The sequence below is a fragment of the Ranitomeya imitator genome, chromosome 3 (assembly GCF_032444005.1).
Source record: "Ranitomeya imitator isolate aRanImi1 chromosome 3, aRanImi1.pri, whole genome shotgun sequence".
Taxonomy (NCBI): domain Eukaryota; kingdom Metazoa; phylum Chordata; class Amphibia; order Anura; family Dendrobatidae; genus Ranitomeya; species Ranitomeya imitator.
The window spans coordinates 786240262-786816977 of record NC_091284.1 but is presented as its reverse complement, the minus strand read 5'-3'; the positions used below and the strand labels follow the sequence as shown (position 1 = coordinate 786816977).

Below are 576716 nucleotides of genomic sequence, written 5' to 3'. Positions count from 1 at the left end.
TACACACATTTGATCACCGCTTTATTTAAATACCTCCAGCCCTGATTTTTTTAGGGCCAAGGTTGAACCTGGTGGTTGGTGAGATCCAACAGGACTAAACATCACGGATCTGTCATTTGTCATCTGTCCAGTGGAAAAGTGAAAGATATTTGTGGTTGGACTAAAGGAATTTCCCCTTCCCTCTAGCTAATCTATAGTTTTATTATCACGATTATTATATTTTATAATAATAATATTAATTAGTATTATTAATAAATATTACTATTATTATTATATTTTAATAATAATAATTATTTATTACTATTATTATTGCAATGTCAGAATCCTAAGCAACTAATAAAACTATACTGTATATAAAATGTATAATAATAAAATCTGCCATTAAAGTTGTCGGAATAGCTGTATACCGTGCATGTTTTTATATACGTGATCTTATTCCTGCATTTTTTTTTCCATCTAAAATCCATACCTGCAAAAATAACTCAGATACAGCGGCTGCCAGAAATATTCCTCTACATCGGAGGCTCCTGCCCGGTGATCAGAGGATTAGGTGACTATAGTTACCATAGACACAACTTACAAAACAGGGTGGAGCGGACACCTTGGCACAGCATCGCGCGGTATTCCCCAAAGTGTATTCAATTCTCTTTTCGATTTCACTTTCCAGATGACTTCACTTGCTTCGTGAAGATTTTCTGCAGGGTTTGTCACACTTTAAATGCTATATTTAACCATGTTATTTTTTTTTTTAGCTACACATTTACAAAGTCTCTTAACTCTGTGGGATCCCGACACCGTTTAGCTTCATGCCTGATAATCACAGTTCACGGGATGAGAGTGGTTTATCTTGGTAACTTTTAATTGCAATACCATGCCTGACCTCACGGTGTGCTGTTGCGAAAAGACACATCCACGATCAGCCTAGAGGGACTCCTGATTGGTATTTATCGCGTCACGGGCATTTTTATATTCTACTAAACTAAAAAATGACACCAAGGGGCACATTTATAAATAGTTGTCTGAGGAAGGGGTAAGCTGGCATTAGTTACAAAACCAAGGGACTTGCTTTTTGGGATCAACTGATAAAAGAGTTCAGTCCTGGTATGTCATAATTAAAAAATGCTCTTACGTGTTACAGTATAGTCCAGATGATTTCTTTAAAGAGGTTGTCGGCTACTGGAAAATCTCTTATTAATAGGTCCAGTGAAGTGAAACACTGTTTCTTCTGCTGTGATAACATGTGAACGCTGCAGCCGATCAGCGGCTCCTGATCGGCTGCAGTTACCATGACATGTGACACTCAAGCTGGATGTTTTGGGAGACGCAGCAACGAGTATGACGGATGTGACTATAGTTTTTTTTTTCCTTTTTCAACCTCTCTAGTCCTCTTAAAAAGGGGTTGTCAATCAGGGCACAAGCCCTGAAAATAATAATAGAAAGTAACTATTGTAGTATTCCATTGTTTAATGACTGCCCACACACCTTTTTTAGGGAGGTCATTATGAGACCTTAATCCTCTGTGATGCTTTTTATTAAGAAAATACCATCCGCAACGGGTGAAAGTGCAGCAAGTTTCAGCTGTACATTTTTTACCAATCAAGACCATTTAACCCCCCTAGATGCTGCTGATAATCTTGACAACATCTACATGGTTAACTAAGGGAGAGGTTTCCCTTTTTAACCTCATTGGGACCCAACACACTTGTGCGTTCCCACCAGACAGACCCCTTTCCATTCTGTACCACCTTCACACTGTCTTACCTCCAAACTGTGGCTCTTCTTAATACTGCCCCCTGCACTGCCCCACCCTCTTACCCCCACGCTGCCCTCTCTTCATGCTGCACCATCACAATATCCCTCACTCTGTATATTGCCTCCCCATACTGTGCCCTCTCACTGTCCCTCATTTTGTATATTGCCCCATACTGTACCCTCACACTATCCCTCATTCTGTATATTGCCCCCATACTGTACCCTCACACTATCCCTCATTCTGTATACTGCTCTCCATACTGAGTTTTCACTGTCCCTCTCTCTGTATATTGCCCCATACTGTACCCTCACACTGTCCCTTATTCTGTATACTGCCCCCATACTGTACCCTCACACTATCCCTCATTCTGTATATTGCCCCCATACTGTACCCTCACACTATCCCTCATTCTGTATATTGCCCCATACTGTACTCTCACACTATCCCTCATTCTGTATACTGCCCCCATACTGTACTTTTACACTATCCCTCATTCTGTATACTGCACCCTCACACTATCCCTCATTCTGTATATTCCCCCATACTGTACCCTCACACTATCCCTCATTCTGTATATTACCCCCATACTGTACCCTCACACTATTCCTCATTCGGTATACTTCTCTCCATACTGAGCTCTCACACTTGTCCCTCTCTCTGTATACCGCCCCCTATACTGTGCCCTCAAACGATCCCTCATATGACCTCATTACACTGCAGTGATGTCAGAAGTGTGATCCTGCTGCTAGAGGTTGAAATAGGGATCTGATTGATGCTCATCTAACCCTGAAATTGTTGGGTTGCTTGCATGTTCATTCTTTTGTACGTTTTTTTCTATCTGCTGGTGCAGCCCATAGCAATCTGCTTCCCATACCACTGGACCTCTGATGCTTAGTGGAAAATATGGCCCTGAATACGTGATATCACTGCCTTTAAGACAAATTGTATAGCAAACTTTGAGGTCCATTTTCTCCTATTACCCCTTGTAAAAATTTGATGCTAAAATATCATTTTTACTGAAAAAATATATGTTTTTTCGGGTTTTCATGTCCCAAAGTTATGAAGTGTAAAGCACATCTGAGTTCAAAATGTTCACTACACCCCTAAATGAATTCCTTCCTAGAGAGGGTTTAGATTGAAAAATGGGGTCATTTGTTTGGTGTTTCTGCTGTTCTGGCACCTTGGGGCCTCTGCTATTGGTCTAAGAAGATTCTGTACAGGTATAATGCATAAGGAATGGACCTGATAGTTTGAAGATTATTTTTTTCTTCTGCTTTGTACTGCAATTGTAAAATTATAATGTTATAATGCATGGTCAGCACTGATATATGTCTAAGTCTGCATTTATATGCTTATTTAATCCACATTATACTTGCATGTATTTTCCGTATGTATTTGATCATATGTTGCAACTTATGTATTAGTTGATTTAAGGTAATGTGATCATGTGGTTAGGAATCTCTTCCTATACATATACGAGTATATATAAATTGCACAATAGCATATATCATTTTTGTATATTCTATGACTAAGGGCAGTTATGTCATGGATATTCCTGTTTTTAAAGGATTAAATAAACGGAAGTTTATTCAAGTACCGATTGTTTCTCCTGTTTTTAGAAACTGTGAAGTCCATTTTTTCCTATTAGCCCTTTAAAACTTTGTTTTAGCCCCACATTTCTCCTTTTTTTTTTAGGCAAAAATTAGTGATGAGCGAATATACTCGTTACTCAAGTTTTCTCGAGCACGCTCGGGTGTCCTCCGAGTATTTTTTAGTGCTCGGAGATTGAGTTTTTCTTGCCGCAGCTGAATGATTTACATCTGTTAGCCAGCATAAGTACATGTGGGGGTTCTTCCCTAGCAACCAGGCAACCCCCACATATATTTAGCCTGTCTAGTAGCCGTAAATCATTCAGCTGCGTTGACAAAAATTAAATGAGCGTGCTCGGGAAAACTCGAGTAATGAGCATACTCGCTCATCACTATTCACCACACAATGGTATGAATTTCTGCAAGGCACATGTGGTGTCAACATGCTCACTGCACCCCTAGATGAATTCATTGAGAAGTGTAGTTTGTAAAATGATATCACTTATGGGGGGTTTCTGCTGTTCTGGCTCCTCAGGGGCTCTACCAATGTGACTTGGCACCCTCAAACCATTCCAGCAAAATCTGAACTATAATATGGTGCTTCTTCCCTTCGGAGCTTTGCACTGTGCCTCCAAAGTAATTTTCAACCACATATGGGGCATTGTCGCACTCAGAGGAAATTGCACAACAAAATTTTGGGGTTCATTTTCTCCTGATGCCCTTGTGAAATAAAAAAAAATTGGTGCTAAAAACATTTTTTGGGGAAAAATTTGATTTTTTTATTATCCCGGCTTTACATTATAAACTTCTCTGAAGCACCTGGGGGTTTAAGCTGCTCGCCACACATCTAGATACATTCCCTGAGGGGCTAGTTTCCAAAATGGGGCTACTTGGTTTTTTTTCCACTATTTATGCAAATCAGGGCCTCTCCAAATGCGACATTGTATCCGCTCTCGATTCCAGTCTTTTTTGTGTTCAAAAAGTAATACAGTGCTCCTTACCTTCCAAGCCATGCCATGCACCCAAACAGTAGTTTCCCCCCACATATGGGGTATCGGCATACACAGGAGAAATTGCACAACAAATTGAGGTTCATTTTCTCCTGTTACCGCGTGAAAATAAAGAATTAGGGACTAAAATAACATTTTTGTGAAAAAAAAGTATAATGTTCATTTTTTTTATTCCACATGGCTTTAGTTTCTGTGAAGCACCTGAAGGGTTAATACATTTCTTGAATGTGGGTTTGAGCACCTTGAGGATTCAGTTTTTAGAATGGTGTATTTTTTGTTTTTTTTTCTGTCATATAGGCCCCCCAAAGTCACTTTAAATGCAATGTGGTCCCTAAAAAAATGTTTTATAAATTTTCCTGGAAAAAATAGAAATTGCTGATCAATTTAACCCTTATAACTTTTCTAACAAAAAAATTATATTTAAAAAAATTGTGCTGATGTAAAGTAGACATGTGGTAAATGTTATTTGTTAACTATTTTGTGTCTCTGGTTGAAGGGCATAAGAATTAAAAGTTTGAAAATTGTGACATTTTAAAAATTTTCGCCAAATTTCTGATATTTTCACAAATAAACTCAAGTCATATAGAGGAAATTTTATCATTATCATGAAATACAATATGCCACCAAAAAACATTCTCAGAATCATAGGGATATGTTGAAACGTTCCAGAGCTATAACCTCATAAAGTGACACTAGTAAGATTTTTTTTTAAAATGAGGCTCGGTCCTTAACCCCTTTCTGCCATCTGACGTACTATCCCGTTGAGATGACCTGGGCCCGTCTGACCATTGACGGGATAGTATGTCATACGCGATCAGGGGAGCGCGGCCGATCACGGCCGGGTGTCAGCTGATTATGGCAGCTGACACCCGGCACTATGTGCCAGGAGTAGCCACGGACCTCTCACGGCACCTTAACCCCTGGAACACTGTGATAAAGCAAGATCGCAGCGTTCAAGTGGCATAGGGAATAGTGATGAGCGCGTATTCTCATTGCTCGGGTTTTCCAGAGCACGCTCAGGTGGTCTCTGAGTATTTATGACTGCTCGGAGATTAAGTTTTCATCACGGCAGCTGAATGATTTACAGCTATTAGCCAGCTTGAATACATGTGGGGGTTCCCTAGCAACCAGGCAACCCCCACATGTACTCAGCCTGCCTAATAGCTGTAAATCATTCAACTGCAGCCATGAAAACTAAATCTCCGAACACTAACAAATACTCGGAGACCACCCGAGCATGCTCTGGAAAACCCGAGCAATGAGTATACTCGCTCATCACAAATAGGGAAGCATCGTGCAGGGAGGGGGCTCCCTGCGTGCCTCCCTGAGACCCTCAGTACAACGCGATGTGATTGCGCTGTTCCGAGCGTCTCCTCTCCTCCCTGAAGGCCCCCAGATCAAAGATGGCGGGGTCCTGCAGGGAGGGGGCTTATCAGTGCCTGCTGAGAGCAGGTGCTGAAAACCTTCTACACTGCCAGTTAGATCGCCGATCTGACACAGTCCTCTGCAAAGTGTTAGATCAGCGATCTGACTTTATACAGTGATGTTCCACCCTGGGACAATGTAAAAAAGTTTTTAAAAAAATTAACATGTGTGAAAAATATTTTTTTTTAAATTCCTAAATAAAGAAGAAAATAAATAAATATTTTTCCAAAAAATAAATTTCTTTATGTAAATAAAAAAAACAATAAAAGTTCACATATTTATCGCCGCGTCCGTAACAACCTGACCTATAAAACTGTCTCAATAGTTAACCCCTTCAGTGAATACTGAAAAATAAAAAACGAGGCAAAAAAAAACGCTTTATCATCATACTGCTGAACAAAAAATAGAATAACACGCGATTAAAAAGATGGATATAAATAACCATGGTACCGCTGAAAATGTCATGTTGTCCTGCAAAAAACGAGCTGCCATACAGCGTCATCAATAAAAAATAAAAACGTAATAGTCCTCAGAATAAAGTGATGCAAAAATAATTATTTTTTCTATAAAATAGTTTTTATTGTATAAAAGCGCCAAAACATAAAAAAATGATATAAATGAGGTATTGCTGTAATCGTACTGACCCGAAGAATGAAACTGCTTTATCAATTTTACCAAACGCGGAACGGTATAAATGCCCCACCCAAGAGAAATTCATAAATTGCTGGTTTTTGTTCATTCTGCCTCGCAATAAAAAGAGATAAAGTCATGTGCCCGAAACTGGTACCAATAAAAACGTCAACTCGCCCTGCAAAAAACAAAACCTCACATGATTTTGTGGGCCAAAATATGGTAAAATTATAGCTCTCAAAATGTGGTGATGCAAAAACTATTTTTTGCAATAAAAAGCGTCTTTTAGTGTGTGATGGCTGCCAATCATAAAAATCCGCTGTAACAACCCTCTATAAATAGTAAATCAAATCCCCTTATATCACTCCGTTAGTTAAGGAAAAATAATAAAATATAAAAATTGTAGTTATTTCAATTTTCCCATTAGAGTTAGAGTTGGGACTAAAGTTAGGGTTAGGGTCGGGGCTAGAGATGAGTTTAGATTACGTTTACAGTTGGGATTAGGGATAGGGGTGTGTCAGGGTTAGGGGTGTGGTTAGAGTTATGGTTACGGTTGGGATTAGGGTTAGGTGTGCGTTGGGGGTAGGGGTGCGGTTAGGGTTGGGATTAGGGTTAGGGGCTTGTTTGGGCTAGGGGTGTGGTTAGGGTTAGGGTTGGGATTAGGGTTTGGGTGTGTTCGGGTTAGGGTTGGAGTTAGAATTGGGGGATTTCCCCTGTTTAGGAACATCAGGGGCTCTCCAAATGCGACATGGCGTCCGATCTCAATTCCAGCCAATTCTGCGTGGAAAAAGTAAAACGGTCCTCCTTCCCTTCCGAGCTCTGCCACGTGCCCAAACGGTGGTTCCCCCCACATATGGGGTATCTGTTATGAACAGGTAATTCAGAACCACAATGGACCTTGAAGTACAGAGCACACCAAGTGACCTGACAATTATCAAAAACATAGGATGAGCTCTGAGACGTGGGAACTCTGCTGACCGCAATCCCTAATCCTATCCAACCACACTAGAGGTAGCCGTGGAGCGCTCCTGACCAGTCCTATGCGCCTCGAGCACAGCCTGAGAAACTAGCTAGCCCTAAGAAAGAAAAATAAGCCTAGCTTGCCTCAGAGAAATACCCCAAAGGAAAAGGCAGCCCCCCACATATAATGACTGTGAGCTGAGATGAAAATACAAACGCAGAGATGAAATAGATTTAGCAAAGTGAGGCCCAACTTACTGAACAGACCGAAGATAGGAAAGATAGCTTTGCGGTCAACACAAAACCCTACAAACAACCACGCAGAGGGGGCAAAAAGACCCTCCGCACCGACTAACGGTACGGAGGTGCTCCCTCTGCGTCCCAGAGCTTCCAGCAAGCAAGAAAAACCAATATAGCAAGCTGGACAGAAGAAATGGCAAACAAAAATAACACAAGCAAAACTTAGCTTATGCAGGAAGACAGGCCACAGGAACGATCCAGGAGAAAGCAAGACCAATACTAGAACATTGACTGGAGGCCAGGATCAAAGCACTAGGTGGAGTTAAATAGGTGCTGCTCTAACGACTTAACCTCATCACCTGAGGAAGGAAACTCAGAAGCCGCAGTACCACTCTCATCCACCAAAGGAAGCTCATAGACAGAACCAGCCGAAGTACCACTCACGACCACAGGAGGGAGCTTGGCCACAGAATTCACAACAGGTATCAGCGTACTCAAGACAAATTAGACAACAACTTTTGGGGTCCAATTTATCCTGTTACCCTTGAGAAAATTCAAAACTGGGGGCTAAAAAATCATTTTTGTGACAAAACATAAACTTTAGTGAAACACTTGGGGGTTCAAAGTTCTCACAACACATCTAGATAAGTTCCTTAGGGGGTCTAGTTTCCAAAATGGTGTCACTTGTGGGGGGTTTCCACTGTGTAGACACATCAGTGGCTCTCCAAACGCTACATGGCGTACGATCTCCATTCCAGCCAATTTTGCAGTGAAAAGTCAAACGGCGCTCCTTCTTTTCCGAGCTTTGCCATGCGCCTAAAAAGTGGTTTACCCCCACATATGGGGTATCAGCGTACATTGCACAACAATGCTTGGGGTACAATTTCCCCTGTTACCCTTGGTAAAATAAAACAAATTGGAACTGAAGTAAATTTTTTGTGAAAAGGTTAAATTAAACATTCCAAAAATTTCTGTGAAGCATGTGAAGGGTTAATAAACTTCTTGAATGTGGTTTTGAGTACCTTGAGGGGTGCAGTTTTTCGAATGGTGTCACTTTTGAGTATTTCCTATCATATAGACCCCTCAAAGTGACTTCAAATGTGATGTGGTCCCTAAAAAAAATGGTGTTGTAAAAATAAGAAATCGCTGGTCAACTTTTAACCCTTATAACTCCCTAACAAAAATAAATTTTGGTTCCAAAATTGTGCTGATGTAAAGTGGACATGTGGGAAATGTTACTTATTAAGTATTTTGTGTAACAAGTCTCTGATTTAAGGACATAAAAATTCAAAGTTGGAAAATTGTGAAATTTTCAAAATTTTTGCCAAATTTCCTTTTTTTTTTTTTAGAAATAAACGCAAGTCGGATCAAAGACATTTTACCAGTATCATGAAAACAAGCTCAGAATCACTCCAAAGCATTCCAGAGTTATTACATCATAAAGGGACGGTGGTCAGAATTGTAAAAATTGACCCGGTCATTAACATGCAAACCACCCTTGGGGGTTAAGGGGTTAAAGATGTAAAGATTAAAAATTAGAAAATTGTTAAATTTTTGAAATTTGTCAAGGTTCAGATATTTTCATTTAAAAAAATGCAAAAAGTATGTTGTGCTAAAGTTAGAAATGACATTAAGTACAATGTGTCACAAAAATCATTCTCAGAAACACTAAGAAATGTTGAAGTGTTCCAGAGTTATTACCACACAAAGTGACATGTTAGATTTAAAAAATGGGGCTTCCTCGTTAAGTTCAAAATTGGCTCCAACACTGAGGGTTTAAAATACAAAATACAGTTTTCTGGATTTGCATTTCATCCACATAATAAATTGGCTCATAAGAAATTGTTTCTTCTAATTTCCTCTCTCGGTGCTTAGCGTTAACATTACCTCCGCGTTGACTTTAACATTTCCATCCTGCTGCTGTTCATAAACCTGGATTTACTACAGCAAGTGAGAAAACACAGGAGATAGAAAACGCTGAGTGTCGAGGAGTCAGCATTAAACTTGCATTTCTTTAAATATATGTGGTATAAAAATGTCAAAATCCATGAGCTGATAAGTAGAGGCACAAGATGGAAATAGCTTTAGTTTTATAGTAGAATCTCCCAGAGTCAGGCCTAATTCTTCTTTGTGTGAGGAGGAACAGCAGGTGGTCTGTCCTCTTTACAGCCGGATTATAAATCTCTTCAGTGTTAAACCCCTTATCGTTTAGAAATGAAGAGCCAAAGATATCAAAGAGTTTTAATTATACATGAACCTTGCAAGTATAAAGTTACTTGCAAAGAGCTGACACTCTACAGGAGAGAGGACCCTGCACATAAGAGCTGACACTCTACAGGAGAGAGGATCCTGCACATAAGAGCTGACACTCTACAGGAGAGAGGACCCTACACATAAGAGGTGACACTATACAGGAGAGAGGATCCTGCACATAAGAGCTGACACTCTACAGGAGAGAGGACCCTGCACATAAGAGCTGACACTCTACAGGAGAGAGGATCCTGCACATAAGAGCTGACACTCTACAGGAGAGAGGATCCTGCACATAAGAGCTGACACTCTACAGGAGAGAGGATCTTGCACATAAGAGCTGACACTCTACAGGAGAGAGGATCCTACACATAAGAGGTGTCACGATATGGTATGAAATATCATAAGTAGTTCTCTAGCCTGAGTGGGCTAAGCCCCCCTTCTTGGAGCAACAGTTTGTAGCTGCAAATTCCTGGCTTTCCTTCTCTGAGAGTATGGGGGAAGAGAGGTTTTATTGCTCTGGGGTCGTAAATTCCAGGCTCAGAGGAAAGTCCCTCACCCCTCCCACATTCTCTAGTTCAAACTGGAAAAGTGGCTCCAAGATTCAGGAAAGATTCTTTGTTTAGTTTTTGTTAGATATTAGGCAAACGATTTAAGCTAGAAATACGAAAATATATATTTTTATTCTCACTCGGTGTATCTACACAACCCGCGAAACACGAGCTTCTAACTCCATCTGGTAAAGAAGTAGGGATTTCTCTGGAAATATGTATCCCAGATAGGACATATTTGATCTCATTAGAATGCCCACGTTAATCTGAGATGAATGAGGAGTTTGGTCTGACTCTGACATGTTTTGTAGTGAAGTTATAGAAATCAGAGAGAATAGTTTAAAGTTTAGGCAGAATGTAGAGAGAGGAGGGTCTGGATAAGCCAGCCTTTCTGTGATGTCACAGCCTTGAAAGTATAACTGGCTGCACACATCCCCAGCTGTGTCTCTGCTAGATTTCTTCCTGTCTTCTTGTCCTCTCCTGAAGCCAGCAGCATCCCATGGACTGGGATATATGGAAACTGCCCTAGCCTGGTTGCCTGTCATGCTTTGAACATGTAAGTGTTGCTTTTTCTCATTTATTCCCTTTATGTTATAATTACCCTTGTACATATTGGCAATTGTCTCATTTGTAACTTCTTTATAAAATATTTTTTCATAAAGCACTGCCTAATTAATTTCAATGGAATATACTATTATATATTAGTTCGTTCATCCATGCTCTAAACTTACCCTGTCTTCTGAAGTGAAATACGCTACTGTTACTGTTGTGTTGGGTTAGCTTCGGACCCGTTTAATCGAAGCTGGTGGCAGCGAGAAGTGTGCAGACTTTTGGGTTATGTTGTAGCGGCTGCGACGTTAATAATTATTGTTCCTGCCTGAGTGGGAGTAGTTATCGCGTCGCTGCAGCGTGCCCAATAGCCAGTACATAGCAGGCAGCCTTTCTGGCGACTAATTACCCAGGGTGCAGTACCTAATCTGACCTGAGAGTAAGGGGGCGCCAGAGAGCTGCAAGTGTTAAGTGGAACTGTAAGCGGGATATACATGAATCCCTACAGTTTGTGATATATTGAAAGCAGTGGGATACCTAGAATAAGCCCCTGCTGTAAACTAAGAGGTCTATAGCCCTGTGTGTGTTGTTTCATCACATAGTAGCAGTGGAGGGATAACTAAGATAAGCCCCCCTGCACATGTGACAGCCGTCTGTTGGTCTAAAGTCACCTCAATCCGTGACGTAGGGGTGACGGTCACGGTGTGAATCCTGACCCCTTGGTGACAGCGGTCAGGGGAATCGTGACAATTGGTGGCAAGGCGGTGGGATATCTTAGAGCATTAGTGATTTGGTTTGAGTAATCATTCCTCTCACTAAAAACTTGCAGAAAGTTCTTGCGAGGACTCTGCGCAAATAAGTTTGGAGAACGAACTCAGTGCTTTTTAGTTGTGAGACAATTGCGTACTGGTAATTATCCCCTCCCTTTCTCTTCGTTTTTCTATCCTATCTTTTATTTGGCAACCATGGTTGTGCTGGGAGAAACCTTCTATGAGCAGCAGACCAGAGACACCCTTGTCGCCTTATGCAAGTCACAGCACATTGACTTTGCAAGCAAAAACAAAGCCCAACTGGTCGCAGATCTGGTGCAATGGGAAGCCGCTCGAGACCAATCTCAGAGCTCAGAGGCCGCAGAAGCCAGCACCAGCGAACATGAGACTGCAGCAGAGGTCCAACCACTGAATACGGGCCCTACTGGCAACCAGGGGGGCGCAGACCTCCTCCTGCAGCTGGCTATGCAACAATGCGCCGCAGATGACCTAGAGGGACGTCGGCAGCTGATTCAGCAATACCATGAGCGAGCCGAGCGAGAGGCCCAGCGAGCTGAGCGGCAAGCAGAGCGGGAGTACCAGCTGCAGTTAGCCCAACTGCAAATGCAGGGGTCGTCCCAGTCCAGCCGTGAGCCCAGCAGCGCTCAGATACCTAAGCCCCGGCCTGATCACTTTCCTGTTATGGAGAAGGACGGGGACTTGGACACTTTTCTGCGGGCCTTTGAGAAAGCCTGCAGACAGTACCGGCTGCCTACAGATGAATGGGCCCGATACCTGACACCAGGGCTGAGAGGCAAAGCTCTGGAGGCGTTTGCTGCCCTCCCTCAAGAACAAGATGGTGACTATGAGGCCATCAAGCAGGCCCTGATAGCAAAGTACCAGCTTACTCCCGAGGTGTACCGTAGAAAGTTCCGGACCCTCCAACGTGGCCCACACGACAGTTACAGTGATGTGGTGCATGGACTGGGGACCCACTTTGACCAGTGGACCCAAGGACTGTCAGTGACCACCTTTGCGCAGCTGCGAGACCTGATGATCAAAGACCAGTTCTTTCATCTTTGCCCAGCTGAGGTGCGACAGTTCGTGATGGACAGAGAACCCAAAGACGTGACGAAAGCAGCACAGATTGCCGATGCCTATGAGGCCAACCGTAGATCGGAAGTGCGGAAGCCAGTCACCACCAGCTGGAGAGGGGGTAAGCCTGCAACCAATGCCAGTACCCCTGCCAGCCAGCACACCCGAGGTCCTGGCCCTGTGGCCAACAGCACCAGACCTACCACCGAACCTCGCGCGTGTTACACCTGCAAGCGGCCTGGGCATATCAGTACCTTCTGTCCAGACAGGCCGAAGAACCCCCCAGCCAAGGCCCCAGGGCCTAATGCAGCAGTTCTTTTGGTGGGTGGTGTGGTTGGGAGGGTGTGTGACAACGTACAGCCCGTCACTGTGGGGGGCCATGTTGCTACAGGCCTCAAGGACACCGGGGCTGAACGAACCCTCATCCGACCCGAACTGGCGGCCCCTGAAGAAATCATTCCGGGGAAAACCCTAACTGTCACTGGGATTGGGGGCATCAGCTGTCCCTTACCGATGGCCCGGGTTTTTATTGATTGGGGTGCTGGGAGCGGGGTGAAGGAAGTGGGGCTGTCTGATAATTTGCCCACTGATGTTTTGTTGGGGACTGATTTGGGGAGGATGTTTGCATACTACGTTCCTGACACCCCTCCCCAATCTACTAATGCGGGTAAAGTTAACCCTGACGATGATGATGATGATGGGAAATCGCATGTGTTACCTGACCATGCTTTATCTTGTAATGATGCATCTAATAACCATTTTTTCCCTAGGATTGATGGTGAAAATGTTGTACCTGTGCCAGCTGAACCTGATAATGATTTTTCTGTGAAGGTTAATGTGTCCATAGGTACAGGCGTGCCCAGCCACGTCGCTCTGCGGAGTGAGACGGCTGAGGAACCCCTAACAGGGGCAAGTGTCGGTGCTACAGGAAATGGGGAGATGCATGGGAACCGTGAGGAAGGTGACGCCATGAAAGTGACCAGTGCCACCGAGGAAGGTAACTGGCCCATAAGTAGCACTGCCCCTGGAGTGTTGGGGGTGGATGGGGAGGTAGAGCCCATAGCAGCATCGGCTGATGGGCCTGTAGAAATCCCCGGGGAGACAGCCTACGTAGCTGCTGTCACCCGCAGTCAGAGTGCCCGGAACGCAGATAACTGTCGGCCTTCCGGACCCTCCTCAGTCATTACTGTGACTGAACCAGAGGTGGACCCAGAGCAGGTCCAAGAGGGTTCCCGTGGGGAAGGGACCCTGACGTCGCTTCTGGCTTCCCCTAGCCAGGAGTTTCAGGCCGCTCTGCACACAGATGCGAGCCTAGAGAGTTTGAGACAACTTGCCGGGACGCCCTTCTCCGAGACTGATAAGGAGAAGGTGTTCTGGGAACAAGGAAGGTTGTACCGGGAGACAGTACCCGGAGAATCACAAAAGGAGTGGTTGAGGGAAAGACAGCTGGTCGTCCCACAGCAATTCCGGGGTGAGTTGTTGCGGATTGCCCATGAGATCCCGCTAGCTGGACACTTGGGGATCAGCAAAACTAAGGCCCGGCTGTCTCAACACTTCTATTGGCCTAAGATGGGGACAGATGTGTCAAACTACTGCCGCTCCTGTGTCACCTGTCAAAGGGTGGGGAAAGCGGGGCCTGCTATTAAGGCTCCCCTGATCCCTTTGCCAGTGATAGAGGAGCCTTTCCAGAGGATCGCGGTGGACATTGTGGGCCCGCTGGCCGTCCCCAGCAGCTCTGGAAAGCAATACATCCTTACTGTGGTAGACTATGCTACCCGGTACCCAGAGGCAGTAGCTCTGTCGTCAACTAGGGCAGATAAGGTGGCGGATGCCCTGTTGGCCATCTTTTCACGTGTAGGCTTTCCCAGGGAAATGCTTACTGATCAAGGGACCCAATTTATGTCTCGCCTAATGGAGGCTCTCTGTAAGAGAATGCAGGTGAAGCACCTGGTATCGAGTGCGTATCACCCACAGACCAATGGCTTGTGTGAACGCTTCAATGGTACCCTCAAACAGATGCTACGCATGCTGGTTGAGACTCAAGGGCGCGACTGGGAGCGGTACCTCCCACACCTGCTGTTCGCTTACCGAGAGGTTCCGCAGGCCTCGACGGGGTTCTCCCCCTTCGAGCTCCTGTACGGCAGGCGAGTCCGGGGACCCCTTGGGTTGGTAAGAGAATCTTGGGAAGAGGAGCCGAACCCTTCTAATGTGTCCATAGTGGAGTATGTCATGCGCTTCCGTGACAAGATGCAGACCTTGACGCAGTTGGTGCATGACAACATGACGCAGGCTCAGGCTGATCAGAAGCACTGGTACGACCAGAACGCCCGGGAGCGGACCTACCACGTGGGTCAAAAGGTGTGGGTGCTGGTCCCGGTACCAACGGATAAGCTTCAGGCAGCCTGGGAGGGCCCGTACGTCGTCCACCAACAGCTCAACCCGGTCACTTACGTGGTCACGCTTGACCACGCTCGGGGTAGGCGAAAGGCCTTTCACGTCAACATGATGAAGGCTCATCACGAACGTGAACCTTTCGTCCTACCGGTCTGCAGCTTGCCCGAAGACGGTGAGGAAGACACCCTCCTGGACTTGCTGGCCCAAGCCAAGGCCAATGGGTCCATCGAGGATGTGGAGGTAAGCGCCTCGTTAACTGAACCCCAGCGGGTACAGTTGCAAACCACACTGGAACCTTTCCGGGTCGTGTTCTCCAGCCGACCTGGGAGGACTGAGTTAGCCGTCCACGAGGTGGACACCGGGAATCACGCCCCACTATGGCGAACACCCTATCGAATCTCTGACCAGGTGCAGCAGACTATGCGCCAAGAGATCGATGAGATGTTACAGCTGGGGGTGATTCGGCGGTCAAAGAGCGCGTGGGCATCACCTGTAGTTCTCGTGCCAAAGAAGGACCGGACCACCCGGTTCTGCGTGGACTACAGGGGGCTCAACGCCATCACAGCCTCGGATGCGCACCCAATGCCGCGCATGGAGGAGCTGCTTGAGAAGTTAGCTGGCGCAGATTACCTAACAATAATGGATCTGAGTCGAGGATACTGGCAGATTCCCCTGAGCCCCGAGGCGCAGGAAAAGTCCGCCTTTATCACGCCCTTCGGACTGTACGAGTCCACGGTCATGCCCTTCGGCATGAAGAATGCCCCTGCCACTTTCCAGCGGATGGTCAACCTCCTGCTTCAGGGACTGGAGACGTACGCCGTGGCGTACTTGGATGACATTGCCATCTTCAGTCCCTCCTGGAAGGAACACCTGCAGCATCTCGAGGAGGTGCTCAGGCGAATTCACCAAGCAGGACTGACTATCAAGCCGGGAAAGTGTCAGATGGGCATGAGGGAGGTTCACTACCTGGGAAACCGGGTAGGTGAAGGCACCATGGAGCCAGATCATGGCAATGGTGATGGGTTGGCCCACCAGGGTGAACCTGCTGAGGTGCGCATGGAGGAGAACCATCAGGTCCTGCCTCCCTAGCGCACACCAAAAGGGGGAGGTGTCACGATATGGTATGAAATATCATAAGTAGTTCTCTAGCCTGAGTGGGCTAAGCCCCCCTTCTTGGAGCAACAGTTTGTAGCTGCAAATTCCTGGCTTTCCTTCTCTGAGAGTATGGGGGAAGAGAGGTTTTATTGCTCTGGGGTCGTAAATTCCAGGCTCAGAGGAAAGTCCCTCACCCCTCCCACATTCTCTAGTTCAAACTGGAAAAGTGGCTCCAAGATTCAGGAAAGATTCTTTGTTTAGTTTTTGTTAGATATTAGGCAAACGATTTAAGCTAGAAATACGAAAATATATATTTTTATTCTCACTCGGTGTATCTACACAACCCGCGAAACACGAGCTTCTAACTCCATCTGGTAAAGAAGTAGGGATTTCTCTGGAAATATGTATCCCAGATAGGACATATTTGATCTCATTAGAATGCCCACGTTAATCTGAGATGAATGAGGAGTTTGGTCTGACTCTGACATGTTTTGTAGTGAAGTTATAGAAATCAGAGAGAATAGTTTAAAGTTTAGGCAGAATGTAGAGAGAGGAGGGTCTGGATAAGCCAGCCTTTCTGTGATGTCACAGCCTTGAAAGTATAACTGGCTGCACACATCCCCAGCTGTGTCTCTGCTAGATTTCTTCCTGTCTTCTTGTCCTCTCCTGAAGCCAGCAGCATCCCATGGACTGGGATATATGGAAACTGCCCTAGCCTGGTTGCCTGTCATGCTTTGAACATGTAAGTGTTGCTTTTTCTCATTTATTCCCTTTATGTTATAATTACCCTTGTACATATTGGCAATTGTCTCATTTGTAACTTCTTTATAAAATATTTTTTCATAAAGCACTGCCTAATTAATTTCAATGGAATATACTATTATATATTAGTTCGTTCATCCATGCTCTAAACTTACCCTGTCTTCTGAAGTGAAATACGCTACTGTTACTGTTGTGTTGGGTTAGCTTCGGACCCGTTTAATCGAAGCTGGTGGCAGCGAGAAGTGTGCAGACTTTTGGGTTATGTTGTAGCGGCTGCGACGTTAATAATTATTGTTCCTGCCTGAGTGGGAGTAGTTATCGCGTCGCTGCAGCGTGCCCAATAGCCAGTACATAGCAGGCAGCCTTTCTGGCGACTAATTACCCAGGGTGCAGTACCTAATCTGACCTGAGAGTAAGGGGGCGCCAGAGAGCTGCAAGTGTTAAGTGGAACTGTAAGCGGGATATACATGAATCCCTACAGTTTGTGATATATTGAAAGCAGTGGGATACCTAGAATAAGCCCCTGCTGTAAACTAAGAGGTCTATAGCCCTGTGTGTGTTGTTTCATCACATAGTAGCAGTGGAGGGATAACTAAGATAAGCCCCCCTGCACATGTGACAGCCGTCTGTTGGTCTAAAGTCACCTCAATCCGTGACGTAGGGGTGACGGTCACGGTGTGAATCCTGACCCCTTGGTGACAGCGGTCAGGGGAATCGTGACAATTGGTGGCAAGGCGGTGGGATATCTTAGAGCATTAGTGATTTGGTTTGAGTAATCATTCCTCTCACTAAAAACTTGCAGAAAGTTCTTGCGAGGACTCTGCGCAAATAAGTTTGGAGAACGAACTCAGTGCTTTTTAGTTGTGAGACAATTGCGTACTGGTAATTATCCCCTCCCTTTCTCTTCGTTTTTCTATCCTATCTTTTATTTGGCAACCATGGTTGTGCTGGGAGAAACCTTCTATGAGCAGCAGACCAGAGACACCCTTGTCGCCTTATGCAAGTCACAGCACATTGACTTTGCAAGCAAAAACAAAGCCCAACTGGTCGCAGATCTGGTGCAATGGGAAGCCGCTCGAGACCAATCTCAGAGCTCAGAGGCCGCAGAAGCCAGCACCAGCGAACATGAGACTGCAGCAGAGGTCCAACCACTGAATACGGGCCCTACTGGCAACCAGGGGGGCGCAGACCTCCTCCTGCAGCTGGCTATGCAACAATGCGCCGCAGATGACCTAGAGGGACGTCGGCAGCTGATTCAGCAATACCATGAGCGAGCCGAGCGAGAGGCCCAGCGAGCTGAGCGGCAAGCGGAGCGGGAGTACCAGCTGCAGTTAGCCCAACTGCAAATGCAGGGGTCGTCCCAGTCCAGCCGTGAGCCCAGCAGCGCTCAGATACCTAAGCCCCGGCCTGATCACTTTCCTGTTATGGAGAAGGACGGGGACTTGGACACTTTTCTGCGGGCCTTTGAGAAAGCCTGCAGACAGTACCGGCTGCCTACAGATGAATGGGCCCGATACCTGACACCAGGGCTGAGAGGCAAAGCTCTGGAGGCGTTTGCTGCCCTCCCTCAAGAACAAGATTGTGACTATGAGGCCATCAAGCAGGCCCTGATAGCAAAGTACCAGCTTACTCCCGAGGTGTACCGTAGAAAGTTCCGGACCCTCCAACGTGGCCCACACGACAGTTACAGTGATGTGGTGCATGGACTGGGGACCCACTTTGACCAGTGGACCCAAGGACTGTCAGTGACCACCTTTGCGCAGCTGCGAGACCTGATGATCAAAGACCAGTTCTTTCATCTTTGCCCAGCTGAGGTGCGACAGTTCGTGATGGACAGAGAACCCAAAGACGTGACGAAAGCAGCACAGATTGCCGATGCCTATGAGGCCAACCGTAGATCGGAAGTGCGGAAGCCAGTCACCACCAGCTGGAGAGGGGGTAAGCCTGCAACCAATGCCAGTACCCCTGCCAGCCAGCACACCCGAGGTCCTGGCCCTGTGGCCAACAGCACCAGACCTACCACCGAACCTCGCGCGTGTTACACCTGCAAGCGGCCTGGGCATATCAGTACCTTCTGTCCAGACAGGCCGAAGAACCCCCCAGCCAAGGCCCCAGGGCCTAATGCAGCAGTTCTTTTGGTGGGTGGTGTGGTTGGGAGGGTGTGTGACAACGTACAGCCCGTCACTGTGGGGGGCCATGTTGCTACAGGCCTCAAGGACACCGGGGCTGAACGAACCCTCATCCGACCCGAACTGGCGGCCCCTGAAGAAATCATTCCGGGGAAAACCCTAACTGTCACTGGGATTGGGGGCATCAGCTGTCCCTTACCGATGGCCCGGGTTTTTATTGATTGGGGTGCTGGGAGCGGGGTGAAGGAAGTGGGGCTGTCTGATAATTTGCCCACTGATGTTTTGTTGGGGACTGATTTGGGGAGGATGTTTGCATACTACGTTCCTGACACCCCTCCCCAATCTACTAATGCGGGTAAAGTTAACCCTGACGATGATGATGATGATGGGAAATCGCATGTGTCACCTGACCATGCTTTATCTTGTAATGATGCATCTAATAACCATTTTTTCCCTAGGATTGATGGTGAAAATGTTGTACCTGTGCCAGCTGAACCTGATAATGATTTTTCTGTGAAGGTTAATGTGTCCATAGGTACAGGCGTGCCCAGCCACGTCGCTCTGCGGAGTGAGACGGCTGAGGAACCCCTAACAGGGGCAAGTGTCGGTGCTACAGGAAATGGGGAGATGCATGGGAACCGTGAGGAAGGTGACGCCATGAAAGTGACCAGTGCCACCGAGGAAGGTAACTGGCCCATAAGTAGCACTGCCCCTGGAGTGTTGGGGGTGGATGGGGAGGTAGAGCCCATAGCAGCATCGGCTGATGGGCCTGTAGAAATCCCCGGGGAGACAGCCTACGTAGCTGCTGTCACCCGCAGTCAGAGTGCCCGGAACGCAGATAACTGTCGGCCTTCCGGACCCTCCTCAGTCATTACTGTGACTGAACCAGAGGTGGACCCAGAGCAGGTCCAAGAGGGTTCCCGTGGGGAAGGGACCCTGACGTCGCTTCTGGCTTCCCCTAGCCAGGAGTTTCAGGCCGCTCTGCACACAGATGCGAGCCTAGAGAGTTTGAGACAACTTGCCGGGACGCCCTTCTCCGAGACTGATAAGGAGAAGGTGTTCTGGGAACAAGGAAGGTTGTACCGGGAGACAGTACCCGGAGAATCACAAAAGGAGTGGTTGAGGGAAAGACAGCTGGTCGTCCCACAGCAATTCCGGGGTGAGTTGTTGCGGATTGCCCATGAGATCCCGCTAGCTGGACACTTGGGGATCAGCAAAACTAAGGCCCGGCTGTCTCAACACTTCTATTGGCCTAAGATGGGGACAGATGTGTCAAACTACTGCCGCTCCTGTGTCACCTGTCAAAGGGTGGGGAAAGCGGGGCCTGCTATTAAGGCTCCCCTGATCCCTTTGCCAGTGATAGAGGAGCCTTTCCAGAGGATCGCGGTGGACATTGTGGGCCCGCTGGCCGTCCCCAGCAGCTCTGGAAAGCAATACATCCTTACTGTGGTAGACTATGCTACCCGGTACCCAGAGGCAGTAGCTCTGTCGTCAACTAGGGCAGATAAGGTGGCGGATGCCCTGTTGGCCATCTTTTCACGTGTAGGCTTTCCCAGGGAAATGCTTACTGATCAAGGGACCCAATTTATGTCTCGCCTAATGGAGGCTCTCTGTAAGAGAATGCAGGTGAAGCACCTGGTGTCGAGTGCGTATCACCCACAGACCAATGGCTTGTGTGAACGCTTCAATGGTACCCTCAAACAGATGCTACGCATGCTGGTTGAGACTCAAGGGCGCGACTGGGAGCGGTACCTCCCACACCTGCTGTTCGCTTACCGAGAGGTTCCGCAGGCCTCGACGGGGTTCTCCCCCTTCGAGCTCCTGTACGGCAGGCGAGTCCGGGGACCCCTTGGGTTGGTAAGAGAATCTTGGGAAGAGGAGCCGAACCCTTCTAATGTGTCCATAGTGGAGTATGTCATGCGCTTCCGTGACAAGATGCAGACCTTGACGCAGTTGGTGCATGACAACATGACGCAGGCTCAGGCTGATCAGAAGCACTGGTACGACCAGAACGCCCGGGAGCGGACCTACCACGTGGGTCAAAAGGTGTGGGTGCTGGTCCCGGTACCAACGGATAAGCTTCAGGCAGCCTGGGAGGGCCCGTACGTCGTCCACCAACAGCTCAACCCGGTCACTTACGTGGTCACGCTTGACCACGCTCGGGGTAGGCGAAAGGCCTTTCACGTCAACATGATGAAGGCTCATCACGAACGTGAACCTTTCGTCCTACCGGTCTGCAGCTTGCCCGAAGACGGTGAGGAAGACACCCTCCTGGACTTGCTGGCCCAAGCCAAGGCCAATGGGTCCATCGAGGATGTGGAGGTAAGCGCCTCGTTAACTGAACCCCAGCGGGTACAGTTGCAAACCACACTGGAACCTTTCCGGGTCGTGTTCTCCAGCCGACCTGGGAGGACTGAGTTAGCCGTCCACGAGGTGGACACCGGGAATCACGCCCCACTACGGCGAACACCCTATCGAATCTCTGACCAGGTGCAGCAGACTATGCGCCAAGAGATCGATGAGATGTTACAGCTGGGGGTGATTCGGCGGTCAAAGAGCGCGTGGGCATCACCTGTAGTTCTCGTGCCAAAGAAGGACCGGACCACCCGGTTCTGCGTGGACTACAGGGGGCTCAACGCCATCACAGCCTCGGATGCGCACCCAATGCCGCGCATGGAGGAGCTGCTTGAGAAGTTAGCTGGCGCAGATTACCTAACAATAATGGATCTGAGTCGAGGATACTGGCAGATTCCCCTGAGCCCCGAGGCGCAGGAAAAGTCCGCCTTTATCACGCCCTTCGGACTGTACGAGTCCACGGTCATGCCCTTCGGCATGAAGAATGCCCCTGCCACTTTCCAGCGGATGGTCAACCTCCTGCTTCAGGGACTGGAGACGTACGCCGTGGCGTACTTGGATGACATTGCCATCTTCAGTCCCTCCTGGAAGGAACACCTGCAGCATCTCGAGGAGGTGCTCAGGCGAATTCACCAAGCAGGACTGACTATCAAGCCGGGAAAGTGTCAGATGGGCATGAGGGAGGTTCACTACCTGGGAAACCGGGTAGGCGAAGGCACCATGGAGCCAGATCATGGCAATGGTGATGGGTTGGCCCACCAGGGTGAACCTGCTGAGGTGCGCATGGAGGAGAACCATCAGGTCCTGCCTCCCTAGCGCACACCAAAAGGGGGAGGTGTCACGATATGGTATGAAATATCATAAGTAGTTCTCTAGCCTGAGTGGGCTAAGCCCCCCTTCTTGGAGCAACAGTTTGTAGCTGCAAATTCCTGGCTTTCCTTCTCTGAGAGTATGGGGGAAGAGAGGTTTTATTGCTCTGGGGTCGTAAATTCCAGGCTCAGAGGAAAGTCCCTCACCCCTCCCACATTCTCTAGTTCAAACTGGAAAAGTGGCTCCAAGATTCAGGAAAGATTCTTTGTTTAGTTTTTGTTAGATATTAGGCAAACGATTTAAGCTAGAAATACGAAAATATATATTTTTATTCTCACTCGGTGTATCTACACAACCCGCGAAACACGAGCTTCTAACTCCATCTGGTAAAGAAGTAGGGATTTCTCTGGAAATATGTATCCCAGATAGGACATATTTGATCTCATTAGAATGCCCACGTTAATCTGAGATGAATGAGGAGTTTGGTCTGACTCTGACATGTTTTGTAGTGAAGTTATAGAAATCAGAGAGAATAGTTTAAAGTTTAGGCAGAATGTAGAGAGAGGAGGGTCTGGATAAGCCAGCCTTTCTGTGATGTCACAGCCTTGAAAGTATAACTGGCTGCACACATCCCCAGCTGTGTCTCTGCTAGATTTCTTCCTGTCTTCTTGTCCTCTCCTGAAGCCAGCAGCATCCCATGGACTGGGATATATGGAAACTGCCCTAGCCTGGTTGCCTGTCATGCTTTGAACATGTAAGTGTTGCTTTTTCTCATTTATTCCCTTTATGTTATAATTACCCTTGTACATATTGGCAATTGTCTCATTTGTAACTTCTTTATAAAATATTTTTTCATAAAGCACTGCCTAATTAATTTCAATGGAATATACTATTATATATTAGTTCGTTCATCCATGCTCTAAACTTACCCTGTCTTCTGAAGTGAAATACGCTACTGTTACTGTTGTGTTGGGTTAGCTTCGGACCCGTTTAATCGAAGCTGGTGGCAGCGAGAAGTGTGCAGACTTTTGGGTTATGTTGTAGCGGCTGCGACGTTAATAATTATTGTTCCTGCCTGAGTGGGAGTAGTTATCGCGTCGCTGCAGCGTGCCCAATAGCCAGTACATAGCAGGCAGCCTTTCTGGCGACTAATTACCCAGGGTGCAGTACCTAATCTGACCTGAGAGTAAGGGGGCGCCAGAGAGCTGCAAGTGTTAAGTGGAACTGTAAGCGGGATATACATGAATCCCTACAGTTTGTGATATATTGAAAGCAGTGGGATACCTAGAATAAGCCCCTGCTGTAAACTAAGAGGTCTATAGCCCTGTGTGTGTTGTTTCATCACATAGTAGCAGTGGAGGGATAACTAAGATAAGCCCCCCTGCACATGTGACAGCCGTCTGTTGGTCTAAAGTCACCTCAATCCGTGACGTAGGGGTGACGGTCACGGTGTGAATCCTGACCCCTTGGTGACAGCGGTCAGGGGAATCGTGACAAGAGGTGACACTATACAGGAGAGAGGATCCTGCACATAAGAGCTGACACTCTACAGGAGAGAGGACCCTGCACATAAGAGCTGACACTCTACAGGAGAGAGGATCCTGCACATAAGAGCTGACACTCTACAGGAGAGAGGACCCTGCACATAAGAGCTGACACTCTACAGGAGAGAGGACCCTGCACATAAGAACTGACACTCTACAGGAGAGAGGACCCTGCACATAAGAGCTGACACTCTACAGGAGAGAGGACCCTGCACATAAGAGCTGACACTCTACAGGAGAGAGGACCCTGCACATAAGAGCTGACACTCTACAGGAGAGAGGATCCTGCACATAAGAGCTGACACTCTACAGGAGAGAGGACCCTACACATAAGAGGTGACACTATACAGGAGAGAGGATCCTGCACATAAGAGCTGACACTCTACAGGAGAGAGGACCCTGCACATAAGAGCTGACACTCTACAGGAGAGAGGATCCTGCACATAAGAGCTGACACTCTACAGGAGAGAGGTCCCTGCACATAAGAGCTGACACTCTACAGGAGAGAGGCCCCTGCACATAAGAGCTGACACTGTACAGGAGAGAGGCCCCTGCACATAAGACCTGACACTACAGGAGAGAGGCCCCTGCACATAAGAGCTGACACTCTACAGGAGAGAGCTCCCTGCTCATAAGAGCTGACACTCTACAGGAGAAAAGTGTCTGTTCATAAGACAGGGGTACTCAATATTTTTTGGTCCAAGGGCCACATTGTCATACTAAATGAACCTGTAGGGCCGTCAAAATATTTTAAATGGGTACTTACATGAATACATAACCAGAACCACCGCCAGTACATTAATTCATCATCTCAACCAAGTGTTGAGTATTTGAAATGGATTTGAAGAGTTTTTGCTCAGTTCTTATTCCCAACAATCAATGTAAACACACCCAAATTTACACTTGAGGTTTTGGTGATGAAGAACAATTTGTGGATTATTACATGCTGTTGGAGGAATGATAAAGATCCAGGACACTAGGAGCAGTATTTATGCGGTTTCATTATCAAAACCGCATATGTGGTTGTTTCATGAAGAAGTGTGTTATACTTCAAAACGCGTCAGTAATAAAACCGCAAAATAAAGCTCCTTGTATCCTGGATTTTTATAATTCCTCCAGCAACATGGAACAATCCACAATTTTTATTCAACATTTGAATCTGATCTGGTGACATATGAACCTGCAGCAGCTGATTACACATCTGTATCAGGTTAGCAAATCCTATTTAAAATAATTTTTTACTGCCAGATGAGACCCTATTGCACTTGTTTGCTCCCCATCTCCCGCACAACTGAGTTTTGGAGCAGAATCTCAACCAAATCCTCATAATCTCAAAACTAAGTTTTTAGGATTTTTCAGTTTTAACATGAAGCATGTCATGGATTGCTATATGATCGGAACCACCTTCAGTACATGAATACAGTACCAAAATCACCGTTAGTAAATGAATGCAGGGCCAGAACCACAGTACATAAATACATCATCAGAATCACCATCAGTACAGGAATGCATCAAAAAGCTTAGTACAGTGATCATGTGTAGTTTCAGGTCTGTCCCATAAACACTTGTATGATGTGAACCTGCATCTCCCAATAGGTCATTAACCCCTTAATCCCATATGACGTAATATCCTGTCAAGGTGACATGGGACTTAATTCCCAGTGACGGGATAGTACGTCATATGCGATCGGCCCCTGATGTAACTAAACAGTAGAAACCACCCACAAGTGACCCCATATTGGAAACTAAACCCCCCAAGGAACTTATCTAGATGTGTTGTGAGAACTTTGAACCCCCAAGTGGTTCACTAAAGTTTATAACGCAGAGCCGTGAAAATAAAAAAAACATTTTTTCCCACAAAAATGGTTTTTTAGCCCCCAAAATTTTTATTTTCCCAAGGGTAACAAGAGAAATTGGACCCCAAAAGTTGTCCAATTTGTCCTGAGTATGCTGATACCCCATATGTTGGGGTAAACCCCTGTTTGGGCGCACGGGAGAACTTGGAAGGGAAGGAGCACTGTTTTACTTTTTCAACGCAGAATTGGCTGGAATTGAGATCGGACGCCATGTCGCGTTTGGAGAGCCCCCGATGTGTCTAAACAGTGGAAACCCCCAATTCTAACTGAAACCCTAACCCTAGCACCAACCCTAGACCTAACCCTAGCCCCAACCCTAGCCCCAACCCTAGCCCTAGCCCTAACCCTAGCCCTACCCCTAACCCCACCCCTAACCCTAGCCCTAACACTAACCCTAGCCCTAATCCTAACCCTAGCCCTAACCCTAGCCCTAACCCTAATGGGAAAATGGAAATACATTTTTTAAATTTTTATTATTTTTCCCTAACTAAAGAGGTGATGAAGGGGGGTATCATTTACTATTTATAGCGTTTTTTTAAGCGGATTTTTATGATTGACAGCCGTCACAGACTAAAAGACGCTTTTTATTGCAAAAAAATAGTTTTTGCGTCTCCACATTTTGAGAGCTATAATTTTTCCATATTTTGGTCCACAGAGTCATGTGAGGTCTTGTTTTTTGCGGGACGAGTTGACATTTTTATTGGTAACATTTTCGGGCACGTGACATTTTTTGATCGCTTTTTATTCTGATTTTTGTGAGGCAGAATGACCAAAAACCAGCTATTCATGAATTTCTTTTTTGGGGGGCGTTTATACTGTTCCACATTTGGTAAAATTGATAAAGCAGTTTTATTCTTCGGGTCAGTACGATTACAGCGACACCTCATTTATATCTTTTTTTATGTTTTGGCGCTTTTATACGATAAAAACTTTTATAGAAAAAATAATTATTTTTGCATTGCTTTATTCTGAGGACTATAACTTTTTTATTTTTTCACTGATAATGCTGTATGGCGGCTCGTTTTTTGTGGGACAAGATGACGTTTTCAGCTGTACCATGGTTATTTATATATATCTTTTTGATCGCGTTTTATTCCACTTTTTTTTCGGCGGTATGATAATAAAGCGTTGTTTTTTGCCTCGTTTTTTTTTTTACCGCGTTCACTGAAGGGGTTAACTAGCAGGACAGTTTTATAGGTGAGGTCATTACGGACGTGGCGATACTAAATATGTGTACTTTTATTGTTCTTTTTTATTATTTAGATAAAGAAATGTATTTATAAGAACAATATATATATATTTTTCTTTATATAGGAATTTTTTTTTTTTTTTTACACATGTGAATATTTTTTTTTCGTCTTCGCTTTTCTTTTTCATCCAGCACAAACCACCATCACTTCTTCCAGCCAGGACTCGTCTCTGGAAAAAAAACACAGAGTCATCCATAGCTGATTGCTTCCAGTGCCCATTCCCCACCTTTTCCCCCGACTTCTACACTATGTCAGATGAAGAAAAAAAGTGATGTAGTGACGCACTGCACAGTAACAGGACCCCCCTTTTATTCCCTCCATGGAAAACTGTTTCCTAAAAAGTAAATTATATTACAGTAGTAATAATGTCCCTTTTTGGACCCTAAAGAAATTATGTCACCATAAATTAATACAGCATGTTCTTCATTCTGCCCCCAAACAGTATCCCCTTTTATTTACTGGTCCCCATTATTTTATAATATGCCCTAGCCTGGCCTCCTATGTCCTTTGTCTAGCCTGGCCCCAATATCTGCAGCCTGGGCCCAAGATATCCATCTTGCCCCCCCCAGCTTTCCATACTGGCCCCATATGTCAGTTTTCATGCTCCCCCATATATCTATCCTGGATCCCCCATATATCCAACCTAGTCCCTTGTTTTGGCTTACATATACCCATTCTGGCACCCCATATATCCATCCTGGCTCCCAAATGCTCCTTGTCCTGCCCTCCATAAATCAATCCTGCTCCCTCCATATATTAAATTAAATTATTAAAGGTGTTATGCCACCCTTCCTCTCTCCCAGGAAAAAGAGAGACCTCCTCCCCGACTCCCAAAAGTGCCACCAAATCCTCCAAAAACTTCCCAGAAAGCAGAGTCCAGCTAGCATTGCCCAACATCCAGAGTGGCATCAACGGGAGGTAGATGTGAAGGAAAAAGTGGCTCTTTGGAAACAAAAAATCATCAAGTCATTTTCTCCCAGATGACAGGTCCGGAAACGTGTAAAATATAATGAATCTGGGATTGAATTAATAGGGGGTTGTACAGTCCTGGGAAAATTTTCAACAAGCAATGCAGTCTGCCGATCCCTTGCAATGTTCAATAGATATAATGTTAGGATTCAGCTCTTTTCGCCACTTTGAGTTCAAGTATGTGATCTGCACATTTGCAATCACGCTCCGACTATATTCTCATTTTCTTTCTGCTTTATAGCAGTCAGAGGTTTGTTTTTGCTAATGCAGAAGTCAAATGCTCTTGATATATAGTAAAGTGAACAATAATATTCTGGCTCCCAGCAGTCTCCACTAGGGAGAGCTCACCGCATAGAGATTTATCAATGAACTGAATTTTTAGATTTTTGCATTTTAAAAGTGCAGCGCCCCAGAGATCTGGTCGTTGCAGTAGTGTCGCTCTGCCACTAAGGGGAGTGATGGTACGTCTGATGGCACTAAAGGAGTTCTACTGACCAGGTATCACCAAGCACACACTACACTTCACACTCCGGTCACTAGGGGGAGCAAAAGGCTTATTTATTGGGTCACTTCTCACATTGGTAAAACTAGGGGTCGGACAGGAAGTTAGGCAGAACGAAGCCTGGGAGAGTTCCAGGGAGGATCTGTAAGACCTGGGAAATCTGGCAGGTACCTAGCGAAAGGACAGATGGTTAAGGGACCGCGCCTGCACTACCTTGCGGCGGTACCCTAAGAAAGAGACAAGAAAGGAAGGATATTGTGGAGCAGTGTAAACAAGATCAGCACAAAGGAGATCCAGTAGGAGTCATGCCGAGAGAGAGAGGCAACATCTTACTGAGGCGCATAGTCGGTGGCCGGAGCACCGAGGAAGTAACAGTCTCCACGCATTACTTCAAACAGCGGCAGGACAGTTAATTAGAGGTTGGCTGTCTACCATACAACACCTAAGAAGGACATAGGAGGCAACGTGGGAGAGGGGCGACACTAGGGTTCCAGAATACCTCCATGCCTACCTGTCATAAAGGTGCGTCCTAGCCATATCATACCTGGGGGACGGAGAAGAGAAAGATCTAAAACGGATGAGAACAGCAGTTGTGAGGACTATCCTGAATGCTCAGCAGGGAAGAACTACAACACAAAGGGGCTAGTGGGTAGACACTGATTTTCACCTGCAAAGGGAACCCTGGATGTGCCTTCGGACCGGCCAGTCTCAGACAGCCCTGGTGAAAGTGCCCCGGATTGAGGATCCTGAAACCTTCAGTAAAAGGTAAAGAAACTGAACTCTGTGTCCTCGTTATTCCTCGCACTCCGCACCACCATCTTTATTTGACGCCCCTTAGCAGGGTCACGACCGGGTCCAGCCACCGTGACAACCGCAGAACTGAAGAAGAAGGGACCGGTACCGAGTGACTTGTGGCCCTGTGTCTGGCGGCGCTTTAACTGACCCCTTGATTATTTAGGAGCCTTAGACCACCCATCATCCCCTCCCAGGGTTATTTATTACTATGTACACTTCACACCCACCTCCTGGGTAGATAGGAGTCTTTAAATGCTCCGTCCTACCCAGTCTTTTTTTTTTCTGTCTGACTCATTGTTTGGAAGTCTGAGTTACCTGTTATGATTAGGTAATTCAATACCACAAAGGACATAGAAGTCAGAGCACATACAGTGACCTGACAATAACCCAAAAACATAGAACGAGCTCTGAGACGTGGGAACTCTGCTGACCGCAATCCCTAATCCTCTCCAACCACACTAGAGTCAGCCGTGGATTGCGCCTAACGCTCCCTATGCAACTCGGCACAGCCTGAGAAACTAGCTAGCCTGAAGATAGAAAATAAGCCTACCTTGCCTCAGAGAAATACCCCAAAGGAAAAGGCAGCCCCCACATATAATGACTGTGAGTTAAGATGAAAAGACAAACGTAGAGATGAAATAGATTTAGCAAAGTGAGGCCCGACTTTCTGAACAGAGCGAGGATAGGAAAGGTAACTTTGCGGTCAACACAAAACCCTACAAACAACCACGCAAAGGGGGCAAAAAGACCCTCCGTACCGACTAACGGCACGGAAGTACACCCTCTGCGTCCCAGAGCTTCCAGCAAGCAAGAAAAACCAAATAAGCAAGCTGGACAGAAAAAAACAGCAAACAAAATAACAAAAGCGGAACTTAGCTATGCAGAGCAGCAGGCCACAGGAACGATCCAGGAGGAAGCAAGTCCAATACTAGAACATTGACTGGTGGCCAGGATCAAAGCACTAGGTGGAGTTAAATAGAGCAGCACCTAACGACTTCATCACATTACCTGAGGAAGGAAACTCAGAAGCCGCAGTACCACTCTCCTCCACCAACGGAAGCTCATAGAGAGAATCAGCCGAAGTACCACTTGTGACCACAGGAGGGAGCTCTGCCACAGAATTCACAACAGTACCCCCCCTTGAGGAGGGGTCACCGAACCCTCACCAGAGCCCCCAGGACGACCAGGATGAGCCATATGAAAGGCACGAACAAGATCGGGAGCATGGACATCAGAGGCAAAGACCCAGGAATTATCTTCCTGAGCATAACCCTTCCACTTAACCAGATACTGGAGTTTCCGTCTTGAAACACGAGAATCCAAAATCTTCTCCACAATATACTCCAACTCCCCCTCCACCAAAACCGGGGCAGGAGGATCAACAGATGGAACCATAGGTGCCACGTATCTCCGCAACAATGACCTATGGAATACGTTATGGATGGAAAAAGAATCCGGAAGGGTCAAACGAAAAGACACAGGATTAAGAACCTCAGAAATCCTATACGGACCAATGAAACGAGGTTTAAACTTAGGAGAGGAAACCTTCATAGGAATATGACGAGAAGACAACCAAACCAAATCCCCAACACGAAGTCGGGGACCCACACAGCGTCTGCGATTAGCGAAACGTTGAGCCTTCTCCTGGGACAAGGTCAAATTGTCCACTACATGAGTCCAAATCTGCTGCAACCTGTCCACCACAGTATCCACACCAGGACAGTCCGAAGACTCAACCTGCCCTGAAGAGAAACGAGGATGGAACCCAGAGTTGCAGAAAAACGGCGAAACCAAGGTAGCCGAGCTGGCCCGATTATTAAGGGCGAACTCAGCCAAAGGCAAAAAGGACACCCAGTCATCCTGATCAGCAGAAACAAAGCATCTCAGATATGTTTCCAAGGTCTGATTGGTTCGTTCGGTCTGGCCATTAGTCTGAGGATGGAAAGCCGAGGAAAAAGACAAGTCAATGCCCATCCTAGCACAAAAGGCTCGCCAAAACCTCGAAACAAACTGGGAACCTCTGTCAGAAACGATATTCTCTGGAATGCCATGTAAACGAACCACATGCTGGAAGAACAATGGCACCAAATCAGAGGAGGAAGGTAATTTAGACAAGGGTACCAAATGGACCATCTTAGAGAAGCGATCACAAACCACCCAAATGACTGACATTTTTTGAGAGACGGGAAGATCTGAAATAAAATCCATAGAGATATGTGTCCAAGGCCTCTTCGGGACCGGCAAGGGCAAAAGCAACCCACTGGCACGAGAACAGCAGGGCTTAGCCCGAGCACAAATCCCACAGGACTGCACAAAAGAACGCACATCCCGCGACAGAGATGGCCACCAAAAGGATCTAGCCACTAACTCTCTGGTACCAAAGATTCCAGGATGACCAGCCAACACCGAACAATGAACCTCAGAGATAACTTTATTCGTCCACCTATCAGGGACAAACAATTTCTCCGCTGGGCAACGATCAGGTTTATTAGCCTGAAATTTTTGCAGCACTCGCCGCAAATCAGGGGAGATGGCAGACACAATTACTCCCTCTTTGAGAATACCCGCCGGCTCAGATAAATCCCCCTTCACATTTTTAGAGCCCGCAAGGTACGAAACCACAAAGTCAAAACGGGCAAAAAACAGCGACCAACGAGCCTGTCTAGGATTCTACCGCTTGGCAGACTCGAGATAAGTCAAGTTCTTATGATCAGTCAAGACCACCACGCGATGCTTAGCTCCTTCAAGCCAATGACGCCACTCCTCGAATGCCCACTTCATGGCCAGCAACTCTCAATTGCCCACATCATAATTTCGCTCAGCAGGCGAAAACTTCCTGGTAAAGAAGGCGCATGGTTTCATCACCGAGCAATCAGAACTTCTCTCCGACAAAACAGCCCCCGCTCCAATTTCAGAAGCATCAACCTCGACCTGGAATGGAAGCGAAACATCTGGTTGACACAACACAGGGGCAGAAGAAAAACGACGCTTCAACTCTTGAAAAGCTTCCACAGCAGCAGAAGACCAATTGACCACATCAGCACCCTTCTTGGTCAAATCGGTCAATGGTTTAGCAATACTAGAAAAATTGCAGATGAAGCGACGAAAAAAATTAGCAAAGCCCAGGAACTTTTGCAGACTTTTCAGAGATGTCGGCTGAGTCCAATCATGGATGGCTTGGACCTTAACAGGGTCCATCTCGATAGTAGAAGGGGAAAAAATGAACCCCAAAAATGAAACCTTCTGAACACCAAAGAGACACTTTGATCCCTTCACAAACAAAGAATTAGCACGCAGGACCTGAAACACCGTTCTGACCTGCTTCACATGAGACTCCCAATCATCCGAGAAGATCAAAATATCATCCAAGTATACAATCAGGAATTTATCTAGGTACTCTCGGAAGATGTCATGCATAAAGGACTGAAACACTGATGGAGCATTGGCAAGTCCGAATGGCATTACTAGATACTCAAAATGGCCCTCGGGCGTATTAAATGCAGTTTTCCATTCATCGCCTCGCTTAATACGCACAAGATTATACGCACCACGAAGATCTATCTTGGTGAACCAACTAGCCCCCTTAATCCGAGCAAACAAATCAGATAACAGCGGCAAGGGGTACTGAAATTTAACCGTGATCTTATTTAGAAGGCGGTAATCTATACAAGGTCTCAGCGAACCATCCTTCTTGGCCACAAAAAAGAACCCTGCTCCTAATGGCGACGATGATGGGCGAATATGCCCCTTCTCCAAGGACTCCTTCACGTAACTCCGCATAGCGGCGTGCTCAGGCACAGATAAATTAAACAGTCGACCTTTTGGGAATTTACTACCAGGAATCAAATCGATAGCACAATCACAATCCCTATGCGGAGGCAGGGTATCGGACTTGGGCTCATCAAATACATCCCGGTAATCAGACAAGAACTCTGGAAACTCAGAAGGGGTGGATGACGAAATAGACAGAAATGGGAAATCACCATGTACCCCCTGACAACCCCAGCTGGACACAGACATGGATTTCCAATCTAATACTGGATTATGGACTTGTAGCCATGGCAACCCCAGCACGACCACATCATGCAGATTATGCAACACCAGAAAGCGAATATCCTCCTGATGTGCAGGAGCCATGCACATGGTAAGCTGGGTCCAGTACTGAGGCTTATTCTTGGCCAAAGGCGTAGCATCAATTCCTCTCAATGGAATAGGACACTGCAAGGGCTCCAAAAAAAACCCACAACGCCTAGGATACTCCAAGTCCATCAAATTCAGGGCAGCGCCTGAATCCACAAATGCCATGACAGAATAAGATGACAAAGAGCAGATCAAGGTAACGGACAAAAGAAATTTTGACTGTACCGTACCAATGGTGGCAGACCTAGCGAACCGCTTAGTGCGCTTAGGACAATCAGAGATAGCATGAGTGGAATCACCACAGTAGAAACACAGCCCATTCTGACGTCTGTGTTCTTGCCTTTCAGCTCTGGTCAAAGTCCTATCGCACTGCATAGGCTCAGGTTTATGCTCAGATAATACCGCCAAATGGTGCACAGATTTACGCTCACGCAAGCGTCGACCGATCTGAATGGCCAAAAACATAGACTCATTCAGACCAGCAGGCATAGGAAATCCCACCATGACATCCTTAAGGGTTTCAGAGAGACCCTTTCTGAAAATAGCTGCGAGCGCACCTTCATTCCATTGAGTGAGTACGGACCACTTTCTAAATTTCTGACAATATACCTCTATCTCATCCTGACCCTGACACAGAGCCAGCAAATTTTTTTCTGCCTGATCCACTGAATTAGGTTCATCGTACAGCAATCCGAGCGCCAGGAAAAACGCATCAATATTACTTAATGCAGGATCTCCTGGCGCAAGAGAAAATGCCCAGTCCTGAGGGTCGCCACGTAAAAAAGAAATAATGATCCTAACTTGTTGAACTGGGTCACCAGAGGAGCGAGGTTTCAAAGCCAGAAATAGTTAACAATTATTTTTGAAACTCAGAAATTTAGTTCTATCTCCAAAAAACAAATCAGGAATAGGAATTCTTGGTTCTAACATAGAATTCTGAACCACAAAGTCTTGAATATTTTGTACTCTTGCCGTGAGCTGATCCACACATGAAGACAGACCTTTAATGTCCATCGCTACACCTGTGTCCTGAACCACCCAAATGTCTAGGGGAAAAAAAAGGCAAAACACAGTGCAGAGAAAAAAAAATGGTCTCAGAACTTCTTTTTTCCCTCTATTGAGAATCATTAGTACTTTGGGCCTCCAGTACTGTTATGATTAGGTAATTCAGTACCACAATGGACATAGAAGTCAGAGCACATACAGTGACCTGACAATAACCCAAAAACATAGAACGAGCTCTGAGACGTGGGAACTCTGCTGACCGCAATCCCTAATCCTCTCCAACCACACTAGAGGCAGCCGTGGATTGCGCCTAACGCTCCCTATGCAACTCGGCACAGCCTGAGAAACTAGCTAGCCTGAAGATAGAAAATAAGCCTACCTTGCCTCAGAGAAATACCCCAAAGGAAAAGGCAGCCCCCACATATGACTGTGAGTTAAGATGAAAAGACAAACGTAGAGATGAAATAGATTTAGCAAAGTGAGGCCCGACTTTCTGAACAGAGCGAGGATAGAAAAGGTAACTTTGCGGTCAACACAAAACCCTACAAACAACCACGCAAAGGGGGCAAAAAGACCCTCCGTACTGACTAACGGCACGGAAGTACACCCTCTGCGTCCCAGAGCTTCCAGCAAGCAAGAAAAACCAAATAAGCAAGCTGGACAGAAAAAAACAGCAAACAAAATAACAAAAGCGGAACTTAGCTATGCAGAGCAGCAGGCCACAGGAACGATCCAGGAGGAAGCAAGTCCAATACTAGAACATTGACTGGAGGCCAGGATCAAAGCACTAGGTGGAGTTAAATAGAGCAGCACCTAACGACTTCACCACATTACCTGAGGAAGGAAACTCAGAAGCCGCAGTACCACTCTCCTCCACCAACGGAAGCTCATAGAGAGAATCAGCCGAAGTACCACTTGTGACCACAGGAGGGAGCTCTGCCACAGAATTCACAACAGTTACCATGATGTCTTTAATATGTGTCTCAAATGGGTCATGGATCTCAGCAGCCTTAAAGGGACTACTTTCTCCCAACCCCACATCTGTCCACAGTTTATGGGTGGTATTGCAGTTCATACCTATTCACATCAACAGAGCAGAGTTACAATGCCATACATGACTTGTGAACAGGTGCGGTGCTGCTTTTTGAAGAAAGCCGCCATGTGTTTGTTTTTTTTTATTTCCAGGCAACTCCTTTAGTTTAACTGAATGATTGCGATATATAAAAATATATAGAATTGAGAGTCCTCAGTGGTTGATACCTTTTAATGGCTAACTGAAAAGATGGTAACAAATTGCAAGCTTTCGAGACTACATAGGTCTCTTCATAAGGCAAAGACTAAAACAAATTCTGAAGAATCACATATTTATGCACAGCATAGCATAGAAAAAAAAGGGAAAAAAAGGAGAAAAAAACATGGTAAGACAGGTGACATGAAGCATAATTACCATGGGTGATAAACAGTTATGTCCATAAATATTAGGCCAGTTCTTAGATAAGGATTATTTTATTGTCCTGTGATTAGGGTCTCTGTTGTGATGACCCCACATGGTCTGAGGGGCAAGTTCCTTAGTTGATGTAAAAAGACATAAAATCCATGCGACACATTCATTCCTGCAGTTAGAGTGTCAAAGGTCGTCATCAGTTTATATTCCCAGACTCTTCTGTCTCTCTGAGATTTGAAGCTACCTTTTAACACAGGTAATTTCATGTCCATAATGTTATGATCCGGGAGACAGAAATGTATTGACACAGGTAGATCCATTCTTTTTTCTCTTATTGTATGGCGATGAGAGTTCATCCTTGTTCTCAGCTTCTGCCCTGTCTCCTCCACATACAGACCCCCAGTTGGACATGTAGTACAAATAGTTAGGTACACCACATTAGAAGTGGCGCAGCTGAAAGTACCTGGGATCTTGTAGTTTAAGTCTTGTAGCTAAAGACGTTCCATGAACAGTTTAATCAATTTCATCCTACCATCAACTTGACACTCAACTACTCCTGCACTGAAATTAACTTTTTGGACACCATCATTAAGCTGCAGAACAATAAAAGAGAGACGTCCCTGTATCAGAAGCCAATCGACCGTCCAACATACCTTAAATGGGACAGTTTCCATCCAAAACACATAAAAAACTCCATTGTCTACAGCCAAGCCATCAGATACAATCGTATATGTTCCAACCCAATGGATAGGGATGAACACCTTTGTCGCCTCAGAAAGACCTTTTTGAATCAGGGCTACCATCCAAGAACAATTGAAAATCAGATCACAAGAGCCACCAGAATGTCAAGGAATCACCTGCTACATTACAAAGCTAAAGGAGAAAATAACCGGGGACCTCTAGTGGTCACCTACAATCCAAATCTGGAGGTGCTAAGAGGAGCTGCACGGAAATTACAACCTTTCCTGCAAAAAGATGCCCGCTTACAATCCATTTTTCCAGACCACCCACTGCTGTGTTTTAGGCAGCCCCCAAATCTAAGAAGCATCATTGTCAGAAGCTCCCTGTCCTCTCCAACAGCTGCAGGAACCTTTCCTTGCAACCAGAAAAAATGTAAAGCCTGTCCATTTATAATGACCACGGACAAGATAAAGATCCCCAATTCACATCAGGACTACAAGATACCAGGTACTTTCAGCTGCAGCCCTTCTAATGTGGTGTACCTAATTATTTGTACTAAATGTCCAACTGGGGGTCTGTATGTGGGGGAGACAGGGCAAAAACTGAGAACAAGGATGAACTCTCACCGCCATACAATAAGAGAAAAAAGAATGGATCTACCTGTGACCAAACATTTCTGTCTCCCGGATCATAACATTATGGACATGAAATTACTTGTTTTAAAAGGTAGCTTCAAATCTCAGAGAGACAGAAGAGTCTGGGAATATAAACTGATGACGACCTTTGACACTCACACTGCAGGAATGAATGTGTCACACGGATATATGTCTTTTTACATCAACTAAGGAACTTGCCCCTCAGACCATGAAGGGTCACCACAACAGAGACCCTAATCACAGGACAATAAAATCATCCTTATCTAAGAACTGGCCCAATATATATGGACGTAACTGTTTATCATCCATTGTAATTCTGCTTCATGTCACCTGTCTTATCCATGTTTTTTTTTCTATGCTATGTTTTGCATAAATATGTGATTCTTCAGAATTTGTTTTAGTCTTTGCCTGATGAAGAGACCTGTGTAGTCTCGAAAGCTTGCAATTTGTTACCATCTTTTCAGTTAGCCATTAAAAGGTATCAACCACTGAGGACTCTCAATTCTAAATATTTTTCTATCTACTGGCTAACACGGTACCAAGATATATTTCTTTCCTGTATGCGATATATAAGATTTTCTTTGTAAAATGAATTGCACGTCATTCTGATATTCAGCCACAAGATGGCAGTACAGTCACACTATATCCCATAGTGTATTTAGATGGGGATTTGCTGCCTCCATGTAATTAGGTTCTTGCATCCGGCTGTCTGACTGCAGATACAACTGTTTGTACAATCACAAGAAAACATACGGATTGGTCGGAGGCAAACAAATATCCTAAGAAAGCCTGAGCACAAAGCGTGTTCTGTAATCAGAAAATAATGTTCTTGTGGCTCAGCACAGAATATTAGAAAAATAGAAATCGGGAAGATGTAGGCACAAAGTAAGAAAAGAGAGGAAGTGTAAATTCTGTAGGAAGAACTGAAATATGCCAACTGAATAGGGTGACCCTCTTAGAGTGGTAAATAGAATGTCCCCAAATTATCTCTTCAAATGGGTTGTCCAAACAGAAAAATTTTCAGATTCAGACTCAATTTTCAACATTATCTTCTCCTTTTAAGCAGAAAGCGTTCTTGTTTCCACATCAGGAAAAAGATCTTCACCAGGTGGTACCGATTCCCGACATGATTACATGCGATCTTTCCTTCGGTATCGGAGTCTTTTTTGGCAGTGTGAAACGGCGAGCGGTCCCACGTAATGTCTGGTGAGAGCGCAACTAGATAAGACCTCGTTGAGAAGAGGTGTCCTCCACAAATTATAGGATAGAGTCGACATCTCCCCCCAGGTAGCTCCACTGCCAGGCTCCAGTAGAGCTCAAAAACAGGGCTTCCTACTATTTTGCCTGACTGTTCCACACTCGGTAATATGAAGAACTTGTTGCACTTCTCATACCTCGGCTATGTGTGTGGGGCATCTTCGTGACATATGGAAGACTTTTTGGCAAAAAGTTATGGAGAAAATGAAAAATGTATATGGATTTGGTAGCCTTTGTTCCGTTTTCTGGACTCTTGTCACTTTCAACCTTTGGCCATATAATAGGTTCATCAATGTTCATCTTGTCGGGGCCTCTTGGCAATAAAGTGATGAGTTTTGAACTCCTACGGGAGCCAAACAACCCTACACGTCTGCTCCCTCTTTTTTATTCTTTCTTTTCTCTTTATTTTTCTCTGCTTCTCTTCCTAGCCTTTTCTATATTGCCTAGGTCATAGATGTCATTAGTAGCCTTTCGAAAGGAAGACCGATGTCTTCAGATATTTAGGTCTGTAATAGTGCTGTAATAAGACACCATAATAGCTAATAGCTCTACCCCTCCCCGAGTCTTCCATATACTGTGAATACAGAAGCTGAAATTAGGTCACAGGATTATTATTTTGGAACGTACGCCCAACGATAAATAATTTGGAAGTCAATTACATTTTGAGATTTTGCTTGACCTGCGAAGAGCAATTGAGCCCAAAATGTGTATTTATCTGGGTGGTATTAATATGGTGAAACTTGATGTTACCCCAGGGACACCTGGACTTCTGTCCGAGTGATATTGAAAATCAGTACAAGGACTCAATACCTTTAAAGTGTCCCATATTTGGAGGGACCGCCAAGATCTCCACAGTCCAGACCTAATCCTCCTGTCTCAAGAGTCTTCATCTCTATCTTGGTAAGCTTCAAATGGGGAATCTGGATAGAAATGATGGGGACGTTAGAAAGATACCATATTTTGGGTGTTATGACAGTTACTTTGTATAGTCAGCCATGTGACTGCACTGTAAATGGGGTTGTGTGTCTGGCTTCTGACAGACATTGGAAAGGCAATGTATAATGGGACTTGTGACTTTCCTTTTGCATGGGAGAGCTTGTAGCTGCACAGTAGAATGGGGACCATGGCTGGCTTATGAGGTGCTCTAGAATGGAAATATATTTTGGGGTTGTGGTAGGGAATTCGTATAGTCAGACTTGTTTTTGCAATGTATACGGGGGTATGTGTTTAGCATAGCAAGGCAAGCACAGGACCAGCTAGTGGCTCTTCATTTTCTTTCCTAAATTTGGTAGGTGTAGAAAGTCTAGTGGAAAGCTTTCCCAGGAAAATGCAGGTTATTATGTTAGCAAAAGGTGACGTCACATTTATGCCCAAGAGTTTGTACTTCAAGAGATAAAGTTTCTCCTTGTGAAGAGATCCAAGTTGGCGTAGGGAGACCTATTGGAAGTAGCAATCCTAAAAGTCAATATCGACCCTTTAAAGGGTTCTGGAGTGGCCATCTCAGTCTCCTGACCTCAATATCATTGAGCCACTCTGGGGAGAACTCAAGCGCACAGTTCATGCTAGACAGCCCAGGAAATTACAGGAACTGGAGGCTTTTTGCCAAGAAGAGTGGGCAGCTTTACCATCTGAGAAAATAAAGAACTTCATACATAACTACCACAAAAGACCTCAGTCTGTCATTGATGTTAGAGGGAGAAATACACGGTATTAAGAAATGGGGCATGTGAACCTTTGATCAGGGTCATTTGGAGGTTTTGGGTTGTTATTATGATTTAAAAAGAGAAAAACACAGTAGTCTGACAATAATTGGCTTCACCCAACTGCTAACCATGAGTGGAGAAAAAGTTTTGATGTTATCATTTATATTCTCTGAAAAAGGACAAGAAAGCAAAAATTCTGTCAGGGTATGTAAACTTTTGAGCACAACTGTAAATAGTCTCACCAGTGAATGACCAGCTTGTCGAGCACCTTAGGCATCTTTCACACTTCCGTTTTTACAATCTGCACAGGATCCGTCAAAATGTTGAAATGACGGATCCTATGCAGATTGTAAAAAACGGGTCCACTGGGCCCGTTTTTCAGACAGACCCGTTGAGACTATGTGCACCTGTTGTGTATGCGTCTTCGCAGCGGTTTTCCGCTGCGAAAACGCATACACAACACAACACAGGTTAAAAATAATAATAATAATAATAATAATAATAATAATAAAAAATCGCAATATTCTTACCTTCCGGCATCCCGCGCAGCGTTACTGATGCTCGCGATGCTCCCGGCAGCTGGCGTTCCCAGTAATGACTTGCGTGGAATGACCTCTGATGACGTAGCGGTCTTGCGGTCTTTGGGTCATTTCGAAAAGGAAACCATGCGAACGCTAGTTGCCGGGAGCATCGTGAGCATTGGTAATGCTGCGCAGGATGCCAGAAGGTGATAATATTGAGATTTTTTTATTTTTTTATTTTTAACATTATATCTTGTCACTATTGATGCTGCATAGGCAGCATCAATAGTAAAAAAAGAGAAAGAGAGCGAGAGAGAATTTCCCTGACGGGAAATTCTTCCACGCCTGCTCAGTTTCTAAAGACGGAACCCATCGCTGGATTCCTGCTTTTCACAGTCAGCAACGGATCCTGCGCTCATAGGCTTCCATTATAGCCAACGACGGGCAGCGAAGGACCCGTCACTGAGTGATTTTCCGACGTGTTCCTCTGAACCTTTTCTCCGCCCGACGGACAGCAGTTTTCCGACGGATCCAGTGCCTGACCGATGAAATGGAAGGCCATCCGTCACAATCCATCGCTAATACAAGTTTATGGGAAAAAAAACTGGATCCAGCAGAAAAATTTGCTGGATCCTGTTTTTTCAAAAATTGACGGATTTCAACGGGAGCTAAATTAGGGAAGCGTGAAAGAGGCCTTACATTGAGAATAAACCTTTCCTGATACTTAGGAGAAATGGTCTTGCAGTTACGAAGAGTTCACCATTCACGCACTTTAGGCTACTGAAGACTTGTTATTCTGGATGCTCTACGTGATGAATGTAACTCAAATTACACAGCAAACATGACTAATTGGTGCAGAATGCAGATATTTTGGGAATCTTAAGTTTTGTAAAGATATTTTGCCTATTTTTAGTGACATTAGCAATGCTCCTTGTGTAGCCAATGGTTGGTGCCAGGACTAGGCTATCTTCAGTTTCACCCACTTGTCCCACCAAACACTAGATAATAAAAATTTATCTTGGGACAAACCCATTGATTAGGGCAAAATAATGGGTTTTCTATAGAAGGTAACTGGAAACCTTCTAAGGTTGAGGCAACATACTTCTCCCAATGTTCAGTGTGACTGTGCCATGGCCCCATAGGCCAGTCTCACCACGTAATAATTCTGACACTATTATAATATATTCCTGCTATCAGCAGAATAGAGGGGATGTAATTAGGTGAGAGGACTTTACACGCACTCGTTACTCCGCTTCCTCCACATTATAACTCCCGGAGCAGCAATTATAGCGCTGCAAGCCTCATGTTCCAGGAAACACTTCGCACCAATGTCTTATATGCTGCATTCATAAACTATAATGAGGCGGCTCTCAGCCACAGTTCTTGCTCTTAGCTCTTTATACAATTGCTCCAGAATTCAGGCCAAAGCTCTCAGTTCTGCCATGTCTTCTCATAATGAGTCTTTAACCCTTTAAGACTTTTTTTTTTTTCATTTTTGCTCTTTTTTTGTCTCTAATCGTTGTTCCAAGAGCCATCATTTTTTTTTCCACGTATACATAGCCATATGTAACAATGTCCAAACAACATACGGTGAGTCAATGCCACGTCATATAATCAATAAACCAAAGCTCTGGTTAGAATTATCTTCCAGAGTAATGAAGAGATCCATTATAATAAAATCATATCTTTAATAATTATAATGAAGTCAGAAACAAGAATAATAAAAAAGTAGATCACCTCATGGAGGAGACACTACAAAATCCTGACTTATAGTAGTAATGGTATATATGCTATCAATTTGTGGTTAACAGACGAACAATATTACTACCTTTGAAAATAGAAAGAAAAAAGTGGGCGCCACTTAATCCAATGAAATTAATCAAATTAGCCAGGTACTACTCGATGCGCGACCAAATCGTAAAAAGATGAGAAGAAAGAGCGCAAAGTATAGTGCACACAAGGCGATGATATATCGAAAAGCGGCTTTATTCACAACAATGCCAAGTTAGACAGCAAAATACAATTAAAAACATTTAAAATTGTGATGGAGCGACATGCAAGACAATGCCCTTTGAAAAAAAATGTCCTAATTGTGTGTCCTAAATAATTCTCAATAAATTATTGCTCATCACTGTCCTCACTGCACAATCGTCACACTGTCCACCCTTATATACCATGACCGCCACACTTTCTGGAGCGTCCGCCAGGGCTGTGGGGTACTCGGTACCGGGTCCGGTACTTAAGGGGATGTGTCACGGAGGTGGCGACCCTGTCCATGGCCCTGGGCGCCCATGTAAAAGGGACAGTCTTTAAAGAGGTTATGTGAATAAAGTTTGTTAGTGACGCTACCTGTGGTATTCGGTCAGGGATGACCGACGCTACTTATAGGGGTCCTCTGGGCTGATGTGGCAGCAGGGATGGTATAGCTTCAGACAGGTGAAGCTGGGTCCCGAGGGCTGCCCGATGTAGTAGGGACAGATAGTAGGCGGTGTAGAAAGAAATGGAGGACACAGGTTTGCAGTCTTTTTGCCTGGTTTACTGATGATGTAAGGAGGTGGAACACAAGAAGAGTCCGGGGGCGGTTACCTTCTCTGCTCCGTGCCTGGAACCATTGAACTGTGCTACAGGTTCCCCGGGGGGCAGACTTAGGAACTGGGACAGGAAGGAAGCCGGGCAGAGAGTGGGAAAGGCGTGTGCCCAGGTGGCAGAGCAGCGTGTGCAGCGGTCAGGGCAGGACGCAGCTGCGCTCCGGGGAGGAGAGAGGGCTCCCGGTCAGAGGACAAATGCAGGGAGATTGCTCAGAAAGACTGCATCTTGTGAGTACATGAAAGCGGAACTGCTGTAACTCACACCCGTGCAGAGACTGTGACCCCTGGTACCCACGGTATCAGTGCAGAGCCCCTGATTCCTGTTAAGAGACTTGATAATAGACTGAGCATCGTTTTCCCAGGATAGGCTGTGCTGCAAAAGCTAAAGACTCAGAGCCTGTGCCTATCACATGAACCCCCCCGAAACCCCAGCCAGTGGGCTCCTAGAGACTACTCAGCCCACGGACAACAGAGGGACGACAAATGTTTCTCAGTGCCTACGTTGGAGAAGACGACCCTTCAAGCAAGTCCTCATCAGACTAATAAGTTTTCTTTTTCTCAAGAAATCCCGCTTAATTCTGTTACACTGTTTGACTAACATATTTTTCACCGTTATCTTTTCAGTTCATTCTACTGTTTTCTCTGTTGTGAATTCCGCTCTTGGGCTCCCTCCGGTGGTTTTAAGTGGAATCGCTGCTCCTTGGATTTAGCAGTCTGCAGCTGCTTCCACTGATTGTCTTTCTGCTCGGCTATTTATGCCTGGCTCTTCTCTTCAGTCAGTGCCACTTGTCAATGGTTCCTGGTTGGATTCACATCTCTCTTGGATTTCCCTGATATCCTGACCAGTTCAGCAAAGATAAGTCCTCTCTTTGCTCTTTTCTGTCCACATGTTGTGGACTTATTCGTTCTGTGCATTCTATGTTTTGTCCAGCTTGTCAGTATGGATTAATTCAGTTAAGCTGGAAGCTCTGGGAAGCAGATTTACCCTCCACACCTTTAGTCAGGTGTGGAGATTTTTGTAAACTCTGTGTGGAATTTTGTAGTTTTTAATACTGACCGCACAGTATTCCGTCCTGTCCTATCTATCTAGCTAGACTGGCCTCCTGTGCTACATCCTAGTTTCATTCTACGTATGTCTTTTCCCTCTCCACTCAGTCATTACTTGTGGGGGGCTATCTATCCTTTGGGGATTTTCTCTGAGGCAAGATAGTTTCCCTGTTTCTATCTTTAGGGGTAGTTAGTTCTCAGGCTGTGACGAGGTGCCTAGGGAGTGACAGGAGCATCCCACGGCTACTTCTAGTGTTGTGTTGAGCTTAGGGACTGCGGTCAGTACAGGTACCACCTCCTTCAGAGCTCGTCCCATGTTGCTCCTAAACCACCAGTTCATAACAGTACAAGTGGCCAAAAATGAATTAAATGCATCTCAAAAGAAGGAAAAAAAAATTCTGAGCCATTTTTTTTTCTGTGCTCTGTTTTGTCTTTTTTTTCCTCTTGATCTCTGGGTGGTTCAGGATTTATGCTCTAGCATGGATGTTCAGGGTTTGTTTTCTCGTGTGGATCAACTTGCTGCAAGAGTACAGAGTATCCAAGATTATGTTGTCCAGACTCCGGCTTTGGAGCCTAAAATTCCTACTCCTGATTTGTTTTTTGGGGACAGATCCAAGTTTTTGAACTTTAAAAATAACTGCAAATTGTTTTTTGCTTTGAAACCCCGTTCTTCTGGTGATCCCATTCAGCAAGTTAAAATCATCATATCCTTGCTGCGTGGTGACCCTCAGGACTGGGCATTCTCCCTTGAATCAGGGGATCCGGCATTGCTGAATGTAGATGCATTTTTTCAAGCGCTCGGATTATTGTATGACGAACCTAATTCTGTGGATCATGCAGAAAAAACCCTGTTGGCCCTGTGTCAAGGTCGGGATGCGGCAGAATTATACTGCCAGAAATTTAGGAAATGGTCTGTGCTCACTAAATGGAATGAGGATGCTCTGGCTGCTATTTTCAGAAAGGGTCTTTCTGAAGCCCTTAAAGATGTTATGGTGGGCTTCCCTACGCCTGCTGGTTTGAGCGAATCTATGTCTCTAGCCATTCAGATTGATCGGCGTCTGCGCGAGCGCAAAGCTGTGCACCACATGGCAGTGTCCTCTGAGCAGGGTCCTGAGCCTATGCAATGTGATAGGATTTTGACTAGAACAGAACGGCAGGAATTCAGACGTCAAATAAGGCTGTGTTTTTACTGTGGTGATTCTGCTCATGTTATTGCCGATTGCCCTAAGCGTACTAGGAGGGTCGCTAGGTCTGTTACCATCAGTACTGTACAGCCTAATTTTCTTTTATCTGTGACCCTGATTTGCTCATTGTCGTCCTTTTCTGTCATGGCATTTGTGGATTCAGGCGCTGCCCTGAACTTAATGGACTTAGAATTCGCCAGGCGCTGTGGTTTTTCCTTGCAGCCTTTGCAGAGCCCTATTCCTTTGAGGGGCATTGATGCTACACCATTGGCCAAGGATAAACCTCAGTACTGGACACAGATGACCATGTACATGGCTCCAGCACATCAGGAAGATTGCCGTTTTCTGGTGTTGCATAACCTGCATGATGTTGTTGTACTGGGTTTTCCATGGTTACAGGAACATAATCCGGTGCTGGATTGGAAAACTATGTCTGTGACTAGTTGGGGTTGTCAAGGGGTACATAGTGACGTTCCTTTGATGTCAATTTCCTCTTCCCCCTCTTCTGAGGTCCCTGAGTTTTTGTCGGATTTCCAGGATGTATTTGATGAGCCCAAGTCCAGTTCCCTTCCTCCACATAGGGACTGTGATTGTGCTATTAACTTGATTCCAGGTTGTAAGTTCCCTAAGGGCCGACTTTTCAATCTGTCTGTGCCAGAGCATGCCGCCATGCGGAGTTATGTTAAGGAATCTTTGGAGAAGGGGCATATTCGGCCGTCTTCGTCACCATTGGGAGCGGGTTTCTTTTTTGTTGCTAAGAAGGATGGCTCCTTGAGACCCTGTATAGATTATCGTCTTCTTAATAAGATCACGGTCAAATTCAAATACCCCTTGCCTTTGCTTTCTGATTTGTTTGCTCAGATTAAGGGGGCTAGTTGGTTTACTAAGATTGACCTTCGAGGGGCATATAATCTTGTTCGTATTAAACAGGGTGACGAATGGAAAACTGCATTTAATACGCCCGAAGGCCATTTTGAATACCTCGTGATGCCATTCGGGCTCTCTAATGCTCCATCTGTGTTCCAATCTTTCATGCATGATATTTTCCACAATTATCTTGATAAATTCATGGTCGTATATTTGGATGATATTTTGATTTTTTCCGATGATTGGGAGTCTCATGTGAAGCAGGTCAGGATGGTGTTCCAGATCCTTCGTGATAATGCTTTATTTGTGAAGGGGTCTAAGTGCCTATTCGGAGTTCAGAAGGTCTCTTTTTTGGGTTTTATTTTTTCTCCCTCGTCTATGGAAATGGATCCTGTTAAGGTCCAAGCTATTCATGACTGGATTCAACCCACATCTGTGAAGAGCTTTCAAAAAGTTTTGGGCTTTGCTAATTTCTATTGCCGTTTCATTGCCAACTTTTCCAGTGTGGTTAAGCCCCTTGCTGATTTGACGAAGAAAGGCGCTGATGTGACGAATTGGTCCTCTGCGGCTGTTGAGGCCTTTCGGGAGCTTAAATGCCGATTTACTTCTGCCCCTGTGTTGCGTCAGCCGGATGTTTCTCTTCCTTTTCAGGTTGAGGTTGACGCTTCTGAGATTGGGGCAGGGGCCGTTTTGTCTCAGAGGGATTCTGATGGTTCTTTGATGAAACCGTGTGCTTTTTTTTTCCAGAAAGTTTTCGCCTGCGGAACGCAATTATGATGTCGGCAATCGGGAGTTCTTGGCTATGAAGTGGGCGTTTGAGGAGTGGCGACATTGGCTTGAGGGAGCTAAGCACCGCGTTGTGGTCTTGACTGATCATAAGAATCTGATTTACCTCGAGTCGGCCAAGCGGCTGAATCCTAGACAGGCTCGATGGTCCCTGTTTTTCTCCCGTTTTGATTTTGTGGTCTCGTATCTTCCGGGATCTAAGAATGTTAAGGCTGATGCCCTCTGTAGGAGTTTTTTGCCTGATTCTCCTGGAGTCCTTGAGCCGGTTAGCATTCTTAAGGAAGGGGTGATACTTTCTGCCATCTCCCCTGATTTGCGGCGGGTGCTTCGGGAATTTCAGGCTGATAAGCCTGACCGCTGTCCTGTGGGGAAGCTGTTTGTTCCTGATACATGGACAAGTAAGGTAATTTCTGAGGTTCATTGTTCAGTGTTGGCTGGTCATCCTGGGATTTTTGGTACCAGAGATTTGGTTGCTAGGTCCTTTTGGTGGCCTTCTTTGTCGCGGGATGTGCGTGCTTTTGTGCAGTCCTGTGGGACTTGCGCCCGGGCCAAGCCTGTTCCCGCGCTAGTGGGTTGCTTTTGCCTTTGCCGGTCCCTGAGAGGCCCTGGATGCATATTTCCATGGATTTTATTTCGGATCTTCCTATTTCCCAGAAGATGTCTGTTATCTGGGTTGTTTGTGACCGGTTCTCTAAAATGGTCCATCTGGTACCTTTGCCTAAGTTGCCTTCCTCCTCAGATTTGGTTCCATTGTTTTTTTCAGCATGTGGTTCGTTTGCATGGCATTCCGGAGAATATTGTGTCTGACAGAGGTTCTCAGTTTGTCTCTAGGTTTTGGTGGGCCTTTTGTGCTAGGATGGGCATTGATTTGTCTTTTTCTTCGGCGTTTCATCCTCAGACTAATGGCCAAACTGAGCGAACTAATCAGACCTTGGAAACCTATTTGAGATGCTTTGTGTCTGCTGATCAGGATGATTGTGTGGCTTTCTTGCCGTTGGCCGAGTTTGCCCTTAATAATAGGGCTAGTTCGGCTACTTTGGTTTCACCTTTCTTTTGCAATTTTGGTTTTCATCCTCGTTTTTCTTCAGGGCAGGTTGAGCCTTCTGATTGTCCTGGTGTGGATTCTGTGGTGGACAGGCTGCAGCAGATTTGGACTCATGTGGTGGACAAATTGACGTTGTCTCAGGAAAAGGCTCAACGTTTTGCTAACCGCCGTCGGTGTGTTGGTCCCCAGCTTCGTGTAGGGGATTTGGTTTGGTTGTCTTCTCGTCATGTTCCTATGAAGGTTTCTTCCCCTAAGTTTCGGTTTATTGGTCCTTGGGTTGTTGCTTCCGATGTCCATGCCGCCGATTTGGTTCGTGCTTTTCACTTGGCTCGTCCTGATCGGCCTGGGGGCTCTGGTGAGGGTTCGGTGACCCCTCCTCAAGGGGGGGGGTACTGTTGTGAATTCCGCTCTTGGGTTCCCTCCAGTGGTTTTAAGTGGAATGGCTGCTCCTTGGATTTAGCAGTCTGCAGCTGCTTCCACTGATTGTCTTTCTGCTCGGCTATTTATGCCTGGCTCTTCTCTTCAGTCAGTGCCACTTGTCAATGGTTCCTGGTTGGATTCACATCTCTCTTGGATTTCCCTGATATCCTGACCAGTTCAGCAAAGATAAGTCCTCTCTTTGCTCTTTTCTGTCCACATGTTGTGGACTTATTCGTTCTGTGCATTCTATGTTTTGTCCAGCTTGTCAGTATGGATTAATTCCGTTAAGCTGGAAGCTCTGGGAAGCAGATTTACCCTCCACACCTTTAGTCAGGTGTGGACATTTTTGTAAACTCTGTGTGGAATTTTGTAGTTTTTAATACTGACCGCACAGTATTCCGTCCTGTCCTATCTATCTAGCTAGACTGGCCTCCTGTGCTACATCCTGGTTTCATTCTACGTATGTCTTTTCCCTCTCCACTCACAATCATTACTTGTGGGGAGCTATCTATCATTTGGGGATTTTAGCGAAGTCTCCCTAAGCTAGAAGATCGTTGGGTACAGCCGGGACCAGCTGCTTCGAAAGCATCACCAAACCGGGGATTCAAGCTTCAGGAGGCTAATTTGCATATTCCAGGTGCCTTCTGGGAGAAGCGAAGTCTCCCTAAGCTAGAAGATCGTTGGGTACAGCCGGGACCAGCTGCTTCGAAAGCATCACCAAACCGGGGATTCAAGCTTCAGGAGGCTAATTTGCATATTCCAGGTGCCTTCTGGGAGAAGCGAAGTCTCCCTAAGCTAGAAGATCGTTGGGTACAGCCGGGACCAGCTGCTTCGAAAGCATCACCAAACCGGGGATTCAAGCTTCAGGAGGCTAATTTGCATATTCCAGGTGCCTTCTGGGAGAAGCGAAGTCTCCCTAAGCTAGAAGATCGTTGGGTACAGCCGGGACCAGCTGCTTCGAAAGCATCACCAAACCGGGGATTCAAGCTTCAGGAGGCTAATTTGCATATTCCAGGTGCCTTCTGGGAGAAGCGAAGTCTCCCTAAGCTAGAAGATCGTTGGGTACAGCCGGGACCAGCTGCTTCGAAAGCATCACCAAACCAGGGATTCAAGCTTCAGGAGGCTAATTTGCATATTCCAGGTGCCTTCTGGGAGAAGCGAAGTCTCCCTAAGCTAGAAGATCGTTGGGTACAGCCGGGACCAGCTGCTTCGAAAGCATCACCAAACCAGGGATTCAAGCTTCAGGAGGCTAATTTGCATATTCCAGGTGCCTTCTGGGAGAAGCGAAGTCTCCCTAAGCTAGAAGATCGTTGGGTACAGCCGGGACCAGCTGCTTCGAAAGCATCACCAAACCAGGGATTCAAGCTTCAGGAGGCTAATTTGCATATTCCAGGTGCCTTCTGGGAGAAGCGAAGTCTCCCTAAGCTAGAAGATCGTTGGGTACAGCCGGGACCAGCTGCTTCGAAAGCATCACCAAACCAGGGATTCAAGCTTCAGGAGGCTAATTTGCATATTCCAGGTGCCTTCTGGGAGAAGCGAAGTCTCCCTAAGCTAGAAGATCGTTGGGTACAGCCGGGACCAGCTGCTTCGAAAGCATCACCAAACCGGGGATTCAAGCTTCAGGAGGCTAATTTGCATATTCCAGGTGCCTTCTGGGAGAAGCGAAGTCTCCCTAAGCTAGAAGATCGTTGGGTACAGCCGGGACCAGCTGCTTCGAAAGCATCACCAAACCAGGGATTCAAGCTTCAGGAGGCTAATTTGCATATTCCAGGTGCCTTCTGGGAGAAGCGAAGTCTCCCTAAGCTAGAAGATCGTTGGGTACAGCCGGGACCAGCTGCTTCGAAAGCATCACCAAACCGGGGATTCAAGCTTCAGGAGGCTAATTTGCATATTCCAGGTGCCTTCTGGGAGAAGCGAAGTCTCCCTAAGCTAGAAGATCGTTGGGTACAGCCGGGACCAGCTGCTTCGAAAGCATCACCAAACCGGGGATTCAAGCTTCAGGAGGCTAATTTGCATATTCCAGGTGCCTTCTGGGAGAAGCGAAGTCTCCCTAAGCTAGAAGATCGTTGGGTACAGCCGGGACCAGCTGCTTCGAAAGCATCACCAAACCGGGGATTCAAGCTTCAGGAGGCTAATTTGCATATTCCAGGTGCCTTCTGGGAGAAGCGAAGTCTCCCTAAGCTAGAAGATCGTTGGGTACAGCCGGGACCAGCTGCTTCGAAAGCATCACCAAACCGGGGATTCAAGCTTCAGGAGGCTAATTTGCATATTCCAGGTGCCTTCTGGGAGAAGCGAAGTCTCCCTAAGCTAGAAGATCGTTGGGTACAGCCGGGACCAGCTGCTTCGAAAGCATCACCAAACCGGGGATTCAAGCTTCAGGAGGCTAATTTGCATATTCCAGGTGCCTTCTGGGAGAAGCGAAGTCTCCCTAAGCTAGAAGATCGTTGGGTACAGCCGGGACCAGCTGCTTCGAAAGCATCACCAAACCGGGGATTCAAGCTTCAGGAGGCTAATTTGCATATTCCAGGTGCCTTCTGGGAGAAGCGAAGTCTCCCTAAGCTAGAAGATCGTTGGGTACAGCCGGGACCAGCTGCTTCGAAAGCATCACCAAACCGGGGATTCAAGCTTCAGGAGGCTAATTTGCATATTCCAGGTGCCTTCTGGGAGAAGCGAAGTCTCCCTAAGCTAGAAGATCGTTGGGTACAGCCGGGACCAGCTGCTTCGAAAGCATCACCAAACCGGGGATTCAAGCTTCAGGAGGCTAATTTGCATATTCCAGGTGCCTTCTGGGAGAAGCGAAGTCTCCCTAAGCTAGAAGATCGTTGGGTACAGCCGGGACCAGCTGCTTCGAAAGCATCACCAAACCGGGGATTCAAGCTTCAGGAGGCTAATTTGCATATTCCAGGTGCCTTCTGGGAGAAGCGAAGTCTCCCTAAGCTAGAAGATCGTTGGGTACAGCCGGGACCAGCTGCTTCGAAAGCATCACCAAACCGGGGATTCAAGCTTCAGGAGGCTAATTTGCATATTCCAGGTGCCTTCTGGGAGAAGCGAAGTCTCCCTAAGCTAGAAGATCGTTGGGTACAGCCGGGACCAGCTGCTTCGAAAGCATCACCAAACCGGGGATTCAAGCTTCAGGAGGCTAATTTGCATATTCCAGGTGCCTTCTGGGAGAAGCGAAGTCTCCCTAAGCTAGAAGATCGTTGGGTACAGCCGGGACCAGCTGCTTCGAAAGCATCACCAAACCGGGGATTCAAGCTTCAGGAGGCTAATTTGCATATTCCAGGTGCCTTCTGGGAGAAGCGAAGTCTCCCTAAGCTAGAAGATCGTTGGGTACAGCCGGGACCAGCTGCTTCGAAAGCATCACCAAACCGGGGATTCAAGCTTCAGGAGGCAAATTTGCATATTCCAGGTGCCTTCTGGGAGAAGCGAAGTCTCCCTAAGCTAGAAGATCGTTGGGTACAGCCGGGACCAGCTGCTTCGAAAGCATCACCAAACCGGGGATTCAAGCTTCAGGAGGCAAATTTGCATATTCCAGGTGCCTTCTGGGAGAAGCGAAGTCTCCCTAAGCTAGAAGATCGTTGGGTACAGCCGGGACCAGCTGCTTCGAAAGCATCACCAAACCGCGCGCCTTACGGCGTGCGAATTTTTGCCTGTAGGACATTATTGCAAGAGAGCTTGGCTGAGTAGATTACACAAGAAGGAAAACACACAGCAAGTCAGCAGGATCTAGGAGCAACATGGCAGATGTGACAACCTACATGGTGAGCTGCAGCATGTGCTACATGTTCACAGATCGACCAGAAGAAGAATCAAATTTCACCTGTCAGAAGTGTAGACTAGTGGCCCTTTTAGAAGAAAAGGTGCGGGGTCTGGAAGAAAGAATAGCAACTTTGAAACTCATCAAAGAGAATGAAGACTTTCTAGACAGAACAGAAGCATCTCTACTGGTCACAGAAGGTGCAAAAAGTGTCAGAGAACCTCCAAAAGCAGATGAGTGGAAGCATGTGACCAAAAGAAGCAAGAAGACCATGGAGAAATCACCAACCACACAACTGAAGAACCGATATCAAATCTTTGTAGAGGATGAAGATGGCACACCTAAGAAGGAAGCAATACCAGCAAGCAAAAAAGAAAAGGGTACACAGCAACAAGTGACAGCAAAAAGTACAGCCAAGAAGCAACGAAGAGTGGTGGTGGTGGGAGACTCACTACTGAGAGGCACAGAAGCAGCCATCTGCAGACCGGACATAACTGCAAGAGAAGTATGCTGCCTTCCAGGTGTGATGATCAAGGATGTGACCGATAGGATACCAAAGCTCTTCAGCTCCAAGGACGTCCACCCATTTCTTCTGATACATGTTGGCACCAATGACACGGCAAGGAAGGACCTACCGACAATCTGCAAGGACTTTGAAGAGTTGGGGAAGAAAGTAAAGGAACTGGATGCACAGGTAGTTTTTTCTTCTATCCTTCCAGTAGACGGGCATGGCACCAGGAGATGGAACAGGATCCTTGATGCAAACAACTGGCTAAGACAATGGTGCAGACAACAAGGATTTGGATTCCTGGACCACGGTGTGAATTACTGGTATGATGGACTCCTCGCCAGAGACGGACTACACCTCAACAAACCTGGGAAACACACATTCGCCAGAAGACTCGCTACACTCATCAGGAGGGCGTTAAACTAGAAGAAGAGGGGACGGGAAGAAAAACATTAGACTCGAACAAAGACGACCCAGGAAAACATACTCAGAAGGGAGGTAAGAACATTTCTAAAACAATCCACAGTGAGGAGATTGGAACAAAACAAAATCCTCTAAACTGCATGCTCGCAAACGCCAGAAGCCTGACAAACAAGATGGAAGAACTAGAAGCAGAAATATCTACAGGTAACTTTGACATAGTGGGAATAACCGAGACATGGTTAGATGAAAGCTATGACTGGGCAGTTAACTTACAGGGTTACAGTCTGTTTAGAAAGGATCGTAAAAATCGGAGAGGAGGAGGGGTTTGTCTCTATGTAAAGTCTTGTCTAAAGTCCACTTTAAGGGAGGATATTAGCGAAGGGAATGAGGATGTCGAGTCCATATGGGTTGAAATTCATGGAGGGAAAAATGGTAACAAAATTCTCATTGGGGTCTGTTACAAACCCCCAAATATAACAGAAAGCATGGAAAGTCTACTTCTAAAGCAGATAGATGAAGCTGCAACCCATAATGAGGTCCTGGTTATGGGGGACTTTAACTACCCGGATATTAACTGGGAAACAGAAACCTGTGAAACCCATAAAGGCAACAGGTTTCTGCTAATAACCAAGAAAAATTATCTTTCACAATTGGTGCAGAATCCAACCAGAGGAGCAGCACTTTTAGACCTAATACTATCTAATAGACCTGACAGAATAACAAATCTGCAGGTGGTTGGGCATTTAGGAAATAGCGACCACAATATTGTGCAGTTTCACCTGTCTTTCACTAGGGGAACTTGTCAGGGAGTCACAAAAACATTGAACTTTAGGAAGGAAAAGTTTGAACAGCTTAGAGATGCCCTTAATCTGGTAGACTGGGACAATATCCTCAGAAATGAGAATACAGATAATAAATGGGAAATGTTTAAGAACATCCTAAATAGGCAGTGTAAGCGGTTTATACCTTGTGGGAATAAAAGGACTAGAAATAGGAAAAACCCAATGTGGCTAAACAAAGAAGTAAGACAGGCAATTAACAGTAAAAAGAAAGCATTTGCACTACTAAAGCAGGATGGCACCATTGAAGCTCTAAAAGACTATAGGGAGAAAAATACTTTATCTAAAAAACTAATTAAAGCTGCCAAAAAGGAAACAGAGAAGCACATTGCTAAGGAGAGTAAAACTAATCCTAAACTGTTCTTCAACTATATCAATAGTAAAAGAATAAAAACTGAAAATGTAGGCCCCTTAAAAAATAGTGAGGAAAGAATGGTTGTAGATGATGAGGAAAAAGCTAACATATTAAACACCTTCTTCTCCACGGTATTCACGGTGGAAAATGAAATGCTAGGTGAAATCCCAAGAAACAATGAAAACCCTATATTAAGGGTCACCAATCTAACCCAAGAAGAGGTGCGAAACCGGCTAAATAAGATTAAAATAGATAAATCTCCGGGTCCGGATGGCATACACCCACGAGTACTAAGAGAACTAAGTAATGTAATAGATAAACCATTATTTCTTATTTTTAGGGACTCTATAGCGACAGGGTCTGTTCCGCAGGACTGGCGCATAGCAAATGTGGTGCCAATATTCAAAAAGGGCTCTAAAAGTGAACCTGGAAATTATAGGCCAGTAAGTCTAACCTCTATTGTTGGTAAAATATTTGAAGGGTTTCTGAGGGATGTTATTCTGGATTATCTCAATGAGAATAACTGTTTAACTCCATATCAGCATGGGTTTATGAGAAATCGCTCCTGTCAAACCAATCTAATCAGTTTTTATGAAGAGGTAAGCTATAGACTGGACCACGGTGAGTCATTGGACGTGGTATATCTCGATTTTTCCAAAGCGTTTGATACCGTGCCGCACAAGAGGTTGGTACACAAAATGAGAATGCTTGGTCTGGGGGAAAATGTGTGTAAATGGGTTAGTAACTGGCTTAGTGATAGAAAGCAGAGGGTGGTTATAAATGGTATAGTCTCTAACTGGGTCGCTGTGACCAGTGGGGTACCGCAGGGGTCAGTATTGGGACCTGTTCTCTTCAACATATTCATTAATGATCTGGTAGAAGGTTTACACAGTAAAATATCGATATTTGCAGATGATACAAAACTATGTAAAGCAGTTAATACAAGAGAAGATAGTATTCTGCTACAGATGGATCTGGATAAGTTGGAAACTTGGGCTGAAAGGTGGCAGATGAGGTTTAACAATGATAAATGTAAGGTTATACACATGGGAAGAGGGAATCAATATCACCATTACACACTGAACGGGAAACCACTGGGTAAATCTGACAGGGAGAAGGACTTGGGGATCCTAGTTAATGATAAACTTACCTGGAGCAGCCAGTGCCAGGCAGCAGCTGCCAAGGCAAACAGGATCATGGGGTGCATTAAAAGAGGTCTGGATACACATGATGAGAGCATTATACTGCCTCTGTACAAATCCCTAGTTAGACCGCACATGGAGTACTGTGTCCAGTTTTGGGCACCGGTGCTCAGGAAGGATATAATGGAACTAGAGAGAGTACAAAGGAGGGCAACAAAATTAATAAAGGGGATGGGAGAACTACAATACCCAGATAGATTAGCGAAATTAGGATTATTTAGTCTAGAAAAAAGACGACTGAGGGGCGATCTAATAACCATGTATAAGTATATAAGGGGACAATACAAATATCTCGCTGAGGATCTGTTTATACCAAGGAAGGTGACCGGCACAAGGGGGCATTCTTTGCGTCTGGAGGAGAGAAGGTTTTTCCACCAACATAGAAGAGGATTCTTTACTGTTAGGGCAGTGAGAATCTGGAATTGCTTGCCTGAGGAGGTGGTGATGGCGAACTCAGTCGAGGGGTTCAAGAGAGGCCTGGATGTCTTCCTGGAGCAGAACAATATTGTATCATACAATTATTAGGTTCTGTAGAAGGACGTAGATCTGGGTATTTATTATGATGGAATATAGGCTGAACTGGATGGACAAATGTCTTTTTTCGGCCTTACTAACTATGTTACTATGTTACTAATACAAATATCAATTTGCCCTGCAAAATCAAGATAAAAATTTCAGAAGATAGTGACTCAAATCCAGAAATTTTGTTTACAACCTTCTGAATATATATACTGTACACACTAGCAGGTTTGGTAGTTTCATATTGACCTGGAGAATCATGTTACCACATCGCTTTTTCCACACAATGAAAAAGCTAAAAAAAAACACAATGGAAAAATTGAGGAGGGGCTTTCGCAATTTTACCACACATGGATTGCCTCTCCATTTTTCAGTATTATATACAGTATAGTAAAATTAATAGAATTATTTAAGACTTGTCCTGCAATGAAACAAGCACTCATATGGCCATGTTGAAGGAAACAAAAAAAAGTTAGCGCTCCTGGAAAAAAGGGATGTGGCTGGAGCCACAGTCTGTGCGGGCACAAAAATGTCCTTCTCCATGCCCCCCCAAGACTTTGAAGTGATCGTCACCTAAAAAAACAAAATCAATGCTCCCCTAGAGCTGCATATGCAGAAGGCCACAGATTAGATTAGTGGCTGCTGCACTCTGCATAGGCAGTCACCAAAATGACAAATCTCGGTTTAACAAAGTAAATTTTTATCCATGCAGAGCACAGCAGCCGAAGACAGCGAGATTACAGAAGATTAGCAAGTAATGAAAACATTATGGAACCAGTGCCCATACTTCAGTACTGTCTAAATACATCACTATGGAGCTTCTTTTTTATTTTTACACATTTTATAACCCTAATTTTTTACTCTGGGCAGAAAAAAAAAGCTGTAGCAAAAAATCTGAAAAACCTAGGAGATCAAAGCACAAAATATAATTCAGTATTTTCCTCAAATTATAATACATGTCCTTGAGGGATTAGGGGTTCAATACCGAACTGGTGGAGTAAACCCCAGGGGCGCTAATGGTTCATGGGTTAGGGGGTGAAAAATAGTGGTCTTGTCCAAGGCGTTGGCAACATACTCCTCACCATGGAGGCTTTTCTTCATCTCATTCTTATTCTCCTCCACAGTGTTCCGCTTCCATTTCTGTATTTTCTCGCCTGGTTTATCTTACAAATTAATAATTTGTTGAATACGCATTTCGGTCGCACATTTCCATCAAAAAGTTCTGAAATCATTGTCATAACAGCAGAAATGCGTAATGAAATCTGCCAGTCAGTGCGTGCCCGCGCATTCGAGAAAAGGGTTTGTTTTTTTTTCTCTATATATTATTTATGGTTTATTTATGACGTAACACATTTGGAATGGGAATGAAGCGCTAATTGTTACACACTGGTTTTAAGAAAAAGACTAACGGTATTTAGTAGATGCAGACCCAAATGATAACCTTCTGCCTTGGACATTAATGAAATCAATGGACTCTAAATCACAAAGACATTAATAGTGGCAATTGTACCTGTCCAAAAAGGTTTTTTAAATTATTAAGCGTGCAGTGAAATATATACAGTACTTATGTCTGTCATAATTACACAGAAATTATACACACTGCTCAAAAAATGAAGGGAACACTAAAATCCCACATCCTAGATATCACTGAATGAAATATTCCAGTTGTAAATCTTTATTCATTACATAGTGGAAGAGAACAATAAAACCTAAAAATTATCAACATAAATCACAACTAATATCCTACGGAGGTCTGGAGTTGGAATGATGTTCAAATTCAAAGTGGAAAATGAAGTTACAGGCTGATCCAACTTCAGTGGAAATGCCTCAAGACAAGGAAATGATGCTCAGTGGTGTATGAGGCCTCCACATGCCTGTCTGACCTCCCTACAATGCCTGGGCATTCTCCTGATGAGGCGGCGGATAGTCTCCTGAGGGATCTCCTCCCAGACCTGGACTAAAGCATCCGCCAACTCCTGGACAGTCTGTGGAGCAACGTGATGTTGGAGGATGGTGCGAGACATGATGTCTCAGATGTGTTCAATCGGATTCATGTCTGGGGAACGGGCGGGTCGATCCATAGCTTCAATGCCTTCATCTTGCAGGAACTGCTGACACACTCCAGCCACATGAGGTCTGGCATTGTCCTGGATTAGGAGGAACCCAGGGCCAACCGCACCAGCATATGGTCTCACAAGGGGTCTGAGGATCTCATCTCGGTACCTAACAACAGTCAGGCTACCTCTGGCAAGCACATGGAGGGTGGTGCAGCACTCCAAAGAAATGCCACCCCACACCATTACTGACCCACTGCCAAACCAGTCATGCTGAAGGATGCTGGAGGCAGCAGATTGCTCTCCACTGTGTCTCCAGACTTTGTCACATCTGTCACATGTGCTCAGTATGAACCTGCTTTCATCTGTGAAGAGCACAAGGTGCCAGTGGCGAATTTGCCAATCCTGGTGTCCTGTGGCAAATGCCAAACGACCTGCACGGTGTTGGGCTGTGAGCACAACCCCCATCTGTGGGCATCGGGCCCTCAGACCATCCTCATGGAGTCGGTTTCTAACCGTTTGTGCAGACACATGCACATTTGTGGTCTGCTGGAGGTCATTTTGCAGGGCTCTGGCAGTGCTCCTCCTGTTCCTCTTTGCACAAAGGCTGAGGTAGCGGTCCTGCTGCTGGGTTGTTGCCCTCTTATGACCCCCTCCACATCTCCAGGTGTACTGGTCTATATCCTCGTAGCGCCTCCAACCTCTGGACACTACGCTGACAGACACAGCAAACCTTCTTGCCACAGCTCGCATTGATGTGCCATCCTGGATGAGCTGCACTTGTAATGACCAGAGGTCCGAATAAGATCCAGTGAGTCACAAACCAAGACCAAGGCAGAAATCTCCAACGGTATTTACTCAAAGGCAAATTAATTAAGGTAATATGGAGAATATTAAGGCAGATACACCCCAAAGATACACTAATTCAGCAGCAGCTGAAATCACTGTGCCACTCAAACGTCTCCTGAGAACTGTGTACTACAACAGACTATTAAGAAATTTACCTAACAGACAACTAAAAACAGGAACAAGTGTAAATTGAATGTAGTGTTATTAAGGGAGCCCCTGGAATGGCACATTGAGTATAACTTACACAACTCTAATATAAGATACACCTCTAAAGTAACAACTTAACACTCTGAGCAGAGATACCCGGGTATCTATAACTATGGTACCGTATCCTGAGATAGATTTCCTCTCAGGCAGGAATCCGCAGAGGCTGTAGCCAGTTCATATCTTCAGCGCCAATAAGTTACAGCAAGCTCCTCTTGTCTTGTCGGCCGATGCCGAGCCCAAACGCCGGGGACTTAGTTAGTGGTCTCACGATGTAGTCTCTGCTTCTGTAGCTCCTAGGAATGCTTCCACGACAATCCGTCCGTCTCTGTATCAGCAGTCTGTCCAGACTTGTTTCTCCACTCAATGCACAGGGAATCCACAGACTTCCAAATTCGTACTGGGTTCTTAGCAAAGTCTCCGTCTTTTCTTAGATAAAGGGTTAGCTCCTCTCCAGGAAACGTTAGCAACACAAGTCTCTCACAGAGTTAAACAAAAGGTTAGCTCTTCTCCAGGGGAACGTTAGCAACAAAAAGTCTCTCAAAAGCTTCTTTTCCTCCAAAAACACTTGCAGTAAATCCACACAGTCTCTTTTTAAGATCTCACAGCAGCCTCTCCTTTTCTTCCCGCCTTTTCTCTCTCAGCTCTCACTTCCTACTTTCACTTTACACTCGAGACACTAGACCCCACCCCGCAGCACACATTGTCTCTGGGAGGTCTGTCCTCTGCTGCAACAGGCAAAAACCACAGGGTCCTAGTGCCCTCTCAGTGGGACTACAGTTCACCCTCTTACATGCCACCCCACTAGAGGTTGGCGTCCTCGACATACCTCCCCACTCAAATTCATCTTGAGCATATCGCTGAGGCGGTATTCCTGCCGTAGATCGTGTAGTTCTCCTGAGTCCTACATCAACAGGTGCGACCTTAGAGGGAGCTAGAGTCTCTTCCCTGGTCGTGTTAGTGGGCGTAAGTGGAGTTGTCTCCTCCTGCGGCTCGATGTCCTGTGATACAGAGTCAGGACCAAGCAGTTGACCTGATGCACTCTCCTCAACAACATCCTCCATATCCCCAACATTCTCATCCCCCGAGGCCAGATCGGTCACAGGGGGCAAATAAGCAGGCGCAGGAGTAAGCACACCATCAAACTCAAGATCATTCAGAGCTTCCGCCCCTTGGAACATGGCCTCTGGCTCTAGGGGGGTAGGCGCCGAATCTTCAAACCAGCACCGTTTTAACATGTTACGATGCAAATTACGGGTTGGCCCCCCTGTCCCCACCGGTTCGACCTCGTACACTGGAATCTCAGGGTTCACCTGTTTTTTTATCAGATACGGTATCGCCTCCCATCGGTCACTCAGCTTTCCTGACCGTCGTTTTGTCCTCACCAACACTCTGTCCCCCGGAGAGAACAGCTCTGTTTGTACAGGTCGCGTGTCCTTATGGACCACCTGTCGAAGGCGGTCGCCCACCACCTGATGCACCACCCTCAACCGCCGCCGATGCTCTCGTACCCACTCGGATGCAGTCCGAAGGGGGGCGGAGGAGGGATCTGGCATGTTCAAATCCTCAATGTCTCGGCCAGGTCTACCAAACATCAACATGTGTGGTGAGTAACCAGTAGTACTGTGCACCCTGTTATTGTAAGCCCACATCAATTCGGGGAGATACTCAGGCCAGCATGTCTGTTGCTGACTCTCTAAGGACCTCAACATTTGCAACAGGGTCCGATTAAAACGCTCACACGCCCCGTTACCCTGAGGGTGGTAAGGCGTTGTTCTCGACTGCTCGATACCATAGAGCTGGTGCAACTCTTTCATCAGCGTCCCCTGAAAGCAGGCCCCTTGATCTGAATGTATTCTCTGCGGACACCCGAACACTTGGAAGAAATGTCGGCACACTGCCTCAGCCGCCGACTTGGCCGTCTGATCTCTTGTCGGCACCGCTACAGCATACTTGGTAAAGTGATCTGTCATCACCAGGCAATAGGAGTACCCTGACGTAGAGTACCCTATCAACACGTAGTCAATCATGAGTAGCTCCAGTGGAGCTAGAGTCTTAATAGACTGTGTGGGAGCCCGCTGCTCAGGGCTTTTGTTGAGCCCACAAATTCGGCACTGCCGACACGCGTCGGCCACCATCCCTCCCAACTCAGGGCAGTAGAGGACTCGCTGCAACCACTGAAGTGTCTTTTCACTTCCAAAATGGGCCCCCTTCTCATGCGCTTCACGAGCGACCACTGGCCCCATCCCCACAGGAATTATCAGTTGGTACCGATGCTGCAGCTCCGATGGCAGGTACACCTTACGATACAAAAGACCTTGCTCCACACACAATTTATCCCATTGTCGAAGGAGTTTCATTCCTTCCATGGACAACTGAGCCTTGTCCTCTGCACTGGGCCAGGCCTTGTTTTGTACCCAACGGCGCACAAGTGCAATGTCCGGACACTCATCCTGGACTCTTGTCCAATCTGAGGGTGTTTTACCCAGGACACAGGGTATCCCGGTGGCCACCCCACTTGAGTGTACCACACTTTGGAAGATAGGTATCTGCCCCAAAGCTGGAGTTTCAGTATCCTCAAGTTGTTCGTCAACATCTTCCCCGGATGACCCAAGGGGCACCCTTGACAATGCATCTGCATTGCCGTTCTCTCGACCAGAGCGAAATTTAATGCGGTAATTGAACTTGGCCAGTCTGGCGACCCACCGCTGCTCCAACGCCCCCAGTTTTGCATTCTCTAAGTGAGCTAGCGGGTTGTTATCTGTCATGACTAGCACCTCAGCTCCTGTTAGATACTCGGCGAAGCGTTCTGTCATTGCCCACACCAGGGCCAGCAATTCCAGCCGGAATGAGCTGTAGTTAGCCGGATTTCGCTCGGAGTCTCTTAAAGATCTGCTGCCATAAGAAATCACTCGTTCTCGGCCGTCCTGCACCTGTGCTAGTACTGCCCCCAACCCATGAAGACTACCATCGGTATACAACAAAAAAGGGGTGTCAAACCGGGCGTAGGCCAGCAATGGGGCACTCGTTAGGGCGGTTTTCACTCCATCAAATGCCTTTTTCTGTAGGGGCCCCCATGGAATGGGGCGATTTCGAGGACCCAGCGCTGTCCCTCTCAAAAGTTCATTCAAGGGACTCACCACTTGTGAGAATTTAGGCACAAACCGCCGATAGTATCCTGCTAGGCCCAGGAAGGCCCGCACTTCTCGCAGGTCACAAGGAGGTGGCCACTCTTGTACCGCCTTAATCTTACTGGCTAAAGGTAGTACCCCGTCCGGGGTCACCAGATGCCCCAAATATTCAATCTGGTTTCGTAACAGTTGACATTTTTTTGGCTTTATTTTCAGGCCGTAGCTCTTGAGCCGCCGGAGAACTTGACGCAGCTTCTCCAGATGATCTTCAAATGAGGTTCCGAACACCACAATGTCGTCTAGATATATCAGGACTGATTCAAAATTTAGATCGCCCATGCAATGTTCCATCAGGCGTTGGAAGGTTCCTGGGGCGGTAGCGAGGCCAAAGGGCATCCGGTTGAACTCAAAGAGCCCCATTGGCAAGACAAACGCCGTCTTGGCCCGATCTTTTTCAGCCATTGGGACCTGCCAGTACCCGCTTGCCAAATCCAACGTTGAGAAATACTTGGCCCGACCCAGGGCCGACAGGGAATCTTCAATACGGGGTAAAGGATATGCGTCCCGTACGGTGTGGGCATTCAATTTCCGATAGTCCACACAAAATCGGAGTGTCCCATCCTTCTTGCGGACCAAGACTACAGGGGCCGCCCAGGGACTCCGGCTCTCTCGGATCACTTGGTTGTCCAGCATACTGGCCACCATGCTCTTCACCTCTTGATAGAGCGCCGGAGGAATTTGACGATATCTTTCTCTAATGGGTGGAGTATCCCCCGTTGGAATCTCATGCTCAATCGTCTGGGTACACCCGAAGTCCTCTCCATGTCGGGAAAATGTCTCTTGATGTTCCCACAAAACTCTCTCCAACTGCTCCAACTGCACAGGGGTCAGCTTCTCCCGATCCACTCCCATCTGCTCCATGATCACATGAACATTCTATTCCTCCGTAGGAGGTTCAGTCCGGCCTACCTCGACCGCGAATGTCCAGGATGACTGTTGGTCTGGTCGCAATTCGAACCCTGCATTTTCCGGCACCTTCTCTGCCGGCACGAACAGTTCAGCCAGTATGGTCCCAGCGGGAATTGCAACAGCTTCATCTAAAACATTGATGCATCGGACCGGCACTCGTCCATTCTTCACAATCGCCAAAGACCAGGCCACATGTACCTTGGCAAATGAGGAACCCTCTCGGGCGGGCTCAAGTAACACTTCAAGCCCATTCAATCTCTGTGCAGCTCCCACAGGCAGCATTAAGAGTTCCTCTTGTCTGGGTCCCAGCAGGATCGGGGCCCTCGAAGTCACTCGGACCCGGCCCACCCGGCCACCTGGGACCGCACTTTTCAGCAAGTCGCAACTCAGCACTAGACGGTGTAGAATTCTCTGTGTGGGTCGGTGTCTTGTCGCACGGGCCCAGTATCGGGGTCCTTCACTGGCATACATCTGGTGATTCAAATCTCGCAGCACGTTCATTCCGAGCGTCACTTCCATCCCTCTTCTAGGGGGGTGATCCACCAGTACTACCCCTTTCTGCCCCAGCTCTTGACCAAACATTTTTAGTTGCATCCACACGATCCCTTTGACTGACAATTGACCATTATTTGCGGCGGTCAGTCGTATCACTCGGCCATCCTCTGGAATCACTAGTCGACTGAAGTATCTCTCATATACTTCTAGAGGCATTATAGTACATTCGGATCCCGTGTCAACCAAGCACCTCATCTTCCACCCTTCAAACTCTGCTTCTATCACTGGACTACATGCAAACAAATCTTGTTCATTCCGTCGAGGGCTTTGTGTGGGTGGGGCCGCTGCTGCTTGCCCTCTCATGGCAGCGGCCGGAAGTTTAAAGCCGGCGACAGGGTTTCTGGGGCTGTAAGCGCCCGGCAGTAGCGCGAGATGTGTCCCTGGCGGCCACACTTCCAGCAGGTGATTGTTCCTCGTGGGCGAGGGCTTGACTCATTCTGATAGGACGACCTGGCCATTTGCGGGGTCACCGTTCCAGGGGGTGGGGCAGGAGGTTCCCGTGAGGGGATAGAGGCGGGATCAACTGTCAGTTGAGACAATTTCAGCTTCAACTCCTTCACCTCAGCACGCAAAGCTTGTACGACGCTTACAAGCCCCTCTGCCCCCGACCCTGATGACACACCTTCCTCCAGCTGGGCACTGTTCACTGACCCCTCGGGAACATAGGCTGATTTCTCTTCCCTTTCCACTGCAGCTCGGTAAATCTGCCAGAAAGATACCTCTGGTGCAACCCGGGCCATTTCCAACAGCTTGTCCCGGAGAAGTCTATGGGCTAAACCGGTGATGAATTGGTCCCGGAGCAAGCGGTCTACCTCCCGGAACGCCCCCATGGCCCCCGGGTCTAGTCGCTGCATCTCATTCAACATCTCTTGCAAAATATTAGAGTACTGCATCAGGGACTCACACTCTCTCTGGGGACGATTAAAGAATAGGGACCGAAGCTGGGCCACACGCGCTCGGCCCCCCAAACTCCCCTCTAACAGTTCCAAAATCTTTTCTAATGTATCCCTCTCTGATTCTGGGCGCACCATCACCATACGCCTAATATCTCCCTCCAGTGCATTTAATGCCAGCTCAGCGCGTAACGCGGGGGTCAAATTACACATGCGCAGAATACCCTGGATTCTTTCAGCCCAATCTTGCAACGCCATATTGCGCCCATCGTATTTCGGCATGTGCTGAAGTAAAGCTCCTACAGGCACATACCCACCCGGAGTCGCAGCGGCTGCCAGGGGAACCCCAACCCCCGAGGAGGATGCGGATACAGCGGGGTCATTTCCACCCTCGCCCTCGTCCATGACAAACACTGGATCCTGCCGACTACGCCAAAAATGTAATGACCAGAGGTCTGAATAAGATCCAGTGAGTCACAAACCAAGACCAAGGCAGAAATCTCCAACGGTATTTACTCAAAGGCAAATTAATCAAGGTAATATGGAGAATATTAAGGCAGATACACCCCAAAGATACACTAATTCAGCAGCAGCTGAAATCACTGTGCCACTCAAAGGTCTCCTGAGAACTGTGTACTACAACAGACTAGTAAGAAATTTACCTAACAGACAACTAAAAACAGGAACAAGTGTAAATTGAATGTAGTGTTATTAAGGGAGCCCCTGGAATGGCACATTGAGTATAACTTACACAACTCTAATATAAGATACACCTCTAAAGTAACAACTTAACACTCTGAGCAGAGATACCCGGGTATCTATAACTATGGTACCGTATCCTGAGATAGATTTCCTCTCAGGCAGGAATCCGCAGAGGCTGTAGCCAGTTCATATCTTCAGCGCCAATAAGTTACAGCAAGCTCCTCTTGTCTTGTCGGCCGATGCCGAGCTCAAACGCCGGGGACTTAGTTAGTGGTCTCACGATGTAGTCTCTGCTTCTGTAGCTCCTAGGAATGCTTCCACGACAATCCGTCCGTCTCTGTATCAGCAGTCTGTCCAGACTTGTTTCTCCACTCAATGCACAGGGAATCCACAGACTTCCAAATTCGTACTGGGTTCTTAGCAAAGTCTCCGTCTTTTCTTAGATAAAGGGTTAGCTCCTCTCCAGGAAACGTTAGCAACACAAGTCTCTCACAGAGTTAAACAAAAGGTTAGCTCTTCTCCAGGGGAACGTTAGCAACAAAAAGTCTCTCAAAAGCTTCTTTTCCTCCAAAAACACTTGCAGTAAATCCACACAGTCTCTTTTTATGATCTCACAGCAGCCTCTCCTTTTCTTCCCGCCTTTTCTCTCTCAGCTCTCACTTCCTACTTTCACTTTACACTCGAGACACTAGACCCCACCCCGCAGCACACATTGTCTCTGGGAGGTCTGTCCTCTGCTGCAACAGGCAAAAACCACAGGGTCCTAGTGTCCTCTCAGTGGGACTACAGTTCACCCTCTTACACACTACCTGAGCCACTTGTGTGGGTTGTAGAGTCCGTCTCATGCTACCAAGAGTGTGAAAGCACAACCAACATTCAAAAGTGACCAAAACATCAGCCAGAACGCATTGGTACTGAGATGTGGTCTGTGGTCCCCACCTGCAGAACCACTCCTTTATTGAGTGTGTCTTGACAATTGCCAATAATTTCCATCTGTTGTTTATTCCATTTGCATAGCAGCATGTGAAATTGATTGTCAATCAGTGTTGCTTCCTAAGTGGACAGTTTAATTTCACAGAAGTTTGATTTAGTTGGACTTATATTCTGTTGTTTATGTGTTCCCTTTATTTTTTTGAGCAGTGTATATATATAAAAAAAACTACAACAACTAGATAGGAGTGAATCTGACGAAACGTAAATTTGCTGGATTTACTTGAAATCGGTTGAGAAATTGAATACACATAAAAAAAATTGTATACTATCTTTTTCGCGGTCCTCCCCATACCTCTCCTGCCGCTACCAGTCCTCCGATCAGATCCTTAGTCTTCTCCTGTTTCTGGGCCTCTGGCGCTACTATTATTTAGCCGTCACGTCATCATGTGCAAGGACTAATGTCAATGACGTGTATTGTGACCCAGTGAAGGCCAGGGCCTAGCGAAGAACTGAAGACAGATATATAAGCAGATTGTACAACCGCCGATATGGGGGACGCCAAGGAGAGAGGAGTAAGATTATGTTCATTCTTTGTAATGTGTTAGCGCTTTTTCCAAGGTATGTTCCAAGCGGAATCTGCATGGATAACATGTCGTGTGCATATACCCTAAGGGCTTGTTTTCACTTGCGAGGAACACGTCCGTGTCTCGCATGTGGAAACGAAGCTCTGGCGCCGACACTGTGGAGCGGAGCGTGCGGCCGCATAGCAACACATGCAGCCGCACGCTCCACTCCGGAGTGCCGGCACCAGAGCTTCGTTTCCACATGCGAGACACGGACGTGTTCCTCGCAAGTGAAAACAAGCCCTAAGTGTGAAAATCACGTGTGTGGTCACGATGACGACTGGAACTGGAAAGCAGAGCCGAATCCTGACTGAGTAACTTACACGCTGTTAGGATTTGGCATGCTACAGTGCTCATTAACTTGTCAGATGACAATATTTAACCAACATTGCCATGTATCATATTTTCTAACAATTTATGGCTTGCTACGTGTACAGCGTCAGAACCAAAAACAGTGCATGAAAACAGCACTAGAAGCTGCAGAAAAATAAACCAAAACCCCCAATAATCACCAGAACCATCATTAATACATTACCATGATTAGAACAGCTATCAATTACAGTGTCAGGTCAGCCCCATATTCAATTGTATCGCATGAACTTACTGGAAGTTGTATGTCTTTAACAATGGTAAGGAGATGCCAGTAGTTACTAGTTAGACTACGGACCATACACAGGGACGCTGCTACCATTAGGCGATTTGAGCCCTTTGGCTCAGGTGGCAGAAGAGAGAGGGCGGCAGACTCTATAGTAACTGGATTTGCGCTGCTAGTTTTTTCTTTTTTTTATAAAACTCCGGGGTCAAGTGCCCGCCCCCCCTCCTTCCCGCCCCCCTCCCTGAAGACATAATACTCACCTTCCTCCAGCGGTGGCTGCAACTGCGTCTTAGCGCCGGCAGTGCGTCCTGTCTTCAGCGATCACATGGTACCTCTCATTTAAGGTCATGAATATGCACATATTCATGACCTTAATTAGCGCTATCATGTGACCGCTGAAGACAGGAAGGAAGACGCTGCAGAAGAGATGCCAGGAAGTTCTGTTCTGTGCCACGCGGTGAGAGGTGAGTATGACAGGGAAAAAGGATGGGGAGCCATGCACGCAGGGTGGGAGGATAGGGGAGGCATGCACGCAGGGGAGAAGGATAGGGGAGCCAAGCACGCAGGGGAGAAGGATGGGGGAGCAATGAACGCAGGGGAGAAGGATGGGGGACCCATGCATGCAGGGGAGAAGGATGGGGGAGCCAAGCACGCAGGGAAGATGGATGGGGGAGCCAAGCACGCAGGGGAGAAGGATGGGGGAGCCAAGCACGCAGGGGAGAAGGATGGGGGAGCCGTGAATGCAGAGGAGAAGGATGGGGAGCCGTGAACGCAGGGGAGAAGGATGGGGGAGCCGTGAACGCAGGGGAGAAGGATGGGGGAGCCGTGAACGCAGGGGAGAAGGATGGGGGAGCCGTGAACGCAGGGGAGAAGGATGGGGGAGCCGTGAACGCAGGGGAGAAGGATGGGGGAGCCGTGAACGCAGGGGAGAAGGATGGGGAGCCGTGAACGCAGGGGAGAAGGATGGGGGAGCCGTGAACGCAGGGGAGAAGAACGGGGGAGCCGTGAACGCAGGGGACACATGCACGCAGGGGAGAAGGATGGGGGAGCCGTGAACACAGGGGAGAAGGATAGGGGAGCCATGTACACAGGGGAGAAGGATGGGGGAGCCGTGAACGCAGGGGAGAAGGATGGGGGAGCCGTGAATGCAGGGGAGAAGGATGGGGGAGCCGTGAACGCAGGGTGGGAGGATGGAGTATAAATATGGAGTATAAATACTAGGCCCTCTAGGGGGGACACAGTGTGAGAGGACAGTGTGAAGAGAAGGCCGGTATGGAAAGGAGAGGTCAGTGTGAAGAGCATGTACCATAAGAGGGACAGTGTGGGGGTCATATTTTGTGCAGACAATATAGTGAGGGGCAATTTTTTATTCCGGAGCATTATAATGACACTTGTATCTTTAAGGGCGTCTTGTGGAGAATTTCTGCAAAAGAGCGGAAAAGATGGAAGTCTGCAGAGACGGCTGTGGATGAGAAAACTCATCATGGGGTCTGGACAAGATGAAGAAAAGAAGAACGGCTTCAGAGTCAATGCCATCTATAAGGTACCTGGATGTAAATGTTATTTGTGATACTAACTAATTCTCATGTTTTTATTTATGTTAGGAGCTTTAAAGAGGATGTCCAGGTTTGTAATGAGTCTGCAGTCATTCTTTGTGACTGCAGACTTCTGACTTCTCACAGTGCGAACTGCACGCTGTCAGGATTCTCTCGTGCTGGTGATTTACATACATGCGGTCATGTGCTGACTAGACATATGTGGCCTCCGTCATTGAAAATGAACTAAGCGAGGCCAGGCACGTCTAGGCGGAATGTGGCCAGAATGATACAAATCACATACATGTGCTGATATGACTGTCCACCGGCCAGGGAGAATCCTAAAAGTGTGCAGTGCATGCGTTGTGAGAATTCAGAAGCTGCGATCTCAGGATTCAGCTCTGCAGGTTCCAGTAGTCGTCACATGGACACTTCACTCATATGCGACTTTCATACTTGTGGTCCTGTGACAACGAGCTTCTTTTCTGCTTCTCAGTTTTTCACCAAACATTGAGAGTATTGGGGAGAGGAGCTCGTGGGCACATGACTGAGTGTGCAAATCGCATATGTCCTTGGTGGAGGGGGGGGCACCAAAATGAATTCTTGTCCCTAGTGCCAGAAATCCTAGATACACCTCTGCTGGTATGCTACTGCGAGCGGCGATTACCGGGTTCGGTGGAAGGATGTGTGTGCACAGGCAGTGAGGCAGGGACTGTGGGGGGAGGGCGCCATTTTTCCGTTCGCCTCAGGCAGCAGAGAGGCTAGGTTCACCCCTGACCATACAGGAACTACAGTACTGAATAGACAATCAATAAGAGTCAGTATTATGGTACGTGACCTCCACTGTCCTTTCCTATATGATGTTGCTTCCATACTGTCCATTCTTATTAGCTGTAACCGTCCCACTGTCCCCATCTTAAATGGCCCCGTCACACACTTTACCCCATTTCCATACCCTCTTCACAATGACCCTCACACTGTCCTCCCACCTCACACTACCCCAGTAATACTCATCTGTTAGCTTACTTTACCGAGTTCTCCTTGGAGGCACTGTAGAGACTTCAGCAGCGTGATTAGGTGACTGCATCACGCGGTCATACATCATGCAAATATAATGGTTTAGAAATATGATCCATTCGCCATACCCATCTATATGTTATTCTGAAATGACTCCAGAATGACCAAGTGTAGTGCCCTGCCAGGGCTGTGGGGTACTTGGTATCGGGTCTGGTCTTAAAGGGGATGTCATAGTGGCTGCGATCTGGTCCGTGGCCCTGGGAGTCCAATTAAAGGGGAAGGTCTTTAAAGGGATTTGTAATGTCTATTGTTCATGACGCCACCTGTGGTATTCGGTCAATAGGGACCGACACTGCTTAAATGGGTCCTCTGGGGTGATGTTGTTGCAGCAAGATGGTAATGCTTCCTACAGGTAAAGTGGGGTCCCCAGGGCTTCCCAAGTGTATGGCAAGATGGTGTAAGCCGACGAATAAGTGGAGGATGCAGAGTTTGCAGTCTTTTACCTGGTTTACTGATGGTAGCAGTCCTCAGTCCAGGGTACCAGGTGTAGGGTAGTTGTAGTCTGGCCAGCTTGGAGGCAATAGGAGATCCGTAATCCTTTCCTACTTGCGCCAGATGGCAAGGTCCCTGCATCTTAAAGCTTGCTGACAGGGTCCCCTCTCTCCTGTCCTAAGACAGATGTCTGTACGCTAGGCAGTTTGAACCCGTTTATAGGATCTCTTAGATGACCCGGCTCCTAGGGTTACTGCTTCACCTCAGACTTGTTATATGCAATTGACATAGTCCTATGCCCTCCGTTTTTGTTAAGCGTCCTGGAGAACATGACCTCGGGTTCCCAGTACCCGGCTTCAGTGCTCTGGCTCTGAGGGTTCCCCTCCTGAGCCCCTTTCCTCCACTCTGCTTCTTCCCCCCTCAGATCCTTCACAATTCAACTCTCCTCACTCTTTCCAGGGGTAGCAGCTCCCTCATGACTGCTCGGCCCCTACATCTGCTCCAGACATCCTTCTACTCTCCTCACTCCCCTCAGACTCACTACTAACTAGCTCCTCCAGAACAGGATACATATAGCCAAGGGACACTCCCCTGAATCCAGGTCCTGAGCTCCCCCCTCCTGGCCTAGATTTGGATGTGTTGAGTGTAAGTGCCTTACCTGGTAGAAAGAATCCCCCTTGCCTCCAAGCATGTCATCACCCTCCCCGAAGGCAAGATCACTGCAGCAACCAGTTACCTGGGGTGCTGCACAAGCATGGAGCTATATTTGTGCATTTATCTTTGAACCCCAGCTGCTGAAGGTACTGTATTGGGTTATTGGCTGGCTCCTAATCATACAGTATATTTTGTAGAGCACTATACGAGCCAGAAACTGATTATTCAAAAGGTTTCCTCCCTTATAAAAACTTTCTCCTGCATGCATTCTTGGCCTTGAGACAACCCCCCTTAAGATTCTATATCAGGGGTGCATGAATCCCCAGTCTCCCATGGGCAGTGTCCTCATGATTTAGTCGATGGTGGCTGTGTGGTTGAGCTTTGGGTGGCAGAACTGTGCCCTCTCCAGTGCCACTGTAGAGCAGTTTTGCTTCTGCTGCATCAGAGGATTACCACTTCAAAAACAATGTGTGAAGGCAGAGGGTTTGTAAGTACAGTATATCTCTAGAGCTAGGGCCTGGATATGGAGAGGAAGGGGGGGGGGGGGGGGGGGGAATGAGCACTGGTAAGTCCCCACTGCAAACTATCACTGGCAACTCCCTGAAGTAGGCTGGGAGTTTATAAACACCCAGGTATGTCAGTTAGAGCCACTGTTCAAAAATCAGGATTAAGAAGGCATCTGCAATGCTAAACTTACAGACCTTTGGCAGCCAGATGTAGAACGACTGTTGCATCTGACACCCACCCAATTTTTTGGGAACTTCATGTTAACAACTAGATTAAACTATACACACGAGAAATAGGAAAGCATTGTTTTATTGACACAATCAATACGTCTTCACACAGATTTCTGTCCACCATTATAGCAGTGCAGTTACATTTTTAGTCATTTGACACCATAAAAACCCAGATGTCTGGATGGGTACAAGTGCAGATCTTGATGTAGAGGAGTTTGTTGCGATACTGCTCTGGATGCAGTCAACCTTGCCCCTTATCCAAACAGAAGTCGCCCTAGTGCCCGCAGCCATCTTAGGCTTGTGATTATGGTTAGAGTTCCATCTTAGGAGCATTTAGCCGATATTGTCCCAACCTGGACAGTCTTCTTCATAGGAGAGTTGCTGATTGGTACAGATTTACATTTCCGTTGTCTGCACATAGTCCATGTCGTCAGGGTCAGAAGAACAACTACAAGAAGCCCCATGGCAATGGCTGCTCCATTTATCAAAGTCTCGGATTGGGAGATGCCAGCTTCAAAGTAACCTTGAGGATAAATAAGTTGATGGTAAAGTAGTCAGTGACATCGAAATGCAAACTGCTCTAATTATAACAGTAATGCAAGAGACTTGGTCCTATGAAAATTGTTATAACAGTGATATATATGCTGCTTATATGAAGACTATACAACATGCATATGAAGGGTGCTGGTGTAGGTGCACCCTTGACATGGCCAAGAGCTTGGCGCTCTCAGTTTATATATTGACCAATTTCCTGACTTAACTTGCAATTTGCCAGAGCGAGTGCTGACTGAACCCAGCCTTGGTGCTGAGCGTGCACACAGACTATGCAGCATGTGCACAGTATGGAGGTGGGTCCTTCATTGCCTTCTGTCATGGCACCATCAATTCTATACCCAGAAACCTAGCAAGTGGCTTCAGAGGGGAGGAGAGATCAGCCGTGTGCTCCTCCCGTCTTCAGGACATCACAGATTAGGTCTGCACTGTAGATAGGGCCATGCAACATCTGGGTTTAGAAATGTCACATGAAGACCGCCAGTCAAGATACTGTTCAGTATGCACCCAAGGCAGGTGTCAATGCATCAAGTTTAGCCCTTCCAAAGGGTTCACCGAGTGCCCATGCTTCCATGGTTTTCAGCCGCCATGGTGAGCTGTCAGACCTTAAAAGTACTGCTACATGAGATGAAAGATTCATTATGTATCCTAGGGATTATGCTACTCAAGCTCAAATCTGCTGAGCTTCTTACCCCACATGCCCACAAGCACCGGCCTTATTAACCTTGCACACATGTCAAAAAACAAAAAACAAAACAGAAAATATCAAATGTTGGTCTTGTATATGTCTGAATGGGGTCCCTGATTCTGCAAGCACAGACCTGGACAAAGTGCAGCCTGTGGATCGGGACATCCTGCGACTGCTCCCCAAGTCATCTCACCTTCACTGGAATCTACCTCTTTGGGGCAGAGGTCAGTGACTACAGCATGTGTTATAACCTCACTACATTACATCAGTGTTTATTTTTCTTAAAGGGGTTGTCCACTACTTGGAAGAGATGAGGGTTTTTATTTTTGCAGGGGCAAACTCCGTGAGAAGAGTTGTCCTAGTAGTGGACAACCCCTTTAATTCACAGTACGTTGTGGAACATTGTGGGGACAGAAGGATGTGCACCAAAAAAAACGTGTGCAGGAATATAAGGGTATGTGCACATGTTCAGGTTCTTGAGTTATTCATGCTTTTTGCGATAAAAACTCGTACATTATGCATCCTATCATTTAGAATGCATTCTGCAATTTTGTGCACATGATTCTTTTTTTCCCCCACAAAAAAAAAAAAAAACAGTAAAAAGCAGCATGTTCATTAATTGTGTTTTTTCCGCTATTCTATGCATTGGGGAAAAAAAAAGCGCATAAAAAAAAAAAAAAAGGATGCATGTGGACTTCTGGCAGAAATGTCTGGTTTTTGTCAGGAAACTTTCTGCCAGAAATCCTGATGTGTGCATATCCTAAAACTGTGGGAGGGATGTGATTACATGCAAAGGTGCTGTGGAGGACACTGTTGTGGGCTCTTTGGCAACATACTGTGTTAAGGACATCCAGTGGATGTCTGTGGGGGATATACTGCGAATGGGCATCATACTGTGGTGAGCCATGTGGGGACAATGTTGTGAAAGGGGGCTGTATGGAGACAATACTGTTCAGAGGGCTTCTGGGACACTTGTGAGCTGTTGCTAACAAAAAAAAAAATATATAGATAGTACATTTTTAATTAGCCGCTACAGGTAAGAATACCTGTTAAGTCCTATGGTAACATCTATTAGAACTAACAGCAGTTTAGACTTCATTTTGCTCATTAATTGATAAGATGAGCACAATTGAGTCAATCATGTGGCCCCTTAGGAAGAGTGCCCACCCCCAAGCCAACATCCATATCTGAGACAATGGAGGCGCCTTTACTCGGCTATATTCAGAACATCTCTACTTGTGCTCAGATACACTGTTCTCTGGCAGTTTAGTGGAGAATTAGTGGCACAGAACCTCCATTTCAATTGCCCAGGGTGCTGCAAACCTTATTAGGATCACTGCTTCCTCCAAGACGTTACTTGAGAAGGCGTCAACTCACCTTTCTGGTCATCCTGTGCCACTGGTGGAGCGTACCGAATGTAGATCGGGACATTGGATGATACCAGGACCGGTTCACTCTCAAGCCTTAGCATGTTCGCTGATCTCTTACCTGAAAAAGAAAGGAGTACAGTTTGTTTGATCTTCAGTAGATGTAAAAGTATTTAATAATGAGCTTGCTCTAGCATATGACCATCTCAGGAGGCTTTGGACAAGTCTTATGCGATTCCGACGACAAAAGTGTAAGGTTTTGATATAGGCAATATGAACAGCATTAGTCTTCCTGTGAGAAGAGACCAAGTTAAAAAACAAGTCCCATTTTAAGAGGATCTTTTTTTGGGGGGGCCCTAATGCAAGTTATAGGGAACTGATGGGCACAGACATGATTTTTTTTGTTGAATTTCAGGCATATAGCTAAACACTTGGGGTAGGAAATTCAGTACATAAAAATATTTAAATGTGAGAAATGGTGGATTGTGTTTTATTAAAAAAAAAAAAACTAGGCAGTTGTTGCCCCCATGGTGGCTGGGAGAACCACTGAGCATATTTGGTACAGAGTTGATTATAGACTGGGCTACAATGCAGCACTGTGGAGCTGGAATCACCCTCTTCCTACAGAAATACGTACGCTACTCACCTGGTAGCAGTGTTTTTTCAGGAGCCATGACAGCACAACGAGAGAGGGGATCCGCCCTTCAGGGACAGGAAACCTACAGACATAAAAAGGGCGGCACCTCTCTCCCACGTCAGTTGTTTCCAGAGCATGAGAGGACCACCTTGGTTAGTAACACAGATGCAGTATACACATAAATATTTTTTATTATGCAAGTGAACATAAACTTTAACTCAAGATTAACAGGTTGTTGAATTATTCAAAACATAGGGTAGGGAATCTAAGGGTGCTGTCATGGCTCCTGAAAAAACACTGCTACCAGGTGAGTAGCGTACGTATTTATTCAGTCGCCATGACAGCACAACGAGAGACTTTCAGAGACGAAAGATTTTAGGGGGGGATAATAGCCTCTAGCACTCTTCTCCCAAACGTAAGGTCTGAGGAACTACCCAGATCTAATCTGTAATGTCTAAGAAAGGTAGAAGGGGAAGACCATGTGGCCGCCTTACATATGTCTTCGATTGACACTTCTGACCTCTCCGCCCAGGAAGATGCCATGGCTCGCGTGGAGTGTGCCTTTATACCATCTGGAACTTCGTTGCCACCTGCGGTATAAGCGAGAGAGATTGCCTCCCTAATCCATCTGGCTAGAGTGTTTTTAGATACTCTAAGACCTTTTCTTACCCCTTGATAGGCTACAAATAAAGAGTTATCTTTTTTCCAGGAATTTGAAACTGTAATATATCTAAGGAGGCATCTCCTCACATCTAAGCAATGGAATTTACGTTCTTTATCGTTAGTAGGATTGGAGCAAAAGGAGGGAAGGACTACCTCCTGAACCCTGTGAAATTTAGACGCAACTTTAGGCAGATATAGGGGATCGGGTTTCAATATGACCCTATCCTCCCTAACTTGCATGTATGGTGGATGTCTGGAGAGTGCCTGCAGATCACTAACCCTCCTAGCAGATGTGAGAGCAACTAGCAGGGCTGTTTTGATTGACAGGATCTTCTCAGGAATAGTATCAATGGGCTCGAATGGGGCTTGCGTCAGGGCTGAGAGTACCAAATTCAGGTCCCATGGGACTAACCTTTGCTTAATAATTGGTCTAGACCTGGTGACTGCTTTAAAGAATCTAGCAATCCAGTGATTACTGGCTAAATTAAGATTATATAACGCTCCCAGTGCTGACACCTGAACTCTAAGAGTACTTGTGGCCAAGCCCATTTCCAGGCCTTTTTGTAAAAATTCAAGAACCTGGTTAATACATGGTTCTTGGTCAATTTGAGCCCCTGAAAAAGATAAAAATTTTCTCCATACTCTCACATAAATGCCCGTTGTGGATGGTTTTCTACTTTTAAGGAGAGTATTAACCAGATTCTGAGAGAATCCTTTCCCCCTCAGTAAGGACCTCTCAAGTTCCATGCCGCTAGGTGTAAGTTGGCTACTTGAGGATGGAGGATTGGTCCCTGGGAGAGCAGATCTGGTAGCTCTGGAAGAACCCATGGTTGGCAGACAGACATTTTTCTCAGCCAAGGAAACCAAGCTCTCTTGGGCCAAAATGGAGCTACCAAGATTACCCGGGCCTTGTCCTCCCGAATCTTCCTCAGGACTAGGGGAATCAGATTTAGAGGGGGAAAAGCATACGCGAGCCTGAAGTGCCAAGATATCAGCAGAGCGTCCACAGCGTATGGGTTGTCTTTTGGATTTAGGGAGCAGAATAGATGTAATTTTTTGTTCCCTCTGTTGGCAAAAAGGTCTATCTCCGGACAACCCCATAACTGGATGATCTGACTGAAAATGGCTGGATTTAACGACCACTCCCCCTGTCTGAGCATGTTGCGGCTTAGATAGTCGGCTTTGGTGTTGATACTTCCTTTTATATGAAGTGCCGTCAGGGAGAGAAGATGTACTTCGGCCACCTGAAAGATATGATTTGCGACCTCCATCAATGTACTGGATCGCGTGCCACCTTGATGATTAATGTAGGCCACAGTTACCCGATTGTCTGACAAAAGCCTGACGTGTCGACCCTGTAGGGGTACAAGGAATCTATTTAAGGCATGTTTTACTGCCAATAGTTCTTTCATGTTGGAGGAAGAGTCCTGTTCAGACAGAGACCATAGTCCCTGAACCCAATCCTCCCCTAAGTGAGCCCCCCACCCTTTGGGGCTAGCGTCCGTAGTCAGCACCCTAGATATGTGATTTATCCAAGGGACCCCCCTGTGTAAATTCGAAGTGTGAGTCCACCAATCAAGTGAATGTACAGTCTCCGCAGAAAGTGTGAATTTACTGTCGAGGTGAGCATTTAGGCGACAGGAATTGTGTAACACGTCCCACTGTAAAGCCCTCGTGTGGAACTGTGCCCAGAGAACTGCCGGGATGCAGGACGTAAGAGAGCCCAAGATTGACATCGCACACCTGACTGATATTAAGGGATTATTTATTGCCCTGGTGACCAAATGCTTAATCTTAGCAACTTTTGTGTCCGGCAGGCGACATTCCTGCTGACTAGAGTCAATAATATATCCTAGGAATTCTTGTATTTTAAGGGGTTGAAGCCGTGATTTTTTGATATTGATCATCCAGCCCAATTTGTGTAACGCATCCATAACTTTCTGTAGTTGGTCTGAGCAATGCGACTCAGAATGACCCACAATTAGCAAATCATCCAGGTACGGGACTATTAATATATCCTGTTCATGCAAGTGTGCCATAACCTCCACCATGATTTTTGTGAACACCCTGGGTGCAACTGCGACTCCGAACGGAAGTGCCTGATATTGGAAGTGTTCTACTGTGCCAGCTAGTGAGACCGCCACCCTAAGAAATCTCTGATGATCAATGTGAATTGGTACATGATAATAGGCGTCTTTGAGATCTAAGACAACCATAAAACAGTGGTGAAAGAGTAGCTTTATTGCCGTCTTGACCGACTCCATTTTGAAGGAGGGTATGAACAGAAAATTATTCAGGCCTTTTAAATTAATAATGGTGCGATAAGAACCATCAGGTTTTTTGACCAGGAACAGAGGGGAATAAAACCCCCTACCTTCTTCGCCTGCAGGGACTCTGACCAGAACATTCTTCTGTTGGAGTTCCCGGACCTCAGACTCTAGTGCCAACTGCTCTGTAGAGGAGGAACGAACAGGTGTTAACATAAATTTGTCCCGAGGAGTATGGTGGAAGTCTAAGGTTAGGCCTTTCTCCACAATGCCTAGAATCCATGGGTTGTTTGTAATCTGTACCCAGGCTGGGTAGAAGGCCAAAAGCCTACCCCCCACCTGGTCCGCCAGTCATTGTGGTTTCTTAACTTCTCGTGAAGGGTTAAACATAAAACCTCTACCCCTTCTCCTGCTGTTGTCATATCTAGTAGATTCTCTGTTGGAGTCTCTATACGGCCTTCTGCGGTTGGACCATCCTCTATTATAGTCCCGTCTGTAGAAGGGTCTTCCAAGGAAGGGAAAGCGTTTTTTACTATCCCCTGCTTTTTCCAATAGCTCGTCTAGGACCGGTCCGAACAAGTGAGCCCCTTCACAAGGAATGCTACATAATTTTGTTCTAGCCTGTAAGTCCCCTGGCCAGCATTTTATCCATAGTGCTCTCCTGGCTGCATTGGATAATGCCGAGGACCTGGCGGCTAACCTGACCGAATCTGCTGAAGCATCTGAGAGGAAGGCTGCGGCATCCTGGATTGTGGACATAGAGGACAATATCTCCGACCTAGGGACTTTATCTCTGAGTTGATCTTCGAGGTGACCTAACCAAACCATCAAGGATCGAGCGGTACAAGTGGCTGCAATGGCTGGCCTCAGAGACCCCGCTGAAGTTTCCCAAGCCCCTTTAAGGAAAATGTCGGCTTTCCTATCTAATGGGTCTTTCAAATTTCCCAAGTCGTCGAAGGGGAGAGACGACTTTTTGCATGCCTTAGCGACTGCTGCATCCAACTTCGGGACTTTATCCCATGAGGACGAAGCCGTTTCTTCAAAGGGATACCGTCTTTTAAAGGCTGGCGGAAGCGACCCCTTCCTTTCCGGTTTCTTCCATTCTTTTGAGATTAGCGATTTGATCTTGTCAATCACTGGAAAGGCTCTCCGGGATTTCCGCTCAATACCCCTGAACATAACATCCTGAATGGAACATTCCGATTGGGTATCTTCTATCCCCATTGTGTTGTTTACTGCTTTGACCAGATGGTTAACCCTTTCTAGGGACAAACAGGCTCGAGCAGACTCCTGATCCTCAGAGGAGGAAGTGGACGGAAGAGACCCTGAGCTCAGCTCACCCGAATCCGAATCTACCTTAGATAAAGGGGATGACCTTTTAGCTTCTGTCCCCCGGGATCGGGATCTCTCTGCACCTTTAATTTCCTGTCTCACCATCTCTCTTATTGTAGAGGTTAGATCAGGCGCCTCCTCCTCCAGTAAACGTTGAATACACATTTTACATAACTTCCTCAAATGTCCATCTGGAAGTGGCTCTGCACATTCGGCACACTGCCTATGTTTGGCTTTGGACAAACTTTTCCTCCCCTGATAGAGGAAAAAGACAAGGGGAACACAACCATCACTAAGTGGACTTTCACGAAGCTCACTTACCCAGTCCAGTAATGAGTGGTACCGTAGATGGGGGATCCTTCGAAGCCGGCAAATCTTTACGGGCTGAGGATTTTGGAACAGAGATCCGTGCCTCCTTAGCTCCACCAGCGCGGCTACTGCCACTAGACCGACGCTGGGAGCTTCTACGAGGCTTATCTGGCTGCTGCTGCGGCTCCTGCTGCTGCTGCGGGCTGATAGTTCCTTCTGGCGACTCCATTATGGAATGGGTGAGGAACTCTGATCAACTCAGCTTGCCGCATTAAATACCCCCAAGGTACCGCCCCCGGATGGGGGCCAGCAGGGAATCCCAGGTGGTCAATAATCGTCCGCCGCTGTGCTGCGCTACCCTTCCCTAAAGCCCCGACCGTTCCCGCAGCTGGGCGCCGCCATTAGCCGGAGATGACGCTACCGCGCATGCCCAGCCGCGTCATCCGGCCGCGCCGCTCGCCGCGTCATCCGGACCCGCCCCCTTCAGGACGCGGCGGCGGCGCCAAGCCGACACGCGGACCAGGACGCCAGCAGACCCCTCTCCGGACCAATGCCGCATCCCCGCTCGGACCAGCGTGACTCCCGGGACCCCAAGTAGCCAAGCACCTCTTCATAGGTACCTCTGCGCTGCGGACACCCGAGAAGCTAGCCTTAAGTCAGAGGCTGCTTCCTCCTGCTGACACCTACACCGCGCAGTGCCCCTGCCGTGTGGTGCTTCCTGCCTCCTGGACGGGCCGAGGTAGGGGACCCCCGCTACCTGTACCGGGCCGCCAGGAGTGGGGAATTTTCTTATTTCGACCCTCTTGTCAGGGCCTGTCTGCAAGAGGTTCCGCTGTCAGGGACAGGAAACCAAACTGACGTGGGAGAGAGGTGCCGCCCTTTTTATGTCTGTAGGTTTCCTGTCCCTGAAGGGCGGATCCCCTCTCTCGTTGTGCTGTCATGGCGACTGAATAAACCCCAGCTGATGGGCAGATGTGGCAGCTTTCCACTTACGTCTAGAACACCTGGTGGCACAGTCATCATTTGGCCCGGGGACACAAGCAGAAACGCTGCAGTGGAAATACACCTAGAATAGAAGTTAGAAGCTTCATCAAACACCCACAGGAGCCTGAGACTTGCTCCAACACAAAGCCAAAATATTTGGCTTTAACAAAGACGAAGCCAGTTTTGCCTAATTTGGGCAAGATTTAGGGTAGTAGACCAATCGTTAGTTTATACCTGCCCTGCAAGAGGTTCCTGGGTGGTCACTGCCACAAAGGTAAAAGTCTTCACATCAAACCTGGAGAAATGATTAGGGAAAGCTACAGAAGAGCTTGGGACGACAGGAATCAGCTCAGACTTGTAGTTATCACCACTAAATGGACACCTGCAAAGAAACCAATGGCCGGACATTAGATGGTGCAGCCCAAGAGGGACAGAAACCTAAAATTATATAATATATACACAGTATATCAGATGTGGAGCACAGGAAAGTACATTAAATTGTTAAGTTTATTTTTCGTAAACAAAAAAATTTCCTTTTTAAAGCAAAGATTTATAGAAAGAAAAGTGGGCATGATTGCACATAACACTTTATGACATTACATCTGTCTTTAACAGCACAGCCATGTTGGTCGTGTATGGCAGACTTGACTTACATTTTTTTTTTTTCTAAGAGATCGACCAATAGGGCGCAATTCTGGCATTTGTACTTGGTCTAGAAATTTTTATTTTTTAAATTTGTGCTGATTTTTATTTAGACCAATAGTTTCTCAGTCCCCTGGAGTGATTTTATGAACACTGGAAGTTTAGCAGACTAACTTAATAGAACCTTTGATTAAAAAAAATATAACATCTGTTCAATTATTCATGAGGTGGGTGGCAGAGTTTCTGAAGAACCCTGCCTAGGTTTACTTACCCATTAACAAGTATTGGCCACTGGATGGCATTCATAGGGTCAGGGGATGGTGTGGCCCAGCACTGGTGTAGAACAAGGACGAGATTTGGGTCAGTTTTGTGCAGGATTCTAACATCCACAAAGACTGGATCCCTCAGTACTTTAATCACTGGATAGTCGGCATCTGTATAATACTCTGCATATGTGGAATCTGGAAGAGAAAGAAAGTTTTTGGTCAAATACTAGCGTGCCACAGTGCAAAAAAAAAAAAATATATAAATTTTAACAATGAGGACTAAAACCAGAAATCAAAGTATTAACCCTGTGTTGAAACATCCCTAAAGACCTAGAGATTATTTGCAATATCTGGTTCCAATAGAGATCTGAAGACAGCTTGTAAGAGGGTTGAAGATAGGTTGGTGTTCGCCCCATTACAAAAGGACTGAGAAAACCCAAGCTTGAGGCATCTTTCAAAGTCAGCAACCCAAATAGACTGAACGGTTAAGTGTGCTATATCTGCACCCAGAGACCAGATCCTGGGGATAGAGAATCTGAATAAATGCTACTGACACTAAAGGAAAGGAGGCCACTGAGTGCGAGAACAAGCACAGACAAGGTAGGGAGCCTTCCAGGGGTGATGGAGTCTGAAAGGAACCTGAAGTGGCCACCATACGCCACAACAATCTAGTACAATTTTCAAGTTTGTAACTAAGATAAAAGCAAAAAAGTAACTCCTAACATGACGTCTTCATCTACCCCCTTATACATTCTACAGTATGTGTTACAATATGTTTGATAGAGAGTTTCATTTTATCCATATGGCCCGCTTGTGTCTTGTTCTCCTGGAGGCTCTGCTCCAAGACTGTTCCTAGGGATTGGGTGGGGGAGGTCTGTCCACTAGGGAAACCATTACAAAGACTAGTGATATAGTTTGCACCCCACAGGAAAGTAGACAGTTAACAGCTTGGGATTAACCCACTGTTTGGGAGGGGCTAGATTAGTTAAAGGAAGGACCTTCTGCTTTAGTGAGTGTGGAGTCAGGTTGGGAGTCAAGTGCAAAGTGCTAGATCGTGACAGCGTTAGACAGGTTACAAGATCGTGGATGCAACAGAGGCGAATGTCCTGTCAGTGCAAGTCTCCAGACAGTATGAGGACACATCTTAAGATTTGCAAGGATGGAGCAGTCTTGGGCCCAGAAGAAGCATTGAGTGCCATATCTGTCTCCTCTGTGGGGGAAGATGTTGTCTGGGTCTCAAAAGGGAAGCAGTTATGCCGGACAGTAGGTCCCTGGTACCAACAGGAACTGTTGGGGCAGGTTGGCAGAACAGAGTCAGACTTATTATCCAGTGTGCCAAGGGAATGTCTGGATGGGATTTGGTGTACAGCAAGCTGAACTGAGCTCACTGACACGACGACTTAAAATTCTCCAAAAAAAAAAAAAAAAAGAAAGCTGAACTGGTTAAACCTGACCTAAAGTGTTGTCTTGTGTAACTGGTCCCATGGATGGGGAGGCAACAAGGACTCCCACACTACGAGTAGAGAAAGCATGTCAAATAATCTGATTCCTGTTTAGAAGAGGAGTTTCAGGGCAAATAAAACTCAGTTCTGGCCCACAACAACTGGCTCTTGCCCTCCCCATGCACCCAAACATTTATCCAAGGCAATGAAAGATGCATCCAGGTGGGTGAATCTCCCAGGAGTCTCTACTGTCATAGATATACATCACTACATAGCCCACTTTTAATCTACCATCTATCTGATGACTTGTTACCCTGTACCACAAAGAGTTTCCCCAAAAGCCCAGCCTCACTTCCCCACCAACACACAATGTTCCCAGTATTTCCTTAGCATCGCACAGGTGAGAACTGAGTAGCTGTTCGACGCCTTTGTATTCTGAAGGTGATTAAATTAAGGAAATCTTGAACACATGTTGGGGTAGTGATGACTGGAATTTGGGAAACTCTGTTCTTTATTTTAACTGACCAACCGTACTTTAGATCCTTCCACAGCACAATTGTGGCTCCCTCATACCATCTCTAGTATGGGCTTTCCTGACAGGTCAGAAGACCTTTGCCTGGTCTCTGTTTTGATAACCTATATTCACGTGTTCGGTTTAACCCATGTTCATTATTGCAGTGCATGTTTTTTCTGCTCAAGTTCACTGAGTAAAATTGTAAGCTTATTAGCAATTTATTCGGTTGGTCTAAGTTACAAACTGTGTTTAGTTGATATTTCTTTACATGCTAGAGCTCCAGCCTGTCCCGCCACAAAGCAGTTTAACAAACTTAATATAAACCACAAGAACCTTAGTCACTGGGTTGGTGTATTTTGCTCAAAGATTCAGACAGAGCCACAAAATGTCTTACCTAGGCTGATCCTCAGGTCAAAACTGAGTGGTCCTTCACTGGACACTGGTGGTGGGGGTGGTAGAGTCACTACCTCCACTTTTAATGGTTTGAAGCCACTGACTGCATAGTGACAGCGAACCAATAACCTGAACAAGAGAAAAAGAGGCTTTAGTAGATGTAGAGAAAAACCACAATGTAGACATGACAGGTTCTCGGCCAAATTTGGCTGCTTTGCTGCATTTGTCCCATTACCTGAAGGTTGTCTCTCTAGTGATAGATACTCTGTTCCATGTCAGTGGGGTTCGGGTAGCCACCAGTTCATTCTCATACACTACATGGTCTCCAGTCACCTAGGAGGTAGATGTAGCAATTACTGTTATATCACCATTTCACATTAAATATAGAAAGTCCCACACATGAAAGTCTTCAGCCCAGTAGGAGCTAGATCTTCTGAAACCCTCACATGTGAACGGTATTGCTACAGAAGAATATGCCAACATGGATTGATAAAGGGGGACACAAGCCCTGGTGCAACAGTATTCACTCAGGATTGTGAGGGTCTTCATGGTCAGATCATACCACTATGGGATGGGAAATGCCTTTTGATTTTCATTCAAGATAGATACGCTGTACATCCAAGTGATAGCGACAGATGATCACTGGCTGTAGTGTAACTGCCAACAGCCGTTTGGCTGCAGTGGTCCCATGACGTTTAGACATTATAGTCATTATTCCCCAGAAGAACAGGGTGTCACGGATTAGAGCATGCACCCTGTTAGTCTGGTAATGAAGATTGGAGGACATCTTCATTTAGTAGAAAAGGGACAAATCAGCTACAGCAGTTGTGTTTCAAAGTATGGAAATGCCAGAATCCAGATGTATAGAAATATACCGCACACTCAATTCAGGTATGTTGCAAAAAAAGGGAAGGTTTTGTGCCAAATTTATTCAAATATAGAATACAAAAAATTGCCACATTGAAAACGATAGAGAGAACCCAACGTTTCGACCCTCCCGGGTCTTATTCATGGGGTTGCTAGGAAAGTAGAAAAACAACAGTATAAACAATTTGTCTGAAAAACAGTAACATTATATACATAGGTGACAAAATGAAAATAAATAGCGCAAGTTAACAAAAGCAAAACAACAAAACAACACCAAAAGAAATATAAAAGATATAAAGAAACAGGCAGCCAGAGATCATGTGGGACTGGCAATAGGAAGCGACAGGAATCAGCATCTTTAGAAATGTTGAATAAGGTGAGATATACACATATTAAAGTAATAGTCATTTAATTTACCTCAGATTCTTGTTATAGCTATATAAAACAGTGGCAGTAGTAGAGGCAAACTAAGCGATCCCTGGTAAGACCTATCATAATGACAGGTCTTACCTGGAAGGGATCGCTTAGTTTGCCTCTACTACTGCCACTGTTGTATATAGCTATAACAAGAATCTGAGGTAACTTAAATGACTATTACTTTAATATGTGTATATCTCACCTTATTCAACATTTCTAAAGATGCTGATTCCCGTCGCTTCCTATTGCCAGTCCCACATGATCTCTGGCTGCCTGTTTCTTTATATCTTTTATATTTCTTTTGGTGTTATTTTGTTATTTTGCTTTTGTTAACTTGCGCTATTTTTTATTTTCATTTTCATTTTGTCACCTATGTATATAATGTTACTGTTTTTCAGACAAATTGTTTGTACTGTTGTTTTTCTACTTTCCTAGCAACCCCATGAATAAGACCCGGGAGGGTCGAAACGTTGGGTTCTCTCTATTGTTTTCAATGTGGCAATTTTTTGTATTCTATATTTGAATAAATTTGGCACAAAACCTTCCCTTTTTTTGCAACATACCTGAATTGAGTGTGTGGTATATTTCTATATTTGACTGACCTGGACCACACGGTCCGTTTTACCAGCACCTCCGTGTCCCAGACTCGAGTGCACACCATTACCCCTACATTAGAATCCAGATGTAGTTTGCCTCCTTTACAAGAGATTTGTATGAAGTCATGGTTTTGATTAAAAACATTTATATTTTTAATATCTATCGATATTAAAATCAAATTATAACATAGTAAGGATGGGATATAACACTGCCAATTTTTCATTAAAATCATACCGGCCCATTGCCTTGGTTTTACTTCTGCATAGTACTAGTTTTCGGCATGGCATGCTTTGGTGGAGAAGTTGGGAGAATATATGGAGCCATGTTTCATTGCACAGATGCCATTCAATACTGTACCTTTAATGTGGTTCCACAAGAAGAAACTGGGAACTGGTAGAGCAGGAAGAAGTCATTTCTTTCTATTGGATTACATTCGGCTCGGCTACTTTCCAGCAGATGGGTGGAGGACAGGTCAAGTTCTGGCTTGGTCAAGGTCTTCGGAATGGCAACAGAGAAGAGGCCATCTGGTGTGCATTGGGCAGTCACTGAGGGCAACGATGCATTACAGGAACATATTAGATTAGGTCATCGGCAGAGCTACTAATGATAGTCACTTTAAAGTAATAAATTACGAGAAACAAAGCTCAAGCCACCAGGAAGCTTCATCCATCGCTACCTACGTTAGACGACATTAAGAATTCTGCGCAACTTTAGTCATGCCTTATATCACAGGTTCCACGGGTAAGGAGTGCGATAAATACACTTGTCAGTTCTAGTCAGGGCCGGACTGGGACAAAAATTCAGCCCTGGCATTTGAAGTTACACAGGCCCATTTGTCACATGGTGACTGTATAATATCTTTGTACACTTGTAGGCAGGGCCGGTTTTAGGCAAAGTGGGGCCCTAGGCAAAGTTTAAAATGGGGCCCCAAATGCTAACATTGCACATCACACAAAAGCATTTCGGTTGTATTTACAAGCGCTGATCTCAGGCCGCTAAATGAGTTTGATCGACAATACTGAAGTTGTTTAACACTTGTTTCCCGGCCTCTTTCCACCGTCTGAGAAAGAATTATGGGACAGAACGATCACTAATAGATCACCATACAGTATCATGTTAGCAGCACATCTACAGTTTACAGCGGCAATGTGTTGCTGAGAACAATGATTTTTGTTCTGGCGAAAACAATCTGAATATGCAGCATTTTACTTGTTTAGTAAAATACAGTCCTCCATATATTAAAATACACTGCTCAGTCCTCCACATAGTATAATACACTCCTCATAGTGCTCCATATAGTAGAATACACTGCCATAGTCATCCATGTAGTACAATTCACTTCCCATAGTACTTCCTATAGTATAACGTATTCCCCATAGTCCTTGATACAGTATAATGCAGCCCACATATAGTATAATATAGCCACCACCCTACAGAGTATAAAGTAACCCCATAGAATATAATACAGCCCACCTCCCCATAATAGTATATAACCCAACCTCCTCCATAGAATATAATATACCACCACAACAGTATATACCACAGCCACGTAGTACATAACATGGCCTCCCCATAGAAGATAATATATAGCACAGCCCACACCTCCTCCTCTCCCTACCCCCCCCCCCCCCCCCCCCCAAGAATGTTTTTTTTTTTGCTGGACTGGGGGAAAAAAAAAAAACAAAAAAAAAAAAACAAAAAACACCCACACACCTTTCCTCGTGCCCCGCATTGATTCTTGTCTCAGCAGCTGCAGTCTGCCCGGGAAACAGCAGGTGCGCGATGATATTAAGTCATCGCGCACCCGCAGTGTCAGAGGCAGAGCGAGCATCTGTAGACGCTCTCTCCTCCCATCATTGCATTCAACTGTGCCAGCGTCATAGATGCCGGTATAGTTGAATGTGATGGCGGGGGGGGGGGGGGGGGGGGGTTGGTAGGGGGAGGTAGGGGGTGAGTCGGAGAATTGAGCGGCCCACGACTGGCACCGGCCCTTCTGCCCGATGGCCAGTCTGGCCCTGGTTCTAGTGATGAGTGTACTCGTTGCAGCCCCCCCCACGAGGCCTGTACAGACCCCTGGCAGGCCCGCACAGACCCAGACCCTGCCTGCACACACGGATGCAGTCTCCGCCCACCCACACTCCATTATAATGCATCATTACACTATGGGAACTTCCAATTCTGGTATTGATGTCTTAAGTATCGGAAATCTGATACAGCGAATATCAGCCGATACCTGATATTTGAAGTATCGGAATGCTCAACACTAAACACAAACAAACTTTATCCCTTTAAAGACCTTTCCCTTTTACACGGACGTCCCAGGTCGCTGCCGTGACATCCCCCTTTGAGCCGACCGGACCCGGTACCGAGTACCCCCTTGCCCTGACAGGGCACTCCACCTTCAATGCAGTAAGCCTTAGAATAACAGACAGATTGAGAAGTCTCTATGTTAATATCAAAAACATTTATGCAGCTACAGCTTAGCTTCAGTCATTAAAATAGAAATCTCACCTTTGTTGCCATAATAACATGGAGTATTCCTATCGGAGGGGTCATAGCAGCAACCCATATCGGCACAAGATACCTGGGAACTTTTACAGCTCAGCCGGTTAGGTCTTATGACAGAATCACACTGGTCCGGCATTGGAGAGTCGTCGTCTGCCAAGAAGATTTAGAACAGAACGTGAGTATTTTTTTTTGCTTAAGGGAATTTGTCAGCAGGATTTCATTCATCTTAAACTTTTAATATGCACTTGCTGCCCTTTAAAAAAAAAGCCATGTCCAGCAATACCTTTACATGACCAGTCCTCCATTAATGGGAAATCCGTTTTTAATTTGATATTCATACAAGCCTGCAGAGCTATGGAAGATCTAAAGGCTTAGTCACCTCAGCTCTGCCTCCTATTGCTTGACTGATGCCTCCTTTGCCTGAAGTCACAGTATAGATGTTCAGTCAAGTAGGAGGAGGTAGTGCTGGGTGAGGGAAGAGAGCTGGAGTGACAAAGGCTTTAGAGCCACCAGTCCTTCAGCCTCATTTCATTTGCATAGCAATTCAAAACACTTTATTATAGTAATGAATGGGCCATGTAAGTTTGTTCCTGGACTGGACAAGAGCTACATGCACACTGTATTAGCATGTGGAAGGTCAAGGTGACGTGAAGTTATGCCAAGATGGTTCGTATCACACACACTACAGAATTGAGGGGTTGTAGTTGCTTTCAGTCTTGTTTGTCAACTCACAAGACTTTCATATAACTAGTTGTGTGGCACTGAAACAATACTCCAAGAAATTAGAGGAATCCTATGACCTACAGAAGTCACATGTCTACTTCCACAGGTGTAACTGCCGGACACTATAACAGGTCTGGGCAAAGTGTGGCCCTAGAGCTAAAACAGTCGTCCATGGTCACACCATGCACTTGTCCACCACCTCTGAACACAGAAAGTGGTGAATACATTGGTGGAGGACAGGGCCACCTGCACTTACCAATCAGCGTTTGGGACAGCAGATGTGATGACATCTCATTAGCTGGGCACTGTAGGACAGGAGCAGAGGAATGGGAGCGAGGCGAGTACATGGTATTCTTTCCCCACATGTGTATGGGATGTTTACATGTACATAGGAGGCCATATGGGGGCGTCAGCATACTTATTTCTGCTCAATATTAAAGTGATGAATTCATAAAAATTCTAATTAATATGCTCATATTAACCAGAATCAGTTTCAGCCATTTGGCTCAGCACTCCACAACAGTCGTGGTCTCATGTGCCCCCCCCCCAGAAAATTGCCAACCCCTCCCATAACAGGTTTCAAAATCAAGAGGGCTTCAACCAAGTGAGGATGGCATGGGTCACTGAATGATGTTTTAGGAGATGCATGGTTAACAATTTAAAGCAGTCTAATATTTCCCGATCAGAGAACATAATTTATTCTTGGTCTACGATAGAGAGGACGGCCATCTTGCCCAAACGTCAGTTAATAGCAGAGAATTTCTGTACATCAGTCACTTGAAGGCAATAGACAGGATCTAGGAGCCATCTCACAAGAGTCTCCTAGGAGTGTTCTGTTGAGGTTGTTGTGCAGGGAGAAGGAGGTGGCAGCTACTGCAGATGGGGTATAGTGTAATAACTACACGTTGTGCTTATTCATATCCTGAACACTGATGATCATAAACCACCAAGCAGAAGAAAAAAAAAAAAAAAAAAAAAAAATATATATATAGGAGTGTTCGGCCTATACAAACTCGCCAAGTCTCCAGTACCTCATTCCAGGCAGTAGTGTGCAGGGAAACCAGTGTAAATGCCAAAATTATAGGTTAATATAGCAAAAAGGATATTAAACTCAAAAATATTTCATTTTAGATATTTATCCCCAAATGTGCCCATCATTTAAGAGACCCTTACATGCTAGCTTTTCCAGATGAACAGACATTGGTGCAAATTGTATAACACTCACAGGTTCTCGCCGGGCACGACACCTTCTCCCTCACAGTGACTTTCTTTTCATTACCATTTCTTGAGGTGAATCCAAGGGTTAATACGTAATCCGTGTACTAAAGTGGCAAGGAAAAAAAGATAAAAAATTATTGAAGTCACATCTTATGCAAGTTACTACCAAGTCAAACATTGAGGGAAGCTCAGTGCAAATAGCCTCAAGCAAGTCCATCTAATAACGCTGTAGGTAATGTTCTCCCTATAGCCTGGCTTTGCCAAGTCCCAGTTTTGATTTTCTGGTTCCATATGAGACTGAAGACACTTTGGGTCCCATGATGGCTGCATGAGGCCAGAGAAACTTTATACACTTACTGTTGGAGAGATGTAGCAGCCATCATAAGACGACCCAATGATCACAGAGCCGTCACTTCTCCTGTTCACCCAAATGCCGCAAGATGAATTATTTCTCAGAAGCTCCATTTTTCCATCTTTATCTGAAAAATAAACAGGGCACGAGTGAGTGGAATCAGCACGTCACAGTGCCAGTAACGTGGGTACATTGAGTAATATGTTCGCCGGATACAAACTCAGCCTTCGTAGGAGAGAGCCCATGTTGTCTACTGCCCCACGCACTGCTAGAAAGGATTTGCACACAGGTGACCCAGTAGGCTATGTTGTGCAGCTCCGGGCCATCTGGTCACAAATGCTTACATGTAGTCCAGAAGAAAACCCCACAATTCAGTTTCTGCATAAGATTGATAAATACCATTGAGGATTCACAGGACCAAGGGCCAGCACCCACATAAGTAGTCAAAAAACCTACCAGCACCCCAGAGCCTGGTGCATAGCAGGCACAAATGACTTCTCAGACCTACTAAACCAGAAACATACTTGACACCAGAAAGATGTTCTACAGGGCTCTGGTCCAGAAACCAGACTACCAACATTGCCGCTGGACCTAGGTATTGCAAGTACTCTTGTACACAGGCCAGTAAGTCAACACAGAAGGACAGCATCACTGATGACTGTGCCCAGCAGGGAAAGACCCCAATGCATAAATTATGATATTTTGAGAAGTGTCCTCTCCCCACCACCTCATCCTGAACATGTATATAGACCTGTCCACCTAGTAATGGGTCATTTACAACCAATAAGTCAGTCTGCCAGCTCCCTTCAGTTATCAGTGGTAGCCAGCACCCAAGTGAGCCATTTGCATTCTCTGAGTGGCTCTCCATGAAGGGGAGAGGATAAAATTAACAAACTCCAAGGTCAAGTAAACCAGAATCCCACCTACTCTCCTTAGAAAAGGCTTTGATTCTACCATACATGTGTTCATTAAATAAGAGCTCACGCTTTGGGGAGCAGAGCTAAGAGGTCCAGCTCACCAAAAAGCCAGACTGCCCATGACTACCACAGACTGAGCAGGTTCTTGTGGGAGTCAGCAGAAGTTGATCATAACCCAATAATCACCACATGGGATATTTTTAACTTACTTAAAATCTTCATCTTGTGGTCACCCTTCAGACTCAGTGGTACAACAATCTGCATACCCTCCACCCCACATTGTATCTGTGGCTTCTCCTGCAGACCATGGCTGCTGTCCAAGACCAGCCATATCAGACAGCACACTAGCCCCACCAGCCTTAACCAGACCATCCTGAGCCACTGACCACACCTAGCACCAGGAGCACCTATATAGTGATGTGATTGGCCACCTGGGCAGCTTTAAGTAACCCATTCATAGGCCCTGAGTCATCACATTGGGAAAATCCATTATTCATCCACAAAGCACTCCATGGCTCAGCACCACCCTACATCTCCTCCCTGGTATCAGTCTACCACCCTACCCGTGCCCTCCGCTCCGCTAATGACCTCAGGTTAGCATCCTCAATAATCAGAACCTCCCACTCCCGTCTCCAAGACTTTACACGTGCTGCGCCGATTCTTTGGAATGCACTACCTAGGTAAATACGATTAATCCCCAATCCCCACAGTTTTAAGCGTGCCCTAAAAACTCATTTGTTCAGACTGGCCTACCGCCTCAATGCATTAACCTAACGATCCCTGTGTGGCCTATTTATAATAAAAAAAAAAAAAAAGGTTCCTCGCATCATGTTCTCATACACTTTATGCAGTATTAGCCCTCTGTGTCTGTACTGCTACATACTTAGGCAGGTAACTGGTTCATGCAGCTTTACATGAACACCTGAGCCTTACACTATGGCCGGTCCGAATAACTAAAGCAATTGTTACCATCCACCTCTCGTGTCTCCCCTTTTCCCCATAGTTTGTAAGCTTGCGAGCAGGGCCCTCATTCCTCCTGGTATCTGTTTTGAACTGTATTTCTGTTATGCTGTAATGTTTATTGTCTGTACAAGTCCCCTCTATAATTTGTAAAGCGCTGCGGAATATGTTGGCGCTATATAAATAAAATTATTATTATTATTATTATTGCACGTGCACCTTTTTTGTCGAGTTTTTGGTGTTTTTCATTTGCACCTGCAAATTGTGATTTTTTTTTTTGCGCTGCGTATTTTAAAAAAAAAAATTCATGTAACCTATTTTAATTAACAGGTGAAGAAATGGTGCAGAAAATCATAAACATAAAAACCTCACTAAACGTTCATTGTCGGAATGTAGCCTAAAGCTACTTTCACACATCCGTTTTTTTGCCGTCAAGCAGGATCCGACAAATTTTTGAAAAAACAGATCCGTTGCAAATTGTAAAAAACTGATGCAACGGATAGATTTTTTCAACGGATCCGGCTAGCATATCCAGATAATTGGATTAAAAAAAATTGGAGCATGCTCAGTTTAAAAAAACGGAATCCGGCACCGGAATCCATCATTTTCCGGATCCGGCACCTTCCGGCTCCCATAGGCTTCCATCCCAGAGACAAAAAATGTTGCAGTGTACATTTTTTCCAGACACCGGAAATGACATTTTTGCCTGATCCGGCAAAAACCGGACGAAATGTAAGGTCATCCAGCACAATCCGGCGCTAATACAAGTCTATGGGAAAAAAATGGATCCGGCGGCATCTTTTGCCGGATCCAGTTTTTTTCAAAATTTGCCGGATTGAGCCTGATGGCGAAAGACGGGTGTGTGAAAGTAGTCTTAGGCTATATTCACACTTTGCGGATTTTGCTGCGGATCCGCAGCGGATTTGACCGCTGCGGATCCGCAGCAGTTTCCCATGAGTTTACATTTCAATGTAAACCTATGGGAAACAAAAAACGCTGTGCACATGCTGCAGAAAAATCCGCGCGGAAACGCTGCGGATTACATTCCGCAGCATGTCACTTCTTTTCTGCGGATTTTCAGCTGCTCCAATAGAAAACTGCAGTTGAAAATCCGCAGAAGAAAACGCAGTAAAAACCGCGATAAATCCGCAGTAAAAACCGCGATGGGTTTTCACTGCGGATTTTGCAATTCCGCTGCGGAAAAATCCACAGTGGAATCTGGAAAGTGTGCACATAGCCTTATTCTCCTTTTCATTTTGGATCTTTTTTGCAGTTCGTCATTGTGGGCAGGGTTTGGGGTTTTCTAGTTGTTTTCAGCCGATGCATCAATCGTGTTTTTTTTTTTTTGAGTGACAATTTTTTTTGCACAATTTTATGTACACGTGAACCTTATTGTGCAAAATATTTGCGACATTTTTGTGTAACGTGGGACAAAAAAGTCGCAAAACAGGTTGAATACAAAAATAAAGAGGTTTTTTTTTGCTCAAAATTCATGAATTGCATGCATGCGCCTTTTTGATGAATGTGATGCAAAAAAACGTTAATGAATACTACAAGACTTACAAAAACCTGCAATGATGAATCGGGAACGATTTATTTTTGTGCTTAACATTTTTTGGGGACTTTCTAGACTTCACGTGTTCTGCTAAAACTTCTGCAAAACTTGACATAAAATCGCCTAAGAGACAAGCTGTAATAGATTTACACAAAAGATGAAATGCTGCAGGTGGTTCATTAATTTTGCTCAAAGTCAAAACTTCAAAATTTTGTCTTTTGTCCTTTTTGAGCCTTTTCTAAAGCAAAAAGTCACACGTTCTGCTAAAATATAGGCAGTCTTGCAGAAAATGACTCCAGGAGGGTAAAAAAAATGCTTAGAAGAATGAACATGATTATTTATATGCAAAAATGACTTGTGGGTCATCAGTTCAAGCTTCTGAGCTTCATTTCAATACTCAGGCTATCAAAAGCCACCAAGCGCTTAAAAGAAGTAACGTCCATTCTTCTGTTATTTTCTACTAGGAAAATGCTCAAAGCTTCCAATAAAAGTCAATGGGAAGGCGAAAAAAGATGCTCGGAATATTCTTGGTATTTTTGTTTTTTGCAAGTTTTGTGAAGTGTTTCTGCAGCAAAATAAAACAAAACGCTGGAGCTCATATCTTTATTGGATAATAAAGTAAAAAAAAAATATCTGAAAAATGTCGTACAAAAACAGCTGACAAAAATATTCATAAAACACTTGCAGCAAAAATGCCAGGAAAAACTCTCAGAAACTAACAAAGGGTGTGATCGCACAAAATTTTTTTTGAGCAGAAACTCTCCAAAATCTTCTTCAAAAACTGTGTATTTGGCATAGATTTTAACTGAAGTTGCATATTCTAAGAGTTTTTAAAGCAGCTTTCAAGGAGGATTTTGCAAGGTTTTCACTCCAAAAACTTCAGAATATTGAATGTAGAAAATTTTTGATACAAAAACTCAGCAAAACAAAACTCCCGTTCTTCCTGTTTGATTCACTTCTGGCTTTGACTAAAAAAAATTGCATTCAAATTGGGGTGATTTTTTTAAAAATAATTATTCTGTTCACATCATGTTTTAGGCAGGGCCATGTAGGATGGTTTTAAAAAATCATCTTAAGTTTAATTCAAAATTCAAGGGCCCGATTTATCATTTGCATCTTTTACATATCACTTTTCTTTTCTGACTTTTATGGTTTACACTAACATTTTTTTTGTGCCAATTCCATCAAAATGGAGCGAGTGATTTATGGATTTTGCAAGAAGAAAAAAAATATATATATATTTTTTTAGCTGGAATAATCACTTGCAAAAATAACTGAAGTATATAAAATCACTCCAGTGGGGGAGTGGAGTAGGGATGCACCAAATGTTGCATCTCATGAATCTTTCTAAACCATTTATAAAACTCACATTGACATAAAAATCAGAAAACTAATCAAACCACAAAGATAACGTGGAAAAAAAAAAGCTTTAATCCTTTCAATAATTTGTAGCAAATCAAAAAGCTTCTAACTGAGAGGTATCCACGCAAAAAATAAATGGTGGAAATGAAATGAAGAATTGAGCCCATGGTGTCTTTTTTTTTTCTTAAACATGAAAAAATAATCTATCGGTATGTCAGATAAAGCCACTTGCACACGTTGAGTATTTGGTGAGGTTTCTCACCACAGTATTTGAAAGACAAAACCATGAAAAAAGGACATCTGAATGAGGCCCAATGTAAGGTCGGGGTCACACTACCTTAGAATATGGCAGAGTGCTATGCGAGAAAACATCAGTGTAAGGGCTCATCTCCACTTGTGTGAGAAAAAAAATGGTCCGATTTACGGACCGAAAAAATTGATGTGACGTCTGCGAGTGCCATGCGAGTGTCATGCGATTTTTTTATCGCAACATCCGTATGACATCCGTATTGCTGTCCGATTTTTACGCACGGGTCTCTTTTGAAAAGCCGGTAATTCAGCGCGGAGTACAGTAAAATCACAGTGACAGGTTAGATGAGAGTAGATATATACACATAGAATAGGTATATATACATATATATATGTCAGGGAGACACCTATATATATATATATTTATATTTAATGCAGCGCGAGACAGCTTAAAAGCTGGTAATTCAATTACCGGCTTTTGCTTTCTCCTTCCTAAACCCGACATGATATGAGACCTGGTTTACATACAGTAAACCATCTCATATCACCATTTTTTTTGCATATTCCACACTACTAATGTCAGTAGTGTGTATATGCAAAATTTGGGCGTTCTAGCTATTATATTTAAGGGTTAAATGGCGGAAAAAATTGGCGTGGGCTCCCGCGCAATTTTCTCCGCCAGAGTAGTAAAGCCAGTGACTGGGGGCAGATATTAATAGCCTGGAGAGGGTCCATGGTTATTGGCCCCCCTGGCTAAAAACTCCTGCCCCCAGCCACCCCAGAAAAGGCACATCTGGAAGATGCGCCTATTCTGGCACTTGGCCACTCTCTTCCCATTCCCGTGTAGCGGTGGGATATGGGGTAATGAAGGGTTAATGCCACCTTGCTATTGTAAGGTGACATTAAGCCTAATTAATAATGGAGAGGCGTCAATTATGACACCTATCCATTATTAATCCAATTGAATGAAAGGGTTAAAAAACACACACACACACACACACATTATTAAAAATTATTTTAATGAAATAAAATCAAAGGTTGTTGTAATATTTTATTTAACGCCCAATCCAATCACTGAAGACCCTCGTTCTGTAAAAGAAAAAACATAATAAACCAACAATATACTTACCTTCCGCAGATCTGTAAAGTCCAACGATGTAAATCCTTCTGAAGGGGTTAAAACATTTTGCAGCCAAGAGCTTTGCTAATGCAATGCTACTCCTCGCTGCAAAACCCCGGGAGCTTTCTAGGAAAGTTCCCACGATCTATGAACAGCCAGCAGAGGGCGCCTCACCGCAAATTAAGCTAAATATAGCTCATTGATCTATATTTAGCTTCATTCTCCGGGGTTTTGCAGCGAGGAGTAGCATTGCATTAGCAAAGCTCCTGGCTGCAAAATGTTTTAACCCCTTCAGAAGGATTTACATCGTTGGACTTTACAGATCTGCGGAAGGTAAGTATATTGTTGGTTTATTATGTTTTTTCTTTTACAGAACGAGGGTCTTCAGTGATTGGATTGGGCGTTAAATAAAATATTACAACAACCTTTGATTTTATTTCATTAAAATAATTTTTAATAATGTGTGTGTGTTTTTTTTAACCCTTTCATTCAATTGCATTAATAATGGATAGGTGTCATAATTGACGCCTCTCCATTATTAATTAGGCTTAATGTCACCTTACAATAGCAAGGTGGCATTAACCCTTCATTACCCCATATCCCACCGCTACACGGGAATGGGAAGAGAGTGGCCAAGTGCCAGAATAGGCGCATCTTCCAGATGTGCCTTTTCTGGGGTGGCTGGGGGCAGGAGTTTTTAGCCAGGGGGGGGCCAATAACCATGGACCCTCTCCAGGCTATTAATATCTGCCCCCAGTCACTGGCTTTACTACTCTGGCGGAGAAAATTGCGCGGGAGCCCACGCCAATTTTTTCCGCCATTTAACCCTTAAATATAATAGCTAGAACGCCCAAATTTTGCATATACACACTACTGACATTAGTAGTGTGGAATATGCAAAAAAAAATGGTGATATGAGATGGTTTACTGTATGTAAACCAGGTCTCATACCATGTCAGGTTTAGGAAGGAGAAAGCAAAAGCCGGTAATTGAATTACCAGCTTTTAAGCTGTCTCGCGCTGCATTAAATATAAATATATATATATAGGTGTCTCCCTGACATATATATATGTATATATACCTATTCTATGTGTATATATCTACTCTCATCTAACCTGTCAGTGTGATTTTACTGTACTCTGCACTGAATTGCCGGCTTTTCTAAGGACACGGGTGCGTAAAAATCGGACAGCACTCGCATGGTGCGAGTGCTGTGCGTTTTTTCTCTCGCACCCATTGACTTGCATTGGCGAGTCTCGTCCGAGAATCTCAGCAATACGCAGCATGCTGCGATTTTTTTCTCAGCCGACACAGATTTTTCTCAGTCCGATTTCGGCTGGGAAAAAAATCGCTAATGGATTGTCACCTATTGAAAAACATTGGTCCGAGTGCAATCCGATTTTTTATCGGATTGCACTCGTCCGTTTTTCTCACAAGTGGAGATGAGCCCTAAGGCCGGGATCACACATGCGAGAAACACGTCCGTGTATCGCATGTGAAATCCAAGCTCTGGCACCGGCAGTGGCACTTCAGAGCGGAGCGTGCGGCTCCATGTGTTCCTATGCGGCCGCACGCTCCGCTCCACAGTGCCAGCGCCAGAGCTTGGATTTCACATGCGAGACACGGACGTGTTTCTCGCATGTGTGATCCCGGCCTTACTCTATGGGGCAGCTCACATCACCGTTTATTTTCTCAGGCGTATTCGACGGGTGTGTAAAATCGCAGCATGCTGCCATTGTCACCGAGACTCGGCCTATGGGTGCGAGAAAAAAAATCACACAGCACTTGGACTATGTGAATGCTGTCCGATTTTTACGCACTGATCTCCTTCGACAAGCCGGTAAAATCACACTGACAGGTTAGAACAGAATAGATATATACATATAGAATACATAGATATATAGATGTCAGTGACACACGTACAGCTCTGGCAAAAATTAAGAGACCACGGCAAAATTTTCAGTTTCTCTGATTTTTCTCTTTATAGGCAGGGCCGCCATCAGGGCATTACAGCCATGACTGGCGTATGGGGCCCGGTGGGCAGAGGGGGCCCGCATCGGGCCCCATCTCATCTGCTCACCGGGCCCCCCTACAGGCGCTGCGGCACGCTATTGACGTGCTGGCCCGCGCCCGCATGTCAATAGTTAACAGCCGCCAGCCAGTCGGAGGCTGACTTGAGCCACAGTGCGCACTTCGCCGGCGTCTGACGTCATTGTCAGCCGCCGGCGAGTGCACGCTTCACCTGCGTGGATGGACTGAGCTTCGCCCGCCGCAGGAGCACGGCCAGGTAAGAACTCGTGTTTTTTTTTTCTTGAGAGTGGCAATCCAGGGGGCCCCGGGGCAGAATGCTGGACACGCTGGGGCAGAATACTGGACACAGGGGCAGAATGCTGGACACAGGGGCAGAATGCTGGACACGGGGGCAGAATGCTGGACACGAGGGCAGAATGCTGGACACAGGGGCAGAATGCTGGACACGAGGGGCAGAATGCTGGACACGGGGGCAGAATGCTGGACACGGGCAGAATGCTGGACACAGGGGCAGAATGCTGGACACAAGGGGCAGAATGCTGGACACGAGGGGCAGACTGAGACACAGGGGCAGAATGCCGGACACAGGGGCAGAATGCTGGACATGCTGGGGCAGAGATGCTGGACACAGGAGCAGAATGCTAGACACAGGGGCAGAATGCTCGACATGAGGGGCAGAATGTGAGACACAGGGGCAGAATGCTGGATACAGGGGCAGAATGCTGGACACGAGAGGCAGACTGAGACACGGGGCAGAATGCTGGACACAGGGGCAGAATGCTAGACACAGGGGCAGAATGCTAGACACAGGGGCAGAATGCTGGACATGAGGGGCAGAATGTGAGACACAGGGGCAGAATGCTGGATACAGGGGCAGAATGCTGGACACGAGAGGCAGACTGAGACACGGGGCAGAATGCTGGACACAGGGGCAGAATGCTGGACATGAGGGGCAGAATGCTGGATACGAGGGGCAGAATGCTGGACACGAGGGGCAGACTGACACACGGGGAAGAATGCTGGACACAGGGGCAGAATGCTGGACACGAGGGGCAGACTGAGACACGGGGGCAGAATGCTGGACATGGGGGCAGAATGCTGGACACAGGGGCAGAATGCTGTACACAGGGGCAGAACGCTGGACACGGGGGCAGACTGTGAGACATGGGGCAGAATGCTGGACACGGGGCAGAATGCTGGACACGCTGGGGCAGAGATGCTGGACACAGGGGCAGAATGCTGGACACAGGGGCAGAATGCTGGACACAGGGACAGAATGCTGGACACCAGGGCAGAATGGAGATACAGGGCATGACTGGAGACAGATGGGGCAGAATGGAGACACAGGGGGCATGATTGGAGACATGGGGGCATTATTGGAGCCATAGGGGGCAGAATGGAGATACACGGTATGATTGGAGACACGGTGCAGGATGAAAGACATGGGGGCATGATTGGAGACAGATGGAGCAGGGATGGAGACAGATCGTGCATGATCATGCGGCAGGAAGGGTACGATGGAGACTGATGGGGCAGGATGGGGAGATCATATGGGGCAGGATGGATACTCATGAGGGCAGGATGGGTGAACATATGGCTGAAGCCAGGAATGAGACACACAGGGCCAGGGTGGGGGATATTATTATTACCATAGGGGCTAATTAAGGGATATTATTACTGCTGTGATGTATTTATTTTATTTTTTGAGGATACTGCTTTAAATGGGGGGGGGGGGGGGGTCCTGTTACTGTGTAGAGTGACACTATGTCGCCTTTTTTTCTTCATGTGGTGTAATGTAGAAGTTGGAAAAAATTAAGTAATGTGTTCTGCAAGCGAAGCTCGAGATAACTGTGTTATTTCCTGCAGAGACGATTCCTGGCTGGATGAAGTGATGGCGGCCTGTGCTGGATGAAAGATGAAGGACTTTACCTAGAGACGTCACTGGTGAGTCAGTGTGTTACCTATACACTGACACTATACACTGTATACTATGTACAGAGGTCCTGTGTACAATGTCATGAGTGATCACTGTATAACCTGTACACTGTAACAGACACTGCATACTAGGTACAGATCTCCTGTGTATAATGGCACTGATGGTGATATTAGTATTGTGTTTTTTTTCTATTACTGATCAGTATTCTATTCAGACACTATGTGGTGGTAATATGTGGTCTGGTCATGGTGTTGTGGTATTTGTCCCTTGTATGTGATATTATTCGATCACTGTGGTGGTAATATGTGGTCTGGTCATGTGTTGTATTTGTTCCTTGTATGTTATATTATTCAGTCACTGGTGGTAATATGTGGTGTGGTCATGGTGCGGTGGTATTTGTTCCTTGTATGTGATATTATTCGATCACTGTGGTGGTAATATGTGGTCTGGTCATGGTGTTGTATTTGTTCCTTGTATGTGATATTATTAGTCATTTTAAAAATTGAAAAATAAATAAAAATATACCTAAATTGTATTGCATATCTTAACAAATATTTAATAGGTTACAGCAGAGTAGGGCCCGGCCAAAAGTGTCTACCGTGTTATGGTGGCGGCTTAAAAAATCTTTTGGCCAAAACAAAAGCTGCCGACTATATGTGTGATCTGGTGATGGGAACTGTTAATGTGTGATAGGTGAGAAGTGGAGTTTTTCCAACATAGAGCAGTGGGACTGTGGACAGTTTGAGGGGTGGAGCGTGGAGGTGGGGCTGGGGTGGAGCCTGGGTGGAGTCTCAAGGGGGCCCCGAAATTTTTGCCAGTATGGGGCACCGAAATTTCCATTGGCAGCCCTGTTTATAGGTATATTTTTGAGTAAAATGTAAATTGTTCTTTTATTCCATAAACTACTGACAACATGTCTCTGAATTTCCAAGCAATAAATTTTGTATTTATTTTCTGAAAATAAGAAATGGTCAAAATAACACAAAAATTAATTGCTTGCAGACCTCAAATAATGCAAAAAAAAAAACAAGTTCAGAATCATTTAGAAACAACAATACTAATGTTTTAACTCAAGAAGAGTTCGGAAATCAATATTTTGTGGAATAACCATGATTTTTAATCAATGCTTTCATGCGTCTTGGCATGCTTTCCACCAGTATTTTACACTTGATTACATTCCAGAGGTTTTCAATGGGGTTCAGGTCTGGAGATTGGGCTGCCATGACAGGGATTTTATGTGGTGGTCCTTCATCCACACCTTGATTGACCTAGCTGTATGGCATGGCGCATTGTCCTTCTGGAAAAACCATTCCTCAGAGTTGGGGAACATTGCCTGAGCAGAAGGAATCAACTGTTTTTCCAGGATAACCTTGTATGCGGTTTGATTCATACGTCATTTGCAATGATTAACCTGCCCAATTCCAACCTTGCTGAATCATCCCCAGATCAACAGTGGAGGATCGGTGATGATCTGGAAAGCTTGAGTAAGGCTGGAATTGGGCATTTACATTTTACTCAAAAATATACCTATAAGGCTGGCTTCACACTGGCGTATTGCATCCGATGCGAGATCATCCGATGCGATATGCTAATGACACTCAGCTCCTGCTCGCAGCAGAGCAGGAGCCAAGTGTCATGCATCTGTGCTGTGATTCTCTCGCACAGGGAGGATCGGAGCACAGCTGCGGAGGAGGCGGAGAAATGAATTTCTCCATCTCCTCCATTGCTGGGGTCCCCTTATAATGCACATCACTCGAATGATATCCGAGTGGTGTGCGCTGTCTCACTCGCACCCATATATGGGTGCGAGTGAGACGAGAGTTTTCCTCGGTCCGAGAAAATCGCAGCATGCTGCGATTGTCTCGGACCGAGGAAAACGGCCGACAAAAAGTCGGCTGGTGGGAGCTGCCCCATAGCTTAACATTGGTCCGAGTGCAATGTGATTTTTTATCGCATTGCACTCGGCCGTTTAAAACGCCAGTGTGACGCCGGCCTAACAGTTGTTGTTGAGATGTGTCTGCTGCTAGAACTCTGTTTGGCATTGACCTGGTCTCTAATCTGAGCTGCTGTTAACCTGCGATTTCTGAGGCTGGTGACTCGGATAAACTTATCCTCAGAAGCAGAAGTGACTCTTGGTCTTCCTTTCCTGGGGCGGTCCTCATGTGAGCCAGTTTCTTTGTAGCGCTTGATGGTTTTTGCCACTGCACTTGGGGACACTTTCAAAGTTTTCCCAATTTTTTGGACTGACTGACCTTCATTTCTTAAAGCAATGATGGCCACTCGTTTTCTTTACTTAGCTGCTTTTTTCTTGCCATAATACAAATTCTAACAGTCTATTCAGTAGGACTATCAGCTGTATATCCACCAGACTTCTGCACAACACAACTGATGGTCCCAACCCCATTTATAAGGCAAGAAATCCCATTTATAAAACTTGACAGGGCACACCTGTGAAGCGAAAACCATTTCCGGTGACTACCTCTTGAAGCTCATCAAGAGAATGCCAAGAGTGTGCAAAGCAGTCATCAAAGCAAAAGGTGGCTACTTTGAAGAACCTAGAATATAAGACATATTTTCAGTTGTTTCACACTTTTTTGTTAAGTATATAATTCCACATGTGTTAATTCATAGTTTTGATGCCTTCAGTGTGAGTTTACAATTTTCATAGTCATGAAAATATGGAAAAATCTTTAAATGAGAAGGTGTTTCCAAACTTTTGGTCTGTACTGTATCTACTATATAATAGTCTAAGGATCACTTCCTTCTGTCTATCCTTCTGTCTGTCCTTCTGTCTGTCACGGATATTCATTGGTCGTGGCCTCTGTCTGTCATGGAATCCAAGTCGCTGATTGGTCTCGCCAGCTGCCTGTCATGGCTGCCGCGACCAATCAGTGACGGGCACAGTCCGATTAGTCCCTCCCTACTCCCCGCAGTCAGTGCCCGCTCCACACTCCCCTCCGGTCACCGCTCACACAGGGTTAATGCCAGCGGTGACGGACCGCGTTATGCCGCGGGTTACGCACTCCGTTACCGCTGCTATTAACCCTGTGTGTCCCCTACGTTTTACTATTGATGTTGCCTATGCAGCGTCAATAGTAAAAGAGATCTAATGTTAAAAATAATAATAAAAAAAAAAAACCTGCTATACTCACCCTCCGTAGTCCGAGACCGCTAAGTCTTCTAAGTAATTTTGCAATGCATCCTGGGAACAGAAGATGGCGGCAGCCGCGCGCCCATCGCCACAGCGCCGTTGGATCCCAGGGGGTGAGTATGTAACTATTTTTTATTTTAATTCTTTGTTTTTAACAGGGATATGTGCCCACACTGCTAAATACTGCGTGGGCTGCGTTGGCTACATGGCTGCTATATACTACGTGGGCAGTACTATATACTACATGGCTGCTATATACTACGTGGGCAGTACTATATACTACATGGCTACTATATACTACGTGGGCAGTACTATATACTACATGGCTGCTATATACTACGTGGGCAGTACTATATACTACATGGCTGCTATATACTACGTGGACAGTACTATATACTACATGGCTGCTATATACCACGTGGACAGTACTATATTCCACATGGCTGCTATATATTACGTGGGCAGTACTATATACTACATGGCTGCTATATACTACGTGGACAGTACTATATATTACATGGCTGCAATATACTACTTGGGCAGGACTATATACTACATGGCTGCTATATACTACGTGGGCAGTACTATATACTACATGGCTGCTATATACTACGTGGACAGTACTATATACTACATGGCTGCTATATACTACGTGGACAGTACTATAAACTACATGGCTGCTATATACTACGTGGACAGTACCATATATTACATGGCTGCTATATACTACGTGGGCAGTACTATATACTACATGGCTGCTATATACTGTACTTCGTGGACAGTACTATATACTACATGGCTGCTATATACTACGTGGGCAGTACTATATACTACATGGCTGCTATAGACTACGTGGGCAGTACTATATACTACATGGCTGCTATATACTACGTGGGCAGTGTTATATACTACATGGCTGCTGTATACTACGTGGCCTGTGTTAGATACTGCGTGGGCTGCGTTATATACAACGCATCGGGTATTCTACAATATGTATGTATGTATATAGCAGCCACATACTATATAGCACAGGCCACGTACTATTTGTATGCTATATACTACATGGCTCCTATATACTACGTGGCCTGTGCTATATAGTATGTGGCTGCTATATACATACATATTCTAGACTACCCAATGTGTTAGAATCGGGCCACCATCTAGTATATCTAATATATAATTGCCTAGAATACTACTTCCTGCAATTTGTGCCAACTTCCGTGGCTTTGTCCGGAGCTAATGTCCGGAGCTAATGTCCGGAGCTAATGTCCGGAGATTAATTGCCTAGAATACTACTTCCTGCAATTTGTGCCAACTTCCGTGGCTTTGTCCGGAGCTAATGTCCGGAGCTAATGTCCGGAGCTAATGTGCGGAGATAATGTCCGGAGCTAATGTCCGGAGCTAATGTCCGGAGTTAATGTCCGGAGCTAATGTCCGGAGATAAGTGACGTCAACAGTGTCCAGTGTCTGATTGGTTGCCGCCTGCTGCGAGCGACCAATCAGAAACGTGCCGTACTGTGACACACTCCGCCCGCCATTTTGGTGTGATTTTTGAATTTTTACCTCACAGCAAGTTTCTACTGCGTGGAGGCGGGCCCAGTGACGTTGCTCTTCAAGCTCCTGCCGAATTTCGTCAAAAAAATGATAATACCATTTACCAAAACTATATATATTTAGTTGTGAAGTGGTTCAGTGACATTTTCACACCAATTTTGAACTTTTGTTTGGTGTTTTCTCCATATACTGCCTATTATTTTTGTTCTTTCTTACTATTATTTATTAATTGTATTATTCTTACATTTGAATAAATAAAGTATATATGGATTCTAGACTCCCGATTCTTTAGAATCGGGCTGCCATCTAGTGTATATATATACAGTGGGGCAAAAAAGTATTTAGTCAGTAAGCAATAGTGCAAGTTCCACCACTTAAAAAGATGAGAGGCGTCTGTAATTTACATCATAGGTAGACCTCAACTATGGGAGACAAACTGAGAAAAAAAAATCCAGAAAATCACATTGTCTGTTTTTTTAACATTTTATTTGCATATTATGGTGGAAAATAAGTATTTGGTCAGAAACAAAATTTCATCTCAATACTTTGTAATATATCCTTTGTTGGCAATGACAGAGGTCAAACGTTTTCTGTAAGTTTTCACAAGGTTGCCACACACTGTTGTTGGTATGTTGGCCCATTCCTCCATGCAGATCTCCTCTAGAGCAGTGATGTTTTTGGCTTTTCACTTGGCAACACGGACTTTCAACTCCCTCCAAAGGTTTTCTATAGGGTTGAGATCTGGAGACTGGCTAGGCCACTCCAGGACCTTGAAATGCTTCTTACGAAGCCACTCCTTCGTTGCCCTGGCGGTGTGCTTTGGATCATTGTCATGTTGAAAGACCCAGCCACGTTTCATCTTCAATGCCCTTGCTGATGGAAGGAGGTTTGCACTCAAAATCTCATGATACATGGCCCCATTCATTCTTTCATGTACCCGGATCAGTCGTCCTGGCCCCTTTGCAGAGAAACAGCCCCAAAGCATGATGTTTCCACCACCATGCTTTACAGTAGGTATGGTGTTTGATGGATGCAACTCAGTATTCTTTTTCCTCCAAACACGACAAGTTGTGTTTCTACCAAACAGTTCCAGTTTGGTTTCATCAGACCATAGGACATTCTCCCAAAACTCCTCTGGATCATCCAAATGCTCTCTAGCAAACTTCAGACGGGCCCGGACATGTACTGGCTTAAGCAGTGGGACACGTCTGGCACTGCAGGATCTGAGTCCATGGTGGTATAGTGTGTTACTTATGGTAGGCCTTGTTACATATTCAAAAAGGGCTGTAAAAGTGAACCTGGAAATTATAGGCCAGTAAGTCTAACCTCTATTGTTGGTAAAATATTTGAAGGGTTTCTGAGGGATGTTATTCTGGATTATCTCAATGAGAATAACTGTTTAACTCCATATCAGCATGGGTTTATGAGAAATCGCTCCTGTCAAACCAATCTAATCAGTTTTTATGAAGAGGTAAGCTATAGACTGGACCACGGTGAGTCATTGGACGTGGTATATCTCGATTTTTCCAAAGCGTTTGATACCGTGCCGCACAAGAGGTTGGTACACAAAGTGAGAATGCTTGGTCTGGGGGAAAATGTGTGTAAATGGGTTAGTAACTGGCTTAGTGATAGAAAGCAGAGGGTGGTTATAAATGGTATAGTCTCTAACTGGGTCGCTGTGACCAGTGGGGTACCGCAGGGGTCAGTATTGGGACCTGTTCTCTTCAACATATTCATTAATGATCTGGTAGAAGGTTTACACAGTAAAATATCGATATTTGCGGATGATACAAAACTATGTAAAGCAGTTAATACAAGAGAAGATAGTATTCTGCTACAGATGGATCTGGATAAGTTGGAAACTTGGGCTGAAAGGTGGCAGATGAGGTTTAACAATGATAAATGTAAGGTTATACACATGGGAAGAGGGAATCAATATCACCATTACACACTGAACGGGAAACCACTGGGTAAATCTGACAGGGAGAAGGACTTGGGGATCCTAGTTAATGATAAACTTACCTGGAGCAGCCAGTGCCAGGCAGCAGCTGCCAAGGCAAACAGGATCATGGGGTGCATTAAAAGAGGTCTGGATACACATGATGAGAGCATTATACTGCCTCTGTACAAATCCCTAGTTAGACCGCACATGGAGTACTGTGTCCAGTTTTGGGCACCGGTGCTCAGGAAGGATATAATGGAACTAGAGAGAGTACAAAGGAGGGCAACAAAATTAATAAAGGGGATGGGAGAACTACAATACCCAGATAGATTAGCGAAATTAGGATTATTTAGTCTAGAAAAAAGACGACTGAGGGGCGATCTAATAACCATGTATAAGTATATAAGGGGACAATACAAATATCTCGCTGAGGATCTGTTTATACCAAGGAAGGTGACGGGCACAAGGGGGCATTCTTTGCGTCTGGAGGAGAGAAGGTTTTTCCACCAACATAGAAGAGGATTCTTTACTGTTAGGGCAGTGAGAATCTGGAATTGCTTGCCTGAGGAGGTGGTGATGGCGAACTCAGTCGAGGGGTTCAAGAGAGGCCTGGATGTCTTCCTGGAGCAGAACAATATTGTATCATACAATTATTAGGTTCTGTAGAAGGACGTAGATCTGGGTATTTATTATGATGGAATATAGGCTGAACTGGATGGACAAATGTCTTTTTTCGGCCTTACTAACTATGTTACTATGTTACTATGTTACATTGGTCCCAGCTCTCTGCAGTTCATTCACTAGGTCCCCCCGCGTGGTTCTGGGATTTTTGCTCACCGTTCTTGTGATCATTCTGACCCCACGGGGTAGGATTTTGCGTGGAGCCCCAGATCGAGGGAGATTATCAGTGTTCTTGTATGTCTTCCATTTTCTAATTATTGCTCCCACTGTTGATTTCTTCACTCCAAGCTGGTTGGCTATTGCAGATTCAGTCTTCCCAGCCTGGTGCAGGGCTACAATTTTGTTTCTGGTGTCCTTTGACAGCTCTTTGGTCTTCACCATAGTGGAGTTTGGAGTCAGACTGTTTGAGGGTGTGCACAGTTGTCTTTTTATACTGATAACAAGTTTAAACAGGTGCCATTACTACAGGTAATGAGTGGAGGAAAGAGGAGACTCTTAAAGAAGAAGTTACAGGTCTGTGAGAGCCAGAAATCTTGATTGTTTGTTTCTGACCAAATACTTATTTTCCACCATAATATGCAAATAAATTGTTAAAAAAACAGACAATGTGATTTTCTGGATTTTTTTTTTCTCAGTTTGTCTCTCATAGTTGAGGTCTACCTATGATGTAAATTACAGACGCCTCTCATCTTTTTAAGTGGTGGAACTTGCACTATTGCTGACTGACTAAATACTTTTTTGCCCCACTGTATATATATACTGCTCAAAAAAATAAAGGGAACACTTAAACAACAGAATATAACTCCAAGTAAATCAAACTTCTGTGAAATCAAACTGTCCACTTAGAAAGCAACACTGTTTGACAATCAAGACTGCGGCGACCCCCCATAAACATCGCACCAGCAAAACCACTCTCCCTCCCCCTCCCAAGTAGTATTCCATCTCCCAATAAAGAGACAACACAAGTAAATTGCTGGGTGAGGGTCACAGCTTTAATTTCTTTTTTCATATATAACATATATAACAATGGAAGGAAGCACTTTCATCTTCACAACAGACCAGTAGCCAAATGCCCTGTAACATCTACAGGCAAGTCAGCCTACTTAGCCTCAACTTTCCGGTGCTTCCTATTGTTGAAACAGCCGCTGTGACATTTATGCAGTAACAAATATTAAAACTACCCAAACATAGGGGAGGGAGGGCGGGACGAGCACCTCCGGGACCCAAAGGGGAAGAGGAGGAACCACGCAGCTACTGCTGCTATATACCAGGTACAAGTGGGAGGGGGGGCTGAATCGCCCTAAGAGCTACCATTGGCCAACCAAAACGAGCCAGTCCATTTTTCCCATAACCAAAAAGAAAGGGGGGGGGGAGGGAAAGTACCAAGTAATGGAATGGGTGGGGGAGGGGGGCACCGCAGTCAGTGGCACACTCCTTAAACAGTGCTGTGCCATCCATTTCACATGCTGTTGTGCAAATGGAATAGACAACAGATGGAAATTATTGGCAATTATCAAGACACCCTCAATAAAGGAGTGGTTCTGCAGGTGGGGACCACAGACCACATCTCAGTACCAATGCTTTCTGGCTGAAGTTTTGGTCACTTTTGAATGTTAGTTGGGCTTTCACACTCGTGGTAGCATGAGACAGACTCTACAACCCACAGTGCAGGTAGTGCAGCTCATCTAGGATGGCACATCAATGCGAGCTGTGACTAGGTTTGTTGTGTCTCATAAAGCAAAAGAAGGCTGACAGCACTCACTCATATAGGGCGCTCGTTCCACGTCCAGCCGGGAACCCTTCCCAGATATCGTAACAACTCCAAGATTAAAGGGACAGCGCACCAGCCGGGTGTTTAAGGTCCAAAAATCTTTATTCCAGCTATGATAAAACAGCCAACAGCTGCTGTTGGCTGTTTTATCATGGCTGGAATAAAGATTTTTGGACCTTAAACACCCGGCTGGAGCACTTTACTTTAGGTTTGTTGTGTCTGTCAGCGTAGTGTCCAGAGGCTGGAGGCGCTACCAGGAGACGTGGAAGGGGCTGTAGGAGGGCAACAACCCAGCAGCAGGACCGCTACCTCCGCCTTGTGCAAGGAGGAACAGGAGGAGCACTGCCAGAGTCCTGCAAAATGACCTCCAGCAGGCCACAAATGTGCATGTGTCTGCACAAACGGTTAGAAACCGACTCCATGAGGATGGTCTGAGGGCCCGACGTCCACAGATAGGGGTTGTGCTCACAGCCCAACACCGTGCAGGACACTTGGAATTTTCTACAGAACACCAGGATTGGCAAATTCGCCACTGGCGCCCTGTGTTCTTCACAGAACAAAGCAGGTTCATACTGAGCACATGTGACAGACGTGACAGACGTGACAGAGTCTGGAGATGCCGTGGAGAGCGATCTGCTGCCTGCAACATCCTTCAGCATGACCAGTTTGGCAGTGGGTCAGTAATGGTGTGGGGTGTCATTTCTTTGGAGGGCCGCACAGACCTCCATGTGCTTGCCAGAAGTAACCTGACTGCCATTAGGTACCGAGATTAGATCCTTAGACCCCTTATGAGACCATATGCTGGAGTGGTTGGCCCTGGGTTCCTCCTAAAGCAGGAGAATGCCAGACCTCATGTGGCTGGAGTGTGTCAGCAGTTCCTGCAAGATGAAGGCATTGAGGCGATGGACTGGCCCGCCCGTTCCCCAGTCCTGAATCCGATTGAACACATCTCGGACATCATGTCTCGCTCCATCCACCACCGACACATTGAACCACAGACTATCCAGGAGTTTGCGGATGCTTTAGTCCAGGTCAGGGAGGAGATCCCTCAGGAGACCATCCGCCACCTCATCAGGAGCATGCCCAGGCGTTGTGCAGTAGGGAGGTCATATAGGCATGAGGCCACACACAATACTGAGCATCTTTTCCTTGTCACTAGGCTTTTCCACTGAAGTTGGATCAGCCTGTAATTTGATTTTCCACTTTGATTTTGAGTATCATTCCAAATCCAGACCTCCATGGGATATTCATTTTGATTTACATTGATAATTGTTGTTTTATTGTTCTGAACACATTCCACAATGCATTGAATAAAAATTAGCAACTGGAATATTTCATTCAGAGATATCTAGGATGTGGTATTTTAGTGTTCCCTTTCTTTTTTTAGAGCAGTGTACATATTTTGACCCACTGATTCTGACACCGTTTTTTTGTGATATATTGTACTTCATGATAGTAGTAAAATTATTTGCTATGACTAGTGTTGAGCATTACGATACTATAATATCGGGTATCGGCCGATATTCGTGGTATCGGAGTTCCGATACTGAGTTCCGATATTTTTAGAATATCGAATACCGGAATCGTAAGTTCCCATAATGCAATAAGCTAGTTTGATTTTATTCAGCAAATGAGGAATCCTAAGAAGTCTGGGCACATACTGTTATGCATGTTAGGCATGTTAACTAATGGCATGGCTGTGATTGGCTGCGGAAATGATGTCAGGATGCACTATAAAGGCCGCCGCCGCCATTTTGGGTTCACTCTGCTGTGAATTTACTTAGGGACAGGTCGCTGCTGTTCTGACTCTGAGGGACAGTTTGAGCTAGCGATTTGCTTTATTGTGCTTTACCCAGGCTATTTTAGCAACTGCTGTGTGAGAAGCTTTCTTTTGCCTTGCAGGGCTGTTCATGGCTGTCTGCAAGGTCTCTGTGTGTGAGTGCAGCTCACGCTGTAGTGTGTTCTGCAGCCACCTCCAGTTGTAGTCCGCTCAGCGTGCATCACTGCCTCATACATTGTTCTTTTTTGCATTAGTGCAGCTCATTTTTCCTGATTTCTCCTGTTAGTGTGGTTCCATCCGTATCCAGCTAGATTGCTTGCAAACACTATATAGGAGTAGATAGAGGAGCCTTTCTGCTGGCTTGTGCCCTGCAGCCCCAGCCAGATTAGTATTAGCCTATTTTTTGGAGCCTCATCTATTGCATTGTAGGTTACCTTCTTGCATTGTAATAGCTACAAAAAGTTTGTGATACTATCGGTTTTACATATTTGGGCACATCCAGTGTCTTTTTGTGAAAAACAAAATGTTAATAAAGTTCACCAAACACTCCACTTTACAGCTCATATTAAAGTCTAGTCCACACTTTATAAAATTAGTGTTTCTTATACCTGTTATCATATGTTCAGGAATAAGCACACTAAGCTCTGAGTACTTGTCTGCCTATCTTTATCAGTCTACCAAGATGAAGAAGGCAGGGAGTAAGGCACGTGGTCGTGGAGTTTCTGCAGGGAGAGGACGTGGGGATTCTGTGCCTGCTACGGGCACCAGTGACTCAGCATCCCCCAGTTTTACCAGTTAACAGTCCTTTATGCGTAGCTTTGTAGGAGCTCGCCGTACCCCACTGCTGCGGGACGAACAAATTGAAGCTGTTGTCAGATGGATGGCAGCTAATGCATCGACTTCAATTAGTTCCAGATCCTCTCAGGTCCAGAGCACTCATCTGTCTCTTCACCACCTGCCAAATTGCCCAGGCAGTCAGAGAGCCCTGGACAGGAGCCATCTCTACTTCTGTTCTCTGAATCTGTTGGCTTGGAAAGAGGGGGCCAGCCAAGCAGCATTCGAGAATTTAAAGAAGAGGTAGTATGCAGTGATGCACAACAGCTTTGTCTCTCTGAATCTGAAGAGGCGGGTGGGCCAGTGCCTATGGTCAGCACACCTCAGTACGCATCTGATGATGAGACTCAGGTGCCACTTTCTGGTGCATACTGTGCTCTCGAGACTACCCAGGAGAAGCAGTCATTTGAAGAGGGTAGTGTAGGTGATGAGGTCCTTGACCCATCATGATGTGAGGTACAGGAAGGTGGTGGGAGCAGCTCTGAGGAAAAGATTCCCCGAATGGCCAAAAAAGGAGGGAGAGGGAGGGGGCAGACTCGGTTGCCTGTATCCTCCACTTCGGCACCCATTAGGAGCATGCCTCTTCCAAAACCCAAAACGGGCGCTCCCAAGACTTGCAGTGCCTGGTCCTTTTTTGACACAGTTGCAGATGACATTTGCTTTGTCAAATACAAGCTGCGTAATCAGAAAGTGAAAAGAGGGAAAAGTGTCAGCAACCTCAATACCACAAATATGTGGAAACATGTGCGGACCAAGCACGTGGTGGAGTTACAAAGACACACTGAAGACATAGGCCAACCTACAGCGCCACCTACCACCTCTTCAGCTCATGTTGTAGCCTATTCTTCCAGCTCACACACAGCTGGTTCGGCTTCCTCACAGGATCGCCATGGAAGAACCTCTGACACTGTTGTACAGAGACACAGTGTCATTCCACCCACAGCACCACGTTCCCTGTCATCCTCACACTCCCAGGCCAATCTACAGCCATCGGTAGCACAGGCATGGGAGAAAAGGCGCCCATACTCGGCAAACCACCCCCGAGCACAGGCTCTGAATGCTGGCATTGCAAAACTACTGTCCCTTGAAATGCTCTCATTCAGGCTGGTGGAGACTGACACCTTCCGTAACTTCATGGCATTGGCAGTCCCACAATACAACATACAACATGCCCAGCTGCTTTTATTTCAGCAGGCAAGTCGTCCCTGCCCTGCAAAAGCATGTGGAGGGAAAATTTAAATATGCGCTACTAAACGCCGTCAGTAGCAAGGTCCACCTGACCACCGATGCGTGGACCAGTAACCATGGACAGGGATGATATCTTTCCCTCACTGCCCATTGGGTAAATGTTGTGGACCAGGTACAGATCTTGAGAGTGGCGCTGTACGTGTTCTGCCAACTCCAATGCTTACCTGTTGCGACCGATATGAGCACAGGCCATATTGAAATTAATTTCTTTGAGGAATCGAAGCCACACAGCGCAGGAGCTCTGGAATGCCATCAAGCAGCACAGCAACGTGTGGTTTGTGCCATCGAATCTCCAGCTGGGCATGGTAGTGTGTGACAATGGCAGCTGGTGGCAGCTCTGGGCCTAGGCAACCTCACTCACATCCCATGTCTGGCGCATGTGCTCAACTTGGTCATGCAGAGTTTTTTGAGGGACTATCCGAATCTTGATGCACTGCTGCACAAGGTCCGCATAGAGTGCGCTCACTTGCGGCGTTCCAGCATGGCAAGATCGCGCTTTGCAGTTCTGCAGCACCGATTCCGTCTTCCGGAACATCGCATCATATGTGACCTATCCACCAGGTGGAATTCAACGTTCCATATGTTGGAGAGGTTGTGTGAGCAGCAGGCAGCAGTAATGGAGTTCCAGCTGCATCAGGCGCAAACAAGTCGCACTGCGCGCCGTTCACACTTCACCACCACTGAGTGGACCTCTATGAAGGACATCTGCCATGTTTTGCGTGCCTTCGATGATTCCACGCGGATGGCGAGTGCAGATGATGCACTAGTCAGCATGACTATCCACCTTATCTGCCTGCTTGATAAAACACTGCAAGCGCTAAGGGAGGAGGTTGTGGAAGAGGTGGAGGATGAGGAGTCACAAATGCCATCTGCTTCTGGACAGTCTGCGCAACGTCGTTCCTCAGAAAGGCCTAGGCAGGGGACACTTTGTGAGGAGGATGAGGAGTCGTCAATGGAGGAATAAGACATCTGTCCAGAGGAGGGAGGTACACAATGCTCTAGTAGTCAGAGTAGTAGAGATCACGCCTCAAGCAGGGGACAGCGTTTCTTGGCCAGTTGGCAGTCTGCAGCACATGGTTGATTTCATGCTGCAGTGCCTGAGAAACGACCGCCGCATCACCCACATTCTCAACACGGCTGATTATTGGGTGTACACCCTCCTAGATCCTTGCTATTGGGACAACTTACAAAGCCTCATAACACCGTTGAACCGGGAGCGTAAAATGCGGGAGTACTAAGACACGCTGGTGCATTCCATCATGTTCTCCATTCCACCCGAGAGCAGTGCTGCTAGTGCTTTACAAAGCAGCTCAGTGCATCGAGGCAGTGGAGGAAGCTCTGCACAAAGAGGGAGCAGAAGCAGCGCCTCAGCACAAGGCAAGACCAGTATGGCCCAAATGTGGCAAAGTTTTGTGTCACCGCCACAAATGTCTACACCATCACAGACGGCCCAAGTCAGCAGGAGGCAACGTTTCCGTCAGAGGGTGACAGACTACATGTCTTGCCCTCTCAGTGTTCTCCCACACGGCTCTTCCCCCTTCAAGTTTTAGGTCTCTAAGCTGGATACATGGCCAGTGCTTAGCCAGTATGCATTGGAGGTGCTGGCTTGCCTGCTGCTGGTGTATTATGGGAACGCATCTTTAGTGCCGCAGGTGGTGTACTAACAGACCGTCGCATGCGACTATCCTCCAATAACGTTGACCTGCTTACTTTTCTGAAAATGAACAAGGCCTGGATCTCGCAGGAATTTGCCACTCCTCATCCAGATTAAATAATTGGTTGGCAACAGTATCCAGGTCTCCTGTTGTGTTCATGTTTCTACCACCTGAACTGTAATACCTGGGCTCCAACACCACCAGTTCCTGCACAGAAGTGCCGTCTGCACAGTCAACACATGCTCCAGTGTTATTGGGGTTCAGTAACGTCAGCTGGTCCCCTGCTGTATGTGCGGCAATTTCTCCTGCTCTGTCCACATTCACACTACTACAGATTTTAAACTTGCTCCAATTAGGCCTCTGCCTCCACTCTGTTTCTAGTATTTACCCTGGGCTCCAACACCGCCAGTTGCTGCTCAGAAGTGCCGTCTGCACAGTTAACACTTGCTCCTGTGTTATTGGGGTTCAGTAACGTCAACTGATCCAGTGCTGTGTGTCAGGCAATCTCCCCTGCTCTGTCCACATTCACACTACGACAGATTTTAAACTTGCTCCAATTAGGCCTCTGCTTCCACTCTGTTTCTAGTATTTACGCTGGGCTCCAACACCGCCAGTTGCTGCTCAGAAGTGCCGTCTGCACAGTCAACACATGCTCCAGTGTTATTGGGGTTCAGTAACGTCCGCTGATCCCCTGTTGTGCGTCCAGCAATTTTGCCTGCTCTGTCCACATTCACACTACTACTGATTTTAAACTTGCTCCAATTAGGCCTCTGCCTCCACTCTGTTTCCAGTATTTACCATGGGCTCCAACACTGCCAGTTGCTGCTCAGAAGTGCCATCTTCACAGTCAACACATGCTCCAGTGTTATTGGGGTTCAGTAACGTCAGCTGATCCCCTGCTGTGTGTCTGGCAATTTCTCCTGCTCCGTCCACACTTACACTACTACTGATTTTAAACTTGCTCCAATTAGGCCTCTGGCGACACTCTTTTTCTAGCATTGACCCTGGGCTCCAACACTGCCAGTTGCTGCTCGGAAGTGCCGTCTGCACAGTCAACACTTGCTCCTGTGTTATTGGGGTTCAATAACGTCAGCTGATCCCCTGCTGTGTGTGCAGCAATTTCTCCTACTCTGTCCACACACACACTACTACTGATTTTAAACTTGCTCCAATTAGGCCTCTGGCTACACTCTGTTTCTAGCATTGACCCTGGGCTCCAACAATGTCAGTTGCTGCTCAGAAGTGCCGTCTGCACAGTCACCACTTGCTCCTGTGTTATTGGGGTTCAGTAACGTCAGCTGATCCCCTGCTGTGTGTCCAGCAATTTCTCCTGCTCTGTCCACACTCACACTACTACTGATTTTAAACTTGCTCCAATTAGGCCACTGGCTACACTCTGTTTCTAGCATTGACGCTGGGCTCCAACACTGCCAGTTGCTGCTTGGAAGTGCCGTCTGCACAGTCAACAGTTGCTCCTGTGTTATTGGGGTTCAGTAACGTCAGCTGATCCCCTGCTGTGTGTCCGGAAATTTCTCCTGCTCCGTCCATACTCACACTACTACTGATTTTAAACTTGCTCCAACTAGGCCTCTGGCTACACTCTGTTTCTAGCATTGACCCTGTGCTCTATCACTGCCAGTTGCTGCTCGGAAGTGCCGTCTGCACAGTCAACAGTTGCTCCTGTGTTATTGGGGTTCAGTAACGTCAGCTGATCCCTTGCTGTGTGTCCGGCAAGTTCTCCTGCTCCGTCCACACTCACACTACTACAGATATTAAACTTGCTCCAATTAGACCTCTGGCTACACTCTGTGGGCTCCAACACTGCCAGTTGCTGCTCAGAAGTGCTGTCTGCACAGTCAACACTTGCGGCCGTGTTATTGGGGTTCAGTAACGTCCGCTGATTCCCTGCTGTGTGTGCGGCAATTTCGCCTGCTCTGTCCACATTCACACTGCTATTGATTTTCAACTTGCTCCAATTAGGCCTCTGCCTCAATTCTGTTTCTAGTATTTACCCTGGGCTCCAACATCGCCAGTTGCTGCTCAGAAGTGCCGTCTGCACAGTCAAGAGAAAAAGTAAAACACTGCACTCATCCAGTTCAATTTTGCTAAAGTGAAAAAAGTTTATTGCAGACGTGAAGACAGAAAACAGTGAGGCAACAAGTTTGACGTTTCGGCCTCACAGTGGCCTTGTTCACAAATGGTGCCTTGGGAACTGTTTGTGACACGTCATGTAAGAACAAGGATAAAGTAATATGTAGCCAAGTAAGGGTAGTCCGGCTGTGGCCCAAATGGCAGATAAAACTTGTCTTATTATTCAATGATCAGAAGCTGTAGTGCAGTCCAGCGATAAATTTGAGACATCTGTCAAAAGGTCAGGTTGGCTGGATTGTTACGTTGGCTCATATGTGGCCCTGCAGACTTGAGGGTTCCAGCAAAGAGAATAGGGTGAGGCAGGGAATATTAGAATCCCTTCATGCCGTGTCAGTCACCTTAGTAAGGACCTATGTGCAGTCATTGGTGGTGCAATGGAGGCGCGGTCCGGGGTAGCAATGTCCGCAGCTGGAGGTACCGTGGGAAGCACCGACACAAGCAGTGGCGGTGAGCCTAGACACTGCTTGTGTCGGCGTTTCCCACGGTACCTCCAGCTACGGACATTGCTACCCCGGACCGCGCCTCCATTGCACCACCAATGACTGCACATAGGTCCTTACTAAGGTGACTGACACGGCATGAAGGGATTCTAATATTCCCTGCCTCACCCTATTCTCTTTGCTGGAACCCTCAAGTCCGCAGGGCCACATATGAGCCAACGTAACAATCCAGCCAACCTGACCTTTTGACAGATGTCTCAAATTTATCGCTGGACTGCACTACAGCTTCTGATCATTGAATAATAAGACAAGTTTTATCTGCCATTTGGGCCACAGCCGGACTACCCTTACTTGGCTACATATTACTTTATCCTTGTTCTTACATGACGTGTCACAAACAGTTCCCAAGGCACCATTTGTGAACAAGGCCACTGTGAGGCCGAAACGTCAAACTTGTTGCCTCACTGTTTTCTGTCTTCACGTCTGCAATAAACTTTTTTCACTTTAGCAAAATTGAACTGGATGAGTGCAGTGTTTTACTTTTTCTCTAGTAATTGAGGGTCTTTGGATCCCTTGCACTAGCACCATCAAGAAACTCTACCTATTTGTCGAGTGCTAGCTCTTTACCTTTTCAAGTCTGCACAGTCAAGACTTGCTCCTGTGTTATTGGGGTTCTGAAATGTCAGCTGATCCCCTGCTGTGTGTCCGGCAATTTCTCCTGCTCCGTCCACACTCGTACTACTACTGATTTTAAACTTGCTCCAATTAGGCCTGTGGCTACACTCTGTTTCTACTGTAATCCCTGGGCTCCAACACCGCCAGCTGCTGCTCATAAGTGTCTTTGGCACCGGTACTCCCTCCTGCCTAGCCTGGTTCCAGCACGCCAGTTGTTTCCGGGTAGTGTCAACGTCACTTTGCCTCCAATACGTTGTCCTGTCGTGTTGTGGTCGGGTTAGCCGACTCTATGGTGCCTGCAGTTTAGGTGCTTCCTAAGTGGGCTGCGGGATCTGGCAATGAAGGCTGGTTCCATAGTGCCAATAGAACAAGCTCCCACTGTAGTACTGTGGGTTTCGGTAACTCCAGCCGGCTCATGGCCTTGCAACTTTTTTTTTCCATGTGTACCTTCTGCTGCCTATCTCAGTTCCAGTACCAATAGCTGGTTCTTTGGAAATCAATTTATATTTACTAGATGGTGGCCCGATTCTAACGCATCGGGTATTCTAGAATATGCATGTCCACGTAGTATATTGCACAGCCATGTCGTATATTGCCCAACCACGTAGTATATTGCCCAGCCACGTAGTATATTGCCCAGCCACGTAGTATATTGCCCAGTCACGTAGTATATTGCCCAGCCACGTAGTATATTGCCAAGTCACGTAGTATATTGCCCAGTCACGTAGTATATTGCCCAGCCACGTAGTATATTGCCCAGTCACGTAGTATATTGCCCAACCACGTAGTATATTGGCCAGTCATCTAGTATATTGCCCAGCCACGTAGTATATTGCACAGCCCACATAGTATAATGCCCAGCCACGTAGTATATTGCTCAGCCACGTAGTATATTGCCCAGTCACGTAGTATATTGCCCAGCCACATAGTATATTGCCCAGTTACGTAGTATATTGCCCAGTGACGTAGTATACAGCACAGAGCCATGTAGTATATTGCCCAGTCACGTAGTATATTGCAGAGCCCACGTAGTATATTGCCCAGCCACGTAGTATATTGCCCAGTCACGTAGTATATTGCCCAGCCACGTAGTATATTGCCCAGCCACATAGTATATTGCCCAGCCACACATTATATTGCCCAGCCACGTAGTATATTGCCTAGTTACGTAGTATATTTCCCAGCCACGCAGTATATTGCCCAGCCACCTAGTATATTGCCCAGTTACGTAGTATATTGCCCAGCCACGTAGTATATTGCCCAGCCACGTAGTATATTGCCCAGCCACGTAGTATTTTGGCCAGTCACATAGTATATTGCCCAGCCACGTAGTATATTGCTCAGTCACGTAGTATATTGCCCAACCACGTAGTATATTGCCCAGCCATGTAGTATATTGCACAGCTCACGTAGTATATTGCCCAGCCACGTAGTATATTGCCCAGCCACGTAGTATATTGCCCAGCCACATAGTATATTGCCCAGTTACATAGTATATTGCCCAGTGATGTAATATACAGCAGAGCCACGTAGTATATTGCCCAGCCATGTAGTATATTGCAGAGCCCACGTAGTATATTGCACAGCCACATAGTATATTGCCCAGTCACATAGTATATTGCCCAGTCACGTAGTATATTGCCCAGTTACGTAGTATATTGCCCAGTGACGTAGTATACAGCACAGAGCCATGTAGTACATTGTCCAGCCACGTAGTATATTGCAGAGCCCACGTAGTATATCGCAGAGCCCACGTAGTATATTGCCCAGTGTGGAGATCAGACTGAACTAAAACAATCCATCTTGTCTTCTTCCTGAGAAATCTCGCTTACAACAAGATACATTTCTGCTGACTTGACATTTCCTTTTATGGAAGTAATCATGTGTGCATTCCTTCTTTCAATAGCAGCCTTTCATTCACCTTCCAGATGATGTAACTTTCTACTGATAAAGACTGGTATAGATTGTTTATGTAAGAGATAGTGAAATATGAGCGCTTGTGCGCATGTCTGTAAAAGAATAATTCTTTCTATATAAAGGGAGGGCAAAGCCCAGAGAGGGAGATGTGCTCCTGGGCTTCCCCTGTATATGATCACACAATACCTTGTTTGCGTGTCATTTACTCTGGATCCCTACCTCTAGTAAGCCAGGGACTGAGAAGGACTTAACATTTCTTTGGCGCACCGAACGGGGACCCGAGATGAGAGTATTTGCTCGAGATTCACCTGCGGATACGGACAATGGAGATCTGGGATAATGGACGGCAAATGAACTGAAAAACCTGGCCAGGTAAGAGACATTATTAGTTCTCTTTTATCTGCCTTGTATTATCCGAAAGATCTCTATGAGCCGTGTCACGCTGGGTTAGTCTAGTAGTGAGTAGATACCTATAAAACTCGGGTTACTATATTGTATAGATTTATGAGTCCTGTCCCTGGCAGTGTGTGAACAGAGTGAAGGTTGTGGTATGTTGTGAAAGAAGAGCAAAAGTGCGTAGAAAAATAAGCCGAAATAGTTGGGGTATAAGCCTTATACACGGAAGTCAGCCTAACTGGGTCATGTGGTTGCGTCCTTTCGGGGAGACCTCCGCCCATGCTTGACTCTCATTTAAGTGCTTAACCTCCTTCATTTCTGGATAAGGTTTGATAGAATGAGCCCAGGACGCGGGTCCATGAGCCTGGGACAAGTATGCTAACTGACACAGAAAGTTTTGTGATCTGTATGGTGTTGCTGGGTCTGTTTGCGTGCATAATAGCACTTAAGTACATTCTGCACATTAGAAAGAATGGAGCAGATCAGCCCTTCAATATTTTAGCTCCCTAGGAGAGAAGGCAACGAGACATCACCTAGGATAAGTGATTGTCCAAACGTCACCTGGGGTAGAAATAGCTAATATTGAAAAAAAAAAGAAAAATGGGAAATAAACAGACAAAAACCGTCTTAGGACAAGTGGAAGCAGCAGATATCATACAGGAAAGATGTGGGAAGACAGTCAGAAGTCAGATTAGAAGGGTAAGAGAAAAATTGGGAATTTCAGAAGCACTTATGTTCAGTACAGAATGGGAAAAACTGAGTAAAGAACGAGGTGGAATTATCAAAGACAATGGGTGGGAAGAAATCATACACTGTATGATAGAGGTCTCAAAAACAGCTAAAGAGGAGAATTGGAAGTATGATCCAGACACTTCCAAATGGATTATGGGGAAGGGAAAAAGTTGTGACATAATCCCACCACCTTACCTAGATCCAAAAGCCCAATCATTTGTACCATCTGGAGGAGCAGAAGGAGGAAAACAATTTCCAGCCTTGTATCCCAATCTTGGTGGGGTAGGAGGATGGGTATGTTCACACTGTGGACAACAAAATCCAGATTGGAGAAATGATTGCCTAGTCTGTGGTACACCTAGACATGGCGCTGTACTTGCCCCTGTTAGGGTAGTACCAAGACCCTTTAGGGAACCTGGTGCTGACGGGGTAATGGGAACTAGATATCACCAGACCCGACAGTATTTTCCTTGGTCCCCTGCTGAAGGTATGTCCCTCCTGCATAATGCGCCTGATCCCACTCAATATCCCATCCGATTTGCACAATACATACAACAAATCATGCAGACTCATGCTGGGGTCTGGGCGGACGGGGAAGAATTATGTAGAATGAAAATGTCCCCCGGACTTTTTCAGGAATTATTGACACACCTACAGCCCAATAGACCAGTGGCAGAAGGGGGTGCCTTACAGACAGAAGCATCAGGTACCCAGTTCACAGAGGCATTAATAATTTTCATGAGAGAAAAACAGAGGGAAAGGGGATCTACGGGTGTGATTATGCAGAAATTTGGGCAAAGTATTGAAGAATATAGTCAAGAATTAGAAAATAGCTTTAGGGATGAAGGATTGGATTTGACTGATGCTTCAGTAAGGAGACTTTTTACAAAACAATTAATAGAGGGGCTAGATCCGAAAATCAGAGAAAAATTTAAATCCTCTACTCCAGATTGGAGAACAATTGAACAACCAAATATTGTGAAACAACGATGTTTAGGAATAGTCATGGATATGAGAGAGAATCGTAAGCCTGTTAGAATAGCACAAGCTAATACAGGAGGAAGAGTGAAACACAACTTTCCTTGCCACTACTGTAAAAAGCCAGGTCATTTCCAAAGAGAGTGCAGGAAGAAGTTGGCAGATATAAAGTCAGGCAAATTTGTTCCCAGAAATAACCCTCCCCAAACGGACAACCAGCAGAAATCTACCATCATAGATGGTCCCATACCAGATTCAGATTGACTCGATGTGTTACAAACTTCCCTACCAGCTAGAAGACCTATGATACAGGTGAATGTGGGGGGGAGAGAGATTCCATTTTTGATAGATACAGGTGCAACTTCCTCAATTTTGAATCAAGATTTTCTTCCGAATCCGGAAGATATTTCAGAACAAACAACTTTTGCTGAGGGTTATGATGGGGTAATTCGAACACTGCCATATACTGTGCCCCTAGAGGTCTCATTAGGACCTAAATGTTTTGCATCCAGATTTTTGTATGCCAGAGGTGCCCCAACATGTTTGTTAGGAACTGATGTCCTAAAGAAATTAGAAGCTAACATCAATTTTAGGGAAGATGGCACAGTTATACTGACTATCCCTGATGATGCAGAAACATTAGAACAATATGTTAGAATTCAGGCTTTTGAGGATTATGCTGAAGAAAAAGAGTACACCACAGATCTAGACCTCTCAATGGTCCCAGAAACACTGTGGGCACAGGGTGACACCGATGTGGGACTATTGCATATCTCTCCTGTAAAACTATCTGTGCAACCAGGAACTGTTCTCCCACAGCTCAGACAATACCCTGTGAGTGCCCAGCAGGAACTAGCGATTACAAAACAGATAGAGGGATATAAAGAGAAAGGAGTTTTGGTAGAGATACAATCACCTGCTAACACTCCTCTGTATCCAGTCAAAAAGAGAACTCTTGATAAGAGTTCTATGCCCAAATATCGTATGGTACATGATTTAAGAGAAATAAACAAAGTTCTAGATCCAATCACCCCAGTTGTACCCAATCCTCATACGTTACTATCACAGATACCAGTCAGTTCTCAAGTATTTACTGTAATAGATCTTTCAAATGCATTTTTCTCGGTTCCTTTACACCAAGATAGTTGGCATTTGTTTGCATTTACATTTAAGGGCAAACAGTTGGCGTGGACACGCCTTCCACAGGGAATGATACACTCCCCTACTCTTTATTCAAATGCCCTACAAACAGTCCTTCAGAGGTTTGAACCCGAACCACAGGTAGTAATTTTGCAGTATGTGGATGACCTACTACTTTGCTGCCCAGATCTAGAAACTGCAGAAAGGTCCACTGTGAGTTTACTATGTTTTTTAGAAAAAGAAGGGTGTAAAGTGAATAGACAAAAGCTACAAGTTTGTCAGACCAAAGTGGTCTTTCTAGGTCATTGCATTTCTCAAGGTAAAAAGCATCTTACACCACAAAGAACTGAAGCAATAAGACAGATGAATGAGCCTAGAAATCATAAACAGCTACGAGCATTTTTAGGAATAGTGTCTCATTGTAGACAATGGATTATACATGCAAGTCAACTAATGCAACCACTGTATGACTGTGTAAAAAGTGAACCTTATTTGTTGACAAAAGAAGGTCAGATTTCGTTCCAACAATTAAAAGATGCCCTTGTTTCAGCTCCAGCGTTAGGGCTACCAGACTACACCAAACCGTTTCAGCTTATGGCTGCAGAAGTTGATTCCCATGCTACAGGAGTTCTTACCCAGAAGCATGCAGGGAAACAAAGACCAATTGCATATCTTTCAGCAAGGTTAGATCCCGTAGCTAGAGCAGCGCCAACCTGTGTACGTGTAGTTGTTGCTGTCTCACTATTGTTGGACAAAGCATCAGAAATTGTCCTAGAGCATCCACTCACAGTTCAAACTACACATGATGTTTATGGGATATTAAACCAGGTCCAACCAAAACACATTTCCATGGCCAGACATTTGCGGCTTCAGTGTTCTTTGCTGCTCCCCTCTACTATCACATTTGCTAGGCTTCAGACTCTCAATTTAGCTACACTGCTACCTCTCGAGTCTGAAGGGGGGAATAAGGACACTGATACACACGCAAATTTTTTCCCTACAGACACACATGATTGTACAGAGCTCATTTTACAAGAAACGGTAGGCTTACCCAATGTATCCGAAACACCACTTCAAAATCCAGATTTAGAGCTGTTTATAGATGGTAGTAGGTTTGCAGATGACACAGGTAACTTCCATACAGGGTATGCAGTTGTGTCAGAATCTGAAACTCTCAAAGCAGAACCACTTCCACCGAAACAGTCTGCACAAGAAGCAGAACTAACAGCATTGATTGAAGCTCTTAAAATAGCTGAGAACCAGACAGCTAATATATACACTGATTCTAGGTATGCACATGGTATTGTGTTTGATTTTGGAGTAATCTGGAGAGCTAGAGGTTACATGACAGCGTCAGGACAACCTGTAAAACATGCTTCTCTGATCAAACAGATCTTAGAGGCTGCACAAGAAACAAAAGAAGTAGCAGTAATCAAGGTAGCTGCACATGTGAGACTCGACACTAGGGAATCTAGGGGAAATGATAGGGCTGATAAAGCAGCCAAAGCAGCAGCTGTCAAACCCTTACAACAGGTTCATACTGTAAATCCCACGGAAAATACTGAAGATAGACTGAGACAAGCACAGGAAGATGCAGGAGAAGAGGAGAGGGACAGGTGGAAAAAGGAAGGGGCAGAAGAACAAGCGGGAATTTGGAAGAAAGATGGACTAATATGTCTACCTAGAGCCTGGTACCCGATAGTAGTTGGTGGATTACATCACCCTACGCATGTGTCTGCAAATGCAATGACACTACTGGCAAAGCAAGTCTGGTTGGCTCCAGGTTTTGGCAACTATGCAAGAGACTATTGTGCTGCATGCGCTATATGCCTGACACATAATCCCGGACAGACAGCAAAGACCCCTATGAAGCACCACGTCCGACCTCTCTACCCGTTTCAGCGATTACAAATAGACTTTATCCAGCTGCCAAAAAGTAATGGGTATGAGTATGTGTTGGTATGTGTGGACATGTTCTCGGGGTGGCCAGAGGCCTATCCAGTTCGGAAGGCTTCAGCTAAAAACACTGCTGTAAAGCTAGTTGCCGAACTGATACCCCGTTACGGTCTCCCTGAAGTGATCGAGTCAGATAGGGGTACTCATTTTACTGGAGAAATATTTCAAAATGTACTGAAAATGTTGGGTGTTGAAAGTCAGTTACACACTCCGTATCATCCTCAAAGTTCTGGTAAGGTAGAACGCATGAATGGAACTTTAAAATTAAAAATACAGAAAGCCATGGCTGAAACAGGAAAGCCTTGGACAGAATGCCTTTCACTGGCCCTTTACTCAATACGCAATACCCCAAGGGGTAAGACTAAACTGTCTCCATATGAAATTTTGTTTGGCAGGACTGCCAATTTAGGATGTTATTTTCCACAGCAACTTGTGTTAAATATTGAGTCATTGACTTCTTATGTGCAAAATCTTCAGAAACAATTAACTAAGGTGCATGCACAAGTTTTTGCTTCCCTTCCAGATCCTGACAACACAGAAGGAAGTCACAAGTTGGAACCAGGTGATCAAGTCTATGTAAAAAGACACACCAGAAAGGCTCTAGAACCAAGGTTTGACGGACCCTTCCAAGTCCTGTTGACAACACCTACATCAGTCAAGCTTGAAGGAAAGGCATCATGGATACATGCAAGCCATTGCAAGAAAAGCAGTATAAACTCATGATATTGATGTTAATAATGATAACCTCAACGGAGGCGTGGGATAGACTGAATTCTCTAGCCCCTTTGAACAATAGATTTGTACAACATCATAGAAAATTAGTGCATGACTTGTTAAACAATACACAAACCCTGACAGATTGTTGGATCTGTACCCATTCGCCGGTATCAGCCACAAGTATACCTTTTCTAGCAGTTCCCGTATTAGCAGAAGAAATATTCGCTTGGCCTAATTGTTCAGACAACCTGGCCAACAACCAAATTGGTAATGCTAGGCTGTGGAATACTACAATCGCCATACCAATTGTGGGATGGGTAGAATTTCCTTGGTGGCAGGGTAATCTCTCAGGGAGTAACACACATCTACAATATTTAGCATTTAGGGGAGGAAAATGGGTACCTAGAAATAAGACTGGATTAACTAATTTAGGACAGGTCCCCACAGAAAATCTACAGCTTAGTTTCAGTACAACCGTCCCCCCCTCTGATGCTTTCAAACCTGTAGTATTGGAAAGATACATACATAATAGAAAATGGAAACATTCTAAATTGTTCCCCCAAGGTGATGCAAACAGTTGTACAAGTAAGCCGGGGAACCTGGTTTGTAATGAATCCAATGAGTATATCAAAGGAATGCCTGTATGTGGGAATCCCGCAGCCGGGTACTGTAGCCCCTTGGGACAAAAACCCTCTTGGTGTATGCTTCAGAATGTATCTAGATTTGTGGACTTGGCTCACAGATTGGTATTGCAGCACTCAGCTCTATGGGATCTGCCTGAAGGTACATTTTGGATATGCGGAGAAGGAGCATATAAATGGCTTCCCGTAGGTATAAAGGGTACTTGTACATTAGGACGCCTAACCCCGGCTACATTCATAATTTCAAATAAACAAGTGAATATGCAAGCCGTGCCCAAGCACACACTGTATAAAAGAGCTGCAGATAACTCACCACGTCCCTCGGGGAGGCCACATATAGTACAAATGGGAATTCCTAACAAAATTGCTAGTACCATTTTTATTTATCCTATGTTAACACAAATGTGGGATAAATTAGTTAGAGCCACGGATTATCTAGATGATCAGATCTGGGATATATTGGATATACTAAACACTAGTATAGCTGTACAGAATCAGCTTATAATAGTCACTAACCAACATACCCTGGTATTGGATTACCTAACTGCCTCACAAGGGGGTATGTGTCAAATCATCGGACCCACCTGCTGTCATTATATAGACCCGAATAGTACTATGAGTATGACATTTAAATTAAAGGACGTACAACGACTCAGAGATCAGTATGACAAAGACAATGACCAGAATAAGGATAGCTGGTGGTCAGATACCTTTTCTTTTCTTAACCCAGCCAACTGGTTCAGAGGAATCGGTGGGTGGGTTGCTGGGATTATGCAGAGCATAATACATATAGTTATGATTGTTGTAGTCATATACGTACTATTCCAGATTGTGCTCAAGAGTATCTCAGTATGCACAGATAAACTTTGTGTAATAGATGCAAGAGTATAAAGTTTTTTTTCCTTCTTCTCTTATGTTATCCTTTGCTAATACTGATTATTGCGCTTATTTTGCTATCCCTTTGTAATATCTGTACTTATTGCAAAACAAAGAAAAGGTTGCGAGAGTTAAACGGAAGAATTAATACTAGATTTGATTCTCTTATTGAATACAAGCATGTACATGTGTAATACCAAATAAAGGCTTTGTCTTTGGCCCTGTGGTAATAAAATAAATAAAAGAAAATGTCAAAGGGGGGAATTGTGGAGATCAGACTGAACTAAAGGAATCCATCTTGTCTTCTTCCTGAGAAATCTCGCTTACAACAAGATACATTTCTGCTGACTTGACATTTCCTTTTATGGAAGTAATCATGTGTGCATTCCTTCTTTCAATAGCAGCCTTTCATTCACCTTCCAGATGATGTAACTTTCTACTGATAAAGACTGGTATAGATTGTTTATGTAAGAGATAGTGAAATATGAGCGCTTGTGCGCATGTCTGTAAAAGAATAATTCTTTCTATATAAAGGGAGGGCAAAGCCCAGAGAGGGAGATGTGCTCCTGGGCTTCCCCTGTATATGATCACACAATACCTTGTTTGCGTGTCATTTACTCTGGATCCCTACCTCTAGTAAGCCAGGGACTGAGAAGGACTTAACACCAGTCACATAGTATATTGCCCAGCCACATAGTATATTGACCAGTTACATAGTATATTGCCCAGTCACATAGTATATTGCCCAGTTACATAGTATATTGCAGAGCCCACGTAGTATATTGCCCAGCCACGTAGTATATTGCCCAGCCACGTAGTATATTGCCCAGCCACATAGTATATTGCCCAGCCACACATTATATTGCCCAGCCACGTAGTATATTGCCTAGTTACGTAGTATATTTCCCAGCCACGCAGTATATTGCCCAGCCACCTAGTATATTGCCCAGTTACGTAGTATATTGCCCAGCCACGTAGTATATTGCCCAGCCACGTAGTATATTGCCCAGCCACGTAGTATTTTGGCCAGTCACATAGTATATTGCCCAGCCACATAGTATATTGCTCAGTCACGTAGTATATTGCCCAACCACGTAGTATATTGCCCAGCCATGTAGTATATTGCACAGCTCACGTAGTATATTGCCCAGCCACGTAGTATATTGCCCAGCCACGTAGTATATTGCCCAGCCACATAGTATATTGCCCAGTTACATAGTATATTGCCCAGTGATGTAATATACAGCAGAGCCACGTAGTATATTGCACAGCCACATAGTATATTGCCCAGTCACATAGTATATTGCCCAGTCACGTAGTATATTGCCCAGTTACGTAGTATATTGCCCAGTGACGTAGTATACAGCACAGAGCCATGTAGTACATTGTCCAGCCACGTAGTATATTGCAGAGCCCACGTAGTATATCGCAGAGCCCACGTAGTATATTGCCCAGTCACATAGTATATTGCCCAGCCACATAGTATATTGACCAGTTACATAGTATATTGCCCAGTCACATAGTATATTGCCCAGTTACATAGTATATTGCAGAGCCCACGTAGTATATTGCCCAGCCACGTAGTATATTGCCCAGTCACATAGTATATTGCCCAGTCACGTAGTATATTGCCCAGCCACGTGGTATATTGCCCAGTCACGTAGCATATTGCCCAGCCACGTAGTATATTGCCCAGCCACATAGTATATTTCCCAGCGACACAGTATATTGCCCAGCCACGTAGTATATTGCCCAGCCACGTAGTATATTGCCCAGTCACGTAGTATATTGCCCAGTCACGTAGCATATTGCCCAGCCACGTAGTATATTGCCCAGCCACATAGTATATTTCCCAGCGACACAGTATATTGCCCAGCCACGTAGTATATTGCCCAGCCACGTAGTATATTGCCCAGCCACGTGGTATATTGCCCAGTCACGTAGCATATTGCCCAGCCACGTAGTATATTGCCCAGCCACATAGTATATTTCCCAGCGACACAGTATATTGCCCAGCCACACAGTATATTGCCCAGCCACGTAGTATATTGTCCAGTTACGTAGTATATTGCCCAGCTACATAGTATATTGCCCAGCCATGTAGTATATTGCCCAGCCACGCAGTATATTGCCCAGGCATGTAGTATATTGCCCAGCCACGTAGTATATTGCCCAGTTACGTAGTATATTGCACAGCCACGTAGTATATTGCCCAGTCACGTAGTATATTGCCCAGCCACGTAGTATATTGCCCAGTCACATAGTATATTGCCCAGTCACGTAGTATATTGCCCAACCACGTAGTATATTGCACAGTCACGTAGTATATTGCCCAGCCACGTAGTATATTGCACATCCCACGTAGTATATTGCCCAGCCACATAGTATATCGCCCAGTTACATAGTATATTGCCGTGACGTAGTATACAGCAGAGCCACGTAGTATATTGCCCAGCCACGTAGTATATTGCAGAGCCCACGTAATATATTGCCCAGTCACGTAGTATATTGCAGAGCCCACGTAGTATATTGGCCAGTCACGTAGTATATTGCCCAGCCACGTAGTATATTGCCCAGTCACGTAGTATATTGCCCAGCCACGTAGTTTATTGCCCAACCACGTAGTATATTGCCCAGTCATGTAGTATATTCCCCAACCATATAGTATATTGCACAGCCCACGTAGTATATTGCCCAACCACGTAGTATATTGCCCAGTCACATAGTATATTCCCCAACCATGTAGTATATTGCCCAGCCACGTAGTATATTGCCCAGCCACATAGTATATTGCCCAGTTACATAGTATATTGCCCAGTGACGTAGTAAACAGCAGAGCCACGTAGTATATTGCCCAGTCACGTAGTATATTACCCAGCCACGTATGTCACAGGTTAAAAAATAAACACTATGGAAAGTAATGAAAGCTAGCACTCAATCAATACAGTTCACGGTGCCAGTGAACGGGATATTCAATCCCACATGTCATAAAGTCAGAAAAATCACTGCATTCGTATGGTTGTCAAATGCATAAATCAACAAGTTTATTTAAATTTGAATCAGTGGAAAGAGGTACTTGGCGAATTTTGACGTTTCGGCCAAACCGTGGCCTTGTTCACAAGATCGCTGTAACAAGCAAAGGACAAAACAATATCACTAACAAGTAAGGCCTCTTTCACACTTCAGTTGTTTGGCGTCAGTCACTACCGACATAGTGACGGATCCGTCACAATTGTTGAGAAAACGGTTCTAACGGATCCGTTTTTTTGACGGATCCGTTACTTGGGGGTTGTCTGGGAAAAGTATCTACTTTTTGGAGCATGCGCAATTGAAAAAACGTATTGGGGCGACGGATCCGCCGAAATGATGGTTGCGACGGATCCGTCGCCCATAGGCGGCCATTCTATGGAATGGCGGACGCGACAGATCCGTTGCGATCCGCCATTTCGGCGTTGACAAGAAACGTTTCAATGTCCGTCTATGTCCAGAAAACGTCCGCCAAATTTCGACGGATCCGTCGCATGGCAGATGGAACAGACGACCATCCGTCACAATCGGTCGCTAATGCAAGTCTATGGGAAAATCACGGATCCGTCCAAAAAAATTGACGGATCCGCTATTTGAGGAAAATGGCGGTTTTAGACTGACGCCAAACAACTGAAGTGTGAAAGAGGCCTCAGTATATACATATTTACAATTATACATAAAGAGGAAAAATCCATATCAAGGTGATTTCGCTGCCAATGATCGGACATACTTTGTAAAGATTAAAGACTAAACATTGTATCACAAGGGGAAGGTTCAAAAAAAGGAGGTTACACAACGGAGAGAAGTTCTAAAGGAGAAATTTATATTGGATTTTTGCAAACAATCGTGGAGGAAGATTTTTCTCTGCCCACAGCACTATACCTTTATGTTCCCTTTGGGACAGAATATACAGGTACCTCTTTCCACTGATTCAAATTTAAATAAACTTGTTTATTTATGCATTTGACAACCATATGAGTGCAGTGATTTTTCTGACTTTAAAAAATAAACACTCACCTTCCGATCCGAGGGCCTCTTGTAGTTCTGTGGCATGTGCGCAGTGCACGCGGCAGCTTCCAGTCCCAGGCTGTGATGACGTCGCGGTAACATGACCGTGATGTCATTGCAGGTCCTTGTCGCATACCATCCTTAGCACTGGAACCTGCCGCTTGAATGGAGCGGTCACCGGAGCGTCGCGAAAGGTGAGTATATAATGATTTTTTTATTTTTTTAAATATTTTTAACATTAGATCTTTTTACTATTGACGCTGCATAAGCAGCATCAATAGTAAAAACTTGGTCACACAGGGTTAATAGTGGCGGTAACGGAGTGAGTTACCCGTGGCGTAACGTGGTCCGTTACCGCTGGCATTAACCCTGTGTGAGCGGTGACTGCGGGGAGTATGGAGCGGGCGCCGGGCGCTGACTGCAGGGGAGTAGGGAGGGACTAATCGGACTGTGGCCGTCGTTGGTCGCGGCAGCCATGACAGGCAGCTGGCGAGACCAATCAGCGACTTGGATTCCATGACAGACAGAGGCCGTGACCAATGAATATCTGAGACAGAAGGACAGACAGAAAGACGGAAGTGACCCTTAGACAATTATATAGTAGATATTTAATTCAGCGCTAGATAGCAGAAAAGCTGGTAATTCAATTGCCGGCTTTTCCTATCTCCTTCACAAACCCGACAGGATATTAGACATGGTTTACATACAGTACACCACCTCATATCCCTTCTTTTATTACATATTCCTCTTTAGTAATGTAAGAAGTGTCTGTGTCAAATTTGGGGTCTCTAGCTATTAAATTAAAGGGTTAAATTCCGGAAAAAATTGGCGTGGGTTCCCGCCAATACTGTAAGTAAACCATGTCTCATATCCTGTCGGGTTTGTGAAGGAGATAGGAAAAGCCGTCAATTGAATTACCGGCTTTTCTGCTATCTAGCGCTGAATTAAACATAAATATATATATATATATAGACTGTATATATGTTTTAAGAATATTTGAGCCGATGGATCCATGATATGTCCATTTTGCAAGCCTGTGAGAAAAAAAATCGCCGTACGGAAGCCATACGGATAAATTTGTGCGTGAAAATCGCATCCTCGCATTGAATACGGAACAGTGTTTTGGGACAATTACTGTGTATTACGGCCGTAAAAAACGGGCCGTATTTACTTACTCCTAGTGTGACGCCGGCCTTATAGATACCAACTACAGGAATGCCTGTCACAAATAAGAATATGATGATGAAGAAGAATATGAAGAAGATGAAGAAGTAGAATATGAAGAAGAATAATAGTTGAATAAGAAGAATATGAAGAATGTAAAAAAAAGGGAATAATAGGAAGAAGGTGAAGAAGATGAATAAGGTGAAGAAGTTGATGAAAAAGATGCTGCTGCTGAGGATGATGAAGGAGAAAGTGTTGGAAAAGTAAAAAAGAAGGTGAAGAGCGTGGCAGTAGTGAAACATAAATATCTGACAAAATATATAAAAAGCTTAACATAGTCAATATCTTTGTAACTCCGAATGTCTTAAAGGGCCACTGTCACCCCCCTCCAGCCGTTATAAACTAAAAGAGCCACCTTGTGCAGCAGTAATGCTGCATTCTAACAAGGTGGCTCTTTTAGTTTTGTGTTCAGGTATTACTAAAATAAAGCGCTTTGAAACTTTGCAAAAATACCTGTCTTTGTAACTGGAGGCGGGTCTGAAGCCTCCTCTGTGAAGCACCCAACTGCCGTCACTCACATCTTCAGGGTCTTTCGGCGCCGCCCCCTCCACGCTGTTTTCTCTTCAAATCCGGCGCCTGCGCTGTGTAAATCTTTGCGGGGCAGGCGCAGTAAGCTCTGGCGGTCTGACGTCACAGCCAGGCTTGGAGATTGCACCTGTGCTGGCAGTGCGGCCACCCACCTCGGTAATCCCTGCCCCGCACTGTTAAGCATTATGCACAGTGGGGGGCTGGGATTCCTGGGCATGCGCACTGCGTGTGTCAGACTGTCACCCAGGTCCCCACCTTACAGCCTCTGTCTATTCAGCTGATCGTGCCTCCTCCTCCTCATAGCAATCGCCGGGACGATCAGCTGAATAGAGAGAGGCTGTAAGGCGGGGGACAGTCTGACACACGCAGTGCGCATGCCCAGGAACCCTAGCCCCGCACTGTGCATAATGCATAACACAGTGTTGGGCAGGGATTACCAAGGTGGGTGGCCGCACTGCCAGCACAGGCGCAGTCTCCAAGCCTGGCTGGGACGTCAGACCGCCAGAGCTTACTGCGCCTGCCCTGCAAAGATTTACACAGCGCAGGTGCCGGATTTGAAGAGAAAACAGCGCGGAGGGGGCGGCGCCGAAAGCCCCTGAAGATGTGAGTGACGGCAGCGTACCGTTCAAGCTGGGGATTGAGGACCCGCCTCCGTGGACAAAGACAGGTATTTTTGCAAAGTTTCAAAGCGCTTTATTTTAGTAATACCTGAACACAAAACTAAAAGAGCCACCTTGTTAGAATGCGGCATTACTGCTGCACATGGTGGCTCTTTTAGTTTATAACGGCTGGAGGGGGTGACAGTGGCCCTTTAACAAAAAATAATTCCTGCTATTCCATTTGATTGGGCTAAACCTCTATGCCTTTAATGTCTCCTCCACCTCCCCCAATACATCCTACATTATTCTTAGTTGTTTTCCTTCATGTAGAATTAACCTACAAGGAAAGAAAGGGTTTATTTTCATTCCGATATTTGTGTCCCATTGACTTGCATTGGTTTCCGGTATCGGAATCAGCGATATCCGATATTTTGAAACTTAACTTATTTTTGCTAGGAAGTTAGATGGGTTAAAAATTGACTGTCGATTTCTACTTTTTCCAACAAAATTTACAAAACCATTTTCTTTAGGGGTCAAATCATATTTGAAGTGATTTTGAGGGGTCTGTATGACAGAAAACACCCAAAAGTGACACCATTCTAAAAACTGCACCCATCAAAACCATATTCACGAAGTGTATGAACCTTTCAGGTGCTACACAGGAAATAAGGGAATGTGGAAGGAAAAAATGTATATTTACCTTTTTTTCACAAAAATGTTACTTTAAATCCAATTTTTTTATTTTCACAAGGGAAACAGGAGAAAAAAATGGACCCCAAAATTTGTTGTGCAATTTCTGCTGAGAATGCTGACATCACAAATGTGGGGGAAAAGTACTCTTTGGGCGCATGGCAGAGCTTGGAAGGGAAGGAGCAGCGACTGACTTTTTGAACACAAAATTGGCTCGAACTGAGAGCGGACACCATGTCGCGTTTGGAGTGCCCCTGATGGGCCTAAACAGCACAAAAAACTGAGGAATGAGAGAAATCACTGAGCTCTACATCCGGACTCACTGCTGGCTACATCAGAACTATCTAGCGATTTGTTTCCACCCATTTGTGGATGCTTATTGAAGTTTTTTTGAGGTCATTGTCTTGCTAGAATGCAAACCCTCTGGTAATCTTCAGAATTCATGATGCTTTGCACACAATCAAGACACTCAGTGCCAGAGGCAATAAAATAACATCAAACATCTTTGAACCACCACACTTGACTGTAGACACGGTGTTCCTTTCTTTGTAGGCCTCATGCCGTTTTCGGTGAACAGTAGAATGATGGTTTCATCTGTCCACAGGATGATTTCCCAGAATTTTGGGCTACTTGCGTACATTTTGGCAAACTGCCGTCTAGCTTAAAGGGACTCTGTCACCTGAATTTGGCGGGCTCTTTTAATGGTCAGATGGGCGGTGTTTTCTGTTCTTTCATGCACCCCTTCCTTTCCCGCTGGCCTCAATATTGTCTTGAATTTGATTAGGTTTCCTCCGGAAGTATGTCGCTGTGTTCCGGGACATAGTGCGCAGGCACATGCGCATTAATGCTTTTCGGCTTTGCCCACAGTTGGGCAAAGCATACTGCGCGTGCGCAAGGCGAGATTGCATTGCGCACGCATGTACTATGGAGGAAACCTAATCAAATTCAAGACAATATTGAGGCTAGCGGGAAAGGAATGGGTGCATGAAAGAACAGAAAACACCGCCCATCTGACCATTAACAGAGCCCGCCAAATTCAGGTGACAGAGTCCCTTTAATGTCTCTGTGTCAGCAGTGAGTTCCTCCTTGGTCTCCTGCGATAGCGTTTCACTTCATTCAAATGTGGATGGACAGTTCGCACTGGCACTGATGCCCTCTGAGCCTGCAGGACAGCTTGAATTTCTTTGGAACTTGATTGGGGCTGCTTACCCACCATCCTGCATTGCATCCTTGCAATTTTTCTTTACTGTCCACGTCCAGGGAGATTAGCTACAATGCCACGGGTAGTAAGCTTCTTGATTATGTTGCACACGGCGGACAGAGGAACATGAAGAACTCTGGAGATGAACTCTTAAGATTAGTGATATTAATCAATAATTTTGTTTCTTAAAGGTACCTTCACACTGAACAACATTACAAAGTAATATCGTTGTGTTTGACGCGCAGCAGCGATCAGGATCCTGCTGTGACATCACTGGTCAGAGCTAGAAGGCCAGAAATTTATTTCGTCGCTGGATCACCCGCTGAATCGGCGTGTGTGATGCCGATCCAGCGATGTGTTCACTGGTAACCAGGGTAAATATCGGGTTACTAAGCGCAGGGCCGCGCTTAGTAACCCGATGTTTACCCTGGTTACCATTGTAATTGTAAAAAACAAAACAAAACACATACTCACATTCCGGTGCCTGTCACGTCCCCCGGCGTCCGCTTCCCTGCACTCCTCCTGCATCCTGTGTCAGCGCCGGCCGGCCGTAAAGCAGAGCACAGCGGTGACATCACCGCTCTGCTTTACGGCCGGCGCTTACACAGGATGCAGGAGGAGTGCAGGGAAGCGGACGCCGGGGACGTGACAGGCATCGGAATGTGAGTATGTACTGTTTTTTTTTTTTACATTTACATTGGTAACCAGGGTAAATATCTGGTTACTAAGCGCGGCCCTGCGCTTAGTAACCCGATGTTTACCCTGGTTACCCGGGGACGTCGGCATCGTTGGTCGCTGGAGAGCTGTCTGTGTGACAGCTCTCCAATGACCACACAAGGACTTTCCAACTATCACGGCCAGGTCGTATCGCTGGTCGTGATCGTTGGAAAGTTGCTGAGTGTGACGGTACCTTAAGTCTTCAAGCAGTTCACTTTTCCTGTTTCTATTCTCCATGCTTAGTGTGGCACACACAGACACACAATGCAAAGATTGAGCCAACTTCTCCCCATTTTATCTGGTTTCAGGTGTGATTTTCATATTGCCCACACCTATCACTTGCCACAGGCAAGTACAAACGAGCATCACATGGTTGAATCAACGTTGTTTACGAACAATTTTTCCCGGCCTATTTTGGGGGTTTTGTGAAATTAAGTCCAATTTGCCTTTTTTCTCTCTGCTTTTTTGTGTTGTTCCAGTATACACAAAGGAAATAAAACGTGTAATTGTAAGAAATTTCTGGGAGAAATACTTCATTTTCTGGAACAATTTCAAGGGTGCCGACACTTTTGGCCATGACTACATAATAAATTACACCAGGAAGTGGGTGGGATGGGGCAGAATTGAGTGCATTTGTGGAAGGATTAAGAGACTTGAAACAAGAGTTTATTAAAGAAAACCAAAACACACGTTTCCCACTTTCTGCTAGTGTAACCATGATGTTGATCACCTAATCTACAAGCAGAAAGCTGCTGCTTTGATGGTGGATGGAGACAGAACGTTCGTACTAAAAATCGGTCTTCCCCATACAGGTTTTGGTGGTGGGCTAGTAATCAAGCGACGATCGACTGGTATATAGATAAATAGCCCACACTAACCTCCTTCACGAACAAACTACTATTTTTCATTTTAGTGTTTTTGCTTCTTCCTCCGAGAGCCATACATTTCTGTCAGGATGAGATGAAGCTTTGAATGATACCATTCATTTTACCATACAATGTAGTGGGAAAGAAAAAAAATTATAAAGCGGCGTGGGAAAAAAACAAAACAAAACCTTGCCAGAATGCCATTTTACTACATTTATTGTGTGGTATAAAGGACCCAGGAACAGGACTCTGGGTCAGCACGATTATGGCGATATCAAAGTTTTTTTTTTTTTTAATATAGTAAAAGCAAAAAAAAAAAAAAAAAGGATCTACAACATAACTCATCTCCCAGACCAATGCTGTGTCTCTCAGCGATTACAGCTGCAGCCAATCAATGATTGACTGCAGCTCTCAAACTTTCATCTGCAGGAACTATAAACGTTGCAGCAGCCATATGACAGTGTCTTGAGTATAGAAATGCGCTGGTGCAGAAGGAGAGGACACTTTAGTTGTTTTTATCTAGGCCTCTTTGGCCTTTACGTGGACAACCCCTTCGATTTTTTTTAGCCCCCCCTAGAGGACTTGTACTTTTCTGCAATACTAGGGTAGCGCGGCATATAGTAAAACTGACATGGCCCTAAGAAGCGAAGCCAAGCCAAGGGAGAACCAAGATGGCAGCATTAAGGAGCTCCGGCCACCAGGGCAACCCACCGACACAGCAAGAACGCGTCGAGGCGATGGGCACCGGTACACGCAAAAAGAGAACTATTTAAATGCCACTATCGCCTGTTCTAAATGGTTAAACAGCAGCGATCAGTGCCGGCTCCATACACATCCATCAAGTCAGGGGTCACAGGTCCATAACCGGCCTTCAAGGATATGTAAAATAAAGTTATTACAAATTCGGTGTAAACACAACGTCTGCGAGATCTCCGAAATCCGAGCTTTACCCTGTGGTATAGGGAGACATTACAGTCTATATGTGGGATGTGCACCATAGAACTCTGACATTGCTGCATCCATGTAACTTCAGGCTGTACATGGCCACCTGAGGTTCACGGCGTCATCCTTCCCTCACTATAGGTACACGACATGCAGAGCAGCGGACACGTACACATCTGCATCACATAAGCTAATCTGATGTTTATCGCTGCCGGAAGTTAAGTCCAATAATCTGTAACTTCAAACAGGTAGTGGTAGACGTCGGTGCGCCGGGCGATCTCGTACGCCGTCTCTCCGAGCTTGTTGGTCAGGTGGGGTTTGACGTAGCGGTTCATGAGGAGAAGCTCCAGCAGCTGCCGGCTGTCTCTGTTGGCGGCGGCCAGGTGCAGCGGCGTCAGCAAGCCCTTAGTCTGAGCGTTGATGTCTGCCCCGTGCTGGAGCAGGAAGGAGGCGACGGCTGGGTTGTTCCACTTGCAGGCGCTGTGCAGCGGCGTCCAGCCATCTAAGGTCACCGCGCAGAGGTCTGCCTCCTTGGCGATCAGCTCCCGCACGATCGACAGGTGACCGTTGTACGAAGCCCTGTGCAGGGGGGTGTAGTCATCTTCATCGGTTACATTCACCAGATCCGGGCTGATGGAAAGGATTCGATGAATGGTGTCCAGCTGTAGGAAGACAAAAAAAAAAAAAACAAGAAGTGAAAAAAAAACTGAGAAAAAAAAAAAACGCACTCAGCACGTCAACATTCTCATAATAATGGAGAAAACTACTGATCGGTTGTGGATCCACCGCCGGCACCCGCTCCGATCAGCAGAACATGAAATTTCCAGTGGTCGAATCATCACTGATCAATAAGTGATCACCCACCCTAAGGCATACAGGTCATAGAGGGGAACATCTCAGGACCCACGCTATGTGCCAGAACGTTACTCCGTAACACTCCCGTTCCGCTGTTCCCAAGTATCACCAACAGCCACTCATCGAGTGACCGCCGTGTAATACTACATCTCCCCTACAGTGGGCGCTGCAGGAGAACGGATGCCTACAATTCAGAAGTAACATTTTACTTTTTTTCCTTCCTTTTTTTTTCGCCACCCCATCCCAGAGCCACAACTTTTTATTTTTCCATCGACATAGGGTGTATGAAGGATGGTGGGAGAGGGACAAGGGAATATTTTGTAGTTTTTAATGACTGATGTAAATATTTTATGCCCAAAATGACAAAAGGATCCTAAATGACGTTGTTCATTTTACCAAATAATGCACTGACCCCAAAAAAAATATAAAAATAAATAATAATAATAATAATTCAAATTGGGCGAAAAAAAAAAAAAAAAAAAAAAAAAAAAAAAAAAAAAGGCCATTGTAAAAAAAAAAAAATAAAAAAAAATATAAGTTTAATGTACGGATAAAAAAAACAAAAAACACTTGTTACCACTTAAATAGAACTAATTTTTGGTTTGGGTCATCATTCTCTAAGGCTCGTAATTTTTTTTTTTCTGTCATGGAGCTCTGTGAGGCCTTGGATTTTATTGAATAGTGAGCAATTTTTTTTTATTGGTACCATTTTGAAAAAACATGATATTTTCAGCTCGTTTTATTGCATTTTTTTGGTTGGAAAATGAAAGAAAAACATGCGGCGTTTCCATTTTCACTGCTCTACAAGGGTTAAATCATTTTATGCTTTGATACATTAAACTTTGACAGTTAACAATGCTAAATTTGCTTTAAAAAAAAATAAAATTTCTATTTTTAAAAGTGTGAAATGTATTAATTTATTTTTTTAAGTTCCCTAAGGGGACTATTATTGTATGATCTATACACTGCGATAGAACAGAATCAGTATATAAAAGACAACTACACTCTCTAATGATGCCCAGCCACCGGGGGACCAAGATGGGAGCTATGGGGGCTTTTATCAGGACCCCACCAATCATGATCACATCGTGAGAAGAAAGCGGGTGGGAAATGGAGGGGGGTCCGTCTACAGGAGCCGCGATGTGAGCTCCAAAAACGGTGAAATGTAAGTGGTGGCGTCATCTCCTGAGCCCACCCCAGACATGGGACCTGATGGAGGAGGAACCGTCATGTCGTATGTCGGGAAGGGGGTCCTAGCCCCACCTGATCTTACCGCTCCATTGTGGGAACTCACTCTGTTATTTTCTGCAGCAAAAAGCATTAACTCTTTGGGGTTGTCCTTCAGAGCCTCCTCCTGACTCTGGCACCAGTCCTCGCTCTTCTCCTCCTCGTCATCTTCTGACTCCCCCGGCCATAGACTCTGGGTCCCGGTAGGAATCAGGTGCCGGTGGGTTTCCAGCAGATCCAATTGATTAAAGTCATCTGGAAAGTAGTCGAGTTTTTCTTGCAGATCGATCTCGTCCTCTGCAGCAGCGTCGCCTGCGCCATCGTCCTTCTCCTGTAACGTCGTCATCTGGAGGACACAAGACATCAGGGCGTAAGAGAAAGCAAAGACGCCACACACTGGGCGACACCGGTGGTCACAGGATCCGACTCACTATTGGGTTTTAGGACGGTTTTTCATGGTGTTTTTTTAAGCTTCTAAATGTTTTTAAACGATTGATCAATTGGGACTTTTTTTTTTTTATAGGAAACGTTTACATTTCTGAGCAGATATTCTCCAGTCTCTCCCTCTCCCTGGAGCTATTTTATGGGGGTCTGAAATTCTCACAATATTTTCGTGGAACGCGTTAACATCGCAAAAATATTAAAGCCAAAATAAAGAGAGTAAATACATGAAGCAGGTGTGCCATTTTGAAAAAAAAAAATAAGAAGAATAAACCGCCCACAAAATGACAAACCGGGCTTACAGTATTCCCCCAGTAGTCACAGCAGGTCCCCACCAATACTCATCGTAGAGACCCCCCAGCAGGCTCGCGGTCCACTCCCCGGACGGCAGGTGCGATCGGCACGATGGAAGCAGCGGCGATCAGAGCTACTGGCCCCTCCTATCGCGGAGGAGAGATATTTTTTTTTTGTTTTATAGATATTTTGGATTCATTAAAAAAAAAAAAAAAAAAAAAAAAGCCATAAACCCCATCCCCCCCAAAAAACAACAACAAAAGAAAAAACAGCAGAGTTGCATTTTTTGTGGTTGTTAGTTATTATATTTTGGGGTAGAGGTGATGTTTTTATGGAGTTCCCTATTATGATTTTAATGATTATAATTAATGACCCCCCAAAAACAAACAAATAAACAAAAAAAACCCCCACAAGCCCTTATCGGGGTACGTGAAAGAAAAAGAAAAAAAAAAAGTTGTGGCGCTTGAAAGCAGATGGTCTGTGTCCTTAAGGGGTTAATGTCCCGGATTATTAAAGGGGCGCTCCACTGACAGCTATCACCTGCAGCACTGGCTGTGGGGTCTGCCAGGGACCCTCACTCCCGCCCAGCACCCCCTGCTCTATGGCCGGATACAGCACTCACCTGACAGCCACTCCCTGCAGCATCCCGCCTTCTGCTACCTGTTGCCTCCACGTTACCCCCCAAAATAACACCTGATAATGATTCATGTGCCCGGACAGCGGTCAGGGACCACCAGCCCCCAGACCACGACCCTCCTCACCTTTTACACTGTGCAGTAACCCTTTTCCTTAGGCTATGATGATGATGATAAACTACACTTCCCAGCAGCCTTTGCGCTCCCCACGTCAGCCTCCTGCGCCCTCCAGTAAGAGACGCGCACGCTGTGTTCACTAGAGGCCGCACTGAGCTGTAGTTTCCGCGTCTCCAGTACGGCGCCATACTGCTGTAGTCCTCAATGGTACCGCGCACGGAATGCTGGGACTTGTAGTATTGGCGGGAGCTCCCAGCATGCACACGTGTTCCCGGGATTTTGCAGTGAGTGAGTGAGGTGGGTATTGCGGCAGAGCCGGGTTCAGGCTGTACGTGCTGTGACATGTAGGGACCGGCAGTGTGGCGAAGAGTGTGGTTAGCGCTGCGATGTGTCATGTCTCAGCATGTCCGGGGTAATGCTGGCGGGTCACTGCTGAAAGCACCGGTGTGCTGCACTGTTACACATCCCACAAGTAACTGCTCTTATCTGCAGCAGATCCCCCATAACACAGCGTCATCCGCAGGTCCCCCATAACACAGCGTCATCCGCAGGTCCCCCATAACACAGCGTCATCCCCAGGTCCCCCATAACACAGCGTCATCCACAGGTCCCCCATAAGTGTTCTCTGCAGATCCCCCCATAACAACATCATCCACAGATCCCCATAACACAGCGTCATCCCCAGGTCCCCCATAAGTGTTCTCTGCAGATCCCCCCATAACAACATCATCCACAGATCCCCATAACACAGCGTCATCCCCAGGTCCCCCATAAGTGTTCTCTGCAGATCCCCCATAACAATGTCATCCACAGATCCCCCATAACACAGCGTCATCCCCAGGTCCCCCATAAGTGTTCTCTGCAGATCCCCCCATAACAACATCATCCACAGATCCCCATAACACAGCGTCATCCCCAGGTCCCCCATAAGTGTTCTCTGCAGATCCCCCCATAACAACATCATCCACAGATCCCCATAACACAGCGTCATCCCCAGGTCCCCCATAAGTGTTCTCTGCAGATCCCCCATAACAATGTCATCCACAGATCCCCCATAACACAGCGTCATCCCCAGGTCCCCCATAACACAGCGTCATCCCCAGGTCCCCCATAAGTGTTCTCTGCAGATCCCCCATAACAATGTCATCCACAGATCCCCCATAACACAGCGTCATCCCCAGGTCCCCCATAAGTGTTCTCTGCAGATCCCCCATAACAATGTCATCCACAGATCCCCCATAACACAGCGTCATCCCCAGGTCCCCCATAAGTGTTCTCTGCAGATCCCCCATAACAATGTCATCCACAGATCCCCCATAACACAGCGTCATCCCCAGGTCCCCCATAAGTGTTCTCTGCAGATCCCCCCATAACAACATCATCCACAGATCCCCCATAACACAGCGTCATCCCCAGGTCCCCCATAAGTGTTCTCTGCAGATCCCCCCATAACAATGTCATCCACAGATCCCCCATAACACAGCGTCATCCCCAGGTCCCCCATAAGTGTTCTCTGCAGATCCCCCATAACAATGTCATCCACAGATCCCCCATAACACAGCGTCATCCCCAGGTCCCCCATAAGTGTTCTCTGCAGATCCCCCCATAACAACATCATCCACAGATCCCCCATAACACAGCGTCATCCCCAGGTCCCCCATAAGTGTTCTCTGCAGATCCCCCATAACAATGTCATCCACAGATCCCCCATAACACAGCGTCATCCCCAGGTCCCCCATAAGTGTTCTCTGCAGATCCCCCATAACAATGTCATCCACAGATCCCCCATAACACAGCGTCATCCCCAGGTCCCCCATAAGTGTTCTCTGCAGATCCCCCCATAACAACATCATCCACAGATCCCCCATAACACAGCGTCATCCCCAGGTCCCCCATAAGTGTTCTCTGCAGATCCCCCATAACAACTGGTGTTTTCCCCTCAAGCTTTAAACATGCCTCCATCACACCTATCCTCAAAAAGCCCTCTCTTGACCCATCCTCTGTATCTAGCTATCGCCCTATATCACTTCTCCCCTATGCCTCCAAACTACTGGAACAACACATCCATCTTGAACTGTCCTCCCATCTCTCTTCCTGCTCCCTCTTTGACCGCCTACAATCTAGCTTCCGGTCACACCATTCCACCGAAACTGCCCTAACTAAAGTCACCAATGACCTCTTAACCGCCAAGAGCAAGCGACACTACTCTGTCCTCCTCCTCCTCGACCTGTCGGCTGCCTTTGACACAGTGGACCATTCCCTATTATTACAAACCCTCTCATCCCTTGGCATCGCAGACTTGGCCCTATCCTGGATCTCATCATACCTAACAGACCGGACATTCAGCGTCTCCCACTCACACACCACCTCCTCATCTCGCCCCCTATGTGTCGGAGTCCCGCAAGGTTCAGTTCTAGGACCCCTGCTCTTCTCCATTTACACCTTTGGCCTGGGACAGCTCATAGAATCTCATGGCTTTCAGTATCACCTCTATGCTGACGACACACAGATCTACATCTCTGGACCAGATATCACCTCCCTTCTAACCAGAATCCCTCAATGTCTGTCCACTATTTCATCCTTCTTCTCCGCTAGATTTTTGAAACTTAACATGGACAAAACAGAATTCATCATCTTTCCCCCATCTCACGCGACCCCCCCAACGAACCTATCAATTACAGTAAATGGCTGCCCACTCTCCCCAGTCCCACAAGCTCGCTGCCTCGGTGTAATCCTTGACGCTGATCTCTCCTTCAAACCACATATCCAAGCCCTTTCCACTTCCTGCCGACTGCAACTCAAAAATATTTCACGAATCCGTTCATTCCTCAACCATGAATCTGCAAAAACCCTAGTCCATGCCCTCATCATCTCTCGCCTTGACTACTGTAACCTCCTGCTCTGTGGCCTCCCCTCTAACACTCTTGCACCCCTCCAATCTATTCTAAACTCTGCTGCCCGACTAATCCACCTGTCCCCCCGCTATTCCCCGGCCTCTCCCCTCTGTCAATCCCTTCACTGGCTCCCCATTGCCCAGAGACTCCACTACAAAACCCTAACCATGACATACAAAGCCATCCACAACCTGTCTCCTCCATACATCTGTGACCTCGTCTCCCGGTACTTACCTACCCGCAACCTCCGATCCTCACAAGATCTCCTACTCTACTCCCCTCTTATCTCCTCTTCCCACAATCGTATACAAGATTTCTCTCGCGTATCCCCCCTACTCTGGAACTCTCTACCACAACACATCAGACTCTCGCCTACCATCGAAACCTTCAAAAAGAACCTGAAGACCCACCTCTTCCGACAAGCCTACAACCTGCAGTAACCACCGATCGACCAAACCGCTGCACGGCCAGCTCTACCCTCACCTACTGTATCCTCACCCATCCCTTGTAGATTGTGAGCCCTCGCGGGCAGGGTCCTCATTCCTCCTGTACCAGTTATGACTTGTATTGTTTAAGATTATTGTACTTGTTTTCATTATGTATACCCCTCCTCACATGTAAAGCGCTATGGAATAAATGGCGCTATAACAATAAATAATAATAATAATAATAATAATAACAATGTCATCCACAGATCCCCCATAACACAGCGTCATCCCCAGGTCCCCCATAAGTGTTCTCTGCAGATCCCCCATAACAATGTCATCCACAGATCCCCCATAACACAGCGTCATCCCCAGGTCCCCCATAAGTGTTATCTGCAGATCCTCCATAACAGTGTTTTACATACATCCCACGTAGCAGAGCACTATCCCCAGATCCCCATAACAGCATCATCTGCAGCGCCTCCAAAACAGCGTCATCCACAGACCCACATTGTCATTTACAGATCCCCCATAACAGTGTCATCCACAGATCCCCCATAACCGCTCACAGATAATGAAAGATGGGTGGTATATAGAAATAAATAAAAATGAGTTGTTATTAAGCATGCATTAAAAGAGAAGAAAAGACACTACGGTAATTGTTTAGAAACCTTTGCTAAGGGGCAGTCTGGTCACCTCTTCTATAGATGGCGGTGCTGGGACACATGTTCTGAGAACTCCATCAATGCACACGCTACAATTAACACCAGATACAAAGGGACGGCCCTTTAGGGGTTAAGTCCCTTGAGTATTTTTGGCAGAGCATAAAATACAGATGTCATAAATTATTTAGGATTCATATAGTCTATTTTGTTTTTTTAGAAGTAATTCCCTCATCGGGTGCCTCTCTCAGCATCTCTTCATGTTCTCTCCCAAAGGTCTCAGTCGGGTTATGTCATAAGGCCACGTAGGTAGAGCTGTCCTGCCCGAGGCATGAATTGACGTTGAGGCACTAGTATATAGTACAGGGTGGAGCGCGGTAATTTGCTTTTTTGCACTGCATGCTGTGGCGGCACTGTCGGTCGAAGAGAGGGGAGAGTGGGTGTGGCTTACAGTGGCTGATGGGAGATTTGTATTCCTCTGCCTTTCAGTTGCCATCATGCAGTGGACACGTGAGGAGAGGTCATTTTGTGTTGAAGCGTATTTTTCAAATGCCCACTCGATCATTGCAGTGCAGCGTGCTTTTCGTTTACAATTCGCTGTTCCTCCACGCGGACGTGTTCCTGGACGGCAATCAATTGTAAATTGGGTGAATGCATTCAGAACAGCAGGGAATGTGTCATGTGTACGAAGGGGACCTGAGAGAAGGATTACAACACCACAAAACATCGAGAGAGTTAGAGCAGCAGTACTGCAATCTCCGAAACGCTCTGCTCGGAAGCAATCATTTGCTCTTGGCATTTCAAGACGTTCCCTCCACCGGATTCTTCATGATGAACTGAATTTTCACCCGTATAAAATATGCGTGGTCCAACGTTTGTCAGCATGGGACTATTTGACACGGCGGACCTCTTGTGAAGACATGTTAGCAACGATACCCCGTGACGCAATTGTGTTTTTTTCTGATGAGCGACAACAACACAACCACCATACACACAACCGTGCTTAGCTACAACATGACCCTCACACTGTAAATAACCTAAATTACCCTGCCTATGCAGCGGAGGTTGGCACCCTAAATATGTTCGAGATTGGCGCCCCCGCTCAACGGCGGCTGTCCCTTTTTTTCCTGTCCAGCCCCTAATAATAGTGTGATGCAGTTAGATATCAGTCAAACCTGACAGGGAAAAATATGAAAAGGACAGTGATTGCTTTTCAACGTTAATCATCTATAGCAATCAAAATAGACAGTGTGAGGTAGAGTGAATGACAAACTAATATAAAAGTGCAAAATAGTGTATAACATGCATAGAGTACCTCTCTATAACTGTTCCCTGCTCTGGTAGCCTGCCTAACCGTGGAGGTTGGCACCCTACTGTACAGCGGAAACGGCGCCCCCACTCATCGACGGCTCACCCTGCAAATGGCCCTACAGATACACTGCAGTACAGTGGGCATATAGCTAATATAACCACCACAGCTTTTAGACACAAAACAGATATGAACTATATCAAAAAGAGCACAGTCTAGATAAACGCTTGTGCACTCATATTCTGTTGTTAAAAAAGATAACAGTTAAGTTCAATAAGGTGATGCAGCATCTGAATATCCAAGCCTCCTGATGATCCAATCGGTGAAACGCGTTGAGGCATGAGGAACTTATCCTCTGAAACATCAAATGATGAGTACCTTATTGAACTTAACTGTTATCTTTTTTAACAACAGAATATGAGTGCACAAGCGTTTATCTAGACTGTGCTCTTTTTGATATAGTTCATATCTGTTTTGTGTCTAAAAGCTGTGGTGGTTATATTAGCTATATGCCCACTGTACTGCAGTGTATCTGTAGGGCCATTTGCAGGGTGAGCCGTCGATGAGTGGGGGCGCCGTTTCCGCTGTACAGTAGGGTGCCAACCTCCACGGTTAGGCAGGCTACCAGAGCAGGGAACAGTTATAGAGAGGTACTCTATGCATGTTATGCACTATTTTGCACTTTTATATTAGTTTGTCATTCACTCTACCTCACACTGTCTATTTTGATTGCTATAGATGATTAACGTTGAAAAGCAATCACTGTCCTTTTCATATTTTTCCCTGTCAGGTTTGACTGATATCTAACTGCATCACACTATTATTAGGGGCTGGACAGGAAAAAAAGGGACAGCCGCCGTTGAGCGGGGGCGCCAATCTCGAACATATTTAGGGTGCCAACCTCCGCTGCATAGGCAGGGTAATTTAGGTTATTTACAGTGTGAGGGTCATGTTGTAGCTAAGCACGGTTGTGTGTATGGTGGTTGTGTTGTTGTTGTTTTTAATAATAAAAAACGTAATTCTATCTAGTATCAGTTAGCTACAAGGTTTTTTGGTATATTTTTCTTGATTTTGAACCTTGGATGTCCAATCCAATATTTTTTGTTTAGTTTTTTCTGATGAGGCACATTTTCACCTCAGTGGGTGTGTAAACAAACAAAATATGCGTTACTGGAGTGAAACAAACCCCAGAGAAGTTCACGAGAGACCTCTGCATTCGGACCGCGTCACTGTGTGGTGCGGCATATCACGAGTAGGCATCATTGGTCCTTACTTTTTTCAGGATAATGGTCGTGCCATAACTGTGAACTCCGAACGGTACTTGTCTATGATACAGGATTATTTTCAGCCGGCTCTTGAGGCAATGGAACTAGAGGATACATGGTTCCAACAGGATGGTGCCACTGCACACACAGCGAGGGTTACCATGAATTGTTTGAGGCAAATGTTTCCTGGACGGCTTATCTCTTTGAGGGGAGATGTGAACTGGCCAGCACGCTGACCAGATTTAGCCCCATGCGATTTTTTCCTTTGGGGTTACCTGAAGTCTAAGGTGTATATCAACCGTCCCAACACCTTGGAAGACCTAAGGAACAATATTGAAGCTGAAATTGGCAGAATACCAGTGGACATGCTTGTTAGAGTTCATGAAAACTTCAGAAAACGTATGCAGCAGTGTGTGGATAGCGAAGGTCGACATTTGCCAGATACACTATTTAAAACCATGTAATTTAAAAATTCCATTACTGTTCAGTATAATTAAAATATAAAATAAATTTTTCTAATGATCATAATTTTTTTATTTCATTCCCAAATCAGCAAATTACCGCGCTCCACCCTGTAGTATTCCCATGGATAAGGCATTAAGGCAGCTGAATATTTCCTAAGCTCCCGAGGTGCCATTGTATTTCTCATGATACTTTTATTCAGAAATTTGAGGTCTGTCCTAACACACAATTATTTTGCCTTTGATACGCTACGGTACACTTTATTAATCCCGGGGGGAAATTACGGTATTACAGCAGCAATACAAACAGCAGTACATAAAACATTAGGACACAAATCTTGCACAGATATACCAACATTACATAACAAGTAGATGTGAGTGGTTCAGGTATATAAGTCACTGCATTCTTGATAAGTTTGTTGAGCTTATTAGCGTCAGCTACTCGCACCCTACTGCCCCAGCATATGATAGCAAAAAAAATGGCGCATGCCACAACAAACTGGTAGGACTGGTAGAAAACTACCACCAGTTCAGGGGTACCGCTATGGGCATTCCCTGCGCCCCCACCTATGGAAATTTGTTCCTGGGTTGGTATGAAGATATCATTTTTAGGGAGGGTAACGTACCATGCTGGAGCCCGCAGATATTATTCTGGGGAGGCTACATTGATGACATTTTTGTTCTAAGGTCCGGTAACAAGACATTAGAGATATAAATAATAACACACTGAACCTTAGATTCACATCTGAAATTAATCATAGTAGCATTAATTTTCTGGACACAATCATCATGAGGGATCATACGGGGCAACTCGTGATTAGTATCTTTCATAAAGACACGTCAACAAATGACCTGTTACACTGGAACAGCCACCATCCCCTTATCCTAAAACAAGGAATCCCAAAAAGGCAGTATTACCGCAAGAGAAGGAATGGCTCCATGGACACTACATTTTTTCAACAATCTGGTCGTCAATAAAGGACTAGGTTCTTGGAGAGGGGCTACCCACTTAGTACACTAAACTACCTTCAAGGATGCTGTGTCAGCCGCAGATCCAACATAAGAGTGTAATCCGCAGATCCCCCATTACAGAGCTTTATTTGCAGATCCCCACAAAAGGTCCCCGATAACAGATCGTCATCCACACCCTTCATGCTTTTCGTGGGGGTAGGGGAAGTGGTCAGTGACTGTCCCTGCCAGAGCGGGAGCACAGTCGTCTGCAGAGATGTCTCATACATGATTGTCCAGCAGGTGATTTTACAACATTCCATTTAATATGAAAAAGGCAGAATTCCCCGGTGTCACCCACTGTACTATCCGGTCACCGAGGGAGAGACCTGCGAGCCGCCAGCTACTGCTCCTCAGACAGTCGTGTAATCTGCTTCCCGCCTCTGTATACAGGACTCCATCTTGTTTAGCTTGCTCTTTCTTAGTTTGGGAGGGGGCACTTTACATCACTGTAGAGCTGTAATTCTTCCTTCATCACTGCATATTGTTTATGCTGGAGAAGACAATAATACTGAAAAATTATGATTCTTTCTATTTCTCCTACAGGCTTTGGGCAATTTGCATATTACTTCTGAGAATTGTAATATCCAGACTAAATTAACGTATAGAAATGAGCTCCTCTGGTAACAGTGTGTAAGTAATCTTATTAATTTATATATTATGTTGTAAACTATTAAATTGTCCCCTATGTACAAAAATATAACTACTATAATACTGCCCCTATGTACAGGAATATAATTCCGGTACTATAATACTGCCCCTATGTACAAGAATATAAATACTATAATACTGCTCCTATGTACAAGAATATAACTACTACTAGATGGTAGCCCGATTCTAACGCATCGGGTATTCTAGAATATGTATGTAGTTTATTTATGAAGAGTTTAGAATAATACATTGAATACACAGGATTCGGCCGGCCGTGACCAATTAGCGATGCGTGGTTCAAATTCTGCCCCAATTCGCAGCCGGACTGCGCCTGTCACTGATTGTTCGCGGCCGGCCACGTACTATATAGCACGGCCACGTAGTATATAACAGCCCACGTAGTAAATAGCACATCCCACGTAGTATATAGCACAGCCCACGGAGTATATAGCACAGCCACGTTGTATATAACACAGCCCACGGAGTATATAGCACAGCCACGTAGTATATAGCACAGCCCATGGAGTGTATAACAGCCCACATAGCATATAACACGGCTACATAGTTTATAACAGCCCACATAACATATAACACAGCTCACGTAGTATATAACAGCCCACGCACTCAGTATATAACACAGCCCACGTAGTGTATAACACAGGCCACGTAGTGTATAACACAGCCCACGTAGTATATTGCACAGCCCACGTAGTATATTGCACAGCCAATGTAGTATATTGCACAGCCCACGTAGTATATTGCACAGCCCACGTAGTATATTGCACAGCCCACGTAGTACATTGCACAGCCCACGCAGTACATTGCACAGCCCACATAATATATTGCACAGCCCACGTAGTATATAGCACAGCCCACGTAGTATATAGCACGGCCACGTAGTATATAACAGCCCACGTAGTAAATAGCACAGCTCACGTAGTATATAGCACAGCCCACGGAGTATATAGCACAGCCACGTAGTATATAACACAGCCCACGGAGTATATAGCACAGCGACGTAGTATATAGCACAGCCCATGTAGTAAATAGCACAGCCCACGTAGTATATAGCACAGCCCACGGAGTATATAGCACAGCCACGTAGTATATAACACAGCCCACGGAGTATATAGCACAGCCATGTAGTATATAGCACAGCCCACGGAGTGTATAACACCCCACATAGCATATAACACAGCTACATAGTTTATAACAGCCCACATAGCATATAACACAGCTCACGTAGTATATAACAGCCCACGCACTCAGTATATAACACAGCCCACGTAGTGTATAACACAGCCCACGTAGTGTATAACACAGCCCACGTAGTGTATAACACAGCCCACATAGTGTATAACACAGGCCACGTAGTGTATAACACAGCCCACGTAGTGTATAACACAGCCCACGTAGTATATAGCACAGCCACGTAGTATATTGCACAGCCCACGTAGTATATTGCACAGCCCACGCAGTATATTGCACAGCCCACGTAGTATATAACACAGCCCACGGAGTATATAGCACAGCCACGTAGTATATAACACAGCCCACGGAGTATATAGCACAGCCACGTAGTATATAGCACAGCCCACGGAGTATGCACTGATTTCAATAATTATAAAGGTTTTCCCATTTCCTTCATTTTGCCAGTAGAGGGCGCATAGAGAGCTATCTTTTCCTTTCCCTGACATTTAGCAAAAAAGAAAGGGGAGCTTCAGATATTGAAGTTCTGTGTTTTTATGGTCAAGAAATTTATTTTTGTTTATTGTTATTTTTTTAATTTATTTTTTGCTGTTTGAAGTGGTGAAGGGAGGGGTAAATAAAAATGACTTCTTAATTTTTTTTTTGCACAGATATGGTGTAAAAAGCCCTTTTTTAATTTGGGGATTGTTATTATTTAATTAGGCTGTATCCTTCCTATGAAGCTCAGTAAATTAATGCTTCCTATTATTACTCTTGGGCAGGTGCCTAACAAGTGTAGAATTTTAGTTTTGATATAACATATGCGCACATTTATTTATTTATTTTTAAGTGTATTTTTGTTATCTCCCCCAAAACGTTATATGGGATCGTTGGGGGACTTTGAGTCCCAGTTACAGGGGAAACTGCCCCCCTGTAGTCACTTGCGGAGCTGTTCCGGCTCTGGGCTCTTTTACTCCACAGAGATCCCCGACAATGTAAGTGCACTGGGGGTGTGTCAGTGAAAGCCACACCCCCAGTGCACTTCCAGCTTGATTTACATATGTGATATACATGGCAGGACTCCGTTATGACCGCGCCGGTGACAATTCCGCCGTCTCTCATTGTTCTCGCCTCTGTCTTTCCCTCAGCGATGACGAGGACACGTTTAAGATCCTTGTGGCGACGGACATTCACCTCGGTTACATGGAGAAAGACGCAGTGAGAGGGAACGACAGTTTTGTGACTTTCAATGAGATCCTGCGGTTTGCTCGGGATAATGCAGTAAGTGTTGGGCAATTGGCTTTTCTCATGAATGGAACCCCTGTGGAGAAGCCTCCTCTCCTGTCACCGGCCATTATCGCTTTAGAGAAAGACAAGAGGGTCCGATACTCCAAGAACACAAGTGGCCGCGCGGCTCTCGGGTCGTTGTCTGTATAAAGAGCTGTGATGCCGGCCGCCCAGACTGGCCGATGTGAAACAGGAGATCGTTTGCTTTTAGGTTGAAAATTCTCTTCCAATTAATTTCCTAATGTCTCAACGCACTGCGACGTAACAGCACAACAGATGGAGTGTGAAATACTCATCCGGTCAAGTGTGATCATGGCCCTGCACAAGCAGACGTAGAGGGACATTACCGGCCGGGCTAGCGTCTCTAAGGGCAGGGATCCGGCGACGACATGATCTTTGGGACTTGGCATCACTGGGGAAACATCCGCAACTAAACTATGGTCACCAGCAGGGGCGTCAAACTGCATTCCTCGAGGGCTGCAAACAGGTCATGTTTTCAGGATTTCCTTGTATTGCACAGGTGATAATTTAATCACCTGCAGAGAATGATTCCAGCACCTTGTGCAATGCTAAGGAAATCTGGAAAACACGCATGGTCTGAGGCCCTCGAGGAATGCAGTTTGACACTCCTGGTCTCCAAGGCTGTCTTCTGTAAACGCATGTTAACGTATACGCCATAAGGGTGGGGGTGCTGCAGCTCCGGGGTCAGATGGTCTGGGGGTGCTGCAGTTATGGGGTCAGATGGTTTCGGGGTGCTGCAGCTCTGGGGTCAGATGGTCTGGGGGTGCTGCAGTTATGGGGTCAGATGGTCTGGGGTGGCTGCAGTTATGGGGTCAGATAGTCTGGGGGTGCTGCAGTTATGGGGTCAGATGGTCTGGGGGTGCTGCAGTTATGGGGTCAGATGGACTGGGGGTGCTGCAGTTATGGGGTTAGATAAGATGGGGTGCTGCAGTTATGGGGTCAGATGGTCTGGGGGTGCTGCAGTTATGGGGTAGAGATGGTCTGGGGGTGCTGCAGCTCTGGGGTCAGATGGTCTGGGGGTGCTGCAGCTCTGGGGCCAGATGGTCTGGGGGTGCTGCAGTTATGGGGTCAGATGCGCTGAGGGTGCTTCAGTTATGGGGTCAGATGCGCTGGGGTGCTGCAGTTATGGGGTTAGATGGTTTGGGGGTGCTGCAGGTATGGGGTCAGATGGACTGGGGGTAATGAACAGTAATGAGTTTGTGCAAAATCCATGAGCCGCGTGCACCGCTTTTTGACGTTTTGCACAATAGGATGCAAAAAAAACAAATTACAATAAATAAAACTGTTAATGAATACCACAAGAGAAAAAAAGAAAAGCGACTTAGGGAAAATCTCAATACCACATCATCTTCTGGTCTTGTCCGGAGATCATTAGTTTTTGGAAGAAAGTGGGAGCCTTAATTTGCAGGGTTCTTTTTGTGGAGGTTGAATTAGATCCAGCTATGTTTCGCCTAAATGTCTCTCCTAGAGGGATGGGGATAGATTCAGCTAAATTGCTGTTACACATTTTAAGTAGCTCTTAACTGGAAACAGACCTCTCCCCCATCCCACCAACACTAAAGGTACCGTCACATTAAGCGACGCTGCAGCGATATAGACAACGATGCCGATCGCTGCAGCGTCGCTGTTTAGTCGTTGTGTGGTCGCTGGAGAGCTGTCACACAGACAGCTCTCCAGCGACCAACGATGCCGAATTCCCTGGGTAACCAGGGTAAACATCGGGTTACTAAGCGCAGGGCCGCGTTTAGTAACCCGATGTTTACCCTGGTTACCAGCGTAAACGTTAAAAAAAAAAAAAACACTACATACTTACATTCCGGTGTCTGTCCCCCGGCGTCAGCTTCCCTGCACTGACTGTGAGCTCCGGCCGTAAAGCAGAGCGGTGACGTCACGGCTGTGTTCTGCTGACGGCGAGGGACGCGACAGACACCGGAATGTAAGTATGAAGTGTTTTTTTTTTTTATATTTACAATGGTAACTAGGGTAAATATTAGGTTACTAAGCGCGGCCCTGCGCTTAGTAACCCGATGTTTACCCTGGTTACAAGTGAAGACATCACTGGATCGGCGTCACACACGCCGATTCAGCAATGTCAGCGGGTGATCCAGCGACGAAATAAAGTTCTGGCCTTCTAGCTCCGACCAGCGATCTCACAGCAGGATCCAGATCGCTGCTGCGTGTCAAACACAACGATATCGCTATCCAGGACGCTGCAACGTCACGGATCGCTATCGTTATCGTTCTAAAGTTGCTCAGTGTGAAGATACCTTTACTGAATAGAATTGCTGACATCCATAGAATGGAATACATGATGGCATTTATGAGAGCTGGACAGATTTGGGCTCCTTGGGACTATTATTGGGCTCGGATTGGCGGTTAGGACTTTCTCTTTTTTCCCCCCTTCTCCCTATCTTTCTGTCTACGTCTTGTCCTTTTTATATTTGTGTAGGTATCATCTAGTGGCTTATAGGACGGAGCTAGCATACAGTGGAATGAATCCCTCTTTCTCAATGAGTTATTCCAGAATTGGGTTTTGAGTCTATCACTGAACAGTTCATAGGGGGAGCGATCCCTCAAATTATATTTCATGTAACTGTATTATCTATATCTAATATATAATTGCCTAGAATACTACTTCCTGCAATTTGTGCCAACTTCCTGTCCGGAGCTAATGTCCGGAGCTAATGTCCGGAGCTAATGTCCGGAGCTAATGTGCGGAGATAATGTCCGGAGCTAATGTCCGGAGCTAATGTCCGGAGATAATGTCCGGAGCTAATGTCCGGAGATAAGTGACGTCAACAGTGTCCAGTGTCTGATTGATTGCCGCCTGCTGTGAGCGACCAATCAGAAACGTGCCGTACTGTGACACACTCCGCCCGCCATTTTGGTGTGATTTTTGAATTTTTACCTCACAGCAAGTTTCTACTGCGTGGAGGCGGGCCCAGTGACGTTGCTCTTCAAGCTCCTGCCGAATTTCGTCAAAAAAATGATAATACCATTTACCAAAACTATATATATTTAGTTGTGAAGTGGTTCAGTGACATTTTCACACCAATTTTGAACTTTTGTTTGGTGTTTTCTCCATATACTGCCTATTATTCACTGACTGTTATACTGAGAGACTGCCGTTTATTAACCTCTTCTTTGCCACATTGGGTATATTGCTCTATTATTTGCCACATAAGGACATTGTCCATTATTGCCCAGCAATTTCTCTGCAATATAAACTGCCTATTTATTAATATCTGCATTCCTGCAAAGAACTATTGCCTATTATTAACTGGCTATTTTCCTACTACCTGACACTGCCCACAACACGCAAAGTTGTCGTCTGATGTCTTTCATCCCTCCCCTCATAAGCATGTTCATGGATCCTGTGTAACTGTACCTTAAATAACAAGAATTGTCAAGAGCTGGTGAGTGCAGCCATTTTTTGTTCTTTCTTACTATTATTTATTAATTGTATTATTTTTACATTTGAATAAATAAAGTATATATGGATTCTAGACTCCCGATTCTTTAGAATCGGGCTGCCATCTAGTATATATATAATTGTCTAAAGGGTACTTCCGTCTGTTTGTCTGTAACTTCCGTCTGTCTGTCCGTCGCGGAAATGCAGCATCAACAGTAAAAACATATAATGTTAAAAATAATAATAATTAAAAAAAATCCATTATATTCTCGCCTTCCGGCATCCGCGGCAGCCTTTCCCGCTCCTCGCGACGCTCCGGTCCCAAGAATCCATTGCAGCAATGACTCGAGATCACGTAGCGGTCTCGCAAGATGATGACGAAGCGGCGAGACCGCTACATCATCATGGGTTATTGCCGTAAGGCATTACTTGGAACGGAGCGTCACGAGGAGCATCGCTAAAGGCCTGGCCTGGATCCGGGGGCCGCCGGAAGGTGAGTATATAACTATTTTTTATTTGAATTGTTTTTTTAACAGGGATATGGTGCCCACATTGCTATATACTACGTAGGCTGTGTTATATACTGCGTGGCTGTGCAATATACTACGTGGGCTGTGTTATATACTACATGGGCTGTGTTATATACTATGTGGGCTTTATTATATACTGCGTGACATGTGTTATATACTGCGTGGGCTGTGTTATATACTACGTCGCTGTGCTATATACCATGTGGGCAGTGTTATATACTGCGTGGCTTTGTAATATACTACGTGGGCTGTGTTATATATTACGTAGGCTGTGTTATATACTCCGTGGCTGTGCTATATACTACTACTGTTTAGGGGTTCCTTGTATCATTTGCATTATTTGCATACTGCTATATATTGTCATTTGGATCCTTGTTATTGTTCATTGGGGGGGATGTGGGTAGGTCCAATTTGTTTTTAAATGTTTTTAAATGTTTGTCTTTCCCTTTTTTGCTTTCGTATATGGTGGATTGTTATAATATAATAAAATTTATTAAGGTGATCCCACTGTGTGCATATTTCTTTTCCTTTGTTGTTTTCTTGATATTCTACATATGCATGTGGTTGATCCCTTTTAGTATTGATTGAGTGCGGTGCCCGCCTTTCTGTGTTTTTGCAATAGTTTGTTGTATACCTGGTGTAACTGTTTGACCAGGGTTTCTTGGCGGTGGCACGCCTGCGGACATTTAAATGGATTTAGAGGCTCGTGAGGCTGCTTGGCGTGACCAGGCCTCGGATGTTTTTGGTGCTGGGGATGATGTAGCAGGTGCTGCTGTAGAGCGTGATGAGGGGTTTTCCAAACTATGCAGTGAGATTACTTATTTACATAAGTCTTTAACTAAGGTTTGGTGGAACACAAAGAGCCTGGAAGAGTACAAAAGGCTAGGCCTTGTTCCCAGGGGGTTGCGGGTACAAATCTTCCCAGCTTGGGAGGTGGACCCTCTATTTAAGAGAACCTGGGAAAGTGGTTTATCAAGATGCTCAACTATATTAATTGATATGTTGTTGGAACATGACCGTGCCCTTCTGATCCAACTTAAGGATGATATCAAATTAAAGGAAGGAAAGCTACAGGCCTTTGATTTACAGAGCCAGGTTACTCCCTTCAAGCAGCGACTAAAAACCTCCATTGATGCCTTTGAAAAGGAAGTAATCAAAGGCAAGAGACACAAGTTCCAACGGGATAAGCTGGATTTTGATAATCTGAAAGCTTATAGATGGTCGCATCATGGTAACAACAGGAGGGTAGCTCTGACAACGCAGGGGGATGGAGCACAAGCTGGACAGATTGAACCCGTATCCAGTGATTTTTTGTCATCAGACATAAGCGACCAAGAAGGCGGAGTAGGAGGGGGAGGCGTAAGCGCCCCCAACTTAAGATCGCGGAGGGGGGGACCTCTCCAGGATTGGACAGTGGGTCGCAAGAGAACCACGAGGAAGAACAACAGGAGGTTCTAGCACAGGACGAAGCACGGGGGAATGGGCCGGGTAAGTTACAAATTGTCAACTTGTCTACATACTCTTTGTCACCAGGAGAGATTTCTTTACTCTCCAAGGGATTGTCCTTTTCCCCTACAAATTCACTGAATAAATTTGAACTTACGAAAGATCTGTACCTATTTTGTAGGCAACTTATGTTCAAACTATTATATCACAAACCTTCAGTGATTGATACCATACCGGATGAGGACAGACAGGTGTTCCGTGATTTGTTGGAGCTCCTTGATGAGAGTGAAGGGGATGAAGGTAAGTCTCAGAGGTTTATGGGGCGTATTCCGTCCCAGGCCTCACCTCCCTTTTCCCTTTTCCCAGTGATACAGATTTTCTTTGAAACTGTGAGCAGGGATATTCACAATCTCAAAATAAAGAACTTGGGGACGAAAAATCTTACCCGGGAGGAGGCATACTGTTTAAAACATCTGAAAAAACAAGACTCTTTTGTCATCAAGGAGGCCGACAAGGGGTGCAATATTGTGATCTGGCCCAAGGATATGTACGTGGCTGAGGCTAAGAGGCAATTACTAAATACTTCTCATTATCAGGTTTTACCCTCTGACCCCACGGACGTCTTCAAAAAACAACTTGATGGACTGGTCCTAACCGCCTATGGTCTGGGAATTATCAACAAAAGAGAGAAGGACTTCTTGATCATTGAGACGCCCAAAGTGCCTACGTACTATATGCTCCCCAAGGTGCATAAGAGTCTGGACAACCCCCCAGGTAGGCCCATTATATGGGGGATTGGGGGGTTGTTCGAGAGGCCGTGCATATATTTAGACCACTTCCTACAACCTCTGGTCCTTTCTTTGGGGTCGTATATTCGGGACTCTATGCATTTGATTGAAAGGATTGGAAGGCTGGAAACACCTAGCGATACTTTGATTGTCACGCTTGATGTAGAGTCCTTGTACACCAGCATTGATCATAAGCTTGGATTGGGGGCAGTCACGTACTTCCTGGACAAGAGATCAAGTAGGGACAGGGACCATGACTGTTTTGTCTTGGACTTACTTAAGGTGATCCTGGAAAGGAACTACTTTACATTTGATCGTACGTTTTATAGACAGGCATCTGGCACCGCTATGGGTGCCAGGTGCGCACCATCGTACGCAAACCTCTATATGGGCTGGTGGGAGGAGACCTATGTATATGAGCTTCAGCAATTTCGGGAGCATGTGCTAGAATGGCACAGATTTATTGATGATGTTCTTTTCTTTTGGGTTGGGACCCTGGATGCATGTAACAACTTCATTGATTTACTTAACAGGAACCCATGGAACATCAAACTTACGTCCAAGGTATCTCCTACTAAGGTGGACTTCCTGGATTTGAACATTATCCTGAAGGACAACCGCATCATCACAAATCTGTACAGGAAAGAGACGGCTACCAATAGCCTACTTCACTACGGCAGTGCACATCCGGCTCATCTCCGTAACAGTATACCTAAAGGACAGTTCCTGAGAGTCAAGAGGAACTGTTCGGCTGAGGATGACTTCCGGGCAGAGTCTAAGAAGTTGACTGACAGGTTCCTAGCCAGGGGGTACCCTCGGAAAGTGGTTTCACGAGCGTTCCAACATTCCCAGCAGTGTGAGCGTGAGGACATACTTAAACCAAAACAGAAGAAGAATGCACGTACAATTGATTTAATCACTGTATATCATAACCAATGGGGGGACGTGCATGAGATCCTCAAGAAAAATTGGAACATTTTGCTCACAGAACCTAAACTCCACCCCTGGCTGGCCCCTACCCACAGGTTGGTGGCCAGAAGATCGCGGAATCTTAAGGACGAGTTGGTATCTAGCCATTTTAAACGGACATGTGTCAAGAGCAGTAATTGTGGCCGCATTTTCGGCTCTTATCCGTGTGGGGGCTGTAACGTATGTAGCTTCATGATATCTGACACTGGTCTAGCACTTCCACACATTCCTAAAAGGATTGAACCACCGGCGTATTTTAACTGCCGCACCAGGAATTTGGTGTATGCCCTGGTGTGTGGGTGCCCAAAAATTTATGTGGGGTACACGACACAGGAGTTAAGGCTCCGGGTGCAGCAACACCTGTCCAGCATCAATACGGCTAAGAGGGATTGGGAGAAGGGAAAGAAACTTTCATCGGTGGCAGGACATTTTTTGCAAGAACATGGGGGCTCTACAGGTAGTTTGAGGGTTATGGGGTTGGAGGGGGTGAAGTTGGATATAAGGGGCGGCAACATTATGTTGGACCTACTTAGGAGAGAGTCCAAGTGGATCTACAACTTGAATAGCCGGGCTCCGATTGGAATCAATGAAGAACTTCTTTTTACCGGTTTTTACAAACAAGTTTAGTCTCAGAAATACGAACTTTTCTAGGTTACCCAGTTTCACATCTATGGGTATTACCATTGTGATATAATGGGATATTTGGGCCTTTAAAATCTGGGGTATTTGGTGTATCAGCATTGAATGCACTGATTATATGCTTTGGTATGCAGTCACCGAGCCCATACTGTGTCATCATTTCCTCTCTCGTCCTCTCCCTTCCCATCTGGGGTATTTGTTGTATTGACATTGAGTGTACTGTCTGTGTGCCTGAGCACACAATCATCAAGCCCTCACTGTGCCATTTCTTTCTCTCTCTCCTTCTCCCTCTCCCGTTACTCTTCCCTCCATTGGCCTCTCCTTTTCCTTCTTGGGCCTGCCGCCCCGTTATCTTACATGGCCCTTCTCTCCCCTCTCTCCTTCTTATGGGGTGTTGGTGGTATTATTGGTCAGCCTTCTCTACTTCGGCCACCCCTACCTCAATTTATAGGGGGGAGAAAAATAATGTTTAAATAAGAATAGCCACAAAGGAGGTCTTCTGAGAGATGGATTTGGATTGCCCTCTCACAATCTGTATTAGCTCCTCTGTTACGCCTGGTACCCAGTGTGGATATATCTAGCCTGTTTGGGCTATTTATGCGGGACTCTTTCAAATTCCTGCTGTACCCCCGTCTATAAGGCTTATATATTTTTTATAAATTAATCATTTAAAACCTATGTCTGCACTATGGACTTGTTTTTGGATCTTAGTGTCCCCTTATTAACTTATTACCTTCTTTATGACTGGATGAGGGCGGGCATTGATATGGCCTTTGGCGATGTCATGTGTGCAACATGTCCGGTGTTTAAGACGAAGTATATGCGCAACCTGGCGCATGTGCCAAATCATGTGCAGGGAGTGTGGTGTGGATGTGGTACCAGACTGTTTGTGATTAGGATCAGTAACAGGTTATCTCTGCGGATACTGCATTATGTGTTCTGTATCTGGGCGCCCTCTGCAGGGCATATGTTGCGCGTGCGCATAGGGTTTATAAATATAATTGACAAAGCTAGTTCCTATGCCTATTGCGCATGCCTGGGCGTCCTCATTATGGTAACTCGGGTGTGTGCAGAGACCTTATTGAATGCCGACTGGCGTCTGTATTCCGGATTGTGCGCGTGCGCGCTGGTCACATTGCTCCCCGGGACCAATCGGAGCTGGTCTCTCTTAACTAACTTGGCTTATGGGAGTTACATGGGAGCTGGTAGGTGGACTCACCGACTTCATCCATGATACTCTTGTGCGCATGTCTGGAAGCGTCTCTCCAGCTCCTCACACGCTTGGGTCACACGGACGCTCCTGGCAGCCTCACAGGTGTAAGGTATCTTCACTTATTTAGTTCCACATATATAGGGCAAGTCTGGGAAGTCATCTTCACTACCTTCCCCTGACGTAGACGCCCGTAGCAGCGTCGATACGCGTGGGGCCTCCATTCCCCCTCTTGGATCCCCCCGGTCCTGGCCTCACTCCTTGCTCACCCTAGCTTAATCTAGGTGCATGCACTCTTGGAGGCCTGTTGCCTTCATATTTGCTTTGTGCTCTGAGGGCACATTTATTTACGGACATCAATGGGGTATTGACTCCTTGGTGACTGGAAGCCTGGTGTGTCATCCTGGTAAAGTACTATACTGGGTGTTAGCTTTAGGGTGGGTTGCTGTATAGCTGTCTCAGCTACTTGGTTTTTTTGCCAGCTTGATTTACAACTTTTCTGCTGAATAGCAACCTGTCTTATTATAGGCCTGGTGTGGTACTGGGGGAGTATCGCTTATTTTTGGGATCCAATTTTTGATAATGTGTCTTATTCTATAAGGGCTCTGTCAGATTGGCAATAGAGTATATTGAATTTTCATGCTTATTATTGCATTAACTTGCCCATCTGTTTAGGGGTTCCTTGTATCATTTGCATTATTTGTATACTGCTATATATTGTCATTTGGATCCTTGTTATTGTTCATTGGGGGGATGTGGGTAGGTCCAATTTGTTTTTAAATGTTTGTCTTTCCCTTTTTTGCTTTCGTATATGGTGGATTGTTATAATATAATAAAATTTATTAAGGTGATCCCACTGTGTGCATATTTCTTTTCCTTTGTTGTTTTCTTGATATTCTACATATGCATGTGGTTGATCCCTTTTAGTATTGATTGAGTGCGGTGCCCGCCTTTCTGTGTTTTTGCATATACTACGTGGGCTGTTATATACTACGTGGGCTGTCTTATATACTGCATGGGCTGTGCTATATACTACGTGGGCTGGGTTATATACTACGTGGCTGTGTTATATACTATGTCGCTGTGCTATATACTACGTGGGCTGTGTTATATACTGCATGGCTGTACAATATACTACGTGGGCTGTATTATATGCTGCGTGGCCTGTGTTATTTACTGCGTGGGCTGTGTTATATACAGCGTAGCTGTGCAATATACTACTTGGGCTGTGTTATATACTACGTGGGCTGTGTTATATACTACGTGGCTGTGCTATATACTACGTCGGCTGCGTTATATACTACATGGACTATGTTATATACTACGTGGGCTGTGTTATATGCTAAGTGGGCTGTGTTATATACTGCGTTGGCTGTGTTATATACTGCATGGCTGTGGTATATACTACGTGGCTGTGTTATATGCTACATGGCTGTGCTATATACTACGTAGCTGTGTTATATATTACATGGCTGTGCTATATACTACGTGGCTGTGCTATATACTACGTAGCTGTGCAATATACGTGGCTGTGCTATATACTACGTGGCTGTGCTATATACTACGTGGCTGTGCTATATACTACGTAGCTGTGCAATATACTACGTGGCTGTGCTATATACTACGTGGCTGTGTTATATACTACGTAGGTGTGTCAGACTACGTGGCTGTGCTATATACTGCATGGGCTGTGTTATATGCTATGTGGGCTGTGAGACTCAAAAACCTGGAGCCAGCCCTGGCTTCACTGATTGGTCGCGCCCAGCCGGCAATGAACAATCAGCGACAGACGCAGTCCGGCTGCAAATTGGTGCGGGATTTGAACCACGCTTCGCTGATTGGTCGCACCCGGTCGGCCAAATCCTGTGTATTCATTGCATTATTCTGAAATCTTCATAAATAAACTACATACATATTCTAGAATACCCGATGCGTTAGAATCAGGCCACCATCTTGTGTATTTATATGCATCTCTTTCAAATGTCTTTATTTTATTTTGGTAGAATGTATCGCTTTGTTTTTTGGGGATTTTTGTTTATAATTCTCTTAATATAAAATTAAATAAAAATTTACAGTTTAAAAAAAAACAAAAGCTTCGGCAAGCTGCATGGTTTACCGAAAATATATATTTTAGGGAAGGATAATCTGTTTAACAAACGTGACTGGACGCAGCCCAGTATTGGCATCAATAGTGTAATAAATAATACCGCCAGACCATAACCAAATATTACCAACGTATATAATAGGGATAATAAAGGGGGGACATTATGATAAAGGAGACACAATGGTCGTCTTATTATATTTCTCACCATTTTGCCTCATAAATCTCCAGAAGCAGCCTTAGCCTACCTGTGTAAATGGGGAGCAGGGAGTCGATGGCTTACTGCTCAGCTAGTCGTTCTCCTTATCCTCTTCCTGAGGACGCAGGTACCGTTGGAAGTGTGGTTGACTGTTGCGATCCAATTGACCCTGGCATTTATTATATGGGTTAAAATAAATGGAAAAAACCTAAAAAATGTGTGTGTTTGGACACACCTTCTCATTTAAAGATTTTTCTGTATTTTCATGACTATGAAAATTGTACATTCACACTGAAGGCATCAAAACTATGAATTAACACATGTGGAATTATATACTTAACAAAAAAGTGTGAAACAACTGAAATTATGTCTTATATTCTAGGATCTTCAAAGTAGCCACCTTTTGCTTTGATGACTGCTTTGCTCACTCTTGACATTCTCTTGATGAACTTCAAGAGGTAGTCACCGGGAATGGTCTTCCAACAATCTTGAAGGAGTTCCCAGAGATGCTTAGCACTTGTTGGCCATTTTGCCTTCACTCTGCGATCCAGCTCACCCCAAACCATCCCGATTGGGTTTAGGTCTGGTGACTGTGGAGGCCATGTCATCTGGCGTAGCACCCCATCACTCTCCTTCTTGGTCAAATAGCCCTTACACAGCCTGGAGGTGTGTTTGGGGGTCATTGTCCTGTTGAAAAATAAATGATGGTCCAACTAAACGCAAACCGGATGGAATAGCATGCCGCTGCAAGATGCTGTGGTAGCCATGCTGATTCAGTATGCCTTCAATTTTGAATAAATCCCCAACAGTGTCACCAGCAAAGCCCCCCACACCATCACACCTCCTCCTCCATGCTTCACGGTGGGAACCAGGCATGTAGAGTCCATCCGTTCACCTTTTCTGCATCGCACAAACACACGGTGGTTGGAACCAAAGATCTCAAATTTGGACTCCTCAGACCAAAGCACAGATTTCCACTGGTCTAATGTCCATTTCTTGTGTTCTTTAGCCCAAACAAGTCTCTTCTGCTTGTTGCCTGTCCTTAGCAGTAGTTTCCTAGCAGCTATTTTACCATGAAGGCCTGCTGCACAAAGTCTCCTCTTAACAGTTGTTGTAGAGATGTGTCTGCTGCTAGAACTCTGTGTGGCATTGACCTGGTCTCTAATCTGAGCTGCTGTTAACCTGCGATTTCTGAGGCTGGAGACTCGGATAAACTTATCCTCAGAAACAGAGGTGACTCTTGGTCTTCCTTTCCTGGGGAGGTCCTCATGTGAGCCAGTTTCTTTGTAGCGCTTGATGGTTTTTGCCACTGCAATTGGGGACACTTTCAAAGTTTTTTCCAATTTTTCGGACTGACTTTCTTAAAGTAATGATGGCCACTCATTTTTCTTTACTTAGCTGCTTTTTTCTTGCCATAATACAAATTCTAACAGTCTATTCAGTAGGACTATCAGCTGTGTATCCACCAGACTTCTGCACAACACAACTGATGGTCCCAACCCCATTTATAAGGCAAGAAATCCCACTTATTATACCTGACAGGGCACACCTGTGAAGTGAAAACCATTCCCGGTGACTACCTCTTGAATCTCATCAAGAGAATGCCAAGAGTGTGCAAAGCAGTCATCAAAGCAAAAGGTGGCTACTTTGAAGAATCTAGAATATAAGACATATTTTCAGCTGTTTCACACTTTTTTTGTTAAGTTTAATAATCCATATGTGTTAATTCATAGTTTTGATGCCTTCAGTGTGAATGTACAATTTTCATAGTCATGAAAATACAGAAAAATCTTTAAATGAGACGGTGTGTCCAAACTTTTGCTCTGTACTGTATATAAATATATATATTACAGGGAAGGCAGTATGATTTGAACAATTTATTTATTTTTTACTATTTTACTTTTCACTTCAATTTCAGTATATTACAACATATAAAGAAAATGATTTTCTCCTTTGAATCCCAGCCTATGACAAGCAATGGAAAGGTTGAATTGTTTTTCGGCTTTTTGCAGGCCTCTGGGCCTCCATGTGTGGCCGTAATGCTAATTAATGGCTGCGAGGCTTGTACACGGCACATGTACTTTGGACGCAGGGTTATTTCCTATACGGAGACTGATATGTTCCCGATCTCTGCGCCGTTGCTCGTTACCTTGTACATATATCTTACAAAGCTTTTAGTGTCCTCTTACATATCCTGCATCTTCACAGTGATGAACCTTAATGGACTCTTGCAAAGTCCCGATGAAGATGAAGCCCCCGCATGAGTAAATGTTAGAAGGTCGCGCTTTCTATTCCTCCTCCACTTGTCCGACCCCTTGAACACAGCTTGGTGATGGATCTAAGTGCCCCTATGCAGTGTCGGCATTGGGTTTACAGGGAAACATTTTTCCTTAAGATGTTATGACCCGGCATTTTTTTTTCTGGATCGTCTCTTCCTCCACTTTTATTTATTTTTTTAATGAAAAATTCTCTGTGTGATTTACAAGTTTTTTATTCAGTTTTTACGGGTTTGTTTTCATGTTTTGTTTTTATCAAAACTCCTAGGCCTCGTTTCGTCTATGTTGCCCATAGCAACCAATCACAGCGCAGCTTTCATTTTGTAAACAGCGCTAGAAAAAAGAAAGCTTCCCTGTGATTGGTTGTTATGAGCAACAGACACAAGTTTCTCTTTTAAGCAGATTTAATGGTCTGTGAATAGTGGAGGAAACCCCTTTGTAATGGTAAATTGGGGTCCTGTCGACCCAATCACGGGGGCTGGCGTCTCCATGGAGTTAGCCCTGGAAAGCTTTGAAGCCTGTGGTTGAGCTTCACAGGGATACCAAGATGACAATGATGGGTGCTTTTAACAGGACCCCCGCTGCCATGGTAACCCATCGTTACCCCTCGATCACGTTATGTGGGGGGAGCCGGTCTGTACAAGCACCAGAATGCTTTCCATTTACCGCCGTCTGAAAATGCCACGGCTTGAGATCAGCTATGGCCGCGGCTGCTCGACACAGATGCCGGCTATGTAATATAACTATGTCGCTTGTGGAAGGAGAAGGAGGTCCGTTTCTGAGCCCCCCTTCTTATGCAATTACCCCCTCGCATACATATACAGTTAGGTCCAGAAATATTTGGACAGTGACCAGATCTTTGCGATTTCAGCTCTGCAGGCCATGTAGTAACAACACTTACATCTGAGATGTAATTGAAGTGCAGACTTTCAGGTTTACCGTAATTGTAGAAGGTTAAAAAAAAATCCTGTGAAACGTTTAGGAATTGCAGCCATTTTTCTACAAAGTCTCCTCAATTCAGAGGCTCAAAAGTAATTAGAAAAATTAACTTTACCTTAAATAAAATGTTTATTTTTAATACTTTGTAGAGAATCCTTTGCACGCAATGACTGCCTGAAGCTTGGAAGCCATGGATGTCACCAAACGCTGGGTTTCCCGCGTTGTGATGCTTTGCCAGGTCTTTACCGCCGTGACTTCAGTTGTTGCTTCATTGTGGCTCTTTCTGCCTTAAGTTTTGTCTTAGAGAAGTACTTGGACAACTTCTTGTCATTCCCCTCACTTGGCCCTGATACAATAATAAAGCTTATTCTCTCCTCCTGTGTCGGCGTCGTTCCCGCGGTGTCGGCACTTGCTCTCCCGTGCAGTGTTGTGACACGTGACGGCAGCACCCAATCAGTGGCGGGGTCACTGTCTCCACTTCCTGTCGAATTGAGCATGAAAAGGAAGTCCGAGATCAGCTGCAACCTTCATTTTCGATTTGTCCAAAGGTGGTGCCAGTGACCCCAGCGCTGACTGGGCGCCGACGTGTCACAACAATCACTGGAGCCCCGGGACTGCTAGAGCTGAGACCGCTGGAACGGTGACGGTAGGCGAGTATAGACTTTATTACTTTTCTGGGGCCAAACATTGTGATCAAGAAGCAGTTGTCCTAATAGTGGACAACCCCTTTAAGCTTGTGAAATGTTGCTCGATGGGGCTGAGATCTGGTGATTAACTCAACGATTGCAGAATATTCCACTACTTGGCAATTTTCAGTTTTTTCATTTTTTCACTTCCCTGTTTCAAGAGCTATAACATATTTTTCCGTCACTATAGCTGTATGAGGGCTTGTTTTTGCTGGACGGGTTGTACTTTTGAATGACACATTGATTTTACCACATAATGTACTGTAAAATGCGAAAAAAAATTCTAAGTACGATGGACTTGCAAAAAAAGTGCAATTCCACAATAGTTTTTTTCTTATTTATCATGTATCAGGTCAGTACGATTACACAGAAACCAAATATGTATAGTTTTGTTTTTTAAGTGGTGGAAAAAGATTTGGAAATTTGTTAGAAAATATTTTTTGCTTTTGTCGCCATTTTCGGAGATCCTTAGCGTTTTTATTTTTTGGAATCTAGGGCTGTTTGAGGACTTATTTTTTGTGTCCTCAGCTTACTTTTTCATCAATACCATTTTGGGGTAGATATGATGTTCTGATTGGCTCGTATTACATTTTATTGCAATGTTGCAACTGCCACAAAAACATATTTCTGGCGTGTTTTTTTTTTTTTTTACTTGCTACACCACTTACCTATTGGATTAATTTAGTTTGTATTTTGATAGATCAGACATTTCTCAACTTAGCATTACCAAATATGTGTGTGCTTTATTTTATTTTTTATTGTTTTATTGTCAATGGGGCAAGAGGGGCATGATTTGAAGTTTTGTGTTTTTTTCCCATTTTTTTTAAATATATTTTTGTTATCCTTTGCACTGAATTTAATAGTCCCCTTAGGGGACTTGAAGCTGCAATCAACTGTTATAACAGTTCATCTGCACTTCTATGCAGGGTGGATAAAAATCAATGTTTTTTTTTTTTAAAAAATCAAAAAAATCGGATTTTTTTTATTTAAATCGGATTTTTTTGATTTAAATCGGATTTTTTTCAATAAACTGCTTTTTGAGGAAAATATTTTACCATCCAAAGGTTCTTCCATCATGAGATAAAGCTGAGTTGTTTAACTCAGTAGAATAAAGGCTGTATATGTGTAACATTCACAATGCCATGCTCTTCCAGAGGTTTCTGTAGGATTAGTGGGCAGTTTCTCTCCTATATTATCACAGACGCTCGCTTTACTTACGCAGTTCTCAAAACTGAATTTGACTCCGCAGAGGTCCCAGCCTCTTCTTCACGGCAAAAATGTTACAACATGAACAGAGTTGAGAAAAAGACCTTAATCCTATTGTTCTACAAACCTATGAATACAGAATCAACCCCTTCAGTGCCAAGTCCAAGAAGTTAGACAATATGTTTCTGATTGTTTGGAGTGGAATAGATCTGCACAACACAAGAAGAATGTGAATCTAAGTGTGAGGAGGAGGAAGGGCAAGCAGACAAGAAAATGAAAGTGAAACTTTGAGCACAATACTGCAGCATAGCCACAGACAGACAAGTCTGGATCTGTTTGTGTGTACGATCTGAGCTTTATTACATTCTTTCCTTATAATGGCAGCAGGCCGTAAAAGAGACCCAGTTTGGGAATATTTTAATGAAGCTCCTTCGCCTATCGGTAATTCAGGCATGCGTGCAAAATGCAAACGATGCAACAAAGAGATGCAAGGCCTGGTGGCGCGAATAAGGCAACATCATGAGAAGTGCGGTGATGAAGATGACCAAAGAAACACTTCTGAACAGGCAGGATCTTCAGGTTGGTAAACATTTTTATTGAATCCTATTTCTAAAGACTGAACTATCATGTGTGAGAAAAATTATATTTCTTATTATTACTGCATGTTACTGTCATTTGGTACAGTTATGAAGAAAAACAAATATTCCTTTTGGGGCAGGGGCAGTGATGTGTTGTGTACAATAAGCAGAAATTGTATAAACAATAAAATAACAGCATTGACTTTTTTTGTTTAGGGGAATTCATGGATTCTGGAAACTATCCACCTCCAAGATCACCATCATCCTGTTCTACAGTTTCAGAATTATCCATCCAGGATAGTGCTTCATTAGCAGCAGCATCATCATCAGACACCCACAGCCACATATCACCATCACCCAAAAGGAAGAAAAAACCTTTACCTCCTGGAACCACCATAGATAGGTTTGTGATAAGAACTAGCAGATTAGAAAAAGAGTTGATTGATGAAAAAATTGCCCAGTTTATTTATGCAACGAACTCTTCTTTCCGTCTGACTGAGAAGAACCCACATTTCATTAATATGGTTCAGTCACTGAGACCAGGATACAGTCCACCCAGCAGAGCTGATGTTGCAGGGAAACTGCTGGATCAAGTGTATGACAGAGAAATGGAGCAATGTGCAACAGCTCTGGAGGGTAAAATTGTTAACCTAAGTATTGATGGGTGGAGTAATGTCCACAATGATCCTATTGTATGTGCTTGTATAACAACAGAAGAAGGTAAAGTCTTCCTTGCACAAACAACTGATACGTCAGGAAATGCACACACAGCAGAATACTTACAAGAAGTGGCAGTAAAAGCTATAACAACATGTGAACAAAAATTCAAATGTCTAGTACGCAGTTTGGTCACTGACAATGCTGCAAACGTATCCAAGATGAGAAGAGATTTAGAAGAGCAGGGAGGGAATACAAAGCTGCTAATAACATATGGTTGCAGTGCTCATTTGCTGCACCTCTTAGCCAAAGACTTAAGTGTTCCAGAAATAAAGGCTAATGTTGTTGAAATTGCTAAATACTTCCGTAATAATCATTTTGCTGCAGCAGCTCTGAAAAAGATGGGTGGAACCAAGCTAACGCTCCCACAAGATGTTAGATGGAACTCTGTGGTGGGCTGTTTTGAGCAGTATATCAAAAACTGGCCTATTCTGATGACACTTTGTGAAGAAAATCGAGATAAAATAGATGGCACTGTCACGGCCAAAATCCTCAACATTGGGCTTAAGAGAAATGTTGAACATATGCTGAGCTTCCTGAAACCCATCTCTCAAGCTTTAAACAAAATACAGAAAAATAGCTGTTTTATTGCGGATGCTGTTGAAATTTGGAAGGAACTGAGTGAACACTTAAAAACAGAACTACACATGGACAGAATTAAATTACAAGTAGTAAACAAACGAATGGGACAAGCACTGACTCCAGCTCATTTTTTGGCAAATATTGTCAATATCCAATATCAGGGTCAAAACCTAAGTGCTGAGGAAGAGGAGTTAGCTATGACATGAGTATCCAGCAATCATCCATCTTTAATGCCAACTATAATAAACTTCAGAGCTAAGGGGGAACTGGTGGAAGTCACTTAAGCGCTTGGATTTAGAGACTGTTCAAGTAATGATTTCACTTTTAACAGCAGTAGCTTCTTCTGCAGGCGTTGAAAGAATATTCTCTTCCTTTGGACTCATTCATTCTAAATTGAGAAATCGGTTGGGACCCAATAAAGCAGGAAAGCTTGTTTTTCTTTTCCAGATTATGAATAGGAACAAAGAAGAAGATGATGATGAAGATGACGATAAGTGAGCTACAGAGGACAGCAGGGACAGTAGTATTTAAGTTTTTCATGTGTCGGCTGGGCTGACAGTCTAAGTTTCTTATAATATATATATATATATATATTTTGTTTAGCCAAATTAGTTAACAAACATGGATGTTTGTTTAAGCAAATAACTTATGCTATAATGTTGTTATTGTTTCAGTTGAATAAATCTATTTAAATTGTTATTAAGGTCAGGATTATTTTTCTCCTTCCTAAGTACAACAGAACAGTGGTGTCCAAATATGAATGATTAACCCATTAAACTGGGGAGAAAAAAGTAATATAAAAAGTGATTCTAAAAATCTTCATCTACTTGCATGTTAAAGTAGCAAGAACTAGTTTAGGTAGAAACTTTGATTTAAATCACTGATTTAAATCAAGCCTTACTGACTAGTGATTTAAATCGTGATTTAAATCGTGATTTAAATAAGTTAGATTTAAATCAAATCCACCCTGCTTCTCTGTATAGCAGAAATCACTATCTCCTATGAACACAGGGACACAATGACAGGCATAAAGACATAATGACAGGTACGGAGGTCATCAGCAAACCGCTGATTGTCAGGACAACCCACCGGCACTCCGCACTCACGATACGGATGCACCGATGGCAGCGTGGAACGACCTGCTCCCTGCTGCGCATGTTAACTGGATTTAACAGGTTAATAGTGGCAGGTGGAGCACCGCTCCACCTGTGGCTGTTAAAGGCACATGCCGGATGATTAAATCAGCTGTTATGTGCCAGGAAAGATGCGGGTTTGCATCACAGTGTGATGCGAGAAACTCGTGCGAGTCTCTCTCATCAATACCCGACACTGCCGCCGGCACTCGGACGGGAGCGTCCAGCTGCATGTATTTCTATGCAGCCGCACGCGCCTGTCCCGATTGCCGGGTATTGATTCAAGAGGCTCGCGCGAGTTTCTCGCATCACACTCGCAAGTGTGACCCCGGCCGTAGCTACATAATATATGAAGTAAATGTACATCATATGTTGTGAAGGCATTAAAAACTCCTGATTTGTTTTCTCATGATGTTTTGGGTCATTGTCCATGTGTCCTGTGAAGCATCTTCGAATCAACCTTGCTGCATTTGGTTGGATCTGAGCAGAGTTTCGCCCTGTTCACTTCAGGATTCATCCGGCTGCTTCTGTCTTCAGTCACATCATTAATAAACACTAGTGACCAAGCCCATTGGAAGCCATGCATGCCCGCGCCATCACACCGCCTCCACCATGTTTACAGAGGATGTGGTATGCTTTGGATCATGAGCCATTCCGAACCTTCTCCATACTTTCTTCTTCCCATCATTCTGGTACAGGTTGGCCTTCGTTTTATCTGTCCATAGAATGCTTTTCCAGAACTGGGTGGCTTCTGTAGATGTGTTATTTTGGCAAAGTCTAATCTGGCCTTTCTATTTTTAATGGTGATTATTGGTTTGCACCTTGTGGTGAACACTTTGTATTTGCTCTCATGAAGTCTTCTCTTTAGAGAGTGTTCTTCACTGGTGTGGATGATATGAAGGGTTTTTCTTAACCATGGAAAGGATTCTGCGATCATCCACTGCTGTTGTCCTCTGTGGACGTCCAGATGTTTTTGAGTTCCCTAGCTCACCAGAGCGATCCTTTTTTTTTGGGCAGAATGTACCAAACTTTTTATTTGGCCACTAGTAATACTTCTGCTATGTCTCTGATGGAATTCTTCTGTTTTTTTTTCAGCCTAATGATGATCTGCTACTCTTCCATTGAGAGCTCCTTTGACCGCCTGTTGTGGGTTCACAGCAGCAGCTTCCAAACACAAATGCCACACTTGGAATCAGCTCTAGACCTTTTACCTGCTTAATTGATGGTGGATTAATGAGGGTAAAGCCCATGCTGCCCATCAAAGGCTTTTTAGATATGTCCAATTACCTGTGTTTCCTTTAAAAATGGGCAGTTACATATTAAAGAGCTGTAACTCCTAAACCATTACTCCAATTAGGATGCGAATAGCCGCAAATTAAAGCTGAGAGTCTTCACTTTAGGCCCCTATTGATTATATGACAGTCTTTTGAATATGTTTTTGTAAACGGCTAAAATGCCAAAACTTGTGTCACCGTCGAAATATTTCTGGACCAAACTTCATCATTGTATCTTATCAATGGAGTTACATAGGACTGCATGTAACTACAGAATCTGTTCTCAGAGAGTTTATCTCTGAGTTATCTGTCATGTTACATTTTGGGATGTTGGAGGGAGGTTGGGTGACGTTGTGAGCCCATAATCTTTTCTGTCCCTGCTTTCACCCCACGATTGCTATGCACTGAGCCGACAAGGAGAAGCGTCTTCATTGCTTCTCGCACCTTTCTCCATTTCAGCTGGTCACAATGTCGGACTGGGGTGTCGGGCCCGCCAGTAACCCACTCCAGGGCCCCACTTTTCAGTTACATGCAAATGTGACATTATCCTCAATCACATATTTATACAACAATGGACTGGGTAGTTTGATAAATGAATAAGATGGCACCTTTACCTGTACACAGTGATTAAAGTACTGCTCATATAAGTGGGTGGTGGCGCACTCTTGCACAGTGGCCCACCGGAGGATTCTCCTGTTCTCCTGTGGGCCAGTCCAAGCCTGGTCACATTAATTAGATTTTGCAAAACTTCTCGTTTGGCGACCTGCAAGAAACGTATCTGTAGCTACGTGGTCCTCGCCTTCTTGCTCAGATTGGAGCCATGTACGCAGCTGTTGATAACTCAGAGAAGAACAAGGCAAAACTGATTTTACAGCAGTAAAAAGACATGATACAGTGATACAGGGAATAAACACTAATACTTACAGGTGGCATACAGACGGCACGCACAATGGACGCTTTCTTCTCTTCTTTTCTTTGGATTGTCTATTTCATCCCCAAAGTGAAAAGCAAAAACCCATTTCCTTTTTTCTTATATTCTCGTTTAATTGTGTTTTCAGCTGCGCAGCAATTTCATGGGACTTTTCTGAAGATAAATAAGTATTTTCCATCCTGTAATTATTGCCGTTTTCCTTCCCGCGCACGAGACGAGGCTAGCTAGTATTGCACTGTGAAAATATTACTTATTAGTTTTCTCTTTCTTGTTACTCTCGCATTAGTTACATATTCACAAAGGTTTTTTCTGCAGTCTGAGGACCACTTGTGACTCTCCAAAAAGCTGTGCGCATTAATATTTCATCTGAGAACCTATTGCGGTGTGTGTATATTAACTTGCTGGATTCTGGCAGCAAAACCGTCGGCCTGAGGTTTCCGTCTATCAGGTTTTCACGCTTTTATGTATTAGATGATGAGATTTTGCTGTGTTTTTTCTCATTGCCTTTTGTGGACGCAGCATGAAGTAACTTTTTTCTTACTTTAAAGGAAACGTGCCAGCTTGCCCGGGTCCCCTAAGGAGCTACCATGTCTTATTGTGGAGTACCGTACCTAACGAGCGCTTGTTATTGACCCACAGCACCGCTAACCCCTGGGCACGTGTGCTGCGCCCGGCTTACTGCACGCTGTCGGGGATGCAGAGATGTGCAAAGATCAAGCAGTTGAAGCCGCTCTTGCCCATCATGTTACTCGCACCCACAGAGGCGTGATAACATAATTAATGGGATGACTGCTCTGGGGAAATAATGCCTCCACAATTAGTCATTCACAAATTGACATATCGCCACCAAAGTTATAAAATAGTTTTTGCAATATACAGTAATCCTTTAGACATTAAAAAGAGCTTGTTAGGTATGGTATTCACATAGTAATAAATACATGGTGGCAGTTTGAGGGACCTGGGCAAAATGACAGCAGGTGTCCTTTACAATGGTCCCTGATGAATTTCTCATTTGATAATGTGATAATTATGTTGTCTCACCTCCTCCTCCTGTATAATGACTGATAACACCTCTATATACAGTAGATAACACAGGATCCACCATTCACAATAGGTGATGTCACAGCTCACCTCCTCCTCCTCCTGTACAATGACTGATAACACTTCTATATACAGTAGATAACACCGGATCCACCATTCACAATAGGTGATGTCACAACTCACCTCCTCCTCCTCCTGTACAATGACTGATAACACCTCTATATACAGTAAATAACACAGGATCCACCATTCACAATAGGTGATGTCACAGCTCACCTCCTCCTGTACAATGACTGATAACACTTCTATATACAGTAGATAACACAGGATCCACCATTGACAATAGGTGATGTCACAGCTCACCTCCTCCTCCTGTACAATGAATGATAACACCTCTATATACAGTAGATAACACAGGATCCACCATTCACAATAGCTGATGTCACAGCTCACCTCCTCCTCCTCCCTCACATTGATCTTTACTAAATTAAAAAAGTACATTTACCATAGAACCTTGATTTTAGCAATACTCCATCTTCTGATGACACTTTGAATTTAAAGGAGCTTGTCACAATACTTTCACTAATGTACGGTAACTAAAGAAATGAGCTGCAGTATAAGCTGGTGCGCATGCAGCATATAAGGGCACATTCACATTGGCCACTGAACAGACAAAACTCCACATAGAAACATACCGTAATAATCAAATGCAGTAAATGAATAAACAGCAATAGTGCATGAAAATAATATAGGGTACTTAGTTAATATGTTTTATTATCCAAAAAATGCAAAAGCCATCCCACCACGTCACATCACGGTGACCCTAATCGGGGCGGGCCTAACCGCTAATTTTAAAGCCTTACACTTTTACAAGTGACGTGCATGTGGATAAGGGCCGGACCCAGATATTAGACACACAGCCATAGGTAACTGAATGAGTGATCCAGTTGATTTCTTTAGTTTTTTTTTCGGTTTGTTTGCACCCTGTGCTTACAAAGGTATAGGCCTTCCCCATAGATTGGGGTCACCGTGACGTGGTGGGATGGCTTTTGCATTTTTTTTTAAATCAAGATTAACTTTGTACCTTTTATAGTATTTTTATGCACTATTGCTGTTTATTAATTTCCTGCAGGGTATTTTCTTACTTATATTTCTATCTTGGGTTTTCACTTTTTAAACTAGTGGTAGGTGGTAGAGCAGCATTGGAAATAATCTCTGTGTTGTAGAAATCTGATATCCCCAAACTGAAAAATCAACCTATAAAGCTACATATACACCAACCAATTATCCTATTGTTAGATGGCCATAAAGTAAAACACCTTATAGAGATGCCAAAAGAAAAAACCTTACAGAAGGCCAAGGTGTAAAGGTAAAAAATATAAGTTTATTGAATATATTAAAAACAATATACGGTATATAAAAACAACATATAAAAAAGAGAACACCACAGGTTACAGGAAAGAAGTGGGTACATGGGCACACCCAGATGATGCAAGGGATAAACTAGTACTCAAATGATTATTGATGTAGTTTATTCGCACAAATCCTCATACACATATAGTAATCCCAAACAGTAATCATGAAAAAAATGCAATAGATGTTGCCATAATGTGCAACCACGAATCCTAGATGTGTGCCTAAAGAAAGCTTGTAGTTCACACCGAAGCCAAGATGAAACTGTAAAAGGCAAAGTTTGCTAGTAAATAATATATACAGTTGTGGCCAAAAGTATTGACACCCCTGCAGTTCTGTCAGAGAATACTCAGTTTCTTCCTGAAAATGATTGCAATCACAAATTCTTTGGTATTATTATCTTCATTTAATTTGTCTTAAATGAAAAAACACAAAAGAGAATGAAGCAAAAAGCAAAACATTGATCATTTCACACAAAACTCCAAAAATGGGCCAGACAAAAGTATTGGCACCCTCAGCCTAATACTTGGTTGCACAACCTTTAGCCAAAATAACTGCGACCAACTGCTTCCGGTAACCATCAATGAGTTTCTTACAATGCTCTGTTGGAATTTTAGACCTTTCTTCTTTGGCAAACTGCTCCAGGTCCCTGATATTTGAAGGGTGCCTTCTCCAAACTGCCATTTTTAGATCTCTCCACAAGTGTTCTATGGGATTCAGGTCTGGACTCATTGCTGGCCACCTTAGAAGTCTCCAGTGCTTTCTCTCAAACCATTTTCTAGTGCTTTTTGAAGTGTGTTTTGGGTCATTGTCCTGCTGGAAGACCCATGACCTCTGAGGGAGACCCAGCTTTCTCACACTGGGCCCTACATTATGCTGCAAAATTTGTTGGTAGTCTTCAGACTTCATAATGCCATGCACACGGTCAAGCAGTCCAGTGCCAGAGGCAGCAAAGCAACCCCAAAACATCAGGGTTGACACTGTTGTACCCTCGGACTGCAGGGCAGCTTGAACTTGTTTGGATGTTAGTCGAGGTTCTTTATCCACCATCCGCACAATCTTGCGTTGAAATCTCTTGTCAATTTTTCTTTTCCGTCCACATCTAGGGAGGTTGGCCACAGTGCCATGGGCTTTAAACTTCTTGATGACACTGCGCACGGTAGACACATGAACATTCAGGTCTTTGGAGATGGACTTGTAGCCTTGAGATTGCTCATGCTTCCTCATAATTTGGTTTCTCAAGTCCTCAGACAGTTCTTTAGTCTTCTTTCTTTTGTCCATGCTCAGTGTGGTACACACAAGGACACAGAACAGAGGTTGAGTCAACTTTAATCCATGTCAACTGGCTGCAAGTGTGATTTAGTTATTGCCAACACCTGCTAGGTGCCACATGTAAGTTACAGGTGCTGTTAATTACACAAATTAGAGAAGCATCACATGATTTTCGGACAGTGCCAATACTTTTGTCCACCCCCTTTTTATGTTTGGTGTGGAATTATATCCAATTTAGCTTTAGGACAATTCTTTTTGTGTTTTTTCGTTTAAGACAAATTAAATGAAGATAATAATACCAAATAATTTGTGTTTGCAATCATTTTCAGGAAGAAACTGAGTATTATCTGACAGAAATGCAGGGGTGTCAATACTTTTGGCCCCAACTGTATATGTATATATTAGCATGGTGCAATGCTAACAAAATAGCAGGTAAAAGGGTATGCAGAGAAATGCAAATAGTTTCACACAGTTACACAGTGCATAATGACAGGTACTGTACCTCAGAGATGAATGGTTGCGGACCCACCACACCCGACGCGCGTTTCGCAATGAAATGCTTCGTCCCCTCGTCCATGGATGAAGCGTTTCCATTGCAGAATGCGCGTCGTGTGTGGTGGGTCCGCAACCATTCATCTAATTGGCTTGTGGCGTCAAAACTTAAAGGGGTTGTCCACTACTAGGACAAACCATCCTGATCTAAATATTTGGTCCCAATGAAATAAAAAAGCCTATACTCGCCTCCCATGCCGACACCGTTCCAGCGCTATCAACTTTAGTGATCCCGGGGCTTGCGTGCAGCTGTTGTTACACATGACCCTGACGTCCAGTCGGCGCATGCGCACTGTCCCCGCCTCCTGTCGAATTGACTATGAAGAGGAAGTTCGAGCTGTAGTTGATCCCAGACTTTATCTTCATGTTCAAAAAAACAGGACGCGGGGACAGTGACGCCAGCGCTGATTGGGCGAGTGAGTGCCGACACCGCGGGCACGGCGACGGCACGGAAGGTGTCTAGGTTTTTTTATTTTATCGAGGCCAAGCGTGAGGTATTAACTGATCTGTAGGAGAGGGCTCATCCTCATTTTCGGCTCGTTAGATGTGATTTTTGGGTGGGATCAGCACCATATTGTCTTATATTATTATTTTTTCTCCAGGTGGATTTTGTGCTGCTCGGGGGAGATCTATTCCACGATAACAAACCTTCCCGAAAAACTTTACATACGTGTATGGAGCTGCTCAGGAAGTACTGCATGGGAGACCGGCCAGTCCAGTTTGAGGTCATCAGTGATCAATCTGTGAATTTTAGCTATAGCAAGTAAGTGCTGGACTGATAATCCTCTTTTTTTTTTTTTATTTATTTATTTTTTTTAAATCTAATTAGTTCCAAAATTTGTGCTGCAAATACTGCAGTGTTGTCAGGAAAATGGTGCATAAAATATGCTGTTTTTTGCTTTGTTTCTTTTTCCTGTTCATTTAAATGGTTGAAAAACTATAGAAATGCTGAATGGTTTGAAACTGCTTGAAATCTGCAAAGAAAAAAAAATAATCAGCGTGTGCATGAGATTTCAGAAATACGGTATCGTTGACTTTTCCGGCACATAAAACCCTGCATTTGTTTGCAGAAAAAAAACAAGGTAAAAAAAAAGCAACATGAGAACCTACCCAAAAATGCAATGGAAAATATGCAAGTAACCTCATTGACCTAATGGCTGCAAAAATCCAGTGGAAAATCTGAAACATCCAAAACTCACCGTGGGAACATAGCCTTTCATTCCTGTGCATTATGTTTATTTCTTGTGGTGGTGGTGTGGAGCTTTTTCAGGCAGTTCCCAGACAGAATACACATGAAAAAGACGTTGTGTGCACATATTTTAAGTCTAATATATTAATAAAGCTTAAAGGGGTATTGTATGGGTCTGAGCACTAGGAACCCAATATTGTATGTTGACAAGATGGGGCCCTGTATAATAGAAAAACAGAACAGAGCAATAGAATATTTGGTACAGAAAACCTTTGTCTGCAATTACACAGGTCAGACATTTCCTGTAGATCTTGACAATGTTTGCACACAGTGCAGCAGGGATTTTGGCCCCCTCCTCCATTCAGATCTTCTCCAGATCTTTTAGATTTCGGGGCTGTTGCTGGGCAACATTGAGTTTCAAAGATTCCAAAGATTTTCTATTGGGTTCAGGTCTGGTCAGGGCTAGTCCACTCCAGGACCCTGAATTGCTTCTTACTGAGCCATTCCTTAGTTGACCTGCCTTTGTGCTTTGAGTCATTATCATGGTGGAAGACCCAGCCATAACCCATCTTCAATTCTGTTACTCTGGGAAGGAGGTTGTTAGCCAAAATACATGACCCCATCCATCCTCCTTTAATTATGATGCAGGCGTCCTGTCCCCTTTGCAGAAAAGCACCCCCAAATTGTGATGTTTCCCCCACCATGTTTCACGGTTGGGATAGTGTTCTTGGGATTGTACTCATCCTTCATCTTCCTCCAAACACAGCGAGTGGAGTAGATGCCAAAAAGTTCTATTTTGGTCTCCTATGACCACATGACCTTCTCCCATGCCTCCTCTGGATCATTCAGATGGTCATTGGTGAACTTCAAACAGGCCTGGACATGTGCTGGCGTGAGCAGGGGATCTTGTGTGCCCTGCAGGATTTTTTTTATCCATGACGGCATAATATATTACTAATGGTAATATTTGAGACTGTAGTCCCAGCACTTTTCAGGTCATTAACCAGACCTTCCAGGTAGATCTGTTAGTAGCAAGTTACCTACAGGCCTTGGCCTTTCGGCAACTTGTTAATAATCGTATGATTACCCTATGCTGAATATTTGAACAGCACAAGTTGTAAACCAGTGTAGTTTTAGGCTGATTCCTGTCCTTTCTCAGGATCATCCTTACCCCACGAGGCAAGAACTTGCATGGAGCCCCAGACCGAGGAAGATTAACAGTCATCTTGTGTTTCTTCCATTTTCTAATACCGTATATACTCGAGTATAAGCCGAGATTTTCAGCCCACTTTTTTGGGCTGAAAGTAACCCTCTCGGCTTATACGCGAGTCATACCCAGGGGTCGGCAGGGGAGGGGGAGCAGAGCTGTGTAATAATACTCACCTGCTCCTGGCGTCGTCCCTGCACGTCTGTTCCCCGGCGGCAGCAGCTTCTTCCTGTAGTGAGCGGTTACATGGTACCGCTCATTACAGTAATGAATATCGACCCCACTCCACTCCCATAGGGGTGGAGCCACATATTCATTACTGTAATGAGCGGTACCATGTCATCGCTCACTACAGGAAGAAGCTGCTGGGGCAGGAGAACAGACGTGCAGGGACCGCGCCAGGAGCAGGTGAGTATAACGCAGTGCGCTACATTAACCTGCTCCCCGATCGACCATCGGCGCCGCTGCGTCTTCTCCGTCCTCTGCAGGGACGCTGAGGTCAGAGGGTGCGGTGACGCGATTAGTGCGTGCCGCCCTCTGCCTGAACAGTCAGTGCACAGGATGGAGAAGACACAGCGGCGGCCGTCGGTGGAACGGGGAGCAGGTGAATATAGCAAGTGCCAGGGGCCTGAGAGGTGAGTATGTGATTTTTTATTTTTTTTAATCGCAGCAACAGCATATGGGGCAAATGTCTGTATGGAGCATCTTATGGGGCCATGTGCAGCATTATATGGGGCAATAATCTGTATGGGGCATCTTATAGGGCCATGTGGATTATTATATGGGACAATTATCTGTATGGAGCATCTTATGGGGCCATGTGCAGCATTTTATGGGGCAATTATCTGTATGGAGCATCTTATGGGGCCATGTGCAGCATTATATGGGGCAAATATCTGTATGGAGCATCTTATCGGGCCATGTGCAGCATTATATGGGGCAAATATCTGTATGGGGCCATGTGCAGCATTATATGGGGCAATTATCTGTATGGAGCATCTTATGGGGCTAAGTGCAGCATTATATGCGGCAATTATCTGTATGGAGCATCTTATGGGGCCATGTGCAGCATTATATGGGGCAAATATCCCATATCTTATGGGGCCATAATCCACATTTGTGGAGCATTATATGGGGCAAATGTGCCTATGGAGCATCTTATGGGGCCATAATCAGCATTTGTGCTGGATTATATGGGGCATATTTTAATATAGGGCATCTTATGGGGCCATCATAAACTGTATGGAGCATTATATGGGGCTCCTGATTCAATATGGATATTCAATAACACTTTACCTACTGATGTCTCAATTAATTTTACTTTTATTGTTATTTATTTTTATTTTTGACATTTACCGGTAGCTGCTGCATTTCCCACCCTAGGCTTATACTTGAGTCATTAAGTTTTCCCAGTTTTTGCGGCAAAATTAGGGGGGTCGGCTTATACTCGGGTCGGCTTATACTCAATAATATACGGTAATTGTACCAAGAGTTGTTGCCTTCTCAACAAGCAGCTTGCCTATTGTCCTGTAGAGCATCCCTGCCTTGTGTAGATCTACAATGTCGCACCTGGTGTCCTTAGACAGCTCTTTGGTCTTGGCCATGGTGGAGAGGTTGGAGTGTGATTGATTGTGTGTGGACAGGTGTCTTTTATACAGGTAACGAGTCCAAACAGGTGCAATTAATAGAGGTGATGGGTGCAGAGTAGGAGGATTCTTAAAGCAAAACTAACAGGTCTGTGAGAGCCAGAATTTTTGCTGGTTGGCAGGTGATAAAATACTTATTTCATGCAATAAAATGCAATTTAATTAGGTAAAAATCATACAATTTGATTGTCTGGTTTTTATTTTTAGATTCTGTCTCTCACAGGTGAAGTGTACCTACGATAACAATTACAGACCTCTCTATACTTTGTAGGTGGGAAAACTTGCAAAATCGTCAGTGTCTCAAATCCTTCTTTTCTTTGCCGAGCTTCCTGTACATACGATTACACATATACACTGAGCTTGTTCTTTTGGACATTATATGTACAGTACATAGAAGGCTGGTTGACAGCCCTATTGGCATTGTATTGACTAAAATTAAGGGAGTGTCACTTGTAAGAACGGATATAATTAGGACAGATGGTTGAAAAATAAGGATTTGTTTTTTTATAATGTGCTAGATATTTTTTTTAAATGTGACAAGTAATATTATAAACTATATATGCAGTATTATAAGGTGTATAACATAATAACGTGCAGTTTGTTATAATTTTATCCACGTGTCTAGAAAGAAATCCCTTCAGTATCTGAACACCTTCTCCGATTCCCCTGGATCTCTCTGCAGCATTCAGCACTGTAGATCATCAGCTCCTCCTCACTATGCTCCGCTCCATCGGCCTCAAGGACACCGTTCTCTCCTGGTTCTCCTCCTATCTCTCTGACCGCTCCTTCTCTGTATCTTTTGCTTACTCTTCTTCCCCTCCTCTTCTCCTTACTGTCATGCTCCTCAGGGTTCAGTCCTTTCTAGGCCACTTCCTCTCTGTATGTTGTCCCTACGGGACAAACAATCAGTAGATTTGGTTTACGGTACCATCTCTGTGCTGATGACACCCAATTATATACATTGTCTCCTGACCTCAGTCTTTCATTTCTACAATAATATATGTAAAAAGCAATGCGGCACTCACCCCAACGATGCTGTTGCAGAAAAATCCTTTATTCGCTGAAATCAGCGCTCAGGTACACATGGAGAGGCGGCAGGGAATGAACAGGAGAGGGTGCGGGGAAACAGGTGAGGACAACGGCCGTTTCGCGCTGTGCGCTTCAACGGGTCCCGACGTACCGACGCAAACTGCGAAAATAATGAACAACGGGAGCAGCGGATGCAGTTTTACAACGCATCCGCTGCCCCATTGTAAGGTCCGGGGAGGAGGGGGTTGAGTTCCGGCCGCGCATGCGCGGTCGGAAATGGCGGACTCAACGCCCCCAAAAAACGTTACATGTAACTTTTTTTGTGCCGACGGTGCGCCAAAACACGACGCATCCGTTGCACGACAGATGCGACATGTGGCCATATGTCGCAATGCGTCGCTAATGCAAGGGCACATTTGCAGGATGCGTTTTTTCTCCAAAACGATGCATTGCGACGTACGCCAAACAACACTAGTGTGAAAGTAGCCTAACCAAACCTTCTCCTCTCCAATCCTTCCTGAATGTGGCATCCTGGTTCATATTTCTATCCAGCCCCTACACTGACATCTCCATCTTGTGCCAGTCATTGAGCTGGTGGCCCATCTGCTACAGAGTACAATACAATCTCATCTCTCTTGCCACTATGTGCCACTCGGACAGGCCTTTTTTGTCCATACATGTTCCCGTTGGATTGTAAAGTGCTGCGGAATATGTTGGCGATGTTGAAATAAAATTTGCATTCTCTGCAAGAACAACCTGGCGATCAGCGGATCATCCTGGCGATCAGCGGATCATCCTGGCGATCAGGGGATCATCCTGGCGATCAGCTGGTTTCTCCGAAAGTAGTCTTGCAATTTAACTGCAGCGGCCACTGCTGGTGAGCTATGGTATTACACAACACCCATTCAAATATATGTGACCATGTCATCCACAGCAGTAGATGGAGCCCTCTTTGTCATCCCATTGAAGAACATAATAGTAAGAATCTCCTTAGTTTGCTGATGACAAAGAACAATAGATTTCCCATTGAGTGACACAATAGACTTTAAATGCTGCGAGAATCTGTGTCACTGACTGGTGAGTCTTTATATTTGTGGCTCTCGCTCGGTCAGACATTATACGAGTAGTTTAAGAGCTTAATTATATTCCCGGCGTGATCCTGGCCGATGTAAGTAATGTATCTTAATGTCAAGTCTATTATTTTTTGGCGGCGGCTGACTAATGGAGGTATATATGTGAGTCACATTAACCACGGCCGGGTGTCACTCTGTGCCGGCGCCTGCAGAATGGTGATTTATCCAATTATGGGCTGCGTTTAAGGGTTTGATTACTAATGGACGGAGAAGGATATCCTGCCTGGAAAAACCTTCATGTCAAGTTAGTCTCCATTATAGAGTTTTTTCCTCAAAACTATAGTTACGAAAGAAGGAACAACTAAACCAAAGTAATTTATTACTTGTAATACTGCCAAACTTTCCAAGAAACAGAAACGTCAATTTACTGCTGTTATAAATAACTAGATGGTGGCCCGATTCTGACACATCGGGTATTCTAGAATATCTATGTATATAGCAGCCACATAGTATATAGCACAGGCCACGACATATTCTTGAATACCCGATGCGATAATACAGGCCACGCAGTATATAACAGTGGCCACGCAGTATATAACACAGCCCAAACAATGTATAACACAGCCCACGCAGTATATAACACTGCCCACATAGTATATAACACTGGCCACGTAGTATATAGCAGCCATGTAGTATATAACGCAGCCCACACAGTATATAACACTGCCCACATAGTATATAACACTGGCCACGTAGTATATAGCAGCCATGTAGTATATAACGCCGCCCACACAGTATATAACTCTGCCCACGTAGTATATAACACTGCTCACGTAGTATATAGCAGCCATGTAGTATATAACGCCGCCCACACAGTATATAACTCTGCCCACGTAGTATATAGCAGCCATGTAGTATATAACGCAGCCCACGCAGTATATAACAGTGGCCACGCAGTATATAACACCCACGTAGTATATAGCAGTCATCTATATATATAATTGCCTAAGGGTTTTTCCGTCTGTCTGTCTCTCTGTCTTTCTGTCTGTCTGTCCTGGAAATCCCGCGTCTATAATTGGTCGAGGTTGCCAATCAGGACGTCATAAAGGACGTAGAAATCCCACGTTTCTGATTCAGCGACGGACACAGTATCGACGTAGATGTCATAATGGTTGCCATGGCGACGATGATGTCATAAAGGTTGCCTCGACCAATCAGCGACGGGCACAATCTGCCGCGAATTCTAGAATCATCATTGTCCATATACTACGGGGACATGCATATTCTAGAATACCCGATGCGTTAGAATCGGGCCACAATCTAGTGTAGTATATAACGCAGCCCACACAATATATAACACTGCCCATGTAGTATGTAACACTGGCCACGTAGTATATAGCAGCCATGCAGTATATAACGCAGCCCACATAGTATATAACACTGCCCACATAGTATATAGCAGCCATGTAGTATATAACGCAGCCCACACAGTATATAACACTGCCCACATAGTATATAACACTGGCCACGTAGTATATAGCAGCCATGTAGTATATAACGCCGCCCACACAGTATATAACTCTGCCCACGTAGTATATAACACTGCTCACGTAGTATATAGCAGCCATGTAGTATATAACGCCGCCCACACAGTATATAACTCTGCCCACGTAGTATATAGCAGCCATGTAGTATATAACGCAGCCCACGCAGTATATAACAGTGGCCACGCAGTATATAACACCCACGTAGTATATAGCAGTCATCTATATATATAATTGCCTAAGGGTTTTTCCGTCTGTCTGTCTCTCTGTCTTTCTGTCTGTCTGTCCTGGAAATCCCGCGTCTCTAATTGGTCGAGGTTGCCAATCAGGACGTCATAAAGGACGTAGAAATCCCACGTTTCTGATTCAGCGACGGACACAGTATCGACGTAGATGTCATAATGGTTGCCATGGCGACGATGATGTCATAAAGGTTGCCTCGACCAATCAGCGACGGGCACAATCTGCCGCGAATTCTAGAATCATCATTGTCCATATACTACGGGGACATGCATATTCTAGAATACCCGATGCGTTAGAATCGGGCCACAATCTAGTGTAGTATATAACGCAGCCCACACAGTATATAACACTGCCCATGTAGTATGTAACACTGGCCACGTAGTATATAGCAGCCATGCAGTATATAACGCAGCCCACACAGTATATAACACTGCCCACATAGTATATAGCAGCCATGTAGTATATAACGCAGCTCACGCAGTATATAACACTGCCCACATAGTATATAACACTGTCCACTTAGTCTATAGCAGTCATGTAGTATATAACGCAGGCCACGCAGTATATAACATTGCCCACATAGTATATAACACTGCCCACGTAGTACATAGCAGCCATGTAGTATATAACGCAGCCCACGCAGTATGTAACACAGCCCACGTAGCATATAGCAATGTGGGCACTATATGCGTGGTTAAAAAAGACTGAAAATAAAAAATAAACATATACTCAACTTCCGAAGGCCAATTGATGTCCTGGCGCCTGTGTGCGGTGCACGCGGCAGCTTCCGGTCCCAGGGTTGGTATGAGCGCAGGACCTGTGATGACGTCGCGGTCACATGACCATGACGTCATGGAAGGTTCTTCTCGCATACCATCCTTAGCACCGGATCCTGCCGCTTGCACTGCCGGGGACAGCGCGCAACCTCGGAGGGTGAGAATAAGCTTTTTTTATTATTATTATTTGTAACATTACATCTTTTTACTATTGATGCTGCATACACAGCATCAATAGTAAAATGTTGGTCACACAGGGTTAATAGCTGCGTTAATGGAGTGCGTTACACCGCGGCATAACGCGTTCCATTACCGCTGGCATTAACCATGTGTGAAGGCTGACTGGAGGGGAGTATGGAGCGGGCACTAACTGCGGGGAGGAAGGAGCGGCCATTTTTCCGCCGGACTGTGCCCGTCGCTGATTGGTCGTGGCTGTTTTGCCACGACCAATCAGCGACTTGGATTTCCATGACAGACAGAGGCCGCGACCAATGAATATCTGTGACATACAGAAAGATAGAAGGACAGACGAAAGTGACCCTTAGACAATTATCTACTATATAATTGTCTACGGGTCACTTCCGTCTTTCTATCTGTCCTTCTGTCTGTCACAGATATTCATAGGTCGCGGCCTCTGTCTGTCATGGAAATCCAAGTCGCTGATTGGTCGGGCAAAACAGCCACGACCAATCAGCGACGGGCACAGTCCGGCGGAAAAATGGCCGCTCCTTACTCCCCGCAGTCAGTGCCCGCTCCATACTCCCCTTCAGTCAGCGCTCACACAAGGTTAATGGCAGCGTTATGCCGCGGTGTAACGCATTCCGTTAACGCTGCTATTAACCCTGTGTGACCAACTTTTTACTATTCATGCTGCCTATGCCGCATCAATAGTAAAAAGATCTAATGTTAAAAATAATAAAAAAATAAAAAATAGTTATATACTCACCGTCCGTCGGATCAGGAACCGGCCTTTCCCGCTCCTCGCGACGCCCCGGTGACCGCTCCATGCATTGCGGTCTCGCAAGATGATGACGTGCGGTCTCACGAGACCGCAACGTCATCATCTCGCGAGACCGCAATGCACTCTTCAGACCGGAGCGTGCGAGGAGCGTCGGTAGACGCTTCCTGGATCCAGGGGCCAACGGAGGGTGAGTATATAACTATTTTTTATTTTGATTCTTTTTTTTAACAGGGATATGGTGCCCACATTGCCATATACTACATGGGCTGTGCAATATACTACGTGGGCTGTATTATATTCTACTACGTGGCTGGGCAATATACTACGTGGCTGGGCAATATACTACGTGACTGGGCAATATACTACGTGGCTGGGAAATATACTACGTGACTGGGCAATATACTACGTGACTGGGCAATATACTACGTGACTGGGCAATATACTACGTGACTGGGCAATATACTACGTGACTGGGCAGTACACTACGTGGCTGGGCAATATACTATGTGGCTGGGCAATATACTATACTACGTCACTGGGCAATATACTACGTGGCTGGGCAATATACTACGTGGTTGGGCAATATACGACGTGGCTGGGCAATATACTACGTGACTGGGCAATATACTACGTGACTGGGCAATATACTACGTGGCTGGGCAATATACTATGTGGACATGCATATTCTAGAATACCTGATGCGTTAGAATCGGGCCACCATCTAGTATAGTAGATAATAGTCTATATGAATATACAGTGGGGCAAAAAAGTATTTAGTCAGTCAGCAATAGTGCAAGTTCCACCACTTAAAAAGATGAGAGGCGTCTGTAATTTACATCATAGGTAGACCTCAACTATGGGAGACAAACTGAGAAAAAAAAATCCAGAAAATCACATTGTCTGTTTTTTTATCATTTTTTTTGCATATTATGGTGGAAAATAAGTATTTGGTCAGAAACAAACAATCAAGATTTCTGGCTCTCACAGACCTGTAACTTCTTCTTTAAGAGTCTCCTCTTTCCTCCACTCATTATCATTACCTGTAGTAATGGCACCTGTTTAAACTTGTTATCAGTATAAAAAGACACCTGTGCACACCCTCAAACAGTCTGACTCCAAACTCCACTATGGTCAAGACCAAAGAGCTGTCAAAGGACACCAGAAACAAAATTGTAGCCCTGCACCAGGCTGGGAAGACTGAATCTGCAATAGCCAACCAGCTTGGAGTGAAGAAATCAACAGTGGGAGCAATAATTAGAAAATGGAAGACATACAAGACCACTGATAATCTCCCTCGATCTGGGGCTCCACGCAAAATCCCACCCCGTGGGGTCAGAATGATCACAAGAACGGTGAGCAAAAATCCCAGAACCACGCGGGGGGACCTAGTGAATGAACTGCAGAGAGCTGGGACCAATGTAACAAGGCCTACCATAAGTAACACACTACGCCACCATGGACTCAGATCCTGCAGTGCCAGACGTGTCCCACTGCTTAAGCCAGTACATGTCCGGGCCCGTCTGAAGTTTGCTAGAGAGCATTTGGATGATCCAGAGGAGTTTTGGGAGAATGTCCTATGGTCTGATGAAACCAAACTGGAACTGTTTGGTAGAAACACAACTTGTCGTGTTTGGAGGAAAAACAATACTGAGTTGCATCCATCAAACACCATACCTACTGTAAAGCATGGTGGTGGAAACATCATGCTTTGGGGCTGTTTCTCTGCAAAGGGGCCAGGACGACTGATCCGGGTACATGAAAGAATGAATAGGGCCATGTATCGTGAGATTTTGAGTGCAAACCTCCTTCCATCAGCAAGGGCATTGAAGATGAAACGTGGCTGGGTCTTTCAACATGACAATGATCCAAAGCACACCGCCAGGGCAACGAAGGAGTGGCTTCGTAAGAAGCATTTGAAGGTCCTGGAGTGGCCTAGCCAGTCTCCAGATCTCAACCCTATAGAAAACCTTTGGAGGGAGTTGAAAGTCCGTGTTGCCAAGCGAAAAGCCAAAAACATCACTGCTCTAGAGGAGATCTGCATGGAGGAATGGGCCAACATACCAACAACAGTGTGTGGCAACCCTGTGAAGACTTACAGAAAACGTTTGACCTCTGTCATTGCCAACAAAGGATATATTACAAAGTATTGAGATGAAATTTTGTTTCTGACCAAATACTTATTTTCCACCATAATATGCAAATAAAATGTTAAAAAAACAGACAATGTGATTTTCTGGATTTTTTTTTCTCAGTTTGTCTCCCATAGTTGAGGTCTACCTATGATGTAAATTACAGACGCCTCTCATCTTTTTAAGTGGTGGAACTTGCACTATTGCTGACTGACTAAATACTTTTTTGCCCCACTGTATATACCAGAGAACTGGGTATCAATAACTTTCAAATACTATTTACATAACTCATTGTTATCCAGAGCTGAATTCCTTAATTCTGCCGGGTTTTGAACTCAATCTGAAGGCTTGACTTTGCACAGAGTCAAGTCAAGTGCACTGAAAGTAAGTTGTAATGTAATGTATGTGCAAAGTGACTGCACCAGCAGACTAGTGAGTGCAGCTCTGGGGTATAATACAGGATGTAACTCAGGATCAGTAATGTAATGTATGTACACAGTGACTGCACCAGCAGAATAGTGAGTGCAGCTCTGGGTTATAGTCCAGGAGGTAACTCAGGATCAGTAATGTAATGTATGTACACAGTGACTGCACCAGCAGAATAGTGAGTGCAGCTCTGGGTTATAGTCCAGGAGGTAACTCAGGATCAGTAATGTATGTACACAGTGAATGCACCAGCAGAATAGTGAGTGCAGCTCTGGGGTATAATGCAGGATGTAACTCAGGATCAGTACAGGATCAGTAATGTAATGTATGTACACAATGATTGCACCAGCAGAATAGTGAGTGCAGCTCTGGAGCATGATACAGGATGTAACTCAGGATCAGTACAGGATCAGTAATGTAATGTATGTACACAGTGACTGCACCAGCAGAATAGTGAGTGCAGCTCTGGAGTATAATGCAGGATATAACTCAGGATCAGTACAGGATCAGTAATGTAATGTATGTACACAGTGATTGCACCAGCAGAATAGTGAGTACAGCTCTGGAGTATGATACAGGCTGTAACTCAGGATCAGTAATGTAATGTATGTACACAATGATTGCACCAGCAGAATAGTGAGTGCAGCTCTGGAGCATGATACAGGCTGTAACTCAGGATCAGTACAGGATCAGTAATGTAATGTATGTACACAGTGAATGCACCAGCAGAATAGTGAGTGCAACTCTGGAGTATAATGCAGGATGTAACTCAGGATCAGTACAGGATCAGTAATGTAATGTATGTACACAGTGATTGCACCAGCAGAATAGTGAGTGCAGCTCTGGAGCATGATACAGGCTGTAACTCAGGATCAGTACAGGATCAGTAATGTACTGTATGTACACAGTGACTGCACCAGCAGAATAGTGAGTGCAGCTCTGGAGTATAATGCAGGATGTAACTAAGGATCAGTACAGGATCAGTAATGTAATGTATGTACACAGTGATTGCACCAGCAGAATATTGAGTGCAGCTCTGGAGTATAATGCAGGATGTAACTAAGGATCAGTACAGGATCAGTAATGTAATGTATGTACACAGTGATTGCACCAGCAGAATAGTGAGTGCAGCTCTGGAGCATGATACAGGCTGTAACTCAGGATCAGTAATGTAATGTATGTACACAGTGACTGCACCAGCAGAATAGTGAGTGCAGCTCTGGAGCATGATACAGGCTGTAACTCAGGGTCAGTACAGGATCAGTAATGTAATGTATGTACACAGTGACTGCACCAGCAGAATAGTGAGTGCAGCTCTGGAGTATAATATAGGATGTAACTCAGGATCAATAATGTAATGTATGTACACAGTGACTGCACCAGCAGAATAGTGAGTGCAGCTCTGGAGTATAATATAGGATGTAACTCAGGATCAGTAATGTAATGTATGTATACAGTGACTCCACCAGCAGAATAGTGAGTGCAGCTCTGGAATATAATGCAGGATGTAACTCAGGATCAGTACAGGATCAGTAATGTAATGTATGTACACAGTGACTGCACCAGCAGAATATTGAGTGCAGCTCTGGAATATAATACAGAATGTAACGCAGGATCAGTAGTATGATGGCCCTAATTCATCATGACCGGCATGCATGCCTCTTAGTGAATCAGGAGCGATGTGCGGTACCGGCCGCGGCCACTATACAAGTGACAGCTGTGCTGTGTAGCTCCACAACTGAGCATATCCGGCCTCACCCAGCACTGGGAACAGCCGATCGGCAGGGATGCCAAGTGTCGCACCCCCATCAATCTGGTACTGATGACCTATTCTAAGAAGAGCCCATCAATTTAAAAGTTTAACCAGTTCAACATCAGGTCATGATAAGGTCGATTTTTGTTTTTTTCCTACATGTGATTTAAAAGATGGCATTTTTAAATTATTATTATTAATAATAATAATAATAATAATAGTAATAATATTATAATAATATATTTATTGTGCTGTTATCAGGGTAAAATATAGCGAAAAAATGTAAATACGTTTTTTTTTCACATTTGGTATTTCTTTTTATGACCGTAAAGGACTGCTAAAAAAAACATTTTAACTTGTGTTCCCCTCTCCATAGCAATTATTTTTATATTCCACGCGTTTTTTTTTTCTTTTTCGTTGGGGCAAGGCTTGAATTTGGATTGGCTGCTTCTTTCTTTTTTTTATTTATATATTTTTTTCCTTACTTTTTATGTTATTTAAAATCGAGGTTACATTTATTTTCATTTATTACATACATATTCTTATAAAAGCTTTTTTTGGCCTTTTCACCATATAAAGGGCACCTGTCCGCTCGTCAATGCAGTGCAATGCGCCGGCAGCAGGTTATAGAGCAGGAGGAGCTCGGTTCAGTAGATCGTGTTGTGGGAAAAGACTCAGTAAAACTTGCATTTCATTGAATGAATTCTTTGCTCTTTCTGTGCACTCAGGAGCAATGGCCGCTACCAAATCTGCAATTGACAGATCTCTCCATGCACATTCACAAAAGGAAGACTGTCAATCACTGGTTAGGACCACCCACTGGACCCTTATGTGCACAAAGAGCACAGCTTTCATTGCACAAATTTATACTTAATTTTTTTCTGCATAAAAGCATATATCAATCTGTTCAGCTTCTATCACAGTTTTGGCCGATTGTGCTGCAGTTACAAATTAACAAGTTTCTTTTAAATACATTTTTATTCTTGCTGATTTCCCCTGTAACTGAGGCTGGATTATTAGTCCTAGTTACAGGGCAAATTCATCTCTGCGTAGACCTGGCTTTGTTATCTCCTGATCCCTCCTGTCATCCATTAATCTATGTTCCCTGCTGGTGACGCTTCTGATACTAACTACACCGCGATCATTCACCATTTTGTATACAGCTAAGCGGTAGGCAGAGTCCGCAATAAACCTTCTCTGCCTTCTCTGTAGGTTTTCTGTCGGACAGCCGCCTTTCCTCTCCTGCGACACCATGTTCTCGCGCAGCTGCTATCCCTCACTGATCTAATATTGATGGCCTATGTCCTGGAAAACCCCTGTAATGGAATTTTCCTGAAAAAAAAGCCATGGGAGTCCCCAGTGATTTTGAGAAAGGCGACCCCAAATGTGGTGGTCGCACAAGCTCACTACCACTCTTGCAACAGGGACTTTGGGTCCTGCTTTCCCAGAATTTGGACTTTGAGCCATCATGTATTTTTCATCTATCTTTTGGCTAATGCAATCCCTTCAAGGTCCATATCTCTTGCTAAACCTTTTTTTCCCCCCACAGATTTCCATGGGTGAATTATCAGGATGACAATCTGAACATCTCCATTCCCACCTTCAGTGTCCATGGGAATCATGATGACCCGACAGGGGTAATTATCCTAATATAACTATATGTTGCCATAATTTGCATACTTTTTTACCATGGGACATTGCCTATAAGTCTCCACACACCAGTTGCGTTTTGTCAGTAAGAACCAGTACCCCCCGTCCCCTCCCGAGGTGGAACCTTTCTGAAGCTTCCTACTGGCTGCGGTGGAGGCCAAACCCTGGCTCGCCTTCTCCTTCCTTCTCCACCCTCCAAAACTGGAGAGCGTCAAACGCCTCTGCCAGGTGGTGTCCACAGTCCCTTCTCTGGTGGAACCTGGGCTTCTAACCAAGGCACAAATGTCTTCTGTGGGTGATAATGAACCATAAAGGAGGACGGAGAAGTCACGCGGCTGGATTGAAAGTTACTGTCAGCGGCTCTATCAAGTTACACCTCCATGTTATTTCTTCACAGGCGGACGGACTGTGCGCACTGGATTTACTCAGTTGTGCCGGACTTGTCAACCATTTTGGCCGTTCCACATCTGTGGAGAAAATTGACATCAGCCCGGTGCTGCTGCAGAAAGGCCGGACAAAGATCGCCATGTACGGACTAGGTAAGTGATAGAAATTTAGCCAGTAAAAAATGGCAGCACTCAAAAAGGTGAAACATTGAATTTCTAGTGCCGAGTTATCACTAATAATTACAGCTGCAGCGTGACTCGGTAACGGGAATCCTCCGCAGTCATCAAAATCTTTTGTTTCCGACTTTTTTGTTCTATTTCTTTTATTTTTCTCATTCTCTCCTCCCCTCTCTCTCTCTTTATCTATTCTCTTTTTCTATGTTTCTTTCTTTTTCTTTTCTTCTCTTTTTTTTATCTCTCTGTTTCTTGTTTTCTCTCATTTTTATCTTTGTCTCTTTATTTTTCTTTTCTCTTTTTGTTTTTTTTTCTTTTTCGCTTTCTTTTTTATTTTTTCCTTTTTCTTTTTTCTTTCATTTATTTCTCTCTCCATTTTTCTCTATCTGTCTTTCTATCCTTTCTTCTATCTCTCACTGCCTCCCTTCTTTTACTCCTTCTCTCCCTTCATCTTTTCTTTCTGTCCCGCGGTCCTTTGTCCTTTCTTAGTCTTCCATCATTCCTTCCTTTCTTCCTCCCTTAGCCTCATTCACACCCTCTGCTCCACACTTCCTCCAATCCTTTCTCCCTCTTTCTTCCTCTCTTTTTCTTTCCCTCACTGTACTCCCATCTTTCTCCCTCTCTTCCTCTTTCTAACATGTTTCTTTCTTTCTTTCTCCATCCCTCTCTAACTTCCTCTCTTTCCCTCTCTTCATCTTGTTCTTATTTCTTCCCCACGCTCTTCTTCTTTCCTCCTCACTCTTCTCTTCATCTTTCTCCTTTCTTACTTTCTTCATTGATTGCTGGAAATGGTGCTTCATATTGACTGTCCCATAAGGTATGTCATGGGGGGTATATATGATTGACAATGGCGCCTACATAGTAATATAGCAGAAATCGGCGCTATCTGTATAAGACAGCCAACAACCTTTGTCTATGGAACAGGATCACCTGACATCCCCTGTATGTGTGAGGTTGATATACTCCATGTTAGGTCCTATCGTTTAGTTCATTAGCTTGTTTAAGCGGTCAGAGCACCTTTTGTATCTGATTCTCCAATTCTCCTGCATAAATGTAGAGCTAAATTGAAAAAAATCTTCCTGTAGCCACCACCAGGGGGAGCTCACTGCATACTGAGGATAATGTATGAACAGTATGCAGTAAGCTCACAAGCTCCCCCTAGTGGTGGCTGCAGGCGGACAGAATTTTTATTTTTTTTCATTATATTTAGGATTTGGATCTTTGTGTTTAGAGCACCGTGCAGCTTTAAAATTATGTTAGGAAGCGATTTAGTACACAAAATGTTTTTTTTTAAGGCTGACGTTCACACCACGTTGTGATTCTGGTGCTTACAGTACCTTCTGTTTCTCCCACAGCTAGCTGTGGGCTACCGTAGCCTGAGACCAGCAGGACCGGGCACTGTATTTTGTAATGCTTGTTTCTGTCACTGATATAATGAGAAATGGCAGCGTGTTGCCATAATCTGCCGGCGTCCTGCTGCTTCATATTTACGTTCTCGTCAGCAGTTCTGTCTCGTGAGCTGCCGCTCCTCCGCTTTGTCTCCCCGCAGGATCCATTCCAGATGAAAGACTTTATAGAATGTTTGTGAACAAACAAGTTACCATGTTACGCCCCCGGGAGGAGGAATCCAGCTGGTTCAACTTGTTTGTCATTCATCAGAACAGGTATGGTCCCCTGGTAGACCTCCCTGGTAGACCCCCCTGGTACGGCCTGGATCTGTGTATATGAAGTTCTTCAAATAAAGTTCAAGGACATATTCCATAATGCCCCAGGCCAGTGGTACAGAATTCCCATAGTTATCGTTTTAACAAGGATCCTTACTTGGTCACAGTCGTCTCAACAAACTTTCCATAAATCAATAGTACGAGCGAATATAAAACACTTTGTAATGTGTCTTGCCAGAGAAAGCTGCTTCTTTCTTCACTCAGGAGCCTCTTTCATCGCTCCTGCATCCTAAACATGGAATTCAGTTTGACAATTCGCTGAAATCCCTCTTGGTTCAAGTAAGATGGACTGAGGGATAAATTACATCTGCCTATTAACATCTGTAGAGATGGTAGGGGGAAGTGGAAGGAAAGAGCACTCTGCACAGTGAGAAAACAGGGTGATTATATTGCTGGATTATGAGCTGAGTTCACGGCTACACTGCTCAGTACTGTTTCATAATGTCCTCCATGCTGCTTCTAAAATTGTGCTGCTCTATACAGATGGTAGGGGAGGAATAAGCTCTCAGCACAGTGAGAAAACAGGGTGATTATATTGCTGAATTATGAGCTGAATTCACGGCTACACTACTCAGTACTGCTGCATAATGTCCTCCATCCTGCTTCTAAATATGTGCTGCTCAATGTACATGGTAGGGAGAGGAAAAAGCTCTCAGCACAATGACAAAACAGGGTGATTATATTGCTGGATTATGAGCTGAAGTCACGGCTACACTACTCAGTACTGCTGCATAATGTCCTTCATCCTGCTTCTAAATATGTGCTGCTCTATACAGATGGTAGGGGGAGGAAAAAGCTCTCAGCACAGTGAGAAAACGGTGATTATATTGTTGGATTGTGAGCTACACTACACAGTACTACTGCATAATGGCCTCCATGCTGCTTCTAAATATATGCTGCTCTATAGAGATGGGGGTGGGAGGAGGAAAGATCACTCAACACAGTGAGAAAACAGGGTGATTCTATTTGCTGGTTTATGAGCTGGATTCGCAGCTACACTGCTTAGTGCTGCTTCATAATGTCCTCCGTGCTGCTTCTAAATATCTCCTGCTCTATAGAGATGGTGGGGGGAAAGAATGAAAGCGCATTCAGCACAGTGAGAAAACAGTGATTATATTGCTGGATTATGAGCTGAATTCTCAGCTACACTGCACAGTACTGTTGCATAATGTCCTCCATGCTGCTACTAAATATGTGCTGCTCTGTAGAGATGGTAGGGGGAAGAGGAAAAATCACTCAGCAGAGTGAGAAAACAGAGTGGTTATATTGCTGGTTTATATGCTGGCACACATTTAATAGGTGTGAGAAAAAAATCACACGTCACTCAGACCATGCGAGTGCCCTCCGATTTTTACTTGGCAATTCATCCTCCGAGTACTGTAAAATTACAGCGTGACCTGATAGAATAGATATTTACACATAGAATAGACAGACATATACATGTCAGTAACATGTACAATTAGTACAGTGTGTGCGCAGCTTAGGCTACTTTCACACTGGCGTTTTTTGCAATACGTCGCAATGCGTCGTTTATGGGAAAAAACGCATCCTGAAAAGTTGTTTGCAGAATGCGTTTTTGCCCCATAGATTAACATTAGCGACGCATTGCGACACGGTTGCGCCGTGTTGTGGCGGACCGCCGGGAGCAAAAAACGTTACATGTAACATTTTTTGCTGCCGACGGACTGCTTTTTCCTACCGCGCATGCGCGTCCGGAACTCCGCCCCCACCTTACAATGGGGCAGCGGATGTGCAGGAAAAATGCATCCACTGCCTCCATTGTGCGGCGCATTCACTGCTAGCGTCAGAACCTCTGCCCGACGCACTGCCGCGGGCCGAGTCCGACGCTAGTGTGAGAGTAGCCTTACTGTACATGTATGTAATTATTAAATTATTTTTCTGAAGAAAAAAAATGGCGTGGGTAAAGGACGGTAGTAGAAAGAGAGCAGTTAGGGTAGCACCCTGGCCCATTGTCCCCAACATACGTTTCGCTTTTAGTTGCTTCCTCAGGGGTCGTGATGCCTTCCTTAACCTAATTTTTATTATATGCACTTACAAGCCATGGGAGGTATTATGCATGTATCTATGTTTGTTTTCAGTCCAGGGGATAAAATAGATGTGTTGTTATTCAGCTGTAACATACAGACTACTGACCATCCATTATCCACATAGTGCTGTACTGAACCTTCGTAGATACATGTGCTTACATTTACCATGTTTGTTACTACCTTGATTATTAATAGGATGGTTACCATATTGCTTCTTACTGATTGCCCGTACTTTGCACGCACTATTCTATTGTCACTGTTTCACCCGTTCACCCCTTATCTTGCCCACTATTTGTGTTTGTATTTACAATGAATTGTTTCAATAAAATATATGTTTTTATCGACTAGTATGGACTCTTATCATCTCCTTGTTTAATTCCCTTTAATATCAGCTCACAGCTGTATGCTTAGCCTTTACTGGTTATTAAAATTACCTTACATAAGGTTCCCCTATATTTAATAACCAGAAAAGGCTATAGGCAGACAGCTGTGGGCTGACATTAATAGCCTAGTTAAGGGGCCATGGATATTGGCCCATTCAAGACTAAAAACATCAGCCTTCAGCCGCCCCAGAAATGGCCCATAAAATGCACCAATTCTTAGCCTCGCTCTTCCCACTTGCCCTGATGTTTGTGGCAAGTGGGGTGATATTTGGGGGGTTGATGTCACCTTTGTATTTTCAGGTGACATCAAGCCCAGAGGTTAGTAATGTAGAGGCGTCTATAAGACGCCCCCATTACTAACCCAATAGTGATATTATAAAAAAAAAAAGACACATCCAGAATAAAAATGAGAAAAAGAATGATATGATACAAAAACATTATCAAGGTAAAGAACTAAGGCTTAGCATTCCGCCACACAATAGATCAGTGCTTTATGATCAAGCGGTGAAGTACTCCAGACATTATACCAATCAAGAAGAAAAAATGAAGTAGCCACAAGCCACCAATAAATTAAAAAACATTTATTGAAACATTGCACAAAACATAAATATCATCAATATATAAATAAATTAAATAAGGAGGAATGATGATGGAGAGCTAAAAGTAGATAAAGCAAATAAAACAACACTCAATGTGCCATTAACCTGTATAGTCAAACTCAAAGTACCAATATTATTATTATTATTTATTTATATAGCACCATTAATTCCATGGTGCTGTACATGAGAAGGGCTTACATACAGGGTTATAGATATCGTTTACAGTAAACAGGTTTACAGTGACGGACTGATACAGAGGGGAGAGGACCCTGTCCTTGCGGACTTACATTCTATGGGATAATGGGGAAGAGACAGAAGGTAGGGGTGAGGCGGCGGCTCTGGCGGCGGTGAGGTGGCGGTGAGGCGGCAGAATGGTTATTGCAGGCTGTAGGCTTTCTTGAAGAGATGGGTTTTCAGGTTCCATCTGAAGGAGCCGAGGGTGGCGGATAGTCGGACGTGTTGAGGCATGGAATTCCAGAGGATGGGGGATATTCGGGAGAAATCTTGGAGGCGGTTGTGTGAGGAACGAATAAGTGTGGAGGAGAGTAGGAGGTCTTGGGAGGATCGAAGATTACGTGAGGGAAGATATTGGGAGATTAGTTCAGAGATATAGGGAGGGGACAGGTTGTGGATGGCTTTGTAGATCAGTGTTAGTAGTTTGAACTGGATTCGTTGGGGAATGGGGAGGCAGTGGAGGGATTTGCAGAGGGGAGAAGCAGGGAAGTAGCGAGGAGAGAGGTGGATTAGCCGGGCAGCAGAGTTGAGGACAGACTGGGGTGGTGGATTAGCCGGGCAGCAGAGTTGAGGACAGACTGGAGTGGTGCAAGAGAGTTAGCGGGGAGGCCACAGAGGAGGGTGTTGCAGTAGTCGAGGCGGGAGATGATGAGGGCATGCACAAGAGTTTTGGTAGATTGTGGGCTGAGGAAGGAATGGATTCTAGCCCCTTCATGAGGGGAGAAGCACATTGCTAAGGAGAGTAAAACTAATCCCAAACTGTTCTTCAACTATATCAATAGTAAAAGAATAAAAACTGAAAATGTAGGCCCCTTAAAAAATAGTGAGGAAAGAATGGTTGTAGATGACGAGGAAAAAGCTAACATATTAAACACCTTCTTCTCCACGGTATTCACGGTGGAAAATGAAATGCTAGGTGAAATCCCAAGAAACAATGAAAACCCTATATTAAGGGTCACCAATCTAACCCAAGAAGAGGTGCGAAACCGGCTAAATAAGATTAAAATAGATAAATCTCCGGGTCCGGATGGCATACACCCACGAGTACTAAGAGAACTAAGTAATGTAATAGATAAACCATTATTTCTTATTTTTAGTGACTCTATAGCGACAGGGTCTGTTCCGCAGGACTGGCGCATAGCAAATGTGGTGCCAATATTCAAAAAGGGCTCTAAAAGTGAACCTGGAAATTATAGGCCAGTAAGTCTAACCTCTATTGTTGGTAAAATATTTGAAGGGTTTCTGAGGGATGTTATTCTGGATTATCTCAATGAGAATAACTGTTTAACTCCATATCAGCATGGGTTTATGAGAAATCGCTCCTGTCAAACCAATCTAATCAGTTTTTATGAAGAGGTAAGCTATAGACTGGACCACGGTGAGTCATTGGACGTGGTATATCTCGATTTTTCCAAAGCGTTTGATACCGTGCCGCACAAGAGGTTGGTACACAAAATGAGAATGCTTGGTCTGGGGGAAAATGTGTGTAAATGGGTTAGTAACTGGCTTAGTGATAGAAAGCAGAGGGTGGTTATAAATGGTATAGTCTCTAACTGGGTCGCTGTGACCAGTGGGGTACCGCAGGGGTCAGTATTGGGACCTGTTCTCTTCAACATATTCATTAATGATCTGGTAGAAGGTTTACACAGTAAAATATCGATATTTGCAGATGATACAAAACTATGTAAAGCAGTTAATACAAGAGAAGATAGTATTCTGCTACAGATGGATCTGGATAAGTTGGAAACTTGGGCTGAAAGGTGGCAGATGAGGTTTAACAATGATAAATGTAAGGTTATACACATGGGAAGAGGGAATCAATATCACCATTACACACTGAACGGGAAACCACTGGGTAAATCTGACAGGGAGAAGGACTTGGGGATCCTAGTTAATGATAAACTTACCTGGAGCAGCCAGTGCCAGGCAGCAGCTGCCAAGGCAAACAGGATCATGGGGTGCATTAAAAGAGGTCTGGATACACATGATGAGAGCATTATACTGCCTCTGTACAAATCCCTAGTTAGACCGCACATGGAGTACTGTGTCCAGTTTTGGGCACCGGTGCTCAGGAAGGATATAATGGAACTAGAGAGAGTACAAAGGAGGGCAACAAAATTAATAAAGGGGATGGGAGAACTACAATACCCAGATAGATTAGCGAAATTAGGATTATTTAGTCTAGAAAAAAGACGACTGAGGGGCGATCTAATAACCATGTATAAGTATATAAGGGGACAATACAAATATCTCGCTGAGGATCTGTTTATACCAAGGAAGGTGACGGGCACAAGGGGGCATTCTTTGCGTCTGGAGGAGAGAAGGTTTTTCCACCAACATAGAAGAGGATTCTTTACTGTTAGGGCAGTGAGAATCTGGAATTGCTTGCCTGAGGAGGTGGTGATGGCGAACTCAGTCGAGGGGTTCAAGAGAGGCCTGGATGTCTTCCTGGAGCAGAACAATATTGTATCATACAATTATTAGGTTCTGTAGAAGGACGTAGATCTGGGGATTTATTATGATGGAATATAGGCTGAACTGGATGGACAAATGTCTTTTTTCGGCCTTACTAACTATGTTACTATGTTACTATGACCCAGCCTATTTTGACCTTAAAGACCTTGCAGTTTTTTGCAATTCTGACCAGTGTCCCTTTATGAGGTAATAACTCAGGAACGCTTCAACGGATCCTAGCGGTTCTGAGATTGTTTTTTCGTGACATATTGGGCTTCATGTTAGTGGTAAATTTAGGTCAATAAATTCTGTGTTTATTTGTGATAAAAATGGAAATTTGGCGAAAATGTTGAAAATTTCGCAATTTTCACATTTTTAATTTTTATTCTGTTAAACCAGAGAGTTATGTGACACAAAATAGTTAATAAATAACATTTCCCACATGTAAACTTTACATCAGCACAATTTTGGAAACAAAATTTTTTTTTGCTAGGAAGTTATAAGGGTTAAAATTTGATCAGCGATTTCTCATTTTTACAACGAAATTTACAAAACCATTTTTTTTAGGGACCACCTCACATTTGAAGTCAGTTTGAGGGGTCTATATGGCTGAAAATACCCAAAAGTGACACCATTCTAAAAAAGTGACCCCTCAAGGTACTCAAAACCACATTCAAGAAGTTTATTAACCCTTCAGGTACTTCACAGCAGCAGAAGCAACATGGGAGGAAAAAATGAACATTTAACTTTTTAGTCACAAAAATTATCTTTTAGCAACAATTTTTTTATTTTCCCAATGGTAAAAGGAGAAACTGAACCACAAAAGTTGTTGTCCAATTTGTCCTGAGTACACTGATACCTCATATGTTGGGGTAAACCACTGTTTGGGCGCACGGCAGGGCTTGGAAGGGAAGGAGCGCCATTTGACTTTTTGAATGAAAAATTGGCTCCACTCTTTAGCGGACACCATGTCACGTTTGGAGAGCCCCCGTGTGCCTAAAAATTGGAGCTCCCCCACAAGTGACCCCATTTTGGAAACTAGACGCCCCAAGGATCTTATCTAGATGCATAGTGAGCACTTTGAAGCCCCAGGTGCTTCACAAATTGATCCGTAAAAATGAAAAAGTACTTTTTTTTCACAAAAAAATTCTTTTAACCTCAATTTTTTCATTTTCACATGGGCAACAGGATAAAATGGATCCTAAAATTTGTTGGGCAATTTCTCCTGAGTACACCGATACCTCACATGTGGGGGTAAATTACTGTTTGGGCACATGGTAAGGCTTGGAAGGGAAGGAGCGCCATTTGACTTTTTGAATGAAAAATTATCTCCATCGTTAGCGGACACCATGTCGCGTTTGTAGAGCCCCTGTGTGCCTAAACATTGGAGCTCCCCCACAAGTGACCCCATTTTGGAAACTAGACCCCCCAAGGAACTTATCTAGATGCCTAGTGAGCACTTTAAACCCTCAGGTGCTTCACAAATTGATCTATAAAAATGAAAAAGTACTTTTTTTTTCACAAAAAAATTCTTTTCGCCTCAATTTTTTCATTTTCACATGGGCAATAGGATAAAATGGATCTTAAAATTTGTTGGGCAATTTCTCCCGAGTACGCCGATACCTCATATGTGGGGGTGAACCACTGTTTGGGCACACGGCAGGGCTCGGAAGGGAAGGCGCGCCATTTGACTTTTTGAATGGAAAATTAGCTCCAATTGTTAGCGGACACCATGTCGCGTTTGGAGAGCCCCTGTGTGCCTAAACATTGGAGCTCCCCCACAAGTGACCCCATTTTGGAAACTAGACCCCCAAAGGAACTTATCTAGATGCATATTGAGCACTGTAAACCCCCAGGTGCTTCACAGAAGTTTATAACGCAGAGCCATGAAAATAAATAATTTTTCTTTCCTCAAAAATGATTTTTTAGCCTGGAATTTCCTATTTTGCCAAGGGTAATAGGAGAAATAGGACCCCAAATGTTCTTGTCCAGTTTGTCCTGAGTACGCTGATACCCCATGTGTGGGGGTAAACCACTGTTTGGGCGCACGGCAGGGCTCGGAAGGGAAGGCACGCCATTTGGCTTTTTAAATGGAAAATTAGCTCCAATCATTAGCGGACACCATGTCACGTTTGGAGAGCCCCTGTATGCCTAAACATTGGAGATCCCCCACAAATGACCCCATTTTGGAAACAAGACCCCGAAAGGAACTTATCTAGATGTGTGGTGAGGACTTTGAACCCCCAAGTGCTTCACAGAAGTTTATAACGCAGAGCCATGAAAATAAAAAATAAAAATTTTCTCAAAAATGATCTTTTAGCCTGCAATTTTTTATTTTCCCAAGGGTAACAGGAGAAATTTCACCCCAAAAGTTGTTGTCCAGTTTCTCCTGAGTACGCTGATACCCCATATGTGGGGGCAAACCACTGTTTGGGCACACGCCGGGGCTCGGAAGTGAAGTAGTGACGTTTTGAAATGCAGACTTTGATGGAATGCTCTGCGGGCGTCACGTTGCGTTTGCAGAGCCCCTGATGTGGCTAAACAGTAGAAACCCCCCACAAGTGACCCCATTTTGGAAACTAGACCCCAAAAGGAACTTATCTAGATGTGTGGTGAGCACTTTGAACCCCCAAGTGCTTCACAGACGTTTATAATGCAGAGCCGTGAAAATAATAAATACGTTTTCTTTCCTCAAAAATAATTATTTAGCCCAGAATTTTTTATTTTCCCAAGGGTTACAGGAGAAATTGGACCCCAAAAGTTATTGTCCAGCGTCTCCTGAGTACGCTGATACCCCATGTGTGGGGGTAAACCACTGTTTGGGCACACGTCGGGGCTCAGAAGGGAAGTAGTGACTTTTGAAATGCAGACTTTGATGGAATGGTCTGCGGGCGTCACGTTGCGTTTGCAGATCCCCTGGTGTGCCTAAACAGTAGAAACCCCCCTAAAGTGACCCCATTTTAGAAACTAGACCCCCCAAGGAACTTATCTAGATATGTGGTCAGCACTTTGAACCCCCAAGTGCTTCACAGACGTTTACAACGCAGAGCCGTGAAAATAAAAAATAATTTTTCTTTCCTCAAAAATGATGTTTTAGCAAGCATTTTTTTATTTTCCCAAGGGTAACAGGAGAAATTGGACCCCAGTAATTGTTGCGCAGTTTATCCTGAGTATGCTGGTACCCCATATGTGGGGGTAAACCGCTGTTTGGGCACACGTCGGGGCTCGGAAGTGAGGGAGCACCATTTGACTTTTTGAATACAAGATTGGCTGGAATCAATGGTGGCGCCATGTTGCGTTTGGAGACCCCTGATGTGCCTAAACAGTGGAAACCCCTCAATTCTAACTCCAACACACCCCTAACCCTTATCCCAACTGTAGCCGTAACCCTAATCACAACCCTAACCACAACCCTAACCCTAAGGCTATGTGCCCACGTTGCGGATTCGTGTGAGATTTTTCAGCATCATTTTTGAAAAATCCGCGGGTAAAAGGCACTGTGCTTTACCTGCGGATTTTCTGCGGATTTCCAGTGTTTTTTGTGCGGATTTCACCTGCGGATTCCTATTGAGGAACAGCTGTAAAACGCTGCGGAATCCGCACAAAGAATTGACATGCTGCGGAAAATACAACGCAGCGTTTCCGCGCGGTATTTTCCGCACCATGGGCACAGCGGATTTGGTTTTCCATATGTTTACATGGTACTGTACACCTGATGGAACACTGCTGCGAATCCGCAGCGGCCAATCCACTGCGGATCCGCAGCCAAATCCGCACCGTGTGCACATAGCCTAATTCTAAAGGTATGTGCACACGCTGCGGAAAACGCTGCGGATCCGCAGCAGTTTCCCATGAGTTTACAGTTCAATGTAAACCTATGGGAAACAAAAATCGCTGTACACATGCTGCAGAAAGCACGGAAACGCAGCGGTTTACATTCCGCAGCATGTCGCTTCTTTCTGCCGATTCCGCAGCGGTTTTACAACTGCTCCAATAGAAAATCGCAGTTGTAAAACCGCAGTGAAAGGCGCGGTAAATCCGCGATAAATCCGCAGCGGTTTAGCACTGCGAATTTATCAAGTCCGCAGCAGAAAAATCCGCAGAGGACCAGAATACGTGTGCACATACCGAAACCCTAGCCCTAACCCTAACCCTAACCCTACCCCTAACCCTACCCCTAACCCTAACCCTTCCCCTAACCCTACCCCTACCCCTAACCCTATTCTAACATTAGTGGAAAAAAAAAAAATCTTTATTTTTTTATTGTCCCTACCTATGGGGGTGACAAAGGGGGGGGGTGGTCATTTATTATTTTTTTATTTTGAGCACTGAGATATAATCTATCTCAGTGATCAAAATGCACTTTGAACGAATCTGCCGGCCGGCAGATTCGGCGAACGCACTGCGCATGCGCCCACCATTTTGGAAGATGGCGGCGCCCAGGGAGAAGACGGACGGATCCCGGCAGGACCGGTAAGTATGATGGGGTGGGGGGAAGCACTGGGGGATCGGAGCACGGGGGTGGTGGAACGGAGCACAGGGGGGGGGGGGTGGATCGGAGTGCAGGGGGGGTGATTGGAGCACGGGGGTGAGCGGACAAGAGCACGGGGGGGAGCGGAGCACAGGACGGAGGGGAGCGGGGCAGTGTACCCGGCAGATCGGAGGGCTGGGGGGGCGATCGGTGGGGTGGGGGGGTGGCACATTAGTATTTCCAGCCATGGCCGATGATATTGCAGCATCGGCCATGGCTGGATTGTAATATTTCACCCGTTATAATGGGTGAAATATTACAAATCGCTCTGATTGGCAGTTTCACTTTCAACAGCCAATCAGAGCGATCGTAGCCACGGGGGGGGGGGGGGAAGCCACCCCCCCTGGGCTAAACTACCACTCCCCCTGTCCCTGCAGATCGGGTGAAATGGGAGATAACCCTTTCACCCGGCCTGCAGGGACGCGATCTTTCCATGACGCCACATAGGCGTCATGGGTCGGATTGGCACCGACTTTCATGACGCCTACGTGGCGTCATGGGTCGGGAAGGGGCTAGCAATATTTTTGAGTTGGAGGTGACAGGAGGTGGCAAGAGTTTGGACGTGGGGTTTGAAGGACAGGGCAGAGTCGAGAGTTACCCCGAGGCAGCGGATGTCAGGTGCGGGTGAGAGCGTGATGCCATTTACCATAATAGATAGATCAGGTAGGGGGGATACGTGAGGTGGGGGAAAGATGATGAATTCGGTTTTGTCTACATTGAGTTTAAGGAAGCGAGAGGTGAAGAAGGAGGATATGGCTGACAGGCATTTTGGGATTCTGGACAGCAGAGAGGTGACATCTGGGCCAGAGAGGTAGATCTGAGTGTCGTCCGCATACAGGTGGTACTGGAAGCCATGGGACTTTATGAGTTGTCCTAGGCCAAGGGTATAGATGGAAAAAAGTAGAGGCCCTAGGACAGAACCTTGAGGGACTCCAACAGAGAGAGGGCGGGATGAGGAGTTAGTGTGGGAGTGGGAAACGCTAAATGTGCGGTTGGATAGGTATGAGGCAATCCAGAACAGGGCAAGGTCTTTGATGCCGAGGGAAGAAAGAATCTGTAGCTGTAGGCAGTGATCGACTGTGTCGAAAGCAGAGGACAGGTCAAGAAGGAGGAGGATGGAGAACTGTCTGTTAGCTTTGGCTGTGACTAAGTCATTAGTAATTTTTGTCAGGGCAGTTTCGGTGGAGTGGTGGGGGCGGAAGCCAGATTGGAGGTTGTGAAGAAGAGAGTTAGATGAGAGGTGGGAGGAAAGTTGAGCATGGACATGCTGCTCAAGGAGTTTTGAAGCAAACGGGAGCAGTGATATGGGGCGATAGCTGGGCATAGCAGTTGGGTCAAGGTTAGTTTTTTTGAGGATGGGTTTGATGGTGGCATGTTTGAAGGCAGAGGGGAAGGTACCGGAAGAGAGCGATAGGTTGAAGAGATGGGTTAGAGCTGGAATGAGCGTGTTAGTGAGCAGGTGTAATAAGGGCCACTCTAGCCATAAGTATAGAGTGTGACGAGAGAGATAGGTCATGTATAATAATGTTTACCCATGATGAGCCGACCAGCACTATGCCGATGTTCGTTTTGCATGTAGCTTTCTCAAGGGGAGGCACTTAGCCTTGCTCAGCTCACTTGCCCTGGTGCAGTGGCAAGTGGGGTGATAGTATTGGGGTTGATGTCACCTTTGTATTGTCAGGTGACATCAAGTCCAGAGGTTAGTGATGGAGAGATGCCTATGAGACACCCACATTACTAATCCCATAGAGATATTCTAGAAAAACACACGCCCAGAATAAAGTCCTTTTAATTGAAATAATAACACGGGCTCCTTCATTGACTGTAAATTAAACAATGCTCATGTCATCGTCCATTTCACTGAAGCCAATGTCTCCTGTAACAGAATTAAAATAATAAACAACAATATTCCTCACTAGTGATGAGCGAGTATACTCGTTGCTCGGGTTTTCCCGAGCTCGCTCGAGTGGTCTCCCGAGTATTTGTAACTGTTCGGAGATTTAGTTTTTGTCGACGCAGCTGCATGATTTACGGCTACTAGCCAGCCTGAGCACATGTGGGGGTTGCCTGGTTGGTAGGGAATCCCCACATGTGTTCAAGCTGTCTATCAGTTGTAAATCATGCAGCTGAGGCAAAGAAAACTAAATCTCCGAGCAGTTACAAATACTCGGAGACCACCCGAGCGTGCTCGGGAAAGCCCGAGCAAGGAGTATACTCGCTTATCACTATTCCTCACCTGTCCGCATAGAAGATAATCCAGAATGTCCCACGATGATCCTGATGACTTTGAGAGCAGTCACTGATGTGACTGCTCTCAAGGACAGCCGGCTGCATACCGATAGGATACACCTGCAGTGTATGGCGTTGAGCTGCCGTGTGAAAGTTGACCAGAGTTCATCAGCTAATGAGCCCTGGTGATCTCACTTACAGCACCGTTGCTGCTTAAGGATTTTATTCAATTTGACACTACACACCGAAGAAACCTGAACACATGGGCTACTTGCACAGTGAACAAGTCTGTAAGAACATGTTCACACACCACCAAGAAACCTGAAGACACAAAAGAGAATGGTAAAACCAAAAACACTCAGTTTGAAAAAATGTTTGCAGTAATCCGCAAGTGCTAGTAAAAGATGTAAATAACAGGGTATTTGGTTGATACGTTTTATGCAAAAAATGTATACTAAGCTGCTCTACCAATCTTCACGGTATACCCATATCAGAGCAGTCCTAACTAATGTATGCAATCCCTATCTGATGTATTTAAAAACCTGATCATCTGTATATTACCTGTGTGAACAGGGTTCAGAGAGGAAAAATCCATGTGTGCATACAGGGCAGAACAGCTTTTGTGCAGCTAGCCCAAGAGGAGTGGTGGAACTCCCCAGTCTTGTAGACACAAGAGAACAATCATGGAAACAGGAACACATGGGCTACTTGCACAGTGAACAAGTCTGTAAGAACATGTTCACACACCACCAAGAAACCTGAAGACACAAAAGAGAATGGTAAAACCAAAAACACTCAGTTTGAAAAAATGTTTGCAGTAATCCGCAAGTGCTAGTAAAAGATGTAAATAACAGGGTATTTGGTTGATACGTTTTTTGCAAAAAATGTATACTAAGCTGCTCTACCAATCTTCACGGTATACCCTTATCAGAGCAGTCCTAACTAATGTATGCAATCCCTATCTGATGTATTTAAAAACCTGAAAACGTATCAACCAAATACCCGGTTATTTACATCTTTTACTAGCACTTGCGGATTACTGCAAACATTTTTTCAAACTGAGTGTTTTTGGTTTTACCATTCTCTTTTGTGTCTACACCGAAGAAACCTGTAGCATTATAGCATAGCCATGAAGGTAGAAGAAGTGAGTCAGTGCAGAATTTTGGGCATTACAAGGGTTGGTGTGTATGGGTAAAGATCTGCACCTTTTAGTTTCTTTTGATTTTGAACATATTCTTGTTTCCATCCATAAAATGAAAACCTGTCCTAGCCGCGTCTACAGACATAGATGCAAGGAGCAGCCGAGACGTGAGGTCGGACATCTCCGAACCTGTCACAGTCATGTACGCCCTCGCCTGGCTCCATTAGTCCCGCAGATATGGATGGAGTGGTCATGAGCGACTGTATTGTTCCTGGTCATCTATGTTAAAGCCTCTTTATTTATTGTCTCTTTTATTTTTTTTTTTTTTTTGCAGAAGTAAACATGGGGCCACAAATTACATCCCTGAGCAGTTTCTGGATGACTTTTTGGATTTGGTCATTTGGGGCCATGAACACGAGTGTAAGATAGCGCCGGTGAGGAACGAGCAGCAGCTCTTCTATGTGTCGCAGCCCGGGAGTTCTGTGGCCACGTCCCTGTCCCCCGGAGAGGCAGTAAAAAAGTACGTCTATTGAGTAAAATGCCTTCTGTGCCTTCAGACAAATTCATGTCTATTGACTGATAAGTAATAATTGCTGTTATGTAGTTAGATGGATATTCCCATCTCCAAGATCCTATCCCAATATGTAGTAGGTGTAATTATAATAATATTGGCCAATACCTATAATTAGAAATGTAGTGTAGTTTTTCTGATTCACTATGTCTCTTTCTTCATGTTCAGGCATTGCAGGACCTTGGGTATCCATGGTTACGACCACTAACAACTAACTGTCACTATATCAGTGGTCGTAACCATGGATGCCTAAAGTCCTGAATAAGAGGAAAGAGACAAAGCGAATCAGAAGAACTATACTACATTTCTAATTGGAGGTATTTCCTAATGTTATTATTATTACACCTACTACATATTGGGATGTTGGGGATGAGAATATCCCTTTAATGGCCAGTGTCATAAATGTATGTCCCAGGCATGGCTCGGGTCCAGAGGTTATACCCCCAGCATCCACATTGTGCATCACTTATAACATAGAGCTAGCACTGCTACCCAGAAAAATATTTCTAAGGGAATGGCAGAAATCCCCTTACTCCAACAAAAAAAAATATTTTTTTTTTTTGTACGGTATATGTACCGCCACATGGTGCCATTAAATAATACAATAAGCATTTTAAAAAAAAACCTCATATGGGTTTGATAAGTTATAAATAAAATGCGCTTGTCATAGTACAGGGATGGGAAAAAAAATCACTGTGATTCAGACTACGTTCTTACGATAAGTTTTTCCTGTTGCCGAAAATTCTGCACGTATTATGTAAATTAGGTTACTTGCGATTTTTTTTTTTAGGTTAGTTTTTGATGTGTTTCTGCATCGGAAATGTACTGAATGTATGACACACAGACTGCGGCCTCTACTCTACGGCGCACAGTGTGCAGCCTCTCCTGTACAGTGCACAGACTGCGGCCTCTCCTGTACGGCGCACAGACTGCGGCCTCTCCTGTACGGTGCACAGACTGCGGCCTCTCCTGTACGGCGCACAGACTGCGGCCTCTCCTGTACGGTGCACAGACTGCGGCCTCTCCTGTACGGCACACAGACTGCGGCCTCTCCTGTACGGTGCACAGACTGCGGCCTCTCCTGTACTGTGCACAGACTGCGGCCTCTCCTCTACAACGCACAGACTGCGGCCTCTCCTGTACGGCGCACAGACTGAGGCCTCTCCTGTACGGTGCACAGACTGCGGCCTCTCCTGTACGGTGCACAGACTGCGGCCTCTCCTGTACGGTGCACAGACTGCGGCCTCTCCTGTACGGTGCACAGACTGCGGCCTCTCCTGTACGGTGCACAGACTGCGGCTTCTCCTGTACGGTGCACAGACTGTGGCCTCTCCTGTACGGTGCACAGACTGCGGCCTCTCCTGTACGGTGCACAGACTGCGGCCTCTCCTGTACGGTGCACAGACTGCGGCCTCTCCTGTACGGTGCACAGACTGCGGCTTCTCCTGTACGGTGCACAGACTGTGGCCTCTCCTGTACGGTGCACAGACTGCGGCCTCTCCTGTACGGCACACAGACTGGGGCCTCTCCTGTACGGCGCACAGACTGCGGCCTCTCCTGTACGGCGCACAGACTGAGGCCTCTCCTGTACGGTGCACAGACTGTGGCCTCTCCTGTACGGTGCACAGACTGCGGCCTCTCCTGTACGGTGCACAGACTGTGGCCTCTCCTGTACGGTGCACAGACTGCGGCCTCTCCTGTACGGTGCACAGACTGGGGCCTCTCCTGTATGGCGCACAGACTGCGTCCTCTCCTGTATGGCGCACAGACTGCGGCCTCTCCTGTACGGCGCACAGACTGCAGCCTCTCCTGTACGGCGCACAGACTGCGACATCTCCTGTACGGCGCACAGACTGCAGCCTCTCCTGTACGGCGCACAGACTGCGACATCTCCTGTACGGTGCACAAACTGCGGCCTCTCCTGTACGGTGCACAGACTGCGGCCTCTCCTGTACGGTGCACAGACTGCGGCCTCTCCTGTACGGTGCACAGACTGCGGCCTCTCCTGTACGGTGCACAGACTGCGGCCTCTCCTGTACGGTGCACAGACTGCAGACTCTCCTGTACGGCGCACAGACTGAGGCCTCTCCTGTACGGCGCACAGACTGCGGCCTCTCCTGTACGGTGCACAGACTGCGGCTTCTCCTGTACGGTGCACAGACTGTGGCCTCTCCTGTATGGTGCACAGACTGCGGCCTCTCCTGTACGGTGCACAGACTGCGGCCTCTCCTGTACGGTGCACAGACTGCGGCCTCTCCTGTACGGTGCACAGACTGCGGCTTCTCCTGTACGGTGCACAGACTGTGGCCTCTCCTGTACGGTGCACAGACTGCGGCCTCTCCTGTACGGCACACAGACTGGGGCCTCTCCTGTACGGCGCACAGACTGCGGCCTCTCCTGTACGGCGCACAGACTGAGGCCTCTCCTGTACGGTGCACAGACTGTGGCCTCTCCTGTACGGCGCACAGACTGAGGCCTCTCCTGTACGGTGCACAGACTGCGGCCTCTCCTGTACGGTGCACAGACTGCGGCTTCTCCTGTACGGTGCACAGACTGTGGCCTCTCCTGTACGGTGCACAGACTGCGGCCTCTCCTGTACGGCACACAGACTGGGGCCTCTCCTGTACGGCGCACAGACTGCGGCCTCTCCTGTACGGTGCACAGACTGCGGCCTCTCCTGTACGGTGCACAGACTGCGGCTTCTCCTGTACGGTGCACAGACTGTGGCCTCTCCTGTACGGTGCACAGACTGCGGCCTCTCCTGTACGGCACACAGACTGGGGCCTCTCCTGTACGGCGCACAGACTGCGGCCTCTCCTGTACGGCGCACAGACTGAGGCCTCTCCTGTACGGTGCACAGACTGTGGCCTCTCCTGTACGGTGCACAGACTGCGGCCTCTCCTGTACGGTGCACAGACTGTGGCCTCTCCTGTACGGTGCACAGACTGCGGCCTCTCCTGTACGGTGCACAGACTGGGGCCTCTCCTGTATGGCGCACAGACTGCGGCCTCTCCTGTACGGCGCACAGACTGCAGCCTCTCCTGTACGGCGCACAGACTGCGACATCTCCTGTACGGCGCACAGACTGCGGCCTCTCCTGTACGGCGCACAGACTGTGGCCTCTCCTGTATGGCGCACAGACTGCGTCCTCTCCTGTATGGCGCACAGACTGCTGCCTCTCTTGTACGGCGCACAGACTGCAGCCTCTCCTGTACGGTGCACAGACTGCGACCTCTCCTGTACGGCGCACAGACTGCGGCCTCTCCTGTACGGTGCACAGACTGTGGCCTCTCCTATATGGCGCACAGACTGCGTCCTCTCCTGTATGGTACACAGACTACGGCCTCTCCTGTATGGTACACAGACTGTGGCCTCTCCTGTACGGCGCACAGACTGCGGCCTCTCCTGTACGGTGCACAGACTGTGGCCTCTCCTGTACGGCGCACGGTGTGCAGCCTCTTCTGTACGGCCCACAGACTGCGTCCTCTCCTGTACGGTGCACAGACTGCGGCCTCTCCTGTACGGTGCACGGTGTGCAGCCTCTTCTGTACGGCCCACAGACTGTGGCCTCTCCTGTACGGCGCACAGACTGCAGCCTCTCCTCTACAACGCACAGACTGCGGGCTCTCCTGTACGGCGCACAAACTGCGGCCTCTCCTGTACGATGCACAGACTGCTGCCTCTCCTGTACGGTGCACAGACTGCGGCCTCTCCTGTACGGCGCACAAACTGCGGCCTCTCCTGTACGGCGCACAGACTGTAGACTCTCCTGTACGGCGCACAGACTACGGCCTCTCCTGTACGGCGCACAGACTACGGCCTCTCCTGTACGGCGCACAGACTGTAGACTCTCCTGTACGGCGCACAAACTGCGGCCTCTCCTGTACGGCGCACAAACTGCGGCCTCTCCTGTACGGCGCACAGACTGTAGACTCTCCTGTACGGAGCACAGACTGCGGCCTCTCCTGTACGGTGCACAGACTGCGGCCTCTCCTGTACGGTGCACAGACTGCGGCCTCTCCTGTACGGTGCACAGACTGCGGCCTCTCCTGTACGGTGCACAGACTGCGGCCTCTCCTGTACGGCGCACAGTGTGCAGCCTCTCCTGTACAGCGCACAGACTGCGGCCTCTCCTGTAAGGTGCACAGACTGCGGCCACTCCAGTACGGCGCACAGTGTGCGGCCTCTCCTGTACGGCGCACAGTATGCAGCCTCTCCTGTACGGCGCACAGACTGCGGCCTCTCCTGTACGGCGCACAGACTGCGGCCTCTCCTGTACGGTGCACAGACTGCGGACTCTTCTGTACGGCGCACAGACTACGGCCCTTCCTTTACGGTGCACAGACTGCGACCTCTCCTGTACGGCGCACAGTGTGTGGCCTCTCCTGTACGGCGCACGGTGTGCAGCCTCTCCTGTACGGCGCACAGACTGCGGCCTCTCCTGTACGGTGCACAGTGTGCGGCCTCTCCTGTACGGCGCACAGACTGCGGCCTCTCCTGTACGGTGCACAGACTGTGGCCTCTCCTGTACGGCGCACAGACTGCAGCCTCTCCTCTACAACGCACAGACTGCAGCCTCTCCTGTACGGTGCACAGACTGCTGCCTCTCCTGTACGGTGCACAGACTGCGGCCTCTCCAGTACGGCGCACGGTGTGCAGCCTCTCCTGTACGGCGCACAGACTGCGGCCTCTCCTGTATGGGCACAGTGTGCGGCCTCTCCTGTACGGCGCACAGACTGCGGCCTCTCCTGTACAGCGCACAGACTGCGGCCTCTCCAGTACGGCACACAGTGTGTGGCCTCTCCTGTACGGCGCACGGTGTGCAGCCTCTCCTGTACGGCGCACAGACTGCGGCCTATCCTGTACGGCGCACAGACTGCGGCCTCTCCTGTATGGGCACAGTGTGCGGCCTCTCCTGTACGGTGCACCGACTGCGGCCTCTCCAGTACGGCGCACAGTGTGTGGCCTCTCCTGTACGGCGCACGGTGTGCAGCCTCTCCTGTACGGCGCACAGACTGCGGCCTCTCCTGTACGGTGCACAGTGTGCGGCCTCTCCTGTACGGCGCACAGACTGCGGCCTCTCCTGTACGGCGCACAGACTGCGGCCTCTCCTGTACGGTGCACAGACTGTGGCCTCTCCTGTACGGCGCACAGACTGCAGCCTCTCCTCTACAACGCACAGACTGCGGGCTCTCCTGTACGGCGCACAAACTGCGGCCTCTCCTGTACGGTGCACAGACTGCGGCTTCTCCTGTACGGTGCACAGACTGTGGCCTCTCCTGTACGGTGCACAGACTGCGGCCTCTCCTGTACGGCGCACAGACTGCGGCCTCTCCTGTACGGCGCACAGACTGAGGCCTCTCCTGTACGGTGCACAGACTGTGGCCTCTCCTGTACGGTGCACAGACTGCGGCCTCTCCTGTACGGTGCACAGACTGCGGCCTCTCCTGTACGGTGCACAGACTGTGGCCTCTCCTGTATGGCGCACAGACTGCGTCCTCTCCTGTATGGCGCACAGACTGCGTCCTCTCCTGTATGGCGCACAGACTGCTGCCTCTCCTGTACGGCGCACAGACTGCAGCCTCTCCTGTACGGTGCACAGACTGCGACCTCTCCTGTACGGCGCACAGACTGCAGCCTCTCCTGTACGGTGCACAGACTGTGGCCTCTCCTGTATGGCGCACAGACTGCGTCCTCTCCTGTATGGTGCACAGACTACGGCCTCTCCTGTATGGTACACAGACTGTGGCCTCTCCTGTATGGCGCACAGACTGCGGCCTCTCCTGTACGGTGCACAGACTGCGGCCTCTCCTGTACGGTGCACAGACTGCGGCCTCTCCTGTACGGTGCACAGACTGTGGCCTCTCCTGTACGGCGCACGGTGTGCAGCCTCTCCTGTACGGCCCACAGACTGCGGCCTCTCCTGTACGGTGCACAGTGTGCGGCCTCTCCTGTACGGTGCACAGACTGTGGCCTCTCCTGTACGGCGCACAGACTGCAGCCTCTCCTCTACAACGCACAGACTGTGGGCTCTCCTGTACGGCGCACAAACTGCGGCCTCTCCTGTACGATGCACAGACTGCTGCCTCTCCTGTACGGTGCACAGACTGCGGCCTCTCCTGTACGGCGCACAAACTGCGGCCTCTCCTGTACGGTGCACAGACTGCTGCCTCTCCTGTACGGCGCACAGACTGTAGACTCTCCTGTACAGCGCACAGACTACGGCCTCTCCTGTACGGTGCACAGACTGCTGCCTCTCCTGTACGGCGCACAGACTGTAGACTCTCCTGTACGGCGCACAGACTGCGGCCTCTCCTGTACGGAGCACAGACTGCGGCCTCTCCTGTACGGTGCACAGACTGCGGCCTCTCCTGTACGGTGCACAGACTGCGGCCTCTCCTGTACGGTGCACAGACTGCGGCCTCTCCTGTACGGTGCACAGACTGCGGCCTCTCCTGTACGGCGCACAGACTGCGGCCTCTCCTGTACAGCGCACACACTGCGGCCTCTCCAGTACGGCGCATGGTGTGCAGCATCTCCTGTACGGCGCACAGACTGCGGCCTATCCTGTACGGCGCACAGACTGCGGCCTCTCCTGTATGGGCACAGTGTGCGGCCTCTCCTGTACGGCGCACAGACTGCGGCTTCTCCTGTACGGCGCACAGACTGCGGCCTCTCCTGTACGGCGCACAGACTGCGGCCTCTCCTGTACGGCGCGCAGACTGCGGCCTCTCCTGTACGGCGCGCAGACTGCGGCCTCTCCTGTACGGCGCGCAGACTGCGGCCTCTCCTGTACGGCGCACAGACTCCGGCCTCTCCTGTACGACGCACAGTGTGCAGCCTCTCCTGTAAGGTGCACAGACTGCGGCCTCTCCAGTACGGCACACAGTGTGCGGCCTCTCCTGTACGGCGCACAGTATGCAGCCTCTCCTGTACGGCGCACAGACTGCGGCCTCTCCTGTACAGCGCACAGACTGCGGCCTCTCCAGTACGGCACACAGTGTGTGGCCTCTCCTGTACGGCGCACGGTGTGCAGCCTCTCCTGTACGGCGCACAGACTGCGGCCTATCCTGTACGGCGCACAGACTGCGGCCTCTCCTGTATGGGCACAGACTGCGGCCTATCCTGTACGGTGCACCGACTGCGGCCTCTCCAGTACGGCGCACAGTGTGTGGCCTCTCCTGTACGGCGCACGGTGTGCAGCCTCTCCTGTACGGCGCACAGACTGCGGCCTCTCCTGTACGGTGCACAGTGTGCGGCCTCTCCTGTACGGCGCACAGACTGCGGCCTCTCCTGTACGGCGCACAGACTGCGGCCTCTCCTGTACGGTGCACAGACTGTGGCCTCTCCTGTACGGCGCACAGACTGCAGCCTCTCCTCTACAACGCACAGACTGCGGGCTCTCCTGTACGGCGCACAAACTGCTGCCTTTCCTGTACGGTGCACAGACTGCGGCTTCTCCTGTACGGTGCGCAGACTGTGGCCTCTCCTGTACGGTGCACAGACTGCGGCCTCTCCTGTACGGTGCACAGACTGCGGCCTCTCCTGTACGGCGCACAGACTGCGGCCTCTCCTGTACGGCACACAGACTGCGGCCTCTCCTGTACGGCGCACAGACTGCGGCCTCTCCTGTACGGCGCGCAGACTGCGGCCTCTCCTGTACGGCGCACAGACTCCGGCCTCTCCTGTACGACGCACAGTGTGCAGCCTCTCCTGTAAGGTGCACAGACTGCGGCCTCTCCAGTACGGCGCACAGTGTGCGGCCTCTCCTGTACGGCGCACAGTATGCAGCCTCTCCTGTACGGCGCACAGACTGCGGCCTCTCCTGTACAGCGCACAGACTGCGGCCTCTCCAGTACGGCACACAGTGTGTGGCCTCTCCTGTACGGCGCACGGTGTGCAGCCTCTCCTGTACGGCGCACAGACTGCGGCCTATCCTGTACGGCGCACAGACTGCGGCCTCTCCTGTATGGGCACAGTGTGCGGCCTCTCCTGTACGGTGCACCGACTGCGGCCTCTCCAGTACGGCGCACAGTGTGTGGCCTCTCCTGTACGGCGCACGGTGTGCAGCCTCTCCTGTACGGCGCACAGACTGCGGCCTCTCCTGTACGGTGCACAGTGTGCGGCCTCTCCTGTACGGCGCACAGACTGCGGCCTCTCCTGTACGGCGCACAGACTGCGGCCTCTCCTGTACGGTGCACAGACTGTGGCCTCTCCTGTACGGCGCACAGACTGCAGCCTCTCCTCTACAACGCACAGACTGCGGGCTCTCCTGTACGGCGCACAAACTGCGGCCTTTCCTGTACGGTGCACAGACTGCGGCTTCTCCTGTACGGTGCACAGACTGTGGCCTCTCCTGTACGGTGCACAGACTGCGGCCTCTCCTGTACGGTGCACAGACTGCGGCCTCTCCTGTACGGTGCACAGACTGCGGCCTCTCCTGTACGGCACACAGACTGCGGCCTCTCCTGTACGGCGCACAGACTGCGGCCTCTCCTGTACGGCGCACAGACTGAGGCCTCTCCTGTACGGTGCACAGACTGTGGCCTCTCCTGTACGGTGCACAGACTGCGGCCTCTCCTGTACGGTGCACAGACTGTGGCCTCTCCTGTACGGTGCACAGACTGTGGCCTCTCCTGTACAGTGCACAGACTGCGTCCTCTCCTGTATGGCGCACAGACTGCGGCTTCTCCTGTACGGCGCACAGACTGCAGCCTCTCCTGTACGGTGCACAGACTGCGACATCTCCTGTACGGCGCACAGACTGCAGCCTCTCCTGTACGGCGCACAGACTGTGGCCTCTCCTGTATGGCGCACAGACTGCGTCCTCTCCTGTATGGCGCACAGACTGCGTCCTCTCCTGTATGGCGCACAGACTGCTGCCTCTCCTGTACGGCGCACAGACTGCAGCCTCTCCTGTACGGTGCACAGACTGCGACCTCTCCTGTACGGCGCACAGACTGCGGCCTCTCCTGTACGGTGCACAGACTGTGGCCTCTCCTGTATGGCGCACAGACTGCGGCCTCTCCTGTACGGCGCACAGACTGCGGCCTCTCCTGTACGGCGCACAGACTGAGGCCTCTCCTGTACGGTGCACAGACTGGGGCCTCTCCTGTACGGTGCACAGACTGCGGCCTCTCCTGTACGGTGCACAGACTGTGGCCTCTCCTGTACGGTGCACAGACTGCGGCGTCTCCTGTACGGTGCACAGACTGTGGCCTCTCCTGTACAGTGCACAGACTGCGTCCTCTCCTGTATGGCGCACAGACTGCGGCTTCTCCTGTACGGCGCACAGACTGCAGCCTCTCCTGTACGGTGCACAGACTGCGACGTCTCCTGTACGGCGCACAGACTGCAGCCTCTCCTGTACGGCGCACAGACTGTGGCCTCTCCTGTATGGCGCACAGACTGCGTCCTCTCCTGTATGGCGCACAGACTGCGTCCTCTCCTGTATGGCGCACAGACTGCGTCCTCTCCTGTATGGCGCACAGACTGCTGCCTCTCCTGTACGGTGCACCGACTGCTGCCTCTTCTGTACGGCGCACAGACTGCAGACTCTCCTGTACGGCGCACAGACTACGGCCCCTCCTGTACGGTGCACAGACTGTGGCCTCTCCTGTACGGTGCACAGACTGCGGCCTCTCCTGTACGGTGCACAGACTGCGGCCTCTCCTCTACAACGCACAGACTGCGGCCTCTCCTGTACGGCGCGCAGACTGCGGCCTCTCCTGTACGGCGCACAGACTGCGGCCTCTCCTGTACGGCACGCAGACTGCTGCCTCTCCTGTACGGCGCACAGACTCCGGCCTCTCCTGTACGACGCACAGTTTGCAGCCTCTCCTGTAAGGTGCACAGACTGCGGCCTCTCCAGTACGGCGCACAGTGTGCGGCCTCTCCTGTACGGCGCACAGTATGCAGCCTCTCCTGTACGGCGCACAGACTGCGGCCTCTCCTGTACAGCGCACAGACTGCGGCCTCTCCAGTACGGCACACAGTGTGTGGCCTCTCCTGTACGGCGCACGGTGTGCAGCCTCTCCTGTACGGCGCACCGACTGCGGCCCATCCTGTACGGCGCACAGACTGCGGCCTCTCCTGTATGGGCACAGTGTGCGGCCTCTCCTGTACGGTGCACAGACTGCGGCCTCTCCAGTACGGCGCACAGTGTGTGGCCTCTCCTGTACGGCGCACGGTGTGCAGCCTCTCCTGTACGGCGCACAGACTGCGGCCTCTCCTGTACGGTGCACAGTGTGCGGCCTCTCCTGTACGGCGCACAGACTGCGGCCTCTCCTGTACGGTGCACAGACTGGGGCCTCTCCTGTACGGCGCACAGACTGCAGCCTCTCCTCTACAACGCACAGACTGCGGGCTCTCCTGTACGGCGCACAAACTGCGGCCTCTCCTGTACGGTGCACAGACTGCTGCCTCTCCTGTACGGTGCACAGACTGCTGCCTCTCCTGTACGGTGCACAGACTGCGGCCTCTCCTGTACGGTGCACAGACTGCGGCCTCTCCTGTACGGCGCACAAACTGCGGCCTCTCCTGTACGGTGCACAGACTGCTGCCTCTCCTGTACGGCGCACAGACTGTAGACTCTCCTGTACGGCGCACATACTACGGCCTCTCCTGTACGGTGCACAGACTGTGGCCTCTCCTGTACGGCGCACGGTGTGCAGCCTCTCCTGTACGGCGCACAGACTGCGGCCTCTCCTGTACGGTGCACAGTGTGCGGCCTCTCCTGTACGGCGCACAGACTGCGGCCTCTCCTGTACGGTGCACAGACTGTGGCCTCTCCTGTACGGTGCACAGACTGCGGCCTCTCCTGTACGGTGCACAGACTGCGGCCTCTCCTCTACAACGCACAGACTGCGGGCTCTCCTGTACGGCGCACAAACTGCGGCCTCTCCTGTACGGCGCACGGTGTGCAGCCTCTCCTGTACGGCGCACAGACTGCTGCCTCTCCTGTACGGTGCACAGACTGCTGCCTCTCCTGTACGGTGCACAGAATGCTGCCTCTCCTGTACGGTGCACAGACTGCGGCCTCTCCTGTACGGTGCACAGACTGTAGACTCTCCTGTACGGCGCACAGACTACGGCCCCTCCTGTACGGAGCACAGACTGCGGCCTCTCCTGTACGGTGCACAGACTGCGGCCTCTCCTGTACGGTGCACAGACTGCGGCCTCTCCTGTACGGTGCACAGACTGCGGCCTCTCCTGTACGGTGCACAGACTGCGGCCTCTCCTGTACGGCGCACAGTGTGCAGCCTCTCCTGTACAGCGCACAGACTGCGGCCTCTCCAGTACGGCACACAGTGTGTGGCCTCTCCTGTACGGCGCACGGTGTGCAGCCTCTCCTGTACGGCGCACAGACTGCGGCCTATCCTGTGCGGCGCACAGACTGTGGCCTCTCCTGTATGGGTACAGTGTGCGGCCTCTCCTGTACGGCGCACAGACTGCGGCCTCTCCTGTACGGCGCACAGACTGCGGCCTCTCCTGTACGGCGCACAGACTGCGGCCTCTCCTGTACGGCGCGCAGACTGCGGCCTCTCCTGTACGGCGCACAGACTCCGGCCTCTCCTGTACGACGCACAGTGTGCAGCCTCTCCTGTAAGGTGCACAGACTGCGGCCTCTCCTGTACGGCGCACAGTGTGCGGCCTCTCCTGTACGGCGCACAGTATGCAGCCTCTCCTGTACGGCGCACAGACTGCGGCCTCTCCAGTACGGCGCACAGTGTGTGGCCTCTCCTGTACGGCGCACGGTGTGCAGCCTCTCCTGTACGGCGCACAGACTGCGGCCTCTCCTGTACGGCGCACACACTGCGGCCTCTCCTGTACGGCGCACAGACTGCGGCCTCTCCTGTACGGAGCGCAGACTGCGGCCTCTCCTGTACGGCGCACAGACTGCAGCCTCTCCTGTACGTCGCACAGACTCCGGCCTCTCCTGTACGACGCACAGTATGCAGCCTCTCCTGTAAGGTGCACAGACTGCGGCCTCTCCAGTACGGCGCACAGTGTGCGGCCTCTCCTGTACGGCGCACAGTATGCAGCCTCTCCTGTACGGCGCACAGACTGCGGCCTCTCCAGTACGGCGCACAGACTGCGGCCTCTCCTGTACGGTGCACAGGCTGCGGCCTCTCCTGTACGGTGCACAGGCTGCGGACTCTTCTGTACGGCGCACAGACTACGGCCCTTCCTTTACGGTGCACAGACTGCGACCTCTCCTGTACGGCGCACAGACTGCGGCCTCTCCTGTACGGCGCACAGACTGCGGCCTCTCCTGTACGGCGCACAGACTGCGGCCTCTTCTGTACGGCGCACAGACTGCGGCCTCTCCTGTACGGTGCACAGACTGCAGCCTCTCCTGTACGGCGCACAGACTGCGGCCTCTCCTGTACGGCGCACAGACTGCGGCCTCTCCTGTACGGGGCACAGTGTGCGGCCTCTCCTGTACGGCGCACAGACTGCGGCCTCTCCTGTACGGTGCACAGACTGCGGCCTCTCCTGTACGGCGCACAGACTGCGGCCTCTCCTGTACGGCGCACAGACTCCGGCCTCTCTTGTACGACGCACAGTGTGCGGCCTCTCCTGTAAGGTGCACAGACTGCGGCCTCTCCAGTACGGCGCACAGTGTGCGGCCTCTCCTGTACGGCGCACAGTATGCAGCCTCTCCGGTACGGCGCACAGACTGCGGCCTCTCCTGTACGGCGCACAGACTGTGGCCTCTCCTGTACGGTGCACAGACTGCGGCCTCTTCTGTACGGCGCAAAGACTACGGCCCCTCCTGTACGGTGCACAGACTGCGACCTCTCCTGTACGGCGCACAGACTGCGGCCTCTCCTGTACGGTGCACAGACTGCGGCCTCTTCTGTACGGTGCAAAGACTACGGCCCCTCCTGTACGGTGCACAGACTGCGACCTCTCCTGTACGGCGCACAGACTGCGGCCTCTCCTGTACGGCGCACAGACTGCGGCCTCTCCTGTACGGTGCACAGACTGCGGCCTCTTCTGTACGGCGCACAGACTGCGGCCTCTCCTGTACGGTGCACAGACTGCGGCCTCTCCTGTACGGTGCACAGACTGCGGCCTTTCCTGTACGGTGCACAGACTGTGGCCTCTCCTGTACGGCGCACAGACTGCAGCCTCTCCTCTACAACGAACAGACTGCGGCCTCTCCTGTACGGTGCACAAACCGCGGCCTCTCCTGTACGGTGCACCGACTGCTGCCTCTTCTGTACGGCGCACAGACTGCAGACTCTCCTGTACGGCGCACAGACTACGGCCCCTCCTGTACGGTGCACAGACTGCGGCCTCTTCTGTACGGCGCACAGACTGCGGCCTCTCCTGTACGGTGCACAGACTGCGGCCTCTCCTGTACGGTGCACAGACTGCGGCCTCTCCTGTACGGTGCACAGACTGCGGCCTCTCCTGTACGGTGCACAGACTGCGGCCTCTCCTGTTCGGTGCACAGACTGCGGCCTCTCCTGTACGGTGCACAGACTGCGGCCTCTCCTGTACGGTGCACAAACCGCGGCCTCTCCTGTACGGTGCACCGACTGCTGCCTCTTCTTTACGGCGCACAGACTGCAGACTCTCCTGTACGGCGCACAGACTACGGCCCCTCCTGTACGGTGCACAGACTGCGGCCTCTTCTGTACGGCGCACAGACTGCGGCCTCTCCTGTACGGTGCACAGACTGCGGCCTCTCCTGTACGGTGCACAGACTGCGGCCTCTCCTGTACGGTGCACAGACTGCGGCCTCTCCTGTACGGTGCACAGACTGCGGCCTCTCCTGTTCGGTGCACAGACTGCGGCCTCTCCTGTACGGTGCACAGACTGCGGCCTCTCCTGTACGGTGCACAAACCGCGGCCTCTCCTGTACGGTGCACCGACTGCTGCCTCTTCTGTACGGCGCACAGACTGCAGACTCTCCTGTACGGCGCACAGACTACGGCCCCTCCTGTACGGTGCACAGACTGCGGCCTCTTCTGTACGGCGCACAGACTGCGGCCTCTCCTGTACGGTGCACAGACTGCGGCCTCTCCTGTACGGTGCACAGACTGCGGCCTCTCCTGTACGGTGCACAGACTGCGGCCTCTCCTGTACGGTGCACAGACTGCGGCCTCTCCTGTTCGGTGCACAGACTGCGGCCTCTCCTGTACGGTGCACAGACTGCGGCCTCTCCTGTACGGTGCACAAACCGCGGCCTCTCCTGTACGGTGCACCGACTGCTGCCTCTTCTTTACGGCGCACAGACTGCAGACTCTCCTGTACGGCGCACAGACTACGGCCCCTCCTGTACGGTGCACAGACTGCGGCCTCTCCTGTACGGCGCACAGACTGCGGCCTCTCCTGTACGGTGCACAGACTGCGGCCTCTCCTGTACGGTGCACAGACTGCGGCCTCTCCTGTATGGCGCACAGACTTCAGCCTCTCCTGTACGGTGCACAGACTGCGGCCTCTCCTGTACGGTGCACAGACTGCGGCCTCTCCTGTACGGCGCACAGTGTGCAGCCTCTCCTGTACAGCGCACAGACTGCGGCCTCTCCTGTATGGCGCACAGACTGCGGCCTCTCCTGTACGGTGCACAGACTGCGGCCTCTCCTGTTCGGTGCACAGACTGCGGCCTCTCCTGTACGGTGCACAGACTGCGGCCTCTCCTGTACGGTGCACAGACTGCGGCCTCTCCTGTACGGCGCACAGTGTGCAGCCTCTCCTGTACAGCGCACAGACTGCGGCCTCTCCTGTACGGCGCACAGACTGCGGCCTCTCCTGTACGGTGCACAGACTGCGGCCTCTCCTGTACGGCGCCCAGACTGCGGCCTTTCCTGTACGGCGCCCAGACTGCGGCCTCTCCTGTTTTTTCCTTTAATATATTCCTATCTGGTGTTTTACATTTTAGCTTTTTTACAAAGACAAAACTTTCTATTTTTTTCTCCTGGCAAAATAATAGAGACATATTGCAGTGAGATTGGCGTGACGCGTATCTGTCCCTCTCGGCCGAGCTTCCCATGTTCTCGCAGCTGAGCCTGAGGCAGGAGCGCTGTGGAGAAGCCGCTTCCTTGGATACTTCATTAACGAGATGTTTCATACTTGTTATTTTGGAAGATGTTTTCACATCGAGGTGTAAATTAGGCATAAAGGGGGTTTCTACATTTCGGAGTATTATTGCTTTTTGCTAGCGAGTTCCTATCACTCACGAACCCCACCAATCCTGTAAATGAAGGGGCCGGAGTAGCCGGTTCAGAATTCTTTTGTGCCTCCGCAGCAGCGCTCTGGACCACCTCCAATGCCGGGGACTGTATTATGGCTCTATTTAAGTGAATGGAGCATATTCCCATTTTACGAGAGTCGTAACTTTTTAGTTTTTTCCATTGACGGATGAGGAGGCTTTTTTTTTTCTTCCTTTTTTGTCCTTCGCGATTATTATTGATGCCATCTGGGGGTCAAGTAGATTTTTTGTTTTTGACAAAGAGCATATGGTTTAAATCATGTTATATTTTAATAGATGGGACTTTGACATGTCGATACTAAATATAATTTTTAGTTTTATTTTTTAACTTGAAAATTGCGTGTGTGGGGTATTTAAATTTCTATATTTTTATTTTATTTTTTCAAGCTTTTATTTTTTTTTTAAATTCATGAACCTGTTATTGATTGCTCTTTTTATATGGTGCAATACTTTGTTGCATTATATAGTGAAGCCCAAGCATTACATACTGCTCTCAGAGACTGACGGTGGCATCTAAATAATCATACAAGAGCGACACCAGCTGTATAACACAGCCAGCACCCGAATCGTGTCGGCTCAGTTCCAAGTGTTAGATCGGAGAGATTCCCACCGCTGTGCGTCCTGTTTATTTATTTTTTTTCTCGTTTTTTGCAAGAGATTGAATGGAGCTGCAGGTCACGCTGAAAATCTGTGGAGCTGAAAATCTATGGAGCTGAAAATACAGCTGATAATATAGAGCCAACACTTGGCTGTCTTTGCATCTTCGGAGATTTGGGGCCTCATTCGTCAAAACTTTCATGCCAAATTCTGGTGTAAAGCTTTCAAAACTCACAAAATTTAGGCTCAACATGAAGTTCCGCCTACATTTTTCAATTATTGGCGGCTTCACCCCAATCCGTCCCAAATCTGCAAAAATGGGGGGGATGGGGGCGTGGTGACCGCTACTCATCAAATTCATGGTGAGTGGCGGCATTCGCTACGTCACAGGTCTTACTCCAGCATGTGCCTCTTCATGAATCAGGAGTGTCTGATTCCAGCCAGTTTGTTCACGCCAGTCTTGATGAATCGGGTCCTTAGATTCGAAATAGAGAGCCAGGGCATATGCTCCATTCAAGCATTTCTGGCTACGGTCGTGCTACCTGGTGATCGGTTGGGCTCCATGCCAATCTAAAAGTCATTACCTATCCAGTGAATAGGTGAGAACTTGCTTAGACCAGAATTACCTTTCAGAGAGGACCTATCACTTGTTTTTTTTTTTTAACTTTGATTGTTTTCTTTAAACTGAGCATCTCCTCCGATTGCCGCATCTCCTCCGATTCTAGAACAGTTTTTCTTTTTCTTCTGTGCCCCTCCATTGCTAAGTTATACCGTCCCAGTATTAAGATGAACATTTTCTCAACAAGCCAATGTGCACATACCGCAGAAACTCTTTGTGGGCGCTTACTTTTTTCTCCTCCGAATCTGGCCAATCAAAACCAGGGTCTCGCCCACAAGGAACTTTTAGATGGTTGAACGGAAAATTTGCACCATTATTACCGGGGTGCATAACTTTGAAACGGAGGGGCACAGAAAAAAAAGAAAAACTGTTCCTGAATCAGCAGAACTTCGGCAAATCCCCAAAATTTCAGTGAATGCTTTTCTATGGGGTCTATGGAGGTCCTCCACCTGGGACCCTCACCAATCGGCTCTTATTACTGCCCACCGGATGTAATTGTTGTACTGAGCTGAACATAGAGATTGCGGCTTCTTGCCCTGGAACGTTGCTCTCGGATATTCCATGATCCGCTTATTGTCAATGGACTGCTTTTTAAAACTCTCCAGGACTTCGTTTGTACCTGTGATATCCCCTTGAAATCACACCGAGTTTTCATCTTGAGAGAATTGCTGAACTCTTCGAAGATGGATATTGTTGGATACTACGTGTAACAACAAGCACTTTTTCAGTTTACTAATTATTATCATTTGCAGGTGTTCATGTAATCTCCACAGTTTTCTTTTGTTTACTACTCGTTGTCTAGGAGACCGACCACCGCTGCTCTCTAGCTTGTAAGCATCCTGCTGAAGCTGGCCAGAGTTAGTGGGTAACAGCGTCAAAGCTTGTAAGCGTTGTGCATGTTCTCCTATCCTAGCAACGGTGGTCGGTCTCCAAGGCAACAGACTGTAAACAAAAAGAAAAGTGCTAATATTTTTAAAACTGCTGACACTTTTAGTAATCAATATAGAAGTCATCAAGCACAATGTAACACTGTGGCCAAGAGTGGATAAAATATCAGTGTCCCAAAGTAAACACCAAAACAAGGTGAATAAGATGGACTACTCCCAGAAATAGTATAAACAAAGAAATGGAGTATACACAATGTCCCATCAATCACGATAAAAGGTAATTTTATCTGCTGTTCCGGACTGTGGAGACATAGATGCAGTAAAACCACATCTAATTATTAGTCACACGCGTATTAACTGTGGAAACGCAGCTTACTAAGCATGTGTACTAATTTACATATGTTAAATCTTGCGTCACATCCGGAAGTACGTGACAGGCCGGGGTCACACATGCGAGTGTGATGCGAGAAACTCGCGTGAGTCTCTCGCATCAACACCCGGCACTGCCGCCAGCACTCGGACGGGCATGTGTGGCTGCATAGAAATTCAGGCAGCCACACACTCCGGTCCCGAGCGGGAAAGCAGAGAGAGGTCAGTAATATGTAATGTCCTTTCCTTTTTTTTTTTACAAAATAAACTAAAAATAAAATAGCATGGGGTCCCCCTTTATTTGTTAATCAGCCAGAGTAAAGCAGACTACTGGGGCTGGTGTTTCAGGCTGGTAAGGATCCAATATACATGAACCTTGCCAGCTGTATAATACCAGGCTGGAGCACTCTGCTTACCTTGGATGGTTAGCAAAAATAGGGGAATCCCCTCCAAAAAAATTGTGTGGGGTCCCCCTATATTTGTTAACCAGCCAGAGTAAAGCAGACTGCTGTGGCTCGTATTTCAGGCTGGTAAGGACCCAATATCCATTAACCTTCTCAGCCGGATAATACCAGGCCGGAGCAGTCTACTTACCTTGGATGGTTAGCAATAATAGGGGGATCCCCTCCAAAAAAATAGTGTGGAGTCCCCCTATATTTGTTAACCAGCCAGAGTAAAGCAGACTACTGGGGCTGGTATTTCAGGGTGGTAGGGATCCAATATCCATTCACCTTATCAGCCGGATAATACCAGGCCGGAGCAGTCTACTTACCTTGGATGGTTAGCAAAAATAGGGGGATCCCCTCCAAAAAAAATAGCATGGGTTCCCCCTATATTTGTTAACCAGCCAGAGTAAAGCAGACTGCTGCGGCCTGGTATTTCAGGCTAGTAAGGATCCAATATACATGAACCTTACCAGCTGGATAATACCAGGCCGGAGCAGTCTGCTTACCTTGGAAGGTCAGCAAAAATAGGGGGATCCCCTCCAAAAAAAACAGCACGGAGTCCCCCTATTTTCTCCTTCGCCTCATTGGGGGACACAGGACAGTGGGTGTATGCTTCTGCCGCCAGGAGGCTGACACTAAGTAAACTTGAAAAAAAAAAAAAAAAAAAGTTAGCTCTTCCTCCATCGTAAACACCCTGACACTGGCTACCAGAGACTCCAGTTTATGCTTAGTGTCTCAAGGAGGCACATCTCTGGGTCCTGGATCGTTGGACCCGACTTTTCAACATCTTTGGATTGAAGGGGCGACGGACCTTTTTGAGGGTCCGATCTCCCCAAACCATCAACGGGCAAGTACGTGCGATGTTTCTCCACGTATCCTTCCCCGCTACGTGGGATTCTTCACCGGACTTAGCCCTGACCACCCTGAGGTAGCTAGACTCCAGGCTGTACAGGTGCCCGTAAGATGTCCGTGTGCTTTCCCCTGATTTCTACACCCCTGCGGGTGTTAGCTGGGGTGGTGGACGGTCCCTCTCCTTAACCTGGGGATAATGGAGATAGGGTGCCTGCACCGTCATTTGTTCTACCCCTCGCTGAGTGCGGTGTGACAAGGGGGGCTCCTGGCATTACCTGCTGCTGCGTCCTCCGGGAGTGCTGTGTCTTTTTTAGCGTTGCTGAGGATGAGCGGCGCTGCAGCGTTAGGACAGCGGCACTGCAGCGTGATCCGGCTCTGCGGCGTTAGGGCGGCGGCGCTGCTGCGGCGTGGTCCGGCGCTGTGGCGCTAGGACAGCGGCGCTGCAGCGCGGCTACGCTGCAGCGTTATCCGGGCGGCGCCGCGGTGTTAGGAGCGACGCTGCGGGTATGATCGGCACCACTGTCCCCCCAGAGGCTTCGGCCCTGCCTGGCTGCTACGGGCGTGGGGCAGCTTCCTGGAGCCCGGGACTTCCGGCCATCGGGCCGCGCTGTGAGGCTCCGCCCCCTCCGGCGCGTCACTTCCGGTTCCGGCTCTCCTCTCTCTAAGGGGAAAAATTGAGGCCCCGGCTTCGGGCCTGCTCCAGGCCGCAGCATCGTTTGGCGGTCCCTCCCCCCTAAGGCCTGCTGTGCATATAAGACAGCGCTTTTGGGCTCCGCATCGTGCTGTCAGGATCCATCACGGTACTCGAGGGGACACAGGACTGGGGTAAGTGCTTCTCCCTCCATCTGGCTGAAGCATTCTTTTTGCCCCAGTCTCTGGCCCTGGGTATAGCTTTACGGATCGTTATGTCTAGAAGGGTTAAGACTCACACGGTTCTTTTTACCGGTTGTGTATCTTGTCGTGCCCCTTTTCCGCACGCCCAAAGTAATCGCCTCTGCGAGGCCTGTGACTCTGAACGCGCCCAGGAGCCCCCCCCTACCAGTTCTCCAGTAGTCTCTCCGACTCCGGTTCCTCAGGCAGATGCTGGGGCAGCTCCGCCAGAATGGGTCACGTCCTTGTCGCAACCCATGGCGTCCCTTACTGAAGCGATCAAATCTCTGCAGACCCCGGCAGTCAGGGACGGTAGTCCACCTGTCTCGGAGAGGGCCTCTGGGTCTCAGGAGCCTTCGGCCTGCAGGGGCCGCACTCACTCTAGACAGACGCATGGAAAGCGGATTCGCAAAGTGTCGTCCAGGCACTCAGGTGCTTTCGCATCCTGGGGTTCCATATCTCGTTCTCCTTCCCCTGCAGAAAGCGGGGAAGTTGAGACTGATTACGAGTCAGAAGGGTCTCTTAATTTTGAGAAACCTGGTTTTCAGGAGTCGGTAGATAGCCTGATTGAGGCTGTCAATCAGTCTTTAGGGATAGAGGACGAGCTCGCCTCATCCTCTGATCATAAGGTCTTATTTAAGCGGGCTAAACGGGCCCATAGGGTTTTTTCCTCTCACCCTGAGTTTGAGCATCTGATTCAACGCAACCGGGAGCACCCGGACAAGCGTTTTTCAGGGCAAAAAGCTCTGAAGGCCAGGTATCCCGTTGCTTCGGAACTTTGTAGTATCTGGGCAGGAAGCCCTTCGGTAGATCCTCCAGTGTCCCGTTTAGCCTCTAACACATTGCTATCTCTCCCTAATGGCTCATCGATTAAGGCTCCTACGGATCGTCTTATAGAGAGCTTGGCTTGTTCCGTCTTTGAGGCTTCAAGTTCAGCTCTTTTTCCTTCCTTTGCAGCAACTTGGGTTACCAGGGCTACGATTTCTTGGTCAGAGTCGTTATCTAAGGCTCTCCAAGAAGGTAATTTGTCAGCAGAATTGGCAGAAATGTCATCTCAGGTAGCAATGGCTGGTAGTTATCTGATTAACGCATCCCTAGATGCGGCAGATTGTGCTTCTTCGGCTGCATCTAATGCTATTACCATCAGAAGGGCCCTTTGGTTAAGGTCCTGGCGGGCTGATTCTACCTCTAAAAAATCTCTTACATCCCTACCGTATCAGAGTGGTCGTTTGTTCGGAGAGAAGCTGGATCAGCTTATTTCTGACTCCACAGGAGGAAAGAGTAAGTTTCTTCCTCAGCAGAGGTCTAGACAGCCTTTTCGTCGCCAATTTCAGGCCCGTTTTAGAACCTTTCGCAACGTTAGATGGGCCCCAGCATCAGGCTCTCCTGCGCAGGGTCGACCCAATCAGGACCGAGACGGTCGGACCCCTTATATGGCCAGCCAGGGGGGAAGAATGCGTCCCTAATCTACTAGATCCAGAGGATCTAGGACTCAAAGATTTTCGGCTAAGTGACTGGAGGCCTCCTCTGGGTGTCTCCAACAGAGTAGGCAGACGTCTACTTTTATTTCGCCAGGTCTGGCTTCAGGTAATCCACGACCGGTGGGTTGGAGAGCTCGTATCTTCAGGGTACAAAATAGAGCTGGTTCAGCGGCCTCCTCCCCGGTTCTTTCCATCCCGTCTTCCCAGGTCCGAATCTCTTCGTCAAAGCCTGTTCTATTCCGTAGAGTCCCTTTGTATCAGCGGTGTCATTTCTCCTGTTCCAAGGGAGGAAAGGTTTCAGGGCTTTTATTCCAATCTTTTTGTAGTGCCCAAAAAGGACAGAGCAGTGAGGCCTATCCTAGATCTCAAACTCTTAAACAGGTTTGTCCGCGTTTGTCACTTTCGGATGGAGTCTCTCCGGTCAGTCATCGCCTCCTTGGAAAAGGGAGAGTTTTTGGCCTCAGTAGACATTCAGGATGCTTATCTACATATTCCCATCTTTCCACCTCATCAAAGATTTCTCCGGTTTGCCGTAAACAATCTACACTTTCAATTCACGGCATTACCCTTCGGGCTGGCCTCCACTCCCAGGGTGTTCACAAAGGTCATGTCTACTGTGGTTTCCATTCTGCACTCCCGAGGTATAGTTGTCTTGCCATACCTGGACGATCTGCTGATCAAGGGACCGACTTTTCAATCTTGCAGGGAAAATGTCGGCTTCACTCTGGACACCCTTTCTCGTCTAGGTTGGCTGGTGAATTTAAGGAAGTCTTCCCTACAGCCGTCCCGGAAGATCTCAGTTTTAGGCATTATCTTCGACACCTCTCAAGCCCTATCAATCCTTCCCCAGGACAAGGTCCTAGCCCTTCGGCGGGAAGTGAGGAATCTTCAACAACCAGGCCCTCATACGATTCGGTCTGGCATGAGGGTGTTAGGAAAGATGGTTGCGACTATAGAGGCGGTTCCGTTTGAGCAGCTTCATCTTCGACCCCTCCAACAAGCAATCCTATCAGGGTGGAACAGAAATCCTCTCTCTCTCAACCGCAGATTTTGGTTGTCTCTCCAGGCCAGGATGGCCCTCTCTTGGTGGCTAAACAGCTCATCTCTACTCAGGGGGAAGCCCTTCCCCCCAACCAATTGGCTAGTGGTCACAACGGATGCCAGTCTCCTGGGTTGGGGAGCAGTATTCTTTCATCACACTGCTCAGGGGCTCTGGTCTCCTCTGGAATCAGCCCTCCCCATCAATATCTTAGGGATTCGAGCAGTTCGACTAGCCTTGTTACATTTCCACCATCTTCTGGCAGGTCGCCCTGTCCGAATTCAATCGGACAACGCCACAGCGGTAGCCTACTTAAATCACCAGGGGGGCACCCGCAGCAAGGCAGAGAGGAATCACTCTGTAATCTCAGCGGTCCACATTCCTGGCGAAGAAAACTGGGTGGCAGATTTCCTAAGCCGTCAGGGTCTGGCCTCCGGTGAGTGGTCTCTCCATCCCGAGGTATTTTTGCAGATTTGCCATCTTTGGGGGACTCCGGACGTGGATCTAATGGCGTCCAAGATGAATGCCAAGGTGCCCAGTTTTGTCTCTCGGTACCGAGACCCCCGGGCGATCGCCGTGGATGCGCTGGTATTGTCTTGGAACCAGTTTCACCTCTCTTATCTGTTCCCTCCTCTGGCACTGCTCCCGAGGGTAATCAAGAAAATCAAATCAGAGAGAGCACCGGCCATCCTGATCGCCCCGGATTGGCCACGACGGACATGGTATGCAGATCTGGTACAATTTCTCGCCGGGGTTCCTTGGCGGCTCCCCGATCGGCCGGATCTTCTATCTCAAGGGCCGATCTACCACCAGAACTCAGAGGTCCTACGTTTGACGGCCTGGCCGTTGAATCTTGGGTTTTAACCCAGGCAGGGTTTTCTCAAGAAGTGGCGGATACCATGATCAGTGCACGTAAGCCCGTCTCGGCCAAGATTTATTATCACACTTGGAAGGTGTTCCTTTCCTGGTGTAGAGAGCGCGGGCTGCCTCCTCTGCGTTTTTCCATTCTGAACATTCTAGCCTTCCTTCAAGCAGGCCTGGATTCTGGGCTTGCTCCAAGTACTCTTAAAAGGCAGATTTCGGCTTTATCAGTCCTTTTTCAGTGCAAGATTGCTATGAATCGTCAGGTCAGGACTTTTTTCCAGGGAGTCGCTCATAAGGTCCCTCCTTATAGGACTCCTTTGGAAGCTTGGGACCTTAATCTGGTTTTAAGGGCTTTACAGAACGCTCCTTTTGAGCCTCTTCAAGATATTTCTTTGATGTTTCTTTCTTGGAAAGTCGTGTTTTTAGTGGCCATAACGTCCATAAGACGGGTATCGGAGCTGGCAGCCCTTTCTTGTCGTTCCCCTTTTCTGCTTTTCTGTTTCTTCAGGACAAGGTAGTTCTCAGACCAGCACAGTCCTTTTTGCCGAAGGTTGTTTCGTCATTCCACATCAATGAAGATATTGTTCTGCCCTCTTTTTGTCCGGCTCCTACGCACCATGTAGAAAAAGCTCTCCATACGTTGGATCTGGTAAGGGCGCTGAGGAGATACGTTTCCCGAACGGCTCCTTTTCGCCAGACAGATGCTCTGTTTGTCCTTCCGCAGGGTCGCAGGAAGGGATGCGCTGCTTCAAAATCTACCCTGGCCAGGTGGATAAGGGCAACCATTCAGGAGGCTTATCGCACCATGGGCATGACGGTTCCGGCCGGAATCAAGGCTAATTCAACAAGAGCGGTGGGGGCTTCCTGGGCCGTTCGGCACCAGGCTTCAGCAGAACAGGTTTGCAAAGCTGCGACCTGGTCTAGTCTGCATACGTTTGTCAAACATTATAATGTCCACTCCCAGACCTCTGCAGATGCAAGTCTGGGTAGAAGGATTCTTCAAGCGGCAGTGGCGCATTTATAGACAACCACCATCTGGATGTCTTTGACTGGTGAGTTATTTTTCCCACCCAGGGACTGCTTTAGGACATCCCACTGTCCTGTGTCCCCCAATGAGGCGAAGGAGAAATAGGGATTTTTGTGTTACTCACCGTAAAATCCTTTTCTCCGAGACGCTCATTGGGGGACACAGCTCCCTCCCTGGTAGCCTTATGGCTGCTTTGGTTATATCTGATTACATTAGTCAGTAGGATCTTTTCTAGACATAAAGTTTCTGTATTTATGCTGTTATATTATTTTTTTGTGTTTTGTTCTCCTACTGCTTTTTGCACCAAACTGGAGTCTCTGGTAGCCAGTGTCAGGGTGTATACGATGGAGGAGGAGCTAACTTTTTTTTTTTTTTCAAGTTTACTTAGTGTCAGCCTCCTGGCGGCAGAAGCATACACCCACTGTCCTGTGTCCCCCAATGAGCGTCTCGGAGAAAAGGATTTTACGGTGAGTAACATAAAAATCCCTATTTTGTTAACCAGCCAAGGAAAAAGCAGACAGCTGCGGCCTGGTATTCTCAGACTGGCAAGGCCCATGCATTTTGGCCCTCACCAGCCTAAAAGTACAGCCCGCAGCCGCCCCACAACTGGCGCATCCAAAGATGCCCCAATTGTGGCACTTTACCCGGCTTTTGACACACGCGCTGTGTAGCGGTGGCAAGTGGGGTAAAAGTTGTGGGGTTGATGTCACCTTTGTATTGTAACGTGACATCAAGCCCATGGCTTAGAAATGAAGAGGCGTCAATAAGACACCTATCCGTTACTAATCCTGTAGTTGTTAAAGGTTAAATAAAGACACAGCCAGAATAAAGCATTTTATTGAAATAAAATACTAAGCACAGTTTTCCATTTTTATTGTACTCTTAATCCATGCAACGCCCTCGATCTCCTGTAATAAAAAATAAAATAATAAATCAACACAAATACTCCCTGGTCCAACGTAGTCCTAAATAACGAGTGTCCCACACCGGCTCCAGCTCTGCTACATCTGCATGCCTGACATCCAGACACAGCGGAGATAACTCAGTCTCCGGCAGTCACCTGCACTGCAGTTCTCGCGATCAGCTGACCGTGAGCACGTGCCTAGTGACCGGAGATAACCCCGGCGGTCACATACACGGCAGTTCTCGCGGTCAGCTCAGTCATCACAAGAACTGCAATGGACGCGAACTTCCGGCGGTGTCACAAGGTAAGACATTATTTAAATTACTAGACATGCGTAGTAAGCTGCGCATGTGACTAATAATTAGATGAGGTTTTACCGCATCTAATGATAGTCTATGGGACATTTACGCTGTGGGGATGGAGCATCTCCGCATCGTAAATAGACATGCTGCGGTCTAGGAAGGCGCGCCGCATGTCCGGTAACACAGGTCTGCCGCCTGCATCTCTGAACGCATGGAATTTCATGAAATCCCCTCCACTATGCTGTAACATCTTGACGCTGCGGGTTTGACGCTTACTCACCGTGGAAACATACCCGCAAAAATGTGGATTTTAGGTGTACAGAAGACTGAACTTCTCATATTATAAACTCTCCTGGAACGTTTTCTGTGAACGTGGCTCCCTGTTGTGGATTCTGTTTTTGGGCTCCCTCTGGTGGTTGCAGATGGTACTGGGTGACTTGTGCTCTCTGCTGTCTCTGGTGTCCACCTGTTCTATCAGGATGTGGGAGTTTCCTATTTAACCTGGCCTTCTTGTCATTTCCTCGCCGGCTATCAATGTAATCAGTGTGTCTTGTTACCTCTGCTTCCCGCTTCTGTTATCTTTAGGACAAGCTAAGTTTTGATTTTTCTGTTTCACGTTTTGCTTAATTTTAGTTGTTACTCCAGCTTGCAGATATGTGATTCCTTTTTGCTGGTTGCTCTAGTGGGCTGATATTACTCCTCATGTTCCATGAGTTGGCACATGAGTTCAAGTAATTTCAGGATGGTTTTTTGTAGGGTTTTTCGCTGACTGCGCAGTTCACTTTTGTATCCTCTGCTATCTAGCTTTAGCGGGCCTCATTTTGCTGAATCTGTTTTCATAACTACGTATGTGCTTTCCTCTCATTTCACCGTCATTACATGTGGGGGGCTGCTATTTCTGTGGGGTGTTTCTCTGGAGGCAAGAGAGGTCTGTGTTTCTTCTAATAGGGGAAGTTAATCCTTCGGCTGGCGCGAGACGTCTAGGAATCATCGTAGGCACGTTCCCCGGCTACTGCTAGTTGTGTGTTTAGGTTCATGATCGCGGTCAGATCAGTTTCCATCACCCTAGAGCTCGTCTTGTTTTTTGCGCTTGTTCTTTTGTGGTCCCTTGCCATTGGGATCATGACAGTATAGCCGGCCAAAAATGTGGTAATCGTATTGGCTGAAGTAGGAGGAAAAGTAGTCTGAGGAAGTTTTTTTTTTCTTTTTCTCCCTCAGTGTTTGCTGCCTAGCTTTAATTGCAGCCTGGCTGCTTCTTACCTCCTCTTAATCCTTGAATGGCTCTGACCTCAGCTGTTTATCATGGACGTCCAGAGTTTGGCTTCCAGCCTGAATAATCTTGCTGCTAACGTTCAAAATATACAAGATTTTGTTGTACATGCTCCTATGTTTGATCCTAGAATTCCTATCCCAGAGTTTTTTTCTGGAGATAGATCTAGTTTTCTGAATTTTAGGAACAATTGCAAGTTGTTTCTTTCTTTGAAATCTCGTTCCTCTGGAGACCCTGCTCAGCAGGTCAAGATCGTTATATCTTTCCTGCGGGGTGACCCTCAGAATTGGGCATTTGCATTGGCACCAGGGGATCCTGCGTTGCTCAATGTGGATGCGTTTTTTCTAGCATTGGGTTTGCTCTATGAGGAACCTAACCTAGAGATTCAGGCTGAAAAAGCTTTATTGGCTCTCTCTCAGGGGCAAGATGAAGCAGAAATATATTGTCAGAAATTTCGGAAATGGTCGGTGCTTACTCAGTGGAATGAGTGCGCCCTGGCTGCAAGATTCAGAGATGGCCTTTCTGAGGCCATTAAAGATGTTATGGTGGGGTTCCCTGCGCCTACAGGTCTGAATGAGTCTATGACTATGGCTATTCAGATTGATCGGCGTTTACGGGAGCGCAAACCTGTGTACCATTTGGTGGTGTCTTCTGAACAGGCACCTGAGAAATGCAATGTGATAGAATTCAGTCCAGAAGTGAACGGCAAAACTATAGGCGGAAAAATGGGTTGTGTTTTTATTGTGGTGATTCAGCTCATGTTATATCAGCATGCTCTAAACGCACAAAAACGGTTGATAAGTCTGTAGCCATTAGTACTTTACAGTCTAAGTTCATTCTGTCTGTGACTCTCATTTGTTCATTATCAGCCATTTCCGTCGATGCCTATGTGGATTCAGGCGCTGCCCTGAGTCTTATGGATTGGTCATTTGCCAACCGCTGTGGGTTTAGTCTGGAGCCTCTGAAAGTCCCTATTCCTTTGAAAGGAATTGACTCTACACCTTTGGCTATGAATAAACCTCAGTACTGGACACAAGTGACCATGCGTATGACTCCCGTTCATCAGGAGGTGATTCCCTTCCTGGTACTGTATAATTTACATGATGTCTTAGTGCTTGGTCTGCCATGGTTACAAACTCATAACCCAGTCTTGGACTGGAAAACAATGTCTGTGTTAAGCTGGGGATGTCAGGGGGTTCATGATGATGCACCTCCGATTTCTATCGCTTCATCTACTCCTTCTGAGGTTCCTGTATTTTTGTCTGATTATCGGGATGTTTTTGAGGAGCCTAAGCTCAATTCGCTTCCTCCTCACAGGGATTGCGATTGTGCTATAGATTTGATTCCTGGCAGTAAATTTCCTAAAGGTCGTTTGTTCAATCTGTCAGTGCCAGAGCATACTGCTATGCGTCTGAATCCTAGACAGGCTCGTTGGTCACTGTTTTTCTCCCGTTTCGATTTTGTGGTTTCATACCTGCCGGGTTCAAAGAATGTGAAGGCGGATGCTCTTTCTAGGAGTTTTGTGCCTGACTCCCCTGGAAATTCTGAGCCCACTGGTATCCTTAGGGATGGGGTGATTTTGTCGGCTGTCTCCCCAGACTTGCGACGTGCTTTGCAGGAGTTTCAGGTGGATAAACCTGATCGTTGTCCGCCTGAAAGACTGTTTGTTCCGGATAATTGGACCAGTAGAGTCATCTCCGAGGTCCATTCTTCTGCGTTGGCAGGTCATCCTGGAATATTTGGTACTAGAGACTTGGTGGCCAGGTCTTTTTGGTGGCCTTCCTTGTCGAGGGATGTGCGTTCTTTTGTGCAGTCTTGTGAAGTTTGCGCTCGGGCTAAGCCTTGCTGTTCTCGGGCCAGTGGATTGTTGTCACCTTTGCCTATCCCGAAGAGGCCTTGGACGCACATTTCCATGGACTTTATTTCGGATCTCCCTGTCTCTCAAAAGATGTCCGTCATCTGGGTTGTGTGTGACCGCTTTTCTAAGATGGTTCATCTGGTACCCTTGCCTAAGTTACCTTCCTCCTCTGAGTTGGTCCCTCTGTTTTTTCAGAACGTGGTTCGTTTGCATGGGATTCCGGAGAACATCGTTTCTGATAGGGGATCCCAGTTTGTGTCTAGATTTTGGCGGACGTTCTGTGCTAAGATGGGCATGGATTTGTCCTTTTCGTCTGCATTCCATCCTCAGACGAATGGCCAGACAGAACAAACTAATCAGACCTTAGAAACTTATTTAAGGTGTTTTGTTTCTGCTGATCAAGATGACTGGGTTACCTTTTTGTCGCTTGCCGAGTTGGCCCTTAATAATCGGGCTAGTTCTGCTACCTTGGTTTCTCCTTTCTTTTGTAATTCGGGGTTTCATCCTCGTTTTTCCTCTGGTCAGGTGGTGCCTTCTGATTGTCCTGGAGTGGACATGGTGGTGGATAGGTTGCATCAGATTTGGAGTCATGTGGTGGACAATTTGAAGTTGTCCCAGGAGGGGGCTCAGCAGTTTGCTAATCGCCGTCGCCGCGTGGGTCCTCGACTTCGTGTTGGGGACTTGGTGTGGTTGTCTTCTCGTTTTGTTCCTATGAAGGTCTCTTCTCCTAAGTTCAAGCCTCGGTTCATCGGTCCCTATAGGATCTTGGAAATTCTTAACCCTGTGTCGTTTCGTTTGGATCTCCCGGCATCGTTTGCTATTCATAATGTGTTCCATCGGTCGTTGTTGCGGAAGTATGAGGTACATGTTGTTCCTTCGCTTGAGCCTCCTGCTCCGGTGCTGGTGGAGGGAGAATTGGAGTATGTTGTGGAGAAGATCTTGGATTCTCGTGTTTCCAGACGGAAGCTCCAATATTTGGTCAAGTGGAAGGGTTATGGTCAGGAGGATAATTCTTGGGTGGTTGCCTCTGATGTTCATGCTGCTGATTTGGTCCGTGCATTTCATAGGGCTCATCCTGGTCGCCCTGGTGGTTCTCGTGAGGGTTCGGTGACCCCTCCTCAAGGGGGGGGGGTACTGTTGTGGATTCTGTTTTTGGGCTCCCTCTGGTGGTTGCAGATGGTACTGGGTGACTTGTGCTCTCTGCTGTCTCTGGTGTCCACCTGTTCTATCAGGATGTGGGAGTTTCCTATTTAACCTGGCCTTCTTGTCATTTCCTCGCCGGCTATCAATGTAATCAGTGTGTCTTGTTACCTCTGCTTCCCGCTTTTGTTATCTTCAGGACAAGCTAAGTTTTGATTTTTCTGTTTCACGTTTTGCTTAATTTTAGTCTTCTCCAGCTTGCAGATATGTGATTCCTTTTTGCTGGTTGCTCTAGTGGGCTGATATTACTCCTCATGTTCCATGAGTTGGCACATGAGTTCAAGTAATTTCAGGATGTTTTTTTGTAGGGTTTTTCGCTGACCGCGCAGTTCACTTTTGTATCCTCTGCTATCTAGCTTTAGCGGGCCTCATTTTGCTGAATCTGTTTTCATAACTACGTATGTGCTTTCCTCTCATTTCACCGTCATTACATGTGGGGGGCTGCTATTTCTGTGGGGTGTTTCTCTGGAGGCAAGAGAGGTCTGTGTTTCTTCTAATAGGGGAAGTTAATCCTTCGGCTGGCGCGAGACGTCTAGGAATCATCGTAGGCACGTTCCCCGGCTACTGCTAGTTGTGTGTTTAGGTTCAGGATCGCGGTCAGCTCAGTTTCCATCACCCTAGAGCTCGTCTTGTTTTTTGCGCTTGTTCTTTTGTGGTCCCTTGCCATTGGGATCATGACAGCTCCCTATACATCAAATCTCTACACAATATAATGCCCTCATGGACACGCTAGGCAATAGTTTTTTTGGTCCGTTAGGTTTCCTGGGTGAAGGTAGATTGGAGTCCACATTTGTTTTCTTTTAATATACCGCACCCTTTTTTTCTTCCTCTCTGTCTCCTTACTGTTTCCAGACTTTCTATATTAATTTTAACGTTTCAGTGTCATGGTCTATCGTTTTACTGATGATCTTATTTTTTTAATTATTTTTACTACTTTTTTGCACCTCGTATGATTGATGGGCAAGGAGTTCCAAACATTGTTTCCCCAACTTCCTCTTTGTTTCTTCCTTGGCCTTTTCCAATTTCCTTCCCCTTGCTTTTATCCCTTCTTTCCTTTCCCTGTATGTTCATCAGGCATCATTCTCCAATACATAAGCATTTCTGGAGTATTCCCATCTCCAAGATCCTATCCAATGTGTATTAGGTGTAATAATAATAATAGCAAATACCTCCAATTAGAAATGTAGTATAGTTCTTCTAATTCGCTATGTCACTTACACCATGTGCAGGGCATTGCAGCATCCATGGTGCTGTATACAGGGGGCTGAGAGGAAAGATATACTGCAGGATGGGGCTCTGTGTATAAGGGCTGAACACAGGATATACTGCAAGAGGGTGCTGTATACAGGGGGCTGAGAGGAAAGATATACTGCAGAATTAGGCTCTGTATATAGGGGCTGAACACAGGATATACTGCAAGAGGGTGCTGTATACAGGGGGCTGAGAGGAAAGATATACTGCAGAATTAGGCTCTGTATATAGGGGCTGACGTTAGTTGAGCTGTGTTTTGTTGCCTGCTTAGAGACCGGTGATGGGAAACTACAAATGCTGCTCTATTGATGCATAAGATGGCAGAAGATAAAATAAGTCCGGAAGGGTTCTGTAGAGGAGCAAAGAGTGCACAGAGGCATAAGGAGAATTCTACAATTACCGTAGATTAGCTTAATAAGTACTCAAGAAGGTGAGGCTGGTCATGAGGAGATGGGAGAGGGGAATGCAGCATTGAGGAGAAGCGAGGTGCTACTGGGATATTACGTTTTGGCAGATAAGAATAGGACCACTCATTCTGGTATGTAAAGTGGGATAGATAGAGAAAAAATCCACAAAGGTACAAGAAAGAAATGTTGTATTGGGCATAATCTGTATATTACCAGTAAGTATGTATTTCCTGTACTTCCTAAAAAATAATATGAACCCTGTGAACTGGCACATGCAGTGATTGTCTAACAAACAGGTAATCCCTGCATGTGATGCTGCTGTCGGAAAGCTGTGAGACATGCAGCTGCGGGAACGCGTACATATTTTTCAAGCATGTCGAAGACACTCTGTTAGCACACGAGCATGCTCGGATAACACCTTATCCAAGCATGTTCGCTCAACACTACTGGGAGACACTTATTATATAAGGCACCTTCACCTGTTGAGAGGTGCCTGAGCAGTGTGCTAATTCAGTTAGTCTGCACACTTGCTAGTTCTCAGGTCCACTGCCTGTCAGTACCTGCCAGTACTCGCTAGTTCCCGCTAGTACCTGCCAGTACCCGTTTGTCCCAGCCCTTTCCTGCCTGCACGTGCCGTGCCAGTCTGTATTCCTGCCGTACCTGCCTTCACCTGGTGTGTCAGTCTGTATAGCAGACATACCTGCCTGCACCTGCCATGCCAATCTGTATACCAGCTGTACCTGTCTGTACCTGCGGTGCCTGCCTGTACTTGCCAAGGTCCATCCATTCCTGGCCATTCCAACTACCTGCCCCTTTGGGGGTCAGTTGCCATGTGTCCAAGGTCTGTCCTGTAGCTGCACCCAACCCTAACCCAACCATCAGGCTCTAGTGAAGCGTCAGGTGTTTGCCTAGTAACGCTTATGCAGGCTTTCCTCGGTCAACGGCACAGTGATTCCACCACTACACCCGTTACACAGACCTGTGTGAAGTTGGCACCCCATGTTCTCAAAAGATGAATAAAAATACACCATTCGTTTGTGCTGCGTTTGTGCTGGTTTGTGCCGCAAAAATGAACGTTTGTGCCGCTTTGGTTCCAGAGATATTGCGCGTTATATTTTTATGAAGCTCCACCCACTTTCCACCCCATGTTCTTAAATTTTAAAAATGAATACACCGTTCGTTTGTGCTGCGTTTGTGCTGGTTTGTGCTGCAAAAATAAACGTTTGCACCGCTTTGGTTTCCGAGATATTGTGCGCTCAATTTGCTGAAACTCCGCCCACTTTCCACCCCATGTTCTTAAATTTTAAAAATGAATACACCATTCGTTTGTGCTGCGTTTGTGCTGGTTTGTGCTGCTTTGGTTTTTGAAATCTCGCACTGAGTTTGTGCCTCAAATCATTGTAACTGATATATGGATAAAGGGAGATAAAAAGAAATGAAAAACACCGGCTAGCCATAGCAATTTTATAATAAAAAAAAATGTATAAATTGTTCCTTACTAGACCCCATACTTCATTTTGATTTCCTGCTTGTGATGCCCCTCCCCCACACACTGTAACTTGGGGAAAGGCCTAAGCAAATGTATGCCTAACAATTTGACTACTAGCTGAGAGACTCCCAGGGTAAATCAAGTGTACTTACTTATTTGAACTGAAAATGTGCTAAACTGTCTTGGTAGATTTCTGCAAAGCTATTACCTGAGCAAAGAAACTTTAGTTCAATCATGGAGTTGTACTTTTATCTGTCTACAACAGTATTTCCCAAGCAGGGTGCCTGCAGGTGTTGCAAAACTACAACTCCCAGCATGACCGGACAGTCAAAGGCTGTCCGGGTATGCTGGGGGTTGTAGTTCTCCAACACATCAAGTTGTTTGTAATTACAGTAAGGGTACCGTCACACAGTGCAATTTTGATCGCTACGACGGCACGATTCGTGACGCTCCAGCATCGTAACAATATCGCTCCAGCGTCGTAGACTGCTGTCACACTTTGCAATGTACGACGCTGGAGCGATAATTTCATGACGTATGTGCGATGTAGAAGCCGTTGGTTACTATGCGCACATCGTATACGATATATGTTACACCATGCGATCATGCCGCCACAGCGGGACACTAGACGACGAAAGAAAGTTTCAAACGATCTGCTACGACGTACGATTCTCAGCGGGGTCCCTGATCGCAGGAGCGTGTCAGACACTACGATATCGTACCTATATCGCTCGAACGTCACGAATCGTGCCGTCGTAGCGATCAAAATTGCACTGTGTGACGGTACCCTAATGCTTTAGCCCATTAAAAGAGTACTCTGCTGCAAAACTTATCCCCTATCCCACCCCCGGGGGGGGGGGGGAGGGGTTGGGTTTGGTACTGACCACTGGGCCCCCTGCAATCTCCTGCTCCCTGCAATCTCAGTGCTCCCCTGCATGGAGCAATCACCGCTGTGTGCAGAGTGACTGCCAACCACAGGGCTTTGCCCCCACCATTTATTACTATGGGAGAGGCAGAGATACACAATACACTTTTCATCTGTAAGAGTAGAGAGAAGTGAGCGTGCTAAGAATAGGATTATTTAATCTCAGTACAGTGATCCCTCAACACATACAATGGCCCCAACATACGATCATTTCAACATATGAAGGACTCTGTTGAATGCAGCATCACCTGCTGCTCCAGTATGGTTTTAACATACGATGATTCACCTGGAACTAATTACCATTGTATGTTGAGGGACCACTGTATCTTAACTATTAAAAATTATGTAATCAATTATTTTCCATATAATACACTGCATGTAAAACTAAAAAAAACATTTTTTGTTTTGATCAGATGCCCAGGAAGCCAGCCTGTGACTATGATGACATTATAAATGTCATCTGTTCTTCACATGAAAAAATTATTACAGGACAGGCAATAGCATTCCCCTCAGAAAAAGTATGGGTAGACTTGTGTCAAAAATTAAATAACAAAATTTCACCAAAAAACCTTTACACGTTTGTAAAGACAAATCGGCACAATGTATGGGAAGCCCTTGGTCTGTACAAAGATGTTACAAATATCCCAAAACAACCTTCCAACAGTGAGAGCTCAGAAGGAACAGAGAGTCATTCATCAGTCCAGTGCTATGACATTCAGTTTGAGTTCAGTCTTTCTTTTCAGAGCTGGGTCAAAATTTGGCCTGAAAAAGTAATTTACAATGACAAATCTATGTATGCTGATAAAAGAGAATACACAATCTTAAAACCTGGTACATGGACTCACATATTGAATGAGGAGATCTGGAAAAATATCAAGTCATCGTGCACACTTAAATTCAGGAGGGCAAAGGTTTATCCAAATGTTGTATCTAACTACATAGATATAACAGGGTGCTGCACAGAGTGTGATGCACAACTATCCATAAAAGTTGAAGAAATACCAGAGATTGCTAAGCCAGTAGTGCTTAAGTGTATGATCTGCAATATTGATGACAGTCTCCACACAGGAAAATCAAAACGTAAATTATCAGGAGATTTAAGAAAAAGGTTGTCAAAAGAACTCTGGGAAGGACGAAAACAAGCACACGTATGGCGAGCAGCTGAGGCTTATAAAGTTATGGATGTTGGTGACCCTGAGCCTAGCCATCTACCAAATCTAGCAACGTTAAGAAAAGCCAAGCAAGAGATTGGCGAAAGAGAGTTAATGCACAAGGACCCAATTCTTTCATTACATCTCCTGAAATACAGTGTTCCTCAGACTGGAAGCATACACAACATTGGTCTAGATAAATTTTTTTGCCATTACTGGACCCCGTCTCAGATGCAAGTGTACCAAATAAAGTCAAAGAACTTGGGTTCCTATGTAAGTTTTGATGCAACAGGTTCAGTAGTGAGAAAACTAAAAAGACCTGTTGGCATTTCTGGACACATCTTTTTGTACCAAGGGGTTTTGTGTTCGAGTGGAGATCATATCCCAGTAGTGCAGATGCTTTCTGAGAGCCATACTATTAATTCTATAGCGCAATGGCTGACAGAATGGAAACAAGCAGGTGCTACTGTTCCAAAGGAAGCAGTTTGTGATTTCTCCCTCGCTTTGCTTGGAGCTCTAGTTAAGGCTTTCACTCCTTACCCCGACTTGAAGACATATATAAATCAGTGCTTTGGAGTGTTGACCAGGAATGTTGCATCAAAACTACCACCATGCTTTATTAGAATTGATGTTGCGCACTGTATCAAGCTTATTAGCCGATGGGAATGTCTGAGGCAAGCTGGAAACAGAGTAAGGGAATTCTATCTCAGAGCAATGGCACAACTTCTACAGTCTACATCACTTGATGATGCGAGAGAACTCATTCATTCAATTTCAGTTGTTGCTTTTAGTGAATCAGAAGGGAATGATGACAGAGGCACACCAGTTTTATCAGAGACTAGCAAAGTTCAACTGAAGAGACGGATTGCAGAGGGACGTGTTTTACCCACTGTCACTGAAGATGACTATGGAGTAGAGATGAAAGAACAAGAGGATGAGCCAATTCAACCATGCCAAACAGACCTGAAAATATGGGCAACAGAAATTTGTGAAAGGAGTAAGATGCTTGCAGCAAATCATGGTGACCGAGACCATTTACATTTCCTTCCAGAACTTGTTCCAAATCTTTTAAGAATGGCATGTTACCTTCCACTTTGGACAGCCATAATGGTTCCACACTTTAAAAGTGTGAACATGACAGCAAGTTCTGCAAATGTTGAGGCTGAATTTAAGAACATAAAAAATGGACTCTTTAAACATGAATGTCTCCCTATTAGAACTGACCGATTTGTAATTCGTCACCTTGAATTTATGGAAGGCAAAATGAGACTTTCCTCAGTTCCCATAAAGAAAACCGAAAGCAGTGAAAATATGAGCCAAGACAATGGGCAAAAAAACAGCAACTGTGAGGAGGATTCACAAGTTCACATAAAATTTGGTGATGAAAGTAGCTTGCAGGAGCAGCCTGTTGAAAATTGGAAAGGTCTCAGTAGTCCTCCAAAAAAGAGATTGTCCTACCTAACCCCATGTTCCGAGTTGCTGCACATGGACACAAAATTTAACCGAAAAAAAAAGGTGAGCATTTTGAAAAATGGTAACCATCTAGCTAAAAAACCAATACAAGTAAACAAAAAGCTTATAAGTATCATTAATACCTGTGCATTTGATTCATTTTGCCAGTGTCTTTGTTGTGCATTCTGGGACAGTGGATTATTTTGCAATTATGTCAACAAAGAGAACACCATTGAAATTTTTGAATTGGTGCAGACAATTGTGACAAAGGGAGTTGGAAAGGAAGTTTATACAATGAGGGCTAAAATACTGTCTGGAATATTTGAATATGTTCAGCTGAAGTCAGGTGTGAGGCAGGTCAATGCTGAATGTAATGTTGCACACATAATCTCAATGACAATGAGACAGGTACCAAGCGTAATAATTAAAACACAGTGTTCTTCTGTGTACTGCAATAGAAATATAGCTAATTCAAGAGCAATCCCTCTTCTGCCAATCAATATACATATTTTAGAAACTAATGGACTTAGTAAACTTCAGCTAGCATTGGAAGATGGGCTACACCTAAATGTTTCAAAATGTCTAAAGCCATTAAAGTCACCTCAAGAGTGTCCAGATGGCTTGAAAATTCAGGATGCATCTTCATTGAAATTCCTTTGCAGTGGTTCGGTCACGCACAGCTGCACCACTGGACAAGTACTTTGTATTGAAATAAGTGCAGAAATACAGTATACACTGTCCGAAATACCTGTGAACATACATCTGGACAGTCATTCATTTGTGCTACGAGGGGTTGTTGCCTTCATTCCAGGAACTGGCAATATGTCTCTTGGTCATTATGTTGCCTATTGTAGGAGAAAATTTAATGGCTGGGAGAAATATGATGACCTGTGTAACTTTATTACAACAGCCTCTGCAAAGACCAAGATACAACCCCATGTTGTGATATTTACAAAGGAGGAGTGAATATGTGGAGAATCTGTCTCATCATGAGTCCCGTGGCAAGTCACAGGCTGCAAGATTGTTGTGGAAAGTTTAAAAGTCTCCTGGCACCAAACAAAGTGTTAGTAGTGCTTTCCTCTAAGGTTGTTTTGGTGCTTAAAGTGTATGTTTAAAATAACCTAAAATATGCCTTACCAATATTTTTTTATTCTGTTAACATTTTGTTAATGTGGATTTCCCATTATGATTAAACCGTTTCATGGTTCTTTAAACAGTTCTGCTGTCTACAAAGTTTCATCTGTTATTGGTAATTCCATTTTTATCTGTGTTTGATTTGCAAAGATTTATTAAGCTCTGAAGGTCCTGTTTAGTTGGACAGCTATATTAAAATAACAATACTTTTGTTTTGAGCCAGACACAAAATCATGGTCTACCACGGTTTTGAGTCCAGCAAGAAAACCGCATATGGAGCAAAAATGAGCCAACTAGAGTCACTTGCGGACCCCCGCCAGATCACAGAAATGAATGGAGCGTATGCCCAGTATGCCCAAATGTAATGTTAACCCAGCCATATTCACACTGCAATCCAAAGCCATCACACACAAAGTGGTGATGTCTACGGTCATTGCATATTTATGCAAAGATTTTCATAGAAGATGACAGTCACTTTACATAAACTGGCCAACGTCAAAAGTAATCACAATCTTTTTTTTCCCCTGGAATTCTTTTTATAGTGCAACGTAATTTGGCTAAACAATGTTTGCTAGGTATAATGGGCTTCAGGGCTGGTGCAAGGGTTTTTGCCACCCTAGGTGAAAGCTAATTTTGCTGCCCCCTTGACCCCGCCCATTGGCTCCACCCATTAACACGCCCTGCCTTACTACTGGGGTGAAAATAAATGAATGACTACAACCAATGGCACTCGTGCTTAGCTGTAGAGGTTATAAATCCAGGAGTAACCTGACCTTGTTCCTCAGTGATGGTGCAAACTCTTTACTAGTCTGCGGTTCCCTCCAGGATGAATGGTCTGGTGTCACGAATATGGTGGAAGCCGAAACTATCCCCACTCAATAGGTGAGAGTGTCAACTAATGCTGCTCAGGCAATAACCTCGACTCTGCATAATGAAATGTAAACAGACATTAGCCCCCACAGAATGCCGACCCCTGGCTTATGACATCACTATGACGTCGCTGGAGGTAGCAGAGATGTATATACAGACATTAGCCCCCACAGAATGCCGACCCCTGGCTTATGACATCACTATGACATCGCTGGAGGTAGCAGAGATGTATATACAGACATTAGCCCCCACAGAATGCCGACCCCTGGCTTATGACATCACTATGACATCGCTGGAGGTAGCAGAGATGTATATACAGACATTAGCCCCCACAGAATGCCGACCCCTGGCTTATGACATCACTATGACATCGCTGGAGGTAGCAGAGATGTATATACAGACATTAGCCCCCACAGAATGCCGACCCCTGGCTTATGACATCACTATGACATCGCTGGAGGTAGCAGAGATGTATATACAGACATTAGCCCCCACAGAATGCCGACCCCTGGCTTATGACATCACTATGACATCGCTGGAGGTAGCAGAGATGTATATACAGACATTAGCCCCCACAGAATGCCGACCCCTGGCTTATGACATCACTATGACATCGCTGGAGATAGCAGAGATGTATATACAGACATTAGCCCCCACAGAATGCCGACCCCTGGCTTATGGCATCACTATGACATCGCTGGAGGTAGCAGAGATGTATATACAGACATTAGCCCCCACAGAATGCCGACCCCTGGCTTATGACATCACTATGACATCGCTGGAGGTAGCAGAGATGTATATACAGACATTAGCCCCCACAGAATGCCGACCCCTGGCTTATGACATCACTATGACATCGCTGGAGATAGCAGAGATGTATATACAGACATTAGCCCCCACAGAATGCCGACCCCTGGCTTATGGCATCACTATGACATCGCTGGAGGTAGCAGAGATGTATATACAGACATTAGCCCCCACAGAATGCCGACCCCTGGCTTATGACATCACTATGACATCGCTGGAGGTAGCAGAGATGTATATACAGACATTAGCCCCCACAGAATGCCGACCCCTGGCTTATGACATCACTATGACATCGCTGGAGGTAGCAGAGATGTATATACAGACATTAGCCCCCACAGAATGCCGACCCCTGGCTTATGGCATCACTATGACATCGCTGGAGGTAGCAGAGATGTATATACAGACATTAGCCCCCACAGAATGCCGACCCCTGGCTTATGGCATCACTATGACATCGCTGGAGGTAGCAGAGATGTATATACAGACATTAGCCCCCACAGAATGCCGACCCCTGGCTTATGACATCACTATGACATCGCTGGAGGTAGCAGAGATGTATATACAGACATTAGCCCCCACAGAATGCCGACCCCTGGCTTATGACATCACTATGACATCGCTGGAGGTAGCAGAGATGTATATACAGACATTAGCCCCCACAGAATGCCGACCCCTGGCTTATGGCATCACTATGACATCGCTGGAGGTAGCAGAGATGTATATACAGACATTAGCCCCCACAGAATGCCGACCCCTGGCTTATGACATCACTATGACATCGCTGGAGGTAGCAGAGATGTATATACAGACATTAGCCCCCACAGAATGCCGACCCCTGGCTTATGACATCACTATGACATCGCTGGAGGTAGCAGAGATGTATATACAGACATTAGCCCCCACAGAATGCCGACCCCTGGCTTATGACATCACTATGACATCGCTGGAGGTAGCAGAGATGTATATACAGACATTAGCCCCCACAGAATGCCGACCCCTGGCTTATGACATCACTATGACATCGCTGGAGGCGGAGTTACAACTCGGGTAGCAGAGATGTACATACAGACATTACCTCCTCTGCCAGGTATAACCTCTTCCCATCACTGACCAGTCACGGTGTATGAAGTATTAACCCTGTGTATGTCATAATAAACCATGTATGCTACTGTAATCCCTTAATGCTAAATTAACTTCTCTGATGACCACTATGTTTTTTGATGCAACTAAAATGGGGCATTAGCAAAGCTAGCACTCAATGTCTCAGGAACCAAAGCAACACAAACATTGATTTTTGCGGCACAAAACAGCACAAACGAATGGTGTATTCATTTTTAAAATTTAAGAACATGGGGTGGAAAGTGGGCGGAGTTTCAGCAAATTGAGCGCACAATATCTCGGAAACCAAAGCGGTGCAAACGTTTATTTTTGCAGCACAAACCAGCACAAACGCAGCACAAACGAATGGTGTATTCATTTTTAAAATTTAAGAACATGGGGTGGAAAGTGGGCGGAGTTTCAGCAAATTGAGCGCACAATATCTCGGAAACCAAAGCGGTGCAAACGTTTATTTTTGCAGCACAAACCAGCACAAACGCAGCACAAACGAATGGTGTATTCATTTTTAAAATTTAAGAACATGGGGTGGAAAGTGGGCGGAGTTTCAGCAAATTGAGCGCACAACATCTCGGAAACCAAAGCGGTGCAAACGTTTATTTTTGCAGCACAAACCAGCACAAACGCAGCACAAACGAATGGTGTATTCATTTTTAAAATTTAAGAACATGGGGTGGAAAGTGGGTGGAGCTTCATAAAAATATAACGCGCAATATCTCTGGAACCAAAGCGGCACAAACGTTCATTTTTGCGGCACAAACCAGCACAAACGCAGCACAAACGAATGGTGTATTTTTATTCATCTTTTGAGAACATGGGGTGCCAACTTCACACAGGTGTTACACAGAGGGAAATGACAGTGATTAGTAAGAGGGGTGATATTCTGTGTGCCACAACATGAAGCCTCTGTAAAGCGCCATATTTATTATTCCTAACGGGGCAAGTTGGGAATATCTCGTACGGTTGATAGGTGATCACTTGCTGATTATTTGGGAGGGTCCAACTGCTGGGACGCTCCTACAATCCTGAGGTCAGGGCTCGAAAATGCCCTATTGGCTCCATAGCTAAGTACAGAGGTCAGCGGTCCAGTAGAAAATGATTGGCGCTGCTCCACTCTAAAGAGGCGCCGAGGGTCCCAGCCATCAGATGCTGATCACCTATGTTCCGGATAGGTATTGGGTTTTCAGTATGGGAATGCCCCTTGATATACCGCGCGTGATCTAAAGGAGGATGATGTTTACAAGGCGCGTTGGGACTGGGTGACATCTAACCCTTTGAGTTCAGTCGTGTAAATTATATTTACTGGCCTTTTAACAGTATCACATCGCATTTTCTCAATGAATAAGTTGGATGATAAATGTAATGTCTAGGTGCGCTGTAGGGATCAGCGGCGGTGGTCTCTGCTGAGGCTCGGTGGCCTCTGCCGAGGCTCGGTGTCCTCACAGACATTCGCTCATTCTCCGGTGGCTGCTAATGTTCTGTAACTTTATTTTTTATCCGCTCGGTACTTGTTCACCTTGTATTGCTCCATTACAAAATTGGCTCCATTACAGACGTCTTCCAGGAGCAGCAGTAACGACATTACAAGTTCTATTCTGGACTCCTGCCTTCTGGAAGGAGCGTTAAGGGTTCCTGACGGCAAAATTTTTACTCGGCTCATTGGAATCAGATTATTTATTTATCTTTTTGGGGAATCGAATCCCTTTAGTAGTTCTTTCCGAAAGTCTGCTCTGCAGATGGCCAGGGTGCCATGAACTCCTTCCTAGTGATGGCAGCCAGCGCATTCTTAAACGGAGTGTGTCCTCAGAAAATGACTTCTTGTGTAATCAGATTTTTTTTTTAATGTTAAATGTATTTTTTTATTTGATTTTTTTTTATATCACATATTTACATATATCTCAATCTATATTTTAAAAAAAAATCATAAGTCTTGCAGTCTTTTTATAACCTTGCTTAGTTGATGAAATATGTACTGAGCATATTATCGATAAAAGTGATTGTGAAGGGAAGGAAAGGGAGATGAGCTGTGGTACCTTCTATTATGAATATTGTTATGTATATATGTTACGTTTCATTGTAATCTTGTCCGCAAGGATAATGACGCTCCCTGAAGAAGCCGATGCGAAACACTCGTTGGCACGGGTGGTGGAGGAATATATATTTTTATATCGTGCTCACATGGCTTCATGAATTGTTTACCCTTTACTTTTTATTAATCAGGTTCTTTGTATTTTTGCAATTAGTTTATTATGTATTTAATATCGTATTTGGACCCAAGTTTGTTTTGATTAATTAATCATTGGTATTTGTATACAAACAGGTCCCTTATCATGAGATTGTCATATACGGTTTTCCATTAATTATGCATATCATTTGCATACCTTTATTATTTTTTAACACCATTTAAATTATTAATTATTCCTCCTCCACCATTGTGCATTTTAATGATATATGTGTCATTTGTTCTGACCATTTTTCAATAAAATATTCAGATTTTTCTTATACATATTTTACCCCAGGGAATATGTTTTTAGATCTGCGATGATAGTGAGGCTGCTGAAAAGCGAGAGTGAGAATCTAATATTAGGCCAAGTGACCAGTGTGAAAGATTTTCAATACTTATAATAAAAATGAATTTAAAGGGAATCTGTCAGCAGGTTTTTTGCTATTTAATCGACCCCGATTCCAAGTACTAGGATGTGTACTGTAGTTTTAATACAATCAGTGTTTTATCAGCAGGAGGTTATCGCTGGAGGACTAGGTGTCACGTGCCAGGCAGTCCATCTAATCTGTGTAACCCCGCCCTCACCCCTCATTGGCAGCTTACTCACAGTGTGCACAGGAAGCTGCCAATCAGTGGTGTGGGCGGGGTTATGCACCGCTCATCAATCTGAGCATTGCTGCGTCTACAGCAGAAAAAGCAAGGATTCTTTTAAAACTGCACCATGCAGCCCAGTAATTGACACTGCATGGCATTTTAGGTATATATGTATATACCTATATGTGTATATATAGGTATATATTTCCAAAATAGGTAAAGGATCCAGTACATATAAAAATATAAGATTTTATTTAATCCATTAAAAAAGTGAAAAAATATACATACTTTGTAAAAAGTTGAAGTGAATATCCTCCATAAAAAAAACGTATTTTGAACGCTGTAGCATTCTTAGTCCTGATACAATGTAAACAGACGAATACAGGGATATGTGAGCTCTGAATATATGTTTTAATCAAATTGTGTGAACCCATCTGTCAACAAGACGACCTCTGTAGAACCAAATTTGAAGACAACCTGTTGCCAAGGTGAAAAATGGACATATATTTTTTTTATTTCACCTGTGCTGCTACCCTGAGTATTTTTTTAATTTTACCTTTTTTTTTCTTTCTAAAAATTCACCATAGAGTTCAAGAGATGTGGGTCTTTTTATGTAGTGCACTCAATATGCTAATATTTACGGTCTTTACTAAGGGGCGGTGCTCACAGGATCCTCTGGGGCGGGTCTTTAGGCTCCTCTGCGCAATTACTCCGTGACTCATGCTCCCCTTGATAAAGACCATATAAATTACCATATTTAGTTAACTAATTAAAAAAGTCCACATCTCCTGAACTGTATGGTAGATTTCTAGAAAAGGAAAGAAAAAAAACTCAGCGGTGCAACAGGAATAAAATAATAACAAAAACTGGTTTCTTTTCAAATGCTGATGGGTCATCTTTAAAGGGCAGGTAGTATAAATACTTATATTAGGGTAGTTAGTGTAAAAACATATATTAAAAACAGCTTCGGAAAGATGAGAGAAGTGATTTTCTTCAGTGTGCTAGGCAGAGGGGGGAGGTGTTATGAATTCCGTTCTTGGGCTCCCTCCGGTGGTTGTAAGTGGCACTTTTGTGTGTTCTGCTCTTGGGCTCACTCTTGTGGTTTCGAGTGGTATGGCTGCTCCTTGGAGTTAGCTGTCATCAGCTGCCTCCACTTATCGTCCGCTATTTAAGTCTGGCTCTTTCTTCAGCCTGTGCCACTTGTCAATGTTTCCTGGCTGGATTCACATCTCTGCTTGGATTCTCCTGGTTTCCTGACCAGTTCTGCAAAGATAAGTTCTGGCTTTGCTCATTTCAGTCCACATGTTGTGGACTTATTGTTCTGTGCATTCTATATTTGTCCAGCTTGTCAGTATGGATTTTTTCTGTTAGCTGGAAGCTCTGGGAAGCAGATTTACCCTCCACACCTTTAGTCAGGTGTGGAGATTTTGTATACTCTGTGTGGATTGTTTTGTAGTTTTTATACTGACCGCACAGTATCCTTTCCTGTCCTATCTATCAAGCTAGACTGGCCTCCTATGCTAAAATCTGATTTCATTTCTGCGTATGTTATTTTCCCCTCCTCTCACCGTCAATATTTGTGGGGGGCTATCTTTCCTTTGGGGATTTTCTCTGAGACAAGATAGGTTTCCTGTTTCCATCTTTAGGGGAAGCTAGATCTTAGGCTGTGCCGAGGGGTCTAGGGAGCGTCAGGTACCCCCCACGGCTATTTTTAGTTGCGCTGCTAGGTTCAGGGTTTGCGGTCAGTACAGATACCACCTCCTTCAGAGCTTGTCTCATGTTGTTCCTAAACCACCAGATCATAACAGTACAAGTGGCCAAAAATGAATTAAATGTATCTCAAAAGAAGGAGAAGAAAGTTCTGAACCATTTTTTTTTCTGTGCTTTGGTTTGTCTTTTTTTCCCTCTTGATATCTGGGTGGTTCAGGATATATGTTTTGGCATGGATGTTCAGGGTTTGTTTTCTCGTGTGGATCAACTTGCTGCAAGAGTACAGAGTATCCAGGACTATGTTGTCCAGACTCCGGCTTTAGAGCCCAGAATTCCTACTCCTGATTTGTTTTTTGGGGACAGATCTAAGTTTTTGAACTTTAAAAATAACTGCAAATTGTTTTTTGCTTTGAAACCCCGTTCTTCTGGTGATCCCATTCAGCAGGTGAAAATCATCATATCCTTGCTGCGTGGTGACCCTCAAGACTGGGCTTTTTCTCTTGAAACAGGGGATCCGGCATTATTGAATGTAGATGCATTTTTTCAAGCGCTCGGATTATTGTATGACGAACCTAATTCTGTGGATCATGCAGAAAAAACCCTGTTGGCCTTGTGTCAAAGTCAGGAAGCGGCAGAGTTATACTGCCAGAAATTTAGAAAAGGGTCTGTGCTCACTAAATGGAATGAAGAGGCTCTGGCTGCTATTTTCAGAAAAGGTCTTTCTGAAACCCTTAAAGATGTTATGGTGGGCTTTCCTACGCCTGCCGGTTTGAGCGAATCTATGTCTCTAGCCATTCAGATTGTTTGGCGTCTGTGCGAGCGCAAAGCTGTGCACCATATGGCAGTATCCTCTGAGCATAGTCCTGAACCTATGCAATGTGATAGGATTTTGACTAGAATAGAACGGCAGGAATTCAGACGTCAGAATAGGCTGTGTTTTTACTGTGGTGATTCGGCTCATGTTATCTCTGATTGCCCTAAGCGTACTAAGAGAGTCGCTAGGTCTGTTACCATTAGTACTATACAGCCTAAATTTCTCTTATCTGTGACCCTGATTTGCTCATTGTCGTCCTTTTCTGTCATGGCATTTGTGGATTCAGGCGCTGCCCTGAACTTAATGGACTTAGAATTCGCCAGGCGCTGAGGTTTTTCCTTGCAGCCTTTGCAGAGCCCTATTCCTTTGAGGGGCATTGATGCTACACCCTTGGCCAAGGATAAACCTCAGTACTGGCCACAGATGACTATGTACATGGCTCCTGCACATCAGGAAGATTGCTGTTTTCTGGTGTTGCATAACCTGCATGATGTTGTTGTGCTGGGATTTCCATGGTTACAGGAACATAATCCGGTGCTGGATTGGAAAACTATGTCGGTGACTAGTTGGGGTTGTCGAGGAGTTCATAGTGACGTTCCTTTGATGTCAATTTCCTCTTCCCCCTCTTCTGAGGTCCCTGAGTTTTTGTCGGATTTCCAGGATGTATTTGATGAGCCCAAGTCCAGTTCCCTTCCTCCACATAGGGACTGTGATTGTGCTATTAACTTGATTCCTGGTTGTAAGTTCCCTAAGGGCCGACTTTTCAATCTGTCTGTGCCAGAGCATGCCGCCATGCGGAACTATGTTAAGGAATCTTTGGAGAAAGGGCATATTTGGCCCTCTTCGTCACCATTGGGAGCGGGTTTCTTTTTTGTTGCTAAGAAGGATGGCTCCTTGAGACCCTGTATTGATTATCATCTTCTTAATAAGATCACCGTTAAATTCCAATACCCCTTGACTCTGGCTACTGATTTGTTTGCTCAGATTAAGGGGGCTAGTTGGTTTACTAGGATTGACCTCCGAGGGGCATATAATCTTGTTCGTATTAAACAGGGTGACGAATGGAAAACTGCATTTAATACGCCCGAAGGCCATTTTGAATACCTTGTGATGCCATTTGGGCTCTCTAATGCTCCATCTGTGTTCCAGTCTTTCATGCATGATATTTTCCGCAATTATCTTGATAAATTCATGGTCGTATATTTGGATGATATCTTGATTTTTTCCAATGATTGGGAGTCTCATGTGAAGCAGGTCAGGATGGTGTTCCAGATCCTTCGTGATAATGCTTTATTTGTGAAGGGGTCTAAGTGCCTATTCGGAGTTCAGAAGGTCTCTTTTTTGGGTTTTATTTTTTCTCCCACGTCTATAGAAATGGATCCTGTTAAGGTCCAAGCTATTCATGACTGGATCCAACCCACATCTGTGAAGGGACTTCAAAAATTTTTGGGCTTTGCTAATTTCTATCGCCGTTTCATTGCCAACCTTCCAGTGTGGTTAAGCCCCTTACTGATTTGACGAAGAAAGGCGCTGATCTGACGAATTGGTCCTCTGAGGCTGTTGAGGCCTTTCAGGAGCTTAAACGCCGATTTACTTCTGCCCCTGTGTTGCGTCAACCGGATGTTTCTCTTCCTTTTCAGGTTGAGGTCGACGCTTCTGAGATTGGGGCTGAGGCCGTTTTGTCTCAGAGGGAGTCTGATGGTTCTTTGATTAAACCGTGTGCTTTTTTTTCCAGAAAGTTTTCGCCTGCGGAACGCAATTATGATGTCGGCAATCGGGAGTTGTTGGCTATGAAGTGGGCGTTTGAGGAGTGGCGACATTGGCTTGAGGGAGCTAAACACCGTGTTGTGGTCCTGACCGATCATAAGAATCTGATTTACCTCGAGTCGGCCAAGCGGCTGAATCCTAGACAGGCTCGATGGTCCCTGTTTTTCTCCCGTTTTGATTTTGTGGTCTCGTATCTTCCGGGATCTAAGAATGTTAAGGCTGATGCCCTCTCTAGGAGTTTTTCGCCTGATTCTCCTGGAGTCCTGGAGCCGGTTGGCATTCTTAAGGAGGGGGTGATTCTTTCTGCTATCTCCCCTGATTTGCGGCGGGTGCTTCAGGAATTTCAGGCTGATAGGCCTGACCGCTGTCCTGTGGGGAAGCTGTTTGTTCCTGATAGATGGACAAGTAAGGTAATTTCTGAGGTTCATTGTTCAGTGTTGGCTGGTCATCCTGGGATTTTTGGTACCAGAGATTTGGTTGCTAGGTCCTTTTGGTGGCCTTCCTTGTCTCGCGATGTGCGTGCTTTTGTGCAGTCCTGTGGGACTTGCGCCCGGGCCTGTTTCTGCGCTAGTGGGTTGCTTTTGCCTTTGCCGGTCCCTGAGAGGCCCTGGACGCATATTTCCATGGATTTTATTTCGGATCTTCCTGTTTCCCAGAAGATGTCTGTTATCTGGGTTGTTTGTGACCGGTTCTCTAAAATGGTCCATCTGGTACCTTTGCCTAAGTTGCCTTCCTCCTCAGATCTGGTTCCATTGTTTTTTCAGCATGTGGTTCGTTTGCATGGCATTCCGGAGAATATTGTGTCTGACAGAGGTTCTCAGTTTGTCTCTAGATTTTGGCGGGCCTTTTGTGCTAGGATGGGCATTGATTTATCTTTTTCTTCGGCGTTTCATCCTCAGACTAATGGCCAAACTGAGCAAACCAATAAGACCTTGGAGACCTATTTGAGATGCTTTGTGTCTGCTGATCAGGATGATTGGGTGTCTTTCTTGCCGTTGGCCGAGTTTGCCCTTAATAATTGGGCTAGTTCGGCTACTTTGGTTTCACCTTTCTTTTGTAATTTTGGTTTTCATCCTCGTTTTTCTTCTGGGCAGGTTGAGCCTTCTGATTGTCCTGGTGTTAATTCTGTGGTGGACAGGCTGCAGCAGATTTGGACTCATGTGGTGGACAATTTGACATTGTCTCTGAAAGGGCTCAATGTTTTGCTAACCGCCGTCGGCGTGTTGGTCCCCGGCTTCGTGTGGGGGATTTGGTTTGGTTGTCTTCTCGTTATGTTCCTATGAAGGTTTCTTCTCCTAAGTTTAAGCCTCGGTTTATTGGTCCTTATAAAATTTCTGAAATTATTAATCCGGTATCTTTTTGTTTGGCTCTTCCTGCCTCTTTTGCCATTCATGATGTTTTCCATAGATCTTTGTTGCGGAGATATGTGGTGCCCGTTGTTCCCTCGGTTGACCCTCCTGCCCCGGTGTTGGTTGAGGGAGAGTTGGAATATGAGGTTGAGAAGATTTTGGATTCTCGTTTTTCGAGGCGGAGGCTTCAGTATCTTGTCAAGTGGAAGGGTTATGGCCAGGAGGATAATTATTGGGTTGTTGCCTCCAATGTCCATGCTACCGATTTGGTTCATGCTTTTCACTTGGCTCGTCCTGATCGGCCTGGGGGCTCTGGTGAGGGTTCGGTGACCCCTCCTCAAGGGGGGGGTACTGTTGTGAATTCCGCTCTTGGGCTCCCTCCGGTGGTTGTAAGTGGCACTTTTGTGAGTTCTGCTCTTGGGCTCCCTCTTGTGGTTTCTAGTGGTATGGCTGCTCCTTGGAGTTAGCTGTCATCAGCTGCCTCCACTTATCGTCCGCTATTTAAGTCTGGCTCTTTCTTCAGCCTGTGCCACTTGTCAATGTTTCCTGGCTGGATTCACATCTCTGCTTGGATTCTCCTGGTTTCCTGACCAGTTCTGCAAAGATAAGTTCTGGCTTTGCTCATTTCAGTCCACATGTTGTGGACTTATTGTTCTGTGCATTCTATATTTGTCCAGCTTGTCAGTATGGATTTTTTCTGTTAGCTGGAAGCTCTGGGAAGCAGATTTACCCTCCACACCTTTAGTCAGGTGTGGAGATTTTGTATACTCTGTGTGGATTGTTTTGTAGTTTTTATACTGACCGCACAGTATCCTTTCCTGTCCTATCTATCAAGCTAGACTGGCCTCCTATGCTAAAATCTGATTTCATTTCTGCGTATGTTATTTTCCCCTCCTCTCACCGTCAATATTTGTGGGGGGCTATCTTTCCTTTGGGGATTTTCTCTGAGGCAAGATAGGTTTCCTGTTTCCATCTTTAGGGGAAGTTAGATCTTAGGCTGTGCCGAGGGGTCTAGGGAGCGTCAGGTACCCCCCACGGCTATTTTTAGTTGCGCTGCTAGGTTCAGGGTTTGCGGTCAGTACAGATACCACCTCCTTCAGAGCTTGTCTCATGTTGTTCCTAATCCACCAGATCATAACAGGGAGGCTCCTGCTGCAGCCAGTTGTTTTACAGCCACACATACTGTAAGTTCAATGAAGAGGAGGCGCTGATATCTTGACACATATAGAGCATTTCTTTATATATTTCTTTGTTTTAATTGTAATATGAGACAAAATAGGAAAGCGGATATACTGGGATTTATTTATCTATTTTTTATTTTTCTTGTGTGTTTATTTTTTTTATTATTGTTTTTAATGATTCCATTAACAGTATTGGTTCTATTTTGTGTGTTTTAACAGAGAAATGGTATATTTAGCCGTGGGACAACTCTTTTAAGAACACACGTGTTGGTGGATCGCCCCCGTGGGGCCTTGGGGTACTCGGTACCGGGTCCTTTGGTTCACAGGGGGATGTCACGGTGGCTGACACGGTCCATGGCCCTGAGACGTCCGTGTAAAAGGGAACGGTCTTTAAAGGGATAAAGTTTGTGTTTGTGACGCCACCTGTGGTATTCGGTCCGGGTGATCGACACTGCTTTAAGGGGTCCGCTGGGGTGATGTTATGGCAGCTAGATGGTACACCTTCCCACAGGTGAAGTATATCCCCAGGGCTTCCCAGTGTGTGGATGGTGGATGCTGGGAGGCGCAGAGAAGAACGAGGACACAAGGTTGCAGTCTCTTTACCTTTACTGAAGACTTCAGCATCCACAGTCCAGGGCATCAGATCACAGGGTAGGCAGAGTCCGGCCAGTTTGGAGGCAAGTCCAGAGTCCCCTTGTCCAGGTGGCAATCAGTAGTCTTCCCTTGCACTGCAGTGTTGTAGTTCCTTACTGCCTAAGGCTTCACATAAGGTCCTCACAGATGTAATGTCTTTCTCTCTGTCCCCCATAGAGGATAGGACAAACCCGTATGACTGGTGGGTTGAGGCGGTGTATAGGGACTCTAGCACGCCCCGACCTCCATGGGTTGCCTCTGTGCCTCCTGGGTGTAGGGCGGACAGGTAACTTGCAATTAGCTGTCCTGCCGGTCTCTGGAGCAAAGCATAAAGTTCCTTACTCCCTCGGTGTTCCGGCTACCGGGCTTCTGCACCTCAGAAGGAAGCAGCCTGTGTAGGGCTGGTCCCCCTTCTGGTATCCTCTCCTTTGCTACAACTTCCTTCACGCTCGCTGCAATACAGTTCTCCTTCTGAAAGTCTCTTTCTGGGAGCTGCAGCTCTGAGGGCATGCACAGCTCCGTGTCCTTTCTCCTTCGTTCACTGACAGGATCTCATCCCTGTCAGGGACCAACTAACTGAGCTGAGCTCAGCCAGCAACTAACTAACTTTCCCTACAGGTGACCAGTTTTACCTATGTGGGAAGTGACCTAATAAATAGGAGCAGAAGCTCCCCCTGGTGTCCTGGAGTGTGAAATGTGTTGCATGTTTGTGATATCTGGATGCAGTTATCCTTCTTTGCCTCCAAACGAAGCATCACTCTCCCCGAGAGGAAAGTAATACCACTGCTAAGACCAGGACCCTGGGGCGCCGCACTGGCATAAAACAGTAGCATTTTTATAGACTGTACAGCCTTTGTCTTGGTTCTTTATCTTCCCATGTGAGTAAAGTAGTCAGTGATGGCTACTTATGCAACCCTTTTTTAGATGCCATTTCAGAATGTGTAAGAAAAAAAGGAAAAAGCTCCACGGACCCCAGAGTGGACCCCGCTCTTTCTCCCAGAATGTGCCATAAGCTTTTCTGGGAATTCAATGTTAGATTTATTTGTAGACGACCTGCTTCAGTCTCCAGGTTTCGGTGCAATGTGTTGAAAATCATTCCTTGAGACAAGCTTAAAAAGACAAAGAATGCAAAAAATGGAAAAAAAGACAAGCGAAAAGCAAACCTGAACATATGTTTAAATGGAATATGTCTGGGAACTGTGGCTATCCAAATTCAGAGACTGGCTCCTGCATTACCGTTATAGCAATTTGGGAGAAGCCTATGGGGACACGTCTCTTGGACAGGTCACCTTGTGTCCGGCTGCTTTTCCCATTGTGTTTCTTTCTGAAATTCTGTAGCGTTTCAGACTAAAACAGAGATGTTTGCAATGCAGTAGCCAATCCCTGATTTATGCTGGTCACTCTTTGGGTGGCCAGGACCAGCTGATACGTTTCTTTTAACACAACCTTACGTTGGTTTTGGCAGAACATCTATCTTCTTGGCTGGACATCTATCTTCTTGACTGGACTTCTATCTTCTTGGCTGGACATCTATCTTCTTGGCTGGATATTTATCTTCTTGGCTGAACATCTATCTCCTTTGCTGGACATCTATCTTCTTGGCTGGACATCTATCTTCTTGGTCGAACATCTATTTTCTTGGCTGAAGATCTACTATCTCTTGGCTGGACATCTATCTTCTTGGCTGGACATCTATCTTCTTGACTGGACATCTATCTTCTTGGCTGGACATCTATCTTCTTGGCTGAACATCTATCTTCTTCTTCAGTACACATGCACACTCTTAAGAGTAGAGCGTTCATGTGTTTTCATTCGAGAGTAAGCCAAGACGTAATCTTCCTGGAGAACAAGAAGATCGGATTGTGGAATTGAAATCAGTCCGAGGAGAGTCGGCTGCCCCTTACATGTTAGATGATGACGACAGTACAGTGCTGCTATGGGGCATCTGAAGAGCAGGGTCTTGGCCATGGTTGGTCCTATGACCTTTGCTGCTGGGTGGCAACACTCCCCTGAAGATCTGCATTGTTGGCAAACCTACATTAGTGCTCTGTCCCCTTTAGGTAGAGTCTGAACTGTGCCGCGCAGCAATCCTAGACTTGAAAAGGTTCCAAATTCATAAAGTAATTGCATTATTCATAAACTAATTCCATAGCCTTCGCAACTTCATCCGGGGATGCCTCTTTAATTAATGTTTTAGATTTTTTATCAGTCTTTCCACCATTACTTTTTCTTTTTGAACTTTCTTGTAACTTAGTGGTCCTGATATCCTGCTGAGCTTTGCGTCAGTTCCTTGAGCTTTTCCCACTCACAGGAAGGAGATGATACATATTTTTTCTTAATTCACACTTAATAATCTCGCACTATTGCACGCCTTGCCGTCTCAAACAGAACCAAGAATTGCTGCCCAGGACTTGAATTATTCAAGATGAGGAATTGGGACCATCGAGATCAATCTTGCCTCATTTACATAGAAACTGTGCTGAGTTATTCCAGCACAATTCAGGCTGCTTTCATTAAACTTGTACTTCTCTGCAAAATGGTCACACTATGGCAGCCTGTGTATCCCAGATGGGCAAAACGGACCCCGATGCCCAGAATCACAGTACTTGCTATAGCCCGTTTTCACTCGTGTGCATACTTTATGTTACTTGCCATTAATGGAAGTAGCGGTCTTCTATATATGGCAATAGACTATCATGGTCTTCAGGAAGTGATTGCTTAGAGTCTCTCCTCCAGAGACTAGAGATACAGCGATGCGTGCAGCTCCTCTCTATCTGTGAGCATAGAGTAAACCCTTGTGTCTTGCCTTAGCATCCAGCTCGCCAATCCTTTAATGAAATTGAGATTACTCTGCTTGTTCTACCCCTGTCTATACAGCAAAGCCAACATGTGAGCTACAGGAAATGTCAGAAGTGTTTGCTTTAGTGGCCGAGGAAAAACCTGGAATATTAAGAAAAATAAGTAAAACGTTAATAATTATTTTTATTTTTTACTCAGTTATATAGCGCCATTAATTAAACAGCACTTTACAGACCACATTACAGTCCCCATTGGGGCTCACAATCTACATTCCCTATCAGTATGTCTTTGGAGTGTGGGAGGAAACCGGAGAACCCGGAGGAAACCCACGTAATCAAGGGAAGAACATACAAACTCCTTGTAGATGTTGTCCTTGGTGGGATTTTTACCCAGGACTCCAATACTGCCAGGCTGCAGTGCTATCCACTGAGCCACCGTGCTGCCTATGTTAATTACAGTTGGTTAGATCACTTTGCGGGATTCTGGTCCATCAGCCAGGTCAGTGCGCTTGTGATCGTTGGATGGGAGCTCTGCGAATTAATAAACTTCTAGATTAGCCGGGCAGAGCAATGTCATCTGTGTGTCCAAGGTTCCGGGCAGGCAAAAGATCTGTGAGCCTCCGGTACATCGGCTAGGTCCGTAGTGTGTGGCCGCTGTCCCGCGAGTCGTCCCGCCCATCTCTAGTAATAATCAAAAACAAACCTGTATTATCTGTCATTTTCAGCTGGTAAGGGGCGATATTAGTGCAGATTCTGCACCCACATGTGTGTGATATTCACGTGAGGTTGCATTGCTTTATACTAAAGACTTCTTCAATGTATATTATTGTTATTTTTTTCCCATTTATTAATACATGGTGTTTAACAGAGCATGCTCGGTTCCAGACATAGACTTCTGTGGGCTGCGTTAATTTTAATGGAAAACATAGAAGAATATGATAAGCCGATTATACACAAATTATGGCTGAGGGATGCTGATAAAATGTAGTCCAGGGTGGGCAGGCTACACCATGAGCAGGGTGGCATCCAGGCTTTAAAAGCAGGACTGTGGAGTTGGAATCGTGGAGTCGAAGTCGGTGGCATGGAAATTGAGGAGTCGGAGGTTTGGCTTACCGACTCCACAGCCCTATTTAAAATTATAATAATAATAATAATAATAATCTTTATTTTTATATAGCGCTAACATATTCCACAGCGCTTTACAGTTTGCACACATCATCACTGTCCCCGATGGGGCTCACAATCTAGAATTCCTATCAGTATGTCTTTGGAATGTGGGAGGAAACCGGAGTGCCCGGAGGAAACCCACGCAAACACGGAGAGGACATACAAACTCTTTGCAGATGTTGTCCTGGGTGGGATTAGAACCCAGGACCCCAGCGCTGCAAGGCTGTAGTGCTAACCACTGCGCCACCGTGCTGCCCAAATTACCTTCTGAAAGCTTCCCTGGGGCTAAAGTTATTTTATTAAGTAAAAGTTTTTCTTCCTTCTTTTCACAGACACGTGGGATTGCTGCGAATCAAACACAAGAAAATGAACATGCAGAAGATTCCCCTTCAGAGCGTGCGTCAGTTCTTCATCGAGGATGTCGTCTTGTCGGACTTTCCAGACCTGTTCAACCCGGACAATCCCAAAGTGACTCAGGACATAGAAAACTTCTGCATAGAGAAGGTAGGCCGCCATTTCTGTAGCTCGGTATGCCCGCCCCAGACTTTTTTTTTTTTTTTTTTACTAACCTTGGTTGCATCCATTTATTTGTAGAATTTTTTGGAAGAACCTAAGAAAAATAACCCCTCAAAGTTCTGAAAAGTCTTTAAGGGCTCATTCAGTCATCTTTTTTTACATACAAGAATAACATTGAGTGGTTTCTCCACCTTTTCCTATCAAGCCGTCCGTGAAAAACGGACAGCTGATGGATGGCATCCTAGAGCTGTCCAGTTTTTTTATGTTCCCATAGATTTGCATTGCTGATTTTGATCCAACATTCTGATCAATATTGGTCAAGTCTTCACAATTTTGCGCTGATTATTATTTATTATTATAGTGCCATTTATTCCATGGCGCTTTACATGTGAGGAGGGGTATACATAATAAAAACAAGTACAATAATCTTGAACAATACAAGTCACAACTGGTACAGGAGGAGAGAGGACCCTGCCCGCGAAGGCTCACAATCTACAAGGGATGGGTGAGAATACAGTAGGTGAGGATAGAGCTGGTCATGCAGCGGTTTGGTCGATCGGTGGTTACTGTAGGTTGTAGGCTTGTCGGAAGAGGTGGGGCTTCAGGTTCTTTTTGAAGGTTTCGATGGTAGGCGAGAGTCTGATATGTTGGGGTAGAGGGTTCCAGAGTAGGGGTGATGCGCAAGAGAAATCTTGTATGCGATTGTGGGAAGAGGAGATAAGAGGGGAGTAGAGAAGGAGATCTTGTGAAGATCGGAGGTTGCGTGCAGGAAAGTACCGGAAGACGAGGTCACAGATGTATGGAGGAGACAGGTTGTGGATGGCTTTGTATGTCATGGTTAGGCTTTTAAACTGGAGTCTCTGGGCAATGGGAACCAGTGAAGGGATTGACAGAGGGGAAAAGCTGGGGAATAGCGGGGGGACAGGTGGATTAGTTGGGCAGCTAAGTTTAGAATAGATTGGAGGGGTGCAAGAATGTTTGAGGGGAGGCCACAGAGCAGGAGGTTACAGTAGTCGAGGCGGGAGATGATGAGGGCATGGACTAGGGTTTTTGCAGATACTTGGTTTAGGAATGTACGGATCCGTGAAAGATTTTTGAGTTGAAGGTGGCAGGAAGTGGAAAGGGCTTGGATATGTGGTTTGAAGGAGAGATCAATGTCAAGGATTACCCCGAAACAGCGAGCTTGTGGGACTGGGGAGAGTGGGCAGCCGTTTACTGTAATGGATAGGTTAGTTGGGGGAGGTCACGTGAGATGGGGGAAAGGCAATGAATTCTGTTTTGTCCATGTTAAGTTTTAGAAATCTAGCGGAGAGGGATGAAATAGTGGACAGACATTTAGGGATTCTGGTTAGAAGGGAGGTGATATCTGGTCCAGAGATGTAGATCTGTGTGTCATCAGCATAGAGATGATACTGAAAACCATGAGATTCTATGAGCTGTCCCAGGCCAAAGGTGTAAATGGAGAAGAGCAGGGGCCCTAGGACTGAACCTTGTGGGACTCCGACAGATAGGGGACGAGGTGAGGAGGTGGTGTGTGAGTGGGAGACGCTGAATGTCCGGTCAGTTAGGTATGACGAGATCCAGGATAGGGCCAAGTCTGTGATGCCAAGGGATGAGAGGGTCTGTAGTAATAGGGAATGGTCCACTGTGTCAAAGTCAGAGGACAGGTCCAGGAGGAGGAGGACAGAGTAGTGTCGCTTGCTGATCACTCGAGCAGCAAAAAAAAAAATGGACATGTGAACAGCCCCATAGACTATACTAGGTAGGAGTTCTATCTGTGAAAAACATGGATAGAACTCATAGACGAAAAATAAATATCAGAATGAGCCTTAAAGGGGTTGTCCACTACACCCTTCTCTTCCCTCATGTTTGGTCCCATCAAAAAAAGACACTTATGCTCACCTCCGGCGCCGTTCCAGCACAGGGCGAAAGGCTCGAAAGACCTAACAACCTCACGTGAGCCCTTGAGAACGCGAGTGACAATACTGCTGGAATGGCGCCGGCACGGGAGGTGAGTATAGGTCTTTTTATTTTAACAGGACCAAGCATGAGGAATGAGAAGGGGTTGTCCTAGTAGTTTACAACCCCTTTATAGCAGAAAGATCCTTCATATTGCAGAGAGGCACCATACACCACACCACCAGTGCCTGGCAGGAATAATAATCAACACTTCTTGCGGTCTGATTCATTATTACATTTAGTTTTTGATGGTTTTCACCTGTTTTTCTTTTCTGCCTCATTCTTATTTTATGTGTTTGTTTTTTTAAAGTCTATTTTATATATATATATATATATATATATATATATATATATATATATATATATATATATATATATATATATATATATATATATATATATATATATATATATATTTGTCCATCATTGTGGGTTTCCAAGTGTTTTCAGCCAATTTCACAAATCGCAACGTCTTAAGTTTTTCTAAAGTATAAATGAATATAAAAAAAAGCCCATAAAAGATAACATTTTCCTCATGTTCCCAGTTTAAACATAAAGAAATAAAAAAAGCAATAAATAAACATACTTGGTATCATCATATTGTCGTGTCCATTAAATTTCATTCGATAAAATATAAATTATTTGAACCATACATTAAGGCTATGTGCACACGTTCAGGAAAGTGTGCAGAATTTTCCTGAACAAAACCGGACATTTTCCGCAGGAAATCCGCATGCTTTTTTTGCGCGTTTTTTTTTTGCGAATTTTTCGCGTGTTTTTCCAGAGCTTTTCAATGCAATAAATATTGGCAAAAACGTGAAAAATCCACAAAAGTAATGAACATGCTGCGTTTTTTACCGCGATACGTTTTTTTCACGGAAAAAAAACGCAGCATGTGCACAAAAATTGTGGAATGCATTAAAAATGATGGGATGCTTATGTATGCGTTTTTTTAGCTTTTTTTTCACGGAAAACGGCGAAAAATCATGAATGTGTGCACATAGCCTAAAAGACAAAAATAATTAAAAAAAATTGAATCCCCAGATTTCTATTTTTGTCGCACTTCACTCCCCACCACACGAAATAAATGAAATGAAAAGCAAGCAGTACGTCATTCATACTAAAAAATGGTTTCAATAAAAATGTCTGCACTAAAAACACACACGACTTCATAGCCAAGAAGAATAACAAAGAGTTGGGGTCTTGGAAAATGGTCACATAAACGAAATATTTTGTTACAAAGTTCTATTTTCTCCTTCGCCACATTGGGGGACACAGGACCATGGGTGTTATGCTGCTGTCACTAGGAGGCTGACACTAAGCTGAGACAAAAAAAAAGGTTAGCTCCTCCCCTGCAGTGTACACCCTCATGCTGGCTTCTAGAGACCCAGTTCAAGCTTAGTGTCCGTAGGAGGCACACTGGATTTAATTCTCTTCCTTTTTTTTATCGGACGAAGGGGCGACAGAACCTTTCAAGGCTCCAATCTCCCCGAACCAACAACAGGCGAGCACGGGAGTTTTACCTCTCCGTATCCTCTCCTGCGACGTGGGATGCCACTGCCTGAGCTGATTTTGGGGGGCGACGGGCCCTTTCAAGGGACCGATCTCCCCCCCCCTCCTTACAGACGGGCACATGGAGTGTCCTCCACGCTTCCTCTTCTGCAGCCAGGTCTTTTTTTTTTTGCCGGACATTCTGCCCTGCCCACCAGGTTTTCCCTCGACTGCATCACCACTGAGAAAGCGGATGATGGAAGGAGGCAGACGGTTCCTCTCCACCCCCCTCTCATGTTGATGGTGGATAGAGGCTTCCCCAACCCTGCACCATCCTAATCACCCCGGGCACAGCTCACCTGCCGAAGCTTCTCTGTGATCCCCTACGGGATAAGTGCCACATGGAGGGGTGGGGGGGGTCAGTCGTCCTAGCGGTTCCGGAGGGCTCCTTCCTAGGAGCGGGGCACTTTTTCAGGGTTTCCATAGGCCGAAGCCGCAAATTTAGTCCTCGGCTTCGGCCTAACACAGGCCGCATCCCTATAGGCTCCGCCCCCTTTTTGCATCATCCTGCGTCTCAAAAACCCCCCTCCCCCCCCCCCCCCAGGTCCTGGCGCTTCTCGCTCTCTGCGAGATTGCCCTTCCAACCCCCAGCGGCCATCTTTCCTCCACTGCACACCGCAGCTCCAGCTCCTCCACATGCAGTGCTATGGACGCCGGCTATATTCCCTTCAGCGCCGCCGCCGCCTCACTCCTTGAGGGACACAGGACCACGGGTAAGGAGACCACGTTAGGTTCTCACTTGCAGCGTCGCCCTCGCTTCCATAGTCTATAGACCCTGAGGACTATCTCTTACATTAGGGTACATCATGTCCCAGTCAAAGGCCAAAAAGATCACAAAGGTGCATACTACCTTTTTTACTGCGTGTACCACTTGCCAGGCTCCACTTCCTCGTCCTCAAAGTTCCCCCCTCTGCTCAGCCTGCGATGCCCCAGGAGCCCAACGCCGCCACCGACCCGAATGTATCTAGCCCCCCTTAGTGGGCCGCGTCACTGTCACAGTCCATGGATTCTTTAGCCAAAGCGATTAAATCCCTTCATGACCCCTCTGGGGAGCGGGTCACTCTTTTTCATGGGTTAAGAGATCCCTCCGTAACAGGGGAATCGTCGGCCAGCAGGGGCCACTCTCACCGGAAGGAGGCACGGTCATCCAGAAAACGGATCCGCACTACCTCCCCTGAGCACTCACCACGCCAGTCAGCCTCTGGTAGCTCCACTTCTCTCTCACGCTCTCTAGGGGCTCGTAGCGATCACGACTCTGAATATGAGTCTGATGCATCCTTAGACCCGGATGCTCCGGAGTTTAGATCTACAGTTGACTCCCTCATCAAGTCAGTCAATCATGCACTAAAAGTGGACGATGACCCTAATTCTGCTCCGGACCATTCCGTCTCCTTTACGAGAACCAAGCGTTCCCATAAGACGTTCGCCTCTCACCCAGATTTCCTGGATATAGTCAGGCGACACAGGGAGCGTCCGGATAAGCGTTTTACGGGCAGAAAGGCCCTGGAATCGAAGTATCCCTTTTCCGCAGATCTTGTGAAAGATTGGACGAAATCTCCACTAGTAGATCCTCCGGTTTCGCGCTTAGCTTTCAAAACTCTCTTATCCGTTCCTGATGGTGCTTCAATTAAGAATCCCACAGAACGCCAGCTAGATTCCCTAGCTCGCTCAGTGTATGAAGCCTCAGGTTCCTCTCTATCTCCCTCCTTCGCTGCGGCTTGGGTTGCCAAGGCAATGGTGTTCTGGGCAGATGCCCTCGCAAAATCCATTCAGGAACAGGATCGTCCGTCTGAGGTGGCGGACCTTGCCAAACAAATTGCCATGGCTGGAGATTATGTGATGTATGCGTCTCTCGACGCAGCGGACTGCGCAGCAACTGCGGCTTCGAACGCCATCACCATTAGGAGAGCTATCTGGCTCATAGAGTGGCGTGCAGATTCCTCCTCAAAAAAGTCTCTGATTTCCCTTCCTTTTCAGAGCGGGTGTCTTTTTGGAGAAAAGCTAGACCAGCTTATTTCCGACGCTACAGGAGGGAAGAGCAAGTTCCTCCCGCAACATAGGCCCAAAGCTGCTTTTCAGTGCCAACAATATTTTCGCTTTCGGCCCTTTCGTAGTAGTCCATTATGGTCCAATCCTGCCGCCTCATCCAGATCATACCGATCCACACGCTCAGACAGAGACTCTCAACCTTCTTTCAGGCCGAATCAGTCCTGGCGAGGAAAGCCTAGGCAATCCAGAACCAGAGGGTCCAGGCCTGCCAGATTCCCTTCGCAATGACTCGGGAACTATTCCAGTCAACACCTCCAAAGTAGGCGGACATCTGCTTTTTCAACGAGTCTGGCTCTCCGTCGTCCACGACGAATGGGTTAGGGATCTGGTGTCTTCTGGCTACAAAATAGAATTGTCCGCCTCCCCTCCAGCACGGTTTTTTCCCTCTCGTCTCCCAAGCTCGGGAGCTCAGTCTCGCGCCCTTCACTGCGCCATCCAATCCCTCCGCCAAAGCAGGGTCATCATTCCGGTTCCGGAACACGAGAGATTCAGAGGTTTTTACTCAAACCTCTTTGTCGTGCCAAAAAAGGACGGGACGGTACGCCCCATTTTGGACCTGAAGCTTCTAAACAAGTACGTAAAAGTACGGCACTTCAGGATGGAATCTCTCCGGTCGGTCATCTCGATGGAGAGAGGGGAATTCCTAGCATCAAAGATGCTTACCTTCATATCCCAATCTTCCTGCCACTTCAAAGGTTCCTCCGTTTTGCCATCCTAGAGGACCATTTTCAATTCACGGCCTTACCCTTTGGTCTTGCCACGGCGGCCAGGGTATTCACAAAAGTCATGGCGGCGGTCATGGCCATTTTTCACTCTCGAGGAGTGATCGTGTTGCCATACTTAGACGACCTCCTCATAAAAGGTCCGTCTTATAAGGCCTGCGAAGCAAGCGTCCGCATTACCTTGGATTCTCTTTCGCGCCTGGGCTGGTTAATCAACTCGGACAAGTCGTCTCCTATTCCTGCCCAACGAATCTCCTTCCTAGGCATAATCCTGGACACATCAAGGGGACTGGTCTTGCTTCCTCGGTCCAAGGCCCAAGAGCTTCAGCAGGGAGCTCGGACGCTCTGTCATCCTCGTCCACGGCCCATCCGGTTTGCCATGAAGATCCTGGGAAAAATGGTGGCCGCAATAGAAACGGTCCCCTTCGCTCAACTCCATCTCCGCCCCTTACAACAGGCTCTGCTGGACAACTGGGACAAGAGTCCCTTATCCCTCGATCGACCAGGCCCTCTGTCCCCACGGATCAGGCAAGCCCTCACATGGTGGACTCTGGGATCATCTCTCCTCCAGGGGAAGTCTTTTCTCCCGATCCGCTGGCTGGTAACTACCGACGCCAGTCTCCTCGGTTGGGGAGCGGTGTTTCTACACCACTCTGCCCAGGGGCGTTGGACAATTCGGGAGTCGAGGCTCCCTATAAACATCCTGGAGATTCGTGCGATCAGACTCGCCCTGAGACGCTTTCATCCCCTGCTCGCGGGTCACCCAATTCGAGTTCAATCGGACAACGTCACAGCTGTGGCGTATATAAACCATCAGGGGGTACCTGCAGCAGGGCGGCAATGCAGGAAGTCTCCCACATTCTTCGTTGGGCCGAGGCCAACCACTCTACCATTTCCACGCTGCACATTCCGGGCGTCGAAAACTGGGAGGCGGACTTTCTCAGCCGTCAGGACCTTGCCTCGGGGGAGTGGGAACTTCATCCAGAGGTTTTCCGGCAAATCTGTCTTCGCTGGGGAACCCCGGACGTGGATCTGATGGTGTCCAGATTGAACGTCAAAGTTCACAACTTCATAGCACGTTCTCGGGATCCCCAGGCCATCGGAGTGGACGCACTGATATCCCCGTGGCATCAGTTCCAACTCCCGTATGTGTTTCCTTTGCTTCGCTTACTGCCGAAGGTGATCCGAAAAATCAAGACGGAGGGGGTTCCAGTCATCCTTGTCGCCCCGGATTGGCCACGGCGCGCTTGGTACACGGAGCTCGTTCAGCTCGTATCCGACGTCCCCTGGCGGTTACCAGACCACCCAGATCTGATTCGCCAAGGGCCGATCTACCACCAGAGCTCAGGGGCCCTACGTTTAACGGCGTGGCTGTTGAAACCTGGATTCTAACTCAAGCTGGTTTCTCTCAGCAGGTCATTCCCATCATGATAAGCGCTCGCAAAGCGTCTTTCGCTTGCATCTATCAGCGCACCTGGAAAACCTTTTTCTCGTGGTGCATGCTCTGAGGTCGCCCTCCGCTCGTTTTCTCATTCCCTTCCATTTTGGATTTCCTACAGTCCGACTTGGATTCCGGTCTGGCGCTGAGTTCCCTCAAGGGTCAGATCTCAGCGTTATCCATGTTGTTCCAATGTAAGATCGCGGCCAACCTGCAAGTCAGGACCTTCATTCAGGGGGTCTCCCATGTGGTGCCCCCCTACAGAATGCCGTTAGAGACCTGGGATCTCAACTTGGTTCTGAGCGTTCTTCAGGAACCTCCGTTTGAACCTCTTCAGGACGTTCCGCTAACTGTCCTCTCCTGGAAGGTTGTCTTCCTTGTAGCAGTGACGTCTATCAGACGGGTCTCAGAATTGGCCGCTTTATCCTGCCGGGCGCCTTTCCTTGCCTTCCACCAGGACAAGGTAGTCCTCCGCCCATCTCCGGCCTTTCTCCCTAAGGTGGTCTCATCTTTTCACCTTAATGAGGACATCATTCTTCCCTCCTTCTGCCCACAGCCAAAACACAGGGTCGAAAAAGCCCTTCATACCCTGGATGTGGTACGGGCCCTTAGGAGGTACATTTCCAGAACTGCTCAATTCCGCAAATTGGACTCCCTCTTTGTTCTCCCGGAGGGTCACAGAAAGGGCTTGGCTGCGTCTAAGGCCACAATAGCCAGATGGATTCGGTCTGCTATCCAAGAATCCTATCGGGTCAGGGGCAGTCCTATCCCGGCGGGGATTAGAGCACACTCCACTCAGTCGATGGGTGCTTCCTGGGCCATCCGGCACCAGGCAATGGCGGAGCAGGTTTGCAAGGCCGCAACGTGGTCCAGCCTGCATACTTTCACAAAGCACTACAATGTCCACACAATCTTCCGTGGATTCGGCCCTTGGCAGACGTATTCTGCAAGCAGCCGTCGCGCATTTATAGTCAGATGGTACACGGAGTTATTTGGTTGTATTGTTTCCCACCCAGGGACTGCTTTGGGACGTCCCATGGTCCTGTGTCCCCCAATGTGGCGAAGGAGAAATAGGGATTTTTGTGTACTCACTGTAAAATCCTTTTCTCCGAGCCACTCATTGGGGGACACAGCACCCACCCTGTTAGCCTGTTCGGCTCATTACCATTTCCGGTTTTTTGACTTTCTTTGACATGTTATACTCTAATGTTACGTGATATAATATGATTAATCTTCTACTGCTTTTGCACTGAACTGGGTCTCTGGAAGCCAGCATGAGGGTGTATACTGCAGGGGAGGAGCTAACCTTTTTTTGTCTCAACTTAGTGTCAGACTCCTAGTGACAGCAGCATAACACCCATGGTCCTGTGTCCCCCAATGAGTGGCTTGGAGAAAAGGATTTTACGGTGAGTACACAAAAATCCCTATTTTACGTTTTTTTATAGCCACTAGTGCTCTGTATAAATGAGTACACCCCGTTTGAAAAATCCGATTTGAACGATTTCTAAAGTTTTGGCTAAACAGAGTTTCATAGAACTTTTTTTAACCCATAACATGAAAGTTAGGTTAAAAGGGCTATCTAGGTCTATTTTTTTTTTCTGATGGTCCTAAGGACTAAGCATCAGTCGCGACACATAGTGATCACAGACCGATCCTGCTGATGTAGCTGCTGTTGATAGAGCAGCTTTTCCTCTTCCGCTCTGCTGTGTCTACAGGCATGAGTGCCGACGTCATGCTGATTGATAGCCAGCTACATAGCTGCGGGGAGCCAGCTGTCAATCACTATGACATCAGCAGTCATGCCCAGAAGAGAAGACGCTGCTCTGTTGACGTCACATCATCGGTAGGAGCCGACCGTGACCGCTCTGTGCCGGCAGAGATCATCGATGAGCACAACACATTGGTAGTTAACAAAGTCTGTGGGACTGATGAGGATAGCTGAGTGGTGTACCAATGGAGAGGCAGTGGACATGCACAATCCCCACTTCCTAGTTTTTAGGACCCCCTGTTCTCGTGATGATTGAGGAGTCTCTTTGATGGGACTCCCAGCTATCAAAAACGTATTATCTATTCTGTGGTTATGGGGTAAGCTGCAATTGTTAGACAATCCCTTTATGTAAGTTTGGGGTCACCACGGACTGTCAGAAGAGTATCATACCCTGAGTAATGTTCTGATTGTTTTCTTTATTACAGATAGAGGCAATGTTAGAGATGGCTGAAAGGGAACGTCTGGGAAATCCTCGAATACCTGAGAAACCTCTGATAAGATTGCGGGTAAGTTCATTACAGTCTCAGACATTTCGGTTGATTCGTCATCTCCGCAGCTTTAGTGCGAGAATACTGAACCCAAATGTTGAAGCATTGACAGCAGATGATAGCACTGCTCCTCGGCCTCCACGTCACAGAGCATGCTCACAACACTCTGTGAAAAAGATACAACCAGAAAATAGAAGTAAAGACAGAATTTAAGGAAACCTAACCCCCTGACCCCAAACTACCACTGTGTCTTTATTTTACCCTATGTCCAGGCTTGGGGAACAGGAGAATCCTCCGGTAGACCGCTGTGAAAAAGTGCTAATGAGAAGTGCAGAAAAAAAAAGTATCATCATTCATTAAGGAAGCTACCAACATTAATTTTACATAGAAAAAAACTATGTGTTTACAAGGGACAGGTCATTTTTGCCTGTAGCTGAACAGTGGGCCTCAAGAATCCGTGTTACTGATGGACCTTTACCAGTCCCGTCCCACACTGCCTATGTCAACTTTATAACGAGCCCCTTTTCACAGCTTAGCAAAATAACAATAATATCAATTTTGAACTGCCCTAGGGATATGAAAATTACTCTGTTAATAGTTGAGGTGGGGCCTTGGTTTTTCTGGTCTAATTCTCCCCTCAAGTGACAAAAAACTGACTGGCACATCCAGACTGGTGTGAATAGGTGCATACCAGGAGGATATCCAGGTATCCGGGTTCCCGAAGCAGCTATTCCGATAATCACTTATCCAAAGCTATTAGATCAACCCTAATCTTAACTCTTTCACACCTTGATGTAATTGTACGTCACAGTAGCTAAGCCTGCTCCATTTTCCATACTGGGCAGATGCCGGCTGTGTTATACAGCCTACATCTGCCTCTAACAGCTAGCTCTGACTACTGCTGTTTAACTGCATTTAAGTGGACCGGCTACTTCTACACTCATCCATCACAAACTTGCAGCCCGAGGCCTGGGGTCCGCATGTGACTAGGCTACATACAGAATGTTAGTTTTATTATTTATTGGAATACCTTTTTGGAGTTGGGACTTGACCCCTCTGCAGTCAACAAAATCACACCAAAAATGTAAATGTTTATATCACCCCATTTTTTACAGTTTATAAATTAAAAAAAAAAAAAACAACAACATATTTGTTATAGTCGTGTCCGTAAAAATACAATTAAGCAGCAAAAAAAAGAAATTGCCACTTACTCCAAAAAAAGGCAATAAAAAGAGTTAAGGGGGTCCAGGCACTCCCTGGACCCCCTTAACGCTGCTTTACATACAATTCCTGAGCACCAAATTATTGCCATTTGAAAAAATCACAACCTCCCCTTGTCCTCCACCCCCCATCAGATTTCTAGCATTAATGTGTACCAAAAATACACTATTACACCAAGGGGGGGGGATATCATGCAACGATTCAAGCACCAGATATATACTGTAGGATTACACAGGGACTTTGTCTCTCTACGGGAAGTTGAGGTGGACCCTTGCTTCTCTGCTCCTGCTTTTCTGAGTGGTGGGCTTTCTGTTCAGGGTAGACAATTCTCTTGGACTATGGTAGCAACAATCCATACTGGGTAGTGAGGGGAAAGAAAGTTCTAGCACTTATTATACTGACAGAATGCCAGTTAAGAGTATCCGCCCCCTGACAATATTTGGGGACTGAGAAGGGGGTCTGAGAATTGTTGTTCCATAGCCACTAGTTGGGTAAGACTGATATACTGGTGATATACATGGCCACGCATTGATTTTTGTACCCTGTTAGTGTGATAAGAGCGGGTTTTCAGCTACTACCCTCCGGAAGGGGGTTGCATTGGCGTTAGGTGTGCCCCTGTCCCTGCGGGGTTATTACTTGGTGGTGCTACTTTTTGCCACAGTGATATTACTTGTCTTCTGTGGTACAGAAATGAATGTAATGTGGTCTCTTTTTTCATTTATTTTTTGGACGGCTCGCCCACGCCAACATATTATATCGGCGCAGTACTTTATTGCGCTTTTAGTTTAGAATTTAGAATAAAAATAAAAAAATAATAAAAATGGAATTTTTTTACTTCCTGCAGTGCTGCATTATACAAGACTGATTCTAGTGATGAACATTAATACATTTAGAAAGATATTAAATGTCTGCAATAACAATTCTTCACAACCCACGCTCAGTCGTTCTGCTATTATTAGACCCATCTTACCACCCAAATAATACAATTCATGTCTGGTGACTGTTTTCCCTGTCTGCTGACATTTCAGATAAGTGTTTAATAGAAGAAACCATTTCGTATGTTTTAGCAGAGAAATCTGCTGCATCCACCACCTCTTCTCCTCCCTGTCTTACGAACTCTTCATTAGAAATGGCTGGACACCTCAATGTTCTGGTCTGGCAGGTTTGGCCGAACAATTACAAAAAGTTCAGGTTCGGGTACTATAACAGTACTTGGAGCCGAACCCAGAACCCAGTCACTTGAATGGGGAGCCCGAACATCCAGTGTTTGCCGCGCAGTCATGACAGTGCCGCAAACACTGCTTCTGATCAGCGGTAAAAATCATTACTGCCGGTCAGCCGGCCACTGTTCCTATGCTGTCAAAAGACAGCGTGAGTGCTCAGCTGTGATCGGAGGTATAAAGTTTACCTCCGGTGATTGGTGTCGGCTGATGGGACTACTGGTCCCATCAGCCGACGCCTGCTGCCGCTAATAGCAGTGAGAGCAGGAGTGGCTCATGAGAGTATTCATCAGTCGGCTCCTGCGCTGTAAATAAATAATTGGTTCCCCTGTATTTGTGATAACCAGCCAGGCAAAACTCACAGCTGGGGGCTACAACCCTCAGCTGTCAGCTTCAGCAAGGCTGGTTATCAGGAATAGTGGGATCCCCACGCCTTATTTTTAATTATTTAAATAAATAATTAAAGGGAACCTGTCACCGCCCCAGGCTCTATTAAAGTAAAATAGCCACCTTCATTATGTTTATTATCCTTAGGAACGCTGAAATAGTGAGTTTTATAAATTTCCCACCATACCTCTATTGAGTCAGGGAGGTATATTTTCTCCCCCTAAGTCAACCGCCTCGCAGCCGTCCATCATCCCCCTCTGGGCGCCGCCTCCTCTCTTTCTCGTGACGTCACCGGCACCTGCGTTCTGCAATCAGTTCTCGGGCATGCGCCATGCTCGCTGCCCGGGAACTTACATCAGGTGATGTAAGGATATCGCGCCTGCGTGTAGCGGAGGCCCCAGATCCCGCCCCGCAGTGTGTTATGATGTATTCACACTGTGGGGCTGGGAATATGGCGCCTACGCAGTGAAGATGCGACCTTCCAGGCTGAGAACCACTGAGGAATGAGCTGCTGCGTGCAGTGTCAGTGACTAGCGGCGACGTCATTGAGGTTACTGCTGGTCACTGAGGCTGCATTCCCAGCCAGGCCAATGAACTGCGGTGACCTCTGTACCATGAGAAAAATCTCAATGTGCAGAGGCGAGTTCACTGCAGTTCACAGGGAGAATTTCTCTGCGGTGAATTTGAACTGCGGTGAATTCTTCTCTGCACATTGAGATTTTTCTCACAATGCAGAGATCACCGCAGTTCATTTGCCAGCTGGGAATGCAGCCTCAGTGACTCACAGTAACCTCATTGACGTCACCGCTAGTCATTGATGCTGCGCTCGCAGCATCTTAATCGCCACTGGTTCTCGGCCTGGATGGTCGCATCTTGGCACCGTCCAGGTTGAAAACTAATTATCCCCAGACATGGATTACGGCGTGGGACAGAAGAACGGACAGATGAGGGATATGGTTGTTTTATTTTTGTTTTATTACAGGAGACATGGGATTCAGTTGACTTAGGCTACTTTCACACTAGCGTTTTCTGCAATCCGTCACAATGCGTCGTTTTGCAGAAAAAACGCATCCTGCAAAAGTGCTTGCAGGATGCGTTTTTTCCCCATAGACTTGTATTGACGACGCATTTGCGACGGATTGCCACACTTCGCATCCGTCGAGCGACGGATGCGTCGTGCTTCTGCGGACCGTCGGGAGCAAAAAACGCTACATGTAACGATTTTTGCTCCTGACGGACCGCTTTTTCCGACCGCGCATGTGCGCCTGGAACTCCGCCCCCACCTCCCCGCACCTTACAATGGGGCAGCGGATGCGCCGGAGAAATGCATCCGCTGCCTCCATTGTGCAATGCGCTAAACGCTAGCGTCGGAATCTCTCCCCGACGCATTGCGACGGGGAGATTCCGACGCTAGTGTGAAAGAAGCCTTAGGCGTTGGGTGAGTATAATTGTTTATTATTTTTAAACAAAAAATTAAAAGTTTGTTTTATTTGAAATAAAAGACTTTATTCTGGCTGTGTGCTTATTTATCATACAGCCGCAGAATTAGTAATGGATAGGTGTCTTATAGGTGCCTCTCCGTTACTAATCTGTGGACTTGATGTCACCGAACAATACAGAGGTGATATTAAGACCACAAAGATGAACCCCACTTGCCACCGCTGCAGGGCAGGTGGGAAGAGCAGGTAAAAGCGCCACAATTGGCACATCTAATAATATGCCTTTTCTGGACAGCTGCGGACTGCTATTATTATGCTGGAGGGGCCAATATGAGAATACCAGCCCCCAGGTGTCAATTCTATGAGTTGTTAATTAAGGTACCATCACATTAGACGATATCGCTAACGATCCGTGACGTTGCAGCGTCCTCGCTAGCGATATCGTCCAGTGTGACAGGCAGAAGCGATCAGGCCCCTGCTGGGATATCGCTGGTCGGGGAAGAAAGTCCAGAACTTTGTTTCGTCGCTGGATCTCCCGCTGACATCGCTGAATCGGTGTGTGTGACGCCGATTCAGCGATGTCTTCGCTGGTAACCAGGGTAAACATCGGGTTACTAAGCGCAGGGCCGCGCTTAGTAACCCGATGTTTACCCTGGTTACCATCGTTAAAGTAAAAGAAACAACCACTACATACTTACCTACCGCTGTCTGTCCTCGGCGCTCAGCTTCTCTGCTCTGGCTGTGAGCACAGCGGCCGGAAAGCAGAGCGGTGACGTCACCGCTCTGCTTTCCGGCTGCCCGGCGCTCACAGCCAGACCAGAGAAGCACAGCGCCGGGGACAGACAGCGGTAGGTAAGTATGTAGTGGTTGTTTTTTTTACTTTAACAATGGTAACCAGGGTAAACATCGGGTTACTAAGCGCGGCCCTGCGCTTAGTAACCCGATGTTTACCCTGGTTACCAGCATCATTGGTCGCTGGAGAGCTGTCTGTGTGACAGCTCTCCAGCGACCAAACAGCGACGCTGCAGCGATCCGGATCGTTGTCGGTATCGCTGCAGCGTCGCTTAGTGTGACGGTACCTTTACTTAGACATCTAAATAGTGCTAGTTTCTAATTTATGACCACAGACAACATCTAAGTTGAATTTGCAGGAAATGTTGCGAGGTCCTAAGACACAAAACTTCCTGGCCCTAAGCAAAAGAAGGGCTTTATTTATTTATTTGTATTTTTTTTTTTAAAGCTATATATCTGTTCTCTGTGTGACCTTGCTTGTCTTTCTCAGGTGGATTACACGGGCGGTTTTGAACCCTTCAACACTCTCCGGTTCAGCCAGAAGTTTGTGGATAAAGCGGCCAATCCTAAAGACATAATACATTTCTTCAGACACAAGGAGCAGAAGGACAAAAAGGGTCAGTACGTGATGTAACGCCCACGTTGGTCACCTCACATCGTGCCTATAGTTTTCTCGAAGCTTTAACGTGTCATGGTTGTGTATGCTATTGACCCTATAATGAGCCTTCTCACATGACTTAGGATAATAGCCAATCCAGATTGTCAATTTGCAGACACTGTGTTTCGGGGTACTGCCCCTCGTCAGCGCAAAGTGGAGATCTGTTTTGGCTGAGAGAGAGGTGTCCGACCAATATCCAAGAAGTATCGTTTCTCCTTGCGAAGAATGACATGGTAAGCATTCCGAAACAATACTTCTTGGATATGGTTGTGTATGTAAGGTTGCATCAGCCCCTTTTCATTGACAAGTCCCCTTGATTGGTGACAAAATGTTTATATGTTCCCTATAGACATCCGTGCGGCTGATTGGTGAGGGATATAGTTTATGGATTCTCTCTGATGCAAAATTCTGATAAATTATTTTTTTATTTACAATTGAATTACCTAATAAATGTGTAATATACACTGCTCAAAAAAATAAAGGGAACACTCAAATAACTCCGTCCATGCACACAACAAAAGATCATCCACATACTGGAGCAGCGTGACATGGAGGTGATCTAACTGCCAGGGTAAAAGACACTCGCCCATATTTTTTGCAATCTGATTGGGACTGTTTGGGCCCCTTGTGGCATAACTGTCCACGTCAGTTGTAGTCCCTGATGAGTGAATGCAAACAGAAGCTTGCAATCTGGGTGTAATGGAATGCTGAAGAAGGCATTGGCGAGGTCGATGACTGTGAACCAAGCAGCATTCTGAGGTATCTGGGACAAGAGTATGTGGATTAGGCACCACCGGAGTTTCCAGAACAGTAGCTGCATTAACTGCCCGTAGATCTTGTACCAGCCGGTACACAGGGGGTTGGCCGAGTGGGGTCTTTTTTTTAACGGGAAACAAGGGCGTGTTACATGGGGAAACACATCGTATCAGGGCACCATTATCGAGTAACGTTTGTATTTGACCCTTGAAGCCCCACTCCTGATCATGTTTCAAAGGGTACTGATGGACTTTGGGAAAAGGGGCACCAGGTTTAAGAAACACTTTTACTGGTTATACAGGCATTTTCCCTATATCATCTGGCCCCTTTGACCAAAGTTTAGATGGTATCTCTGAGAGATATGGGGTGAGTCGCTGATCCTCAGGCATTATTGGAGGTGGATCTAGGCCTATCAGGGCCATCATAACTGTAGGAAGGGCATGTAAAATATAAATTTCCTCGCTATCTTCATCTGCATAAGGGTTATGTAATGTAAGAACCATCTGACCATCATCTTGGAATTGTATTCTGGAGCGGAACTGTGATGATAAATCTGCCCCCAGTAAATTTACCGGACACGCGGGAGAGATTATGAACTGATCAGTAACTTCAGGGAAAGGACCCACAGGGATGGGTTTTGTAAGAGTATGTTTATTGGGTCTGCCATCTACTCCGATTAAAACAAGCTCTTGGTCTGAGAATTGAATAGGGATATCCGTAGGTACATCTGATGATCTGATTATGGAATTGGCCGCCCCAGTGTCTACCATGAACTTAACAAGGGTGGTGTCCCCGACAGGAAGCGTGACAGATGAGCATGATCCAGGTTTGGTGGAGGACATTGTGATGGCAGACCCTGTTTGGCCACCCCTTCAGTATGGGCGGTTATCAGGATTTTGGGGCCGTCCGTAACTAAAGTATCCTAGGGTTCCCAGTATTTAGGTTGCGATTGGAAAGGGGAACTTGAGGGTAGCATCTGTCAGCAGGGGTGTGACAATCTCTCTGAAAGTGACCGGGTCGGCCACAACGCCAGCACTGCAAGGGAGAACTGGTGCAGCGGGGCTGGGGAGGGGGGTTCCCAGACATAGGGTCAGAAGGGATATTGGAGTAGGGGACTGGATTTGTGTAAGGTGGAAGGGCAGAAACTGGAGTATGTTGTGTGGGCCACTGATAAGGAACGGGCTGTGTGCTTGCAGCTGGGGTTGGAACTGCTGCAGCTGCTGGTTTACCCTTTGATTTCCCTGCTGATGTAGAGCGGGCTGAATTCTTCTGAAAACTTTTTATTACTTTTAATGCACCATCCGGAGTGGAATTCTCGATGTTAGGTCTAACTGACATTATTGCCTCTTTCAATTCGGGTTTAAGGCCGGACATCAAAGCTGCCACAAAAAGGTGTGGATGGGCTTTATTATACAATGAGAATCCCAGATCTTTTTATACTACCATAAGACGCCCATAGAACTTCTCAGCAGTCACCCCCTTGTCCTGTGTGACATCTGTGAGGGAGGTAGCTTGGTCCGCTCGTCTATCTTGTGCCCAAACCTTTAAAGCATTGCAGAAATCAACACCACTCTCATATGTTCCCCCATCCAAATTCACATTATATGTTACGCCACCCTCAATAATAGGAAAATACCTCTCCCCAGCTTTTACTCGAAGTGAGTGTAATAGATCTCTTCGGGGAGTGGAATAAATCTCTCGATTCACTGCCATTTGCCTTAAAAAGGCCATGGGGGAGGTTTCTGGATCGGGTAACTGGTTGCAAAGGGTGTTTATTTGGGATGGGGAAAATGGGGTATACTTTGGCCTGTCAAGAGTAGCTTTCACATCATCTTCTTCAAATTCGGATATTACTGACTCGGGGGCGGGAGGAGGTGGCGGTAATACGGGCACAAGAGGCATCTCCTGCGGAAGCGGGGCAGGAGGCTCTGTTACAGTTAGAGATCGTATTGCCTGATAGGCCGTTAGGCGGCTTTCGAGGAAAAATCGGACCTCTTCCAATTTTATGGGGTTTTTCTGTATACACCGCTCTATTGCTGATACTATGACCATGGCGGCATCCTTCCTGGGATATTGAAAGATACCGGCAGAGAATAATGGTATGGCCATTGTGCGTTGAGGCATCGTACTGGGGGGGGGACAGAGGAGGCATACAGGATTGCATTCTTGACAGCCTCAGTAAGTAATTGTTGGGACCTAGTAATGTTGGTAGGATTATATCATGGTCCCACTGCATTTATTACATATTGGCACGGCAGCTGTCCTGCTCTGGTTGCTGCGACCTGGCCTGTTTCTACCTGGCCATACGTTTGTATATATGAATTAGATTCTTCCTGTATCATGGGTCCGCCTTTCTGTAAAATTGTTGCGGCCAGTCCTCCAGCATGGTGGAGTTGATTAGTTGCGGCATTTACTATGGCCCCAACGTGCTGCTTCGTAAGATCCCCTGTCCCTATCCTAAAGAGCACATCATGACGGTGGGGTCCAGGAATCACATTGGAATACATTTCCTGGAAATCTTCTATCTCCTCTGTGTATCCCGTCTCTGAGCGGGTGTCTAAAGTAGGAGGGGGTGGATACTCTTAACCACTAGCAATACTAGGCATAGCAGGGACTGGTGCTGGTGGTGGCTGATACTAAGTGCCGTCAGCGTTTAGCAAGGGAAAGGTGGGGGCTACAACTCTGGGTCTTCTTGCTCCACAACTGTAACAGACCTCTCTCCACTGAGGATTAGTAACTCCGCATACGTCACAAATCCACCCGGCAGGATCATAGGGTGGGGGCGCACTGAGTTTTGGCAACCCAGGATATATTGGTGCTTTGGGGTTGAGGGGCACAGAGCTTACAGTCGGGAGAAGAGGCTTGATTTCCTGGGGAGGGACCATATTATCTAACAGGGAGCCCCCTGTCCCAGATCATCATTTTTTGTTGTATGACTTTCTGGCACATTACTCTGTCATTTCGCCTTCTTGTACCACAAAACATCCAGTCTTTGTCATAGTAGTAGACAGCTTTCACTTTTCAACGTAACAATAACAGAAACAACCAGAATTCACTTCCTCTTCTACTTCCACATAACCTTCATCACACAATTCATGTGCCAGAATTCCTCAGCCTCTTTAAGCAAACCATCATCAATCAACCTTCCTTTATTCTTTCTGATACCTTCATCCCATAGCGTAGGCTGTAGCCTCCCGCCCTTAGGAAAACCCATGATTGAGAATATTTTTCCGGCATTCCTAACAGATTTTTTTCCCCGTCTTTGAACCATAAGACTAACAATATCAGATCCATCACACAAATCCAAACTCTTCTTTTTCTTCCACGGAAACATGATTCTCCTTTAGAGCTAAATATCCTTACTTCAGTTGTGCACAGTACTGGAGCGTCCGTACAGTCTGTTCCACCGGGTCTATCCCCTACTGGGTTGGCCCAAAATTCCAACACGGTACTCAGTGAAAGGAGGAGGGTGTCTTAGACTATCCCTCCGGACACCTCTGGTTATATATATCTATATATTCCTGAGTTACGTATCCTACCCATTCTTCGATCACCTCACCACGCCTGATTCTAACAGTGATCAGGATTTCAGGATATTTTGACTAAAAAGAGAATTACAATCTCTGGTCAATCCGGGGCGTCCATCCCTTATGAGATACGGTTCCAACACTGGGCCCCCAACAGAACTACACCTCTATATGATTCCACCCAAAAATCACCCCACCATCGGGGACAACCTCAGATCTTCTTTGCAGCAATAAACACAGGAAAACCACACCAAGCGGTCAGTCTGAACAGTATAACTGCCAACTTACCGTGGTTGTCGTGGGGGATGATCAGTCCCAATTTTGATGGAGCCACTAAAATTTGGCAAAAACACAATATGAACATAGCCTTAGGCTTTTTTATTAGTTTCCTCCCCAATGCACAGTATTTTATTTTCTGCACCTTTCTTACTTCTGCAATAAAAAGTATGGGGGGAACATACATTAAACAGATCTGAGAATAATGGAGCAGGAGAAAACCTTGTGTAAACCGGTAAAAAGTAAGTGACAGCACTCAATGCCAGGCAGCATCTGCAAAAGAATATTCAATTTCCGAGCACTTCAGAGGAGAAATGTAGAATCTATTGTAAGTTTGGCCCTCTTATGTCCTATGTGAAGCCTCATTTACAGCTGCAATTTGGGGCTTCGTGGAGAGGATGGAAATGTCAGCAATTAGATTAAAACATGGGATGGGAAAGCTTAAAGAGAACTATAACATTGTACAGGTAGTGATATGTGGACAGCACGGTATAGAGACGGAGAAGCTGAGCAGGATTATATATGGTTTGTAGGAAAAGATTCTGTATATTTGCATTTTATTCATTCAAAGCCCTTATTTAACATATAGGAGTCCAGTGGGCGGTCCTATCAGTGGGCTGCTTGCTGTAAGTTTGATAAAATCCCTGATTTATCAGCAGGAGATTATCACTATAGGACTAGTAAACCTCCTGCCGGGTAGTCCTCTTTATTTATGATCTCTGTAAAACTCCGCCCTCATCACTGATTGGCAGCTTTGGCAGTGTACACAGAAAGCTACCAATCAGTGGTGTGGGCGGGGTTATACAGAGCTCCGCATTCAGAGAACTGCTAGATGTGTATCAAGGCAAACAGGGCTTTTATCCATACTGCAGCACCCAGGAAGGTAAGTGGCACATCACTGGAATCCTTGTCTCTACCGCTACCTTTACATCAGATTGGGGATCAAAAACCTAGTGACCGTTTTCCTTTAGGTGAGATACTTTTCTGGTCTAGTTACAACTAATAAGTAGTGATGAGCGCAAGTGCTCGTTACTCGAGTGTGCGTAGGGTGCTTGTTTACATACCGAGCATCACGGGTGCTTGGGTGACATGTTCAAGTCCCCGCGGCCATATGTTTCACAGCTGTTTGCCACAAAATATGGGGGGATTGCCCTTGTTTGTCAGGTAATCCCATCATGTTTTGTTGCCGCGAAACAAATAGCCGCGGGAACTCGAGCATGTCACTCCAGCACCCGCGATCCTCGGTGCGTACCAGAGCACCCTAGGCAAACTTGAGTAACGAGCACTTGCGCTCATCACTACTAATAAGGAATACCTGAAAAACCCAAATATATATACACATAAATCTATGTATTGATACATAACATTATTGTTTGTGTTCTATATTATTGTTGGTTTTTGCACATTTTCTTTTAAGCTTTACTATTTTTCCGGTCAGTTTGTTTCCATTTTTCACTTTGTCTCATCGGAGCTCCTGTTGTATGCATAAAGGTTTCTTGGTCACAGAAGAACACCGTCTTTACCCATTTGCCATTCTTCGCGTGTCACCAGCTTGCGTTAGCATGTACAGTGTGTAGCTGTTCGATGTTCCAGGTCTGTCCTACATCTGACATGTGGGCACCGGCGCTCTCGAGGGCGCGCGTCTGGTGATAACCTCCTAACACCTGTGGTGCGGTGTGTGTGGAGTACACAATAACCCTCTCTGCTTTTATTCCAGATACCGTGGCTATTAATTTCGGGAAACTTGACAGCAAATCGTCCTCAGAGGTGGCAACGCTGAGAGTGGAAGATCTGGTGAAGCAATATTTCCAAACCGCAGAAAAGGTGAATGTGAATCTAGTAGCACATTTCATTATCAAAATAAATACACAATTTTGTTATATATGTGTATATATATATATATATATATATATATATATATATATATATATATATATATATATATACACACATACTGCTTTGGCAAAAATTAAGAGACCACTGCAAAATGTTCAGTTTGTCTGATTTTTCTCTTTATAGATAAATTTTTGAGTAAAATGTAAATTGTTCTTTTAGTCTATAAACTTCTGACAACATGTCTCCGAAGGTCCAAGCAATACATTTTGTTTGTTTTTTTCTGAAAAGCAAAAATGTTCAAAATTAAAAAATAACCAGTGCTTTCAGACCTCAAATAATGCAAAGAAAACAAGGTAATGGTCATATAGAAACTACAATACTAATGTTTTAACTCAGGAAGAGTTCAGAAATCAATATTTTGTGGAATAACTTAAGATTTTTAATCACAGCTTTCATGCGTCTTGGCATGCTTTCCACCAGACACACTGCTTCTGGTGCAAACATGTGATCAGTTCTTCTTTGTTTGATGGCTTGTGACGATCCATCATCCTCTTGATTACATTCCAGAGGTTTTCAATGGGGTTCAGGTCTGGAGATTGGGCTGCCCATGACAGGGTTTTGATGTGGTGGTCTCTTAATGTTTGCCAGAGCTGTATATATATTTATATTTATTTATTGTAGGTTAAGGGCTCGGTCACACATTGCATTCATTTCTTTTGCCCTTCTCTAGAAGGATGGAGGCAGAGGGGCTCTTAAATACTTGGCCGCGCCATTACGCACCGAGCGCCTTTACTTGGTTTGGACAGTCAGTCCTCATTCTGATGTCATACATAGTAACATAGTAACATAGTTAGTAAGGCCGAAAAAAGACATTTGTCCATCCAGTTCAGCCTATATTCCATCATAATAAATCCCCAGATCTACGTCCTTCTACAGAACCTAATAATTGTATGATACAATATTGTTCTGCTCCAGGAAGACATCCAGGCCTCTCTTGAACCCCTCGACTGAGTTCGCCATCACCACCTCCTCCGGCAAGCAATTCCAGATTCTCACTGCCCTAACAGTAAAGAATCCTCTTCTATGTTGGTGGAAAAACCTTCTCTCCTCCAGACGCAAAGAATGCCCCCTTGTGCCCGTCACCTTCCTTGGTATAAACAGATCCTCAGCGAGATATTTGTATTGTCCCCTTATATACTTATACATGGTTATTAGATCGCCCCTCAGTCGTCTTTTTTCTAGACTAAATAATCCTAATTTCGCTAATCTATCTGGGTATTGTAGTTCTCCCATCCCCTTTATTAATTTTGTTGCCCTCCTTTGTACTCTCTCTAGTTCCATTATATCCTTCCTGAGCACCGGTGCCCAAAACTGGACACAGTACTCCATGTGCGGTCTAACTAGGGATTTGTACAGAGGCAGTATAATGCTCTCATCATGTGTATCCAGACCTCTTTTAATGCACCCCATGATCCTGTTTGCCTTGGCAGCTGCTGCCTGGCACTGGCTGCTCCAGGTAAGTTTATCATTAACTAGGATCCCCAAGTCCTTCTCCCTGTCAGATTTACCCAGTGGTTTCCCATTCAGTTTGTAATGGTGATATTGATTCCTTCTTCCCATGTGTATAACCTTACATTTATCAAATTTCCAATTTATGTCCAATTTCTCCTTTGCCTCATTGGGGGACACAGGACTGTGGGTGTATGCTTCTGCCGCCAGGAGGCTGATACTAAGTAAACATAAAAAAAAGTTTAGCTCCTCCTCCGTAGTATACACCCTGACACTGGCTACCAGAGAACCCAGTTCTTGCTTAGTATCCGAAGGAGGCACACCTCTGGGTCCCGGATCCTTTGGACCCTTTTTCATCACTACATCATATGGATTGAGAGGGGCGACGGACCCTTTTGAGGGTCCGATCTCCCCAAAACCAGCAACGGGCAAGCACGTGCGAGTATTCTCCACGTATCCTTTCCCGCGACGTGAGATCATACACCGGACTTGGCCCGGACCACCCTGAGGTATTTAGACCCTAGGCTGTACAGGTGCCCCTAGACGTCCGTGTGTCCCCCTTGTTTCTACACATCTGCTCCCTGCGGTGTTAGATGTGGTGATGGACGGTCCCTCTCCTTGTCCTAGTGCAGGAAATGGAGCTAGGGTTCCTGCACCGTCATTTTGATCAGACCGCTGGATTCCTGCTAATACGCTGGCCCTGTGTACTCAGCTGCATGGGGGGGCAGAGAAGGGGGCTCCTGTCACCGGCGCAGTTTACCTTAAAAGCCTCCTGGCATCTCTGCGCCGATCTAGTGAGCGAAGCTGCGGTTCCCTCCCCATCCGGCGCCAGAGCTTCGTCGGCGCTGCGGTCCCTTTTTTGCATCCCGGCGCTGCAGCAGTACAGTGCGGCCGGCGCCGCGGCCTTTTCCGGGTCTGCAGGCCCCGGCCCGGCGTCCAGCTTGCACTTCCGGGTCATTCTGGCTCCAGCAAACCGCGCTGTGTGGCTCTGCCCCCTCTGGCGCGTCTACTTCCAGTTCCGCCCCCTCCTTTCCTCCTCCTTGCCCGGCCTAGGGAAAACATCGAGGCCCCGGCTTCAAGCCTTCTATAGGCCGCATCGCATTTCGGCGGTTCCGCCTCCTGTGATCTACTGAGGATAAAGACTGCATCGGGGGTTCAGTCCACAATGCACTCGTGGGGACACAGGACTGGGGTAAGTGCTTCTCCCCCAGCTGACAGCAGAAGCATTTTTTTTTTTTCCCCCAGCCTCAGACCTTGGGTATAGCATTTACGGATTACCATGTCTAGAAGGGTCAAAGCTCACACGGTCTTATATACCGTTTGTGTGGCTTGTCGTGCTGCATTTCCGCATGCCCAGAGTAATCGTCTTTGCAAGGCCTGTGATTCTGAACGCACCCAGGAGCCTCCCCCTGCTAGGTCTCCAGCAATCTCTCCGACTCCTGCCCCTCAAGCAGAGGCTGGGGCAGTTCCACCGGAATAGGTCTCGTCCTTGTCGCAATCCATGGCGTCCCTAACTGAAGCAATTAAATCCCTTCAGACCCCGGCGGTCAGGGCCAGCAGCCCATCTGTCTCGGAGAAGGCCTCAGGGTCCCAGGAGCCTTCGGCCTGCAGGGGCCGGGCTCGCACTAGACAGACGCGTGGAAAGCGAATCCGCACAGCGTCGCCTAGACCGTCAGGTGCTTCGGCATCCTGGAGCTCTGTATCACGTTCTCCTTCTTCAGCTGAGAGCGGGGAAGTTGAGGCAGACTATGAGTCAGAAGAGTCCCTTAATTTTGAGACTCCTGTGTTTCAGGAATCTGTAGATAGCCTGATTGAGGCTGTCAATCAGTCCCTGGGGATAGAGGATGAGCTCGCCTCATCCTCAGATCACAAAGTCTCATTTAAACGGGCCAAACGAGCCCATAGTTTTTTCCTCCCACTCCGAGTTTGAGGACCTGATTCGGCGTAAACGAGAGCACCAGGACAAGCGTTTTTCAGGCCAAAAAGCCTTGAAGGCTAGGTATCCCTTTGCTACTGAGCTATGTAGTAAATGGGCAGAAAGTCCTTCTGTAGATCCTCCGGTGTCCCGTTTAGCCTCTAACACTTTGCTATGTCTTCCTAGTGGCTCATCAATTAAGGATCCTACGGATCATCTTATAGAGAGCTTGACTCGTTCCGTTTTTGAGGCTTCAAGTTCTGCACTTTTTCCCTCTTTTGCGGCAACTTGGGTTGCTAAAGCTATGGTTTCTTGGTCAGAGTCTTTAACAAAGGCTCTTCAGGAAAGGCATTTGCCAGCAGAGTTGCAGATAGCTATCTGATCAATGCATCCTAAAGGTACTGTCACACTAGACGATATCGCTAGCGATCCGTGACGTTGCAGCGTCCTCGCTAGCGATATCGTCCAGTGTGACAGGCAGCAGCGATCAGGCCCCTGCTGGGAGATCGCTGGTCGGGGAAGAAAGTCCAGAACTTTATTTCGTCGCTGGACTCCCCGTAGACATCACTGAATCGGCGTGTGTGACACCGATTCAGCGATGTCTTCACTGGTAACCAGGGTAAACATCGGGTAACTAAGCGCAGGGCCGCGCTTAGTAACCCGATGTTTACCCTGGTTACCAGCGTAAAAAAACAAACAGTACATACTTACATTCAGCTGTCTGTCCCTTGCCGTCTGGTTCCTGCACTGACTGCTGGCCGTAAAGTGAAAGCAGAGCACAGCCACAGCGGTGAGTCACCGCTGTGTGACTCACCGCTGTGCTGTGCTTTCACTTTCACTTTACGGCCAGCAGTCAGTGCAGGAACCAGACGGCAAGGGACAGACAGCTGAATGTAAGTATGTACTGTTTGTTTTTTTACGCTGGTAACCAGGGTAAACATCGGGTTACTAAGCGCGGCCCTGCGCTTAGTTACCCGATGTTTACCCTGGTTACCGGGGACCTCGGGATCGTTGGTCGCTGGAGAGCTGTCTGTGTGACAGCTCTCCAGCGACCAAACAGCGACGCTGCAGCGATCCGGATCGTTGTCGGTATCGCTGCAGCGTCGCTAAGTGTGACGGTACCTTTAGATGCTGCAGATTGTGCCTCATCTGCTGCGGCTAATGCAATTGCCATTAGAAGAGCACTCTGGTTAAGAACATGGTGGGCAGACTCTACCTCTAAAAAGTCGCTTACAACCCTCCCGTATCAGGGAGGTCGCTTGTTCGGAGAGAAGCTGGATCAGCTTATTTCTGACTCCACAGGAGGGAGGAGTAAATTTCTTCCTCAGCAGAGGATTAGACAGCCTTTTCGTCATCAATTCCAGGCCCGTTTCAGACCCTTTTGTAATGCTAGATGGGCTCCAGCATCAGGCTCAGCTGCGTAAGTCGAACCAATCAGGACCGAGACAATCGAGTCTCCTATATGGCCAACCAGGGGGGAAGAATGCGCTCCCATTCAAAGGTTTTCGGCCAAGTGACTGGAGGCCTCCTCGGAGTGTCTCCAACAGAGTAGGCGGACGTCTACTTTTGTTTCGCCAGGTCTGGCTTCAGGTAATCCACGACCAGTGGGTGGGAGAGCTCGTGTCTTCAGGTTACAAGATAGAGCTGGTCCGTCTGCCTCCTCCCCGGTTCTTCTCATCCCGTCTTCCCATGTCCGAGTCCTTCCGACAAGACCTGTACAATTCCATAGAATCCCTTTGTCTCAGCGGAGTCATTTCTCCAGTTCCAAGGGAGGAAAGTTTTCAAGGATTTTATTCCAATCTTTTTGTAGTACCCAAAAAGGATGGAACAGTAAGGCCTATTCTAGATCTAAAACTCTTAAACAGGTTTGTCCGCGTTCGTCACTTTCGGATGGAATCACTCCGGTCAGTCATCGCCTCTCTGGAAAAGGGAGAGTTCTTGGCCTCAATAGACATTCAGGATGCCTACCTACATATTCCCATTTTTCCTCCTCCTCAAAGGTTCCTCCGGTTTGCCTTAAACAATCTACACTTCCAGTTCTCGGCTTTACCCTTCGGGCTGGCCTCCGCTCCCAGGGTGTTCACAAAAGTCATGTCAACTGTGGTGTCCATTCTGCACTCCTGGGGCGTAGTGGTCTTGCCATACCTAGATGATCTTCTGATCAAGGGGCCGACTTTTCAATCTTGCAGGAAAAATGTCGGCATCGCTCTAGACACCCTTTCTCGTCTAGGTTGGCTAGTAAATTTAAGGAAGTCATCCCTACAACCATCTCGGAGGATCTCATTTCTAGGCATGATCTTCGACACTTCTCAAGCCCTATCAATCCTTCCCCAAGACAAGGTCCTAGCCCTTCGGCGGGAAGTGAGGAATCTTCAGCAACCGTACTCTCATACGATCTGGTCCTGCATGAGGGTGTTAGGAAAGATGGTTGCAACTATAGAGGCAGTTCCATTTGCACAGCTTCATCTTCGACCTCTCCAACAGGCAATCCCAGCAGTGTGGAACAGAAATCCACTCTCCCTCAACCGCAGATTTCGGTTGTCTCTCCAGGTCAGGCAGGCCGTCTCTTGGTGGCTAAACAGCTCATCCCTACTCAGAGGGAAGCCCTTTCACCCAACCAATTGGCTAGTGGTTACAACAGATGCCAGTCTCCTGGGTTGGGGAGCAGTGTTCTTTCACCACACAGTTCAGGGGCGCTGGTCTCCTCAGGAATCAGTCCTCTCCATCAATCTCTTAGAGATTCGAGCAGTTCGGCTAGCCTTGCAACATTTCCACCATCTTCTGGCGGGTCACCCTGTCCGAATTCAATCGGACAACGCCACAGCGGTGGCCTACATAAATCACTAGGGGGGCACCCGCAGCAAGGCAGCCATGCAGGAAGTAAAACAAATACTGCTCTGGGCAGAGAAAAATCACTCAGTGATTTCAGCAGTCCACATTCCGGGCGAAGAAAACTGGGCGGCAGATTTCCTAAGCCGTCAGGGTCTAGCATCCGGGGAATGGTCTCTCCATCCCGAGGTATTTCTGCAGATATGTCATCTTTGGGGGACTCCGGACGTGGATCTAATGGCGTCCAAGGGGAATGCCAAGGTACCCAGGTTTGTCTCCCGGTACCGAGACCCACAGGCAATCGCCGTGGATGCGCTAGTACTATCTTGGAACCAATTTTATCTCTCTTATCTGTTCCCCTCTGGCACTGGTACCGAGGGTAATCAAGAAAATCAAGTCAGAAAGAGTACCTGCTATTCTGATCGCCTCGGATTGGCCACGATGGACCTGGTATGCGGACCTAGTACAGCTTCTTACCGGGGTTCCATGGCGGCTCCTTGATCGGCCGGATCTTCTATCTCAAGGGACGATCTACCACCAGAACTCAGGGGTCCTATGTTTGACGGCCTGGCCGTTGAATCTTGGGTTTTAACTCAGGCAGGGTTCTCCCAAGAGGTAGCAAATACCATGATCAGTGCACGTAAAACTGGTTCGGCCAGAATTTACTATCACACTTGGAAAGTTTTCCTTTCTTGGTGTAGAGAGCGTGGGCTGCCTCCTTTGCGCTTTTCCGTCCCAAATATTCTAGCCTTTCTTCAAGCAGGCCTGGATTCAGGGCTTGCTCCAAGTACTCTTAAAAGGCAGATTTCGGCCTTATCGGTCCTTTTTCAGCGCAGGATTGCTACTAACCGTCAGGTCAGAACTTTTTTCCAGGGAGTCGCTCATAAGGTCCCTCCTTGTAGGACTCCTTTTGAAGCTTGGGACCTTAATTTGGTCTTAAGGGCTTTGCAGGAAGCTCCTTTTGAGCCTCTTCAGGATATTTCCTTAACGTTCCTTTTTCTTGGAAAGTTGTATTTTTAGTGGCCATAACTTCCATAAGGCGGGTATCAGAGCTGGCAGCCCTCTCCTGTCGTACTCCCTTTCTACGTTTTCATCAGGACAAGGTAGTACTCAGACCAGTGCCTTCCTTTTTGCCGGAGGTTGTTTCCTCATTCCACTTTAATGAGGATATTGTTCTGCCCTCTTTTTGTCCGGCGCCTACGCACCGTGTAGAAAAAGCTCTTCATACCTTGGACCTGGTGAGAACGCTGAGGAGATACATTTCCCGTACGGCCCCTTTTCGCCAGACAGATGCTTTGTTTGTCCTCCCGGAGGGTCGCAGGAAGGGATGCGCGGCCTCAAAATCTACCCTGGCCAGGTGGATACGGGCGACCATTCAGGAGGCCTATCGCGCCAAGGGCGTGATGGTTCCGGCTGGAATCAAGGCTCATTCCACTAGAGCAGTGGGGGCTTCCTGTGCCATTCGGCACCAGGCCTCAGCAGAACAGGTTTGCAAAGCTGCGACCTGGTCTAGTCTGCATACTTTTGCCAAACATTATAATATTCACTCCCAGATCTCTGCAGATGCGAGTCTGGGTAGAAGAATTCTTCAAGCGGCAGTGACGCATTTATAGACAACCGTTATCTGGATGTTTATTACTGGTGAGTTAAGGTACCGTCACACATAACGATATCATTAACGATATCGTTGCTTTTTGTGACGTAGCAACGATATCGTTACCGAAATCGTTATGCGTGACAGCGACCAACGATCAGACCCATGCTGGGAGATCGTTGGTCGCTGGGGAATGATCAGAACTTTATTTTGGTCGCTGATCTCCCGCTAACATCGCTGAATCGGCGTGTGTGACGCCGATTCAGCGATGTCTTCACTGGTAACCAGGGTAAATATCGGGTTACTAAGCACAGGGCCGCGCTTAGTAACCCGATGTTTACCCTGGTTACCATTGTAAATGTGAAAAAAACAAAACACTACATACTTACATTCCAGTGTGTGGTCACGTCCCTCGCCTTCAGCTTCCCACACTGACTGTGAGCGCCGGCCGGCCGTAAAGCAGAGCACAGCGGTGACGTCACCGCTCTGCTTTACGGCCGGCCGGTGCGCCGCTCATAGTCAGTGCGGGAAGCTGAAGGCAAGGGACGTGACCAGACACCGGAATGTAAGTATGTAGTGTTTTTTTTTTTACATTTGCAATGGTAACCAGGGTAAACATCGGGTTACTAAGCGCGGCCCTGTGCTTAGTAACCAAATGTTTATCCTGGTTACCCGGGGACTTCGGCATCGTTGGTCGCTGAAGAGCTGTCTGTGTGACAGCTCTCCAGCGACCAAACAGCGACGCTGCAGCGATCGGCATTGTTGTCTATATCGCTGCAGCGTCGCTTAACCCCTTTCTGCCATTAGACGTACTATTGCGTCCATGTGGGGTGGGCTTTACTTCCCAAGGACGCAATAGTACGTCATATGCGATCGGCAGCGCTCACGGGGGGAGCGAGGCCGATCGCGGCCGGGTGTCAGCTGTTTATCGCAGCTGACATCCGGCACTATGTGCCAGGAGCGGTCACGGACCGCCCCCGGCACATTAACCCCCGGCACACCGCGATCAAAGATGATCGCGATGTGCCGGCGGTACAGGGAAGCACCGCGCAGGGAGGGGGCTCCCTGCGGGCTTCCCTGAGCCCCCCGCAGCAACGCGATGTGATCGCGTTGCTGCGAGGGTCTCACCTCCCTCCCTGCTCCCTCCAGCCCCGGATCCAAGATGGCCGCGGATCCGGGTCCTGCAGGGAGGGAGGTGGCTTCACAGAGCCTGCTCAGAGCAGGCACTGTGAAGCAGCCTGCACTCCTATCAGATCAGTGATCTGACAGAGTGCTGTGCAAACTGTCAGATCACTGATCTGTGATGTCCCCCCCTGGGACAAAGTAAAAAAGTTAAAAAAAAAAATTTCAAATGTGTAAAAAAAAATATTCCAAAATAATGAAAAAAAAAATAAAAATATTATTCCCATAAATACATTTCTTTATCTAAATAAAAAAAAAAAACAATAAAAGTACACATATTTAGTATCGCCGCGTCCGTAACGGCCCGACCTATAAAACTGGCCCACTAGTTAACCCCTTCAGTAAACACCGTAAGAAAAAAAAAAAAAAAACGAGGCAAAAAACAACGCTTTATTATCATACTGCCGAACAAAAAGTGGAATAACACGCGATCAAAAAGACAGATATAACTAACCATGGTACCGCTGAAAACGTTATCTTGTCCCGCAAAAAACGAGCCGCCATACAGCATCATCAGCAAAAAAATAAAAAAGTTATAGTCCTGAGAATAAAGCGATGCAAAAATAATTATTTTTTCTATAAAATAGTTTTTATCGTATAAAAGCGCCAAAACATAAAAAAATGATATAAATGAGGTGTCGCTGTAATCGTACTGACCCGAAGAATAAAACTGCTTCATCAATTTTACCAAACGCGGAACGGTATAAACGCCTCCCCCAAAAGAAATTCATGAATAGCTGGTTTTTGGTCATTCTGCCTCACAAAAATCGGAATAAAAAGCGATCAAAAAATGTCACGTGCCCGAAAATGTTACCAATAAAAACATCAACTCGTCCCGCAAAAAACAAGACCTCACATGACTCTGTGGACCAGAATATAGAAAAATTATAGCTCTCAAAATGTGGTAACGCAAAAAATATTTTTTGCAATAAAAAGCGTCTTTCAGTGTGTGACGGCTGCCAATCATAAAAATCCGCTAAAAAACCCGCTATAAAAGTAAATCAAACCCCCCTTCATCACCCCCTTAGTTAGGGAAAAATTAAAAAAATGTATTTATTTCCATTTTCCCATTAGGGCTAGGGTTAGAGTTAGGGCTAGGGTTAGGGCTAGGGTTAGGGCTAGGGTTAGGGCTAGGGCTAGGGCTAGGGTTAGGGCTAGGGTTAGGGCTAGGGTTAGGATTAGGGTTAGGGCTAGGGTTAGGGCTAGGGCTACAGTTTGGGTTGGGGCTAAAGTTACAGTTAGGGTTTAGATTACATTTACGGTTGGGAATAGGGTTGGGATTAGGGTTAGGGGTGTGTCAGGGTTAGAGGTGTGGTTAGGGTTACTGTTGGGATTAGGGTTAGGGATGTGTTTGGATTAGGGTTTCAGTTATAATTGGGGGGTTTCCACTGTTTAGGCACATCAGGGGCTCTCCAAACGCGACATGGCGTCCGATCTCAATTCCAGCCAATTCTGCGTTGAAAAAGTAAAACAGTGCTTCTTCCCTTCCGAGCTCTCCCGTGTGCCCAAACAGGGTTTTACCCCAACATATGGGGTATCAGCGTACTCAGGACAAATAGGACAACAACTTTTGGGGTCCAATTTATCCTGCTACCCTTGGGAAAATACAAAACTCGGGGCTAAAACATATTTTTTGTGGGAAAAAAAAAAGATTTTTTATTTTCACGGCTCTGCGTTATAAACTGTAGTGAAACACTTGGGGGTTCAAAGTTTTCACAACACATCTAGATTAGTTCCCTGGGGGGTCTAGTTTCCAATATGGGGTCACTTGTGGGGGGTTTCTACTGTTTAGGTACATTAGGGATTCTGCAAACGCAATGTGACGTCTGCAGACCATTCCATCTAAGTCTGCATTCCAAATGGCGCTCCTTCCCTTCCGAGCTCTGCCATGCGCTCAAACGTTGGTTTCCCCCAACATACGGGGTATCAGCGTACTCAGGACAAATTGGACAACAACTTTTGGGGTCGAATTTCTCCTCTTACCCTCGGGAAAATACAAAACTGGGGGCTAAAAAATAATTTTGGGGGGAAAGATTTTTTTTTTTAATTTTCACGGCTCTGCGTTACAAACTGTAGTGAAACACTTGGGGGTTCAAAGCTATCACAACACATCTAGATGAGTTCCTTAGGGGGTCTAGTTTCCAAAATGGTGTCACTTGTGGGAGGTTTCTACTGTTTAGGTACATTAGGGGCTCTGCAAATGCAATGTGACACCTGCAGACCATTCCATCTAAGTCCTCATTCCAAATGGAGCTCCTTCCCTTCCGAGCCCTCCCATGCGCCCAAACAGTGGTTCCCCCCCACATATGGGGTATCAGCGCACTCAGGACAAATTGGAAAACAAATTGTGGGGTCGAATTTCTCCTTTTACCCTCGGGAAAATACAAAACTGGGGGCTAAAAAATAATTTTTGTGGGAAAAAATTTTTGTTTTATTTTTACGGCTCTCCATTATAAACTTCTGTGAAGCCCTTGGTGGGTCAAAGCGCTCAGCACACATCTAGATAAGTTCCTAAGGGGGTCTACTTTCCAAAATGGTGTCACTTGTGGGGGGTTTCTACTGTTTAGGTACATTAGGGGCTCTGCAAACGCAATGTGACACCTGCAGACCATTCCATCTAAGTCTGCATTCAAATGGCACTCCTTCCCTTCTGAGCCCTCCCATGTGCCCAAACAGTGGTTCCCCCCACATATGGTGTATCATCGCACTCAGGACAAATTGGGCAACAAATTTTGGGGTCCAATTTCTCCTGTTACCCTCAGGAAAATACAAAACTGGGGGCTAAAAAAATAATTTTTGTGGGAAAAAAATTTTGTTTTATTTTTACGGCTCTGCATTATAAACTTCTGTGAAGCACTTGGTGGGTCAAAGTGCTCACCACACCTCTAGATAAGTTCCTTAGGGGGTCTACTTTCCAAAATGGTGTCATTTGTGGGGGGTTTCAATGTTTAGGCACATCAGTGGCTCTTCAAACGCAACATGGCGTCCCATCTCAATTCCTGTCAATTTTGCTTTGAAAAGTCAAACGGCGCTCCTTCCCTTCCGAGCTCTCCCATCCACCCAAACAGTGGTTTACCCCCACATATGGGGTATCCGCGTACTCAGGACAAATTGTACAACAACTTTTGGGGTCCAACTTCTTCTCTTACCCTTGGGAAAATAAAAAATTGGGGGCAAAAAGATAATTTTTGTGAAAAAATATGATTTTTTATTTTTACGGTTCTACATTATAAACTTCTGTGAAGCACTTGGTGGGTCAAAGTGCTCACCACACCTCTAGATAAGTTCCTTAGGGGGTCTACTTTCCAAAATGGTGTCACTTGTGGGGGGTTTCAATGTTTAGGCACATCAGTGGCTCTTCAAACGCAACATGGCGTCCCATCTCAATTCCTGTCAATTTTGCATTGAAAAGTCAAACGGCGCTCCTTCCCTTCCGAGCTCTCCCATCCGCCCAAACAGTGGTTTACCCCCACATATGGGCTATCAGCGTACTCAGGACAAATTGTACAACAACTTTTGGGGTCCAATTTCTTCTCTTACCCTTGGGAAAATAAAAAATTGGGGGCGAAAAGATAATTTTTGTGAAAAAATATGATTTTTTGTTTTTACGGTTCTACATTATAAACTTCTGTGAAGCACTTGTTGGGTCAAAGTGCTCACCACACCTCTAGATAAGTTCCTTAGGGGGTCTACTTTCCAAAATGGTGTCACTTGTGGGGAGTTTCAATGTTTAGCCACATCAGGGGCTCTCCAAACGAAACATGGCGTCCCATCTCAATTCCAGTCAATTTTGCATTGAAAAGTCAAATGGCACTCCTTCGCTTCCGAGCTCTGCCATGCGCCCAAACAGTGGTTTACCCCCACATGTGGGGTATTGGCATACTCAGGACAAATTGTACAACAATGTTTGGGGTCCATTTTCTCCTGTTACCCTTGGTAAAATAAAACAAATTGGAGCTGAATTAAATTTTTTGTGAAAAAAAGTTAAATGTTCATTTTTATTTAAACATTCAAAAAATTCCTGTGAAGCACCAGAAGGGTTAATAAACTTCTTGAATATGGTTTTGAGCACCTTGAGGGGTGTAGTTTTTAGAATGGTGTCACACTTGGGTATTTTCTATCATATAGACCCCTCAAAATGACTTCAAATGAGATGTGGTCCCTAAAATAAAATGGTGTTGTAGAAATGAGAAATTGCTGGTCAACTTTTAACCCTTATAACTCCCTAACAAAAAAAAATTTTGGTTCCAAAATTGTGCTGATGTAAAGTAGACATGTGGGAAATGTTACTTATTAAGTATTTTGTGTGACATATCTCTGTGATTTAATTGCATAAAAATTCAAAGTTGGAAAATTGCGAAATTTTCATAATTTTCGCCAAATTTCCGTTTTTTTCACAAATAAACGCAGGTACTATCAAATAATTTTTACCATTGTCATGAAGTACAATATGTCACGAGAAAACAATGTCAGAATCACCAGGATCCATTACAGCGTTCCAGAATTATAACCTCATAAAGGGACAGTGGTCAGAATTGTAAAAATTGGCCCGGTCATTAACGTGCAAACCACCCTTGGGGGTAAAGGGGTTAATGTGACGGTACCTTTAATTTCCCACCCATGGACTGCTTTAGGACATCCCACAGTTCTATGTCCCCCGATGAGGCGAAGGAGAAATAGGGATTTTTGTGTTACTCACCGTAAAATCCTTTTCTCCGAGACGCTCATTGGGGGACACAGCTCCCTCCCTTGTAGCCCGATGGCTGTTTTTTGTTATATTTGGAGTTATCGGTCAGTAGGACTTTTCTAGACATGAGTTTTCTATATCTATGCTGTTATATTATTTTTTCTCCTACTGCTTTTGCACCAAACTGGATTCTCTGATAGCCAGTGTCAGGGTGTATACGACGGAGGAGGAGCTAACTTTTTTTCACGTTTACTTAGTGTCAGCCTCCTGGCGGCCGAAGCATACACCCACAGTCCTGTGTCCCCCAATGAGCGTCTCGGAGAAAAGGATTTTACGGTGAATAACACAAAAATCCCTATGTTAATGTACGCCTGCTACCCCTGTGATTTTCACAGATAACACTTATATCTGTGAAAGTCTACCGGACCAGTCACATGTCTGTTGGTCTTCGCTCGGTCTGCAGAAAATTGTGTAGACATGTCCGATATTAATTCGACAGTCAGATGAAAATTGGCGATGCAAGTCTAAGAGTCCCTGATCCGAGAAAAAATCCGACCGCCCTCGAATGACTTGACACGAACAGTGAGAAAGGAGAAAGTGGAGAAGCTATTTGTTTCCTCTACGTACAAGAAAAACTGATGACCCTAAGACCACACTCTTTGTGTATTTTCTGAAAGTTGTCATATTTGTACTACTCTTATACTGCTCTCAATTTAACCCCCATAGCCAGTTTTCACTGACCAGGCAATATTTTCCAATTCTGACCAGTGTCACTTTATGTGGTAATAACTCCGGAACGCTTCAATCCCAGTGATTCTGAGATTGTTTTTTTCGTCACATATTGCACTTCACGAGAGTGGTAACATTTGTTCTATACGACTTGAGTTTATTTGTGAAAATATCAAAATTGTGATGAAAATTTGGCAATTTTTAAACTCTTAATTCTTATACCCTTAAACCAGAGAGAAGCCAATGCCACACAAAATGGTTAATAAATAACATTTCCCACTTGTCTGCTAAACATCACATTTGAAGTGTCTTTGAGGGGCCTATATGACCTAAAATACCCAAAAGTGACACCATTCTGAGTACTGCACCCTTCAAAGTTTTCAAAACCACATTCAAGAAGTTTATTAACTGTTCCAGTGCTTCTCAGGAATTCATGCAATCTGGAAGGAAAAAAGGAACATTTTACTTTTTTCACAAATATTGTACTTTAGCCACCATTTTTTTTTATTTTCACAAAGATAAAAGGAGAAAATGGATTTGTTGTGCAATTTCTCATGAGCATGATACTCCATATGTGAGGGAAAAGTACTGTTTGGGTGCATGGCAGGGCTCGGAAGAGAAGAAGCACCATTTGACTTTTCCAGCAAAAATGGCTTGAATTGAGAATGGATGCCATGCCTGATTTGGAGAGCTCCTGATGTACCTAAACAGTGGAAACCCCCCGCAAGTGACCCCATTTTGGAAGCTAGATCCCTCAAGGAACTTATCTAGATGTGTGGTGAGCACCTTGAACACAGGTGCTTCACAGAATTTTACAACGTTGAGCTGTGAAAATAAAGAAAAAATACATTTTTCTTGCAAAAATATTGACTTTGCCTCAAAGTTTCCATTTTCATAAGGGTATCAGGAGAAAACAGTCCATTTAATTTGTTATCAAATTTTTCCTGAGTACACGGATAGGCACAGTGCAAAGCTCAGTAGGGAAGAAGAGCCATATTGGTGTTCAGATTTTGCTGGTTTGAGGGTGCCATGTCACATTGGCAGAGTCCCTGAGGGGCCAGAACAATAGAAACCCCCCAAAAAGACATTATTTCTATTAGGGTCTCAGAGCTTGCGTGTCACAATGTATTTTTCGATTCGTGGCAGCTCTGGTTCCACTATGTTTTAAACGTAGCTTTTTTCCTTTCAGGCCAGCGGGGGTCCATGCCAGTTTTCCTATCTGGCAGTGTGCTGTAACAGCTGAATTGCTAGGTCAGCTGATGTTGGTGGTGACCACTCCCACTGTCCTTTAAATAGTCAGCAGCTTGGAAGCGAAGTGTTGTGTTTTTACCTTGTCTGTCTCCTCTTTGTCACCACCCCCTGTGTTGTACCATCTGCAGTGGTGAGGCTAGCGCCCGTGCCGGCCAGTGCAGTGTGAGGTGGGGCAGAAAGGACCCGCTTAGAGCGTTAGGGGAGTGCAGGGACAGGCTCAGGTTGGAGCTCAGGAGGTGTCCCATCCATCATTCCCTATTGGTAGGGCCTTCCTCTTCCCTTTACTATCCCATTGTGTGTGTGTCTTGCCGTCCACTGACCGACCCCCTGTTGGGTCCTCACATATCGTGACATTATCATCAACCAGTACTTTTTTCCGGTGAGCCTATGGCTCAAGCTTTTGCTCACCTGATCCAGACCCTCACAGGCACAGGCACTCCCCTAACGCTCTAAGCGGGTCCTTTCTGCCCCACATCATACTGCACTGGCCAGACCCTCACAAATGAGGTTAAGAAGCTGCAGTGTCAGGTTGTGCAGCAGCTTCAGCAGGTGTCAGGGTTTTTTGTCTCGGCTCATGTCCTGGCTCAACCGGAACTGAAGATATCTCTCCCTTTGCCTTACTACAGAAAGCAAGGACATGTCTTTACCTTACTATAGAAAGCAGGGACATGTATTTTCTTTACTACAGAAAGTGGAGACATGTCTTTGCCTTACTACCGGAAGCGGGGACATGTCTTTGCCTTACTACGGGAAGCGGGAACATGTCTTTGCCTTACTACAGAAAGCGGGGACATGTCTTTGCCTTTCTACAGAAAGCAGAGACATGTCTTTTCCTTACTACAGAAAGCGGGGACATGTCTTTGCCTTACTACAGAAAGTGGAGATATGTCTTTGCCTTACTACCGGAAGCGGGGACATGTCTTTGCCTTACTACAGAAAGCGGAGACATGTCTTTGCCTTACTACAGAAAGCAGGGACATGTCTTTGCCTTACTACAGAAAGCGGGGACATGTCTTTGCCTTACTACAGAAAGCGGGGACATGTCTTTGCCTTACTACAGAAAGCGGAGACATGTCTTTGCCTTACTACAGAAAGCAGGGACATGTCTTTGCCTTACTACAGAAAGCGGGGACATGTCTTTGCCTTACTACAGAAAGCGGAGACATGTCTTTACCTTACTACCGGAAGCGGAGACATGTCTTTGCCTTACTACGGAAAGCGGGGACATGTCTTTGCCTTACTACCGGAAGCGGGGACTGTTGTGAATTCCGCTCTTGGGCTCCCTCCGGTGGTTGTAAGTGGCACTTTTGTGAGTTCTGCTCTTGGGCTCCCTCTTGTGGTTTCAAGTGGTATGGCTGCTCCTTGGAGTTAGCTGTCATCAGCTGCCTCCACTTATCGTCTCTTCTGCTCGGCTATTTAGGTCTGGCTCTTTCTTCAGCCAGTGCCACTTGTAAATGGTTCCTGGTTGGATTCACATCTCATTGGATTTCCCTGTTATCCTGACCAGTTCAGCAAAGCTAAGTTTTTGCTTGCGCTTTTCTGTTCACAGATCGTGGACTTATCCGTTCAGTGCTTTCTATGTTTGTCCAGCGTTATCAGTATGAAATAATTCTGTCTTGCTGGAAGCTCTGGGAAGCAGATTTACCCTCCACACCTTTAGTCAGGTGTGGAGATTTTTTTGTAAACTCTGCGTGGATTTTTGTAGTGTTTTATACTGACCACACAGTATTCCATCCTGTCCTATCTATCAAGCTAGACTGGCCTCCTGTGCTCATCCTGGTTTCATTCTGTGTATGTCTTTTCCCTCTCCACTCACAGTCATTATTTGTGGGGGCTAATCTATCCTTTTGCGATTTTCTCTGAGGCAAGATCGTTTTCCTGCTTCTGTCTTTAGGGGTAGTTAGCTCTTAGGCTGTGACGAGATGCCTAGGGAGAGTTAGGAGCATTCCACAGCTACTTCTAGTGTTGTTTTGAGCTTAGGGACTGCGGTCAGTACAGTTACCACTTCCTTCAGAGCTCGTTCCATGTTGCTCCTAGACCACCGCATCATAACAGGGGACATGTCATTGCCTTACTACGGAAAGCGGGGACATGTCTTTGCCTTACTACAGAAAGCAGGGACTTGTCTTTGCCTTTCTACGGGAAGCGGGAACATGTCTTTGCCTTACTACAGAAAGCGGTTACATGTCTTTGCCTTTCTACAGAAAGTGGAGACATGTCTTTTCCTTACTACAGAAAGCGGGGACATGTCTTTGCCTTACTACAGAAAGTGGAGATATGTCTTTGCCTTACTACCGGAAGTGGGGACATGTTTTTGCCTTACTACAGAAAGCGGAGACATGTCTTTGCATTACTACAGAAAGCGGAGACATGTCTTTGCCTTACTACAGAAAGCAGGGACATGTCTTTGCCTTACTACAGAAAGCGGGGACATGTCTTTGCCTTACTACAGAAAGCGGGGACATGTCTTTGCCTTACTACAGAAAGCGGAGACATGTCTTTGCCTTACTACGGGTCACGGGGACATGTCTTTGCCTTACTACAGAAAGCGGAGACATGTCTTTACCTTACTACCGGAAGCGGAGACATGTCTTTGCTTTACTACGGAAAGCGGGGACATGTCTTTGCCTTACTACCAGAAGCGGGGACATGTCATTGCCTTACTACGGAAAGCGGGGACATGTCTTTGCCTTACTTCCGGAAGCGGGGACATGTCTTTGCCTTACTACGGAAAGTGGGGACATGTCTTTGCCTTACTACGGGACGCGGGGACATGTCTTTGCCTTACTACAGAAAGCGGAGACATGTCTTTGCCTTACTACAGAAAGCAGGGACATGTCTTTGCCTTACTATAGGTCGCTGGGACTTGTCTTTGCCTTACTACAGAAAGCAGGGACTTGTCTTTGCCTTACTATAGGTCGCGGGGACTTGTCTTTGCCTTACTACAGAAAGCGGGGACATGTCTTTGCCTTACTACAGAAAGCGGGGACATGTCTTTGCCTTACTACAGAAAGCGGGGACATGTCTTTGCCTTACTACGGGACGCGGGGACATGTCTTTGCCTTACTACGGGACGCGGGGACATGTCTTTGCCTTACTACAGAAAGCGGGGACATGTCTTTGCCTTACTACAGAAAGCAGGGACTTGTCTTTACCTTACTACGGAAAGCAGGGACTTGTCTTTTCTTTACTATAGGTCGTGGGGACTTGTCTTTGCCTTACTACAGAAAGCAGGGACTTGTCTTTGCCTTACTATAGGTCGCGGGGACTTTTCTTTGCCTTACTACAGAAAGCAGGGACATGTCTTTGCCTTACTACAGAAAGCGGGGACATGTCTTTGCCTTACTACAGAAAGCGGAGACATGTCTTTGCCTTACTACAGAAAGCGGAGACATGTCTTTGCCTTACTACAGAAAGCGGAGTCATGTCTTTTCCTTACTACGGAATGCAGGGACATGTCTTTGCCTTACTACAGAAAGCGGAGACATGTCTTTGCCTTACTACAGAAAGCGGAGACATGTCTTTGCCTTACTACAGAAAGCGGAGCCATGTCTTTTCCTTACTACGGAAAGCAGGGACATGTCTTTGCCTTACTACAGAAAGCGGAGACATGCCTTTGCCTTACTACAGAAAGCGGGGACATGTCTTTGCCTTACTACAGAAAGCGGAGACATGTCTTTGCCTTACTACGGGAAGCGAGGACATGTCTTTGCCTTACTACAGAAAGCGGAGACATGTCTTTGCCTTACTACAGAAAGCGGAGCCATGTCTTTTCCTTACTACGGAATGCAGGGACATGTCTTTGCCTTACTACAGAAAGCGGAGACATGTCTTTGCCTTACTACAGAAAGCGGAGACATGTCTTTGCCTTACTACAGAAAGCGGAGCCATGTCTTTTCCTTACTACGGAAAGCAGGGACATGTCTTTGCCTACTACAGAAAGCGGAGACATGCCTTTGCCTTACTACAGAAAGCGGGGACATGTCTTTGCCTTACTACAGAAAGCGGAGACATGTCTTTGCCTTACTACGGGAAGCGAGGACATGTCTTTGCCTTACTACAGAAAGCGGGGACATGTCTTTGCCTTACTACGGGAAGCGAGGACATGTCTTTGCCTTACTACAGAAAGCGGGGACATGTCTTTGCCTTACTACAGAAAGCGGGGACATGTCTTTGCCTTACTACAGAAAGCGGAGACATGTCTTTGCCTTACTACGGGAAGCGAGGACATGTCTTTGCCTTACTACGGGAAGCGGGGCGGGTTGTCTGTTTCTGATGCTCCATCCCATTCCGTTGAATGAGACTATAGGCATCTACTACTGAATATACACAGCTTTACCTAGTAAACACTGTAGGAGAAGCAGTGGAGCCGCTACTTTCATCTGCTGAACAAGGGATTGGGAACTGGACCCCTCTAAATGTAGTTTTTCTGGCCTAACCTAAGCTTAGCCTGTTAGTATTGTAGTTCCAGAAGAGCCTGTTAGCGAGGACCTGTCATAAGTCCAGACATGTCTGTTTTGGTATATACCTATGTTCTTCATGTTTCATCATTTCTTATAACTCTGCATTATACCGTTTCTCTTTTTTCCTCCTGGAAATCTATGAATAAATTGGCTGAAGGTCACTAATTGGGGTGTGACCCTGTTAGGGTCTCGCCCTGTGCTGTCACACAGCAGAAAATGCAGGGACGGAGGAGGAAATAATCGTGCCCAATATTTAATCTATTTATCAATTTCCAGGAGGAATCACAGAGGGACAGCACAATTAGTTGTAATGAAAGATACTCCTCCTTAATATTTGTGCCTTGGTGGGTATGGGTTAAGGCTGTGCAATGTGCACGTTTTCTCCATGTGCCGCTCCCCAGCCCCCATTTTTATGTTGCATTGGATTACCAGAATTTTTCCTATTGCTAATAGTGACATAAAGCGACGAAGAATAGCAGCTGTGTAAACCGGTTGCACCGTATTGTGCGGCCTTCATACTGTCACCGGGCCGGATTATGGTGTCGGTGTTTTTTACCATTGGAAGATTTATGGGGGATTTATAGTCCGGATCTTTAATATCGCAGGCTTAATGCCCTGACGTTTCCTTCAGTCGCCTCTTTTCCCAGGTTTATTCCGAATTGTTCAGGTAGCGGTTTTACTGCATAATAAACTATTGAGGATTTAATAAAAGCAGCAGCCGGAGTGCGAAGGGTCAGGGGGTAAACGCTCATTGTTTGTACCGCTCTATATGGCACACTGTCAGCGCTGAATACTTAAAGGTTCTTGAGCGAAGGACCTTACGTCCGCTGTCAGCGATTTATTTACGGATTTAGCTGTTGCACTGTGTGCTTTATTTTCCACCATTTATTTGCTATGTTCCTGCACAAATGGAAAACAGTGGCTTAAAGGGAAAATATCATCAGAATAAGACCTGTTGCTTCAATCCGATTTTTGTGTTGCAATGTTGGCAATTTTTTTTTCTTTTTCATATAAAATACTAAACCCTATAATGTTCACACTGGCTTCTGGGGGCTTATTTTACACTCATACTTCCTGTTCATTACAGAAACTTTTCAGCAGACTCATTATCATCACAGGCAAGATTACAATGACTAGTAACACCTCTATACCTAGCGGATAGCACAGGATCCACTAGTTACAGTAGCTGATGTCACAGCTCACCTCCTCCCCCTCCTCCATTTCTCAATGACCTTTGTGCGTGTGGCCATCTCTTCTGGACGCCCGACTGCTGCAGCCAACGAGAACTATGGCAGCCTGTGAGCACTGAGCAATCTAGTATTTAGCACTACGTGCGCATCGTTTGCTTTGGTCTGCCTGTGTGAAGGGATAGAAACGACTGCCGATCACTAAACGTTTACCGATCAGTGGTCAGATCGTGCCGCTGGCCGGTGTAAACGGACCGTACGATTCCTGAGTGCAGCGTTGTGCTCCGTTATCCTCCTCCGAGAAAAAAGGCGATCCATTGAACTTCTCCTTACACTGGTCTTGTGATCGGAGGAGAGTGGAGGACTAAAGCCCAGTCTACGTCAGTCTAACAATTATTACCTATCCGGTGGCTATGTGATCGTGTAATTAGTCCAGAATACCCTTTTACTCCTGGGTTAAAGGTTGGATGTGAGAGCTGAGCTCTGTGTAAGTCAGAAACTGCAGCTTCATCTCCCTCCTACCCTCTCCTCCCCGTCTTCTATGATCTGTATCACACTTGATTGGAATCGGTGGACGTCTTTTCACTTTCTGTCTTCAACAGACAAGAGGGTAAACTGCTTCTTGTTAGGTTAATCTTCTTGTTGCTGTCTTTTTTTTTTTGTGAAATGCTCTTCAGCAAATAATACGGTAACTTTTCCTTGTGCTGTCCTGAGCGTTACAGACCAGGGCAAATAGGAGGAGCGGCACAGTTATTACAGGATATAATGAATAAGATAGAAAACAAATGATACAATAAAAATAGCCAATAGATTAAAAATATATTGATACAATAAAAGATAATATAATTGGGGGGGGAGAGGGGGGGGGCAGACTACGATGCCACAAAAATAGAGCTGGGACACTAGGAAACATGTTAAAGAGACATTTTACATGATTTGAAAAAAGCCTTGGCTCTTAAACCAAGAAAATGAAAAATATTTCCATATGATTTAACTCAATAATAGCGTGAGTCATCACTTAGCATAAAAGAAATACAGGAGACCCCTACATGAACAATTGCAGGGACAAGACTGGCAGGAAGTAATGAAAAGCAATGTAAAGTTGTACGTATGGAATATCATAACTGCGTGGAGGGTAATTGCATACTTTGCACTACGTGGCGGCATTTTCAGTCTCTTTGTGCCACGGCCTTGGCATCCTTTTCATCCAGCAGACGGCTGATTATCAGTTCCTTTGTGTCGGGTTTTTTTTTTTTGTACATTGTTGAAATATCAGAGAGGATAAATAAGAGCGAAGCCAATCTGTGCGACTTGCCATAGCACGGGCTGGGTTCCATCCAGTTTTCCTGTTGTCTATTTTTTTTTTTTTTTTTACTATTTTAGTTTATTTGTAGGGATGAAACATCACAAATGGCTAGTTTATGGCATGAATGAACTAATGATTTTTATCCAGTGTGATTATTTTATGTTGTAGGTTTTAAAATGTTTTTTTTTTTTTTTTGTTTTGCTTGTATAACCACGAAGGGGGTCTCCCATAGCACGTGACGTGGGGGTGCATCTGCAAGGGTTAATTTATCTACTTTCAATCAATCCAGCACTCGGCCTCTGTTATAGGCTACAAAGTGAGCTTAAATCGCACCCCGACACAGCCCAACACTGGCCAAACACATGGGGTGATGAGTCCCCTCTGTCTGACAATTAAAAAGGTCACACACTCTATGAAAGGTTAAGTACGGTATTTGGATTCTTTAGAACGTTCACGAACCAAACTTATTAAAGTACAGTACTTACAAGAGAAGAGTGTAACTCTAATGCCGGCATCCCTACGTGTTCCCCCTAGCTCTTCCCGGCACAGATGCTGACATACTCGCCTCACCGGCCGCACGGTGGTGTCTTGGTTGCCTGCCGTGGCTGTCTTGGGCCTGTGTTCACCGCACAGGTCTCCTGCCTGGAAGGCATCAAGTATATAAGGCACACTCTCCAGTAGGAAGGTGCCTGAGCAACCTTCTCCATTTAGTAGTGTTGTGCAGCTAGTGAGTTGCCAGGTCCCTGTATGTTGTATGAATCTAGCCTATTCCTGTATCCTGTGTTGTGCAGTCCTGAACCTTGAAGCCACTTCAGCGATGCCTGAAGCCACTCGCTCCGGCAGTACCTGATACCTGAAGTCGCTCCGGCGGTACCTGATCCCTGAAGACGCTCCGGCGGTACCTGATCCCTGAAGCCATTCTGGCGGTACCTGAGCCTGTAGCCACTCCGGCGGTACCCAAACCTGAAGCCGCTCCGGCGGTACCTGATCCCTGAAGACGCTCCGGCGGTACCTGATCCCTGAAGCCATTCTGGCGGTACCTGAGCCTGTAGCCACTCCGGCGGTACCCAAACCTGAAGCCGCTCCGGCGGTACCTGATCCCTGAAGCCATTCTGGCGGTACCTGATCCCTGAAGCCATTCTGGCGGTACCTGATCCCTGAAGCCATTCTGGCGGTACCTGAGCCTGAAGCCGCTATGGCGGTACCTGAGCCTGAAGCCGCTCCGGCGGTACCCAAACCTGAAGCCGCTCCGGCGGTACCCAAACCTGAAGCCGCTCTGCCGGTACCCGAACCTGATGCCGCTCTTGCGGTACTTGAACCTAAAGCCGCTCTGGCGGTACCTGAACTTAATGCCGCTCCGGCGGTATCTGATCCTGAAGCCGCATCGGCAGTATCTGAACCTGAAGTCACTCCGAAGGTACCTGAATGTGAAACCATTCCTGCGCTGCTTAAAGAGGTTTTCCCATGAACAAAGTTAATTTTAAGGCTATGTGCACACGTTCAGGATTTCTTGAAGAAAATTCCTGAGAAGAACCTGAAATTTTCTGCAAGAAATCTGCATGCGTTTTTGCCGTGTTTTTTTGCACGTTTTTGCCGCGTTTTTGATAAGTTTTTTCCGGACATTTCCCCAATGCATTTTATAGTGGGAAATCCGCAAAAAAACCCGCAAAATTAATGAACATGCTGCATTTTTTACCGCAATGCGTTTTTTTTTCGTGAAAAAAAAAAAAAAACGCATCATGTGCACAAAACATGCGGAATTCATTTTAAATGATGGGATGCATATTGTATACTGTTTTTTTGCGGTTTTATAGCGTTTTTATCGCGAAAAACGTGAAAAAAACGTGAAAAATCAGCAACGTGTGCACACAGTCTAAAGGTGATTTTAATCAATACATCTTGGAATATTAAGAATTTGCACAATTGGATGTGTTTAAAAATTATTGATAATATTATAAGGTTAAGGTAATGTGCACACAGTGCGTTTTTGATGCATTTTCTTTGTTTCTTTCCTTTCTGCATTTTCCATGCAGAAATGTGTCAAAAATGATATGGAATCCTTATGCAAGCTAATTCAACAACAATCCTGAAGTGTTCTGCACATCATCAGTAAATTTCCTTTGAGTATTTGCAATGCGTTTATTTTCTGCATCATGTTAATTCTTTGTGCGTTTTTTTAGCGTTTTTCACACATTGACTTTAATTGAGTTTTTGTTTGCATTTTTACCGGCTTCCTATGTTGTTTCCCATGCTTTCATCTGTGTGACAGCATGGGAAACACCGGCATGGTGGTTCTTAAACGCGGGAACGCTACCGCCAGTTAGACTGTCGGTCAGAGCGCTGCAGGGTTATGCTGTCAGATGTCAGCGTAACCCCGCAGCTGTGACTGTGACCCACGGTAAAACGCTAACTGCAGGTCAGCAAATGTGGGCTGATGAGACTACTCCCATCATCCTACGTCTGCTCTCACTGATAACAGTGATAGCAGGAGCCGTTGATGGGAGAAGTAGCCTCTCGTCAGCTGGCGCCTGTTCTCACACTTAAAAAAAAAAAAAACAACAAAACACAACATGTAAAATAATTACTTACATATTCAAATAAAAATAAAAACACATTATACTCATCTAACATCAAATCTCCGATGCCCTTGTCGCCTACAAAAATATAAAATAAAAATACAACTTATACTCTTAACACCCAATCCCTGATGCCCATGTCTCCTAGAAGAAAATCCAAAATAATAAATCAACATATACTCGCCTGTCCGCCGTAGTCCACGTAATCCCGAGTGTCCCACGATGTTCTCATGTGTAGAACAGTTACATCGGGAAATGTGACTGCTCTACCCGGCTGCCGGTGATACACTGGCAGGAGATAATCGTTCCCGCAGTGGATGACTGAGCTGCTGTGAGAGTGTTCACTGGAGTTCATCGGCTGATCATCTCCGGTGCTCTCACTTATGGCATCACCGCTGCGCAAGAACTTTTTCACACAACAGTGGTGCTGTAAGGGAGATCACCGGAGCTGATCAGCTGATGACCTTCGGTGAACCCTCTCACGTCAGCTCAGTGCTATACACTGCGGGAGCGATAACCTTCTGTCAGTGTATCACCAACTCGTCGTGGTACATTATGGATTATCTTCTCTGCAGACAGGTGAGGAATATTGTGGTGTATTATTTTCATTTTGTTGGAGGAGACGTTGGCGTCAGTGGATTCAACGTTTGGGAAGTATGGTTTAATTTAGATTCAATAAAGGAGTCTGTGTCATTATTTCAAATAAAGGACTTTATTCTGGGTGCGTGTTTTTATAATATCACTCTGGGGGTGTCTCATAGACGCCTCTTCATTGCTAACCTGTGGGCTTGATGTCACCTGACCATACAAAGGTGACATCAACCCCTCTCCCCAACTATTACCCAACTATTATTATTTTTGTTAAGTTGCTGTTTGGTTACAGCCTAGATAGCATTCATTCTGTTAATGGTCTGTTGTGAATTCTGTGGCAGAGCTCCCTCCTGTGGTCACAAGTGGTACTTCGGCTGATTCTCTCTGTGAGCTTCCGTTGGTGGAGGAGAGTGGTACTGCGGCTTCTGAGTTTCCTTCCTCAGGTGAGGTGGTGATGTCGTTAGGTGCTGCTCTATTTAACTCCACCTAGTGCTTTGATCCTGGCCTCCAATCAATGTTCTAGTATTGGACCTGTTTCCTCCTGGATCGTTCCTGTGGCCTGCTGCTCTGCATAGCTAAGTTCTGCTTTTGCTATTTTGTTTGCTGTTTTTTCTGTCCAGCTTGCTTAATATTGTTTTCTTGCTTGCTGGAAGCTCTGGGACGCAGAGGGTGTACCTCCGTGCCGTTAGTTCGGTACGGAGGGTATTTTTGCCCCCTTTGTGTGGTTTTTTGTAGGGTTTTGTGTTGACCGCAAAGTTACCTTTCCTATCCTCGCTCTGTTCAGAAAGTCGGGCCTCACTTTGCTAAATCTATTTCATCTCTACGTTTGTCTTTTCATCTTAACTCACAGTCATTATATGTGGGGGCTGCCTTTTCCTTTGGGGTATTTCTCTGAGGCAAGGTAGGCTTATTTTCTATCTTCAGGCTAGCTAGTTTCTCAGGCTGTGCCGAGTTGCATAGGGAGCGTTAGGCGCAATCCACGGCTGCCTCTAGTGTGGTTGGAGAGGATTAGGGATTGCGGTCAGCAGAGTTCCCACGTCTCAGAGCTCGTTCTATGTTTTTGGGTTATTGTCAGGTCACTGTATGTGCTCTGACTTCTATGTCCATTGTGGTACTGAATTACCTTTCATAACAGTACTGGAGGCCAAAAGTACTAATGATTCTCAATAGAGGGAAAAAAGAAGTTCTGAGACCATTTTTTTCCCCTCTGCACTGTGTTTTGCTTTTTTTTTCCCCTAGACATTTGGGTGGTTCAGGACACAGGTGTAGCGATGGACATTAAAGGTCTGTCTTCATGTGTGGATCAGCTCACGGCAAGAGTACAAAGTATTCAAGACTTTGTGGTTCAGAATTCTATGTTGGAGCCAAGAATTCCTATTCCTGATTTGTTTTTTGGAGATAGAACTAAATTTCTGAGTTTCAAAAATAATTGTAAACTATTTCTGGCTTTGAAACCTCGCTCCTCTGGTGACCCAGTTCAACAAGTTAGGATCATTATTTCTTTTTTACGTGGCGACCCTCAGGACTGGGCATTTTCTCTTGCGTCAGGAGATCCTGCATTAAGTAATATCGATGCGTTTTTCCTGGCGCTCGGATTGCTGTACGATGAGCCTAATTCAGTGGATCAGGCAGAGAAAAATTTGCTGGCTCTGTGTCAGGGTCAGGATGAGATAGAGGTATATTGTCAGAAATTTAGAAAGTGGTCCGTACTCACTCAATGGAATGAAGGTGCGCTTGCAGCTATTTTCAGAAAGGGTCTCTCTGAAGCCCTTAAGGATGTCATGGTGGGATTTCCTATGCCTGCTGGTCTGAATGAGTCTATGTCTTTGGCCATTCAGATCGGTCGACGCTTCCGTGAGCGTAAATCTGTGCACCATTTGGCGGTATTATCTGAGCATAAACCTGAGCCTATGCAGTGCGATAGGACTTTGACCAGAGTTGAACGGCAAGAACACAGACGTCTGAATGGGCTGTGTTTCTACTGTGGTGATTCCACTCATGCTATCTCTGATTGTCCTAAGCGCACTAAGTGGTTCGCTAGGTCTGCCACCATTGGTATGGTACAGTCAAAATTTCTTTTGTCCGTTACCTTGATCTGCTCTTTGTCATCTTATTCTGTCATGGCATTTGTGGATTCAGGCGCTGCCCTGAATTTGATGGACTTGGAGTATGCTAGGCGTTGTGGGTTTTTCTTGGAGCCCTTGCAGTGTCCTATTCCATTGAGAGGAATTGATGCTACGCCTTTGGCCAAGGATAAGCCTCAGTACTGGACCCAGCTGACCATGTGCATGGCTCCTGCACATCAGGAGGTTATTCGCTTTCTGGTGTTGCATAATCTGCATGATGTGGTCGTGTTGGGGTTGCCATGGCTGCAAGTCCATAATCCAGTATTAGATTGGAAATCCATGTCTGTGTCCAGCTGGGGTTGTCAGGGGGTACATGGTGATGTCCCATTTCTGTCTATTTCGTCATCCACCCCTTCTGAGGTTCCAGAGTTCTTGTCTGATTACCGGGATGTATTTGATGAGCCCAAGTCCGATACCCTACCTCCGTATAGGGATTGTGATTGTGCTATCGATTTGATTCCTGGTAGTAAATTCCCAAAAGGTCGACTGTTTAATTTATCTGTGCCTGAGCACGCCGCTATGCGGAGTTATGTGAAGGAGTCCTTGGAGAAGGGGCATATTCACCCGTCATCGTCGCCATTGGGAGCAGGGTTCTTTTTTGTGGCCAAGAAGGTTGATTCGCTGAGACCTTGTATAGATTACCGCCTTCTAAATAAGATCACGGTTAAATTTCAGTACCCCTTGCCGTTGTTATCTGATTTGTTTGCTCGGATTAAGGGGGCTAGTTGGTTCACCAAGATAGATCTTCGTGGTGCGTATAATCTTGTGCGTATTAAGCGAGGCGATGAATGGAAAACTGCATTTAATACGCCCGAGGGCCATTTTGAGTATCTAGTAATGCCATTCGGACTTGCCAATGCTCCATCAGTGTTTCAGTCCTTTATGCATGACATCTTTCGAGAGTACCTGGATAAATTCCTGATTGTGTACTTGGATGACATTTTGATCTTCTCGGATGATTGGGAGTCTCATGTGAAGCAGGTCAGAATGGTGTTTCAGGTCCTGCGTGCTAATTCTTTGTTTGTGAAGGGATCAAAGTGTCTCTTTGGTGTTCAGAAGGTTTCATTTTTGGGGTTCATCTTTTCCCCTTCTACTATCGAGATGGACCCTGTTAAGGTCCAAGCCATCCATGATTGGACTCAGCTGACATCTCTGAAAAATCTGCAAAAGTTCCTGGGCTTTGCTAATTTTTATCGTCGCTTCATCTGCAATTTTTCTAGTATTGCTAAACCATTGACCGATTTGACCACGAAGGGTGCTGATGTGGTCAATTGGTCTTCTGCTGCTGTGGAAGCTTTTCAAGAGTTGAAGCATCGTTTTTCTTCTGCCCCTGTGTTGTGTCAACCAGATGTTTCGCTTCCATTCCAGGTCGAGATTGATGCTTCTGAGATTGGAGCAGGGGCTGTTTTGTCGCAGAGAAGTTCTGATTGCTCGGTGATGAAACCATGCGCCTTCTTTTCCAGGAAGTTTTCGCCTGCTGAGCGAAATTATGATGTTGGCAATCGAGAGTTACTGGCCATGAAGTGGGCATTCGAGGAGTGGCGTCATTGGCTTGAAGGAGCTAAGCATCGCGTGTTGGTCTTGACTGATCATAAGAACTTGACTTATCTCGAGTCTGCCAAGTGGTTGAATCCTAGACAGGCTCGTTGGTCGCTGTTTTTTGCCCGATGTGATTTCGTACCTTCCGGGCTCTAAAAATGTGAAGGCGGATGCTCTGTCTAGGAGTTTTGTGCCCGACTCTCCGGGTTTATCTGAGCCGGCGGGTATTCTCAAAGAGGGAGTAATTGTGTCTGCCATCTCCCCTGATTTGCGGCGGGTGCTGCAAAAATTTCAGGCTAATAAACCTGATCGTTGCCCAGCGGAGAGACTGTTTGTCCCTGATAGGTGGACGAATAAAGTTATCTCTGAGGTTCATTCTCGGTGTTGGCTGGTCATCCTGGAATCTTTGGTACCAGAGAGTTAGTGGCTAGATCCTTTTGGTGGCCATCTCTGTCGCGGGATGTGCGTTCTTTTGTGCAGTCCTGTGGGATTTGTGCTCGGGCTAAGCCCTGCTGTTCTCGTGCCAGTGGGTTGCTTTTGCCCTTGCCGGTCCCGAAGAGGCCTTGGACACATATCTCTATGGATTTTATTTCAGATCTTCCCGTCTCTCAAAAGATGTCAGTCATTTGGGTGGTCTGTGATCACTTCTCTAAGATGGTCCATTTGGTACCCTTGTCTAAATTACCTTCCTCCTCTGATTTGGTGCCATTGTTCTTCCAGCATGTGGTTCGTTTACATGGCATTCCAGAGAATATCGTTTCTGACAGAGGTTCCCAGTTTGTTTCGAGGTTTTGGTGAGCCTTTTGTGCTAGGATGGGCATTGACTTGTCTTTTTCCTCGGCTTTCCATCCTCAAACTAATGGCAAACTAATGGCCAGACCGAACGAACCAATCAGACCTTGGAAACATATCTGAGATGCTTTGTTTCTGCTGATCGGGATGACTGGGTGTCCTTTTTGCCTTTGGCTGAGTTCGCCCTTAATAATCGGGCCAGCTCGGCTACCTTGGTTTCGCCGTTTTTCTGCAACTCTGGGTTCCATCCTCGTTTCTCTTCAGGGCAGGTTGAGTCTTCGGACTGTCCTGGTGTGGATACTGTGGTGGACAGGTTGCAGCAGATTTGGACTCATGTAGTGGACAATTTGACCTTGTCCCAGGAGAAGGCTCAACGTTTCGCTAATCGCAGACGCTGTGTGGGTCCTCGACTTCGTGTTGGGGATGTGGTTTGGTTATCTTCTCGTCATATTCCTATGAAGGTTTCCTCTCCTAAGTTTAAACCTCGTTTCATTGGTCCGTATAGGATTTCTGAGCTTCTTAATCCTGTGTCTTTTCGTCTGACCCTTCCAGATTCTTTTTCCATACATAACGTATTCCATAGGTCATTGTTGCGGAGATACGTGGCACCTATGGTTCCATCTGTTGATCCTCCTGCCCCGGTTTTGGTGGAGGGGGAGTTGGAGTATATTGTGGAGAAGATTTTGGATTCTCGTGTTTCAAGACGGAAACTTCAGTATCTGGTTAAGTGGAAGGGTTATGCTCAGGAAGATAATTCCTGGGTCTTTGCCTCTGATGTCCATGCTCCCGATCTTGTTCGTGCCTTTCATATGGCTCATCCTGGTCGTCCTGGGGCTCTGGTGAGGGTTCGGTGACCCCTCCTCAAGGGGGGGTACTGTTGTGAATTCTGTGGCAGAGCTCCCTCCTGTGGTCACAAGTGGTACTTCGGCTGATTCTCTCTGTGAGCTTCCGTTGGTGGAGGAGAGTGGTACTGCGGCTTCTGAGTTTCCTTCCTCAGGTGATGTGGTGATGTCGTTAGGTGCTGCTCTATTTAACTCCACCTAGTGCTTTGATCCTGGCCTCCAGTCAATGTTCTAGTATTGGACTTGTTTCCTCCTGGATCGTTCCTGTGGCCTGCTGCTCTGCATAGCTAAGTTCTGCTTTTGCTATTTTGTTTGCTGTTTTTTCTGCCCAGCTTGCTTAATATTGTTTTCTTGCTTGCTGAAAGCTCTGGGACGCAGAGGGTGTACCTCCGTGCCGTTAGTTCGGTACGGAGGGTCTTTTTGCCCCCTTTGCGTGGTTTTTTGTAGGGTTTTGTGTTGACCGCAAAGTTACCTTTCCTATCCTCGCTCTGTTCAGAAAGTCGGGCCTCACTTTGCTAAATCTATTTCATCTCTACGTTTGTCTTTTCATCTTAACTCACAGTCATTATATGTGGGGGCTGCCTTTTCCTTTGGGGTATTTCTCTGAGGCAAGGTAGGCTTATTTTCTATCTTCAGGCTAGCTAGTTTCTCAGGCTGTGCCGAGTTGCATAGGGAGCGTTAGGCGCAATCCACGGCTGCCTCTAGTGTGGTTGGAGAGGATTAGGGATTGCGGTCAGCAGAGTTCCCACGTCTCAGAGCTCGTTCTATGTTTTTGGGTTATTGTCAGGTCACTGTATGTGCTCTGACTTCTATGTCCATTGTGGTACTGAATTACCTTATCATAACAATGGTCCCACATAGGCTGGTGACAAGGTGTGTGTTTGTGTGTGTCTTTATGTTTACTTACCAGCTTAGCAATGAGGGTGTCTTAAGGTACCGTTACACTAAATGATTTACCAACGATCACGACCAGCGATACGACCTGGCCGTCATTGTTGGTAAGTCGTGTGGTCGCTGGAGAGCTGTCACACAGACAGCTCTCTCCAGCGACCAACGATGCCGAAGTCCCCGGGTAACCAGGGTAAACATCGGGTTACTAAGCGCAGGGCCGCGCTTAGTAACCCGATGTTTACCCTGGTTACCATTGTAAATGTAAAAAAAAAAACCACTACACTGTGTTTTACGGCCGGCGCTCACAGTCAGTGCGGGAAGCTGACGGCGGGGGACGTGACAGACATCGGAATGTGAGTATGTTGTGTTTTTTTTTGTTTTTTTTATACATTTACAATGGTAACCAGGGTAAATTTCGGGTTACTAAGTGCGGCCCTGCGCTTAGTAACCCGATGTTTACCTTGGTTACAAGTGAACACATCGCTGGATCGGCGTCACACACGCCGATCCAGCTATGTCAGCGGGTGATTCAGCGACGAAATAAAGTTCTGGACTTCTAGCTCCCACCAGCGATGTCACAGCAGGATCCTGATCGCTGCTGCGTGTCAAACAAAACGAGATCGCTATCCAGGACGCTGCAACGTCACGGATCGCTACCGTTATCGTTCAAAAGTTGCTCAGTGTGAAGGTACCTTTAGCCTAGGGCTTGGTGTTAATGACATCTGCTGACACCAAGCCCTAATCCCATCACTCTGATGCTACTGCATCAGAATGAAAAAGGTGATGTTGAACCAAGAAATTACATCACAAAACTTTTTTTTAATATCTTTATTCAGTTCAAAAAAGCCTTCATTGCTGTACAAAAACGCATGCAAAAAACACATAAACAAATGCACCAAAATCACGACAAAATGCGCGTTTTTGCAGCCAAAAGACGCAGAAACCTTGCAGAAATTTCTGCAAATACTCAACGTGCGGACATAGCCTAAATGTGGAATCACAGCTGATTCTTTTTTGATATAAACATTTCCCTGGTTGTTTTTTTAAATTGTTTTACCTCAAAGAAAGAATTATTTGCGATTCCATGCTGTAATGTCTGTATACTCTTTTCCGTCCTCCCCTGCTCAGGAGCTGTGGTATGATCAGACCATGTCCCTGCACAGTCAGACACGGCCATTACACAGTACACAGCAGGGGCACATTTGTAAGATTATTTCAGAACAGGAAAACATTTATTAGACACATCCAATTGTGGAAATTATTACTATTAACTATTGATTAAAATGAACTTTGTTAATTGGAAAACCTCTTTAAACCAGCACAAGTGTCTATCTTGGTTAGTATTCCAGAGTCCGTACTATTGGAGCCTATTTCAGTGTCCAAATCCTGCCCTGCCGGTGACTCCAAGTTAGTGACTGTTCTGCCCAGTGACCCAGAATCCGTTTTGTCTGAAAAGTGTCCGAATCGTATCCTGCCAGTCACTCCGAGCCCGTGTTCATGTCTGCGATCCTGACCCCGGGGGTCAGCAGCTGCGGTACTGGGGATTGCCTAAGAGTGGTACCTGGCAGCTACCTGAAGCTCAAACCTATCTCCACCATTAGGACCTCCAGCGTTAAAAAGCGGGGTTACCGCGACTGTGGAGCCATAAGACCGTAGCTTCTGATTGCTCCTACTCCGGCGCTGAGAAGAAGCACTTCTCCTTCATTTTAAATGTGTTTATTTCCTCTGGCATAACAGGGGTTAATCAGCAATGTTGGAAATCCCTGTGCTCAGCTCTGCTCTTTTAGCCACTCCTTTTCCCTTTATAATCTGGGCTTTGTTACTAATCCTTGTCAGAGTTAGCATTTGCTGCATGGCTATCGGTGGGAGAGGAGCACATATGAGAAGAGAGTTGGAGGAGTTATTTGTGACGGTGGTTTTGTTTGTATGCGTGGTAATTTCTTATTCTTCTCTATTTTGTTTTATTCCCCTACCTTCACACCGTGGTGCATTCCTCTGTTCTATGTGAATGAATATTTTCTATGCCTGGAGTTTTCTGTTATCCCTTGTCTCTGTAACCTTGTTTGTCAGGTTGGTGTTCTACTGAGCACAGTAGCTGCCCTCTTCCCTAGGTTGGGGGAAGAGAACAGACAAAGGGCTCACTTAGGAGATAAGGCAAGGTTGGAGGCCCCGGCATCTTTGCTATCTGAAGTATCCTGAGGAGCAAGGCGAGCCAGGGTGCCCCCTAGTGTTAGGGACAGGGAAGGAGCCCCTGGTCCTGAGTCACCCGACAACTGTGTAGTGACATAGCCGCTTAGTCACGTCCCTCTTAGGTAAGCCTTTCTTGTGGCACAGTGGATCCCAGATCCACATGTGTGACAAAGAGAAAAATAAAACAAAACACAAATATGTGAAACAATTCTGAAATAAAAACTGAGAAACAACACAAATACCTAAACATTTACACCTAAAGTTATTCTTCTGTTTCCTAGAGGGAAGGAGAAATTAAATATGGATCAGAAGCAGCACAGGCCGACCCTCACATGTGATCACCTTACTGTTGTGTAACCTATCTTTTTATACTCCTGGTCCTGGGCTCAGGTTTCCAGGATGGCCTAAATCATAATATTAAAATTGCTGGTCTGTGACTGAACCATTAGTTGATTTAGGCAGTCACCTTGCATTTTAAATTCTGTGTGTCCCCAACTCCCCCTTCCACCATATAGTAAATAGGAAATATCCAGCCTGGCTACAATGACCATCTGCCCACTTGTACCTCAGACTCACTAGGCTGATTGACACCCTCAGTATTCTGGTGCAGTCACTGTATACATACATTACTGATCCTGTACTGATCCTGAGTTACATCCTGTATTATACCCCAGAGCTGCACTCACTATTCTGCTGGTATAGTCACTGTGTACATATATTACTGATCCTGTACTGATCCTGAGTCACATCCTGTATTATACCCCAGAGCTGCACTCACTATTCTGCTGGTGCAGTAACTGTGTACATACATTACATTACTGATCATGTACTTATCCTGAGTTATATCCTGTATTATACTCCAGAGCTGCACTCACTATTCTGCTAGTATTGTCACTGTGTACATACTTTACATTACTGATCCTGAGTTCCTTTATTATGCCCCAGAGCTGCACTCACTATTCTGCTGGTGCAGTCACTGTATACATACTTTACATTACTGATCCTGTACTGATCCTGGGTTACATCCTGTATTATGCTCCAGAGCTGCACTCACTATTTTGCTGGTGCAGTCACTGAGTACATATTGTTGTGAATTCTGTTATCGAATTCCCTCCTGTGGTCATGAATGGTACTTCGGCGAGTTCTGTCCATGGACTCCCTCTGGTGGCTGTGAGTGGAGCTGCTGCTTCTGAGGTTCCTTCCACAGGTGATTTAGTTTATTCTTTGGCTGGCTGCTCTATTTAACTCCACTCAGATTGTTACTCTATGCCAGCTAGCAATGTTCTTGTACTGGTTCAGTTCGGTCTTGGATCCTTCTGGTGACCTGTCTACTCCAGCAGAAGCTAAGTCCCTGCTAGTTTATTATTTGTTCATTGTTTTCTTGTCCAGCTTGCATGATTTTGCCTTGCTAGCTGGAAGCTCTGGGATGCAGAGTGGCACCTCCGCACCGTGAGTCGGTGCGGAAGTCTTTTTGCACACTCTGCGTGGTCTTTTGTAGTTTTTGTGCTGACCGCAAAGATACCTTTCCTATCCTCAGTCTGTTTAGTAAGTCTGGCGTCCCTTTGCTGAAACCTGTTTCATTTCTGTGTTTGTGACTTTCATCTTAACTCACAGTCAATATATGTGGGGGGCTTCCTTTACCTTTGGGGAATTTCTCTGAGGCAAGGTAGGCTTTATTTTCTATCTCTAGGGCTAGTTAGCTCTTAGGCTGTGAAGAGGCGTCTAGGGAGAGTCAGGAACGCTCCACGGCTATTTCTAGTGTGTGTGATAGGATTAGGGGTTGCGGTCAGCAGAGCTCCCACTTCCCAGAGCTTGTCCTTTGTTAGTTTAACCATCAGGTCATTCCGGGTGCTCCTAACCACCAGGTCCATAACAACATATATTACATTAGTGATCCTATACTGATCCTAAGTTACATCCTGTATTATGCTCCAAAGCTGCACTCACTATTCTGCTGGTGGAGTCACTTTGTACATATATTACATTACTGATACTGTACTGATCCTGAGTTACATCCTGTATTATACCCCAGAGCTGCACTCACTATTCTGCTGATGGAGTCACTTTGTACATATGTTACATTACTGATACTGTACTGATCCTGAGTTACATCCTGTATTATGCTCCAGAGCTGCACTCACTATTCTGCTGGTATAGTCACTGTATACATGCTTTACATTACTGATCATGTACTGATCCTAAGTTACATCCTGTATTATACTCCAGAGCTGCACTCACTATTCTGCTGGTGCAGTCACTGTGTACATACATTACATTACTGATCCTGAGTTACATCCTGTATTATACTCCAGAGCTGCACTCACTATTCTGCTGGTGCAGTCACTGTGTACATACATTACCTTACTGATCCTGAGTTACCTCCTGTATTATACTCCAGAGCTGCACTCACTATTCTGCTGGTGCAGTCACTGTGTACATACATTACAGTATTGATCCTGAGTTACATCCTGTATTATACCCCCAGAGCTGCACTCACTATTCTGCTGGTGCAGTCACTGTGTACATACATTACATTACTGATCCTGAGTTACATCCTGTATTATACCCCAGAGCTGCACTCACTATTCTGCTGGTGCAGTCACTGTGTACATACATTACCTTACTGATCCTGAGTTACCTCCTGTATTATACTCCAGAGCTGCACTCACTATTCTGCTGGTGCAGTCACTGTGTACATACATTACATTACTGATCCTGAGTTACATCCTGTATTATACTCCAGAGCTGCACTCACTATTCTGCTGGTGCAGTCACTGTGTACATACATTACCTTACTGATCCTGAGTTACCTCCTGTATTATACTCCAGAGCTGCACTCACTATTCTGCTGGTGCAGTCACTGTGTACATACATTACATTACTGATCCTGAGTTACATCCTGTATTATACTCCAGAGCTGCACTCACTATTCTGCTGGTGCAGTCACTGTGTACATACATTACATTACTGATCCTGAGTTACATCCTGTATTATACCCCAGAGCTGCACTCACTATTCTGCTGGTGCAGTCACTGTGTACATACATTACATTACTGATCCTGAGTTACATCCTGTATTATACTCCAGAGCTGCACTCACTATTCTGCTGGTGCAGTCACTGTGTACATACATTACCTTACTGATCCTGAGTTACCTCCTGTATTATACTCCAGAGCTGCACTCACTATTCTGCTGGTGCAGTCACTGTGTACATACATTACATTACTGATCCTGAGTTACATCCTGTATTATACTCCAGAGCTGCACTCACTATTCTGCTGGTGCAGTCACTGTGTACATACATTACATTACTGATCCTGAGTTACATCCTGTATTATACCCCAGAGCTGCACTCACTATTCTGCTGGTGCAGTCACTGTGTACATACATTACATTACTGATCCTGAGTTACCTCCTGTATTATACTCCAGAGCTGCACTCACTATTCTGCTGGTGCAGTCACTGTGTACATACATTACATTACTGATCCTGAGTTACATCCTGTATTATACTCCAGAGCTGCACTCACTATTCTGCTGGTATAGTCACTGTATACATGCTTTACATTACTGATCATGTACTGATCCTAAGTTACATCCTGTATTATACTCCAGAGCTGCACTCACTATTCTGCTGGTGCAGTCACTGTGTACATACATTATTGATCCTGAGTTACATCCTGTATTATACTCCAGAGCTGCACTCACTATTCTGCTGGTGCAGTCACTGTGTACATACATTACCTTACTGATCCTGAGTTACCTCCTGTATTATACTCCAGAGCTGCACTCACTATTCTGCTGGTGCAGTCACTGTGTACATACATTACATTACTGATCCTGAGTTACATCCTGTATTATACTCCAGAGCTGCACTCACTATTCTGCTGGTGCAGTCACTGTGTACATACATTACATTACTGATCCTGAGTTACATCCTGTATTATACTCCAGAGCTGCACTCACTATTCTGCTGGTGCAGTCACTGTGTACATACATTACCTTACTGATCCTGAGTTACCTCCTGTATTATACTCCAGAGCTGCACTCACTATTCTGCTGGTGCAGTCACTGTGTACATACATTACATTACTGATCCTGAGTTACATCCTGTATTATACTCCAGAGCTGCACTCACTATTCTGCTGGTGCAGTCACTGTGTACATACATTACATTACTGATCCTGAGTTACATCCTGTATTATACCCCAGAGCTGCACTCACTATTCTGCTGGTGCAGTCACTGTGTACATACATTACCTTACTGATCCTGAGTTACCTCCTGTATTATACTCCAGAGCTGCACTCACTATTCTGCTGGTGCAGTCACTGTGTACATACATTACATTACTGATCCTGAGTTACATCCTGTATTATACTCCAGAGCTGCACTCACTATTCTGCTGGTATAGTCACTGTATACATGCTTTACATTACTGATCATGTACTGATCCTAAGTTACATCCTGTATTATACTCCAGAGCTGCACTCACTATTCTGCTGGTGCAGTCACTGTGTACATACATTACTGATCCTGAGTTACATCCTGTATTATACCCCAGAGCTGCACTCACTATTCTCCTGGTGCAGTCACTGTGTACATACATTACAGTACTGATCCTGAGTTACATCCTGTATTATACCCCAGAGCTGCACTCACTAGCCAATATCTAGATTTGGACTGAAAATACCTTGATGTCTTTCTCAGAGCACGTGGCACTAGGGGGCCTGGACCCTGCGTCTATTTTCTGTGTCAGCAATGACTACATTCAGTTGGATCTGCATCCGGTGCCATAAGTCTCCACTGTCGGACATCTCCAGTCAAGGCTACGTTGGAGAATAATGGAAAATTCTTCAGACAGAGGGTTTTTGATATTTGTTTCATATTTCCAGACCGATGAGTAATTGCTTGAAATGCAGCGACGCAGGGTTCACAAACCATGGAGACAGCTTCACTAAGAACATAGAGACAGAGCAGACAGCAGGAATAGGCGATGCCGGCCATCTCGCACCCACCTCTATTATTTCCTTTTTAATGTCTTAGCTTTAATATGTACTGACCCCTGGCATGTAAATTCACTCACTGTCATTTTTCCGCCCACAGGAACATTGTTCTAAGTAACTGCTGCTCTTTCAGGAAGATTACTTTGTCTTTTCTTTTTTTTTTTCTTGATATATTATAAATTTAAGCCGAAACTGTCAGCTCAAGATGAGCGTTCAAACCAAGCAGAGAAATTACGGGTACCAATAATTACACATTAGCGTTTCGGCTTGGTTATGTGACCCCCTCTATTACTCCGGCACCCAGCCTTCCCTCTTGCAGTGAGATCGCAGGTGCTAATTGGATATTATGGCAATGACAAGCTTAATAATAAAACCATATACTGCACTAAGAAACGGGAAAACATTTCAAGTGAGTTTAAATGGTGGAAAAAAAAAGAACAATTCCTCCAATATATATTTTTTTAGTTTGTTTTCACGGCGTACATTGATTGTTCGAAATGGGAGAAAAAATGAATAATCTTGTAGTTAAGATTTCATTTAATTAGTGATGAGTGAACGTGCTGAGATAAGGTGTTATCCGCCATGCTCGGGTGCTAACCTGTTGGGGTGATCTCTTAACGTGATTGCCTGTTCCTGACCAAAATATGAGCCAAGTTCATGCTTAAAAGTGAGACACCGGACACAGTCGTATGAATGTTCCTTCCTCGGCAAAGGCTGGCACACAGCTGAACTTTATTCTTAAAACAAAGAATCTTGTAACAGGCAGGAAGTGGGTGTTGTACAACTTCTGTATAGTTATGGTGTCAGTCTATGATAGGTCCTTGCCAACTCCACTCCATATATGGTATTCAGTCCAATGTCCAGTACAACGTCTGAATAGTAATGGTGTCAGTCTATGATAGGTCCTTGCCAACTCCACTCCATATATGGTATTCAGTCCAATGTCCAGTACAACGTCTGAATAGTAATCGTGTCAGTCTATGATAGGTCCTTGCTAACTCCACTCCATATATGGTATTCAGTCCAATGTCCAGTACAACGTCTGAATAGTAATGGTGTCAGTCTATGATAGGTCCTTGCCAACTCCACTCCATATATGGTATTCAATCCAATGTCCAGTACAACTTCTGAATAGTAATGGTGTCAGTCTATGATAGATCCTTGCCAACTTCACTCCATATATGGTATTCCATCCAATGTCCAGTACAACGTCTGAATAGTAATGGTGTCAGTCTATGATAGGTCCTTGCCAACTCCACTCCATATATGGTATTCAATCCAATGTCCAGTACAACTTCTGAATAGTAATGGTGTCAGTCTATGATAGATCCTTGCCATCTCCACTCCATATATGGTATTCAATCCAATGTCCAGTACAACTTCTGAATAGTAATGGTGTCAGTCTATGATAGATCCTTGCCATCTCCACTCCATATATGGTATTCCATCCAATGTCCAGTATCTGCTTCACATTACAAATATTCCTTCCAGCAGGGGTGTCAAACTGCATTCCTCGAGGGCCGCAAACCATGCGTGTTTTCAAGATTTCCTTAGCATTTCCCCTCGAGGAATGCAGTTTGACACCCCTGCCTTCCAGGGCGTTGTTCCGCGATATAGTCGCCATCTTTGTCACATCATCTGTGTTGGCTCATGTAAGGTTTTATAATTGATTTCATTAGCCATTCTCTCCTCCACAAACTGAGTGTCTTCAGCTTGCTCGAAAAATATGTTATGTTATGTTGTCTCATGACTGTTCAACAGCCGCAACTTATGCAGGGATTGTCTGTTTGTACTGTTTGGGTTCTATATTTGTTTATTTTGATTGTATTTTGCTTAGGGAAATGCGGATGATTTGAACTTTTCTATACTGGAAAAATTCTATTTTGCTGTTTATATGTGAACTCATGGTCTCCTATGTAGCTAAGTCATAGGCTGTACTTGAAAGTGGTACAAAGCTGAAGATGGTGTTTGGGGTCTACATTAGGTTGCTGGCTGACATAGTAACCCTATGGCCCCCTCCTGTGATCATGGTGCTGGGGAAGTGAGTCAATGAGTGCCCTCAAATATGTCAAAGAAAATCACATCAATTTAAATGTCACTGTCAGGTCCATAGCAGCGTCTTCATTATTAAACAGCAGGGATCAGAGCCAACTCCGGTCGCTGCTGTAACAATGTGATCACACAACATCTTTTTTTTTCTTTTTCAGGTGAGTATGTTCCATAACACAGGTAAAAGTGCAGAGGTTAAAAAGAATGAACATAAGCACAGCAATGGAAAAACGACTTGATGGAAAAAACAATCTTCTCGCGGCTTCTGCTTGCATGTTAAAAAAAAAAATGCCAAAAGTGTCCTAAAGTATTCTCCTCTCCGAAAAGCCAGCCTGGTTCACATACTTCTGCAAGGTGACATGCGCACAGACCCTTAGTGGTATGTGCTGGCTGTAGGACACAGCTGTCACCCACCTTGAATAAGCCCGATTCATAACCATGTACAATGGATTTCAGGAAGGCGTTAATGGAACTTGTCCGTTCTGTGAACAAGTTGATGTCCTATTCGTTAGCATTATTGCAGAACATAATTGGCTAAATCATAGAAAAAACCCCAAGAAACTTTATTAAGTATATAGGTATTAAAAAGGCCACCAACCTGTGGCTACACCAAAACAAACAAACAAACACACACCGTGAAAAAACTAGTGTATGGGGAAAGGAAATCCCTATAACGTATCTACTCTGATAACTGCCTAGCAGCGGGGGTTGGCGCCCTAGGGGGAACGTTATGGCGCCCCCGCTCAACGATGGCTTACCCTAGAATCCCTGGATAGCCCTAATAGTACCAATGGGTCCCTCTACCCGCACAATGATAATATACTAAAGGTACCCCTAATAGGCTAGACAGATGACACACCTATCCATAGGGAAACCTACACCCCAACACCGTGAATATAAAAACAATAATGAGCACATGCAGTGGGCAAATGACGAGCATGTAAAGCACAAAGTACTAAGTTGATTCAGCTCGGATAGACGGCTACTTAGTACTAATTGCTACAGTTAGCCTGAGTGGTGGGTCAATCAGTAACAAGTCTTTCAGATTCGTTAATGGGTCACATGAATGGGCCCCCTGCCCGATGTAAAGTGACCTATCATGCAAAGACACATGCCGATAATGAATGCAGCACAGGGAGATCCCTGTAAAAATCAACAGTGCCACATATACAACCGAAAGACCCCTTTCCACATCACTTAATCATAGATGAAACTGCATAATTAGTACTCATCCTTCAATGTCATGCCGTCAGCCCACTGTCATACACCGCCTCAACGCGTTTCGCCTCTCGGGCTCATCAGGAGGCCCAATACGTCAGTCATGTGTCTCGATGATGAAGGACCTCTATCCTTCATCATCGAGACACATGACTGACGGTTGTATATGTGGCACTGTTGATTTTTACAGGGATCTCCCTGTAAATAGGGCCACATGATAGGTCACTTTACATCGGGCAGGGGGCCCATTCATGTGACCCATTAACGAATCTGAAAGACTTGTTACTGATTGACCCACCACTCAGGCTAACTGTAGCAATTAGTACTAAGTAGCCGTCTATCCGAGCTGAATCAACTTAGTACTTTGTGCTTTACATGCTCGTCATTTGCCCACTGCATGTGCTCATTATTGTTTTTATATTCACGGTGTTGGGGTGTAGGTTTCCCTATGGATAGCTGTGTCATCTGTCTAGCCTATTAGGGGTACCTTTAGTATATTATCATTGTGCGGGTAGAGGGACCCATTGGTACTATTAGGGCTATCCATGGATTCTAGGGTAAGCCATCGTTGAGCGGGGGCGCCATAACGTTCCCCCTAGGGCGCCAACCCCCGCTGCTAGGCAGTTATCAGAGTAGATACGTTATAGGGATTTCCTTTCCCCATACACTAGTTTTTTCACGGTGTGTGTTTGTTGGTTTGTTTTGGTGTAGCCACAGGTTGGTGGCCTTTTTAATACCTATATACTTAATATTAAGTTTCTTGGGGTTTTTTCTATGATTTAGTCTTCAGCATACCCTACAAAAGTGATATAGCATTGTAATTTTGCAGAACATGATTGGCCATTTAAATTCCACTGGGATCCATTAAAAAGAAATGAAAATGGAAGACCTCAGATTTTAACGAATCTATTGTTACATGCAAAAAAAAAATTAGGTAACAGAACTTTGAGTTTTTAATAATAGATGAGAAAGAATGGAAGCCACATGGGAGAAAAATAGTGTGTTTTGTGGATAACACTATAGTCCTAGATCTTGGATTCCTTGTATGGACCAAAAGTGTGTTAATATGAAAAATGGCAAGAAAACCGGGTAAAAAAAATAAAGTTAAAGATGTGTTCCCATTTCAGTCATTCATACTGGTTGGGTTATACTATTTCCTTAACTCTCATTGACCTGTATAGGAATAGCGTAGCACAGATCGTTCACTATGTTGGTCAATGCACATGTCGGTCTGGGGCACGGTACGCCGGAGTGCCGTCTTTTGTCACTTTTCGTCGAGTCATGCATAAATGAATATGCATGTGCCAATGCCTCTTTAGATAACCAGTAATCTTAAAATACTTGTATATTGGTATATGCACTTATTTATAGGGTCTAAAAGGTAACGCTTCTCCTTGTGGAGAGTGCCAAGCCTGGCATGTCAGTGTGAAGACATGTTCCTCTAGGAAATTAAGTATGCAAATTGCATCTTCAGAGAGGAAGAGGACAGAAGCAGTGATCCTAAGTCAATAACGGCTCTTTAACGAGTATTCATTATGACTTAGGATAAAAGCCAAATCGGAATGTCAGTTGGCAGACACGGTGTTTTGGGGTGGTGCTCATCATCAGTGCAAAGTATGAGATTTCATTTGGCTTTGTGAGATGCTTTAGATTGGGATCTAAGCCGTAAAATTTTTCCTTGTGGTGAGTGTCAAGCCAAACCTGGCATGTCAAGAGTGAGGAGACATATAAGCCATGCAATGCTCCTCTGGGAAACGATTTGCATATTTAATTTCCCAGAGAAGCATTTGCATATAAAATTTCCCAGAGGAAATTGTCTTATAAATATCCTCATTCTGAGATGCCAGGCTAGGCTTGTCACTCTCCTCAAAGAGAAACATTAATCCTTAAACCCAGTGCAGTGCCTTTCCCTGAGCTAAATCAGATCTGATACTTTGCACTGACGAGAGGCAGTACCCCAAAGCACCGTGTCTGCAAATTGAAATTCTGGTTTGGCTTTTATCCTAAGTGATATTGCAAGCCTTGTTAAAGAGTTGATATTGACTTTAAGGGTTGCTGCTTCCAATAAGTGGCGCTAGCGTTCTAGTTTTCTTCCTCTCTGAAGAGACAATTTGCGCACACATTTTGACAAATTTGTAAGATTTGTGATTTAAATGATTGCAGAATTGCACTGTGCACTATGAGGATTCTCCGGTTCCGATGTTGGGAGTTGCGAACGCATGACTGCAAATATGGGATTTGCATGTCGAGTAGATGGGCACAGTGTATTGAGCGAGGTCAGAATGAGGCCGGGAGTATGCAAATTGCATACTTGCAAGGACATGACCGCCTGCTCGTGGTATCAGAGAATTCTTACAGCGCACATTAGGACCGGACAACCCCTTTGAAGGTTTTCCATAGCGCCAGAGCTGTGAATTTGGGGTTGTGGAAGGGGACTCAGTTTTTGGTGAAGTGGGTGGTGTTAGGACTGTTCTCTTTTTAATTTTGATACTGTGAATAGAATGACTGCCATGTAGTTCCATGTTTCTAAATAGTCGCACAGCAAAGCTTTGGCTGACCACATCGCCTGTTTGCTTGGGATCTCAGGAACCAGAATCCGTATTAAAGAGGACCTGTCATTAGGTCAGAAGTGGCCAGTTTTTGATCTTCTTTCAATCCCGCTGCTCCGAAGAATTCAATCTTTATTTATTTTCTGCTGATTTTTATGGTGTCTACAAGGAGGCGTGGCTCGCATGATCCTCAGGGGCGTGTCGTTAGGCTGCTCTGCATAATTACTCTGTGCGCCACACCCCCTTAGAAAATACAATAAACCTTATCACTAAACAAAAAGGTCCATATCTCTGGAAACATAAGGCGGATTTAAGAAATGCAAAAAGCGGGATACTCAGGGGAGCAATGTGATTAAAATAAAGAGTAAAAGCTGAATCCTTTTCTCCTGGTGATAGGTCCTCTTTAAAGGGGTTATCAATGTGTAGAATGACTATTACATGTAAGAAATGTGGCCCGTGAACACTTCAGCACCGATTTCTCTTCACTTACTTTACAAATCTGTTTTTGTCCCCAGAATGTGCAGCTCTCTCTTCTCACCGAGCGAGGGATGGGGGAGGCCGTGCAAGAGTTTGTCGATAAAGAAGAAAAAGATGCCATAGAAGAACTGGTGAAATTCCAGCTTGAGAAAACGCAAAGATTCTTAAAGGAAAGGAACATTGATGCTGAAGAGGAGAAGATTGATGAGGAGGTGGGAGAAGACATTCACTGTTGGTGTTGATTGCCTATTTGTACTGATCCTCCTCGTACAGAGACAAATGTTAGAGAGTTTAATGGGGGAAAAATCAACAAAATAGCTCCCTGTCATAAGAAACAAAGCTGTCTCCACTACCACGCTCAGTTTACTAAAGATCAGATGACAGTTTCCCTTTATTCTCATTCTTTCCTTTTATCTTATTTTGTCCCTTATAACAAATCTTTCTCTTTGCGTCCCAATCGATTAGTTATTCCCCCCCACACACTTTGCTTTTTCTGCCTGCAGCAGGAGCCTCTCCCCTCTGCTCTGCCTGCAGTAGGACAGTAAGATTCGTAATACCCAGCCCTACTTCACCAGCCACAATTGGACCTAGTCAGCAACTAGTGCAGTATAGTCATACCTTCCTCCGGCAGTATTACAATGTGGTACATTACCGGATTTTTTACAGTCTGCCGTTTGATTCCTCATTGTGGTAATCTTCGATGATGTTTTATTATATGATGCCTTTCTTACGGTATTTTATAACATTTATTATTTTATTTTATGTTTTTTCATTTGGTATAAAAATTCCCACATTTATTTAGGGTTTTTTTTTTTATTTATTATTATTATTTTGTGCCCAAAATTGTGTTCCTCTTACCTGGGTCTGTTATATATTGTGCCTTGAAGGTTCGAAAATTTCGGGAGACCAGAAGAGAGAACACAAATGAGGAAGATGAAGAAGTTCGAGAGGTGAGCGCTTCTGTCTTATATAGACCTGATTTGAGTAGATTATTGATTGAGATGTTTATTTTATAAGTTCTCTAGTTTTGGGAGATATGCCAGACAGACACATTTATTTCTTTTTTGGGGGAGGGGGGTTTGGTGATAAATGCTAGATCGGTGGGAGGTCCATCCATTTTCAGCATGCTATAGTGCTATAGACTTGGAATGAAATGGCAGGGTGCGTGCGCTACCATCTCTCTGTTCAGACTTTTTCCGGGTGTGGTTTTGCAACTTAGGTATGGGGGACAAGGGTCCCCTCTCTGGTGATTAATTTTAGTCCCACCAGACGCTCACAGATTTTGCAGCCATTCAGCGATAAATGATTTTGTATGGAGCACCTCTTTGAATATAGAATTATAGGGGTTGTCCACTACTAGGACAACCCCTTCTCATTCAGCATGTGTGTCCCCGTTAAAATAAAACTCTGTGCAGACATTGAACCAGCAGGGAAAGCTTAGAGATCTCAGATCTGAAGACAGCAGAATTGTGATTACAGCTCTGCAGCATAACACAGTCTCTAGCTCCATGCTGGTAAAAAGTGCAGCATACAGGTTGATGAACGTGTGCTAATTCGGGCATCTTCTTTGTGGTTTTAGGCAATAAACCGGGCAAGAGCTCACAGATCTCAGGTTGAGGACATTGATATGAGCGATGGTGATGGGGAAAGGAGAACATCAGGACCGGCGTTTAATGATTCAGACGAAGACAGTGTACCAACCCCAACACGAGGAAGAGGACGGGGCCGCGCCAGAGGGGGGAGAGGACAGAGCACAACCACTCGAGGGACTTCAAGACGAGGAAGAGGTACTCAGGAATCCGATTTCTTTGCCTTCAATCATTGCTTTTTATGGCCGATTGTTAAAAATACCTGAATATGAATATGAGCATACATTGTCCTGCATGTATACAACACAGCAGGAGGGCAGTACATGTACCCCAGAGACATGACGATCACCCCTCGGGACATACATGCCGCCAGTAAAAACCCCAGGGTCTAGCATATATCCCACCTTCCTCTAATGTGGGCTCAAATACTTTATGATGATCTAAAATTCTTTACTTACCTATGGGACCACATGCAGTCAACTTTAAACTGTTGGGAACATGCGTTAATTTTCCCTGCAGCGCCTCCAGAGGTAAAATTTAGAATTATGCCATGTTCATGCTCAACCATGTTAGGCACTAATAATGCATAATAGTATTCGTCCTTTAGAGGGACAGACCCTAGGCAACATCATCAATTAGGAAAAATAATTGAAGAAAAAAAATGGTCAATTATGTACTGTAATATCCCCTATCCTGATATATATGGTCCCTTCATCCCTATTCTGGTATGCATGGCCCCCTCATCCCTATCCTGATGTGCATGGCCCCCTCATCCCTATCCTGGTGTGCATGGCCCCATCCTTATCCTGGTATGATTGGCACCATCCTGGTCCTGGTATGATTGGTCCCATCCTTTTACTTCTATAATTGGCCCCATCCCGTTCCTGGTATCCATGGCCCCATCTTGTTCCTGGTATGACTGGCCCCATCCTGTTCCTGGTATGATTGGCCCCATCATGTTCCTGGTATCCATGGCCCCATCTTGTTCCTGGTATGATTGGCCTCATTCTGTTCCTGGTATGATTGGCCCCATCATGCTCCTGGTATCCATGGCCCCATCTTATTCCTGGTATGATTGGCCCCATCCTGTTCCTGGTATGATTGGCCCCATCCCGTTCCTGGTATGATTGGCCCCCTCCCGTTCCTGGTATGATTGGTCCCATCCTTATTCTTTTATAATTGGCCCCATCCCATTCCTGGTATGCATGGCCCCATCAGGAAAGATGGAAAAAAAAACCCAAAAAACATTACACTCACCTACACGGCGCTCCCTCGCAGCGTCCTGCTCTGGTGCCAGCAGCTGCTTAATGCTTGTAAGCAGCGCATGGCAGGGACGTCATGAGCTGCTCACAAGCAGAGCACAGCTGCCGGAATACGATACTCACCGGGACCCTTGTCATTCTCATCCTTGGTCATTTTTTCATTAAGGATGTGTATTGCCAAGTTTTTAACACTAAGGTTCGGATAAGGCTTTAAAGAAAGCTACTACCTTGCAATATAAAGCAATTTTATTTCAAAGTACAAAATTAAAGTAATATTATGATATTACTTTTGTATATTTTAACATACAAAGGTTAAGTGCATATAAAGATTAAGTACATATAATAATTAAGAACATATAAAGATAACTACATATACTCACATCATCATCAAGGAGCTTTTCAACATTATCCGTCTGGAATATCTGAGAAGCAACAACAAGACAGAACCAGTGGGAAATTCACAACACTGCACTGGCGTTCCCACTTACGTAGGTATCTCAACACTGTACACATATACAGTAAGTACAGGTACCCAAGTTTCTACTTCTATCTCAGTCGTGTTTCTCTGATCTTATATAGTGATTTACACTACATAGTAACTCTGGTTTCACCTTACCCCTCCAGTGGCCAGCTTTCAAAATCAGATGAATCAGATATACCAGGCAGACATCAAATGATGGGCTATAAACCCTGAATATAAAAGCCCACAAGGATTAGATAAAACCACCACAGACAGAGGTTAAATAAACCTTCATGTTTTACAATAACAAACATAGAGAAACATAGAACTGTTTGTGATAAAGACTGTCAGACAATAAGTAAACAGTTCTCAAGATTGTGTCACTAGGAGCATTGTCTATCTATAATAGCATGACCAGCAATGCTACTCTGTCATGGTTAGAATGTATTCTGTATAATTCAATATGGACTCAAAATATCAAATTTTATATTCACACTACAGGATAGTATGAGATACTTTATTAATTAAATGCTTTGCTGAAGTCAAGATATACTATATCAACCGCATTTCCCTGATCCACCCAGTCAGTGATTCCTTCATAGAAGGAAATTAGATTAGTCTGTCATGGTTTTTTTTCTGCAATCCCATGCTGGCTCTGGTTAATTATGTATTCTTATCCAAGTACTTACATACAGCCTGTTTAATAATTTGTTCACATATATATACTGGTATAGAAGTAAGGCTCACTGGCCTTTAGTTTCCTGGCTCCATCTTCTTTCCTTTTTTGAAGATAGGGACAACGTTTGCCCTTCTTCAGTCCTCTGGGACTTCTCCTGTTTTCCAGGGTTTTTCAAAGATTCTGGCTAGTGGTTCTACAATTTCCTCTGCTAACTTGTTCAGTACCCTAGGACATAATTAATTTGGACCAGTAGATTTGAATTCATTTAAATTAGCTAAGCATTCCCTCACCGTCTCTTTGTTCATGGATTGTGTGAATTCTTTTATTCCTTTGATGGCACCATGAAGATCACTTGATGTTACATTTGCTTTCGTAGAGAACACAGATGCAAAATAGGAATTTAAAAGTTCAGCCTTCTCAGCATCATTTTTGACCACCATTTTATGCAGGTATATGGGAAGGAGGACATCTCCTCAGTTTCTGGATGGGATCCATTTTTAGGCAAGGGCATATTGCACATCCGCAGTCATTCTTCATAGATTATTGTTTTTTGCAGTTCCAACCTATTGACCACTGTCAACATTTTTTATTTTTATAAGTGCTGCACATTTCATTTTCCCTCTTATGGCGTGTGTGCTCCGCATTACAACAAGACAGATGCCTCTAATGCACCAGCCTCTGAAGTGATAAATGCTGCGTACTCTCCAGCAGCTGACTACAATAATACCACCTTTCCAGCACCGATCATCCATTTCTATGAGCCTAGAGGAGCGTGGTATATAATACCCATTCTCTCACCGCTGGATTGTATTATCCTCCAATAATAATTGGATCTTTTTGGAGGGGCACTCCCCGCCATCTTATCCCTCTGTACTATTATCGGATTTATCACTTGATTAGATGCCCTATAGGAAGACTTGCAACCCTATAAAAATGTCTATACATTTTAAAGCCTCAATGATTTACAAAAAAAAACCCATCACATTTCGTCATTACACCATGCATTAGAGCAGTGTTCCCCAAGTCCGGTCCTCAAGAGCCACCAACAGGTCATGTTTTCAGGATTTCCTTAGTATTGCACAGGTGATAATTGCATCACCTGCACAGGCAAGCATTCATTGACCTGTGTAATACTAAAGAAATCCTCAAAACATGACCTGTTGGTGGCTCTTGAGGATCGGAGTTGGGGAACACTGCATTAGAGGGTTGATGTTCAGGCTCTGTGCGACCACTTGAGTTTCTCCACATTAGACACCATGTTCCTGACTGTGCACTGGTCACCAGAAAGGCACTTTCTCCAAACTGTCCCCCTATCTTTAAAGGAAACAGTAGTCCAGTGGCCTTTATATCCTGGAGCCTTAAAGGCAATAGACATCTTTGACATCGAAAAGTTGAATTTTAGATGTTCAAGTGGTTACCTTTATTTAATAAAAAGATCAGTTTGAAATCTTCATTTTTCATTCATTTTCACACCCCATCCCTGCTTTACAGGATCAGCCCAAGGGACCATGGCTCCAGTTGGTGGAATACAGATCTGCTCCACTGCCCATCACTGAACTCACAAACACGTTTGGAGAACCATAGTTGGGACTGTACTATATGTTGTTACTGATGGGAGCTGGATATATGTGCTACGGTCATGGTATCTGTTGTCTGGAGGAGCATGGGCTTTGACTGCAGAATATACCGACAGGAGATATACAAACTGTAGGACAACCAAAAGTTGGGAGACAGTGGGTATCGCCTGATATGCGGGCAATGGAATTACTAGCCCCAGGTTGGTATCTTGTGGACTGGGGGCATTGCATTGTGGCCATCTAATCGGAGTTGCTGGAAGACCGTAGATGTAAGAAATATAAATAGTTGCATTGTTAACCTGCCTAGGTGAATATTACAACCCACAACCTCAAACCTTCATAGGCTCAATGTTATTTCCTCATCACGTGCTTTCCACCTTTTCTGTAGCATGTTTTTTTTCCTACTCTCTCAGAGATGACACTCAGGCCAGTAGAACCTTTGAAGTACCTGCTCCTGAGTTTTCTCTAAGCACAGATGCCCAACCAAGACATGAGAATGGGCCAGGTCTAGTACCCTACGCTTATAGAATCCCGGTACTAACAGCTGCTCTAATATTTTCCCTCTCAGTTTAGTGACCTGACATTGCAAATCCTTATTTACTGCGAAATATGGAAACCTGGTGCAACCACATTTATCACAGTAACATTGTCGATTTTAATGTAAGTTCCTCCATTTGAGCAGTCCTCAAATTACCCAAATAAACCCCCCAAATCAGGAATCTCAGCCTCATGGGTCACCATCTCATCAAGGTCGCCATCAAGGACAAATGGGGAACTCATCCGCCTCCAACTGCAATGGGGATTCTTCATGGTTGAACAGGCTCCTATCTGAGTAACTTGGTGCGCCCAACTTTCGCCATAAGTCGTAGAACAAGTTACAGTCCCACCCTATTACTACTGAGTGTAGCAGGTCTTTAACTACTCCGACCTCATGGGACTCAGTGCCACAGTTCGTTTTTATAGTCACTCTAGCAACGGGGTAGTCCTTGGAGTCCCTGTGAATACAGTAGATGCCCACAAGCTTTCCAGGGATCAACTTTTGGGGTAATTTGGCTCTCATCAGGGTCACCAAACTCCTCGAGTCCAAGTGTCCAGACAACGTTATCCAATATATTGTCACGGGACACGCCTGTAGCCCCTCACCGGGATGATAGTCCACAGTGCAGTCTTGATAGGCATAATAGAAAGAGTGCCTCCCTACACTGCAGTCCATGTGTTTGGTGGACATAGGACACCAGACAGCTGTATGTCCAGGACTGTGACATCTCCAACAAATTAAGACCTTTCCAGTGGCCTTTGACAATCCTTCAGCGAACCCATGGGACCTTGGATGCCCCCCAGTTGTGGCTTTAGTACCCTTTTGAAAGTCAAACTCCTTCTGGGTACCCCAGTATGGGGATGCAACACCGTCCAGTTTCCTTAAGGACTTCTCGACCACCTGGTACCTTTCTACTAGGCCAACCATGTTGTCTGCATTCCGGGGGTCACCCTGGGCAACCCAGGTCTGCGTTCGCTTCAGAAGGGAGTGGATGAATCTCCCCATGACAACTCACTTGACCATCTGGACTGGGGTGTAGGACTCCAGCTGCAACCACTTCTGCACCAGATATAGGAAGTCAAACATCTGGGAGCGGGGGGGAGGTTGTCACAGCAATACGCCCAGTGGTGAACCCTTTGAGCTCTAACAGTCACTCCTCAGCATGCCAATGTCTCAGTTTTCAGGTTGGCATACTTGTTGTGAATTCTGTGGCTGAATTCACTCCTGTGGTCACAAGTGGTACTGCAGCTTCTGAGCTTCCTCCCTCAGGTGTTCTGGTGAGCTCGTTAACTGCTTCATTACTTAACTCCGCCTGATGCTGCTATCCTTGCTCCTTGTCAATGTTTCAGTGTTGGATCTGAGCTTCTCCTGATTGTTCCTGTGACCTGCTGCTCTGTATAGCTAAGTGCTTTTGCTTTTTTGTTGCTTTTTTTCGGTCCAGCTTGTCTTTTGTTTTGCTGGAAGCTCTGAGACGCAAAGGGTGTACCGCCGTGCCGTTAGTTCGGCACGGTGGTTTTTTTTTGCCCCCTTTGCGTGGTTTGCTTTAGGGTTTTTTGTAGACTGCAAAGTTCGCTTTACTGTCCTCGCTCTGTCCTAGAATATCGGGCCCCACTTTGCTGAATCTATTTCATCCCTACGTTTTGTCTTTTCATCTTACTCACAGTCATTATATGTGGGGGGCTGCCTTTTCCTTTGGGGAATTTCTCTGGGGCAAGTCAGGCCTATTTTTCTATCTTCAGGCTAGCTAGTTTCTTAGGCTGTGCCGAGTTGCCTAGGTAGTTGTTAGGCGCAATCCACAGCCGCTTTTAGTTGTGTTTAGGATAGGATCAGGTGTGCAGTCTACAGAGTTTCCACGTCTCAGAGCTCGTTCTTGTATTTTTGGGTATTTGTCAGATCACTGTGTGCGCTCTGATCGCTAAGCACACTGTGTTTCTGGATTGCCTTCATAACACCTGTCATTAGCAAACATAACAGTACAAGGAGCCCAACTAATGATTCTCAATAGAGGGAAAGAAAAAGTTCTGACATCATTTTTTTTTTTTTTTTTTCCCTGCTCTGTGTTCTTTTTTTTTTTTTTTCCCCTAGACATTTGGGTGATTCTGGACACAGGTGTGGACATGGATATTCAGGGTCTGTGCTCTTCAATGGATAATCTCGTTATAAATGTACAAAAAATTCAAGATACTATTGATCAGAAATCTATGTTAGAACCAAGAATTCCTATTCCTGATTTGTTTTTTGGAGATAGAACTAAGTTTCAAAAATAATTGTAAGCTATTTCTGGCCTTGAAACCTCATTCTTCTGGTAATCCTATTCAACAGGTTTTGATTATTATTTCTTTTTTGCGCGGCGACCCTCAAGACTGGGCATTTTCTCTTGCGCCAGGAGACCCTGCATTGAGTAGTGTCGATGCGTTTTTCCTGGCGCTCGGATTGCTGTACGATGAGCCTAATTCAGTGGATCAGGCTGAGAAAAATTTGCTGGCTTTGTGCCAGGGTCAGGATGATATAGAAGTATATTGTCAGAAATTTAGGAAATGGTCAGTACTCACTCAGTGGAATGAATCTGCGCTGGCAGCTTTGTTCAGAAAGGGTCTCTCTGAGGCTCTTAAGGATGTCATGGTGGGATTTCCTATGCCTGCTGGTTTGAATGAGTCTTTGTCTTTGGCCATTCAGATCGGTCGACGCTTGCGCGAGCGTAAATCTGTGCACCATTTGGCGGTACTGCCTGAGGTTAAACCTGAGCCTATGCAGTGCGATAGGACTATGACTAGAGTTAAACGGCAGGAATACAGACGTCTGAATGGTCTGTGTTTCTACTGTGGTGATTCCACTCATGCTATTTCTGATTGTCCTAAGCGCACTAAGCGGTCCGCTAGGTCTGCCGTCATTGGTACTGTACAGTCCAAATTCCTTCTGTCCATTACCTTGATATGCTCTTTGTCGTCGTTTTCTGTCATGGCGTTTGTGGATTCGGGCGCTGCCCTGAATCTGATGGATTTGGATTATGCTAAACGTTGTGGGTTTTTCTTGGAGCCTTTGCGGTGTCCTATTCCGTTGAGAGGAATTGATGCTACACCTTTGGCCAAGAATAAACCTCAATACTGGGCCCAGCTGACCATGTGCATGGCTCCTGCACATCAGGAAGTTATTCGCTTTCTGGTGTTGCATAATCTGCATGATGTGGTCGTGTTGGGGTTGCCATGGCTACAAACCCATAATCCAGTATTGGATTGGAATTCCATGACGGTATCCAGCTGGGGTTGTCAGGGGGTACATGGTGATGTTCCATTTTTGTCGATTTCGTCATCCACCCCTTCTGAGGTCCCAGAGTTCTTGTCTGATTATCAGGATAATAATAATAATCTTTATTTTTATATAGCGCTAACATATTCCGCAGCGCTTTACATTTTGCACACATTATCATCACTGTCCCCGTTGGGGCTCACAATCTAGAATCCCTATCAGTATGTCTTTGGAGTGTGGGAGGAAACCGGAGTACCCGGAGGAAACCCACGCAAACACGGAGAGAACATACAAACTCTTTTGCAGATGTTGTCCTGGGTGGGATTAGAACCCAGGACCCCAGCGCTGCAAGGCTGCTGTGCTAACCACTGCGCCACCGTGCTGCCCTATCAGGATGTATTTGAAGAGCCCAAGTCCGATGCTCTACCTCCGCATAGGGATTGTGATTGTGCTATCAATTTGATTCCTGGTAGTAAATTCCCTAAAGGTCGATTATTTAATTTATCCGTGCCCGAACACGCCGCTATGCGCAGTTATGTGAAGGAATCCCTGGAGAAGGGACATATTCGCCCATCGTCATCACCACTGGGAGCAGGGTTCTTCTTTGTAGCCAAGAAGGATGGTTCGCTGAGACCGTGTATTGATTACCGCCTTCTTAATAAGATCACTGTTAAATTTCAGTATCCCTTGCCATTGTTATCTGACTTGTTTGCTCGGATTAAGGGGGCTAGTTGGTTCACTAAGATAGATCTTCGTGGTGCGTATAATCTGGTGAGAATCAGGCAAGGAGATGAATGGAAAACTGCATTCAATACGCCCGAGGGTCATTTTGAGTATCTAGTGATGCCGTTCGGACTTGCCAATGCTCCATCTGTGTTTCAGTCTTTTATGCATGACATCTTCCGTGAGTATCTGGATAAATTCCTGATTGTTTACTTGGATGACATTTTGATCTTCTCAGATGATTGGGAGTCTCATGTGAAGCAGGTCAGAATGGTTTTTCAGGTCCTGCGTGCTAACTCTTTGTTTGTGAAGGGATCAAAGTGTCTCTTCGGTGTGCAGAAAGTTTCATTTTTGGGGTTCATCTTTACCCCTTCTACTATCGAGATGGATCCAGTTAAGGTCCAAGCCATCCAGGATTGGATTCAGCCGACATCTCTGAAAAGTCTGCAAAAGTTCCTGGGCTTTGCTAATTTTTATCGTCGCTTCATCTGTAATTTTTCTAGCATTGCCAAACCATTGACCGATTTGACCAAGAAGGGTGCTGATTTGGTTAATTGGTCTTCTGCTGCTGTGGAAGCTTTTCAGGAGTTGAAGCGTCGTTTTTGTTCTGCCCCTGTGTTGTGTCAGCCAGATGTTTCTCTTCCGTTCCAGGTCGAGGTTGATGCTTCTGAGATTGGAGCAGGGGCGGTTTTGTCACAGAGAGGTTCTGATTGCTCAGTGATGAAACCATGTGCTTTCTTTTCCAGGAAGTTTTCGCCCGCTGAGCGTAATTATGATGTGGGCAATCGAGAGTTGCTGGCCATGAAGTGGGCATTCGAGGAGTGGCGTCATTGGCTTGAAGGAGCTAAGCATCGCGTGGTGGTATTGACTGATCATAAGAACTTGACTTATCTCGAGTCTGCCAAGCGCTTGAATCCTAGAGAGGCCCGTTGGTCGTTATTTTTTGCCCGCTTCGACTTTGTGATTTCGTACCTTCCGGGCTCTAAAAATGTGAAGGCGGATGCTCTGTCTAGGAGTTTTGTGCCCGACTCTCCGGGTTTATCTGAGCCAGCGGGTATCCTCAAGGAAGCAGTCATTGTGTCTGCCATCTCCCCTGATTTGCGGCGGGTGCTGCAAAAATTTCAGGCGAATAAACCTGATCGTTGTCCAGCAGAGAAACTGTTCGTCCCTGATAGGTGGACTAATAAACTTATCTCTGAACTTCATTGTTCGGTGTTGGCTGGTCATCCTGGAATCTTTGGTACCAGAGAGTTAGTGGCTAGATCCTTCTGGTGGCCATCTCTGTCACGGGATGTACGTACTTTTGTGCAGTCCTGTGTGATTTGTGCTAGGGCTAAGCCCTGCTGTTCTCGTGCCAGTGGGTTGCTTTTGCCCTTGCCGGTCCCAAAGAGGCCTTGGACACATATTTCGATGGATTTCATTTCTGACCTTCCCGTTTCTCAAAAGATGTCAGTCATTTGGGTGGTCTATGATCGCTTTTCTAAAATGGTCCATCTGGTGCCCTTGGCTAAATTGCCTTCCTCCTCTGATTTGGTACCTTTGTTCTTTCAGCATGTGGTTCGGTTGCATGGCATTCCTGAGAATATTGTTTCTGACAGAGGTTCCCAGTTTGTTTCAAGGTTTTGGCGAGCCTTTTGTGGTAGGATGGGCATTGACCTATCCTTTTCCTCGGCTTTCCATCCTCAGACTAATGGCCAGACCGAACGAACCAATCAGACCTTGGAAACATATCTGAGATGTTTTGTTTCTGCAGACCAGGATGATTGGGTGTCCTTTTTGCCGTTGGCTGAGTTCGCCCTTAATAATCGGGCCAGCTCGGCTACCTTGGTTTCTCCATTTTTTTTGCAATTCTGGGTTCCATCCTCGTTTCTCTTCAGGACAGGTTGAGTCTTCGGACTGTCCTGGTGTGGATTCCGTGGTGGATAGGTTGCAGCAGATCTGGACTCAGGTAGTGGACAATTTGATCTTGTCCCAGGAGAAAGCTCAACTTTTCGCTAATCGCAGACGCCGTGTGGGTCCCCGACTTGTTGGGGATCTGGTTTGGTTATCTTCTCGTCATATTCCTATGAAGGTTTCCTCTCCTAAATTTAAACCTCGTTTTATTGGTCCGTATAGGATTTCTGAGGTTCTCAATCCTGTGTCTTTTCGTTTGACCCTCCCAGACTCCTTTTCCATACATAATGTATTCCATAGGTCGTTGTTGCGGAGATACGTGGCACCTATGGTTCCATCTGTTGAGCCTCCTGCCCCGGTTTTGGTGGAGAGGGAATTGGAGTATATTGTGGAGAAGATTTTGGATTCTCGTGTTTCTAGACGGAAACTCCAGTATCTGGTTAAATGGAAGGGTTATGCTCAGGAAGATAATTCCTGGGTTTTTGCCTCTGATGTTCATGCTTCCGATCTTGTTCGTGCCTTTCATGCGGCTCATCCTGGTCGGCCTGGGGGCTCTGGTGAGGGTTCGGTGACCCCTCCTCAAGGGGGGGGTACTGTTGTGAATTCTGTGGCTGAATTCACTCCTGTGGTCACAAGTGGTACTGCAGCTTCTGAGCTTCCTCCCTCAGGTGTTCTGGTGAGCTCGTTAACTGCTTCATTACTTAACTCCGCCTGATGCTGCTATCCTTGCTCCTTGTCAATGTTTCAGTGTTGGATCTGAGCTTCTCCTGATTGTTCCTGTGACCTGCTGCTCCGTATAGCTAAGTGCTTTTGCTTTTTTGTTGCTTTTTTTCGGTCCAGCTTGTCTTTTGTTTTGCTGGAAGCTCTGAGACGCAAAGGGTGTACCGCCGTGCCGTTAGTTCGGCACGGTGGGTTTTTTTTGCCCCCTTTGCGTGGTTTGCTTTAGGGTTTTTTGTAGACTGCAAAGTTCGCTTTACTGTCCTTGCTCTGTCCTAGAATATCGGGCCCCACTTTGCTGAATCTATTTCATCCCTACGTTTTGTCTTTTCATCTTACTCACAGTCATTATATGTGGGGGGCTGCCTTTTCCTTTGGGGAATTTCTCTGGGGCAAGTCAGGCCTATTTTTCTATCTTCAGGCTAGCTAGTTTCTTAGGCTGTGCCGAGTTGCCTAGGTAGTTGTTAGGCGCAATCCACAGCCGCTTTTAGTTGTGTTTAGGATAGGATCAGGTGTGCAGTCTACAGAGTTTCCACGTCTCAGAGCTCGTTCTTGTATTTTTGGGTATTTGTCAGATCACTGTGTGCGCTCTGATCGCTAAGCACACTGTGTTTCTGGATTGCCTTCATAACACCTGTCATTAGCAAACATAACACATACTCCTGTGCATCTTGTAAGGCCAGGTCATAATAAGCCTTTTGGGGTTCACCAGTTAAATAGAGGACCAGGACCTCCACCCACTGCTTCGGTGGCAGCTCTTCCCCCTCCGCACCCCTTTTGAACACAGTCAAAAATGCCTCCACATTATCATCTGGGGCCATTTTTTTCATGGTCGTCTTACTGCCTTTCCAGAAGTATGAGTCATCACCTGGACTTGGTGGGGGATGGGTGGCTTTTCTGCTGCGGACATCACCTGCCAGGTGTTCTATCTGCCCTTGCTGCTGTTGGATCTGCTGCATCAAGATTTTTCATTGTCTCCTGCTGGACTTGCTTCTGCTCTTGGTGCTGCTGCTGGCTTAGGATCAGGTGCCTTATCACTTTTCCATTTTGTCTGACTGCTGGTTCATCCCCATAGCCGCTTTCACACAGAACATGCAGTTTGTCCACAGCTGTTACACTTGCTTCCTGGGGATCTTACCCGCACTTTTAGCACCAACTGTGGTAGATCGGCTCACTCGGTTGCTCATAGAGGTAGATACAGGAACGCTGTCTCTTTAAATTTTTCCACTGGTTTATTGAAATAAAGCATAAACCAGGGCAGGGTTGGCAACACAACATTTCTGTCCTCACGAGAAATCTAAGCAAAAACAAATGGCTCAGTTCATGTTGCGGCGGAGATCTGCCCGCTCAGAAAACAAACTTGAATAAAAAAGGTTAAACTTTCCTTATCCTCAAAAATAGCTCTGGAGCTCCCATTTCCAGGCACATTGAATGCTGTATGAGCCAGAAGGCTGTTTATGTATCCTCTTGGGTCCACCCTGGGGGGGAGATATGGTGAACAGTCTCCCACCCACTCTTCACTGTTCACTATGCCTAGCCCTAAACATGGTCGATTATCTCCTCTCAGCACTTAGTGTCCTGGAGCATCTTTCTAGGTTTATATCACTGAAGCTAAAAACATAAGTGATGCATATCCCTCTTCCAGTCCTTTACCAGTGACTTTGTCACAAATTTTAATAGTTATGTATCACTTAATAATTGCTATTTATGCATCTAAAGATTTGTGCTAGTATATAATACCCACACTGGCTGTACAGCAGTGTGCTTGGAAAAAAAACCTCACAAACCAAGTGTCACAAGATACTGCAACAGAGAGGGGCCAGAAGATCGCGGCTTTTGGTTACACGAACTTGTGCACTGATTAGAACTGATTCAACATCCTATTAAGCAGTGCAGGTTTTCCTTGATTTGGTAACTTGAAAAAAAAAGAATATGCAGCACTCACCAATTCAATGAATGTGAAAAGTCCTTTTTACCATATTCAGAGCATGGACATAGTTGCAGTACGCAGGTTACAGAGGAATGCAGGAAGAGGCAGACAGGACGAAAGCCGTTTCGCGTAACGACACCTCAACGGGTCCATGCTCTGAATATGCAATAAAGGACTTTTCACATTCATTGAATTGATGAGTGCCTCATATTCTTTTTTTTTTTTCAAGTTACTATGGACAACCTCTCTTATGCTGAGCACCAGACACCATTCATTGTACCCCTTCAGTTCTATGGATAAAAGTAGATTTTCCACTATTGAAACTGCATAGATTTCTAGTGCCATTGCTCTCTTTTATCATTGCTGTTTCCCTTGCTTTGATCTGTTATTGCAAGAATTAATCAGTTCAGTTGGTCTCCTGAATCTCTCCTTTCTGAATTGTCTCAGTTGTTCTGTATTGATCACTCCCCTCTACTATATATGCTCACCACTGGCACTTGGTAGTTGCCATTGATAATACTACATCCTGATTTGAGGTTGAAGGAGAAATTCAGTGTTTGGCAGTTGGAGAGTTTTTCAAAAGATTGCTATGTGGAGTTGTTTTGTTTGTCTATCCTTATCCTCTCCTATTTGGTTTATGCCTCCTATTCCTCCTCTTTTTCCCACTTTCTTGTTTTGTGAGTGTATTTGTATGAATGTAGTTTTCTTTTATCCCTGTCTGCTAACCCTTGTCTGTCTGGTTAGCGTTTTCCAATACACTTAAGGTACCGTCACACATAGCGACGCTGCAGCGATACCGACAACGATCCGGATCGCTGCAGCGTCGCTGTTTGGTCGCTGGAGAGCTGTCACACAGACAGCTCTCCAGCGACCAACGATCCCGAGGTCCCCGGTAACCAGGGTAAACATCGGGTAACTAAGCGCAGGGCCGCGCTTAGTAACCCGATGTTTACCCTGGTTACCATCCTAAAAAGTAAATAAACAAACGCTACATACTTACCTTCTGCTGTCTGTCCTCGGCGCTCTGCTTCTCTGGTCTGGCTGTGAGCGCCGGGCAGCCAGAAAGCAGAGCGGTGACGTCACCGCTCTGCTTTCCGGCTGACCGACGCTCACAGCCAGTGCAGGAGGAGAGCAGAGCACAGCGCTGGAGGACAGACGGCTGTAGGTAAGTATGTAGTGTTTGTTTTTTTACTTTTAGGATGGTAACCAGGGTAAACATCGGGTTACTAAGCGCGGCCCTGTGCTTAGTTACCCGATGTTTACCCTGGTTACCAGCAAAGACATCGCTGAATCGGTGTCACACACGCCGATTCAGCGATGTCTTACGGGGAGTCCAGCGACGAAATAAAGTTCTGGACTTTCTTCCCCGACCAGCGATCTCCCAGCAGGGGCCTGATCGCTGCTGCCTGTCACACTGGACGATATCGCTAGCGAGGACGCTGCAACGTCACGGATCGCTAGCGATATCGTCTAGTGTGACAGTACCTTTAGGCTTCACACCTCCCTGGGTGGGGGAGGGAACAGATAAGGGTTAAGATAGAAACATAGCAAGGCATGAGACCCCGGCGTCCCCACCATCCGGGGTAAGCCGGAGGACAGGGATAGCCTAGAGTGCCTCTAGTTTGAGGGATCCAATAGGTGCTCACTGTCCCTTGTGACAAGGCGGAAACATCACATGAGGTGTGCCAAGAATCTTTGACACTGAACATTTGTAGCTCTGCCTTTCTTAATTATATTATATTCAGGCAATAGTCTTAACATGTTTTGCACCCGTTTTCCATTCTGTTGCTGTTCTGACAGATCGGCGAATAGATAGGTAGATATTAGATATATCATCTAATGATAGATAAACAGACAGACACATAGATATTATCTACATATGAGATAGTCTGATAGATAACCAAAAGGAAGGCAGCACTCCAATCATTTGTACAAAAAAAAATGACTTTTTATAATCCCCAAGAAGTGCAATGCAACATTTTGGCTCATAAGTATTGAGCAATGCTTAAGCAGCACGATGGCTCAGTGGTTAGCACCATTGCTTTGCAGCACTGGGGTCCTGGATTAAAATCCTACCTAGGGCAAAATCTGCAATGAGTTTTTATGTTCTTCCTGTGTTTGAAGGGAGGTTCCTCCGAGTTCTTTGGGTTTCCTCCCACACTCCAAAGACATACTGATAGGGAATCTAGATTATGAGCTTCAGAAGGGTCAGCGATGATGATGTCTGACAAATGCTGTGGAATTAATGGCGTTATACAAGTGGGTAAAATAAATAACATGATATAAATTAGTAACCTCTATAGAGGTGACCGAGCACTCCTCCTCACATCAAGTCTAAGGCAGTTTTTAATTAGAGCTTGATCCTACCTACCTTTTAACTTTTAAGGCGCTAGCCCAGAGAAAGTGAGTTTGCCAAGGTCGGTTCACATCTGTAATGAGATGATTTGTCGTGTCTGGTGGACACATAAAAATCGGCCAATTTGTGCCTGGAGTACCTCATTTTTATGAGTTTACTAGATGGTGGCCCGATTCTAACGCATCGGGTATTCTAGAATATGCATGTCCACGTAGTATATTGCCCAGCCCACGTAGTATATTGCCCAGCCACGTAGTATATTGCCCAGCCACGTAGTATATTGCCCAGCCACGTAATATATTGCCCAGTTACGTAGTATATTTCCCAGCCACGTAGTATATTGCCCAGCCACGTAGTATATTGCCCAGCCACGTAGTATATTGCCCAGCCACGTAGTATATTGCCCAGTGACGTAGTATATTGCCAAGTCACGTAGTATATTGCCCAGCAACATAGTATATTGGCCAGCCACGTAGTATATTACCCAGCCACGTAGTATATTGCCCAGTGACGTAGTATATTGCCCAGTCACGTAGTATATTGCCCAGTGACGTAGTATACAACACAGAGCCACGTAGTATATTGCTCAGCGATGTAAAACCAAAAACACATGGGGCCATCTGCATAGCAAACAAGTCTGTAGGAACCTGTTCACACCACCAAAGAACTTGAAAACACAAAAACGCACAGAGAGGTCAAAAAATACTCTGTTGTAAAAAAGTCACAGTAAATAAGCAAGTGCAAGTCAAAAAGTGAAAAAATACAGGGTATTTAGTTAATACGTTTTTTTGCAAAAAAAAAGCACAGCGATGTAGTATACAGCACAGAGCCACGTAGTATATTGCCCAGCTACGTAGTATATTGCCCAGCTAAGTAGTATATTGCCCAGCTACGTAGTATATTGCCCAGTCACGTAGTATATTGCCCAGCCACATAGTATATTGCCCAGCCACGTAGTATATTGCCCAGCTACGTAGTATATTGCCCAGTCACGTAGTATATTGCCCAGCTACGTAGTATATTGCCCAGTTACGTAGTATATTGCCCAGTGACGTAGTATATTGCCCAGCACAGAGCCACGTAGTATATTGCCCAGTGACGTAGTAAATTGCCCAGCACAGAGCCACGTAGTATATTGCACAGCCACGTATGTCAAAGGTTAAAAAATAAAATATAAACATATACTTACCTTCCGAGGGAGCCCTTGTAGTCATGTCGCCTGTGTGCAGTGCACTCGGCAGCTTCCGGTCCCAGGGTTGGTAGCGCAGGACCCCTGATGACATCGTGGTCACATGACCGTGACGTCATGGCAGGTCCTCCTCGTGCAGGCGCGCAGGACCTGTGATGAGGTCGCGGTCACATGACCGTGACGTCATGGCAGGTCCTTGTCGCATACCATCTTTGCCACCGGAACCTACCGCTTGCATGGAGCGGTTACCGGAGCGTCGCGAGGAGCGGGAAAGGCAGTGGAAGGTGAGTATATGATGATTTTTTATTTTTTTAATTATTTTTAACATTAGATCCTTTTACTATTGACGCTGCATAGGCATCATCAATAGTAAAAAGTTGGGGACACACAGGGCTAATGGCGGCGGTAACGGAGTGAGTTACCCACGGCATAACACGGTCCGTTACCACTAGCATTAACCCTGTGTGAGCGGTGACTGCGAGGAGTATGGAGCGGGCACCGGGCACTGACTGCGGGGGAGTAGGGAGGGACTAATCTGACTGTGGCCATCGCTGATTGGTTGCCGCAGCCATGACAGGCAGCTGGCGAGACCAATCTGCGACCTGGATTCCATGACAGAGGCCGCGACCAATGAATATCCGTGACAGACAGAAGGACAGACAGACAGAAAGACGGAAGTGACCCTTAGACAATTATATAGTAGATTCTATATACCAGTAATGCGGTCCAAATTTCATCTGTTCAATGTTTGCATATATTTTAGCAATCCCAGTGCTGCACTTGTGATGGATGGACATGACAGCGTCTGTAAGCGCTAAGGTACAGTATATGGAAACATTGAATATAAGAAATGTAAACTGCATTACTGATATATGGACTGTACTTATAAAAAGGAAGGTACGTTGTACATGAATTAGCAATTCATGAGAGCCCACCAGCCACGACAAGGATAACTGTCTTTGATTTGACCATAAACCTAATATTTATCAGACATGCCTCTCCTGGGTTATAAGCCTACAAATGTGAAGGGCAGAAAGGATCCAGCACTAATTAAAAACAGCTTTGTGCGCGGAGTACCTCCATTTTATAAGTACTGTCTATATGGCACGGCAGTAATGCAGTTAATATTTCATATACTTAATGTCTGCATATGTCTTGGCGCATACAGTGCTCTACTTGTTTGGATGGATGTATATGGAGATATGAAGATAGATAAAATATGATATATTATATTTTTATGCTTATATGTATTTCTTTATTGTAGGAAGTACGAGCAGTGATGTTCCCTCCAGTGGTCGAGCATCTAAAGCACCATCTAAGAACATGTCTATCTTTGACGGTAAGTGCCGCGTTCATTTTGGAGTATGTCTGACCTGTCGTAATAAATGTAGAAGTATTGTAGAATATCCTTTGTCGGGAATAAATGAACAATTTCCATATTTCGGGCTTGGGCTGTGTGACACCCCATATGGCCGCCCTTTGCTTCCTCTGAGGTTTTTACCCTACTTCTTCCGGAATAACCCACCTGACATAAGACGAGGGTCCTAGAACTCCTATTTACTGGAGATTTTACCCTTTCATTCATTAACCCCCTCCTCCCTACGTGTATTTACTGGAGATTTTATTCTTTCATTCATTAACCCCCTCCTCCCTACGTGTATTTACTGGAGATTTTATTCTTTCATTCATTAACCCCCTCCTCCCTACGTGACACAGTGCGCAGCCCCCGCCTTTCTTTTATGTCATACGACCATGTGAAGCCATTGACCAGAGAATTAGGAGAAGTGGATGATTGGGGTTTAATGTAATCCCTGGCTGTACCTGGTTCTATAAGACCGGAGCACAGCATGTAATTAGCCGCTTTGTGTTCTCGCTCTCGGTACGGTCCTTACACAGATTATGCTCCTTTGGGCTGAGCTCTATCCTCACATTGACCCTCAAAGAAGCATTCAACTGCTGAAATAAAAACCCATCTTTCTTTCTAGCTGGCAGAGCCTGATCGGAGCTGTAGTTGTAGGTTTGCCACAAGTTGCGGACCGCAGGGATAATTTGTAGACGTATAGAGCATTGTTGTGGATTCAATACTTTTTCAATTTGCTTTATATATTATGCATAATACAGAACTGACTTGTTAAAGGGAATCTGTCAGCAAGTTTTTGCTGTGTAATCTGAGAAGAGCATAATGTAGAGCCAGAGAGCCCGTTTCCAGGGATGTATCACTTGCTGTAGTTTCAATACTATCAGTGTTTTATCAGCAGGAGATTATCCCTGCAGGACTAGGTGTCATGTGCCAGGCAGTCCAGCTAATCTGTGTCACCACGCCCCCATCACTGATTGGCAGCTTACTCACCGTGTACCAGGAATCTGCCAATCAGTGATGTGGGCGGGGTTATACACAGGTTATCATTCTGAGTGCAAATACATTTACAGGGATTTTTATCAAAACTGCGCCAAGCAGTCCAGTAAGTGACACATTTCTGTTATCAGGCTCTCTGCTCCTACATCATGCTGCTCTCAGATTTCATCTCAAAAACCTGCTTACAGATTGCTGAAGAACGAATGTAATAGCAATGGACATTACACCTAATAATGATTCCAGAAATGACACTTTCTCATGTAATTCTTTTTAGAATATTTCTCATTTCCACCCGGTCGTATTGAGTATCGCGCCCTCCATCAATGTCTGTGCACAATGAATACATTCTAGTAGTAATGCAGCAAAGTACTTATTGCTCCCATCATGTAGGGGAGAATGAGAATCATGACATATAGAGATGATGGGCAGCGTAGTCCTCGCATTAGTGATTCTACCATATACTGAAGTGAGAGGGGCTGTCAGTGATGCGGCCTCACATGGTCCATGCTGAACATTACGGGGCCACACTCATTAAACACCCATGGGCAACAGCAGTAAAACCACTTACAGGTGAAGCCATAAACAGTCATTATTTTGTGACAATGGCATCTGTCAGAGGAGGGATATATCTAGCAGAAAGTGAAGAGTCAGTTTTGGAGTTGATGTGTTGGACTCAGGAGGAAAGGTGAAAGGTAAGGAACTGAGAGAGAATGACGAGAAGATATCACGATGTCCACATGGCAGGTATTGTGAGGCGCCCCTGGGGGCAGTGCTAAATACCTGTCGAATAAAGAAAGAAAGAAAATATATCTCGATTTTATTGGGATTTTATGTGCTGTGTCAATAGAAAGTTGTAAGAATTTGTGAAGAGTAAAAGAAAATAAAGCTGCACTCTGTAGCACTATAGCATGTAAGCATGGAAGTAGAATTGCATCACTGCTCTAGAAAGTAAGTTAGAATGAAGAAACTTAGCGCATAAATCGGCCAATTCATGTGTGCCCAGCAGCCAACGACAAGGCGATCCTCTTTGCTGGGAACCTAACCTAATGTGGTTCCTCTCCTGGGCTCTTCAGTTGGTCTATCAGCCCAGGAGAGGAATCATTAGGTTATATATGTAAGTGTTACACAGGTCGAAGAAATACCTTGGTCAATCAAGTTCAACTTTCTCCTTCAATTATGGTATACATTTTCGCCACTAACTTATCTCTAACCCACAATGTTATGTATTGAGGAAATCATCCAGCCCTTCTATAAAAGCTGTTATAGTGTCGGCCATTACTACCTCTTGTGGTCGGCATGCCACAGTCTAACTGTAAAGAACCCTTTCCTATTAGATATATATATATACACACACACACCTTTTGTTTTTCTTTTTTAATATCTCTCTTTATTCTAAACCTAAAGGAGAAATTCACGTTTTTTTCATCTTCTCATTGTAAAGAAACAAATAATGATTTTCCCCATTTGAAGGCAGATATTCGTTGTGTTTCTGTCATTTTGCGTATGGAGTATTATCGTCTGGGGCACTGACATCTACAGGACAACGCACCTCTTAGATCTTAGAATAATAAGAAGCCGACATTGATTATTTTTTCTGCCTCTAAACAATCAATCCTTGTTCTTCCTCTAAATAACATAGTTTGTTTTTTTTTCAAGTTATTGATTTTATGTGAAAAAAAAAAGTAAGTGAAAATTATTTTTCGTTAATATGGGAAAAGAATAAAAACTCCTGAAGACGTGGATAACTTCTCTGTTCTCTCCAGATGGTTCATCGTTATGGGAGTATGTGACGTCCCCGTGTATCTAATCCACAATTGCGGTCCAGTTTATTTTTGCGGTTTCTTTATAGCAGTCAGTGCTGCAGTTTCACAAACAGCTAAAAATGTCCTACATAGACCTAGAATTAAAAATGAAGTGTCACTTGCCAAAAATGTGTAACTTCTTTATCTGGTGTAAATTCTGCCTTTTCTAGGAATCCGGCGCAGTTTTTCTTTTGTTTCTGCTCCTTTCCCTTCCTGAGATGTGGCCCCTTCTTCCTTGTATATACAACTAGTTTTTATAACCAAGTGGGTGTGATCCTCAAGGAGACAGAGAAGAATTGAGCCCAGACCCACTTGTATAAAGAAAACAGATTTATATACAGGGAAGAGAAGTCCATATGTGAGGAATGGAGAAACTCAAGAACAGAAGAAAACATGGCTGGATTCAGGAGGACAGTGGGATTAACACCACGTAAAAACATAACATGCTTGTGGCAAGTGATAGATCCTTTTTAAATACATCTACACTGCCTATAGTTACCACTAAAGGAAGCTTAAATGGGTTTCTTTAGGATCCTACATACATGGTTTAATTCACAAGTGTTTACGTTTCTTTAATTAGACAGCATGAAAATAAGCAAGTTTGCAATTGATTTGCGTTTTCTATCTGCTGTCATTCTGCAATGAAAGCTTTTATCTTACATCGTGTACAGCTGGTTTCATGGATCTCTTCCACTAGTGTCTGCCCAAACACTGGCCAAGACTGCATAGTAGTTACATTCCATTAGAGGAGTTAACTCTTAACATCCCAGCCACCTCTCTATCCCATTGATTTTTGTGCAGCAGTTATCTTCTCACCTCCACTCCTCCTCCCCCTCAGCTCCTGACAATCTGCTGTTATAAATCTTGCAAAATCTCCAGCCAAAAAAAAAAAAAAAAAAAACTAAGACAGAAACATAATGGTTGAATACCCCACACTAAATAAATAAATAGCATAGTGCTTGAAAATAATACACGGTACTTAGTTTATATCCCAGTTCATACCTTTGGGGTATAAAAAAAAGTCTTAGAAAATGGCGACACTTTTTTCCTCATAACAACTGAAATATATACAGTACACACACACACACACACACACACACACACACACACACACATATATATATATATATACAGTGGGGCAAAAAAGTATTTAGTCAGTCAGCAATAGTGCAAGTTCCACCACTTAAAAAGATGAGAGGCGTCTGTAATTTACATCATAGGTAGACCTCAACTATGGGAGACAAACTGAGAAAAAAAAATCCAGAAAATCACATTGTCTGTTTTTTTAACATTTTATTTGCATATTATGGTGGAAAATAAGTATTTGGTCAGAAACAAAATTTCATCTCAATACTTTGTAATATATCCTTTGTTGGCAATGACAGAGGTCAAACGTTTTCTGTAAGTCTTCACAAGGTTGCCACACACTGTTGTTGGTATGTTGGCCCATTCCTCCATGCAGATCTCCTCTAGAGCAGTGATGTTTTTGGCTTTTCGCTTGGCAACACGGACTTTCAACTCCCTCCAAAGGTTTTCTATAGGGTTGAGATCTGGAGACTGGCTAGGCCACTCCAGGACCTTGAAATGCTTCTTACGAAGCCACTCCTTCGTTGCCCTGGCGGTGTGCTTTGGATCATTGTCATGTTGAAAGACCCAGCCACGTTTCATCTTCAATGCCCTTGCTGATGGAAGGAGGTTTGCACTCAAAATCTCACGATACATGGCCCCATTCATTCTTTCATGTACCCGGATCAGTCGTCCTGGCCCCATTGCAGAGAAACAGCCCCAAAGCATGATGTTTCCACCACCATGCTTTACAGTAGGTATGGTGTTTGATGGATGCAACTCAGTATTCTTTTTCCTCCAAACACGACAAGTTGTGTTTCTACCAAATAGTTCCAGTTTGGTTTCATCAGACCATAGGACATTCTCCCAAAACTCCTCTGGATCATCCAAATGTTCTTTAGCAAACTTCAGACGGGCCCGGACATGTACTGGCTTAAGCAGTGGGACACGTCTGGCACTGCAGGATCTGAGTCCATGGTGGCGTAGTGTGTTACTTATGGTAGGCCTTGTTACATTGGTCCCAGCTCTCTGCAGTTCATTCACTAGGTCCCCCCACGTGGTTCTGGGATTTTTGCTCACCGTTCTTGTGATCATTCTGACCCCACGGGGTGGGATTTTGCGTGGAGCCCCAGATCGAGGGAGATTATCAGTGGTCTTGTATGTCTTCCATTTTCTAATTATTGCTCTCACTGTTGATTTCTTCACTCCAAGCTGGTTGGCTATTGCAGATTCAGTCTTCCCAGCCTGGTGCAGGGCTACTATTTTGTTTCTGGTGTCCTTTGACAGCTCTTTGGTCTTCAACATAGTGGAGTTTGGAGTCAGACTGTTTGAGGGTGTGCACAGGTGTCTTTTTATACTGATAACAAGTTTAAACAGGTGCCATTACTACAGGTAATGAGTGGAGGAAAGAGGAGACTCTTAAAGAAGAAGTTACAGGTCTGTGAGAGCCAGAAATCTTGATTGTTTGTTTCTGACCAAATACTTATTTTCCACCATAATATGCAAAAAAAGGATAAAAAAAAACAGACAATGTGATTTTCTGGATTTTTTTTTCTCAGTTTGTCTCCCATAGTTGAGGTCTACCTATGATGTAAATTACAGACGCCTCTCATCTTTTTAAGTGGTGGAACTTGCACTATTGCTGACTGACTAAATACTTTTTTGCCCCACTGTATATATATATATCTACTATATAATTGTCTAAGGGGTACTTCCGTCTGTATGTCTGTCCCATATATTCATTGGTCGCGGCCTCTGTCTGTCACGGAAATCCAACTTGCTGATTGGTCGCGGCAAAACAGCCACAACCAATCAGCGACGGCCACAGTCCGGCGCGAAAATGGCCGCTCCTTCCTCCCTGCAGTCAGTGCCCGCTCCATTATCCCCTCCAGTCAGAGCTCACACAGGGTTAATGGCAGCGCTAATGGACCGCGTTAAGCCGCGGTGTAACGCACTCTGTTGTGGGTTCTGTTTTTGGGCTCCCTCTGGTGGTTACTGATGGTACTGGGTGACTTGTGTTCTCTGCGGTCTCTGGTGTCCACCTGTTCCATCAGGTTATGGGAGTTTCCTATTTAACCTGGCTTTTTTGTCATTTCCTCGCCGGCTATCACTGTAATCAGCGTGTCTTTTTACCTCTGCTCCCTGCGTCTGTTATCTTCAGGACAAGCTAAGTTTTGATTTTCCTGTTCCACGTTTTGCTTAATTTTTGTCTTAGTCCAGCTTGCAGATATGTGATTCCTTGCTGCTGGTTGCTCTAGTGGGCTGAAATTACTCCTCATGTTCCATGAGTTGGCACATGAGTTCAAGTAATTTCAGGATGGGTTTTTGAAGGGTTTTTCGCTGACCGCGCAGTTCACTTTTGTATCCTCTGCTATCTAGCTTTAGCGGGCCTCATTTTTGCTGATTCTATTTTCATAACTACGTATGTGCTTTCCTCTCATTTCACCGTTATTACATGTGGGGGGCTGCTATTTCTGTGGGGTGTTTCTCTGGAGGCAAGTGAGGTCTGTGTTTCTTATAGGGGAAGTTAATCCTTCGGCTGGCGTGAGACGTCTAGGAATCATCGTAGGTACGTTCCCCGGCTACTGCTAGTTGTGTGTTTAGGTTCAGGATCGCGGTCAGCTCAGGTTCCATCACCCTAGAGCTTGTTTTGTTTTTGTGCTTGTCCTTTTGTGATCCCCTGCCATTGGGATCATGACAGTATAGCCGGCCTGAAAAAATTGGTCATCGTTTTGGCTGAAGTAGGAGGAAAAGTAGTCTGAGGAAGTTTTTTTTTTTTTTTTTTTGTTTTTGTTTTTCCCCTCCTCAGTGTTTGCTGCCTAGCCTTAATTGCAGCTTGACTGTTTCTTTCCTCCTCTTAATCCTTGAATGGCTCTGACCTCAGCTGTTTATCATGGACGTCCAGAGTTTGGCTTCCAGCCTGAATAATCTTGCTGCTAAGGTTCAAAATATACAAGATTTTGTTGTACATACGCCTATGTCTGAACCTAGAATTCCTGTCCCAGAGTTTTTTTCTGGAGATAGATCTAGTTTTCTGAATTTTAGGAACAATTGCAAGTTGTTTCTTTCCTTGAAATCTCGCTCCTCTGGAGACCCTGCTCAGCAGGTCAAGATTGTTATATCTTTCCTGCGGGGTGACCCTCAGAATTGGGCATTTGCATTGGCACCAGGGGATCCTGCGTTGCTCAATGTGGATGCTTTTTTTCTGGCATTGGGTTTGCTCTATGAGGAACCTAACCTAGAGATTCAGGCTGAAAAAGCTTTATTGGCTCTCTCTCTCAGGGGCAAGATGAAGCAGAAATATATTGTCAGAAATTTCGGAAATGTTCGGTGCTTACTCAGTGGAATGAGTGCGCTCTGGCTGCAAAATTCAGAGATAGCCTTTCTGAGGCCATTAAAGATGTTATGGTGGGGTTCCCGGCGCCTACAGGTCTGAATGAGTCCATGACTATGGCTATTCAGATTGATCGGCGTTTACGGGAGCGCAAACCTGTGCACCATTTGGCGGTGTCTTCTGAACAGGCACCTGAGATAATGCAATGTGATAGAATTCAGTCCAGAAGCGAACGGCAAAATTATAGGCGGAAAAATGGATTGTGTTTTTATTGTGGTGATTCAGCTCATGTTATATCAGCATGCTCTAAACGCACAAAAAAAGGTTGATAAGTCTGTTGCCATTGGTACTTTACAGTCTAAGTTCATTCTGTCTGTGACGCTGATTTGTTCATTATCATCCATTTCCGTCGATGCCTATGTGGATTCAGGCGCTGCCCTGAGTCTTATGGATTGGTCATTTGCCAATCGCTGTGGGTTTAGTCTGGAACCTCTGGAAGTTCCTATTCCTTTGAAAGGAATTGACTCTACACCTTTGGCTATGGATAAACCTCAGTACTGGACACAAGTGACCATGCGTATGACTCCCGTTCATCAGGAGGTGATTCGCTTCCTGGTACTGTATAATTTACATGATGTCTTAGTGCTTGGTCTGCCATGGTTACAAACTCATAACCCAGTCCTGGACTGGAAAACAATGTCTGTGTTAAGCTGGGGATGTCAGGGGGTTCATGATGATGCATCTCCGATTTCTATCGCTTCATCTACTCCTTCTGAGGTTCCGGTATTTTTGTCTGATTATCGGGAGGTTTTTGAGGAGCCTAAGCTCAGTTCGCTTCCTCCTCACAGGGATTGCGATTGTGCTATAGATTTGATTCCTGGCAGTAAATTCCCTAAAGGTCGTTTGTTCAATCTGTCAGTGCCAGAGCATACTGCTATGCGGAATTATGTTAAGGAGTCCTTGGAAAAGGGACATATCCGTCCATCTTCGTCCCCTTTGGGAGCAGGTTTTTTTTTTGTGGCCAAAAAAGATGGTTCCTTGAGGCCTTGCATAGATTATCGTCTTTTGAATAAGATTACAGTCAAATATCAGTATCCTTTGCCATTGTTGACTGATTTGTTTGCTCGCATTAAGGGGGCTAAATGGTTCACTAAGATTGATCTTCGGGGTGCGTATAATCTTGTGCGGATAAGGCAGGGTGATGAGTGGAAAACCGCATTTAATACGCCTGAGGGCCATTTCGAGTATTTGGTGATGCCTTTTGGACTTTCTAATGCTCCTTCTGTCTTCCAGTCTTTTATGCACGATATTTTCCGTGAATATCTGGATAAATTTATTATCGTGTATTTGGATGATGTTTTGGTTTTTTCTGATGACTGGGAGTCTCATGTTCAGCAGGTCAGGAAGGTTTTTCAGGTCCTGCGGGCCAATTCTTTGTTTGTAAAGGGTTCTAAATGTCTCTTTGGAGTCCAGAAGATTTCTTTTTTGGGGTATATTTTTTCCCCTTCTACTATTGAGATGGATCCCGTCAAGGTTCAGGCTATTTGTGACTGGACGCAGCCTACATCTCTTAAGAGTCTACAGAAGTTCTTGGGCTTTGCTAATTTTTATCGTCGCTTCATAACTAATTTTTCTAGTGTTGTTAAGCCTTTGACGGATTTGACTAAAAAGGGTGCTGATGTTACTGATTGGTCTCCTGCGGCTGTGGAGGCCTTTCAGGAACTTAAGCGCCGGTTTTCTTCTGCTCCTGTGTTGCGTCAGCCAGATACGTCGCTTCCTTTTCAGGTTGAGGTTGATGCTTCCGAGATCGGAGCGGGTGCGGTTTTGTCACAGAGAAGCTCCGATGGCTCAGTGATGAAGCCATGTGCGTTCTTTTCTAGAAAATTTTCGCCCGCTGAACGGAATTATGATGTTGGTAATCGGGAGCTTTTGGCCATGAAGTGGGCATTTGAGGAGTGGCGTCATTGGCTTGAGGATGCTAGACATCGTGTGGTGGTCTTGACTGATCACAAAAATCTGATGTACCTTGAGTCTGCCAAGCGTCTGAATCCTAGACAGGCTTGTTGGTCACTGTTTTTCTCCCGTTTCAATTTTGTGGTTTCATACCTGCCAGGTTCAAAGAATGTGAAGGCGGATGCTCTTTCTAGGAGTTTTGTGCCTGACTCCCCTGGAAATTCTGAGCCCACTGGTATCCTTAGGGATGGGGTGATTTTGTCGGCTGTCTCCCCAGACTTGCGACGTGCTTTGCAGGAGTTTCAGGCGGATAAACCTGATCGTTGTCCGCCGGAAAGACTGTTTGTTCCGGATAATTGGACCAGTAGAGTCATCTCCGAGGTCCATTCTTCTGTGTTGGCAGGTCATCCTGGAATATTTGGTACTAGAGACTTGGTGGCCAGGTCTTTTTGGTGGCCTTCCTTGTCGAGGGATGTGCGTTCTTTCGTGCAGTCTTGTGGAGTTTGCGCTCGGGCTAAGCCTTGCTGTTCTCGGGCCAGTGGATTGTTGTTACCTTTGCCTATCCCGAAGAGGCCTTGGACGCACATTTCCATGGACTTTATTTCGGATCTCCCTGTCTCTCAAAAAATGTCCGTCATATGGGTTGTGTGTGACCGCTTTTCTAAGATGGTTCATCTGGTACCCTTGCCTAAGTTACCTTCCTCCTCTGAGTTGGTCCCTCTGTTTTTTCAAAACGTGGTTCGTTTGCATGGCATTCCGGAGAACATCGTTTCTGACAGGGGATCCCAGTTTGTGTCTAGATTTTGGCGGACGTTCTGTGCTAAGATGGGCATTGATTTGTCCTTTTCGTCTGCATTCCATCCCCAGACGAATGGCCAGACGGAACGAACTAATCAGACTTTAGAAACTTATTTAAGGTGTTTTGTTTCTGATGATCAAGATGACTGGGTTTCCTTTTTGCCGCTTGCCGAGTTTTCCCTTAATAATCGGGCTAGTTCTGCTACCTTGGTTTCTCCTTTCTTTTGTAATTTGGGGTTTCCTCGTTTTTCCTCTGGTCAGGTGGAGCCTTCTGATTGTCCTGGAGTGGACATGGTGGTGGATAGGTTGCATCGGATTTGGAGTCATGTGGTGGACAATTTGAAGTTGTCCCAGGAGAGGGCTCAGCAGTTTGCTAATCGCCGTCGCCGCGTGGGTCCTCGACTTCTTGTTGGGGACTTGGTGTGGTTGTCTTCTCGTTTTGTTCCTATGAAGGTCTCTTCTCCTAAGTTCAAGCCTCGGTTCATCGGTCCCCATAGGATCTTGGAAATTCTTAACCCTGTGTCGTTTCGTTTGGATCTCCCGGCATCGTTTGCTATTCATAATGTGTTCCATCGGTCGTTGTTGCGGAAGTATGAGGTACCTGTCGTTCCTTCGCTTGAGCCTCCTGCTCCGGTGCTGGTGGAGGGTGAATTGGAGTATGTTGTGGAGAAGATCTTGGATTCTCGTGTTTCCAGACGGATAATTCTTGGGTGATTGCCTCTGATGTTCATGCTGCCGATTTGGTCCGTGCTTTTCATAGGGCTCATCCTGGTCGCCCTGGTGGTTCTCGTGAGGGTTCGGTGACCCCTCCTCAAGGGGGGGGGTACTGTTGTGGGTTCTGTTTTTGGGCTCCCTCTGGTGGTTACTGATGGTACTGGGTGACTTGTGTTCTCTGCGGTCTCTGGTGTCCACCTGTTCCATCAGGTTATGGGAGTTTCCTATTTAACCTGGCTTTTTTGTCATTTCCTCGCCGGCTATCAATGTAATCAGCGTGTCTTTTTACCTCTGCTCCCTGCGTCTGTTATCTTCAGGACAAGCTAAGTTTTGATTTTCCTGTTCCACGTTTTGCTTAATTTTTGTCTTAGTCCAGCTTGCAGATATGTGATTCCTTGCTGCTGGTTGCTCTAGTGGGCTGAAATTACTCCTCATGTTCCATGAGTTGGCACATGAGTTCAAGTAATTTCAGGATGGGTTTTTGAAGGGTTTTTCGCTGACCGCGCAGTTCACTTTTGTATCCTCTGCTATCTAGCTTTAGCGGGCCTCATTTTTGCTGATTCTATTTTCATAACTACGTATGTGCTTTCCTCTCATTTCACCGTTATTACATGTGGGGGGCTGCTATTTCTGTGGGGTGTTTCTCTGGAGGCAAGTGAGGTCTGTGTTTCTTCTTATAGGGGAAGTTAATCCTTCGGCTGGCGCGAGACGTCTAGGAATCATCGTAGGCACGTTCCCCGGCTACTGCTAGTTGTGTGTTTAGGTTCAGGATCGCGGTCAGCTCAGGTTCCATCACCCTAGAGCTTGTTTTGTTTTTGTGCTTGTCCTTTTGTGATCCCCTGCCATTGGGATCATGACAGCACTCCATTAACGCTGCTATTAACCCTGGGTGACCAAATTTTTACTATTGTTGCTGCCTATGCAGCATCAATAGTAAAAAGATCTAATGTTAAAAGTAATAAAAAATCATTATATACTCACCTTCTGCCACCTTTCCCGCTCCTCGCGACGCTCCGGTGACCGCTCCATGCAAGCGGCAGATTCCGGTGGCAAGGATGGTATGCGAGAAGGACCTGCCATGACGTCACGGTCATGTGACCGCGACCTCATCACAGGTCCTGCACTCATACCAACCCTGGGACCGGAAGCTGCTGCGTGCACCGCACACAGGGCCAGGACCAACGGGCTTTTGGAGGGTGAGTATATGTTTATTTTTTATTTTAAGTCTGTATACTACATGGCTCTGTGCTGTATACTATGTGACTGTGCAATATACTACGTGGCAGGGCAATATACTTCGTGGCTGGGCAACATACTACGTGGCTGGGCAACATACTATGTGACTGGGCAATATACTACGTGTCTGGGAAATATACTACGTGACTGGGCAATATACTACGTTACTGGGCAATATACTGCGTGACTGGGCAATATACTACGTGGCTGAGCAATATACTGTGTGACTGGGCAATATACTACGTGGCTGGGCAATATACTACGTGGTTGGGCAATATACTACGTGGCTGAGCAATATACTGTGTGACTGGGCAATATACTACGTGGCTGGGTAATATACTGCATGACTGCGCAATATACTACGTGGCTGGGCAATATACTACGTGGCTGGGCAACATACTACGTGGCTGGGCAATATACTGCGTGACTGGGCAATATACTATGTGACTGGGCAATATACTACGTGGCTGGGCAACATACTACGTGGCTGGGCAATATACTGCGTGACTGGGCAATATACTATGTGACTGGGCAATATACTACGTGGCTGGGCAATATACTACGTGGTTGGGCAATATACTACGTGACTGGGCAATATACTACGTGGCTGGGCAATATACTGCGTGACTGGGCAATATACTACGTGACTGGGCAATATACTACGTGACTGGGCAATATACTACGTGACTGGGCAATATACTACGTGACTGGGCAATATACTACGTGGGCTGGGCAATATACTACGTGACTGGGCAATATACTACGTGACTGGGCAATATACTACGTGGGCTGGGCAATATACTACGTGACTGGGCAATATACTACGTGACTGGGCAATATACTACGTGGCTGGGCAATATACTACGTGGCTGGGCAATATACTACGTGGCTGGGCAATATAGTACGTGACTGGGCAATATACTACGTGACTGGGCAATATACTACGTGACTGTGCAATATACTATGTGGCTGGGCAATATACTACGTGGCTGGGCAATATACTACGTGATGGCAATATACTACGTGATGGCAATATACTACGTGATGGCAATATACTACGTGACTGGGCAATATACTACGTGACTGTGCAATATACTATGTGGCTGGGCAATATACTACGTGGCTGGGCAATATACTACGTGGCTGGGCAATATACTATGTGGCTGGGCAATATACTACGTGGCTGGGCAATATACTACGTGACTGTGCAATATACTATGTGGCTGGGCAATATACTACGTGGCTGGGCAATATACTACGTGGCTGGGCAATATACTACGTGGCTGGGCAATATACTACGTGGCTGGGCAATATACTATGTGGCTGGGCAATATACTACGTGGCTGGGCAATATACTACGTGACTGGGCAATATACTATGTGGCTGGGCAATATACTACGTGGCTGGGCAATATACTACGTGGCTGGGCAATATACTACGTGATGGCAATATACTACGTGATGGCAATATACTACGTGATGGCAATATATTACGTGGACATGCATATTCTAGAATACCCGATGCGTTAGAATCGGGCCACCATCTAGTATATATATATATAAATATACACACACACACACCTGTCATTCAGACACTGAAAGATTTGACGTTCTGCATATTTGAAAAAAAGTAACATGTGCACAAGACTTCAGAAATCTCATTCACTTTCTGTGTGCTATAAAACACTTTCTTTTTTTCCCCGCCTGCGATTACGCAACATGTGAACAAGCTCTTATCTGGTTATGATTACTGAAAAATTAGCAAAAAAAAAATTATGGAATTGTTTTTATTTTTTTCCTTGCAGCCATTTCACCTCTCTTGGAATTTCGTTTCCTGTTTTTTTTGTTAGTAGATTTTGTAGTAAAATGAACAAACTACATCTCATCCTGTGTGAAATGAGCCCTCGTACGGATATGTGGGCGGAAAAAAGAAAAAAAAAGAGTCTAGGAAGAACATGAAAAGGGCAACAATAAAAAATGGCTGCGTTCGTAAAAGGTTAAAGACAGTGTGCAGTTTTGATACATAGGCCTCACCTATAAGGGTTCACTTACTATTTTTGATCATTTTTGTGTAAAGTTGTAAATAGATGGTAATGAATGGTGAGACGCACGGCCGTCCTCATCATTGCTTTCTTATGACACAGATCACACACCTATTTATGGGGCACCGGTATCGGGGAACGCTCCTCCGTCCTCAGATAATAAGTGAAGGTTTTTATGGTCCGGTCAGATCTCCGATCACGTTTCTGATTATTGTGTGACGTTGGGTACTGAGTTTGCGCGGGTGAAGGATCACAAGATGTCGTGCGTGGTGTAGCCACTTTATCCTCTTTCTCCCAAATCCAACTTGATTCATCCTTCTTTTCCTTGAGATCAGCAGGGGGCTTATGGAGACCCCCAACCCCGACACATCAGACGGTTGGTTTGGTTGACTTTATCTAAGACGTCTTTGGTTGTGTTTACAGCAGAGCTGTGGAGTCAGTATGCCAATCCTCCGACTTTATTTCCTTGACTCCGACTCCACCAAAATGGGGTCCGACTCCACGACTCCTGACAAGGCTCTGGAGACGGTAAGCCAAACCTCCGACTCCTCAATTTCCATAACACCGACTCCATGACTCCGACTCCACAGCCCTGGTTTATGGGAAAGCCCAATCCATTGGACTTTATATACCAATGGTGCCCAACAAGCCTCATTGGCATTGAGTCTATCTCCCAATGGATGCCCCCCTCTGTACCTCTACATACTGTGATCAGGGGGATCTCTACGGGAGGGGGGTCTTATATATTTATCTCCTACCTTAGACCCTGAATTAGGATTTTCTTCACATCTACCCCAAACAGATATTGGCACAACTTTTTAAAGCCTCCCCCATGATCCCTGACAATATTTCTTCCCGCAATACCTGTGGTGGCGTCAGGTGTGATTAGGGGCCCAGTAGACTCATAGGAACCAGTTAGACACAGTGTTTTTAAGAGTCTTTTTTTATTATTATTTTATTTGCATTTTCTCTCTCTTTTGACATACACCGTTTAGTACGAAATGTAAGGCCAAATTTACACCAGTCGACCCGCGGCTTTAAATGAACACCAATTTTTGCCAATCGGCAGTCGTTTAGTAGCCTTTAGACAGGCAGACCCCTCATCAGATGCTCACAGAATGATCAGTAAGTTGGTAATGTGCGTCACTGTTCTATGTAGCACAGGGCAGGATGAGCTGCCAAGAATGATGATCTTTTAAAAAGAATCAGACAGTAGGATTTTGCTATTTAATCTTATGGTAGCACAATGTCGGGACAGAGACCCTGATTCCAGGGATGTGTCACTCATTAGGCTGTGTCTAGTAGTTGCAATACAATTAGTGTTTTATCAGCAGAAGAATATCACTGCAGGACTAGGTGTCATGTGTAAGCTAGTCCGGCTGATTAGTGTAACCCCGCCCTCACCACTGATTGGCAGCTTGCTGACAGTGTACACATGAAGATGCCAATCAGTGGTGTTGGGCGGGTTTATACACAGCTCAGCATTCTGAGCACTGCTAGTTCTACAGCAGCGAAAACAAGGATTCTATTAAAACGGCACCAAGTAAGTGACACATCACTGGAATCTGGGTCTCTGGCCCTACTTCATGCTGCTCTCAGATTCCAAAGCGAAAAAGCTGCTGACAGATTTCCTTTAAACAAAAGAAAATTTCTCCTGACAAACGAGCATTATGCTTTTTCGTTGGGTGATCGGCAGCTTGAATATGCTGCAGCATTCTCGGAAATGATGATAACTGGGCAGTATAAATGCAACGTAAATCATCTGTAATGGCAGATATTGGTCCCCAGAGAATGATACAACATAGCAGAGCACAATGTATTAGCGTGTGATAGTCGTACGAGGGGGGGCCGGCAGACTGCAGAGGAATGAAATTCTCCTCTGGGTACAGGATGTGCCAGGGGATGGGGCCGTTAGTCTGAAAAGTTCCGTTCAGTCAGTGCACAGCGGACTTGTGATCATCTCGCCCTGATGCCGCCTCCGATAAGTGGAATCCACAGACGGATATTAAAAAGGGATGGGAAGAGCTCGGTGTGTGCTGCTCCCTGCAATATCCTCCGGCAGATCCATTCCCAGATACGGCTGTTACTGACTCTTATACTTCGGATTTGCTCTGTGATTAGAGTTCATGAATTAATATGCGCTCATCAGAATACTCAAGCAATCAATTCAAAGTGACGGAAAAAATAAAAGCTTGGGGAGTCCCTGAACGAAAACCTGTTCTTTCATGCAAAACCTTCATCGATCCAGAGTCAAAGCTGCTTTTGTTGCTTGTACTAGTCTAATATATCGAGGAAAAGTTGCGATTTTCATGCTCCGTAACATTCCATCTACTCATTTTGTTAGTGAACTTTCTGGTTGCGGTAACATTCTGCCAGCACGTTAGGTGCTGGAACTTATTTTTTTTTCATTCACTGACCAACATTCGTTGTCTAATAGCTTGCTTGCCTTATGTTGTGCCTTTATACAGTTTGACAGACTACAAAGCAGAGAGACAAAACCCGATCCCTCATGTTTTGTAATCTGTCTCATGTCCCTCCTAGAGGCTGATTATACTTTTATACCTGACAGAAGTCAGCGAATAGCATGTTAAAAAGAACTTGCTTAAAATTTTATTAAAATACCTTGTAAAAAATCTTTGAGCTCCCCTGATTATACCGCACTTTTCCATTTTGCGATGCGTCACTCCATTGCAAAGATATTCACCTTTGTTTCCTCTGACGCGCTTATGTGAAAACTCCGCTCTGCAGTCCATTTGGGCGTGTTTTTGGGGGCCGTGCACTTTCACCATTCCCTCTCAGCTGCTGCTAATCACACCTAGGCAGCATCCAAGGCTGCTGGATTACTTGCTGAGCTGTGATTGACAGTGACTTGGACAAAGGGGTAAGAGCACAAGCTCCGAGACAAGACTCTGAAGAAAAGCCTAGTTAGACTGAAAAGTAGAGATTTCACATGCCGAGCTCCAGAAGAAACAAATGTGAATATCTCTGCAATGGAACGACACAGCGCAAAACGGAACAGAGGGTCAGAATCGAGGAAGCTCAGTGATTTTTACAAGGCATTTAAAGGGAATCTTTTGCAAGATTTCTGTCCCCAAAATATTAATATTTTAATATGCGCATGTACCTCCTTTAACCCTGCTGTTTTGTTTGCATTTACTATACACTTGTAGTGTTCCGGGTCACTATGACCCGGCTTATTAAACCTTGATTTTAGACACTCTAACTCCATTTTTTTTTATACTTTTTGCTTACTAGACTGTTTGTGAACATGTTTGGTAGTAAAAAAAAAAAGAAAGAACTAGAAATCTTTTTTTTTTTTTTTTTTATTCTGAAAAAACAGATCCATCCAATGAGCAAAACGAAAATAGAAAACTACACATATTTTGTAAAAAAAAACAAACAAAACAATCAAATCAAATCAAACATTTTGTGATAAAAAAATAAAGATAATAAACATTACAATGTGAATATATTTACATGATCATATAAATTTACGGATTCTTGCATGAAAAACAATACACATGATTTTTGCATAGAAATGTTTTACAGCCAGAACATGTTATACTCGTCTTGTTGTCACAAGTAGAAGGGCAATAGCTGCATCTTTTTCTTTTGATGCCGGAAGAGGCCATGGGGGTAGAAGCACACAGCTGCTCTCCAAAGAAACTGAAAGGTAACATGTCTGGGCTAGCATATGTGTACTGATAAGAGCAGAGAAGATAAGAACCCTTCTGAAAACAAGCAGATAAGCCAGGAAGACAGACTTACTTAGCAAAAAAAAATTATTTGCAAGACTTTACAGCTCAGCTTTACAAAAAAAAAAAACATCTTAGACAGCGCGTACTGAGCAGTCCGTTCTGCGCATAATATACATGTGTAGTGCACACCTAGTGATCTCTCACTCTACATTTTAGAATAGACTGCGCACCAAAAATAATCAATATAATGCCATTTTTATGGTGCGCAGATCTCAATGCATACCCCCGGTAGAGCGCGTGTACGACCCCATTGAAATTATTTAGGAAATAAATCAATTGATATACAATAGTAGATGCAATAAATAGACCCAACTGAGGTTATAACTCCTTTATTTCACTGAAAATATGGCCTCACAGCTGTAAAAAACGATGTCGGGTCACTATGACCCGAACACAACAAGTGTAACTTTTTGCGTGTAGCAAAAAGTAAACGAAAAAAAAAAAAATACTCATAGGTAGGTCCCCCCAAATGAGGAAAAGTCAAGGAGTCTCAAGTTTTATAGACTTACAGAAAAAAATCTACAGGGCCGCAAAAAGTCTGTTCGGGTCACTATGACCCGAACAGAACAGCAGGGTTAAAACAAGTCCGGCAATACCTTTACATGGCCAGTCAGTTCCTCCGTTAAGAACTCAGTGTTTGAATTGATGTGCATTTGGCTATTGAAGATATGAAGCCTCTGTCACTCCAGCTCCATTCCCCTCCCAGTGATGGTCACCTCCTTCTTGACAGACAACCTTTGTTCTGGGCGTCTTCGGCTGAGGATAAAGTAGGAGGAGACGGCAGTGGGTGGGGAATAGAGCTGGAGTGACGGAGGCTTCAGATCTTCAGTAATAGCTCTTCAGCCTCATTTGCCGATTTTTTAATGACAGTCTGGCCATGTAAAGGTATTGCTGGACTTGTCTTTGAAGGAGCTATATGCACATATAGATAGGGGGCTCAAATCCTGGTGGCAGGTTCTCTTTAAATAGAAAGCTGAGGATGGCATGTAGGATTACATTTTTGGGGATAAAAGCATAAGTTTGGGTAAATTGTGTTGGTCATTGCATCAGCCATCAGTTGAGACTTGAGCCGGCCATAAACATTAGATGGCTGTCGGATAAACGATGCTTCGGTCTGTCGTCTACCCAACAGCCGTCTCGGCTGACTCTGTGATGCATAGGAACCCTATGTTTGGTAGATCGCTCCTGTCTTCTCTATGAGAAAGTCGCCAACTAACACGTCGTCTGGCGGGCTATCTCCGGGAGAGCAGTTCCATATCGCAGAGGTGTCAAACTGCATTCCTCGAGGGCTGCAAACAGGTCATGTTTTCAGGATTTCCTTGTGTTGCACAGGTGATAATTTAATCACCTGCACAGAATGATTCCATCACCTGTGCAATACTAAGGAAATCCTGAAAACATGACCTGTTTGCAGCCCTCGAGGAATGCAGTTTGACACCTCTGCCATATCGGACATGCACGATCGACAGCTCTCCTAACCAACATTCGGCCAGCGCCCCCGTACACATTAGACCATCATCCAAACCCCATTATCAATAGGTTCACCCAACATTAGTAGTCTGGGGGGCTTTAAGTTTATCAAGTTTAGTGATCACTTATAGGGGCTGCCTCTATACCCTTATAGGGGACCCGGTCGGTCACTCACTCAGAATACTGACCTTATAAACAGAGGCGCTTGCAATTCTGGCAGCAGCTTATTTCCTATTGTAAATGCCGACTGTTTCACATAACCGGCGTCTGTCTCTAAGAGCATCGGCAGGACCTGAGCACCGATCCATGCTGTTAGTTATTTACATGCCGTTATCTCTGACAGCAGGGTGTAAATGGAGTAATTGCAGGTGCACTCACATTGACTCTGTCAGCCCACCACGTTGGAGTCGCGGGATACCATCAGGCATTACTATGACACTCCATGGCAGACATCTTAGTCCGCTGAGCTTCATAGGAGACTTTGTGCTTTGCACTATATATTGCATTACTGCAATAAGAATCTTAGGTTCAAGGTCCTTAGGAGGCAAAAAAATTGAAGTAAAAAATGTAAAAAAAAAAAAAGTTGAATTAAAAAAAAATTTAATTTTGAATCTTATCCATTTTTCCCCCTTTAAAATAATGAAAATAAAAACATATTTGGTAATCCGTGTTCATAAAAGTCAAATTAAATAAACTAAACAATAAACGCTGTAAAGAGGAACAAAAATCAAGATTCAAGAATTGTAATTTTTCTGTCCCCAACATGACTAATGATAAAAATAACTTAGTTGTTAAAACTAATTGTTAAAACATGACTAGTTATTAAAATAAATGTCAAAATATCAGCTCACCATGCAACAAAAGCAATGGAAAAATAAAACATCAAGGGTCTCAAAAATGGCAGCACAACCCAACCTTTTCTTTTTTTTTTTTTTAGAAATAAAAAAACTACTCAAGTTTTGTATTGACTTTATAGCACTGACCCGGAGAATGACGGTGCCAGGTAATTTTTACTGTAACATAAATGCCATAGAAATAAAACCCAAAAAACAATGTTAGCAAAAACAATTTTCACCATTTCATCCCACTTGGAATTTTTTTCCAGTTTTTTTCTCCTCTACAATATATTGTAAAATGAATGTCGTCTTTCCTCCCTGCAGCTCGTCCTGTAAAATATTTCAATTCTAAAATTGCATCTCAATTCTATCTTTGTTTTTGCACCATTTTTCAACTAGACAATCAATGAGAAAGTGAAGAAAAACCCACAGACTTGTTTTGCTGATTTTTTGCAGCGTTTTTGGTGACCAAAATTTGCCAAGGGAGTAGGTTTTGAAAAAAAAAAATGATGCAAAGAAGCTGCGTGTGAACATAGCCTTTGAAGGGAGACTTCGCACAAATATGAATGGGCTTGTATCGATTTTCAGTTTCTCCATAAGTCTTTACAGCAAGCAGATGTATTCCCATATTACGGGTCTTTTTTTCTGCCATTCGGTACATCGTATTTTTGTTATTTTTGAACTCCGTCCTGTTGATTTTTCATTTCTTGTACGAAGCGGAAGGTTAGAAGTTCACAAACGTTTCATTTTCTGCTCTTTGTTTAAACGCCAATTTGGTTAATGGCCGGGATGTAAATCTTGTCTTCCTGCTTCTAGGAGACAAAATGAAGAGAAACGTCTCTTTATAGTGTTTCTGATAAAAGCTCAATCCTCGTTTTCGGTGATTATCTCTTAAGAGCTCACATAGGTACGTTCTAATTTTTGCCTGTAGGACATTATTGCAAGAGAGCTTGGCTGAGTAGATTACACAAGAAGGAAAACACACAGCAAGTCAGCAGGATCTAGGAGCAACATGGCAGATGTGACAACCTACATGGTGAGCTGCAGCATGTGCTACATGTTCACAGATCGACCAGAAGAAGAATCCAATTTCACCTGTCAGAAGTGTAGACTAGTGGCCCTTTTAGAAGAAAAGGTGCGGGGTCTGGAAGAAAGAATAGCAACTTTGAAACTCATCAAAGAGAATGAAGACTTTCTAGACAGAACAGAAGCATCTCTACTGGTCACAGAAGGTGCAAAAAGTGTCAGAGAACCTCCAAAAGCAGATGAGTGGAAGCATGTGACCAAAAGAAGCAAGAAGACCATGGAGAAATCACCAACCACACAACTGAAGAACCGATATCAAATCTTTGTAGAGGATGAAGATGGCACACCTAAGAATGAAGCAATACCAGCAAGCAAAAAAGAAAAGGGCACACAGCAACAAGTGACAGCAAAAAGTACAGCCAAGAAGCAACGAAGAGTGGTGGTGGTGGGAGACTCACTACTGAGAGGCACCGAAGCAGCCATCTGCAGACCGGACATAACTGCAAGAGAAGTATGCTGCCTTCCAGGTGCGATGATCAAGGATGTGACCGATAGGATACCAAAGCTCTTCAGCTCCAAGGACGTCCACCCATTTCTTCTGATACATGTTGGCACCAATGACACGGCAAGGAAGGACCTACCAACAATCTGCAAGGACTTTGAAGAGTTGGGGAAGAAAGTAAAGGAACTGGATGCACAGGTAGTTTTTTCTTCTATCCTTCCAGTAGACGGGCATGGCACCAGGAGATGGAACAGGATCCTTGATGCAAACAACTGGCTAAGACGATGGTGCAGACAACAAGGATTTGGATTCCTGGACCACGGTGTGAATTACTGGTATGATGGACTCCTCGCCAGAGACGGACTACACCTCAACAAACCTGGGAAACACACATTCGCCAGAAGACTCGCTACACTCATCAGGAGGGCGTTAAACTAGAAGAAGAGGGGACGGGAAGAAAAACATTAGACTCGAACAAAGACGACCCAGGAAAACATACTCAGAAGGGAGGTAAGAACATTTCTAAAACAATCCACAGTGAGGAGATTGGAACAAAACAAAATCCTCTAAACTGCATGCTCGCAAACGCCAGAAGCCTGACAAACAAGATGGAAGAACTAGAAGCAGAAATATCTACAGGTAACTTTGACATAGTGGGAATAACCGAGACATGGTTAGATGAAAGCTATGACTGGGCAGTTAACTTACAGGGTTACAGTCTGTTTAGAAAGGATCGTAAAAATCGGAGAGGAGGAGGGGTTTGTCTCTATGTAAAGTCTTGTCTAAAATCCACTTTAAGGGAGGATATTAGCGAAGGGAATGAGGATGTCGAGTCCATATGGGTTGAAATTCATGGAGGGAAAAATGGTAACAAAATTCTCATTGGGGTCTGTTACAAACCCCCAAATATAACAGAAAGCATGGAAAGTCTACTTCTAAAGCAGATAGATGAAGCTGCAACCCATAATGAGGTCCTGGTTATGGGGGACTTTAACTACCCGGATATTAACTGGGAAACAGAAACCTGTGAAACCCATAAAGGCAACAGGTTTCTGCTAATAACCAAGAAAAATTATCTTTCACAATTGGTGCAGAATCCAACCAGAGGAGCAGCACTTTTAGACCTAATACTATCTAATAGACCTGACAGAATAACAAATCTGCAGGTGGTTGGGCATTTAGGAAATAGCGACCACAATATTGTGCAGTTTCACCTGTCTTTCACTAGGGGGACTTGTCAGGGAGTCACAAAAACATTGAACTTTAGGAAGGCAAAGTTTGAACAGCTTAGAGATGCCCTTAATCTGGTAGACTGGGACAATATCCTCAGAAATGAGAATACAGATAATAAATGGGAAATGTTTAAGAACATCCTAAATAGGCAGTGTAAGCGGTTTATACCTTGTGGGAATAAAAGGACTAGAAATAGGAAAAACCCAATGTGGCTAAACAAAGAAGTAAGACAGGCAATTAACAGTAAAAAGAAAGCATTTGCACTACTAAAGCAGGATGGCACCATTGAAGCTCTAAAAAACTATAGGGAGAAAAATACTTTATCTAAAAAACTAATTAAAGCTGCCAAAAAGGAAACAGAGAAGCACATTGCTAAGGAGAGTAAAACTAATCCCAAACTGTTCTTCAACTATATCAATAGTAAAAGAATAAAAACTGAAAATGTAGGCCCCTTAAAAAATAGTGAGGAAAGAATGGTTGTAGATGACGAGGAAAAAGCTAACATATTAAACACCTTCTTCTCCACGGTATTCACGGTGGAAAATGAAATGCTAGGTGAAATCCCAAGAAACAATGAAAACCCTATATTAAGGGTCACCAATCTAACCCAAGAAGAGGTGCGAAACCGGCTAAATAAGATTAAAATAGATAAATCTCTGGGTCCGGATGGCATACACCCACGAGTACTAAGAGAACTAAGTAATGTAATAGATAAACCATTATTTCTTATTTTTAGTGACTCTATAGCGACAGGGTCTGTTCCGCAGGACTGGCGCATAGCAAATGTGGTGCCAATATTCAAAAAGGGCTCTAAAAGTGAACCTGGAAATTATAGGCCAGTAAGTCTAACCTCTATTGTTGGTAAAATATTTGAAGGGTTTCTGAGGGATGTTATTCTGGATTATCTCAATGAGAATAACTGTTTAACTCCATATCAGCATGGGTTTATGAGAAATCGCTCCTGTCAAACCAATCTAATCAGTTTTTATGAAGAGGTAAGCTATAGACTGGACCACGGTGAGTCATTGGACGTGGTATATCTCGATTTTTCCAAAGCGTTTGATACCGTGCCGCACAAGAGGTTGGTACACAAAATGAGAATGCTTGGTCTGGGGGAAAATGTGTGTAAATGGGTTAGTAACTGGCTTAGTGATAGAAAGCAGAGGGTGGTTATAAATGGTATAGTCTCTAACTGGGTCGCTGTGACCAGTGGGGTACCGCAGGGGTTAGTATTGGGACCTGTTCTCTTCAACATATTCATTAATGATCTGGTAGAAGGTTTACACAGTAAAATATCGATATTTGCAGATGATACAAAACTATGTAAAGCAGTTAATACAAGAGAAGATAGTATTCTGCTACAGATGGATCTGGATAAGTTGGAAACTTGGGCTGAAAGGTGGCAGATGAGGTTTAACAATGATAAATGTAAGGTTATACACATGGGAAGAGGGAATCAATATCACCATTACACACTGAACGGGAAACCACTGGGTAAATCTGACAGGGAGAAGGACTTGGGGATCCTAGTTAATGATAAACTTACCTGGAGCAGCCAGTGCCAGGCAGCAGCTGCCAAGGCAAACAGGATCATGGGGTGCATTAAAAGAGGTCTGGATACACATGATGAGAGCATTATACTGCCTCTGTACAAATCCCTAGTTAGACCGCACATGGAGTACTGTGTCCAGTTTTGGGCACCGGTGCTCAGGAAGGATATAATGGAACTAGAGAGAGTACAAAGGAGGGCAACAAAATTAATAAAGGGGATGGGAGAACTACAATACCCAGATAGATTAGCGAAATTAGGATTATTTAGTCTAGAAAAAAGACGACTGAGGGGCGATCTAATAACCATGTATAAGTATATAAGGGGACAATACAAATATCTCGCTGAGGATCTGTTTATACCAAGGAAGGTGACGGGCACAAGGGGGCATTCTTTGCGTCTGGAGGAGAGAAGGTTTTTCCACCAACATAGAAGAGGATTCTTTACTGTTAGGGCAGTGAGAATCTGGAATTGCTTGCCTGAGGAGGTGGTGATGGCGAACTCAGTCGAGGGGTTCAAGAGAGGCCTGGATGTCTTCCTGGAGCAGAACAATATTGTATCATACAATTATTAGGTTCTGTAGAAGGACGTAGATCTGGGTATTTATTATGATGGAATATAGGCTGAACTGGATGGACAAATGTCTTTTTTCGGCCTTACTAACTATGTTACTATGTTACTATGTTGTAGCAGCAGCTGGTTCAGAGGCCACGGAATGTTCTAGAAATTTCTATGCTGCGGAATAAATACATCCGCCTTTTTATTTTTCACCACAATTTGAGCCGTTTAGCGTAATTCATGAATGCTTTATTTTACCCCCATATTTTTTTAGTATTGCAAATCGTAATTTTTCTGCAATTGTGAGCACTTCCTATACAAATCGTTAAAGGAATTGTCCAATCTCGGCAAGTTATTACCCATCAAACACCAGGACAAAGAATTTTGTTGCCCAAGGCAGATGAAGCCATTGGCGCACCCGCAACCCAAAGCAAAAGGAATGGCTGAGAGACTAAGTTACGGTAACAGGACCACTTATGCCTTACCCCCCTTCCCCTTTGATGGGTTAGGTAGCAACCTCTGATGACTACTTCCACTAGAATTTTTACTTGCTTCGTAATTTTTTTTTTATCAAAAGTTAAAAAAAAATGTGGTGTGCTTTAGGGATGTGACTTAACATGAAGTGCAATTTCAAAATTAGAGAGAATCAATTATTTTTTTCTGATTATTTACATAATACGGGGGAAAAAATAGCGATATTCATCTCTTACGTCCTATATTTTAAATGTAGAATCCAAGGATAGTTATAGAAACTAATAAAGCATAACTATAATCGGGGGAATTTGGTTTCAGTTAAGATATCGAGCATTTGGCAAATAACCTAATGGAAAATTAAGAGACCCCCATTACAAATAAAGGAATATGTCTGATGGTTTTTGTATCCATCATGTGACAAATACAGGTTGCACAATACTGATGATGGTTCTTGTGATGTATTTAGATTCTGGTGACATATTCATGTACTGATGGTTTTTCTGGTGCTGTTTTCCTGTATTGATATTGACTCTGGTGTTATAGCCATCACCAGAACCATCATCAGTACATGAATACAAAGCCAAAATCATCATCAGGACATAATTAGAGCGCCAAAGCCATTAATAGTATATGAATATGGCACCAGAAATAACATTTGTAAATAATTACACCAGCAGAACAACCAGCAGTACATGAATGTCGCCAGAACCAACATCAGTACATGAATACGTCACCAGAACCACAATCGGTACATGAATACGTCACCAGAACAACCTTTCGTACATAAATGCATCACTAGATCCACCATCAGAACATGAATATATCAACAGCCCACCATCAGTACTTGACTACATCACCAGAACCACCATCAGTAAATTAATACATTACCAGAACCTCCATCAGTACATTAATAAGTCACCAGATCCACCATAAGTACATGAATACATGACCCGAACCATAAGTACTTGAATTCTAGAACCAAGCTTAGAACAACAATCAATTGTAATATCAAGATAGCCCCATAAGCAATTGTATTGCATGAATTTACAGCCCTACAACCCCCAATATGTCCTTAACAATGGTAAGGTGATACTGGGAGTTATTATTAACAGCCATGATCAGACTACGGACCATACAGGAACTATAGTACTGATGATAATTAGTCAGTATTACAAATATAAACATTTACATACAGGTACCTTATACATTACATTTTCTCCGGAGTAATTTCTTTCTTTTCATCTCCATTTTGTCTAGATGCCATGATGACTTTTAACATCCTCATCTGTTCGATGCAGACCAACCTTTTCTCTTGTCTTTTGCAGCACATTCCGACATAGTGCCCTTAAAATAAGAGTATTATTAAAATGCCCTCTGCATAAAAATATCTGACCCTAAATAATCCTCCTATGGTATATGGCCTCCACACTGTATACCATTATCCACTATAACCGCCAAACCATTTCCCCTTATGAACCATGGCCTATACCATGTTTGTTGCCACATTTTGACTGTTCATGATAAGCCAAAGGGGCCCTGAACCGCTCCTAGGACTGGGGCCCTAACTGTCCCTGCTTTCAAAGGTACCTCTTAAGGTGAGAAGGTTTGGGCCACCATCCTTACTGTTCTCCTGCTATTCTCTAAGCTGTCCCCTCCTCCTCCTCCAGAAGACCTGGGACAGAAATGCTATTGTATCAACATATAAGACAGACAGAAAGCAACAAACATACAAACACTCTCCAAAGGTAGAGAGGTGTATAGGGAAGCATAGGAATGTACCAACCAAATGGGAATAGGACAGTGAGGAAAGCATACACTCAAAAACAGCATGCAACAATCTTCAGTAGCAACAACAATCTCCAATTCAGCACAGCGACTCCAGGGAACTAGGAAGCAAAGATTTCACTGGCATCAAGAGAAGGTCTGACCAGATTTTATAGGGAGAGGAAATGACCAGATCAGGAACAGCTATGAGCTGGAGCTGCAAGTTTCTAACCAGCATAGAAAGGGTTGTTAACCTCTTCAGCATCAAAAGAATCAAAATCATTTAATATGAAACCTAAACACACAGTCTAAATGGAAGGTCAGTGATTCATAATACGTAGTGATTTTCTAACCCCCGATCTCCCAGGAGGATGTGACCCGTTTGTGACAGTTGTCCTCTCCCTAATTTTCCATCACACTTTCTATATTTCCACACTGTCCCCCCCCCCCACCACCATGCTAACCCCTCGCCATATTGTGCCTCCATTTCATAATGCCCCTTCTCCATATCCGTTATGTACCCCTTTTCACACTATGCCCTCATACTGCCCATCACACTGCCCTCTTCAAACTGTAACCACTCCTGACATTATCCCCCTACACAGTATGATAGTCACCACAGCGGCCCATACAGTATGATATCCACAGCAACCCTCCAATATATAGTATGGTCACCACCACAGCCCCTTCTATATAGTATGATGTCCACCACAGAACATCATAAATAGTATGATGTCAATAACACCGCCCATGTATACTATGATCCCCACAACACCCCATACAGTATTATGGCCCACAAACAACACCCCAAACAGTATGATGTTCACCACATCCCTCTATCCAGTATGGTCACCACAGCTTCTCATATACTTTGCTGTCCCCCTTCACATCCACTCATTTTATACCCCCCGCACTACCTCCCATTTCGTTTTATGCCCCCTGCACAGCCCCTCAGTTTATTCCCCCATCTGCACAGCCCCTCTGTCTATTCTACCTCATCTGCACAGCCACTCATTTTATTCCCCCCATCTGTACAGTCCCTCATTTTACCCTCCCTCTACACAGCCTATTAGTTTATCCACCATCTGCACATCCCATCTGGTTATTCACCCCATCTGTAAAGCCCCTCAGCTTATTACCCCCTGCACAGCACTTCAGTTTATTCTTCCCATCTGCACAGCCCCTCTGTTTATTCACCCCCATCTGCAAAGCCCCTCATTTTATTCCCCCCATTTACACAACCCCTCAGTTTATACTGCACATTTGCAGATCCCCACATTTTATCCCAGCCCTTGAGTTTAATCCCCCGATCTGCACAGCCTGTCAGTTTAACTTTCCCATGTACAGCCCGTAACGTTTTGATAGACACGAATGCAAGTGAGCGCAGGAACGGAGCAACTGTGGATGGTATAGTGTAATGGTTAAGTGCACAGCCTACGACTAGGGTTCAAATCCCGGCTATGCCCTGTGGCAAAAAAAAATTATACCAATGCTCCTAACACTACAATACCTACCTTATGTGGCTGTTATAGCGCAGTGGTTAAAGTGCACAACCATCTACTTCGGAGACAGGGTTCAAAACCTGGCTCTGCCCTGTTGGAACTAATATACCAGTAGTGATCCTTGGGCAAGACTACTAACACTATAGAGCCTACCTCAGTAAACATGAGAGTGTTATGAACGAAGAGAGTCATGCCAGCTCGGACGTCGCCCAGATTACAAGGTCCGCGTCAGATGTTGAGGAACCATGACAGTCTGATGATGAATGGGCTACTGAAAGAAACCATGCATGGACAAGGCAAGAGAACCTGGATCTGATGAAATGCTACTATATACAGTTGTGCTCAAAAGTTTACATACCCCAGCAGAATGTTTGCTTTCTTGGTCTTTTTGTTTCAGAGAATATGAATGATAACACCAAAACTTTTTCTCCACTCATGGTTAGTGGTTGGGTGAAGCCATTTATTGTCAAACTACTGTGTTTTCTCTTTTTAAATCATAATGACAATCCATTTTTTTACTGTGAGCACAAGGAACCCATAAACTCCCTTAGACATGAAGGTTAGTTTTCTGGAATATTTCCGTTTGCTTGTTAATTACTCATTGCAATGCATGTGAAGCTCTGATATGACAACATCTGGTCTTCTCTTGATTCGAGACCTTCAGTAAAATGACCTTGTCTTGGGCTTCCGTGCTTTCCCTCTCATTTACTCGTTGTGTAATCCATAGTGAATATGTAATCAGGCCTGCTGCCGTAATAATGTCTGTCAACAATCCCTCCCGAGAGCCCCGGCATCTGCCATCATGCAAGCGAGACCTAATGATGGGGCATTAGTCATTCATCAGCCCGCTTGTGTTGAATCGTAAGCATTTCATCTGCTTCACACACCCATTTCAGTACTGCCCTTAATTGGTGAATTTGCCTCTTCCTCCATCCCTACCTGGCTCCAGTCATTTCTATTCTTCAACCCATTGGTGAGGCAAACCGAAATTCACTGATCTTTGGAAATGTTATGGTCCAGCAAAATATAAAGAACAAGTCTACAGTTGTCATGATAAAACTTAGTTCACACCTGCGTTGGGATTTTCATCAGTGATGTTGATCTGGATCTTTAGCACAATGATGACCTGCCCCATAAACTTGTTATGGGCTCCATCGAGGGATAAATCATTTTGACGAGAACAATTGCTGCCACATTTCTTCCAGTACAAATGTGGAAACGATCCTCGGAACAGAGCAAAAGACCTAATTACGGTAATTGACAACACCAGGGCACCTTGGTGGTCTGAGACTTGCATCATTGTCCATGTGCCGGGTCTGGTGTTTCATCCTGGTTCCATTTATAAGTGTACGATGCTGAGATGCAATACCAGTCTCAACCTTCAGACAAGGGAGGCACTGTTTAGGTTAAAAAAAAGACTTTTCAGATTGAATCCATTAATTGATTTCCATTGTTTCGAAATTCTCCTTTCGCAAATAGCTGCTCTCCTAATTAAGGGATATCTTGAAGGGTGATTTAGGGACTTTTTCTTTTTTTGTTTCTATCACTTTTCTATTTTTACAAATTAAAATAGATTTTTTGTTTTGAATTTGGCATCCCAGCCACGAATCCCCAACACATCATACAAAGACTCTGGGGTTGCTGGTCTTCGGAGTCGGAAGCCAAAAACCAAGTTTGAACCCAACCCACGTGAAATAAAACATTGAGATGTAGAAAAGAACAGAGACTTTGGAAGGCAGTAGACCGGAAAAAATGATCATGGAGTGATTATTACATGGGCTCATGCACACGTCAGTGGTTTTCTCGTACTAGAAAATTGGTCTGAGTTTTATCAGTGATTTTGGTCAGAGTTTAATCAGTTTTTCTCTGGTGAGAAGAATTAAATTCTCCACTTCCTATCAAAGGACAGTACACTCGGAATCAACATGGTACACGTCACCACTCGGTCCGCAAAAAATCACCTATGTGTGAACATAGATTATCACAGGTAGATTGGAAAAGTACCATGTCATCCTCTCTGGACATCATTCAATGGTGGATATCATCATGCTGCAGGAGAATGATACATGCATACCGCTTAGATATGCAGAAATGATGCGAGGAGGAAACATTCAGGCAATTAAACTTTAAAACATTCTGCAAAATTATCAGATTTCAAGTAAGAACTGCAGTGATGGCAGATTGCAATTTCACTCACCGCTTCCACCACCTAAAAAATCCATCTAGTGTAAAACCATAAGTAAAAGGCATTGAGGAGGGGGGAGAGGGAGATGAGGCTGCAGCTTCTCATCTCTTTCTGTGTGAAAATGTATGCTGTAAGAGAGGAAGGGGAGCAAAAGGAGGGAGACATATAACTGGCTGAAATGGAACTTATGTCCGAAAAACCTATAAATCTGCATAGAAAGGGTTGATCTGCATGGTAATAAGGTTCTGAAGCCTTACGGCTGCTGCTGTTATGGCTGGCAATCAGGCAACACAGCGTGCAGTAATCAGCGCACATACAGAGATCTGGCAAAAACCCAAAACAATAGGACGAGCTCTGAGACGTGGAATCTCTGTAGACTGCAGTACCTGAACTGTCCTCACACAACTGGAAGCAGCAGTGGATTGCGCCTATCACTACCTATGCAACTCGGCACTGCCTGAGGAGCTGACTAGCCTGAAGATAGAAATACAAGCCTGACTTACCTCAGAGAAATACCCCAAAGGAATAGGCAGCCCCCACATATAATGACTGTTAGCAAGATGAAAAGACAAACGTAGGAATGAAATAGATTCAGCAAAGTGAGGCCCGATATTCTAGACAGAGCGAGGATAGCAAAGAGAACTATGCAGTCTACAAAAAACCCTAAAACGAAAACCACGCAAAGGGGCAAAAAAGACCCACCGTGCCGAACTAACAGCACGGCGGTGCACCCCTTTGCTTCTCAGAGCTTCCAGCAAAAGATAATAACAAGCTGGACAGAAAAAACAGAAAACAAACTAGAAGCACTTATCTAGCAGAGCAGCAGGCCCAAGGAAAGATGCAGTAGCTCAGATCCAACACTGGAACATTGACAAGGAGCAAGGAAGACAGACTCAGGTGGAGCTAAATAGCAAGGCAGCCAACGAGCTCACCAAAACACCTGAGGGAGGACGCCCAGAGACTGCAATACCACTTGTGACCACAGAATTCACAACAGTACCCCCTCCTTGAGGAGGGGTCACCGAACCCTCACCAGAACCCCCAGGCCGACCAGGATGAGCCACATGAAAGGCACGAACAAGATCTGGGGCATGGACATCAGAGGCAAAAACCCAGGAATTATCTTCCTGAGCATAACCCTTCCATTTGACCAGATACTGGAGTTTCCGTCTAGAGACACGAGAATCCAAAATCTTCTCCACAATATACTCCAATTCCCCCTCCACCAAAACAGGGGCAGGAGGCTCCACAGATGGAACCATAGGTGCCACGTATCTCCTCAACAACGACCTATGGAATACATTATGTATGGAAAAGGAGTCTGGGAGGGTCAGACGAAAAGACATCGGATTGAGAATCTCAGAAATCCTATACGGACCAATAAAACGAGGTTTAAATTTAGGAGAGGAAACCTTCATAGGTATATGACGAGAAGATAACCAAACCAGATCCCCAACACGAAGTCGGGGTCCCACACGGCGTCTGCGATTAGCGAAAAGCTGAGCCTTCTCCTGGGACAAGGTCAAATTGTCCACTACCTGAGTCCAGATCTGCTGCAACCTGTCCACCACATAATCCACACCAGGACAGTCCGAAGACTCAACCTGTCCTGAAGAGAAACGAGGATGGAACCCAGAATTGCAGAAAAATGGAGAGACCAAGGTAGCCGAGCTGGCCCGATTATTAAGGGCGAACTCAGCCAACGGCAAAAATGACACCCAATCATCCTGGTCAGCGGAAACAAAACATCTCAGATATGTTTCCAAGGTCTGATTGGTTCGTTCGGTCTGGCCATTAGTCTGAGGATGGAAGGCCGAGGAAAAAGATAGGTCAATGCCCATCCTACCACAAAAGGCTCGCCAGAACCTTGAGACAAACTGGGAACCTCTGTCAGAAACAATATTCTCAGGAATGCCATGTAAACGAACCACATGCTGGAAGAACAAAGGCACCAAATCAGAGGAGGAAGGCAATTTAACCAAGGGCACCAGATGGACCATTTTAGAAAAGCGATCACAGACCACCCAAATGACAGACATCTTTTGAGAAACGGGAAGGTCAGAAATGAAATCCATCGAAATATGTGTCCAAGGCCTCTTCGGGACCGGCAAGGGCAAAAGCAACCCACTGGCACGTGAACAGCAGGGCTTAGCCCTAGCACAAATTCCACAGGACTGCACAAAAGCACGCACATCCCGCGACAGAGACGGCCACCAAAAGGATCTAGCAACCAACTCCCTGGTACCAAAGATTCCTGGATGACCGGCCAGCACCGAACAATGAAGTTCAGAGATAACTTTACTAGTCCACCTATCAGGGACGAACAGTCTCTCGGCCGGACAACGATCAGGTTTATTAGCCTGAAATTTCTGCAACACTCTCCGCAAATCAGGGGAGATGGCAGACACAATGACTCCTTCCTTGAGGATACTCGCCGGCTCAGATAACCCCGGAGAGTCGGGCACAAAACTCCTAGACAGAGCATCCGCCTTCACATTTTTAGAGCCCGGAAGGTACGAAATCACAAAATCAAAACGAGCAAAAAATAACGACCAACGGGCCTGTCTAGGATTCAAGCGCTTGGCAGACTCAAGATAAGTAAGGTTCTTATGATCAGTCAAAACCACCACGCGATGCTTAGCACCCTCAAGCCAATGACGCCACTCCTCGAATGCCCACTTCATGGCCAGCAACTCTCGGTTGCCCACATCATAATTACGCTCAGCAGCAGAAAATTTCCTGGAAAAGAAAGCACATGGTTTGAACACTGAGCAACCAGAACCTCTCTGTGACAAAACCGCCCCTGCACCAATCTCAGAAGCATCAACCTCGACCTGGAACGGAAGAGAAACATCAGGTTGACACAACACAGGGGCACAGCAAAAACGACGCTTCAACTCCTGAAAAGCTTCCACGGCAGCAGAAGACCAATTAACCAAATCAGCACCCTTCTTGGTCAAATCGGTCAATGGTCTGGCAATGCTAGAAAAATTACAGATGAAGCGACGATAAAAATTAGCAAAGCCCAGGAATTTCTGCAAACTTTTTAGAGATGTCGGCTGAGTCCAATCCTGGATGGCCTGAACCTTAACCGGATCCATCTCGATAGTAGAAGGGGAAAAGATGAACCCCAAAAATGAAACTTTCTGCACACCGAAGAGACACTTTGATCCCTTCACAAACAAGGAATTAGCACGCAGTACCTGGAAAACCATTCTGACTTGCTTTACATGAGACTCCCAATCATCTGAGAAGATCAAAATGTCATCCAAGTAAACAATCAAGAATTTATCCAGATACTCACGAAAAATGTCATGCATAAAAGACTGAAAAACAGATGGAGCATTGGCAAGTCCGAACGGCATCACCAGATACTCAAAATGACCCTCGGGCGTATTAAATGCCGTTTTCCATTCATCTCCCTGCCTGATTCTCACCAGATTATACGCACCACGAAGATCAATCTTAGTAAACCAACTAGCCCCCTTAATCCGAGCAAACAAGTCAGAAATCAATGGCAAGGGATACTGAAACTTAACAGTGATCTTATTAAGAAGGCGGTAATCAATACACGGTCTTAGCGAACCATCCTTCTTGGCTACAAAAAAGAACCCTGCTCCCAATGGTGACGACGATGGGCGAATATGTCCCTTCTCCAGGGACTCCTTCACATAACTGCGCATAGCGGTGTGTTCAGGTACGGACAAATTAAATAAACGACCCTTAGGGAATTTACTACCAGGAATCAAATCGATAGCACAATCACAATTCCTATGCGGAGGAAGGGCATCAGACTTGGACTCTTCAAATACATCCTGAAAGTCCGACAAGAACTCTGGGATGTCAGAAGGAATGGATGACGAAATAGACAAAAATGGAACATCACCATGTACTCCCTGACAACCCCAGCTGGTTACCGACATAGAGTTCCAATCCAATACTGGATTATGGGTTTGTAGCCATGGCAACCCCAACACGACCACATCATGCAAATTATGCAGTACCAAAAAGCGAATAACTTCCTGATGTGCAGGAGCCATGCACATGGTCAGCTGGGCCCAGTACTGAGGCTTATTCTTGGCCAGAGGTGTAGCATCAATTCCTCTCAACGGAATAGGACACCGCAAAGGCTCCAAGAAAAATCCACAACGTTTAGCATAATCCAAATCCATCAGATTCAGGGCAGCGCCTGAATCCACAAACGCCATGACAGAATATGATGACAAAGAGCACATTAAGGTAATGGACAAAAGGAATTTGGACTGTACAGTACCAATAACGGCAGAGCTATCGAACCGCCTAGTGCGTTTAGGACAATTAGAAATAGCATGAGTAGAATCACCACAATAGAAACACAGTCTGTTCAGACGTCTGTGTTCTTGCCGTTCTACTTTAGTCATAGTCCTGTTGCACTGCATAGGCTCAGGCTTACTCTCAGACAATACCGCCAGATGGTGCACAGATTTACGCTCGCGCAAGCGACGACCGATCTGAATGGCCAAGGACATAGACTCATTCAAACCAGCAGGCATAGGAAATCCCACCATTACATCCTTAAGAGCTTCAGAGAGACCCTTTCTGAACAAAGCCGCTAGTGCAGATTCATTCCACAGAGTGAGTACTGACCATTTTCTAAATTTCTGACAATATAGTTCTACATCATCCTGACCCTGGCATAAAGCCAGCAGATTTTTCTCAGCTTGATCCACTGAATTAGGCTCATCGTAAAGCAATCCCAGCGCCTGGAAAAATGCATCAATATTACTCAATGCAGAATCTCCTGGTGCAAGAGAAAACGCCCAGTCCTGTGGGTCGCCGCGCAAAAAAGAAATAATAATCAAAACCTGTTGAATAGGATTACCAGAAGAATGAGGTTTCAAGGCCAAAAATAGCTTACAATTATTTCTGAAGCTCAGGAACTTAGTTCTGTCACCAAAAAACAAATCAGGAATCGGAATTCTTGGTTCTAGCATCGATTTCTGATCAATAGTATCTTGAATCTTTTGTACATTTACAACGAGATTATCCATTGAGGAGCACAGAGCCTGAATATCCATGTCCACAGCTGTGTCCTGAAGCACTCTAATGTCTAGGGGAAAAAAAAGACTGAAGACAGAGCTAAGAAGAAAAAAAAATGATGTCAGGATTTCTTTTTTCCCTCTATTGGAAATCATTGAATAGGCTCCTTGTACTGTTAGCAAGATGAAAAGACAAACGTAGGAATGAAATAGATTCAGCAAAGTGAGGCCCGATATTCTAGACAGAGCGAGGATAGCAAAGAGAACTATGCAGTCTACAAAAAACCCTAAAACGAAAACCACGCAAAGGGGCAAAAAAGACCCACCGTGCCGAACTAACAGCACGGCGGTGCACCCCTTTGCTTCTCAGAGCTTCCAGCAAAAGATAATAACAAGCTGGACAGAAAAAACAGAAAACAAACTAGAAGCACTTATCTAGCAGAGCAGCAGGCCCAAGGAAAGATGCAGTAGCTCAGATCCAACACTGGAACATTGACAAGGAGCAAGGAAGACAGACTCAGGTGGAGCTAAATAGCAAGGCAGCCAACGAGCTCACCAAAACACCTGAGGGAGGACGCCCAGAGACTGCAATACCACTTGTGACCACAGAATTCACAACATGCTGCACTCAAGGCCCAGCTGCAGGGAGGAAACTCATTTTATTCCTCCCTGCAGCATCTGGCTTTCAGTTATAGGTGTGGCTTCATTCACCACTCAGTACATAGTAAACAACGGCTGTAACCACGCCCCAGTACTGACTGACATCCAGCTCTGTACTGATGGACTGCTAAGCCCGCTGTCAGTCAGTGCCAGTGGGCGCGGTTACAGCTGCCACTCACTATATACAGAGTGGTGACTGATGCCACGCCTATAACTGAAAGCCAGAGGCTGCAGGGACGAATAAAGTTAATTTCCTCCCAGTAGCCGGGCTCTCAGTGTAGCAGCCGTACAGTTTTACAACGCTATTAACCTGCAGACTAACCCCATATCTGCAAGTTAATAGGGGCCAGGGACATGACAGGCTCCCTTTAACATATTAGACAAGATACTTCTGATTAGGAACGCACAACTTGTTCTAAGTCACAATTTGAAGTTACATCTCCCTCTCCTCCCTCCTCGTTGTCTTATATTTACGGTTTTACACTAGAAGGATTGTTTGGTGAGTTAACCAATCTGAGGGGTCTGATTAAATCTTGACTCCTTCATGACCTGGCCATTTTCTATGATTTTCTTTTTTTCTTCCCCTTCTTTTATGTTTCTGTCAATATGGCCATATGAGGGCTTGTTTTTTGAGGGACGAGTAGTACATTTGGTTGCCATTATTCATTTTATCATGTGCTGAACTGGAAAACGTGAAAAAATTCCAAGTGCGTTGAAATTGCTAAAAAGTGCGATTTAATAGTTTTTTTGGTTTGTTTTTTTATATATCATGTTCACTATATGCTAAAACAATATGATTTCCCAGCTCGGTACGATTATGCAGATACCAAACTTGCATAGTTTTTTTTTGTTTTTTTTTAAACTGGTGAAATTTTTTTTCCAAATTTGTAAATAAAAAAAAAGCAAAAACACATTTTTTTTGTCGCCATTTTCCAAGCCTTGTAATGTTTTCATTTTTCTGTATATAGGGCTGCGTCAGGTCTTATTTTTTTGTTCACTGAGATGTCGTTTTTATTGCTACCATTTTGGGGTACATACGATGGTTTAATCACCTTTTATTTCATTTTTTGCAGTGTTTCAGCAGCCAAAGAACTGTAATTCTGGCGTTTCGATTTTTATTCTCATTTTGCCATTTATTAAATTAATTTATTTTATATTTTGAGAGATTGGATTTTTTACGAACTTAACAATAAAATGGGGGTGGTTTGCACTTTTGTGGGGGGTTTCATATTTTTAAAAACTTTATTTTATTGTATTCGATAGTGGGACTTGAAGCTGCGATCGTCTGATCGATGGTACTGTACATAGCTGGGCTTCAGCACTGCGATGTATAGAGAAAATCAACATTTTCAGCAGACCCCCGGCTGTCATGACAACCCATCGGCGCCCCGTGATCATGTCACCCCTGCTGGTTAGCAGCCGCAGACGGATCTCCACTCCCCCCATGGCTGTTAGAGGCACATGATGGCTGATGAAATCAGTAGTCATGTGCTGTGAAATATGCGGGCTCAGCGTCTGAGCTTGCATCAAAGTCAGGTAGCCAGCATACGATGTATCGGTAGAATTTTGCCAAAATTCTGGAATAAATCGCTTTGAAAAGTTTCAAACAACTAGCAGTTGCGAACATTTTGCAACTTTTGGTGTTTTCCTGACGAGCTGTGGCATTCCTTACGCCAGAAAGCTTTCTCCAGTCATCGACTAGAGTAAGATTTGTGACGTGAGAGGCATGTCCCTCTTAGTGAATCAGAAATGTGTGACTTCTACATGCCACCTCATCAAGACCGACGAGAAAATATCCGGTCTTGATGAAACGGGGTGAAAGTGTTATCTTTATCTGGGACATTTGTAGCGTATCGAAAATAATTATCATAAACGTATAATCAGTGCACGATCCACTTCTAGGACTCCGACCTCTTGGGAGAATAGACGTCCCCTACATCTCATACTTGAGAATAGAACAGACCATGTTTGCCATTCTGATCGTTCTGGTTTTGGACTTGCTTAAAATGGTTTAGTGTTTCAGCCATAAAACTACATTGAAGATAGACTGATGCATGCCCCCTTCTCCAGTTACTCCTTAGGCAAGTGCCACAAGAGACCCTCCATTCTGCCGATATATGGGCATCCCACCGAGGTTGCTGTATGGTGCTCCATATGTACTCCAAGGTCAGACACCGACGAACTTGTCTGTGACCACATGGGGAAAGTGCACGGCAGTTCACCCGGACTTGAATGTCAGTGGCCCTTTAAATTCTCAACGTCCTTGTCCGTCTTTTACTTGCAGAGAACGTCTATAGCAACATGAGAAAAATGGCTGCAGCAAAAGAGGAGATAAAAATTGAAATAAATTACATAAAAGCACAAATAGCCAGACTGGTTTCGCGCTTAGGTTATGTAACGTTAAATTGAAAATGTTCCCGTACAAGCTTAGTACAAAGCTATGACAGTGGTGATCTGTACCCGGCAATGTAATGTTCTCTGGCTAACGACTGGGTTCGGAGCATGAATGAAGCACATGTGTTCTAGTAAATGATAGATAGATGGTGAAAGGACAAATATTGCATTATGATAGTCAATGAGGAATACAAAAAAACATCTTTTTTTGCTATGCTCATTGACTATGACATCCCTCATAATTGCAAACAGGGAGAAAAAATCAAGCACGCAGCCACGTAATCCCCATAGCTGAGGATTGGGAGTAGTATGGTTCGTATCGGAAGTTCTTGGTGATTATAAAGGTGCCACTGTTTTAGGATTTATAGAATATAAAATTTCTGCTATCGAAATACATGCTGGGTTTTCATGTGAAAATAAGGGGTAACGGTGGTCAAGAAGAACTCAACAGTAAACCATTCCGGGGTTACCCATCTTCTACAAAAGCATTCAAACATCAAAGACTGTTTTAAGGGAATAAAATAAGGCATAGTCGCACATGCGGGAAAATGTGCGGGGGGCTCCAATGATCTGTTCCAGGAGAAGACTCCATCATGTCCCATTCTTCAGTCACCTGACACCTGTACAGGTCAGGCGTCATGATTTCGACACTCTGTGTCCTGGGAACGCAGTGAGTGACCTCTCAGCTGCCCTTTGGATTTCAGAGGTGTACTAGGCTGTCGGTTTTGTGAATGTGATAGAATGGCCGCCCAAACAAAGGGTGGGGCGTGCTGGACTATCCCCATGCAAATTAAGGACTGTACAGGAACTCAAGCAATCCAGGCCTGCTGAGTCAGACCATTGCCTGTCATAGTTTTGCTCAGTGGTGTGTGTTCCTTGTGCTGCTGTTCTGATCTTTGTTGCTGGACCTTGGACTTTTATTTTTGGCTATTCGTTTGTGTTGCCCATTTGCATTTGATGTACTCTGATGTTTATTTCCTGACCTCGGACTTTGCCATTTTACTATTCGTCTGTCTTGCCCCTTTGCCTGTGCTGTATGCTGATCTTTGTTGCCTGACCTCGGACACTCTTGGTATTTGACCCTGGACTTCTTTACTCCCCTGTCTCATGGCTTGTCCATGAAAAGTGACTAGCCAGCGTCACATCAGGTGACTACAATAGGATATTACCCGAAGAGTCTGGAGCTCAAACTGAAATGTAAACTTTTAGACTGAAGCACAGATATTTCTCTTCCTTACATTTCCTCTTTGCTTGAGATAACCTGAAATGAATGGTATGACATGACCAGGGTTTCTTAGCCAAGTACCTCTCAAGGCTAAGAAACACTGTATTAAAAGAATCGAATTTCAATACGTTTTCGGTATTATATCCGGGAAGCCTTATTTTTTTTTTTAATTGTTTATTTTAAATTTTCAAAGTACATAAACAAAGCAGAGAATACATGAACATGAGTTATACAGGTCCTTCTCAAAAAATTAGCATATAGTGTTAAATTTAATTATTTACCATAATGTAATGATTACAATTAAACTTTCATACATTATAGATTCATTATCCACCAACTGAAATTTGTCAGGTCTTTTATTGTTTTAATACTGATGATTTTGGCATACAACTCCTGATAACCCAAAAAACCTGTCTCAATAAATTAGCATATTTCACCCATCCAATCAAATAAAAGTGTTTTTTAATAACAAACAAAAAAACCAACAAATAATAATGTTCAGTTATGCACTCAATATTTGGTCGGGAATCCTTTGGCAGAAATGACTGCTTCAATGCGGCGTGGCATGGAGGCAATCAGCCTGTGACACTGCTGAGATGTTATGGAGGCCCAGGATGCTTCAATAGCGGCCTTAAGCTCATCCAGAGTGTTGGGTCTTGCGTCTCTCAACTTTCTCTTCACAATATCCCACAGATTCTCTATGGGGTTCAGGTCAGGAGAGTTGGCAGGCCAATTGAGCACAGTAATACCATGGTCAGTAAACCATTTACCAGTGGTTTTGGCACTGTGAGCAGGTGCCAGGTCGTGCTGAAAAATGAAATCTTCATCTCCATAAAGCATTTCAGCCGATGGAAGCATGAAGTGCTCCAAAATCTCCTGATAGCTAGCTGCATTGACCCTGCCCTTGATGAAACACAGTGGACCAACACCAGCAGCTGACATGGCACCCAACACCATCACTGACTGTGGGTACTTGACACTGGACTTCAGGCATTTTGGCATTTCCTTCTCCCCAGTCTTCCTCCAGACTCTGGCACCTTGATTTCCGAATGACATGCAAAATTTGCTTTCATCAGAAAAAAGTACTTGGGACCACTTAGCAACAGTCCAGTGCTGCTTCTCTGTAGCTCAAAAGTGGCTTTACCTAGGGAATGCGGCACCTGTAGCCCATTTCCTTCACACGCCTGTGCACGGTGGCTCTGGATGTTTCCACACCAGACTCAGTCCACTGCTTCCTCAGGTTCCCCAAGGTCTGGAATCGGTCCTTCTCCACAATCTTCCTCAGGGTCCGGTCTCCTCTTCTCGTTGTACAGCGTTTTCTGCCACATTGTTTCCTTCCAACAGACTTACCATTGAGGTGCCTTGATACAGCACTCTGGGAACAGCCTATTTGTTGAGAAATTTCTTTCTGGGTCTTACCCTCTTGCTTGAGGGTGTCAATGATGGCCTTCTTGACATCTGTCAGGTCGCTAGTCTTACCCATGATGGGGGTTTTGAGTAATGAACCAGGCAGGGAGTTTATAAAAGCCTCAGGTATCTTTTGCACGTGTTTAGAGTTAATTAGTTGATTCAGAAGATTAGGGTAATAGGTCGTTTAGAGAACCTTTTCTTGATATGCTAATTTATTGAGACAGGTTTTTTGGGTTAGCAGGAGTTGTATGCCAAAATCATCAGTATTAAAACAATAAAAGACCTGACAAATTTCAGTTGGTGGATAATGAATCTATAATATATGAAAGTTTAATTGTAATCATTACATTATGGTAAATAATGAAATTTAACACTATATGCTAATTTTTTGAGAAGGACCTGTATAAGGACAAGTTATATATAGAAACAAGCTGGATATGACCAGCACGCAATTTTCGCACCGGAAGCGTCCATAAATCCTGAGCGAGTATATAAAAATTCCGGTCAAGATTATTAGTTTTCAGGTATCAGTCCACGTATCCTAAGGAAAGAACAGTAAGGCAAAACAACATATATCTAGAACAACAAAAACAGAAAGTAGAAGGGGGTAATCCAGGGGGGGGAATAGCAAATAATAATCCTCTAAGTAAAAACTCCAGGGTTGAAAACAAAAGAACAAGTGAAGTAATGAAAGGCCTACAAAAATGATTTAAGTAGTCTGGGCTAGATGATAGAGTGACTTAGGGGTTCAATACCATATGGAGAGGACTTTAACCCCTTTCTGCCATTGGACGTACTATTCCGTCCATGTGGGACGGGCCTTACTTCCCATGGACGGAATAGTACGTCCAGCGCGATCAGCCGTGCTCACGGTGGGATCGTGGCCGGGTGTCAGCTGACTATCGTAGCTGACATCCGGCACTATGTCACGGACCGCCCCCCGGCACAATAACACCCGGCACACTGCGAACAAACATGATCGCAGTGTTCTGGCGGTATAGGGAAGCATCGCGCAGGGAAGGGGCTCCCTGCGGGCTTCCCTGAGACCTCCGGAGCAACACGATGTGATCGCGTTGCTGCGAGGGTCTCTTACCTCCTCCTCACTGCAGCAGGCCCGGATACAAGATGGCTGCGGCATCCGGGTCCTGCAGGGAGGTGGTTTCACTGCGCCTGCTCAGAGTAGGCGCCGGGAAGCCTGGAGAAGTGCACGTCAGATCGCTGATCTGACACAGTGCACAGCAAAGTGTCAGATCAGTGATCTTACACTATAACATGATGCCCCGATGCAATGTTATAGTGTAAAAAAAAATTCACATGTGTAAAAAATTTTACAAAAAAATTCAAAAAAAAATATATATATATTGTTCCTATAAATACATTTCTTTATCTAAATAAAAGAAAAACAATGAAAGTACACATATTTAGTATCGCCACGTCCGTAACGACCCCACCTATAAAACTATATCACTAGATAACCCCTTCAGTGATCACCGTAAAAAAAAAAAACAAAAAAAAAAAACGAGGCAAAAAACAACGCTTTATTCTCATACCGCCAAACAAAAAGTGGAGTAACACGCGATCCAAAAGACTGATATAAATAATCGTGGTACCGCTGAAAACGTCATCTTGTCCCGCAAAAAACGAGCTGCCATACAGCATCATCAGCGAAAAAAATAAAAAAGTTATAGTCCTCAGAATAAAGCGATGCAAAAATAATTATTTTTTCTATAAAATAGTTTTTATCGTATAAAAGCGCCAAAACAAAAAAAAATGATATAAATAAGGTGTCGCTGTAATCATACTGACCCAAAGAATAAAACTGCTTTATCAATTTTACCAAACGCGGAACGGTATAAACGCCTCCCCCAAAAGAAATTCATGAATAGCTGGTTTTTGGTCATTCTGCCTCACAAAAATCGGAATAAAAAGCGATCAAAAATTATCACATGCCCCAACATGTTACCAATAAAAACGTCAACTCGTCCCGCAAAAAACAAGACCTCACATGACTCTGTGGACTCAAATATGGAAAAATTATAGCTCTCAAAATGTGGTAACGAAAAAATATTTTTTGCAATAAAAAGCGTCTTTCAGTGTGTGATGGCTGTCAATCATAAAAATCCGCAAATAAATCCGATATAAATATTTCCATTTTTCCATTAGGGTTAGGCTTAGGGTTAGGGCTAAAGTTAGCTCTCACAACACATCTAGATGAGTTCCTTAGGGGGTCTACTTTCCAAAATGGTGTCACTTGTGGGGGGTTTCTACTGTTTAGGTACATTAGGGGCTCTGCAAACGGAATGTGACACATGCAGACCATTCCATCTAAGTCTGCATTCCAAATGGCGCTCCTTCCGAGCCCTCCCATGCGCCCAATCGGTGGTTCCCCCCCCACATATGGGGTATCAGCGTACTCAGGACAAATTTCTTCTCTTACCCTTGGGAAAATAAAAGATTGGGGGCGAAAAGATAATTTTTGTGAAAAAATATGATTTTTTATTTTTACGGCTCTGCATTATAAACTTCTGTGAAGCACTTGGTGGGTCAAAGTGCTCACCACACATCTAGATAAATTCCTTAGGGGGTCTACTTTCCAAAATGGTGTCACTTGTGGGGGGTTTCAATGTTTAGGCATGTCAGTGGCTCTCCAAACACAACATGGCGTCCCATCTCAATTCCAGCCAATTTTGCATTGAAAAGTCAAACGGCGCTCCTTCCCTTCCGAGCTCTCCCATGCGCCCAAACAGTGGTTTACCTGCATATATGGGGTATCAGTGTACTCAGGACAAATTGTACTACAACTTTTGGGGTCCATTTTCTCCTGTTACCCTTGGTAAAATAAAACAAATTGGAGCTGAAGTAAATTTTTTGTGAAAAAAAGTTACATGCTCATTTTTATTTAAACATTCCAAAAATTCCTGTGAAACACCTGAAGGGTTAATAAACTTCTTGAATGTGGTTTTGAGCACCTTGAGGGGTGCAGTTTTTAGAATGGTGCCACACTTGGGTATTTTCTATCATATAGACCCCTCAAAATGACTTCAAATGAGATGTGGTCCCTAAAAAAAAATGGTGTTGTAAAAATGAGAAATTGCTGGTCAACTTTTAACCCTTATAACTCCCTAACAAAAAAAAAAATTTGGTTCCAAAATTGTGCTGATGTAAAGTAGACATGTGGGAAATGTTACTTATTAAGTATTTTGTGTGACATATCTCTGTGATTTAATTGCATAAAAATTAAAAGTTGGAAAATTGCAAAATTTTCGCCAAATTTCTGTTTTTTTCATAAATAAACGCATGTAATATCAAAGAAATTTTACCACTATCATGAAGTACAATATGTCACGAGAAAACAATGTCAGAATCACCGGGATCCGTTGAAGCGTTCCAGAGTTATAACCTCATAAAGAGACAGTGGCCAAAATTGTAAAAATTGGCCCGGTCATTAACGTGCAAACCACCCTTGGGGGTAAAGGGGTTAAAGGCATTTTCTTGCAACAGAACACATCTTGAGAAACCGTGTGAGTGTCCCAAAACTTGCTCCGTCTCCTTATATGAAACAGATATGTTTAGTTCAGATTCCCATGAGGATATGTACAAGGATTTAAACTGAGTTTTGGGGGAAATTAGGTTATAATTTGGATATTAATTTAGGAGGTATGGTATTGAGTCTAACAAGAAATTCCAGTCTGTGTTATATTGGATGTCCAACTTAAATTTTGAAATAATATGTTGCACATGATGTGTTTGCATGAAGTCTCTGGGTCGTTTTTTTTGCATCTTGAGTCCAGTTATCTACGCATTTAATCTGGTTGGTAAGTAAATGCGAAATTGCGAGAATCGGCAAAGAATTCCATAGGTCAAATGCGTCTATGTATTTTGGTTCCATAAGCCAAGGTATAATCTTCAAAGGGATGTTATCCAGGAAAAGACATTGTGGCCATTTATTTGGGACAAGTGCTCTTCTAATAGCCAAGGTGTTATTGGTTATAATCTCTAATGTGCCCTTCGGGGGGGCAGCAGAGGTCCAGAGATATATCTACGCCTCTTTTCCTACTAACATAAGTTCAAGATTAGAAATCTCTTGGTCAGTTCTAAGTTTAGTCAAATTTATCCATCAAGCTAAGTGGATTGCCTGGTAATAAGTCTTGAGACTAGGAAGTCCAAGGCCACCCTTCCTTTTTGGAAGGGAGAGGATTTTAAAAGGAATTCTGGCTCTCCTGCCCCTCCACACAAAACCATTAATTATTCTGTTGGCCGTTACAAAAAAGGACTTGGGGAGAGGTATGGGTATCATGTTCATATGGTAGAAAATTTTTGGTAGTGTGTATGATTTAATTATATTTATCCTACCAATCCACGAAAGGTATTGCAGGTCGTATGACTTGAGAAGCGTTTGTATACTATCTAAGAGAGGTTGGAAATTATGTTTATAAAGAGTAGAGGGATCTGCAGTAAGGGAGACTCCCAGATACTTCAGTTTTTCAGTGAGCCACTTAAAGGGGGTAATCTTTTTGAGTTCCGAAACTACATCATCTGTCAACGAGATGTTCAGAACCTCCGATTTATGCATATTGACTTTGAAGTTAGAGATGACTCCAAATTCATCGAGTAGCTTTAGAAGAGTAGGGAAAGCTGTTTTGGGGTTTGAGATTAGAATCAGGAGGTCATCCGCGAAAGCAGCTGTCTTGAATTCTATTTGATCTACTATTAGCCCCCTGATCGACTCCTCCTGCCTTATCCTCTGTATTAGGGTCTCCATAACCAATACAAAAAGGGTGGGGGAGAGAGGGCAGCCTTGTCTCGTTCCATTTCCAATCCCGAAGGAGCTCGAAAGCAACCCGTTGACTCTAACTCTAGCGGTTGGGAGTGAGTACAGCGTCATAATGGCATCAATAAGAGGCTGGGGGAAGTCCAACTTCCGTAAAGTGCAGACCATATAATGCCAGCTGACTCTGTCGAAGGCCTTCTCTGCATCAGTTGAAAGTAAAGTCAACTGGATACTGGAACGCCTGGCATGTGAGATGGCTAAAAGAATTTTTGTGGCACTATCCTTAACCTGCCGTCCCTTAACAAAACCCACTTGATCAGGGTGGATTAGGGAATTTAGGACATTGTTAATTCTGGATGCAAGAATTTTTGCCCAGAGTTTTAAGTCTGAGTTTAACAAATAAATGGGGCAATAACTGTCACATAGGCTACCATCTCTCCCGTCCTTAGGGATAACAGAAATGTGTGCCTCCAAGGTCTGTTTGGTTGGGGGGTTTCCTACTAGAAAAGGATTAAATAGAGAGGCCAAATGTGGGAGGAGTTGATCGGAAATTTTTTTATAATACGACACGGGAAAACCATCTGGGCCTGGAGTCTTATTAATTGCCATATTCTGTAAGGTATCACTAATTTCTTGAAAGTGAGGTCAAGAACTCTTGGATCCTGTCTACCGCGGTTGAATGATCTTTCATAGGGTCGGGTGGTTCTAAATTATAGTGAGATTCGTAAAAACATCTGAACGCCTCTGCAATATCTTCGGACCTGTCAACTTTCGTATTAGGATTTTTGTAGATATGTTTTTTAAATTTGTTTTCTTTTTGTTTTTTAAGTAGATGGGAAGTCAGCTTACTATTTTTATTTCCATGCACATAGAATCTATATCTACATTGCATAAAAACCTTTGCAGATTTAATATTGAGCAGGTCTTTCAATTTTCCGCGAACGGAGACGAGATTTTGTTGAAGATTCTGAGTGTTAGATTTTTTGTGGAGACGTTCAGTAATTGCGATCTGATGTAAGAGTGACATAATCTCTTTTTCCTTTTGTTTTTTAACGTGGGCCCCAATTGATATAAATTCCCCTCGAAGTACTGCCTTGTGCGCTTCCCAGATGTTAGGTGTTAGTGGTCCTTCTGTGACATTTTCTGCAAAGTAACGTGAGATTGTATATTTTATTTTCTCTAGGTTTTGTGAATTATCCAATAGGGCTTCATTTAGTCTCCAAGTTGTTGCAGGACGGGGCAAGGTGTCAATGGCGATGTCTATAAAGATCGGAGCGTGGTCAGAAATTGTGATCAAGCCTATTTTGAGTGATTTAATTAGACTCAAAGATCGCGACTGGACCAAAAGGAGGTCAATGCGGTGGTAGGACGAATGGGGAGGGGAAAAAAATGTATAGTCTCTTGTGGTGGGGTGGATAGTACGCCAGGGGTCAATAAGATTTAGTGTTGATAATTTGTTCTGCAGATTATGTCTCGATTTTTGGGAAATAAAGGAAAGGCCGTTTGATGAGTCAATCTCAGGATTTAGGGTTAAGTTAAAGTCACCTCCCACAACTAGTAGCCCTTCTGTGAAAAGTTGGAGCACATCTAGTGTTTTTGAGATCCATTGGGCTTGTTGTTTATTAGGTGCATATAAGGCAAACGTAACCATAGTATTGGCTAGGAATCCTTTAAGGGGACACTGTCACCCCCTCCAGCCGTTATAAACTAAAAGAGCTACCTTGTGCAGCAGTAATGCTGCATTCTAACAAGGTGGCTCTTTTAGTTTTTGTTGCTGTTATTCTCAAAATAAAGCGTTTTATAATTTTACCCAAATACCTACAGTATCTTTATACCTGGAGGCAGGTCTGAACCCCCCTCTTTGAAGCGCCCAACTGCCGTCAGTCATCTCTTCTGGGGCGCTGGTCGCCGCCCCTCAGTGCTGTTTTCCTCTGAAATCTGGCGCCTGCGCTGTGCACTTCTGCCTGGGGCAGGCGCATTGAGCATTGGCCGTCATAGCTCAGATGCTGGGTTCCGGACTGCGCCTGTGCCATGCCTAGGAATCCCAGCCCCGCACTGTGCATAATGCATAACACACTGCGGGGCGGGGATTCAGTAGCAAGGTGGCCGCACTGCCCGCCCCAGCTTGTAGGATGCGCCTGTTATGCTACCATAAAAATCATCTGTCCTTACATCACATCACCTCTTAGCCAATATGCTTACTACGGAATTAGACTTTGTGGGAACAGAATGATCGTATGATTGTTCTGTTCACATCGGTGTAGTAAGGCCGATACTGCTTGGCTAGTATATAATCAGACAGCTCTTGTTAACAGGCCCAGATCGTCCCATCTAAATGGGTCTTAACGTTTGTTTTTTTGTTTTTTTTTTAATTAAAATTTTGCTCTGGCAAGTTGTGAAAACCGTTTTTCGATTTAGTGTATGAGTTGACTGTAGAATAGATCTCATGCCAATATCAGATTGACACCTGTCTAAAAGCCAGAACTGTTAGTGCCAATCTGTATAAGTTTCTCCTATACTGGCTGATTACAGTCGGCCTCGTATCACGGACTGCAGTTCGTCTGAAGAGCTGCTAAACCTCAGCACTTGTTGTAGGGGAAATGTGTTGCTGGCAACTGCTTCCTCCTGCAAAATCAGCTTTTTTTCCCATAGTGCAGAAAGCAGAGACATACCCGATAAGTTTGTCATCCCACATTTTGAATGAAGTTGGAGTGGTTTGTCCAAATGTGGGTTTTAGTGGTTTTAAAGGGGAGCGATCACTGATTTTTTAAATTTAAATTTAGTACCTCCATCTTTTGCTGCTGCTCCACTGATTCTGGAACAGTTTTTCTTTTTTTAATGTGTCAATCCATTTCAAAGTTACGCCCTGCTGAAAAATTATGTAGATTTTCCCTTCAACCAACACAGAACTTTTCTGTGGGCGCTTGCTTTTTATCCTTTGACACTGGCCAATCAAGATATGGCCACGCCCACAGAGAAGTTCTATGGTACACGCCCAGATGATTCAAGGGAACATTTGCACCATTACTACCGGGGGGCATAACTTTTGAACACAGTGGCACAGAAGAAAAAGAAAAACTGTTCCAGAATCAGTGGAGTAGCACCTATTGCAGGAGCTAATTTAAAATCCAGTAAAAGGTTCTCTTTAACTTTAATAAAGGGTTTTCTGATAATGAACTAGGGGAATCTAAGCTTTCAGACAGAATCGTAAAGTGAAAAAAAAACATTTCTTTGCTGAACTTGCCCCAAAGCGGACAGCCATTTTCAGTAATCAGTACTGTACTGTCTGTACGATTACTCATCAGCAACAGAGACCGCAAAGAAAAAAGCTTTTGGTTGTCCTAAGTACTCCTTAGCTAGCCGCAATCATTTCTTATTATTTCTGCCATTTAAGCTTTGTTTGTTGTAATTACTGTTGTGCCAACCTAATTGCACGCCACGGACAGGCTTTGGGATGATTGCCGTTCACAAAAACTTCTATTTTGAGACGAAATTCACTTTACAAGAACACTTCATATCGTGCATGCTACAACATAAGCTTCCGTGTCTGTACTTAAGAAGAAAATGACATCTTGAACGTGCGCTCATGTTTCTCTCCTTCTCCAGCATTTAAATCTTCGTCGTCAAGACAACCTTCTTCCAGAAAAGTCCCCGCAAAGAATTATTCCGAGGTAGGTTGGACCCCCCACCGAAGACTGAATCCTTGGAAACAAATGAGTTGGATGTAATTTTGCACAAGTAACTTTGGAAAACTTTTTGTATGGCAGTCAGTACATTTCCTGCCGCGTGCTCTCCGTGGAGCACTGTGCGTCGTCACATAGAGTACCATCGGCTTTGTGCGTAAGGACTATGTCCTGCCGCACAGTTTATTTTCAGCCGTTCCATGTTGCAAATATTCACCCTTAGTCTTCATTCAGACATCCATTTTTTTTTTATGTAAGTGAAAGATACAGACCTATTTGCATCATTAAATTGGATCAATGTTTGACCAGTGTGCCCATTTTTACAATCAATAATTTTTCATCCTAAACTTAAAAAATATAAAAAAATTACAAAGCTTCTCCTACCCGATGCAATATTAAAAATGGATATTTTTGGTCTTCGACTCGGCTCAAAAGCGGACATGTCTCCTTTTTTTTTTAGACAATGATGGGTACTTGTTCTATCCGTGAAAAACACAGAACACGTGAAAAGCAGTACAGTAAATTTGGAGGCAAATGGATCTGTGTTTTAGCTCCCTCCTTCTCTTATCCTTTGGTCGCAGTTGAACACAAATTACACAGACGGGTTGAGAGTTTTCTTCGATCTTAGTTATTAGAGCAGGCTTGGAATGAAAGTCTACAGTCACCTTATGCGACTACAGACTTCTGAATCCGGACAGCGTGCACAGTGGTCCCTGATGAAGCACTCTGTGTGAAACATACGTCTTATCTTTTGTCTGATTCTTAACCTTTATGCATTGTATTTTTTATATGGTTTTATCTATTTTTCATTAGTTGTTTACTTTTACATTTATATATAGTCTTCATCATGCTTCTCATTTTAGAATCTTCTTGTTGTCAGGATTCTCTCATATTGCCGGTGTGAACGAGCATTCATGGGACCATTGGTTCACAATTTGCACTTCTGCTCACATTCCGACTAGACGTGCACAACCTCTCTCTGTACACTTGTATTGAGGGAGGATGAGCATGTCTAGTCGGCAAGTATGCAAATCATGTGATCGGACCTCTTGACAATACACGTGTGAGCTTCATTTTTTTCAGCTTCTAAAGGTCCAAATTCTGTGCACTTTTATTTTCATTAATTACTAATAAACAAAATGGGCAGCCCCAGATTGCTGATTTTACAAAGAATACCATAAGTTAGTATCAATAGTGCTCATAAGTAACCCTAATGTCCTCCGAAAGGACCCAACCTCGCAGCAAAAGTTGGTTTGAAACTTTCATCAAGGTTTGGTAAAATCACTAGTCTGGGGCAGCCCGCTCTTTTATTAAACAAGTGCCGCCCCCGATCGGTGATTGGTACTTATTCATCTTTATAGTGATTTTTTTTTAGAAGAAAGCTCTCAGCACGCTGGTTGTTATTTGCAATAACTGTTCCATTTCCATCTGTTCAGGAGATAGAGGATGATGACTCCGATCTTGAGGTTACCTTCACCCCGTCTTCGCAAGTGAACAAGAGGTAAGCTGCGTATTGTATGGTGTGCGCCGAATGTATTATATGTGTTTTTTTGTTTTTTTTTCCCTTCATCAAAAGTGTTGATACGATTCCAGGGTCAGTGCAGGCCTTACCCGCGTACGGCACCGTGTTATGGTGTTAAAAAAAATGGGCTACAAATATGATAAGAAAGTGCACAAGGCAAATTTTGAAGGGCAGACCCACCAAATGGGGGGGGAGAATATGGTGTGACTGCATGAGGTAAGTCTCAAATTAACATCAGGGTGATTTAGTGGAGTAAAGCTGCCGTGGGACTGTCCATGGGCTTCTGAGGAGACCAGAGCCCAAGAGGGAGGTGCTGCACACATGGCCTGAGGTTGTCACAGGGTAGAGGAGCAGTTGAGTAGTAAGAGATGTTGCTCGCTTGGGAGGCAGAAAAACTGAGCAGGAAGGAGAGAGCCAGTGCCGAGGAGGTGACATCAGATGGCGAAACACTGTCTGTACAGGACTACAACAACTTGAGAGCCAGTGCCGAGGAGGTGACATCAGATGGCGAAACACTGTCTGTACAGGACTACAACAACTTGAAGAGCCAGTGCCGAGGAGGTGACATCAGATGGCGAAACACTGTAAACTGATCCACAATTAATTGCAGAATAATATAACTTTTGTGAATTTTCACTGACAATTGTGCTACTGATGCAAGTTAAAGTGCAGGGGTCCTAATGACGAACTCTTTCTTGTGAAAGAATGGGACTGCGCTGACCACTCGATAGTCCAGGACTTGTGTGCAGTGTGTTTGGCAATGTGCAGGCCACATGTTTGCAGCCGCTGGCAGTCAGACAGTTCGTGAAATGGGAAGATACTGTTGTAGTGAAGCAGCAGCAAGGGCCTATAGATACTCAGAAGTATATGGTGTCTGCTACATAAAACACCGAGATAGAGCAGACCGTGGAGGACTGTAACCTCCCAGAGACCCCGTATGATCGGCGACAGCTGACTTGGTAGACTTGTTGACATATTCCATAGTCCTCCGCTCCATGGAGGAAGACCGCTTCGCTGTTTGCTCTGTAACCATTAAGCATTCTGTTGTAACGAAAAAGTTTTGAAAAAGTTCTGCGTTCTGCCCTTTGTTCTAACCTTGATGGTTTCTAGTTCCCCCATGTGCACAATTTATAGCAAATCCCTAATATTCCTGACGTTTCACGACTACCCGAACTTAATTAGTATGGATCCTTCAGTAAATAATTAAAAGCAATTATTAGTCTTAACAACAGGAGTGCTCGCTCCAGCCTCCCAAGAATTTCAAGGTACCGAATTATTTGGAGTGTCGGTACCGCACAAAGTGACCCTTACCTGCACAAAGCATAGGCTCAGTAGACAGATGTGGGGGATATTTTGGGTAAAGTGTTCCTATAATTTAATACCATTTTTTGTGTGATACTGATTTAAAATGTAGGCTTCATTTTTTCATAATTCAAAAGTAAACATGGGAAATAATCAATTTTGTAATATATTGTATCAGGTAAATCTGCTTTTTTTTCTCCTCCTGGTCTGATCTTCATGGATAAAATCTATATTCCCTGAAGACAGATTCCCATTACGGAGATAGAAGATGACAATTGGTGCTTTTAAAATTCTATGGAGGGAAGAGCTAAAGGCAGACACAGACATTCTGCTGCAAGTTCGGGTGAAAGGACAGTTACAATTCTCCATAGAACTTCATAATGACCACCTGTCATCTCCTACCACGGTAATGGGGAAATCTGTTTTCACGGAAGACAGATTCTACCCGCAAATTTAGAATTTTGAGAGTGAAAGTTCAGTCCAGGAGAAGAAGCAAATGGCTATATCCAATAAGATATATTTACCATTACCGTAAACTATGCTCCAGCTTGTTGCGTGCTGAGAGGGGTTAATCGGCCATGACAGGGCCAGGTTTACTGTGAACAGCTGAATAGTTGGGCAGGATGGCTGTCTAATCGGCATCTGGATATGCCACACCTCTGACATGGATGGATTATCTCGGCAAAGGAGAAGTTCTCACTAACACAGATTTAGACAAATATGTGAGATTTGAGAACAATATTTGAGAGAAAAAAGGCCAAGTCTTAGGTCTTTAAGTTCAGCTAGAGTCACCCATTGGTTCTTAGCCCTACAAGATTTCAATTTCCATGTAGAGCGTAGAGCAGGGAAGCTACATGGTAATGCCAATGCCCTCTCGAGAATCACTTGCCTGGTAGGAGAAAGTGCCAAGCCCCACGGCTTTAGGCAGAAGGGGGAGGTATGTAGTGTGGCTAATAGTCAATAGGAGGTATGTGTCACAGAGATAGCTTGTCTCTGTGATGTAACCCGGAGTATTTTCTCTAGTGCATGGAAGCACTAAGAGGATCGTTTGTTGTACCTGGGTAGCCATGAGAGATGGGCGGGTCAGGTTACCCACATACCTCACCTCTGGATGTGGTTACAGCCTATATAATGAAGGCTGTTGTTTGGCACATGGTCTGTGTATTGGGAGGGAGAAGGCCTCCTGTGTGTTTGGCCCCAGACCAAGCCTGAGTACTGGACTCTACCCCTGCCTGTTTGCCCGCAGGCCTGACAGAGCAGAACCCTGCTATGGACATTGTGACTTTGTTTTGCCTGATCTAAAGGTCATTTACTTTCTGTTTGTGCTTATGGGGTTTATGAAGCAATAAACCCACATGAACTTTTAAAGGAACAAGCCTAGGAACAAGTGAGTGCAACCCCTACACCCTTTAACACCTTAATGACTGCATTATGTAAACGTTCATTTTATGTCACAGCGAGTGTATGGAGCGGGCTCAGGAATTGAGCTCGCACCATACCCAGCAGATGCTGGCTGAGTTACAGTACATAGCCGGTATCTACCTGTATACGCAGTGGCCATTACTTGCTCCACTTGCTGCTGTTTAACCATTTAAATGCCAGTAGCACTTAAATGTCTAATTTGCCATTGAGCACGTTCACTAGCACCCATCTGTCCCCCCTCGCCACCCCACAGTGCAATAATAGGGTGCAAAAGTAAAAAAAAAATGTAGAAAAGTTTAAATCACACTTCCTATTTAAGAAAATATATGTACCGTAAGTAAACATATTGAAAGTTTTGGTTTCTTAAAACATACAAAATATACTTCCAATTGGTGGCGCTATAGAGTTCAAGTCCTCTTTTTCTCTGAAGAGGCAATTTGCATTTCAAAATGTACAATCATTTTTGCCATAGTTAAAATGCCAAAAAGAAAAATCAGAGTTGAAATACAAGAGTGTGCCGACGTTTGTTTGCCAAAATTGTATCAATAAAAACGTAAGCTCCCCCAAAAAAAACAAGTCCTACACATTCCTCAATGGAGAAAAAAAATGTTTTTAAAAAAATGACAAATTTCAGAAAACGGAAAGACAAACTTTTTTTTTTAATCCTAAATTTTTTGGCCCACTACAATGAAAAAAAAAACCCAAATACTTCACAATGGAAAAAAAACTTTAGACATCTGGTATGAACAAAGTCATAATGGCCTGAAGAATCACATTGCCAAATAATTTTTAACACACAATGAATTTCATAAACGGAAATTTTGTGGGTTTTTTTCACCATTTTGCCAAATTTGGATTTTTTTTCCGAGGCTTTTTCACAACATTACATGGTAGAATAAATGGTGACTTTCAAAAGTACAATTTGTCCCATAAATATGAAGCAATCATATGATGTCGACAGACAATTAAAAAGAAAAAAAAAATTAAGGGAGGAAAAAGCTAAAATGCAAAAAGAAAAAAGAAAATTTTCTGATCTGGAAGGGGTTAAGATGATGATGATGGCCACACTGCAGTTACACAGGAATATCCACCAGTCGTCACGCCTGTGAGTTCTAGCATAGTCTGGCCGTACGTGGGTTGGGTGAATCTCCTCTGCTTGTCTGCGTTAACCGTGATGCTACACTCCCTGACAGAAATGATGTCGCTTATCCATGTTATGTAAATAAAAGCTTATAACCTGAGGTTAAATTCATCCACTGGTTGTATAAATTATTCTTTTGAAAGCTGAAACCCTCCGAAATGTGGTTTAGGTTAAGAAAATAAATTGGCATCAATGCAGAAATATTGATCAGTTAATGGACACAGAATGGTCAGATTTTGGCTGTACAAAAGTTTTGTCGCCCACAGAAAGTAATGTTATATTCAAACAAATAATTAACATAAAATACAAATATATGTTGCATAACATTGGTGAATGAAGTTGTGGTACTATTAGAGTCATATTTAATATTTTGGGTGACTTCCATGAGCTGGAAGGACTGCATCCATGCGGTTCAACAATGATTCATACAATTTACTAATGAAGTCATCAGGAATAGCAGAGAATGCAGTCTTACATGCCTCCCAGAGTTCATCTAGATTCTTTGGTTTTGTCTTCCAAGCTTGCTCTTTCATCCTACCCCAAACATGCTCAATGATGTTCATGTCTGGTGACTGGGCTGGCCAGTCCTTGAGCACCTTGATCTTTTTTGCCTGGAGGAACATTGTTGTAGAGATGGATGCATGAGATGGAGCACCATCCTGCTGCAGAATTTGACCCCTTTTATGATTTGGAATATAAGAGATAGCTAATGCTTCTTGATATTTTATGCTATTGATATTGCCTTCCACCTTGCAAATGTTTCGCACACTCCCACACTGAATGTAACCCCTGACCATGATCTTTCTACCACCAAATTTAACTGTTTTCTGGGTGTATTTTGGATCCATACGGGCTCCAGTAGGTCTCCTGCAGTATTTGTGGCAGCTGTGGTGTAATTCTACTGAAGATTCATCAGAGAAATCCATCTTCTGCCACTTTTCCAGCGTCCATCTGTTTAGCAGGCTGTGGGACTTTGCAAATGCCACAGGGTTTTTTGTTTGCCTTTTGTTTAGTGCTGGCTTCTGAGCACTGATTCGACCATGGAGGCCATTTCAAGACATAATCCTACAAACTGTTCTAGTTGACACAGGGACTTGAGGTGACCAGGCCTGTTGGAGCTCTGCTGCAGTGGAAAAGGGGCTTGCTTTGGATTTTCTAACCAACAAACGTTCCTCCTGACCAGTTGTCTTGCGAGGTCTGCCGGACCTGGGCTTGTCAAACAGATCTCCAGTCTCTTCAAATCTTTTTTTAATTCTTTGTACTTGAAAGTGCCAGCCACCTCTGCAGTGGATCTGGGCTTCAGCCTCTTGATAATCCAGGCTTTGGTCACAGGGTGGATTTTTGGCATGTAGTCTGAGCTCAAGTTGTAGTTCAAGTGAAGGTCTGGGGTGCTGGGTTTCTATTTATACACACATACTAATTAACCGATCATTTACTGAGCACAGGTGAGGATGTAAACTAGAATTGGGTGCATTATATGACCTGGCGACAAAACTTTTGTGTTGCCAAAATCTGACCATTCTGGGTCCATTAACTGATCAATATTTCTGCATTGATGCCAATTTATTTTCTTAACCTAAACCACATTTCGGAGGCTTTCAGCTTTCAAAAGAATAATTTATATAACCAATTGATGAATTTAACTTCAGGTTATAAGCTTTTATTTACATAATATGGATTAGCGACATAACTTTTGTCAGGCAGTGTATATTACGGCGGTCGGACGGCTCCCAGCCCCTGGAAATATGCACTGCTCAAAAAAAATAAAGGGAACACTAAAATCCCACATCCTAGATATCACTGAATGAAATATTCCGGTTGTAAATCTTTATTCATTACGTAGTGGAATGTGTTGAGAACAATAAAACCTAAAAATGATCCAACGTAAATCACAACTAATATCCCACAGTTGGGATGATGCTCAAAATCAAAGTGGAAAATGAAGTTACAGGCTGATCCAACTTTAGTGGAAATGCCTCAAGACAAGGAATTAATGCTCAGTAGTGTGTGTGGCCTCCATGTGCCTGTATGACCTCCCTACAACGCCTGGGAATGCTCCTGATGATGCGGCGGATGGTCACCTGAGGGATCTCTTCCCAGACCTGGACTAAAGCATCCGCCAACTCCTGGACAGTCTGTGGTACCACGTGACGTTGGTGGATGGTGCGAGACATGATGTCCCAGATGTGTTCAATCGGATTCAGGTCTGGGGAACGGTCGGGCCAGTCCATAGCTTCAATGCCTTCATGTTGCAGGAACTGCTGACACACTCCAGCCACATGAGGTCTGGCATTGTCCTGCATTAGGAGGAACCCAGGGCCAACCGCACCAGCATATGGTCTCACAAGGGGTTTGAGGATCTCATCTCGGTACCTAATGGCTGTCACGCTACCTCTGGCGAGCACATGGAGGGCTGTGCGGCTGAATGATTTACAGCTGCTAGCCAGGCTGAGTACATGTGGAAGTTGCCTGGTTGCTAGGGAATCCCCACATGTAATCAATTATTTTTTTGAGCAGTGTACATAGAGATCTTTTCCATAGGTAGTCATAAATAAACAAGCCAATAAAACACTACAAGTTTCAGAATTGTTCCCCTGCTCGCTGTCTGGAAGCGACAGACCCTCAGGAATAATTCCTCCTCCTTACAGATAGCCATCAGTGATATATTATGTATGTCCGGTGATGTGTGGCATTAATAACTGCGCTTCATATATTAAAATATTAAGGAGATTTTCCTCCTAAATGGAATTTATACATCAACGCAACAGTCCGCATCGATATACACAGAAAAGGCCGGCTGGTATTAAAAAAACCAAACCATCTTCCTCATGCAGAGCATGTCTTACGCCACTACACATTTCAGATAAGTCATTCTTAGGCCCCTTTCACACATCAGTTTTTTGCTATCAGTCGCAATCTGTCGAATTAAAAAAAAAAAAAAAAACGGATCCGGCGACTGATGCTGTTTTTTCTCATAGACTTGTATTAGTGATGGATTGCGACGGATGGCCTCACGTCTTATCTGTCGTTCGACGGATCTGTACAAAAATTTTTGTCCGGTGACCGCAGACAACGGACAAAGTAGTGTTTTTGTCTTTTTCGAAAAAACGGACAGCGACGGATACGTCGCCGTCCGTCGTTTGCTAGAATGGAGGCCTATGGCGCCGGATCCGTCAAATGACGGAATCCGGCAACGGATTGCATTTTTTCTTTAACTGAGCATGCTCCGATTTTATTTAGCCAGCCCCCCTTGTCAGATCCGTCGAAAAAGCGGATCCGTCGCACCAGTTTTTCACAATCTGCGACCGATCCGTCTAGCCAACGGATTGTGACTGACGGCAAAAAACTGATGTGTGGACTGTCTCATCACAGACGAGCAATTGCTGTTAAACCCTCATACGTTTATTATTACTCTGCACCCGCTGCTTTTAACAATTAACATTAACTTTAAAGGGGTATTCCCATCTCCAAGACCCTATCCCAATATGTAATAGATGTAATAATAATAATATTAGCAATTAGAAATGTAGTATAGTTCTTCTGATTCGCTATGTCACTTACCCCATGTGCAGGGCATTGCAGCAGCTTAGGCTACTTTCACACTAGTGTCGGAATCTCCCCGTCGCAATGCGTCGGGCAGAGATTCCGACAATAGCGTTTAACGCACTGCATAACGGAGGCAGCGGATGCATTTCTCCGGCGCATCCGCTGCCCCATTGTGAGATGCGGGGAGGTGGGGGCGGAGTTCCGGCCGCGCATGCGCGGTCGGTAAAAGCGGTCCGTCAGGAGCAAAAAAACGTTACATGTAGCGTTTTTTGCTCCCAACGGTCCGCCAAAGCACGACGCATCCGTCGCAAGACGGATGCGAAGTGTGGCAATCCGTCGCAAATGCGTCGTCAATACAAGTTTATGGGGAAAAAAACGCATCCTGCAAGCACTTTTGCAGGATGCGTTTTTTCTGCAAAACGACGCATTGTGACGGATTGCAGAAAACGCTAGTGTGAAAGTAGCCTCAGGGATCCATGGTTACAACCACTCATATAGTGACAGTTAGTTAGCCGTTAGTGGTCATAACCATGGATATCTAAGCTACTGCAATGCCCTGGACATGGGGTAAGTGACATAGCGAATCAGAAGAACTATGCTAAATTATTATTGCATCTACTACATATTGTGATAGGATCTTGGAGATGGGAATACCCCTTTAATGCGCCCAGGGGATGTAGGAAAAAAAGTAAACCTGTACCCATCTACCGGACCGAGGCTGACGCACTCACTACTGTGCTCCCTGTAGTCTCCTACTGATTGGCATCACATGACGCCTCCCACTGAATGTTGATACCAGGAGACCGGCCGGGGACACAGTACTGAATGTGGAGGAGTGATGTCAGTCCAGTAAATGAATATATATTTTTAAACTCATCCTGTGGTTTGGTTTTTTTATTATTATTTCTTAAGCCATTCAGAAACCATTAAGGTTTTCAAGTGGTAGAAAAGGCGTGGGCGATAACATGATGATCACTGGAGGTCTGACTGATGGGACCCTAAGCAGTCTTGAGATCGAGTTTCTAGATCCCCGAAAATGGGTCTCTGCAGCATCTTCCTGAAGGGAGCGTAGGTGCAGCCTCCACTCCATTCATTGTCTATGTGACTGCTCTACTTCGCAGTCCCGTAGACAATGAATGGAGCAGAGTCTGCACATGTTCATCTACCGGATTGGGCCTGTTTTCAGGGTGTCAAAGCCCTAATCTCAGGATTATTGGAGGTTCCAGCGGTTGGACTTCCTGGGATCAGCAAGCTATGAATATGGGATATCTTGATCTTTTGGTAATAACCCTTTAAGTAGCGTCTCTCAGAGTGAGAGATGCTCTCCACCCCAATTTATGGCAGAGGACCTCCCTAGTAGTAGACGTCTACCTCCAAGATGTCCATTTGCCCAATCATGACGTGTGATCCTGAGCAGAGAAGTTCTGCATCTTGAAATATTCTGGCAGTGACGATAATAATTTCTTTGTAGTGTATTATATAATTAGATATTGATATATTATAGCATTATTAATACGGTATATTTATGGGAAACTGGCGGCTAACTCCACAATATTTCATCATCATCATCATCATCATCATCATCATTATTTCTTATTGAGAGTCCATAATAGATGTACATGGTAATTGCCGTGCTTGTCGCGTGGTCCCGTACAGCGGGGTCTCGGTCACCCACATGGCGTATTGTGCGAGTGAATGGCTTCACTTCAATGAGCCAGCTGCCTCCTCTCATGATAAAGTCAGCGCTGTATAAAGGACGCCTTTACTCGGGGGGCACTTACCTTTATGTAAACTATATGACTTAAATGAAGTCGTGTTTTGCTTCTTCGCTTTTGATCGCATTGGTTTTTGTTCTTATGAAATGGGAAATAATGGTGGACTTAGCCGGGACAATGGAAAGCCGCTTTCATGTCTCCACTCCAATTAATTTATAGGTTTATAATAAATAGAAAGGAGGCTTATTGTGGGAGTCGAGGGTTTTGTGATTGATTTGTGCAAGGATTTTCTTTACGCTACTCGCTTCCTTTTTCTTTATAAATTAATGTATGGGGGCATCTTTGCTCAAAAAATGAATATATGATGGGGACTATTCCTGCAGTGTAGTTCTTGCACCAGCCGGTTTTGCTCCTAATTTTTACTTTCTATTACCATAATATGTTATAGCAGTCATTTTTAGCGTTAGTGAGGTTATTGTTTAGTCACATAGGCTTCATCAAAATGCATAGATCCTTCTCTCTCCTCCCACCTCTCTCTGTGGTGCCAGGCTTTGCGTTGGCACCATCTCGTACAGGGTAAATACGATGTAAAATGCTCAAAAAACAGGTAAAATTCTACTTATCATAAGTGTAGAAATCTATATAAAAAACTGTGTACACTGGAACCCAATGACATATTGGGCATACGGGCCCCTAGTTTCTTATCATTCAAAGTGGCATCAATATGGAGGTCAATATTTACTGTTAAGAATTTTAGTAAAATACTCCCATTACTATTTTTTGCTTCTTTCCCTCCGTAAACACCATGCGGCTAATTCTCCTTTAGAGGCTGCTTTGAGCTGCTGCTCAGCCAAGATTCTTATTCTATTTACAAACAATGAGACTATGGGAAATCCCACGTGTGAGTCGTGGAGCAGAGAACAGAGAGGATCAGACAGGGAAATTCCAGTACTCTTATTGCTTGTGATTAGAGTGTGGATTTTGGCTGAGCAGCAGCTGAAAGCAGCTTATAAAGGAGAATTAACCAGCCATGTGAAATAGCACTGCAGCATGGTGAGAGAAGGAAGCAAAATTAGGTAATAAAATGTATACATTTGCAATGCCTGAAGAGTAATTTAAAAAATAGGAGGAGGAGGAGTGCAAACCATAATTTGGCCCTTGTGAAATGTTGTACACCCCTAAGGTACAGTATCTTTTACTTCCCTAAATGCATTCATATATTTAGCATGTAATGAAACAAGCAGAAAATTTGTGAAAGAATTATCTGGCTAATTTTTATAGTTACGATTTTCCGTCAGGCTGGAAGGTCTAAACAGAGTAATAGAAGCCCCCGTGGCACAAATTTGGTAATATAAGTCCTGGGCTGAGCTGGCCTTTCCTTACCACTGTCATATCACATTAGCTGAGCTGGTCGAAACCTCCAAATGACGATGAAATTCACTGCTCATTGTCTTTCTCTGCTCTCTAATGTAATGCCGTCAATAGCTGTAGGCTTCTAATTGTCCATCGTTTCCAACATCCCAATAAAGTATTGATTGGATTAAGCGTTAATCATCTCTGCTGACTGGCAGCAGCCCTAATGCAATCTTTACATGTGTCTAGTGTGGCCTCGAAATAATCCTGCGCTCGGGGAAATTGTCAGCCAAAAATGTCTGTATAATCGAAAGGCGCAAAGCAGGCAGAGAAAAGGGGAATAATTGGCATTGGCTCTTGTCCCTCACCAGGTCCCACCGATGCCAAACTCTATATTTTTGCCTTTCATTCCTTGGTGGAACAGGACCAAGATTAAAGCTTTTAGCTTTTAACAAATACAATGCCTAAAAATATCCCCTTTCATTCCTATAATTAGAAATACTTTTTTTTTTTACACTGATCTAAAGAACTGATTAACAAAATTCTACTAGAGAACTGGGACTTGGACATTGTTTGTGTCTATTTTTAGCCAAGAAAAACGTCCGCGGGTTAAAAATTTGCCTTCAATATCGCACCTTTATTCCATAAAACTATGAATGTGGCCAATTTTTTTAATGCGATTTATCAAAAGGCTTCTTTTTTTTTTTAAATGGTGCAATTTTAATGTCACTGCTCAGACCCAGCAAATACTTTTTTTCCCGCACTGATCAACAAAATAAAAACCCGCTTCAGTCTACAAGAGAACTGTGAGTTGGGTATTTTCTTGTAAGACCATAGCCCAGGTGTAGGATTCAGTTTGCATCTACCGTAATTTTATCCCCCTTTATTAAAAATTGGCCTTCAAAACCAGGGCTGTGGAGTCGGTAAGCCAAACCTCCGACTATGACTCCTCAATTTCCATGACACCGACTCAGACTCCGACTTCACCAAAATGGGTTCCGACTCCACGACTCCGACTCAACAGCCCTGTTCAAAACGTCACAGACACTTGCAACACTTCAATTGTCACTGGTAAATTAGAGCCAAACCTTTTCGAATGTGTTAGGAGGCCTGTGCCTTTTAATGAACTAAGTACAATCTTGCCAACGACCCTCTTCAATGTCATTATTACAAGGTAGCCATTGTTAAAAATGCGCCATAACTAATCTTGGACAAGGATTACTTACGTTGCTGCTGCCATTTAAAAAAACTTTGCATAAATCATGAACACATGTATTGCATCTTATGAGAGATATATGCTGCTTTCTGCACTCATGACCCGCTTCTTCTATCCTCTGCTTCCTGACCTCATGATTTACTCTGAAAAACGGCAAAAATCCACCCTGCTTAAGACAAAGACATAATGATCAGGTTACAGCTGCGTACTGAAGTTTGTAGAGAAGGGAGGAGCAGAGGGAGAGAGAGAGACGGGGAAGCTCAGAGATCCCTACTGTGGCTTTTTAGTAAGTGTTATATCTCACCCGCAGAGCAGGATTCACAGCTACTCTGCTCTTTAATGTGCTGTGTGCTGTTTCTCAGCAAGTGTTACATAGAGACAGGAGATCTTAAGTCACTCACATCTGTGTGTCCTGTGTATAGGAGACATCATAGCAGCTACCCTCTGCCCACTAGCTCTAAGACAAAAGAAAATAAGAGAGAGTCTTCAGAAGGAAAAGTTTGTGAAAAATGCAGTATACAAGTCACACACTGGCCAGACATAGTGATATTCCTCATTTATCCACACAACAGCCTACGCAGAACAGTTACCTGAAATGTCAGTTAGAGTTAACGTAGTTCCAGATTGATTGTTATTAAAGGGACTGTCCTCTACGTCTGTAACCCCTTCTCATACCCCACGATTGGCTTCGACAAACTAGAAAAGCTTATACTCACCTTCCGTGCCGGTGACGTTCCCGCGGTGTTGGCACTCGCGCTCTTTCTCTCTCATGCGGATGTATGACACATGACCCCGGCGCTCAATCAGCGCTGGGGTCACTCTCGCCACATTCGGACAAATTGAACGTGAGCAGGAAGTCAGAGATCAGCTGCAGAACGGACTTCCTCTTCATGTTCAATTTGTCCGAAGGCGGGGACGGTGATGCCAGCGCGGGTTGGGCGTTGTCGTCACAACAACCGCACGGGAGCATCGGGGAGAGCGAGTGGCGACACCGTGGGGATGGCTCCCGCACAGGAGGTGAGTATAGGCTTTTTTGTTGTATTGGGGTGAAGCTCGGGGTTCTTCAAGTAGTGGACAACTTCTGTAACTGATCAGGCACCTCCAGTATTTTACGCCTCTATCAAGACTGTAATATTGTGGATCCAGCATAACAGGAGCCACTTGTTATTCCAACGCCACACCGCTCGCCTTCCTTATCTTTGCAAACAAGATTCATGTTCTTTAGAAGCTGAAGGGAAGACTGCAAAGAAAAAATGGAAAGGAATTCCTGCCAGATTAATTGTAGTTCTCCAACCTGTCAACTACAGATAAGACCCTCGGTGGGCTCTATATGTCATCAGTATATATACTCAACCACGGCAGCTGCTTAACCCTGATTCTACTAAACTATACTGGATTTTTCTCCCTATATTGTTATATATTCAGAATGTGGCTAATTATTTAATCGGCCAATAACCCAGAAAAAAAATCATTCCATTTTTTCTTTTTAATTTCTTTCCAAAATCTTCTGTAAATTTGCTTCAGCGTCTCATGCACTGGAGATTGATGGAGGCTGAAGGTGGAAAGGATTATGGTAATCAAAATGAATTCCATATTCTGTTAGCAGAAGATCACTAGCATTGTCACTTACAGTTCTGGATAGTAATACATCCTGAGTAAATCCTGACATTTTTCATTCATTCACTAGATTTATTTCTAATTCAGACATCAGTTCTGTGATGCACATTTGTTAGGAACCCTACCACTGTAGACTATTACTAGCCATAAATACCCTGATGTCGGCAGGCGCCAGAGACGTCCAGGTTCCTCCTAGCCATCCATGCGGCAATTCCTTCCCAGTCTCCACCTATTGGTCACTTACCGCTTTTATACCCCTCCAGTTCACTTGAATGTCACCCCTGACGAAGGACTTGCTCCGAAACGCGCGTCGGGGTGTGCGCTGCACTTGAACCTGGGACTGCTATAAGATAATCATTGCTGCTCATCCACATATCCTTTCCCTGCATAAATCTCCTTGATTGTCATATAATATTATTGCCACATAATGACTGCTGGAGATATGTGCACAGTTATCTGCCATATACTGAAACATTTTTTTTTCCCTTATATAAAATATATGTTCGTATTAACACAATTATTGTATCTTTTCACAATACCAGTATATTAATAAGTGTGACTGGATCTCATTCAGGTTATTTACTAACATCTACTATTTTTTCACTGCCTGATGTGACTGTGGTGTTTACAGCAGTTACTACATCTATTTCCTTACATCTACACTGCTCAAAAAAATAAAGGGAACACTTAAACAACAGAATATAACTCCAAGTAAATCAAACTTCTGTGGGCGTGGCCTAGCGAGCGATGTGAGCGGACGTGCGACGGATCTCTCTCCCCGCACCGCTCCTAAATCCTCACCCTTGAAGGCGCCGCCGAGCGCCGAAAACCGGGCGGAGTTGCTCCGCAGGACCCCTGGGTACGGAGGAGAGTGCCGGAGGCAGTGAGAGGAGAAGAGCGGCGATGCCGCGCAGAAGACAGTCGGCGCCCGCGGCTGGCGCGAAAATCCAAGATGGCGCCGTGGCAGAGGAGGAGGCGGCCAGAGCCGGCACCGCATACCGCCGGAGGCTTGAGGTAATCGCCCGGCTGGAGCGGTTTGCTCGGACGGAGGAGGGGGGTGCCCTGCTGCTGGGCCCTGAGGGGCCAGATGAGGAGGAAGTCCCGCAGAGGCAGAAGAGAGGAGGGGAAGACACCCTCAGTGTGGTGGAGGAGCAGCTTTCTCCAGGGAAGATGCAGGAGATGCACGAGACAACTAACTTGTCACCTGCCGCCAGTCCAGTGCAGGCTAAGGAATCTGAGGGTGCGCAGCAATCAAACGTGGGGGAACCTACACTGCAGGACATTTTCTCAGTCGTTATACACTGCAAATCTGCCCTGGCTGCGCTGAACCTAAGGGTAGACGATTTAACAGTTGAAATGAAGTCCCTTAATTCTGCTATGCGTAAAGTGGAGAAAAGAGTGGAGGAGCGCGTGGGCAGTGTGGAAGATCAGACAAATGAACTGTTGAAAAGAGAAAAGAGATACATCCAGCGCATTGCAGAACTGGAATTTAAAACAGATGACCTGGAAAACCGTTCCCGTAGGAACAATCTAAGAATAATTGGGGTGCCGGAGAAGGTGGAGGGGAATAATCCTATGGAATACATTGAGGCATGGCTCAAAAACTCGGTGGGAGGAGCAGACCTTACCAACCACTTCTCCGTGGAAAGGGCCCATAGAGTCCCCACTCGGCCCCTGCCGCCTGGATCCCCCCCTCGAGCTCTGCTGGCAAAAATTTTGGACTATCGGGATCGGGAAACCCTACTAAGGAAGGCCAGGATCAGTGATGGACTGAGCATAGACGGAAATCGGATCTCCATCTATCCGGACTATTCGGCATCGGTGCAGAAACTGAGAATGAGGTTCGGTGAGGTCAAGAGGCGGCTCCGAGACCTAGACCTAAAATATTCGATGTTATACCCGGCTAAGCTCAGGGTGGTGGCGCTGGACCGTGTTCATTTTTTTCAGAACCCGGAGGAGGCAATGCACCGGCTAGATACCAATACTAAGAAAATTGGCGTGGATCGGAGCCGATGAGACTGACGCTGAGACTTCGCCACTCACTTGATTATACCCCCTGATGGTGATTTTTGAACTTGTTTTGTTTCTTTAGACAGAATGCACTTAAAAGTTTGAAACAGTGTGCTCGGCGGCGCAAAGAATATTTCATGTTGTTGGCGGTGGGAGGGGGAGAGATGGACTGCAAGGGGCTCAGTTCTAGGTTGTATCAAGAGCTCTCAGTTCTCATACAGAGAAAGAAAGTTTGAACTAGTTGAATTCTATTGAGGTTTAGATGGGGAAGTTGGGGAAGAGGGATGGGAGGGGATGGGGGAGTGCCGGGGGAGACCTGAAGGAGACTGCTCTAACTCATTATTTTTTCTCTAGAAAATGGGAGGGGACGTTAATATTATAAGCTGGAATGTTAGGGGGTTAGCGGACGCCACTAAACTCGCGGCAATATTTCAGTATCTACTGAAACAGAGGCCCTCGGTGATCTGCCTGCAAGAAATCCACCTAGTGGAGGAAAAAGTTGATATGTTACAGAAACGGTGGGTGCGCAAGGCATATCATTCGACGTTCTCTAGTTATGCAAGGGTAGTGTCAGTCTTAATTCACACTAATACCCCATTTGAGGAAGTTAATGTTAAAATTGATACGGATGGTCAATACGTTTTGCTAGTGTGTAAAATCTTTAACCGTTTAATGTGCATAGTATCATTGTATATACCTCCGCCATACTCTGGAAGGAAGATCCAGGACATATTGGAGGCTATAAGAGGTTGGGATGGGATCCCCCTTCTGGTGGTGGGTGATGTAAACAATATAGCAAATGACCATTGGGATAAGAGTAACCACGCATCACAGCGCAGGGACGGTAATGACACTCCCTTTGGTAACTATCTCAGAGAAATTGGTTGGATTGATTTATGGAGGGTTCGCAATGCCAACACATATTCCTACTCCTGTTATTCGACTACATATGGCTCAATGTCAAGAATTGATGCCGCCTTGGGCAACGATAAGATGAACGTACTGTTAAACGGGGTGGAATATAATCCCAGGATTTTATCAGACCATAGCCCTGTTCAGGTCTCTCTAAAGTTGTCAGGTCAGGATGGTTTGAGGAGGGCGGGTTGGAAAATTCACCCAGTCTGGCTACAAATTTTGGACATGGCAAAGGTGGGGGTAGAGATAGAGGAGTTTTTCAAGATTAATGAAGGGAGCGCGGAATGCCATGTAGTGTGGGACACCATGAAAGCGTATTTAAGAGGAATTTTGTTTAGGGACGTCTCAAGACATAAGACAAGGACCAAAGAGCGGGATCAGGGCGTTCTAGAGGAGTTGAAAGCAGCAGAGGCGGCATTGGGGCAACATCGTACTAGGGAATCTCAGAGTCGTATGAGGGCAGCTCAGAGGGAGGTCGATCAGTTATTTTTGAAAAAGGCAGAGAGGTTGAGGGCCTTTCAGAGAGAGACTTTCTACTCGGAGGGGGAGAAGGTGGGACACTTGCTCTCGGTAGTGGCGTCCGCGCAAAGAGACTCTTCACATGTCTACTCTATTAAGACGGAGGAGGGAACGTTGGTTACTCAGGGGGAGCAGATCCTGGAAGTGTTTAGGAAATTTTATGAAAAATTATATACGTCCAGTGTGGAGAGGGGATCCTAGGATATGGCGAGGTACTTGGAAGAAATTGATCTGCCCCGCTTGAGTGGAGAGGAGTGTGAATTATTGGAGGAACCGATTGGGGAGGAGGAATTGGGGGTGGCTTTGGCGGGTGTTGCGGGGGGTAAGGCTCCGTAATCGGATGGCATTCCAGCTGAAGTTTATAAGACCTTGAAAGAAACTCTGTTGGCCAGGCTGGTGGGGGTGTATAATAGCTCGCTGGAAAGAGGGGAGTTGCCTTTGTCGATGAGAGAGGCTATAGTGGTGGTTATCCCTAAGGCCGACAAAGATCCACTGATGCCAGAATCCTATAGACCAATTTCACTCTTGACTGCTGACATTAAGATTTTGGCAAAAGCCTTGGCAAATAGGTTGAGTAGGGTGATAGACAAATTGGTACACCCTGACCAGTCAGGCTTCATGCCTAACAAATCAACGGCACTCAACCTGAGAAGGTTGTTCTTAAATCTACAAATCCCTTCGGATAATGTTGGCAAACGGGTTGTGGCATCTTTGGACGCCCACAAGGCCTTTGACTGTGTGGAGTGGAGTTATCTGTGGTCAGTGTTGGAACGTTTGGGGTTTGGACCTAGATTCATCTCATGGGTGCGGCTGTTGTACTCTTCCCCAGTGGCGAAAGTAAGGGTGAATGGCGCCCTCTCTGAGACTTTCTCTTTGTCTAGGGGAACTAGACAGGGCTGTCCTTTGTCCCCGCTGCTTTTTGCCCTGGCGGTGGAACCCCTTGCTGCGAAAATTAGAGGCTCCCGGGAGGTGAGGGGATTTATGTACGGGGATTCGGAAGAAAAGGTAGCGTTATACGCAGATGATATTTTGCTCTTCTTGGAGGACTCGGGGGAATCCCTGACAGGGGCGGAGGCCATTATTGAAGAATTTGGGAGCTACTCTGGCCTGAGAATCAATTGGGAAAAGTCCAATATGATGTTAGTAGATGGGGATTATGAGAATAGTGTAATGAGGGAATCTCATACAAAGTTGAGGTTGGTGGATAAATTTAAATATCTGGGGATTCAGATCGCATTACCTCTGACGAGTTTTGAGGAACTAAATTTGGCGCCACTATTGCGGAAGATACGTATTAAGGTTCAGGCGTGGAAAAAGTTACACTTATCGGTCATTGGTAGAATAAATCTAATAAAGATGATTGTGATGCCGCAACTTCTCTACGTGCTGCACAACTCCCCTATATGGATATCGCAGAATAGATTTCGGAGGATTAGATCTTTGTTTGGCGAGCTGATTTGGGGCGGGAAAAGTCCTAGATTTAAACAGGAAATTCTACAAAGACCAAAGACGGAGGGGGGAGTGGCACTGCCTAACCCATGGTTATACTTTTTGGCTTCACAATGTCAACATTTTAGGGGATGGGGTGTGGAATCGGGTTGGGAGCGGACACCCTGCAGTCTGAGGAAATTAATTGGGTCAAGGGTACTAACTGAGGGTTTGGAGGGTGGGCATTTCCGAGAGAAGGGTACTAAATTCTGCACTATTAGGCTTATCCATAAGGTTTGGGACAAAGTTAAAGGAATTAGGGGTGTGAGGGCACTTACTATGTTTTCGCCCATATGGAATAATTGTCTTTTGCAGGAGTTTAGACAGATGGAGGGATTCCATGTTTGGAAGGGAGCGGGAATCTCTCGGATAAGCCAAGTCTTGCTCCAAGGTAGAATTAAGAACTTCGAAACATTACAGGAGGAATTTCGGCTGCCCAGCTCTGAACTGTACCAATATAACCGCATCTCTCATGCATATCGGGCACAATGTAAGAGGGGGCCTATGGAGATCCAGGTGGATCTAATGCTAGATTTTATCCTCATGGGGGAAGGCACGAAAGGGGTGATCTCTGCAGCACGGTGGCGCAGTGGTTAGCACTACAGCCTTGCAGCGCTGGGGTCCTGGGTTCTAATCCCACCCAGGACAACATCTGCAAAGAGTTTGTATGTTCTCTCCGTGTTTGCGTGGGTTTCCTCCGGGCACTCCGGTTTCCTCCCACATTCCAAAGACATACTGATAGGAATTCTAGATTGTGAGCCCAATCGGGGACAGTGATGATAATGTGTGCAAAAACTGTAAAGCGCTGCGGAATATGTTAGCGCTATATAAAAATAAAGATTATTATTATTATTATCTCAGGAATATATGAATTCCTTCTATTTTCCTTTTTAGAGGGGCACCCTATCAGAGCCAGAGCGAAGTGGGAGGCAGACTTGGGGCGATTGACGGCGATCAGTGGGACTCAATATTGGAATACGTGCCCAGGATCTCGATGAGTGAGCCTGGGAGGCTGTCACAGCTGTTGGTTATTCATAGGGCTTATAGAACTCCGGACATGTTGTACAAAGCTGGTCTAAGACCTAACTCTGAATGCCCTAGGTGCTCGCAGTCCGAGGCGGGTATCCTCCATATGATGTGGCAGTGCCCCAGGTTGTCCTCGTTTTGGATCGTGGTGCTAAATAAAGTGGGACTAACATACAAATGTTCGATACCACGGGACCCTCTGGTATGCATATTGGGTTACGTGGAGGAGATTGTAACTGATAACTCGTACAAAACAGTTATTGCGAGATTGCTGTTTATTGCCCGAAAGTTGATCGCTAAGTTTTGGATAAGGGTAGAGCCACCAACGAGAAGAGATTTCATGACACAAGTGGACTATATCGTGGCATTGGAGAAGAGCATTTATTCTAAAAGAAACAAGATGGACCTTTTCAACAAGTTGTGGAATCCTTGGCTCGAGTCGACGTGATCTGGAGATTGTTTTCTAGCTTTTGGGTACTCTGCCCCCGTGGGAGCAGTACTGACATGACACCTTCTTGTTCTTGGTTAAGGATAGACGTTTGGGAGGATCGGAGTGGTTCTTGGTGGATCTCCGGGGGTGGGGGGGAGGGGAGGGAGGCTGATTTGGGATTAAAAAGTTTGTTGAAAATGCAGAACATATGTATGTACTGTTTACAGCAATGTAATCTACTTATATTTTTCTTACTGCTTAATAAAAATATTTGATTAAAAAAAAAAATCAAACTTCTGTGAAATCAAACTGTCCACTTAGGAAGCAACACTGATTGACAATCAATTTCACATGCTGTTGTGCAAATGGAATAAACAAAAGATGGAAATTTTTGGCAATTATCAAGACACACTCAATAAAGGAGTGGTTCTGCAGCTGGCGACCACAGACCACATCTCGGTACCAATGTTTTCTGGCTGATTTTTTGGTAACTTTTGATTGTTGGTTGTGCTTTCACACTCGTGGTAGCATGAGACGGACTCCACAACCCACACAAGTGGCTCAGGTAGTGCAGCTCATCCAGGATGGCACATCAATGCGAGTTGTGGCAAGAAGGTTTGCTGTGTCTGTTAGCGTAGTGTCCAGAGGCTGGAGGTGCTACCAGAAGACAGGCCAGTACACCAGGAGACGTGGAGGGGGCCATAGGAGGGCAACAACCCAGCAGCAGGACTGCTACCTCAGCCTTTGTGCAAGGAGAAACAGGAGGAGCACTGCCAGAGCCCTGCAAAATGACCTCCAGCAGGCCACAAATGTGCATGTGTCTGCACAAACAGTTAGAAACCGACTCCATGAGGATGGTCTGAGTGCCCGAGATCCACAGATGGGAGTTGTGCTCACAGCCCCATACTGTGCAGGAAGCTTGGCATTTGCCACAGAACACCAGGATTGGCAAATTCGCCACTGGTGCCCAGTGCTCTTCACAGATGAAAGCAGGTTCACACTGAGCACATGTGACAGACATGACAGAGTCTGGAGATGCCGTGGAGAGCGATCTGCTGCCTGCAACATCCTTCAGCATGACGGGTTTTAGCAGTGGGTCAGTAATGGGGTGGGGTGGCATTTCTTTGGAGGGCCGCACAGCCCTCCATGTGCTCGCCAGAGGTAGCCTGACTGCCATTAGGTACCGAGATGAGATCTTCAGACCCCTTGTGAGACTATATGCTGGTGTGGTTGGCCCTGGGTTCCTCCTAATGCCAGACCTCATGTGGCTGGAGTGTGTCTGCAGTTCCTGCAAGATGAAGACATTGAAGCTATGGACTGTCCTGCCCCTTCCCCAGACCTGAATCCGATTGAACACATCTGGGACATCATGTCTTGCTCCATCCACCAACGTCACATTGCACCACAGACTGTCCAGGAGTTGGCGGATGCTTTAGTCCAGATCTGGGAGGAGATCTCTCAAGAGACCATCTGCCGCCTCATCAGGAGCATGCCCAGGCGTTGTAGGGAGATCATACAGGCACTTGGAGGCCACACATAATACTGAGCATCATTTACTTGTTTTGAGGCATTTCCACTTTCTATAGTCTCACTGATCTTACAGTAAATAATCTATAGTCTCAGTGTTCTTACAGTTAAGAATCTATAGTCTCAGTGCTCTTACAGTAAAGAATCTAAAGTCTCACTGCTCTTACAGAAAAGAATCTATAATCTCACTGCTCTTAGAGTAAATAATCTATAGTCTCAACGCTCTTACAGTAAAGAATCTATAGTCTGTGTTCTTACAGTAAAGAATCTATAGTCTCACTGCTCTTACAGTAAAGAGTCTATAGTCTCATTGATCTTACAGTAATGAATCTATAGTGTCACTGATCTTACATTAAAACATCCACTGTGCTCGCACAATAAAGAATTGCCTCAAGGATGATAATTAAATCTTTTTTTCCTCTGGACGTAGAGGATGTTCCCTTGTCATTGCTGGAGGCCTAGGTGTAAAAAGATCATGTTAGTTATTTGATTCATTTTCGACGCATGTATGTTTTAGTAAAATCAGTGCTTTTGCCATGGTTTATGTGTTTTTTTCATTTTCTGCTTCTCTTTAAGGCTATGGGCCCACGTTCAGGATTGTTCGCAGAATTTTCCTTATCAAAACTGGACGCCTTTCGCAAGAAATCCGCACTCGTTTTTTTCGCATTTTTAATTGCGGAATGCATTCTAATAATGGGATGCTTAATGGAAGCTTTTTTTTTTAGCGTTTTTTCCAGCGGAAAACCGAAGAAAAAACGGTAACAAAAAAGCGATAAAAATCCTAAACTTGGGAACACAGCCTAAACAATGAGCAAAAGAGGGTCCTTGTTGGCTCATAGGGAGACAGTACAGCTGTGCGCTGATGTTTTTCTTATTTTATAGTAATGTTGGCTGTTTTGTTTTTATGAGTTGCATAACCCCTTTAAGGCTATGTATGTGCATAACCCCTTTAAGGCTATGTCTTATTTCTTTTTACTTTGCATTGTTATGAGAAGATTCAGTAAAAACTACTTTTACTGATCACTACATACAAAACAAATCTCCAGAATAATAACTTTATAAACCTAAATGGCATTATAATTACTAAAACCACTAATCAGCTCCTGCCGTTCCCAGCAGATAATTTGTGGACCGCCAGCTGTGATTTAGTGGGAAGCGGAAAAAAAGCCTCTGTCAAAACAACAGCGCACATGAAAATCATTTTCTGCAACATTCACAATTGATGACATACAGCAGATTTCTATCGCCAGAAATCGATCCCCACCTATTTGGATTCCTGCTGTTAATGTGCGTGTTGTCGGCACCGCAGAGCTACGCGCGGTAATTGTCATTTTGTGAGCAGCGCTAGACACACGAGAGTGAAGCCAAAATTAATGGTCCAGTGAGTGTCACGTTGCGTGAAATGTGCAACGCTATCTACTGAAGCTTTTACATGAAGATGTAGATGACGTGTCTACACTGGCCCATGGCCAAGATTGCCCTGACACATGGCTTCACAATGTTAACTCTACTATCTTGATAAACTTGCTAGCGCCAACCAGTTGTAGTCCTAGAAGTCTGGTATACCAGATCAGGAGTGGATAAAAAGGTGTGCCAAAGCCACTTGCTGGTGGGTAGCTGTTAAAAGTTTGGGTTCCGGAACATCAGTTTCAAAATTACCAACCAAACTTTGACTAAAACGGTCACAATTGATGGTTGACCTACGACTAATGTCAGTGCTCATCTTTCCCTTTCCGGACAATCATTCTTCATTCCAGATGTCCCAAATAGGGTTGAGCGACTTTTACTTTTTTAGGGTCGAGTCGGGTTTCGAGAAACCCGACTATCTCAAAAGTCGAGTCGAGTGAAATCGGCCGATTATGGCGAAAAGTCGGGGATCGACCGAAACACGAAACCCAATGCAAAGTCAATGGGAAATCTCTCTCTCTCTCTCTCTCCCTCTCCCTCTCCCCCTCCCCCTCCCTCTCTCTCTCTCTCTCTCCCTCTCCCTCTCCCCCTCCCCCTCCCCCTCCCTCTCTCTCTCTCCCTCTCCCTCTCGCTCTCCCTCTCTCTCTCTCTCTCTCTCTCTCTTCCGTCCCTGAACAGAAAAGCTGGTGTTACACATTGCAAATCGCTACAGCGCACAAGCGACAAGATGGCGATAGGCGTCCACGCCCCTAAGACCTATGTCATCACTCTGCCCACGCTCCTTCATTGGCTGAAAAAATGGCGCCAAACGCGTCATACGAAACGCGACTTTGCCAAAAGTCGGCGACTTTTGAATTTGTCCGATCCGTTTCACTCAAGCCTAGTCCCAAACAGTCTGAAGGGGGCGTCACTGAAAAAAGTAACTTTGTAGGAATTGGGATGCAGAGGATTGGGGTAACGTTATTGTCTCTAATGAAACCCCCTTCAGACTGTTTAGGACTTTATATTTTTTATCATTTTTAATTCTTTAGGTATTTAATAAAATGGAGGAGGCCACATCTGGAGGAGCAACCAAAAAAAATATTACGGCTAGGTTACTACAAACCATACAATAACTGGTCATATGTAGAGAGAATGCAAATAAATAAGTCATATAAATAAGTCATAAAAGAACAACCATCGTACATCATCTGGTCTTTATATTTTAAAACGTAACTGAAAGGAAAAGGCCAGTAGACTGAAATGTTTTTTGGCTCCAAATTATTTACACCCCCTATTTTTAACTAGAGATGGACGGACACCTCGATGTTCGGGTCCAGTGGGTTTGTATCAGAACAGTACCCGGACCACATTGAACAACCAGTGCTGCAAACCCCGCTTCTGATCTTCAGTAAAATCATTACCGGTCAGATGGCCGCGGTTCCCAGTTCACCGGGAGAATTTTACTGTGGTGAATTTGAACTGCGGTGATCTCACCTCTGCACCATGAGACTTTTTCTCACTGTTCTAGCGGTGATCTCAGTGATGCCATCGCATTTCATTGGCCCGACTGGGAACGCAGTCTCAGTGACCGGCAGTAACCTTGGGGGACCCCTCAGCGTTTTTTTATTATTTAAATAATTTAAAAAATTGGAGTCGGGACATTTCTATCTATATATATAATTGTCTAAGGGTTTAATTGTCTGTCTGTCCTGGAAATCCCGCGTCTCTGATTGGTCGAGGCCAGCCGGGCACAGTCTGCTGCGAATTCTGGAATCATCATTGTCCTCCATTGCTGTCAAGTGCCGCCATTGTGTTGTCTAAGGGTCTAATTGTCTGTCTGTCTCTGATATCAGCCAATCAGCAATATTAGTGCGGGATTTAAACACCACTGACAGCGCAACATACATACATATTCTAGAATACCCGATGCGTTTGAATCGGGCCAACATCTAGTTCTTGATAACCAGACTTGCTAAATCTGACAGCTGAGGGTTGCAGCCCCCAGCTGTGAGTTTTGCCTGGCTGGTTATCAAAAATACAGGGGAACCCACCCCTTTTTTAAAATTAATTAAATAATAATTAAATTAACTATTTATTTACAGCACGGCCCTGGCTGATGAATATTCCCATTTGCTGTCACCTGCTCTCGCTGTTATTAGCAGCAGCAGGCGTTGGCTGTTGGGAGCAGTAGTTTCATCAGCAGACACCAGTGACCAGAGGTAAACTTTATACCTCCGATCACAGCTGCGAACCACAGCTGACTTACGGTGATGATTTTGCCGTGCCGTCATAAGTGTTCGGGGGACGAAACCCAAACAGTAACAATGATTTCCTGGTGAAGTCCATCTCCGGTGTCCCTGCACTACGGATGCGACGTGTGGCCATACGTCGCAATGCGTCGCTAATGCAAGTCTATGGAGAAAAAACGCATCCTGCGGGCAACTTTGCAGGATGCGTTTTTTTTCCAAAACGACGCATTGCGAAGTTGGCCAAACGACGGAAGTGTGAAAGAGTCCTTACAAGACATCAGATCATTAGTAGTGAAGTAGTGATGAGGGCCATTATTATGGTTTCTTGTCAAGTCTAGTACCACTCCCAACAACATAAAAGATATCTGAAAGAAGAGATGTGGTAGGAGAGTCACTGCTCAGAGTTTCAAATGTCCAAACAAATAAAGTTGTTAAACCGTACCCTTAAATGTCCAAGTCTTTAAAGACCAAGAGTTTCAGTCTATGGCAAGTCCATGGAAAAAAAAATTAAAACAGGGATTTCAGCCAAATTCAAAAGTGCAACCAATTTTTTTTCCAATTTGTGGAGGTTCTACATATCAGATATTTTTGGCAAATCCATAAGTCTGTCGGATGAATTATGAATCATTTCTGAACAGCAGCATTAGTTAAACAGCTGCGGAGCTTCGCTTCCTGTGTATTCGTGCGTGTCATCGTGTAATGTGTCATGAAGGGCTGGTAATGCAGGGTGTATAACCAAGAAAATACAAATGCTGGTGGTTTGGGGGAAGTGGGGGACCTCTCAGTCTCAGGTTCCATTTACAATCTAAAATGAATTAACCCATACCATAAAGAAAAAAAAATTGAAACTCCAGAATTGCTGTTTTTGGAGCTCTGCACCTTCCCACAAAAATGCAATAAAAAGCTATTAAAAAGTCATATGCACCCTAAAATGAAGCCAATTAAACTACAGTTGGCCATACAAAAAAAAACAAGCCCCTGTACACGTCTATTGATGGGAAAATAAAAATCCTGTTTTGTTTAGTTTTTTTCTCAACACACATTGAACACCGTATTACGCTGGTGTCAGAAAAAACGCTACCGGAGATGTCTGTGTGTGTTATACTGTGGCAACTGTGTGCCTCATCAATACCACAGGCACCGACGCCAGGGAAGCAGCGGTACAGTAAGTACATTCTCCCATGCTCTGCAGGCGAGCAGGGACGAATGATCAGAGTTATATTCAACTGATAAAAGAGACAGCAGGCGTCGTCTGATGGGACTATTACTTTCATCAGCGTACACCTGCTGCCGCTAATAACAGTGACAGCAGGAGCGGCTGTTAGGAGTATTCAACCGCCGCCTGTGCTATCTACTATATAAAGCTGTATGTGTGTGTGTATGTGTGTGTGTGTGTGTGTATGTCCGGGATTGGCATCTGCACCGTCGCAGCTACAGCCACAAAATTTTGCACAGTCACACGTCTGGACCCCGAGAGCGTCATAGGCTATGTTGTGAGGCGAAATTTTAACCCCGCGCGTTCCAATTCACCAAACAATTTTGCCCCTATCTACATAATGGGGAAAAAAGTGAAAGGAAAAGTGTTGGAAGCGTCGCAGCTACAGCAACAAAATTTTGCACAGTCACACGTCTGGACCCTGAGAGCGTCATAGGCTATGTTGTGAGGTGAAATTTTAACCCCGCGCGTTCCAATTCACCAAACTATTTTTCCCCTATCTACATAATGGGGAAAAGTGTTGGAGGCAAATTGACAGCTGCCAGATGTGAACAAGGGGGACTTAAAGAATGAGAGCGATGGCGCCAAAGAGTATATACCGTACAGTTGCTGAGGTGGGGCCCCGACATGGGATACTCACCACACACAGGGATATGAACACACACAAAATGTGCTTGAACACATATACCACCCTCAGCACACATTTCACCACACATACACCAACCTTGCCACATAAAAGTCGAAACACAAAAGTCGCCACTCAAAACTCGCCACGCGCAAAACTCGCCGCATGCAAAAACTAGGCTCACGCAAAACTCGCCACAAGTGCAAAACTCACCTCATGGAAAACTCGCCACACGCAAAACTTGCACACGCGGAAAAATTGCAACATGCACAAAATTTGCAACACATGCAAAAGTTGCCTCACACAAAACTTGCACATACTCAAAAGGCACCAGACATAAAACTCACCACGCGCAAAACTCGCCATGCGCAAAACTTGCTGCACACAACTTGCTACACTAACCTGTCACATGCAACTCGACACACAAAAAGTTGCTACACGCATGTTGCCACACAAAACTCATCTCACAAAAGTCGCTACATGCATGTCGCCACACACAACTCAACACACACAACTTGACAAACGAAACTCGCCCTAAAACACACACAAGTCTGGTATTAGCCTTCAAAAATAAAAATCTGATTAATAAGCAGACAAACTACAAGAGCAACAAATGTACCATATAGGAAATACGGCAGCTGTCGGTCACATGACCTGTCTATTATGTGTATGTGTGAGCTAATATATACTGCCAGGGGGGAGGGCTTCCTGTTGGCTGGGGATCAGGCTGCCAATTTATCTTACAAATACTGAGGTAAAAATACTGAGCAAATAACGTGTGAACGAGGCCTAATACAGGAGATCACACAGGTATATACTATATACAGGGGAGATGACACACAGATATATACTATATACAGGAGAGATGACACACAGGTATATACTATATAGAGGAGGAGATGACATACAGGTACATACTATATACAGGAGGAGATGACATACAGGTATATACTATATACAGGAGGAGATGACACACAGGTATATACTATATACAGGAGCAGATTACCTACAGGTATATACTATATACAGGAGGAGATGACATACAGGTATATTCTATATATAGAAGATGACATACAGGTATATACTATATACAGGAGGAGATGACATACAGGTATATACTATATACAGGAGGAGATGACACACAGGTATATACTATATACAGGAGCAGATTACCTACAGGTATATACTATATACAGGAGGAGATGACATACAGGTATATGCTATATATAGAAGATGACATACAGGTATATACTATATACAGGAGGACATGACACACAGATATATACTATATACAGGGGAGATGACACACAGGTATATACTATATACAGGAGGAGATGACATACAGGTATATACTATATATAGAAGGAGATGACATACAGGTATATACTATATATAGGAGGAGATGACATACAGGTATATACTATATATAGGAGGAGATGACATACAGGTATATACTATATATAGGAGGAGATGACATACAGGTATATACTATATATAGGAGGAGATGACATACAGGTATATACTATATACAGGGGAGATGACACACAGCAGGTATATACTATATACAGGGGAGATGACATACAGGTATATACTATATATAGGAGATGACATACAGGTGTATACTATATATAAGGGAGATGACAAACATGTATATAGTGAGGTGAAAATGAGAGGTGTGAGGTGAAAATGAAAAGGTGTGAGTGCAAAATGAGAGGAGTGAGGGAAAATAGTGTAGTGATCGGAAAATGACAGATGTGAGGTCGAAATGACAAGTGTTAGGGGGGAATGAGAGGAGTGAGGGGGGAAAATGAGAGATGTGATTGGGAAAATGAGAGGCGTGATGGGAAAATAAGAGAAGTGAGGTGCTATAACTAACCACAGATATTTACTATGCCCAGGCAACGCCGGGCTCTTCAGCTAGTCTACTATATAAAGCTGAATGTGTGTATGTGTGTGTGTGTATGTGTGTGTGTGTGTATGTCCGGGATTGGCATCTGCACCGTCGCAGCTACAGCCACAAAATTTTGCACAGTCACACGTCTGGACCCCGAGAGCGTCATAGGCTATATTGTGAGGCGAAATTTTAACCCCGCACATTCCAATTCACCAAACAATTTTGCCCCTATCTACATAATGGGGAAAAAAGTGAAAGGAAAAGTGTTGGAAGCGTCGCAGCTACAGCAACAAAATTTTCCACAGTCACACGTCTGGACCCTGAGAGCGTCATAGGCTACGTTGTGAGGTGAAATTTTAACCCCGCGCTTTCCAATTCACCAAACAATTTTGCCCCTATCTACATAATGGGGAAAAAGTGAAATGAAAAGTGTTGGAGGCGTCGCAGCTACAGCCACAAAATTTTGCACAGTCACACGTCTGGACCCTGAGAGCGTCATAGGCTATGTTGTGAGGTGAAATTTTAACTCCGCACTTTCCAATTCACCAAACTATTTTTCCCCTATCTACATAATGGGGAAAAGTGAAAGGAAAAGTGTTGGAGGCAAATTGACAGCTGCCAGATGTGAACAAGGGGGACTTAAAGAATGAGAGCGATGGCGCAAAAGAGTATATACCGTACAGTTGCTAAGGTGGAGCCCCGACATGGGATACTCACCACACATGGGGATATGAACACACACACAAAATGCGCCACACACTACCACGTGCTTGAACACATATACCACCCTCAGCACACATTTCACCACACATACACCAACATCGCCACATAAAAGTCGAAACACAAAAGTCGCCGCTCAAAACTCGCCACGCGCAAAACTCGCCACATGCAAAAACTATGCTCACGCAAAACTCGCCACAAGTGCAAAACTCACCTCATGGAAAACTCGCCACACGCAAAACTTGCACACGCGGAAAAATTGCCACATGCACAAAATTTGCAATACATGCAAAAGTTGCCTCACACAAAACTTGCACATACTCAAAAGGCACCAGACATAAAACTCACCACGTGCAAAACTCGCCATGCGCAAAACTTGCTGCACACAACTTGCTACACTAACCTGTTACATGCAACTCGACACACAAAAAGTTGCTACACGCATGTTGCCACACAAAACTCATCTCACAAAAGTCGCTACATGCATGTCGCCACACACAACTCAACACACACAACTTGACAAACGAAACTCACCCTAAAACACACACAAGTCTGGTATTAGCCTTCAAAAATATAAATCTGATTAATAAGCAGACAAACTACAAGAGCAACAAATGTACCATATAGGAAATACAGCAGCTGTCAGTCACATGACCTGTCTATTATGTGTATGTGTGAGCTAATATATACTGCCAGGGGGAGGGCTTCCTGTTGGCTGGGGATTTATCAGGCTGCCAATTTATCTTACAAATACTGAGGTAAAAATACTGAGCAAATAACGTGTTAACGAGGTCTAATACAGGAGATCACACAGGTATATACTATATACAGGGGAGATGACACACAGATATATACTATATACAGGAGAGATAACACACAGGTATATACTATATAGAGGAGGAGATGACATACAGGTACATACTATATACAGGAGGAGATGACACACAGGTATATACTATATACAGGAGCAGATTACCTACAGGTATATACTATATACAGGAGGAGATGACATACAGGTATATGCTATATATATAGAAGATGACATACAGGTATATACTATATACAGGAGGAGATGACACACAGATATATACTATATACAGGGGAGATGACACACAGGTATATACTATATACAGGAGGAGATGACATACAGGTATATACTATATATAGAAGGAGATGACATACAGGTATATACTATATATAGGAGGAGATGACATACAGGTATATACTATATATAGGAGGAGATGACATACAGGTATATACTATATATAGGAGGAGATGACATACAGGTATATACTATATACAGGGGAGATAACACACAGCAGGTATATACTATATACAGGGGAGATGACATACAGGTATATACTATATACAGGAGATGACATACACGTGTATACTATATATAAGGGAGATGACAAACATGTATATACTGAGGTGAAAATGAGAGGTATGAGGTGAAAATGAAAAGGTGTGAGTGCAAAATGAGAGGAGTGAGGGAAAATAGTGTAGTGATCGGAAAATGACAGATGTGAGGTCGAAATGACAAGTGTTAGGGGGGAATGAGAGGACTGAGGGAGAAAATGAGAGGTGTGAGGGAGAAAATTAGAGATGTGAGGGGGTAAATGAGAGGCGTGATGGGAAAATAAGAGAAGTGACGTGCTATAACTAACCACAGATATTTACTATGCCCAGGCAACGCCGGGCTCTTCAGCTAGTAAATAAATAAAACGGCAAGGGTTCCCCTGTATATTTGATAACCAGCCAGGCAAAGGTCACAGCTTCAGCAAGGCTTGTTATCAAGAATAGAGGGGTCCTCACACTTTTTTTTTTTAATTATCACACTTTTTTTTTGGTATTTAAATAAATTATTTAAAAAAAATGGCATGGGCTCCCCATCATTTTTGACAACCAGCCTTGCTAGAGCTCACAGCTGGGGGCTGGTATTCCCAGGCTGGTAAAGAGATATGTAGGGTGACCCCCCCAGCCTAAATATATCAGCCCGCAGCTGTCCAGAAAAGGCGCATCTATTAGATGCCCCAATTCTAGTGCTTTGCCCAACTCTTCCCACTTGCCCTGTAGCGGTGACAAGTGGGGTTCATATTTGTGGGGTTGATGTCACCTTTGCATTGTCAGGTGACATCAAGCCCACGGCTTAGTAATGGAGAGGCGTCTGTAAGACATCTATCCATTACTAACCCCATAGTTGTATGGTAAGTAAAGACACAGCCAGAATAAATTCCTTTATTAGAAATGAAACAAAACAGAGTTTTCCATTTTTATTTAGAAAACAACAATATCCATCACCTGTCCATCGTTCTGTCGTAATCCATGTCTGGGGGAGAAATCGTTTTCAAACTGGACGGTGCCAAGATGCGATCATCCTGGCTGAGAACCACTGGTGTAAGAGCTGCTGTGAGCCTGGAAACACACTGACATGTACACTTGAATAGGTTTGTGTGTAAGGCTGCTTTCACACATCAGGTTTTTGGTTTCAGGCACAATCCGGCAGTTTCAGGCACAATCTGGATCAGTTTTTTTCTTACGCCTGATCCGTTTCGTCCCCATAGAGTTGTATTACTGTCGGATTGTGCCTGAAGGACATGCGTTTCATCCGTTTTGTGCCGGATCCGTCCCTTCAGGCTTTTTTGCCGGACACAAAAAACGTCTCCTGCAACATTTTTTGTGTCCGGCGAAAAAGCCTGAAGGGACGTTTCCGGCAATAAACGCATGGAACTGATGTGGGAAAGAACATTTCCGGCGACCGAATTTGTTTTTTACACACTGAGCATGCTCAGAAGCTTTCTTTTTGATTCTGGCCCCTCTCTCTCTCTCATTCTGGCCCCTCTCTCTCATTCTGGCCCCTTTCTCTCTCTCTCTCATTCTGGCCCCTCTCTCATTCTGGCCCCTCTCTCTCTCTCTCTCTCTCTCATTCTGGCCCCTCTCTCTTTCTGGCCCCTTTCTCTCTCTAATTCTGGCCCCTCTCTCATTCTGGCCCCTCTCTCTCTCTCTCATTCTGGCCCCTCTCTCTCTCTCTCATTCTGGCATTCTGGCCCCTCTCTCTCATTCTGGCCCCTCTCTCTCTCTCATTCTGGCCCCTCTCTCTCTCATTCTGGCCTCTCTCTCTCTATCATTCTGGCCCCTATCTCTCTCATTCTGGCCCCTCTTTCTCTCATTCTGGCCCCTCTCTCTCTCTCTCTCTCATTCTGGCCCCTCTCTCTCTCTCTCTTTCATTCTGGCCCCTCTCTCTCTCTCTTTCTCATTCTGGCCCCTCTCTCTCTCTTTCTGGCCCCTCTCTCTCTCATTCTGGCCCCTCTCTCTCTCTCTCTCATTCTGGCCCCTCTCTCTCTCTCTCTCTCTCATTCTGGCCCCTCTCTCTCTCTCTCTCTCATTCTGGCCCCTCTCTCTCTCTCTCTCTCATTCTGGCCCCTCTCTCTCTCTCATTCTGGCCTCTCTCTCTCTCTCTCTCTCTCTCTCATTCTGGCCCCTCTCTCTCTCTCATTCTGGCCTCTCTGTCTCTCTCTCTCTCATTCTGGCCTCTCTCTCTCTCTCTCATTCTGGCCCCTCTCTCTCTCTCTCTCATTCTGGCCCCTCTCTCTCTCATTCTGGCCCCTCTCTCTCTCTCTCATTCTGGCCTCTCTCTCTCTCTCTCTCTCTCTCTCTCTCTCTCTCTCTCATTCTGGCCTCTCTCTCTCTCTCTCTCATTCTGGCCTCTCTCTCTCTCATTCTGGCCTCTCTCTCTCTCTCTCTCTCATTCTGGCCTCTCTCTCTCATTCTGGCCTCTCTCTCTCTCTCTCTCTCTCTCATTCTGGCCCCTCTCTCTCTCTATCATTCTGGCCTCTCTCTCTCATTCTGGCCTCTCTCTCTCTCTTTCTCTCTCTCTCATTCTGGCCTCTCTCTCTCTCTCTCTCTCTCTCTCTCTCATTCTGGCCTCTCTCTCTCTCTCTCTCATTCTGGCCTCTCTCTCTCTCATTCTGGCCTCTCTCTTTCTCTCTCTCTCTCTCTCTCTCATTCTGGCCTCTCTCATTCTGGCCTCTCTCTCTCTATCTCATATTCTGGCCCCTCTCTCTCTCTATCATTCTGGCCCCTCTCTCTCTCTATCATTCTGGCCCCTCTCTCTCTCTCTCTCTCTCATTCTGGCCTCTCTCTCTCTCTCTCTCACATTCTGGCCTCTCTCTCTCTCTCATTCTGGCCTCTCTCTCATTCTGGCCTCTCTCTCTCTCATTCTGGCCCCTCTCTCTCTCTCTCTCTCATTCTGGCCCCTCTCTCTCTCTCTCTCTCTCTCTCTCATTCTGGCCCCTCTCTCTCTCTCTCTCTCTCTCATTCTGGCCTCTCTCTCTCTCTCATTCTGGCCTCTCTCTCTCTCTCTCATTCTGGCCTCTCAAATTCAAATTCAAATGAGCTTTATTGGCAGGACTAAGTACATGTTAGCATTGCCAAAGCATATGGTAAAAATACGGGGGTGGGGGAGGGGGGCATATAGAGGTCCAGGGAATATCAAATTCCTTTCTCTCTCTCTCTCTCATTCTGGCCCCTCTCTCTATCTCTCTCATTCTGGCCCCTCTCTCTATCTCTCTCATTCTGGCCCCTCTCTCTATCTCTCTCATTCTGGCCCCTCTCTCTATCTCTCTCATTCTGGCCCCTCTCTCTATCTCTCTCATTCTGGCCCCTCTCTCTATCTCTCTCATTCTGGCCCCTCTCTCTATCTCTCTCATTCTGGCCCCTCTCTCTCTCTCTCTCTCATTCTGGCCTCTCTCTCTATCTCTCTCTCTCCAGGAGCTCAAAAACCATGCGCAGTACATAGAGCCGGATCCAGCTAAAAAACGGATCCGGTGCATCAGTTTGCATCCGCTTTTTCACTATTTACACCGGGTCCGTTTTTTAGCAAATTTGCCGGATTGTGCCGGAAACCAAAAACGAGATGTGTGAAAGCAGCCTAGTGTCCCCAGTAAGTGTGAAAACTGTCACCACATGTACAGGACACACTGATGTGTGAAAGAGCCCTAAAGGAATCCCAGGTGGTTGTGGAATTGCATTATTTTCTACCCTATTTCAGCCCCACATGGATCTCCTTCCCCCCACACCCTTTTCAATAAAAGTGTGTCTTTCTAAACTACAATTCAAGCTCATATGGCTATGTCAAAGAAAAAATCTAAAATTAGGGCACTTAGGTAAAAAAAATATATAGAAAACTAAAAAATGGCTGGGTTAATTAACATTGTGATAAAGGAGGTTTTCAATATTTAAAATGTTTGATCCAAATATGAAGCTCAGCAAAATGCCATTTATTTTTATTGCTTTGATTGGTGTTTGCTCGGCTAGAACCCAAGAGTGCTTATAAATGTCACATATGTAGATTCCCGGAGAGTCTGCAAATAAACATTCTTTCCTATCTTCTTGATATTGCATAGATCTTAGAAAGATTTTAACTTGCACTTTCCAAAGATATGAAAGCAGAATACCAAGAAGTAGAGATCATTATCTATGGAAAATATGAGCCTATAAGCTGCTGATAAATAGCGCTGTGAATTTAAGAGTTGGCGTAAACTTATTGATGCAAAGCCAAATCACTATATGTAGCATCATTACTGTTTATCAGAAAATCAATTCTTCTATAGTCAGGGTGTATATAAATAAATATTAAAAGTACAATTTCTGTTTATGTAGACGTAAAGGACAGTAATGGTTTGTTCGTGTGACAACCCCTTTAAGGGGTCAATTAAATTCAAAGTGCATTTTAATCAATAGACCTGGGAATAATAATACGTTCCACAATTGGATGCGTTAAGGAAAAATGTTCCTGTGCTGAGAAAATCTTATAAATGTGCTGTGTACTGTGTAATGTTCACGGTCGGCACATATCGTGCCTTGCAAAAGTATTCCGCCTCCTGGAACTTTTCAACCTTTTCCCACATATCATGCTTCAAACATAAAGATACCAAATGTACATTTTTGGTAAAGAATCAACAACAAGTGGAACACAATTGTGAAGTTGAACGAAATTTATTGCTTATTTTAAATTTTTGTGGAAATTCAAAAACTGAAAAGTGGGGCGTGCAATATTATTCTGCTCCTTTAGTTTCAGTGCAGCAAACTCACTCCAGAAGTTCATTGTGGATCTCTGAATGATCCAATGTTGTCCTAAATGCCTAATGATGATAAATGTAATCCACCTGTGTGTAATCAAGTCCCCGTATAAATGCCCCTGCTCTGTGATAGTCTCAGGGTTCTGTTTGAAGCACCATGAAGACCAAGGAACACAACAGACAGGTCCGTGATACTGTTGTGGAGAAGTTTAAAGCCGGATTTGGATACAACATGATTTCCAAAACTTTAAACATCCCAAGGAGCACTGTGCAAGCGATCATATTGAAATGGAAGGAGTATCATACCGCTGCAAATCTACCAAGACCCGGCCGTCCCTCTAAACTTTCATCTCAAACAAGGAGAAGACTGATGAGAGATGCAGCCAAGAGGCCCATGATCACTCTGGATGAGCTGCAGAGATCTACAGCTGAGGTGCGACAGTCCGTCCATAGGACAACAATCAGTTGTACACTGCACAAATCTGGCCTTTATGGAAGAGTGGCAAGAAGAAAGCCATTTCTCAAAGATATCCATAAAAAGTGTTGTTTAAAGTTTGCAACAAGCCACCTGGGAGACACACCGAACATGTGGAAGAAGGTGCGCTGGTCAGATGAAACCAAAACCAAACTTTTTGGCAACAGTGTCAAACAATATGCTTGGCGTAAAGGCAACGCAGCTCATCACCCTGAACACACCATCCCCACTGTCAAACATGGTGGTGGCAGCATCATGGTTTGGGCTTGCTTTTCTTCAGCAGGGACAGGGAAGATGGTTAAAATTGATGGGAAGATGGATGGAGCCAAATACAGGACCATTCTTGAAGAAAACCTGTTGGAGTCTGCTAAAGATCTGAGACTGGGACGGAGATTTGTCTTCCAACAAGACAATGATCCCAAACATAAAGCAAAATCTACAATGGAATGGTTCACAAATAAACGTACCAGGTGTTAGAATGGCCAAGTCAGAGTCCAGACCTCAATCCAATCGAGAATCTGTGGAAAGAGCTGAAAACTGCTGTTCACAAACGATCTCCATCAAACCTCACTGAGCTCGAGCTGTTTGCCAAGGAAGAATGGGCAAGAATTTCAGTCTCTCGATGTGCAAAACTGATAGAGACGTACCCCAAGTGACTTGTAATCGCAACAAAAGGTGCAACAAAGTATTAAGTTAAAGGGGCCGAATAATATTACACGTCCCACTTTTCAGTTTTTGAATTTCCACAAAAATGTAAAATAAGCAATAATTTTCGTTCAACTTCATAATTGTGTTCCACTTGTTGTTGATTCTTCACCAAAAATTTACCTTTGGTATCTTTATGTTTGAAGCCTGATATGTGGGAAAAGGTTGAAAAGTTCCAGAGGGCCGAATACTTTCGCAACGCACTGTACCATGGCTCCTGGGTGGGTGAGGAAGCATAATAATAATTTTATTTATATAGCGCCAACATATTCTGCAGCGCTTTACAAATTATAGAGGGGACTTGTACAGACAATAGACATTACAGCATAACAAAAATCACAGTTCAAAATAGATACCAAGAGGAATGAGGGCCCTGCTCGCAAGCTTACAATCTATAGGAAAAAGGGAGACACGAGAGGTGGATGGTAACAATTGCTTTCATTGTTCGGACCGGCCATAGTGTAAGGCTCGGGTGTTCATGTAAAGCTGCATGAACCAGTTAACTGCCTAAGTATGTAACAGCATAAGTCACTTATAAGAAGTGTGTATACACTTGCAGGTATTCAGCATCTGCTTTTTCAGGTAACACACATTTCCCTGCCTGTTTTATCACAGGATCAATTGTTTCTGCTACATTCCCATCTCTCTGAGCTCGTGATAAATCAAGTCCGTCATGAGTTCAATGGTCACAGAAGCGTCTGTCACTGGCTTGGTTTATGATGAGCTCACAGGACTGGTGTTTTTGGCAGAGCCACTCACTCCTGTGATAAAACAGAGAGGGAAAGTAGCAGCTGCGAGACCCTTCTGTATTATGTCTGTATACTCGCTTATCATAAGTGACTTATGCTTCTTTAACATATGTAATTGTAGAACATGTTAATATTCCAAGATATTTTGACTATTCTTCTTAGTGGGTCTAGCTCCGGACCGCCCTATTTTGGGCCTTCAGCATAGGGCTATTTCTCCATTCTTGCATAATCTCTAAGCAATGTCATTTTATTAATATAAATGATTTATTATTATTATTTTAATATAGGTGTTGTATTTTCTAGTGATAGAGTTTTAGAATCCGTGGTTTACTGATTTATGTAAGTCAATTCTTCAGGAGGAGAAATTGGAACAAAGCAAATCCGTCAATTGTTTTTTTTTTTACTCTTCTCACTATGTTAACTGTTGTGAATTCTGTGGCTGAGTTCACTCCTGTGGTCACAAGTGGTACTTCGGCTGATTCTCTCTGGGAGCTTCCGTTTGTGGAGGAAAGTGGTACTGCAGCTTCTGAGTTTCCTCCCTCAGGTGATCTGGTGAGGTCGTTAGCTGCTTCTCTACTTAACTCCACCTGATGCTTTGATCCATGCTTCCTGTCAATGTTCCAGTGTTGGACTTGTGTTTCTCTGGATCATTCCTGTGGCCTGCTGCTCTGCATAGCTAAGTGCTTCTTTGCTATTTGTTGCTATTTTTTCTGTCCAGCTTGTCTATTTGTTTTGCTGGAAGCTCTGGGACGCAAAGGGTGCACCTCCGTGCCGTTAGTTCGGTACGGAGGGTCTTTTTGCCCCCTTTGCGTGGTTTTCTTTAGGGTTTTGTGTAGACCGCAAAGTTATCTTTCCTATCCTCGTTCTGTCTAGAATATCGGGCCTCACTTTGCTGAATCTATTTCATCCCTACGTTTGTCTTTTCATCTTACTCACAGTCATTATATGTGGGGGGCTGCCTTTTCCTTTGGGGTATTTCTCTGAGGCAAGGTAGGCTTATTTTTCTATCTTCAGGCTAGTTAGTTTCTCAGGCTGTGCCGAGTTGCATAGGGAGCGTTAGGCGCAATCCACAGCTGCCTCTAGTTGTGTTTGGAGAGGATCAGGAATTGCGGTCTACAGAGTTTCCACGTCTTAGAGCTCGTTCTATTATTTTGGGTTATTGTCAGATCACTGTATGTGCTCTGATCGCTATGTACATTGTGTTACTGAATTGCCTATCATAACAGTTAACATTTTAAAGGTTTTGTCCTGTCATACTTAACCTACAGAATCCCCGCTGCTCCCATTTTTTAAATTGAATCTGTCACCATGTTTTTGCCACCTAATCTGAGAGCAGCATGATGTATTGAAAGAGACTCTTGATTCCAGTGATGTGTCACTTACTGGGCTGCCGTCTGTAGTTTTGATAAAATCCCTGTTTTATCAGTAGGACATTATCAGTAGAGGATTAGAAACCTGTTGCCATGTAGTCCTCCATATTCATGAGCGCTGTATAACCCCGCCCCCACCACTGATTGGCAGCTTTCTGCCTATGCACAATGTACTCAGAAAGCTGCCAGTCGGTGGCGTGGTCGGGGTTATACAGAGCTCGGCATTTGGAGGTCTGGTAGATCTCCGGCAGATAAAACTGTGATTTTATGAAAACTACAGCAATCATACATCAAGTGATCCATTGCTGGAATCAGGCGCTTTGCCTCTTCTACATGCGGCCCTCAGATTTGGTAGCAAAAACCTGGTGACAGATTCACTTTAAAGCAGATAGAACCTTTTGTGTGTTTCTGGGCAAGTTGCATGACAACAACCTATATGCCCTCTATCACAGCTCTCATTGATGAGTATCTAGGAATGTTCCTATCATCACATAATAAGGCTGATTTGCCTTTTGGGGATGCAGGTTATTACTGCAGCCATATTGGGTGATAGGCCGTTGTTTGAGTATGAGGGAGTCGGAAGCGATTGCTGTCGGATGAGCGAGCATTCGGCATACATGGGCACCTTTATATACTCTTCCGGAGGAAGACAGTATATTAAAGGGAATCTGTCAGTAGAATGATCCCTACTAAGTCGCAGGTCATAAATAGGTGAATAAAATGATACCTTGATATCTGCGATCCGATGTCTTATTTCAGAAAAATATGCATTCTTCTTAATATGTAAATGAGCTGTTAAGATCTATGGGCCGGACATAGATCTCCCGGAGAATCTGCCTCCAGAGATTATTTTAATTGAAAGCGGCACTACCAGTGTAAGACATGTAATGACTGACAGTCTACTCTCCTGATCTACATGTCTCACATTGGTAACAACTCATTTTATTTAAAATAGGCTTAGAAGGCAGATTCCCAGGGAGATCTATGTCCGGCCCATAGATTTTAAAAGCTCATTTACATAGTAATAAAAATGTGGATTTCTCTGGAATAAGATATCAGATTACAGGTATCAAAGTATAATTTTATTCAGCTTCTTATGATCTACATGCCCATATAGACGGCTTAGGAGGGTTTGATCCTTCTGACAGATTCCCTTTTAATCCTCAAATGCAGTCATTCCCAAACCAGGTAGGAGTCACTTAAAAAAAAATGATCCCCCTACCTGAGATTCACCATGATTCACATTCTTACCTCAAAGCACATTAGTGTCTGTTGGGAAATCCCTGCTTATTTTGCTAGGATTCCATGAATTCCTGATTGGAAATCATTTTGTCTGGTGCCTTATGAAGCAAGACCTGTGGGTTGTAGGATGCAGGACCTGTAGATTGCAGGATGCCGTACCTGTCAGTTGCAGCATGCAGGACCTTTTGTTTGCTGGATTCAGGACATGCAGGATGCAGGATTTTTTGGGTTAGAGGATGCAGGACCTGTGGGTTGCAAGATGCAGGAACTGTGGGTTGCAAGATGCAGGACCTAAGGGTTGCAGGATGCAGGACCTTTTGTTTGCTGGATTCAGGACCTGCATGATGCAGGATTTTTGGGTTAGAGGATGCAATACATGTGGGTTCCAGGATGCAGGACCTGTGGGTTGCAAGATGCAGAACCTGAGGGTTGCAGGATGCAAGACCTTTGGTTTGCTGGATTCAGGACCTGCAGGATGCAGGATTTTTGAGTTGCAGGATGCAAGACATGTGGGTTCCAGGATGCAGGACCTGTGAGTTGCAGGATGCAGGACCTGAGGGTTGCAGGATGCAGGACCTGAGGGTTGCAGGATGCAGGACCTTTGGTTTGCTGGATGCAGGATTTTTGGGTTGCAGGATGCAAGACATGTGGGTTCCAGGATGCAGGACCTGTGAGTTGCAGGATGTAGGACCTGTGGGTTGCAGGATGCAGGACCTTTGGTTTGCTTGATGCAAGACCTGCAAAATGCAGGACCTGCAGAATGCAGGATTTTTGGGATGCAGGACCTGTGTGTTGCAGCATGCAGGACCTGTGGGTTGCAAGATGCAGGACCTGCCGGCCCAGGAACAGGCACACCTCATGTGCTGTGCTGTACTTTATATATACATTTGATGGGAGAGGGAAGTGAATGGTGATAGGTAGATAGTGGGGTGGATCATGACCCTTATACCCAAAGAGTGGTGGGAAAATTGTGTCATGCTCACGGTGCTCCTCTCTGTACTTTTACGGGCCCAAGACCGGACACCAGATAGGATTCATGACCACCGTTTGAGCTTTCCTGTGTGCTGCCTGGAATATGGCTCTTGCTTTAATCTCTTCGAACAGGCCCCCAATATATAGTGATTTATTCTTCATTAGTAGAGTGTGCTGAGAATAGCATTATAGAAAACCTGAGCGTGTGCCTACAGTCGGCACAGACAGTGTGTGCGTCATTACCTTATTCATCAATACAGTGCGAACTGATTCTTAATTCTCTAATTAAATTTGTTTGGTTTCCTCGCCCCCCCGCTTTTAAATAATTTACAGATTCACGTAGCGTTACAAATGCCATATTGGCTCTGAGGCTTTGTCTCACACCTCACCCCATTATTCTCTGCGCAGGTCGTCCAGTACATCATCCAGCTTCAGCAAGCCTAGTTCTCAGAGCCTGGCGTCTCGAGGAGCTTTCTTTGTTGACGACGACGATGATGAGGTGAGATCTTCCATTATCACAATTTCGAATGTGATATGTTGTGCCATAATAATGACTCCACTGTTGGGATGACACAGTAAGAGTGTGAAATGATAAGGTTTATGTACCGGGAGGACACTTATACCACAATTACAAAGAATTACTGTCATTGTGAGACGAGAGCGATGACAGAGAGCAGTGTCCTCCTCACAAACACTAGCACAGTATCTGTCACTGCCATGTGGTTGCCGGCCCGAAGAAGACAACTCTGTGCTAAATGAGTGGACAGATCTACCATGGTAAATCCATCAATGCAATCTATCTGTCCAATGGAAGCAGGGAATATAGGACCTGTCTTCTCGATAGCCAGGATTTTGTCTGACTGACAGCAGTCTCTGCACTGATATGCTAGAGAGCCGGCTGTCAATCAAAGTGTCAGGGCGTGGTCACAGCCGCAGTTCACTGTACGCTAAGCGGTAACTGGAGCTGCCCTTCTATGACTGAAATCCGGAGGCTGCCTGGACTAATAAAGTCCATTCCCAGTACGGCTTTAGAATGATATGAACCTGGAGATTAACCCTATATCTGCAGGTAATATCGTGTCGGGAACAGTTGTTCAGAATTAGAATAACGTGCACCACCTCTGTCTTCAGGTTGTGTCTGGTATTGCAGCTCTGTCCCATTAAAGTGATGGGTGTAATGTTGCAATACCACACACAACCTGTAGACAGAGGTAGCGCTGTTTATGGAAAAGGCAGCTGTGTTGGGTGTTTTTTAATCCCGGAAAACCCCTTTCAGTGATAACATTTTTTTTTTCATATTTCTGTTTTAAACTCAATCAAAATAAATGATTGAATAGAGGCCCGGGAATAATCCCAGATGGTCCTTTAGCAGATTTTCCTTTTACAATAATGATGCCTAATTTAGTTTTTGGCAGCTCTAATCCCATAGTTTGGACGATGTGAAAATGATGGCACCTTTAAGCATTCTTTTGTCAAAGCTTAGTATTTTTTTGTAAAATTAATTAGAATAAATTTGATGACTTAAATCAAATAGGGATTCCCGCACCACCATCTAATAACACGAGTTCAGCACATACACAAATCTTAACTAGAAAACATACGAACAAGATTGAGGTGGGACACAACTGCAGCAACCATACACTTCAGTCCTGGCAGTTTAATCTTTTAGATCAGGGGTGTTAATCTTTGGGCTTCTGGGCCACATTGGAGGAAGAAGAGTTGTCATGAGCCACATAATCTGCTCAAGTGACTATGATGGCACCAAAGGTCCTATTTCTCTTGGAAACCATACTGTATATGCAGAACTAGCATTATCAATGCAGCAAGTAACCACCCCACCACACGTGATGCTGTGTAGGGTCTCACCAGGTCCCCCTTTGGGGATGAGGGTCTTTGGCAACTAAACACCACTCACCCCCACCCCATCACTCCCAACTCGGGCCTGACCTGTGCCCAACAAGTGGGAGGTCACTGCCAATGGGGATGGGGCATGTTTGCTGTTTGTGGCCTCACCTGAAATGGTGGCTTTGCCTCTGTCCTGCCAACCTCCAGGTATCTGACAGCCTATGGAGCCTCTCTTCTGCCTTTTCAGGTTATTTCCCCTCCACTTTTACCTTCTTGACTTCTTTCATTTGTTTTCAGTTTGTCTTCTTTCTTCATGATTCATGCTCCACTCACAGCCACTGTTCCTTCCTCCGGTTTCTGGCCCCTGTGCATGGACTACAGTCGGGATCAATGGGTCTCCACTCACTGCTGTTGACTCTTCTCATTGATCCCAGAGCAGGTGACCCACCAGGATTCAATTTAGACCAGATAACTGGAGGGAGTAGTAGTAGCCCAGGAAGAGGAGTTATGTAGGCTTCCACACCATGCTAAGCACTATAAGTAAAGCAGACTGTGTGTGCCTTATAGGCTTATGGCTGGACAGGTAAAGGATATGTGTCACTGAGGTAGTTAGCCTCGCTGATGTAAATCTGGAAGAGCAGGATCCAAGACAGTTAGTGTTGAGAGGGTTTTTAATGGGTCCGGGTTTTGTGAACGACCACTAGAGCTGGGTGGGACTGGCTGTTCCCATATTTCCACCTACAGGTCTTTGAAACTGTCTGCTTAAGGCAGCGCATCTACTTTATTCATGTTCTGGGTGTGGAAGTGGGAAAGATCTGTTATGTGCTGGTTGGAAAGTGCTACTGAGCACCACAGCTTTAAATGAAAAAATCTTTATTTAAAATTGTGGCATTATTAATATATGGGTTGATGGACTGGTCATTCGGGGCACTGGCCTAGCATCGCCGTTGTATAGCCCTCTTGGCACAACAGAGGGCCGATTGTAAAGAGAGGCGGGAAATTTGTGAGTCGCCATCGAGGTGTAAACTTTCCTTTAATATTCATAAGACTCACCTGACTTCTAAATCGCAAACGCCTAAATATTATTGATCGCTGCACTCCGCCACATGCTTACAAAGAGCAGACATAGATTTATTGTGCATGAAATTGAGACACGTAATAACAAAAAAATTCTGATAATCATTTGTGTTGGGCCGCAGGTTGGGTACCTCTGCTTTAGATGCTACAGTCACTAGCAAGCTCAGCATCTAAGATGTTGATGTGTTAGCATCTGATTACAATGACAGCTAGCAGCCTAATAAAACCCCCCGTGACATTTATCACTATCATGACCGATTGGGCGAGGCCGGGAGCATTGGGCTCTGCCGTATATCTGTCCTCGTGTGCTGCACTTTCTTTTATGCTCCGAATGCTGCTTCTACATCAAGCTCCGAGGATTATTAGTTTTTCTCTGAGTTTAATCTTTCTTCTACTCCGTCACTCGGTGAGATTGTGACTTTAATGAACCGTCTTCTCGATCACTGCACAAGATATTAGTCCAAATGACATAGATAAGAGTCTGTAGCTGTGAAATGACGCGACGGCGGAGAACTTCTCACCTTCCACCCAACCTCCCGACTTAATTAGGCTGTTTGCCGTCTGAGTTATGACTTGCAGCTTTGAAGAACACGATTAATTTTCTAGAAGTCTATAGCGACCTTAAAAGCAATGTCCTATTGAAATATTCATCCATATGTATTAGATATATACCATCAAGATGCATAGCTATGGAATAGATAGATGGGAGACAGATATAAGGTAATACACGGAAAACATTAGATAGGCGGTAGGATCGAGAGAGATGAGGTAGTTAGATCGTAAGATAGATTCCCAAGGACGCAGCAAGGCACAGTGAGCGCCAAGATACATTGAATATATGAATATTGAACTACTTTACTGCTATGTAGAATACGCTGATAAAATTGGCCAATTTGTGTGCGCTCACCAGCCAAGTCAAGGCGCACCTTTCTCTTATGGGACCTGCTGAATCCTCTGGGCCAAAAAAGAAACAGTGACAGAAACATAATGATTAAATACCCTGCTGTAAATAATTAAATAGTATAGAGCATGAAAATAATATATGGTACTTAGTTAACATGCTTTTTTGATTAAAAATACAAAAGCCATCCCACCACGTCACGGTGACCCTAACTGGGAGAGTCCCTTGGGCCAAAGCCTACAAATGGACTTAAAGGATCGAGGTCTAACAAAAAGCAGCCTTAGGCTGCCGTCACACTATCAGTATTTGGTCAGTATTTTACCTCAGTATTTGTAAGCCAAAACCAGGAGTGGGTGATGAATACAGAAGTGGTGCATATGTTTCTATTTTACTTTTCCTCTGATTGTTTCACTCCTGGTTTTGGCTTACAAATACTGATGTATCATACTGACCAAATGCTGCTAGTGTGACGGCAGCCTTATACTGATGGTAGAAATGCTCAGCCAAATATGGTGGCATCAAAAGAGATCACATCTGACCAGCATTAGAATGAAGCAAGTGTGAACAGGTACATGCTGCTGTTACTGTTACGGAGCTGCAAGACAGAACTAGGATAGAAGGGGGAAAACTGACCCTGCACTGAGACTAGGCTGATACCCTACGATGGAGTGGGCGACCCATTCCTTGCGAATAGACCCACCGACGATCCTAGGTTAATCTCAGTGAAGACCTATAGATAGGGGAAGGAGGTCCCTGAAAGATCTAAGAACTGGGTATAATAACAGGTCACCTCCTAATAGAAAACAAGGAGAAGGCTGCAGATACCAACTGAAAACAGTAACTAAGGATAGCAGAAAAACGGGGGTCCCAGAACTGCACAATGTCAAACACAGAAAGCTATCAATGCAACTAGCCAGAACTCTAGCGGATTAACACTGTTGTCCAGCAAGGAATGGGAGGCAGATGCTGGGTAATAAAGGGTGATACAATCACCTGACCTAAGGCAACCCAGCACCAGGGGAAAAAGACCAGCAGCCAGAAAACCACAACAAGATGGCGGATGGTCAAAAATAAAACAGATTCTAAGGCCACATTCACACGTTGCTTTTTATTCTGCGGGTTCTCCCGCAGCGGATTTGATAAATCTGCAGGGCAAACCCGCTGCGGTTATCCCTGCAGATTTATCGCGGTTTGTCCTGCGGGTTCCGCTGCGGGATTTTACCCCTACTATTGATGCTGCATATGCAGCAATATGCAGCATCAATAGTAATGTTAAAAATAATAAAATCATGATATACTCACCCTCTGACGTCCCGATCTCCTCGGCGCTGCAGGCGGCGGTCCGTTTCCAAAGATGCTGTGCGACCAGGACCTTCGGTGACGTCACGGTCATGTGACCGCGACGTCACCGCAGGTCCTGGTCGCATAGCACACCTGAGACCGGACGGCCGCGTGCAGCGCTGAGACTTCCGAGGGTGAGTATACATGATTTTTTATTTTAATTCTTTTTTTTTTAATACAATTATGGTTCCCGGGGCCTGGAGGAGAGTCTCCTCTCCTCCACCCCGGGTATAACCCGCACATTATCCGCATTACTTCCCGCATGGTGGGCACAGCCCCATGCGGGAAGTAAGCGGATCAATGCATTTCTATGGGTGCAGAATCGCTGCGATTCTGCACAAAGAAGTGACATGGTCCTTCTTTTTTTCCGCAGCAATTCTGCGCGTTTTTTTTCGGGTTTTTCCACATCATGTGCACTGCGGTTTCTGTTTTCCATAGGGTAACATTGTACTGTACCCTGCATGGAAAACAGCTGCGGACTCGCAGCAGCAAAATCGCCGAGGTTCCGCAGTAAAAACCGCATAGTGTGAACATGGCCTAACACTGTATTATGTACAAACCATAGAGTGCAGCAGCCACTGTGGGCTAGGATGTATGCAAACAGTAATTCCATGAAATGTAAACTGCATTACTGCTAAACTGTACTTATAAAGTGAGGGTACTTAGCGCACAAATGGACCAATTCATATGTGCCCATTAGACACGGCAAGTTAAACCTAGCTACTCTATCAGACACTCCTCTTTTGGACAAAGGGATGTGTGTAGGATTCAGCACTAACTAAATGGAATCAGTCAGCAGGTTTTTCAACCCCAAACTAAGTGCATCTAATCACTGTAATTCAATTCGTACCTTTGTAGAGGACAATAGATTTCCTGTTTTTTAAATACTCCTTGAACAATTTAAATGCTAATGAGCTGGAAGCACAACGAGGTGGGCACTGCACATACACCTCGCTCGCCTCTCTCCCTCTTTCTCCACCCGCCCCTGGTCATTGACTGAACTTTCACTCTTGCCTGAGTGTCCTGCCGGCTGAGTGACCTGCCAGCTGATTGACCTGCCAGCTGATTGACCTGCCAGCTGATTGACCTGCCGCTTAAGTGACCTGCCGCCTGAGTGATCTGCCGCCTGAGTGATCTGCCGCTTAAGTGACCTGCCGCCTGAGTGACCTGCCGCCTGAGTGATCTGCCGCCTGAGTGACCTGCAGCCTGAGTGACCTGCAGCCTGAGTGACCTGCAGCCTGAGTGACCTGCCGCCTGAGTGACCTGCCGCCTGAGTGACCTGCCGCCTGAGTGACCTGCAGTCAGTGATCTGCCGCCTGAGTGATCTGCCGCCTGAGTGACCTGCCGCCTGAGTGACCTGCCGCCTAAGTGACGTGTCGCCTGAGTGACCTGCCGCCTGAGTGACCTGCCGCCTAAGTGACGTGCCGCCTGAGTGACCTGCAGTCAGTGATCTGCAGCCTGAGCGATCTGCCGCCTGAGTGACCTGCCGCCTGAGTGACCTGCCGCCTGAGTGACCAGCCGGCTGAGTGATCTGCCGCCTGAGTGACCTGCTGCCTGAGTGACCTGCCTCCCCACCTGTGGTTTTTCTTATGCCTTGAATAAAGTTAAATGTTTTATGAAGAATTCCCTGGATGCTGGACTATGTGTAATTTTAGAGGCGAAACATAGGATCGGCCCAGCATTCTTATAATAATAATAATAATGATATTTTTTTATTTATATAGCGCCAACATATTCTGCAGCACTTTACAATTAAGCGGGGACATGTACAGATAATAAATTCAGTACAAGTTAAGACAATTTAAACAGTGACATTAGGGGTGAGGTCCCTGCTCCCAAGCTTACAATCTACAAAAAATTCTTATTTTGTTCTTTACAGTTGCCCACTTTGCCCATGCATTGGGGTGCTGGGCATTGTGGTTCCACTTACTATAATGGTTTTTATCTTTGAGCTATGTCTATTTAATATTCTCTTGTTGCTTCACAGTGGTTTGTGGTTACTGCTGCCCTAGTGCAGGTAACTCAGACCTAGCAGCATAACCTTCTTTGCTCTTTTTTACTCCATTGCTTTGTAATAAATCTAACATGGTCATGTATTTGTCTGTTGGATATATTAGATGTAACAGTTCATAACATATTTATACCTGCCAGTTATTTATTATTTGTCTTAACTATTTTTAAGAGTTTTTTAGGAGCTTGTTTGTACTGTTTTTCTTTCTCTTTTTGTGTTTTTTTGCAATAAAGCTTATTCTGTCTAATCATGAAACTTTCAATCTATATTACTATTTTTGGATGCATTATGGGTCTACATATCCTTTTTATTGGAAAACAAAATGAATGCCTTTAAATGTAGTCATGCAAAAAAGAAGAACTTTCTGATGGCCAAACTATGAAGGGTCAAAAGGCCACTACTAGGACAACCCCTTCTTGATCTAAATGTTTGGTCCCCATAAAATAAAAAAGCCTATACTCGCCTCACAAGCCTGTGCCGTTCCAGCGGTGTCAGCACTCGCGGTTCAGGAACTTTTGTGCGGTTGTTATGACCCATGAGTTCTGCGCCCAATCAGTGCTGGTGTTAGGCTGTGTGCACACGCTGCGGATTTTGGTGCGGATCCGCAGCGGATTTGGCCGCTGCGGATCCGCAGCAGTTTTCCCAAAGTTTACAGTACAATGTAAACCTATGGGGAAAAAAAACCGCTGTGCACATGCTGCGGAAAAAGCCGCGCGGAAACGCTGCGGATTATTTTCCGCAGCATGTCAATTGTTTGTGCGGATTCCGCAGCGGGTTTCAACCAGCACCAATAGGAAAGTGCTGGTGAAAACCCGCAGAAGAATCCGCAGAACAAACCGCAAGAAAATCCGCAGTGAAAACCGCAGTGGTTTTGCACTGCGGATTTTCTAAATCCGCTGCGGAAAAATCTGCAGGAAAATCTGCAGCGTGGGCACATACCCTTACTGTCCCGGCCTTCAGACAAATCAAACATCCAAGAGGAAGTGAGAGATCGGCTGCAGCCCTGACTTCCTGTTGATGTTCAATTCATATGAACGCGGGCCCAATAACACCAGTGCTGATTGGGCGAGTGCCAACACCACTGGAACGGCACTGACTTGGCAGGTGAGTATAAGCTTTTTATTTTATCGGGGCCAACGTCCAAGGACGACTTCTTTAATGTAAAAAAAAATCCATGGTAATTTGGAGTACAGAAGGGGTATTGCCAGTTTTCCTGGACTAGTTCGTAGAAAGGGTTAGTGTAAAACTCAAATTTTTGAGTTACAGATTGACTGCTCTCTTGAAGGGTTCACACAGCTATGGTAACTAATTTTCCATAGCTACTGTGTGGATAATTGTTTTCTTTTTTTTTTTTTTTTCATTAATATGAATGTTTTTCCTCAAACGTCAGAGTTAAAAAATGAAACATTATTTTAAAATTAGTTTTACAATAAAAGTACAAAGAGCAATAATCCTACCGTTACCCGGCTGTGCCGCATTGTCAGCGCTCATTTGTTCTAAACAGTTTAGAAATGAAAATGAACCAACACTTATCACTTCTCCAGAAAGTCGTAACGAGAAACATAAAGATTTTATGTAATAGTGTAAGGAAAATTAATAAAATGGCAGATCAGACAGTTTGCAAAGTTCTGGCGTCCAGTTATCTTCACATGCTTGCTATAAAGAGCTAATTCTAGTATTATAACTTTAGGGACCAGCATCTATAGGTAAATTCATTAGGACCAGTATTAGGGTATCGGTTTTGTCCATGGGGGCAGTATTAAATTTATCATGTTCTCATGAGGTTGCTTTATTTTACGACAGTAGAATTCCTTTCGGAATTTCTAGGTATGTCAGTAAGGGTAGAATCTAGATACCGTAGTTTGGACCAGGGGTGGATACAAGACAGCTTGGGGCCCCTGAGCAAGAAATATGTCTGGGCCCCCCTCCTTTTATGATGACAAAGCTACAGGTCAATATATATATACAGTACAGACCAAAAGTTTGGACACACCTTCTCATTTAAAGATTTTTCTCTATTTTCATGACTATGAAAATTGTACATTCACACTGAAGGCATCAAAACTATGAATTAACACATGTGGAATTATATACTTAACAAAAAGTGTGAAACAACTGAAAAGAGTGTCTTATATTCTAGGTTCTTCAAAGTAGCCACCTTTTGCTTTAATGACTGCTTTGCACACTCTTGGCATTCTCTTGATGAGCTTTAAGAGGTAGTCACCGGGAATGGTCTTCCAACAATCTTGAAGGAGTTCCCAGAGATGCTTAGCACTTGTTGGCCCTTTTGCCTTCACTCTGCGGTCCAGCTCCCCTCCCCTATATAAAAAGCAGGTATTGTCCTGCAGCCAATACCTGCTTTTTATATACTTGGAGGTATCTAGGGGATTTTCACCCAATCATTACATTTTTGTCTTAGGTGCATTTGGATTTTTTTACATATATACTGTCTTGTACATTATAATGATTTACTGTATTTCTATGTAATTTACACATCTCTGCTAGCATCCTATTGACCTTATGTTATTTATGTTGGGGGTGTATGAGTGGGGTGCCTATGTAATTTTACTTAAGTTTTATATTATTGTCATGGTGTACCAAATAAAGTTTGTTATACCGTATATACTCGAGTATAAGCCGAGATTTTCAGCCCACATTTTTGGGCTGAAAGTGCCCCTCTCGGCTTATACTTGAGTCACGGTGGGTGGCAGGGTCGGCGGGTGAGGGGGAGAGGGCGCTGAGGCATACTAACCTAGTCCCGGCGATCCTGGCGCTCCCCCTGCCGTCCCACGGTCTTCGGGTGCTGCAGCTCTTCCCCTCTTCAGCGGTCACCGTTACCGCTCATTAGAAAAATGAATATGGACTCCACTCCCATAGGGGTGGAGCCGCATATTCATTTCTCTAATCAGCGGTAACGGTGACCGCTGATAGAGGAAGAGGCTGCGGCACCGAAGACCAGCTGTTCGGGGGAAGGAGCGGGACGTCGGGAGCAGGTAAGTATCGCATATTTACCTGTCCACGTTCCACACGCCAGGCGTCGCTCCATCTTCCCGGCGTCTCTCCGCTCTGACTGTGCAGGTCAGAGGGCGCGATGACGCATATAGTGTGTGCGCCGCCCTCTGCCTGACCAGTCAGTGCGGAGAGACGCCGGGACCGGACGCTGAGGAGCTGCAAGCAAGAGAGGTGAGTATGGCATTTTTTTTTTATTGCAGCAGCAGCAGCAATGGCACAGCTTTCTATGGTACATCAATGGGGCAATAATGAACGGTGCAGAGCACTATATGGCAACGGTGCAGAGCACTATGGCACAGCTATGGGACAATAATGAACGGTGCAGAGCACTATATGGCACAGCTATGGGGCAATAATGAACGGCGCAGAGCACTATATGGCAATGGTGCAGAGCACTATGGCACAGCTATGGGACAATAATGAACGGTGCAGAGCACTATATGGCACAGCTATGGGGCAATAATGAACGGTGCAGAGCACTATATGGGGCACAGCTATGGGACAATAATGAACGGTGCAGAGCACTATATGGCACAGCTATGGGGCAATAATGAACGGTGCAGAGCACTATATGGCACAGCTATGGGGCAATAATGAACGGTGCAGAGCACTATATGGCACAGCTATGGGGCAATAATGAACGGCGCAGAGCACTATATGGCACAGCTATGGGGCAATAATGAACGGTGCAGAGCACTATATGGCACAGCTATGGGACAAAAATGAACGGTGCAGAGCACTATATGGCACAGCTATGGGGCAATAATGAACGGTGCAGAGCACTATATGGCACAGCTATCGGGCAATAATGAACGGAGCAGAGCATTGTATATGGGGCACAGCTTTATATGGAGCATCTATGGGGCAATAATGAACTGTATGGAGCATTATATGGGGCTCCTGATTCAATATGGATATTCAAAAACACTTAACCTACTGATGTCTCAATTAATTTTACTTTTATTGATATCTATTTTTATTTTTGACATTAACCGGTAGCTGTTCCATTTTCCACCCTAGGCTTATACTCGAGTCAATAAGTTTTCCCAGTTTTTTGTGGCAAAATTAGGGGGGTCGGCTTATACTCGGGTCGGCTTATACTCGAGTATATACGGTATATTTTTTTCTTATATTTGTGTGGTGTAGTGTGCAGGCTATACTGTAGTGCTTTCCTCTTCTTTTTTGTTTACATTGTCATTTACTACTGGCTTTTTTGCACCTCCCCTTCATTATATTTACTTTGGTTGTGCGCCTTATTTTCATATTATACATGTACAATTTTCATAGTCATGAAAATAGAGAAAAATCTTTAAATGGAATGGTGTGTCCAAACTTTTGGTCTGTACTGTGTATATATATATATATATATATATATATATATATATATATATATATATATATATATATACAGCCACACACACACATACATATATATGTCTTACATAGTCTCTTTTATTATGTATATTACCGTCCCTTATTATACAGTGCCCTCTCTTGCTATGTACAGCACCATCCCTAACATATCTGATATAGAGCCCTGTCTTTATTACATACCGTCCTCACTTGTTAGATATATAATGCAATGACGGCTGATGGAGCATGGGAAAGCTTCTTTCTTAATGGAGCACCTGATGGACTGGTCACTGACTCCTTCATCAGCAGTCATTTTATATCTAACAAGAGACGGCACTGTGAATAAAAGAGGAAGCTGTGAATAACAGAAATAACAAGAATACACTATGTAAGAGACAGCATTGTACATAACAGCAGAGAAGCTATATAATAAGGGAGGGCATCATATATAACTAGAGAGGATGGTACGTAATAAGGGACAGTGCTATACATAATAAAAGCGGAAACTATGTAACGAAGGACGGCACTATACATAATAATTGAGTACACTATATATTAAAGGACTGTGCTATACATAATAAGGGTACATTCCTGTATCTGTGCAGTGTCAGTGTACTGCGAGCTTTTACAGACACATTGAGACTGTCCTATTGTCATTCTCAAAGTCTGATCAGAACAGAACATTCTGTGACCCTCATGTATCTCATTCTCAGATCCGTAATTTTCACGGATGTGTGAGTGGACCTATAAAACTCGACGAGCCCGAGTGCCATCCGATAAAAAAAAACCTGGAAACACACGGACATTTCACACAAATGTGAGAATGTAGAATAAGGGATTTTACAAATAACATCACTCCACGTCACACAGTGCAGATACAGAATAATATCTACATCCAAGAACTTGCTGCTGATGTCTTGTAGGATTAGAGCCGCTTTCTCCTGTTTCTTCTCCATCTGATCAGACCTTCATGTTGATATCTCCTAGCCAAGACTTTGCAGCCCAGAAAATAAAAAGGCCACATATATTGTATACATACATGTGTATCCCCTCTGAATATAAATACAGTATGTATCCCACCATTAATAATTTAAAGTGTCCCCCATTAACTATGTTCTCTGACTCCTAATAATATAAATTATTCAGTCTGTGACTCTCCCCAATTACCTGTAAGTTTATGTGGGCACGGAAAATATGCAAGGTTTTACAGTACAAGCGAAGTGTATGAGATCACTGAAGTCTCATGCACACGCTGCTTATTTTTTCGTTGCAGATTTGCAGCAGATTAAAATCTGCATAATGTCACTTCTTACAGCGTATTTCACCTGTACTAATGGGGAAAAATACATAAAACATGGCAAAAATGCAGAAAAAAAATAAATGTATTTTACTCAACTTTCTTCCAGCCAGCACATTACAGAAGAATATGCAGTAAAATTTTCTCCTGCAAATCCTGAACGTGTGCACATAGCCTTAGTCCCTGTCCTGTGTCCCCATCATTCATTATAAGTCCTTGATAGCATCATAATGAATATGGGGTGGGAGAAGACGCCATCAGGTACTGAGCATCCTCCTCCGCCTCCCAATTCATTACATGTCTCTGACAGCATCTTCTCCCACCTTACAATTCATTATAAAGGGTCCTATGCACCTTATCGCCTCCTGTCCCACTCCCCAATAAATTTTAAGTCCCCGATAGCATCACAATGAATTGTGAGATGGAGGAGGATACTATCAGAGGCTTAGCACCCTCCTCCACCATCCAATTCATTTTACATCCATATCTAACGTCTTCCTCCCCTCCCCCTTAGTCCATTATAAGTCCTCCTTCCTTCCCAATCTCCCACATCCCTCATTGTCCTCCCCCCGCATCCCATCATTGTCCTCTCCCACCTCCTTCATTGCCCTCTCCACCACCTCATCATTGCCTTCTCCACCACACTTATCATTACCCTCTCCATCACCTCCATCATTGCCCTCTCCACCACCTCCATAATTGCACTCTACACCACGTCCATCATTGCCCTCTCCATCACCACATCCAGAATTGCCCTCTCCATCATTGCCCTCTCCCCCACCTCAATCATTGCCTTCTCCCCCACCTCCATTATTGCTTTCTCCACCACTTCCATCATTGCCTTCCCCAGCACCACCACCCCCAATATTGCGCGCACACACATCTCACCGCATGTTCCCCCACACCATATTCACCGCATAGCTTTCTGACACAGGCACGTGCTGAATGCTGAAGTCATTCAGCAGCGCTGCTGTGTCAGACAGAAAATACCGGACAGGAAGCAGAGGACGAATCCCTGCAGCTCCACTCCGCTACCTTTTTCCCCTGTAGGCAGTGGAGCTGCAAGGATCGCAACCTGCCCGCCCCACATGAGGGCAATCTGGCCAGGGGCCCCACAGAACCTCACGGCAGGAGAAACAGGCCAGATTGCCGTCAGTTTAGCTGCCCTACAGGGGCTCTCCTCTGGGCCCCAGTGCAGCTGCATACGGTATGTCCGCCCTTGCTTTGAACTTACCTGGCCTATACTTTCTTTTTCTCCATCACTGTCAGACTCCTCTGTGTATAGTAATGAAATGTTTTTCCATAAAGTCTAGGTCTTAGTATCTTGTAGAATTGATGCAAATTGATTCGCAGGACCAGGTCCATTAGCCAATTCAATAATCGGCTGTTGAATGCAAGCACTGAGAACCGCGTCTTAACTCCTAGGATTTATAGATCTTCTCTAATTAGCCTGCCTATCGCAATTTCATATTTGCGGCTTGATGCACATGTGACGTTGCACGAGGCTAGCTAATTAAAAGAAGACCCGCGGATGTTGACAGGTAGCTGGCATTTCTCAGGGCTCCCATCCGTTGGTCACAGACTACTGAACTGGCAGCCAGATAAAAGCTTGTATGGTGTAAATAAATATCCGCACCATCACCGAACACGGAATAACAGGAATGCAGTATTATTTAACCTATATCTACCTTTACAAGGCTTAACAGGACAGCAGTACTGCCTGTGCTTATGTCCTTACAGAGAATTTTCTGTGTCTGCAAAAATTTTCTGGAAAAATAGGAAAGCAGTACTATCTGTGCGTTCATAATTTACAGGAAGAATGGGGGAAAATAAGAAAGCAGGACTACTTGTGCCTACATCATTTACAGGGCGAAACAGGGAAGCAGTACTGTCTGTGCCTGCATCATTTACAGCTAGAAAAGGGGATGCAGTACTGAAAAGACAGGAAAGCAGTACTATCTTTGTCAGTATAATTTTACAGGGAGCAGTAGTATTTGTGCCAGCAATATTTACGGGAGCAGTAGTATTTCTGCAAGTAATATTTACAGGAGCAGTAGCATCTGTGCCAGCATTATTTATAGTCCAAAACTGGAAATAAGTTAGGTTGTGCTTACATCATTTACAATAAGAAACAGGGAGACACTACTGTCTGTGCCTAAAACATTAACAGAAAAACAGGAAAACAATACTGCCTGTGCCAACATTTTGTTGAGAGAGACATGGAGTCGGTGCTTGCTGTGTCTACGTCATATGTACACAGGAAGAGACAGAGAGGCGGTACTATCTTTACTGGCATTATTTATAGGATGGTGGGACTGTCTGTGAATATGTTACTTATAGTGGAGCAGTGTCTATATCTGCAGTGTGAGACAGGAAGAAAGTACTGTTTTTGCCTACATCATTTACAGGGATAATAATGGCCCCTACATGCTTTACAGGGAGAGAGGGAAAAAAGTACTATCTGTGCTTACTCATTTACAGGTAATAGTGCTCTTTGTACCTACATATTGTACAAGCAGCACTGTATATCACGTACAGGGAGACAGCTAGTCATACATCATTTGCAGGGAGGCGGCACTGTCTGCTCCATCATCTACACAGGAAGCGAAACAGGGCAGCAGCACTATCTGTTTCTACATAATTTTCTATCCAAAGGAAATACTGATTGTTGTAAGGTAACCTCCTCATAACTATAAAAGTTGTCGGCCTCTACCTAATCTGCAGCCTGGTCCGCAACGGCGGCTATTAACATGCTGCATTCTGCACTTGTGGATTTTGCTGGGTAAGCGATGTAGGCTTAGACCCAGCACCGCACGATACAAATCTGATTTTCTGCCTCAGCTCATGGGAGCCAAATTTAATTTCTTAACATTTAAGTCATTTACAGTTTCAGCAACACTGAGTCATGGAGATTTACAGTGAGAGTGTTCTTCTATCCGTGTGCCCTGTCTGGTGCTGGCTGGATGGGACCCTTTATAATCTTCTAAGTTATGATTTGCAGGTTTGCTCTAGATGTGGCCATATTGGGATGTTATCTCATTTTCCTTTAGAGCAGTGCAGCTGCAAAAAATGCTGATTGTTCTACCTTCAGTATTGAAATGTACGGGGCCAATTGAAGGGCTAGCATTTCCCGATTGCCACCATGTCCCAGAGGACAGAACCAGGGATGAGTGAACGTGCTCTGATAAGGCGTTATTCATGCTCGGGTGCTAACGGAGTGACTTCGGCGTCCTCGAAAAATATGTTTGAGTCCCCGCAGCTGCATGTCTGACGGCTGATCAAGAGCAGCAACACATACAGGTATTTCTTAACAAAACAGGTTATCCCCGCAAGTGTTGCGGCTGTTGAACAGCCACGAGACATGCAGCCGCGAGAACTCAAGCATATTTTTCGAGCACGCATAAGACATTCAGTTTTCTTCCGAGCACGTTCACTCATCAGGAGACACATTTTCCTGTGCTGGATTCTAAAAAGAGGTATAACACGTTTATCTTCTGGATTGGTGAAGAAGTAAACCAAAAAGAAAAACCTCGCTAAGGCTAGGTTCACATTGCTTGCAGCGTCCGAGGCTCGTTCCTCGCTAGTGCAGATCGGAGATCTGCGCTAGCGGGGAGGGAGAACGCCGACCCTATAGAAACAGCGCTATGCGCTTAACGGATTGCCCTAACGCAATGTGAACCTAGCCTTAAAATACCTTTTATTAATTAATTTTAAAACAAAACCAAGGTATGTCTTTATAGACTCATACTGAAGGGATCAGTGCAGAGTCAGGTAACCAATATTCTTAGCATCTACAGTATGTGTGAGCAACCGCTACTTCAGATGACGCATAACATCAGATATAAATAGAGAGAGGGTTATAGACCCCTTAGTTCTTTGTCACAGGTTCCGTGGTAAAAATAGCTATGAAACCAGATCAACCTTAAAAGAGTGTGCAGCCTTATTCTCAAGCCCCCTCAAACAATCTCTGTATGCAGTCACAGCAGGCTTCATATAATAAGGAAAATAGAAAAAAAAATTGGAGTCCGGCTCAACAGGACTGGATTTCCTTTTCTTTTTATTTTTTCAAAAGAAAATATAGGGCATACAAAAGAAAAATTTACATGGTCAACATGACGAAGTCGACGCGTTTCGACTGCACTAGGCAGTCTTACTCATGACTCATGACTGCCTAATGGAGTCGAAACGCTTCGACTTGGTCATGTCGACCATGTAAATTTTTCTTTTGTGTGCACTATATTTTCTTTTGAAAAATAAAAAGAAAAGGAAATCCAGTCCTGTTGAGCCAGACTCCAATTTTTTTCTATTTTCCTTGATGTGAGGCCAGGGCGAGGCCGGAGCCTGAGCCCCAGGTGGATGAGCATAGAGCTACTGGGTGAGCTGGAATCAAGTTTCTATAATTCATATGATAAGATTATAAAAAGAGCATAAAGTGCATAAAGGAAAATTCCCAATATTATTCATGTCACTTACGGTATGTTATATAAAGGCAGAATGCCCCAACCCGACGCGTTTCTCCCCTCAATGCCGTGAGGGGTTCATCAGGGAAAGAGAAAGTAAGGGCTCGGAAAGGGCTCCTGCCAGATAGAGCAGATGTGTCCAATAGACCAATATTAATGTCCCTGGACTCCTACTCCTGTTGAGCATTCCCACCGGTCTAGAGCCGGAAGAGAACGCCCCAGATGAAAGTGCTCTGGAAATTACCTTGCGGCCCATTGTGGATCGCACTATGCCACTATAAGCGCTGGAAGTGAGACGCCGGCTGAAGATGACTGGATATTTAAAGTTTTTCGCCTCACCTCCAGCAATATGCGTTCCAACACAGTCAAACGCCGGCTAAAGATAACCGGATATTACATTTACGTCTCACCCTGGAACGCATATCTAAAGAAGATCACCGGAAGCTACGTAATGCCGCATGGAGCACATACTGCGTTTCACCATCAAAAGTGTATGATTGCAGCTAGAAACGTGTCTGCACTTCTGCTGCAGGTATGATGGTAGGTGTATAGTAACTAATGTATACATCCCAGTCCAAGAAAGTCAGCCGCCAAATACTATTAGGATATTTAGGCAAAGATACTTGCCATGATCCCATAGTCAATACGCCTCATGAAATAATAACAAGTAAATAAAAAAAATGATGACTAGGCTGCTGTCGTTATTCCGGGAGGATTTAGAGGAAGTCCATTGTAAATAGTTAGGGAAGCGACAAGGGATTTAAACACCAAAAGGGGTGTATATTCCATAATAGATGGATACAAAGCTGTTAAACATCCAGTAGAAGATATTCATTTTGGTATGATTCCTTAAGGATCAATATACTGGAACGGGCTGGGTGGTGGAACCACTGTGCCAAAGCCCAAGGAAGACCTGAAGGGGTGTGACTAGGAGCCTCACCTAATCCGACCACGGACACACAGCAGCTAACGACACCGCAGTCCATAGAGAGACAAGGAAGGTGATCCAGGTGCTACTCCAGGACTGACCTTTGGTAGATGGTGGCTGACCCTTAGGATCGGATAGTTGGAATGGCCCGGGGGAATGTCCAACACATGCAGGCAGGCGGAGATGGTGACAAGAACCGCAGGTGCAGACAGGACATTCGGATGGAGTGATGAGCACTGGCGGGTGCAGCTGGCTCTGCTGCCGTTGAGGTGAGTACTGGCGGGTGCAGCTGGCTCAGCTGTTGCCGGAGGTGAGGCGCAAACGTAACATCCAGTCATCTTCAGCCGGCGTCTCACTTCCGGAGCGTATAGTGGTAGAACGCATAGTGCCTTCCACAATGGCCCGCAAGGTAATTTCCGGTGCACTTTCACCTGGGGCGTTCTCTTCCGGCCCTAGACTGGCGGGAATGCTCAAAAAGGGAGTAATAGAAGTAGGAGTCCAGGGACATGAATATTGGACACATCTGCTCTATCTGGCAGGAGCCCTTTCTGAGCCCCTTACTTTCTCTTCCCCTGATGAACCCCTCACGGCATTGAGGGGAGAAACGCGTCGGGTTGGGGCATTCTGCCTTTATATAACATAAGTGACATGAATAATATTGGGATATTTTCCTTTATGCTCTTTTTATAATCTTATTATATTGACCCTGCTGTGACTGCATACAGAGATCGTGTGAGGGGGCTTGAGAATAAGGCCATGTTCACACGTTCCTGATTTCCCTGCTGTTTTTTCTGCACTAAAAACCGCAGCTCTTGGCAGAAAACGCAGGTGCGTTTTTGATGCGGTTTTTGATGCGGTTTTTAGTGCAGTTTCTGTGTGTTTTCTAGGAAGTTTTTTTAGGGTTAAAATGGCTGAAAATACCCTACCCCTAACCCTAACCCTAGTTCTAACTGTAGTGGGGGGGAAAAAAAAATTTCTTTTTATTTTATTATTGTTGCTACCTATGGGGGTGATAAGGGGGGGGGTCATTTACTATTTTTTTTATTTTGATCACTGAGGTTATATCTCAGTGATCAAAATGCACTTTGGAACGAATCTGCCGGCCGGCAGATTCGGCGGGCGCACTGCGCATGCGCCCGCCATTTTGGAAGATGGCGGCGCCCAGGGAGAAGACGGCCGGACGGACACCGGGAGGCCCGGTAAGTATAAGGGGGGGAGATGAGGGCACGGGGGGCGTCGGAGCACGGGGGGGTGGCATCGGAGCATTTGGGGGTGGGATTGGGGCACGGGGGGGCAGCCACATTGCAGCGGTTCTGCACCACAAACCGCAGAAAACCCGCAGATATTTTTTTCATCTGCAAGTTTTACTGTGGGTTTGACCTCACAATGGAGGTCTATGGGTGCAGAACCGCTGCAGTTCCGCAAAAAGAAGTGACATGGTACTTCTTTTTTACCGCAGCTATTCAGCGCGGCTTTTTTTGGGATTTTCCGCAATGTGGGCACAGCAGTTCCTGTTTTCCATAGGGTACATTGTAATGTACCCTGCATGGAAAACAGCTGCGGACCCGCGGCGGTTCCGCATTAAAAAAAGGATGGTGTGAACATGGCCTAAGGCTGCTACCGTAACTCTTTTAAGGTTGATCTGGTATTATAGCTATTTTTACCCCAGAACCTATGACAAAGGACTAAGGGGCCTATAACCCTCTCTCTATTTATATCCGATGTTATGTGTCATCTGTACTAGCGGTTGCTCACACATAGATGCTAATGGATGCAAGATAACGCATGTGAGGACTGGTAATCCCACCATTGTGTGGTCACGTTTGGGTGTAACATTTTGAAGTACTCATCATATGCCTTGCTGCTTTAGTGAAAAAAGAGATTCATTGAAAAACACCAAGAGAGCACGTATGCATCATTGTATTAAGCATGAGCAACACTGCAAAGACAGGCTTCAGGAGCATCTGGTATAGCACTTAAGCACTATAAATGGGTGTTGGTGGTAGCTTTTGTGAAGGGATCCCCATCAGGGTCAGTTAGGGAAAGCCGACGAGGAGCGGTTACCTGACTCTGCACTGATCCCTTCAGGATGTGTCTATAGAGACATACGGTGGTTTTGATTTAAAATTAATTAAAGGTATTTTTTAGCGGGGTTTTTCTTTTTGGTTTACTACTTTGATTGGACCCTATTTATACATTTTTCTTTAATGCTCTAGATCGGTGAAGAGCCAACCTACATGTTGGCTGATGAACCAAATCTAAGGCCATGACCCTCAATGGAGTTTGATCAAGCATGCATGCACCACAGATACCTCCGTTACGGTGGGGCAATGGTCGCTCATGCAAGCAGCACACAACCAGGACGCGCTGTACTTGCCGATCTACAGTAGTCTCATAGAGATTGAGTATAAATTGGTAGTGCACATGCTCCACCGCAGTGGTCGGCTATTTCTGGCACTCCCACGAATAATGAATGCAACGACAGGGTGCACACTTACCCGCTGCATCATTCGAGCACAACTCAGCATTCGGACCCCATTTAACCCCCAACCCAATCTAGAAGTTCTAGATAGGCAATAGCCTTTTCTTACCTTGATCCCCCTTTAAGTTACATCTTTGTAGTTATGGTGGCGAGCAGTAATCTTACAATGTTGTAAACTTGGAACAAAACCTTTTTTTTCTTCTTCTTTGTTCTAGGATGAGTTTGATCCCTTCAAGAACACTGCATCATCTAGAAGAAATCGACGGTAGATGTTATTAGCCATTTAGGCTGTCATCACATTCTTCCACTTTGTCAGCAGTAACGAGAGGCATCCGAGAATTATCCAACCTCCCACTTTGTTAGCAGTTATTTGCCCTTTTCACTCTAGTATGCACTGTTATTATGATGGCAGCTTTGCCTTGACATGTATTGATCTTATGTCTTTAGTTGTCCAAGTCTTCTCCTGCCCATGACGTGTTAGTTATCTTCTCCATTGTACTCATCTGCTAACGGAATAGTCTATGATCGGTTTTCAAATATAAATCTTTAGGAGTTTTTTCTTTACCTAATTTATGTGTTGCCGTCACAAGTTAAAGTTTACCTATTATTCTCCTGCTGTGCCTTATGTATTTCTGACTCATTATATCAGATTGAGCTATCCGCTTTTCTCAAGCCCCCATGAAAAATAATATTTTAAGCATCCCCATCCTTCTACCATTATCAGGAAATAATGTCTAGAAGCTGCTAAACATAGACAATCGCTATGAAACTGGTAGTTGTCAATCATCAAGACTGACCACAGAATAAAAACTTGTAGTACAAAAAAAATAAGACCTATAGAAGATAGGAGAAAAAGGAGCAAAACGATGACATCTGATAAAAATCAATACGTCCGTTTTATTAATTCATTAGGTAAAAAAAAGTACATATAAACATCACAACAGTACACACCAATATAATGCAGATAGCTTTGGTCACATGACCTTCATGCTTTTGACAGGCCAGTGTATACTATGTCTGTGTGGGGATTTGTGAGGGTGGGGACTTAGCTATCTGCATTATAATGGTGTGTACTGTTGGGATGTTTATATGTACATTTTTTTACCTAATGAATTAATAAAACTGATGTATTGATTTTTATCAGATGTCATCGTTTTGCTCCTTTTTCTCCTATTGTCGCTTGATACTGTTTGGAGCTGATTTAGTTTGGCTAGGGGTAGTGGACAACTTACGTCATCCTCCCGGTCTTTAAGCATGTACGTGGGATTTCTGTTATCATGACCTATAGAAGATGTAGAATGATGGCTGACAATAGCCAAAGATCTATAATAGATGTAGAATGATGGCCGACAACAGCCAAGACCTATAATAGATGTGGAATGATGGCCGACAACAACCAAGACCTATAATAGATGTAGAATGATGGCCGACAACAACCAAGACCTATAATAGATGTGGAATGATGGCCGACAACAACCAAGACCTATAATAGATGTAGAATGATGTCTGACAACAGCCAAGAACCATGATAGATGAAGAATGATGGCTGACAACAACCAAGACCCAAAATAGATGTAGAATGATAGCTGACAACAACCAAGACCTATAATAGATGTAGAATTATGGCTGACAACACCTAAGACCCATAATAGATGTAGAATGATGGCCGACAACAACCAAGACCCATAATAGATGTAGAATGATGGATGACAACAACCAAGACCCAAAATAGATGTAGAATGATGGCTGACAACAACTAAGACCCATAATAGATGTAGAATGATGGCTGACAACACCTAAGACCTATAATAGATGTAGAATGATGGCTGACAACACCTAAGACCCATAATAGATGTAGAATGATGGCCGACAACAACTAAGACCCATAATAGATGTAGAATGATGGATGACAACAACCAAGACCCAAAATAGATGTAGAATGATGGCTGACAACAACCAAGACCCATAATAGATGTAGAATGATGGCTGACAACACCTAAGACCCATAATAGATGTAGAATGATGGCCGACAACAACTAAGACCCATAATAGATGTAGAATGATGGCTGACAACAACCAAGACCTATAATAGATGTGGAATGATGGCTGACAACAGCCAAGATGGTTAATAGCATCCGAATTCCCTACTGGCAATGATTGATAATAGTAGAGCTGATAGTTAACAGCCAGAACTTAGAATAGATGCCGACCAGTTAAACCAAGAAAGGCTGTCAACCGCTAAAAATTTACTGGTTGACAAAATTCAAGACCATCTACAGCTTTCGCGCTGCTTGTTGAGTTTTCTATTGACTGACAGCAGCTGGGAAGCTCATTCTGGGCAATAGCAACCACTGACCAGAGCCTTTTTCTGCTTGGAGCAGAGCACTCTGAATCAAAGCTGATCAATGATTGTCTTGTTTCTCCATTACCAATGATCAGTTGTAATTCACATGGACCTGGCATGTGCTCACATTCTCCTGTAGCTCCAGAGATTACACAAATACTTTCCGAATAAAAGACCTGTTGGTGTAATACTGTAATACATAACCACGGCGGGTCCTCTGGACAGAGATCCTTTTAAGCCATTCTTTTCCTTGCCTAATTAACCTCATTATTTGTTCTCCATATAACTCGAGGTTCTAGAGGTCAAACCTCCAACGATCACTATGTTATGGTTACACAGAGAGTATGAAAATACCTCTATTAAGCAGTTAATTTTCACTTTAAAACCCCAATCACTTGTGACCATACCAAAGATAAAGATCCAATCATGAAATTCTGTGAATGACTTCTGACTCCAGTGTGATGAGCTTTTGAAGTCACATCATCATGGCACTCTTGTAACGTCCCACTGGTTTATGAGGCATGCACTGACAAATGGAATCCAAAGGCGTAAATTCACTTATCGGTCCGTTGTACAATTGATTATACATAGAAACATGACACGTCACTATGGCCTTAGCTTAAATTTCTGCATTTCAATTTATATTACATTACGATAAAAGCTCCATTAGGAATGTAAGAATGTGTAGAGTTCTACTGTCGCTTAGCAACTCGCTAAAAAATAATTGCTCATTAGCGCGCACTGTTAATAATTTTCACGCAAATGCCATAGATGTTGTTAAATACATTTTTTAAGAAGTGCCAGCTTGTTGTTGGTTGCTGAAAAAGCAAGCAACAAATGGTAAATGCTCTTGTAGGAAAGTTCCCCAAGAATTTTCCTTTAAATGATGTTAAAAGAGGTCCAGCTTGAAAAAAAATCTTTAAAAATGGTTGAAATTGCCAGAAATACAGTGTACTAATATAGTTTAGTTATCAAAGGTGTTATCATCTCCAGATATCCGTGCTGGTCAGGGCAGCTACACCTTTACATTTATGTATGGGGAAGCTATATGCTGCTGATGTCATCCAACTGAAAAAGCCAGCACGGCATCCAACTGAAAAGGACATCTGTGTATCCTGAGCCAATCAGTATCAATGAAGACTGTCCTCAACAATGCTGATTGGATGAGAGCAGTTTATGACACTCTCCTCACAGTTCTCACTACTCTCTTTTCCTATTGATGCCAGGCATAGTCTACAACCCTCCAATATATTAGACATGCCCTTGCCAAATTATTGCCGAAGCCATAGAGGTCAATGAATACCACAAACAAGAATCACAATCAAACAATCCACTGGGTAAAACACATGACCCTACTAATGAGAAAACCCCTTCAAACTCTCAGCACAGTTAGTGTGCGGAGTTCACTGTATAAATGTAATCCTGTTTTACTTTTGATGTCGATGGTTTGATTGGCAGAGGTCTTCGGGGGTCTTCACTGATTGTCTCTTTGCTGTTCTCTTCTGACATCCTGATCTTAGCATCTCGTCCCCATGCGTTTCGCAGAGGTTGACTTGACATACAACCAGTGACAGCTCAACGCTACCTGCTCGGAATGAAACTAGCTTAGTGCCTTTAAGATTGTGATGGCCGTGCTCATATAGAGAGAAGTGGTAAAAGTAAATTCTAGAACAATCCTATAGAATTCTCCCTTTAAGAGTGGAAATGCTGATAGTTCAAATTGCGTAATGCAGCCAAAGATTTCAAAGACCCGCTAGTAAAATCAACATAAGAAAATTAGTAACTTGTTAGATTTTATTAATTATCTTGATCTCCGGAGCTGCATTCACAATGCTGCTGTTTGTTAATGTTAACGAGCTTGTTTACGGAGACTTACCTAACAGTCTATCTGAACTCCAAGAATGCAGGGGACAGTATGCGTTTTCCTACATCAGATTACTGTACAGTGTCGGTTGTAATAAGCCCATTCCTATAAAACGCAAATCACCTGAGCAAACTTCTCAAAGACATTGAGCCAGCAAGGAAGTCTGGAACCCTGAAGCATGCAGAATGCTGCTCTGAAGTACACTGTAACCCTAGGTCAGTACAACATAAACTGTTTATTTACAAGGTTCCTCATCTTTTTATCTGTGTTGAAGATGACCATGCTTACAAGTAGATCCTCACCCTCAGATGGTAGGACGGCACAGCAGAGAAAGTCTGCCAAACCGCCTGGTTAAACTACAGTCTCACATACGGTTCACAACACCAGTTTTCTCAGAGATCAGCCGTCACATCGGTTATCGGTATTCCTCCTTTGAAATAAATGAGAGACACGAAAGCCTGTCAAGACTCAGACTCATCCAACGTCCGCCGGTGCCAATGGAGAGGTGACATCTCTGGTGCAGGCTTCCTTCTATTCAGCAAAAACCTGGGCCACCATAAACGTGACTCCTATGACAAAAATGTAGTCTGAAAATGGGGCAGAATTTTGTGTAAATGTTGCCAAAAACTGGAGTTCTCTCTCCATTTCGGGCATTACCTGGCGGCTCCTAGTGGGCAGGGCTTAAAGATCTGGGTTTGACCAACCAATATGTCAGTAAAACAATTGAGTCCATCACAAATACTTAGTTCTGGATATTTTAAACAGTTGCTGAAAATACTTTTTCTTCCAGCACAGTGGTGCTGAGCGTTTATTCTATTATTTCCTCCAAGTAACTTCACAGTGTATTCCTCGTGGTTGTGCTCGGAGGCATAGTCAATAAAATTGACGCTGTTTGCAGAGACCTCGGATACGTGACTCATTCTGATTCAATGGGCTACGGAAACGTCATTACATGTGATTTTGTTATTTCTGTAATTTTTATAATACATTACATTATTTTTTCTCTTTATGTCATGGTGACCTGCTGCTCTTGTTTCAGCGCTCCTGTTATGTCAGTAATGAGGAGACTGGGGGAGGAGAAATTTTTTGATTGTCGAAATGTACATGATTTGTCATAATAAAGGTTTGTTTTACTATTGTTCTTTATCGTGTTTGCGTCTTCCCTTATACATGGCCTTGCTGAAACTGTAGCTGATTCAGGAACCGTGATGAAGCTAATAATAGTTAATGAGCATGGTAACCATGTGGACATGGGGCTAAATTGAGACAAAATGTGCACATATTTAGCTCTGTGTCATCATATTTCTATAGATGTTGCAGGAAAGCAGGGAGGTAAGGTCCTGGATGGTAGATATGTGTCAGTAATGTAAGCTGTACTAGTAACACTAGTCTACTGAGAGGATTATTTGTGACTGGATTTTGCATCTGGGTTTTTTGAGTTACCAAAAGAACCTGGCTAGGAAAAGTTGACCCTATTATCCAATGTGGGGTTTACAGCAGCTGGGTTAGCTCAGCATGTGGAGTGAATGGCAGAGCAGACGTGCTGGTTAGTCTGCTCTGCAAAGAGACGTGTTTGTTTAGTGAACACGTTTTATATAAATGTGAACTGCTGCTGCGAATACCAAAGTTGGTAAGACTGCTACATTTATGCTGTTTCATTCTGCCTGTAGAAAAGGACACTTTATGTAATCCATTGATACTGAAGGAAGGCTGCTTTTGTTTTGGAGCTGTAAAGTTTATAATGGACAAAAAACTACATGAGGTTTTGATATAAAACCCTGCGTCATGTGTATCCACGCCATAGATCTGAGTGGGGTATCTGTTTCCTAAAACTAGATGGCACAGATTAGGTTCACAACTTATGCAATGTTCTACATTGCGCACTGTGTCGGGGTTTTCAGAATACCCCAAAAAAAACAAGATTCTGACGGAGCCTTGATGTAGCCATTCTCCATTATGAAGGCCCTCTATGCCTGCAGTGTCTGTTTGTGTTGGACGTGCACAACAATGTGACAAACTGTGTTTTGGTGCAAGCCTTAAAAAAAGATGAAAACTGCCAGGACAGAAACCGGATGGAGTCTATAGTCAGTTCTTCATCTCCATAATAGAGAGTAGCTCCAGTGGGGGCTGTGTTGGAGTTTCCATCAGAATCTTATTTTTAGGGTTTTCCAATGGAAACCTTAACGCACTGCTCAATGTAGACCACTGCATGAGTGTGAACCTAGCCTTAGAGTGTTATCCTGAGGTTCTGGATTTCAGTAAGACCCCAATGTAGTGTATAGTAGAACAGTGGTCACTTGGATAGGGGATAAGTTCCTGAACCCTGGGAGTTTCAGCAGTCAAACCCATAGGTTATCCCCTATCCTATCGCGTCGGGTTTTACAAATTGCCCAAAGTGTCTCAGTGGCATCATCTCCCTAATCCTTTCAGGGCTGGTTGAACACCCCATTTGTCTGAATGTTAGGACAGTACTGTGCACAGATACTGTTTGTTTAGACTCTGTCAGTGTCCATCTTCTGCTGTTGCTACTGTGTCCTTAGACTTCAATAATTCTGCAAGTAGCACCACGTCTGCACAGGACCAACTGGTTAACCCTTCGATTGCAGTAAGCACAGTCGGGTAGAGGTAGGCAGTAAGTGCCTGTAAGTTCTTAGCCTTAAAGAAAAATAAGCAGCGTCCCAGATAACCCCTTCAAGGTAATAACTTATTTCTAAATTTAGTGTAGCATTAAGCCAATTTTTCCCAGAGAACTTTGTTCCTAGCCCAAGCATAGATCAACAAGAAGTCGATACGTACAGTACACGTACATGAGAATGACTATGACACAGTTGGCATCCATTGTGTTTTGAAATCTACCTGCTGTCTCTTTAGAGGATTATGCTCCCACTCTTTTCCACCCCCATATTTTACATTTTTACTTTGCTTGTAGAGATTAACTTCTGCGTATGAGAAGTCAATAAATTCATTATTTTTCTGGATGTATTTTTCATGATGTATGTATTTCAGAAACAGGTGACTTTCCCCAATGTGGTCATTTTTATAAAAGCTTCTGGTGTGTTGTAGACTACCTATAATTTATGATCCCACATCCCATTTTCTCCACATGTAGTGGTCTGCGTCAGCAGCTGTCTGGCTGACATTGTATTGTGTAATTTCTATCATTCGGTTACTAAAAGTTTCCTGCTGAAAATAGAATAGTCCCCAAATCCTCATTCTGACTCCCGGATCACGTCCCATTACTGTTCCCTTCCTGTCGTACATGACCGTTTCTGATGAAGCCAACCTCAAGATTCAATTACGCTATATCTTTTCTCCGCTCACCTACAAGATATCTGACGTGCACACTCCTTTATAGTGAGGAGTAAACTAATCTGTATGGTTGTAGTTCCTATTGCTGATTACAGAGCAAAGGCTGTGAAGTGTAGAATTTCTAACTTCATCCAAGTTTTCGGAAGAGCTTGAACTTTCTTAAAGTTGCCTGAGCCTTGAAAGTGAGATTATAGCCAAACTTTGTAAAGCTCATATTAGAGCACTACCTTTCTTCTATTGTAGGGGTTTGATTTATACAAAAGGGTAACAATGTTTTGAACTTTTGACTTTTAGACTTCATATCTCACCATCCACTTCTGCTTTTAATGTGAGACTACCATCATTTTATGAACAATCATCTTGGCTACACCATATATACATTTGACTTGCGAATATTAGTATATGATTAGTTTTACATGTTCTTGTTGTGTCACTGCATTTTTACTGTTTTACTCTTAAAAATCTAAATTAAAATGTTTATTATTTTGTTAACATTTTGTAAATCCGCCTTTGACTTTCAACACTGTCTGAATCCTCCTTGACGTGCTCTCGATCAGATTCAGGCATGTCTTGACCGAAATCTGATCCTAGGTCCCTTCTACACATTCCCAAAGTTGGTGCATACTGGTGAGTTCACTTGGATATGTATACACTTTTTTCTTTAACTCTACCCACAAGTGTTCGACATCTTTGAACCTCCACCATATTTGACTGTAAGTACCGTATTCTTTTCTTTTGTAGGCCTCAGTCCGTTTTCGGTAAAAAATAGAATGATTTGCTTTGCCAAAAAGCTCTAACTTGGTCTCATCTATCCACAATATGTTTTCCAGAGGGATTTTGGCTTACTCAGATACATTTTGGCAAACTGTAGTCCAGCTTTTTTATAGCTCTGTGTCAGCTGTGGGGTTCTCCTGCCAGCGTTTCATTTCATTAAAATGTTGACATATAGTTCATGCTGACACTGATACACCCTGAGCCTGCAGGACAGCCTGAATTTCTTTGGAACTTGATTAGAGCTGCTTAGCCACCATCCAGACTATCCTGCCTTGCACTCTTTCATCATTTTTTGTGGTGATAAATGAGAGGGGGCACCACAGAGATACAGGGATCCTACCTGATCTATACTATGAACAACAATGCAAAAAAGAACAGCAAGAAATAGATCATAGAAGGGGGATCACCTGAGGCATTGGATCAAGTATAAAAGTGCAAATTTTATTTATACTGAACAACACAAAGAAACCCACAAAACACATGTTAAAAACATTTAAAATGGTCACACGTGACCTAAACACAATACCACATGGCTCATAATAAAGCCAACCCCCTGAACAAACTCCCCAACGATAATACAGTAGAATATCCTTGTTAATACAAGGTCTGGTATCTATGTGAACAGCACTTTTAGCTCAAAAACAGAGCAAAATATAGAATCACTGAGAAAAACTAAACTGTAGCAGCTTGATGCATAAATGTACAATCCGTAAATTACAGACCTGGTGACACACTGTGCAATAATACAAAAGCTCAAATGAGCCATGCAAGGGTAAAGCAGTTTGTAGGGTACAACAGTATGTAATAAATATGCATCAGAAATTAGAACATGAACTCGACGCCTATCTCACCCACTAAATGGCTGAAGAAGGAGAGGGATAGAGGAAGAAATGCGACATATCAGCAAAATTACTATACCTAACTCCCTCTCAAGTGGTCCTTTAAAGGGGTGTGAGTTCCAATAACCCAATACAACTAGCTTACCCACCATGGAGAACATACAAAGGGTTACCAAAGCAAATGTGCCCAAGCCAGCATGTTTTAGTCGCTGTATAGCAATCCCAGTTGGTGCTGTAAGCCTATAGAGAGCCCCAAAAAAAGACAGGAGGAGCGCTGACCCGACGCGTGTCGCCACCTAAAGTGACTTCCGTCACTAGGGCTCTCTATAGGCTTACAGCACCAACTGGGAATGCTATATGGTGGTTTTCTTAGAGTTTACTGCTTCAACTGGTAAATTTTTGACATATGGTAATAAACTTATACTCAAAACAGTGATTAATCTGGTTAGTCATATTGGACTGCTATTATTTTGAACACTACTGTATATGAAGAAAAATCCTGGAACATGTCTTAAAGGGAACCTGTCACCTGAATTTGGCGGGACCAGTTTTGGGTCATATGGGCGGAATTTTCTGGTGTTTGATTCACCCTTTCCTTACCCGCTGGCTGCATACTGGCCGCAATATTGGATTGAAGTTCATTCTCTGTCCTCCGTAGTACACGCCTGCGCAAAGCAATCTTACCTTGCGCAGGCATGTACTACGGAGGACAGAGAATGAACTTGAATCCAATATTTTGGCCAGTATGCAGCCAGCGGGTAAGGAAAGGGTGAATCAAACACCAGAAAACTCCGCCCATATGACCCAAAACTGGTCCCGCCAAATTCAGGTGACAGGTTCCCTTTAATCAAACCAACAAACTAAAAAACTAAATTCCCCTGACTTTTTGATTACTACATTCATGTGATCCAAAATCATCAATAGCCCAAGTACATAATTAGAGGAGCAGATGTCTCAATTGGAGGCACTGTATTTTTTGTATGATTGTGCCTCGGGGGGCTACGGTGCTGCTCACCACTATTGGCACCCCTTCATGTTTTCATAGACTGTACAAAATCTTCAGAAATAAATGGAAATGTACAAAAGTTATATCCTCAGGATTTTTGTAATTTGTGTTCCAATGTAATACATCCCCTGCTGGTGATAAGTCACGATCAGAGTTGACTGGTAGCTATTTACTCCATTCTCTCCATCAATATCCCCAGCACGCTTGGTTCTTATGTTGGCTGAGATAACTAACATCTGTATGAGCATTTGGCTCAAAGTTATACAGTTAGGGCCAGAAATATTTGGACAGTGACACAATTTTCGCGAGTTGGGCTCTGCATGCCACCACATTGGATTTGAAATGAAACCTCTACAACAGAATTCAAGTGCAGATTGTAACGTTTAATTTGAAGGGTTGAACAAAAATATCTGATAGAAAATGTAGGAATTGTACACATTTCTTTACAAACACTCCACATTTTAGGAGGTCAAAAGTAATTGGACAAATAAACATAACCCAAACAAAATATTTTTATTTTCAATATTTTGTTGCAAATCCTTTGGAGGCAATCACTGCCTTAAGTCTGGAACCCATGGACATCACCAAACGCTGGGTTTCCTCCTTCTTGGTATCTGTTTTGAACTGTATTTCTGTTATGCTGTAATGTCTATTGTATGTACAAGTCCCCTCTATAATTTGTAAAGCGCTGCGGAATATGTTGGCGCTATATAAATAAAAATTATTATTATTATTATTATTCTTAATGCTTTGCCAGGCCTTTACAGCCGCAGCCTTCAGGTCTTGCTTGTTTGTGGGTCTTTCCGTCTTAAGTCTGAATTTGAGCAAGTGAAATGCATGCTCAATTGGGTTTAGATCTGGAGATTGACTTGGCCATTGCAGAATGTTCCACTTTTTGGCACTCATGAACTCCTGGGTAGCTTTGGCTGTATGCTTGGGGTCATTGTCCATCTGTACTATGAAGCGCCGTCCAATCAACTTTGCAGCATTTGGCTGAATCTGGGCTGAAAGTATATCCCGGTACACTTCAGAATTCATCCGGCTACTCTTGTCTGCTCTTATGTCATCAATAAACACAAGTGACCCAGTGCCATTGAAAGCCATGCATGCCCATGCCATCACGTTGCCTCCACCATGTTTTACAGAGGATGTGGTGTGCCTTGGATCATGTGCCGTTCCCTTTCTTCTCCAAACTTTTTTCTTCCCATCATTCTGGTACAGGTTGATCTTTGTCTCATCTGTCCATAGAATACTTTTCCAGAACTGAGCTGGCTTCTTGAGGTGTTTTTCTGCAAATTTAACTCTGGCCTGTCTATTTTTGGTATTGATGAATGGTTTGCATCTAGATGTGAACCCTTTGTATTTACTGTCATGGAGTCTTCTCTTTACTGTTGACTTAGAGACAGATACACCTACTTCACTGAGAGTGTTCTGGACTTCAGTTGATGTTGTGAACGGGTTCTTCTTCACCAAATTAAGTATGCGGTGATCATCCACCACTGTTGTCATCCGTGGACGCCCAGGCCTTTTTGAGTTCCCAAGCTCACCAGTCAATTCCTTTGTTCTCAGAATGTACCCAACTGTTGATTTTGCTACTCCAAGCATGTCTGCTATCTCCCTGATGGATTTTTTCTTTTTTTTCAGCCTCAGGATGTTCTGCTTCACCTCAATTGAGAGTTCCTTTGACCGCATGTTGTCTGCTCACAGCAACAGCTTCCAAATGCAAAACCACACACCTGGAATCCACCCCTGACCTTTTAACTACTTCATTGATTACAGGTTAACGAGGGAGACGCCTTCAGAGTTAATTGCAGCCCTTAGAGTCCATTGTCCAATTACTTTTGGTCCCTTGAAAAAGAGGACGCTATGCATTACAGAGCTATGATTCCTAAACCCTTTCTCCGATTTGGATGTGGAAACTATCATATTGCAGCTGGGAGTGTGCACTTTCAGCACATATTATATATATAATTGTATTTCTGAACATGTTTTTGTAAACAGCTAAAATAACAGAACTTGTGTCACTGTCCAAGTATTACTGGCCCTAACTGTATGTAGGGGCACCACAGTCACTTCTACAGATTTTGCTACTATCCCCATAATCCAAGGTTTTTTGTTTTATAGAATAGAGTGCACCCTTCAAGTACCCCTAATAGGACTTGTACAGTAGTGCAGACAATACTCCAAAATGCAGATGTCTTCATTATCATCACTATATCAGTAATTGTCACATGAAATACTTAGAGGACTTGTCATGTGCCATAAATATGGTAGGTTTTTCTGTTGGTGTAAATGCCCCTTGTTATGGAGACACGGGGTCAGTGGGTAGTCTTGTCCGCTGGCCCGGCTGTCTTTAGCAAGACTGCATGGACCATGGCTCTTACCACTGAACGCCCGCTCTATCTCCCAGTGGGCAATACACTACACATACAACACAGGGTTAAGGTAAAACAGGGCGGCAATACTTTATTGAACCACAGCACACAATAGCAAACAGCATTCCCAACATGCCTGGAATTGTAGGGGTACATGGGCGCATATAAAATATCACTGTGTCTCCGCATGTTTCCAGTATGACACGATATCAGAGCTCCCAGGGTCGCTACTCCATCTGTGGATGAACGCACAGAGAAGGGGCAACGACAAGCATAGGGAGATGACCAAGAACTGTCCATAGAGTCTATACAAGGTCCAAAGCCAGCTGACATGATATCAGAGCTCCCAGGGTCGCTACTCCATCTGTGGATGAACGCACAGAGAAGGGGCAACGACAAGCATAGGGAGATGACCAAGAACTGTCCATAGAGTCCATACAAGGTCCAAAGCCAGTTGACATGATATCAGAGCTCCCAGGGTCGCTACTCCATCTGTGGATGAACGCACAGAAAAGGGGCAGCGCCAAGCATAGGGAGATGACCAAGAACTGTACATAGAGTCCATACAAGGTCCAAAGCCAGTTGACACGAGAGTCACCACCTGTCTTATCGGACCATCACCATGGAACCAGGCGACCAGTGGGTCCCAACCCTGGCTTTCTCCAAACATATCCATGGTGCAGAGATGGTCACTGGATCAGATCTGTGGCCTTCCAACCGGAGCCGAAAACCCCTAGGTTGTATCCTATAGAATCCTAGACCAGTGTCCCTCGTGATGATGCCATGATGAATTGGCTGCAGTCCGTTCTCTTGTCTGTAGTGTAGTTTGCAGAATGTCCGGCTGGTAGCCCTGTATTACTTCAGACTCTCAGGATGTGATGTCTCAGTCTTTTTATACGCAAGGCATGTAAGCTATTTTTAGAATTACCCAGTGTCCTTTAGTTCAACATCAAGATAAGGTAAGCAATGGTGATGAGATTACATAGTACTACTTGACCATTCAATCTATTTGCACAGTCTTTCCTTCTCTGCTTTAAGGTACCGTCACACTAAGCGACGCAGCGATACCGACAACGATGTCGATCGCTGCAGCGTCGCTGTTTGGTCGCTGGAGAGCTGTCACACAGCTCTCCAGCGACCAACGATCCCGAAGTCCCCGGGTAACCAGGGTAAACATCGGGTTACTAAGCGCAGGGCCGCGCTTAGTAACCCGATGTTTACCCTAGTTACCGTTGTAAATGTAAAAAAACAAACACTACATACTTACATTCCCGGTGTCTGGTCAGGTCCCTCGCCTTCAGCTTCCAGCACTGACTGAGCGCCGGCCGTAAAGTACAGCGGTGACGTCACCGCTGTGCTTTGCTTTACGGTTGGCCGGCGCTCACCAGTCAGTGCGGGAAGCTGAAGGCGAGAGACCTGACCAGACACCGGGAATGTAAGTATGTAGTGTTTGTTTTTTTACATTTACAATGGTAACCAGGGTAAACATCGGGTTACTAAGTGCAGCCCTGCGCTTAGTAACCCGATATTTACCCTGGTTACCAGTGAAGACATCGCTGAATCGGCATCACACACGCCGATTCAGCGATGTCAGCGGAAGATCCAGCGACGAAATAAAGTGCTGGACTTTCCCCAGCGACCAACGATCTCCCAGCAGGGGCCTGATCGTTGTTCGCTGTCACACATAACGATTTAGTTAACGATATCGTTATGTGTGACGGTACCCTTAGAAGTCACCAAACTAGTTCTGGAATTCAATGCACAATTAGCATATCAGCACACATCAATAAACAAAGCTTAACCCACTCAATGTGCAGTCACTATTACAGACTAAAGGTACCGTCACACTGAACGATATCGCTAGCGATCCGTGACGTTGCAGCGTCCTGGCTAGCGATATCGTTCAGTTTGACAGGCAGCAGCGATCAGGATCCTGCTGTGCCATCGTTTGTCGGAGCAGAAAGTCCAGGAAGGAAAGCACAGCGCCGGAGAGGACAGACACCGGAATGTAAGTATGTAGTGTTTGGCTTTTTTTATGCTTACGCTGGTAACCAGGGTAAACATCGGGTTACTAAGCGCGGCCCAGCGCTTAGTAACCCGATATTTACCCTGGTTACCAGGGGACCGGCATCGTTGGTCGCTGGAGAGCTGTCTGTGTGACAGCTCTCCAGCGACCACACAGCGACGCTGCAGCAATCGGGATCGTTGTCTAGATCGCTGCAGCGTCGCTTAATGTGACGGTACCTTTACACAGTATGTTAGATAGTAAATCAGTGGGCAAGTCTGTATTCTTGACCCACCAGACATAAACACCTAAATTCACCAGCCAATATACAGACAAAAAGCCAGTTCTTTTGGCTTTGCAAAAACATGGCTGTCTGGGAAATTAAGATACAATCTGGTTTCTTCACACCACTGTTCTCCTGAATTCGGCACTGTTTTCTTTTGTACCTGTGTCTCTCCAGTCCTAAGCTATGGCCTCTTGTTCCCTGTATATAAATCTAGTCTTTTTAACCAGTTGGTTGTGATCGTCAACTCTTCTTAGTGGGCGTCTTGTTGAAGTCCACACCCAGTTGGCTAAATAAAGACTAGATTTATACACAAGGAAAAAGGGGCCATATCTCAGGAGCACAGAGGTGCAGGAACAAAAGGAAAACTAAGGCGGATTCAGGAGCATTTACACAGAGAAATTATGACATTTATAGCAAGTGACAGGTCCTCTTTCAAACATGATCTGTTGCGGATACACTGGAATAAAGGTGAATAACATTGCTGTAGATTATATATCATTGGTAAATTTAGGGCTTGAGTGAAGTGTCTTTCTAGGGCTCCTTTGGCTCATGTTTTATACAGTACTTTCTTCCATCCAACATGGGGTATGGTCCTACGGTAAGTAGCACCATACAGTGTTAATGTACTACTACCATAGAGTAAGTATAGTAACAACTCCATACATACAGTAATTAATAACACTAAAAAAGATCTAATTAATACTGCTATACAATCAATATTTAGCTTCACGGTGGTCACAACCCTTGTAGCGCTGGATATTGTAGCGCCAGCATCCATACAGGCTTCCTATCCTCGTCTCCCTCAGCAGGGACATTGAGTCACTCACTGTCATGCCCCTCGTCCCGCCCTTCCTCGCCCTCCTGGCGCCTCTCGGAGTCTGCACACGCCAGGCAGATCCCCGAGCACTGCGCTTAGGGTGTGCACACTTCCAGTCTATTAAAGAGACAGCACACACCATCCTAAAGTGTCCCCATCCTATGGCTTGGAGACACTTATTATTTAAGGCACTTCCACTTGTTGGGAGGTGCCTGAGGAATGTGTCTACTCTGCTTGTTTGCTTGCTTGTTCTCAGCTCCCCTGTCCTAGTTTATCTTCCAGTACCTGCCTACATACCAGCCGTACCTGTCTGCACTGGCCATGCCCACCTGTATATCAGCTGCACTTGCTGTGCCTGTATAACAGCCGTACCTGCCTGCTCCTGCCGTGCCAGTCTGTATATCACCTGTACCTATCTACACCTGCCTTGTCTTCCAGGAATCCTGTCGTTGCTGCCTACACTAGCCAAGTCTACCCATTCCTGGCCTTTCTAACTGCCTGTCTCTTTAGAGGTCAGCTGCCGTGTGTCCGAGATCTTTCCTGGAGTAGCACCTGGCGTCCATCTGGAGCCAGGTCTATACCAACCATCAGGGCCTCTAACTAAGAGTCAGATGTTCGCCTTTGTCACACTCCTCCAGGCTCTACTCGGTCCATGGCACAGTGGTACCACCACTATACCCATTACAGCTATCTGTGGCACCTTGTAGAAATTCACAAGTCACAGATCTCTGTGGCTAGCATTATGTCGGTGTAAAAAAAAAAAAGCTGTGATATCTTACAATGGTAATCTAGAGATGCATCACATAGGAGTTGGCAGAGTCAAACTGAAAGCTCCTTCATCAACCACCAGTCAATGTATGGGATTTTCTGTGCAGTGATTGATATAATTCAGTCCGGCATTTAAGAAATTGCATTTTGTTGATGTAGTAGTTTAAATTAATTCACACTGAGATATGGCTTCTATTGTTCCATAGCAGGAAGAGCGATGGCCCTATGAGCGGGAAGCTTATCGGATTCTATATCATCGAGTCGCTTGCTTTTATCGTAACTCTGCCTACCATGTGCCATAATATTGGCGTCTTCTTATGTGACTGAGGGGTCTTTGAACGTTATTGCAACTTCTCCACCCCCTATTGCTACATCCCGGGGGATGGGATATAATGACTGAGGACCTTATAGTAGGACACATGTCTAACATGTACCAGAGCTCATGTTATCACCCCTATAATATCATTGCATGCATTTGTGTCCATTCTATTGACCCACCATTGGCTACCCAAATAAGCCAGTGACATTGGTCTCCATCAAGTCACATCTGGTGCTTATTTCCCGTTTTGGAGTCAGGAAAAAAAGCACCAATTCTCCAGTATGGGCCACCTCTGCTCCTATCTATCTACTGCTTATGAAACAAGGGAACAAGGAATTAGTTCCTTATGTAGGATTAATATATAGTTTTTTTTTCTGCTTAGTAGTGTACATAGTATCTCTACAATAAAGACAGCGGACCTTAATAGTTGGTGAAAATACGAAGAGAAAAAAACAGAGGAAGAAACTCGGCCATAAAAGTCCCAGTACATCAAGGTAAGTGAAACATAATCATATTTTATTTAAAACAGGTGACGACAAAGGGACAACAGAACAATATCATAGACATAAAGATTAAAACTATATAAAAGCAAGGTGCGCACGCCCAGGGAATTAAATTCACTAATATACAGAGGGGGAAAAAACTCCCTAGTGCTAGTGCATAGCAGGGTCTAGTGCAAGCCAAACTGTATCATAAAATATACTAATGGTATTGTCAAATATATATATATAGTTATGAAGATAAAAAAATGAATAAATGTATGTACAAGACATATTGCAATATTCAATAATAATTAGACCACCATAGTCAATCTCCATAATTCACATAGTTCATAACTGTCTACTCCTTATAATGCTCATCATTCTATTGTTAAAGATAGTGTAAGGACTTATAGTTGCAAAAGACTCTCTCTCCCTAGTGGCATCCACCCCGACGCGCGTTTCGGCAACCGTCTTTGTCAGCAAGCTGCTATCTACCGCTACAGGTCTTGATACTCAATATATAGGTGAAGTCTTCTTTGGATACTTATTGCTCATCAGACATCTTCCTGTGTCACCACAATCTAGAAAGAGGAAACATGAAGCATTGTCATTGACTTTCTCCATTATGACATCCCTAGTCACATGCAGACCCATCAAACAATGATCCACTCTCTCCTGATGATCCTTGGCTATGACTTGAACACATCTGGAGTCACATCCATGGCATCCTCATCACCTGTATGACCATAAAGACCAAGCATAGGCCACGTTGCTCCTTGGTTCAGCCTTGACTATTTAAATTGGCTACCTCTTTCAATTGCCGCTGCTCCACTAATTCTGGAACAGTTTTTCTGTTTCTATAATTCGCACTATTATTACCTAGGCATAGCTTTTGGAATGGAGGGGCACAGAAAAACTGTTCCAGAATCAGTGGATCAGCGGCAATTAGAGGAAGTGCTAAAAACCAAGTCCAAGGTCCTCTTTAATGGAAGGCACCAATTATGACATCACTATCTCTCGTACTCTTCTGATGTCACCACCCATTCTGAATCCTAATATCATTGACATCACCTCCCTTGTGACTTCCCCGCCCTTGGGATATCCTACCTTTTGTGACCTCTGCTGCTCAACAGGACACTCACTTGAGCAGCACTTTCTTCCCAACCAAACTTCCCTTCACTTCCACACATTATCTCCAGACCATCACCACTGTGACTGGTATCTAAAAACCTACCTACCATCCCACAGACACGTATCATAGATCCAGTGCTGGCCAAAAACAGTAATATGTCTATAATAACCTGAAAAGATTTACATAAAAATTAGAAAAGCTTTTTTTTAAAACTAGTTGCTGTAGAGAATTATCAATGATTGAAGTTAAGGACTGGATGTCTTCTGCTCCTCCAGTTTCCCTGCTGCATCCCTAATGGAGGGTGATATCCTTGATGTCGCCATAACTAGCAAAAAGTAGGAGAATTTGAATAGAAACTTTAGATGTGAAAAAGTTTTTCCAGTCTTTAATGTGGTATAAAGAGACTTTTATACATCACTTCTTCTAGAAATTAACTACTGTATAAGTCTTTGTTTCCGAGTAGAAATCTGGAAATTGAAAGGGCAATAGAAAAAAAAAACCTTAGTAGACAATTACTTCTCCAGTTAGAAAAACCATTCAGAAGCCTAGGGCTCAAAAGAATGACTGAGAATGAAGGAATCGCGAGTCTTCTGTTCACTGTCTTTAGAATCAATTATATCTAATTAAACAGGAGGATTTATGTAAAGTTCAGCAGGGAATTATGCAATAAAAATGGGCTCTGCGCTATTTCCTGGCTTCAATATAGAGTTTTTCTCTAGAAAAAGGAATGAAAACAATTAATCTTGATGTAACAATCATTTCTAACATGGAAGAAATCAATTCTTACAATACTGAAAAAGAAAATTGCCGAAACCACAACATATGGCCAAAAGTAGGTAGATACGGAGCCATCACACCGGATGAGATTGATGGACATCTCATTCCAAATTAATGGGTGCTACAATGGAGTAGAGACTTGAATTTTCCATAAGATTTTGGATGAGTCTGTTGGAATTTGTAAAAATTTAGTCAAAAAAGTAAGCCATGTAACTATGTATTTGTTAGGTTTATTGGGAGAAAGGTTTTGGTTCACAATCGAAGATCCAATTAATCAAACTCGTTATGCCAAGTGTTTATGGGCCTCACTTTGTGCTCAGAGGCATCGTCTGAAACTATTTCCACAAAATTGGAATACACAATGGGGCAAAATTTGTTTATTCTAGAGCGCTGTGCACCAAATTTTACACTAGGCACTATACTTTCCAGTATAGAGATTTCTCCGGGCATCCACCAAAACTCAGGTTCATCCACTAGATTTTCAAATAATGAGAGGTGGTCCATCACTTCATCAAACACGTTTTCTCTGCTCCAGAGTCCAATGGCTTTAGGCTACGTTCACATTTGCGTTGTTGGGTGTTGCGTCGGCGACGCAACGCACAACACATGCAAAATGCATGCAAAAATGCATTGTTTTGTGACGCATGCGTCCATTTTTGGCTTGATTTTGGACGCAAAAAAATGCAACATGCAGCGTCCTCTGCGCCCTGACGCTTGCGCCAAAAATGACGCATGCGTCACAAAACGCAAGACAACGCATGTCCATGCGCCCCCATGTTAAATATAGGGGCGCATGACGCATGCGTCGCCACGGTTGCGCCCGACGCAACGCAAATGTGAACGTAGCCTTACACTCCATCTGAAAATTGGAATTGTGCTTGATGATGTAAGCTGCATGCAGGTGCTTAATCATGGATATCATGTTCATGAAGCTCTTGATGCACAGTTCTTGTGCTAATGTCACTTCCAGAGGCAGTTAGGATCTCTGGAGATTTTTATTGGTAGATTTTTTTATGCTGTAACTTCACGTGGTTTACTACTTCACGGTGTATTTAACACTTCTTTGCACCTTTTATAGCAGTTATAGTTGACATGGGAAGATCTAGCTGTTCATAATTTTACAAGTGATATTTTACAAGGGTCACTCAGCTCTTCATTATGACCCATGGTACTACCAAATTTTGTATATGAATTTTGCAGAACATTGCTGTGGACTTCATCTGATCTCAACAATAAATCCACTCGGCTACATGATGCATGTATACAATTTTCCTTTTTACTTCCAGCCTGATTAATATTTTGCCGCTTGACCCTGTCCCAAAATAATAATAAGTAATCAGATTGGCCAACTTGTTCAATCCATATCTTCCCCCAACATCTTTGTCAACAATTCTCCAGAGGCTTAAAGAGGTGGTGTGGTGAAAATTATCCCCCATCCAGGAGATAGGTGATAGCTTGTTTATTGGTGATGGTCCAATCACTAGGACCTGCTCCGATTTACAGAATGAGGAGCTTTAATCCCCTTTACAATAGAACTACAATACACACAGTCTAACGCCGCTCCATTCCTTCCAATTGGGGCTGTTGAATGTTGTGTTTGGCTTTTTTCCATCATGGAGCTGTGTTCAACCTGATGCTTCATTTTTTAGTGGCATATAAATTCCTCCGATAAGGATACAAATTCTCCTGATCTGCCATCTGGGATGGGTTCCAGTTGGCGGCCCACCCATGGTCAATATCTAATCACCTATCATGCAGATTGGTGATAACTTGTATTTACTTGAAAACCCATTTTAAGATGGATCTGTGGCCAAAAATTGATGTTTGTTTTGAATTATGGAGCACGGGGGAATGGTACAGTGTATCTATGTGTTTACTAGGACTGCAGTCCTCCGCTAATTGCAGCTGTTCTGTGTGTTAATGATATGTAATTACACAGCAGATATCAGGAATTAACTGCTAATAATGGCTAATCTGCTATTAGTATTTGCATTTAACTGTAATGTTTTTTATAAAAAAAATCTGTGTATTTATTTCTGATTACTTATATAGTATTTAGCCAGCATGTTCCTCAGCTACATACAAAGAAAGAGATGGTTCCTGTACTTTATACTTGATTCAATTTTATAAATAATGCGATTAATAGACAATCTGCAAATTACATTATTTATAAATAAGGTCATTTCTCCCCAAATAATTGTCTCCCTTCTATCTAACCTGTAAGTGTAAAATGTCTATAGCAGCAAAATCATGGATGATTGGAAGCAGAGCCTTTGTTGTTGATGCTCTACACTGAGTGGGGGTGGTCTTTCATCCCTCAACTGTAAATATTGGATTGATCTTTGTTGCCCTACATTAAGTGGGGGTGGAACTTTGTCCCTCTACTGTTTATATTCGGTGGGTCTTTGCTCCTCTACAGGAAACAGTGACAGATCTTTGTTGCTCTTCACTAAAAGGGTGGGCATTTGTCCCTCTACTGTAAACATTGGGTGAGCCTTTGTCTTCTACAGAAAGCAGAATCAGGTCTTTGTGGCTCTCACTAAGTAGGTGTGGGCCTTTGTCCCTCAGCTGCAAATATTGAGTTGGTCATTGTTCCTCTAAGAGAAGTGGGGGCAGATCTTTATTGCTCTACACTAAGTTGGGGTGGAACTTTGCCCATCTACTGTATGTTTTGGGTGGGTCTTTGTCCCTCTACAGGAGGCAGAGACAGGCCTTTGTCACTCTACACTAAAGGGTTGGGCATTTGTCCCTCTACTGTGAGTATTTGGTGTGTCTTTGTCCTCTTCAGATAGCAGGAGCAGGTCTTTGTCCCTCTACACTAAGTAGGAGTGGGCCTTTGTCCCTCTACTGTAAGTATTTGGTGTGTCTTTGTCCTCTTCAGATAGCAGGAGCAGGTCTTTGTCCCTCTACACTAAGTAGGGGTGGGCCTTTGTCCCTCTACTGTAAGTATTTGGTGTGTCTTTGTCCTCTACAGAAAGCAGTAGTAGGTCTTTGTCCCTCTACACTAAGTAGGGGTGGGCCTTCATCCCTCAACTATAAATATTGGGTTGATCTTTGTTTCTGTACAGGAAGTGGAGGGTCTTTGTTGCCCTACACTAAGTGGGAGTGGAACTTTGTTCCTCTACTGTATGTATTTGGTGGGTCTTTGTCCCTCTACAAGAAGCAGGGACAGGTCTTTGTTACTTTACAGTAAATGGGGTGGGCCTTTGTCCCCCAATTTAAGTACTGGGTGGGTCTTTGTCCTCTACAGAAACCAGGATCAGGTCTTTGTTGCTCTACACTAAGTAAGGGTGGGCCTTTGTCCCTCTACTGTAAGTATTGGGTGGGTCTTTGTCCTCTACTGAAAGCCGGGGCAGGTCTTTGTCTTTCTATAGGAAGCCAGGACAGGTCTTTGTATCTCCACAGGAAGTGGGTGCGGGTCTTTATCTCTTCAGGATTTAGATCTTTGTCTCTTTTCCCTGCTCTTCTGTCTGTCAAACTGCATACAGGCATAACAGAAAAGCAGACGTTCAGATTGAATAGGTAAATGGTTGGAAAAAGGTCAAATTAATATATGGTGAGAAAAACTTCAAAAGCCTGCATGGTCAACCAGGATTGATCTAAGAAACTTTTCATTTGTAGTTTTTCAAAAAGGAGCGAAGGATTATTGTTCTTCTGTAAAATTAATTTGAACACAAAATTCATTTTTTGTTAGGCGACTAATATGAGGAAAAAAGCAAACATTCAAGCTGACATTCAAAATAATGAAACGAGGAATGAATTACTGGTATCTACATAAGAATAAATCCCAGCAGAAGGGTAGATATGAGACACAATTACTGTGTATACACGTCAATATGCACAGACCTGTCATGTCGCTAGATTAAAAAATGATATATCTGGTGTATATCGCAATCCCTCTTATCTATATATCTATCCGTATTTCATCCATATAAGCCTTGACCCGTAAAGGATCTGAGTCATGGCAGGATGTCGCCACACTATCGTATCTACCTCATATCTATTGTGTTATGGATGGCAGCTATGTGTCTTGTAGGTTCTTAGAGCTATCTGGGATAGGTGTTATGACCTGGTGGTCAGGACAATAATGGACCTGGTGGTTAAGAGCACACGGAATGACCTGATAGTTACTGATAATAAAGGACGAGCTCTGGGACGTGGGAACTCTGCTGACCGCAATCCCTAATCCTATCAACCACACTAGAAATAGCCGTGGATTGCTCCTAACGCTCCCTATGCAACTCGGCACAGCCTAAGGAACTAGCTAGCCCTGAAGACAGAAAAATAAAGCCTACCTTGCCTCAGAGAAATTCCCCAAAGGAAAAGGCAGCCCCCCACATATAATGACTGTGAGTAAAGATGAAAATACAAACGCAGAGATGAAATAGATTTAGCAAATTGAGGCCCGACTTACTGAACAGACTGAGGATAGGAAAGGTAGCTTTGCGGTCAGCACAAAAACCTACAAAAGACCACGCAGAGGGCGCAAAAAGACCCTCCGCACCGACTCACGGTGCGGAGGCGCTTCCTCTGCGTCCCAGAGCTTCCAGCAAGCAAGACAACAATAAAAATAGCAAGCTGGACAGAAAAATAGCAAACCAAAGAAAATACAAGCATGAACTTAGCTTCTGCTGGGAAGACAGGTCACAAGAACGATCCAGGAGTGAACTAGACTAATACTGGAACATTGACAGGTGGCATGGAGCAAAGATCTAAGTGGAGTTAAATAGAGCAGCCAGCTAACGAATCAACCTCGTCACCTGTGGAAGGAAACGCAGAAACACCCACCAGAGGAAGTCCATGGACAGAACCAGCTGAAGTAACATTCATGACCACAGGAGGGAGCCCGACAACAGAATTCACAACAGTACCCCCCCCCCCTTGAGGAGGGGTCACCGAACCCTCACCAGAGCCCCCAGGCCGACCAGGATGAGCCAAATGAAAGGCACGAACTAGATCGGCAGCATGAACATCAGAGGCAAAAACCCAGGAATTATCTTCCTGACCATAACCCTTCCACTTGACCAGGTACTGGAGTTTCCGTCTCGAAATACGAGAATCCAAAATCTTCTCCACCACATACTCCAACTCCCCCTCAACCAACACCAGGGCAGGAGGATCAACGGATGGAACCACAGGCGCCACGTATCTCCGCAATAACGACCTATGGAACACATTATGGATGGCAAAAGAAGCAGGAAGGGCCAAACGAAATGACACAGGATTGATAACCTCAGAAATCTTATACGGACCAATGAAACGAGGCTTAAACTTAGGAGAGGAAACCTTCATAGGAACATAACGAGACGACAACCAAACCAAATCCCCAACACGAAGTCGGGGACCCACACAGCGCCGGCGGTTAGCGAAACGTTGAGCTTTCTCCTGGGACAATGTCAAATTGTCCACCACATGAGTCCAAATCTGCTGCAACCTATCCACCACAGTATCTACACCAGAACAGTCCGAAGACTCAACCTGCCCTGAAGAGAAACGAGGATGGAAACCAGAATTGCAGAAAAACGGTGAAACCAAAGTAGCCGAGCTGGCCCGATTATTAAGGGCGAACTCAGCCAACGGCAAAAAGGACACCCAATCATCCTGATCAGCAGAAACAAAGCATCTCAGATATGTTTCCAAAGTTTGATTAGTTCGTTCGGTTTGGCCATTTGTCTGGTGGATGGAAAGCCGAGGAAAAAGACAAATCAATGCCAATCCTAGCACAAAAGGATCGCCAAAACCTCGAAACAAACTGGGAACCTCTGTCAGAAACGATGTTCTCCGGGATACCATTTAAACGAACCACATGCTGGAAAAATAATGGCACCAAATCAGAGGAGGAAGGCAATTTAGACAAAGGTACCAAATGGACCATCTTAGAAAAGCGATCACAAACCACCCAAATGACCGACATCTTTTGAGAGACGGGGAGATCCTAAATAAAATCCATAGAAATATGCGTCCAGGGCCTCTTCGGGACCGGCAAGGGCAAAAGCAACCCACTGGCACGAGAACAGCAGGGCTTAGCCCGAGCACAAGTCCCACAGGACTGCACAAAAGAACGCACATCCCGCGACAAAGACGGCCACCAAAAGGATCTAGCCACCAAATCTCTGGTACCAAAGATTCCAGGATGCCCAGCCAACACTGAACAATGAATCTCAGAGATAACTCTACTAGTCCATCTATCAGGGACAAACAGTTTCTCCGCTGGGCAACGGTCAGGTCTATCAGCCTGAAATTTTTGCAGCACCCGGCGCAAATCAGGGGAGATGGCAGACAAAATTACCCCCTCTTTGAGAATACCCGCCGGTTCAGGAACACCCGGAGAGTCAGGCACAAAACTCCTTGACAGGGCATCCGCCTTCACGTTATTAGAGCCCGGAAGGTACGAAACCACAAAATCAAAACGGGAGAAAAATAACGACCATCGAGCCTGTCTCGGATTCAACCGTTTGGCAGACTCAAGATAAGTCGAATTCTTGTGATCTGTCAAGACCACCACGCGATGCTTGGCTCCTTCAAGCCAATGACGCCACTCCTCGAATGCCCACTTCATGGCCAACAACTCTCGATTACCAACATCATAATTACGCTCAGCAGGCGAAAACTTTCTAGAAAAGAAAGCACATGGCTTCATCACCGAGCCATCAGAACTTCTTTGCGACAAAACAGCCCCTGCTCCAATCTCAGAAGCATCAACCTCAACCTGAAACGGGAGCGAAACATCTGGCTGGCACAACACAGGGGCAGAAGAAAAACGATGCTTCAACTCCTGAAAAGCCTCTACAGCTGCAGAAGACCAATTGACCACATCAGCACCCTTCTTGGTCAAATCAGTCAACGGTTTAGCAACACTAGAAAAATTAGCGATGAAGCGCCGATAAAAATTAGCAAAGCCCAGGAACTTTTGCAGGCTCTTCACAGATGTCGGCTGAGTCCAATCGTAAATGGCCTGGACTTTTACAGGGTCCATCTCGATAGTAGAAGGGGAAAAAATGAACCCCAAAAATGAAACCTTCTGAACTCCAAAGAGACACTTTGACCCCTTCACAAACAAGGAATTCGCACGAAGGACCTGGAACACCATTCTGACCTGCTTCACATGAGACTCCCAATCATCCGAAAAGACCAAAATATCATCCAAATACACAATCAGGAATTTATCCAGGTACTCTCGGAAGATGTCATGCATAAAGGACTGAAATACTGATGGAGCATTGGAAAGCCCGAATGGCATAACCAGGTACTCAAAATGGCCCTCGGGCGTATTAAATGCTGTTTTCCATTCATCGCCTTGTTTAATACGCACAAGATTATACGCCCATCGAAGATCTATCTTGGTGAACCAACTAGCCCCTTTAATACGAGCAAACAAATCAGACAGCAACAGCAAAGGATACTGAAATTTGACTGTAATTTTATTAAGAAGGCGGTAATCAATACAAGGTCTCAAAGAACCATTCTTCTTGGCCACAAAAAAAAACCCTGCTCCTAACGGTGATGACGACGGGCGAATATGGCCTTTCTCCAAGGATTCCTTTATATAACTCCGCATAGCGGCGTGTTCTGGCACAGATAAATTAAACAATCGGCCCTTAGGAAACTTACTACCAGGAATCAAATTAATTGCACAATCGCAATCCCTATGAGGAGGTAAGGCACTGGCTTTGGGCTCATCAAATACATCCCGATAATCCGACAAAAACTCTGGAACTTCAGAAGGAGTGGAAGACGAAATAGACAAAAATGGAACATCACCATGTACCCCCTGGCAACCCCAGCTGGACACAGACATAGATTTCCAGTCCAATACTGGATTATGAACCTGTAGCCATGGCAACCCCAAAACGACCACATCATGCAGATTATGCAACACCAGAAAGCGGATATCCTCCTGATGTGCAGGAGCCATGCACATGGTCAATTGGGTCCAGTACTGAGGCTTATTCTTGGCCAAAGGCGTAGCATCAATTCCTCTCAATGGAATAGGATACTGCAAGGGCTCCAAGAAAAAACCACAGCGCCTAGCATACTCCAAGTCCATCAAATTCAGGGCAGCGCCTGAATCCACAAATGCCATAACAGAATAGGATGACAAAGAGCAAATCAGAGTAACGGACAATAGAAATTTAGACTGTACCGTACCAATGGTGGCAGACCTAGCGAACCGCTTAGTGCGCTTAGGACAATCGGAGATAGCATGAGTGGAATCACCACAGTAAAAACATAGCCCATTCCGACGTCTGTGTTCTTGCCGTTCAGCTCTGGTCAAAGTCCTATCACATTGCATAGGCTCAGGCCCATGCTCAGATAGTACCGCTTTACGCTCACGCAAGCGTCGATCGATCTGAATGGCCAAAGACATAGACTCATTCAGACCAGCAGGCATGGGAAATCCCACCATGACATCCTTAAGGGCTTCAGAGAGACCCTTTCTGAAGATTGCTGCCAGGGCACATTCATTCCACTGAGTGAGCACAGACCACTTTCTAAACTTCTGACAATATATCTCCGCTTCATCCTGACCCTGACACAGAGCCAGCAAGATTTTCTCTGCCTGATCCACTGAATTAGGTTCGTCATAAAGCAATCCAAGCGCCAGGAAAAACGCATCATCATCATGCAATGCCGGATCTCCTGGCGCAAGGGAAAATGCCTAGTCTTGAGGGTCACCGCGTAACAAAGAAATAATGATCTTTACTTGTTGAACAGGGTCACCTGAGGAACGAGGTTTCAAGGCAAGAAACAATTTACAAAATATTTTTGAAATTCAAGAACTTAGATCTATCACCAAAAAACAAATCAGGAATTGGAATCCTAGGCTCTGACATCGGATTCTGAACCACAAAATCTTGAATGTTTTGTACCCCTGTAGTGAGATTATCCATCCAAGAGGACAGACCTTGAATGTCCATGTTTACACCTGTGTCCTGAACCACCCAGAGGTAAAGGGGAAAAGAGAGACAAAACACACTGCAAAGAAAAAAAAATGGTCTCAGAACTTCTCTTATCCCTCTATTGAGATGCATTAGTACTTTGGGCCACCTGTACTGTTATGACCTGGTGGTCAGGACAATAATGGACCTGGTGGTTAAGAGCACACGGAATGACCTGATAGTTACTGATAATAAAGGACGAGCTCTGGGACGTGGGAACTCTGCTGACCGCAATCCCTAATCCTATCAACCATACTAGAAATAGCCGTGGATTGCTCCTAACGCTCCCTATGCAACTCGGCACAGCCTAAGGAACTAGCTAGCCCTGAAGACAAAAAAATAAAGCCTACCTTGCCTCAGAGAAATTCCCCAAAGGAAAAGGCAGCCCCCCACATATAATGACTGTGAGTAAAGATGAAAATACAAACGCAGAGATGAAATAGATTTAGCAAAGTGAGGCCCGACTTACTGAACAGACTGAGGATAGGAAAGGTAGCTTTGCGGTCAGCACAAAAACCTACAAAAGACCACGCAGAGGGCGCAAAAAGACCCTCCGCACCGACTCACGGTGCGGAGGCGCTCCCTCTGCGTCCCAGAGCTTCCAGCAAGCAAGACAACAATAAAAATAGCAAGCTGGACAGAAAAATAGCAAACCAAAGAAAATACAATCAGGAACTTAGCTTCTGCTGGGAAGACAGGTCACAAGAACGATCCAGGAGTGAACTAGACCAATACTGGAACATTGACAGGTGGCATGGAGCAAAGATCTAAGTGGAGTTAAATAGAGCAGCCAGCTAACGAATCAACCTCGTCACCTGTGGAAGGAAACTCAGAAACACCCACCAGAGGAAGTCCATTGACAGAACCAGCCGAAGTACCATTCATGACCACAGGAGGGAGCCCGACAACAGAATTCACAACAGATAGGAGTAAGGCTGGTTTCAAAGACCGCAAATTGTGGACATGACTGGCTCCATGTGCAGCTCCATGTACTCATCTGCTGCTTTTACATTACATACATTATTCTGGTCCATAATAGGAAGGAGGAGAGTGCATTCTGCAATATTTTTTCCATGCATGAAGACCATCGGTCCATGCGGAAAGTTGGATATGTGCTCTCACACACTGGCTATATTGTGTCCATGTGCCCCACGACCCGAACATGGAATCAATATACCAAGTGCACGTGCCCGCCTGTCCACATAGACCAATGGCCGGCGTGGAAAAAGTCAATTTTGTATTTATCTGAACAAGGACTAAGTCGTAGAGCACTAGCTCCTGTTGAGGTTCACCTGTGCTACCTAACCAGGCTGCATTGTTTTCTTGGTCTCTCCGAGAGGACATTGAACAGAACATGTGCAATAATCTGCGAATGCTTGGCTACTCTTTAACCCCTTCCTTTGTGACATGTAATCCCAGGAGCATGTCTATAGAGCATGCTTAGTAACAGATCCTAGCAACTGCCATCTGTTGTACAGCCAGCATCTCTCACAGCAGGTTATAACAGCCTACTCTATGTAGTTCTAAATAAACAAGAGTTTGCAAAGAGGATGGGTGGGGCAATTTTGTAAATATATATGACATAGAAGATAGATGATAGATGATGCAGTGGGTGAAATAAGTATTGAACACGTCGCTAATTTTCCAAATAATTACATTTTTAAAGGTACTATTGATATGAAATTCTCACAAGATGTTGGTAACAACTAGTGACGATTGAATACATTCGGCACTATTCGTTACTTGCACGAATAGTACAGTATTTGTGCTATTCATTACTCAAGGAGTAATTTGGTATTCGCCTCGGTATATTCGAGTGACCCACCCAGCATGTTTGGCGCTTAATTTGCAGCCAATGAACATGCTGGGCTGGATTGCCAGTCACAGTAATGCCGACGCCATCTTTGGTGTGGCATTACTGTGATTGGCTGGCCTTACAGCGTCATGTGGATATTTAAAGGCTGCCGGCGCCATCTTGCGCACATTGCAGCTGGAAACAGCAGAGTTTGACAACGGCATTTAACTAATAGGCATGGGCGGATTGTGATTCCGCTCGAGCCTATTACGGGCACATGTCAGCTGTCAAGATTACTTATTTTTGTTTGTTAGGTGGGGATTTAGTGGTGAGAGATTTAATAGCTTGAAAGGCAGGCACATGATCATTCCAATTACATGCTGCAGCTCTCTGCTATTTTCCACTTAAAATACCTAATATTTGTCCAGCAGTTGTGCGACTGGTGCAATACGGGTAGAGATAATCATACGTGACAATTTAGCAGGGGCATTAATCTTCATTACTCCGCATTTGCAGTGTTATAGCAAGCCGAATGAAAAAAAATCTCAGTTTTCTATTGTTCTAAAAAATAGCAGTAGTGCGACTGGCGCAATACGGGTACAGATAATCGTACGTGACAATTTAACAGGGGCAATAATCTTCATTACTCTGCATTTGGATCTCAAAAAAAATTGTCACACATTGCTAGATACATTGAATTTGTCCATAGACCTTTTTAAGGATACTTGTGAAAAATAAAGCCGGTATTTTTTGGTTTCATATACATAACACATTCAAGATGCGAAAGGGTGACCTTAATTGACGTGGATGTGGCAGTGCCCGCCAAGGCCGTCTGACAGATCTGAAGGTGACTGTATCTCTTTCTAGTTTCCTGTCAGAATTTGGTCAGCTTGGTACACCACTAACGAACCCAGACAAGTGTGAGGATGTTGTGTGTTGGATGGCAGACAAAGGCTCCAGTGTGTTGACAAGCACCACCATAAAGTCTTGCACTGTCCAGTTTCAGTAGCCAAGAGGCTGGGCCTCTGAAAGCTCAACCTGGTCCTTCTTCCACCATCAAGAGTCCCAGGAGACGTTTGACCTCAACGCTTGCCTCTCTGAAGAACTGTTTATGTTCCCTTGTAATTTGTCAGGCCTCTCAATGTGCACCATTAAAGAGAGGACAATGAACGTTTGACTCTTTGTAGTCTGCTACACATGGCAGAGTTCATGTCCAGATGCCTTTTCGAGACCCTTGTGTGAAAGACATTTTGTCCACCATGAAATACTGGCTGTGCACCTTTCTTGACCCACGGTACAAGTAGAAAGTTGCTTCCCTAATGTCAGAGGCATACGTACCATTTTCAATGCATGCATACTAGAGGGCCTTAGTGGAAGACTTGCTCAAAAGATTACCCTCAGACAACACTGATGGCAGAGGTGCTGGCTCTTTTTGCTCACAAGGATTACAGGGGAGGGCCACAAACACCAGGTGCAACACGGGGGGGGGATGTCCACCAACTGGCCATTTTCATGAAACCGTCCCATCAGCAAGGGCTATCTGTGGGTGTAATTATGACAAGGAGAGAGAAGTTGACCAAGAGGACTACTTAAGTGACCAAACCAGCGCCCGTCATGATTTTTCAGTGCACACTTGGCCCAACCTCTCCTTGTACGCCTTGGAGGTGCTGCCATGCTCTGCTGCGAGGGTGTTGTCTGAGTAGGTTTTTAGTGCCACAGTTGCAATCATAACAGATAGGCGCACACGGCTATCAATGGAAAATGCAGACAGGTTGATTTCATCTGACTTTGTAAGCCCTACAGATGACAGCAATCTTATGTAAATGCAGGCCAAATGTTTTTATTTGTAGGTTTTCTTAACGTCCATCCCTTACCATCCAAACCCATTTTGTTCAGGAATTAAACTTCTCCTCCTCCTGCAACAAGTACTTAGTGTTCATCTATGCCCATGTGGGTATTGTTTTGTACCTGTAATTGTGCAATGGTGAAACTTGTACTCTGCATCTCTACCTCATGTAATAACTGCTAAGTGTATTGTGATGTCCCAATATCGGCGTCCTTCAGCATGTATGATATAGACCCCTTGGGTAATTTTTGGAAAGCTTTGCACTTTTGCAATGGTGAAACTTGTACTCTCTATCTCTACCTCTTGTAACAACTACAAAGTGTATTGTGTTGTCCCCCTGATGACATCTTTTAGCGTGTATGATACAGACCCCTTGGGGTAATTTTTGGAAACCTTTGTACATTGTGCAATGGTCAAATTTCTATTCTCAATCTCTGTATATTCTATTATTATAATTTTTTATTGTGTTGCCCTTCTCACTGTCTCTTTAAGTGTGTATTTGGTAGCCTCATGTTGTTTTTTGGGTCTGCACTTGGACATTTTGGAACATAAATGCATTAATATGCTCCACACAATTCTTCATGTTTCAGCCTTACACATAATAATAATATGAGTAGTGAAACATGCTCTCTATATATGCTGCTAGTTCTACAATCTTACCTTCACATCCCTTTATAAAGGGAAATTTGACATAATACCTCTGTTAGCATTCGCCATATCATGCTCATATACGCAGCACCCCAGTAGGTGGGCAGAACGCCTGGGTATAAAATCTGTGTCTGACGGTGAAACCACTGGTACTTCCCCTGTGTTACGTCATTACCACTCTGTTGTCCATAGGGGAGGAGCTGAGGCCTCCTGTCCACAACCTGCAGTTGCACAGACACAACAGTCAGCAACCACGTCCAGTTCCTTGTCCCAGCGCAGCGTTCATTTGTCCTTTGTCAGCTTACATGTCTGTTCACAAATTGTTAGTTAGATAGGGTATACATATTTGTTAACATTTTACATTGTCCGGTGCTGGACAAAGACCATTGATGACTTTTCCAGGCTCCTAAATGAGACTTGTGTCTCTTTATTAAACTGTTGCTTCCCTTACATTTTCTACATGTGGGTCCTTACAAAAAAAAATGGTGGTGGGATATTGGCCAGTTTATGTACATTTTCAGTACCTCTAAGAGATTGGATTAATATGCTCCACAGAACTATTCAGGCCACAGCCTTACACATATTGGAACATGGTCATTGCCACGCTAAGGCCTTTACCTGAACTCTGTAGCACTGCCTGTTACCTATGTAATACACTCCACAGACCTCAACATTGTCTGGGACATATCCTGTAATTACTGCTTTATTGCTCAAAACCATGCAAAAGATACATGCTGCCTGGCTGGGTAGTTTCCAGAAGAAGTGCTTGGTCTTGTGCAGATTGGTCAATGACACTTCTGTCTGTTTCCCATGAGGAGGCTGCTTATGAGTAAAATGAGGCTTGTACATGTTCCTGATATGGGTTTCAGACCTCACAGACTAACCACAATACAGGCCATCGCTTGCATACACTGTATTCCGAATTTAATTCTAATGCTCTTGGTGTCTGGTAGAATCCAATGTACTGACACTGATCGTACAGCTCACCCAACTCCTGTATTATATTCACCTTACAGCGGCTTCACCTGCTATGCAGTAGTTCCATTGGGATCCGGTGGCAAAAATGAACTGTAGACCTTACAAAACGCAGATTTCACAGCACATGGTGGCCCTCTGCAAATTGTCAGCAAGGGCCGCATAATGACATGGCGGTGGACTTTAGTGGTGGTGGCGAGCAAAGCCCAAAATTCAAATGGGCATGTTTTATCTGGCATTGTAAAGTGATGGGGAATATACAGTATATTCCATGATCTGGCTATCTATTTGGCATGAAGGAGGGACCTCCCAAGTGTAGGAGTGAGAGCTCTCCCAACCGTATGATACAGGGCCACCGGAGGGCCCTTACCAAACTCAGGTTTCACTCCACCTGCTGGCACTCTGCTAATAGTCTGCGAGGGCTGTGTAATGACATGGTGGTGGACATAGTGCTGGGGGCGAGCGATGGCCAAAATTCAAATGGGCATATTTGAAATGGCATTGTAAAGGGATAAGGAATATGTATTCCACTATCTTGCTAACTATTTGGCATGAGGGAGGGTCCTCCCAAATATAAGAGCGAGAGTTCTCACAAATGTAAAAATAAAGCCAAAACGCACAGTGTGAACATATGCTAAAGGGGAGGTATAATTTTTTTTTTATTTTGCATTACTTACATGTAACTATGAAGGAAATAATGTTTCTTATGATTTTTCCCTTTAAAAAAAATTTGGTTTGGTTTGGTAGGTCTTTATAAAAATCCGTAAAACTGGCGCAATAGTCTGATAACATTATTGCCAGATACCATATGTGAGTTAGAAAAGCATGCGGGCTTCATCTCCATGCTGTTCCCATTTAGTTTTAGCTCTTTCACATCAATTTCATCTTTTTTCCAATGCCCCCTGGACCTGTTTGTTGTGTCCAGCTGAAAAAAATTTGGCTTTCCCATTGACTTGCATTGGATTCGTTATTCGGTATAAATACACGGATATTAGAAATTTTGTGCCGATTTCCCCGAATATTTCACTATTCGATCATCACTAGTAAAAACCCGTCCAATCCACACAGGCAGAGAAATCAAACCATCGATGTCTCTCCTCAGGGCCTAATTGGGACTGATGTCTTTCGAAAACCAACTGATTCGAACACTCTGCTACATGCAAGCTCATCACGTCTTCAATCTACGATTAATGGAATACCAATTGGGCAACACTTACAAATCCGACACATTTGCTCAACTAATGAATCTTTTGACCGCCAAACAAAAGACCTCTATCTCCGCTTCAGGGAACATGTATGTAGCCACAGACAAATCCGCCTTGGGTATAAACAGGCTCGTGATACGTCTTGCAATGACCTTCTTTATCGCTCCGAGCGTAAGGATGCCAATACTTCCGATTCACAAATCAGACTGATCACTCCTTATAACAGTCAGTGGTACGCTTTCATGGACATCATCCACAAACACTGGGATGTCCTTCACACTGACTCTGTTTTGAAAAAATATTCTCCCGGCAAAACCTCAAATCACTGCCAAAAGCTCTGACAACCTCTGGTTAGAACCCGTTACTCCCCTGAACTCAAACGGCTTCCATTAAAAAGGGAACCCCTACATGGGTTTTTTCCATGTTCATTCTGTAAAGCCTGCAAAAACTTTTTTAAGAGCAAAGACTTTTCAGACTACAATGGGAGCCGTATCTATAGGATAAGACATCAGCTAACCTTTGCATCTAAAGGTACCTTCACACATAACGATATTGTTAGCAATATCGTTGCATTTTGTGACGTAGCAACGATATCGTTAATGAAATCGTTATGTGTGACAGCGACCAACGATCAGGCCCCTGCTGGGAGATCGTTGGTCGCTGAACAAAGTCCAGAACTTTATTTCGTCGCTGGATCTCCCGCTGACATCGCTGGATCGGCGTGTGTGACACCGATCCAGCGATGTCTTCACTGGTAACCAGGGTAAACATCGGGTAACTAAGCGCAGGGCCGCGCTTAGTAACCCGATGTTTACCCTGGTTACCATCCTAAAAGTAAAAAAACAAACAGTACATACTTACCTACCGCTGTCTGTCCCCGGCGCTGTGCTCTGCTCTCCTCCTGCACTGGCTGTGAGCGTCGGTCAGCCGGAAAGCAGAGCGGTGACGTCACCGCTCTGCTTTCCGGCCGCTGTGCTCACACAGACAGTACAGGAGGAGTGCAGAGCAGAGCGCCGGGGACAGACAGCGGTAGGTAAGTATGTACTGTTTGTTTTTTTTACTTTTAGGATGGTAACCAGGGTAAACATCGGGTTACTAAGCGCGGCCCTGCGCTTAGTTACCCGATGTTTACCCTGGTTACCGGCATCGTTGGTCGGTGGAGAGCTGTCTGTGTGACAGCTCTCCAGCGACCAAACAGCGACGCTGCAGCGATCCGGATCGTTGTCGGTATCGCTGCAGCGTCGCTTAATGTGAAGGGGCCTTAAGGCTGCCATCACATTAGCAGTATTTGGTCAGTATTTTACATCAGTATTTGTAAGTCAAAACCAGGAGTGGAACAAATAGAGGAAAAGTATAATAGAAACATATGCACCACTTCTGTATTTATCGCCCACTCCTGGTTTTGGCGCTGCGGTCTGGGGAGGCTCGGTGTGCTCATTTCTTGCGGCCCTGTGATGGTGGTCGACCTGTCATGGTCCGTGTGCTGCTGCATGGTGGTGGTGGTGAATGCCATGCCAGGGTCCTGGTGCTGCTGCATGGGGGTGAAGGCCATGCCAGGGTCCAGGTGGTGCTGCTGCATCCTGGTGGTGGTGAAAGCCATGCCAGGGTCTGGCTGCTGGTGCTGCTGCTGGGACCTGGTGATAGTGGCCGACCTGTCATGGTCCGGGTGCTGCTGCTGCATGCTAGTGGCAGTGGAGGATGTCCAAGCAGGAGCATCAGTTGGCATGGTGGTGGCGGTGGGCTGCCCAACAGCACTCGGCATGGTGGTGGTGTCCGGCAGTGCTTGAAATGGTGGTGGCCGTGCAGTGGTGTGCAGCAGAGCTCGGCATTGAGGTTAAGCATCACAGTGTTGGCACAGGTGGAAATGCCACCACTGGCTGCTGAAAATACAGAGTCTGCTGCATAGCCTGCATGTAAGCAACATGACACTGAGCTGGAGATCAGGAGTAAGGTGTTCCGACATGCCCTTTTGTATTTGATTAAAAAAATTATGTGCTGGCTTCTGGAGGTCGGCTTTCACTTGGTCAAGGCTTCGGGTGACATCCTGGATAAGTGTAATCATAAGGTTGAAGCCACTACCCAGTCTATCTCCCATCGCCTTGAGTCCATCATGAAAGATCGAGCTCAAGTGCAAAAACTCGGGCATGAGTGACCTGTCCGAGGCCCTCTGCCGCTGCCGGGAAGAGCCCCAAAAAAAGAGGCAGAGGACTGGGACAGGGGAACACCTGATGGACCAGCTTCCTGGTCTCCAGTCTGTGTTGCAGGCCCACTTGCATCTGCGCTGCTGGATGGCTGGGACGGGTCTGTGGCTGTTTGATGAAGGACCATTCCAGAACCAGGGTCAAGAGTGCTGCTCCAGGTGCTGGGAAAGAAAAAACATTAGTACCAAACATTTACAATAGTAAAAGCACCAACTCCTGTGGAATCGAAAAATACAGTGCTCTGCACCGTTAATTATTGCCCCATAGATGTGCCATATAAAGCTGTGCCATATAGTGCTCTGCACCGTTCATTATTGCCCCATAGATGTGCCATAGAAAGCTCTGCCATATAGTGCTCTGCACCGTTCATTATTGCCCCATAGATGTGCCATAGAAAGCTCTGCCATATAGTGCTCTGCACCGTTCATTATTGCCCCATAGATGTGCCATAGAAAGCTCTGCCATATAGTGCTCTGCACCGTTCATTATTGCCCCATAGATGTGCCATAGAAAGCTCTGCCATATAGTGCTCTGCACCGTTCATTATGGTTCCATAGATGTGCCATAGAAAGCTCTGCCATATAGTGCTCTACACCGTTCCTTATTGCCCCATAGAAAGCTGTGCCATATAAAACTGCCATATAGTGCTCTGCACCGTTCATTATTGCCCCATAGATGTGCCATATAGTGCTCTGCCATATAGTGCTCTGCACCGTTCATTATTGCCCCATAGATGTACCATAGAAAGCTGTGCCATTGCTGCGGCTGCTGCAATAAAAAAATAAAATGCCATACTCACCTCTCTTGCTTGCAGCTCCCGGCGTCTCTCCGCACTGACTGATCAGGCAGAGGGTGGCGCGCACACTATATGCATCATCGCGCCCTCTGACCTGCACAGTCAGAGCCAGAGGACGGGAAGATGGAGCGGCGCCTGGCGTGTGGAACGCGGACAGGTGAATATGTAATACTTACCTGCTCCCGGCGTCCCGCTCCTTCTCCCGGACAGCTGGTCTCCGGGTGCCGCAGCCTCTTCCTCTATCAGCGGTCACCGTTACCGCTCATTAGAGAAATGAATATGCGGCTCCACCCCTATGGGAGTGGAGTCCATATTCATTTCTCTAATGAGCGGTCCCACGTGACCGCTGAACAGGGGAAGAGCTGCGGCACCTGGAGACCGTGGGACTGCAGGGACAGCGCCAGGAGCCCCGGAAGCAGGTAAGTATGCCTCAGCGCCCTCTCCCCCTCACCCGCCGACCCCACCGCTGACCGTGACTCGAGTATAAGCCGAGAGGGGCACTTTCAGACGAAAAATTTGGGCTGAAAATCGCGGCTTATACTCGAGTATATACGGTACGTTCTCTGGGCAAGGACCGGTCTCAAAATGCTAGAATCCGGTGATGTTTATATTTTTTAGTCCTTGCTCCTGAACCACTGGAAACCCGGCTCTCTTGACGAAGGTCTTTGTTGAAGCGATCCTTCATCAAACTCCAACGTGTTCTGACTTTGAGCACTGTTTCACAAAAAAAATTAGACAAGGCACTTTTGGCCAGGATCACACAACTGTGTGTAAGGAGATAAACTCACAGGAGTTTCTCTCATCACATACAGTTGTGTGATCCCGGCCAAGGTCACTGCTGTACCATACCGCATTGCCAATCTTACGAAATACCTTTCATACCCGAGCCGGGGGGGTTGTCCCAGCCATCCATCATTGCTTGGGTCACCTCATTCCATAGTCACCGGATCGTCACATTGTCCAAGTGCTGCGGAACCCGGGTGTCCCACAACAGGACTCGCTCATGGACCAGGGAGATGAAGATGTCATTGTCAGTAATGTCCTCATTCCATTCTGGAACCTAGAAAATAAATAAATACATTAACCCCTTCATGACATGCGCCGTACTAGTACTGCGCATGTTGTGTCTCCCCCTTTGATGTGGGCTCCGGCGGTGAGCCCACATCAAAGTCGCAACATGTCAGCTGTTTTGTACAGCTGACATGTGCGCACATTAGCAGCGGGTGAAATCGCGATTCACCCTCCGCTATTAACCTGTTAAATGCCGCTGTCAAACTCTGACAGCGGCATTTAACTACCGCTTCCGGACGCGCGGCCGGAAATGAGCGCATGGCCGACCCCCGTCATGTGATCTGGGTCGGCGATGTGTCAGGACAGTAACCATAGAGGTCCTTGAGACCTCTATGGTTACTGATGCCGGCCTACTGTGAGCGCCCCCCTGTGGTCGGCGATCATAGCAAGCCTGCATTTCAGCTACATAGCAGCGATCTGATGATCGCTGCTATGTAGCAGGGCCGATCGAGTGGTGCCAGCTTCTAGCCTCCCATGGAGACTATTGAAGCATGGCACAAGTTAAAAAAAAATGTTTTTAAAATGTGAAAAAAATAAATTATAAAAATTTAAATCACCCCCCTTTCGCCCCATCCTAAATAAAACAATTTAAAAAAAATCAAACCTACACATATTTGGTATCACCGTGTTCAGAATCGACCAATCTATCAATAAAAACAAGCATTAACCTGATTGCTAAACAGCGTAGCGAAAAAAAAATTGAAACGCCAGAATTACGTTTTTTTGGTCGCCGCGACATTGCATTAAAATGCAATAACGGGCGATCAAAAGAACTTATCTGCACAAAAGTGGTATAATTAAAAACGTCTGCTCGGCACACAAAAAATAAGCCCTCCCCCGACCCCAGATCACGAAAAATGGAGACGCAACGGGTATCGGAAAATGGCGCAATTTTTTTTAGCAAAGTTTTGAATTTTTTTTCACCACTTAGATAAAAAATAACCTAGACATGTTTGGTGTCTATGAACTCGTAATGACCTGGAGAATCATAATGTCAGGTCAGTTTTAGCATTTAGAGAAGCTAGAAAAAAAGCCAAACAAAAAACAAGTGTGGGACTGCACTTTTTTTGCAATTTCACCACACTTGGATTTTTTTCCCATTCTCTAGTACAAGACATGGTAAAACCAATGGTGTCATTCAAATGTACAACTCATCCCGCAAAAAATAAGCCTTCACATGACCATATTGATGGAAAAATAAAAAAGTTATGGCTCTGGGATGAAGGGGAGTGAAAAACGCGTCTTGAAGGGGTTAATGTTGGAGACAATAACATAAGGAAAATAAAGAAAACAACAGAGACAGAAAATAGGCAAGAATATTTAAAGTCAAGAAGAAAAAGGTAAAGAAAGAGCAAAGTAAAGAAATTAACAGTCAAGAATAGTACAGTCAGGATACAATAAAAGAGTACTATCAGTCCAGTATACTTACACGCTGCCTTGCCACATGAACGTGTCCATGCTGCTCCTGCTCGGCCTCTCCCGCAGTTGAAGAACTGTTCCGAAAAAGAAAAAAAAAAGAAATTTGTCACATGTGTAGATGTGACAGTAAATACTTACCAATCTGAAGAGGTGAGTACTCACTTCACTTTCATTTCCACCTTGTTCAGGCCCAAGACGTTGCTCCTCAGAAGAAGACAGCGACATTCTGATGCACGCAGCAAGAAAAAAAGAGACAGAAATTATTAGGACATATAGAGAGCGAAAAATGAAAATAAAGGCGTTGGCTTTGATACATTGCCCAAAGTGTAGATTCCTCCCAGGTTCTTTCCAGCGTCTAATCTGCTTCCCAGTCTGCAAAGTTGTGGACTGCAAATGCCCACTCCCTCCTTTTATCGGTTTGTATGTGGGAGGTGGCTTATCGGTGTCTAGATAGCTTTACTGTTGAAAAAGACATGCGTTCACAAACGCATGTGCTTGCGAATACATGAGTTCTCATAGACAGAAATGCGTTTTTTCGCTGCATTCCTTCCGCTAACAACCGCATACGTTTCTAGGCGGCAAACTCACGCCTCTGAAATTACAACATGTAGCGTTTATCGCTCCAAGCTGCAGACAACGAAACGACACATGCGTCATCAAATGCAGCAAAAAGCAACCAATCGCAGGCACCTGCATCCCTAATATTAAAGATAGGAAAACAAGACGCATGCGGAAATATGCGGCATAAACGCTGCGGACACAACCGCAAATGTGAAATCAGCCTTAGTAAGTTATCTTTCTTTACTCTGTGCTTGTATTGTGGACAGGCTAGTCATTAGCTACCGTTGATTTGTATAAATGTAATGCCACTCGGGCCCATTCTGCTTGCACATTGCACTTTTCATTAGCTGCTAATACTATGTGGTTTCTGCACTGCCACTGCTACATAGATCAACTCATTCACGTTAGTTAGTCATTTATGTTTTTTTTTTTCATTTTTCTGTTATTTTTGTATTTGTATTTATTCTTGTTACATTCTTTTCTTCGCCCTTTGATTATATTGCGGTTAGGCATTGTTTTGTGCCACCGCTATCATTACTGCATTGCCAATGTCAACTATTGTATTTGCACACTGCACTTTTTCTTCCATTGCTGCTAATATATGTGTGTTTTTTGTATTTCCTTTTATCATTTACTTGTTGATTGAATATTTGTATGCACTTTGCACTCTATTGGTAACCCTTGCTCCTGCATTTATGGTGTCCAGCAGCCTTCCATTTATCTATACCTATTTTATGTGATGTGATTAATGAAATTGAATTTTTAAAAGATTATACTATTTGCTGGTGGTTTATTCCCCTCCTACTCTCAGGTGTTCAAAAGATACATTCTGCCTGGTTGGGTAGTTTCCAGAAGAAGTGCTTGGTCTTGTGCAGATTGGTCAATGGCTCTCCTGGCTCTTTCCCTTGAGAAGACTGCTTCCAAGTAAAATGAGGCTTGTACATGTTCCTGATATGGGTTTCAGGCCTGACAGACTGAGCACAATACAGGCCTACACTTGCATACACTGTATTCCGAATTTAATTCTAATGCTTTTGGTGTCTGGTAGAATCCAATTTCCTGACACTGATCATACAGCTCCCCCAACTCCTGTATTATATTCACCTTACAGCGGCTTCACCCTCTATGACAGTGGTTCCATTGGGATCCTGTGGCAAAAATAAACTGTGGACTTTACAAAGCCCAGATTTCACAGCACCTGCTGGCCCTCTGAAAATTAAAAGGGCCGCATAGTGACCTGGTGGTGGACATGGTGGTGGTGGCTGACAAAGCCCAAAATTCAAATAGGCACGTTTTAGCTGGCATTGTAAAGTGATGGGGAATATGTATTCCACTATCTGGCTATCTATTTGGCATGAGGGAGGAACCTCCAAGATTTAGGAGTGACAGCTCTCCCAAAAGAATGATACTGGGCCACCTGAGGGCTCTTACCAAACTCAGGTGTCACAGGACCTGCTCGCACTCTGCTAACTGTCAGCTATGGCAGCATAATGACATAGCGGTGGACATGGTGGTGGTGGTGGCGGCGGCGGTCAAAGCCCAAAATTCAAATGGGCATGTTTAAAATTACATTGTAAAGTGATGGGGAATATGCATTCCACTATCTTGCTAACTATTTGGCAAGAGGGACCCAAATGTAGGAGTGAGAGTCCTCACAAATGTAAAAAATAAAGCCAAAACGCTCCGTGTGAACATATGCTAAAGGGGAAGTGTAATCTTCTTTTATATTTTGCATTATTTACATGTCATTATGAAGGAAATAATGTTTCTTAGCTTTTTTCCCTTTAAAAAAAAAAATTTTGGTTTGGTAGGTCTTTTTAAAAATTTGTAAAACCGGAGCATTGGTCTGACAACATTATTCCCAGATACCATATGTGAGTCAGAAAGGCATGCAGGCATCTTCTCCATGCTAATAAAACCTACAAGAGAAAAAATGAGCAAAAATCCTGCTGTAACTAAGTAAGGTTGATTAAAAATAGCATAAAAGTCATCCCACCCAGACAAGGTAACTCTGATCAGGACGGTCCTACACTGTCTAATATTAAAACCTTACCATGTGTCAATGTTGACCTGAGTGTGAGTAAGGGCAGACAAAAGAACCGGGCCCAAGCAGTGAAACGCCAGTCTGAGGGAGCCTTATATACAATCTCCAGCTCAGAAACAGTGAGGCCACACCCCGGCTTGCACAGAATGCAATAATACAAAGAAAAAACACAAAAATTGAGCTTCACGTGACTTTCTGCTTTTTATTTACTTACAGCAGGGTTTTTGCTCATTTTTTCTCTTGTAGGTTTTATATGTTTTATGGCCAATGTGAACATGCGCTTATGAGCTGCATGTGCACCAACTCAAGTGAAGCTCAATTTTTGTGTTTTACCTTCTCCATGCTGTTCCCATTTAGTTTTAACTCTTTCCCATCAATTTTAGCTTTTTTCCCATGCCCCCAGACCTGTTTGTTTGGTCCAGCTGAAAAACATTCGGCTTTCCCATTGACTTGTGTGGGATTCGTTATTTGGTACGAATACACAGTTATTAGAAATTATTCATGCCGATTTTCCCAAATGTAAATATCTCACTATTCAATCACCACTAGTAACAACCCATTCATCCCACAGACAGAGAAATCAAACCATCGATGTCCATAAATTAAGTTATGTGTAGAGATGGACGGACACCTGGATGTTCGGGTTTGGCCGAACAGTTACAAAAAGTTCCGTTTTGAGTTCCAGAAAAGTACCCAGACCCCCATTAACTTTACTAGGGGTTCCAAATATATGCATGAAAGTGCTGCAAACAAACACCGCTCCTGATTGGCGGTAAAATCATCACTGCCGGTCAGAGAGCCGTGGTTCCCATGCTGTCAAAAGACAGCGTGATTACGCAGCAGTGATCGGAAATATAAAGTTTACCTCTGGTCACTGGTGTCACCTGATGGGACTAACGCTTCCATCAGCCGACGCCTGCTGCCACTAATAACAGAGCAGAAGCCGGCTGATGGGAGTACTCATCAGCCGTCTCCTGCGCTGTAAATAAGTAATTCAAAGAAGAGCCGGTGTGGGTTCATCCGTATTTTTGATAACCAGCCAGACAAAACACGTAGCTGGGGACTGCAACCCTCAACTGTCAGCTTCAGCAAGGCTGGTTATCAAGAATAAAGGGGTCACCATTAGTGATGAGTGAATATACTCGTTACTCTAGATTTCTCGAGCGTGCTCGGGGGTCCTCCAAGTATTTTTTAGTGCTCGGAGATTTAGTTTTTCTTGTCACAGCTGAATGATTTACATCTGTTAGCCAGTATAAGTACATGTGGGGATTCCCTAGCAACCAGGCAACCCCCACATGTACTTATGCTGGCTAACAGATGTAAATCATTCAGCTGTGGCAAGAAAAACTAAATCTCCGAGCACTAAAAAATACTCGGAGGACCCCCGAGCATGCTCGAGAAATCTCGATTAACGAGTATATTTGCTCATCACTAGGGACCATGCCATATTTTTTTAATTATTTAAATAATTAAGAAAAACGGTGTGGGCTCACCCCCATTTTTGGCAACCAGCCTTGCTAAAGCAGACAGCTGGGGGCTGGTAAGGGGCCATGGATATTGGCCCTCCCAGCCTACAAATAGCAGCCCGCAGCCGCCCAGAAAAGGCACATCTATTAGATGCACCAATTCTGGCTCTTTACCCAGCTCTTTCCATTTGCTCTGTAGCGGTGGCAAGCGGGGTTCATATTTGTGGAGTTGATGTCACCTTTGTATTGTCCGGTGACATCAAGCCCACGGATTAGTAATGGAGAGGCGTCTATAAGACACCTATCCATTACTAATCCTATAGTTATATTGTAAATAAACACACAGACAGAATTAAGTCTTTTATTTGAAATAAAACAAAACACGCTTTTTTGCTTTTTTATTTAAAAGTAACAAACACAGCTATACTCACCTAACACCCAATTCCACTGAAGCCCCTGTCTCCAGTAATAAAACTAAATTAAAAAACAACCATATCCCTCACATAGCAGAAAAAAGAAAAAAGTATATACCAGCTCACCTGTCGGCATGTGTTGTGGGGAAGCACGGATAACGTGTAGTCATCACGTGAGCAAGCAATCCAAAAAAGAGAAAAAAATCCAGCTTCCAAAAACTTACAAAGAGAAAGAACATACCATTGTTCGAAACGCATTGCTTGCTACTCTTCACTATGTAATTTATTGGATTGGACTGGACTTTGCCTTTTATCCTGAATAAATTTGTAAGTTTTTGGAAGCTGGATTTTTTTCTCTTTTTTGGATATCCCTCACATGTCCATCATTCTGTCCCAAGCTGTAATCCATGTCTGGGGGATGAACAGTTTTCAATCTAGACAATGCCAAGATGCGATCATCCAGGCTGAGAACCACTGAGGAATGAACTGCAGCCTCAGTGACTAACGGTGACGTCTTGTGTATGTCTCCAAAAGTGTACACACAGCTATTGTGTCTTATTTCCCGAGCTCTTGAGATTTATTCTTAATTGGATAATTGTTTCATTTTTTATTAAAATGAATGTTTTTCATCCTATTAGACGTCTGACAAAAAATAATGTTGAGATAAAATTAGTTTTACAATAAAAGTACAGAAAAATAATAATCCTTCCCTTACTTGGCTGCCCCCCATTGTCAGCGCTCAATAGTTATAAACAGTTTAGAAATGGAAACAAAACAAACACTTATCACTTCTCCAGAAAGTCGTAACAAAAACATGAAGATTTTGTGTCATAGTGTAAGGAAAATTAATAAAATGGCAGATCAGACAGTTTGGAAAGTTCTGGTGCTCACTTATCTTGACCTATCTCCTTATATAGATGGAATTATAGTTAGGTTATATCATATACATTATATATACAGTATATACACACGGTAATATATATATATATATATATATATATATATATATATATACACTGCTCAAAAAAATAAAGGGAACACTTAAACAACAGAATATAACTCCAAGTAAATCAAACTTCTGTGAAATCAAACTGTCCACTTAGGAAGCAACACTGATTGTCAATCAATTTCACATGCTGTTGTGCAAATGGAATAGACAACAGATGGAAATCATTGGCAATTATCAAGACACCCTCAATAAAGGAGTGGTTCTGCAGGTGGGGACCACAGACCACATCTCAGTACCAATGCTTTCTGGCTGATGTTTTGTTCACTTTTGAATGTTGGTTGTGCTTTCACACTCATGGTAGCATGAGACGGACTCCACAACCCACTCAGGTAGTGCAGCTCATCCAGGATGGCACATCAATGCGAGCTGTGGCAAGAAGGTTTGCTGTGTCTGTCAGTGTAGTGTCCAGAGGCTGGAGTCGCTACCAGGAGACAGGCCAGTACACCAGGAGACATGGAGGGGGTTGTAGGAGGGCAACAACCCAGCAGCAGGACCTCTACCTCCGCCTTTGTGCAAGGAGGAACACTGCCAGAGCCCTGCAAAATGAACTACAGCAGGCCACATGTGTGCATGTGTCTGCACAAATGGTTAGAAACCGACTCCATGAGGATGGTCTGAGTGCCCGACATCCACAGATGGGGGTTGTGCTCACAGTACAACACCGTGCAGGACGGTTGGCATTTGCCACAGAACACTAGGATTGGCAAATTCACCATTTGCGCCCTGTGCTCTTCACAGATGAAAGCAGGTTCACACTGAGCACATGTGACAGAGTCTGGAGATGCCATGGGGAGCGATCTGCTGCCTGCAACATACTTCAGCATGACCAGTTTGGCAGTGGGTCAGTAATGGTGTGGGGTGGCATTTCTTTGGAGAGCCACACAGCCCTCCATGTGCTCGTCAGAGATAGTCTGACTGTCATTAGGTACTAAGATGAGATCCTTAGACCCCTTGTGAGACCATATGCTGGTGTGATTGGCCCTGGGTTCCTCCTAATGCAGGACAATGCCTGACCTCATGTGGCTGGAGTGTGTCAGAAGTTCCTGCAAGATGAAGGCATTGGAGCTACGGACTGGCCCACACGTTCCCCAGACCTGAATCCGATTGAGCACATCCGGGACATCATGTCTCGCTCCATCCACCAAAGTCACATTGCACCACAGACTCTCCAGGAGTTGGATGGTTTAGTCCAGGTCTGGGAGGAAATCCCTCAGGAGACCATCCGCTGCCTCATCAGAAGCATGCCTGGGCATTGTACAGTAGGGAGGCTATACAGGCATGTGGAGGCCACACACAATACTGAGCATCTTTTCCTTGTCATGAGGCATTTCCAATGAGTATCATTCTAATTCCAGACCTCCATGGGATATTAATTTTGATTTACATTGATAATTGTTATGTTTTATTGTTCTGAACACATTCCAGTATACAATGAATTAAAATTTGCAACTGAAATATTTAATTCAGAGATATCTAGGATGTGGTATTTTAGTGTTCCCTTTATTTTTTTGAGCAGTGTGTGTATATATATATATCTATATATATAGATATATATATCTATATATATAGATAGATAGATAGATATATATATATATATAGAGAGAGAGAGAGAGATGACTGGTATGATTACAATCACTCAATATAAGGGGCAACATGGAGAATGGGGGTACTAGTGTTAACATGACATCCGCTCATCAAAGGGCATTTAACTGAAGGGAGTTTAAATAGGTTGTGGCTCACACAGATAGCTAATTAAACCTGCTCATTAGGTACTCTGCAGAAACACACAGACTCCCTGGTTGACACTATAAGGGTTTATGCCAATCACCGTGAAAAAAAAAGGTCTAATTTCGGTCCAGAAAAATGGGACGAGTGCCATGCAAGTGTTACGTTATTTTCATGCCAGTACAATCTGTTTTTTTTAACACTTAGCATCTGATTTAGATCCGATTTACATGCGAATGCAATCCGATTGCAATGCGATTTTAACATGAGGTTTTACATAGAGCAATTCTCTATGTAGTTTACACATATTTTTCTAATTAAATAAGAGATATATACATATAGAGAGAGAGGGCGAGATTAGATAGATACAGATAGATAGATACAAAAAGATAATATAAATACTATCTGTGTGTGTGAGATATATAATCAGTGCTTTGTGTGTGTAGCTTACTGTACATGTAGTTTTTTCAGTAAATAAATTCCTTTCAGAAAAAAAAAGGTGTGGGGTTCCCCAACATTTATTAACCAGCAGAGGGAAAGCGGACAGCCAGGGGCCGATGTTTAAAGCTTGGGAAGGAAGTAATACCCATGGAGCTCCGCAAGCTATTACTATCAGCTCACAGCTGTATACTTAGCCTTTCCTGGTTCTTAAAATGGTGGACCCCCAAAAAATGATGTAGGGTTCCCCTATAATTAATAACCAGCAAAGGCTATGCAGATAGTTGCGGGCTGATGTTAATAACCTAGGAAGGGGCTATGGATATTGGCCCCCTCCCAGACTAAAAACATCAGTTCACCCCAGGAATGGAGCATCCATAACGTGGTGGCAAATGGGGTGAAAGCTATGGAGTTGATGTCACCTTTATATTTTCAGGTGACATCAAGCCTAAAGGTTAGAAATCGAGAGGTGTCTATAAGACGCCCCTTTAATAACCGATAGTAATATTGTATAAAAAAACACACACACAGAATAAAGTCCTTTAATTGAAATAATGACACAAACTACGTTAATAAGTCTACAGCTACCAAAAATACGTTTACTCACCGCAACGCCCAATCTACTGAAGCCAATGTCTCCTGTAATAGATTTAAAATAATAAACAACCATATTCCTCACCTGTCAGCCGTGAAGCTAACAATCCATTTGTCCTGCTATATCTAGATGTCAAGCTGCATCGTTGCATGATGCGACTATACAGCCTGCCATCCAGCAGGAGATACACAGAGCTGCGTGCTTACTCAGCACTTCGGGGTGAACTCTTTTCACGTCACTGACGTTACCGCGAGTGTGAGTGTCATCAGAAAGGTTCTGGGAGTTCACAGCTAATATACTCAGTTCAACTTACTGACGTCAGTGCGAGCACCGTTAGAAATTATTCCTCACTATTAGTGAAGGTTGTTATAAGATACATAAACCTACTTTTAATGCTTGTAACTTATGTAATATAAAGCGTTTGCATCTCTTGGGATAACAGCCTTATTTTATTTGATAATAGAATGACACTTTCTTACTTTTCTAATGAGTCATTTAGTAATTTTTTTTAAATAAAATGTTTTTTTTTTTAAATATTTTCTATACATTGGAGGTAAGGAATCCTTAATCGTACTGAAATGTTTAATATCTTTTTTGGCCAAGTGTGTAGAGAACAACCAAGCAGCTGCTGTAATTGCTCTCGTGATCTGATAGGAATGTGATGGTTGTAATCCATTTCAATGTTTGCTAGGGAGCCACCTCTTTCTCTGTGTATGCCCCTGTTCTATTTTCGATTGAATACAACTTACTGTGTTTAGTTCATTAAGAGCTCAAGAAGCTTCCAGCTCAAACCTTCTTCTTAAAAAGTTCACATCTTGCTTAGGTGTACTTTTCTGACCTGTTGAGGGCAGAGTAAAGTACTGCAGTGCACATGCGCTGGGCCTCTCCCAGCTCCTGCACACTGCAGCACTTTACTGTGCCCTCAACAGGGCGGAGAAGTACGCCTGCGCAGGAGCGCTGATGCCGGGGAGCGAGGAAGAAGCAGGAGGGCGGCATCGCAAAAAGATGGGAGGTGCCGGACCCGGACCTGTGACACCATCAGAACGGACTGCCCTCTGAGTGAGTATAATATAACTTATTTTTCTTCACTTGCAGGTTGGACCAGGGGCTTATCTACAGCATTATAGAATGCTGTTAAAAAGCCCTGAAAGGCAGTGGCCGCATCTTATAATGGCAAAATCTGCTGACAGGTTCCTTTTAATACTTGGTGGCAAAACCTTTGTTGGCAAGCACAGCAGTCAGACGTTTTTGTAGTTGATAATGAGGTTTGCGCACATGTCAGGAGGAATTTTGTTCCACCCCTCTTGGCAGATCATCCCTTAATCAATAAGATTGTGAGGCTGTCGGTTTGCAACCTTATAGCTTCAACTCCCTCCATAAGTTATCTATGGGATTAAGATCTTGAGACTGGCTAGGCCACTCCATGACCTTAATGTTCTTCTTTTTTAGCCACTCCATTGTTGCCTTGGCTGTATGTTTTAGGTCATTGTCTTGCTGGAAGACCAATACATGACCCATTTTTAATGACCTGGAGGACGGAAGGAGGTTGTCACTCAGGATTTTACAGTACATGGCTCCATCCATTCTCCCACTGATGCCATTAAGTAGTCCTGTGCCCTTAGCAGAGAAACACCCTCAAAACATAATGTTTCCACCTCCATGCTTGACAGTAGGGATGATGTTCTTTGGGTCATAGGCATAATTTCTCTTCCTCTAAACACGGCGAGTTGAGTTGATGCCAAAGAGCTTAATTTTTTGTCTCATCTGACCACAGCAGCTTCTCCCAATCACTCACAGAATCATCCAGGTGTTCATTGGCAAACTTCAGAAGGGCCTGCACATTTGCCTTCTTGAGCAAGGGGACTTTGCAGGCACTGCAGGATTTAAAATCTTTACGGCGTAATGTGTGATACCAATGGTTTACTTGGAGACTGTGGTCTCAGCTGCCTGGAGATCATTAACAAGTTCCTCCCATTAAGTTAGTTTTAGGCTGATCTCTTACCTTCCTCTTGATCAAGGATACCCCACGAGGTGAGATTTTGCATGGTGCCCCAGATCAATTTCGATTGACAATCATTTTGTATTTCTTCCATTTTCTTACTGTTGCACCAACAGTTGTCTCCTTCTCACCCAGCATTGTTTTGTAGCTCATTCCAGCTTTGTGCATGTCCCTGACATCCTTATAAAGCTCTTTGTTGTTGCCCATGTTGTAGAGATTAGAATCTGACTGATTAACCCCTATCTGCCATCGGACGTACTATCCCATCCATGTGACCTGGGACTTAATTCCCATGGACCGAATAGTATGTCATACACGATCAGCCGCGCTCACACGGGGAGCATAGCTAATTGCGGCCGGGTGACACCCGACACTATGTGCCAGGAGTGGTCACAGACCGCTCCCGGCACATTAACCCATAGAACACTGTGATCAAACAAGATCGTTCCGGTGGCATCGGGAAGCATCGTCCAGGGAGGGGGCTCCCTGCGTGTTTCCCTAAGACCCTCAGAACAACGCGATGTGATTGCATTGTTCCAAGCATCTCCTCTGCTCTCCTCCCTGCATCCAAGATGGCCGCGGGGTCCTTCCGGGTCCTGCAGGGAGGTGGCTTGTCAGTACCTACTGAGAGCATGCATCGGCAAGCCTCCTGCACTGCATGTCATATCGCTGATCTGACACAGTGCTCTGCAAAGTGTCAGATCAGCGATCTAACATTATATAGTGATGTCCTACCCTGGGACAATGTAAAAAAGTTTTTTAAAAAAAGTTAACATGTGTAAAAATATATATTTTTAAATCCCTAAATAAAATAAAAAATATATATATTGTTCCAATAAATACATTTTTTTGCGTAAAACAAATAAAAAACTATAAAAGTACACATATTTAGTATTGCCATGTCCGTAACGACCCGACCTGTAAAACTGTCCCACTAATTAACTCCTTCAATGAACACCGTAAAAAAATAAAAAACGAGGCACAAAATACTTTTTCATTATACAGCCGAACAAAAAGTGGAATAACACGTGATCAAAAAGATGGATATAAATAAAAATGGTACCGCTGAAAACGTCAGCTTGAGCCACCATACAGCATCATCAGCAAAAAATAAAAAAGTTATAGCTATTTTTTATATAAAATAGTTTTTATTGTGTAAAAGCGCCAAAGCATAAAAAATGATATAAATGAGGTATCACTGTAATCGTACTGACCCGAATAATAAAACTGCTTTATCAATTTTACCACACACGGAACTGTATAAATGCCCCACCAAAAGAAATTCATGAATTGCTGTTTTTTGTTCTTTCTGCTTTCCAAAAATCGTAATAAAAAGCAATCAAAAAATTTCATGTGCCAGAAAATGGTACCAATAAAAACGTCAACTCGTCCTTTAAAAAAATAAGACCTCATATGACTGTGGGCCAAAATAGGGAAAAGTTATAGTTCTCAAAATGTGGTGATGCAAAAACTTTTTTGCAATAAAAAGCATCTTGTAGTGTGTGACAGCTGCCAAACAAAAACCTGCTATAGTTTCCAATATGGGGTCACTTATGGGGGGTTTCCTCTGTTGGGGCATATCAGGGGCTCTCCAAACACGACATGGCGTCCTATCTCAATTCCAGTCAATTTTGCGTTGAAAAAGTAAAACAGTGCTCCTTCCCTTCCGAGGCCTGTCGTGCACCCAAACAGTGGTTTACCCCCACATATAGAGTACCAACGTACTCAGGACAAATTGAACAACAACTTTTGTGGTCCAATTTCTCCTGTTACCCTTGGGAAAATAAAAATTTCGGGGCTAAAAAATAATTTTTGTGGGAAAAAAAAGATTTTTTATTTTCATGGTTCTGCGTTATAAATTGTAATGAAACACTTGGGAGTTCAAAGTTCTCATAACACATCTAGATAAGTTCCTTGGGGAGTCTACTTTCCAATATGGGGTCACTTTTGGGGGGTTTCTACTGTATAGGTACATCAGGGGCTCTGCAAACGTAACCTGACGCCCGCAGACCATAACATCTAAGTCTGCATTCCAAACGGCGCTCCTTCCCTTCCAAGCTCTGCCATGCGCCCAAACGGCGGTTCCCTCCCATATATGGGGTATCGGCATGCTCAGGACAAATTGGACAACAAATTTTGGGGTCCAATTTCTCCTGTTACTCTTTAGAAAATACAAAACTGGGGACTAAAAATCATTTTTGTGGAAAATAAAAAGATTTTTTATTTTCACGGCTCAGCGTTATAAACTGTAGTGAAACACTTGGGGGTTCAAAGTTCTCACAACACATCTAGATAAGTTCCTTGGGGGATCTAGTTTCCAATATGGGGTCACTTATTGGGGGTTTCCACTGTCTAGACACATCAGGGGCTCTCCAAACGCGGCATGGCGTTCTATCTCAATTTCAGTAAATTTTGCATTGAAAAGTCAAACGGCGCTCCTTCCTTTCCGAGCTCTGCCATGCGCCCAAACAGTGGTTTACCCCCACATATGGGGTATCAGCATACTCAGGACAAATTGCACAACATCTTTTGGGGTCCAATTTCTCCTCTTACCCTTGAGAAAATAAAAAATTGGGGGCAAAAATATAATTTTTGTGAAAAAATATGTTATTTTTACAGCTCTATATTATAAGGTTCTGTTAAGCACTTGGGGGGTCAGTGACTTCCCCCACCCTGTTATGACCTGGTGGTCAGGACAATAATGGACCTGGTGGTTAAGAGCACACGGAATGACCTCATAGTTACTGATAATAAAGGACGAGCTCTGGGACGTGGGAACTCTGCTGACCGCAATCCCTAATCCTATCAAACACACTAGAAATAGCCGTGGATTGCGCCTAACGCTCCCTATGCAACTCGGCACAGCCTAAGGAACTAGCTAGCCCTGAAGATAGAAAAATAAAGCCTACCTTGCCTCAGAGAAATTCCCCAAAGGAAAAGGCAGCCCCCCACAAATAATGACTGTGAGTAAAGACGAAAATACAAACACAGAGATGAAATAGATTTAGCAAAGTGAGGCCCGACTTACTGAACAGATTGAGGATAGGAAAGGTTACTTTGCGGTCAGCACGAAAACCTACAAAAAGACCACGCAGAGGGCGCAAAAAGACCCTCCGCACCGACTCACGGTGCGGAGGCGCTCCCTCTGCGTCCCAGAGCTTCCAGCAAGCAAGACAACAATAAAAATAGCAAGCTGGACAGAAAAATAGCAAACCAAAGAAATACAAGCTGAAACTTAGCTTCTGCTGGGAAGACAGGTCACAAGAACGATCCAGGAGTGGACTAGACCAATACTGGAACATTGACAGGTGGCATGGAGCAAAGATCTAAGTGGAGTCAAATAGAGCAGCCAGCTAACGAATTAACCTCGTCACCTGTGGAAGGAAACTCAGAAACACCCACCAGAGGAAGTCCATGGACAGAACCAGCCGAAGTACCATTCATGACCACAGAAGGGAGCCCGACAACAGAATTCACAACACCCCCCCCCCCCCACATATGGGGTATCTGCATACTCAGGACAAATTTTACAACAAATTTTGGGGTACAATTTCCTCAATAAAATAAAACAAATTGTATCTGAAATAAATTTTTTGTGAAAAAGGTTAAATGTTCATTTTTATTAAAACATTCCAAAAATTCCTGTGAAGCACCTGAAGGGTTAATAAACTTATTAAATGTGGTTTTGGGCACCTTGAGGGGTGCAGGTTTTAGGGTGGTGTCACACTTGGGTATTTTCTATCATATAGGCCTCTCAAAGTGACTTCAAATGTGATGTGGTCCCTAAAAAAAAATGGTGTTGTAAAAATGAGAAATCGCTGGTCATTAGTGTTGAGCGATACCGTCCGATACTTGAAAGTATCGGTATCGGATAGTATCGGCCGATACCCGAAAAATATCGGATATCGCCGATACCGATATCCGATACCAATACAAGTCAATAGGACATCAAGTATCGGAAGGTATTCTCATGGTTCCCAGGGTCTGAAGGAGAGGAAACTCTCCTTCAGGCCCTGGGATCCATAGGGATGTGTAAAATAAAGAATTAAAATAAAAAATATTGATATATTTACCTCTCCGGCGGCCCCTGAATTCAGCGCGGGTAACCGGCAGGCTTCTTTGTTCAAAATCAGCGCTTTTAGGACCTGAGAATCACGTCCCGGCTTCTGATTGGTCGCGGGCCGCCCATGTGACCGCCACGCGACCAATCACAAGCCGCGACGTCACCGCAAGCTATTAACGCGCTCATTTTTAAAAATGAGCGCGTTAATAGCTTGCGGTGACGTCGCGGCTTGTGATTGGTCGCGGCCACGTATATCATTAGACTATTCTCAGCCAGGATATTAAATCCTATCTCAGGGATCTCTTCATTTTAGAAGTGTGAATTACTAGGAGGTTTACATTGGAGCTATTGAATTGAATCGAGATTTAATTTATATAAACCCCAAGTCTATTAATAAGATGCTACAATGTTCCGCAGATGATATCAGCAGAGGATTGCAGTGTCTAATTATCTAATCCAACGTAACTTCTAGGATAACCTCGTTATTAAGTATGAGCCTTCAGTGTAAACTCTGGTCTACTGTAGCATGTTTTCTCTTTCTTGATGATTACATAGATACGGTATTATTGACCCCTGGGTAAAATTTGCCTGTGCTTACACCCCCCACCACATCAACCACCACCACTCTCATGATGCTCTGATACTTGGGTTTCAGCAAACAATGTTAATTTAAAGGGCCACTGTCACCCCCCTGCAGCCGTTATAAACTAAAAGAGCCACCTTGTGCAGCAGTAATGCTGCATTCTAACAAGGTGGCTCTTTTAGTTTTGTGTTCAGGTATTATTAAAATAAAGCGTTTTGAAACTCTGCAGAAATACCTGTCTTTGTCCACGGAGGCGGGTCTGAAGCCTCCTCTGTGAAGTGCCCAACAGCCGTCACTCACATCTTCTGGGGCGATGGTCGCCGCCCCCTGCGCGCTGTTTTCTTTTCAAATCCAACTCTCACCCACGTCCCCCGCCTTCCAGCCAGCTAGCAGGCAAGTTTCGTAGGTTGTTTCTTTCCCGGCGATTGCTATGAGCAGAAGGAGGAGGCGGCAGGATGAGCTCAGCTGAATAGCCAGAGGCTGGAAGGCGGGGAACGTGGGTGACAGTCTGAGACATGCAGTGCGCATGCCCAGGAATCCTAGCCCCGCACTGTGCATAATGCATAACACAGTGCGGGGCAGGGAGTCCCGAGGTGGGTGGCCGCACTGCCAGCACAGGCGCAGTCTGCAATTCTGGCTGTGACGTCAGACAGCCAGAGCTTACTGCGCCTGCCCCACAAATATTTACACAGCGCCGGCGTTGGATTTGAAAAGAAAACAGCGTGCAGGGGGCGGCGGCCATCGCCCCAGAAGATGTGAGTGACGGCTGTTGGGCACTTCACAGAGGAGGCTTCAGACCCGCCTCCGTAGACAAAGACAGGTATTTCTGCAGAGTTTCAAAACGCTTTATTTTAATAATACCTGAACACAAAACTAAAAGAGCCACCTTGTTAGAATGCAGCATTACTGCTGCACAAGGTGGCTCTTTTAGTTTATAACGGCTGCAGGGGGTTGACAGTGGCCCTTTAATATATACATCTTTCAGTGAACGCAGCCACATGACTATTCCCTACGTAATAGTCATACAGTGAACAAACAAATAACACAATCACTGTTACTGAACAGTATAACATACAAGAGCAAACTGATACTGCCACACCGTGACCATTTATCAGCGTATATAGTCATACCCAAACATTTTGAGATTAAAATACATTTTAGTTTCCGCAAAGTTCAGAGTTTTTAGAGAAAATAACTCTGCAGGAAGTGCAGGGATTAGGCTGCAGACGATTGAGGATAAAGCTATTTTCTCTGATGAAGCCTCTTTCAGACTCTTTGGGATATCTAGAAGAATGATGGCCCAGAGAAGACAAGGTGAGTCCTGTGTCATGCCAACACAAAAGCGTCCTTCGACCCTTCATGCATGGAGGTTTTTCATCCATGGAGGGCGTTCACTTACTTAAGAACATTTCCATGACTAAAGATTAGGATCTAAAACTCATCCAATAGTAACTTCTCCCATAGATCGAGGAGCAATTTGGTGACAACCAATGCTTTTTCTAGCACGATGGAGACCATGTCACAAGGAAAAAGTGATAACTAAATGGTTCAGTGAACAAAACATTGAAATTTTGAGTCCATGGAAAGGAAATTTCACAGATCTCAATCCCATTGAAACCCTGTGGTCAATTCTGAAAAAGTAGTGAACAAAGAAAAAGACATAAAGTGTGATAAACTCCAAGCACTGATGACGTAAGAACATCAATCAGTCATCAAACAGGATTTAACCCAGAAACAGATATCCAGCTGCCAGGGCGAAGGGCAGAAGTCATGAAAAAATAAGAGACAACACTGCAAATATTCAGTCTTTGTACTAACTTGATGTCCAGTGCCTTGCGAAAGTATTCGGCCCCCTGGAACTTTTCAACCTTTTCCCACATATCATGTTTCAAACATAAAGATACCAAATGTAAATTTTTGGTGAAGAATCAACAACAAGTGGAACACAATTGTGAAGTTGAACGACATTTTATTGGTTATTTAAAATTTTTGTGGAAATTCAAAAACTGAAAAGTGGGGCGTGCAATATTATTCGGCCCCTTTACTTTCAGTGCAGCAAACTCCCTCCAGAAGTTCATTGTGAATCTCTGAATGATCCAATGTTGTCCTAAATGCCTAATGATGATAAATATAATCCACCTGTGTGTAATCAAGTGTCTGTATAAATGCACCTGCTCTGTGATAGTCTCAGGGTTCTGTTTTAAGCATAGAGAGCATCATGAAGAACAAGGAACACAACAGGCAGGTCTGTGATACTGTTGTGGAGAGGTTTAAAGCCGGATTTGGATCCAAAATGATTTCCAAAACTTTAAACATCCCAAGGAGCACTGTGCAAGCCATCATATTGAAATGGAAGGAGTATCACACCGCTGCAAATCTACCAAGACTTGGCCATCCCTCTAAACTTTCATCTCAAACAAGGAGAAGACTGATCAGAGATACAGCCAAGAGGCCCATGATCACTCTGGATGAACTGCAGAGATCTACAGCTGAGGTGGGACCGTCTGTCCATAGGACAACAAAGATCCATAAAATGTGTTGTTTAACCCCTTAGTGACAGAGCCAATTTGGTACTTAATGACCAGGCCAATTTTTGCAATTCTGACCACTGTCACTTTATGAGGTTATAACTCTGGAACGCTTCAACGGATCCCGCTGATTCTGAGATTGTTTTTTCGTGACATATTGTACTTCATGATAGTGGTAACATTTCTTCGATATTACTTGCGATTATTTATGAAAAAAACGGAAATATGGCGAAAATTTTTAAAATTTTGCAATTTTCAAACTTTGTATTTTTATGCCCTTAAGTCAGAGAGATATGTCACGAAAAATAGTTAATAAATAACATTTCCCACATGTCTACTTTATATCAGCACAATTTTGGAAACAAAATTTTTTTTTGTTAGGGAGTTATAAGGGTTAAAAGTTGACCAGCAATTTCTCATTTTTACAACACCATTTTTTTTAGGGACCACATCACATTTGAAGTCATTTTGAGGGGTCTATATGATAGAAAATAATGAAGTGTGACACCATTCTAAAAACTACACCCCTCAAGGTTCTCAAAACCACATTCAAGAAGTTTATTAACCCTTTACGTGCTTCACAGGAACTGAAACAATGTGGAAGGAAAAAATGAACATTTAACTTTTTTTTGCAAACATCTTAATTCAGAACCATTTTTTTATTTTCACAAGTGTAAAAACAGAAATGTAACCATAAATTTTGTTATGCAATTTCTCCTGAATACGCCAATACCCCATATGTGGGGGTAAACCACTTTTTGGGCGCACCGCAGAACTTAGAAGTGAAGGAGCGCCGTTTGACTTTTTCAATGCAGAATCGGCTGGAATTGAGATCGGACGCCATGTCAGGTTTAGAGAGCCCCTGATGTGCCTAAACAGTGGAAACCCCTCAAGTAACACCATTTTGGAAACTAGACCCCTTAAGGAACTTATCTAGATGTGTGGTGAGCACTCTGAACCCCCAAGTGCTTCACAGAAGTTTATAACGTAGAGCCATGAAAATAAAAAATCGCTTTTGTTTACACAAAAATGATCTTTTCGCCCACAAATTCTTATTTTCACAAGGGTAACAGGAGAAATTAGACCACAAAAGTTGTTGTGCGATTTCTCCTGAATACGTCGATACCCCATATGTGAGGGTAAACCACTGTTTGGGCGCACCGCAGAGCTTGGAAGTGAAGGAGCGCCATTTTACTTTTTCAATGTAGAATTGGCTGGAATTGAGATTGGACGCCATGTCGCATTTGGAGAGCCTCTGATGTGCCTAAACAGTGGAAACCCCCCACAAGTGACCCCATTTTGGAAACTAGACCCCTTAAGGAACATATCTAGATGTGTGGTGAGCACTTTGAACCCCCATGTGCTTCACAGAAGTTTATAATGTAGAGCCGTGGAAAAAAAAATCGCATTTTTTCTACAAAAATTATCTTTTTGCCCACAAATTTTTATTTTCACAAGGGTAACAGGAGAAATTAGACCACAAAAGTTGTTGTGCAATTTCTCCTGAGTACGCTGATACCCAATATGTGGGGGTAAACCACTGTTAGGGCGCACCGCAGAGCTTGGAAGAGAAGGAGTGCCGTTTTACTTTTTCAATGTAGAATTGGCTGGAATTGAGATTGGACGCCATGTCGCGTTTGGAGAGCCCCTGATGTGCCTAAACAGTGGAAACCCCCCACAAGTGACACCATTTTGGAAACTAGACCCCTTAAGGAACTTATCTAGATGTGTGGCAAGCACTTTGAACCCCCATGTGCTTCACAGAAGTTTATAACGTAGAGCCGTGAAAAAAAAAAAAAATTTTTCTACAAAAATGATCTTTTTGCCCACAAATTTTTATTTTCACAAGGGTAACAGGAGAAATTAGACCACTAAAGTTGTTGTGCAATTTCTCCTGAGTACGTCAATACCCAATATGTGGGGGTAAACCACTGTTTGGGCGCACCGCAGAGCTTGGAAGAGAAAGAGTGCCGTTTTACTTTTTCAATGTAGAATTGGCTGGAATTGAGATCGGACGCCATGTCGCGTTTGGAGAGCCCCTGATGTGCCTAAACAGTAGAAATCCCCCACAAGTGACCCCATTTTGGAAACTAGACCCCCCATGGAACTTATCTAGTTGTGTGGTGAGAACCTTGAATGCCCAAGTGCTTCACAGAAGTTTATAATGCAGAGTCGTGAAAATAAAAAATATTTTTTTTTCCACAAAAAAGATATTTTAGCCCCCAAGTTTTTATTTTCACAAGGGTAACAAGAGAAATTGGACCCCAAAAGTTGTTGTCCAATTTGTCCTGAGTATGCTGGTACCCCATATGTGGGGGTAAACCACTGTTTGGGCGCACGGCAGAGCTCAGAAGGAAGGAGCGCTGTTTTGGAATGCAGACTTTGATAGAATGGTCTGCGGGTATTATGTTGCGTTTGCAGAGCCCCTGATGTACCTAACCAGTAGAAACCCTCCACAAGTGACCCCATTTTGGAAACTAGACCCCCCAAGGAACTTATCTAGATGTGTGGTGAGAACTTTGAATGCCCAAGTGCTTCACAGAAGTTTAGAATGCAGAGTCGTGAAAATAAAAAATATTTTTTTTCACAAAAAAAGATATTGTAGCCCCAAAGTTTTTATCTTCACAAGGGTAACAGGAGAAATTGGACCACTAAAGTTGTTGTCCAATTTATCCTGAGTATGCTGATGCCCCATATGTGGGGGTAAACCACTGTTTGGGCGCACGGCAGAGCTCGGAAGGGAAGGAGCGCCATTTTGGAATGCAGACTTAGATAGAATGGTCTGTGGGCGTTATGTTGCGTTTGCAGAGCCCCTGATGTACCTAAACAGTAGTAACCCCCCACAATTGACCCTGTTTTGGAAACTAGACCCCCCAAGGAACTTATATAGATGTGTGGTGAGAACTTTGAATGCCCAAGTGCTTCACAGAAGTTTATAATGCAGAGTCATAAAAAATATATATATATATTTTTCCACAAAAAAGATTTTGTAGCCCCCAAGTTTTTATTTTCACAAGGGTAACAAGAGAAATTAGACCACTAAAGTTGTTGTGCAATTTCTCCTGAGTACGTCAATACCCAATATGTGGGGGTAAACCACTGTTTGGGCGCACCGCAGAGCTTGGAAGAGAAAGAGTGCCGTTTTACTTTTTCAATGTAGAATTGGCTGGAATTGAGATCGGACGCCATGTCGCGTTTGGAGAGCCCCTGATGTGCCTAAACAGTAGAAATCCCCCACAAGTGACCCCATTTTGGAAACTAGACCCCCCATGGAACTTATCTAGATGTGTGGTGAGAACCTTGAATGCCCAAGTGCTTCACAGAAGTTTATAATGCAGAGTCGTGAAAATAAAAAATATTTTTTTTCCACAAAAAAAGATTTTGTAGCCCCCAAGTTTTTATTTTCACAAGGGTAACAAGAGAAATTGGACCCCAGAAGTTGTTGTCCAATTTATCCCGAGTACGCTGATGCCCCATATGTGGAGGTAACCCACTGTTTGGGCGCACGGCAGAGCTCAGAAGGGAGGGAGCACCATTTGACTTTTTGAGCGCAAAATTGGCTGTCGTGTTTGGAGACCCCCTGATGTACCTAAACAGTGGAAAACCCCCAATTCTAGCTCCAACCCTAACCCCAACACACCCCTAACCCTAATCCCAACCTGATCCATAATCCTAATCACTAACCCTAACCATAATCACAACCATTACCCCAAAACAACCCTAATGTCAACCCTAACTATAACCCTAATCAAAACCCTAAATCCAACACACCCCTAATCCTAATCTCAACCCTAATCCCAAGCGTAACCCGAATGCCAACACTAACCCTAATACCAACCCTAATCCAAACCCTAACCCTAATCCCAACTCTAACCCTAACTTTAGCCCCAACCCTAGCCCTAACTTTAGCCCCAACCCTAACCCTAGCCCTAAGGCTACTTTCACACTTGCGTCGTTTGGCATTCCGTCACAATCCGTCGTTTTGGACAAGAAACGGATCCTGCAAATGTGCCCGCAGGATGCGTTTTTTGCCCATAGACTTGTATTGCCGACGGATCGTGACGGATGGCCACACGTCGCGTCCATCGTGCACTGGATCAGTTGTGTTTTGGCGGACCGTCGGCACAAAAAAACGTTCAATGAAACGTTTTTTTGTACGTCGCATCCGCCATTTCTGACCGCGCATGCGTGGCCGTAACTCCGCCCCCTCCTCCCCAGGACATAGATTGGGCAGCGGATGCATTGAAAAACTACAGCTGCTGCCCACGTTGTGCACAATTTTCACAACGTGCGTCGGTATGTCGGGCCGACGCATTGCGACGGCCCCGTACCGACGTAAGTGTGAAAGAAGCCTAACCCTAAATTTAGCCCCAACCCTAACCCTAAATTTAGCCCCAACCCTAACCATAAATTTAGCCCCAACCCTAGCCCTAACCCTACCCCTACCCCTAGCCCTAATCCTACCCTTAACCCTACCCCTAACCCTACCCCTAGCCCTAACCCTACTTTTAGCCCCAACTGCTGTTCTCCTGCCGGCCGGCAGATGGAGACAGATGGCGGGAGCACTGCGCATGCGCTTGCCATTTTCTTCTGCCGGCGGCCAGGAGGAGCAGCAAGAGGATCCAGGGACACAGGTGAGTATGATAGGGTCCCCGAATCCCCCTATTTCTCTGTCCTCTGATGTGCGATCACATCAGAGGACAGAGAATTACACTTTACTTTTTTTTTTTTTTTTTGCGGTCGCCGGTAAACAGTTAATTACCGGCGATCGCAAAACAGGGGTCGGTAAAACCGACCCCGATCATGCTCTTTGGGGTCTGTCTCGGCTACCCCCGGCAGCCGAGACCCCAAAGATTCTCGCGGGGCCAGCGGGCGCACTGCGCATGCGCCCGCCATTTTGAAGATGGCGGCGCCCACCGGGAGACACGAGGAGCACCGGGGGAGCTAGGTAAGTATTGGGGGGCCACCTGGGACCCCTTTTCTCTGTCCTCCGATGTGCGATCACATCGGAGGACAGAGAAATTAAAAAGAGATCGCGTTTTTGTTTGTTTTTTTCGATCGTTGGTAAACGGTTAATTACCAGCGATCGCAAATGCGGGGTGGGTAAAAAAAAAACCCGAATCATGTTCTCTGGGGTCTCGGCTACCCCCGGCAGCCGAGACCCCGGAGAAAATCCGACTCTGGGGGGCGCTATTCACTTTTTCCACAGCGCCGTTAATTAACGGCGCTGTGGTTTAAGTACCCTTAGCGGCCGCCGTTAAAAGGCGTATCGACGGTCGCTAAGGGGTTAAAGTTTGCAACAAGCCACCTGGGAGACACATCAAACATGTGGAAGAAGGTGCGCTGGTCAGATGAAATAAAAATCGAACTTTTTGACAACAAAACCAAACAATATGTTTGGCGTAAAGGCAACACAGCTCATCACCCTGAACACACCATCCCCACTGTCAAACATGGTGGTGGCAGCATCATGATTTGGGCCAGTTTTTCTTCAGCAGGGACAGGGAAGATGATCCCAAAATCCCAAAAAGCCCAGCAGGTGTCTTCGACAATCCCAGATAGTGTGGAAATTCCTATCCGGAACTGGAAATGGAGCAATGATAGGCTCTATCCGGTAGCCAGGAATCTGCCGAACAGAGAAAGAAAAAAAATTCAGAACAATAATATTTATGACAGGGGTTTTGCAAAACAAAGAAAGAAAAAAAAGAAAAGGACATGGCTTTTAGAACAATAATATTTAGGACAGTGTTTTTGCAAAAAAAAAGGGAAAAACATTAAGTACATTGCAGAACAATAATAATTATGACAGGCGTTAGTGTTTAAATATTACGTACCTTAGTGTCACTAGCAGACGTTCCTCATCAGGAATCGCTCTAGGGAGCTGGGTGTCCTTCCTGCTGTTGGCTCCTTGTACATGATCAAGCAATTCCATGAAGCTGTCTTTACACATCCTCATGTATTCAAAATATTTCTCCGTGTTTTCACGGAGCTCACTGAATAAGGAGTGGTAGGCTCCACGGCTCTGGCGGAGTTCAACAATTGGATGCTGCCAAAAGCGCCGACGCCATCTTCTCTGTTTTTCTCTTTTCCGTTCTTGCTCACAAGCAAATGCAAAGGAAAGAAACAAATTGACATCCAAATCTAGATTCCGATAGAAACTCTCCATGTGAAGATCCATCTTGACGCAGGATACAGGAGCAAAATCTGAGGATTTCATCTGTGCAAGGGTTTTCTATACAGAAATCCCATGAGACACGCCCATTTGGCGTGGCTCATGTCAAGGAAATTCTCCTGAAAACATTTTTTCCTATCAAACGCATGCACATAAAAAACGCAAACGCATGCAAAAAAGCATGCAAACGTTGCGTTTTTTCCGTCATGCGTAAGTTGATGCGGATAAAAAAACACGGCATTATCATACGTTTGCATGCGTTTTTCCATGCGTTTGCGGACGATAAGCTGCGGACTCAACCGCAAATGTGAACCTAGCCTAAGACTTTTAATATGGGCTGAAAATGATGCTTCCATAGGAGCACTAATTTTTGGAAATATGAGACCTCTTTGATCTGCTCGCTCTCCTAAGCATCATGGTGGCTATGTGGTTAACATTGTAGCCTTGCAGTGCTCAGGTCTTGGGTTCAAATCCCACTGAGGACAATATCTGCAAGAAGTCTGTATGTTCTTCCCATGTTTGCACGGATTTCTTCCAATTTCTTCCCACACTCCAAAGACATACTGATAGGGAATGTATACTGTGAGCCCCAATGTGGACAGAGAGGATAATGTCTGTAAAGCGCTGCAGAATTAATGGCGCTATATAAGTAAAGCATAATAAATAATAAGCTTTGTAGGATGCTCTGCTTTAATTGAGCCAGTTGATAAAGCAGCATCATTATAAAGCTTGGGTATTCTGGAACGTGCCTGTTATTCGGATTATACAGAAACCCCAGGAACTTCATGTCTTCATGTGGCTTCAGCTACTCACCAACTCTCTTCCTGTTTAACTGCTCTTTTTATAGTCCATGAAACTACAGTGGCATCTATCTATTACATACAATAAAATAATATAAAACGTATTTACTTGCTTCCATTGCAATAACTAGGGTACTCTTGGGGTATACCCTTACACATTTTCTCTACAGAATGCCTGCCTATTCAATGATTTTTTGTCTCCTTACAGATGCAGGATTCTTTGGGTAGTTGTTACATTTAGACCACTTATCCACATAAAATCCATACTGGATTTGACTTGTCAGCTAGTATTGATCAGATCATCACATGAATGGATCATTGAGTAGCAAAGGTTTGCATTCCCAAACATCCACTGACATGTGATGTGTAAGGCATATTATAAGCTGTAAATGTGATTAATGTAGTGATCAGATGACAGACAGATTTTGTAGGGGTTTGTGTAACACTTTGCAAGAGATTTATTATTATTTTTGTGATTAATTTTACGACTGCTATATATATATATTTTATAAATTTCTCTTTTTTTTACTTTACTTTTATTGATGTACTTTTCCTTTACATAGATTATCCCCCCAGTATTAAGCATTATTTTAAGCCCCTGTTCCTCTGCAGAGTGGTTTGTGGACCCCCAACTTGGCTTCCAGGTCACATTCTCTGATTGCCCCAACCCTTAACCTACCAGCTACATCTCTAGGTGCTTGGGCAAAATGGGCAAAAATAAATCTCAAATTGTTGTAGTCATGAAAGAGTGAGATCGATGAGATTAAAGCGAATGCATCAAGAGAACAGGTGGCGTTGGCGTTGGTTCAGTCACCGCTCTGAGTATAGAGGGCGGCGGCTGTAACCGCGCCCCGCTCTGACTGATACTGACTAATGTTGCATTGCAGCCAGCTGACAGTCAGTGCCGGATGCGTGGTTATAGTCGCCACGGTGACTGAAGAGGCGCCGCCACGGTGACTGAAGCCTGAATGCTGCTGGGGGGAATAAAGCTAATTTCCTCCCTGCAGTGTTCAGCTAAGTGTGGGCACTATTAACCTGTGGATTAACCCAATATCTACAGGTTAATAGCGTTTAATAACATAGGGTACTTGGTAAACACTGCTTTTGATCAAAAACAGCATAAAGCTGTCCCACCGCGACAAGGTGTACCCAATTTGTACAGTAACTACACTCTCTAGTGTTAAAACCTACCTAGTGTGAATAGTGGCAGAGAGTCACCTGGGTCCCAACCGGACACCCAGATTTGATAAGATAAGAGCAAAATGAGCATATACCCTGTAGTAAGTAACTAGTAATAGTAAATAACATGGGGTAATTTGTTAACACTATTTTTATCAAAAAAAGTGTAAAAGCCATCTCAACACAACAAGGTGTGCCCAATCGGGACAGTCTCATCCTCTAGTATTAAAATCTCACCTTGTGTCAGCCGACCTCAATGTAGATGGGGCACAGAAGGACCGGGTGCCAACTGTGTACCTGGCCATGGGAAGTCGTATAGACGATATCACCATATTGTTACTAATATATAAGTGGCTTTGCTAAAATGGGTGGAGAACTTATGGCTTGTGGACTGTTTACAGCCTGTGATGTAATCTGGTCTGGCCTTCAGGCAGATCCCTGGTGGGCCTCAGTGCTTGGACAATTTCATTTTTCTGTTGAGCATGCACACTCGCAAACAGCACTACAGAAAGCAGGCTTATTGTCTCCTATGTAATGTATATAAAGCAGCACTGATGTCTCCTATGTGATTTATGCATCAGAGTTTGAGTGTCTCCTATGTGATATGTACAGCAGTCTCAGTGTCTCCTATGTAACATATATACAGCAATCACAGTTTATCCTATGTGATGTATACCCAGGAGTCTCGGTGTCTCCTATGTGATACAGTGGCATGTAAAAGTTTGGGCACCCCTGGTCAACATTACTGTTACTGTGAAAAGCTAAGCAAGTTGAAGATGAAATGATCTCTGAAAGGCCTAAATATAGAGATGACACATTTCCTTTATATATTAGGCAAAAAAAATTGTCATCTTTTATATTTTAAAAACTACAAAAGGGAAAATGGGCAGATGCTAAAGTTTGGACACCGTGCATGATTAGTACATAAACAAAAAATCTCAAGGCAAGGTATCCATGCAAATAAAACAATCGAAAAAAATATGTAAATAGACAAAATTGCTCAATCACGACTACTATGTATACCAACATGGACAAAATGATGGACAACTCGGCAATTATAAACAAGGAAAGAAGAACAAAAAGAACCGAACTCATGCCCAAATAGATTGTATTAAATGATAATGTTTATTAAAGATGTGGTACACCATAAGGTGGGGGGGAAATACCAAAAAGATGGGCACTACGCCAGGAGACGGAAAAGTATTACTACAATATACTGTGGTGACTCATGAAGTTAAATAACTTAGAGATATAAATAAATAAGTAAAAAAATAGATAAATGAATACATAACACCAATAGTACAATGAATACATACAGGAATAATGCAGCAAGCATGTGTATAGAGGTACACAATAGGAATAAGGTGCAAGTGCAGAGTTATTGGAGACTCGGTCAGCAAGAAGCTGGTGAGTGATCAGAGGATAAAATACATACAATTGTTTGCTGCTATCTAATGATTGATCAAGTCATGGCCACATAGAAATTACCTGTAGATGGTATGGGAACCGTCTCCTGGATGCGCCCAGCCCCGACGCTCGTTTCGGCGTCAGCTTTCGTCAGGGGGTCTTGCTGCCCGAGTCTCCAATAACTCTGCACTTGCACCTTATTCCTATTGTGTACCTCTATACACATGCTTGCTTCATTATTCCTGTATGTATTCATTGTACTATTGGTGTCATGTATTCATTTATCTATTTATATCTCTAAATTATTTAAAATCATGAGTCACCACAGTATATTGTAGTAATACTTTTCCATCTCCTGGCGTAGTGCCCATCTTTTTGGTATTTTTTTCCCCCCACCTTATGTGTTGTGAATTCTGTGGCAGAGCTCCCTCCTGTGGTCACAAGTGGTACTTCGGCTGATTCTCTCTGGGAGCTTCCGTTTGTGGAGGAAAGTGGTACTGCGGCTTCTGAGTTTCCTCCCTCAGGTGATCTTGTGAGCTCGTTAGGTGCTTCTCTACTTAACTCCACCTAATGCTTTGATCCATGCTTCCTGTCAATGTTCCAGTGTTGGACTTGTTTTTCCCTGGATCATTCCTGTGGCCTGCTGCTCTGCATAGCTAAGTTTTGCTTATGTTATTTTGTTGCTATATTTCAGTCCAGCTTGCTTTATTGGTTTTTCTCGCCTGCTGGAAGCTCTGAGACGCAGAGGGACCACCTCCGTACCGTTAGTCGGTGCGGAGGGTCTTTTTGTCCCCTCTGCGTGGTTATTTATAGGTTTTTGTGCTGACCGTAAAGTTATCTTCCCTATCCTCGTTCTATTCAGCTAGTCGGGCCTCACTTTGCTAAATCTGTTTCATCTCTATGTTTGTGTTTTCATCTTACTCACAGTCATTATATGTGGGGGGCTGCCTTTTCCTTTGGGGAATTTCTCTGAGGCAAGGTAGGCTTATTTTTCTATCTTCAGGGCTAGCTAGTTTCTCAGGCTGTGACGAGGCGCCTAGGTTCTGGTCAGGAGCGCTCCACGGCTACCTTTAGTGTGGTTTGATAGGATTAGGGATTGCGGTCTGCAGAGTTCCCACGTCTCAGAGCTCGTTCTATTATTTTGGGTGTTTGTCAGATCACTGTATGTGTTCTGACCGCTATGTCCATTGTGGTACTGAATTGCCTTTCATAACAGTTATCATAACAGTACAGGAAGCCCTGGAGAAGGGGCATATTCGCCCGTCATCGTCGCCATTAGGAGCAGGGTTCTTTTTTGTAGCCAAGAAGGATGGTTCGCTGAGACCTTGTATTGATTACCGCCTTCTAAATAAGATCACGGTTAAATTTCAGTACCCCTTGCCGTTGTTATCTGATCTGTTTGCTCGGATTAAGGGGGCTAGTTGGTTCACAAAGATAGATCTTCGTGGTGCGTATAATCTGGTGCGAATTAAGCAAGGCGATGAATGGAAAACTGCATTTAATACGCCCGAGGGTCATTTTGAGTATCTTGTGATGCCGTTCGGACTTGCCAATGCTCCATCAGTGTTTCAGTCCTTTATGCATGACATCTTCCGAGAGTACCTGGATGAATTCCTGATTGTGTACTTGGATGACATTTTGATCTTCTCGGATGATTGGTAGTCTCATGTGAAGCAGGTCAGAACGGTTTTTCAGGTCCTGCGTGCTAATTCTTTGTTTGTGAAGGGATCAAAGTGTCTCTTTGGTGTTCAGAAGGTTTCATTTTTGGGGTTCATCTTTTCCCCTTCTACTATCGAGATGGACCCTGTTAAGGTCCAAGCCATCCATGATTGGACTCAGCTGACATCTCTGAAAAATCTGCAAAAGTTCCTGGGCTTTGCTAATTTTTATCGTCGCTTCATCTGCAATTTTTCTAGTATTGCTAAACCATTGACCGATTTGACCACGAAGGGTGCTGATGTGGTCAATTGGTCTTCTGCTGCTGTGGAAGCTTTTCAAGAGTTGAAGCGTCGTTTTTCTTCTGCCCCTGTGTTGTGTCAACCAGATGTTTCTCTTCCGTTCCAGGTCGAGGTTGATGCTTCTGAGATTGGAGCAGGGGCTGTTTTGTCGCAGAGAGGTTCTGATTGCTCAGTGATGAAACCATGCGCTTTCTTTTCCAGGAAGTTTTCGCCTGCTGAGCGAAATTATGATGTGGGCAACCGAGAGTTGCTGGCCATGAAGTGGGCATTCGAGGAGTGGCGTCATTGGCTTGAAGGAGCTAAGCATCGCGTGGTGGTATTGACTGATCATAAGAACTTGACTTATCTCAAGTCTGCCAAGCGGTTGAATCCTAGACAGGCTCGTTGGTCGCTGTTTTTTGCCCGTTTTGACTTTGTGATTTCGTACCTTCCGGGCTCTAAAAATGTAAAGGCGGATGCTCTGTCTAGGAATTTTGTGCCCGACTCTCCGGGTTTGTCTGAGCCGGCGGGTATCCTCAAGGAAGGAGTAATTGTGTCTGCCATCTCCCCTGATTTGCGGCGGGTGTTGCAAAAATTTCAGGCTAATAAACCTGATCGTTGTCCAGCGGAGAGACTGTTTGTCCCTGATAGGTGGACGAATAAAGTTATCTCTGAGGTTCATTGTTCGGTGTTGGCTGGTCATCCTGGAATCTTTGGTACCAGAGAGTTGGTGGCTAGATCCTTTTGGTGGCCATCTCTGTCGCGGGATGTGCGTACTTTTGTGCAGTCCTGTGGGATTTGTGCTCGGGCTAAGCCCTGCTGTTCTCGTGCCAGTGGGTTGCTTTTGCCCTTGCCGGTCCCGAAGAGGCCTTGGACTCATATCTCTATGGATTTTATTTCAGATCTTCCCGTTTCTCAAAAGATGTCAGTCATTTGGGTGGTCTGTGATCGCTTTTCTAAGATGGTCCATCTGGTACCCTTGTCTAAATTGCCTTCCTCCTCTGATTTGGTGCCATTGTTCTTCCAGCATGTGGTTCGTTTACATGGCATTCCAGAGAATATCGTTTCTGACAGAGGTTCCCAGTTTGTTTCGAGGTTTTGGCGAGCCTTTTGTGGTAGGATGGGCATTGACTTGTCTTTTTCCTCGGCTTTCCATCCTCAGACTAATGGCCAGACCGAATGAACCAATCAGACCTTGGAAACATATCTGAGATGTTTTGTTTCTGCTGATCAGGATGACTGGGTGTCCTTTTTGCCTTTGGCTGAGTTCGCCCTTAATAACCGGGCCAGCTCGGCTACCTTGGTTTCGCCATTTTTCTGCAACTCTGGGTTCCATCCTCGTTTCTCTTCAGGACAGGTTGAGTCTTCGGACTGTCCTGGTGTGGATACTGTGGTGGACAGGTTGCAGCAGATTTGGACTCATGTGGTGGACAATTTGACCTTGTCCCAGGAGAGGGCTCAACGTTTTGCTAATCGCAGACGCTGTGCGGGCCCCCGACTTCGTGTTGGGGATCTGGTTTGGTTATCTTCTCGTCATATTCCTATGAAGGTTTCCTCTCCTAAGTTTAAACCTCGTTTTATTGGTCCGTATAGGATTTCTGAGGTTCTTAATCCCATGTCTTTTCGTCTGACCCTTCCAGATTCTTTTTCCATACATAACGTATTCCATAGGTCATTGTTGCGGAGATACGTGGCACCTATGGTTCCATCTGTTGACCCTCCTGCCCCGGTTTTGGTGGAGGGGGAGTTGGAGTATATTGTGGAGAAGATTTTGGATTCTCGTGTTTCAAGACGGAAACTCCAGTATCTGGTTAAATGGAAGGGTTATGCTCAGGAGGATAATTCCTGGGTTTTTGCCTCTGATGTCCATGCTCCCGATCTTGTTCGTGCCTTTCATGTGGCTCATCCTGGTCGGCCTGGGGGCTCTGGTGAGGGTTCGGTGACCCCTCCTCAAGGGGGGGGTACTGTTGTGAATTCTGTGGCAGAGCTCCCTCCTGTGGTCACAAGTGGTACTTCGGCTGATTCTCTCTGGGAGCTTCCGTTTGTGGAGGAAAGTGGTACTGCGGCTTCTGAGTTTCCTCCCTCAGGTGATCTTGTGAGCTCGTTAGGTGCTTCTCTACTTAACTCCACCTAATGCTTTGATCCATGCTTCCTGTCAATGTTCCAGTGTTGGACTTGTTTTTCCCTGGATCATTCCTGTGGCCTGCTGCTCTGCATAGCTAAGTTTTGCTTATGTTATTTTGTTGCTATATTTCAGTCCAGCTTGCTTTATTGGTTTTTCTCGCCTGCTGGAAGCTCTGAGACGCAGAGGGACCACCTCCGTACAGTTAGTCGGTGCGGAGGGTCTTTTTGTCCCCTCTGCGTGGTTATTTATAGGTTTTTGTGCTGACCGTAAAGTTATCTTCCCTATCCTCGTTCTATTCAGCTAGTCGGGCCTCACTTTGCTAAATCTGTTTCATCTCTATGTTTGTGTTTTCATCTTACTCACAGTCATTATATGTGGGGGGCTGCCTTTTCCTTTGGGGAATTTCTCTGAGGCAAGGTAGGCTTATTTTTCTATCTTCAGGGCTAGCTAGTTTCTCAGGCTGTGACGAGGCGCCTAGGTTCTGGTCAGGAGCGCTCCACGGCTACCTTTAGTGTGGTTTGATAGGATTAGGGATTGCGGTCTGCAGAGTTCCCACGTCTCAGAGCTCGTTCTATTATTTTGGGTGTTTGTCAGATCACTGTATGTGTTCTGACCGCTATGTCCATTGTGGTACTGAATTGCCTTTCATAACAGTTATCATAACACTTATGGTGTACTACATCTTTAATAAACATTATCATTTAATACAATCTATTTGGGCATGAGTTCGGTTCTTTTTGTTCTTCTTTCCATGATTAGTACATAGTAGCGCCCCATTTTGAAAGTATCACAGCTTGTAAACACTTTTTTGTAGCCAGACAAGAGTCTTTCAATTTTTGTTTGAGGTATTTTCATCCATTCTTCCTTGGAAAATTCTTCCAGTTCTGTGAGATTCCTGAGTCATCTTCCATGCACAGCTATTTTGAGATTTAGCCACAGATTTTCAGTGATGTTTAGTGTCAGTGAATTTCAATGGCTGCTGTGTCAGTGTCTCCTGTGTGATAAATATACAGCAGACTCGATGCATCCTATGTGATGTATACAGCAGTATCGGTGTCTGCTCTGTGATGTACTGTATATACAGCAGTTTCTGATGTGATGTGCACAACAGTCTCAGTGTATCCTGTGTGATGTATAGACAGCAGTCTCAGTGCCTCCTATATGATGTATACAGCAGTATCAGTGTTAGGTGCCAGGATTCTCCCTCTGCACAGGAGGGATCCCAAGCCTTGTCTTCTCCTGCGGTCTCCCATTCAGTCTCTACCGCAGTGAATGCTGCTGAGCAAAGACGTCGGTCTCAGCGTCTTACTCAGAGCTGGGCTTTACACTTGGTTACTGCTGCTTCTCCAGGTTCAGCAATAGTAACTGGCTATTCTCAGCAGCATGCAGTCACTCTGGAGACTAAGTCCTGGATTCGCTCTACTAAGCATGCTCGTGGGTTGATTTCTCATTGGTGGTCACCTGCCACATGCTCAGTGTTATGGACCTGGTGGTTAGGAGCCCCCGGAACGACCTGATGGGTAAACTCACACAGGACAAGCTCTGGGCAGTGGGAGCTCTGCTGTCCGCAACCCCTAATCCTATCACACAACTAGAAATAGCCGTGGAGCGTACCTAACTCTACCTAGACGCCTCTTCACAGCCTAAGAGCTAACTAGCCCTAGAGATAGAAAATAAAGCCTACCTTGCCTCAGAGAAATTCCCCAAAGGAAAAGGCAGCCCCCCACATATATTGACTGTGAGTAAAGATGAAAGTCACAAACACAGAAATGAAACAGGTTTCAACAAAGGGAGGCCAGACTTACTAAACAGACTGAGGATAGGAAAGTTATCTTTGCGGTCAGCACAAAAAACTACAAAAAGACCACGCAGAGTGTGCAAAAAGACCTCCGCACCGACTCACGGTGCGGAGGTGCCACTCTGCATCCCAGAGCTTCCAGCTAGCAAGGCAAAATCATGATAGCAAGCTGGACAAGGAAACAATGAACAAATAATAACTAGCAGGGACTTAGCTTCTGCTGGAGTAGACAGGTCACCAGAAAGATCCAAGAGCGAACTGAACCAGTACAAGAACATTGACAGCTGGCATAGAGTAACGATCAGAGTGGAGTTAAATAGAGCAGCCAGCCTAAGACTAAACTAGGTCACCTGTGGAAGGAACCTCAGAACAAGCAGCTCCACTCACAGCCACCAGAGGGAGTCCATGGACAGAACTCGCCGAAGTACCATTCATGACCACAGGAGGGAGTTCGATAACAGAATTCACAACAGTACCCCCCCCCCCTTGAGGAGCGGTCACCGAACCCTCACCAGAACCCCCAGGCCGATAAGGACGAGCCAAATGAAAGGCATGAACCAGATTGGCAGCATGAACATCAGAGGCAACAACCCAGGAATTATCTTCCTGACCATAACCCTTCCACTTGACCAGGTACTGGAGTTTCCATCTCGAAATACGAGAATCTAAAATCTTCTCCACCACATACTCCAACTCGCCCTCGACCAACACCGGGGCAGGAGGGTCAACGGAGGGAACCATAGGCGCCATGTATCTCCGCAATAATGACCTATGGAACACATTATGGATGGCAAAAGAAGCTGGAAGGGCCAAACGAAATGACACAGGATTGAGAACTTCAGAAATCTTATACGGACCAATGAAACGAGGCTTAAACTTAGGAGAGGAAACCTTCATAGGAACATAACGAGACGACAACCAAACCAAATCCCCAACACGAAGTCGGGGACCAACACAGCGCCGGCGGTTAGCGAAACGTTGAGCCTTCTCCTGGGACAATGTCAAATTGTCCACCACATGAGTCCAAATCTGCTGCAACCTGTCCACCACAGTATCCACACCAGGACAGTCCGAAGGATCAACCTGCCCTGAAGAGAAACGAGGATGGAAACCGGAATTACAGAAAAAAGGCGAAACCAAAGTAGCCGAGCTGGCCCGATTATTAAGGGCGAACTCAGCCAAAGGCAAGAAGGACACCCAGTCATCCTGATCAGCAGAAACAAAGCATCTCAGATATGTTTCCAAAGTCTGATTAGTTCGTTCGGTTTGGCCATTTGTCTGAGGATGGAAAGCCGAGGAAAAAGACAAATCAATTCCCATCTTAGCACAAAAGGACCGCCAAAACCTCAAAACAAACTGGGAACCTCTGTCCGAGACAATGTTCTCTGGAATGCTATGCAAACGAACCACATGCTGGAAAAACAATGGCACCAAATCAGAGGAGGAAGGCAATTTAGACAAGGGTACCAAATGGACCATCTTAGAGAAGCGATCACAAACCACCCAAATGACCGACATCCTTTGAGAGACAGGGAGATCTGAAATAAAATCCATGGAAATATGCGTCCAGGGCCTCTTCGGGACCGGCAAGGGCAAAAGCAACCCACTGGCACGAGAACAGCAGGGCTTAGCCCGAGCACAAGTCCCACAGGACTGCACAAAAGAACGCACATCCCGTGACAAAGAAGGCCACCAAAAGGATCTAGCCACCAAATCTCTGGTACCAAAGATTCCAGGATGACCAGCCAACACCGAACAATGAACCTCAGAGATAACTCTACTAGTCCATCTATCAGGGACAAACAGTCTCTCCGCTGGACAACGGTCAGGTCTATCAGCCTGAAACTTCCGCAGCACCCGCCGCAAATCAGGGGAGATGGCAGACAAAATGACCCCCTCTTTGAGAATACCCGCCGGCTCAGGAACACCCGGAGAGTCAGGCACAAAACTCCTTGACAGGGCATCAGCCTTCACATTCTTAGAGCCCGGAAGGTACGAAACCACAAAATCAAAACGGGAGAAAAACAGCAACCATCGAGCCTGTCTAGGATTCAACCGTTTGGCAGACTCGAGATAAGTCAGATTCTTGTGATCCGTCAAGACCACCACGCGATGCTTGGCTCCTTCAAGCCAATGTCGCCACTCCTCGAATGCCCACTTCATGGCCAACAACTCTCGATTGCCAACATCATAATTGCGCTCAGCAGGCGAGAATTTTCTAGAAAAGAAGGCACATGGTTTCATCACCGAGCCATCAGAACTTCTTTGCGACAAAACAGACCCTGCTCCAATCGCAGAAGCATCAACCTCGACCTGAAATGGGAGCGAAACATCTGGCTGGCACAACACAGGGGCAGAAAAAAAACGACGCTTCAACTCCTGAAAATCCTCTACAGCCGCAGAGGACCAATTGACCACATCAGCACCTTTCTTGGTCAAATCAGTCAACGGTTTAGCAACACTAGAAAAATTAGCAATGAAGCGACGGTAAAAATTAGCAAAGCCCAGGAACTTCTGCAGGCTCTTCACAGATGTCGGCTGAGTCCAATCATAAATGGCCTGAACTTTAACAGGGTCCATCTCGATAGTAGAAGGGGAAAAAATGAAACCCAAAAATGAAACCTTCTGAACTCCAAAGAGACATTTTGACCCCTTCACAAACAAGGAATTCGCACGAAGGACCTGGAACACCATTCTGACCTGCTTCACATGAGACTCCCAATCATCCGAAAAGACCAAAATATCATCCAAATATACAATCATGAATCTATCCAGGTACTTTCGGAAGATGTCATGCATAAAGGACTGAAACACAGATGGAGCATTAGAAAGCCCGAATGGCATAACCAGGTACTCAAAATGGCCCTCGGGCGTATTAAATGCTGTTTTCCATTCATCGCCCTGTTTAATTCGCACAAGATTATACGCCCCTCGAAGATCTATCTTGGTGAACCAACTAGCCCCCTTAATCCGAGCAAACAAATCAGACAGCAGCGGCAAAGGGTACTGAAATTTGACTGTGATCTTATTAAGAAGGCGGTAATCAATACAAGGTCTCAAAGAACCATCCTTCTTGGCCACAAAAAAGAACCCTGCTCCCAACGGTGATGATTACGGGCGAATATGACCTTTCTCCAAGGATTCCTTTATATAACTCCGCATAGCGGCGTGCTCTGGTACAGATAAATTAAACAGTTGGCCCTTAGGAAACTTACTACCAGGAATCAAATTAATAGCACAATCGCAGTCCCTATGAGGAGGTAGGGCACTGGATTTGGGCTCATCAAATACATCCTGGTAATCTGACAAAAACTCAGGGACTTCAGAAGGAGTGGAAGGCGAAATTGACAGCAATGGAACATCACCATGTACCCCCTGACAACCCCAGCCGAACACAGACATAGATTTCCAATCCAATACTGGATTATGGACCTGTAGCCATGGCAACCCCAAAACGACCACATCATGCAGATTATGCAACACCAAAAAGCGAATATCGTCCTGATGTGCAGGCGCCATGCACATGGTCAATTGAGTCCAGTACTGAGGCTTATTCTTGGCCAACGGCGTAGCATCAATTCCTCTCAATGGAATAGGATACTGCAAGGGCTCCAAGAAAAAACCACAGCGCCTGGCAAACTCCAAGTCCATCAAATTCAGGGCAGCGCCTGAATCCACAAATGCCATAACAGAATAGGATGACAAAGAGCAAATCAGAGTAACGGACAAAAGAAATTTAGACTGTACCGTACCAATGGTGGCAGACCTAGCGAACCGCTTAGTGCGCTTAGGACAATCGGAGATAGCATGAGTGGAATCACCACAGTAAAAACACAGCCCATTCCGACGTCTGTGTTCTTGCCGTTCAGCTCTGGTCAAAGTCCTATCACATTGCATAGGCTCAGGCCTATGCTCAGAGAATACCGCCAAATGGTGCACAGCTTTGCGCTCACGCAAGCGCCGATCGATCTGAATGGCCAAGGACATAGACTCATTCAGACCAGCAGGCGTGGGAAATCCCACCATGACATCCTTAAGGGCTTCAGAAAGACCCTTTCTGAAAGTTGCCGCCAGGGCACACTCATTCCACTGAGTAAGCACAGACCACTTTCTAAACTTCTGACAATACACCTCCGCTTCATCCTGACCCTGACACAAAGCCAGCAAGATTTTCTCTGCCTGATCCACTGAATTCGGTTCATCATAAAGCAATCCAAGGGCCAGAAAAAACGCATCTACATCACGCAATGCAGGATCTCCTGGCGCAAGGGAAAATGCCCAGTCTTGAGGGTCACCACGCAACAAAGAAATAATGATTTTTACTTGTTGAACGGGGTCACCAGAGGAGTGGGGTTTCAAAGCTAGAAACAGTTTACAATTATTTTTGAAATTCAGGAACTTAGATCTATCCCCAGAAAACAAATCAGGAATTGGAATTCTAGGCTCTAACATCTGATTCTGAACCACAAAATCTTGAATGTTTTGTACCCTTGCAGTGAGATGATCCACACAAGAGGACAGACCTTGAATGTCCATATCTACACCTGTGTCCTGAACCACCCAGAGGTTAAGGGGAAAAGAAAGACAAAACACACTGCAGAGAAAAAAAAATGGTCTTAGAACTTCTCTTATCCCTCTATTGAGATGCATTAATACTTTTGGCCAGCTGTACTGTTATGGACCTGGTGGTTAGGAGCACCCGGAACGACCTGATGGGACAAGCTCTGGGAAGTGGGAGCTCTGCTGACCGCAACCCCTAATCCTATCACACAACTAGAAATAGCCGTGGAGCGTACCTAACTCTACCTAGACGCCTCTTCAAAGCCTAAGAGCTAACTAGCCCTAGAGATAGAAAATAAAGCCTACCTTGCCTCAGAGAAATTCCCCAAAGGAAAAGGCAGCCCCCCACATATATTGACTGTGAGTAAAGATGAAAGTCACAAACACAGAAATGAAACAGGTTTCAGCAAAGGGAGGCCAGACTTACTAAACAGACTGAGGATAGGAAAGGTATCTTTGCGGTCAGCACAAAAAACTACAAAAAGACCACGCAGAGTGTGCAAAAAGACCTCCGCACCGGCTCACGGTGCGGAGGTGCCACTCTGCATCCCAGAGCTTCCAGCTAGCAAGGCAAAATCATGATAGCAAGCTGGACAAGGAAACAATGAACAAATAATAACTAGCAGGGACTTAGCTTCTGCTGGAGTAGACAGGTCACCAGAAAGATCCAAGAGCGAACTGAACCAGTGCAAGAACATTGACAGCTGGAATGGAGTAACGATCAGAGTGGAGTTAAAAAGAGCAGCCAGCCTAAGACTAAACTAGGTCACCTGTGGAAGGAACCTCAGAACCAGCAGCTCCACTTACAGCCACCAGAGGGAGTCCATGGACAGAACTCGCCGAAGTACCATTCATGACCACAGGAGGGAGTTCGATAACAGAATTCACAACAGCTCAGGTCTTGGTCTGGCTCCAGATTTGCCAGTGAGCAAGGTCCTGTCTGATTGACAGAAACTATAAAATGATCTTTGACACGCCCGTCGGTGCGCTAAGATCATTTCTGTTTGGTGTGTTTGTGGAACCTTTCGGTAGTGTGGACTCTGCTGCATGTGTTACGGCAGGCTCAGTGCTTTTAGAATTCTGGCTTAACCGGAGAGTAGCTTGTGTATTTGTATTCAGGGCAGGCGCTAGTGCCTTAGAATACTGGCCCCTCTGGTGAGGAGTTCTGTGTGTGTGTATGGAGTCCACTACCGGTTCCTTTGCCTCAGAGTAAACAAACTCTTGTGAAGTCAACAGGGTTCACGTTAGCGTCTATACACTCTTCTACTGTGTGCCAATAACACAGCTCTGCTGCAGAGCCTTTTCCGTTGCTGTGTGCAATTGGCACAGCCACGAGCTACTCCACTGAGTGACGTTATCTCAGTGCGAGTCTGTTACACTCACTGCAAGTCTCGCCATTGTACTTTTAGCTGCAGTGTACCATCTCTGCACGGTGGACCCTGGGTGGCGAACGCACTTCATTATTATAATTTATTTAGTGCGTTCCACCCACCCTAGCACTCAGTCTATGCTATATTATGTATATACAGCAGTTTCTGATGTGATGTATACAACAGTCTCAGTGTGTCCTACATGATGTATAGACAGCAGTCTCAGTCTATCCTATGTGATATGTATACACAGGGCCGGACTGGGACTAAAATTCAGCCCTGGCATTTGAAGTTACACAGGCCCACTTGTCACATGGTGACTGTATAATATCTTTGTACACTTGTAGGTTACAAGAAGTGAGGGGAGTGTAACACGACTATATAACATATAATTACAGCTGTATCCTGCATTAGAGCTCAGTCCTATTTATTGTTTTTAGTTGCAGTACCAAGAAAAGTTGCTACTTTACCTACATAACTGGATCTCGTAGATAATGAAGAGATTGAGATGACCAAAGGCTATGTAACCTCATTCTGATGCTCCATAAACATTGCCTACAGCCACTTTTGGTTCCGCTGCGCAGCACGAGACCCGGTGACTCTGAAGAGCGGTGACATCAGTAACGTCATCGCTCTTCAGATATTCCGGGTCTTGCTCTGAGCTCGGCGACTGTGAAGAGCGGTATTGTTACTACCGTCACCGCTCTTCAGAGTCGCTGGGTCTTGCCAGGTCTGGGCTAGTAGTGGGGATGTCTGATAGACACCTCTCCATTACTTACACCAGGGATTGATAGCAGCTGACATTACGCAGCTGACATCAACCCTAAAAATCATTACACATACCAGAATTAAATGCTTTGGCAGCTGGGAAAAGCAGTAGTTCGCGCTATTCCCAGGCGCCGGGTGCTAACTACAACTGTCATCATCCTTGCCTCATCTCTCTGCTAAGCATTTCTGCTGTATTTACATGCGCTGATCTCAGGCCGCTAAACGAGTGTGATCGACAATACTGAAGTCGTTCGCTTGTTTCCCGACCTCTTTACACCAACTGAGAAAGAATGAAGGGAACAGAACAATCACAATTAGATCAATCTGTTCCCATACAGTATCATGTTATCAGCAGCACATCTACAGTTTACACCGGCGATGTGCTGCTGAGAGCAAGGATTTCTGTTCCCACATACACAATCCAATCACTTGATGAATAGGCAGCATTTTGCTTGTTTAGTATAATACACCCCATAGTCCTCCATATATTATAATGTGCACCTCAGTCCTCCATATAGTGTAATACGCTCCTCAGTCCTCCATATAGCATAATACACTCCTCAGTCCTCCATATAGTATAATATACTCCTCAGTCCTCCATATAGTATAATATACTCCTCAGTTCTCCATATAGTATAATACGCTCCTCAGTCCTCCATATAGTATAATACACTCCTCAGTCTTCCATATAGCATAATACACTCCTCAGTCCTCCATATGGTATAATACACTCCTCAGTCCTCCATATAGTATTATACACTCCACATAGTCCTCCATATAGTATAATACACTCCTCATAGACCTCCATATATTAAAATACACCGCAATTCCTCCATATAGTATAATACACTCCTCAGTCCTCCAAATAGTATAATACATTCCTCAGTCCTCCAAATAGTATAAAACATTCCCCATAGTGCTCCATATAGTGTAATGCCCCACCATTGTCATCCATGTAGTACAATTCACTTCCCATAGTATAATGCACCACATAGTTCTTCATATAGTATAATGTATTCTCCATAGTCCTTGATACAGTATAATGCAGCCACACATAGTATAATGATGCCACCCCAGGGTATAGTGCAGCCACCCAGCCACCACAGAATAATGGAGGAATAGAATGCCGTAAAAAATCGGCAATACAAAAAAACTATTAAAACTGGCACCTTTTTGATACTCCTTAACTATATTCCTCCATTCATATAACATGATACCCTAACAACTAAATTTTCTAGAAGTTCTGCAGGATTATTAGATACAGCCTGGAAGCTCAAAGAACATGCACATCATTATCCATGGGCCAGTTCTTGTTGACTAGCCAGAAGTCAAGTATAGGTTGGAGGGAAAGGCTAGGGTTGGATATTATTAAGCAATTAGTAATGGTTTCTGCCTCATATAGAGAATCAACGCATCAGCTAAGGAAGTAATTAGATACGTTTGGGCATCTCTGTAATATGACGTTATAACCCCGACCCTGAGATGGTGTTAGGAAATCATATAGGAACCTAGTGAATGCTGTAATATCAGACAGCCCATCGAAAAGAGGGACACTGTTTCCGAATATTTCTTTTTAGCTTCAACCCCATCAACCTGCTTCTGACATGTGATATAGATATAAATTGAGTGCACGTGTATGGAGCAAGCTGAGGATCTGAGACTGCTCCATAAATGGTAGGTGTCATCTGTTTTGTACAGACTGCATCGGCCTCTAAAAGCAGCAACCAGAACGGAATCTGTCTATAATGGCAGCAGCCGGAGTGGAATCTGCCTCTAACAGCAGCAGGCGGAGTGGCGCAGTAGCGTCTGAAACGGCATCTGCCTCTAACATCAGCAATCGGAGAGGCATTGGCCTCTAGCAGCAAAAACCAGAGCAGAGTCTGCCTCTAACAGCAGCAACCAAAGTAGCATATGCCTTTAACATCAGCAACAGGAACAGCATCTGCCTCTAACATCAGCAACTAGAGTGGCGCCTGCCTCTAACTACAGCGACTGGAGCAGAATCTGCTTCTAACAGCAGCGACCGGAACGGCATGTGCTTTATTCTAACGGCAGTGACCAGAGCAGCTTCTGCCTCGGACAGCAGTGAGCGGAGCAGCATGTGCCTCTAACGGCAGCAACTGGAGCGGCATCTGCCTCTTACTGGACTGGAGTCTGCCTCTAACAGCAGTTACCGGAGCTGCATCTGCCTCTAATAGCGAACCACGAAGAAAAGGTGTAGGCCATACAGGAAGGATCACCATACAATAACTCACATAGCATCTAATTTAATTAGGTACAAAAACACACAAAGACCATTAAAAACATTTAAAAATGTCATACATATGACATACCCATAAATCAAACCAGCTTATGATAAAGCTGTGCCAAAAAGAGACTATTTTACATGTGTGCCCAAAAATCAATATAACAATATTTAAATAAACATCATACCATCAAATATACATATAGCAGTAACCCCTAAAAGTAAAAAATAGGGGAACAGATATGAATTGCCACTCAACTAGAAAGCTAGTCATAGAATAGAGTAAATAACAGCCACGGCTTTACCCGCAATATGAGAAGTAATCAAACTTGTTAGCATATTTACCCAGCCAAGGAGGTATCCTAAATAAAGTTGTTAGGTAAAAGATCAGGTTGCACCAATAAGCTAAAGGTCAATACGAACCTATAGCACCTAATATACATATAGCATCTAATAGTAGCAACTGGAGCTGCTTTTTACTGGAGTGGAATCTGCCTCTAACAGCAGCGACCAGAGCTGCATCTGCCTCTAACAGCAGCAACTGGAGTAGAATTTGCCTCTATCTGCAGCAACCAGAGCGGCATCTGCCTCTAACAGCATTGACTGGAATGACATCTGCCTCTAACAGCAGCAGCCGTAGAAGAATCTGCCTCTAACAGCAGCGACCGGAGCAGCATCTGCCTCTCACAGCAGTGACCGGAACAAGATCTGCCTCTAACAGCAGCGGCCGTAGAAGAATCTGCCTCTAACAGCAGCGACCGGAGCTGCATCTGCCTCTAACAGCAGTGACTGGAACGACATCTGCCTCTAACAGCAGCGGCCATAGAAGAATCTGCCTCCAATAGCAGCGACCGGAGCTGCATATGCCTCTAACAGCAGTGACCGGAACAACATCTGACTCTAACAGCAGCGGTCGTAGAAGAATCTGCCTCTAACAGCAGCGGTCGTAGAAGAATCTGCCTCTAACAGCAGCGACCGGAGCTGCATCTGCCTCTAACAGCAGTGACTGGAACGACATCTGCCTCTAACAGCAGCGGCCATAGAAGAATCTGCCTCCAATAGCAGCGACCGGAGCTGCATATGCCTCTAACAGCAGTGACCGGAACAACATCTGACTCTAACAGCAGCGGCCGTAGAAGAATCTGCCTCTAACAGCAGCGACCAGAGCTGCATCTGCCTCTAACAGCAGTGACTGGAACGACATCTGCCTCTAACAGCAGCGGCCGTAGAAGAATCTGCCTCTAACAGCAGCGACCATAAGGGTATACTCAATCCAACCATCACTGACAGCTTTGTAAACCCATGATGTCAGGTCTAAGTTCCACAAAGGAACTACTAGTAATTAAAAAAAAAAAAGTAAATACATTTATAAAAAAAAAATAAAAGTTTGTTTGAATCACTCGGTTAAAAAATAAAGAAAAAAATACACTTATTTCATATTACAGCCCCTCCCAAAGAAGCCCACGCGAAACGCGCGTTGGGGCTGCTATACTGGGTCCCCTGATGGTGAACATGGGTAAGGATGGTCTTTGGTGGTTTTCAATATGATTTTCGTTCCCTTAAAGTTATATACACACCTTTTTAGGTAGTCTCTCAGGACTCCCTATTTCTTTGGTTTTTGCACACCTACCAAAATTTTTTTGTTTTTTTTTCGTGTTAATTTTGTGCTGAGATTTGCTGGAGCTTTGAGGGTATGTGCTTTTCTGATTTATAACTACATGGGAACTCCCAGTGTTTGGGTAGCACTTGCACTTCCTTGCCCCCCACTTGAATATTGGTGGACCCAGTACTTTACACCTAGGATAGGTACTATCTTGCTTTATCTTCTACTGATTGTTACTATGTTATATGTATTGTATTATTATTTAATACATTGAACTTTATTTTATCTTGGGACTTTTTGTGCTCTTTCTTTCTTTTTTTGTGTGGTTATATTCTTTGAGAGTGTCCTTGCCTACTTTAGCCTCCTCTACTGATGCATTAAGGGTATGATGGAATGAAAAAATGTTTTCTGATCTGAGGATCGTGCTCACTTATTTTCTATTGTTGCGTTTGTAAAAGTTCAATTTATGAAAATATCAAAATTATTATTTCATCGTTAAGTAAAGAAAAAAATCAAAATGACAAAATTGCCATTAACCCCTTCCTGCAACAGAAAGTTGTATTCACGTTCTAATAAGAGAACCTCAAGTGTGGAGGAGACTCCGGAGCTGGAATCCCTCCAAACGTGGCTGATACCTGCTATAATACAGTGGCATGTAAAAGTTTGGGCACCCCTGGTCCAAATTACTGTTATTGTGAACAGTTAAGCAAGTTGAAGATGAAATGATCTCTAAAAGGCTAAAGTTAAAGATGACAGATTTCCTTTATATTTTAGACAAAATGTTATAGCACTTATTATATGCCAGTTATATATCAGCTTTATAAAATCATGCTTTGTTTCAGCTAAAAATAAGCCAAAGCTGCGCCTACTGACATACAGTAGAGAAAATAAGTATTTGATTCACTGCCGATTTTGCCAGTTTTCCCACCTACAAAGAATGGAGAGGGCTGTAATTTTTATTGTAGGTACACTTACAACTTTGAGAGACAAAATCTAAATATAACAACCAGAAAATCGCATTGTATGATTGTATGATTTTTACATAATTAAATTGAATTTAATTGCATGAAATAAGTATTTGACAACCTACCAACCACCAAGAATTCTGGCTCTCACGGACCTGTTAGTTTTTCTTTAAGAAGCCCTCCTACTCTGCACCTGTATGAATTGCACCTGTTTGAACTCGTTACCTGTATAAAAGACACCTGTCTACACAATCACACTCTAACCTCTCCACCATGGCCAAGATCAAAGAGCTGTCTAAGGACACCAGGGTCAAAATTGTTTACCTGCACAAGGCTGGGATGGGCTTCAAGACAATGGGAAAGTAGCTTGCTGAGAATGCAACATGTGTTGGCACAATTATTAGAAAGTGGAAGAAACATAAGATTACTGTCAATCCTCCACAGACTAGGACTGCAAGATCTCGCCTAATGGGGTAGGATGATTCTGAGAAAGGTCAGGAATCAGCCCAGAACTGCAAGGAAGCATCTGGTCAATGACCTGATAACCATCAGTAACACACTACATTGTCTTGCATTAAAATCCTGCAGGGCAGTCCAGGTCCCCTGCTCACGACATCACATATGCAGGCCCATTTAAGCCCCAAGGGTGGTTTGTACGTTAATGACCGGGCCAATTTTTACAATTCTGACCACTGTCTATTTAGGAGGTTATAACTCTGGAACGCTTCTACGGATCCTGATAATTCTGACATTGTTTTCTCATGACATATTGTACTTCATGATAGTGGTAAAATGTCTTCAATAAGACTTGCGTTTATTTGTGAAAAAAATGGAAATTTGGCGAAAATTTTGAAAATTTCCCAATTTTCCAACTTTAAATTTTTATGCCCTTAAATCACAGAGATATGTCACACAAAATACTTAAGGCTAGGGTCACATTGCGTTATGTGACCACGTTTAACGGACGTTACACCGCGGCATAACGTGGTGTAACGTAGTCCGTTAACGCCGCCATTGCCTGTAATGGGGAACGCATCGCTAGCGCACGCCCACATTGGGCGTGTGCTAGCGATGTGGCGTCATTTGAGTAACGGACCGTGAATGCTGCTTGCAGCATTCACGGTCCATTCCTTGCTAGCGCAGATCGGGGATCTGCGCTAGCGGGATCGGCTAACGCGATCCCTTTTGGGATATTCAGATAGCGCAGTCCGTAGCGCTATGCGCTAAACAGACTGCCCTAACGCAATGTGACCCTAACCTAATAAGTAACATTTCCCACATGTCTACTTTACATCAGCACAATTTTAGAACCAAAATTTTTTTTTGTTAGGGAGTTATAATGGTTAAAAGTTGACCAGCAATTACTCATTTTTACAACACCATTTTTTTGGGGGGACCACATCTCATTTGAAGTCATTTTGAGGGCTCTATATGATAGAAAATAACCAAGTGTGACACCATTCTAAAAACTGCACCCCTCAAGGTGCTGAAAACAACATTCAAGAAGTTTATTAACCCTTCAGGTGTTTCACAGGAATTTTTGGAATGTTTACATAAAAATTAACATTTAACTTTTTGTCACACAAAATTTAATTCAGCTCCAATTTGTTTTATTTTACCAAGGGTAAGAGAAGAAATTGGACCCCAAAAATTCTTGTCCAATTTGTCCTGAGTACGCTGATACCCCATATGTGGGGGTAAACCACTGTTTGGCGCATGGTAGAGCTCGGAAGGGAAGGAGCGTCGTTTGACTTTTCAATGCAAAATTTACAGGAATTGAGAAGGGATGCATGTTGCGTTTGGAGAGCCCCTGATGGGCCTAAACATTGAAACCCCCCAAAAGTGACACCATTTTGGAAAGTAGACCCCCTAAGGAACTTATCTAGATGTGTTGTGAGAGCTTTGAACCCCAAAGTGTTTCACTACAGTTTATAACGCAGAGCCATGAAAATGAAAATTATTTTTTCCCCATTAACATTATTTTGTAGCCCCAGTTTTGTATTTTCCAAAGGGTAACTGGAGAAATTGGACCCCAAAAGTTGTTGTCCAACTTGTCCTGAGTACGCTGATACCCCATATGTGGGGGGGAAGCACTGTTTGGGCGCATGGCAGATCTCGGAAGGGAAGGAGCGCCATTTGGAATGCAGACTTAGATGGGATGGTCTGCAGGCATCACCTTGCGTTTGCAGAACCCCTAATGTACCTAAACAGTAGCAGCCCCTCACAAGTGACCCCATATTGGAAACTAGACCCCCCCAAGGAACTTATCTAGATGTTTGTGAGAACTTTCAACCCCCAAGTGTTTCACTACAGTTTATAACGCAAAGCCGTGAAAATAAAAAATCAATTTTTCCCACAAAAATTACTTTTTAGCCCCCCAAATTTTTATTTTCCCAAGGGTAACAAGAGAAATTGGACCCCAAAAGTTGTTGTCCAATTTGTCCTGAGTACGCTGATACTCCATATGTTGGGGTAAACCCCTGTTCGGGTGCACGGGAGAGCTCGGAAGGGAAGGAGCACTGTTTTACTTTTTCAACGCAGAATTGGCTGGAATTGAGATCGGATGCCATGTCACGTTTGGAGAGCCCCTGATGTGCCTAAACAGTTGAAACCCCCAATTCTAACTGAAACCCTAGCCCCAACCCTAACCCTAGCCCCAACCCTAGCCCTAACCCTAGCCGTAAACCTAACCCTAGCCTTAACCCTAGCCCTAATCCTAGCCCTAACCCTAGCCCTAATTCTAATGGGAAAATGTAAATAAATACATTTTTTTTATTTTATTATTTTTCCCTAACTAAGGGGGTGATGAAGGGGGGTTTGATTTACTATTTATAGTGTTTTTTTAGTAGATTTTTATTATTGACAGTCGTCACAGACTAAAAGACACTTTTTATTGCAAAAAAATAGTTTTTGCGTCTCCACATTTTGAGAGCTATAATTTTTACATATTTTGGTCTTGTTTTTTGCGGGACGAGTTGACATTTTTATTGGTAACATTTTCGGGCACGTGACATTTTTTGATCGCGTTTTATTCTGATTTTTGTGAGGTGAGGCAGAGGGAATGACCAAAAACCAGCTATTCATGAATTTCTTTTTTGGGGGGACGTTTATACCGTTCCACGTTTGGTAAAATTGATAAAGCAGTTTTATTCTTCGGGTCAGTATGATTACGGCAATACCTGTTGTGAATTCTGCTTTTGGGCTCCCTCCGGTGGTTGTAGGTGGTAATGCAGTTGTCCCTGGGCTGCAGTCCTGGACAGGTGTATCTGCTGATTGCAATTCTGACTGGGGTATTTAGGTTTGCAGGACTCATTAGTCCTTGCCAGTTGTCAATGTTTCTTGGGAAGTGTTGGACCTCTGTCTGGCTTCTCCTGCTTAGCTGCCAATTCAGCAAAGATAAGTGTCTGTTTCTTTTTCTATGGCACACAAGCTGTGTGCTTGTTTTTTGATTGTATTCCTGCTCTGAGTGTAGGAGTCTCTGGAGTTGCAGATATACGTTCCATGTCTTTAGTTAGATGGAGGAATTTTTTGTATAATCTGCTGTGGATATTTTTGGAAGGGTTTTAATACTGACCGCACAGTACTCTGTCCTATCCTTTCCTATTTTAGCTAGAGTGGCCTCTTGTGCTAAATCCTGTTTTCTGCCTGTGTGTGTCTTTCCTCTCTTACTCACAGCCAATATTTGTGGGGGGCTGCCTATCCTTTGGGGTTCTGCTCTGAGGCAAGGTAGAATTCCTATTTCCATCTATAGGGGTATTTAGTCCTCCGGCTGTGACGAGGTGTCTAGGGTTTGTTAGGTACACCCCACGGCTACTTCTAGTTGCGGTGTTAAGATCAGGATTTGCGGTCAGTATAGTTGCCACCTACTGCAGTGAAAGTTTTCATGCTGCTCCAAGGTCACCGGATCATAACAGTACAACTGGCCCATAATGAGTTAAATGCATCTCAGAAGAAGGGAAGAAAGGTGTTGAGCCATTTTTTTTTCTTCAGTCTGCTTTATCTTCTCTTCCCTCTTTATCTCTGGGTGGCTGAGGAGTCTTGTGCTAGCATGGATGTTCAGGAATTAGCTTATCGTGTAGACCAGCTTGCTGCTAGGGTACAGGGTATTTCTGATTATATTGTTCAGACTCCTGTTTTAGAACCGAAGATTCCTACTCCTGATTTGTTTTTTTGGTGACAGGTCCAAATTTTTGAGTTTTAAAAACAACTGTAAACTGTTTTTTGCTTTGAGACCTCGATCCTCCGGTGATTCCATTCAGCAGGTTAAAATCGTCATCTCCCTGCTGCGTGGCGACCCGCAGGATTGGGCGTTTTCCCTGGAATCTGGCTTTAGGATTATTATATGATGAACCTAATTCTGTGGATCAAGCTGAGAAGACCTTGTTGGCCCTGTCTCAGGGTCAAGAGGCAGCAGAATTGTATTGTCAGAAATTCAGAAAATGGTCTGTGTTGACTAAATGGAATAATGATGCCTTGGCGGCAATTTTCGGAAAGGGTCTTTCTGAATCCGTTAAAGATGTTATGCTGGGGTTTCCCACGCCTTCCGGTCTGAGTGATTCTATGTCTCTGGCCATTCAGATTGACCGGCGCTTGCGGGAGCGCAGAACTGTGCGCGCTGTGGCGTTGTCCTCAGAGCAGATTCCTGTTGTGAATTCTGCTCTTGGGCTCCCTTTGGTGGTTATGAGTGGTAGTGATGCGGTAGTTGGATCACAGCATTTATCAGGTGTATCCATTTTTTGCAATTTGGGCTGGGCTATTTAAGTCCTGCTTTATCCTTTAGTCAGTGCCAGTTGTCCATTGTTTTTGGAGGATTCACATCCATACTTGGTCTCTCCTGGTCTGCTGTTCATTTCTTCAAAGATAAGTTCTGGCCTTGTTTTTGCTGTCCACCTGCTGTGGACCTTATAGTCTGTGCATTTTCTTGTTTTGTTTTGTCCAGCTTTGTCTGTGAAGGATTTTTTGCAGCCTAGCTTTGTCTCTGGTGATGCAGATATACCCTCTATGTCTTTAGTCAGATGTGGTGTTTTGTATTTTCTGTGTGGATATTTTCTAGTGTTTTAATACTGACCGCATAGTACTCTGTCCTATTCTTCTTTTTTAGCTACTATGCTAAATCCTGATTTCATGTCTGCGTATGTTATTTCCCTCTCCTTTCACAGTCAATATTTGTGGGCGGCTGTCTATCCTTTGGGGATTTTCTCTGAGGCAAGATAGTTTTCCCGTTTCTGTCTTTAGGGGTAGTTAGTTCTTAGGCTGTGTCAAGGGGTCTAGGGAGTGTTAGGTACCCCCCACGGCTACTTCTAGTTGCGCTGCTAGTTCAGGGTTTGCGGTCAGTAAAGGTACCACCTTCTCCAGAGTACGTCTCATGCTGCTCCTAGGCCACCAGATCATAACAGATTCCTGAGCCAATGCAGTGTGATAGGATTCTGTCTAGAACGGAACGACAAGGATTCAGACATCAGAATAGGTTGTGTTATTATTGTGGTGACGCTTTTCATGTCATTTCAGTCTGCCCTAAGCGGACAAAAAGGATCGCTAGTTCATTTACCATCAGTACTGTACAACCTAAATTTCTGTTATCTGTGTCCTTGATCTGCTCATTGTCATCATTTTCTGTCATGGCGTTTGTGGATTCAGGCGCCGCCTTGAACTTAATGGACTTTGAGTTTGCCAGGCGTTGTGGTTTTCCCTTGCAGCCTTTGCAGAACCCTATTCCTTTAAGGGGCATTGATGCTACACCCTTGGCTAAAAATAAGCCCCAGTTTTGGACACAGGTGACCATGCGCATGGCGCCAGCCCATCAGGAAGATTGTCGATTTCTGGTGTTGCATAATTTGCATGATGCTATCGTGCTGGGTTTTCCGTGGTTGCAGGTACATAATCCTGTGTTGGATTGGAAGTCCATGTCTGTGACTAGTTGGGGTTGTCAGGTGGTTCATAATGATGTTCCTTTGATGTCAATCTCCTCTTCTTCCTCTTCTGAAATTCCAGAGTTTTTGTCTGATTTTCAGGATGTATTCGATGAGCCCAAGTCCAGTTTCCTTCCACCGCACAGGGACTGCGATTGTGCTATTGACTTGATTCCAGGCTGTAAGTTTCCCAAGGGTCGACTTTTCAACCTGTCTGTGCCTGAACATACCGCCATGCGGAGCTATATTAAGGAGTCTTTGGAGAAAGGGCATATTCGGCCATCTTCTTCACCGTTGGGAGCGGAGTTCTTTTTTGTTGCTAAAAAAGATGGTTCCTTGAGACCCTGTATTGATTATCACCACTTAAATAAAATCACGGTCAAGTTTCAATACCCTTTACCTTTGCTTACCGATTTGTTTGCTAGGATTAAGGGAGCTAGTTGGTTTACGAAGATTGACCTTCGGGGGGCATATAATCTTGTTCGTATTAAGCAGGGTGATGGATGGAAAACTGCGTTTAACACGCCCGAAGGCCATTTTGAATACCATGTGATGTGTTATGATCTGGTGGTTTAGGAACAACATGAGACAAGCTCTGAAGGAGGTGGTATCTGTACTGACCGCAGACCCTGAACCTAGCAGCGCAACTAGAAATAGCCGTGGAGGGTACCTGACGCTCCCTAGACCCCTCGGCACAGCCTAAGATCTAACTTCCCCTAAATATGGAAACAGGAAACCTATCTTGCCTCAGAGAAAGTCCCCAAAGGAAAGATAGCCCTCCACAAATATTGACGGTGAGAGGAAGGGAAAATAACATACGCAGAGATGAAATCAGATTTTAGCATAGGAGGCCAGTCTAGCTTGATAGATAGGACAGGAAAGGATACTGTGCGGTCAGTATAAAAACTACAAAACAATCCACACAGAGTTTACAAAATCTCCACACCTGACTAAAGGTGTGGAGGGTAAATCTGCTTCCCAGAGCTTCCAGCTAACAGAAAAAATCCATAATGACAAGCTGGACAAAAATAGAATGCACAGAACAATAAGTCCACAACATGTGGACTGAAATGAGCAAAGCCAGAACTTATCTTTGCAGAACTGGTCAGGAAACCAGGAGAATCCAAGCAGAGATGTGAATCCAGGCAGAGAACATTGACAAGTGGCATAGGCTGAAGACTAGAGCCAGGTTAAATAGCAGAGCCAGGAGAGACGATTAGTGAAAGCAGCTGCTAAAGCAAAACCCAAGGAGCGGCAGTTCCACTCAAAACCACCAGAGGGAGCCCAAGGGCAGAATTCACAAAAGTGCCATTTACAACCACCGGAGGGAGCCCAAGAACGGAATTCACAACAGTACCCCCCCTTGAGGAGGGGTCACCGATCCCTCACCAGAGCCCCCAGGCCGATCAGGATGAGCCAAGTGAAAAGCACGAACCAAATCGGTAGCATGGACATCGGAGGCAACAACCCAAGAATTATCCTACTGGCCATAACCCTTCCACTTGACAAGATACTGGAGCCTCCGCCTCGAAAAACGAGAATCCAAAATCTTCTCAACCTCATATTCCAACTCTCCCTCAACCAACACCCGGGCAGGAGGGTCAACCGAGGGAACAACGGGCACCACATATCTCTGCAACAAAGATCTATGGAAAACATTATGAATGGCAAAAGAGGCTGGAAAAGCCAAACGAAAAGAGACCGGATTAATAATTTCAGAAATTTTATAAGGACCAATAAACCGAGGCTTAAACTTAGGAGAAGAAACCTTCATAGGAACATGACGAGAAGACAACCAAACCAAATCCCCCACACGAAGCCGGGGACCAACACGCCGACGGCGGTTAGCAAAACGTTGAGCCCTTTCCTGAGACAACGTCAAATTGTCCACCACATGAGTCCAAATCTGCTGCAGCCTGTCCACCACAGAATCAACACCAGGACAATAAGAAGGCTCAACCTGCCCAGAAGAAAAACGAGGATGAAAACCAAAATTACAAAAGAAAGGTGAAACCAAAGTAGCAGAACTAGCCCGATTATTAAGGGCAAACTCGGCCAACGGCAAGAAAGACACCCAATCATCCTGATCAGCAAACACAAAGCATTTCAAATAGGTCTCCAAGGTCTGATTAGTTCGCTCAGTTTGGCCATTAGTCTGAGGATGAAACGCCGAAGAAAAAGACAAATCAATGCCCATCCTAGCACAAATGGCCCGCCAAAATCTAGAGACAAACTGAGAACCACTGTCAGACACAATATTCTCCGGAATGCCATGCAAACGAACCACATGCTGAAAAAACAATGGAACCAGATCTGAGGAGGAAGGCAACTTAGGCAAAGGTACCAGATGGACCATTTTAGAGAACCGGTCACAAACAACCCAGATAACAGACATCTTCTGGGAAACAGGAAGATCCGAAATAAAATGCATGGAAATATGCGTCCAGGGCCTCTCAGGGACCGGCAAAGGCAAAAGCAACCCACTAGCGCGGGAACAGCAAGGCTTGGCCCGGGCGCAAGTCCCACAGGACTGCACAAAAGCACGCACATCGCGAGACAAGGAAGGCCACCAAAAGGACCTAGCAACCAAATCTCTGGTACCAAAAATCCCAGGATGACCAGCCAACACTGAACAATGAACCTCAGAAATTACCTTACTTGTCCATCTATCAGGAACAAACAGCTTCCCCACAGGACAGCGGTCAGGCCTATCAGCCTGAAATTCCTGAAGCACCTGGCACAAATCAGGGGAGACAGCAGAAAGAATCACCCCCTCCTTAAGAATGCCAACCGGCTCAAGGACTCCAGGAGAATCAGGCGAAAAACTCCTAGAGAAGACATCAGCCTTAACATTCTTAGATCCCGGAAGATACGAGACCACAAAATCAAAACGGGAAAAAAACAGGGACCATCGAGCCTGTCTAGGATTCAGCCGCTTGGCCGACTCGAGGTAAATCAGATTCTTATGATCGGTCAGGACCACAACACGGTGTTTAGCTCCCTCAAGCCAGTGTCGCCACTCCTCAAACGCCCACTTCATAGCCAACAACTCCCGATTGCCGACATCATAATTGCGTTCCGCAGGCGAAAACTTTCTGGAAAAAAAGCACACGGTTTCATCAAAGAACCATCAGACTCCCTCTGAGACAAGACGGCCCCTGCCCCAATCTCAGAAGCATCGACCTCAACCTGAAAAGGAGCCCAAATGGCATCACAAGGTATTCAAAATGGCCTTCGGGCGTATTAAATGCAGTTTTCCATTCGTCACCCTGTTTAATACGAACAAGATTATATGCCCCTCGGAGGTCAATCTTAGTAAACCAACTAGCCCCCTTAATCTGAGCAAACAAATCAGTAAGCAAAGGCAAGGGGTATTGGAATTTGACCGTGATCTTATTAAGAAGACGATAATCAATACAGGGTCTCAAGGAGCCATCCTTCTTAGCAACAAAAAAGAAACCCGCTCCCAATGGTGACGAAGAGGGCCGAATATGCCCTTTCTCCAAAGATTCCTTAACATAGCTCCACATGGTGGCATGCTCTGGCACAGACAGATTGAAAAGTCGGCCCTTAGGGAACTTACAACCAGGAATCAAGTTAATAGCACAATCACAGTCCCTATGTGGAGGAAGGGAACTGGACTTGGGCTCATCAAATACATCCTGGAAATCCGACAAAAACTCAGGGACCTCAGAAGAGGGGGAAGAGGAAATTGACATCAAAGGAACGTCACTATGTACCCCTTGACAACCCCAACTAGTCACAGACATAGTTTTCCAGTCAAGCACCGGATTATGTTCCTGTAACCATGGAAATCCCAGCACAACAACATCATGCAGGTTATGCAACACCAGAAAACGGCAATCTTCCTGATGTGCAGGAGCCATGTACATAGACATCTGTGTCCAGTACTGAGGTTTATCCTTAGCCAAGGGTGTAGCATCAATGCCCCTCAAAGGAATAGGGCTCTGCAAAGGCTGCAAGGAAAAACCACAGCGCCTGGCGAATTCTAAGTCCATTAAGTGCAGGGCAGCGCCTGAATCCACAAATGCCATGACAGAAAAGGACGACAATGAGCAAATCAGGGTCACAGATAAGAGAAATTTAGGCTGTATCGTACTAATGGTAACAGACCTAGCGACTCTCTTAGTACACTTAGGGCAATCAGAGATAACATGAGCCGAATCACCACAGTAGAAACACAGCCTATTCTGACGTCTGAATTCCTGCCGTTCTATTCTAGTCAAAATCCTATCACATTGCATAGGTTCAGGACTATGCTCAGAGGATACTGCCATATGGTGCACAGCTTTGCGCTCGCGCAGACGCCGATCAATCTGAATGGCTAGAGACATAGATTCGTTCAAACCGGCAGGCGTAGGAAAGCCCACCATAACATCTTTAAGGGTTTCAGAAAGACCTTTTCTGAAAATAGCAGCCAGAGCCTCTTCATTCCATTTAGTGAGCACAGACCATTTTCTAAATTTCTGGCAGTATAACTCTGCCGCTTCCTGACCTTGACACAGGGCCAACAGTGTTTTCTCAGCATGCTCTACAGTTAGGTTCGTCATACAATAATCCGAGCGCTTGAAAAAATGCGTCTACATTCAATAATGCCGGATTCCCTGTTTCAAGAGAAAAGGCCCAGTCTTGCGGATCACCACGCAACAAGGATATGATGATTTTCACCTGCTGAATGGGATCACCTGAAGAATGGGGTTTCAAAGCAAAAAACAATTTGCAGTTATCTGTCCCCAAAGAACAAATCCGGAGTAGGAATTCTGGGCTCTAAAGCCGGAGTCTGGACAACATTGTCCTGGATACTCTGTACTCTTGCAGCCAGTTGATCCACACGAGAAAACAAACCCTGAACATCCATGCCAGAGCATATATCCTGCACCACCCAGATATCAAGAGGAAAAAAGAGGCAAACCAGAGCACAGAAAAAAAAATGGTTCAGAACTTTCTTTTCCTTCTTTTGAGATACATTTAATTTATTTTTGGCCACTTGTACTGTTATGATCTGGTGGTTTAGGAACAACATGAGACAAGCTCTGAAGGAGGTGGTATCTGTACTGACCGCAGACCCTGAACCTAGCAGCGCAACTAGAAATAGCCGTGGGGGGTACCTGATGCTCCCTAGACCCCTCGGCACAGCCTAAGCTCTAACTTCCCCTAAAGATGGAAACAGGAAACCTATCTTGCCTCAGAGAAAGTCCCCAAAGGAAAGATAGCCCCCCACAAATATTGACGGTGAGAGGAGGGGAAAATAACATACGCAGAGATGAAATCAGATTTTAGCATAGGAGGCCAGTCTAGCTTGATAGATAGGACAGGAAAGGATACTGTGCGGTCAGTATAAAAACTACAAAACAATCCACACAGAGTTTACAAAATCTCCACACCTGACTAAAGGTGTGGAGGGTAAATCTGCTTCCCAGAGCTTCCAGCTAACAGAAAAAATCCATAATGACAAGCTGGACAAAAATAGAATGCACAGAACAATAAGTCCACAACATGTGGACTGAAATGAGCAAAGCCAGAACTTATCTTTGCAGAACTGGTCAGGAAACCAGGAGAATCCAAGCAGAGATGTGAATCCAGGCAGAGAACATTGACAAGTGGCATAGGCTGAAGACTAGAGCCAGGTTAAATAGCAGAGCCAGGAGAGACGATTAGTGAAAGCAGCTGCTAAAGCAAAACCCAAGGAGCGGCAGTTCCACTCAAAACCACCAGAGGGAGCCCAAGGGCAGAATTCACAAAAGTGCCATTTACAACCACCGGAGGGAGCCCAAGAACGGAATTCACAACAGTGATGCCATTCGGGCTCACTAATGCTCCATCTGTTTTTCAGTCCTTCATGCATGATATTTTCCGGACTTATATTGATAAGTTCTTGATTGTATATTTGGACGATATTTTGATTTTTTCCGATGATTGGAAGTCTCATGTGGAACAGGTCAGGATGGTATTTCAGATCCTTCGTGACAATGCCCTGTTTGTGAAAGGGTCTAAGTTTCTCTTTGGGGTGCAGAAGGTTTCTTTTTTGGGCTTTATTTTTTCTCCCTCGTCTATAGAGATGGATCCGGTTAAGGTTCAGGCCATTCATGATTGGATTCAGCCCACATCCGTGAAGAGCCTTCAGAAATTTTTGGGTTTTGCAAATTTTTATCGCCGTTTCATTGCTAATTTTTCCAGCGTGGTTAAACCCTTGACCGATTTGACGAAGAAAGGCGCTGATGTGGCGAATTGGTCCTCTGCGGCTGTCTCTGCCTTTCAGGAGCTTAAACGTCGATTTACTTCTGCTCCGGTGTTGCGCCAACCAGATGTTTCTCTTCTGTTTCAGGTTGAGGTTGACGCTTCTGAGATTGGGGAAGGGGCCGTTTTGTCTCAGAGGGATCCTGTTGGTTCCTTAATGAAACCGTGTGCCTTCTTTTCCCGTAAGTTTTCGCCTGCTGAACGCAATTATGATGTCGGCAATCGGGAGTTGTTGGCTATGGAGTGGGCATTTGAGGAGTGGCAACATTGGCTTGAGGGAGCTAAGCACCGTATTGTGGTCTTGACCGATCATAAGAATTTGATTTACCTCGAGTCTGCCAAACGGCTGAATCCTAGACAGGTTCGATGGTCCTTGTTCTTTTCCCGTTTTGATTTTGTGGTCTCGTACCTTCCGGGTTCTAAGAACATTAAGGCTGATGCCCTCTCTAGGAGTTTTTTGCCTGATTCTCCTGAGGTCTTAGAACCGGTCGGTATTCTGAAAGAAGGGGTGGTCCTTTCTGCCATTTCCCCTGATTTACAACGGGTTCTTCAGGAATTTCAGGCTGACAAACCTGACCGCTGTCCTGTGGGGAAACTGTTTGTTCCTGACAGATGGACTAGTAGAGTGATTTCTGAGGTTCACTGTTCCGTGTTGGCTGATAATCCTGGCATTTTTGGTACCAGAGACTTGGTTGGTAGGTCCTTTGGTGGCCTTCTTTGTCGCGTGATGTGCGTTCTTTTGTGCAGTCCTGTGGGACTTGTGCGCGGGCCAAGCCTTGTTGTTCCCGTGCTAATGGGTTGCTTTTGCCATTGCCGGTCCCTGAGAGGCCCTGGACGCATATTTCTATGGATTTTATTTCTGATCTTCCTGTTTCCCAGAGGATGTCGGTTATCTGGGTTGTTTGTGACCAGTTCTCTAAGATGGTTCATTTGGTGCCTTGCCTAAATTGCCTTCCTCTTCGGATTTGGTTCCGTTGTTTTTTCAGCATGTGGTCCGTTTGCATGGTATTCCGGAGAATATTGTGTCCGACAGAGTTTCCCAGTTTGTTTCTAGGTTTTGGCGGGCCTTTTGTGCTAGGCTGGGCATTGATTTGTCTTTTTCTTCTGCGTTTCATCCTCAGACAAATGGTCAGACCGAGCAAACTAATCAGACTTTGGAGACTTATTTGAGATGCTTTGTGTCTGCTGATCAGGATGATTGGGTGGCTTTCTTGCCATTGGCCGAGTTTGCCCTTAATAATCGGGCTAGTTCGGCTACTTTGGTTTCGCCTTTCTTTTGTAATTTTGGTTTTCATCCTCGTTTTTCTTCTGGGCAGGTTGAGCCTTCTGACTGTCCTGGTGTGGATTCTGTGGTTGACAGGTTGCAGCAGATTTGGGCTCATGTGGTGGACAATTTGGTGTTGTCTCAGGAGGAGGCTCAACATTTTGCTAACCGTCGTCGGTGTGTTGGTTCCAGGCTTCGGGTTGGGGATCTGGTCTGGTTGTCTTCCCGTCATGTTTCTATGAAGGTTTCTTCTCCTAAGTTTAAGCCTCGGTTTATTGGTCCTTATAGGATTTCTGAGATTATTAATCCGGTGTCTTTTCGACTGGCGCTTCCGGCCTCTTTTGTGATCCATAATGTCTTCCATAGATCTTTATTGCGGAAATATGTGGAGCCCGTTGTTCCCTCTGTTGATCCTCCGGCCCCTGTGTTGGTTGATGGGGAGTTGGAATATGTTGTTGAGAAGATTTTGGATTCCCGTTTTTCGAGGCGGAAGCTTCAGTACCTTGTCAAATGGAAGGGTTATGGCCAGGAGGATAATTCTTGGGTTTTTGCCTCTGATGTCCATGCCGCTGATTTGGTTCGTGCCTTTCATCTGGCTCATCCTGATCGGCCTGGGGGCTCTGGTGAGGGTTCGGTGACCCCTCCTCAAGGGGGGGGTACTGTTGTGAATTCTGCTTTTGGGCACCCTCCAGTGGTTGTAGGTGGTAATGCAGTTGTCCCTGGGCTGCAGTCCTGGACAGGTGTATCTGCTGATTGCAATTCTGACTGGGGTATTTAGGTTTGCAGGACTTATTAGTCCTTGCCAGTTGTCAATGTTTCTTGGGAAGTGTTGGACCTCTGTCTGGCTTCTCCTGCTTAGCTGCCAATTCAGCAAAGATAAGTGTCTGTTTCTTTTTCTATGGCACACAAGCTGTGTGCTTGTTTTTTGATTGTATTCCTGCTCTGAGTGTAGGAGTCTCTGGAGTTGCAGATATACGTTCCATGTCTTTAGTTAGATGGAGGAATTTTTTGTATAATCTGCTGTGGATATTTTTGGAAGGGTTTTAATACTGACCGCACAGTACTCTGTCCTATCCTTTCCTATTTTAGCTAGAGTGGCCTCTTGTGCTAAATCCTGTTTTCTGCCTGTGTGTGTCTTTCCTCTCCTACTCACAGCCAATATTTGTGGGGGGCTGCCTATCCTTTGGGGTTCTGCTCTGAGGCAAGGTAGAATTCCTATTTCCATCTATAGGGGTATTTAGTCCTCCGGCTGTGACGAGGTGTCTAGGGTTTGTTAGGTACACCCCACGGCTACTTCTAGTTGCGCTGTTAAGATCGGGATTTGCGGTCAGTATAGTTACCACCTACTCCAGTGAAAGTTTTCATGCTGCTCCAAGGTAACCGGATCATAACAGACACCTTATTTATATTTTTTTTATGTTTTGGTGCTTTTATACGATAAAAACTATTTTATAGAAAAAAATAATTATTTTTGCATCGCTTTACGTCACAGGTCACCTCGACGGGATAGTACATCATATGGGATTAAGGGGTTAAAGTTCACCAATGACCATTTGGATGATTCAGAGGAGCCATGGGAGAAGGTCATGTGGTTATAGGAGACCAAAATAGAACTTTTTGGTATCAACTCTACTTGTCGTGTTTGGAGGAAGAAGAAGGATGAGCACAACCCCAAAAATACAGTCCCAACCGTGAAGCATGGTGGGGGAAACATCATACTTTAGGGGTGCTTTTCTACAAAGGGGTCAGAACGACTGCATTGTATTGAAGGGAGGATGGATAGGGTCATGTATCGCACGATTTTGGCCATCAACATCCTTCCCTCAGTAAGAGTCTTGAAGATGGGGCATGTGGCCGAGTCTTTCAGCATTACAATGACCTGAAACACACTGCTAGGACAATTAAGGAGTGACTCAGTAATAAGCATTTCAAGGTCCTGGAGTGGTCTAACCCAGGGGCGCCACTATCATGATGCAAGTTGAGTACTTTGCCTTAGGCGACGGAGCATCCCTAAAGACACGGAGCAGCAGTCAGAACACGTGGTGCCGACTCCCTGTAATCCCTGCTGACACTGTCACAACAACCTAAGGTGCCCCGCAGGTGACTTACCACTTACCCGGGATAAGGTGCAGAGGCGGTGCCCAGTCTGCTGACCTGCTGGGACACACACATTGCTGGGACTAGTCGCACAGAGCAGTAACTGGCAGTAAGTAACGGTAAACATCACATGCCGGCCCTGCACATCTCTGTCACAGGTCTCCGCTTCCCTCCATCAGACTGTCAGAAGTAGATAAGCTATGGAACCAGCTGGGGTTTGGAGATCTGAAAGCAGTAAGGAAGTCGGATGTGGCAGAGTTGGTGTTACCCTATGTGGATGAGCTGAGGTTGTCAGATATGGTCCTGCTAAGACTGAGGTTGTCAGATCCAGCAGGCTGGAGTTTGTTGGATCGAGCAAAGGTGAGGTCAGATGTAGCAGAGCTGCGGTTATCATATACCTGATGAGCTGGGGTTTCACAGACATAAAGATTTTGCCTGTAAGATAGAGCAAACCTGAGGTTGTCAGGAAGCTGTTTTTAGTTGCATTTAGCTTGTTGTCAGAATAAATAAAGTTGAGGTTGTCAGATGTAATAAAATCTGAAGTTGTCAGATATCCCAAACTGAGAATATCAAATGCGAGTAAGGTTACTGTTTCAGAAGAAGCTGCAATGAGTTTGTTAAGTGTAGTAGAGCTGAGGGCGATAGAAGTGACAGAGGGTGTCAGATATAGCAGAATGGTATCAAGTAAAAAAAAAGGTTGTTAAATCTGCAAGAGCTAAGGATGTGAACTGTAAGATGTGAGGATTGTAGGCTGCAGAGCTGAAGGTGTAAAATGCAGCATAGCTGAGGCTGTCATCTGCAATGACCCCAGAGTGCAGATCAAATCTTTACTGTTTTTTAAGGTGGCCAAATACCAGTGGCGTAACTATAGTCTGATGGGCCCCATTGCAAGATTGGGACAGAGCCCACCCCCATCCTGAATTATATGTATATATGTCCCTCATCCTGGTGTATATGTCCCTCATCCTGGCCCCATCCTGGTATATATATCCACATCTTGATATATGTCCACCTTTCTGCCAATGTTCTTTAATGTATAGAAATAATAAACCATTATACTAACCAGGGGAGTACATAGAAGTCATGGGGCTCCATCGAAGATGCATAATGCACTCCCCATAGTCCTCCCTATAGCATAATGCTCCCACACAGTCCTCCTTACAGTATAATGCACTCCCCATAGTCCTCCATACAGTATATTGCACCTTCATAGGCCTCCATATAGTATAATGCACCATAATAGTCCTCAACACAGTATAATGCATAGGCCATAAGCCTCCATATAGTATAATGCACCCCATAGTCCTCCATATAATATAATGCACTCCATGATCCTCCATATAGTATAATGCACTCTATAGTCCTCCATATAGTATAAAGCACTCCATAGTCCTCCATATAGTATAAAGCACCCCATAGACCTCCATACGGTATAATGCACTACCAATAGTCAACCATGTAGTAGTATGGTCACCATGTACCCACTGATTTAAAAAAAAAAAAAAACAACTCCTCCCATTCATTCCTTCAACGTGCAGCATCCTTTGACTTCAGCATGCAACTGACGGGAGTGCATGATGTCACAGCCTTGTGCTCCCAGTTACATGCGCACCAGCTTCAGCTACTGGCTTCTGATTGGTCGGCAGCATGTTCTATTACACACAGTCTCCAAGGGTCTGAGCATCAATGTGTGTCCAAGGACACACATCTAGCTGGAGTACTTGCTGGCATCAGCGGGCCCCTCACCCACCGGGCCTGGTCGTAGTGGCAACAGCGATTGTTACTCCCCTGCTAAACACCTTAGAGAGAGAGAGAGCTACAAAGAATTAGCTGGTTGTTATTTAATAGCCTGTTTAGACTGGAATACAGCACTATCCATGCGCACAGAACAATCTTGGCAGCACATGTTCTCGTGTTCTCGGCAGAACGTGTTCAGTGTTCATAGGACAATGAACCATTCTATACAAACAGTAGAAGAACTTGATTTACCGCTCATTGAAATTCTGCTCGGCGGGTCACTATACACAGTCTCGACTCTGCCTGTGTGCACACACTCAGAGTTTGCTCCCAGATAGAGTCAGTGTACAAATATATCTCTGGACATTATATTTTATAGATTTCTATGGACATTATATATTATATATAGCTCTGGACATTATATATTATAGATCTCTCTGGACATTATATATAGCTCTGGACATTACATATTTTAGACCTGTGTGTGTGTGTTCGGGTGTCTGTGTGTATTTGTGTCTGTGTGTGTACGGTTCTGTGTGTTTCCGTCTGTGTAGCCAGACATCGTCTAATCGGGCTACTGCTCCCATCCGTCTACGTCTGCTGTCACATATAACAGTGACAGCATGAGACGATGATGGGACAGTAGTCCCATTATCCCGCGACTGTGTTCAATTGTAAAACAAACAAAAAAAAATCATACTCACCAAACACCTAGTCCTCGACGCCCACGTCTCCTGCAACAAAAATTAAATAATGAACCAAGATATACTTACCTTTCCGCCGTAGTCCATTTAATAACGAGTGTCCCACAACGATCTGATGTGTAGAACAGTCACATCGGGAAATGTGTCCGCTCTACCCAGCCTCTGGTAAAGGTACCGTCACACTCAGCGACGCTGCAGCGATATAGACAATGAGCCAATCGCTGCAGCGTCACTGTTTAGGTCGCTGTAGAGACGTCAAACACGGCAACTCCAGAACGATGCAGGAGCGATCCTGTGACGTAACGGCGACTCACTTCTCGTTGTAGCTGGTTGTTAGCTCCATGTAAAACATTGCAGGCATCGTTGCTTTTGCTGTCAAACACGACGATACACGCCGACCTGACGACCAAATAAAGTTCTGGACTTCTAGCTCCAACCAGCGATGGCACAGCGGGATCCAGATCGCTGCTGCGTGTCAAACACAACGAGATCGCTATCCAGGACGCTGCAACGTCACGGATCGTTGTCATTCTCGTTGTAAAGTTGCTGAGTGTGAAGGTACCTAAATAGACTGATAGGAGGTAATCCTCCTGCAGTATATAACTCTGTTGATTTCTGAAGCTGAAACCATACAGTGAGTGGTATTCTTAATCATTTATTTTCTACTACTGAAACAGAAATTTAACAAGTGTAAAGATCGATGTTTCAAATACATATACTTTTAAATAGGAATATATTTTACATGTGCATGAGGTTAGGCGAGTAAAGAGTAAACCAGATTTATTTGTACTGATTTTACTACGTGGGGGAAGGGGCGCCGTTTTGCAGTTCGCCTCAGGCAGCAGAGAAGATCTGTATGGAGGAGCGGGACAAAATCCCTGCTGCTGTGTGTGCAAACTTAAGGTACCGTCACACTCAGCAACTTTCCAACGATCACGACCAGCGATACGACCTGGCCGTGATCGTTGGAAAGTCGTTGTGTGGTCGCTGGAGAGCTGTCACACAGACAGCTGACCAGCGACCAACGATGCCGAAGTCCCCGGGTAACCAGGGTAAACATCAGGTTACTAAGTGCAGGGCCGCGCTTAGTAACCCGATGTTTACCCTGGTTACCGTTGTAAATGTAAAAAAAAAAAAAACACATATTCACATTCCGGTGCCTGTCACGTCCCCGGCGTCCGCTTCCCTGCACTCCTCCTGCATCCTGTGTAAGCACCGGCCGTAAAGCAGAGCGGTGATGTCACCGCTGTGCTCTGCTTTACGGCCAGCCGGCGCTGACACAGGATGCAGGAGGAGTGCAGGGAAGCGGACACCGGGGACGTGACAGGCACCGGAATGTGAGTATGTGTTTTTTTTTTTTACATTTACAATGGTAACCAGGGTAAATATCAGGTTACTAAGCGCGGCCCTGCGCTTAGTAACCCGATATTTACCCTGGTTACCAGTGACTACATCGCTGGATAGGCGTCACACACGCCGATTCAGCGATGTCAGCGGGTGATCCAGCGACGAAATAAAGTTCTGGCCTTCTAGCTCCGACCAGCGATGTCACAGCAGGATCCAGATCGCTGCTGCGTGTCAAACACAACGATATCGCTATCCAGGACGCTGCAACGTCACGGATCGCTATCGTTATCGTTGTAATGTTGTTCAGTGTGAAGGTACCTTTAGTGAATATCTAAAGAAAACGTCTGACCTCTGTAATTGCAAACAAAGTTTCTGGACCAAATATTAAGTTCTGTTTTTCTATTGTATCAAATACTTATTTCATGCAACAAAATGCAAATTAAGTATGTAAAAATCATATAATGTGATTTTCTGGATTTTTTTATATTCTGTCTCTCACAGGTGAAGTGTACCTACAATAAAAATTACAGACCTCTCCATTCTTTGTAGGTGGGAAAATTGCAAAATACTTACATTCCCCACTAAGGTTAGTGTGTTTTGTAAGACATTGTTTTATAAATTAGAAGCACTCACAGAAACAAGATACCTCGAAGTCTCCTGCAAAATAATTATCATTGAAAACCAATAATTGTTTATTCCAATTAAATAAGAAAACTGAGAGCCCTCACCGTCCTAAAAATCAGTCCTTTATTGAAACGGAAGAATCTTCAGCAGGGGTGAATGAGAATTGTGACAGACGAAGGCCGTTTCGTGCTACTGCGCTTCCACGGGTCACCTTCCAATAAGACAATGCCCAAAATCATACCACTTAAGCAACAATCAAGTAGTTTAAGGGGAAACATGTAGGGGAAGGGGATACATGTAAATGTTTTGGTGTGGCCTAGTCAAAGCCCACACCTTAATCCAATTGAGAATCTGTAGTCAGATTTGAAGATTGCTGTTTACCAAAGGAAACCATCTAACTTGAAGGACCTGGAGCAGTTTTGCCTTCAAGAATTGGCAAAAATCCCAGTGGCAAGATGTAGCAAGCTCATAGAGACTTAACCAAAGTGATTTTCAGCTGTAACTGATGCAAAAAGAGGCTCTACAAAGTACTGACTTTAGGGGACAGAACAGGTAGGCACACTGAAGTTTTCGGTTATTTTGTCCTATTTGTTGTTTGCTTCACAATAAAAAAAAGCAAGAATTGTCCATTCCTGCAAACAGAGGCATCAGTTTTTTCATTGTTTTTGAATTGTGGTTCAGCAGAAAAATATATACTAAACAAAGCAAAAATAAACCAAAATAATGAAAATGGCCTGGACAAAAATGATTGAAAATAATTTGACCATAGGGACATGTGATACTAAGATGTCTCATGTAATTAGCATCACAAATGTCTACAAACTTGTAAACAGTCACTCTGCCTACTTGTAGGGTGAAAAGTAGTCACTGTCTTGTTTGGTGTCATGGTGTGTACTGTACACACTGAACATGGAGCAAAGAAAGCTAAGGAGAACCTTGTGTCAGGAGATTAGAAAGAAAATTATAGACAAGTATGTTAAAGGTAAAAGTTAAATAGCCTGATGTTCCTATTACTACAGTTGCACATATTACTCAGTAGTTTAAGATCTATGGAGCTGTAGCTGGCCTTCTGGACGTTGCCACATGATGAAAACTGATGAAAAGTTGAACCGAGACAGATAATACAAATGGAAACTAAAGAGCTGAGAACTACTTCCCAAGAGATTATAGGTGAGCTTCAAGGTGAAATTACATCAATGTCCAATAGAACCCTTCTATGCTGTCCTGGCCAAAGTAGACTTCATGTAAGATGAGAGGGGAGGGGCACAACTGGTGAAAGCAAATCATAAAAAAGCAAGACTAGAAAATGCCAAAATGCATAATGTTAAGCCACAAAGCTTCTCAGACAATGGCAGATGAGACATAACTTGGTCTTTTTGGCACGTTACGTCGGCTTTACACTGGCAGATACAAGAATGAAGAATACAAAGAAAAGAAAATTATGCCTACTGTGACTCATGTAGGAGGCTCAGTTTATTTCTGAGGCTGCTTTGTTGCATCTGGCACAAGGGGGTCTTGTATGTGTGTAGGGTACAATGAAATATCAAAATTATTAAGGCATTCTGGAGCAAAATGTACTGCCCAGTAACAGGAAGCTTGGTATCATCCAGCAGGATAATGTCCTAAAACACAGCTGAAAAGATCCAATAATGGCTAAGAGCAAAGCATTGGACTCATCTGAAGTGGCTTCTATGAGCCCTGATCTAAATCCTAATGAACATCTGTGGAAGGAGCTGAGACCTGAGGCCACGGGGGGCCTTCCGGGCCCTGCAGGGAGGTGGCTTGCAAGCGCCTGCTGAGAGCAGGCGTTGGCAAGCCTCCTGCACTGCCTGTCAGATCGCTGATCTGACACACTGCTTTGCAGAGTGTCAGATCAGTGATCTGACACTATACAATGATGTCCCACCCTGGGACAAAGTAAAAAAGTAAAACAGAAAATATTAACATGTAAAAAAATTAAAAAAAAATCCTAAATAAAGAAAAAAAAAAATATATTGTTCCAATAAATACATTTCTTTATATACCGTATTTTTCGGCGTATAAGATGACTGGGCGTATAACACGACCCCCCAACTTTTCCAGTTAAAATATAAAATCTTCTTAAAAGTCGGGGGTCTTATATGCCATGTGTCGTCTTATAGGGCCGGTGACTAATGTGCCTTTTGGGGGGGAGTGGTCCCGATGATGAAGAGGGGGCGTCTCACAGGAAAGTGTGAGTGGAGTATTCCCCATAACCTCATTGTAGCTGCAGCGTGGGGTCTCTGTGCTGGGGAGCGGTGGCGGCTGCTCCTCTTTGTGCCGGGACGAGATCTGAATCTGAGCATGCGCTGCCCCCAGAGGCCATTTTCCTGGAGGCCACCGCATCGCAGCAATGGAGCTGCCGGTGCCTCCGGGCTTTGAGGAATTGGGAAATGCCAGAGGAGCCCTGACTCTGCACGAAGATACGCCACCCTACAGCACAGCACCCACACGGCACAAAGAGGAGCAGCCGTTGCCGCTCCCCAGCACAGAGACCCCACGCTGCAGCTACAATAGGGGGATACTACACTCACTCTTTCCTGAGAGACACCCCCTCTTCGTCATCGGGACCACTCCCCCCACCCACCATATACACCCACCATATACCGGTCTGCACCCGGCGTACAAGACGACACCCGGCGTATAAGACGACCCCCAACTTTTAAGAAGATTTTCAGGGGTTAAAAAGTCATCTTATACGCCGGAAAATACGGTAAATAAAAAAACAATAAAAGTACACATATTTAGTATCGCCGCGTCCGTTATGACCCGACCTATAAAACTGTCCCACTAGTTAAATCCTTCAGTAAACACCGTAAAAGAAAAAAAAAAAACGAGGCAAATCATCATCATACCGCCAAACAAAAAGTGGAATAACACGTGATCAAAAAGACAGATATAAATAAACATGGTACCGCTGAAAAAGTCATTTTGTCCCGCAAAAAACAAGCTGCCATACAGCGTCATTAGCGAAAAAATAAAAAAGTTATAACCCTAAGAATAAAGCGATGCAAAATCAATTATTTTTTCTATAAAATAGTTTTTATTGTATAAAAGTACCAAAACGTAAAAAAATTATATAAATGAGGTATCGCTGTAATCATACTGACCCAAAGAATAAAATTGCTTTATCAATTTTACCAAACGCGGAACGGTATAGATGCCGCACCCAAAAGAAATTCATGAATTGCTGGTTTTTGTTCATTCTGCCTCCCAAAAACCGTAATAAAAAGCGCTCAAAAAATGTCATGTGCCCGAAAATGGTACCAATAAAAATGTCAACTCGTCCCACAAAAAACAAGACCTCACATGACTCTGTGGACCAAAATATGGAAAAATTATAGCTCTCAAAATGTGGGAACGCAAAAACTATTTTTTGCAATAAAAAGCATCTTTTAGTGTGTGACAGCTGCCAAACATAAAAACCAGCTATAAAAATCCACTATAAATAGTAAATCAAACCACCCTTTATCACTGCCTTAGTTAGGGAAAAATAATAAAATAAAAAAAAGGAATTTATTTCTATTTGCCCATTAGGGTTAGTGTTAGGGCTACAGTTAGGGTTAGGGCTACAGTTAGGGTTAGGGCTAAAGTTAGGGTTGGGGCTAAAGTTAGGGGTGTATTTAGGTTTATGGTTGGGATTAGGGTTCGGGGTGTGTTGGAGTTAGGGGTGTGGTTAGGGTTGGTATTAGGGTTAGAGGTGTGTTGGGGTTAGGGGTGTGTTGGGGTTAAGGGTGTGGTTAGGGCTAGGGGCATGTTTGGGTTAAGGGTGTGGTTAGGGTTATGGTTGGGATTAGGGTTAGGGGTGTGTTGGGGTTAGGGTTGGAGTTAGAAATGGGGAGTTTCCACTGTTTAGACTAGGGTTGAGTGAAACGGGTCGGCCATTTTCAGAAGTCGCCGACTTTTGGCAAAGTCGGGTTTCATGAAACCCGACCCGACGCCTTGTGGGGTCGGCCATGAGGTCGGCGATCTTCTGAATCTGGTATCGGAATTCCGATACCGAGTTCCGATATGTTTGCAATATCGGAAATCAGTATCGGAATCCATATTTAAGTGTAAAATAAAGAATTAAAATAAAAAATATTGCTATACTCACCCTCAGACGCGCCCTGGTACTAACCGGCAGCCTTCCTTCCTTAGAATCAGCGCGTGAAGGGCCTTAGATGACGTCGCGGCTTGTGATTGGTCGCGAGACCGCCCATGTGACCGCTCGCACGACCAATCACAAGCCGCGACATCACCGAAGGTCCTTCAAGCGCTGATTCTTAGGAAGGAAGGCTGCCGGAAAGAAGCAGGGCGCGTCCAAGGGTGAGTATATACCTAATAGGAATATAATCACCCATCTAGTTAAGTTCCTTAGGGCGTCTAGTTTCCAATATGAGGTTACTTGTAGGTGGTTTCTACTGTTTAGGTACATCAGGGGCTCTGCAAATGCAACATGATGCCCGCAGACCATTCCATCTAAGTATGCATTCCAAACGGCGCTCCTTCTTTTCCGAGCTCTGCCATGCACCCAAACGGTGGTTCCCCCCACGCTTGGGGTATCAGCGTACTCAGGACAAATTGTACAATAACTTTTGGAGTCCAAATTCTCCAGTTACCATTGCAAAAATGCAAAACTGGGGGCTAAAAAAATCATTTTTGTGGAAAAAAAAGGATTTTTTATTTTCACGGCTCTGTGTTATAAACTGTAGTGAAATACTTGGGGGTCCAAAGTTCTCACAACACATCTAAGTTCCTTAGGGGGTCTATTTTCCAAAATGGTGTCACTTGTGGGGGGTTTCAATGTTTATGCACATCAGGGGCTCTCCAAACGCGACATGGCGTCCTATTTCAATTCCAGCCAATTTTGCATTGAAAAGTCAAACGGCGCTCCTTCCCTTTCGAGCTCTGCCATGCACCCAAACAGGAGTTTACCCCCACATATGGGGTATCTGCGTACTCAGGACAAATTGTACAACAACTTTTGGGTCCAATTTCTCCTGTTACCCTTGGTAAAATAAAAGAAATTGGATCTGAATTAATTTTTTGCGAAAAAAGTTAAATGTTAATTTTTTTTTTAAACATTCCAAAAATTCCTGTGAAAAACCTGAAGAGTTAATAAACTTCTTGAATGTGATTTTGAGCACCTTCAGGGGTGCAGTTTTTAGAATGGTGTCACACTTGGGTATTTTCTATCATATAGACCCCTCAAAGTTGACTTCAAATGTGATGCTGTCCCTAAAAAAATGGTGTTGTAAAAATGAGAAATTGCTG

At 45.0% G+C, this 576716-nt stretch overlaps 3 protein-coding genes across 9 annotated transcripts in view; 1 reads left to right on the top strand and 2 right to left on the bottom strand.

The window, feature by feature from the left end:
• Window positions 1-92179, bottom strand: part of LOC138671769 (zona pellucida sperm-binding protein 4-like) — a 119717-nt gene extending 27538 nt beyond the window's left edge. The window contains exons 1-11 of the mRNA XM_069759916.1: window positions 92017-92179; window positions 90896-91017; window positions 90546-90642; window positions 88601-88747; window positions 86447-86634; window positions 84444-84541; window positions 84210-84337; window positions 81865-82054; window positions 81186-81333; window positions 80961-81033; window positions 74770-74880 (exon numbers count right to left, since the gene is read on the bottom strand). Coding sequence (XP_069616017.1) covers window positions 74770-74880; window positions 80961-81033; window positions 81186-81333; window positions 81865-82054; window positions 84210-84337; window positions 84444-84541; window positions 86447-86634; window positions 88601-88747; window positions 90546-90642; window positions 90896-91017; window positions 92017-92179 — 1465 coding nt within the window. The remainder of the gene's footprint in view (window positions 1-74769; window positions 74881-80960; window positions 81034-81185; window positions 81334-81864; window positions 82055-84209; window positions 84338-84443; window positions 84542-86446; window positions 86635-88600; window positions 88748-90545; window positions 90643-90895; window positions 91018-92016) is intronic.
• A 45714-nt stretch (window positions 92180-137893) lies between these two features.
• On the bottom strand, window positions 137894-142729 carry ANKRD49 (ankyrin repeat domain 49). Of its 5 annotated transcripts, none has more exons than XM_069759163.1 (3): window positions 142636-142729; window positions 141207-141485; window positions 137894-139719 (listed from the first exon to the last, which is right to left on the bottom strand). In XM_069759163.1, the coding sequence occupies exons 2-3, from the start codon at window positions 141483-141485 to the stop codon at window positions 139276-139278; spliced, it is 723 nt and encodes a 240-aa protein (XP_069615264.1). In that variant the 5' UTR covers window positions 142636-142729; the 3' UTR covers window positions 137894-139275. The 5 variants fall into 5 exon arrangements, with proteins under 5 accessions (XP_069615264.1, XP_069615267.1, XP_069615265.1 ...); XM_069759166.1 differs by lacking the exon at window positions 142636-142729 and adding an exon at window positions 142415-142466; XM_069759164.1 differs by having other exon boundaries at window positions 138316-139719; window positions 142497-142678.
• A 135-nt stretch (window positions 142730-142864) lies between these two features.
• On the top strand, window positions 142865-472506 carry MRE11 (MRE11 homolog, double strand break repair nuclease). 3 transcript variants are annotated; one of them, XM_069759160.1, is made up of 20 exons: window positions 142865-142923; window positions 151197-151283; window positions 153638-153770; window positions 180294-180454; window positions 195217-195304; window positions 195715-195856; window positions 197427-197541; window positions 211555-211740; window positions 266774-266945; window positions 276870-276950; window positions 282482-282608; window positions 288926-289032; window positions 334578-334751; window positions 335427-335489; window positions 336119-336326; window positions 353963-354037; window positions 403939-404003; window positions 405452-405516; window positions 446859-446949; window positions 467373-472506. In XM_069759160.1, the coding sequence occupies exons 2-20, from the start codon at window positions 151261-151263 to the stop codon at window positions 467424-467426; spliced, it is 2130 nt and encodes a 709-aa protein (XP_069615261.1). In that variant the 5' UTR covers window positions 142865-142923; window positions 151197-151260; the 3' UTR covers window positions 467427-472506. The 3 variants fall into 3 exon arrangements, with proteins under 3 accessions (XP_069615261.1, XP_069615262.1, XP_069615260.1); XM_069759161.1 differs by lacking the exon at window positions 446859-446949 and having other exon boundaries at window positions 142873-142923; window positions 467373-467575; XM_069759159.1 differs by lacking the exons at window positions 446859-446949; window positions 467373-472506 and adding an exon at window positions 437139-437319 and having other exon boundaries at window positions 142873-142923.
• Window positions 472507-576716: the final 104210 nt, after the last annotated feature.

Bases quoted from the DNA above. Each gene is read 5' to 3' on its own strand.
- ANKRD49 (XM_069759162.1), bottom strand. From the start codon at position 141,503: ATGTCTTGTGTCCTCCAGATGACGACGTTACAGGAGAAGGACGATGGC. The intron at 139,720-141,206 runs GTGAGTTCCCAC...GTCTTCCTACAG, and splicing joins TTGCTGCAGAAAATAACAGA to CTGGACACCATTCATCGAAT.
- MRE11 (XM_069759159.1), top strand. From the start codon at position 151,261: ATGAGCTCCTCTGGTAACAGTGT. The intron at 151,284-153,637 runs GTAAGTAATCTT...TCTTTCCCTCAG, and splicing joins AGCTCCTCTGGTAACAGTGT to CGATGACGAGGACACGTTTA. The intron at 289,033-334,577 runs GTGAATGTGAAT...TTTTGTCCCCAG, and splicing joins ATTTCCAAACCGCAGAAAAG to AATGTGCAGCTCTCTCTTCT.